The sequence below is a fragment of the Salvelinus namaycush genome, chromosome 25 (assembly GCF_016432855.1).
Source record: "Salvelinus namaycush isolate Seneca chromosome 25, SaNama_1.0, whole genome shotgun sequence".
Lineage (NCBI taxonomy): Eukaryota > Metazoa > Chordata > Actinopteri > Salmoniformes > Salmonidae > Salvelinus > Salvelinus namaycush.
Window position 1 is genome coordinate 23,662,640 of NC_052331.1, and position 544,324 is coordinate 24,206,963.

The window sequence follows — 544,324 nt, forward strand, 5'->3', positions numbered from 1 at the left end:
GTTAGCATTTGTATTGGCCATTAGAAGATAGAGATAGGTTAATTAAGGTTATGTAAGGACTTTAGAGATTGACACTATAAGACATGTTGTTATTTTTAAATCCATGATTTCAGAAAAAGTCAAAACAGTGAGACACTTAGTTAATATTGCAAAGGAACACATAGTTGTTATTGAATATTATTTAAAAAAAAGGCAGACAGAGGGGTCTACCCCGCACTGTTGAGACCTTGAAGGTTTGAGAGCAGGGTGATGAGGGTGGACCAGGAAATGAGCAAGGTAGGCTGTGAAATAAGATAGGAGAGAAAGGGTTTAACATATATAAGCAGCACAGATACATTTCAAAGTAGATAAGTCACTTGACAGAGAATTGGAAAAGAATAGATATGAATGTACGCCCAAGGGAGAATTGGATATGCGGCGAATAAAAGGGACGTTCCTATAATATGATGTACTAAGTCATTATTTAGAGTAGGTAAGGTTGATACCTGGCCAGAGCCAGGTATCAAACGGGGGAGGGTACATTGTGGTCTAGGATAGGATGGGGCCTATTGGATAATAAACTTATTTAAAATTAAAAATTTCTAGCTACAAAATAGGCATAGAAGTTAAATATATAATCAGAAAGAACAAATGAGAAACTGTTTGTTAACCAAACCTGTATGTCCAAGAGTTTATGCATTGCAGGTGAATTAAGGGAGAAGGTGAATCACTCGACCTGGGGGCATATCGCACTTGGAGGGTGAGACACACTGACACTGCCGAATGATCACAGAGTTAAGGAGAAGAACCGTTGCTAATAGAGCTCGGGGATCAACTCCTTAATGAAGAATCCCTGACCCCGACCTCTCAACACTGTGTACGTTCATAGAAGTGAAAGTGTTGTTTGATCTCTGGCTGATGATGTGTTCTCTGGGAGAGGGTGGGGCTTTACAGGACTGCTTGGGGTCCTGAGCTGTCTGTTTGGGATACGATGGGGATGATACTATCACAGTACCGCCAGAACCACCACCAGTTCCAACAGACCAGGGTTCAGCCGGCCTCCTCCACCACTTCAAGACCAAGTCCCACACCACCACCTAAGCTCTCCAATCCGGTACAGATAATAAATATAAAAGACAGCTCAGATAGTGAACATTTGGGGACTGAAACTGGTTATGAGGAAAGGGAGAATATGTGGTTGGCCTACAAAACACTTAATAGAAAGGACTGTGTCGTATTTGGGCATGCCAGACCTATTCTGGCTGCTCACCCATTTGTCCTAAGTAATGGGGAAGGTTGGATGTGCATATTGGAAAGTTCAAGCCAAATTCAACTCTGTGTAAAACTCTGAGTCTTGTGTTCCCAGAAGTCCCTCCCCAGAAGGTACCGTGGGGAGTTAAGGCATATGGGGGATATAACAGCTATATCACTGGTACAGGTAGGGGTATAGACTATGGGAGGCTCCCTACTATTACCTGCATCACTAATGCCACTATTAACTAGAGGTGTTGCTGATGTATGGTGGATGTGTGGACCTGCCAGGCGGTTGACCCCATTTTTGAAAGGAAATTGTCATTGCACATGTGTTTTGGCCAGTCTGATACCACCATTGCCTATTATTGAGGTTATAGCTAATTAACTTCTGGGAGCTGCACATGACACAGAGGCTTGGGACCAACCCAGGAGACGGCAGAAACGTGACGCTCCTTGGTCCGAGGGTACAGATAACATGCACACCAACCTGTTGGGGGTCCCAATAGGGGTCCCCCACGAATTCCAGACATTAAACAGGAATGATGGCCTGTGGCATCTGATGTCCATCATTGGCCCAGCTATTGTTGATGCTAAAACAAAAGGTCTGGATCATTTATATCTACTATAATTAATGATGATTTGTTAAACACACCCACACAGCACTTACAGGGATGGCTGAACAATTGGATGCTACCTCTAAAACCAGTAGACACAATAGACTAACACTGGACATAAGTTTGGCCAACCAGGGAGGTGTATGTAAAAAGATTGTAGAACAGTGTTGCACGTTTGTTCCTAACAATACTAGTCCGGATGGGAGCATTTCAAAAGCTCTGAGTGGGTTGGCAAGGTTATCAGTGGAGATGGAGGGTCTTGCAGGTGTGGAGGAGAGTGGACTGTTCCCCTGGCTGGGTGGTTGTTTTGGTAAGTACACTGCAATGATGATTACTGGATTTCTGACACTAGTTGTTGTTTTTCATTTCTGTGTTGCCTGTATCATACCTTGTTTGAAGAAGTTTGTTACAGATGTGTAAGGGGCCTCTGGTATGATGCCGTTGCTTGATGCTCCAGTTGGAGAGGCTGATACGAAAACAAGCTTCCGCAGGAGAGTGGGCTGACAGAGGAGGACCCTTGGTTTGCTGTAGATGATGATGTTGAATGAATAAAAAGTGATGTTTGTCCTCCCTATTGTGAAGGTTTGAAGTTCCCGGGTGGCGACGAGCCCACCTGGTACAGGTTGTATAGAGGGATGGACCTGAGGGTTTAACATATTCTCATTTTTTGGGTTACTGATGTGTGGTTGGCCACTCCAGATGTAGTTATTGGAGTGGTCTCCTTTTTGGTCCTTGCTCATTTACGACTCAACTTACATTGATGCTATTGGTGTCCCTAGGGGGTGCCAGATGAATATAAACTGGTGGACCAAGTGACAGCTGGGTTTGAATCTTCTGTCTGTTGGTGGTGTACAGTTAATAAAAATGGGGACAGAATTAACTATATTCATTTTAATGTCCAGAAACTGGGCAATTGGACTCAACAAGGCTTCGAGGCGGTCCATGGACAATTGGCAGCTACGTCCCTGATGGCATTTCAAAATAGAATCGCGGTTGATATGTTATTGGCTGAACGCGGGGGGGTCTGAGCAATGTTTGGTGAGCAGTGTTGTACTTTCATTCCCAATAACAGCTACGGATGGGAGTCTGACTGTAGCATTAGAGGGACTTTGTGCCCTTAATGGTAAGATGAAACAGCATTCTGGAGTGGACACTTCTATGTGGGACTCATGGATGGATGCCTTTGGTAAATATAAGACGCTGGTTTCCTCTATCCTAGTATCTATTTCCGTTTTTGCGGGCATTCTTGTACTTTGTGGATGCTGTTGCATTCCATGTGCGCGCACGCTTGCTAGTCGTGTTATAACTGCCGCCATAGACCCTAATCAGGAAAGGGCCCAAATGTTTCCATTGCTTGATGATGGGGAAGCTGGACCTGTCTATCTATTTGAGGACTAAGAAACTTTTATGTCACGTCTCTTGTGAGACGTGAAGAGGGGGAATCAAAATTTGTCTTCTGACAAATTTTATCCCATAGCTTTGTCTTTTTTACTTTTATGTCACGTCTCTTGTGAGACGTGAAGAGGGGGAATAAAAAATTTGTCTTCTGACAAATTTTAACTAGTTTATTCACGTCTATAAGACGTGAAGAGGGGGATTTGTAAGAAATTGTATTAGATATTGGTAACTTGTTTTAACAACTTCTCAACATTAGCTATATTTGACACAACATGCACACAACCCCTCTTTCTCTTGGACATATGCTGGTCTCATTAGACGACAACCATCGACACACACACAACTCCCCTCCCCCATGACAATCACAGACACACACAACTCAAGGTTGGAGCACAAGACAAAGGACTGTGGGAAGAGCCAATGGAATGTCGACATCAGGCCCGGACAGGACAACCCACGACCCAGATCGACCAATCGGAAGGCCAGACGACAAGATCAACCTACTTTGCTAGTTGCCTATATAATCTGAATGTACTGTTTAGAGCGCCCTCTTCTCCGACGATTCCATAAGAATCAGACAGAAAGGGGCCGTGCACGCTTTTGCCTGATATCTTTACACTTGAATAAAACGGCCTTATTATACAAATATCCACCTCGTCCTATGTCTCCACTTGTTCTCCTGTCTCCAGTGAACGTTTTATCAACAATACAGATCTTGTGAATAAAGCCACCATTTCAGATTTTTAAAATGTTTTACAGGGAAGACAAAATATGTAAATCTATTAGCAAACCACGTTAGCAAAAGACACTACTTTCCTAACTCCATCAGTTTCTTACTCCATCAGGTGCTATCACCAATTCGGCCAAATAAAGATATTGATAGCCACTAACCAAGAAAAAACCTCATCAGATGACAGTCTGATAACATATTTATTGTATAGGATAGGTTTTGTTAGAAAAATGTGCATATTTCAGGTATAAATCCTAGTTTACAATTGCACCCACCATCACAACTCGACTAGAATAAATACACAGAGCAACGTGTATTACCTAATTACTAATCATAAAACATTTCTTAAAAATACACAACTCACAGCAATGGAAAGACACAGATCTTGTGAATTCAGACAATATTTCAGATGTTCTAAGTGTTTTACAGCGAAAACACAATAAATCGTTATATTAGCATACCACATATGCAAACGTTACCCGACCATTGATTCAAGCCAAAGAGAGCGATATCGTTATCATCGCCAAAATATATTAATTTTTTCACTAACCTTCTCAGAATTCTTCCGATGACACTCCTGTAACATCATATTACAACATACATATAGAGTTTGTTCGAAAATGTGCATATTTAGCCACAAACAACCGTGGTTATACAATGACAATACTAGCAAAACTAGCCTGAAAATGTCGGACGCCATCTTTCACAGTGATCTTGTCTCATGGATAACTATTCATAAACTTGACTAAAAAAATATAAGTTGGACAGCTATCGAAAGACAAATTAGTTCTTAATGCAATCGCTGAATTACATTTCTAAAATTATCCTTACTGTGCAATACAGGGTTCGCCAAGCGAAGCTATACCAAACAAAATGGCGGAATATGCGTTTAAAATTTTTCGACAGGACAACGATTTATCATCTTAAATATTTCTTACTATGAGGTGATCTTCCATCAGAATCTTGGGCAATGTATCCTTTCTTGGGTCTAATCTTCTTTTGGTCGAAAGATGTCCTCTGTCCGTCGAAATGCCCACTAACGTTCGACCGGGACCCCGAAACGTGCCCGGCGCGTCAAAGAGCATCACATAGAAATGCCTCAAAATCGCACTAAACGGATATAAATTGCTATAAAACGGTTTAAATTAACTACCTTATGATGTTTTTAACACCTATAACGAGTAAAAACATGACCGGCGCTATATTACTGGCTAAACCAAGGCTTGGAAAAAGCCCAGTCCGACGTCCTTCTTGCGTTGAGCGCAGGGTCCAAAAGAACGCTACTTCCGGTATTTGGTGATTTATAGAGGCACTGATTGCGCAATCGACTCCATTCAAATTGTCACCACTTACTGACATCTAGAGGAAGGCGTGGGCAGTGTTTGTATCCTCATTGGATTTACAGGGGCTTTAAAACTGATCTGGAACCAGAGGCCAAGATTACTGAATTCTCACTCACTGGGAGGAAAAATGCTGTAGAATGAGTTCTGTTTCACTCAGAGACATAATTCAAACGGCTATAGAAACTAGAGAGTGTTTTCTATCCAATAATAACAATAATATGCATATTGTACGAGCAAGAATTGAGTACTAGGCAGTTTAATCTGTAGAGCAAATTATGCTAATGCGAAACAGCACCCCAAGATGTAAAACAAATCTTCTCAAAATGACTATAGAAACAATTACTTTAGAAACAAAAATGAATGCAATTAATACAATGCAATTCTAAAGAATAGAGTAATGACTTGCATTGCTAAATTATAATAACCAAATGTAGCCTATTAATAGTTGCATATAGACAGAAAGCATGCCAACCTATAGGCCCTGCATGACCCCAATGCATTTAAAAACTGCACCATGTCCAGGCCAGTAGAAATGTTTTTCCGGCCAGTAGATTTTTGGCCAACTGGCCCAGTTGAGACAGTGAGAGAAAAAGTTAATATTGGACCCTGTCATAGGATCCAGAATTTTACCTGACCAAGTCATGAGATCAGGAAAAACTCCTGGCTCTCGAAAAGAAACATACACATTTTTCCACACCACTTTTGAACCCGTGGTGCCACCTCTGGAGCACACCATGGGGTGGAGATACATTTGAGCAGTTTTATAATTCTCCAAATTGTTCCATGACTTATGCCATGTTAATATGATATCTGAGTGAGAATGACTAACAAAATCAATGGGGGCCCCCTGGAGCTTACGGCTCACGGGCACCTTGGTATTCGGCTATGATTACTATAAGTTTACAAAAAAAATGTACGTGGCTAATTGTCAGCTAATTTAGTGACTGAAATAACAAAAGAAACTGCTGATGCACAACCAAATATTGAAATTCCACCTACAGTTGAAGTCGGAAGTTTACATACACCTTAGCCAAATACATTTAAACTCAGTTTTTCACAATTCCTGACATTTAATCCTAGTAAAAATTGTCTGTCTTAGGTCAGTTAGGATCACCATTTTATTTTAAGACTGTGAAATGTCAGAATATTACTAGAGAGAATGATTTACTTCAGCTTTTATTTCTGTTGTCACATTCCCAGTGGGTCAGAAGTTTACATGCACTCAATTAGTATTTGGTAGCATTGCCTTTAAATTGTTTAACTTGGGTCAAACGTTTCAGGTAGCCTTTCACAAGCTTTCCACAATAAGTTGGGTGACTTTTGGCCCATTCCTCCTGACAGAGCTGGTGTAACTGAGTCAGGTTTGTATACCTCCTTGCTCGCACACGCTTTTTGAGTTCTGCCCACACATTTTCTATAGGATTGAGGTCAGGGCTTTGTGATGGCCACTCCAATACCTTGACTTTGTTGTACTTAAGCCATTTTTGTTGTCTTTGCCACAACTTTGGAAGTATACTTTGGGTCATTGTCTATATGGAAGACCCATTTGCGACCAAGCTTTAACTTCCTGACTGATGTCTTGAGATGTTGCTTCAATATATCCACATAATTTCCCTACCTCATGATGCCATCTATTTTGTCAAGTGCACCAGTCCCTCCTACAGCAAAGCATCCCTACAACATGATGCTGCCACTCCCATGCTTCACGGTTGGGATGGTGTTCTTCGGCTTGAAAGTCTCTCCCTTTTTCCTCCAAACATAACAATGGTTATTATGGCCTAACAAATCTTTTTTGTTTCTTCAGACCAGAGGACATTTCTCCAAAATGAAATATCTTTGTCCCCATGTGCAGTTGCAAACCGTAGTCTGGCTTTTTTATGGCGGTTTTGGAGCAGTGGCTTCTTCCTTGCTGAGCCTTTCAGGTTATGTCGATATAGTACTCGTTTTACTGTGGATATAGATACTTTTGTACCTGTTTCCTCCAGCATCTTCACAACGTCCTTTGCTGTTGTTCTGGGATTATCTGCACTTTTCGTACCAAAGTACGTTCATCTCTAGGAGACAGAACGCGTCTCCTTCCTGAGCGGTTTGACGGCTGTGTGGTCCCATGGTGTTTATACTTGCGTACCATTGTTTGTACAGATGAACGTGGTACCTTCAGGCATTTGGAAATTGCTCCCAAGGATGAACCAGACTTGTGGTGGTCTACAATTTGTTTTCTGAGGTCTTGGCTGATTTCTTTTGATTTTCCCTTGATGTCAAGCAAAGAGGCACTGAGTTTGAAGGTAGGCCTTGAAATACATCCACAGGTACACCTCCAATTGACTCAAGTGATGTCAATTAGCCTATCAGAAGCTTCTAAAGCCATGACATAATTTTCTGGAATTTTCCAAGCTGTTTGAAGGCACAGTCAACTTAGTGTATGTAAACTTCTGACCCACTGGAATTGTGATACAGTGAATTATAAGTGAAATAATCTGTCTGTAAACAATTGTTGGAAAAATGAATTGTGTCATGCACAAAGTAGATGTCCTAACCGACTTGCCAAAACTATAGTTTGTTAACAAGAAATGTGTGGAGTGGTTGAAAAACAACTTTTAATGACTCCAACCTAAGTGTATGTACAACTTCCGACTTCAACTGTAGGCTATTCTACTATTCTTTCTCTCAATAGTAAGTTGAGACCCCAACTGAGTTCCAAAACCGCTTATGTCACTTATGCCTGGAGTCGGCATTCAGTCAATCTCAGTGTGTGTGCAAAGGCTTTCCTACCCTTAAAACTGAGAAAAGTTTCCTTGAAATTGAATGTGAAAATGTTAGATGAGAATAAACTTTTTGAAGTATTTGAAGGGGAAATAATGCCCTCTAGTGTTCAGACAATCCACCATGAATGTCAAAGCATAAAAATTCAGTCCACTTAGTCAGAGTAAAATCAGCCTATGGTACGGCTGTATATTTGCTTGAGAATAGGAGCTTTTATCTACAAACACTCAGCATTACAGCAGGATTATTTCTTCAGCCAGACGGAGATTGAGGTTCAAACAGAGAAGGGCAGAGCATATATGAGCTGCAATCAAACAAAACACCCCAGCATAAATGGTAATGGATGTCTCAATCATTAATGGTCACTGATACGCTACCAATAAGAGTGATTTAAATTAAAATGATAAGATGTTGGTTGCTAATGCAATGGGCATTGGGATATGAGTTGAGTTTTCCCTTCATTTTATTACCTGTCTTATTCATCTCTTGTTTCTCTGGCAAGTTTTGTACACAACTATGGAGCTATGAGATACAGAGGGAGAGTGTGTAGGATGCAGTATTTTACTTCCCATTTCCAATGCTTAGGAAATCGAATCATGTTCCTTTTACATTAGCCAAATGCTTTCCATTCTCACACATTTCTCCCACTACCAGCTCTGGGACTGAGTTCAAACTGATCCTAAACCAGTCTCCACAGAAACTCTGTCCCAATGACTTCCTCAAATGGTTCTGAACCCAGGGATGGTTTACATAGAGATATTCTGTAACCAGGCTAAACAGAGCATTTGTATATTTACCCTCTTTTTCGCATCAGCTAGACTAGAGTAACAGAGCTTCTCCCTTTCAAGTTCGCTGTCCTATTAGTGGAAGAAGTATGATCTAGGTCATTAATTAGGGGAGGTTAAAATAATACCATTAATTAGGGGAGGTTAAAATAATACCACACTCTGTTTGCTTTGAAAGGCAATAGCAGATATTTTACACCCCCTTGTATAACGGTTTATGCCTTTAATAGCAAATACAATTAGGCACATATTGATTATGTCACGACTCCTACCGAAGGTGGCTCCCCTTACTTTTCGGGTGGTGCTCGGCGGTCGTCGTCACTGGCCTACTAGCTGCCACCGATCCCTTTTTCCCTTGTCTGTTGGTTAGGTCTTATTTGTTTCACCTGTTTCTTGTTTAGACTTTTAGTTTGGCTATTTAAGTCGGTAGGCCCGCCTGCTCTTCGTGCGGGCTTGTTTATTCCTACTTTGTATGTGTGGTAGTGCAATCTTGGTTTGTTTCCTGTTTTGGGCATTTGTTTTATGACGCTCAGTTTCGTTGTATAATCTATTTTACCTGACTCTGCACCCACTACGCCTAAGGTTGTTACAGAAGCCCGCACCACCGATGGAGTCAGCAGGAGCAGCGGCCACCCCCCTTCCATCGATGGAGGAACGCGTTCTCCATCACACCACTATCCTCCATCGGATTGGGTCAGCGATGGACCAGATGATGGAGAGAATGGACCGATGGGAGAGGAGGGGTCTCCCCACTTCACCTCCGGTTCCTCCAACGAGTCCACCTACTCCACCTCCAGTGTCCGGCTCCAGCGCACTTCGTATTGCGCCTCCGAGGGAGTACGATGGAACGGCGGCTGGGTGCCAGGGGTTTCTCCTCCAACTTGAGTTGTACTTGGCTACCGTGAGGCCGACTCCCTCGGGGGAGGAGAGTGTGAGCGTCCTCGTCTCCTGCCTGACGGGCCGAGCTTTGGAGTGGGCCAATGCTGTCTGGAATGGCCCAGACTCGGCGAGGGAACATTATCCAGAGTTCACCCGCCGTTTACGGGCTGTATTCGACCACCCTCCGGTGGGCCGAGCGGCGGGTGAGCGACTATTTCACCTTAGGCAGGAGACGAGGAGCGCGCAGAACTTTGCGTTGGAGTTCCGAACCTTGGCTGCTAGGGCCGGGTGGAACAACAGGGCCCTGATGGACCACTACCGTTGCAGCCTCCGGGAGGACGTCCGCAGGGAGCTAGCTTGTCGGGACACCACTCTCTCCCTAGACGAACTGATAGACATGTCTATTCGGCTGGACAATCTGCTAGCTGCCCGCGGGCGTTCAGAAAGGTTCCTGTCAGTTCCACCTCCTAGCCTTCCCGCTCCTATTCCTATGGAGTTAGGGGGGGCTGCTTCGAGGGGTACCGGAGGAGGAGGCTCCTCCTGCACCAGCTGTGGTCGGAGAGGACACACGGCCGACCGGTGCTGGAGGAGTCCTTCTGGGAGTCGAGAGGGCAGGCAGAACACTTCTCGGTCACCCCAGGTGAGTCAGCATCAAACTCATCAAGGATTTTTTCCTTGATTTTTTCCCCTCTTCCCAGCATAAGGCGCTAGTCGATTCAGGTGCAGCTGGGAACTTTATGGATCGCGGACTCGCCCTCAAGCTGGGAATTCCGTTGGTGCCGATAGATCCCCCCTTTCCCGTGCACTCCCTAGATAGCCGGCCATTAGGGTCAGGGCTGGTCAGGGAGGCCACGGTCACAATCCCAGGATTTCGTGGAGACAGGGGGTTCTTCGGGGGTGGTCAGAGGAGTGTTCAGGTAGGTGTATGGGAGTTTCCATTGGTGCCACGTCAGTGGAAAGTCCAGACCAGGTTTCCACTGTGCGCATTCCCCCTGAATATGCCGATTTGGCTATCGCTTTCTGTAAGAAGAAGGCGACTAAAGTACCACCTCATCGACAGGGGGATTGTGTGATAAACCTTCAGGTAAACGCTGCGCTTCCCAAGAGTCACGTGTACCCATTGTCACAGGAGGAGACGTTGGCTTTGGAGACATATGTCACATAATCTCTGAGACAGGGGTACATTCGGCCCTCCAGTTCACCCGTCTCCTCGAGTTTATTTTTTGTGAAAAAAAAGGAGGGAGGTTAGCGTCCGTGTATTGATTATAGAGGTCTCAATTCCATCACGGTGGGGTTTAGTTACTCGCTACTTCTCATCGCTACGGCGGTGGAATCATTTCACGGGGCGCGGTTTTTCACGAAACTGGACCTCAGGAGCGCATATAATCTGGTGCGTATTCGGGATGAAGACGAGTGGAAAACCGCGTTTAGTACCACATCGGGCCATTATGAGTACCTCGTCATGCCGTATGGGTTAAATAATTCTCCAGCCATCTTTCAATCCTTTGTAGACGAGATTCTCAGGGACCTGCACGGGCAGGGCGTGGTTGTATATATCGATGATATCCTGATCTATTCCGCCACACGCGCCGCGCATGTGTCTCTGGTGCGCAAAGTGCTTGAGAGACTGCTGGAGCATGACCTATACGTTAAGGCTGAGAAGTGTGTGTTCTCCAAAAGAGCCGTCTCCTTCCTGGGTTATCGCATTTCCACCTCGGGGGTGGTGATGGAGTGTGACCGCGTTAAGGCCGTGCGTAATTGGCCAACTCCAACCACGGTGAAGGAGGTGCAGCGGTTTTTAGGGTTTGCCAATTACTACTGGAGGTTTATCCGGGGTTTTGGCCAGGTAGCGGCCCCCATTACCTCACTGCTGAATGGGGGGCCGGTGCGTTTGCGGTGGTCGGCAGAGGCTGACAGAGCTTTCAATCGGTTGAAGGCACTGTTCACAGATGCGCCCGTGTTGGCGCACCGTGACCCTTCTTTAGCGTTTATAGTGGAGGTGGACACGTCCAAGGCTGGGGTGGGTGCCGTGCTGTGCTATCACAGTATTCGGGTACGCCACAGAAACTCCGCCCCTGCGCTTTCTTTTCGAAGAAGCTCGGTCCGGCGGAGCGTAACTATGATGTGGGGGACCGGGAGTTGTTAGCTGTGGTAAAGGCTCTGAAGGTGTGGAGACACTGGCTTGAGGGGGCTAAGCACCCTTTTCTCATCTGGACTGACCACCGGAATCTGGAGTATATCCGGGCAGCTAGGAGACTGAATCCGCGTCAGGCAAGGTGGGCCATGTTCTTCACCCGATTTAGGTTTACCATCTCGTATAGACCAGGCTCCCTGAATACTAAGGCCGACTCGCTGTCCCGTCTCTATGACACGGAGGATCGGCCCATCGATCCTACTCCCATCCTTCCAGCCTCTAGGCTGGTGGCACCGGTGGTATGGGAGGTGGACACGGACATTGAGCGGGCGTTATGGGTGGAACCTGCACCTCCACAATGTCCTACAGGTTGTAAGTACGTGCCGCTTGGTGTTCGTGATCAATTGATTCGGTGGGCTCACACACTACCTTCTTCGGGTCATCCTGGTGTGGCGAGGACGGTGCGGAGTCTTAGGGGGAAGTACTGGTGGCCCACCTTGGCTAGGGACGTTAGGTTCTATGTCTCTTCCTGTTCGGTGTGCTCCCAGAGTAAGGCTCCTAGGCACCTTCCTAGAGGGAAGTTACAGCCCCTCCCCTTTCCACAACGGCCGTGGTCTCACCTGTCGGTAAACTTCCTTACCGATCTTCCCCCGTCTCAGGGGAACACCACGGTTCTGGTTGTGGGGGATCGGTTTTCTAAGTCCTGCCGTCTCCTCCCGTTGCCCGGTCTCCCTACGGCCCTACAGACTGCGGAGGCTCTATTTACCCACGTCTTCCGGCACTACAGGGTGCCGGAGGACATCGTCTCTGATCGGGGTCCCCAATTCACATCCCGAGTGTGGAGGGCGTTTATGGAACATCTGGGGGTCACGGTCAGCTTGACCTCTGGTTATCACCACTAAGAGTAATGGGCAGGTGGAGAGAGTGAACCAGGAGGTGGGTAGGTTTCTGCGGTCGTATTGCCAGGACCGGCCAGGGGAGTGGTCAAGGTACGTACCATGGGCGGAGTTAGCCCAGAACTCACTCCGCCACTCCTCCACGGACATGTCACCATTCCAATGCGTGTTGGGCTACCAGCCGGTCCTGGCGCCGTGGCATCAGAGTCAGACCGAAGCTCCTGCGGTGGAGGAGCGGGTGCAGCGCTCCAAGGAGACCTGGAGGGCCGTCCAGGAATCCCTCAAGCAAGCAGGTGGACGGCAGAAGAGGAGCGTTGACCGCCACCGCAGTGAGGCCCCGTGTTCGTACCGGGGGACAGGGTCTGGCTCTCGACCCGAAACCTACCCATCCGCTTGCCCTGCCGGAAGCTGGGGCCGCAGTGTGTGGGGCCCTTCAAAGTCCTGAGGAGGATAAACGAGTTGTGTTATAGATTACAACTCCCTTCCTATTTTCGTATTAACCCCTCGTTTCATGTGTCTCTCCTCAGGCCGGTGGTAGCTGGTCCCCTGCAAGAAGGTGAGGTACCGGAGGTCCCTCTGCCCCCTCTGGACATCGAGGGGTCCCCGGCGTACACAGTACGTGCTATTCTGGACTCGAGACGCCGGGTGAGGGGCCTGCAGTACCTCGTGGAGTGGGAGGGGTACGGTCTGGAGGAGAGGTGCTGGGTACCGGTGGGGGACATCTTGGATCCGTCAATGTTGAGGGATTTTCATCGCCTCCATCCGGATCACCCTGCGCCTCGTCCTCCGGGTCGTCCTCGAGGCCGGTGTCGGCGGGCTGCGTGACAGGGGGGGGTACTGTCACGACTCCTACCGAAGGTGGCTCCCCTTCCTGTTCGGGTGGTGCTCGGCGGTCGTCGTCACCGGCCTACTAGCTGCCACCTATCCCTTTTTCCCTTGTCTGTTGGTTTGGTCTTATTTGTTTCACCTGTTTCTCGTTTAGACTTTTAGTTTGGCTATTTAAGTCGGTAGGCCCGCCTGCTCTTCGTGCGGGCTTGTTTATTCCCACTTTGTATGTGTGGTAGTGCAATCTTGGTTTGTTTCCTGTTTTGGGCATTTGTTTTATGACGCTCAGTTTCGTTGTATAATCTATTTTGCCCGGTGCTGATTAAAGCGCTATTCAGAACTTTCTGCCTCCTGCACCTGACTCCGCACCCACTACGCCTAAGGTTGTTACAGATTACAAACATTGATTGAATGAATGAAGTAGCTTCAGAATGTCAATGAAAATACTGTATGTTGCTTCACCTTACAGGAAGTAAAATAGAGGAATAGGCATAAAGCATTATCAAATTAACAGCATTATCAGCTCAAAGCATTACTCTATTTGTGGAAGTCTTATTATAACTGCAGTATACCCAATACGTGCATGCCTTACTTACTCAATAAATGTGTCTTGGTTTGCAGTATAGTATGATGGTTTGGTTAATACTCTCCACTCCAGTTCATAAACAAACCCGGTCCTGTGGACAAGAAAGGGTGCATGTTTGGGTTTTTGCCCTAGCAAGTATATTTGTAAGACATCAAAATATTGACCAATTGTTCGTTACATGACACGTAGGGAAAGCAACGTAAAGCAATGCAACATAGTATAGGTTCAATTCTTGCCCCAGTAAAGGGGCAATTTGACTGGGTTCAGCTCAGTTTGAGTGGACTAGCCCTCTGAAATTGGCCCTGATCCATTCTTCGTCACAGTACGGCTATAGCAGGAAGGTGACATTATCTGTGTTGGCTTGTAATCCCTCTGTCTCATTATGAGCACAGCAATGAATTCATTGGAATTATCATAATGCATGACCTTCACATTCACCTACTGTTCATTACTGGGACTGCCAGGGCCTACAGTATGTAGAAATTATTTCACAGTACATCAAACTGCATGCAGGAGTGTATCACAAAGTCAGCTAGGAGGTGAGGGAGCGCAAGAAAAAAAAGGATATAAAATGGAAATGTAATTTCATTTTTGTCCAGAAAGGAATTTATATTCTTGACGATGTTGAGAGATCAAGAACTCCCATTAGGGTTGTTGGATAACCACGTTGCTCAGAAGAAATATGCGTCTCCCATCCTGGCACCGAAGAAATAGGCCCTAAATGCTTGAGCGGCTGCTTTCTATTGAAACAAGACACTGTGGTGTACATTAGACTGAAGGTCAGGGATATGTATATTGGCTGTGGCATATTTGTGTTGACAGTACTTATTAGGCCTAGAGTACTTTAAACGCATTGTGTTAAATATTGTATTTTTTCTATAGAGGCAGGATGCCCTAGAGCCTCTGTATTAGTATGTCTGCTTCCCAAATTGTACTATATTCTCTATACAGTATAGTGCACTACTTTTGACCAGAGCCTTATATGCCCTGATCCAAAGTAGTGCATTAAATAGGGAATAGGGTGCCATTGGGGCCACCCTGTGTATATTTCATTGACTGGTTGAGGGAGTGCCTGTCTAGGGTATTGAGATGTAGGTCATATGATAGAACCCAACAGTAATTAGAATGAGCAGGTAACAGCACATCAAAACCAAGATGCTGAGTGGAGAGTTTTTAAAAGTACCCTACTGCCTGCAGGGAGATAATCAGTATGGCATAGCTACAAAATTAACATGGGATGTGCCAGGAGCTGTTCTAGCTGTAGCTCTGCAGCCCCCGGACCACACCTGCCCCTGGACACAGTGGTTCAATCTCACATTCTGAAACTAGCACTTCTGTGCTATATTCCTCTCTATCTGCCCATCTACAATTATTTCTGTATCTGTTAATAAGATTTGGGCATATGTACAATATCAGGAGCATAGGGCAATGCAGGGTATGTATGAGCAGAGCCATTATGGATACATTTGTACATACATATCTATAGTATATGGCTTTGGGTAATAGTGCACTGTATATGGGATATGAGGAGGGCTCTGATGGCTCAAGCAGAGGGATAAGGAGTAGATGTAAACTGGCAGGCTAAAGGAGATGATAACCTACCTGCTATTATTCATTCACATTAAGGTACCCTTTATAAAGGGTTTATAATTATATTATTAACGGTTATTTGATGATTTGTAAATGTGTTATTAAAGGTAGCCTACCTTAATGAAAAGTGTTACCCAGATGATTATTCAGAGTAGCATGATCAACATCAAGAACCGTAAATGTACTAATGGTGCCGGAGAGGATGGCTGACATTTTATTGGCTCTTAAACCAACCGTGCTATTTTGTTAGTTTTTTCGCATTATTTGTAATTTATTTTGTACATAATGTTGCTGCTATCATCTCTTATGACGGGAAAGAGCTTCTGGACATCAGAATAGCGATTACTCACCTTGAATTGGACAAATCATTTTTCTTTAATGAGTAGGAATGGAGGGATTTACTCCAGACACCCGAACAGGCCCTCATCCCCGTCATTCGCAGACAGAGGTTTCGCGGAAGGAGATCAGGGTGCTTTGTGAAGATCAGGCGACAATTGGCTACTCTGTCTTTGCCACCCGTACTATTGGCAAACGTACAATCGCTGGATAATAAATTGGACGAACTAAAAGCACATATATCCTACCAACGGGACATAAAAAACTGTAATATCTTATGTTTCACCGAAACGTGGCTGAACGATGACATTAATAACATACAGCTGGAGTGTTATACACTGTATCGGCAGGATAGAATAGCAGCCTCTGGTAAAACAAGGTGTGACGGTCTATGTATATTTGTAAACAACAGCTGGTGCAGGATATCTAAGGAAGTCTCAAGGTTTTGCTCGCCTGAGGTAGAGTATCTCATGATAAGCTGTAGACCACACTATCTGTATTTTTCGTAGCTGTCTACATACCACCACAGACCGATGCTGGCACTAAGGCCGCACTCAATGAGCTGTATACCGCCATAAGCAAACAGGAAAACGCTCATCCAGAGGCGATGCTCCTTGTGGCCGGGACTTTAATGCAGGGAAACTTAAATCCGCTTTACCTCATTTCTATTAGCATGTTAAATGTGCAACCAGAGGGAAAAAAATTCCAGACCACCTTTACTCCACACACAGAGATGCATACAAAGCTCTCCCTCGCCCTCCATTTGGCAAATTTGACCACAATTCTATCCTCCTGATTCCTGCGTACACGCAGAAATTAAAGCAGGAAGCACCAGTGACTTGGTCAATAAAAAAGTGGTCAGATGAAGCAGAGGACTCTGTTGCTAGCACAGACTGGAATATGTTCTGGGATTATTCCGATGGCATTGAGTGTGTCAAATCGGAGGGCCTGTTGTCCGGGCCTCTGGCAGTCTCTATGGGGGTGCCACAGGGTTCAATTCTTGGACATACTCTCTTCTCTGTATACATCAATGATGTCGCTCTTGCTGCTGGTGAGTCTCTGATCCACCTCTATGCAGACGACACCATTCTGTATACTTCTGGCCCTTCTTTGGACACTATGTTAACAACCCTCCAGACGAGCTTTAATGCCATACAACTCTCCTTCCGTGGCCTCCAATTGCTCTTAAATACAAGTAAAACTAAATGCATGCTCTTCAACCGATCGCTGTCTGCACCGTCCAATATCACTACTCTGGACGGTTCTGACTTAGAATATGTGGACAACTACAAATACCTTAGACTGTAAACTCTCCTTCCAGACTCACATCAAACATCTCCAATCCAAAGTTACATATATAATTGGCTTCCTATTTCGCAACAAAGCATCCTTCACTCATGCTGCCAAACATACCCTTGTAAAAGTGACCATCCTACCGATCCTCGACTTCGGTGATGTCATTTACAAAATAGCCTCCAATACCCTACTCAATAAATTGGATGCAGTCTATCACAGTGCCATCCGTTTTGTCACCAAAGCCCCATATACTACCCACAACTGCGACCTGTACGTTCTCGTTGGCTGGCCCTCGCTTCATACTCGTCGCCAAACCCACTGGCTTCAGGTCATCTACAAGACCCTGCTAGGTAAAGTCCCCCCTTATCTCAGCTCGCTGGTCACCATAGCAGCACCCACCTATAGCACGCACTCCAGCAGGTATATCTCTCTGGTCACCCCCAAAACCAATTCTTCCTTTGGCCGCCTCTCCTTCCAGTTCTCTGCTGCCAATGACTGGAACGAACTACAAAAATCTCTGAAACTGGAAACACTTATCTGCCTCACTAGCTTTAACCTTTAACGAGTCACCAACCCGGATCCGGGATCACCCCCCACTCCCCCCCCCACTGAGTAGCATAGCTAGCATAGCGTCACAAGTAAATTGTAGCATCTAAATATCATTAAATCACAAGTCCAAGACACCAGATGAAAGATACAGATCTTGTGAATAAAGCCACCATTTCAGATTTTTAAAATGTTTTACAGGGAAGACACAATATGTAAATCTATTAGCTAACCACGTTAGCATAAGACACAATTTTTTTACTCCAACAGTTTTTTCCTGCGTCAGTAGCTATCACTAATTCGACTAAATAAAAATATATATAGCCACTAACCAAGAAACAACTTCATAAGATGACAGTCTGATAACATATTTATGGTATAGCATAGTTTTTTTTGAAAAATGTGCATTTTTCAGGTATAAATCAGTTCTACATTGCAGCTGCAATCTGAAATAGTGCTGACGCAGCCAGAACAATTACAGAGACCAACGTCATATAACTAATTACTTATCTTAAAACATTTCAGAAAAATACACAGCGTACAGATATTGAAAGCCCAACATCTGGTGAATCCAAACAATATTTCAGATTTATTAAATGTTTTATAGCGAAAACAAAATGTAGCGCTAAATTAGCATAGCCACGCCAGCCAGAACCAGCTGGGCGCCCGCGACCAGTTCACATGCACGACAGATATATGAAATAACATCGTAAATTGGGTCTTACTATTGCTGATCTTTCATCAGAATGTTGATCAATGTGTCCTTAGTCCTGATGAGTCGTTCAATCCATTCATAATGGCAACTTTCCCTCTTCATTTAGCATATGTACTGGTCGACTGGCCAAAGTAAAAAAAAGTCACAGAACGGAACACGGCAAAACTCCCGAAAAAATTCAAATAATCTGATTAAACTATATTGAAAAAACATACATTAAGATGATATGGTCACATGTATCAAACAAACTTCGAGACGGAGATAGTTTTCATCCGTAACGGCAGCAAAACAGTAGACAATCGCACCTCCAAATAGCGCGAGTCAGAGAACCGGAAGTTGTCGGTCACGCCAAAGAAATAGGTCTTATTTCACGTCAGTACAAGGTAAACAAAAAATTTCTCCTCTGACGTCCTCTTGACACCCAGAGGAAGACGAATGAAGTGTGTTTCGGGTCATAGGTGGCGTGACCATATATAGGCAGAGCGTTGAAGCGAGCATACACATCTTGCATTCTTCTTCTTGGTCAGGGAAAGTGCTGTCAAATGACTTCTGTTTAACTCAGAGACAAAATTGAAACGGTTTTAGAAACTATAGATTGTTTTCTATCCAATGGTATTAATTATATGCATATGTAAGAGCAATAATTGAATAAGAGGCAGTTTAATCTGTAGAGGAAATTATGCTAATGCGAAAACAGCACCCCCTATAGTGGCAAGAAGTTTTAAGCACCAGCTGTCAGAGCAGCTCACAGATTACTGCACCTGTATATAGCCCGTCTATAATTTAGCCCAAACAACTACCTCTCCCCCTACTGTATTTATTTATTTTGCTCCTTTGCACCCCATTATTTCTATCTCTACTTTGCACATTCTTCCACTGCAAATCTACCATTACAGTGTTTTACTTGCTATATTGTATTTACTTCGCCACCATGGCCTTTTTTTTTCCTTTACCTCCCTTATCTCACCTCATTTGCTCACATTGTATATAGACTTATTTTTCTACTGTATTATTCACTGTATGTTTGTTTTACTCCATGTGTAACTCTGTGTTGTTGTATGTGTCGAACTGCTTTGCTTTATCTTGGCCAGGTCGCAATTGTAAATGAGAACTTGTTCTCAACTTGCCTACCTGGTTAAATAAAGGTGAAATAAATAAAATAAAAACACCACATCAGTCACTGGCTTCATCAATAAGTGCATCGATGACATCGTCTCCACAGTGACTGTACGTACATACCCCAACCAGAAGCCATGGATTACAGGCAACTGAGCTAAAAAGTAGAGCTGCCTCTTTCAAGGAGCATGACTCTAACCTGGAAGCTTATAAGAAATCCCGCTATGCCCTCCGATGAACCATCAAACAGGCAAAGCATCAATACAGGACTAAGATCGAATCGTACTACATCGGCTCCGAAACTCGTCGGATGGGCATGCCAACAGGGCATGCAAACTATTACAGACTACAAAGGGAAACACATCCGAGAGCTGCCCAGTGACATGAGCCTACCTGACGAGCTAAATTCCTTCTACGCTCGCTTCGAGGCAAGTAACACTGAAATATGCATGACAGCATCAGCTGGTCCGGACGACTGTGTGATCACGCTCTCCGCAGCCGATGTGAGTAAGACCTTTAAACAGGTCAACATTCACAAGGCCGCTGGGCCAGACGGATTACCAGGATGTGTACTCCGAGCAAGTGCTGACCAACTGGCAAGTGTCTTCACTGACATTAACTCTCCCTGTCTGAGTCTGTAATACCAGCATGTTTCAAGCAGACCCCCATAATCCCTGTGCCCAAGAAAACGAAGGTAACTTGCCTAAACGACTACCGACCTGTAGCACTCACATCTGTAGCCACGAAGTGCTTTGAAAGGCTGGTCATGGCTCACATCAACACCATTATCCCAGAAACCCTAGACCCACTCCAATTTGCATACCACCCCAACAAACCCACTGATGATGCAATCTCTATTGCACTCCACACTGCCCTTTCACACCTGGACTAAAGGAACACCTATGTGAGAATGCTATTCATTGACTACAGTTCAGCGTTCAACACCATAGTGCCCTCAAAGCTCATCACTAAGCTAAGGACCCTGGGACTAAACACCTCCCTCTGCAGCTGGATCCTGGACTTCGTGACGGGCCGCCCCCAGGTGGAAAGGGTTGGTAACAACACATCTGCCATGCTGATCCTCAACACAGGGGCCCCTCAGGGGTGCGTGCTCAGTCCCCTCCGGTACTCTCTGTTCACTCATGACTGAACGGCCAGGCACCGCTCCAACACCATCATTAAGTTTTCCGATGACACAACAGTGGTAGGCCTGATCACCGACAACAAAGAGACAGCCTGTAGGGAGGAGGTCAGAAACCGGACTGTGTGGTTCAAGGACAACAACCTCTCCCTCAACGTGATCAAGACGAAGGAGGTGATTGTGGACTACAGGAAAAGGAGGACAGAGCACGCCCCCATTCTCATCGACGGGGCTGTAGTGGAACAGGTTGAGAGCTTCAAGTTTCTTGGCGTCCACATCACCAACACAATAACATGGTCCAAGCACACCAAGACAGTCGTGAAGAGGGCACGACAAAACCTATTCCCCCTCAGGAAACTAAAAAGATTTGGCATGGGTCCTCAGATCCTCAAAAGGTTCTACAGCTGCACCATCAAGAGCATCCTGACGCGTTGCATCACTGCCTGGTATGGCAACTGCTCGGCCTCCGACCGCAACTCACTACAGAGTCTAGTGCGTACGGCCCAGTACATCACCGGGGCCAAGCTTCCTGCCATCCAGGACCTCTACACCAGGCGGTGTCAGAGGAAGGCCCTAAAAATTGTCAGACTCCAGCCACCCTAGTCATAGACTGTTCTCTCTGCTACCGCACGGCATGCTGTACCGGTGCGCCAAGTCTAGGTCCAAGAGGGTTCTAAACAGCTTCTACCCCCAACCCATAAGACTTCTGAACATCTAATCAAATGGCTACCCAGACTACCCAGAACCCCTTCTCTTTTACGCTGCTGCTACTCTCTGTTATTATCTATGCATGGTCACTTTAATAACTCTACCTATTACCTCAATTACCTCGACTAACCGGTGTCCCCGCACATTGTCTCTGTACCGGTACCCCCTGTATATATAGCCTTGCTATTGTTATTTTACTGCTGCTCTTTAATTATTTGTTAATTTTATTTCAAATTTTTGGGGATATTTTTCTTAAAACTGCATTGTTGGTTAAGGGCTTGTAAGTAAGCATTTCACTGTAAGGTCTACACCTGTTATATTCAGCGCTTGTGACAAATACAATTTTATTTTATTTGAATAGACTGACGTAACTACAGACGCCGAGGAGACTGGTTAATAGGGGCTCTGAATTTAAAACAAATACAACAAAGGTCATTATCACTCATTGTTGCAGTCGTCGCTGGGTACTTAGAGAGCAGAGTTATGAAATCATTGATCTGTGCTGCCAAAAGAACACAAGGGATCCTAGATTTTGTATTGTTCTCTTTTAATGTACATTTTACATGTAATACACTTGGGGGGAAAACGAGTGAACCTAAGAGTGGCTAAGTGTGTATTTTTGTGCACAAAGGTGATACTTCTAATTTACACTCCTACTGTTGACAGGTATGTGAGCCTGAGACAAGGCTAGAGGCAGTGTTACCAAACCCCATGTGGATCTGAGCAGATGACAGAATATTACGTTTTACAGAAAGTCACACAGATTTCTCATACCCCTACCCAGTTCCCCTTGTATTAAAATATTATAATCGTTTGGACAGTGGCGTACTTACCATTAGGCAGAAGAGGCAATTACCTCATGCCTCACATTATTAAGGGGCCTTGTGAGTGTCACGATCATCAAAGGGACTGAGAGAGGACCAAGGCGCAGCGCGTGGAAAGTACATCTTCTTTTTTATTTAAAGAAGGAAAAAACAAAACAAAAAACAGACGACCGTGAAGCTATAAATACAAAATGGTGCTGACACTGACCATTACACACTGACATAGACAATTCCCCACAAACAGCTAAAGCCTATGGTTGCCTTAAATATGGCTCCCAATCAGAGACAACAATAACCAGCTGTCTCTAATTGAGACCCAATTCAGGCAACCATAGACTTTCCTAGATACCTACACTCAACCATAGACACAGCTAGACTTCTATACTAAACATAAACCCAACTACTCTAATAAACCCCCTAAACCTTACAACCACCCTAGACACTACAAAAAACACATACATTCCCCATGTCACACCCTGACCTAACTAAAATAATTAAGAAAACAAAGAATACTAAGGCCAGGGCGTGACATAACCCCCCCCTTAAGGTGCGAACTCCGGGCGCACCAGCACATAGTCTAGGGGAGGGTCTGGGTGGGCGTCCTTCCACGGCGGCGGCTCCGGCACTGGTCGTGGTCCCCACCCCACCATAGTCACTACCCGCTTACGTAGCCTCCTCCAAATGGCCACCCTCCACATTAACCCCACTGGACTAAGGGGCAGCACCGGACTAAGGGGCAGCACCGGACTAAGGGGCAGCACCGGACTAAGGGGCAGCACCGGACTAAGGGGCAGCACCGGGATAAGGGGCAGCACCGGGATAAGGAGCAGCACCGGGATAAGGAGCAGCACCAGGATAAGGGGCAGCACCAGGATAAGGGGCAGCACCAGGATAAGGGGCAGCACCAGGATAAGGGGCAGCACCAGGATAAGGGGCAGCTCCGGACTGAGGGACGGCAGCTCCGGACTGAGGGACGGATCCTGGCTGGATGACTGCTCTGGCGGATCTTGGCTGGACGGCTCTGGCGGATCCTGGCTGGACGGCTCATGGCTGGCTGACGGATCTGGCTGCTCATGGCTGGCTGACGGATCTGGCTGCTCATGGCTGGCTGACGGATCTGGCTGCTCATGGCTGGCTGACGGATCTGGCTGCTCATGGCTGGCTGACGGATCTGGCTGCTCATGGCTGGCTGACGGATCTGGACGCTCATGGCTGGCTGACGGCTCTGGACGCTCATGGCTGGCTGACGGCTCTGGACGCTCATGGCTGGTTGGCGACTCTGGCAGATCCTGTCTGGTTGGCGACTCTGGCAGATCCTGTCTGGTTGGCGGCTCTGGCAGATCCTGTCTGGTTGGCGGCTCTGGCAGATCCTGTCTGGTTGGCGGCTCTGGCAGATCCTGTCTGGTTGGCGGCTCTGGCAGATCCTGTCTGGTTGGCGGCTCTGGCAGATCCTGTCTGGTTGGCGGCTCTGGCAGATCCTGTCTGGTTGGCGGCTCTGGCAGATCCTGACTGACGCATGGCTCTAGCGGCTCCTGACTGACTAACGGCTCTGACGGCTCGGGACAGACGGGCGGCTCTAATGGCTCGGGGCAGACGGATGGCTCAGACGGCGCTGGGGAGACGGATGGCTCAGATGGCGCTGGGGAGACGGATGGCTCAGATGGCGCTGGGGAGACGGATGGCTCAGATGGCGCTGGGGAGACGGATGGCTCTGGCCGGATGAGGCGCACTGTAGGCCTGGTGCGTGGTGCCGGAACTGGAGGCACCGGGCTAAGGACACGCACCTTCAGGCTAGTGCGGGGAGAAGGAACAGGGCATACTGGACCCTGGGGACGCACATTAGGCCTAGTGCGTGGTGCCGGAACTGGTGGTACCGGGCTGAGGACACGCATCTCAGGGCTAGTGCGGGGAGCAGCAACAGGATGCACAGGACTCTGGAGACGCACAGGAGGCTTAGTGCGTGGTGCCGGAATTGGTGGTACCGGGCTGGAGACACGCACCATAGGACGAGTGCGTGGAGGAGGAACAGGGCTCTGGAGACACACTGGAAGCCTGTTACGTGGTGTAGGCACTGGTGGAACTGGACTGGGGCGGGGAGGTGGTGCCGGAAATACCTGACCGTGCAGGCGTACTGGTTCCCTTGAACACCGAGCCTGCCCAACCTTACCTGGTTGAATGCTCCCCGTCGCCCGACCAGTGCGGGGAGGTGGAATAACCCGCACCGGGCTATGTAGGCGAACCGGGGACACCATGCGTAAGGCTGGTGCCATGTATGCCGGCCCGAGGAGACGCACTGGAGACCAGACGCGTTGAGCCGGCATCATGGCACCTGGCTCAATGCCCAATCTAGCCCTACCAGTGCGGGGAGGTGGAATAACCCGCACCGGGCTATGAACACGTACAGGAGACACCGTGCGCTCTACTGCGTAACACGGTGTTCGCCCGTACTCCCGCTCTCCACGGTTAGCCTGTGAAGTGGGTGCAGGTCTCCTACCTGCCCTCGGCCCACTACCTCTAAGCCCCCCCCCAAGAAATTGTTTGGGCTGACTCACAGGCTTCCTACCGCGTCGTCGTGCTGCCTCCATTCGCCGGTATCCCTCCTCACACTGCGCCAGAGAATCCCAGGCTGGCTCCGGCACTCGCCCTGGGTCGATCGCCCACCTGTCGATCTCCTCCCACGTAGTGTAGTCCATATTACGCTCCCATTTCCATTCCTCCTTGCGCTGCTCCTGTTGCCGCTTTTCACGCTGCTTGATCCCGCGTTGGTGGGGAATTCTGTCACGATTGTCAAAGGGACTGAGAGAGGACCAAGGCGCAGCGCGTGGAAAGTACATCTTCTTTTTTATTTAAAGAAGGAAAAAACAAAACAAAAAACAGACGACCGTGAAGCTATAAATACAAAATGGTGCTGACACTGACCATTACACACTGACATAGACAATTCCCCACAAACAGCTAAAGCCTATGGTTGCCTTAAATATGGCTCCCAATCAGAGACAACAATAACCAGCTGTCTCTAATTGAGACCCAATTCAGGCAACCATAGACTTTCCTAGATACCTACACTCAACCATAGACACAGCTAGACTTCTATACTAAACATAAACCCAACTACTCTAATAAACCCCCTAAACCTTACAACCACCCTAGACACTACAAAAAACACATACATTCCCCATGTCACACCCTGACCTAACTAAAATAATTAAGAAAACAAAGAATACTAAGGCCAGGGCGTGACAGTGAGCTGGGCATAATACAAATAAAAAATACATATTTGCATATATATAATTGCTCGAGGCCACCCCATGCTCCGCTCGATGCCCCCCAACTGTCGTGGACTGCTCAAGTCATCACTCATTCTGTCTCGCTTCAGCAGGTTGGTTCAGCAGCAGCAAAATCTGCGGGAAGCTTCAAAGTTGCAAAGGAAATGGGGCTGGGAGAGGGGTTTTGCCTGACCATATTGTTGACAAAAAAGGCCCCCAAAAAAGTTTATGAATCCTTACAGCCGAATAATAATTAATAATAGATCAATAATTTATTTACAGACATATACATATATTTCATATCAATATTAATATAATCCAAGTTTTTCTCACAATAGTAGAAACAAGTGTCATTAACCACCCATGGACTGGTTCATAATAATGGACTATTCCACCCTGACAGAGTTCCCGTCGATACGATTGCAAACGTGACTTTCATTGAATTAAGCTGCAGCAATGAGCCGCTTTCAGAGCGCGGCAGAGAAAATAAAAATGACCTAAGTTAACTCATTGCTTTAGTAAAAAGACAAGTACTACTGATAATACTGCCATCATCGTTGGGGCAGAGGCAGAGGACATTAATGTGTTGCCCAGTGGTGATTTTAGCATGTAAATCTTGGTGGGGCAAACAAAACAAAAACATGTGGGATGCATGCCAGCAAAGCCACTATACAACAAAACACAACACAAAACTATACATTAATTGCACAATAACAGTGACAGCAGTCCCAACACCTTACCACTGCTACATCTGGCTATCAGCGGAGCCTTGTCTGGCAGCCTCATTTACTGCCTTTTAAAAAACATAGCTGATATGGCTGACTTGCTTAAACAATTGTGGTTTCTACTGACAATTGAGATGTACAAACTATGGCATAAGGGCATGACAAGTGGATAAGAGGCAATCCGTAATTTCGATTAAGACATTAATGAGCGAGCTAGGACGGACATAGTCAATATAACTATTTGTTCAGCACTTTTGAAATGTACAGCAACAGAATTCAGAACATGGGCCATTCCTACAGTGTTCTCCCTGTACACCAAGTCAGAACTGTAGGATAAATAAAGGGGGAATATAAGCAGACAATGAAAGCTCGTACAATATTCAATGATTACATTTCTCTAAAACAGGTTATAGGCTACATGTGCACCACCAAGTCAGTACAGTAGGCGAAATTAAGAGGGGAAAATATACCAAATTATTAGGGTGAGGCACATGGGCTACTAACAGCTTACTACACCACATACACTTAATATTACTTTCTTAGCTACAGTATACTCACTGGCATATTACATAATTTATGTATGTCACGACTTCTGCCGAAGTTGTTGCCTCTCCTTGTTCGGGCGGTGTTCGGCGGTCGACGTCACCGGTCTTCTAGCCACCATCGATCCATTTTTCATTTTCCATTGGTTTTGTCTTGTCTTCCCACACACCTGTTTTCAATCCCATCCATTACTTGTTGTGTATTTAACCCTCTGTTTCCCCTCATGTCTTTGTCAGAGATTGTTTGTTGTCAGTGTAGTGTTTATTTTGTATAGGTGCGCGACGGGTCTTCGTACCCATATTTGTTTATTTCATTTTCTATTTAGTGTTATGGAGCATGTTTCTTGGACATTTATTAAAAGACTCCATTTTACACTCCGTTTGACTCTCCTGCGCCTGACTTCCCTGCCACCTATACACACGTCTCTGACAATGTAGCAGCATACAAGACAACTTTGGACGTGTTGTGCTGTACTCACTTGAACAGGAAGGTAGCACGGTGGTCCTTCGTGGGCAAATTTTGTCATCAAACTTTGGCATCAAAGTCTGGCATTCTCTGGATTTATGGTGCTTTCAAGACAACTGGGAACTCTGAAAAAAACTAAGTCGAATCATGATGACATCAGAGATCTTCAGGTTGTATCTCTAGAAAGAGGCACGAGTTCCGGATTCACAATTCTGAGTAGGATGATCGTTCTAAACCTATTTTCCCAGTCAGGGCCCATTTTTTCCAGAGTTCCCAGTTGTCTTGAACTCACTAATGTCAGATGTTGTAGTTCCGAGTTAACAGTTGTTTTGAGCGTGGCACAAATCATGCTTTGTCTAAAGCTTTGCCAATGTTCAATGTTTATAATTTTAAGCTTGGAAAAGAGACCCTTAATCTTAGACTTTGGACCACACAGCCACTCCACTGTATAACAGGCTAGTAATTGCTTTGCAATGCTTGCAGTTTGCCACTGATTCCTTCCAAACCACTCATTGTTGAATTTGCGATTTCCAGCTTGTTGTGTAATGTTTATATCCAATGGCCATTGAGCACCAACACGTTTTATCAATAATTTCTCTTCATTATTTCTCTTCATATGACAAGGATTAAAAATTATTTGCCAGTAGATTGTCGGCTTGATTCATGATGATGACTGCTAGCTAAGATTTAGAAATGATGATGTTGACATGATCAGTCCAATCAAAGCTACTGTAGATATAATGTGATTTGAAGTCATTTTATCATTTTACCAATGACCTTGAGCCTTCTTGGATGGGCACTTCTAATGTAACTCTATGACACCACCCAAGGGGCTTGAATTTTCAAGCTCTACCCTTAGACTTGGTGGTGACATAGTGTCCCGATGAGTGACAGAACACTGAGCCAATCACGGCACAACTAGAGAACATTACCAACACCTACACTCCGTATTTTCCGCTGGCTGCACCACCACCACAGAAAGCACTGAGCTAGGCTGAAACACAGGCATTTTGGAGCTGCCTTATCAAGAAAGCAAAAAAGAGACCATGTTTGTATGCAGCTTTATTAACTCAATGATTGTTTTGTTTTTTTACATTGTTTGCAAACTGATGTGTGACACGTATTAATGTTGAAATAACATGAAAAATAGGCAAGCCGAAAAAGTATTATTATTATTTATTTATTTTTGCAAAAAATGTGAGGCTCACCTGCCCTGAATGACCGGTCGCGACTGGTGTACCCCAAGTATCCCTTACTGATGACACAACAGTGGTAGGCCTGATCACCGACAACGATGAGACAGCCTATAGGGAGGAGGTCAGAGACCTGACCGTGTGGTGTAAGGACATCAACCTCTCCCTCAATGTGAACAAGACAAAGGAGATAATTGTGGACTACAGGAATAGGAGGGCCGAACAGGCCCCAATTAACATCACGTCCACATCACCAACAAAATAACATGGTCCAAACACACCAAGACAGTCATGAAGAGGGCACGACAACACCTTTTCCCCCTCAGGAGACTGAAAATATTTGGCATGGGTCCCCAGATCCTCAAAAAGTATTACCGCTGCACCATCGAGAGTATCCTGACCAGTTGCATTACCGCCTGGTCTACACCTGTTGTATTCAGCGCATGTGACAACTAAAATTTAATTTGATATGATTTGGAATTTGATTTGAGAGACCTGATAGCTGATAATAGCGAGCTACTTTTTGTCACTTTAAACTCAGACAAACAGCTTTAAGTTTTTATTGGTAAGAGATTGTTCTGTTCAGATTTTGTATTTGAAAAGCAGAGAAGTAGAGGAAGATTTCATACGCTCTAAGTTTTTGTCTGACTTGTTGGGGGAAGGGTCAAAATGTCAGTTTAGGGAATAGTTTGGGGAAAATGTGTTAATGCAGTTACTAAAATAGCTGTATCGTTGGAGCTGTAGAATATATTTTTATTCCACAAACAGATTTCAATAGCAGAGAAGTAGACAAAGACGTTATACCCTCTAACTTTTCTCAAACTTGTTGGGGAAGTGGTCAAAATTTCTGTTGTTTAAAAACGTTACAGAAAATATTGTTGATACAGTACCTAAAACAGCTGTAACTTTTTATTGGAATAAGATATTTTGTTCAAACGCCAGATTTGAATAGCAGAGAAATAGCTGATTTCATACGCTCTAACTTTCTTGTCTAAGTTGTAGCAAAGTGGTCAAAGTAAAAAGGAAGTGATGATGTCACAACAGTGATTTATAATAAGAAGAAGAAGTATGACCAAGATTTAGAATGGGATGTTTGCTTTACAAGTCCCATAAATTACGTCTTTACTATATAACCCATAAAAAAGTGTGTGCACACATGCAGTTTCTTCAGAAGGTATACCAAACATCCCAGTTGGACGCAAAATTGCGCAACTAAGATTTCCTCTGCAAAAACGTCAAAATTAACGACAGATTTCTTGAGTTATCTTAGATTAAATCAGACTTTTTGGAGGAATTGTACTGTTCACTGGCTATAGCGTCTGAAAATGGACAAACGATATATTGCCGCTTATTTCTTGTTTTTCAGGCGAAGGTCTTAAGAGAGTATGTGAGCACACTCCTTCGAACTGAAGCACGCTGAAGCCTTTATTTCACATGTTGTTGTGTTACAGCCTGAATTCAAAATGGATCACACACAATACCCCATAATGACAAAGTGAAAACATACTTTAGAAATGTTTGCAAATGTATTGAAAATGTAGTACATTCACACCCCTGAGTCAAAACATGTTAGCCCTTGTGTTGTCTTAAGGGTAAAAAATGACCCGCCACTATGTTTAACCTCTTGACGCTAGGGGTCAGATTTATTTATTTATTTATTTTTTAAATAACGTTCCCACGGTAAACGGACTATTTCTCAGGTCCAGATCGTAGAATATGCATATAATTTACAGATTAGGATAGAAAACACTCCAAAGTTTCCAAAACTGTCAAAATATTGTCTGTGACTATAACAAAACTGATTCTGCAGGCGAAAACCTGAGAAAATCTAACCCGGAAGTGATATTCTTTTTTTTATCTGTGTTTCCTGGCCCGTCTTTCTTCCATTTAAAGGGGTATCAACCAGATTCCTTTTCCAATGGCTTCCTCAGGCTGTGACCAGGCTTTAGACATAGTTTCAGGCTTTTATTTTGAAAAATGAGGGAGATTTTTCAAAACTAGTCAGTTGTCCTATGATTAGTTCCTGCGTGCGAGAGGGTAGCTCTCCATTTTCTTTTTCTCTCTTATTGAATAGATTACGGTCCGGTTTAAATATTATCGATTATGTTTGTTAAAAACAACCTGAGGATTGATTATAAAAAACATTTGACATGTTTCTACGACCATTACGGATACTTTTTGGAATTTTTGTCGAACGGAACGAGGCTTTGGTTTTCTGAACATAACGCGCAACCCAAATGGCGTTTTTTTTGTTATAAAAGTAATATTTATCGAACAAAAATAACATTTGTTGTGTAACTGGGAGTCTCGTGAGTGCAAACATCCGAAGATTATCAAAGGTAAGCGATTCATTCTATTGCTTTTCTGACTTTCGTGACCATGCTAATTTGGGGCTAGCTGTTCTAGCATTGATTGATACACTCACAAAAGCTTGGATTTCTTTCTCTGTAAAGCATATTTTCAAAATCTGACACGATAGGTGGATTAACAACAAACTACGCTGTGTTTTGGTATATTTCACTTGTGATTGCATGATTATGAATATTTTTAGTAATATTTTGCGCCCTGCAATTCAGCGGTTGTTTAGGAAAATGATCCCGTGAAAGGGATCCGTAGCGCAGAGAAGTTAACAGCAGAGAAAACCCCCTAAATTATATTTTTGCAATTTTAAATTTGATGACTTTTCCTAGAGTGACCCCAACATTAGAAAAAGTGAAACATCGCCTTTGTTCATATTTCCATGAAAGCTGTACACCACCAGGGTACAAAGATTGTCTTGTGGTCATTTGGCAGTTATTAAACAATTTACACACCACAAAAACCACAAAGACACACACACACACACACACACAGATACACACACACACACAATGAGAAATTGAGATTATGTGTGCTACTGATTGAACTCAGTCAAAACAAAAACTTTCTTGTGCATGTGCAGCATCTCCCCTCCATGACGCCACACATGACTCAAGTTCACAGACAAAATAAAAACAATTTCAGACAAAATAAACAACATTTCAGACAAAATAAACATTTATTGAAAGCATTGTTTACTAATGGGGAATGCAGTCAGAGGGTATAAAGGTGCTGCAGATGACAGTCCCCCCAGTTCTCTCTTTGCTGAAGCCATGACTGCACGTTTCAGTGCCCAACAGGTCGTAGATCTGATTTTTTCAGATGTCCAGGAGGAACAAGAGAACAATGATTTAGAAAAGGAGGAGGTATCTGAAAAAGAAGATCACCATGGTTGGCACAGTTAGAAAGAACAAGCCTGAGCTCCCCCCTGCACTCCTCGCAACAAGGGGGAGAGAGGCCTTCCATCAAAGTTTGCCTTCACCCCCACCACCACTCTAGTTTCTTACCTCCCAAAGAGGAACAAGAATGTGGTCCTCCTGAGCACACTGCACAAAACGGCTGAGATCAGTGATCGTGAGGACAGGAAGCCAGCCATCATCCTGGACTACAACCACAACAAAGGAGGCATGGACAACCTGGACAAGGTGATTGGAACTTACAGCTGCAGGAGGATGACTGCCCGCTGGTCCCTGCTCATCTTCCATAACATCATTGATGTGTCCTCATACAATGCCTTTGTGATATGGAACAAGATCAACCCTACCTGGAAGCCTGATAAGTGGGACAAGAGGAGGGTGTTCCTGGAGCAGCTGGGAAAGGCACTTGTAACCCCACATAATTCAAAGAAGGGAGCACCTCCCCCGCAAAGCAGACTCTGCAGCGCTTGTGAAAGCTGTTCAGGGGGCTGAATCTTGTCCTGATCCACCTGAGGCTGCAGCTGGGGCAGGAAAGAGGAGGAGATGCCAATTCTGCCCCCCCAAAGAACGACTGTAAAACAAATACTATCTGCTACACATGTGAGAAATACAGCTGAAGTCGGAAGTTTACATACACTTAGGTTGGAGTCACTAAAACTCGTTTTTCAACCACTCCACACATTTCTTGGTAACAAACTATAGTTTTGGCAAGTCGGTTAGGACATCTACTTTGTGCATGACACAAGTAATTTCTCCAACAATTGTTTACAGACAGATTATTTCACTTAGAATTCACTGCATCACAATTCCAGTGGGTCAGAAGTTTACATACACTTTAAACAGTTTGGAAAATTCCAGAAAATTATGTCATGGCTTTAGAAGCTTCTGATGGGCTAATTGACATAATTTGAGTGGATGTATTTCAACGCCTACCTTCAAACTCAGTGCCTCTTTGCTTGACATCATGGGAAAATCAGTGCCGTCATACTACTCAGGAAGGAGACACATTCTGTCTTCGAGAGATGAACGTACTTCGGTGCGAAAAGTGCAAATCAATCCCAGAACAACAGCAAAGGCCTTATGAAGATGCTGGAGGAAACAGGTACAAAAATATCTATATCCACAGTAAAACGAGTCCTATATCAACATAACATGAAAGGCCGCTCAGCAAGGAGAAGCCACTGCTCCAAAACCGCCATAAAAAAGCCAGACTACGGTTTGCAACTGTACATGGGGACAAAGATCGTACTTTTAGGAGAAATGTCCTCTTGTCTGAAAAAAATATAACTGGTTGGCCATAATGACCATCATTATGTTTGGAGGAAGAAGGGGGTGGCTTGCAAGCCGAAGACCACCATCCCGACCGTGAAGCACTGAATTGTGGCAGCATCATGTTGTGGAGGTGCTTTGCTGCAGGAGGGACTGGTGCACTTCACAAAATAGATGGCATCATGAGGTAGAAAAATTATGTGGATATCTTGAAGCAACATCTCAAGACATCAGTCAGGAAGTTAAAGCTTGGTCGCACATGGGTCTTCCAAATGGACAATGACCCCAAGCATGCTTCCAAAGTTGTGACAAAATGGCTTAAGGACAACAAAGTCAAGGTATTGGAGTGGCCATCACAAAGCCCTGACCTCAATCATGTAGAAAATTTGTGGGCAGAAATGAAAAAGTGTGTGCAAGCAAGGAGGCCTACAAACCTGACTCAGTTACACCAGCTCTGTCAGGAGGAATGGGCCAAAATTCACCCAACTTATTGTGGGAAGCTTGTGGAAGGCTACCCAAAATGTTTGACCCAAGTTAAACAATTTAAAGGCAATGCTACCAAATACTAATTGAGTGCATGTAAACTTCTGACCCACTGGGAATGTGATGAAAGAAATAAAAGCTGAAATAAATCATTCTCTCCACTATTATTCTGAAATGTCACATTCTTAAAATAAAGTGGTGATCCTAACTGACCTAAGACAGGGAATTCTTACTAGGATTAAATGTCAGGAATTGTGAAAAACTGAGTTTAATGTATTTGGCTAAGGTGTATGTAAACTTCTGACTTCAACTGTACATCTGCAAAGTCCATGCACACACACTTGCATACTGTCCTACATGTGCCCACTACATGGCCAGCAGCATACCACCCTGCATACCACTGCTGGCTTGCTGCTGAAGCTAAGCAGGGTTGGTCCTAGTCAGTTCCTGTATGGGAGACCAGATGCTGCTGGAAGTGGTGTTGGAGGGCCAGTAGGAGGCACTCTTTCCTCTGGTCTAAAAAATATCCCAATGCCCCAGGGCAGTGATTGGGGACACTGCCCTGTGTAGGGTGCTGTCTTTCAGATGGGAAGTTAAACAGGTGTCCTGACTCTCTGAGGTCATTAAAGATCCCATGGCACTTATTGTAAGAGTAGGGGTATTAAACCTGGTCTCCTGGCTAAATTCCTAATCTGGCCCTTAAACCATTCACAGTCACCTAATTAACCCCCAGTTTACAATTGGCTCATTCATCCTGTAACTATTCCCCAGGTTGTTGCTGTAAATGAGAATGTATTCTCAGTCAACTTACCTGGTAAAATAATGGAAAGAAATATATTAGAATTGATTTATGTTCTTCATGTTTCTATTTTGTATCTATCTTATTTTATTCTTTGTTGTTGTTTATACACCTTGTGGCTGGGGGCAATGGTTAAAAAATCAGAGAAGACTAGTATTTTGTAGTTGAATTCCTCATTGGAGGAATCCCACACTCGCCAAAAAAGTTCAAGACTTGTTTCCCTTCAATAAAATGCATTCAAAACTACTTTCTACACATTTCTGATACGTTCTTAGGCTATACAAGTGTTATCACTTGCTAAAAAAAAAAGTATGTTTACACCTATGCAGTATCTTTAGCAATAATAAACCTCTACTTTAGTAAAGAAAACAATGACAGGTGTGTTGTAATAAAAACGAGTTATGTCCTATTTAAATGCAGTCTTTCTGCATCGTGAAGAGGGAAAACCCAGATATTCACAAAGTTTGTGATGAATGACAGGTTGTTTCTTCATGCGAAATAGATTTGGAGTTTAAAATTCAATTAAGCTGCTTCATTTTAGGGGTTTACTGAAGGCGGGTAATTTTTTACCCTTAGGACAAGGGGAGTTTACAGAATGTTAAGACTACACAAGGTGTAACGATGTGCGCTGAGAGTCGGGAAGCAAGTTCAGAGAGTGAGTGTTTTAATAAATAAACACAACATAATACAAAACAATACAAAACATCGCACAGACATGAAACTGAAACAGAAACAATAACGCCTGGGGAAGGAACCAAGGGGAGTGACATATATAAGGAAGGTAATCAGGGAAGTGATGGAGTCCAGGCGAATCTGATAATGTGCTGGTGCGCGTAACGATGGTAACAGGTGTGCGCCATAATGAGCAGCCTGGTGACCTAGAGGCCAAAGAGGGAGCACACATGACACAAGGGTTAGAATCACCTTTGGCAGTGATTACAGCTGTGAGTCTTTCTGGGTAAGTTTCTAAGAGCTTTGCACATTATTCTTTTTTAAATTCTTCAAGCTCTGTCAAGTTGGTTGTTGATCATTGCTTAACAGATATTTTCAAGTCTTGACATAGATTTTCAAGCTGATTTAATAAAAAACATTTATCTAGACCACTCAGGAACATTCAGTGTCATCTTGGTAAGCAACTCCAGTGTATAGTTGGCTTTGTGTTTAAGATTATTGTCCTGCTGAAATGTAAATTTGTTTCCTAGTGTCTGTTGGAAAGCAGACACTGGGAGACAGGATTTTGCCTGTGCTTAGCTCTATTCTGTTTATTTTTCTCAACAACAAAAAACCTAGTCCCTGCCGATGACAAGCATACCCATAACATGATGCAGCCACCACTATGCTTGAAAATATGGAGAGTGGTACTCAGTAATGTGTTGTATGGGATTTGCCCCAAACATAACGCTTTGTATTCAGGACATAAAGTTAATTTCTTTCCAATTTTTTTTCCAGTTTTACTTTAGTGCCTTATTGCAAACAGTTTTGGAATAGTTTTATTCTGTACAGTCTTCATTCTTTTCATCCTGTCAATTAGGTTAGTATTGTGGAGTAACTACAATGTTGTTGATCCATCCTCAGTTTTCTCCTATCACGGTCATTTAAAAACTGTTTTAAAGTCACCATTGGCCTCATGGTGAAATTCCTGGGCAGTTTCCTTCCTCTCCGGCAACTGAGTTAGGAGTGACTGGGTGTATTTATTCACCATCCAATGTCTGCTTTATTTTTACGCATCTACCAATAGGTGCCTTTCATTGCAAAGATAAGGAAAACCTCCCTGGTCTTTGTGGTTGAATCTGTGTTTGAAATTCACTGCTCGACTAAGGGATCTTACAGATAGTTGTATGTGTTGGGTACATACCTACGCTACGGTCACAAGACGCAGGCCTCCTAATTGTCCCTAGAATTTCTAAGCAAACAGCTGGAGGCAGGGCTTTCTCCTATAGAGCTCCATTTTTATGGAATGGTCTGCCTACCCATGTGAGAGACGCAGACTCGGTCTCAACCTTTAAGTCTTTACTGAAGACTCATCTCTTCAGTGGGTCATATGATTGAGTAGTCTGGCCCAGGAGTGTGAAGGTGAACGGAAAGGCTCTGGAGCAACGAACCGCCCTTTCTGTCTCTGCCTGGCCGGTTCCCCTCTCTCCACTGGGATTCTCTGCCACTAACCCTATTACAGGGGCTGAGTCACTGGCTTACTGGTGCTCTTTCATGCCATCCCTAGGAGGGGTGAGTCACTTGAGTGGGTTGAGTCACTGACGTGATCTTCCTGTCTGGGTTGGCGCCCCCCCTTGGGTTGTGCCGTGACGGAGATCTTTGTGGGCTATACTCGGCCTTGTCTCAGGATGGTAAGTTGGTGGTTGAAGAAATCCCTCTAGTTGTGTGGGGGCTGTGCTTTGGCAAAGTGGGTGGGGTTATATCCTTCCTGTTTGGCCTTGTCCGGGGGTATCATCGGATGGGGCCGCAGTGTCTCCTGACCCCTCCTGTCTCAGCCTCCAGTATTTATGCTGTATTAGTTTATGTGTCGGGGGGCTAGGGTCAGTTTGTTATATCTGGAGTACTTCTCCTGTCTTATCTGGTGTCCTGTGTGAATTTAAGTATGCTCTCTCTAATTCTCTCTTTCTCTCTTTCTTTCTCTCTCTCGGAGGACCTGAGCCCTAGGACCATGCCTCAGGACTACCTGGCATGATAACTCCTTGCTGTCCGCAGTCCACCTGGCCGTGCTGCTGCTCCAGTTTCAACTGTTCTGCCTGCGGCTATGGAACCCTGACCTGTTCACCGGACGTGCTACCTGTCCCAGACCTGCTGTTTTCAACTCTCTAGAGACAGCAGGAGCGGTAGAAATACTCTTAATGATCGGCTATGAAAAGCCAACTGACACTTACACCTGAGGTACTGACTTGCTGCACCCTCGACAACTACTGTGATTATTATTATTTGACCATGCTGGTAATTTATGAACATTTGAACATCTTGGCCATGTTCTGTTATAATCTCCACCCGGCGCAGCCAGAAGAGGACTGGCCACCCCTCATAGCCTGGTTCCTCTCTAGGTTTCTTCCTAGGTTTTGGCCTTTCTAGGGAGTTTTTCCTTGCCACTGTGCTTCTACACCTGCATTGCTTGCTGTTTGGGGTTTTAGGCTGGGTTTCTGTACAGCACTTTGAGATATCAGCTGATGTAAGAAGGGCTATATAAATACATTTGATTTGATTTGGTACAGAGATGAGGTAAATCATGCTAAACGCTTTTATTGCACAAAGAGTGACTCCCTGCAACTTATTATGTCACTTGTTAAGCGCATTTGTTACTCCTGAACTTATTTATGCTTGCCATAACAAAGGGGTTGAATACTTTTACAAAAACCTAATTCCACTGTGACATTATGGGGTATCGTGTGTAGGCCAGTGACATAAAATCTCAATTTAATGAATGTTAAATTCAGGCTGTAACACAACAAAATGTGGAAAAGTCAAGGGGTGTGAATACTTTCTGAAGGCACCGTAGGAGGGGGCGCTCAGACTGGCCTCTGCCTGAGGTCTCCAAATCACGAAGCCGGTCCCTGAGTTTGAATTAAGCAAAGATTTATGAATATGTTTTCTATTGAGATGTCTACAGTATAAGGAAAACACAATTGCATTTTTAACTATCTGACTCACGGTTAACACAGCAGATTCTTTATTTAGTTGCCACCAATTGCCAACAATGCTCCTTATAGGACACGTCACTGCACTCTATACTCTTCTGTAAACTGGTCATCTCTGTATACCCGTCGCAAGACCCACTGGTTGATGCTTATTTATAAAACCCTCTTATGCCTCACTCACCCCTATCTGAGATAGGGGGGACTGAGGCATAATGCAGCCCTCATTCTCCACATACAACACCCATTCTGCCAGCCACATTCTGTTAAAGGTCCCCAAAGCACACACATCCCTGGGTCGCTCCTCTTTTCAGTTCACTGCAGCTAGCGACTGGAACGAGCTGCAACAAACACTCAAACTGGACAGTTTTATCTCAGTCTCTTAATTCAAAGACTCAATCATGGACACTCTTACTGACAGTTGTGGCTGCTTTGCGTGATGTATTGTTGCCTTCTTGCCCATTGTGCTGTTGTCTGTGCCCAATAATGTTTGTACCCTGTGCTGCTGCCATGTTGTGTTGCTACCATGCTGTGTTGTCATGTGTTGCTGCCGTGCTATGTAGTTGTCTTAGGTCTCTCTTTATGTAGTGTTGTGTTGTCTTTCTTGTCGTGATGTGTTTTGTCCTATATTAAATGTTTTGTTTTTTCCCAGGCCCCTGTCCCCGCAGGAGGCCTTTTGCCTTTTAGTAGGCCGTCATTGTAAATAAGAATTTATTCTTAACTGACTTGCCTAGTTAAATAAAGAAAACATTTTTTTTTACTAATGCACAGTGAAAAACTATACAATTCTTGGACTTCAGTGGAGGACAACAGATGATCCTTAGACAGATCTAAAGTTGTTAACCTTCCTCCTCCCTACACTCCTCTCACCTCAGAGCCACCTTCTAAACACCAGAGACCCATAAAGCTGTGATCCTGTCACTGTGGTTTCACAAGTCATTTGTAACTGATGTGTGGCAGACAAGAGGCCCCTTGCCTCCCGTGCATTTCAGTTCACATCAAATCGATGGTTTTACCATTCCGTCTGCAATGGTGGGGATACGAAAAGGTCCTTCAAAACTGTTTTAGCCTTTGTGAGACTGTCTGTCCTCATGCAGTCCATGTGAGACAGATGAATCAGTAATATGGTTATTTCTTGTAGCCTGCAAAACATTGTAACTCTCGGGTATACTTTGTGAGAAACAAGAGCATTGATGCAGTCACTAAACACAGTGGGAGATGTGAAAGTTCTATACCTCGTTGCCATCGTTCCTCAGTGCCAGGCACTAAGGTTGGTGTTTTAGACCTTACTTTGTCTGTCCACCCTCTTGACATGCACCTACAGATGTAGGATTTAAATTTGATCGCCCTGTTGCAGGAGAACGTTCCTGCAATGCAGGAAATTCAAAACTTGTAGTTTATTTGGTTTAAAAAGGCTTCTGAATTTTGGAATTTCCACTTTGAAATTTCAGACTTGATTTTCCATTTTTGAAAATGTATCAATCCCTACATAAATAATGTTGATTCATTAAATTCCACATAATAGGGCCTCCTGAGTGGCGCAACGGTCTAAGGCACTGCATCGCAGTGCTTGAGGCATCACTACAGACCTGGGTTTGATCCCAGGCTGTCACACCTGGGAGTCTCATAGGGTGGTGCACAATTGGCCCAGCGTTGTCGGGGAGAATTTGGCTGGGGGGGCTTTACTTGGCTCATTGGTTGGTCATGGGAAGGGGGCTTTACAGGTAGACCATCATTGAAAATAAGAATTTGTTCGTAACTGACTTGCCTAGTTAAATAAAGGTTCAATTAAAATAAATGTTTTGGAGATCACGACTCGACCTTCACCTCTCCCGAGTTGCTGCGATGAGACAAGATAGCAATTGGGGAGAAAAATATGGGTAAAATATTAAAATCAACATAAGAATTCATATTTTCAGTTTCTGCATGATTATTTTCCCTTCTGTAGCAAACTGGCTCAAACCAAGATCCTACACATGTAGGCTGCATCCCACATGGCACCCTACTCCCTATTTAGTGCAGTACTTTTGACCAGTGTGCATATAGGGCTCTGGTCAAAAGTAGTGCACTATGTAGGGAATAGAGTGCCATTTGGTATGCAGGCCTAGTCAACTCAGCTGAAGTGTTTTGACTTTTGGCTTGGCTGTGTCTATTTACGGTAGAACATGCTGTTGTGTCAGGAGAAAAGTCTTGATGTTTTTTTAAGACAATAGATCATCTGCCACACTACCATCTGCTACACTTAGCTACCACAATATTAGTTAATTACATGAATACATGGGAAAACAAATCTTAAATGTGATGTTTTTGTCATAATAGCTGTCAAAAAAGTGTTCTGTCTGTTTTAAAGCCAGGCGTCATGACTTCTCATTTCATTTGTAAGAACCCTTTTATAACAGACATGAATCCACAGACCAGAATGAGCAGGAAGCACATGCCTCCTTGTGGTTACATTTCTTTCCCCCTACATCCCTCGTCATATAACAGAAAGCCTTTGATCTTCATACAAGTAAAATATCAATGCATACTTGAAATGGAGTGAAATTAATGAGGCAACAGAGATCAGAAAATAACTTGTGCAGAATCACAAACTGCATTCCATAGATGGGTTTAAAAGGGAATTTTATATGAGTACGGCACCGAGTGGACTTTAATTAATAAAAATCAATTACTTCATCAGAAAATTAGAACCAATCAGTTATGGCTGCACAACATCTGAGAAATGCCCTCACACTGCTAGGAAGTGTAACGAACGTCGTCGGGAGAAGGAGAAGAGGACCAAGGTGCAACGTGGTAAGTGTTAATTTTAATGAAATTAAATAAACTGAACACTGAATGACAAAAACAACAAAGAGAGAACGAAACGAAACGAAACAGTCCTGTAAGGTATACACACAAAACAGGGAACAACCACCCACAAACACAGGTGGGAACAGGCTACCTAAGTATGATTCTCAATCAGAGACAACGATAGACAGCTGCCTCTGATTGAGAACCATACCAGGCCAAACACACAGAAATACAAAACAAGGACAACATAGAACACCAGGCATAGAATGCCCACCCAAACTCACGCCCTGACCAACCAAAATAGAGACATAAAAAGGATCTCTACGGTCAGGGCGTGACAGTACCCCCCCCCCCCCCCCCCAAAGGTGAACCTATAGGGGAGGGTCTGGGTGGGCATTTCACCGCGGTGGCGGCTCTGGTGCGGGACGTGGACCCCTTACCGCCGACCCCGGACCGGGGACCCTCGCAGCGGGCCCCGGACAGGAGGGCGACTCTGGCTGCTCCGGACAGGAGGGCGACTCTGGCTGCTCCGGACAGGAGGGAGACTCTGGCTGCTCCGGACAGGAGGGAGACTCTGGCTGCTCCGGACAGGAGGGAGACTCTGGCTGCTCCGGACAGGAGGGAGACTCTGGCTGCTCCGGACAGGAGGGAGTCTCTGGCTGCTCCGGACAGGAGGGAGACTCTGGCTGCTCCTGACTGAAGCCCGTCGCTGGAGGCTCTGGACTAGAGGGCGTCGCTGGAGGCTCCGGACTAGAGGGCGTCGCTGGAGGCTCCGGACTAGAGGGCGACGCTGGAGGCTCCGGACTAGAGGGCGACGCTGGAGGCTCCGGACTAGCTCCTTTGTTGGAGGCCTTGTGCCATAACTCCTCACTGGAGGTTTCGTGCCATAACTCCTCACTGGAGGTTTCGTGCCATGGATCCTCATTGGAGGCTTCGTGCCATGGATCCTCACTGGAGGCTTCGTGCCATGGATCCTCACTGGAGGCTTCGTGCCATGGATCATCACTGGAGGCTTCGTGCCATGGATCATCACTGGAGGCTTCGTGCCATGGATCATCACTGGAGGCTTCTTGCCATGGATCATCACTGGAGGCTTCGTGCCATGGATCACCACTGGAGGCTTCGTGCCATGGATCATCATGAGGCTTCTTACCATGGAGCATCACTGGAGGCTTCGTGCCATGGATCATCACTGGAGGCTTCGTGCCATGGATCACCACTGGAGGCTTCGTGCCATGGATCACCACTGGAGGCTTCGTGCCATGGATCATCACTGGAGGCTTCGTGCCATGGATTATCACTGGAGGCTTCTTGCCATGGATCATCACTGGAGGCTTCGTGCCATGGATCCACACTGGAGTGGAGAGACACACAGGATGCCTGGCTCTGGGAGAAGGCACAGGACTCACCAGGCTGGGGAGACATATAGGAGGCTTAGTGCTTAGCACAGGCACAGAACTCACCAGGCTGGGGAGACATGCAGGAGGCCTTGTCCTTGGCCGAGGCACCGGATGCAGTGGACGGTGGAGGCGCACTGGCGGTCTCGAGTGCAGAGCTAGCACAACTCGTCCTGGCTGGATCCCCCCTGTAGCCCGGCAAGTGCGGGGAGTTGGAACAGGCCGCACTGGGCTGTGCTGGCGAACTGGGGACACCGTGCGTAGGGCTGGCGAAGGATAACCCGGACCGAGGAGACGCACTGGACACCAGATGCGCTGAGCCAGCATCATCCCTCCTGGCTCGATGCCCACTCTAGCCCGGCCGATTCGAGGAGCTGCGATGTAGCGCACCGGGCTATGCGTGCGCACTTGGGACACCTTGCGCTTCCCCGCATAACACGGTGCCTGCCCAGTCACTCTCTCGCCACGGTAAGCACGGGGAGTTGGCTCAGGTCTCCTACCTGAGTCCGCCAATCTCCCCGTGTGCCTCCCCCCAAAAAATAATTCTGGGGCTGCCTCTCGTGCCCGTTACCTCGCGCCAATTCCTCATAGCGTCGCCGCTCCGCCTTAGCTGCCTCCAGCTCCTTTTTCGGACGGCGATACTCTCCCGGCTGTGCCCATGGTCCTTTGCTGTCCAAAATTTCCTCCCATGTCCAGGAGTCCATGTTCCCACGCTGCTTGGTCCTTTGTTGGTGGGTGGTTCTGTAACAAACGTCGTCGGGAGAAGGAGAAGAGGACCAAGGTGCAGCGTGGTAAGTGTTCATTTTAATGAAATTAAATAAACTGTACACTGAATGACAAAAACAACAAAGAGAGAACGAAACGAAACAGTCCTGTAAGGTATACACACAAAACAGGAAACAACCACCCACAAACACAGGTGGGAACAGGCTACCTAAGTATGATTCTTAATCAGAGACAACGATAGACAGCTGCCTCTGATTGAGAACCATACCAGGCCAAACACACAGAAATACAAAACAAGGACAACATAGAACACCAGGCATAGAATGCCCACCCAAACTCACGCCCTGACCAACCAAAATAGAGACATAAAAAGGATCTCTACGGTCAGGGCGTGACAGGAAGGCAAAGGTGGATTGGGGCAACATGCTGTGTACACTACATGACCAAAAGTTATGGACACCTGCTCGTCGAACGTCTCATTCAAAAATCATGGGCATTAATATGGAGTTGGTCTTGTTTGAGAAACAGACGCCTCACAAGTCCTCAACCAGCTTCATTAAATCGTACCTGTAAAACACCAGCCTCAACGTCAACAGTGAAGAGGCGACTCCGGGATGCTAGCCTTCTAGGCAGAGCTCCTCTGTCCAGTGGTGTTTGTGTTCTTTTGCTCATCTTAATCTTTCATTTTTATTAGCCAGTCTGAGATATGGCTTTTTCTTTGCAACTCTGCCTAGAAGGCCAGCATCCCGGATTCACCTCTTCGCTGTTGACGTTGGGACTGGTGTTTTGCGGGTACTATTTAATGAAGCTGCCAGTTGAGGACTTGTGAGGCGTCTGTTTCTCAAACTAGACACTCTAATGTACTTGTTCTCTTGCTCAGTTGTGCACCGGGGCCTCCCACTCCTCTTTCTATTCTGATTAGAGCCAGTTTGTGCTGTTCTGTGAAGGGAGTAGTACACAGCGTTGTATGAAATCTTCAGTTTCTTGGCAATTTCTCGCATGGATTAGCCTTCATTTCTCAGAACAACAATAGACTGACAAGTTTCAGAAGAAAGTGCTTTGTTTCTGGCCATGTTGAGCCTGTAATCGAACCCACAAATGCTGATGCTCCAGATACTCAACTAGTCTAAAGAATGCCAGGTTTATTGCTTCTTTAATCAGAACAACAGTTTTCAGCTGTGCTAACATAATTGCAAAAGGGTTTTCTAATGATCAATTAGCCTTTTAAAATGATAAACTTGGATTAGCTAACACAACGTGCCATTGGAACACAGGAGTAATGGTTGCTGATAATGGTTCTCTGTACGCTTATGTAGATATTCCATAAAAAATCAGCCGTTTCCAGCTACAATAGTCATTTACAACATTAACAATGTCTACATTGTATTTCTGATTAATTTGATGTTATTTTAATGGACAGAAAAATGTGCTTTTCTTTCAAAAATAAGGACATTTCTAAGTGACCCCAAATGTTTGAACGGTAGTGTATTTTGGGAGTAGCGCCTTTCCTCAGCCACAATGTGTTATATGTGCAAAAGTACAATCTCATAACTCGATGAAACCTTCACTCTTGCGCAGACATTTAGAAACAAAACATGCCAATTTGAAAAATTTAGCGAGAATTAAGATTACTTTCGAGTAGTAAGACATGTATAAAAGCAACAAATACGATTAATGAGAAGGGGCTAGAACCATCTTATATGGTGAGCTACCGAGTGGCTAGGACAGGCAAGCCCCATACTATTGTGAAGGACTTAATTCTTCCTGCTGCCGCGGATATGGCTGGGACAATGCTGGGGGAAAAGGCAAAAAAAACTATACAGACAATGCCTTCATCAAACAACACTGTTTCACGATGCATCAGTGACATGGTAGGAGATGTTTTGAAACAATTACTGCTTTGGATAAACGCCAGTGAATTCTATGCTGGATGAGTCCACAGACGTGGCGGGCCTGGCACAGCTCCTGGTATATGTCCGTTACGTTTATGGGGGGTCAATTAAGGAAGACATCCTCTTCTGGAAACGAGGACAACAGGAGAGGATGATTTTAAAACTTCTTATGGCTGCATCCCGCTACCGGGATCGATATGACAGCAGCCAGTGAAAGTGCAGGGCGCCAAATTCAAACAACAGAAATCTCATAATTAAAATTCCTCAAACATACATGTGTCTTATATCATTTTAAAGGTAATCTTGTTGTTAATCCCACCAAAGTGTCCGATTTCAAATATGCTTTTCAGCGAAAGCACTACAAACGATTATGTTAGGTCACCACCAAACCACAATAAGCACAGCCATTTTTCCAGCGAAAGATAGCTTTCACAAAAAGCAGAAATAGAGATAAAATGAATCACTAACCTTTGATTATCTTCATCAGATGACACTCATAGGGCTTCATGTTACACAATACATGCATGTTTTGTTTGATAAAGTTCATATTTATAACAAAGAATCTGAGTTTACATTGGCGCGTTACATTCACTAGTTCCAAAAACATCAAGTGATTTTGCATAGCCACATCGTTTCAACAGAAATACTCATCATAAATGTAGATGATAATACAAGTTATACACATGGAATTATAGATATACCTCTCCTTAATGCAACCGCTGTGTCAGATTTCAAAAAAACTTTACGGAAAAAGCAAATCGTGCAATAATCTGAGACGGAGCTCAGAACAATAGCCAAATTAGCCGCCATGTTGGGGTCAACAGAAACCAGAAAATACATGATAAATGTTTCCTTACCTTTAATGAACTTCATCAGAATGCAGTCCTAGGAATCCCAGGTCCACAATAAATGCTTGATTTGTTCGATAATGTCCGTTATTTATGTCCAATTAGCTACTTTGGTTAGCGCGTTAGCGGTAAACAATTCCAAAGTCACAAAGCGCATCCACTATAATGTGACGAAATGTCCAAAAGTTCCGTAACAGTGAGTAGAAACATGTCAAACGATGTACTGAATCAATCTTTAGAATGTTGTTAACATACATCTTGAATAACATTCCAACCGGAGAATTAGATTGACTTCAGAAGAGCGGTGGAACGGAGATCCTCCTCATGTGAAGGTGCGTGTTCAGTGCGTGGTCACCTCATGGCAGTGATTACTAATTCCTGTCTCCTTCGGCCCCCTTCACATTAGTCATCAGACAAAGTTCTATTGACTGTTGACATCTAGTGGAAGCTCATCGACTCATCAATATCTCGCTGTAATTTCAATGAGAGCTTGGTTGAAAATCTGCCACCTCAGAAACAATTCAAACAGGAAGTGGAACTTCTCAGGTTTTTGCCTGCCATATGAGTTCTGTTATACTCACAGACATAATTCAAACAGTTTTAGAAACTTCAGAGTGTTTTCTATCCAATACGAATAAAACTATGCATATATTAGCAACTGGGACTGAGGAGCAGGCAGTTTACTATATGCACCTCTGTGCACCTTTCATCCAAGCTACTCAATACTGCCCCTGCAGCCATAAGAAGTTAAAGTACTGGACAGGTATGTGACATCAAATGGACTTTGGTGGTCAAGATGTGTTGGTTTCTGTACTGATGGCGAAAAAGCCATGACAGGGAGACATAGTGGAGTGGCAACGCGCGTGCAAGCAGTTGCTTGCAACACCACTTGGGTACACTGCAGCATCCACCGAGAGGATCTTGCTGCCAAAGGAATGCCTGACAACGTGAAAGACGTTTTGGACACTACAGTGAAAATGGTTAACTTTGATAAAGCAAGGCCCCTGAACTCTCATGTATTTTCTGCGGTCATGACGTGGCCCTTTCTGGGTATAGATCGTGGCTTCCCCCTCTCTCCTAAACCCAGGTTCTGTTATCTCAGGTCATAAATTCCTGGCAGAGACTCTCTCCCCCTGGCCATGCAGAAAGAGAGACACAGAGTGAACAAAGGATTTCACATGGAGAACTCCTAAATCCACAAAATGGGAATTTGAAACAAAATATCCACTTGTGAGAAGGTGGGATTGGTCCGTGGACACTTAAGGGGCGGGTTTTACAAGTGTGTTTCATTTGGTGACCTCAGAGAGGACAGGAAACACACATAACAATATCTCTGAACATATACATTTCTCAATTATGGTGTTTGCATCTAATTCTTGTATAAAATGAATGAGTAAAGATGAAACTATTTGTGAAATTATGTAATGTGATGTTAAACCTTTAATGTAAGAGAATTGTATTCCCTTTCAAGTTTAACTAAGTCATTGGCCCGCCCCCGTGAGCACAGACAAGATCAGGCATCATAGAACAGATTTTTCTACTGTTACAAATAAAAAACCCTACTGAGGAAATCCTCTTTAGACCATGCATACCTCGGTGTTAGCTGAGGTGGCACAGGTTTGAGTACCAAGACTGAGCAAACCCACAGCTTGAGCTGTGATTGCGAATAGTTTAGACTAAGCAAACCCACAGCGTGAGCTGTGATTGTGAATAGTTATTGAATTCCTAAACATACCACACGGAGCATTGGCTACAAGGCTGGAAATGGTTCAACTCTGAGACTATCGATCCCTACAGAATAAGAGCAAATCTTAGATACTAATTATTAGTCTGCAGCCAGAAATGATGTAAACCTGGGATGCGAAGACCGACAACCGCCGAAACATCTACTCTATGAGAACATTCATGAATGGTACTCTGAAGTATCCATTCTAACCGCGAAATACTTTGATCTTCAAAGAGAAAGAGACGCAGATGAACTGACTCTCCAGCAGAAGGACTGGTGATGCCAGTTGTTTGTGGCTTCTTCCTTGCTGAGCGGCCATTCAGGTTATGTCGATATAGTACTCGTTTTACTGTGGATATAGATACTTGTGTACCTGTTTCCTCCAGCATCTTCACAAGGTCCATTGCTGTTGTTCTGGGATTGATTTGCACTTTTCGCACCAAAGTACCTTCATCTTTAGGAGACGCGTCTCCTTCCTGAGCGGTATGACGGCTGCGTGGTCCCATGGTGTTTATACTTGCGTACTATTGCTTGTACAGATGAACGTGGTACCTTCAGGCATTTGGAAATTGCTCCCAAGGATGAACCAGACTTGTGATGGTCTACAATTTTTTTCTGAGGTCTTGGCTGATTTCTTTTGATTTTCCCTTGATGTCAAGCAAAGAGGCACTGAGTTTGAAGGTAGGCCTTGAAATACATTCACAGGTACACCTCCAATTGACTCAAATGATGTCAGTTAGCCTATCAGAAGCTTCTAAAGCCATGACATAATTTTCTGGATTTTTCCAAGCTGTTTAAAAGCACAGTCAACTTAGTGTATGTTAACTTCTGACCCACTGGAATTGTGATACAGTGAATTATAAGTGAAATAATCTGTCTGTAAACAATTGTTGGAAAAATTACTTGTGTCATGCACAAAGGAGATGTCCTAACCGACTTGCCAAAACTATAGTTTGTTAACAAGAAATTTGTGGAGTGATTGAAAAATGAGTTTTAATGACTCCAACCTAAGTGTATGTAAACTTCCGACATCAACTGTATCTATGTGAGAGTGGATTCTTGACCCTCACTAGCATGAAAACTAAATATATATAAAATGATTTAAGACTGAGTCTCTCTCCAATACAACCCAACGTTGCGGAGTTATGAGCATCCTTTCAAGCATACCCTTTTCATTAACCTGTGCTGAGTTATTCACAATTTTCAAAAAAGGTTTTATATGTAAGATGGCTAAATAAAGAGCAAAATTATTGATTATTATTTGTGCCCTGGTCCTATAAGAGCTCTTTGTCACTTCTCACGAGCCGGGTTGTGACAAACTCACTCATTCTTATGTTCAGTAAATGTATCGTATAGTGTGTCTGTGGCAAGCTTACAATGATGGCAAAAAACAACATTTGAGAGTGCGCTGGTGCTAGAGGGGGTATGCAGCTGGAGGTTGAATGTTTGAAGGGGTACGGGACTATAAAAAGTTTGGGAACCACTGATCTAGGAGATATGAGAAAGCTCAGGAAATATTTTTTGTTTTTTTGGACAAATATTACCTACATGCTTCCATTTATTTGTATTGGTTACCTTCAGACAAGTCCCGTGACACCTGGAGAACACCATCAGAGAACACCATCGTGTTTGTGAGAGTGTCCCCTTTCCATAGTGGGGTCATATTAGTTTGAAGCCCAAATGGTTCGGATGCTACAGACAGAAGTTGGCACATCAGCATTACCAACTTCAGATGAGTCCCGTGGAGCTTGTGGGGGATCATAGAGCAAAACGGAGGACATCCTCGTGTTCGTGAGAGTCTTATCTTTCCATAAAGTGGTCAAACCATTCAGATGCTACAGATATTTCCGTGAGAAGACTGATTTTTGGGATGTCTCATGGTCTGACAAACACCGCTGTAGCTCGGCCACCTTCCTCCGCAGATTACGGAAGGCCAAAATGATGGGGATTTTTTTATTCAATTACTTACATTGACCCATGGGTGCGTCAATAGACTCTTAAGGATTAATGGGCACCTGACTTGTAAACCCAATTACCACATTAATATACCAACAAACTATGCAATGAATATTCATACATACCCTGTCTGGTGAATTATCGCAAAGAACCATAAACCGAAATGATTTGCTTTGAACAACAACAAAAAATATCTTAATCTTTTCCTCAATCTTTACTTCATCATCTCCATTCATTTCTTTGGAACAACGGGTGTTTTTCTCACCACCAAGCTACAGAGAAATGAATTAGTCTCAAAAAGAATAACAAACTAAAAACTGTGAAGACAAGTAGGGTCTTTTCCATTACTTATGAGTATGAACTTATAATTGATTTAGGCCATTAACATAATGCTTTTTCTGTATAAAGAATATCTCTAAATAATCAATTGAACTTATATTTTAATTCAACATACACAGTGTTGCATTTCCCTCCTGACAGTCTTATATGAAAATATTGGAAATCATGTAGCTATTTACACTGGTGCCATATTGAACCTGTAGAATCAGCAAATCTCTGGCCACATCAGCAAATCTCTGGCCACATTAAATCCCCTTACTGCCCATGTGTAAGCTAAGCATAGAGAAGCCACCGTGAAGCCACCTTATTAGTCCAGTTACAATAGTTATTTCTAACTTCCATTGCATGACAGAAAATATTCTCAAAAACATCTGTCCGGTTGGGTTTGTTTATGGCACGCTACTCTCTATGGCCCCTGAACTAAATTTGTGTAGTATAAAGACAATAGGGTGCCAATTGGAACGCAACCTGTGAACTTTAGTTCACTCTTCATGTTGGTCTGTCTGATTGCCTTTTCAAAACATACATTTGGGGAGGATCAATATCAGTGGATGGATAAACATTCCAAACAAACAAACAAAAGAGAATGCTTTGAATCATCAGCATTCTGTTCATTCCAGCTGTGCCTTCCACCCTTACCCCGTGTACAGTAGGCTAGCTAGGCCCACCCCTCGACTTCAAATATATGTTTTACTTATTAGGAGGGATGCACTGTGCAAAGCTGATTTCTTGCTTCTCTTCTTGCCAGGGATTCATAGCGACTTGCATATCAAACGCTTTTGAGCGATGAAGAAATTATAGAATTTGTACACATCCCAATATTACCTTTAGGAACTAATAATTCACGCCCCACTACTATCTTTAGTCAAAATGGATGAATACAAAACTTGTAAATCCCAAATTAGATTTTCTCTTAGCTCTTAATCCAAGCAGAGAGAGATCCAGAGCTAGACTTATTCATTAATGGCACCCACTCCTTACAGAGGCAGAGGTGACTGTCCAGCTAGCTAGCCTTTTGACTTGGGTACATGAAAGCCAGCCAGAGCTGCCGTGAATGATACACTGCTCTCTGTACAAGCCAGCATCCCAGCAAGGTAATCAGAAGGTCGTTCCAGCTATCTCCTACTACTGTATGCAGTGCAGTCATTGAGAGTGGCAATGGCAATGTGCTCTGTCTGCATCAACAGAAGATACCTATTTCAATTCTAAGTCTCATGTGGAGTGTAACCAGCACCAGTGTGCAATAAATGGTATACCCAGATCACTTATTACAACTACACCGTAATTTATTCTACAGAGGTTTCATCCCACAGACAGTATATAGCATAACACGGACAGATCTCCAAAGCTTACTTATGTGTTTCTAATGAAGGGCATTTTTACCTGCTTCCTGCATGTATTAAAATGGACTTACAATTTTCCGGTCGCAAAATGGCACTGGCAGATTGCGTTCAGAGCCCTTCAATAGCTGTAGCTAAACAAGGTTTAAATCAAGGTTGTTGGAATAAAATGGCACAAGGGGATATTTTTTTGCAGAGCTGAGATGCTCAAGCACCATGTTGGATTACACACTGTGTAAATCGCCTGCACAGAGGCATGCTGCGAGGGGAAAGTGTGTGCTTCTTGCTTGGTTTATTGTTGGGTAGTCGGAGAGAATTCAATACATTTTCTAAACTTCTGCAAAACAAATTGTCAAGATCTTTGGGATGATGAGCCTGTACTTTCAGTGTACAATGGACCATTGTACAATGGAGCAGGTAAGTCCCTTGCAGTGATAAAAGCCAAAAAGGTAAGTAAAAGTAACAAAGTGACTGCAGTGCTAAGGGGCTGTTTACTCCTTGTACAAAGACCTGTCAATCCACAGTGTTTATACCCCAGACACATACTCCCTTTCATCTTATGATTTAGACATTTTGTACCAAACAGCAGTTGGGAAGACAATTAACTAGGCCCATCACTGGAGGGAGCGGGTGCACAGGTCTCAGTTAGTACACTTTTTCCCCCCCACAGTTCCTCAGAAAACAGTACGTGACTAATTTTCCCAAACATTCCTCCTCTTTGCTCCATCAAACACTCTCTGTGAACCTCAGTAGAGCCAACAGTTGTGATGGAAGGCTGCTTCTTATCTTGAAAAAACAGTGCCCTCTAAAACAAGAATTGTTTCAATGTTGATAGTGTAAAATGATATGTTTGAATCAATGGCATTGTTTTAACATCATGCCATCAACCTAAATAAAGAGGTATATTGAAACAAAATGTGAAACCACAGGCAAAAGATTTCTACCTGAACAGTGTCTCCTACTGGTATAAGTGGAGAAATGCACCTCAGTGATAAGAAGTCTTCAATCCAGATGCCTACTGCTATGAACCATGCTTATCTTTAGAAATAAGTTGTGGTTGATTCAGCTGAGCTATCATTCAGCTGAGCTATCTACTCAGTTTGACACTGATCAGCTTCCATACTCATTTGCGTAGACTACCTAAGTAACAGAATAGTTGAAAGTAACTCCTCTAACTCTTCTTACACAAGCTGTATGTGAAAGTAAATTCGGAGTGAGGTTGGGTTTATGTAAACTACATTGACATCTGGTTTGCCCAAAGGACATCCATGATTGATCGGATCTTTAGAAGTTTAGAAGTAGTTACCATTAGCCCTTTAAATAGGATGCCAAATTCATGATATTAATAAAAAATAACTATAGTCTTTTATATGTATATGATAGTGCATTCGGGAAAGTATTCAGACCCCTTGACTTTTTCCAAATGTTGTTATGTTACAGCCTTATTCTAAAATGGATAAAATATTTTTTTTCCTTATCAATCTACACAAAATACCCCATTATGACAAAGTGAAAACAGCTTTTTAGAAAGGTTCGCAAATGATTGAAAAATGTTTTAAAAAACTAAAAACATTTGTCATAAGAAACTAGCTCCCTGGTATACAGAAAATACCCGAGCTCTGAAGCAAGCTTCCAGAAAATTGGAACGGAAATGGCGCCACACCAAACTGGAAGTCTTCCGACTAGCTTGGAAAGACAGTACCGTGCAGTATCGAAGAGCCCTCACTGCTGCTCGATCATCCTATTTTTCCAACTTAATTGAGGAAACTAAGAACAATCCTAAATTTATTTTTGATACTGTCGCAAAGCTAACTAAAAAGCAGCATTCCCCAAGTGAGGATGGCTTTCACTTCAGCAGTAATAAATTCATGAACTTCTTTGAGGAAAAGATCATGATCATTAGAAAGCAAATTACGGACTCCTCTTTAAATCTGCGTATTCCTGAAAAGCTCAGCTGTCCTGAGTCTGCACAACTCTGCCAGGACCTAGGATCAAGAGAGACACTTAAGTGTTTTAGTACTATATCTCTTGACACAATGATGAAAATAGTCATGGCCTCTAAACCTTCAAGCTGCATACTGGACCCTATTCCAACTAAACTACTGAAAGAGCTGCTTCATGTGCTTGGCCCTCCTATGTTGAACATAATAAACGGCTCTCTATCCACCGGATGTGTACCAAACTCACTAAAAGTGGCAGTAATAAAGCCTCTCTTGAAAAAGCCAAACCCAGAAAATATAAAAAACTATCGGCCTATATCGAATCTTCCATTCCTCTCAAAAAATTTAGAAAAAGCTGTTGCGCAGCAACTCACTGCCTTCCTGAAGACAAACGATATATACGAAATGCTTCAGTCTGGTTTTAGACCCCATCATAGCACTGAGACTGCACTTGTGAAGGTGGTAAATGTCCTTTTAATGGCGTCAGACCGAGGCTCTGCATCTGTCCTCGTGCTACTAGACCTTAGTGCTGCCTTTGATACCATCGATCACCACATTCTTTTGGAGAGATTGGAAACCCAAATTGGTCTACACGGACAAGTTCTGGCCTGGTTTAGATCTTATCTGTCGGAAAGATATCAGTTTGTCTCTGTGAATGGTTTGTCCTCTGACAAATCAACTGTACATTTCGGTGTTCCTCAAGGTTCCGTTTTAGGACCACTATTGTTTTCACTATATATTTTACCTCTTGGGGATGTCATTCGAAAACATAATGTTAACTTTCACTGCTATGCGGATGATACACAGCTGTACATTTCAATGAAACATGGTGAAGCCCCAAAATTGCCCTCGCTAGAAGCCTGTGTTTCAGACATAAGGAAGTGGATGGCTGAAAACGTTCTACTTTTAATCTCGGACAAAACAGAGATGCTTGTTCTAGGTCCCAAGAAACAAAGAGATCTTCTGTTAAATCTGACAATTGATCTTGATGGTTGTACAGTCGTCTCAAATAAAACTGTGAAGGACCTCGGCGTTACTCTGGACCCTGATCTCTCTTTTGACGAACATATCAAGACTGTTTCAAGGACAGCTTTTTTCCATCTACGTAACATTGCAAAAATCAGAAATGTTCTGTCCAAAAATGATGCAGAAAAGTTAATCCATGCTTTTGTTGCTTCTAGGTTAGACTACTGCAATGCTCTACTTTCCGGCTACCCGGATAAAGCACTTAATAAACTTCAGTCAATGCTAAATACGGCTGCTAGAGTCCTGACTAGAACCCCAAAAAATTATCATATTACTCCAGTGCTAGCCTCCCTACACTGGCTTCCTGTTAAGGCAAGGGCTGATTTTAAGGTTTTACTGTTAACCTACAAAGCGTTACATGGGCTTGCTCCTACCTATCTTTCCGAGTTGGTCCTGCCGTACATACCTACACGTACGCTACGGTCACAAGACGCAGGCCTCCTAATTGTCCCTAGAATTTCTAAGCAAACAGCTGGAAGCAGGGCTTTCTCCTATAGATCTCCATTTTTATGGAATGGTCTGCCTACCCATGTGAGAGACGCAGACTCGGTCTCAACCTTTAAGTCTTTATTGATGACTTATCTCTTCAGTAGGTCCTATGATTGAGTGTAGTCTGGCCCAGGAGTGTGAAGGTGAACGGAAAGGCTCTGGAGCAACGAACCGCCCTTGCTGTCTCTGCCTGGCCGGTTCCCCTCTCTCCACTGGGATTCTCTGCCTCTAACCCTATTACAGGGGCTGAGTCACTGGCTTACTGGTGCTCTTTCATGCCGTCCCTAGGAGGGGTGCGTCACTTGAGTGGGTTGAGTCACTGACGTGATCTTCCTGTCTGGGTTGGCGCCCCCCCTTGGGTTGTGCCATGGCGGAGATCTTTGTGGGCTATACTCGGCCTTGTCTCAGGATGGTAAGTTGTTGTTTGAAGATATCCCTCTAGTTGTGTGGGGGCTGTGCCTTGGCAAAGTGGGTGGGGTTATATCCTTCCTGTTTGGCCCTGTCCGGGGGTATCATCGGATGGGGCCACAGTGTCTCCTGACCCCTCCTGTCTCAGCCTCCAGTATTTATGCTGCATTAGTTTATGTGTCGGGGGGCTAGGGTCAGTTTGTTATATCTGGAGTACTTCTCCTGTCTTATCCGGTGTCCTGTGTGAATTTAAGTATGCTCTCTCTAATTCTCTCCTTCTCTCTTTCTTTCTCTCTCTCGGAGGACCTGAGCCCTAGGACCATGCCTCAGGACGACCTGACATGATGACTCCTTGCTGTCCCCAGTCCACCTGGCCGTGCTGCTGCTCCAGTTTCAACTGTTCTGCCTGCGGCTATGGAACCCTGACCTGTTCACCGGACGTGCTACCTGTCCCAGACCTGCTGTTTTCAACTCTCTAGAGACCGCAGGAGCGGTAGAGATACTCTTAATGACCGGCTATGAAAAGCCAACTGACATTTACTCCTGAGGTGCTGCACCCTCGACAACCACTGTGATTATTATTATTTGACCATGCTGGTCATTTATGAACATCTTGGCCAGGTTCTGTTATAATCTCCACCCGGCACAGCCAGAAGAGGACTGGCCACCCCTCATAGCCTGGTTCCTCTCTAGGTTTCTTCCTAGGTTTTGGCCTTTCTAGGGAGTTTTTCCTAGCCACCGTGCTTCTACACCTGCATTGCTTGCTGTTTGGGGTTTTAGGCTGGGTTTCTGTACAGCACTTTGAGATATCAGCTGATGTACGAAGGGCTATATAAATAAATTTGAAATACCTTATTTACATAAGTATTCAGACCTTTTGCTATTAGACTCAAAATTCAGCTCAGCTGCATCCTGTTTCCATTGATCATGCTTGAGATGTTTCTACAATGTGTTTGGAGTTCACCTGTGGTAAATTCAATTGATTGGACATGATTTGAAAAGGCACACACCTGTCTATATAAGGTCCCACAGTTGACAGCGCATGTCAGAGCAAAAACCAAGCCATGAGGTTGAAGGAATTGTCAATAGAGCTCCAAGACATGATTGCGTCAAGGCACAGATCTGGGGAAGGATACCAAAACATTTCTGTATCATTGAAGGTCCCCAAGAACACAGTGGCCTCCATCATTCTTAAATGGCAGAAATTTGGAACCACCAAGACTCTTCCTAGAGTTGGCCGCCCGGCCAAACTCAGCAATCGAAGGAGAAGGGCCTTGGTCAGGGAGGTGACCAAGAACCCGATGGTCACTCTGACAGAGCTCTAGAGTTCTTCTGTGGAGATGGGAGAACATTCCCAAAAGACAACCATCTCTGCAGCACTCCACCAGTCAGGCCTTTATGGTAGAGTGGCCAGATGAAAGCCACTCCTCAGTAAAAGGCACATGACAGCCCGCTTGGAGTTTACCAAAAGGACTCTCAGACCATGAGAAACAAGATTCTCCGGTCTGATTACTATATGGCCTGAATGCCAAGTGTCACTTCTGGAGGAAACCTTGCACCATCCCTTCGGTGAAGCATGGTGATGGCAGCATCATGCTTTGGGGTTGTTTTTCAGCTGCAAGGTCTGGGAGATGAGTCAGGATAGAGGGAAAGAACGGAGCGAAGTACAGAGAGATCCTTGATGAAAACCTGCTCCAGAGTGCTCAGACTGGGGTGAAGGTTGACCTTCTAATAGGACAACGACCCTAAGCACACAACCATGACAACAAAGGAGTGGCTTCATGACAAGTCTCTGAATGTCGTTGAGTGGCCCAGCCAGAGCCCAGACTTGAACCCAATCGAACATCTCTGGAGAGACCTGAAAATAGCTGTGCAGCGACGCTCCCCATTCAATCTGACAGAGCTTGAGAGGATACGCAGAGAAGAATGGGATAAACTTCCTAAATACAGGTGTGACAAGAAGCCTCGAGGCTGTAATCTCTGCCAAAGGTGCTTCAACAAAGCACTGAGTAAAGGGTCTGAATACTTATGTAAATGTGATATTTTTATTTTTCAAACATTTGCAAAAATGTCTTAACCTGTTTTTGCTTTGTCATTTTTGGGTATTATGTGTAGATTTGATCAATTTTAGAATAAGGCTGTAACGTAACAAAATGTGGAAGAAGTCAAGGGGTCTGAATACTTTCCGAATGCACTGCATACAGTATACTATCAAGCAGAAGATATATCTCCTTCAAATGTTGATATTTGTTTGCGTTCACAGTTTAATATACAGTTTGTCTTCAAATGAATGATTGAAACGTTGGATTCACGTCTCCATCTCAACCAAAAAGTTCAAGAATAGCACTAAATCAAATAAAGTTTGATTTGATTTAGTCCTATCTTCGACTGTGGTTTTCTAACTGGGAATCTTTCTTTTTATGTTTTCATTTTTATTTTCCATTCCACATGGCACTTACAAAGGGCTATGGCCTATGGTGATATATACAGTAGTGCTTATAAGGGTATGACTCTGCATCTGCATATCACCTATGCATGGGGAAATGGGAAGGGGAAAGGGAGGGTAGTTTTAAAGGATTGCTGGGTGGGGGGAATAAGCAGAAGGGGTGGTGGGGGCACACAAATTACATAAATATACTTACCTAAATATGTACAATTCTCTTGTTAGCATCAGAGGTCTGTTAAATCAGATCTACTCTTTTGATTTACTACTCTGCTGTGGGGGTTTTTAGCTACTCATGACTAATCTTTCTTTGATTTCTTGGAATCATCAAGGATCAAACATTGGAACTTTAGTGAGCACTATGTCTTGATTTTTCTCTGAGGAGGAATATTGATATTGCTTTAAAAACTTCTACTTCATCACAATCCCGGATCCGGGAGCACCCCCATCAGTAAAAAAGCTGACTAGCATAGCCTAGCATAGCGTCACAAGTAAATACTAGCATCTAAATATCATTAAATCACAAGTCCAAGACACCAGATGAAAGATACACATCTTGTGAATCCAGCCATCATTTCTGATTTTTAAAATGTTTTACAGGGAAGACTGTTAGTGGAATTAAATAATTCCTCTAATGAACTCATTAATTAAATTCAATCTGTCTATTTATAAGAATTTGTAAGATACTTATTAACATAAAATAGACAGGATACAGTCTTATCAAAATTAGATAATAGTAGTGTTTATTCTCGGAGCACGCTGCCATTTGATCATAAACACAGGTTTATATACAAGATATGACGTCATAGGTTACAGAATTAAGTCTCATTGTCCTGACAAATAGAAAACAGGTTCAAAAGTTCATTCCAACTTCACAGGGCACTCACATGACACATATATAATCATTTATCCTGAAGGCTCACTATAATTTATTACCACTTTAGCAGACAACTCAAGATAATGGAAGACCTAAAAAGTTTATCTAAACACCTCAGGGCTAAGTTGGGTCAGTTCAACCATAGTTTAACGACCCTTTCTGCTTATTTTATGACCCACAACACAAATCTCTTTTCACCAGGCATGCAGAGTTCAATTTGTTATAGTTTTATCTAAAGCTAGAATTTGTTTTAACTATTTATTAACAAAATTCCTAACAATCCACCCTAAATAACAAAACAATTCATAGCTACATATCAAATATCATATAGAAACTTAAATGTTATACAAGAATAAAACCACATCAATACATGTATTTACACTCCATCAACATCAATGATTGTTCTAACTTATATCAGAATTATAACACTTCTATTAGGATTTTCGTTACAATCTTCATTAAAGAAACAGTTTATACATTGAAACATGTAACCGTCTAAATTCTCTAAACGTCAAATACAGTCTCGTCCAATCTCGGTTCCTCATAATTAAAAGATCCGGAATCGTTCTCCACTAGATCCGGCCCCATACATTCATCCTTCCACTGGTCAGAGCTTAGAATTGGTCCGTACTTCATCATCTGTTGTGTCATCGATTTCTCCAGAATCCTGGAAATGAGAACTTTCACACACGGAATCAAACCACATCCGCACAAAACTAATACAGTCACACAGGTGAAGGTAGCCCATAACACAGTAATCATGAAATTTTTCCATTTCCCAAACATACTGTTAAACCAATTAGTCAGAGAAGTATCCACCCCTGAGTTCACTGCCAACTCGTGAGCTAGGGTGGTTAAACCTCCAAGGCCTTAGTCACAGATCCATCCGGAGCTGTGTTACTTGGGATAAACGTACAGCACATCGACCCGAATAACACACAAACCCCACCCTTTTCTGCCAATAACATATCTATCTCGATTCTATTCTATTCTGCCAAGCCATTCATTACATCTCTGGTATAATTGATCTAGTCCACATTCTTATTGAGAGTGGACCACTAGAAAATACTTGACTCTAATCCTGCTAAGATCTAATTCCTCGCTTTGAATTGGATCTGAGTAAGGGTAAAGAGCATGCCTAACTGCACTAGTGCATAACTACCGTTCCAATTGGTAGGCAGATTAGGTCACAGCTTCATACCTCCACACTCTAAACCTTTTCATCTGCCAGTCAGGTCCCTCATTGTCTTCTCGGTTGTAACATTCTCAGTCCTATTGCATGTACTGACTCCCCCTACTTCCCATCCGTGTGTTATGTAGCGATCCATAAAATCCTGTCACTGTGAAAGAGAAAATCTGGATGTAATCGGCACCTGGGGACACATATCACAGATCAATGCAACTGTCATAGTTCAGCTTCCTGCCCTCTTGAACCGCTTTATCATACAGGCCATTTCATGGGTGTAGCAATTCCATCAAATGGAAAGGAAATGGTTATGAACTGAGGTTTTGCTGAGGCATGCCTAACCATAGGTTAGAATCCCATAACAGTTTCCACCTCAATCACTTCCTTAAAATCTTTCATCTGAACCATCCACATCGGCCTTGGCTCTGGACAACTCTACGGTCAGTATCTGCTTTGTCTGGGGCTCTGCTTGTATTCTGGCTGACTATCATCTGCTCTAACTTCTCGTACTCGGAATGGTACTAGGTTGTCAACTGAAACCCTTACTTTCACTACTCTCCATCTTCCATACTGGGTATGTAGATTTATGTAGCCCTCATGATGTGAGCTATAACCTGTTTCCATGAACTACACAGGGACTTTCATAGATGTCTTCCACAATGGCTGCTCTTAGTCCTAACTGCCAAAGAGTCAGAGACCCCATTTGGTCTGCATAGAACTCCACAGAGACATCCTTCCCAATCCCACTCTCACTTCCTGTTTATCCAGATCAAGTGATCTCTTATGCTTGGTTAATACAAAATCCTCATTGTCTAACTATGTGTCAATATTACCCTCTGGCCTTCTTGGGGTTCATGGTGTATCAGGAATATGGCTCCCACAACCAGACAGCTCAGGATGGACCGCCCACCTATAAAGCCCCACCCTCTCCCAGAGAAAACATCATCAGCAAGAAGCCAGACACACCTTCACTTCTATGAACAAACACAGGAATGGAATGACGGGAAAAGGAAATCTTCATCCGAGAGATGGCCCCCGGAATTCTGTTAATTCCAGTTCTCCTCTCGGACACTGTGCTTGTTCGACAGTGTCAATGTGTCTTACCCTCCCGCAGTGTGATATGAATCCGGGTAGCTCTTTCAGCTAGCTGTTACCAGGAGTCCTTGGTATGGTCCCCCCAACAGGCCTCAGGGACTGGATTGAGTGACTTCACCTGTAATTCACCTGTAGTGCATAAAATCTTGGACATACAGGTTTGGTTAAACAAACAACCTTTTCATGTAATTAACAATACTTCTTTCTATTTCTATATCTGCTTGTTTAGCTAGATTTTTTTTTTTATTAGTTTATCATCCAATAGGCCACATCCTATCCTAGACCACAACTTACCCATCCCCCCTTTGTTACCTGGCTCTGCCAGGTAACAACCTTGCCTAACCTAACCAATGACTTAGGTAAAATTAGTGTAAATTATCCTTATGTCTGACATTATCATGTAGGAACGCCCCTTTCATTCGCCGCATGTCCAATTCTCCCTTGGGCGTCCATTCATATCTATCCTTTTCCAATTCTCTGTCAAGTGACTTATCTACTTTAAAAGGTATCTGTGCTGCTTATATATGTTCTTAAATATATATATATTTATTGATTTAAACCGTATCCCTCTTCTCACCTATCTTATTTCACAGCCTACCTTGCTCATGTCCTGGTCCCCCCTCTCCACTCTGCTCTCAAACCTTCAAGATCTCAACAGTGCGTGGCAGACCCCTCTGTCTGCCTTTTTCTCATAATAGTCAATAACAACTATGTGTTCCATCCAAATATTAACTAAGTGTCTCACTGTTTTGGCTTTGTCTAAAATCATGGATTTAAAAAACAACATGTCTTGTCTTATAGTGTCAATCTCTAAAGTCCTTACATAACCTTAATCAACCCATCTCCATCCTATCAATAATCCTAAATCATCACATATGCCATATACCCCTGTCAATTTTAATACTATTTAAATAAAAATCTTCTAATGGCCAAAGCAAATGGTAACCATATCAAATCCTTTCTTTACTAATAAGCTCTCTCCCCCAGGAGTCCACTGTTTTTTAATTAAATAATAACATTGGTTAACCTTAAACTCAGTCTCATAAATAATTAATATATGTTTTACAGTGTGGATACCTTATCCACAGTAAATTACCACTCCTAAGAACTAAAACTTATTTCTTCTCATAAATAATTTTAATGCCTATGTATTTTCCTGCCCTATTGGCTTAAAATATCTCCTGTCCAAACCTCAATGTATCATATCTTCCCTCATTTATTATTGATGACAAAGGGGATTTTTCCTGTTGTAATACCAAATCAATAATAGTCAATTAATTTACCTCAAAACTAGTATCCCAAATGACCACAAATGCATTATCTTCATGGCCCTCCCCCGAAGCTGATCAGACTTCAAGAGACAGCCATGATAAAGGTCAAAGGTTATACCACCCTTGTATAGTCATGTTCCTAGACATTTTAAAGAACCCTTTATCCTTAAAATCAAAAAAAAATCACTTGTGTAATTAAAACTCAGAAAATAAAAACTCATAAAACTCCATATGTGAGCATGCCCCTTTAAAATACCTTTGCACTAAAACAAAACAGTCCTAACAAATGTTTTATGTGTGTATATTTGCAAACCTTAATGAAAAAACAAAAACCTTTCAGGCCCTTTCCAATTTGGTCGTTTATGGCCTCAATCTCACTCCTCAATCTCAAAATAATAGTCCCAGGAAACATCCAAGGAGACAATAAAACTCCCACTCTCCCAGGAAAAACACAAAACGCCTAACTAGCATTCACTGTGCTACATCGATTCAGAAACTCAAAAGTGAACTATTAACCAAACCTAATGATAATTCCTCTTTACCTCAAATCATTAATCATAAGTTTTAAACAACGTCAATGTATATCCTACTTAAGTGAACATGTTAGCCTTAGATGCAATTAACCTGATATTTATTATCTAACCGTATTACTTTTTTCCTCTGTCGCAAATGTCTTACATTTCTCAGTGTAAGAAATCAGTAATTTAATCCCAGGTATTTAATAAAAATGTAAACGTATTTTCCCATGGCTCCTTCAATTTACATATTTTAGATAACTTCCATCCGTCCCGGAAGAAGGAATCCTACTTAAACACACCAGAATACAATGTTTATAATCAATAACCATCAGAATCCATTATCACTATGTTTTACGATTCAGACATTCAGATCTCCCTTCACACAGGTGAATATAGTCCAATAAACACCATAAATCAATGATGCCCACCTAGCGAATCTGTTGCTAGTTTTTAGCATCTTTCCTAACTACCCTGACGATTTACAGCTACTTTTAAAAATGTATCTGGAAATGTTTATCAACTTCTGAAAAGTGACTCAAAACAATAATGGACGCATTTTCCTTCTAAATGACACAAACACTTTTCTCTGCCACACCCCAGTCACAACATCATTGCCGTAGCGACAAAAGTGCCTTGTGAGTGATGTCATCAACAGGCGCTCAACCCAGACCCAAGCCGCAACGACTTTCAATGAATTGTAAATAATTGTTGGCTGTCTGCAGCAACAGTAGTACGGGTTCGATAAACCAAACCCAATTTATCACAAAGGTTGGATCTTGAATAGAATTTACAACGTCAATCAACATCTCTCAATCAAAACTATACTGCCAGAATTATAGAAAATAGTGTACCTGAACAATGGCCAAATCCATTCGAGTAACGTAATTGTGTATCCCACCGAATGACATTGTTTTTACGTCGTTACAAAACAAATCATCCTGTCTCCAGCAACGTACCCTGAAAATTAGTAGCCAATACAATACCAAAACGAACTGTCTAATTCATGCCTCTAGGCAAAACATCTACTTACTCCAGCTGGGTTTTGCATCAAAACTATCGTATAAGTAAAATCAACTTCTCAACTTTCTCTACTCCAAAGTGTAAAAGTACCATATACTTCGCCAAATTTATATCGCATGTCAATCATCCATAATAATTATAATATTCCGATGGGCACAACTTTATCGTATTTCGCCGTTATTCTTTAGAATTCATCAGATTTAGTAACTATCTCTTCCTTGATTCAGCATTTTAATTACGACTATATTCCCAATACATTATTCAAACATATAATTTGGGCAACAGACATCGTCTTGCATCGAAATTCGCTTCGTTATTTTATTTAAGTGGAACGAATTAGTCTATTAATTTAACCTATACAATCTATTAAAACGTTCAGTTTATATCTTACACAAACACTAGCAACTATAACTTTCTAGGCAAAACATACAAATAGTTTAATTAGAATCAAAAACTCTGATTCCAGTCAAAGCATTTACCGGGAACCGAACCCGAGACTCTCGCGTTCCAGGCGAGAATTCTACCACTGATCCACCAAAGCCATGTAAATAACAAAACATTATCCGTATTTAAACCCACTTTACATTTATCTGTATTCTTGGTGACAACACAGAGACTACAAAAATAGCCCTAATTTAAAAGCTACAAGCCTTATTCCGGCTATATTTCCCCCATGCCAAATTAATAGATTAGCAGTCAAACAATAAAATCAACATTTATAGACTAGGAAACAGATCTCGTGCCTTTTAATAAATGTAGATTATGTTTACTCATGTAACATATTTCTTCCAGCACCGCCATCAAGAACTCAACTCTTTTTCTCCCGATAGCCGCGCCTGACCTCCCTCTTAATTAAATTACAATCTTGATGTTTATGTCCTAACCTGTCACAATGTGTGCAGGGAATATTACACTCCCAGGCGATATGCCCTAAATTATTGCAATTAAAACATTTTCTCTTTTTCTTTTGACTCACATTTCCCACTTTTCTCGACTTATTTTCTTTCTCCACACCGACTATTCCCCCTTCGGCTTCAGCAGACTCCACAATTTTGGGTGGTGGTTGTACCGTTATCTCCTGCAGCCGTATTCTCACCACTACTATCTCATCAACAGTATTACCTCTGTATATCTGGTCTACTAGAGAAGGACATAGTATTTGACTCCCACCCCCGCCCATTCGGCTAACTTTTTCATCTGTGGGAGCGGAGTGCAGCGTATTTTGGCTCTCTTTAGATTTCTTTCTGTTATCACCCTCTACTCTTTTCCTAGCTTCCGAAAGCCAGACTCTAGCTGTGTATAACCCCTGTTTATTCTGCTTCTTCTCATCCTCACCACACTCCTTATGTATCTGTTTGATAAGCAATTCTAGTTTTTCAACATTCAGCCTACCATCAAATCCATAATGCTTACTCCAATTTGGACAGAATTCTAAATTCCTTTTATCTTTCAGTTCCATAAAACGCTGGTCTCCCGTTAATACCGGGACCTCCTTGGAGGATTTACTACCCATGTTTGAATTACAATCTTTGCCTTTACTAGTAGTTATGGTATTTATCACCTATCTATGTCTTTCTATTTATTTATTTATTTATTTCTCTATGTGTGTGTTACCACTTGTCACACCCTGGCCTTAGTATTCTTTGTTTTCTTTATGTTTTTTAGTTAGGTCAGGGTGTGACATGGGGAATGTATGTGTTTTTGTAGTGTCTAGTGTAGTTGTCTAGTTATGTCTATGGCTGCCTAGATTGGTTCTCAATTAGAGGCAGCTGTGGTTCATTGTCTCTGATTGAGAGCCATATTTAAGGCAGTCATAGGCATTGGGGTTTTGGTGGGTAATTGTCTGTGTCTATGTTGCATGTTTGCACTTAGTCTTTTGATAGCTTCACGTTCGTCTGTTTGTTGTTTTGTTTCGTTGTCCTTCTTCCAATTAAAGAGAAGATGTATTTTCCACACGCTGCGCCTTGGTCCTCTCTCTCACCCTTAGACAGCCGTGACAGAATTACCCACCTAAATCGGACCAAGCGGCGTGTCAAGCGGCAACAGGACCCACCTACACAGGATTTCTGGACATGGGAGGACGAATTGGATGGTAAGGGACCTTGGGCTCAACCAGGAGAATATCGCCGCCCCAAAGCTGAGCTGGAGGCAGCGAAAGCCGAGAGGAGGCGATATGAGGAGGCAGCACGGAGGCAAGGCTGGAAGCCCGTGAGTACTACCCAAAAATGTCTTGGGGGGGGGCTTAAAGGGAGTGTGGCGAAGTCAGGTAGGAGACCTGCGCATACTCCCTGTACTTACCGTGGAGAGCGAGAGTACGGGCAGACACCGTGTTACGCAGTAGAGCGCATGGTGTCTCCTGTACGCGTGCATAGCCCGGTTCGGTACATTCCAGCTCCACGTATCGGCCGGGCTAGATTGAGCGTTGAGCCGGATGTCATGAAGCCGGCCCAACGCATCTGGCCACCAGTGCGTCTCCTCGGGCCGGCTTACATGGCACCAGCCTTACGCATGGTGTCCCCGGTTCGCCTACATAGCCCGGTGCGGGTTATTCCACCTCCCCGCACTGGTCAGGCGACGGGGAGCATACAACCAGGTAAGGTTGGGCAGGCTCAGTGCTCAAGGGAGCCAGTACGCCTGCACGGTCCGGTATTTCCGGCGCCACCTCCCCGCTCCAGCCCAGTACCACCAGTGCCTACACCACGCACCAGGCTTCCAGTGTGTCTCCAGAGCCCTGTTCCTCCTCCACGCACTCGCCCTATGGTGCGTGTCTCCAGCCCGGTACCACCAGTTCCGGCACCACGCACCAAGCCTCCTGTGTGTCCCCAGAGTCCTGTGCGTCCTGTTGTTGTTCCCCGCACTAGCCTGAACGTGCGTGTCCTTAACCCGGTACCTCCAGTTCCGGCACCACGCACCAGGCCTACAGTGCGTCTCAGCCGGCCAGAGTCTGCCGTCTGCCCAGCGGTGCCTGAACTGCCCGTCTGCCCAGCGGCGCCTGAACTGCCCGTCTGCCCAGCGGCGCCTGAACTGCCCGTCTGCCCAACGGCGCCTGAACTGCCCGTCTGCCCAACGCCGTCTGAACTGTCCGTCTGCCAAGCGCCGCATGAACTGCCCGTCTGGACTGAGCCTTCAAAGCCGCCCGTCTGCCATGAGCCTTCAGAGCCGTCCGCCAGACAGGAGCCGCTAGAGCCTTCCGCCAGACAGGAGCCGCTAGAGCCTTCCGCCAGACAGGAGCAGCCAGAGCCTTCCACCAGACAGGAGCAGCCAGAGCCTTCCGCCAGACAGGAGCAGCCAGAGCCTTCCGCCAGACAGGATCAGCCCGAGCCTTCCGCCAGACAGGATCAGCCCGAGCCTTCCGCCAGACAGGATCAGCCCGAGCCTTCCGCCAGACAGGATCAGCCCGAGCCTTCCGCCAGCCATGACCAGCCAGAGCCGTCAGTCAGCCATGACCAGCCAGAGCCGTCAGTCAGCCATGACCAGCCAGAGCCGTCAGCCAGCCATGACCAGCCAGAGCCGTCAGCCAGCCATGACCAGCCAGAGCCGTCAGCCAGCCATGACCAGCCAGAGCCGTCAGCCAGCCATGACCAGCCAGAGCCGTCAGCCAGTCCGGAGCTGCCGCCCCTCAGTCCGGAGCTGCCGCCCCTCAGTCCGGAGCTGCCGCCCCTCAGTCCGGAGCTGCCCCTCATTCCGGTGTTGCCCCTCAGTCCGGTGCTGCCCCCTAATCCAGTGGGGTTAATTTGGAGGGTGGCCATTTGGAGGAGGCTACCAAAGCGGGTATTGACAATGGTGGAGTGGGGGCCACGTCCCGCACCTGAGCCGCCGCCATGATGGGGCCCACCCCGGACCCTCCCCTTTCTATGTCAGTTTGTGCGGTCGGAGTCCGCACCTTTGGGGGGGGGTACTGTCACGCCCTGGCCTTAGTATTCTTTGTTTTCTTTATGTTTTTTAGTTAGGTCAGGGTGTGACATGGGGAATGTATGTGTTTTTGTAGTGTCTAGTGTAGTTGTCTAGTTATGTCTATGGCTGCCTAGATTGGTTCTCAATTAGAGGCAGCTGTGGTTCATTGTCTCTGATTGAGAGCCATATTTAAGGCAGTCATAGGCATTGGGGTTTTGGTGGGTAATTGTCTGTGTCTATGTTGCATGTTTGCACTTAGTCTTTTGATAGCTTCACGTTCGTCTGTTTGTTGTTTTGTTTCGTTGTCCTTCTTCCAATTAAAGAGAAGATGTATTTTCCACACGCTGCGCCTTGGTCCTCTCTCTCTCCCATTGACGATCGTGACACCACTTCCTACCGCTCTCACAATTTAGGTGAATATATTTCTATGTTATGTGCGTTTTACCATTACCTAGTTATAATCTATGTGTATGAATTTATATGATTCTCTTCCCTGGAAACTTTATCTATAGCGTTGTTATTGATCGGACATTAGATCTCACTTTAAACTATCAGTTATTAGCCAGGGGACACACTTCCCTGGTCAAACTCTGGTTGTATTTATCCAATCTCACTTCGCTATATTAAGTTTCCCTCCCACCCTTTTGGATATTCCCTTTCAGTATTGAATAGGATCAGTTATTCCGTTCGCCTAGGATTACCCTGCCTTCTCACCAAACCGAATTTATCCTCATCTGTTTTAATATCCCTATCCGCTATATTTCATAGTCAGACTACGTCCCCCAGACAGATAGACTATTTAGGTTAAAACTTTATTTAGGTATGTCTTTTGAATTAATGGCTGTCCTATTTGTACAAAACGACCGTCCTATCTAACAACACTTACTATATCCTCCTTAAATAACCCACGGCTTGCAAGGCCCGGATCATTTAAGGCCAATATTTTTTTTCCGGTAATGCACCTACCATAGGTCTTTTCGGACCTATAACTCCCTTCCTTGTATTTCGGTCATACAAGTAACCCACAATATGTTTGGAATATCCGAAGCTACTATTATTGATAAATGCTAAACACGTTTAGAATTTAAAATCAAAGATAACTTACATCATACCCCCCACATTCGAGAATAAAGACTATTTACCTTCGTCTTGCAGACTGGGAAAAGCAATGCCGATTTGATTCCGTCACCGTCTCTGTCGACCTCAGATATATATATACCGGCCTGTTTTTTAACCTCAATTCAGAGGCCAGGACTTTAAATAGCGGGTCTTGACCCGCCCGTGCACGGTTTTCGGCTAATATCTTCGGATGACAGAGGCAAAGTTTGGAAATCCGGCTCGAAGAACCAATTGTTAGTGGAATTAAATAATTCCTCTAATGAACTCATTAATTAAATTCAATCTGTCTATTTATAAGAATTTGTAAGATACTTATTAACATAAAATAGACAGGATACAGTCTTATCAAAATTAGATAATAGTAGTGTTTATTCTCGGAGCACGCTGCCATTTGATCATAAACACAGGTTTATATACAAGATATGACGTCATAGGTTACAGAATTAAGTCTCATTGTCCTGACAAATAGAAAACAGGTTCAAAAGTTCATTCCAACTTCACAGGGCACTCACATGACACATATATAATCATTTATCCTGAAGGCTCACTATAATTTATTACCACTTTAGCAGACAACTCAAGATAATGGAAGACCTAAAAAGTTTATCTAAACACCTCAGGGCTAAGTTGGGTCAGTTCAACCATAGTTTAACGACCCTTTCTGCTTATTTTATGACCCACAACACAAATCTCTTTTCACCAGGCATGCAGAGTTCAATTTGTTATAGTTTTATCTAAAGCTAGAATTTGTTTTAACTATTTATTAACAAAATTCCTAACAAAGACACAATATGTATTTCTATTAGCTAACCACGATAGCAAAAGACACAACTTTTTTTTTCCACCATTTTTTTCCTGCATAGGTAGCTATCACAATTTCGACCAAATAAAGATATAAATAGTCACTAACCAAGAAACAACTTCATCAGATGACAGTCTGATAACATATTTATTGTATAGCATATGTTTTGTTAGAAAAATGTGCATATTTCAGGTATAAATCATAGTTTTACATTGCAGCCACCATCACAACTCTCACCAAAGCAACTAGAATAACTACAGAGACCAACGTGAATTACCCAAATACTCATCATAAAACATTTATGAAAAATACATGAAAGACAAAGATCTTGTGAATCCAGCCAATATTTCAGATTTTTTAAGTGTTTTACAGCGAAAACACAATATAGCATTATATTAGCTTACTACAATAGCCAACCACACAACAGCATTGATTAAAGCCAACAATAGCGATAACGAATAAACCAGCAAAAGATATTAATTTTTTCACTAACCTTCTCAAACTTCTTCAGATGACAGTCCTATAACATCATATTACACAATACATATAGAGTTTGTTCGAAAATGTGCATATTTAGCGGCACAAATCGTGGTTATACAATGAGAATAGTAGCCAAGCTGCCAACAATATGTCGGGATAAATCTTGGGAGAGGCACCTAATCTAATCAGTAACTAATCATAAACTTGACTAAAAAATACAGGTTGGACAGCAAATGAAAGATACATTAGTTCTTAATGCAACCGCTGTGTTAGATTTTTAAAATTAACGTTACTACGACATACAGCGTGCGTTAAAGCGAGACCGCACCGAAATTAATGGCGGAACAGTAGTTTTACATTTTTCAACAGAACAACGAATTAACATCATAAATACTTTTTACTTTTTGATGAGCTCCCATCAGAATCTTGGGCAAGTTGTCCTTTGTCCAGAGGAATCGTTGCTCGGTTGTAGATTGTCGCCTTCAACTTTGGAATTAGCAGTAAACATTAGCCATGTGGCGAAGACGTGTCCAACTCACCATAACGCAGCACAAATAAAATACCGAAAATCGCAATATACTGATATAAACTGATATAACTCGGTTTAAAATAACAACATTATGATGTCTTTAACACCTATATCGAATAAAATCAGAGCCGGATATATCTAAGGCCTATAACGGTAGCTTTCCAGAACGCCATCCTGAGGTCTGCCTTGCGTCATGGCGAATGTTGAAAAGACTGCACCCCACGTTCCAAAACCCTTTATATGGCCTCAGATCTGCCTAGCAACACCATTCCAATTCTCACTATTTGCTGACATCTAGGGGAAGGCGTATGCAGTGCATCTCGACCAATAGAAGACATGCAAATTAATAAACTGACCCCAGAACAGCCTGTCTGATTTCAGATTTCTCACTACCTCACAGGAAAATTGCTCCAACTTGAGTTCTGTTTTACTCACAGATATAATTCAAACGGTTTTAGAAACTAGAGAGTGTTTTCTATCCAATAGTAATAATAATATGCATATTGTACGAGCAAGAATTGAGTACGAGGCAGTTTAATTTGGGAACGAAATTTTTACAAAGTGAAAACAGCACCCCCTATTGAGAAAAGGTTATTAATACAAGAATGCCATCTGTTGAAAGAGAAGGTTCAGAAATGTTCCAATCCCCGTTTCCATGTAATAGCTTCTTCTTCTGCCCTAAAGAAGACGTGTTAGTATTGGTTCGTACAGATGTAGGATCTTGATTTGAGCCAGTTTGCTACAGTAGGAAAATAATCCTGCAGCAACAGGAAATGTGAATGTGGATTAATTTACATATTTTTGTAGGGGTTGATGCATTTTTTCATTAGGGCAAATCAAGTCTGACATTTTAAAGTGAAAATTACAAACTGTACAAGCCTTTTTAAACCTCAAATACACTACAAGATTGCATTTCCTGCTGTGCAGGAAAATTCTCAGCACCAAAACAGTGATCAAATTAAGATCTGTAGGTCTCTAGATATCAACATTATAGATTCCGGGAATGACAGTGAAGGCAGGATTGCATTTATAAAAACTACACTGAACATGAATATAAACGCAACATGTAAAGTGTTTTTCCCATGTTTCTCGAGCTGGAATAAAAGATCCCAGAAATGTTCCATATGCACAAAAAGTTGATTTCTCTCAAATTGTGTGCACAAATGTGTTTATCTCTGTTAGTGAGCATTTCTCCTTTGCCAAGATAATCCATCCACCTGTGTCACATTCCTGACCTTATTTCCTTTATTTTGTCTTTGTTTAGTATGGTCAGGACGTGAGCTGGGTGGGCATTCTATGTTATGTGTTTCTATGTTTAGGTTCATTGTTAATGAGCCTGATATGGTTCTCAATCAGGGGCAGGTGTTTTAAGTTTCCTCTGATTGAGAACCATATTAAGGTAGGCTGTTCACACCGTTTGTTTGTGGGTGATTGTTCCTGTGTCAGTGTTTGTGCCACACGGGACTGTTTCGCTCGTTCGTTCGTTCGTTCTTTCTTTTTTTCTTTTTTTCTTTCCGGTTCGTGCGTTCTTCGTTGTCTGTAAGTTCTCATGTTCAGGTCTGTTTACGTCGTTTGTTGTTTTGTAATTCATCAAGTGTGCTTCGTGTTCGTCTTTCTTTAAATAAATCATTATGTCTTCATACCTCGCTGCATATTGGTCCGAACCATCCTCCTCCTCAGACGAGGAGGAGAACGAACGTAACAGAATCACCCACCAACCAAGGACCAAGCAGCGTGGGAGAAAGCAGTGGCAGAAATCCCAGGACTCCTGGACATGGGAGGAGATTTTGAACGGAGAAGGACCCTGGGCACAGGCTGGGGAATATCGCCGCCCCAAAGCTGAGCTGGAGGAAGCGAAAGCTGAGCGGCGGCGATATGAGGAGGCAGCACGGCAGCGCGACAGGTACGAGAGGCAGCCCCAGAATTTTTTTTGGGGGGGGGGGCTAGAGAGGAGTGTGGCTAAGCCAGGTAGCAGACCTGAGCGCACTCCTCGTGCTTATCATAAGCAACGCGTTACTGGTCAGGCACCGTGTTATGCGGTTAAGCGCACGGTGTCGCCAGTGCGTGCCCATAGCCCGGTGCGCTATAGGGCAGCCCCCCGAAAGTGTCACAATACGCCAGCCGGGGCGTATTGTGCCTGCTCAGCGCATCTGGTCTCCGGTACGCAGTTTCGGTCCAGGGTATCCTGCGCCGGCTCTGCGTGCTGTGTCTCCGGGGCGCTGGGAGGGTGCAGTGCGTCCTATGCCTACGCTCCGCTCGTACCGAGCAAATGTGGGAGTGGAGCCTAAGGGAGAGGTGCGCGTAGTAGGCACTAGATCTCCAGTGCTCATCCACAGCCCGGTTCAACCTGTGCCTGCACTCTGGAGGGTCCGGGCTGGAGTAGTATTCCAGCCTGGGGGAGTGGTGCCAAGGCTGCGCACCAGAGCTCCAGTGCTCCCCCACAGCCCGGTCCTTCAGGTGCCTCCTCTTAACATCAAGCCTCCTGTAGGTCTCTCCAGCCTGGTGGGTCCTGTGGCAGCCCCACGCACCAGGCTGTCTCTCCGTCTCCTCCCTACAGGTGTGCCCGTCTGCCCAGAGCCGCCTGCACTGCCCGTCTGCCCAGAGTCGCCTGCACTGCCCGTCTGCCCAGAGCCGCCTGCACTGCCCGTCTGCCCTGAGCCTTCAAAGCCGCCCGTCTGTCCTGAGCCGCTAGAGCCGTCCGTCAGACAGGAGCCGCTAGAGCCGTCCGTCAGACAGGAGCAGCCAGAGCCGCCTGCCAGACAGGAGCAGCCAGAGCCGCCCGCCAGACAGGAGCAGCCAGAGCCGCCCGCCAGACAGGAGCAGCCAGAGCCGCCCGCCAGACAGGAGCAGCCAGAGCCGCCCGCCAGACAGGAGCAGCCAGAGCCGCCCGCCAGACAGGAGCAGCCAGAGCCGCCCGCCAGACAGGAGCAGCCAGAGCCGCCAGCCAGCCATGACCAGCCAGCCCCTCAGTCCGGAGCTGCCCCTCAGTCCGGAGCTGCCCCTCGGTCCGGTGCTGCCCCTCAGTCCGGTGTTGCCCCTTAGTCCGGTGCTGCCCCTTAATCCAGTGGGGTTAATATGGAGGGTGGTCGTTAGGAGGAGGCCACGGAGGCGGGGATTGACTATGGTGGGGTGGGGACAACGTCCAGAGCCAGAGCCGCCACCGTGGACAAATGCCCACCCAGACCCTCCCCTATAGGTTCAGGTTTTGCGGCCGGAGTCCGCACCTTGGGGGGGGGGGGGGGGGTACTGTCACGTTCCTGACCTTATTTCCTTTATTTTGTCTTTGTTTAGTATGGTCAGGACGTGAGCTGGATGGGCATTCTATGTTTAGGTTCATTGTTAATTAGCCTGATATGGTTCTCAATCAGGGGCAGGTGTTTTACGTTTCCTCTGATTGAGAACCATATTAAGGTAGGCTGTTCACACCGTTTGTTTGTGGGTGATTGTTCCTGTGTCAGTGTTTGTGCCACACGGGACTGTTTCGTTTGTTAGTTTGTTCCGGTTCGTGCGTTCTTCGTTGTTTGTAAGTTCTCATGTTCAGGTCAGTTTACGTCGTTTGTTGTTTTGTAATTCATCAAGTGTGCTTCGTGTTCGTCTTTCTTTAAATAAATCATTATGTCTTCATACCTCGCTGCATATTGGTCCGATCCATGCTCCTCCTCAGACGAGGAGAACGAACGTAACAACCTGACATGTGTGGCATATCAAGTAGCTGATTTAACAGCATGATCATTACACAGGTGCACCGTGTGCTGGGGACAATAAAAGCAAAATCTAAAATGTGCAGTTTTGTCACACAATACAATTCCACAGATGTCTCAAGTTTTGAGAGAGCGTGCAATTGGTATGCTGACTGCAGGAATGTCCACCAGAGTTGTTGCCAGAGAATATCATTTTCATTTCTCTACCATAAGCTGCCTCCAACGTTGTTTTAGAGAATTTGACAGTACGTCCAACCGGCCTCACACCCGAAGATCACGTGTAACCACGCCAGCACAGGACCTCTACATCCGGCTTCTTCACCTGCGGGATCGTCTGAGACCAAACACCTGGACAGCTGATGAAACTGTGGGTTTGCACAACTGAAGAATTTCTGCACAAATTGTCAGAAAGCATCTCAGGGAAACTCATCTGCGTGCTCGTCATCCTCACCAGGGTCTTGATCTGACTGCAGTTTGGCATCATAACCATTCTTCAGTGGGCAAATTGTCAACTTCGATGGCCACTGGCACGCTGGAGAAGTGTGCCCTTCATGGATGATTCCCAGTTTCAACTGTACCAAGTGTGTATGGCATCGTGTGGGCGAGCGGTTTGCTGATGTCAATGTTGTGAACAAAGTACCCCGTGGTGGCGGTGGGGTTATAGTATGGGCAGGCATAAGCTACAGACAACGAACACAATTGTATTTTATCGATGGCAATTTGAATGAACAGAGATACCGTGACGAGATCCTGAGGCCCATTATCGTGCCATTCATCCTCCGCCATCATCTCATGTTTCAGCATGATAATGCAGAGCGTCATGTCGCAAGGATCTGTACATAATTCCTGGAAGCTGAAAATGTCCCAGTTCTTTCATGGCCTGCATACTCACCAGACATGTCACGCATTGAGCATGTTTGGGATGCTCTGGATCAACGTTTATGACAGCGTGTTCCAGTTCCCACCAATATCCAGCAACTTTGCACAGCCATTGAAGAGGAGTGGGACAACATTCCACAGGCCACAATCAACAGCCTGATCAACTCTATGCCAAGGAGATGTCGAGCTGCATGAGGCAAATGGTGGTCACACCAGATACTGACTGGTATTCTGATCCATGCCGCTACCTTTGTTTTTAAGGTATCTGTGACCAACAGATGCATATCTGTATTTCCAGTTATGTGAAATCCATAGATTAGGGCCTAATGCATTTATTTCAATTGACTGATTTTCTTATATGAACTGTAACTCAGTAAAATCTTTGAAATTGTTACATGTTGCATTTATATTTTTGTTCAGTGTATATTATCTGGTATGAAAATTGCCTTTATCTCCGTATATGCTCCAACCACATTTGAAAAAAACCTTTCTCATTTCACTATTTAGTACAGTATATTGACTCAATTATCAGATTTTCGGTTGCTCATAGCAGCAGACATGAACGCAATTATCAACCCATGTATAGATAGAGCCAAACCAAGCATGAGCAGCTCATAAACAACAGCTTCCAAGGCCCTCCAACGTCTGATCTCAGACCTTAGCCTGGTCGATCTTTGAAGACTTAAAAATCGATTGGTTAAAGAGTTAACTTTCTTTTCCCATAGACATCAGTCTCACTCAAGGATTGATTATATTTAGTCCTCTCAGTCACTATGTCCTTTATTACAGAGCACTCAGATCCTCAATTCTAGCTTGTCAGATCACCACGCAAATGGTGCTGTATTGTTGACTTCTGCTCCCAAACCCAGAGCACCTCATTGAAAATTCAATATATCTCTGCTCCAGAACGAAGACTTCTGTGCTCAGTTCAGATCCAAAATGCAAGTTTATTTTCTTCAATATTGATTGTGGCACATAGCTTTGTTTGTGGCACATAGCCCTTAAGCGTCACGGTTGCTTTGAATTGTTTTTGTCGGTGTAATTTCTAATAAAAGGAATATGTACGCTGACCACACTGTGCTTTGGTCCACTTCCTTTGACGGCCGTGACAAGCGATCCTCCTTCTGTGATTCAAATGCTCTCCAGCTCTTCTTTTAAGAAGCAAGCTAAATTCCTTACTCAAATATCAAGTCACATTTTTAATTCAGAGGTCAAGGCAAAACCATTATTTTAATGGTAGCCGTCCATCACATCTTCTAGGCATTAAACTCTGTTTTAATGAGCAGCTGACCTCAATATCTTTACTTCAATCTTCTCAAGGTGACATTATTACCAATCCGTTAACAATTAACTCAATATTTTTTGATTATTATGATTATCTTTTCAAATCTGAGTTACAGCTCTATACAGAACATTTTAAGGATTTTCGTGACAATCTTGTCCTTCAGAAGCTGTCAGAGGCTGATGATCTGGGTGCCCCTATAACTATGAATGAACTACGTGTTTGAATTGAATACTAAAGTATATTCTTTTCTGTATTTTGCAGTTTCACAACATAAATGTTTTCAATATATTAATTCAAGAAAAGTCAGGCCTTGGGAGTTTTATTGAAGACTTAGTTGTTAGCTATCTGTCTAGTTTTGCATGGGAACGCAATTCAAGGGCAGAATAATGGGAATCTGTCAAATTAATTAATTTAAGAAAATCAGCAGGGTAAGATGGAATGCCTGTGGAAATGTACAGTGCCGTATTTGCACTTTCTAATTTTCTCTACTTTTGCATATTTTTTATACTGTATATTATCAGATCTTCAACCAAAACCAAATATTAAATAAAGGGAACTTGAATGAACAAATAACACAACAATTACCTACTCATTTAATTGATCTCACGAACAAAGTTATGCAACGCCCAATGCCCCTGTGTGAAAAAGTAATTGCCCCCTTACACTCAATAACTGGCTGTGCCACCTTTAGCTGCAATGACTCCAACCAAATGCTTCCTGTAGTTATTGATTAGTCTCTCACGTTGCTGTGGAGGAATTTTGGCCCAGTCTTCTATGCAGAACTGCTGTAACTCAATGACATTATTTGAGTTTTCAGGCATGAACTGCTCGTTTCAAGTCCTGCCACAACATTTAAATTGAGATTAGGTCTGGACTTTTGACTAGGCCATTCCCAAATTTCAAATGTGTTACTTTTTAGCCATTTTCATGTAGACTTGATTGTATGTTTTGGATCATTGTCTTGCTGCATGACCCAGCTGTGCTCCAGCTTCAGCTCACAGAATTCTCTCATACAGAGCATAATTAATGGTTTCTTCTATTAAGGCAAGTCATCCAGGTCCTGAGGCAGCAAAGCATCCACAAACTGTCACACTACCACCACCATGCTTGATCGTTGGTATGAAGTTCTTGCTGTGGAATGCAGTGTTTGGTTTTAGCCAGGCATAATGGGACCCATGTTGTCCAAAAAGTTATATTTTTTAATTATCTGTCCATAGAACATTCTTCCAAGAGTATTGATGATCATCCAGGTGCTTCCGGCTGCTTTTTGGCAAACTTAAGTCAACTTTTTGGACGACATGGGTCCAATTATGCCTGGCGGAAAAAAAGAGAAAATCAGAAAGGGGGAAAACTTCACCCGACCTGGAATACCTCACAATCAAATACTGACTGTATTACCTCCCAAGAGAATTCTCTTCGGTTATAGTCACAGCCGTGTACAGTATATTCCCCAAAAGCCGATACCACAACGGCCCTCAAAGAACTTCACTGGACTTTGTGCAAACTGGAAACCAAATATCCTGAGGCACAAGACGTATGTGGCAGGGTCTACAGACAATCTCGGACTGCAAAAGGAAAACCAGCCATGTTGTGGACACCGACATCTTGCTTCCGGACAAGCTAACACCTTCGCCCGCTTTGAGGATAACACAGTGCCACTAACCCTCTCAAGGCTGCTGGCCCAGATGGCATCTCTAGCGGCGTCCTCAGAGCATGTGCAGACCAGCTGGCTTTAGTGTTTACTGACATATTCAATCTCTCCCTATCCCAGTCTGCTGTCCCCACATGATTCAAGGTGGCCACCATTGTTCCTGTACCCAAGAAAGCAAAGGTAACTGAACTAAATGGCTATCGCCCCGTAGCACTCACTTCTGTCATCCTGAAGTGCTTTGAGAGACTAGTCAAGGATTATATCACCTCTACCTTACCCAACACCCTAGACCCACTTCAATTTGCTCACCGCCCCAATAGATCCACAGACGATGCAATAGCCATTGCACCCTATCCCATCTGGACAAGAGGAATACCTATGTAAGAATGCTGTTCATTGACTATAGCTCAGCATTCAACACCATTTTACCCTCCAAGCTCATCCTTAAGCTTGAGGTCCTGGGTCTGAACCCCGCCCTGTGCAACTGGGTCCTGGACTTCCTGATCATCAAGGACAGCTACCACTCGAGCCACTACCTGTTCACCCCGCTATCATCTAGACGGCGAGGTCAGTACAGGTGCATCAAGGCAGGGACCTCTGTAAACACAGCTCTCATTTCACTGATTTCTTTAATGACTACCTCATTTCTTTACCCCACACATTATCTGTAAGGTCCCTTAGTTGAGCAGTACATTTCAAACAGAGATTCAACCACAAAGATCAGGTTTTCCAATGCCTCGCAAAGAATGGTACCTATTGGTAGATGGGAACAAATAAAAAAGCAGACATTAAATATCCCTTTGAGCATGGTGAAGTTATTAATTACACTTTGGATGGCGCATCAATACAAAGATACAGGCGTCCTTCCTAACTCAGTTGCCGGAGTGGAAGGAAACCGCTCAGGGATTTCACAAGGCCAATGATGACTTTAAAACAGCTACGGAGTTTAATGGCTGTGATAGGAGATAACTGAGGAAGGATCAACAACATTGTAGTTACTCCACAATACTAACCTAAATGACAGCGTGAAAAGAAGGAAGCTTGTACAAAATAAAAACATTACAAAACATTCATTGTGTTTGCAATAAGGCACTCAAGTAAAACTGCAAAAAATGTGTCCTGAATACCAAGCGTTATGTTTGAGGCAAATCCAACACAACACATTACTGAGTACCACTCTTCCTATTCTCAAGCATGGTGGTGGCTTTATGTTATGGGTTTGCTTGTCATTGGCAAGGACTAGGCCGTTTTTTGGAGGATGAGAAGAAACGGAATAGAGCTAAGCACAGGAGGAAAACCTGGTTCAGTCTGCTTTCCAACAGACACTGGGAGACAAATGTACCTTTCAGCAGGACAATAACCTAAAACACAAGGCCAAATATACACTGGAGTTGCTTACCAAGATGATGTTGAATGTTCCTGAGTGGCCTAATTACAGTTTTAAATCATCTTGAAAATCTATGGCAAGACTTGAAAATGGCTGTCTAGCAATGATCAACAACCAATTTGACAGAGCTTGAAGAATGTTTTTAAAGAATCATGTGCAAATATTGTACAATCCAGGTGTACAAAGCTTTTAGAAACTTACCCAGAAAGACTGACAGCTGTAATCGCTGCCTAAGGTGATTCTAACATGTATTATTGACTCAGGGATGTGAATACTTGTGTAAATGATCACCTTGGTTTTAATAAGTTTGCTAAAATTTCTAAAAACATGTTTTCACATTGTCATTATGGGGTATTGTGTGTAGATGGGTGAGATTTTTTTAAATATATTTTTTATTCAGACTGTAACACAACAAAATGTGGAGTAAGTCAAGGGGTATGAAAAAATTCTGAAGGCACTGTATATACAAAAAAAAAATTGATAAAGAATCAAAGCAGGTAAAAGTCAGCTACTGGGGTAAAAATACATTTCGGATTGGGACTAGGATTACGTGAAAGAAAGTCTGTAAAAGTGAATTTTAAGGTCCATTTTAATGTCCATGATTGAGATGGTCAGGTAGAGTATTCCAAAGTCGAGGGGCAAAAACTGTTCTGGATTACTTGAAGCCTCTGCAGTGATTTGGCTGGAAGGCCCCCAAACAGCTTGTTGACTTAGTCGATCCTCGAGAAGATGAAGATGTGAATGAGTTTCTCTGCATCTGGCCAGAAGAGCGATGGTTAGATCCAGGTAATGTTTTTTAGATGGTAAAAGGATGTTTTACATATTTGTTTTATATGGTCATCAAAGGACAGAGAAGGATCAAATTTGACTCCCAGGTCAGAGATGACAGAGGACAGATGGCCTGGACGTTAATTTTAGGGAAAATGTTTCCACTGGTGGCCTGCTTGGGTGTCCCAATAAGCATAGCCTCAGACTTGCTGCTGTTCAACTGGAGGAAATTGTATTTTTAATCCATTTCCTGATGTCCTCTAGGCAGCTGCTGAGTTTTGCTAGGACAGAAATCATGGTTTCCGGTAAGGTGGTAATGTAAACCTGGGTATCGTCAGTGTAACAGGGGGAGTTGATGGTGTATCTCTGAGGATTTGTCAGAGAGGCCGATTATTAGAAGAGTTTAATAGCTTATTAATCACTTTCACCGTTTCAATTGCTTTTAACTATTTAGATAATTTTTACTTTTAACTTTCAGAATTTTGTTCAATTTTATATTTTCACAATAATATATGAGATTCTATTTTTCCCGAAAATGCTTTTCATAACCTACCAAGTACCAACAAAACAAAATGATAATTTCTGAAAATGAAATGACCCCTCAGTTTTCAATTAAAGGGAATGAATGACTACTTTAGTTTCAAACCACCTCCACTAAATTGCTATTTTAGCAAATTGCATTCAACAGTCACTCACTGAGTGACTTCCAATATGAAATGTGTAAAAAATAAAACAATGTGTCAGAAATGTAACATTCTGCTTGGCAATGTGTTGCTGCTTACTGCCATGTAAGCACTGATTGGTTTAAACCCTTGAACCAGCTACTCTGAAATGCGGAGGAGGAAGAGCAAGAGCCTTTTTTGTATTGTGAATAACAGGTAATATAGGCTTTCTTCACCAGGTACAGGCAGTCAATTCTTGGATTATTATCCGGTAAGGGCTTTACTGAAAGGTATTTACGTCTCCTCAGCCCCCTATGTCTCTGAGTGTTCTTCAAGTCTTGTTTAGGAGAAATTCTCTGTCATCACAAGCAACCTCTATCTCCATGTAACGTTCGTCATATTCCTCCTCCTCGGATGAGGAGGAGCATGGATCGGACCAACACGCAGCGAGGTATGCAGACATAAAGAATTTATTGAACAAGACGAACACTGACACGAAATACACTTGAAATGAATACAAAACAACAAAACGACGTAGACAGACCTGAACTTGAGAACTTACATAGACACGAAGAACGCACGAACAGGAAAGACTAGCCAAACGAACGAACAAACGAAACAGTCCCGTGTGGTAGACACAGACCCAGGAACAATCACCCACAAACAAACAGTGAGAACAGCCTACCTTAATATGGTTCTCAATCAGAGGAAACGTCAAACACCTGCCTCTAATTGAGAACCATATCAGGCAACACATTTAACCCAACATAGAAACACATAACATAGAATGCCCACCCCAACTCACGCCCTGACCAACTAAACACATACAAAAACAACAGAAAACAGGTCAGGAACGTGACACTCCATTCCAACGCTGCACTTCTGCACAGCATGTATGGACGTTTGTTTGAATAATAGTTAAATTGTAGATTCTAAATTAAACTTCCTGGATGCAATCGTCTGTTAGAGAAGAGCCATACACATACAGTACTCCCACTGTTCAAGTGGTTATCCATAAATAGGCTTTACTAGCTTACTGACATTGCACATTAAAATGACATAGTTCATTAAAGCTCCTCTAAATCCTAACTCTACAGGGACCATCCAGAGACAGCCAGGTCAATACTATAAATAAAATATATTTTGGATGGGTTTGGATTTGTCAAGCTCCACAGACAGGTAAATGGTCCATGTTCACAGTACACAGAGAGTAAGGGGGGACAAAAGGCTGTTTAAACTAAAGCTGCATGAGTTGATTTATCAGTGAAGGTCAGACTGGGTCCTGTGTGGCTCAGTTGGTAGAGCATGGCGCTTGCACAGCCATGGGGGACCAGTACAAGAAGGTACATAAATGTATGCACTCAGTCGCTCTGGATAAGATTGTCTGCTAAATGACTGAAAAGTAGAAGCATTATTGAGAGTGGAAGGTAGGTGGACGCTTGATCATTGATAGAGGTCAAGCCACACAAGGAAAATGGCAGCAGGATAAGATAGGGGGATTAAAACAGTCTTGTAATTACAGCCCACGGAAGAATTATGTATAAAATCACACTAATCCCTGGGCAGAGTGCATGATGGGACATGGCACTGAAATTGGTCCAGTACCTCCAACAGTGGCAGTCTCCTCAACCACGTGCAGCTGTTACATTTATCAAGGAGGGGTTTACTATTCCCTCACTGTCTTTTGAAACATGTTCAATATTGGTACATATGTAGGATCTTCATTTGAGCCAGTTTGCTACAGCAGGAAAATAATCCTGCAGCAACAGGAAATGTGAATTATTGTGTGGATGACATTTTGTAAGGGGTTGACACATTTTTTATAAGGGAAAATCAAGTCTCAAATTTCAAAGTGTAAATTACAAACTTCAGAAGCCTTTTTAAACCTCAAATACACTACAATATTTAAATGTCCTGCGATGCAGGAAAGTTATCCTGAAACAGGGTGATAAAATTAAAATCCTACATCTGTATGTTCAATTGATTCTCATAGTACACCTGTATTATAATCATAGACTAGTAGGCCTACACTTACAGAATATACATTTTATGTCAAATATTCCGTTTTTATATAAGAGCTTAAGAGCAACTTGACACAAAACGAGGGGGAGGAATTGTAAATTGTGAAGTACAGGCTCAAGGTTAACCCAGATAAGGTGTGACTGGCTGCTTTAACAGAGCTCTAATACCAGCTGCCAACCTGTTCCGACACTGCCTTTGTCCCAATTGGAACCCTATTCACTACGTAGTGCAATACTTTTGACCAGAGCCCTATCTGGTCAAAAGTAGTGCACTATATAGGGAATAGAATGCCATTTCGGATGCACACAGTCAGATTAATGTTGTGAATAGAATCTCACAACATTCCCAGGACATTAGTCACTGTTTAGATTTTTTTGTATAACATGTCAGAGGCATTGCATAAATCTCTATGAATAAAATTACCTGAAATCAGAAACAAATCAGAAAATATATAATGTGCAGTTATTAAAAAGAAATAGAAGAGAAAGCTTAGCAGATGGGATTTCATTGAACTCTGTTATAATGGATGTGTCCTGCACTTTTATATTTCAGGATGGTGGCGACATCCATCATAGCATGGCAGGTAGCCTAGTGGTTTGAGTGTTGGACTAGTAACCGAAGGTTGCAAGATTGAATCCCCGAGCTGACAAGTTAAAAATCTGTTGTTCTGCCCCTGAACAAGGCAGGCCACCCACTGTTCCTAGGACATCATTGAAAATAAGGATTTGTTCTTAACTGACTTGCCTGGAAAAATAAATAAAAAGCACCACAGTGACAGTGGCAGTGAGAACATGGTCTGTGCCCAAAATGGCAACCTATTCCCTTTGTAGTATATACTTTTGAGCAGCGCCATATAGGTCCTGGTCAAAAGTAGTGCACTACAAAGGGAATAGGGTGCAACAGATAATCACTGTCAGTAGATACCGGTACTAATAACTATTCGCTCATGGTCGTCAGCGTACCATGTCAGAAATGATTGTGTGTAGTACTAATGACACTGAGAAAGAAAATTAAACTGGTGGGAGACACATGCAGTTGGTTTGATAGTAGAGGAAGAGGGGAGGTGTTGATGATTCTCAACATGCATATCCCTGTCCTGTCCTCTCAACCAAGTCACTGCATGCACAGAGAGCAGAGAACAGTGGTGATAAAAATGCATTTTATATATTATTTATGTGACTTTTACAGCAGTGCGAGCTGCAGAGATTGAAAATGCACCTTGTCGGCCTTTGGTCCCCACATTGAAATCCATGGAAAGCACTGCTAACCTGCCACCAGCTACATGAGTGATTGAATTCAAAGAGGCTTTGAGGCTTAACACACTTCTGGAAGGAAACTGCAGTCCATTGGAACCCTGCCATGGAATAATATACCAATGCAGGGGGGACTTTCCACCCCTCATGTTCCACTGTCGCCCCCTTGCAGTTCGGTCCCGCTCCCACCACCAATGAATAGTCATCTGTATTCTCAAACAGCAGGTTTACACATCATTGCAGGGCAGGGCCCCATTTCCATATCTGTGTCTTGTCCTGGGGATGTTTCACTCAGGCTTCTTCACATCTGAGCAACCACGCAAGCACTAATTCAATTACATCAAACAACTGACATTACATCAGAAACTAATACTTTTCCATCTACTGACACTGCATTAACATGAGGGGTCACCCCCTCTCTGATTCTCAAGGTACATAGACACATTCACACGCACACACACTTTGTTTGATTCACAGTGGTCAGAGAGAGAGTGCCTGAGTGACGCACACAGTTGCAAGTATTGGTTGGACCACACACTAGCTGAGGGAGGTGATTCAGCTCACCAGCCATTTCTCAGAGTCTTTAAACTATTAAAGAGGGAGGGCAGAGGCCCAAGTTTCCTAAGCTTATTCTCTCAGATCCGGTTTGTCTCCAAGGTATTACATGAGGAACTTAGAGCATGGAATTTTCCCACTGCTTAAGATCAAAGAGGGGCTCAACATGTAATGACTCAGATTCCTTAGAAAAAAGTTGCTATCTAGAACCTAAAAGGGTTCCTCGGCTGTTCCCATAGGAGAACCCTTTGAAGAACCCTTGGGTTTCATGTAAAAAACCTTTCCACAGAGGGTTCTACATGGAACCCAAAATTGTTATACCTGGAACCATCAAGGGTTCTATCCTAAGGGGACAGTCGAAGACCTCTTTTGGAACCCTTTTTTCAAAGAGTGTATGGAATTTTCCTTGATACATTTGAATGTTGTCAAGATTCATGGGAAAATAGGAAGTGTAGGATGTAGGAAGTCTCTACATCAAAAGCTACATGGAAATAATATGCAAGAACCAAGGACATGCTGTTCTGATTGTGACTTCTGTACTGTTTATTTTTCATATCTTAATAATGTATTTTTGATAACCAGTGATTGACTTGGGCAGGACCTCCCCAGAGCCGAGTATCAGCACCTCAAATGTTCTTCTGCTTGAGCTCCTATTATTGAATATTAGCTCAAAAGTATTGTGGAGCTCCTGCATCTAAATATAAATAGCACCGACACCTATTTTAATCCAAGTCAAGCACGGCTAATAACCATTTGAAAATCTATATTATTAAAAGGATCCATCCTAGTAATGTAAATGCAATGGCTACTCAATAAAAATAACAACTCCTTTACTGACTTTATTGTCCCCATGGGGAAATTTTGTTGCAGTGTCAGGTACACATTTTTTATTTATTTTTTATTTTTTTATTTTACCCCCTTTTTCTCCCCAATTTCGTGGTATCCAATTGTTGTTAGTAATTACTATCTTGTCTCATCGCTACGACTCCCGTACGGGCTCGGGAGAGACGAAGGTCGAAAGCCATGCGTCCTCCGAAACACAACCCAACCAAGCCGCACTGCTTCTTAACACAGCGCGCATTCAACCCGGAAGCCAGCAGCACCAATGTGTCAGAGGAAACACCGTGCACCTGGCGACCTTGGTTAGCGCGCACTGCGCCCGGGCCGCCCAAGGGTCTCTGGTGGCACAGCTAGCGCTGCGATGCAGTGCCCTAGACCACTGCGCCACCCGGGAGGCCATGTACACATTTTAAAGTGGCGTTTAAATACAAAACAAATTGACAATACAACTTTCATAACAGTTACGTACCAATTAAAAGAGACTAGCCCGAGTTATTTAGGAAGGATATCACACCTGGCACAAATGATTGTCTAGTTCTGTTTTTCCTGCCAATGGGTGCCCTATACCTGCGCCCAGAGGGGAGTAGTTCAATGTCTGTGTACAGGGGGTGGCTTGAGCCTAAAATTATTTTGTGAGTCTTGCGGAGGGCCCTGACCTTAAAGATCTCATCCAGGCCTGTCTGTTTGACTCCAAGTACCTTGCTTGCTGTGGTGATAATCCTTCTCAGCATATTTCTCTGGCTGACAGTGGCATTGCCAAACCAGCAAACAATACAAAAAGTGAAAATACTCTCAATGAAAGATTTGTAAAACAGAGTCAGTATAGTACAGTCAACATTAAAAGATCCCAGCTTTTTGAGAATGTACAGTCTCTGTTGACTCTTTTTGTAGATCAGGTCTATACATGTACTCCACTGAAGGTTATTGTCCATTGCTTCCAACAATATAATATTTGCACTGTGAAATTAGCTACAGTAGTCTGCACTGCATGCCATTTGAAAGAATAGAGAAAAGAAAAGTGTTGTTTATTAGACTGGGGGAATTGTGAGTCTGGTTTATATATGGTTCTAAACGGCTCTGCAGAGGCAGGGAGTGTGAAGGGAGACATTTTCTTTGCTCAGACGGCACGGCACGGGTCTGGTCATGGTAGGTTTCACCTTATGGTGGAGCATCCTAGGAAAAAAATTCTCGGGGAAATACAAATATCTTACATTTTGCAACCAAGCTATGCTCTGTGACCTGAGGTAGAATCATACCAATAAGCACTTCTTACTTTTACATTTTGGTGAAATAAGATATATTAGAGTGAGGATTAGACACTGTCACTAGACACTGTACTCTCCCCTGCACCTTAGAGACTGCTGCCCTATGTACATAGAGTCTAGATCTGACAGGCGAGGAATGTGATTTCCCCCAAAAAATGTCCGCATACAATATGACTCAGTGTGTGAATTATTTGTTTAGTGCAGTCATTGTAGCTCATCTTTATCGAGGGTGTCAATAATATTTTACCCCACTGTATAAAGAGACATTAAACACTGGACCGTTTCTTTTATACTGGATTCTTCACATAGCTCATTCTAATATACTGTACAGTGTATATACATTGCATTTGTATTACACTGTTTATACACACCTTATATTTATATACTGGATTATTTTTTATACAGTCTTCCCTCGCATAGTCTTCATGTTTTGCTGCTTTAAAATTCAATCTAAAAAGGGATTAAATTAGATTTGTTTCCTTTTGATCTGCCCAACCTACTCCAAATGTTCTAAGTGAAAGAAAAATTATAGAAAATGTTCCAAATTACAAAAAAATACAAAATGAGGATGTATTGATTTCATATGTCTTCAGACCCCAGAGTTAATACTTGTATTGTGGAGACAGCATTATGTTATGGGTATGCTTGTCATCAGCAGGGACTGGGGAGTTTGTCAGTATCAAAATAAATATGAAAGGGGAAAAGCCCAGGTAAAAGTTATAGGAAAACCTTAAACAAACTCAATCTTTTGAAAACATAACCCTGGGATAGAGTTCATATTTTTTATCAAGACAATTACACAAATGTTTATGCCAAAGACACACCAGAATGTTCCTGAGTGGTCTAAATTTTTTCATATTTTTTATTTATTTAACCAGGTAGGCTAGTTGAGAACAAGTTCTCATTTGCAACTGCGACCTGGCCAAGATAAAGCAAAGCAGTGTGACACAGACAACAACACAGAGTTACACATGGAGTAAACAATAAACAAGCCAATAACACAATAAACAAGTCAATGACACAGTAGAAAAAAGAAAGTCTATATACAGTGTGTGCAAAAGGGATGAGGAGGTAGGCAATAAATAGGCCATAATCTCAGTCCTAACTTAAATTTGCTAGAAAATCAGAGACAATGTTTGAATATAGCTGTCCAAACAAATGTTATGAGCTTGAGCAAAAATAATGGGCATATGTTGCCCTAAGAGATGTGCAAAGTGTTTTACTTTGAACATGTGGAGTAGGTTCTATAGATCTGTAGGGGACAACAATTTAATTTGAAATGTAATAACTTTTTAGATGTATTTTAAGGCAGTGAAATGTGAAGACTGTGCAAGGGGTGTGTAGACTTTCACTAGGCACTATGCCAGATTCTTATTCAATGTTACCAAGATAATTTTTTTAACTAAATGTATTTTTATTTTAAGTGCAAAATGATCCTCTGTAGTGGTCATTAGGACGTAAATATGAAAACATTTACACTACAGTCAATGGGTACAGTAGGTGAAAAACATAGTTGCCGCATCTAGATGTCTACTACAGACGACATTTCTTGATAAGCTCTTCTTTAGCTCTTATTTAATGTGAAACAAATATGACAGTCCTGACACTTAACTATTTCTGAGATATTCACTTACTAGAAACAATTTGAATATCAAACTCACAAAAATTATAATTAATAATTACACACGTATTTTACAATTTCTATTAAATGTGCTAATTTTGACAGCAGCCATTAGTTTTTTAACCAGGAAGATAAAGTTGTCACGGTCACATTCCCACACGTGATATCAATGACAAGCCCAGAATGTCCTCTCAATGGGAAAACAGGAATGTATGGCTTCAGAGATATGGACCAAGAGCTGATGTCCACTAGAGAGGACAAAAATGAATTGCTTGGTCTAAGGAGGATATACTGCAGGGTTTCTCAAACTCGGTCCTGGGACACCCTGGGTGCATGTTTCTGTTTTTGCCCCAGCACTACACAACACATTTAAATAATCAAAGCTTGATGATTAGTTGATTATTTTAATCGGCTGTGTAGTGCTGGGGCAGAAACCAAAACGTGCACCCCTTTGGGTCCCGAAACGCTGAATAATACTGTATTCTTCACATAGCTCATTCTAATATATCTACCACTGTACATTGCATTTTATTTTGTTATACACACTCCCTGTATTTGTATTTATATACTGGATTCATGACATAGCTCATTCTAATATATCTACATTTCCTTCTTAGTATATATTTAGGTGTACTGTATATAAGCATAGATTGCATTTGGATTCCTGATAGTGTTATTTTTGTTGTTACCTAGATTCGTCCTGACATTTGTCATTTCTTGCTTCAAGTTTCGATTATTATTTGGTTACTATTATTTGATTATTATTTTGTTGGACATTTTGTACTGCACTGTTAGGAGCTAGTAACACAAGCATTTCGCTGCACCTGCTACAACATCTGCTAAACTGTGTACACGACCAATGAACTTTCATTTGAATTATAAACATTTGGCTATGCCAAAAGATGATTCAGTTCACAATATTAACAACTCCCCACTTGGCTATGCCTTTTCATGCGTTTCTCCAAATGTTGGCAGCCACTTCAAGTCAGTAAATTATAATTCCCATTGAATCATTGTCAACTATTGAAAATGCCTTGAAAACCTAAAGTTTCAATATGCAAGGCATTTCCAATAGTTGACAATGATTCATCGGTTACCCAACCATGGGAATTATCATTTACTGATTCGAAACCTCAGCCCTCTCAACTAGAATATTTATTCTCAAAGTACTGTGATGATTTGCATTTCACATATAAAGTGGCATAAATCGTGTCTACACTTCTGCATTGTATAACTGGGTGGAAAACTGAGACACATTGATTTGAAACTCTACAAACAGGGTGACCTCGGAAGTCGTCAGTGATGTGTTCCCGTCTGCCTGCTCCGCCCACCCTCAGTTTATTATTACAATGCGGTATAGATGCTTGCCTTGAGACCTGCTGGCATTACTCAGCTGCATAACAGCACTTGGCACAAGGGACTCAGGCTGTCATGCTTTATATTCACTCAATGTGATGCCTAAATAGCAGAGCAATCCCATGATGCTTTGCATTTGACAGATTTTAATACATCTAATATAGCCAGTGCACTAAGTGTTATTGCTTGTAATACGATGTAATACTGTCCCCGGGGTATATAAGAACAATAGCCATAATGATAATAGAGAAACCTTGCGCTAGAACAGCACGATTGGTATATTTGCGCTCCATTGCACTCAGTCAATGGTTGTATGTGACAACTTATACTACAGGATACCATACAATTACTATAAGCCCTCTTTCAGAAAAGGAAAGAGAAAATGTCAGTTCAGAAATAGAGTATAAATCCTCAGCTAAATGGCAGGGAAATATCTTGGACAAAGATTTTAAAGAGGAAAGAAATGGGTATTTGTGACCCTCATACCATCAGTATGATACCAATAGACATTTAGAGTATAGTGAATGTAGGGTTTTTTATTACTCGCTCTATCATTTGAAAAGGACATGTATTGATGTGTATTTGCCATAATTGTTGCATTCATTCCTCCTTAATCTTCAGAGGAGAGACAGAAAGCAAAAAAATGTATCCTTCTAAGAGTTAAATATTAACGATAGAATCAATCAGGGCACTAAAGGCCAATGGCTAATTGATTTAAACTTCAGTCTGAGACATCTCTCCCACAATATACAGAGGTTACTATTATCATTCAGCTAGGACAAAAAACGAATATTCCCCACAATAAAATAAAAAATGTTGAACACCATCTAGTTCAGGGGTTCCCTACCTAGGGGTGATCCCCTATAGGTAGGCGCAAAGGTTCGTGTGAGGGGGTGGGGAACTTTCTTTATTTGAGGGGTAACCTTTTTTTATCTGAGATGCTTTATGCTAGAAACAAGCAGTAATATGCCAGAGGAAGATGCGACTCTGATGTACATGGGAATATCTTTGGTTCTGTAAGGCCTGGGTGTCGGAGTGTGGAGTCAACACGCAGAAAACAGCAGGTGCCAATACAAAATGTTCTTTAATGAACACGGACCAACTAGTCCACCCTATTAACACACTGGGTGTACTATATAACCAACCCCAGACACGGGGGGAAAGGAACACAGTCCAGAAAACACGTAGCACACAACCAACACCACTACTTACAAACAAACAATCCCGCACAAAGAAACGTGCGGGCCGGCTGACTAATAAGCCCAACTAATTAACCCTAATACACCACAGGTGAACCCAATAACCACATAGGGAGGGGGAGAAAAGGATCAGTGGCAGCTAATAGGCCGGTGACGACGACCGCCGAACGCCACCCGCACGGGAAGGAGAGCCTGCCTCGGTCGAAGTCGCGACAGGTTCGTCTATGCCATTCAGAAGCTGAACTGCGACTTTCTAAAGTCGAGGAGTCAAAGAAATGTGACTTTGCTTGGGAAGTGATCTTATACAATGTGTGACTCTGTCGCTATAAATTGATCTATTTACTTTCTGTAAAAGAGAATATGTATAATTAAATACCTGAAAGATGCCATGAGTCTTGTTAAACTAGGCAGAATTGCAGGAAATTTGCTTCAAAACAAGAAAATGTTCCTAGGTCCCTCAAATTAAACAAAATCAAGCTGGTGTGTTTAATACAGGCTATAGCAACCTTTTTCAAATGTGAAAAGGGGAACCTGTGGGAAAAAGGTTGCGAACCCCTGCTCTAGATTAGAATGAAAGATTTATATATACACATTTTATATTCTACTCTCAAAATATTGGAGAGCAGTATACATTTGAACAGTTGCAAATCAGGCCATATTTCCTTTATTGATCACATTACTATTCTGACATCCTGGGGAACGTTTGTAACCGTTAAAAGAGCTCTTTGTCTCCCTGAGGACCACATACAGTATTACTAAATGGTTGACATGAACAAAACAGATTGAATGACTACTCCAGATTATTCCAGAAGCAGCCGAGTAAATGGTGCTAGAAATTCAGCAACCTCTAAGCGTATTCAGATCGGTAGTTTGATACAATCACAATTTGAGTTACTCTGAACTGTTCTTATACTGCTTTCAGGTTACATCATGGTGATTTTAAAGCTGCCATTTGTTTCTACTGTGTCTAACCATGTCTAGGGCATGCCTAATCAATGATCCAATCCCACACCACACAACAAATTACCCACTGCTCTGTAACTCAGTTCTCATTGGTAAATATAATGTCCACATAGAATATTCAATTTGTTTATATTTGTCCACAGAATACATTAGCATCGTGGTGCCATCTAATTCCTGTGGCTGTGCCTGATAACCCTTAGCATACTGTTACACAAGCTGCTAGAATATTGACAGAAACTGACATCCACTCACATGACAGACAATCTATCATTTAAGTCTCAAAACATTGTGACGGATGGCAGGAGAGAGAACAATCTCAATCTCTGAAGGAATGGATACTTAAAATGTTACAGATAAAATTGCTTAAACAATCTTAGATATTTTTCCACCAATCGGTGCCTTTTGAGAAGTGTAATCCCATCTCAACAGGTTAAATAGAAAAAGGATGATACAGTACCTTCAGAAAGTATTCACACCCCTTGACTTTTTCCATATTTTGTTGTTACAGCCTGAATTTAAAATTGATTACATTTTGTTTCACTGGCCTACACACAATACCCCACAATGTCAAAGTGGAATTATGTTTTTAGAATTTTTTACAAATTAATTAAAAATGAAAAGTTTAAAGTTCTTGAGTCAAAATTTGCTTAGCAAGTCACATAAGTTGCATGGACTCACTCTAATAGTGTTTAACATGATTTTTGAATGACTACCTCATCTCTGTACACCACACATACAATTACCTGTAAGGTCCCTTAGTCGAGCAGTGAATTTCAAACACAGATTCAATCACAAAGACCAGGCAGATTTTACAATGCTCGCAAAGAAGGGCACCTATTGGTAGATGCGTAAAAAATAAAAAACTGCAGAAATTGAATATCCCTTTGAGCATGGTGAAGTTATTAATTACACTTTGGATGGTGTATCAATACACCCTGTCACTACAAAGATACAGGCGTCCTTCCTAACTCAATTGCTGGAGAGGAAGGAAACCACTCAAGGATTTCACCATGAGGCCAATGGTAACTTTAAAACAGTTATAGAGTTTAATGGCTGTAATAGGAGAAAACTAAGATTGGATCAACAACATTGTAGTTACTTCAGGATACCAACCTAATGATAGAATGAAAAAAAGTAAGCCTGTACATAATACAAATATTCCAAAACATGCATCCTGTTTGTAGGCACTAAACTAAAACTGCAAAAAATGTGTCAGGAAATGAAGTTTATGTCCTTAATACTGTCATGACGTTGCCCTGTTGGGTGAGGTTTATGACCCCCCATAATTACCTTTCCCCCTTTTCTCTCCACTCTACAGAATGGACTCTTGGAAAGCCCTTTGTTAACATAGAGAGAGTATGGTAACATCAAAAAGTTGGGGAATGGAGCAACATTTCCCTTTCTCAACCAGTTTAAAGTGTCTGTTGGTACTTAAAAACCTCTCTTGGGTAGGTGAGACGTTAGTGTCCCACCTCTTCAACAGCCAGTGAAACTGCTGGGCGCCAAATTCAAATACAGAAATATTCATTATAAAAATTCAGAAAACAAAACATATTTTACATAGGTTTAAAGATTAACTTCTTGTGAATCCAACCACGGTGTCAGATTTTAAAAATGCTTTACAGCGAAAGCATACCTTACGATTATATGAGAACATAGCCCAGCAGACAAATCATTACAAACAGTAACCAGTCAAGTAGAAGAGTTACACAAGTCAGAAATAGAGACAAAATTAATCCTTTACCTTTGATGATCTTCATATGGTTGCACTCAGCAGACATTCATTTACTCAATGAATGTTCCTTTTGTTCGATAAAGTCTCTTTATATCCAAAAACCACCATTTTGTTCACTCGTTTTCTTCAGTAATCCACAGGCTCAAACGCAGTCAAAACAGGCAGACAAAAAAATCCAAATTGTATCCGTAAAGTTCATAGAAACATGTCAAACGATATTTATATTCAATCCTCAGGTTGTTTTTAGCCTAAATAATCGATAATATTTCAACCGGACAATAACGTTGTCAATATGAAAGGTAAACAAGAAAGGCACTCTCTCGGTCACGCGCATGAAAAAGCTCTGTGACACTCATTCAGACTGCTCTTAATTCCACATTTTTCAGAATACAAGCCTGAAACAATTTCTAAAGACTGTTGACATCTAGTGGAAGGCATAGGAACTGCAATTTGAGTCCTAAGTCAATGGATACTGTAATGGCATTGAATAGAAAACTACAAAACCAAAAGAAAAACTACTTCCCTAATGGATTTTTTCTCAGGTTTTTGCCTGCCAAATCAGTTCTGTTATACTCACAGACACCATTTTAACAGTTTTGGAAACGTTAGAGTGTTTTCTATCCAAATCTACCAGTTATATATAATGCATATCATATCTTCTGGGCCCGAGAAGCAGGCAGTTTAATTTGGGCATGCTTTTCATCCAAAATTCCGAATGCTGCCCCCTACCCTAGAGAAGTTAAAGAATATTATGTCAGATCAGTTGGTGGCTGGGACATTATATCTGATGATAGGACGACATAAATTGTATATTGGAAAGCCTACACATTCTAGTTATCAGATTCACATGGAATTGTTGTGCAATTTAAATGTTTAAATATGAAACTATTTGTGAAAAGATTAAATGTAATTTTAGCTTCTAAATGAGAGAATTGTTTTCATAAGTAAACAATGCTCATTCAGTGGCCACACCCAAGTGAACAGACACTGGTTGAGAACTATGAAACACACCCTTCTCTCCCACAGTACAAAAGCCCGTTGACGAAAGTCAACCTTAGTTCCCGACGACATGAGGACTGGTGTCCATACGTTTAAAAGGGCTAATTTCAACTATAACCTAACGAAATTAACATTTAATTCTAGAAATGTTAGGACTGCTGTTCTAACGTGTAAAAGGGTGAATTTCAATCTCAGAAGAACGACAGGGTACTTTAACGTATCCGCTCTACAACACTACAACCAAAAAGATTATTCAAAGGACAATGGCAATCTCTGCTGGGTAAACCAGCATTCCATCTTCGACCCATCTATCAAAGTGCAGCTCAGAGTAAATATATGTATCTTGCATTTTCCTCTTCCAAATGGGTGGTTATAAGAATGCAGAAAATTCTGTATTTACTGTAGCATAGCTTCTCAAGGTCCGATAGAGATTCAATCCCTTTGTCCCTCAGTCTTCCCGCTCTTTCATTCAAACCCAACCCCCTTCCTTTGTGTAACCAGCCATCATATCGGGTTAGCCCACAAGGGGCTTTTCATGACATGATTAGTATTTGATGTGTGATCTATCCTGTGTATATATATGTAATTCTGTGTGATTATTTAGGTATTTAGAAAATATATAATTAAGCCAATTTGTGTATTGTTGATTAAACTTATTAGCTAGGGTTCGTGCAGAAAACCAAGTACTTTACGACAATCAGAATGAGACCGATCGGGTTGACGATTAATAATTAACTGCTATTGATGTAAAAGATCTTCAGATCTTTAAGAGAGTGGATTCGGGAGATAACCGCTCTATATAAATTAATGCTTCCGTGGTGCCCCAGGTTATTAATGGTTTAATTGTTGCATGGTTTAATTTAATCACGTAATCAATTTGATAAAATAGCATGTCATATCATTTAATCATAGTTAGACACGACAACACAAAGCGTTATACAACACATCACTCATTAGATTAGATTAGATTCAATTTAATTGTCATTGAACAAGTACAAGTACAGTACAACGAAATGCAGTACTGACCTTCCTATTTTCAAGAATGGTGGTGGCTGCATTATGTTATGGGTATGCTTGTAATTTGCAAGGAATAGGGAGTTTTTTGGGATAAAAATAAATGGAATAGAGATAAGCACAGGCAAAATCCTAGAGGAAAACCTGGTTCAGTCTGCTTTCCAATAGACACTGGGAGACAAATTCACCTTTCAGCAGGAAAGTAATCTAAAACACAAGGCCAAATATACACTTGCTTACCAAGACAGCATTGAATGTTCCAGACTGGCATAGTTACAGTTTTGACTTAAATTGGATTGAAGATATATGGCAACACTTGAAAATGGCTGTCTAGCAATGATCAACAACCAACTTGACAGAGTTTGAAGAATTTAAAAAATAATAATGTGCAAATGTTGCACAATCCAGGTGTGCAAAGCTCTTAAAGACTTACCCAGAAAGACTCACAGCTGTAATCGCTGCCAAAGGTGATTCTAACATGTATTGACTCAGGGGTGTGAATACTTATGTAAATGAGATTTCATTTTAAATAAATTTGCTAACATTTCTAAAAACATGTTTTTACTTTGTCATTATGAGGTATTGTGTATTGATAGGTGAAGGCACTGTAGTATTTTTTATTTATTTTATTTAACAAGTCAGTTAAGAACAAATCTTATTTACAATGATGGCTTACCAAAAGGTAAAAGGCCTCCTGCATGGACGGGGGCCTGGGATTTAAAAAAAATATTAATACAATATAAATATAGGACAAAACACACATCACAACAAGAGAGGCAACACAACACTACATAAAGAGAGACCTAAGACAACAACATAGCAAGGTAGCAACACATGACTACACAGCATGGTAGAAACACAACATAACAACAACATGGTAGCAACACAACATGGTAGCAGCACAAAACATGGTACAAACATTATTGGGCACAGTCAACAGCACAAAGGTCAAGAAGGTAGAGACAACAATACATCACACAAAGCATCCACAACCGTCAGTAAGAGTGACCATGATTGAGTCTTTGAATGAAGAGATTGAGATAAAACTGTCCAGTTTGAGTGTTTGCTGCAGCTCGATCCAGTCGCAAGCTGCAGCGAACTGAAATGAGGAACGACCTAGGGATGTATGTGCTTTGGGGACCTTTAACAGAATGTGACTGGCAGAACGGGTGTTCTATGTGGAGGATGAGAGCTGCAGTAGATATCTCAGATAAATAAGCATCAACCAGTGGTTCTTGCAACGGGTATACAGAGATGACCAATTTACAGAGGAGTATAGAGAGCAGTGATGTGTCCTATAAGGAGCATTGGTGGCAAATCTGATAGCCGAATGGTAAAGAACATCTAACATCTAACACAATACCTGCCGATCTATAAATTATGTCTCCATAATCGAGCATGGGTAGGATGGTCATCTGAATCAGGGTTAGTTTGGCAGCTGGGGTGAAAGAGGAGCGATTACGATAGAGGAAACCAAGTCTATATTTAACTTTAGCCTGCAGCTTTGATATCTGCTGAGAGATGGACAGTGCACAGTCTAGCCATACTCCCAAGTACTTGTATGAGGTGACTACCACAAGCTCTAAACCCTCAGAGATAGTAATAACACCTGTGGGAAGAGGGGCATTCTTCTTACCAAACCACATGACCTTTGTTTTGGAGGTGTTCAGAACAGGGTTAAGGGTAGAGACAGCTTGTTGGACACTAAGAAAGCTTTGTTGTAGAGCATTTAACACAAAATCCAGGGAGGGGCCAGCTGAGTATAAGACTGTATCATCTGCATATAAATGGATGGGAGAGCTTCCTACTGCCTGAGCTATGTTGTTGATGTAAATTGAGAAGAGTGTGGGGCCTAGGATTGAGCCTTGGGGTACTCCCTTGGTGACAGGCAGTGGCTGAGACAGCATATTTTCTGACTTTATACACTGCACTCTTTGAGAGAGGTGGTTAGCTAACCAGGCCAAAGACCTCTGAGACACCAATACTCCTTAGCCGGCCCACAAGAATGGAATGGTCTACCGTATCAAAAGCTTAGTAAGTGGCTATTAAGTTCAAATAAAGTAACAGGGTTGACTAACATGGTTTCACGATTTCTTCATAAATCCCCCTTTGAAAGGGGGAATGGAAATTTGTTGTCTGCAACAGGGAGTGGCAATTGAATGAAAGCTTCATCTTTCCCAAAAATAATTAAAATATTTCTACCCTGTCTGGGTAACATGGTAACCACCACAAAACACCAGAAAATGGCCAAAAAGAGTAGAAGGAGCTCACCTGATTTTACACTATAATTTAACTATTAGATGTTCAATGTTTCTTTTGAAAAAAAAGATTTTAAAAGGAAAGTTTCAGCATATTGGAACGAGATTTCAGTTCCCGTAACAGGGTTGACCTTAAAATGAGGGACAGATCTAAATGAATCACTAATCATATGAAATAAATAATAATCTACATAAATTACTTTGTTAAAGAAACAAAATAACTAGGGCTTTACAATGATGGTAAAACTTGTAGGAATTTGGGGATTAAGTGGGTTAAAATCTTCCTAGAAGTGTTACGGCAGCCTTCCTCAAGAGAAGAGAAGGTGTAGCAGGGATCGGACCAACACGCAGCGTAGCCAGTGCTCAACATGTTTAATAGACGAAAACAGTGAACACTTACAACAATACAAAATAACAAAAATGTGGCAAACCGATACAGCCCTATCTGGTGCAGAGAAAACACAAAGACAGGAAACAACCACCCACAAACCCCAACACAAAACAAGCCACCTATATATGATTCCCAATCAGAGACAACACAAAACACCTGCCTCTGATTGAGAACCATATTAGGCCAAACATAGAAACATACAAACTAGACACACAACATAGAATGCCCACCCAGCTCACGTCCTGACCAACACTAAAACAAGCAAAACACACAAGAACTATGGTCAGAACGTGACAAGAAGTGACACAGGGTTGATGTAGGGACATGTCAAAATGCTGAATTTTGGCACTTTAACAAACATATATTTTTAGATTATATATTAAAAGGCACTTCATTTAATATAACGGTCTTTTAAAATGCAATATTGGTGCACAATTTCTACTTCAAATATCAAAGGGACGCAAAAGACCGTCTTTTCATGGAACGAACCAATTATTACTGATACTAATGTGTCCTTAGCATGGCTACAAGATAATACATTATAGGGAGAAACATATGCTATATACATACATTCATTATAGACTAATTACAACCTAATTAAAATGAATCCACAAACTGTCAAAAAAAATGTACAGTCGGATCTAGTAGAAAATCACACAATGCAATTCTCTTTCTGCAGGAATTTCCCTGCATGGCTAAGACATCTAACTGAGCATGCTAAATCCAGTTTATTTTCGGTCAAGTTCTTTCCATAACAAATGCCCATTAGGGACAAACCCTGGGCTTGTCTCCGAGATACCGGTAGAGACCCCCCTAGACCACATCAACCTGGATTACACTATTGAGACCGCTTGTCCCAAGAGATTACAAAATGTTTGGAATTATTCAGAGAGACTCATTAAATTGAGAATGATGGTAGCTGAGCTTCTGGAATTCATTATAATTATGCCTCAGTCATGGTTATGCAGTGTTACTTTAAACATGCAAGCTCACACCATTTTTCAGAGGGTAAACATAATTGTCCTCTCTTTGTCCTTTCATGTTTGACACATAATTGACTATGGACCACAGGTAATTTGGCCCGGCAGTGACTGTGAATAAATTCACAGCTTCAACGTTTTGTACAAATGTGCGGCAAGACAATGTGCCTACAGTCAGTAGTAGCCTTGCAATGCTGTTCCTTTTGCATCAAGTGCCTTCCCTCTGTACTGCACAGACATGAAAAGGTATAGCCTTTACATCACAATGTGGAACTAGTGTGGGTTGGCTCTGAGGGTTGCTGCTGCTCTCTTCCTTTTTACTGCCCTCTCAACATTGACTGTGGAGAGACAAGCCCTTCTCTCCTCAGCCATCTCTTTCAGCAAAAAAAAACACTAAAAAAGAAAGTCTAGTCTTTGAACTTCACTCTATAATTGCCAAGGCAGGGGAAAGCCTAGCTCTACTACCAGCACCATCTTCAACCCCGCAAACGACAGACAAAATGGCATCCAGGACAAGCTGTAGTGTTGGCTGTATTTTGTGCACTAATGAGAACATCTGTCTGGTACCCGGCAGAGTTAGAAACTGTCTCCTAGCGAAGGTGGCGGGCAGGGGGCGTGGGCAGGCAGCTGTTGTTGTAAAAGTGGCAGTTTACACTGGCACAGAGGTTACATCAGCATGGTACTAAAATAACTCTGCAGTCTGAAGGGGAATTAATAAATTCTTACTACTAATTTCAATTTCCAGAACTCAATTGGTCTCTGAAGTTCCTTGTCTGTAATTTTTTATTAGTGTGGATTTCAATAATCTTATAGAGAAAAAGAACATCTGAGGTGATTGACACTGCATTGATTTAGTAGCTAGGTGGTAAGCATTGTAAAAGGTGATCTGTAGATTGAAGGTTCAGCATATGTGAGCCTTAATGTACTAGAAGGTACTGTAGTACCCTTGAGAAATGTATTTAACCTTAATTGCTTCAGTTAAGGTCATGCTGTCCTAGATAAGGGAGTCTGAGGAAGAAAAAAGTGAACAAGATCAAATGGAACAATGCTACCCCCTATTGGACATTTCTATATTTTCACACAGTCTGAGTAACATTTAATAAAGCATGTATACAGGACTGTACTTTGTAGCATGAAAGAATATAAGAAAAACAGGAATTTGTCAAACCATGACAATTTATTGGTGACAGTGTCTCCTGTCTACATTGTACATATATTATGTCACTTTCAGGACAAAGTCTCACATCGATAAAGACCATATTTGGCTAGCAGAGGAGCTGCCTGTGAAGACAACTACAAGCTGGCAAAAAAGTGCAACTTGAGAAAAGGAGGCAACTGGAAAAGTCTTCAACCGGAAACTGGAGCTAAGTGGAAACATCAATATGTGAGTCAGAGTTTGACCTTCAGGACAAAGGTGTAAACTGGGTTTAAGTTGCAGAGACGCGGGAACGACAGTCCCAACTAAAAAACTCCCCACTCGGCCGACAGAATTTATACTGATGCAATTAATGGTCATCCACAGTGTGAGTAAACCTAAAGTTGCAGCATGTCGGTAGAAGAATCGCATTTAAGTCACGTTACTTAGTTGTCCTGCATCTCCCCAATGTAAATCCAGCTGTAATATGAGTCAGAGTCTCAGCTTCAGGACAAAGGTGTAGCAGCAGCAGCAATGTCTATTTCTCCTGGTTCCCTTTGTCTCCTGCTGGCCAGTTGACAGCGATGTGGTAGGATTTAAGCTCGTCTTCAGAGATGAAATCTGGAGCACGACTCATCAGGTCATGGCCCCTGAATGATTTGGGGAAGGCAATCACGTCCCTGATGCTGGGGGCTCCGACGATAATAGACAGAAAACGATCCAAACCTAGAGGAAAATTGAAAAAGGGATTTTAGTCGGGGAAAAAAATATTACTCACAAATTAGGTATTGCATTTTGCTGCAGGAGGACAAGGGGACTGGTCTACTTAGTTCTACTACGTCTACTACTAAGCATCTGTAGAACAAATGGTGAAATATCAAAGCATGAGAAACACAAGTCTGAGTGTGTCTGGTGTCAGTTAGGATGGTTATTATGGCTGACTTACCCAATGCAATCCCACCATGAGGGGGAGCCCCAGAGTCCAGTGCCTCTAACAGGTGAGAAAGGAGAGATGGATCCTCCTGAAAAAAAGAACAAAGTCAGGGGGTTTCCCAACTCTAGAGAGAGTTGTCTGCAATTTTCTATTCACCGCTAAGCTGGAAGGCTAATGACAGAATCTAGCCTACATCTACAGTAGTAAATACTGTCTTATTATCAGTGATAATAAATATTACCGACTGAACTTGCAGCAAGCTAGGAGAACATGCAGCTCAGAAACTTGCAGCTAGAGGCAGCAACAAAATGAGCGCTGTGTTTACCGATCCTAATCAGTTGTTTATTTCGGTACTAAATCTAATCAAATTTGAATGGTCACATGCGCCGAATACAACAGGTGTAGACTTTACCGCAAAATACTTAATTACGAGCCCATTCCCAACAATGCAGAGTTAAAAAGTAAGAAAGATATTTGCTAAATAAAAAGGGAAATAGTAACAATAAAATAAAGTGGCTTTATACAAGGAGTACGAGTACTGATCAAGGTGCAGTGGTAAAAGGTAGTTGATAATTGAGGTAATACAGTATGTACATGTAGGTACGGGTAAAAAGTGACTAGACAATGAGGATATATAATAAACTGAGTAGCAGCAGCGTACGTGAAGTGTGAAAGTGTGTCTGTATGAGTGTGTATGTCTGGCGTCAATATGCATGTATGTGTTTGAGCATATGTAGCGTGTGTGCGTATATTGGAGTGTCCGTGTAGTATGTGTGAGTAGTCTAGTGAGTGTGCATAGAGCCAGTGCAAGAAAATCAGTACAAAAAAATTAAGATAAAATGTGTACAATAAAGGGGTTGCCTTCAAAAAGTATTCACACCCCTTGACTTATTCCACATTTTGTTGTGTTACAAAGTCGTATTAAAATGGATTTAATTGTCATTTCTGGTCAACAATCTACACAAAATACTCTAATGCTGCACAATCCAGGTGTGGCAAGCTCTTAGATACTTATCCAGAAAGACTCGCAGCTGTAATTGCTGCCAAAAGTGATTTTAACATAAAAAATAATTATTTTTAAATAATGAAAAATAACACACTAATATATCTTGATTAGATAAGTATTCAACCCCCTGAGTCAATACATGTTAGAATCACTTTTGGCAGCAATTACAGCTGTGAGTCTTTCTGGATAAGTATCTAAGAGCTTGCCACACCTGGATTGTGCAACATTTGCACAATATTCTTTTCAAAATTCTTCAATCTCTGTCAAATTGATCATTGCTAGAAAACCATTTTCAGGTCTTGCCATAGATTTTTAAGCAGATTTAAGTCAAAACTGTAACTCGGCCACTCAGGAACATTCACCATCTTCTTGGTAAGCAAGATTTTGCATTGTGTTTTAGGTTATTGTCCTGCTGAAAGGTGAATTCATATCCCAGTGTCAGGTGGAAAACAGACTGAACCAGGTTTTCCTTTAGGATTTTGCCTGTGCTTAGCTCCATTCCATTACTTTTCTATACAAAAAAAACTCCCCAGTCCTTAACGATTAGAAGCATATCTACCACTATGCTTGAAAATATGGAGAGTGGTACTCAGTAATGTGTTGTATGGGATTTGCCCCAAACATAACACTTTCTATTCAGGACAAAAAGTACATTGCTTTGCCACATTTTTTTGTAGTATTACTTTAGTGCCTAGTTGCAAACAGGATGCATGTTTTGGAATATTTTTATTCTGTACAGGCTTCCTTATTTTCACTCTGTTAATTAGATTAGTAATGTTGAGTCATCCTCAGTTTTCTCCTATCACAGTCATTAAACTCTGTAACCATTTTAAAGTCAACATTGGCCTCATGGTGAAATCCTTGAGCGGTTTCCTTCCTCTCAGGCAACTGAGTTAGAAAGGACGCCTGTATCTTTGTAGTGACTGGGTGAATTAATACACCATCAAAAGTGTAAATAATAACTTCACCATGCTCAATTTTCACCCATCTACCAATAGGTGCTTTTCTTGCAAAGCATTAGAAAACCTCCCTACACTTTGTGGTTGAATCTGTGTTTGAAATTCACTGCTCGACTGAGGGACGTTACAGATAATTGTATGTGTGGGTTACAGAGATGAGGTAGTCATTCAAAAAAGATGCTAAACACTATTATTGCACACAGAGTGAATCCATGCAACTTATTATGTGACTTGTTAAGCACATTTTTACTCCTGAACTTATTTAGACTTGCCATAACAATGGGGTTGAATACTTCCACTTTGACATTATGGGGTATTTTGTGTAGGCCAGTGACAACATATCTCAATTTAATACATTTTAAATTCAGGCTGTAACAAGACAAAATGTGGAAAAAGTCAAGGGGTGTGAACACTTTCTGAAGGCACAAAATAGTCCAGGTAGCCATTTGATTAATTGTTCAGCAGTCTTACAGCTTGCGGTTAGAAGCTATTCAGGAGCTTTTTGGTCCCAGACTTGGCACTCTGGTACTGCTTGCCATGCGGTAGCAGAGAGCAGTCTATGACTTTGGTGGCTAGAGTCTGACAATTGTAGGGCCTTCCTCTGACCGCCTGGTATAAAGATCCTGGATGGCAGAGAGTTCAGCCCCAAGTGATGTACTGGGCCGTATGCACTAGCCTCTGTAGCGCCTTGTAGTCAGATGCCGAGCAGTTGCCATACCAAGCGGTGATACAGCCAGTCAAGATGCTCTCAATGGTGCAGCTATAGAACTTTTTGATGATCTGAGGGCCCATGTCAAATCTTTTCAGCCTCCTGAGGGGGAAGAGGTGTTGTCGTGCCCTCTTCACGACTGTGTTGGTGTGTTCGGACCACGATAGGTCCTTAGTGATGTGGATAAAAGGAACTTAAAGCTCTCAACCCTCTCCACTACAGCTCTGTCGATGTGAATGGGGGCGTTTTCGGCCCTCCGTTTCCTGTAGTCCATGATAAGCTCCTTTGTCTTGCCCATGTTGAGGGAGAGGTTGTTGTCCTGGCATCACCCTGCAAGGTCTCTGACCTCCTCCCTATAGGCTGTGTCCTTGTCATCGTGATCAGGCTTACCACCGTCGTGTCGTCTGCAAACTTAATGGTGTTGGAGTCGTGCGTGACCACGCAGTCATGGATGAACATGGTGTACAGGAGGCTATGTTGTTGCCTACCCTCACCACCTGGGGGCGGCCCGTCAGGATGTCCAAGATCCAGTTGCAGAGGGACGTGTTCAAGCCCAGGCTCCTTAGCTTAGTGATGAGCTTGGAGGGCACTGTGGTGTTGAATGCTGAGCTGTAGTAAATGAACAGCTTTCTCACGTAGGTGTTCCATTTATCCAGGTGGGAAAGGGCAGTGTGGAGTGCAGTAGAGATTGTATCATCTCTGGCTCTGTTGGGGCGGTATGCGAAACTGTATACAGACTGGGTCAGGTTGAAAATGTCAGTGACATGTTGGTAGAAATGAGGTAAAACAGATTTCAATTTTCCTACATTAAAATCACCGGCCACCAGGAGAGCCGCCTCTGGATGAGCATGTTCTTGTTTGCTTATAGCCCTATACAGCTCGTTGAGTGAGGTCTTAGTGCCAGCACCGGTTTTTGATGCTAAATAGACAGCTACGAAAAATACAGATGAAAACTCTTGGTGAATAGTATGGTCTACAGCTTATCATGAGGTATTCTAACTCAGGCAAGTAGAACCTTGAGACTTTCTTAATAATAGAGATTGTGTACCAGCTGTTGTTAACAAAGATACACACCACCCCCTGTGATCTTACCGGACTCTGACGTTCTGTCCTGCCGATGCAACTAGATGTACACTATATATACAAAAGTATATATATTAAAATTAGTGGATTCTGCTATTTTTAGCCACACCCATTGCTGACAGGTGTATAAAATCGAGCACACAGCCATGCAATCTCCATAGACAAACATTGGCAGTAGAAAGGCCTTACTGAAGAGCTCAGTGACTTTCAACGTGGCACTGTCAGAGGATGCCATCTTTCCAACAAGTCAGTTTGTCAAATTTCAGCTTTGCTGGAGCTTACCCGGTCAACTGTAAGTGATGTTATTTTGAAGTGGAAACGTCTAGGAGCAACAACGGTTTAGCCGTGAAGTGGTAGGCCACATAAGTTCACAGAACGGGACTGCCAAGTGCTGAAGCGTGTAAAAATCGTCTGTCATCGGTTGCAATACTCACTACTGAATTCCAAATTGCCTCTGGAAGCAACGTCAGCACAAGAACTGTTCGTCAGGGGAGCTTCATGAAATGGGATTACATGGCTGAGCAGCCACACACAAGCCTAAGATCACCATGCGCAATGCCAAGCATCAGCTGGTGTGGTGTGAAGCTCGCCGACCACTAGACTCTGGAGCAGTGGAAAGGCATTCTCTGGAGTGATGACTCACGCTTCACCATCTGGCAGTCCGACGGAAGGATCTGGGTTTGGCGGATGCCAGGAGAACGCTACCTGCCCGAATGCATAGTGCCAACTGTAAATTTTGGTGGAGGAGGATTAATGGTCTGGGACTGTTTTTCATGGATTGGGCTAGGCCCCGTAGGTTCAATTAAGGATAATCTTAACGCTACAGCATACAATGACATTCTAGATGATTCTCTGCTTCCAACTTTGTGGAAACAGTTTGGGGAAAGTCCTTTCCTGTTTCAGCAGGACAATGCTCCCGTGCACAAAGCGGGGTCCATACAGGTTTGTCGAAATCGGTGTGGAAGAACTTGACTGTCCTGCACAGAGCCCTGACCTCAACCCCATCAAACACCTTTGGGATGAATTGGAAGGACTGCGAACCAAGCCTATTCGTCCAACATCAGTGCCCGACCTCACGAATGCTTGTGGCTGAATGGAAGCAAGTCCCCGCAGCAATGTTCCAACATCTAGTGGAAAGCCTTCCCAGAGGCGCCGGCCTCTATAGTTCCGTCTCCTCCTCCTATGAGTGACAGGGATTTGGACCTGGTCCAGAAAAAACGATATGTCTTCGCCTCCGACTCATTGAAGTAGAAGTCCTCGTTATGTAACATTATGTACAAAAAAAAAAAATGGTTGGCCAGGAGCCCGCAAAATGTTCGCTTTCCAATGCAGCGCCTTTCGACATACGGTATACTAATGGTAACTGTGCTTGCATATCCTCCTCAACCTGATATAAATGGGACATGGGAAATCAGCATTCTGGTACTCTTACTTATCCAGTCCAAGTTCATTACCTTGAGGATCGTCTCCAGCACATGCTGCTGATCAGAGGCCTTGTGAATACGAATGGATCCTCCTCCAATCTCACATCCATTCAGGACCAGGTCATAATGCTGGCCACGTACCTGCCATATTGACACAGGAGACATAGATGAATGATATGGTCTCAGTGCATAGGAAGTGACAGTACAGGATACTCTGATGTCAAGTTTGTTTATATTGATAGACTGACTTATGGTGAGAAGTTTATACTAATAAATACATTTTTATTATTGGTTATACTTGAATACATAGTTTTGAATTTCCAAACTTCTTGTTTGGACCACATCCTGGTTGAAAATAGCACAGTGACAGCTATGTCAGACAACACTTTCTTTAACAGTTTTCTATTTGTACCAAACAGCAAGGAAGGGCACAGAAACAAGTTGATGAGAGGGTTCTTCTCTATAAATATGTGACCAAGGAGACAACCCTCCTCCTACTGTATATGACCCTAACCTTGTGAGGCAGTGAATACAGGAGATGAGCATCCTCAGGGAGAGGTGCAGTGAAAGGATGGTGGGCTGACTCAAGCTGATCAGGATCCTCTTCTTTTGGCAGGAACAGTGGGAAGTCTACCACCCACAGAAAGTGAAACGCTGAGGGGTCTCGAACAGCCACACCGGAGCCCTCTAGGAGTTCAGCACACTGAAGCCTCAACTTGCCCAACAAAGGGCGCTGTGGGAGGAAATAATGGAAATCAGGAGAGTGAAAACTGCATTCACCGTGAAAAACAAAAGTAAAAGGTTGTTCTGTGTTATTGAATGTCAAAAACATTGTTTATTTTCAGAACGCACGGGCTTTCAACTGCTTGGTCACAAAAGCCTCTGACGCCTGACAATTGACTATTGCATGGGTGGATTTGACACACTTCTTCATTTTCTTCTATTCTGACATTTGATTGCAATTCCTCCCACACCCTTTCGACAAAAGTACACTATTGCTCCACAGCTACAGTGCCTTCAGAAAGTATTCATACCCCTTGACTTATTCCACATGTTGTTGTGACAGCCTGAATTCAAAATGGATGAAATATGTTTTTTTTCCTCTACCATCTACACACAATATCCCATAAAATTTTGAAATATCTAATTTACATACATATTCACACACGACTCAATACATGTTAAAATTACCTTTGGCAGCAAATAAAGATGTGAGTCTTTCTGGGTAAATCTATAAGAGCTTTGCACACCTGGATTGTACAATATTTGCACATGATTATTTTTAAAGTTCTTAAAGCTCTGTTAAGTTGGTTGTTGATCATTGCTAAACAGACATTTTCAAGGCCTGCCAAAGATTTTCAAGACGATTTAAGTCAAAACTGTAACTAGGCCACTCAGGAACATTCAATGTCGTCTTGGTAAGCAACTCCAGTGTATATTTGCCCTTATGTTTTAGGTTATTGTCCTGCTGAAAGGTGAATTGGACTCCCAGTGTCTGTTAGAAGGCATACAGAACAAGGTTTCCTCTAGGATTTTGACTGTGCTCTATTCCATTTTTTTAATCCTAAAAAAAGCATACCCATAACATGATGCAGCCAACACCATGCTTGAAAATATGAAGAGTGGTACTCAGTGATGTGTTGTGTTGGATTCGCCACAAACATAGCACTTTGTATTCAGGACAAAGTTCATTTCTGAGAAAAATTGCAGTTTCACTTTAATGCCTTATTGCAAAACAGGATGCATGTTTTGGAATATTTTTATTCTTTAAAGGCTTCCTTCATTTATGTTAGAATTGTGGAGTAAATACAATGTGGTGATCCATCCTCAGTTTTCTCTTATCACAGCCATTTAACTCTGGAACTGTTTTAAAGTCACTATTGGCCTCATGGTGAAATCCCTGAGCGGTTTACTTCCTTTCCGGCAATTGAGTTAGGAACGGCGCCTGTATCTTTCTAGCTACTGGGTGTATTGATACACCATCCAAAGTTTAATTAATAACTTCACCATGCTCAAAAGGATATACAATGTCTGCTTTTTTTATTTTCATCCATCTACCAATAGGTGCCCTTCTTGCGTGGCATTGGAAAACACCCTTGGTCTTTGTAGTTGAATCTGTGTTTGAAATGAATTGCTTGACTGAGGAACCTTGCAGATAACTGTATGTGTGGGGTACAGAGATGAGGTAGTCATTCAAAAATTATGTTAAACACTATTATTGCACACAGAGTGAGTCCATGCAACTTATTTTTACTCACTAACTGTTTTAGGCTTGCCATAATAAAGGAGTACTTATTGAGTCAAATGTCAGCTTTCATTAATTAAGGAGTAAACATTCCTAAAAACATAATTCCGCTGACATTATGGGGTATTGTGTGTAGGCCAGTGACACATTTCAATTTAATACACAACACAACAAACTGTGAAGAAAGTCAACAGGTGTGAATACTTTCTGAAAGACTTTTTCATTTGAACAAAACAACCATCAATTTTGGTGTATCATCTGTATCAGGCCCAATGACGCATGAGAAAAATATAAACATTTAGCTTTTAATTAAAAAAAGAAAACAAATCAAACTTTCCAGTGTGTTATGTGTATGAACTATACTGTGCTACTGGTTCATATCAAAGCGATCAACCTCAAAGCACTGACCACCACATCACTTATTTCGACCAACAGGGCTAACTTTGAAACAGTTCCATGATGGTTATCTTTAATGTAGGTGAGGCATGCAAAGGATCTACATCCCAAATGGCACCCTATTCTCCACATAGTGCACTACTTTTCACCAGAGCCATATGGGCCCCGGTTAAAAGTAGTCCACTATATAGGCAGGGTGCCGTTTGGGACCAAATCAGATTGTAACTCACCACACATTCCTGCGTCCCAGCAGAGATGAGCAGCAGGTCCCCAGGTCTGGCCTGGGCCATCTGGAGCAGCTGCTGTTTAGCTGAGGCAGGCATGAGTCTGTTGAGGGGAGACTTCAATGCACCATCTGCCTTCACCAAAACTACACTCACTTCCTTGGGAAAAAAAATACAAAAATATCACAAAAAATACTAGGCTTAATTGGCATTCCTCTGATGCAGCTAGCCTTCGGGCATGGCGCCGACAGACTTGAATGCCTAGCAGTCATTGGGTTTTCATATCTCTTTAACTATGAATTGCTAAACCCAATACACCATTAGCCGTAATGGAGTCTCAAATGAGTTTTGTGTTTACCAATCATGTCACTTCGTTATAAAAGGGGGTTGTACAAGATTTTTAGGATTGCACAACTCTAGGATTGGTGAGGTCTATCGTTGCCTCAGGGCAATTATGCCATGTGCTTCGTTCAACATTTTCTTCACAGTCATCTTGGCTTATTGATCATATTCCAGATTAATATTTCATGAAGACAGTTTGTTCTCTTTTGCTGAATGTCCTGTAAAAGCAGCGGGGGGGTTTAAAACGCAAGGTTACATACCTGGCCGAACTTGGTCCTGGCAGTTTGCTTCAGGGATTCCTGATCTTTGCCCGTCAAATGTTTCTGGAGTGAAATATTGAACACAGATGTCCTATAAAAAGTCGACACCCCCTTAAACTTTTTTCACATTTTGTTGTCAGTGCATCAGAGTTTCATGGGAATAAAATCCTTATTTAAATACAATTATCTACCACCATACACAAATTATATATATTAAAAATACTAAACTGAAATATCATAATTGGATATGTCTCCACCCCCTCTGAGTCAATACTTGGTGGAAGCACCTTTGGCAGCAATTACAGCTGTGATTAGGTCTCTACCAACTTCTGCATGTCCTGCAGGCTCTAGGTTTGTCTTATTGTTCAGTCATGTGGTCAAATACTGCAAAGAAAGATCTAGTTAAGCTGCAGCTGGCCCAGAACAGAGCAGCAGGTGCTGCTCTTTATTGTAATCAGAGGGCTAATATCAATACTATGCATGCCAGTCTTTCCTGGATAAGAGTTGTTGAGAGCCTGACTGCATCGCTTCTTTTTATAAGAAAATTCCAAATTGTTTGCATAGTATACTTGCACACAGCTCTGACACACACACACACTTACCCCATTAGACATGCCACCAGAGGTCTTTTCACAGTCCCCAAATCCAGAACAAATTCAAGAAAGCATAGAGTATTATATAGAGACAATATTGCATGGAACCTCCTTCCATCTCATATTGTTCAAATGAATTGCAAACCTGGTTTAAAAAAACAGATAAAGCTACACCTCACGGCACAACGCCTCTCCCCTATTTGACGTAGATATTTTGTGCATATGTATTCATATGTAGGCTATTTGTGCCATTTTTAAACGTATGTAGTTCTGTCCTTGAGCTGTTCTTGTCTATTAATGTTCTGTATTATGTCATGTTTCATGTTTTGTGTGGACTCCAGGAAGAGTAGCTTCTGCTTCACAACAGCTAATGGGGATCCTAATAAAATACCTAAATATTTGACCATTCTTTACAAAACTGTTTAAGCGCTGTCAAGTTCCTTCGGAAGCATTGATGGACAGCAATCTTCAAATCATGCCACAAATTTTAGATTGAATGTAGGTGGGTGCTCTGACTCGGCCACTCAAGGAAATGTACCTTTTTATTCCTTAGTTTCTCCACTGTAGCTTTGGCTGTGTGCTTCTGGTCGTTGGAATGCTGAAAGGTTAAAATAAGTCCTAGTTTCAGCATTCTTGCAGAGGGCAGCAGGTTTTCCCCGAGGACTTCTCTGTACATTTCTCCATTCATTTTCCATACCATCACTTCTTTCCCAGTCCCTGACAATGAGAAACATCGCCGTAACATGATTCTGCCACCCTGGCTTCACAGTAGGGATGGTGTTCTTTGGGTGATGTGCCGTGTTGGGTTTGCGCCAAACGTAACGCTTTGCATTTAGGCCAAAGAATTCTAATTTTAGTTTGTTCAGTCTACAAAACTCCAAAATGTTTTTTTGCATACTTCAAATGGGATTCAAGGTGGGCTTTCATGAGTAATGGCTTCCTTCTTGCCACCCTACCATACATGCTAGATTTGTGAAGCGCTTGGGATATTGTTGTCACATGCATACTTTGACCAGTCTTGGCCATAAATGCCTGTCGTTCTTTCAAAGTTGCCATTGGACTCTTGATAGCCTCTGATCAGTCTCCTACTGCTCAGTCATCCAGTTTGGAGGGATGGCCTGATGTAGGCAGGGTCTTGTTGGTGTCATAAACCTTCCACGTCTTAATAATCGTCTTGACCGTGCTCCAAGGGATATTCAAGGCCTTTGAAATGTTTCATACCCATCCCCTTATCAGTGCCTTTCCACAACTTTGTCCCAGAGTTCTTTTGAAAGCTCCTTGGTGCTCATTGTTGAGCGTTTGCTTAACTTGGTGTGTGATTTTGAAGGTGATTGGATACACTTGAGCTAATTTAGGATTGCTATTACAAAGGGGTGGACACTTATCCAACCAAGCTATTTCAGTTTTTTATAGATTTCCCCCCCAAAAATGAATATTTTTTTCACTTAGAGGTTGTGGGGTAGGATGTGTAGATCAATGGGAAAACAACTATTTCAATGTACTGTAATTTGAGGCAGTAAGACAACAAAAGGTGAACATTTTGAAAGGGGTTATAGACTTTCTATTGGCACTATATCATCACAACAAGCATAGACAATCTTTATTTGATGCACAAATCTTAACAAAAGTAATAGGCTAACAGAATCTACTAGAACAGTCTACCTCGGGTTGCACATTTTAGGTAATATTCAGAGGTGGAAACGTTCCGTGGGAATTAACAGAAATATATGAAAATTAATATGATTAATATAATTTAAATGTAGATGTTTTTTGCATTGGATATATTTACCATATCATACGAAGAGAGAAACATAAACCTTTTACCTTATCATAAGCAGACATAATTGCAAATGATTAAATCCTTCCAATAGAAATAAAAAACAATTTAGTTACAGATTGAACTTTAATTAAATGAGTTGACTCTTCACATGGGATGATTTCACTGAACAACAAAAGAAAGGGAATATTGAATGATCCATCACATTTTCCACAAACGTTTTAAACATACATCTGTAAAATGATAGTCGAGAAACTAAAGCTTTGCTTGTCTTCATCTCAGGCTTCCATGTCTTCTCTTATATCTGCAAGCAGAGTCTGAACATCAGACAGGATGGCATTGTCTCACTCAATCCATGCAATGGTTACTGCTATAAGTTTCAGGAGTTTCAGGCTGCTTACCACTCTCTCCCAAAATACATAATCCAGGAGGATCCTCTTGACGGGGCTGTCCATATCGGCACTGTGATATGGCCATTTCTTGGAGAGACTCCTTCCTCTCCAGGAGACTGTCAAACATGATGACAACACCACCCCAACGGGTGTTGCTGGGCAGCTTCAATGTGGTGCTCTTATTCTTCTCACTTTGCTTGGTGAGGTAGATTGCTGCTATAACTTGATGACCCTTCACATACCTAACCATTTCAGGGTAGGGTACTACCCTAACCAGGGTAGTACTCCTCCACTTTAGACCAAGCAGCCTTCATGTTCATGTCTGTCACCACTGCAAATACCTTCTGTGGTCCAAGGTCATTGATGACTGCCTTCAGCTCATCTGCAATGTAGAGACCGGTGTGTCTGTTGTCCCTTGTGTCTGTGATCTTGTAGAATACTGGTTGAGAGGTGGAGATGTAGTTAATTATTCTTTGCCCACGAACATTTGACCACCCCTCAGAGATGATTGCAATACAGTCTGCTTTCTCTATGATTTGCTTGACCTTCACTTGAACTCTGTTGAACTCTGCATCCAGCAAATGAGTAGATAAAGCATGTCTGGTTGGAGGGGTGTATGCTGGGCGAAGAACATTCAGAAATCTCTTCCAATATACATTGCCTGTGAGCATCAGAGGTGAACCAGTTGCATACACAGCTTGAGCAAGACATTCGTCAGCATTTCTCTGACTACGTTCCTCCATTGAGTAAAAAAAACTTCTGATTCCAGGAGGACCATGAACTGTTGCCATCGATAAGGTGTCTGATTCATCATTTTCACCTCGAATAGAAGTACAGGGACTTTTGTCAGAGGTTGCTTGTGAGCGCTGAGGGAACTTTATGCACTTGGCCAGATGATTCTGCATCTTTGTTGCATTTAACACACTTTGCTGTAGGCTACTATTTACTAGTTAAAAATATTTAAAAAAATATATATATATATATTCACCCCACCCAGTATTATAATCAAAACTTACCAGAAAGCATGTAGTCCTTGGCTCAGATAGTGTAGTAGTGTGGGCTCAATAGCATCTCATTAGTGTGCAAGATCTTGAGAATCAGCTGTACATGTGATGGAAGAATGCACTGTGCATGCAGAGGGTTGCAATTCCATTGAATTGGGGATAGTTTAACCAAAATATGCCACAAGACCTAGAATTGCTTTATGTGTATCCCACAAAAAAAGGTTCACTGTTATAAGCTAACTTTTTTCATGAATTTAAGCAAAATTCCCCAAATTCCAGGGCTTAACTTCCCGGAATGAAATTTCCCGGAAAGTTTCCGACCCTTTGCAACCCTAAGTCTACCAGAATCCTTTATTATTCTTTTAAACTGTACTTACTGCTCCATCCGGGATACAGATTGCCTGGATACAGCCTCCTGGTTGGTTGAGGGCATCTTTAAGGAACTCTATTTCTGTGTTGTGGAATGTTTTACTGATGTCCATGAGCTATACAAGTAGGAAACACATTTCAACCTAAAACACTGGAGCAGGATATTCTTACTTCACTATCAGATTGTAGCATTTAAAAATACCTCCCAAAATGAAAAATCATATCTAAGTATTTTGAGCAAACCTTCATGGCGAATCGTGTGTCTGGCTTGTCCACTCCATAGTCCTTCATTGCTTTTTCATACGTTATGCAGGGGAAGGGTGTGGAGACAGGATCTTTCTCCACAGGCCAGGAGTACTGGACCAAGCCCTCAATCAGCCCTCGGATTCCAGCTTGATCCACAAAGGACATCTCAATGTCCACCTATGGAGGATAGATAAGAGGCAATATAGAGGAATGAGGGCAGAATTAGACTTGGATTATCTGTGTGTTTGTGTGTGTGTGTCTGTATCAAACTAGGAACTCAATTAAAGCTGTTCGACACTCATCTGCCAAAGTTATTCTGTCTGCCCTAAGAAATAGTTGATCATGTCTCTTCTCAGAGCTAATCATCGCATTACCTGGGTAAATTCTGGTTGTCTGTCTGGTTTGGAACCCTCATCTCTGTAGCACCGGGCCAGTTGAAAGTACCTGCAAGATAAATTTACATTAGAGAGCTACAATTAGAAGCTCAAAACCAAAGTTGTTGATCTATGAAACAATGGACACAGGGCATCAAGTGTAACAATGTAATTGGTGATTCAGTACAACGGATTTATTTTGTTTACCTGTCAATGCCAGCCACCATGAGAAGCTGTTTAAACTGCTGAGGACTCTGAGGCAGGGAGTAAAATCGACCAGGTTCTCTTGAGGGCACCACAAACTCCTTTGCACCCTGGAAAATATAAAAACATGAAGGGAGAACTGACTCCTTTGTAAATAATTTCATAGAGGAGCTCCTACTCTATAATACACATAATTGATCCAAAATAGTGTTTGGAGAAAGTCAAATGTGTTGAGTACAATGGAGAGCACCTACCCCTGGAGTCCTCTTAAATAAGGTGGGAGTTTCAACATCCACAAACCCTGGAATCAGGGAAACAAAACATATTTTGAAAACAAATACACTACAGTACAGTAGGATAGGAACTGGAGAGGCAACTCAAGGACTCGTACCATGCACATTGCACAGGTACTCTCTCATCTTCATCACTAGCTGGGACCTCAGCCTCAGGTTATACTGCATTTGTGACGAACGAAGGTCCAGATAGCGATACTGCATCCGAAGGGATTCAGATTTCTGTAAACAAAGAGTAAAGCTCATCAATACTGAAATAATAATGCTAACAATAAATGTGTTTGTTTTTTGTGTGTGGTGATATTATGCGTAAATAATGTGTTTAATCATGTACTCACTTTCACAAAATCTTTGATTTCAAAGGGAAGCTTACGGCAGACATTTAGAATCTCCACACTCTCTGCAAGAACCTCGATCTCTCCGGTGGGCATCTCCTACAATTTACAAAATGGCGACACAATCAGAATGGAGTCATTCACAATAACACTGATGGTAAATGTTACTGCCACTTGTCATCAGTCTCACCTTGTTCTCTTGTCCATCTGGTCGAAGCCTGACCGTGCCTTTCACCCTGATCACTGATTCAGGTGGTAAGTCACACAAGGCTGTTTTCAGATTAATTTTGTCCTTGACCGAGACACAAATTACAAATAAATATATAGTCAATATATAGTAACGTTAAAATATATGACATAAACATCGGAATTTGATTACCATAAATATAAACTGCAGTAGTGTTTTTAGAATAATTCATAAAACTGTTAAACAGTCTTACCTTGTCTTGAGGGATAAGAATTTGTGCCAAGCCACTGAAATCTCTCATGATAACAAATAAATCCTGTCTGATTGGAGCAAAACAATGTGTACACTGTTAGAGTCAGCAAAATGCAATTCTTTCCATGTGACGATATAGGCCACTTTAAATAGGAATAGAAGCAGTATGTGAGAAGAATAATGTGTTTGAAACAGTGAAACATGTCAAACCTCAGGTATTGAACCCAGCCACACAGACTGACTTCCTCTCCTACATCAACAGGCCGTAGCTCCCCACAAGTGTGACTCCGAAAAGACAAGCTGCTAGAACCTGGAGAGACAAAGTTAAGTGTTATGCTTGCTCTATATTAAGCATAGACATAATTATTTGTTGAGTAGTGTTCTTCCATCCTGGTCCGGGACACCCACGTTGTACTCTTTGGTTCCAGCCCACTAGTAACAAACCCGACTCCGCTAGTCATGAGCTTCATGAGTTATTGACCACTTGACATTAATGCTGGGCTGGGGGAAAACGCTGCAGACCTCTGTGGGTGTCCATGATCTGGATTCCAGAACATCAGTGCTCACCAACCCCAGTCCGGGACAATGATGTTAGATAGTTCTTGAGATTTTGAGTCAGGAGTTAGTGTCAGACTAAAATAATGCCTGCACACACCCTGGGTCTCCAAGATCAGAATTGATGGACCGACATGAAGTAAATTATATAGGCTACCTGTTGTGCACGTTGAGTGTTTGTTGACATTGAGAGAAAACCTCAAATGCATAATGCTGGGTTTGATCAGATGTCCTTGGCTTGCAATCGGAATTGTTGTTCTTCGCCATAGTGAATATGCTCTCGTCTCCTGTCTACAGATGAGAAGCATCCTCTGTGCCAATGCTCTGCTTTTATTGGCCATTTCAGATAGCTTGCTAGCTAACAGTACTGTAGCTAACTAAACAGCTATTATCTAATATTGTAAAGATATGTCTTGTAAGCTGGCTGCTTGTTGCATATGGCTGTTAGCTGGATAGCTACATAAACCTCATACGATTTACGCCCGATCAAAGCGACTGGCAACCTTGATGTAAAAAATGTTGCTGCATCATGTCGATTTTGTCCAAACAACGGCGCTAGGTAGCTAAAACTCCCTGGTTCCTTCAATGTGATTGTGGCACCAGCGTCCTCTAATTCCTTCCTTGTCTCGTCCACGTTCAGGCGGAAGTAGAAAGCACAAGTCTGAATATATATGGGTGTGCTTGGTATCGACAGTTAGTTGCTTGTAGTGTGTCCATCCGTTGTATTTACAGATTAGTGTGCTCAACTTGTATAACACATGGTGGGGAAGGAGCGATCTATTTCTGACCAAAGATGTCAAACTACGATAAGGATCTATAACAATATTTGGAGATAGATACGAGACATTGGACAGCATTTGAAGCTTCAACCGTATGAAACGATTCGACGCATATATTTGACGTCAATGTTGAATGATGCTGTAATCGACTACTGTTCCTTATCAAGATTCCAGTTGCATCATGGGAAAGCGCGATGTTCAAAATCCACTTCCGGTTGTGTGTTTTTTTCAGTCATGGAGGAACGGAGCAGGTACACAACTAGTGAGATCGCTTATCTATTGTTAATTAATATCGCTAGACGACGTTAGCGTTATAAAAAAAGATAGCTAACTAAGCTGTTGGTCAGCGAGCGATGAAATCAGACCGTATCAAAACAGCAGCTGCTTAGCCAAAACTAGCTCTCATAAACTCTTAAGTTAGTCGGCATTCTGCCTTCTGTACACTACAGTTTTCAGCGGTTAGCTTCACCGACGACTAGCCCATGTGAACTACAACCCCAATGCTGTGTTTTAATGTCAGTCATCACTTGCAATACGGCTTTCGAAACAAATGGTCCTTATCTTTCATCAGCGAGAAAGACTCCAAATAAAAAATATACTAACTTGGCACTTTTGCACAGATCCATATGGCTATGGGTGCCTCTAGACCAATATTTGACAAAAGGAGTTTATTCCTTCCTTCCCAAGTTCTCTCACGTCACCCCGCTCCTCCGCTCTCTCCACTGGCTTCCAGTTGAAGCTCGCATCCGCTACAAGACCATGGTGCTTGCCTACGGAGCTGTGAGGGGAACGGCACCTCCGTACCTTCAGGCTCTGATCAGGCCCTACACCCAAACAAGGGCACTGCGTTCATCCACCTCTGGCCTGCTCGCCTCCCTACCTCTGAGGAAGTACAGCTCCCGCTCAGCCCAGTCAAAACTGTTCGCTGCTCTGGCACCCCAATGGTGGAACAAACTCCCCCACGACGCCAGGTCAGCGGAGTCAATCACCACCTTCCGGAAACAACTGAAACACCACCTCTTTAAGGAATACCTAGGATAGGATAAAGTAATCCTTCTAACCCCCCCCTCCCCCTTAAAAGAGTTAGATGCACTATTGTAAAGTGGTTGTTCCACTGGATATCATAAGGTGAATGCACCAACTTGTAAGTCGCTCTGGATAAGAGCGTCTGCTAAATGACTTAAATGTAAATGTAAATTCCTTAGTCAAATGACCTTACATGTTCTGTTTAAAGGGCGAATTGGCTCTGGAAGCCAAAACAGACAAATATTCAATCTAAATGTGAATTGATTCTCAATTGCGGTACTGTTTTAGAAACATAAATCCCTCTACTTTCATATCACAATTTCACAAATGTAAAATAAACACTTACTGTACACTGTTTTAACACCAGTTGCAGCAAAGTATTTTTCAATGACTACACCTGGCGTCTGTCATCTGTTTACACACAGGTGTTCAGAGATGCAGATTGCTAATTAGCGCAAGTAGTCCACTATGTCTGTTTTCTTTAAACACGCGCTGTGACATGGAACAATGGCAGTGTGGGAACACTAACCTTATTAAGGTGTGTAGTAATTGAACCCGTTTTTAAAAAAATTGCTCGCTGATATGAAAGATGCCTTCCTGTTTCCAAAACCATACCGCAAGCGATGTTTTAATGTTTAGAGCAAGCGATGGGGCTCTTAACAAAACACCTCTGGTCAGAAGAGACTGTCGTCAATAAGCGAATTTTAGCCTCTATGAATGGAGTAAGCCAAAGCTTGCTAGCGTTAGCAGTATCAACCCTTTTGTGTACTATCAGAGAACAAGGCCATGCTAGCTAGTTTGTGACAATGTTTTCTACTTTTCATCACTTCAGCTTTCCTTTTTCTTATTTATTTTACACTGCTTGGTGTAAAATAAATGTTACACTACCTATCATAACATAATGTTCTTTACAGCATTGTAAAGACCTCACTTAACAATGTCTTGGCACAACGAAAGAGCAAGAGTTACCGGCGATCCATGCGAAGCTGCGTTGAAGCAACTAATCTGGGATACACATCAGGCCATCTGACAGCTCTAAGAATACCAAGAAGTAGAAGAACTCCAAAATCACGTGATATCACAGTAAGTAGCTAAAACCAATTGTGGTTGTATTCACAACTATTCAACATCATTGTGTAAAGTTGACTCGACTAATGGGTAGGCTTGATCCTGTAGCCCTGTTTGAACTTTTTAGACATTATCCTTTGAGTGTAGTATTTGCAGCCATCTGACTTCTCTCTTTGCTCTCTAGAAACAGGTTGACCCAGACCAAGTGGCACTCCTGGTGAAGAAGGAATGGGAGCTGTCGTACGTCACACCTTTGTACCAGTTCAGACACACTCAGTTGAAATCCTATTCAAAGCACCTATCAGCTTTCATTGTATCAGAGAAGCAACAGGGCCTAGCGATTGAAGTTGGCCAGGAATTGGGCTTCAAGGTCAATTTCTCGGTGGTCCTTGGGTTGGCAGAGACGGATGAAGATGCTGAGACGGTTTTCATACAGGTAAGGTTTTTTTCTCTAAATGTAGTTTACAGTACATACTATATTCTTCTGTGAAATCCGATTGTGGTGTTCGACGTCATCTGTTGTTCTCATCCTCAGATTCTCTCCAGACAAGTGTTTGCTGCCAAAGATGATGCTCAGAAGGTTGTGTGGAGTGGCTGGCTGACCTGCGTCAACGGTGACTTGGAGTATCTCCGATCACTACCATCAGAATTTGTCAGTTTGCCTTTGCTCTGTACCAGGGGACCAGAGTCTCTCACAGTTTTGGTCAAATCCTGGTTTGAAAAGACATTTGACTGTTGCTTTGGCCCTCTTGGTATCAACTCTACCAACCTCCAGTGGCTCGCAGCCCTGTGGATTGGGTGCCACCCCACCATCAACATCCAATACCTGAAACTGGTTTGGACCCTCCCAACACTACCCCCTATGGATGTTAAGTACACCATCCACCCACAAGATGCCTGGGAGCTTTGGGACAGTGTGCGGCAGGATGACACAACAGATGTCAGCATCGAGGAGGTCACCAGGTTCATCAAAGGGCTGCAGTCACACTTCTTCAGGCACTTCAGGATAGAATTGTCCGCTGGGTCACTGATGCAGGTCTCCACGGCTTTGGGTTCTTCTCACCATAGTGGAAAAATCAAGGTATATATCATGCACACATCTGGAGAAATATCTAGAACTTCAGATCCTAATGAAATGCTATGACTGAAAGTTCTATCTCTTTTCCTTCACAGATTGCAAGCCCTACCTACATCACCACCATCCTGCAGCTGCTGACAGAATGTGCCCTCCTGAAGATGCCCATCTAATCAACATTTGTGCATGTAAACCCCACAATTACTGTCCATATGAAATTATACTGTTTGACACTTATATTCCTGTAAATAGCATAAGTACCTGTATTGTATGAAAAGGCAAGTGCATACATTACAAAATAACCATTCCTGCTGCTTTTGTTCTCTATAGATATTATTCATTACACGCTAAAAGTGTAGACATAATTGTGCTACCGCTTAAAACGGCACAGCACGGTTCTGTCAGTGTGTGGGTGATAATTAAGCAATAAGCCCCGGAGGGTGATTTATGGCCAATATACCATGGCTAAGGGCTGTTCTTAAGCGCAATGCGGAGTGCCTGGATACAGCCCGTAGCCGTGGTATATTGGCAATATACCACAAACACCTGAGGTACCTTATTGCTATTATAAACTGATTACCAATGTAATTAGACCAGTAAAAATAAATGTCTTGTCATACTTGTGGTATACGGTCTGATATACCACGGCTGTCAGAATTCAAGGCACAAATCACCCAGTTTATAATTTATTATATAATCAGGTTTGAGACATGGTAAATCCATTGCCATCAAGTAACTTGGGCAGAAGTTCTCCTATATATACACAATCCTTTCAGTCCAGATTTACAGTACAGTGAATCAGGTGGCTAAGTGAAAACTAACAAAGCCTAGTTTCCCAGAGAACTAGCCTTGTAATCCCTGTGCAGTGATTTCCTAAATGGTTAACAGTGAAGTAACTGCTGAAAGAACAGAACCTATAAATACTTTTCAAATACAGATTGTTTTTTGAGCTTATTAAAGTTGGAAATAAAAAAGGTTTTTATTAACAGAATGGGTTATTTTGTCAGTACACAGACAAATCCACAACAGTTAATAAGGGTAAAATGCCACATGTTTTATCAAGGCTTATAGCTCATAAAGAGAAATCTCAGACCTTCAGCAGAAATTAAGCATCCCTCATCTTTCTTCCTAAACATTTGCCCCCAAAACGCTTCCATACTTATGCGTGAAAGAGGGACATTCATTTCAGAAGGTAGCAATTTCTCTACCACTGAATGACCGGTATAGGCTAATAATTACTTGAGCAAATGACACATTTGGGTGATATACGCATAGGGATAGAGTTTCAGCAGAACACATGATGAAATATGTTTATGCTCAATGGTAACATGGGATTTATATAGACATTAAAATGCTTCGAGTATCACGGTAAAGCTGGTGCATTTTAGTGCCTTAACCCCTTTTAAAACAGGCTTCTGGGTTTTTGCATTGGATTCGTCTATTTCTTCTGCGATTAACAGCGGCTGAGCTGGAGCTGTGTTTGTGAGACAAGGAAGACAGTTCTCACAAATGTCTGTAAAGTCTGAACGGTTTGACTACAAACTTATGACTCCACTATGAAACTCGAGATACCTACAAACATGCACACTGTTTTGCTCACAAGCCACAAGAGTCGTTAGAAGGTAAAGGCTCTTCTACATAGATTGGACACCCCAGGACATAGTGTCTATAATACTGTAATAAGCTCACAGTTGCTACCACAAATTCTACACAGCTGTCACTGAATAGTTGGATATTTATTTCCAACTGAGAAAACAATTTCTATACTTACAGCAATCTTATAAATTAATTTTCTATAAGGTTTTTGCTTGGTGAACCTTGTTTTCATTGACATTTGTGAATAAAACTCATAAATGCAACTGTTCATGTCAAATTATTTTGTGTTCTACTTGTAGCCATGGTTGTCCTGAAAAGAAAATGGCAAAACACTTCAATGTGAGGCTAAATTTGAGGGCGTCGCAGGCAGATAAATGAAAGTAGGATATTTCAGGTTTTTCACCCAGGGATTGCCTGGGTCGGGTCTGATAAGGTTAAGATGAAGTCATTTTTCAATTAAGCATATTACTGAATGTCCATCGATGTTTTGCATGCTCACCAAATAATAGGTTAAAATGCATAATACATCAACCGGTTTATTATTCCTTTGTAACTGCGTTTTAGATTAACGACAATGCAACTCATTCCTCAAGAATAATCTATAATAGATTAAAGTGCAAGACTGTCTCAGAAATGTGTCATATAATGTTAAACGCACAAGCGATGTGTCAAGGAGTTGCTCCTAAAATAATATCTGCTGTTATCCAGCCTTAAATGGGCAATAACAATCTTGTATGAAACAGTTATATACACTGAGTATATAAAACATTAAGAACACCTGCTCATTCCTTTACATACTGATCAGGTGAATCCAGGTGAAGGCTCTTATTGATGTCACTTGTTAAATCCACTTCAATCAGTGTAGATGGGGGGGGGGGGAAACAGGATTTTTAAGATGTGAGAAATGGTTAGTGTATGTGTGCCATTCAGAGGGTGGAAAAGATAAAACATTTAAGTGCCTTTAAACATGGTATGGGGGGTGCAACTCATTATTAGGAAGGTGTTCCTAATACTTGGTATACTCAGTGTAATATTGTGTAAGCAGCACAGTGCTAACATCTTAGTCGGCCAACAATTGACCCCCAGTTGTGAATATAGAACTCCAGGTTATGCTCAGTGTCTACCTCCAATAAAAACAGCCAAAAAATAACATATTCTAAAATAATTATAATCACAGCGCATTCAATTTAGAGGAGATTCAAACAACTGCCTAACAAGTTCAACTATTCACAATCAAGATCAGGAGAAGCAATGCGACCACATCCTACATTTTCAGTTAAACATCAGCTCTATTTGACGATTCTTCGGCATGCCCCATTTAATATTTAAATGTAAACTCAATGTTGGTATAGTATAACAGGTCACACAGCAAAAGTCTGAACTGTATCCTAAAGTGCAGCTGCATCATTCCATTTCAGTAACAGAAAAAGGGGAAATTAAGTGTTTGCCGCAGTGATGTCATAAATAATAGTTCCTCATGTGATTAATGCAGGCCAATTCAGTTGGTTCCTCTTGGCCTTGGCTGGCTTGGCGTGTCAAGTCATAATACAGGAATTACAGAATGGAGAGATGAACCATAGACTACTAGATGAGAAGCCTTCCAGACTTGACACATCTTGTAGTCACTCAAGACTTTTCCTTGGCTTGCCAATTACACGGCTGTGGATAAGTTAAAGTTAATATAGTCTTCCTTCCTTGCATGATAAACAATGTTTCTTTCAGAGGCACAAGCGACGGTGAGGCCTTTAAACTGGTGGCGTTACCATATGTGGGATTCACAGTGAGTCATTTTGATAACACCAACCCCTCCTCCAAGTCGCCTGTAGTTCATTCCACCGTAGAGTCTGGAGGACAAGAAGAAAATGAATAACAGGTTCTCTCAGGTTCAACACAAGCACTCTTAGGGTAATACATCTTAAGTAACCTCTTGCATGCAGTTACCTACCTCCATGTGTTAGCGTCAGGATCATAGACCTCTATTGTTTTAAGATATGTTGTCCCGTCAAAGCCACCCACGGCCATTAACTGACCATTTACCACCGCTAGTCCAACCTGCAAGACAACCAATGCTCCAAACATCAACAGGTGAAAGCCAACGTTTGATTAATTTCCTATTCTTCCACACTTCATCTAGTTCATCCCAACAAAGTTGGTTAAATTACCTGATTTGATAGAAAGGTCTAACACTTTGCCTGCTTATCCTAAAATAAAAGACCCAAACCAATCAAAAGTCAAATGTAAGAGATCCAGACTGACCCCACTACGCCTTGAAGTCATGGCTACAACAGGTGACCACTGGTTGGTCCTGGGGTTGTAGCGCTCGGCGCTGCTCAGCTCGGTGGTGTCGTCACGACCGCCTACAGAGTAGATCATATCCTGGTACACTGCACAGCCTAGGTGTTTCCTCCTGGTGCCCATGGGAGAGACGGTGTGCCAGCGGTTCTCTTGCGGATTGTACCTCTCCACTGTGCTCACAAATGAGCAGCGCAAACATACATGGGTTAGAGGGGGGGGGGGGGGGGGGTAGAGCAAGGTCATATTCATTAGGGTACACCATAGCAAAACGTAGCAAGAAAACAAAAACAAGTGTTTTTTACTGGACAAGTTCAGGTGGTCCCTCCCTGATTCAGTCAGTCTTCTTCCATTTGGTGCCTAACTAATACGATAAAGATCTCTGTAGGGAACTTTGTGGGCATTTATGTAATTCTAGGATCTCTTTTCTTAGGATCTCTAAAGCTTCTCATGTGACTTATAAGTAGAAATAAATAAAGTAGTATACACCCTTTTAGTGATGTGCTGACCAATGAAAGCTACAGTACTGTTTCCTAAGTAATTCATATGTACCTGTATTGAGAGGGGACGTGCCATCAGAGCCTCCCACCGCATAGAGGAAGCCCCCCAGTACAGCCACGGCTACACCCAGGCGCCTGGTGCTCATCGAGGCCACGCGTGTCCATTTGTTCTCCTTGGGGTCATATCTGCAACAGATCATGCATACAGTCAGATTACTCAGAGGAGTCAGCTTTCTGTGATATTTTAGGATGCATGTAAAAATGTTTATTATAATACTTTTAGTACTGCAAGATGATTTGTCTTTGCCTCAGCACGATAGAACACACTGTATAGTCACCTTTCAACAATGTTGAGACACGATACTCCATCTTGGCCCCCTACTGCGTACAGATACCCTCCCAGGACAGCCACACCCACACTGGTCCTGCACGTGCTGGTGGGAGCCACATCACTACTCCACTGATTGGTCTTGGGGTCATACCTGTTGTGGAGAGTGATTTCAGTACAGTAAGATAATGGAAGGAAGATAAGCCTCTTGATAAGATCTGGCAGGTGTTCCAATATTTCCTATTTAGTGCACTACTTTGACCAGAACACTATATACAGTAGGGGACATAGTGCCATTTGGGATGAGGCCCTATAAATAAACATTAACGAGGTGGTGACACGTGGACATTGTTTTAGAAACAGGGAAGGAAATGTTAACCTCTCCACACTGTTGAGATATGAGGACCCGTCATGGCCGCCGACAGCATAGAGAAGATCATCAAGGACACTGACCCCCACTCCACAGCGCCTCTTACTCATGGAAGCCACCATGCGCCACTCGTTGGTCTGTGGGTCATATCGCTCCACACTGGAAATGGCATCCCCACTGCACCACCCTCCAACTTCGAATATGAAAGAGGAAATAAAACACTTTGTAGGACTTTGTCTCTTCTAACCCTACCCTTTGGAATATTTTGTATATTCAATGGACAACATGTTGGCCAAACTAGGCATGACTGTTATTTTGAAAACCTTTTATAAGCAGATGTGATCAGACCCACGTACTGAAAGAATGCTGTAATGTTAAACAGTTTTAAGACACTAACCTGCAAACAGCACTTCTCCACACCGGATGGGCTTCCGGGGCCGTGTTCTTGGCCCTTGCATTAGAGGTCGCTCTTGGGGCAAGAGGAGGTAGTTCTTTGCCTCATCAACCAGGTCTCTGCACTCCTCATCACTTTTGATGAGAGGGTCTGATCCCACCGTTCCCACCAGAAATTTAGGGCTCAGAAGAGGAAGACGAACGTGCTGGAGCACCTACAACCAGAAAACATATCCTGAATCAATGACTTACCAGGTCGATAAACACACGTTCGGTTTCACACTGTCGCTAGTCTTATGTCTTACATTTCCTTTCTGAATTAAAACTAAAATGTGTATAAAGTTTGAGTAATGGAAAACAACATTCTATCTCATACTATGAACTGATCAAGTGTTTACACAGCAGCTATCACCTGAACTGATCAAGTGTTTACACAGCAGCTATCACCTGAACTGATCAAGTGTTTACACAGCAGCTATCACCTGAACTGATCAAGTGTTTACACAGCAGCTATCACCTGAACTGATCAAGTGTTTACACAGCAGCTATCACCTGAACTGATCAAGTGTTTACACAGCAGCTATCACCTGAACTGATCAAGTGTTTACACAGCAGCTATCACCTGAACTGATCAAGTGTTTACACAGCAGCTATCACCTGTGGCAGCTGTGGCCGGCGCTCCTGAATGCTGTATTTGACCCAGGCCATGACTGCGTTGAAAACCTGCTCTTCACTTCGCACATTCAGTTCATCGCTGGAGATAATGTCTATCAGCTGGTTGGCTGGAAGCAGCATGAACTCCTCACTCTCCATCACCTGAGGGAAAAGTAAGCAAAATTACTCCAGTCATCCTTTCATCAGTTGAAACTTGTTAAAAGCCCACAAAAAAGACAGGGGCTGTGCTCAAAAGAATGATGAATGGTAAGGCAGTAAAGTTAAACCGGCAGCAGCATCTAATTCACATTTGAAAATTCTGAAAGATCAACGGCAATTATTTCCTGAGGATACAAATAACATGAGGATTTAAATTCATAGAAATACTAAACTGGGTGTGAAAAAATAATTGACAATGTAGAAAAGAGATTAGCCTAACTTTATTGCCAGGCTGTGGGGCTAAAATTAGACTCTCTCTGGAGTTCAATAACGGGTAACCAATGTGGATTTTCAAATTAATAGCTAAACTAAGTGACTAACTAATCCTAAAACAAAAATGTCCTTCTTATAAGCAGAGGTAAGACAAGCAAAATTTTCTAAATAATAAAATAAACAGATTCAAGAGTGTGCCTCAGAGAGTGAGTGCACAGACTCACATGTATGCAAAAGAGAGACCACCTCACCTCTTGAAAGTTGTGCTGTGTAAACTTGTCAGCTATCCGCAACAGCTCGCGGCAGGAGTGGGTGTCAGCAAATGCACGGATACCCAGGCAATTGGAGGGGTCCAACTGACGCTTGAGAAACTCACAGCAAGCCTCCTGAATCTCGGCCAGTTGTAACAGACAAGCGGCGGGCAGCAGCGTCTGCACGTTGCCCTCCTCTACAGTAACCTGCGAGGTGTAGGCAAAGTCAATGAGAAGCTCCATGGCCCGCTCGTCAATGTCCCGGATCACAACCTCAGTCTGCCGACTCTCAGCCAGCTCGCCTGTGAACATGGCCCTGAAGTAAGGGCTGCAGGCCGACAGGATCACCCGGTGGGCATATATCTTTTTGGCGCCGACCACCAACACGACATCACACAGTTCCCTGTGCTTGCGTAGCAGATTGATGACCTCTAACGTCTGGCGAGGGTGCTTGTCCGACACATAGGGCATGCGTGCCGGCTGGGGCACACCCTCTGGGAGCTTGTTGGGGTCACCCAGTGTGCAGCGTGCGGTGATGTCCATTCCGGTATTGTCTGGGCGTGCACTTGTACCCCTGCAGAACAGACACATAAAGCCAGAGATCAGGGATAAACATCCACAATCCAACACTGATTTATCATAAAAAACAGCCACCACAAAACCTAATCAAAGGTAATAATTGGTCTTGTTGGTACTGTCAATGTTGGTATTGGTGGGAGCCAGAATCAAAGACATAATAGCCTAATTCCTTAAGCTAAAGAGACATCAGCTATGTCTGAACTATGAACAGTTGAGGTCTATATGTGAAAGAACCAAGTAACAAGACAGAAACATCCCCTTTCAACTAGGCTATGACTTACATTGTCTACAGTGCAATCCAAGGCCTCTTCAGTTGGCATCTGTTATCCCCCGAGCAACTGCCTGAGCAATTCTTGTTGCCAAACAGTAATCAACTCTTCCAATTATAGCTCAATTTGCAGTGGCAACAGGAGACTTTCTCTGACCTCCTACACAATGTAAATAGAGCATAGGCTACTACACAGAACAAATGAGGACTGTCTTTCAAATCTAGTTCTACAGGAGGTCCAAGGTACATCAATACTTACCGGGCTAAATAAGGTCTTTCTTTAAAAAAAAGTTGATTCTACGTGGATGAATTCGTCAAACCACAAAGACTCAAATTGGCCTTGAAACATGGGGCCACAGCTGTTTGGGTATTGATGCAAGTGATACTGGCTACAGGCCTAGCACTCCCAGTTTCACCAACCCCTAGCTGGGTTCTCATCTCTCTGGAGTTGGGTTGCAACGACTGTCGGCGGAGTGTAGCTCCGACTACATGGAGTTGCTGTCAGTTGATAGGAGGAAACAGCCAGTGGTTGCATTTGATATAAGTTTCATTAAAAAAGTATAGATTTCAGCAAACATTGAAAGGCAAGCAGCTACAGAAGACAAACATTGGGGCACCACAAGGGTTTAAGAATGATAGTTTTTATAAGTATCGACTGACAGCGACTTGATGTAGTCGGAGGTTCAGACCGGCCACATTTGTTTCCACTCAACTCCATTGATGTGATGTACATTGTTGAGTTGAGAAAAACTTGTCTTACCAACCCCAAGACACCTCACTGGTTTGGGGTCATTTCCAAATAATCATAGGTGAAGCATCCTACTCCACTTATATAATAGAAGCATACAGAACTCAACCCCCATTCATTTTGATCATATTACATTTTTATACATGTTGATTTGACGATTTCCAGCAAACCTAGCCTACATAATAATAAAAAACAGCCACCCTGAAATTTCTATAATTTGTCATATAGAATAATTAACTAAACGAGGACACAATTGTCATTGGATGTCAAAGGTTGAGCATGTATTTTTAACAGAATGAGATTTAAACATTTAAGCCACACACAAAAAAACTAAAGTCATCACATACCTGCGCATTGGCTTTCCGTCCATGCACAGAAAAACAACCTTTGGTCCCACAACTTTTTGCCAACCTTTGTGAATGGAAAAACAAAGGAGGGATAAGTTCCAATTTATTATAAGGAGGGATGTTAGCCCACACAAGCCACTACTACTGTAACATACAGGGGGAAAAACACACTGTGTTTCCCATATTGAGGTTACCATGATATGCAAGTAATGACTAGTCAGACAACTAGCTAGAAAAATGTGTACCCTATTCGAAATGTCTTGGTAGATAGCTGACCAGCTAACAGGCCGATAGGCTAATAGCTAGGTACTGTTGATCCAGATGAGATTGAAATTTAACTACTGTAGCTAACAAACTAGAAAAACAAGCTACTATTAGACAAAGACTCAAACTAAGCTAGGAAATAACTAACGCTTACTAGCTTGCTAATTGTTATATTTAGAGGGCTATGTAGCTAGCAGACTGCATTTCATTAAAAAAAAAGATATCTCGCTAACATCGAATGTTAGCATTTAGCAAGCTAGCTGGATACTCTAGTCAACTTTCAGGAAAGCAGCTAACGTTAGCTAGCCGCCTCCTGCTAGAGCTAACGGTCTGGCTAGGTTAGCTAACCACAAATATTTTCCATGGAGAAATGCTATCGTTACTGGATCAAGAAAAGATGCAGGTCGAAAACAAATACTTACCTTATATTTCCATTCGAACGTCTAGCAAAGTGACAGATCGCCAATATTTCAAAAGCTACATTGCAGAATCACAAGCTACGCTTTCTTTAGACATTCCATAAAATTACAATCGACAGGAAATGTGCATTGTTGTGTATTTCAGCGCAAGGTCCCCCCTCGGAACGATTATTGGCTGGTGTTCTACTAGCACATAGTTCCGATGTGCGCATTGCACAGGAAAACACAAGAATTAGTAAATGTTTGTGGGGATTATACACTTTCCACGTCTTTTTTGTGTGTATATAACGTTGCACTTTCCACACCAATCAAATTACAAAAAGACAATACAGGTAGTCATCCTTTCCTTTTAAGGATTGGTGTTAGCAGGGAAGGATAAAGGAGTGACCCTTGTATCCATGGAAACAATACGTGTAATTTATTTATCTAGCAAAACTACTTTGCCAATGAACCAGAGCATACTACGCTATACCAGAACAATGCAGTCAATTGAAGAAAATGCTGTATTTCACTATGCTTTGACTGGAGACATCGAAGGTCTACAAAAACATTTGGAAAACGAGTGCCTTTCTGGCAATGAAGAGCCACCAGAGGATTTGTTCTGGGAAAAGGATGAAATGGGTAGAAATGCACTTTTCATTGCATGTATGCTGGGAAGAAGCACCACTGTGCGGGAACTTTTGAAGCATGGAGCTCATGTTAACGAGTGTACTGCAAGAGGTAAGTGTTCCAAGTTCCAACAATAGAATTGGAACTATACTACTTGGTGTGCACACACACACACACACACACACACACACACACACACACACACACACACACACACACACACACACACGTTAAACATCAAAGGATCACATCTCTAGTAATAATACACAATACCATGGTCATTTTGATTTTCAAATACAGGTTATTCCCCACTGCATTGTGCAGCCCTCTGGGGCCAGCTTGAGACAGTGAAAACTTTGGTGGAACTTGGTGCTGACATGCAGGCGAAGAACTTCCGCAGGGAGAGAGCCATGGAAGTTGCCTCCCGTTATTCTAAAATGGATTGTGCAGGATATCTTACTTGGGCAGGTGAGATAGAATGAAAGTATGAGAGTCAGGCACTTGTATACGCTTCAGGATGAGGCCAGTGTGTGTGTGTGTGTGTGTGTGTGTGTGTGTGTGTGTGTGTGTGTGTGTGTGTGTGTGTGTGTGTGTGTGTGTGTGTGTGTGTGTGTGTGTGTGTGTGTGTGTGTGTGTGTGTGTGTGTGTGTGTGTGTGAGAGAGAGCGATAGATAGATAGATGAGATATATGAGATACACTTCCTTTCATAGCATGTGCTGCATGTAAACATAATTATTAACATAATTATTACACTCCAGAGGCTAAGCAGGACTTGCAGTCCTACATAACACATGTGAGAGACACCATTGCTGACCCAGAGAAGGTTCAAGGGAAACTCAACAAGGAGGATAAGGTAACACAATTACATTAACTCAATAAACTATTATACTCCCAGTAGACATCTCCCTCTCTTGTCCTTTTTTACAACAATTTTTTCTCGCTACCTAGATCATATGTACAAACACCTGCTCAGTAAAGTCGGATTGGATCCAGAATGCCAAGAACCCATCTATCCAAGACTTCATTGAGCAGAGGAGACATATTGAGGACATTATTATCCCCATTCTGTCCAAGCTCACGACTCAACGTGAGTATGACTATCAAATGATTTTGTGCAGGATCGTAATTCAAGTCTATCTACACAGCACATTATGCATCCTAGATGTGTTATATTGGAAACCTATTCTACCCACTTTGACATTGTGTGGATGTATACTGACTGAATATCTATGACTTGAGAGTGATGCATTTTTATTTCTATTTGCAGCTGAAGTCACAGCTAAAGCAAGCAAAAACTGAAGATAAACAATGTGTCACAATCAAATATGCTCAAAGAGTCCAGAGAAGGTCTAAAACGGTTAAACTGACCAAAGTGGAATTTATCAACCATTGCATGTACTATCAAAATATTTTAAATAATAAAATATCAGAACCACCATAATTTATCATGTGTGCATTGTCTTTGCAAGTTAACAGATCACTGGGTTGATGACTGGGATTATGATTTTGAGGTGGAATTCTCAACAGACTGAGAAAACTATACTTACCACAGTGGGGAGACATAGTACACAGTTTGGTGTTATGAGAAGTCTGAGTGAAAAGACATAAAACAATGGTTTATATACATAATTGATATAAGCATGTATAAGACATGCTGAAAGTAGTATGTAATCTATTGATGATATAAATTATAAAACTAGCAATAACATAATTGAGGTATGGTAGTTTAATTCACTCACTTGAAGACAACTTTGCATATTTTAAATGGTAATCAAATAATACAATTAGCTAGGTATCAAATATAAAATTAGTTGCTGCACCGTTATGGTTTTATTAGTGAAATAGTATATTCAATTGCGGCCTACATCAGACCTATATTTGCAATGTTAATACAATTCAAATGTGTCCCATTGCTGGAGTCTATAGTTCAAAGATTTCTAATAATTTACAAAAAATCTGTTCATAATATATGCACATCATAGACGCTTCTAAATAATTGTTCTTACTCTTGTTCATGTGGAATCTGACACAGCAGGGCACACCCCTTTGCCTTGAACCCATGCGTAAACGATTGGCTCTGTGATCCTCTGCTCTCTCCTGGATCCCAATAATCTTGCGCTGGCATGCGATAGAAGTGGAAATTTGGGTTTGGATAATAAATGTGACCCCCATGGAAGAGGGAAGAGAAACCTAACCTCGTGAGTACCTGTTCGAGTATTCAAGAATGGGCGAATCATTGACGTCACGGCTGCACAAACTTATTTGGCTACCTAAACATTTGCTTGGAATAACAAGGGGATAGTACAAGACGTTCGGGACTTTTTCTGCGCGTGGTCCTGTTGGAGCAGTACTCTACCTCTCATCGCTGGGGAAAGGAGGATATGCGAACAAGACCGTTGGCGACAATGTCAACAGTGTTGCTATCAATAGCTAAAAACTGTATTGTTACCACTAGACTGCAATACAATGTTGATTGCTAGCCCGCAGTAAGTAGTATGAAAGAAAACATGATGGTAGGGCTTTCGTCTAACTAGATGGAACGCTAGTTTATACCAAACAATGAAATAGCTAGCGCGAGCTAGTAAACGCGAGCAAACTTAGCCCGGTTAAACTGTAATGTTTTGACATAAAGCGAACTCACCAGCAGTTAAATTAAGTAGCTAACGTCATTGCTTCCTTTTGAGGATTAACGTTACGTTGTGGACTTTCCGATTTGGACACAGTTTCTACTTGGAAGTTATTGGAAAGGTGATTCTAGTATGCAGACCGACTTAGTCACAGGCGACGTGGATTCTCTTCATGGTGGACTTATTTCCTTGGATCCATTGGTGGACCGAATCCTGCGGGATTCTTTATGTCAGCAACAAGGATGGGTGCGCGTATATGGTAAGATGGACAGCCAATTTTCAAAGCTTCTTCATAACTGCATTGTGCACTGAGGTGAGAAATGTTCTGTGCATTTTGACATCTAAAAATCCTATTCCAACATTGCCATATAACATCAGTGTCGTGGTTGGAAAAAATGGCACATGGCTTAAGGGAACAAGCATCTACTTCCCAGTAACCATAGACATAATTTACCCCATATATAATATGACACCATTGGTTGACCCTATTCTGCGATTATGTACATTGGCTTTGCTCGATCATGCCACAGTAAGTATAATTTGAGTATTTGCCATTGCACTGGTACATATTTGCCACCCAACAGAAGGATATCCAACTTCCTACTTTATTTCATATTTGTTTAAGGTGAGTCATGATGGAGTGACCCCCATGGAATGTGACCCCCATGGAAGAGGGTCACATTTACATATTACACATTACACATCACATTACAAAAATTACATATTTTTGTCAAGTGGCTAGAACACACGAAAGGCTCTTTAAGAATTCCATGTGCATCATATGTCCAAAAAATGAAATATAGCAACAACCAAAGATAAATGAAGGTCATTTCTTCTTCTTGACATTCTTTCAATTCATATGAAATCATAGGTCTGAGCAGTAGCCTAATATCCAATACTTTGCATGGTTATTTCCAAAGCCCCATCATAGACTACACACAGAACATACAGAAAAAGCTGTTAATTTAACAGTAACACGTCTATATTATCGGTGGACAATTCACGCCACTACCACCAGTAATGGGGGATTTTCAGGCACCTTATTATGTATCTACATGAATAAGTTAGATCCTATTGTTGGGGCTCGATGATGAGCAGTAGGAATTGACAAGGTGATGTATGTGAGTTTTGACCCTCTGAAAATGACATTCCTCACTAGTGAACATGTAGCTAATAGGATTGCAGCATTACCACCACTATGCAATATGGTTGTGACTTGTGATCAGAGGAAGATGAGCGCATAATGTAATTGCTCTCAGCTGGTGTTAATTTACTGGCCTGATTAATTGCAATGCTATTTATTGATTACATGTCTTTACATCCAGGCAGGGTTTGATCTAAGAATTGCTAGCTACATTTGAACTGATGTGCCTTTGTAGCCTACATCCTGTGGTCATGTTTACATAAACATTTGTCATTTAGCAGACGCTCTTATCCAGAGCGACTTACAGTAGTGAGTGGATGCATTTTCATTTTTACTGGTTCCCCGTGGAAATCAAACCCACAACCCTGGCATTGCAAATGCCATTCCCTACCAACTGAGCCACACAGGACCAATTGCATGTACTATCAAACTATCAAAAAACTGTTGTCATGGTAGCTCACTCACTTCGATGAATAGAAAGGGATGCTCAATAATATTATGCTTAGACAAAACATCCTTTGCTTTCCGCTACTGTATTTTCTTCAATGTTTTTATAGTTTTTTAATAAGCTTGGATTCCATTCTGTATCGTTTTCTCTTGATGTTTGCATCCATAAATTATTTTTCACAATTAGTCTAGGCCTGCATTGGATTTGCATTTCCTTGGTCATGCTATAAGCTACCTAGAGCTACTTTGGGTAATTGAACTGTAATGACATGTATAGACTGGATTGATTTCTAGGGTTTTTCCTGCTCCTCTCTCAAAAAGTATTATTGAAGGGTCGTTCCACCTCAAAAAGCCCAAGAAAGGGGATTTCGACACCCACCATCTCAGATTGCCCTGATATTGTTTCTGTTAGGAACAGATAAGATTAGCATTCCTGCAACATTATTATTATTATTATTATTATTATTATTATATATATTTTTCACCTTTATTTAACCAGGTAGGCTAGTTGAGAACAAGTTCTCATTTACAACTGCGACCTGGCCAAGATAAGCAAAGCAGTGCGACACAAACAACAACACAGAGTTACACATGGAATAAACAAACATAGTCAATAACACAATAGAAAAAGTCTATATAAAGTGTGTGCAAATGAGGTAAGATTTTACTGAAATATAATTTGATTTCTGAGAAATTAAGATAATCGATTGCAAATGTACCATTTTAGTTGATAGAATTCATATAATATTCAGTAAATATAGTATCAAACATCTGATTTGGACCAAACTTTTTTTTCTAGCAATGAGTTAGACATGAGAAATCCAAAGAAATTGTCAAAAGCCCCCTCATGGATCCGACCCACACCCCACGCCAATCCCACCCAACAACGAGTATACAGTATCAGTTCTCTATGTCTGACAAGTAGTATGGAGCTGCGGTTCTGGAGTATTGTTTATTCATTCTACATAATGTATTCCCAGTGAATTTGGTGAATAAAAAATAAAAAAATCTTCCTGTTCAGAGAAAGGAGTCATTGAAGTTAGGTTTATGTCCCATCCTACATTCTGAAATTACCAGGTTCTGACCACTAGATGGTGCTGTTCCAGGTTACAAAGGACATTTTGGTTTCCTTACCCTGTATTCGGTCTATGGACAAGGTTGACAGAAATCCATGCTTTGGTTTTGTTGTCCACTGTTTCGAATGCTAACTGTCTAGCATTTGTGGCACAAATCTAAAATCTAAAATCTAAATCTAAATCTAAGTCAATGGTACCTATATTAGCATTTTCACACTTCATGTCCAAATCACCCTAAAGTATAAAACAATCGATTGTGTAACTCAATGATGATTTGGATATGAAGTGTGAAAATGCTAATAAAGGTACCAGTGACTTCCATTGGACTTGTGCCACAAATGCAAAAAATTGAAGTGGTCAGGTAAACAAACCAAAGCATGGGTTGCTGTCATACCTTGTCCATAAACTGCTTACAGGCTAAGGAAACCAATATGTAGAAAAATATACTACCTAATAGCAGGAACATTGCTATCTAGTGGTTTGAAATGGTTATTATCAGAATGTAGGATGGGACATAAACCTAACAACTTTAATTACTAATTTCCATGAACAGGGGAGAAAAACATCACCAAATTCACTGAGAATACATTACATAGAATGAAGAAACAATACGCTGAGCCGCAGATCCATACAATTTGTCAGACATAGAGAACTGTATGCTCATTGGTGTGGGGGGTTCGTGGGTGGCTTTTTGGCATTTTCTTTGCATTCCTCATGTCTTACTTATTGTTAGAAAAACATTGGTCCAAATCGGATGTTAGTGTAACAGTTTAGCTTCCGTCCCTCTCCTCTCCCCTACCTGGGCTCGAACCAGGGACCCTCTGCACACATCGACAACAGCCAGCCTCGAAGCATCGTTACCCATCGCTCCACAAAAGCCGCGGGCCTTGCAGAGCAAGGGGAACAACTACTTCAAGGTCTCAGAGCGAGTGACGTCACCGATTGAAACGCTATTAGCGCGCACCCCGCTAACTAGCTAGCCATTTCACATCGGTTACATTAGGTAGTATATTTATTGAATACTATAAATTAAAATGGCCAATTTGAGTGCAATCAATTAGCTTAATTTCTCAGAGATAAAATTATATTTAAACAAAATAATGTTGCAGGAATGATAATCTTATCTTTTCTAATTACAGAAATGATTTTTAGAACAATCTGAGATGGTGGGTGTCATGGCTTGCCGTAATGAAATGGAACGACCCTGAACCTTTAAAGGACAGGAGTGATACATTGGAGAACAGAAGCATAATGATGTTGTTGACAGTGTCATGTTAATATGCAAGATGGCTGCCTACTTGAAGATTGACTGGAAGAGAGCTTTTTCTTTATGAAAATTGAATATTTTGACCTCGGCACAGTTATGTTTTCAATGGATGTAGTTGTTCTTGAGGGAATCCTGGGAATGTTCTACCAGGCCTATTTTTAGTTTTATTTGTTAATATCCTGGGAAAGAAACTTGATGTTAAGGGGTCAGTTAACAACATGTTCAGTCATCCATGAATAGGCCAAGATAATGTGTCGTCTGATTATGAGAATGATATGATGTTCAGTGGCTAGGATGAGTCAGTGATAACATCAGATACCTCAATGACTCAAACAACATTGGGTTGTTGTCTGAGAAATGACAGGTATTTGTCTTAGGCTTTAATCATTTTAATCGTGGCTTTAAAAAATACCGGTTGATGTTTGTCACGAGTCTTGTTCTGGAGGCAGAACTGAGCGATTTTTCTCCTTAGGCCAGCAGCAAAGTCAAAATTGGCTATATAGTCTAATTTTTGTTTTCATAAATTTTGACAGTCTTAATTTAAGGTGTTAGGGTTAGCAGTGTGGTTAAGGTTAGGTTTAAAATCTGAATGTATGACTTTGTGGCTGTGCTAGCTAGTGACCCCTGCAGAGCTACCTCCAGAACAAGATTCATGACCAAAGAACGCTAACCTGCTTGAAAAGTGACATATTTCAAATTGAATGTCGGGCTGTGATGGTCTTGGAATTTGAGGTGACGGCCAGGCCATTGTACATTGGCCAACAAGACACTGTTTTTTTGTTGTCTGATTAGAGTCCAGACAGGCTAGGCCTATTTTAGGAAACTTTCTGAATGGACATAGAGAGTTTGTGAACTCATACGTGCACACCAACCTACCTAAAAGGACCAATCAAACAGATTTATTTATTTTGTTGCCTTTCACGTTTGCTTATAGCACAGGTTGTCGCCTAGATTCATTTTAGGAGGCCTATATTATGTAGCTTATTATATAGGCTATACGAATTATGCATTTAATATATTAATTATCTTCTAACTGACACATCTTTCTGCCTTCTTCAGTGTTCCCTTCTTGCGCAATTCATGCATCTCCACTGGCCAATCTATTCCCCCTCTCTCTAGCTCTTGAACGGGTAGCCTATATATACAGCCTATATATACAGTCAAAAGTTTGGACATACCTACTCATTCAAGGGTTTAGCCCTATTTGGTAAATGACCATGTCCATATTATGGCAAGAACAGCTCAAATAAGCAAAGTGGAATGACAGTCCATCATTACTTTAAGACATGAAGGTCAATCAATGCGGAAAATTTCAAGAACTTTGAAATCGCAAAAACCAGCCAGCGCTATGATGAAACTGGCTCTCATGAGGACCGCCACAGGAAAAGAAGACCCAGAGTTACCTCTGCTTCTGAGGATAAGTTCATTAGAGTTATCAAACTCAGAAATTACAGCCCAAATAAATGCTTCACGGAGTTCAAGTAACAGACCCATCTCAACATAAACTGTTCAGACGAGACTGCATGAATCATGCCTTCATGGTCGAATTGCTGCAACGAAACCACTACTAAAGAACACCGATTTAGAATTCATTGGGCCAAGAAACACGAGCGATGGACATTAGACCGATGGAAATCTGTCCTTTTGGTCTGATGAGTCCAAATTTGAGAATTTTGGTTCCAACCGCTGTGTCTTTGAGACGCAGAGTAGGTGACTGGATGATCTCTGCATGTGTGGTTCCATTGTGAAGCGATGGAGTGCTGCATCAGATGACCTGGCCTCCACAATCACCCGACCTCAACCCAATTGAGATGGTTTGGGATGAGTTGGACCGCAGAGTGAAGGAAAAGCAGCCAACAAGTGCTCAGCATATGTGGGAACTCCTTCAAGACTGTTGGAAAAGCATTCCAGGAGAGAATGCCAAGTGTGTTCGAAGCTGTCATCAAGGAAAAGGGTGGCTACTTTGAAGAATCTAAAATATATTGTGATTTGTTTAACACTTTTTTGGTTACTATGTGATTCTATGTGTTATTTCATAGTTTTGATGTCTTCACTATTATTCTACATATAATTTTTTTTAGAAAAACCCTAAGTAGGTGTCCAAATGTTTGACTTGTAGTATGTGTGTAATTGTATGTATGTATGTAGTCACTTAGAAATGTCCTTGTTTTTGAAAGAAAAACACTTTTTCCCCCTCCATTTTAAAAATAACATCAAATTGATCAGAAACACAGAGGAGACATTGTAAATGACTGTTGTAGCTGGAAACGGCAAATTTTTAATGGAATATCTACAGAGGCGCATTATCAGCAACCATCACTCCTGTGTTCCAATGGCATGTTGTGTTAGCTAATCCAAGTTTATCCTTTTAAAAGGTTAATTGATCATTAGAAAACCATTTTGCAATTATGTTAGCACAGCTGACTGTTCTGATTTTAAAGAAGCAATTCTTTAGACTAGTTGAGTATCTGGAGCATCAGCATTTGTGGGTTCGATTACAGGCTCAACATGGCCAGAAACAAAGGACTTTCTTCTGAAACTCGTCAGTCTATTCTTGTTCTGAGAAATTAAGGCTATTCCATGCGAGAAATTGCCAAGAAACTGAAGATCTCATACAACACTGTACTGGGGCGGCAGGTAGCCTAGTGGTTAGAGCATTGGACTAGTAACCGAAAGGTTGCAAGATCGAATCCCCGAGCTGATGAGGTAAAAATCTGTTAAAAATCTGTTGTTCTGCCCCTGAACAAGGCAGTTAACCCACTGTTCCTAGGCCTTCATTGAAAATAAGAATTTATTCTTAATTTACTTGCCTAGTTAAATAAAAGTAAAAAAAACTCCCTTCACAGAACAGCGCAAACTGTCTCTAACCAGAATAGAAAGAGGAGTGGGAGGCCCTGGTGCACAACTGAGCAAGAGGACAATGTAATATTCATATGTGTAAACATACTGAATTATAATTGGATGCATTTTACCGCCATATCATACTGTGCTATGATTGGTTAAGACCACCCAAATAGTTAGGTGATGGTCAGTTTGATCCTGGTTGGCGATACGTGAACATGCCAGTTATAGCTAGCTAATAAAGAGCTACGTTAAGAAATATCCTGTAGTACTGCATTTTATCATTTTGTACAAAGCGTGCAAAACAAGACATGGTGTCAGAGTAAAAGGTTTTAAAAGATGGATTTTTCTGGAGTTCCTTCACCTCGAATGGACTGGGAGTCTACAAACTTTCCCGATGCATGGCGTAAGTACAAAAGGCATGTGGAGCTCATGTTCACGGGTCCTCTGAAGGAAAGAGGAGAAGAGGAAAAGTGCAGCTGCCTACTCCTCTGGATCGGTGAAAAAGGGAGAGATATTTACAACACATGGACACTTCCGAGGCTGAATCAAAGCTACTGAAAACATACTACGATCGTTTTGAAGCATATGTTGTGCCGAAGACCAATGCGATATTCGCTAGGTACAAATTCCATGAGAAAGTACAGGGAGCTAGCGAGTCTTTTGAACAGTTTGTGACTGAGCTGCGTCTGCTTGTGAAAGACTGTGATTATGCAAACAAGGATGAGATGGTCAGGGACCATATTGTATTTGGAATACACTCACCGCGAGTGAGAGAGAAACTTTTGAATGTTGGGTCTGAGGTAACGCTGGACAAAGCTATCGACATAGCCAGATCTCACGAGCTAGCACAGGCTCAGATGAAAACCATTTCGCGCGGGAGCACGAGCGCATCACGTGAACAAGCAGTGCACGCAGTCAGGCAGACATCAAAGCACACCTCCGGTGCGCAGAGAGCGCGTTTTAGCACAGAGCGAGACATAACTCCAAAACAGAGCAACACATACTCAAAACGCCCCAAAACATGTGGATATTGTGGATACAAAGTGCATGGCGAACAAGGAAATTGCCCAGCTAAAGGCAAACAGTGTACTAAATGTGGAAAATGGAATCACTTTGCAAAAGTGTGCAGAGCTTACTGTGGAAAAACAGTACACACAGTGAGTGAAGATGAAATGTCAATCAAAGAGTCAAACGCTGATGAACTGTTTATTGATTCAGTGACACAGAAAAGTCATATCAGAGACAGAGCAAGCCTTTGCTGACATTGAGATAGGAACACAAGGCACAAAGCTAAAGTTCAAACTAGACACTGGTGCACAAGTAAACATTATTCCTCTGAATAAGTACCGCAGCTTGACATCTGAGTGCGAGCTACAGCCCACCACGCGCAGACTGACTGGTTATGGTGGTGAACAGCTCCCAGTAAAAGGCACATGCACCTTCAAATGCAAATACAAGGAAAGTGACATGATGTTGGACGTTTATGTTGTTGACACTAGAGCACCTGCAGTGCTAGGTCTTAAAGCATGTTTGGACATGGACCTCATCAAGCTAGTTTTATCAGTGACAGCACCAGTAGAGACAGACAATGTACTGGAGGAGTTTGCTGATGTTTTTACAGGAATAGGATTATTCCCAGGAGAATGTACCATTCACCTTGACCCAGACGCAATCCCTGTGGTCTACCCACCGAGAAAGATTCCCCTTGCTCTCCATGCCCGTCTGCTCCATGCTCTCCAACTCTTTCTTCAATCTGACATAGTCACCAAGGTTACAGAACCGACTGACTGGGTAAACGCCTTAGTGGTGGTGGAGAAACCACGCACAGGCAAGCTCAGAGTATCTCTCGACCCAAGAGACTTGAACAAGGCTATCAAACGCCCCCATTGTCCTTTACCGACGTTAGATGGCATCACACACAAGCTAGCGGGAGCACACTACTTCAGTGTAATGGACGCTAGATCAGGCTACTGGGCTATCAAGCTCACAGAAGAGTCATCTAAGCTCACAACATTCAACACACCGTTTGGACGCTACAGGTTCCGTCGCCTGCCTTTTGGGATTATCTCAGCCCAAGACGAGTTTCAGCAAAAGATCGACGAAGTGTACGAAGGCCTCGACGGAGTTGTGGCAATTGTGGACGACATCCTTGTCTATGGTCGAACCAAAGAGGAGCACGACTGAAACCGCCGTGCGATGCTGCAAAGGTCCCGCGAGAGAGGAGTCCGGCTCAACCCCGAGAAGAGCACAGTCGGCGCTACAGAGGTCAGCTACTTCGGACATCTTCTTACAGCGACTGGAATCAAGCCAGATCCACAGATCTTAGCCATAAAAGAAATGGAGCCACCAAAGAACCATGCAGAGCTGGAAACAGTGCTTGGCATGGTCAACTACTTAGCCAAGTTCGCACCCAGCCTCTCCAATGCTAATGCACCCCTGCGTCAACTGCTAAAGCAGTCCAGTGAGTTTCTCTGGGACAAGCAACATGACATTGCTTTCCAGAATGTGAAAGACTTGATCACGAGAGAACCAGGACCAATCCTTGCCTACTACGACCCCGACAAAGAGCTCAGACTCCAAGTGGACGCGTCGAAGTATGGACTAGGTGCAGTGCTACTGCAAGAAGGAAAGCCCATCGGCTACGCTTCCAAATCTCTCACAGACTGTGAACTACGCTCAAATTGAAAAGGAGCTCTACGCCATTCTGTTCGGATGTAAACGTTTCCATCAGTACATATATGGACGACAAGTCATTGTGGAATCCGACCACAAGCCCCTTGAGTCAATCATGAGGAAACCACTAGCCGCAGCACCGCCAAGGCTGCAGAGAATGATCCTTCAACTACAAAAATAAGACTTCACAATCACTCACCGTCCAGGCAAAGACATCCCGGTCGCAGACACGCACTCCAGGAAGTTTCTTACCTATAAGGACAGCAGCCTCAGTGAAGGCATGGACATGCCATTGCACACTGTGTACAGCAACTTACCAGTTAGTGACACAAAACTGAAGGAGATCCTAGCAGAAACAGAAAAGGACTCACAACTCGCACAGCTGAGGAAAGTCATACAGGATGGATGGCCTGAGGAGAGGAGAAAATGCCCTCAGAGCGTCGCAGAATTCTGGAACCATCGTGATGAACTATCACAGATCAACGGAATAATTTTCAAAGGAGAGAAAATCATTATTCCTACAAGTCTCAGAGAAGAGATTTTGACAAAGATCCATGCTGGACACATGGGCATGGAAAAGTGCAAACAGAGACCACGGGACATTTTGTTTTGACCCGGAATGTGTAAACAAATAGAGGACATTGTTGGTAAATGCGCCATATGTCTTGAACAACGCCCCTCAAACACCAAAGAGCCAATGTTACCTCACTGTATCCCAGACCGACCCTGGCAGGTCGTGGCAACCGATCTGTTTACCTGGAACAACGAGGACTACATCGTAACAGTGGACTACTACAGCAGATACTTCGAACTCGACAAGCTTCACAGCACCGCAGCTGTGATACACAAGCTGAAAGCAGCCTTTGCCAGGCATGGCATTGTAGAGACTTTAATATCTGACAATGGGCCCTGTTACAAATCAAATGAGTTTGAATCCTTCACAAAAGCATGGGAGTTTACACATGTCACCACAAGCCCACATTATCCTCAAAGTAATGGCCTTGCTGAAAAATCAGTGCAGATTGCTAAATCACTCATGGATAAAGCAAAAGCAGACAAGAGACCCCTACCTCAGTCTCCTCGAATACCGCAACACTCCAGTTGACAACTTCAAATCACCAGCCCAGCTGTTGATGAGCCGCAGACTTCGCTCAATCCTTCCCAGCACCAACCAGCAGCTGCAACCTGAGGTCGTCAGCTACAAGGAAATGCATGGAAAACGTGCACAGAGACAACAACAAAAGCGATACTACGACAGGTCAGCTAGACCACGACGGACAGAGAGTCAGTTAGAATCCAGGAGCATGGCCTCTGGAAGCCAGCAGTCGTCATCCAGCCAGCTGACACTGAACGTTCATATCACGTCCGCACCGCAGAAGGAGCAGTGTACCGCCGCAATCGTCGTCACCTACTGAACACAAAAGAACAACACACTGATGAGATGAACTGTTCCCCTGAAAGAGAACGTGATGGACTAAACACACACACAGCACAACATACACCATACTTACCTGCAACACCACAAGAACTGTTGACTGACACAGAAGCATGCTCAGCATCATATCGCACAAGGTCAGGAAGAGAGGTCAAGCCCAGAGCTGTCCTAGACCTGTGAAATGTCAAAGGGTGTAGGCGAATCGCTGCCCTAAAAGAGTTCCAGACTGTAAACTTGTTATTGAAAGTTCACTTGAAATGCTTTGGTATTGTATTTGTTTGAAATGTTAAGATGTTATTTCTACAGTGAAAGCTGAGTTGCTGAGAATCCCTTGTTTGAAAAGTAACAGTATGTTGGATTATTGTTTCAGAGTCTATGTTGATTCAGTTGGTATAGTATGCAATATAAATGGTTACTTACCTTGAGTTCAAACTGCAGAGCATGTTTTCAAAAGAAATGCTTAGAATATGTAAACATTTTTCTTTTGTTTTAAAAGGGGGATGTAATATTCATATGTGTAAACATACTGAATTATAATTGGATGCATTTTACCGCCATATCATACTGTGCTATGATTGGTTAAGACCACCCAAATGGTTAGGTGATGGTCAGTTTGATCCTGGTTGGCGATACGTGAACATGCCAGTTATAGCTAGCTAATAAAGAGCTACGTTAAGAAATATCCTGTAGTACTGCATTTTATTATTTTGTACAAAGCGTGCAAAACAAGACAAACAAGTACATTAGTGTCTAGTTTGAGAAACAGACGCCTCACAAGTCCTCAAGTGGCAGCTTCATTAATTAGTAAACACCAGTCTCAACATCAACAGTGAAGAGATGACTCTGGGATGCTGGCCTTCTAGGCAGAGTTGCAAAGAAAAAGCCATATCTCAGACTGGCCAATAAAAATTAAATATTAAGATGGGCAAAAGAACACACACTGGACAGAGGAAGATTGTAAAAAAGTGTTGTGGACAGACAAATTTAAGTTTGAGGTGTTTGGATCCCAAAGAACATTCGTGGAACGCAGAACAAATGAAAAGATGCTGGAGGAGTGCTTGACTGTCACGCCCTGACCTTTAGATCTGTTTTATGTCTCTATTTTGGTTTGGTCAGGGTGTGAGTTGGGGTGGGTATTCTATGTTCTATTATTTGTATTTCTATGTTTTGGCTGGGTAGGGTTCTCAATCAGGGACAGCTGTCTATTGTTGTCTCTGATTGAGAACCATACTTAGGTAGCCCTTTTTCCCACCTGTCTTTGTGGGAAGTTGTCTTTGTTTGTTGGCACTATAGCCTTTAGCTTCACGGTTGTTTTTTTGGTGTCATTTTTTAAAATAAAATAAAATGTACGCTTACCACGCTGCACCTTGGTCCACTTCCTTCAACAGCCGTGACATTGACGCCATCTGTCAAGCATGGTGGAGGCAATGTGATGGTCTAGGGGTGCTTTGGTGGTGGTAAAGTGGGAGAATTGTACAGGGTAAAAGGTATCTTGAAGAAGGAAGGCTATTACTCCATTTTGCAACGCCATACCCTGTGGATGGCGCTTAATTGGAGTCAATTTCCTCCTACAACAATGACAATGACCCAAAGCACAGCTCCAAACTATGCAAGAACTTTTTTGGGAAGAAGCAGTCAGCTGGTATTCTGTCTGTAATGGAGTAGCCAGCACAGTCACTGGATCTCAACCCTATTGAGCTGTTGTGGGAGCAGCTTGTCCGTATGGTACTTAAGAAGTGCCCATCAAGCCAATCCAACGTGTGGGAGGTGCTTCAGGAAGCATGGGGTGAAATCTCTTCAGATTACTTCAACAAATTGACAACTAGAATGCCAAAGGTCTGTAATTGCTGCAAATGGAATATTCTTTGACAAAAGCAAAGTTTGAAGGACACAATTATTATTTCAATTAAAAATCATTATTTATAACCTTGTCAACGTCTTGACTATATTTCCTATTCATTTTGCTACTCATTTTATGTATGTTTTCATGGAATACAAGGACATTTCTAAGTGACCCCAAACTTTTGAACTGTAGTGTAGTTTGAAACTTATTTTGAGCTGTTTTAAAAACGATATACTAGGCCTATTCAAGGAGAAAAGCGTTGTTCAAACCTCTTGCCTGCTGAATGACTATAAAATGGGCTACAAGTTTGAATGGCGAGAGCGACATGTAGCCTAGCTCTGGTGTGATGTGATTATTTTTTTTACATTTGCATTGCAAATGTAAAAAAACAGGAAGAGGAATGAATGAAGTGATTCACACAACGAACCCACAGACCTGTCAGTGGCAGTGCACAGCCTGTCAGTGGCAGTGTCCCAGGTAGATGGGTTTGATTTTTGCATCTTTTAACCAGTTTTGAGTAAATAATTGACTGTTTGTGACTGGATGATATTTCACAACTGGTGTGAACCTGCGTCATTAACAAGACATGTTCTCTTTTTTTCTTTTTTTTCTAGTTATTTGGACAAAAAATAATGGACTTGGTGAGAAAGGGCCTTTACTGAAAATGGGCCTTTTACAAGATTAAATCATGACAGGAGCGTTTGATTCTTATTAAAGAGAGAGAGTCCAGACAGGCTACTTTGGAAAACATTCTGAATGGACATATAGGCCTATAGAGATAATCAGGGAACTCACACACTCCCTTGTAAAAGGACCCGTCAATCAAAGCCACCAGAGTATGTCAGACACAAGCAAATATTTCTCCTTTCCTTAACACATAAAAAAACCTAGGCCTACCTTTGGCTTTCTGAAAGTAGGGTATAAGATAATAGACAAGAAAAGTATAAAGGGGAAACATCTATGTACATTTCATCTTCATACTATCGCAATCATTAAAATAGAAGCAAACACACACAACATATTCATATCCTATATATTGTTGATTAGGCTATAAATTTAATGAAAGATTCCATATCAAATTATACCATGCCAGGTTGGACAGGATAGGTGCGTTGTCCATTTGACACATTAGTGCATTATAGGCTTCAGAGCCAGAACAACCTTGTCGACTGCTGTTGCATAATTAATGAATAGTCAGACATATCCACCCTTTTTTAAAAGACAGATTTATTTAATAGCAAGCAATGAAAACATGCGTTGTATAAAGAAAGTCCACATATCAAACCATTTATTATTATTTTTTACTAAGGTGCCATAGCCAATAGGCCAGCGCTTCTACACCCCCATGCATCTAGCGGATTTGCTGCTCGAGCATTGAACGACAGTTAGAAAAAAGAGATGTAGACAGACTAAATAAGCAAAACAATTGCTTATAATCCTTAGTAAACACTCCCGCTATTAGTTCAAGTTTATCTACCTGAAAATTAAGTAAATACAATTTTAAAAAATATATATAAAATGATTGTAGGCCTATAAACGTTTTTGACGGTTATTTTATTTTCTTGGCTGTCTTCATCCATAACTGTCAGTTTTTCAATTACCATCACAGCCCTAATTGAATGTGTCAAGAGTTGAGTACGTAGGTGAGCTTTAGATTAGTTTTTTTTGGTCTGGAGAACTTGAGTTTTAGACTAGCCTAGCTATAGTGAATAGTCTGATTGTACTGTGGCCCATGGACAGCAGTAGCCCTGTCTCTGACTTCCAGCACTCTTAGGATGTTTGCCACTTCCCTTCTCTCCCCTGCCTGTTTCAAGTGACTTGCCGGAGCTGTGATGTAAGCAGACAACTCTGTGAATGACCTCAGTGGCCAGGATTCCAGAGCAACAGGCACCAGTGTTCCAACGTCACTGCGTTCCAATGCAGAAATAACTCTAAAAATGCAGACTGGCTGATCCCAGTGTAACCATAGGCAAAGTAACCTACATTTTGAGTAAAGTCATTATAAAATAAAAAATGTAATAGCCTAGGTGACATTCTCGATTAAGTTGGTTGACGGCTGAAGAACTGTGATTCTGGGGAATAATTAGACTTTTTTATGCTATTTAGCCATTTTTGTTAAATGAGTAGCTACCCCATGTTTAGCCCAGCGTTTCCCAAACTCTGTGCACGTTTTGGTTTTTGCCCGAACACTACACAGCTGAATCAAATTATCAAAACGTAATGATTTGGGCAAAAACCAAAACGTCCACCCCTTGGGGTCCCAAGGACTGAGTTTGCCACAGTGGAATGGGCAGAATGGCAAGGTATGGTAGAACGATTATGCCTTTTTAGTTCTTGCATGTGGGCTGAGCTGCCAAATGTAGTTCTATTTAGGCTGAAAGACTGGTTGTCATGGCTGCCTCTCATAGGGCACTCAGGGTCACCATAGCAGCTGTCTACAATTTCTTCAATTAGGCTTGTAAACACTCAGAACAATTACAATTTCCAGTTATGGGAACAAATGTTAAAGTAGCCTAGATTTCAGATTCTAGGCCTATGCATTTAGTTTGTCTTACTCCATCCAATTGTCCGTCCCTAAATCTCAAACCACACCATATGGATTATGATTAGTTAATAAGGATTTGTGGTGCCCTGCCTAAATCCTTTGAAAAAGTGCATTAACCAGAGAAAGGGTATTGCGCATAAGCCTATTAAAGGTTGACTGAAGACAGAGGAAAGGGTTTATCTGTTAGTAACGGATATTGACAGGAATATTCATCCATTCTCATATTCAATTCATCCAAGCCTCATTTGAGGAAGAACGTATAGGCTTTGAAGTGAATTACTACAATAACATCTAGCTGTAGTTTAGGCTTAATACAGATTTATTTTAGAATCCCTGTCTTCTAACAATGCATTGTTTTGTTTTTTACCTACCCAAACTTTATCGGTTTAAACAATGGTTTAAATCAAGGGAATGAAACTGAACTCATAAACCAATCCCATTTCTTCCAGCTTGTTGTCTGTAGTTTGTCCTCAGTAATTCACATGTTGTCCATAGAGGAGCTATTTGCCCATATGGCCTTCTGATTTTAGACAGAGTCGTATTCCTATTCATAGAAGACCAGTGGTCGACGAACTCCCTGTGTATGAATGCAGAAAAGGGCAGGTATCTACAGATCCTTCACCCTTTCCTTCGACACTGTCACGTTCTGACCATAGTTCTTGTGTGTTTTGCTTGTTTTAGTGTTGGTCAGGACGTGAGCTGGGTGGGCATTCTATGTTGTGTGTCTAGTTTGTCTGTTTCTATGTTTGGCCTAATATGGTTCTCAATCAGAGGCAGGTGTTTTGTGTTGTCTCTGATTGGGAATCATATATAGGTGGCTTGTTTTGTGTTGGGGTTTGTGGGTGGTTGTTTCCTGTCTCTGTGTTTTCTCTGCACCAGCTAGGACTGTATCGGTTTGCCACATTTATTATTTTGTTATTTGTAAGTGTTCACAGTTTCGTATTAAACATGTTGAGCACTGGCTACGCTGCATGTTGGTCCGATCCTTGCCATACCTTCTCTTCACGTGAAGAGGAGGAAGGCTGCCGTTACAGACACAGACTAGTTGGCTGCAAGACAACATTCTGGGATTACAGGCGTTACCTGAAAACACAGGAAGTCCCCATCCTGTTTTTGATCTAATTCCAGATCTTTGAAGGATAGGCTTAAATGTTTTTGTCTTAGTTCTGATATCAAATGAACATAGCTTACAGTAAGTTGGTCTAGACCTGAGCAACATTGCACATTTCCTAGATAAATCCACCATTTGCTTCTGAACCACCTTTTCTTTGTCCTCCATCGGTGTCAATGCAAGTGAAAACTCAAAAGGTTCCGGTTTGGGCCTCCCGGGTGGCGCAGTGGTCTAGGGCACTGCATCGCAGTGCTAACTGCGCCACCAGAGTCTCTGGGTTCGCGCCCAGGCTCTGTCGCAGCCGGCCGCGACCGGGAGGTCCGTGGGGCGACGCACAATTGGCATAGCGTCGTCCGGGTTAGGGAGGGTTTGGCCGGTAGGGATATCCTTGTCTCATCGCGCTCCAGCGACTCCTGTGGCGGGCCGGGCGCAGTGCGCGCTAACCAAGGGGGCCAGGTACACGGTGTTTCCTCCGACACATTGGTGCGGCTGGCTTCCGGGTTGGAGGCGCGCTGTGTTAAGAAGCAGTGCGGCTTGGTTGGGTTGTGCTTCGGAGGACGCATGGCTTTCGACCTTCGTCTCTCCCGAGCCCGTACGGGAGTTGTAGCGATGAGACAAGATAGTAATTACTAGCGATTGGATACCACGAAAAATTGGGGAGAAAATGGGATAAAAAAAAAAAAAGGTTCCGGTTTGTCACACACCACACAGAGTGCTGTCTGCATCAATGATGGATGTCACGTGGCTATGCGGGTGTAGGTCATTAGGGTTTGAGTGAGGTAAAAATATTATGAAAGATCCCTCTATGTAAAGCTGCAAGGTGAGCAGTGTTTAGGTTAGAGTGTACAAGAGAAGCATTAGTATCCCAGGATGTACCTAATCAAACTACTGCATGGAAGCCTCAATCCTTTGCCCTGATTCATCTCACAGTTCCAAAGGTGTTTGAAACAGACAGGAGAGATGGAATGGCTCTCGACCCTTTCATTCAATATAGCCGGTCATATAAAATAATCATCCAGTGAGTTATTACATTTTTTCTTTAACAATGACTGAATAACTGTCTACCTACTCACACTCTCCATTCTGTGCATTCAATGCATTTCAATGAAAAACAACTTCCTGGTATCCTAGAACCTAAGCTGTCATATTGCTGCAATATGGATATACAATTGACATATATGATATTGTTATCACCTGCTGGTCAAAAGTAGTGCATTCTAAAATGAATAGGGTGCCATACTGCCATTTGGGATGCAGACCTGAGGTCTGCTAAGGTTGAATCAGGGTAGCAAAGGGACATGCCTTCTCAGGACATTTGACATGTTAGTCAATTAGCAGATGCTCTTATCCAGAGCGACTTAGTTAGTGAACTCATCTGAAAATAGCTAGGTGGGACAACCACATATCTCAGTCATACTAAAGTACATTTTTCCTCAATCAAGTAGTTATCAGCAAAGTCACTGGTAGTAGGGCCACCACACAATATGTCACAAAATACATTTCTATCTAGGCCTACATTACCGGTCAAAAGTTTTAACACCTACTCATTCAAGGGTTTTTCTTTTGATTCTACAATCAATCAAATTTATTCATAAAGCCCTTCTTACATCAGCCGATGTCACAAAGTGCTGTACAGAAACCCAGCCTAAAACCATAAACAGCAAGCAATGCAGATGTAGAAGCACGGCGGCTAGGAAAAACTCCCTAGAAAGGCCGGAACCTTGGAAGAAACCTAGAGAGGAACCAGGCTCTGAGGGGTGGCCAGTCCTCTTCTGGCTGTGCCGGGTGGAGATTATAACAGAACATGGCCAAGATGTTCAAACGTTCATAGATGACCAGCAGGGTCAGATAATAATAATCACAGTGGTTGTAGAGGGTGTAACAGGTCAGCACCTCAGGAGTAAATGTCAGTTGGCTTTTCAAAGCCGATCATTAGTGAAGACCTCAAAACTATGAAATAACACACATGGAATCATGTAGTAACCAAAAAAAGTGTTAAACAAATCCAAATATATTTGGGATTCTTCAAATTCTTTCATCACGGCAAAGGGTGGCTATTTGAAGAATCTCAAATATAAATATAATTGGATTTAACACTTTTTTGGTTTCTACATGATTCCATGTGTTTTATTTCATAGTTTTGATGTCTTCACTATTATTCTACAATATAGTAAAAATAAAGAAAAATCCTTGAATGAGTAGGTGTTCTTAAAATGTTGACTGGTTGTGTGCATCACACATGGTTGTGCCTGGAAATCAGGCCAGTCTCAAGCTCATCTAGATGGCTTCGTCCAGCTGACCGAAACCTCCCATGAATGAGAAAGATGGTCAGTCGTCAACTATCCTACTTAGAGGTCGACCGATTTATGATTTTTCAACGCCGATACCGATTATTGGAGAATCAAAAAAAGACGATACCGATTAATTGGCCTATTTTTATTTTATTTCTTCTTATTATTATTTTTTATTATCTGTAATAATGACAATTACAACAATACTGAATGAATACTTTTATTTTAACTTAATATAATACATCAATAAAATCAATTTAGTCTCAAATAAATAATGAAACATGTTCAATTTGGTTTAAAAAAATGCAAAAACAAAGTGTTGGAGAAGAAAGTAAACGTGCAATATGTGCCATGTAAAAAAGCTAACGTTTAAGTTCCTTGCTCAGAACATGAGAACATATGAAAGCTGGTGGTTCCTTTTAACATAAGTCTTCAATATTCTCAGGTAAGAAGTTTTAGGTTGTAGTTATTATAGGAATTATAGAACTATTTCTCTCTATACCATTTGTATTTCATATACCTTTGACTATTGGATGTTCTTATAGGCACTTTAGTATTGCCAGTGTAACAGTATAGCTTCCGTCCCTCTCCTCGCCCCTACCTGGGCTCGAACCAAGAACACATCAAAAACAGCCACCCTCGAATTATCGTTATCCATTGCTCCACAAATGGCGTGGCCCTCTGCAAGGGGAACAACTACTTCAAGGTCTCAGAGCGAGTGCCGTCACCGATTGAAACGCTATTAGCGCGCACCCTGCTAACTAGCTAGCCATTTCATATAGTTTACACCAGCCTAATCTCGGGAGTTGATAGGCTTGAAGTCATAAACAGCTCAATGCTTGAAGCACAACGAAGAGCTGCTGGCAAACGCACGAAAGTGCTGTTTGAATGAATGCTTACGAACATGCTGCTGCCTACCACCGCTCAGTCAGACTGCTCTATCAAATATCTATCAAAATTATAACATAATAACACACAGAAATACGAGCCTTAGGTCATTAATATGGTCAAATCCGTGAACTATCATTTCAAAAACAATTTCAGTGAAATACGGAACCGTTCCGTATTTTATCTAACAGGTGGCATCCCTAAGTCTAAATATTGCTGTTACATTGTACAACCTTCAATGTTATGTCATAAGTATGTACAATTCTGGCAAATTAATTACGGTCTTTGTTAGGAATAAATGGTCTTCACACAGTTCGCAACGAGCCAGGCAGCCCAAACTGCTGCATATACCCTGACTGCTTGCACGGAACGCAAGAGAAGTGACACAATTTCCCTAGTTAAAAGAAAGTCATGTTAGCAGGCAATATTAACTAAATATGCAGGTTTAAAATATATACTTGTGTATTGATTTTAAAGAAAGGCATTGATGTTTATGGTTAGGTACACATTGGTGCAACGACAGTGCTTTTTTCGGGAATGCGCTTGTTAAATCATCACCCGTTTGGCGAAGTAGGCTGTGATTCGATGAGAAATTAACAGGCACCGCATCGATTATATGCAACGCAGGACACGCTAGATAAACTAGTAATTTCATCAACCATGTGTAGTTAACTAGTGATTGTTAAGGTTGATTGTTTTTATAAGATACGTTTAATGCTAGCTAGAAACTTACCTTGGCTTCTTGCTGCACTCGCGTAACAGGTAGTCAGCCTGACACGCAGGCTCCTCGTGGAGTGCAATGTAAGGCAGGTGGTAAGGCTGCAATGTAAGGCAGCAAGAAGCCAAGGTAAGTTGCTAGCTAGCATTAAACTTATCTTATAAAAACAATCAACCTTAACAATCACTAGTTAACTACACATGTGGAATGCCGAAGATGTGGATTTCGATTACGGAGCCCCCCACGCGATTCAGAGAGGTTGGGTTAAATGTGGAAGAACCATTTCAGTGGAACGCATTCAGGTGTACAACTGACTAGGTATCCCCCTTTCCCTTACACATAGGCTACAAGCACTTCTATTCACGTGGAACTCGCTTCCAAGGAGAGTCACTCAATTTGCATAGCCTGGCAAAGGATGTGAAAATGTAAGCACAAAGAAGCATCACATCATCTTTTCAAGTTAGTAGAGCTCACCCCAGACATAACCAATCGAGCAAGATATCTGTAATGGCAAGTGTTCAGATGGCCCTTTGTTTGGACAGCACACATTTGAACCTCATTACTACCAACACCTGGAATATGAGTGAGGGAAATCATTCACCTCCAATGCTCAACGCCACAGGGCAATGACAATGGCAGGCATAAAAATAACCCCTCTAAATGGGTATAAGAGCAGTGGCAGGAAGTTAATAGAATGGAAGCGAGAGAGAGAGAGTGAGAGAGAGACAGAGGGGTAGCGTGAGAATCTCTAGTGAGAGACAGCAACCTGTTCTGTTGACAGTTGTTGCCTGATAACGGTTACAGACTGACTTACTATTCCAGTCCCATAACTCGTCTTCCGGAGGCTCTGGCTGCTGCCACTGTGACGTATGGGAACATAGTGTCTCCGATCCGGAGCACAGGAAAAATTACATTGGGCCTCCGGAATGTTTTTTTCCAATGGCCACTTTGTCGTCTTTATTTGTCCCTGTCCTGGCGGAAATCAGGACTGGACTCAGGACATAAGAGAGCATGAACACCCCCCTGATCTAAAAATAGCACTTTGCCATTAAGAGGGCAATAAATCAGACCATGAAGGGAGAAAGAAGGGGGGGTTTATAGGCCCCTATAAAATATGTGGAATCACAGAATCCAGACATTAAAACATATTTCAAAGATGTACTGAACTTAGTAGGAAATCAACTAAATGTATTGAATTTATTAGAAAATTAATTTGCTTTAGATTATCAAAAGACATGACAAAATGCGTCAGTGAGTGATTTGTATTTTCTTTCAACTTTCTGAAGAGGCAACAGCACAGGAAAGCCCCCGTCTGTGCGCGCGTTTGTCCACCACTTTGTGTAGGCGTCAGCGATGATGCAAATGTATGACAACTGTTTTCTGGTAGTTGTTAAGGCATTCCCAAAAACCTTCCCAATTAAATGTTAACTACAAAGTAGCCTATACCTACCTGACAGAATGATAAATCGGAAACCTGGAAAAACAAAACCAGAAATATATTATAGGACCCTAGGTTTATGAGGACAAGGTCTTGAAAAGTTCCCCTCAAAATACTACAGCGTCTGTGTTCCAAATGGCACCCTATTCCCTAATTAATGCACTATATAAGGAAATAGGTTGCCATTTGGGAGACAGCCTCTGTCTGGAGCTGGCGGGCAGAACTATAACGACTTGGGAACTGTGTCTGGCAGTCATCAATGTTCCAGGGTTATGGTATTTGACACCCCAACCAGCCAAGAGTCGTTCAATTATTTCCCTTCATGAGAGGAAAAATGGCTTGATGCTGTTATAATAACCATAAATACTTGTGTATAATGATTATCCCACCACTGCAATTCAACAGCTAGCCTACACCAAAGGGACAACAAAACAAAAAAAGTGGTCTGAGAAAACCACCTCAATCGGTACACAAAACTAGCTGAAGTCATCCTCTTAACACATGAGCAGCCTTAGTTCCTAACCCATGTTTTTTTCCACTCACCAGGGGGACAAAAGCCTGAAATAGACAAACATTTATTGTTGAACAGCACAGGTTAGTTTCTTGTTTTGGTTCGGAGGGGATATCCTGCCTCTGTCCCCCATCCCAACCCCCTCATGACAGCATGGCTGCCACATGCAGCAAGCAGGGGTGGGACGGATGAAAACAGGGAACTTTCCATTTCCTCCTCCGCTCTGCCGAGCAACTGTAGGGTGGTTGGTCATACAATGCTAGACGTAGGCTTAGGACTCGATTCAATCCATATCTTGGAAGTTCAGTGCTATAGCGCGATTGAAATGTAAATTGATTGTCAGATTGAGCTGACATATGCAGCGTTTCCCGGGAACGCTGGATCATTGCCTTTAAATTTATAACCAAGCTGTAGCGCTGAACTTCTGCGATACGGATTGAATCGAGCCCCTAATCTCCCCATCACTCTTCTGCACGCAGAAAACAAACATTTCAAACCCATTATGGTGCTATTCAGCTGTGTTTGCCTCTTGTTTCTAGATAGCACAACTTATGCAGCACTGACCTTGGCAATGGAGAGAGGACTGATCTTCCAGTTCAGGGAGCATTTCTCTCCTTTGTTGAAGATGACCAATGAACCATGTCTCCTCTCTCCTAGAGAGAAGGGTTTCTATCCTCACAATGAAGCACAACCATGGTGTGAGGTTCATATCTAGCCTATTAGCGGTCTACCAATAAATGTTAGAACTATATTATCTTATCAAATGCAATTTTATATTCATCAATTTGTAATGAGCGGCAGGAGGAGGGGACAAAGAAATAAGAGGTTCAGACAAATTTGTATTTCAAATGGGATGGTGACTTGACAAGGACAGGGTACTGATTTATTTTTTTGATGATAGGGATCTTGTGGCCCTAAACAGATTAGGTCACAAGATGACAGATCCAATCCTCCATGTAGACACTAGGCCTATACATCCCTGTATGGTGTGTCATGTGTGAATAAGCTGAAAGAGACAAGGCAGACTCCCACAGGCCCAATTCAATATGAATCAGAAAACCTCTACGGCTGTCTGCAGCTTATCACCTGGCCCTGTTGAACAGGCTCCTACCATACGATCAGATGGTGCTCTAATACACTGCCAAATATCCTTAAGGGCTTCAGTTGCCAAGTTGCCTGCTGCTACTGAACAAACTGAATTGAGCCACCCTTCCGTGCACTCCTGACTCTTAAGCAGGATTTTCAACAGCCATTTATTTCTGCCTCACTCGGTCTTGGCAAGCCTGCTTCGCCTTGCAGAGCACCGAGGGGTGATGTGCAATTGAAAAAACATTATCAGTAATTTTATGCTTAGAGTGAAACAGTCAGCGTAAATAACTCATAAAGAGGAAATGTTTCCAGGCGGATTATATCATGTCATAATATTTAGCAGTGCCTGGGCTTGTAATTTTTTCAACAAAACATGCACAAAGTAGTGGAAAAGGAAGATGTGGATGTATGCTTAGCTATGAGCTTCTTTCATCAGTAGTAGGATTAGAGGTCGACCGAGTAATCAAAATGGCTGATTAATTAGGGCCGATTTCAAGTTTTCATAACAAATCGGTAATTGGCATTTTTGGACACCGATTGTGTTTTAGTTTTTTTACCTTTTATATATATATATATATATATTTTTATATATTTTTTTATATAAAGGTATCTGTGACTAATCTGCATTCCCAGTCATGTGAAAATCCATAGATTAGGGACTGATTTCTTCATATGAACTGTAATTCAGTAAAATCTTTTAAATTGTTGCATGTAGCATTTATATTTCTGTTCAGTATATATATTTAATTACTTAGGAACATCGCTGCTTTGGTAGGAAAGGCCATGAATAAAATATACCAAAAATACCAAACTGTTCTCCAGCTCATTCCACCTATATATATTTGCAGTCCTGTTGTTCAAAGCTGTTTCTACAGGATAGTCTCAGACCATCACTGTCAGGGAAGGAGGGGCTGTAACACCACAGGAGTACACAGGAAGCAGTGATGAGGAAATTGTCCATCTTTTACCACTGACTCTTTAAATTCTCACATTCACACTTTGAACACATCCCTGGTGGGAATCCCCTGCTCTGCTTCTTAGATGTTTGGTTTCTCAGCACAGCAGTCAGCACTGATCTAGATGTGATGAATAATGGTGACTGTTTCTCAGCTTTGCCAGCTGGTTACCACCTTATTGCACGACACAAGCATGTGGGTCACATGGTCTCCGTGCCCCGACCCTATTCCCTATATGGTGCAGTCCTTTTGACAAGGGCACATAAGGCTCTGGTCAAAAGTAGTGCACAAAGGAAATAGTGGGCCATTTGAGACAGCCATGCTTTTCTTTCTTCTAAAACTAAAGCATCCTTTATCAAGGGTTTCGATCCTCAGTCTTGCTGTGGTGGTTTTCAAGTTGCGCTCCCTGGATCCTGCCATCCCTGCCCCTGATAGTGATGCGCACTCTAATCCCTGATGACCAAGGCAAAAGGTTTGAGGTGCTATGGCCTGTAGCTAGCATAGCCCCCAGTGGGACAACTCTCCCATTTCCTCTGATCACAGAGGACTAGGCCCAGCTAGGGCACCGCATTTAGGAGGACCCATGCATATTTATGACACCGTGCCATTCCGTTAGAGCAGCCCCCATGTTTTCTGAAAAAAAAAAAAAAAAGATTTTATATTTTTATTGTTTGACATAAAAGACTGTAAAAACACCAGCAAATAAATTTTGGAAATCTCTTCCAAAGTATTCCCACACATAATAGAGATGTACAGTATGTGATCGTATACAAATGTAAGCAAGGTTTGAAATTATTGTTTTAGTCAAATATATGATATCTGTTTGGGCTTCTTGCGGTCAATTTGCAGTCTACATTTTTTTTGTAATTATGTTCCACCCCCATGATCATCCGCTCAACAAGAAATCTGCCAATTTTTCTTTCATTTAATTTTCAGGACCACTTCACTGTGGAATTGCCAGTGCTACACTTTTCACTCTCAACTTGATGAGCATGTGGGTGTATGTAGTTCTTCAGCAGCCATTGACAGACTGTCCTCATCATGCATACTGTTATGTCCCCGGCGTTAATGGCACCCCCTCTTTGTGTGATGTGACAATCCATTCATTTTGTCTAAATTACTTACTAAGTCTCCTCTCCATTTTTTTTTGTATTACTTAAATGTCAAAAGGCATGATTTTTTTTTTCTAACTCTCAAGTGTTGCGTTGGTTATTTGCGCCAGACAACTGAAAACCCCTCTGGAGGTTTTCTTTACACTTACATTTTAAATGTGTGATGGACTCCAGTGAATGGCAGAAGAAAAACATTTAAATTACACAATGTTTTTTTGTAGCACAGAGATTGCAGAAATATGTTTCTTATTTATGCTGTCTAGACTGTTGTGTTAATATTGTAAGTTACACAATGTACATTTTAATGGCACATCCAATGATTGAGAAATCTCGCCAAGCCCCTGAGTGTTAGACGTCTATGAACAGTTCATATGAGTATCATGGGGCCGTAATGACGATAAACAAACAGTCCTTTCTATTTTTTAATGAGCACAAAGACCGGTCTAAAAAAATAAATAATCGTAACTGTTTATACGGAAAACCACAACCTGAGGTCTACAGTATAGTAGCATCTGATTGGACAGGCCTTAAGGAAGCTTACTTATACATCTGACACCCCACTTCCTCCCAGGAAGGCCACTATCAGCCAGTGAACAAGATACTGAACTCGCAGACCTTCGACTTATTACTCAACTATAGTTGGAGTGGAACCTGTGGTCTACCTTTTATTAAAGAGATTTTCTACTCAAGGGTTTGGCGCATTACTACTACTCAAAGAAATGGTCGCTGTTGTAAGTTAAAAGATCTCAAAGCTGTCAACCAACCATCAGGTTGAGCAGCCATTCGCTGGCTTTAATCTGTGTTTTTGCTCACACAAGATTTGATCTACTGACTCATTGTTTGGATTTGATAATGAGTCTACCGAGAAAGTCTCCAGACCACAGCAGACATTTGAGTCAGAGACCTACTCAGTCTCAATTTGGCATGGATGGTTCTTACCACTGGCACCATTACAGAAAACCCTGGCTGATGCAGCGCTCCCAGTCCACTCCAGAGCAGCCACTGGACGGTTACGACTGGAGGACTTCTGCCAGGTTGGACAGTAGAGATCACAGTGTACTGGAACCTATCCACCTCAGGGTGTTGAGTCTCCCCAGAAGGATGACCACCCCCAGCAGTACTACTGGACCTGCGGAGCAGCACAGTGGACAGGAGAGGCTGCGGTCACTGCGCTCCCTGATTCCTTACCACAGGTCTGTATCAGAGCCAGGGGCTGGCAGCAGTACAGACAAGACTGCAGTCAGCAAGGTGCTCTCAGACGTGGAGGATCAAAATGGCCCCTTTGTCCACGGCCTGTTCTCCTCTGTATCGCGGAAGATCAGTAGGATTCTCAACATCAAGGATGAGCCTAACCCTGAGAACCAAGTGCCTGGTAGGAGAGCGCTCCATCTCTCTCTCTCTCTCTGTGCATGTGTATGATCCTCTTTTCAAATGGAAATTATTAAGAGACCTTCCTTCTGAAGGCGCATCTCATTTGAGTTTACTCTACAGTTTATTTTGAGTGGTGTGTTTATTTATTAAGTCCAATACATTACATGGGTAACATGTAACAAAATGATTAGATGACCTAAAGTGTTTAAAATGGTTTGCAATTATTTTGAAATTGAAATAGCCTAACTGCTGCCCCAAGTAGGGCTGCACAATTAATCAAATTCACATTGAAATCACAATGTTGACATTGTCAGTATCCATATTGCAAGCGATCCATATCGCACACAATATTTTTGAAACGCCACCCGCTGCGTGTAACGTCCGTTTTTATACCGTACTTATAGTTTTCTTCTCTTGCAGCTGCTTCCCACACACTCCAACTACCGCCCCCTGTCACTCAAGCGGCGCAGTTCCTCCTCCTCACTGTTATATCCTCTTTGCAGTGCATTCGGAAAGTATTCAGACTCCTCCTCACTGTTATATCCTCTTTACAGTGCATTCGGAAAGTATTCAGACTCCTCTTCACTGTTATATCCTCTTTACAGTGCATTCAGAAAGTATTCAGAATCCTTCCCTTATTCCACATTTTGTTACGTTACAGCCTTATTCTAAAATGTAGTAAATATACATTTAAAAAAATCATCAATCGACACAATACCCCATAATAACAAAGGGAAACAGGTTTTTAGAAATGTTGGCATATCTATAAAAAATAATCGAAATAACTTATTTACAGTTGAAGTCAGAAGTTTACATACACCTTAGCCAAATACATTTAAACTCAGTTTTTCACAATTCCTGACATTTAATCTTAGTAAAAATTCCCTGTCTTAGGTCAGTTAGGATCACCACTTTATTTTAAGAATGTGAAATGTCAGAATAATAGTATAGAGAATTTATTTCAGCTTTTATTTCATCACATTCCCAGTGGGTCAGAAGTTTACATGCACTCAATTAGTATTTTGTAGCATTGCATTTAAATTGTTTAACTTGGGTCAAACGTTTCGGGTAGCCTTCCACAAGCTTCCCACAATAAGTTGGGTGAATTTTGTCCCATTCCTCCTGACAGAGCTGGTGTAACTGAGTCAGGTTTGTAGGCCTCCTTGCTCGCACAGGCTTTTTCAGTTCTACCCACAAATGTTCTATAGGATTGAGGTCAGGGCTTTGTGATGGCCACTCCAATACCTTGACTTTTTGTCCTTAAGCCATTTTGCCACTACTTTGGAAGTATGCTTGGAGTCATTGTCCATATGGAAGACCCATTTGCAACCAAGCTTTAACTTCCTGACTGATGTTGCTTCAATATATCCACATAATTTTCCATCCTCATGATGCCATCTATTTTGTGAAGTGCACCAGTCCCTCCTGCAGCAAAAGACCCCCACAACATGCTGCCACCCCCGTGCTTCACGGTTGGGATGGTGTTCTTCGGCTTGCAAGCCTCCCCCTTCTTCCTCCAAACATAACAATGGTCATTATGGCCAAACCGTTCTCTTTTTGTTTCATCAGACCAGAGGACATTTCTCCAAAAAGTACGATCTTTGTCCCCATGTGCAGCTGCAAACCGTAGTCTGGCTTTTTTATGGCGGTTTTGGAGCAGTGGCTTCTTCCTTGCTGAGCGGCCTTTCAGGTGATGTCGATATAGGACTCGTTTTACTGTGGATATAGATATTTTTGTGCCTGTTTCCTCCAGCATCTTCACAAGGTCCTTTGCTGTTGTTCTGGGAGTGATTTGCACTTTTCGCACCAAAGTATGTTCATCTCTAGGAGACAGAACGCGTGTCCTTCCTGAGCGGTATGACGACTGCGTGGTCCCATGGTGTTTATACTTGCGTACTGTTGTTTGTACAGATGGACGTGGTACCTTCAGGTGTTTGGAAATTTCTCCCAAGGATGAACCAGACTTTTGGAGGTCTACAATTATTTTCTGAGGTCTTGGCTGATTTCTTTTGATTTTCCCATGATGTCAAGCAAAGAGTCACTGAGTTTGAAGGTAGGCCTTGAAATACATCCACAGGTACACCTCCAATTGACTCAAATGATGTCAATTAGCCTAACAGAAGCTTCTAAAGCCATGACATAATTTTCTGGATTTTTCCAAGCTGTTTAAAGGCACAGTCAACTTAGTGTACGTAAACTTCTGACCCACTGGAATTGTGATTAAGTGAAATAATCTGTCTAAACAATTGTTGGAAAAATGACTTGTGTCATGCACAAAGTAGATGTCCTAACCGACTTGCCAAATCTATAGTTTGTTAACAAGAAATTTGTGGAGTGGTTGAAAAACGAGTTTTAGTGACTCCAACCTAAGTGTATGTAAACTTCCGACTTCAACTGTATGTTGGCACGATTGCATCTCCATATTGCATCTCCATCCCAAATCCCTTGCTTGGAAGTGTACTTCGCCAGACTGCCAAGAACATTTCCCTCATCCAGGCCAAGGTGGTGAGACACGTTAGTGATGACACCATAGGCCTTGTTGATCTCTGCACCAGACAGGATGCTCTTGCCAGAGTAGTTGAGGTCCAACATGTACACTGTGGCGTGTATGGGCTTCAGGCAGAAGTCTGGACACTTTTTTATGTTTTTCAGAACTGCAGTTTCCTCTGCTTGGAGTAACAGTGAAGTGGGCAGGGCAGTATGGATTTCTTCTCTTACATCTGCAAGCAGAGTCTGAACATCAGACAGGATGGCAGCATCTCCCTCAATCTGTGCAATGGCTACTGCTATAGGTTTCAGGCTGCTTACCACTCTCTCCCAAAATACATCATCCAGGAGGATCCTCTTGACGGGGCTGTCCATATCGGCAGACTGTGATATGACCATTTCTTGGAGAGACTCCTTTCCCTCCAGGAGTCTGTCAAACATGATGACAACACCACCCCAACTGGTGTTGCTGGGCAGCTTCAATATGGTGCTCTTATTCTCACTTTGCTTGGTGAGGTAGATTGCTGCTATAACTTCATGACCCTTCACATACCTAACCATTTCATTGGCTCTCTTGTAGAGTGTATCCATTGTTTTCAGTGCCATGATGTCCTTGAGGAGCAGATTCAATGCATGAGCAGCACAGCCAATGGGTGTGATGTGTGGGTAGGACTCCTCCACTTTAGACCAAGCAGCCTTCATGTCACCAGTGCAAATACCTTCTGTTGTGCAAGAATGCCTTCAGCTCATCTGCAATGTAGAGACCGGTGTGTCTGTTGTCCCTTGTGTCTGTGCTCTTGTAGAATACTTGTTGCGGGATGGAGATGATGTAGTTAATTATTCCTTGCTCACGAACATTTGACCACCCATCAGAGATGATTGCAATACAGTCTGCTTTCTCTATCATTTGCTTGACCTTCTCTTGACCTCTGAACTCTGCATCCAGCAAATGAGTAGATAAAGCATGTCTGTTTGGAGGGGTGTATGCTGGGCGAAGAACATTCAGAACTCTCTTTAAATATACATTGCCTAGGAGCATCAGAGGTGAACCAGTTGTATACACAGCTCGAGCAAGACACCGCTTCTGGATGAGCATTTTCTTGTTTGCTTATATTCTTATACAGCTCGTTGAGTGCGGTCTTAGTGCCAGCGTCGGTTTGTGGTGGTAAATAGATGGCTCCGAAAAATATAGATAGTGTGGTCTACAGCTTATAATGAGGTACTCTACCTCACGTGAGCAATACCTCGACACTACCTTAATATTAGACGTTGCACACCAGCTGTTATTGACAAATAGACACACACTCCCACTCCTCATCTTACCGGACGTAGCTGTTCTGTCCTGCCGATGCACGGAAAACCCAGCCAACTGTATATTATTGGTGTCGTCGTTCAGCCACGAGTCGGTGAAACAAAAGACATTACAGTTTTTAATGTCCCATTGGTAGGATAGTCTCGAACTGAGCTCATCTAGTTTATTTTCCAGTGATTGCAAGTTGGTCAATAGAACGGATGGTAGAAGCGGGTTACTCACTATCCAATGAATTCTCACAAGGCACCCTGATCTCTGCCCTCTGTATTTCCTTCTTCATGCGAATGACGGGGATTTGGACCTTGTCTGGGAGCAAAATAGCATAATTGGTTAGGAGCCCGTAAAACGGCAGCCATCCCCTCTGGCGCCATATCTAAGCAGAATAAGGTGTTTACATGACTATTGCATAATCTGCCTACTGCCATAATATGAATTTTTACTGTGCATGTAAACCTACTCAATAATGATTGGGTCAGTGAGGTCACAGGATTTTGGTTGGGAGTAGGCCTATGATGCTAAGCGACTGCAAGTGGAGAGCAAAATAACCCACTTGTTAAACTACATTACATGCTGGCAAAATGTTCTAATAAATGAGCCAAATAGACAAAATGATCGTGACAGCACTCACCTCAACTTAGCTAACATTTCCCCAGCCTAATTGTAGCCTAAACAATAGAGAAAACAAATATCTGACATTGATTGATTTATCAAGATGAGTCCCCATGCTTGTCTCAAAGCAGCGTGATGGCGCTGTCCCAAACAAAACACTGCTGAAATGATCATCTAGTTGACCACACGAAGGTAGGCTATTGCTAGTAATGTATTACAACGATTGGATGACTTTGGGAGTTTCAGTAAGCAACAATTTGATTACATTCATTCAATTGCATTATTAGCCTACTTTATTTCAATATTTTCGTCATTCAGTGATATTTATTTCCACTGTAATTCTTTATGGCTCCATCCAGTTGTGGTTAAGAAAACACTGCATGCTTAGTGGTGGGCTTTGCGAATAGATGGGAGAAGTGACATGCCTCAAAGTTCAGAGGATGGTTAATGGCCGCTGCTTAGCAACCATTAAGAGTGTAGTGCGTGCCAATGCCGATTCAGCATTACAGCTACATTTCATACTAAACCGTAGGCAGAAGTTTACCGAAATGATTACTAGGTCGTTAGGCGGAAATAAAAGTTTTGGCTTTGATACCGACAATACCCTTCAGATATAAGGAAAAGAGTTAGTGGGGGAGGCCCCCTCCCCCACGTTAATCCATCCTCATTAAGCAGCAATGCTCTCAAACATTTTAACATACATGTTAGGAAGCCTCCATGGAGCCTACTGCCAGTTATACTAGCCTGTAACTGAAAGTGCTCTCCAGTTGATGCTTTACTTCTCCTTGGTAGAGTAAACAACATGTGGGCTTCCTCATTGTCGATTCACAGTACTTCCCCCAGGCCTGCCTGCATTACTCACAACAAGCGGTCGGAGGAGGCCTCTCATGAAAATGAATTAAAACTAATGCTAATTGGACGATAATGAAACCGTATGCATCCATGTGCATGAACTAAAAGGATTCAGTTTGTCTCGTGCCGCCCGCCTGTTCTGTGCTGTGTTGAACCTAAATTAGATTGCTGTGGGCTTCTTCCGCCCCAGAATATTACCCTTTTAAAGGTTGGTTGCTCTGTGAGTGCTGTGAAGTTGTGGTTGCTGACCTGGGGGCCACAGTGGGAGGAACAGCAGCAGCCTCATAAAGGCAGGGCCTGCTGCATGTGGAGGGGAAACTGCATACCCCTGCTTTTGTATGCAAATGCCCCTCTGCAAATAAATGCACCACCATAACAAAAATATTGTGGCAGCAGCACCTAAGAGCTCATTAACCTTTCAAAGCTCGGGCCAACGTTGGAGCCAGTCTTGGTAAAACCAACGGTGGCTTTCACATTTCATTTGGGTCATCTGCCCGAGTGAGGCCTTTGAGCAGGGGGGGCTGTATGTATCAAAAGAGAGACCTCTCGTCATGGACCACTGTCTGGCAACAATGTCCTGAATATAGGGAAGAATTTGTGTGTCAGATATGAACATCTTTTATAGCTATGTGAGATAAGCTTGAGTTTGTCTGCATACCTCTTCAATGAATGATAACCTACATGCTTATCTAGTGGGTTATAGGCTTGAAGTGTGATTACTACCTCTGAGGGTTTAGAGCTTGATGTAGTCACCTCATACAAGTACTTGGGAGTATGGCTAGACAGTACACTCCTTCTCTCAGCACATATCAAAGCTGCAGGCTAAGGTTAAATCTAGACTTGGTTTCCTCTATAGTATTCACTCCTCTTTCACCCCAGCTGCCAAACTAACCCTGATTCAGATGACCATCCTACCCATGCTAGATTACAGAGACGAAATGTATAGATCGGCAGGTAAGGGTGCTCTCGAGCGGCTAGATGTTCTTTACCATTCGGCCATCAGATTTGCCACCACTGCTCCTTATAGGACACATCACTGCACTCTATACTTCTGTAAACTGGTCATCGCCGTATACCTGTCGCAAGACCCCACTGGTTGATGCTTAAAATTCTCTTAGCCCTCACTCCCCCTTATATGAGATACCTATTGCAGTCCTCATCCTCCACATACAACAACTGTTCTGCCAGTCACATTCTGTTAAAGGTCCCCAAAGCACATACATCCCTAGGTCGCTCCTCTTTTCAGTTCGCTGCAGCTTGCGACTGGAACGAGTTGCAACAAACACTCAAACTGGACAGTTTTATCGCAATCTCTTCATTCAGACTCAGTCATGAACACTCTTACGAGAAGCAGCCACAACTGTCAGTGATGTATTGTTGTCTCTACCTTCTTGCCCTTTGTGCTGTTGTCTGTGCCCAATAATGTTTGTACCATGTTTTGTGCTGCTACCATGTTGTGCTGCTACCATGCTGTGTTGTCATGTGTTGCTGCCATGCTATGTTGTTGTCTTAGGTCTCTCTTTATGTAGTGTTGTGGTGTCTCTCATGTTGTGATGTTGGTTTTGTCCTGTATTTGTTTTTTATTTTTAATCCCCCATCCCCGCAGGAGGACTTTTTGCCTTTTGGTAGGCCGTCATTGCAAATAATAATTTGTTCTTAACGGACTTGCCTAGTTAATTAAAGTTTGAATAAATTAAAAATGTGATACGATATGAAATTCATTAATTCACGAATGGCACCATCTTCCCTATATAGTACACTACTTTTGACTTAAGCCCTATGGGCCCTGGTTGAAAGTAGTACACTATGTAGGGAATGGGCTGCCATTTGGGACGCACACATCATCACACACCTTTGACTTCAGAGGCTCCACCGCTTCCCATACTCCTAGTATGTAGGGTTGACCCTTTTGCATCAGGAAAATAGCTCATCCAAATGTGAGAAACATCACTGACAGCAGCCTATTTAAATATTTAACAATGTCATTGAGTTCTGGAGTGAGCTCACCACAGGAACAGAACTCTATTCTGTGAGAATAAGCCCTATCAGGAAAACATTTCAATTAACATAATATGTACTAGGGATGCCGCGGTATGACATTTTTGATATCTGATATTTTCCTTGCCAAATAAAACGATCCCGATAACCGATATAAATTTATTTTGCGGCCTTTTAATTATTCTTGTACAGTTAAATAGTTGAAACACACACACACACACACACACACACACACACACACACACACACACACACACACACACACACACACACACACACACTGACCAAAAAGTTATTTTGTTGGCATTTACGTATGTCCCCATTACCAGTAAAACATAATCCAAACCTTTTTTCTTTCACTTACTTGATGTGCCGTTTCATTGTTAATTTGTTCAGTCTAAACCAGGATTTCATCATACGTGTCAAGCAGTGAAGTTTCAGCTCTGTCTGTCCGTGGCCTCTCTTCCTCGGTGCGCACTGTCACTGTGTCCGTTTCCATCTTGTCCAGCTGTGTCTGTAACATTTCACATAAACCCTGTTTCTTGTCTGCATCGAAGTAGCGGTCCTTGTACCTAGCATCGAGCATGGTGGCGACACTGTAGAGGCTCAGAGATAATACCTCCGAATCGCTTGTTCACAGCCTCTAGTAGAGTACTTTTCCAAGTTAACCCTACAGTCTTTGTTGACATTTTTGTTGAGCAGGTGTTTCAATGCCATGACAGTGTATCACGTCTGATGCAGGCGCAGTTGAGCTTATTTCTCAAATCAGGGTTTCTAATGGAGCTAGGAGTGTTCATGTTTCAAACATGTTCTCAAATGCCATTGAAATGGCAGCAGCGTATGAGAACCAGCACATTCTTCAGCATGCAATACGGCTTTCGTCAGTACGAAATCCTTGTCTACCCACTGTGCTGTCAGACTCATAATGCTCATGGGGCTGACGTTGCTGGTCCAAAATGTCAATCGTGTAGCTAATAGCAGTGACGCCCATAGCAAATAGCTCATGGATGTGAGTTTCAACAATACTGTGTAACTCCAGTACGGAAACATCTGAAAAATAGAGCCTATTTGGTAGTGTACCGGAGCTCGACCAGACGGTGAAAGCCAACATCGTCCACTACAGAGAATGGTTGATTGTCAATGGCAATGAATTCAATTATCTTGGCGTTAATGGATTTAGTTGACTCACTGAAATGTTCTTACTCTTTCAAATGACTGCTTGACTTGTTGACTTCTCGATCCACACAGCAGACGTTGTGGGCTAGGTTAGGAATGCTGTGTTGCATGTTTAGCTCTATTTTTTCGTGGCGTCATTACGTCATCTACCTACGTTATATAGGTATGCACGTCAGCTTTGACATTGGTTTTGAACATCGGCGTTACACTCGACATCAGGCCGATGCCGATTTTTAGCTAATATCGTCCGATTCCGATATGCTTACCAATATATCGTGCATCCATAATATGTACGTACACTTTTCAATTAACATTAGCGACGGGAATGTCACAAGCCAAGAGAGCGTTCAGTTGACATTATTGCTCCGCAGCTCAAAAGTACCGTAAATGTCAGAAGCCGCTAGCCAGGAGGCTAAGCATTGCAAACTATATTTAGGCCTACACTCTTGTCTTGAATAGTGGAACAATTCACAAGCATGTGCAGACAATTAAAGGATTTATTTTCTCGTCCGTACACTCATTATATTTGATCTTCAAGGCAAAAGCAGAGTTACTGCTAATTGATCATTTCTTCATCATGTAACGTTAGCCTATCAAAAATGACCTATTATCCTTCTAATACAAATAGAAGTACAGTAGGCCTACCTTAAAACATAACAAACCATGCTTATCTTTCATCAATATCATGCACATCATTAGACTGTGGTAAATGCAAATTGTGTCTGAAAACGTGGGTATAATTCACATGGGAGTTGAGATGTTAAGCTGTTTTATATGGAATCCCATTCCCACCACCCAAAAATAAAATACATATAAACCCAGCAAAAAAAGAAACGTCCCTTTTTCAAGACCCTGTCTTTCAAAGATAATTAATAAATATCCAAATAACTTCACAGATCTTCATTGTAAAGGGTTTAAACACCGTTTCCCATGCTTGTTCAATGAACCATAAACAATTAATGAACATGCACTTGTGGAACAGTCGTTAAGACACTAACAGCTTACAGACGGTAGGCAATTAAGGTCACAGTTATGAAAACTTAGGACCCTAAAGAGGCTTTTCTGCGGACTCTGAAAAACACCAAAAGAAAGATGCCCACGGTCCTTGCTCATCTGCGTGAACGTGCCTTACACGGAACCCAAACTAGCTGGGCGCATGCGCCATAGTGCATAAATGTATTTTGTCCCCACACACCAAACGCGATCATGACACGCAGGTTAAAATATCAAAACAAACTCTGAACCAATTACATTAATTTGGGGACAGGTTGAAAAGCATTAAACATTTATGGCAATTTAGCTAGCTAGCTTGCACTTGTTAGCTAATTTGTCCTATTTAGCTAGCTTGCTGTTGCTAGCTAATTTGTCCTGGGATATAAACATTGAGTTGTTATTTTACCTGAAATAAAACACATAAAATGGTCAACCGAATCGTTTCTAGTCATCTCTCCTCCTTCTAGGCTTTTTCTTCTCTTGACTTTATATTGCGATTGGCAACTTTCATAAATTAAGTGCATTACCGCCACTGACCTCATTCGTCTTTCAGTCACCCACATGGGTATAACCAATGAGGAGATGGCACATGGGTACCTGCTTCTATAAACCAATGAGGAGATGGGAGAGGCAGGACTTGCAGCGCAATCTGCGTCACAAATAGAACTGAATTCTATTATAGCCCTTGGCAACGCAGACTCTCGTTGGCGCAATAATTGAATAATATAGATTTCTAAATTAATTTGCAACACTCCCACTTGCAGCGTGAGCGGTGTAGTCAGCCTGTCAGGCATGCTGCAAGGAGGCTTGAGGACTGCAGATGTGGCCAGGGCAATAAATTGCAATGTCTGTACTGTGAGACGCCTAAGACAGCGCTACAGGGAGACAGGACAGACAGCTGAACGTCCTCGCAGTGGCAGACCACGTGTAACAACACCTGTACAGGATCGGTACATCCGAACTTCACACCAGCGGGACAGGTACAGGATGGCAACAACAACTGCCCGAGTTACACCAGGAAAGCACAATCCCTCCATCAGTGCTGTCCGCAATAGGCTGAGAGAGGCTGGACTGATGGCTTGTAGGCCTGTTGTAAGGCAGGTCGTCACCAGACATCACCGGCAACAACGTCACCTATGGGCACAAACCCACCATCGCTGGACCAGACAGGACTGACAAAAAGTGCTCTTCGCTGACAAGTCGCGGTTTTGTGTCACCAGGGGTGATAGTTGATTTCGCGTTTATCGTCGAAGGAATGAGCGTTACACCGAGGCCTGTACTCTGGAGCGGGATCGATTTGGAGGTGGAGGGTCCATCATGTTCTGGGGCGGTGTGTCACAGCATCATCGGACTGAGCTTGTTGTCATTGCAGGCAATCTCAACGCTGTGCGTTACAGGGAAGACATCCTCCTCCCTCATGTGGTACCTTTCCTGCAGGCTCATCCTGACATGACCCTCCAGCATGACAATGCCACCAGCCATACTGCTCGTTCTGTGCGTGATTTCCTGCAAGACAGGAATGTCAGTGTTCTGCCATGGCCAGCGAAGAGCCCGGATCTCAATCCCATTGAGCATGTCTGGGACCTGTTGGATCAGAGGGTGAGGGCTGGGCCATTCCCCCTACAAATGTCCGGGAACTTGCAGGTGCCTTGGTGGAAGATTGGGGTAACATCTCACAGCAAGAACTGGCAAATCTGGTGCAGTTCTTGAGGAGGAGATGCACTGCAGTACTTAATGCAGCTGGTGGCCACACCAGATACTGACTGTCACTTTTGATTATGAAGATGAACAGACTGAACCAGGTTTTCCTCTAAGATTTTGCCTGTGCTTTGATCCATTCCGTTTATTTTTTATCCTGAAAAACTCCCCAGTCCTTAACGATTTACAAGCATACCCATATCATGATGCAGCCAACACTTTGCGTAAAAATTTGAAGAGTGGTACTCAGTAATGTATTGGATTTACCCCACACAACTTTTTATCCTGGATACAAAGTGTTAATTGCTTTGCCACATTTTCTGCAGTCACCATTGGCCTCATGGTGAAATCCCTCAGTGGTTTCTTTCCTCTCTGGCAACTGAGTTAGGAAGAATGCATCTGTATCTTTGTGTGTAATTAATAACTTCACTATTCTCAAAGGTATATTCAATGTCTACTTTTTTTATTTTTTACCCATCTACCAATAGGTGCCCTTCATTGCGAGACATTGAAAAAACCTCCCTGTTTTTTGTGGTTGCATCTGTGTTTGAAATTCACTGCTCGACAGAATCATGTTAAACACTATTATTGCAAAGAGTGAGTCCATGCAACTTACAGTATATCACAAAAGTGAGTACACCCCTCACATTTTTGTACATATTTGAGTATATCTTTTCATGTGACAACACTGAAGAAATGGCACTTTGCTACAATGTAAAGTAGTGAGTGTACAGCTTGTATAACAGTGTACATTTGCTGTCCCCTCAAAATAACTCAACACACAGCCATTAATGTCTAAACCGCTGGCAAACAAAAGTGAGTACACCCCTAAGTGAAAATGTCCAAATTGGGCCCAAAGTGTCAATATTTTGTGTGGCCACCATCATTTTCCAGCACTGCCTTAACCCTCTTGGGCATGGAGTTCACCAGAGCTTCACAGGTTGCCACTGGAGTCCTCTTCCACTCCTCCATGACGACATCACGGAGCTGGTGGATGTTAGAGACCTTGCACTCCTCCACCTTCCGTTTGAGGAAGCCCCACAGATGCTCAATAGGGTTTAGGTCTGGAGACATGCTTGGCCAGTCCATCACCTTTACCCTCAGCTTCTTTAGCAAGGCAGTGGTCGTCTTGGAGGTGTGTTTGGGGTCGTTATCATGTTGGAATACTGCCCTGCGGCCCAGTCTCCGAAGGGAGGGGATCATGCTCTGCTTCAGTATGTCACAGTACATGTTGGCATTCATGGTTACCTCAATGAACTGTAGCTCCCCAGTGCCGGCAGCACTCATGCAGCCCCAGACCATGACACTCCCACCACCATGCTTGACTGTAGGCAAGACACACTTGTCTTTGTACTCCTCACCTGGTTGCCGCCACACACGCTTGACACCATCTGAACCAAATAAGTTTATCTTGGTCTCATCAGACCACAGGACATGGTTCCAGTAATCCATGTCCTTAGTCTGCTTGTCTTCAGCAAACTGTTTGCGGGCTTTCTTGTGTATCATCTTTAGAAGAGGCTTCCTTCTGGGACGACAGCCATGCAGACCAATTTGATGCAGTGTACGGCGTATGGTCTGAGCACTGACATGCTGACCCCCCACCCCTTCAACCTCTGCAGCAATGCTGGCAGCATTCATACATCTATGTCCCAAAGACAACCTCTGGATATGACGCTGAGCACGTGCACTCAACTTCTTTGGTCGACCATGGCGAGGCCTGTTGAGTGGAACCTGTCCAGTTAAACCGCTGTATGGTCTTGGCCACCGTGCTGCAGCTCAGTTTCAGGGTTTTGGCAATCTTCTTATAGCCCAGGCCATCTTTATGTAGAGCAACAATTCTTTTTTTCAGATCCTCAGAGAGTTCTTTGCCATGAGGTGCCATGTTGAACTTCCAGTGACCAGTCAGTATGAGGGAGATGACACCAAATTTAACACACCTGCTCCCCATTCACACCTGAGACCTTGTAACACTAACGAGTCACATGACACCGGGGAGGGAAAATTACTAATTGGGCCCAATTTGGACATTTTCACTTAGGGGTGTACTCACTTTTGTTGCCAGCGGTTTAGACATTAATGGCTGTGTGTTGAGTTATTTTGAGGGGACAGCAAATTTACACTGTTATACAAGCTGTACACTCACTACTTTACATTGTAGCAAAGTGCCATTTCTTCAGTGTTGTCACATGAAAAGATATACTCAAATATTTACAAAAATGTGAGGGGTGTACTCACTTTTGTGATATACTGTATGTGACGTGTTAAGCACATTTTTACTTGTGAACTTATTTAGGCTTGCCATAACAAAGGGATTGAATACGTATTGACTCAAGACATTTCTGATTGTAATTCATTTGTAAACATTTCTAAAAACATAATTCCAGTTTGTCATTGTGGGGTATTCTGTGTAGGCCAAATCTCAATTAATACATTTTTAAATTCAGGCTGTAAAACATCAAAATGTGGAAAAAGTCAACGGGTGTGAATACTTTCTGAAGGCACTGTAGGTTATGTTTCTTCATTTGTAGCATTGTGAGGCGATTTCCATCTATCCACTTTGCAGAGATCAACATAGCAGGGCCGCTGGCAAATGTGTGGCGAGCTGGCATTTGCACCAGCACTTTTAATTATTGACACAAAAACATTGAAAAGAGGGACAAAGTACTGTTGTCCCATCTTAGCCCATATTACAGTTGATTTATTACTATTTCATACCCAGAGTTTTACCTGGTTAGGTTAGCCTACCAGATCAGGAGGAACTCTGGGCCCCAGAAAAACAATTCCCCCCCCCCCACCACTCTGGGACCTGTGCTGCCAACTCTGAAATCACACCACAATGTTACAAATGAAAAAACATTTCATATTTGTATAATCTACTATCTCACCATTTTGACTTGTGTAGTTTCACTTCCTTATCTCCAAATTTATACTTGCATATCTAAAACTGTAGATGGGCATATTACCTCTTATTTTGTATTATGGAGGCGGGAATGGGCTTCCAAAGTTTTACGTAGCTCAGTGCAGTTGGCAGCTACTGCGACAATTTCAAGATGTAACAGGCTGTTACTGCAATTTCAAGTAAAAACTCAAAACAAGTCTCAAATATAAGGAAATTGTCTGTACATTTCAGCTGTTTCAAGAACATTGCTCTGCTATGACCACTTATACTGGAGGAGTGTTGAGATCGAGACATTTCTGTCTACACTACCCTGCTCAGTCGGGCAACTGTGGGGTGAATGTTGTGCCTGACCTCGAGGTAATTTCGCAAGTTTACACAAGTTTTTTTCTGTCGAGAATCGATACCTCTCGAACCTCTCAAATGTCCCTTTGCTATCGTCAATGTGAAAATGATGGTCCGCATGGCCCTGTACTAGCATTTATAATACAAAATACTGAAAAACAGACTGGATACAAATTATTTATTTTGAGTGTGACAGATGTTTTTGGACATCTAGAAATGCTTTTTTTTTTACCCATTTCTTCAGATTTTAGAAACAGACTCCTCAAGTCCTCAACTGGCAGCTTTATTAAATAGAACCCGCAAAACACCAGTCTTAATATCAACAGTGAAGAGGCAACTCCGGGATGCTGGCCTTCTAGGCAGAGTTCCTCTGTCCAGTGTCTGTTCTTTTGCCCATCTTAATCTTTTCTTTTTATTGGCCAGTCTGAGATATGGCTTTTTCTTTGCAACTCTGCCTAGAAGGCCAGCATCCCGGAGTTTCCTCTCCACTGTTGATGTTGAAACTGGTGTTTTGCGGGTACTATTTAATGAAGCTGCCAGTTGAGAACTTGTGAGGCATCTGTTTCTCAAACTAGACACTAATGTACTTGTCCTCTTGCTTAGTTGTGCACAGAGGCCTCCCACTCCTCTTTCTATTCTGTTTAGAGCCAGTTTGCACTGTTCTGTGAAGGGAGAGGTACACAGCGTTGTACCAGATCTTCAGTTTCTTGGCAATTTCTCACATGGAATAGTTTTCATTTCTCAGAACGAGAATAGACTGACGAGTTTCAGAAGAAAGTTATTTGTTTCTGGCCATTTTGAGCCTGTAATCGAAACCCACAAATGCTGATGCTCCAGATACTCAACTAGTCTAAAGAATGCCAGTTTTATTGCTTCTTTAATCAGAACAACAGTTTTCAGCAGTGCTAACATAATTGAAAAAGGAATTTCGAATAATCAATTAACCTTTTAAAATGATGAACTTGGATTAGCTAACACAACGTGCCATTGGAACACAGGAGTGATGGTTGCTGATTATGGGCCTATGTAGATATTCCATTAAAAATCAGCTGTTTCCACTCACAATAGTCATTTACAACATTAACCATGTCTACACTGTATTTCTGATCAAATCAAACTTTGTTTGCCACATGCGCCGAATACAACAAGTGTAGACTTTACCGTAAAATGCTTACTTACAAGCCCTTAACCAACAGTGCAGTTCAAGAAGAGGAAAATATTTACCAAGTAGACTAAAATAAAAAGTAATTATAAAAAGTAACACTAACAATAACGAGGCTATATACAGGGGGCACCGGTACCGAGTCAGTGTGCAGGGATACAGGCTCGTTGATGTAATCTGTACATATAGGTGGGGGTGAAGTGACTATGCATAGGTAACAAACAAACAGCGAGTAGCATCAGTGTACAAGGAGGGGTGGTCAATATAAATTGTCCGGTGGCGATTTTTATGAATTGTTAAGTCTAATGGCTTGGGGGTAGATGCTGTTGAGGAGCCAATTGGTCCTAGACTTGGCGCTCGGGTACCGCTTGCTATGCAGAAGCAGAGAAAACAGTCTAGAACTTGGGTGACTGGAGTCTCTGACAATTTAATGGGCTTTCCTCTGACACCGCCTATTATATAAATCCTGGATAGCAGGAAGCTAGGCCCCAGTGATGTACTGGGCCGTTCGCACTACCCTCTGTAGTGCCTTAGGGTCAGATGCCGAGCAGTTGCCATACCAGGCGGTGATGCAACCGTTCAGTATGCTCTCGATGGTGCAGCTGTAGAACCTTTTGAGGATCTGGGGACCCATGCCAAATTTTTTCAGTCTCCTCAGGGGGAAAAGGTTTTGTTGTGCCCTCTTCACGACTGTCTTGGTATGTTTGGACCATGATAGTTCTTTGGTGATGTGGACACCAAGGTACTTGAAACTCTCGAACCACTCCACTACAGCCCCGTCGATGTTAATGGGGGTCTGTTCGGCCCGCCTTTTCCTGTAGTCCACGATCAGCGCCTTTGTCTTGCTCGCATTGCCGGAGAGGTTGTTGTCCTGGCACCACACTGCCAGTTCTCTGACCTCCTCCCTATAGGCCGTCTCATCGTTGTCGGTGATCAGGCCTACCACTGTTGTGTGTCGTCAGCAAACTTAATGATGGTGTTGGAGTCGTGTTTGGCTACGCAATCGTGGGTTAACAGGGAATACAGGGGGGGACTATGTACACACCCTTGTGGAGCCCCAGTGTTAAGGATCAGCGTGGCAGATGTGTTGTTAACTACCCTTACCACCTGGGGGCAGCCCGTCAGGAAGTCCAGGATCCAGTTGCAGAGGGAGGTGTTTAGTCACATAGTCCTTAGCTTAGTGATGAGCTTCGTGGGCACTATGGTGTTGAACGCTGAGCTGTAGTCAATGAACAGCATTCTCACATCGGTGTTCCTTTTGTTCAGGTGAGAACGGGTAGTTTGGAGTGCGATTGCATCATCTGTGGATCTGTTGGGGCGGTATGCGAATTGGAGTGGGTCTAGGGTGTCCAGGGGAATGCTGTTGATGTGAGCCATGACCAGCCTTTCAAAGCACTTCATGGCTACTGACGTGAGTGCCACAGGGCGGTAATCATTTAGGCAGGTTACCTTCACTTCCTTGGGCACAGGGACTATGGTGGTCTGCTTGAAACATGTCAGTATTACAGACTTGATCAGGGAGAGGTTGAAAATGTCAGTGAAGACACTTGAGAGTTGGTCCGCGCATGCTTTGAATACACATCCTGGTAATCCGTCTGGTCTTTGTGAATGTTAACCTGTTTAAAGGTTTTGTTCACATCGGCTACCGAGAGCGTTATCACACAGTCATCCACAACAGCTGGTGCTCTCGTGCATGCTTCAGTGTTGCTTGCCTCGAATCGAACACAAAAGGCATTTTGCTCGTCTGGTAGGCTCGTGTCACTAGGCAGGTCGCGTCTGGGTTTCCCTTTGTAGTCTGTAATAGTTTTCAAGCCCTGCCACATCCGACGAGCGTCAGAGCCGGTGTAGTACGATTCAATCTTAATCCTGTATTGACACTTTGCTTGTTTGATGGTTTGTCTCAGGGCATTGCGGAATTTCTTATAAGCTCCCGGATTAGTCTCCCCCTCCTTGAAAGCTGCAGCTCTAGCCTTTAGCTCGATGCGGATGTTGCCTGTAATCCATGGCTTCTGGTTGGGATATGTACGTACAGTCACTGTGGGGACAACGTCATCGATGCACTTATTGATGAAGCCGATGACTGAGGTGGTGTATTCCTCAATGCCATTGGATGAATCCCAGAACATATTCCAGTCTGTGCTAGCAAAACAGTCCTGTAGTGTAGCATCCGCATCATCTGACCACATCCATATTGAGTGAGTCACTGGTACTTCCTGCTTTAGTTTTTGCTTGTTAGCAGGAATCAGGAGGATAGAATTATGGTCAGATTTGCCAAATGGAGGGTGTGGGAGAGCTTTGTATGCATCTCTGTGTGTGGAGTAAAGGTAGTCTAGGATTTGTTTTATCTCTGGTTGCACGTGACATGCTGGTAAAAATTTGGTAAAACTGATTTAAGTTTGCCTGCATTAAAGTCCCCGGCCACTAGGAGCGACGCTTCTGGCTGAGCATTTTCTTCTTTGATTATGGCCTTATAGAGTTGGTTGAGAGCGGTCTTATTGTCAGCTTCGCTTTGTGGTGGTAAATAGACGGCTACAAATAATACAGATGAGAACTCTCTTGGTAGATAGTGTGGACAGCTTATCATAAGGTACTCTACCTCAGGCGAGCAATACCTTGAAACTCTTCTTTAATATTAGACATCACGCACCAGCTGTTATTGACTAATATTAAAGAAGAGTTTCAAGGTATTGCTCGCCTGAGGTAGAGTACCTTATGATAAGCTGTCCACACTATCTACCAAGAGAGTTCTCATCTGTATTATTTGTAGCCGTCTATTTACCACCACAAAGCGAAGCTGACAATAAGACCGCTCTCAACCAACTCTATAAGGCCATAATCAAAGAAGAAAATGATTGAAGACACAAACTCCCACCCCTCGTCTTACCAGAGGTAGTGTCTCTGTTCTGCCGGTGCATGGAAAATCCTGCCAGCTTTATATTGTCCGTTTCTTTGTTCAGCCACGTCTCGGTGAAACATAAGATGTTACAATTGCACATTAGCAAGGTAAATGGAAGACATTGGGAGTTTGCTCGCTCGCCTCCGGATTCTCAGAAGGTTCCCCGATCTGCGTCCCCATTTCAGGCGTCTTTTCTTCACGCAATAGGCGTGGATCTGGGCCTGTTCCATTGAAAGCAGGATATCCTTCTCGTCGGACTCGTTAACCTTTCTAGCGCAGGCGTTCCGCTAGCAACCCACCTCGACAACATCCGGTGAAATTGCAGAGGCCGAAATTCAAACCACAGAAATATAAATATTTAACATTCATGAAAATACATGTGTAATACATCAAAATAAAGCTTAACTTCTTGTTAATCCAGCCCCTGTCAGATTTAAAAAAGGCTTTACGGCGAAAGCACACCATGCGATTATCTGAGGACAGCGCCCCGCATACAAAACCATGAAAAACATTTTTCAACCAGGCAGGTGCGCCACGAAAGTCAGAAATAGCGATATAATAAATGCCTTACCTTTGAAGATCTTCTGTTGGCACTCCAAAAGGTCCCAGTTACATCACAAATGGTCCTTTTGTTCGATAAAGTCCTTCTTTATATCCATAAAAACTCAGTTTAGCTGGCGCGCTTCAGTCAATAATAATTATTGACTGAAGCGCGAGGTTTCCCTCCTTCAAAATGCAACAAGTCAAACAACGTTTATAATCAAAGAATAGTATGTTCATTACCGGAGAAAAATACCAAAGAGCGCGCTTTCCTCCATGCGCATGGAAACACTACAGCCAAAATGGGAGCCACTTAGAAAAACTACAATTTCTAGCTCATGTTTACAAAAACCAGCCTGAAACTCTTTCTAAAGACTGTTGACATCTAGTGGAAGCCCTAGGAACTGAAATCTGGGAGGTTTTTGCCTTATAATAAAAGTGACAGCCATTGAAAACAGTGGTAGGCTGAAAACATTTTTGGGGGGAGGGTTTGTCCTTGGGGTTTCGCCTGCCATATCAGTTCTGTTATACTCACAGACATTATTTTAACAGTTTTAGAAACTTTATAGTGTTTTCTATCCAAAACTACCAATTATATGCATATCTTAGCTTCTGGGCCTGAGTAACAGGGAGTTTACTTTGGGCACGCTTTTCATCCGGATGTCAAAATACTGCCCCCTAGCCCAAGAGAGGTTAAGGAAAAAGTTTCTTCCAGTCCGCGGTGAGTAATCGCTTTTCTGATGTCCAGATGTTATTTTCGGTCATAAGAGACGGCAGCATTATGTACACAATAAGTTAAAAAATAAGTTACGCCAAAACATTTACAAAATTGCACAATTGGTTGGGAGAATGTAAAACGTCATCCATATTCTTCAGCGTCATTTCTTTGATATATTAATGGACAAAAAAATTGCTTTTCTTTCAAAGACAAAGACATTTCTAAGTGACCCAAAACGGCACTATTGCAAAGTAATAGATGATTAGCACTGGGTTCTACTTATCTATGAGTGACTGTGGTGGATTTGTGGCAAGAACAAAGGCCACAAAGCTCAGTCTTGAATCACTTGTGTCCCCTAAAAGGAAATTATTTGCATGAAGCTAGTAGATATTCTCGCCTTGTGTTAACCAGGCTGCTGTCTGCTGTAACCTGAGCCGTAGAGATAAAGCATGATTGATATTTAGGGCCCTATCCTATTCTTTTTGGGGGAAAGCAGCAGGTTAAAGGGTGTGTCCCAAATGCCACCCTATTCCCTATATAGTCCACTACTTTTGACCAGAGGGAATAGGGTGCCATTTAAGAGCCCTCGTTTGTATAGTGTTTTCCTACCCCCTTCAGGGAGCAGCTGCTCTGAGGGAGATAGAACACCTTACTGTGATTCCGGATAGCCCTCCATACTAAGAAAGTGTAACAAAACCCCCTGAGTCACCTCCTCTCTGTGGTCCCACATGGTTTACAGCTGGAATGTCACACAATTCGATAAAGACAGAGCTCCAATCACGCTCCAAATCAGTTAATTGCAGTAATTTCCTTCTTTTGACAGTCAGGCTCAGCCCCTAAATCACCAGCTGCCAATTAAGGTTGCTAATTTGCGATGCTGTTGAATAGTTAGCTGTTGTCAGCTGGGACACACAGGCCTCTGTTTCAGCCTAGGTAGTTAAGGAGAAGGGGTGGCAGGTAGCCTAGTGGTTAGAGTGTTGGGCCAGTAACCAAAAGGTTGCATGATCGAATCCCTGAGCTGACAAGGTAAAATTCTGTCGTTCTGTCCCCGAACAAGGCAGTTAACCCACTGTTCCTAGGCCATCATTGTACATCAGAATTTGTTCTTAACAGACTTGCCTAGTTACATAAAGATTAAAAAATATATTTAAAAAATACACCTATTGTTATTAGTGTTGGGCGATATCCCGATTTTCATACCATCATACTGTTTCTGTCCCATACTGGGGTATACGGTATTACCGCATATGTGCTAACAAGGGGCGCACAAAAAAACATTGGCAACAGGGATCTTGATCCAGGAGGGGATTGAATGTATCTGCTGTAACCAAGAAGCTTGATCTTGACATCTAGCCACTTCGTTAACAAGTTACCAAGCCAAATGCATATCTGGAGCCCTGAGCTGGATATAATTCATGACACATCTTAGATTTCCTATAGCTATACTTAACTTCAATGGCATAGCACGCACCCCCGCACAATTATAATATATATATATATTTTTTAAATGGTATTGAAAGTCATATTGTCTGTATTTTGAAATAACCCTGTATACGATATAAACGGTATATCGCCAAAGCCGAATTGTTATATCCCAATTTTGATGTGGTGAGTTTTTTTTCAGTAGTGACAGAGAGTGTACAGTTCAGTATGTCAGTTTCAGTATCACACCCCTCTCTGTCTGTGTCTGGTTTGTCTTTTACCTCAGTTCTGTCCCCCTTTTCCTTTCCCCCCCCACCTGTTGGCCAGGGTTTCTGGATAAAGGATGTCAGGCTATTGTCATTGGAGGAGCTGCTTGTATTTACGGGTTACCATGGTGACCTGGCTAGTGCTTACGAACAGGTATAGGTTGTTCTATGTGTCTGTGTAGGGCTTGAGGTAAAGACTTGTTGCCGGACACAAAACATCCTCTGTTGTGCTATGCAGCAGGGGCTCTGGGTGTGTACGCAACTGGCAAACACAGGGGGAATTAAGTGAGGGAAATTGATTACCCAAAGTTGTAGTCTTAAATGTAGTTTTATGTGCCATGTTATAATTGTTATGTTATTCAGAGTGGTGATTCATCCTTGAGATAAAGGACGTTGTTTTATTGACATCTTTGAACAAGTGGTAAGTTTCCCCCCTCAGAAAGAAAAGAACACTGCGTGAGCATTGTGGTAATTAGGCAGCATATTCACATCACCACCGTATTTATGATTGCCAAACAGCTGCTACTTCGCTGTTTTTGAATCACAACAGTAAGCAAATTCAATAGGCTTATAGTCTACTTCTGCTAAGATCAAAACCGAAAGGACTTTATTTTCTTTGAGGAACCATATTTACCCTTGAGCTTTTCTCTAGTTTTGAGCCTGGAAGTAGAAGTTGAAGATCCTATATACATATATTTGTAATGACGACTGCATTACAATAGACGTGTGTGTTTTAGGAGGAGGACCTATTCTATATTGGCAGTGATTAGCAACCAAAGCATGCCCCTGAAACCCCATCCAGAACAGGTGGCAGAACCTCACCCTGGCTCCCAGACATTCCAGACAGGCTTCTGGAGGGTTGGATTTTTCCCTGGCCATGTGGAACGGGCCTGGTCAGGGCCTGCTGCTGGACATATCTGCCTGGCTGATGCCTGACCAGAGTATTCATAGATGCCAGAAGTGCCAGTTGCCTTAGTTCCAGTCACATATTTCATTCTCTTTCTGTCTTTCACACCTGTATAGTAGACACACGGGCACTTCGTTTCTCTCACTGTAGCTGCTATTTGTGTGCTTTGCTTTGACCCCTGCCGGGTCACAAACTGGCAAAGTTCTTTAGCTTCCAGCTGGCAAGACTTCACTGCTAATTGTTTTTAGACCCATATGCCACAAAACAAGCATACGACCGTGTGGGGGCTCAACTCCAGGACACCCACACAGTGACAGCCTCATTACTCAATAACCTAAAGGATTCCCTCCCTGTGAGCTGTGGAGCTGTTCTGATTCATTATCCCCATGTCTTTTTTCTCCTGACTCTCTCACAGCCCAAGCAGCAATCTCAGCTTTGTGTGGTAGCAGAGTGCTGCATCATGCCAAATGTGATTCACACAGACTGAGGCATGCTCACCATGGCTCATATTATTTGGCACCAAGCGCCTCAAGCTTTGGAGCCCCCTACTGTGGCTGGTGTGTCCACCCCCCCCCCCCCCCCACACACACACACACACACACACACACACACACACACACACACACACACACACACACACACACACACAATCAGGGGCTTTGACCTTTAATGCTTTTCAGTGCTCTAACAACTGTAGCTGTCAAAGTGCCCGAGACAGATATAGGACCTTAAGCCCTCTGTCTGTTTGTTCCAGGGGGAATGTTAAGTGAGGGGGACATAGTGTTTCCTGTCCTGTCATTGAATAAACTGCTTTGTTGCACCCGACAAAAGTGCAAGGTCCGAATCACCTCATAAAACCCCAAATGCTTTAAAGCCTTCTTGCCTTGTTCCTGCACACAGATTAGACTAGTCCTGGACTAAAAAGCATGCTGTGGAGATTCTTCATTGAATTTGCTTTTTAGTCCAGAACTAGGTTTAGTGCCTAATCTGTATTTGTCTGTGAAAGCGGTCCTTTTCATTTAATTGAAATCTTTTTTTGCTAGCCTACAGTTTGACTGGTGTTGTTCACATTGACATTGCTTAATTCATGCATATTTCTTGGGTATTCTACAGCTATATGAGTGCAAATGAAAGCTCATCAAATTAGACCTGTTTGAGTTGTCTCTGAAGGACCTGCCCTGCCTCTTTTCAAAGACCTCAGCCCTGAGAATGGGATGATGACGGTTAGATAGCAAATGTTCTTAAACCAACCAGACAAACAAGCTTCTGCAGCTGAGCATGGAGGAGTTATGTAAGGGGAATAGCCAGTGGCGTACCCTCCCTGAGACCAGATGTACTTGTATAAGCAGCCTTCTGACTAGCCTAAATGTCTCATCTTCCTTCGTTTTTTTTTGTTGCACAGATTTGAAGTAATCTGTTCAGTTGGAGGTATACACATCGTTCCTGTTCCTCTTCAATAAACACTGTTGGTAATTAGTTAGTGATAAGTGTATGGGTTTCTGTGGACGTGGTAGTTGGGATTTCTCAGAAACACAGACAAACTCCAATTCGATTTTTACACCTACTTCGGAGAGTCCATTTTGTGGCCTTGAATTCCCCTGAGAAATGTGGCAATTTCACATGGTAGCTAGCTACATTTGAACAGTAGCAGGTGTGAGAAGTTTCCGTTCTCTTGGGTGTTTAGGCAGTGAAGCTTTGTGGTTTATTTTTCACATGCATCCAGAAATATATCTGTTAACTCTGCACCTACATCTCTGTGTAGTCTACATTCCACAGTACAGTGCTATCATAGGATGGGAAAAAGTTATATTCTTCTCAGCATTGAAGATTAATGATAGACTTTCCAGTGATGACACTCAAGCTTAGTTGATTCTCTTTTTCAAAAGAACTTTAAGTCCCTGTATTTCAGTGTCGGAAATGATGAGTAATAAATTGCACCGGATTATTTTGTTCCCGTCGTCTGTAATCTTTGTATGGGAAATTGGAGGGATTCAGAAGGAGCTGAGCTGTTCACTCACTCCACCCCAGTCAATTAGCCAACTGGCACACAGTTTCTTACTGGAGCTCAGCTACCCATATGTTGTACATAAACAATGAATACATTGATTGTGAAACAGCATAGGGTGCCATTTGGGACCCCGATCATTGACTGACTTGCTTTCGGCATAGTAAATAAACCTCTGGGAATAGTGCCTCCTTTGGACTCAACCTTGTTAGTCCATGGAGATTGATTGAGCCTGAAGGGCACCTATAGCACTTTCTACTAATGCTCAGTGACATGTGGGCATGACCTATGCAATCTGCTTTCTTCCTAACTACTCTGTACCAATGCACCACCCAGATATCCATTTTTAATCACCTATCCGATCTGCTTTCTTCCTAACTACTCTGTACCAATGCACCCCCCCACCCCGCAAAGGCACCCTATTCCCTATATAGTTCACCATGGGCCCTAGTTAAAAGTAGTGCACTATATAGGGAATAGTGTGCCATTTGGGACGGAAGCATCTCACCAGTAGGAAAAGGTCACATCCTACACCAGACATCCTGGAGGAGCAGTGAGGCAGTTTAATGGACACAAGGCAGTGCACTTTGTAATGTCACATACTTTTATATAATTATTTTGCAAGATTAGGTAGGCTATCAAGCTTGGTTTCAAGTATGATGATTATTTATTGGGCAAGGGAATTCAATGCCACATACATCACTGGTGTTTGTTTGTTTTTTAAAAGCAATATTTGTTATGTGATTAGTTACAGTAGGCTATGTTTTATGACAAGGTAAGGGATTCACCTTCCCCAGTTTTGCATGTCAGTGGATAATGTAGTTGTTTTTAATCATATTTTCTCCCCCTTTTATTCTAATTCAATATGTACAAACTATATCTGATGTAATTGAAGATATTTTCAATAACATGCAGTGGAGTGAAAATCCATTGTTTGGTGCTTAGCAGAGGACAACTCTGCCCTCTACAGACGAGCTGTGTTGACGTCACCTTATTTTCTCTGGGCTCAACAGAGTTGATGTTAATTCATTTTCCTACCTAAAGCTGATTCCTCTCTGTGTCAGTGGGATCAACAATACAGCTGTGTCTCGTGAGGATCTATTTTTGGTTAGGCAGCTGACTTTTATCAGTCATAATGAGGCATAAGCAAAAAGCAGTTCACTTCCCTATGGCTTCCTATCATTGCATACGAAAGGTGGTGTATAAAGTTTCAAGAGTTAAGAGAAATGTTCAATATAAACTGTTCCTTGTTTAACACATTTTCCTAATTTACCGTGGGATCTTCTGTCCTGCTTCGTTCTTCTGAAGTGTCACTCTTGTCCCCTCTGTGCAGATGTGAAGGGACCACCCACACACCGCTTTTCCTGCGGCCAGTCACCCTACTCCGAGACCAGTATGTGGGAGAGGAAGTACTGCATCCTGACTGATAGCCAGCTCATCCTGCTCAACAAGGAGGAAGAGGTGAGTGAAGTTCCTCCTAATACTACCCCAACGCACGGAACGCACGCACACACTTTGAGGGACAATGGAAGGTGTGCATTGTAGGGTGCTCCACCTTGCATCTCTAAAAATCAATCCCGGCTTCTGTGTGTGCAGAAAAAAATATAAATTAAAGATCAGACCTAAATGTCCTATATTTCCCAGGCTGATAATGTTCCTAAGCTACTGTGAAAACTATTACGGTTTCAGTATAAACACTACAGAAAAACATTATTTGCTGATGATGCCCTATTAATAGGGTCAGTGCTATTCGGAATCATTGGAATGCCCCTACCCATAACCCTAACCCTTACCTTAGCTATTTTAAATTTCCACTTCAATGGAGTAGGGATGTCCCAAGGATCCCGGATAGCACGGACCCTACTAACTGTGCCTCCTGTCTCCCCCTCTGTGCGATTCTCAGATGACAGGTGAGGTGGTTGATGGTCCTACAGAGTCATCGAAGGGCAGGAGCCTGCGTAGGACAGTCAGTGTCCCTTCAGATGGACAGTTCCCTGAGTTCCAGGCAGAGGGCGCCTCCATGCTAGGTAAGACACACCACAGACTAGAAAGGAGAGGAGCCTCTGCAGTTACCAATCTGTTACACAATGCACTGACTAATGGGACAGGGAAACGTTGGATGTCTCCCACATGGCACCGTATTCTCTATTTACTGCACTACTGGGCACTGGTCAAAAGTAGTTCACTAAATAGTTAGTGCCATTCGGGCTCCCGAGTGGCGCAGCATCTCAGTGCAAGAGATAGTCCTTGGTTCGAATCCAAACTGTATCACATCTGGCTGTGATTGGGAGCCCCATAGGGAGGCGCACAATTGGCCCAGCGTCGTCCGGGTTTGGCCGGGTAGGCCGTCGTTGTAAATAAGAATTTGTTCTTAACTGACTTGACTGGTTAAATAGAAAAATATCTGCATCCCAATGTTTTATTTAAGGGATTCATTTTCTGTTAGCATTAATGAGAGGATATGCTGCACAGAGTAAGTTCATTATGAACTCAGCAAAAAAATAAACGTCCCTTTTTCAGGACCCTGTCTTTCAAAGATAATTCGTAAAAATCGAAATAACTTCACAGATCTTCATTGTAAAGGGTTTAAACACTGTTTCCCATGCTTGTTCAATGAACCATAAACAATTAATGAACATGCACCTGTGGAACCATCGTTAACACTAACAGCTTACAGACGGTAGGCAATTAAGGTCACAGTTATGAAAACTTAGGACCCTAAAGAGGCTTTTCTACTGACTCTGAAAAACACCAAATGAAAGATGCCCACGGTCCCTGCTCATCTGCGTGAATGTGCCTTAGGCATGCTGCAAGGAGGCATGAGGACTGCAGATGTGGCCAGGGCAATAAATTGCAATGTCCGTACTGTGAGACGCCTAAGACAGCGCTACAGGGAGACAGGATGGACAGCTGATCGTCCTCACAGTGGCAGACCACGTGTAACAACACCTGCACAGGATCGGTACATCCGAACATCACACCTGCGGGACAGGTACAGGATGGCAACAACAACTGTACGAGTTACACCAGGAACGCACAATCCCTCCATCAGTGCTCAGACTGTCCGCAATAGGCTGAGAGAGGCTGGACTGAGGGCTTGTAGTCCTGTTGTAAGGCAGGTCCTCACCAGACATCACCGGCAACAACGTCGGCTATGGGCACAAACCCACCATCGCTGGACCAGACAGGACTGGCAAAAGATGCTCTTCACTGACGAATCGCGGATTCGCGTTTATCGTTGAAGGAAAGAGCGTTACACCGAGGCCTGTACTATGGAGCGGGATCGATTTGGAGGTGGAGGGTCCTTCATGGTCTGTGGGCAGTGTGTCACAGCATCATCGGACTGAGCTTGTTGTCATTGCAGGCAATCTCAACGCTGTGCGTTACAGGGAAGACATCCTCCTCCCTCATGTGGTACCCTTCCTGCAGGCTCATCCTGACATGACCCTCCAGCATGACAATGCCACCAGCCATACTGCTCGTTCTGTGTGTGATATCCTGCAAGACAGGAATGTCAGTGTTCTGCCATGGCCAGCGAAGAGCCCGGATCTCAATCCCATTGAGCACGTCTGGGACCTGTTGGATTGGAGGGTGAGGGCTGGGTCTTTCCCCCTAGAAATGTCTGGGAACTTGCAGGTGCCTTGGTGGAAGAGTGAGGTAACATCTCACAGCAAGAACTGGCAAATCTGGTGCAGTCAATGAGGAGGAGATGCACTGCAGTACTTAATGCAGCTGTTGGCCACACCAGATACTGACTGTTATTTTTGATTTTGACCCCCCCTTTGTTCAGGGACACATTATTCAATTTCTGTTAGTAACATGTCTGTGTAACTTGTTCAGTTTATGTCTCAGTTGTTGAATCTTATGTTCATACAAATATTTACACATGTTCAGTTTGCTGAAAGTAAACGCAGTTGAGTGAGAGTACGTTTCTTTTTTTAGTTTAGATGGAAGCCTTCCGCCTTGATATAAATAAATGTTATTTTTTTATTTTACCTTTTATTTAACTAGGCAAGTCAATTAGAACAAATTCTTATTTTCAATGAAGGCCTAGGAACAGTGGGTTAACTGCCTTGTTCAGGGGCAGAACGACAGCTTTTTACCTTGTCAGCTCGGGGATTCGATCTTGCAACCTTTCGGTTTACTAGTCCAACGCTCTAACCACTAGGCTACCTGCCGCCCCACTGCATACATAGATGATATGTATGCAGTTAGCAGTATTCTCTTATGTTTGAGGACTTCTTATAGGTTTTTAAATGCATACAGACTCATCTGAACATTACTAACTGGTGCAACAATAATTCCACTTGGCTCAGGACCATAGAGAAACGTTTAAATTCCTGATATGGGTGATGGTGATTTGATCTCCATCTACGTATCCCTCTTTGAGTTCGTAATACACACTCTGCGACAAAGGAGTAGTCTGCAAGTATGAAGAACAATAGCACAGGCATCGGTGGGGTGGGGTGAATTAAAAAGAACTGCTAGCAGCGTCCGTTACATAACCACGGCAGAGCTTTTTAGAAAATATGACATAGCTGCAGTAGGGAGTGTTATTATCAACTGAAATAACTTAATTCTCTGATGATGAGTCTGTGGACTGCTGCTGCCCTCTTCCAGCCTGGTGTGTGAGAAACTGCTATAAGCTCCCAAAGGGAACAAAATGACAAGTTATTAGCATAGGGTAACCTTGCAGTAATAACAGAATGGACTGACAACTATGTTAAATGTCTTGTATCGGTTTTCCTGAGGGTTTCATTTCATTTATGCCGGTTTGTGGAGATGCTCTACTGCTGGCGTCCGTAGGACGGGAGATGTTCTGTGGTGTAGGTGTCTTAGAGAATGTATAGACGGAGACAAAGCACCCAGTGTCTAACCTCTATCCATCCATCTGACATGGTCTGAGTAGCATGACTGACCCCAGTGCCTTGACGTGGGCTTTTCCCAGCCAGGGCATTCACTGAGGGAATCTGCGGGGGTGCAGCTGCTGGCTGGAGGGGTGCGGGGCTGGGTTGGGCTGGGGGTCAGTGGGAATAGGGAAGGGGTCATTGGGCTGGTTGTATTGTGACAGCAGCTGATGGGTAGAGGTATGAGGACGGACATGGGTTGCCTCCCAAATGGCACACTATCCCCTATATAGTGCACTTTGACCAGAGCCCTGGTCAAAAGTATTCAGTATATAAAGGAATAGGGTGCCATTTGAGACACCGGCCCTGTAACTGTGGGAGTTAGTCATTCTCATGACCCTCTTAATGTTCTCTGTCCTGCCCTAAAATGTGGGAGAGAGGGTTATTTATATGTTAATCTATAGTCTGCTTTGACAAAAGTGCTCCCAATGCTAGGTTTCAGGCCAATGCTGAGATTCTATGGGCATTCAACAATCATTTTGATTGACATGTAAAGCAAACAAAAAAGAGAGGAGGAAACTTTGAGATTAATGGAAAGTCTTCCTCCTTAGATATTGTCCATTATTTCACTTTGTTTACAAAGTATGGTGTTGAGAGAGATAAACGTAATAGAGCTTTATATAATATAAAAGTATATGGAGACCCCTTCAAATGAGTGGATTCAGCTATAATTTTTTTCCATTGCTGACACGTGTATAAAATCGAGCACACAGCCATGCAATCGGCATAGAAAAACATTGGCTGTAGAATGGCCTGAAGAGCTCAGTGACTTTCAATGTGACACTGTCATAGGATACCACCTTTCCAACAAGTCAGTCTGTCAAATTTCAGCCCTGCTACAGATGTTTCAGTAAACTTTAAGTGCTGTTATTGTGAAGTGGAAACGTATAGGAGCAACAACGGCTCAGCCGCGAAGTGGTAGGCCACAAAACGGGAGCGCCGAGTGCTGAAGCACATAGCACGTAAAATTCACTGTCCTCAGTTGCAGCACTCACTACCGAGTTCCAAACTGCCTCTGGAAGCAACTTCAGCACAACAACTATTCGTCGGGAGCTTCATGAAATGGGTTTCCATGGCCGAGCAGCCGCACACAAGCCTAAGATCACCATGTGCAATGCCAAGCATCGGCTGGAGTGGTGTAAACCTCGCTGCCATTGGACTCTGAAGCAGTGGAAATGCATTCTCTGGAGTGATGAATCACGCTTCACCATCTGGCAGTTCGATGGTTGAATCTGGTTTTGGCGGATGCCAGGAGAACGCTACCTGCCCGAATGCATAGTGCCAACTGTAAAGTTTGGTGGAGGAGGAATAATGGTCTGGGCGGTTTTTCATGGTTCGGGCTAGGCCCCTTAGTTTCAGTGAAGGGAAATCTTAACTATACAACATACAATGACATTCCAGACGATTCTGTGCTTCCAACTTTGTGGCAGCAGTTTGGGTAAGGACCTTTCCTGTTTCAACATGACAATGCCCCCGTAAACAAAGCAAGGTCCGTACAGAAATGGTTTGTCAAGATCGATTTGGAAGAACTTGACTGGCCTGCACAGAGTCCTGACCTTAACCCCATTGAACACATTTAGGTTGAATTGGAATGCTGACTGCAAGCCAGGCCTAATTGCCCACCATCAGCGCCCGACCTCACTAATGCTCTTCTGGCTAAATGGAAGCAAGTCTCCACAGTAATGTTCCAACATCTAGTTGAAAGCCTTCCCAGAAGAGTGCAGGCTGTTATAGCAGCAAAGGGAGGATCAACTCCATATTAATGCCCATGATTTTGGAATGAGTTGTTCGACATGCAGGTGTCCAAATACCTTTGGTCGTGTAGTATACGGTGCATTCAGAAAATATTCAAACCCCCTTTTCACATTTTGTTACGTTACAGGCTCACAGGTCCTCAACTGGCAGCTTCATGAAATAGTACCCGCAAAACACCAGTCTCAATGTCAACAGTGAAGAGGTGACTCCGGGAGTTGCAAAGAAAAAGCCGTATCTCAGACTGGCCAATAAAAAGAAAATATTAAGATGTGCAAAAGAACACAGACACTGACAGAGGAACTCTGCCTAGAAGGCCAGCATCCCGGAGTCGCCTCTTCACTGTTGATGTTGAAACTGGTGTTTTGCGGGTACTATTTCATGAAGCTGCCAGTTGAGAACTTGAGGCGTCTGTTTCTCAAACTAGACACTAATGTACTTGTCCTCTTGCTCAGTTGTGCATACTCAACTAGTCTAAAGGCCAGTTTTTTTGTTGCTTTAATCACCACAACAGTTTTCAGCTGTGCTAACATAATTGCAAAAGGGTTTTCTAATGATCAATTAGCCTTTTAAAATGATGAACTTGGATTAGCTAACACAACGTGCCACTGGAACACAGGAGTGATGGTTGCTGATAATGGGCCTCTGTACATATTCCATAAAAACAGTACTCATTTACAACATTAACAGTGTCTACACTGCGTTTCTGATCAATTTGATGTTATTTTAATGGACAAAATAATTGCTTTTCTTTCAAAAACAAGGACATTTCTAAGTGACCCCAAACTTTTGAACGGTAGTGTATGTAGTGAACAAAAATATAAATGGAACAATTTCTACGATTTTACTGAGTTACAGTTCATATAAGGAAATCATTCAATTGGAATAAATTCATTAGGCCCTAATCTCTGGATTTCACATGACTGGGAATACAGATATGAATTTGTTAATCACAAAAAATGTAGGAGCATGGCTTTGAAAACCTGTTTTCACCACGACAAATCTCCTTCAGGCTGTTGATTGTGACCTGTGGAATGTTTTCCCACTCTTCAATGGCTGTTCGAAGTTGCTGGATATTTGCGGGTACTGGAACACGCTGTCGTACACCTCGATCCAGAGCATCCCAAACATCCTCAATGGCTGACATGTCTGGTGAATATGCAGGCCATGGACGAACTGGGACATTTTCATCTACCAAGAATTGTGTACAGATCCTTGCGACATGGGGCTGTGCATTATCATACTGAAACATGAGGTGATGGCGGCAGATCAATGGCATAACAATGGGCCTCTTGTCACTGTATCTCTGTGCATTCAAATTGCCATGATAAAATGCAATTTTTGTTGTCTGTAGCTTATGCCTGCCCATACCATTACCCCACCACCATCATGGGGCCCTCTGTTCACAACATTGACATCAGAAAACATCTCGCCCACACAAAACAATACATATGGTTTGCGGTTGTGTGGCCGGTTGATTCTACTGCCAAATTCTCTAAAACGACGTTGGAGACTGCTTGTGGTATGGAAATGTTCCCTACAACTTTAGACATCTGTGGCATTGTGTTGTGACAAAATTACACATTTTAGTGTGGCCTTTTTAATGTCCCCAGCACAAGGTGCACCTGTGTAAAGATCATGCTGTTTAATCAGCTTCTTGACATGCCACACCTTTCAGGTGGATGGATTATCTTGGCAAAGGAGAAATGCTAACTAAGAGGGATATTAACAAATTTGTGTACAAAATGGGAGAGAAGTAAGTTTTTTGTGTGTATGTAATATTTCTGGGGTCATTTTCTTCAGCTCATGGAACATGGGACCAACAATTTAATGTGTTTTATATGTAATATATACAGTTCCTTCGGAAAGTATTCAGACCCCTTGACTTTTTCCACATTTTATGTTACAGCCTTATTCTAAAATTGATTAAATCGTTTTTTTACCTCGTCAATCTACACACAAAACCCCATAATGACAGAGCAAAAACAGCTTTTTAGAAATGTTTCCTAATTTATAAAAAATAAAAAATGAAATATTACATTTATTTAAGTATTACAGCATTGATTATTCTTGGGTAAGACGCTTGGCACACCTGTATTTGGGGAGTTTCTCCCATTCTGCTCTGCAGATCTTCTTAAGCTCTGTCACTTTGAATGGGGAGTGTTGCTGCACAGCTATTTTCAGGTCTCTGCAGACATGTTCGATCAGGTTCAAGTCCAGGTTCTGGTTGGGCCACTCAAGGACATCCAGAGACTTGTCCCGAAGCCACTCCTGCGCTGTCTTTCATCAAGGATATCTCTGTACTTTATTTCGTTCATCTTTAACCTCGGTCCTAACTAGTCTCCCAGTCTCTGCCACTGAAAAACATCCCCACAGCATGATGCTGCCACCATCTTGCTTCACCGTAGGTATGGTGTCAGGTTTCCTCCAGACATGATGCTTGGCATTCAGGCCAAAGAGTTCAATCTTGGTTTCATCAGACCAAAGAATCATATTTCTCATGGTCTGAGAGTCTTTAGGTGCCTTTTCGCAAACGCCAAGCGGGCTGTCATGTGCCTTTTACTGAGGAGTGGCTTCCGTCTAGCGAATCTACCATAAAGGCCAGATTGGTGGAGTGCTGCAGAGATGGTTGTCCTTCTTGAAAGATCTCCTCAGAGGAACTTTAGAGCTCTGTCAGATTGACCATCAGTTTCTTGGTCACCTCCCTGACCAAGGCCCTTCTCCCCCGATTGGTCAGTTTAGCCATTTTAAGAATGATGGAGGCGACTGTGTTCTTGGGGACCTTCAATGCCCCAGAAATGTTTTGGTACCCTTCCCCAGATCTGTGCCTCGACACAACCCTGTCTCGGAGCTCTACGGACAATTCCTTCGATCTCATGGCTTGGTTTTTGCTCTGACATGCACTGTCAACTGTGGGACCTTATATAGACAGGTGTGTGCCTTTCCAAATCATGTCCAATCAATTGAATTTACCACAGGTGGACTCCAATCAAGTTGTAGAAACACCTCAAGGATGATCAATGGAAACAGGATGCACCAGAGCTCAATTTCGAGTCTCATAGCAAAAGGGCTGAATATTTTGTTATTATTATTTGTACTCCATAATGACAAAGCGAAAACAGGTTTTTAGAAACTTTTACAAATGTATTAATTTGTGTAGATTGCTGAGGATTTATATATATATATATATATATATATATATATATATATATATATATATATATATATATAATCCATTTTAGAATAAGGCTGTAATGTAACAAAATGTGGATAAAGTCAAGGGATCTGAATACCTTTCGAAGGCTGTGTGTGTCTGTCTTTCTCTGTGTCTGTCTAATTTATCAAACACTTTTTTCATCTCTTTTTTGATTTCTAGGGACATAGCCTATTTTGTTGTTTAGTTTTTACAAGGGACATAATAGTGTTCACATACATTCACACCCTTGAAATACTTTTCCACCATGTTATTCTATTCCGCCACCATTGGCAGTGTTTAATGACTAGGTTTTGTGACATATGATACTGAATTGCATTGTTAGAGAAAAGTCAGTAACATTGCTGGTACTTCCCTGTGTTAACACCAAATAATTTACAGGTTATTAAACACTGCATGGGAAGCATTCTCACCTTTTTGTTGTTTGTGTATATAAGAGTATTTGAATTAAAACGTTTCCACTTTTTTTTTTTTTTTTGGTACTCCACCTATGACCTTGTAGTTACGAGGTTAATAAAGTCAGCAGAAACCTTAGGTTGTTGCGTCACGAAGATTACTGATATGTAAAGCATTAAACACAGAGAATCTCACTGCCAATAGACTGCCGATAGGTTCTTAATCACAGTGGGAGGCTGTTCCTTCTCTTGCTAAAACAAAATCGGTAGCTACTGTGTGCCAAGCCGGTAGCGACGAACCTACCATTTCTACTTGTAGAATCGCAATGCTCAGCAGTGGCCAACAACTTGAATTTGAGCCAATCAGAGAGCATGAACCCCCAGGTGGGGGAGCCAACAGGAGTGACAACAGAAAGGGATAAAGAGGGCTATTCTCCGTACATCCACGGATGAGCCACAATAAATGAGCTAGTTTTCATGAAGCAGCTGCCTGTATTTTCTTCAGAGTTAGTGCAGTGTCCTTAGCTAGCTATCTGGCAACAGTATGTTGTGCTAGCTAACTATATGGTAACATTAGCTAGCTAAACATTTAGCTATGGGCTGGCACTGGCAGTATGGGATTATGTAAAGTGAATTAAAAATAAAACATCCTCGTCATCTTGCTCGGTAGTTATCTAGCTGTGGCCATCTGGCTAGTATCACCAAAGACTTTCTACAAAATAGCAACATTAGCACAGCTAGCTAGCTAATCTTGGAATAAACGACACACACGGACATGTATTGCCAAGCAACGCTACTGGCACCTTCTGGTTTGGAGTATTTTAATAAGGCTGAGTGGCTGACGACTTCAAGGTCTTTGCTGTGTGATCACAAAATAGATTGACTGCCGACACTGTTCAGGGATGCCTAAGTACTGTCGGTAGGCACGCATTTGAAAATCCTACCGGTATGTCAAAGCTTTTAAGGCTATGATGTGTGTGTGTGTGTGTGAGTTTACAGAATAGGACTTTTTCAGCTTTTCATGCTGGAATGGAAGCATTTTGACGTGACATTTCGGCAGAGTAATACATTTGTTGACAAGTTTATATCCATTCAATCTACAAAGATCTTGTGATGTGATCCCATCAACTCTCCTGACCTGAAAACTTTCAAAATTTGTGCAATCTACCGTAAATAATTCTGATTTCTGATCATATGCCGCACACCCCCTTTTTACTGGGGCGATGGAGGGGGCAGAGGGTTTGCTCTGGCAGGGAAGGTCCACACGTCTTGAGAACGGTATGTGGGCTCTCAGATGGAAGGTCTGCTATTGTTGTGCTAATTTCAAAAGACTTATTGAGAACAGAAAGGCTGTGTGGGGTTGACTGGCTTGGGCTCAGGCTTTTCTGCATTCCTGCATGTCTTGAAGGGAGGCGAACTAACAGCCAAGGACGAGATAGTAGCCTAAGCGAGCACCAGGATCTTGTGAAATTGCCTGATATATTTTCTGCAGAATGTGATTTCTGGATTGTAAAACTATGGAATTCATATGGGGTAGGTTCAAGTTGTTTTAATGTTTAACTTAGAATACAAAAAGAGCAATCGCGTAAGAACTCTCGCACCACTACTCAGGAGGACCCTGTCCAACTTTTCCATGCGCAACCAGTTACTTTTGGCCACTCAACAACACCTATATTCATTTGTGTTGGATGTTCAATCAATTTGTCTAGTGTTCGGTCAGAAACGCTTAGGCTACGCCCCTGTTGGTATCTATACTTTGTAAGATGCAATGTAACATCATGTGGCTACAATGTAGAAACATTGTTGTAACTTTGTAGCGTGTTGACAAACATGTGATATTCTTGTCATGTAATCTGCCAAATTATTTCATTGATCTATTATCCTACACCTAGGTTATTGTTGGTTATCTGGCAACCTTAAAGGCCCAAATGCAGCCATGTTTATATCAATATCAAATTATTTCTGCATAACAATTAATGGAAAACTCCACCCAAAAACGATCTTTTGGTGTTTGTTTCATTCGTCCATTGTTGATATAGTCCCAAAATGTTTTGCATGTCAGCAATCAAGTTTTCTAGATATGTCACTTTTCAAAATGCCTAAATCTGATCCGTATGATGCATTTTGCATCATATGATGCTGCATTTTGCAGCGTTTGTTGTTGACGATCTCATTATTTCACTTATTTTATTTTTTATTTCTAATCATTATGAATTATATTTGTCAAATAGCAGCCCGTAGAATCTGTCAACTCTTTTACAACTCTTTTACTTACATTCTCACCATGGGGGAAAACAATTGACATAATGACATTTCTGTAAATTACTCTGCTCACAACCAATGTTTACTGTATTTTGTTCCACAAGGACGTATTTTCACATTCATAAATAAAATAAAATGTAAATACAGGGAAGTGTCAGTAGGTGCCACAAAGCATTCGTGTGAAAATAGACAGGGCATGGAAACCATTATTATTCTTTTTTTTTATTGAACCTTTCATTTAACTAGGCAAGTCAGTTAAGAATTCTTATTTACAATGACAGATTTTTACCTTGTCAGCACGGGGATTCGATCCAGCAACCTTTCAGTTACTGGCCCAACACTCTAACCACTAGGCTACCTGACGACCCAAAATTGAACAGTGATTACGGATAAAGCCAAGAGCAATGCTGTGTTACTTGGACATCAGACTGGTTCCATTGGTTGATGGGGATTCCTTGAATAGTTGTTGTGATACAGACTGTTTACAGTTGGACAATGGATACATCCCATTGGATGCACCCATTCAAGTGGCAGTGTCATTGGTCCCTGAGGATGGCTTCATAGGATAGATACATGTCAGAACATGTTTTTAGGTCGAAATAATATTTTCAGAAACTTCCAAATTGTAATTTCTGTATCTGAACGGTGATTCTGTGACACAAAGACAGTGGCTCACAATAGTGGCTCATAAGTGGTTTATCTCTTATCTTTACCTTAATGGAAGATTTCAGTGTTTTTGTATAAAGCACTTCACGCTGTGTTTGTACATCTAGGTTTTGGCAAACATTGTGCAGGTGTGTTTGTTCTGGTTTATGATTGGACAGGGAATGAACATATGGAGTGTTTTAATGTTCCACACATTCTTCACACTATTGCCATGTGACATCTTACCATTGATAGACGCTCATTCCTACACCACCATGTCACTTGTGTAACAATGCGTGTTTTATGTAGCAAGTGATGGTATTGTTTTGCTTTTTCCCTATTGTGACACGTTTTGATGACCAGCGCATAGTCGTAGTTTGCACCGTATGGATTCTGTAAGAAATGAATTTCTATGGATGCTTCCCCCAGTAATCCTTTCTAAAGTAACCCTAAAGACACTATACTTGGGTACTATAGTACATAGCTCGATACTTTGTCATCAACTCCACCTGATTTTAAATCTCTGATATAGATATATTTTTATCACCCAAAACATTCTACAGTAGACAGTGCTGTTATTATTTCAGGTTTTTCAGCATCATCTTAACAATATCATGAATGAACACAGTCTATCCATAAGTTGTTGCAATGGCATTTTATCAAATGATGTGTCAATTCCTTCCTCGCTGACTGGCTGTCGGTCTTGCCACGACAGCCTTTATGTAGCACAGTATGTCAAGGTCACTACTCAGGGCTGTCTACAGGAGCTGACTGTGAGGCAGGCAGTCGTCAGACTGTCTGGTGGGGAACCGTGCTGCCTGTAGACATGGTCCCATTCCAAATGGCACCCTATTCCCTAATAGTGTACTATGTTTGACCAGAACCCATCCAAATTAATGCATTATATAGGTAATAGGGTGCCATTTGAAACACCTTGCCCCCTGCTGCATCCGTTCCTGAAAATCCAGTTAAACAATTGATTCGGTGCAGGCCTTCTTGAAATCAATATCTTGTTAAAAGATAAGTGCAGGGTTAAAATGCATAGCCTGCCACGTGGGGAAATTAGGCCCCCGCTGTAATTAGAAGTGATGCTTATTGGGAGATTTCTATCAGAACACCGTTTATACCAGGTAGCCACTAGCCTAATCATCTGGACCTGTTCATAAAGCTTCTCAGAGTAGGAGGGTGGAGTTGGGATCGCAACCCCCCCGTCCTTTCATTAGCCTATAACCTAAAAGGCAAAAGTGATCCTAGATTGTCCTTGTTAGCATGTAGAATAGCTGTTATGGTAGGCTAATTGTATGCTGTTTTTACTTCAGCGTGCTCCATTATCTCCAAACGTAATGGGGTAAGAAATCACAATGTAGCGTAGGCCTTCATGCTATCGAACATATGGTTTCAATAGATCAAAATATATTTGATGCAACTAAAGGATAAAGATTAAAATGTCTTGAAAACATCATCCTTGTTTGCTACTCCTTTGGTCACTCACCACTTCATTGTGCTTGTGATATCTGAAGTATGGATGGTGATCATCAATAATTCATCTTTCTCAAGCACTTTGGGCTATTATTGAACTTAGCCCAGCCCCAAGTTTTTACTTACCTCGCAACGCCCACACCATTAATGCTACTGCATGATAAGGACTATGGAAATTATATTCCCTGAGGAAAATTCTGCAGTTAAAGTAACTTTCAGTGTTGGGTAACTTGGGTCACATGCTGCACAATGCATATAGTCAACAATTTAGGATTTCACTAGCTGAATTATGCAGTTGAATATGTACTAAAGCTCTGAGGTAGAGGACGAGGCACTGCTGCACTGTTCAAACACTGTCACCGGGGATTGCTGATCCACAAATCTGTGTTGTGCTCGTTGTTGTTTTTCATAGTTGAGTCTCCCAACCACTGCAGATTTCTTACCACTGAGTTATTGGACTAATAAGAGATTGTTCAAGTAACAGCTTTTTAGCAAGGGTCTGGAGTTGTATCTGTGTGGAATGCTGCATAGTAACTTTATAGATGGACATGAACTCAGTCTTCTTTTTGCTGTGCATAAGGAGAAGTCTGGCGCATGCAGTTAAATAGTGGACATTTCAAATTTTCTGATTCTATTTTCAGACAGTGGTGATTCACTGTAGCTTGTGGCAAACATTAAACTAGAAAACACATGGAGTCACTTGCAAATGTTAACTGTAAATGGTCAACAAATTGAAAGGGTGGCCTCTTATAAGTATCTTTTGTATCTGGATAGATGAAAAGCTGAGTTTCAAACAGCACATACATTTTTTTTCCCTTAAAGCTGTAATTTTAAGTTGGGTTTTTATTTCAGGAATAAAACATGTTTCTCTATGTCAGTCAGGAAAGACCTTGTCCAAGGGACAGTTATTTATTTTGATTTGTGCTGTATTATGGTGATATTGTTTACATGCAAACCTCCTATAATGCTTCTTTGTCTTGGAACGAGCTGTAAAATATTTTAAAACTAGAGGAGAGCATATCGCTTTTTCAATTTAAAGCTCTCATAGAGGATCATCTTGTTGACCATTGTGATTGTTTTTAGTGTATTGTATTGTGCTATTGTGTTGTGTACACACTGACTACTTCCTCTGACCTCTTGCCAGGTCCCCCTCGAAAAATATGCTTCTAACCTCAAGGGCCATCTCCTGCTGAACACCTTATCTACAGTATAATTCTCCTAAATAGCATCTTGCAAGCTTCCGATACCCATCCCCCTATGGGTTTCCAATCGCTCGCTCTCGCGCTCTGTCCCTCTCTCTCTGTCCCTCTCTCGGTCTCTCTCGCTTCCTCTCTCTCGCTCTCTTTTCTCTTCCTCTCTTTCATACATGATGAGAAAGCCCCCAGAGTTGTGTCCTACATCAGTCGAGTAAGGCAGCAAGTTATTTTGTAATTAGCCTTAAAGCGTGGCTCTAAATTTGTCCTCTGCGTCCTGTGGTTCCAGCAGTGTGTGAGGTGGGCTGCATTTCAGCTGCAGTAGCTTCACCGGCAGATGCTACGGTACAGAAAGAGCAAAAAGGAGAGGGCGAGGAGAGAGAAAGACTGAAGAGGGAAGTACTTGCAGTTCTGTTTTATTCTGCTAAGAGGAACGATGGAGTGCAGTTACAGAAATTGATTGAATAAATGCGGTAAAATCTCTTCCGCTGCTGGCATGCCAAAAAGGAGGGAGAGAATAATGAAGTGAAGGTTAAGAATTGCTGCCGAGAGGAGAGAGTGAGAGGGAGAAAGATAGATAGATAGCGGAGTGGGACGAGAGACTGGGGGAGACCAGGGGAAGCATGGAGTGTTAGTTCAGGGAGAAATAGGTGGGATTCCAGACTGCAGGAACAAAACGAATTATTTCAAAATACAGAGTGATTATCAATGGGATGGCTTCGCAGCACTGCAGAAGATGGACAGTTAAAGGGAAATGACTTTGCCTCATTGGCTGATGGTGATGGTCGGTGTTTAGCCAATCGGGTGCTGACCCTGTCCATCTCCTCCTCAGATGATGGGGAACAGCTGTGACCGAGGTACTGATTCACTCTCCTGTCTTTTTTTTTCTCTAATTAGGGTCTATTGTATAAAATTGAGTTGATTATTCATGCTTAATTCTCATGTGCGCAGTGCAGAGCACCATCGTTAAAAAGCCATTATGTTAGATTGTGAAGTTTCTCTGTGTGGACTGCTGCTTGCACATCGTATTTTCATTAGGGTCTGTACTGTATACATGTAAGGCTCCGTATGATGCGTTTGGTAGCATGTGTTTCACAAACACTGAACGGAATATTTGCCTAACTTCTTTGATCATATTTACTTTGTGCTGTTCGTCAGTGTCCATAGTTGATATTATACAGGATGTGCATGACGTTTGATGGGTGTCTCTCTCCCTTCAAGCCACCCCCGGCCAGAGAGCTCAGTCCTTCTGAATTATGATGCATGCAGCGTTTAAGATGGACCGGGCTGCAGCCAGGGGTGCCAAGAGGACAGTGTCTGAGAGAGAACTTGATATAGCACTTTGAAAAGTAGCCTTTTTATTTATGCTGACTGCTGCATACTGTCTCACTTGTGCCAAAGTTTAATATGAAGGATGGATTACGGTTAGGCCTAGCTTTAGGGACAACCTGATCGAAACGTGGGATCTGACACGTGTTGCTCTAGTCTGGAGGTTATCTCCCATTATCTTGTCTGCTAAAACTTGTTCTTTTACTTCAAATGGTTGTGGCTTGTTCTTTCTCAGAGCATTCCTGTTGCACGGGGTCAATCTGCTCAAAAATGGGGCTAAACTTAGCTTCCAATCAATCGCTCTCTGGATATCGGCCAGGGATCTCAATGTGACGGATGGTTTGAGACTTCTGTATTTGGAAGATGTGGCTTGCTTTCTTGCTCTGTACAACATTGGTAAGGCACTGACAGGCCTTGTATGCAGCTGCAGTAAAAGCTGCACTGGCTGTGGAAGTCAAGGGTTGTGTCCCAAATGACACCCTATTCCCTCAAAAGTAGTGCACTACATATGATGCCATTTTGAACGTAGCCAGGGACTCGGGGATGAGAAATTAGAGGGTCTTTGTCAGTTGAGGGACTGCTCCAGCCTCCTGCCTCTAACCTCACCTGCCTGGGCACTGCTCCAGGAGGCTTGGCTGAGCTGACACTCCGGTGCCCAGGCTTACTGGGGCCTAGCAGCTGGAGTCCCATGATGATGGCCCTGCCTCTGTAAACTGAGACCACCGGAGGGAAAAATAAATGTGGGTTGAGTCCATCCTCATCCTTGACACAGATGGCCATAACCTTATCGTACAGAGAGACTGCATAGTTTGTCAGAACGGACCAGAAATAACTGTCTTCTATAGAGAAACAGATTAATATTGTCCTGTTGTTTATTCCATCCTGCCTGTTCAACGAGGATTACAGTGAAGCACAATCAGTGACCTTATAGCTGAAACCTCATTGTTAATGAATTACAAACCCCTCTGAATAGCATTCTGAGATGGATTTTTGTTGTTCTATTAATCATTTACATGAGTTTGTGGCATTCATTCAATGCCATAGCTTGTCTCTTGGGGGACCACAACACATACTCTTGGTGGCCTGAGGTAATTGCATGATACAGCCCACCCTGTCTCTGTCTGAGCGCTCTAGATGTCCTTGTGTACACCCATCACTCTGGCTCCCTCTCCCAAATGTTGCAGCATCTGTGTTCATAGAACTCAACCTCCACCAGTCCAGGTTTCAAGGCAGCTAGCTGTCTTTACTAATGTCTCTCGTGCTGGGGACTGGTCTAGGTTTATTGCTGCTGCCCCCGGACCACACATGCCCCTGGAGGTAGCTGTTCCATCACTCACCTTCCCTCCTGTATCTCATCAATCTCCCCATCTCATATTCCGACCTGTACTTGTTAATATAACTTTTTTTTTTTTATGAAATAATGTATGTCTCTCTAACTCCCTCTCCCCCGCTCTCTCTCTCTGTCCACAGAAGTGTCTGCTGAGAGGTCCCCCAGAAGGCGGAGTATCTCAGGCCTGGGGAGTTCAGAGAAGAACATATCCCTGGATGTACCCAACACATCCCCCTTCAAAGTACCAGTGAGTTCTGTTATGATTCAAAAATGTGTTTATTATCCAATGTACACCGATGTCCAACAGAAACTTGTCTTTTGCTTTATTCCAACCCCTCCAAAAAACACACACACTAGACATTTTAAGTGTCTTTGTACAGTAATTGTTATGTTCGAAGCAATTAGCACACCATTCATAATTTGCTGTTGAAGTGGTTTCAATCCATATTTTATATTCCTTTGATATCTCCTCTTGTTTGAAGCACATGGACAGACAGCAGAGCCAAGCCTGCAGTTGGTTAGGCGTTATCTCCGTTGTTAAAACTCCCCAGAGCTCCAGTGATGGCCATGGGCTTTCAGCTGCTCAATCAGTGTGTAAAACTCTCTGTCTTCCTATCCCATCCTAATAGAGACTCCCAGGATGCGTCCGAAATGGCATCCTATTCCGAATATACTGCACTGCTTCTATGGGCCCTGGTCAAAAGTAGTGCACTATGTAGGGTATAGGGTGCCATTTGGGACGCAGTCCCAGTCAGCATTGATTGGAGCCATCATACACCAGGGGGTTCAACCTTGTTATACCACCATGTCTCATACTATACATCTACATTCTGATTCATGTCATTCTGGTCTCCTCAAAGTGAAGCAGTACTTGTCATTATTGTGTTGGGCTAAGGAGGAGGGTTCATCCATAGAATTACCTATAGAACTATAGACAAGTCATTTCTATGATCTCAATGGGTGTATCTAGACTAGTCTTGCCACAGATTCCCTGAGAATACATCAACATTCTTATAATTTTCAGAGGTAGACTAGAAGTCTATAACCATCTCAATAATATTTTTGTTAAGTAAATATGTAAGAGTGTTACGATGCGTTACGATACGTTACGATACGGTATGTAGATCTTAGAAAACTTCTGCTTGCTAATCCGAGACGACGTGGGAGTGTGCCTCAAAGGACTGTGGAAACGCAGACGCACACTTCTGATGATATTTATAACCAGAAGAATTAGGCCATGGCATGCATCATTGAAACTCATACCTTTGGCATGTTTACAAGGTTTCTTGTTACGGGTTTAGAACATTTTGTTATAGATAGATGAAGAAAAACTTTGTCATGTTGTTAGTTTCAGATTCACCAAAGGGTCTAGTGGGTAGCATCATCAGATAGGGGACTCATGTTTGTCTCCTCTTTGTTTGTCAGTTTCTAGACTAGCTATTTTACCTGCACACTGATATGGGAATGTCAGAGAGGTTCAGGATGTGTCTCAGAGTGGAGAGTGCAGATGAAATCAGGACCATGTAATCTTATTCATTATGATCTAAAAGGCAACACAGATCCTTGATCAGCACTCCTACGCTGAGACCCTTTATGAATGCAGGCACTTCCAGCCCTCACTACGAAGTAGCCTAGCGTCTGTCTACTTGATGGAAACTAACATCCTCCAACCTCATGCTGTTTGTGGACCAAGTCAAAGTGAAGTCTGCTGTCCGGTTGTGCTGACACGACGGGCTTTATAAATGCAGGCACCCGGGGGAGCAGAGTGGAGAGGGTTGTGCTGTTGTTGTCTCTGACTGAAAATGAGCTGTTTAAGACACCTCCTCCACACTGCCAAGGTGAATGAGAATGTCGAAAAGCTGACAAAGACTTCCTGTGCTCGTCCTCTCTGTGGACGTACAACGATCCCTTGTAACCACTCTCCCCCTCTCTTTCTCCCCCTTTCTTTCTCCTTCTGTCTCTCTTTGTCTCTCTCTCTTTCTGTCTCTTTTTCTCTCTCTCGCGCTCTCTGCCTCTTTCTGTCTCTTTCTGTCTCGCTTTCTGTTTTTGTCTCGCTCTCTCTTGCTCTCTCTTGCTCTCTCTCGCTCTCTCTCTCTTCTCATCAAATCATGTACTGTATGTCATCGTCAGTCATTTTACACAGCGTTTCAACACCTAATATAGTGGAGTGCACTTCATAGTGTTTATTGCCGCTTTGCTAATAAGTAACATGGCTTCCCTGTGCAGACTTGGCAGTACTCTCTCACCGTCATAGAGGTCACAATATGCACTCAGTGTTGCATTACCATATCCTATATCAACATACAGGGTAAGCATTATACAGTAGTTGGAGTACAATAGATTTTCTTTTCCAAGATATACAATATCTGACTGACTAATTCCTTCTGCTGTCAAGGTCACACAATGGCAAAATTAGTGACAGGTTTCCACTGCCCCTGACATCCTGCTATACTCTTCATGTATTTTTTCAACCATTTAATTAAGTCATAAAATAACAACAATTGCGTACTGTATGTATCCTGATCATATTTTATTTGTGATCTCAACTGTTACTGTACAATTAGCAGAAAAAGCTAAAGGAAGTGATTGGGTGATAGATGACTAATACTGCGGTTAAATGTCTGTCTCAGCTCTGACTCAAGTCCCCTATTGGTTTCAATGTGTCTACTCTTTCTGACATTGTCATAGTATTCGGTCTGAGTGGGGTTGTTTCACAACCCGCCACACGCTGTTCAGTTTCCCGTGTTTCACCAGAGCATGACAATGCATTACAATGGAATTCATTCCCCAACTTGGTCATTGTGGTCAGCTGGTCACTCACACTAGCTACTAATTCACAAAATGAGCGTATAAAAGTCTAAGACAGGAATAGTGTTGTACACAACGTCATTCTGTTCATATGTAGGCTACACATTACACAACATTTGTTAAAAATTTGTTTGACATTTACCTGATATAGTATGACCTGTGTGACACGTTAGCCACTCATTGCCACAGCACCTCTCCCAATACAAACACAGACTAGTTGCAACAACTGGTGCCCACAGTAGACACACAGCCAGACATAGTAACATGTGTGTCTCCGAGTGTAGCAGTTCTCCTGAAAGTAATTTCTTCTGTTGTACCCTTAGGGATTTTTCAGCAAACGACTGAAGGGATCCGTAAAGCGGACGAAGAGTCAGACCAAACTGGACCGCAACACCAGCTTCAAACTGCCCTCCCTGAGACCTCCAGAAAATGACAGGTAAGCTACTCACTCTATCTCCTTCCATATTTCACATGTTTCAGTATCATGGAACTGCATCTACAATTCACATTGCTTGTCTTAATTCTGCCTCTGGGAGTGGATTTAAGCCTGAGGGACTACTCCTGCTACTGATCATCATTTGGTCATTCATTTTCACCACATAAAATATCCTCTTGGTCTTCCTTATGTGGTTCATTGCTGGTGGGTCATGGATGTCCTTTCATGATGATTTTAATAGATATATGATAATGGAGATGTAGAGAGGCGAGCGGGGGTGAGATGGCTAGTCAAAAGTAATGATAGAGGGAGTGTTTCTCCTGTGGTGTGTATTGTGGTGTGAATCACAAAGTGCAATTGCTACATTCATCTGTAATACCCTGTCTGTTGCGTGGGGTTGGTTACCAAGGTGCTGGTTTATACAGCGTTTGTACAGCCTTTTAAGAAACCCACATTTTACATTATGTTCCCATCCATTATCAGTCCTGAGTGCTATTCTGAGAAATCTGTCTTTAATTCCAAGATTATAAGCCTGGGAGATAATGGCATTACTGTAAGCCTGACTGCTTTCTTCCCCCCTCACATACAGTCAATATAATAGTAGAATTAGGCATTGTTGTATTCATGTATGGGAGACCCAGACCAAGACAGATGTAATCCTTTGTTTACAGTGTGCTACCCTCCCTTCCTTGTTGGTCTGAACAGTGGATAGCTAATGTTGATATGTTTGGGGTTCTCAACGCTCCAGTGAGTTTGCTGAACAGTATTGTTTTGAGGAGGGGGGGGGCTGCCTGCCCCCGCCTTCTTCCTTCCCACTGCGGGGCCCTGCCTGGCGGGCTTCCTCGCTGCTCTGAGGGGGGTCTCCCCCATGCTGGCCTCTCTGCTGCCTGGCGAGGGCCGAGTCACCCCGTGTTCATATGCAGCTCCATGCGCCAGGCAGAATATGCAGCGTCAGTACCATTACACAGATACTCACTCACTCACTCTCTGACTTTACTGTGCAGATTGTAGCCTACAGAGTTAGTGATGAACACAGGCTAGCGGCCATAGAGATGTACTGTATCTATCTTTATGCTAGTGGCTTAGAGGGTAGCTGGTAGGCTACATGCGTGGAGTACTGTCAGCTTTCGCTGGGATGACATGACATCTGTCACTGTGTGTGGCAGTACGCCCATGTGGGTGACGTCTGCCTGACCTGTGAGCCAGCGGAGTAGTGAAAGTGTACTTTAGAGGCTTTAGAGCCAGCAGGACTGGGGGATAATGGTCGGTGTGAGGATGAGCTGCAGCCTCTTTCTGCCATCGTTAACTAACGTCAGTGACTCCCAGTAAGGACCATAATACAGCATCAGCATGGCCGCCATGGCAACCAGCGCCACCTCGTCACTCCTCAGGAGGGCCAGGAATGCCCACCTGCCAAAGTCACTGCGCTTCAGGTAGGGCAGCATGATGGAAATAGAAGTCATTCTAGTTCTGTTGGCAGCATGTCTCCTCCTGGTTAGAGAATGCTGGGCCGAATGACCAGTGCATTGTTTGCTACATTTATAATGATCTGATTGGTAACAATCCTATCTTTCGTTTTTATTTGATGTAGATGGGACATGTCTCCTCCACTGTAAAATGTGATCTGTTATTTCATACAATTCTAGACTGTTTTAGTCCCATCTGAACGGCTTAATTTTAGAAATGAACTGCAGTTACGGCTTGCAATATTATGCCAGGTTGAATTGTATGTGATTCTGCTTGAAAGTACTACTAGTTCAATATCAGATAGCGTTTTGTTAATTCAAGGAGCTGCGGAGTGGTGGTGTGGTCAGAGCTAAGTACGTTCCTCTCCTTCCTCCCAGCGGACGTATCAGGTTTCCATCCTAATACAGTGGACACAGTGAGGGCTGGCGTTCAGAAAGGCAACCTGATTAGTTTTCAAAAGACTTTGAGGATGACGACAGCAGCTCATTTTAAAAAGATTAGACTCCCTGAGAGAACATACATTTTTTTAGACTTTTTCACCTCATGTGCTCTGTAATGAATTTCAGTATGTAGGCTATTCACTTCTGTGCTGATAAAAACACAGATTGTTCTCAACATAATGCATCTTTCTCAAAACAGTGTTATGAGAGGGCCCAAAGCGTAACAAATGACCTGTACGCCCACAATGTGTTTACGACTTAATGGAAAACTATGAGTCACAGGTACAGATGTAAATAAATACCCAGGTAATGAATCACGTCAGTTTCATTGTTGTATACATCTGTGGAATCCTTGCTGGATTGAGAGGGCGGATCTGTTTCCGCCCAAACCCTTAATCTGGGTTTACATAATTCAGTTGGCGAGGCAGAGGCATGTTGCATGTTGAAGGCGGATGCCAAAAGATTACGGGGGCACATATGCACTCTGCATAGACTGAAGACACAGGCACGCACAATTGATGGATGTGTGCTAGTGAATAGTGAGGCGGCTGGCTACAGACTGAAAGAAGAGGACAGAGGAGTCGGCTTGCTCTCTCCTCTGTTGGCACTCGTATTACTTGTTCCAGTGGTAGGCATCAGAAAATGTTATCCCTTTATATATAAAGCAATCATGCTTTGGAAAAATACTGATGTTGCACAGCTGAGACGTAGTGTTCCAAATAGGACCCTATTCCCTACATAGTGCACTACTTTTGACCAGAAACCTATGGGAAAGGGAATAATAGGGTGCCATTGGGAATGCAACCATAGTAGGTTTTTGGTCGTCTTCATGCAAGTACTGTCCTCTAAGGAGATGAGTTGATAAGTAATGATGAGTGGTATTGTGATGATGCTTGGCTGGTGAGGTAGGTAGGATGTTGTTGTATGTAGGCCATGATGCTTTAACCCAGACATGGGCCAGATAATTAATGAAGACTCTTTGCGAGGCTATTGTGGCCAATAGCAACATGGTATCAGGATAACAACTTAATTCTCCATATGCCTGAAAATACAAACTTAGAATCATTGCTACCTCATTGTGACAAATTACCATTCTATAGGTATAATAACACACACATCATGTTTAAAGGGCCTCTCAGAAGGACCTTGAATGTCACTTTTTTTAACTGTTAGATTTGTCTACCTAAGTGGCCCTAAAAGAATGAGTAAGATTGGCCGCTCTTCTCGGAAAGTTTACCAGACAAAATCTATTTTTTTTTATTACAATAATGCCTCCAGACTACTTCCTCCTGAAATGTCTCTTTGTCTTCGATAGCTCGTAAACACAATATTGATTGTCTGGAATCTCTTACTCTCACTCACACTCGAGGATGCCCTGTAATTCAGAATAAACCACTTCAACTGCTTTCAATTAATATCTAGTATTAACCACTGCTACTGCCTACTTTTGTTGTCTTCTAAAAAATGAATGATTACCAACAACTGAAAGTGACAACAGATCAGAATATAATTGCGATGATCTATCTATCCAAGTGATAATGCTTGTACATATATCCATCCCCTAGGGATGACAGTGAACAAAATGGTCCTTGTCACTAAAGTGAATATGATTTCTTGATCCCTGATTCTTAGAAGTCATCTGACATGTCAATTATGTAAGCCTACTGTTATTATATTGCTATGTGGCTGTTATATATTATACATTTTGTGTTGTGCATTTTCAATAAGCATGCATTATTTTGCTAGACATTCAGTCAGTGATTATCCTTTGACTAACATTTCCCTTTCCTACCATTTGGCTATTATGTAAGGGTCTATTTTTGTGTTCGTATTAGGGCTGTGATGATACCAGTGTCGCTCTATTTTTTTACATTGCAAAAATGAAAACACGAAGCAGACAACTCTTTGGTCCTTTAAAAACCTGCTGTTTGTAAAATATTGTTTGCTATAGCTTGGAAACTAAATAAATGTTACAACATAATGACATTTGTTTCCAACATTATGGCTGTTTTCTTAAAGAAGTGACGTCCGTTTTGTTTCCTTGCCACGACACTAATGAGTATTGCGATACTGGTATCTTCCCGGCCCTAGTTATTATGTATTTTTCAGTTATCATGCGGTGTTGCGTTTCGTAGTTGTTGCACTTTGAAGATGAATGATTTTCCAGTTGGAAAGCTAAACGACACCCATTGACTTCCATTCTCCTCCCCTACCTGTAGTATTGTGCTCTGATGGAAAGCCCAGGTAGTTTTTTCCGAGGTGTGTTTGAGCACAGCAGCACCTCCGTCCGTCATCCCATGCTGCTGCATTTGAGAGTCAAGTCTCCTTGTCGGGACATTCCAATGGAAACAGGCTCAAGGGGCCGACAGATGGGCCAGCCCAGGTCCTTGTTTACCACCTGTGAATCAAAGGAAAGGTAGTTGCAAAGGGAAGAGGGAAAGGCATTGTATCTGCTGGTCCTCTTTCACTTTTTACAGTTTCATGGAAATAGAATGATGAGGAGTTGAGACTATTGTAAAGACAGTAGAACCACAGATGGTGGGCTTCAACTGAAAAGAGAACCGTCCCGAAAGGAAAGGAATGGAAAGAGATCCAGGTAGAAATATGCTCTGGGGATATTCCTTCAACTGGCTGTTCAATAGTTTTTCGTAGGTATTACTGCTTCCTGGAATGTTCTAGTGACTGATTGTTGGAATAGTGTGGATAAAGCTTGAATTACAGTCTTACAGAAAGACAACAGCTGGTTGTGTTTTGGGATCACATGCGCGGTATACATTTTTAGGGTCCTCCAACTTGCGGCGTGTTGGTTTAAGAGCTTCCGAGTGGTCATTTCTTATCTGTGCCGTGGTAAGTACAACTTGTCAACGGAGGAGTCCAACGTCTTTTGACACATTTAGGGATTTAGCGCCTCAGAGCAGGATTGCCATGCTGTGAATGCTCTGAATGAAGAAGTCATGTTGTAAACTGTAACCAAATGCCATGTTTTTGTCTTCCAGATCCCGAGGGCTGCCTAAGTTAAAGGAGTCGTTTTCTGACGAGTCCCTGCTCAGTCCGGGAAGTGCAGTAGAAGCCCTGGACCTGGGAATGGAGGAAGATGTTTACGTCAAGCCTCTCCACAGTAGCATACTGGGACAGGAGTTCTGCTTCGAGGTAACATCTTGTTTATCTACTTTGATAAAACTATTGTTAATATAATATTACTTGTTAATGAGTGCTCACTGTGCTTCAATACAAAGAAGCTTCCTGCTGCCTACCTGCCTCAAAGGGCAGCATCCATGTGGATTGGGACAGAGCCATAGACACCTAGGTGATGTAATGCATTAAAAAGCCTTTAGTTATGCTCATCATGCTTATGTCTCTGTCCTCTCCAGGTGACCTACTCAGGAGGCAGTAAGTGTTTCAGCTGCTCCTCAGCCTCAGAGAGAGACAAATGGATGGAGAACCTGAGGAGGATGGTCCAGCCAAACAAGGTGAAACCACAGGCTGTGTCCCAAATGGCACCCTTTTCCATATATAGTGTACTACTATTGACCAGGGTCCATAAGTAGTACAAAAGTAGTGCACTGTATAGGGTACGATTTCAGATGCAGAAAAATTGATGCCCTCTCCATTTTCTTAATGCTAGAGTGACCTCCTCTTTTTCACTTTGTTTTTTAGTTTCATTTTCTTACCAATGTCAGTTTAGTTGTAACTGTGTTATTAAGGATCGATGTTCCCCCTCCCTAATTGGGATTCAATACTCATTCGATGTCTTCCCAGGACAACTGCCGACGAGCAGAGAATGTCCTCCGGCTATGGATCATCGAGGCCAAGGACCTGCCTCCAAAGAAGAAGTATTTCTGTGAACTGTGCCTGGATGACATTTTATATGCCCGCACCACCAGCAAGACCCGGGCTGACTGCCTGTTCTGGGGGGAACACTTTGAGTTCTACAGCCTGCCGTCTGTCCGTAGTATCACCGTGCACATCTACAAGGACGTGGACAAGAAGAAGAAGAAAGACAAGAACAACTATGTGGGCCTGGTCAACATCCCCATCGGGGGGGTGACGGGGAGGCAGTTTGTGGAGAAGTGGTACCCTGTCAGCACCCCCACCACCAGCAAGGGCAAAGGAGGAGGGCCGTCGATCCGGATCAAGTCCCGCTTCCAGACCATCTCCATCCTGCCCATGGAGCAGTATAAGGAGTTTGCAGAGTTCATCACTAACAACTACACCATGCTGTGTTCTGTTCTGGAGCCGGTGATCAGTGTGAAGAACAAGGAGGAGATGGCCTGTACCCTTGTTCATATCTTACAGAGCACCGGACGGGCCAAGGTAATTCCTATACTTTAGAAACTTCATCTCTGCTCTGAACAGACTACTTCTCCATCGTCTCCCACTGTGCCTCCCTCCCTATACTGGCTATAACATCGTCAGGGTATCCCATTGAGTTGTATCCATCTATTTGCATACATTAATATTAGCACCTCTAGGACATTAAGTACCGTACTGCAGTTTTTCCTTCTCTGCAGACATTGCAATCTCAGTCAAAGTTTGCTATCCTCCTCATCATCCTCCTCCTCCCCAGGACTTCCTGACAGACCTGGTGATGTCAGAGGTGGACCGGTGTGCAGACCACGATGTCCTGATATTCAGAGAGAACACGCTGGCCACCAAGGCCATAGAGGAGTTCCTCAAACTGGTGGGACAGAAGTACCTGCATGACGCACTAGGTGAGAGGGGAGGGTTAATTATAGAAGAGACCGTAAAGTGGAGACCTCCCAAATGTAAACATTACAACTTGCAGTTCTGAAGACAGCGTCACATTTGGTAGCAAAGAGTGCTGAAACTGCTGTAGACCGGTTTTCAAACTGTTCCATGTTCTTTGTCCATGGCGTATTTCTGTTCTTCAACCCAGTCTGTGTTTTCTCCTGGGTACTGTAGGAGAGTTTATCAAAGCACTGTACGAGTCAGATGAGATCTGTGAGGTGGACCCGGGGAAGTGTTCGGCCAGTGAGCTCCCTGAGCACCAGAGCAACCTGAAGATGTGCTGCGAGCTGGCCTTCTGCAAGATCATCAACTCCTACTGGTGAGATCAGCCTCTCAGCACTCTGGCCTTAAAGTCACATATAGCCAAAGGGCCTTGGTTTGCCTCCACTTAGGGAAAGTCAAAAGTTCCAACTCCTTGTAAATGTGACTAAAGAAGAATAACTGCAAACATTGATGGCTCCAATTTTTGGGTACTTGCTTAGTCTTGTTGTTCTTAAAGAGATTGTCATAGAGTTGGGTGGTACATCTGGCTTGGCTTCAATATAGTGAGGATGTAAAGTGCATGCTGCCACCTGGTGGTTATTTTTGGTGGGGTATGTGTCCGTTTGTGATGACTGAGGCTGCTTGTGATCTCAATTCGTCTTATTGGAATTCCTCTCATCCTATCTCCTTGCGTCCTTCTCAACCATATTCGAGGAGAGGGTCCCCTCAGACCTTCTTCTCCAATGCGTTTTGACAAGGTGAGGGGAGAGGATGAATTGAGAAGGAGCCTGACTCTCTCCTCTGCCTCCCCAGTGTGTTCCCGCGGGAGTTGAAGGAGGTGTTTGCAGCATGGAAGCAGCAGTGTCTGTCCCGAGGGAACCAGGACATCAGCAAGCGCCTTATCAGCGCTTCCTTGTTCCTCCGCTTCCTCTGTCCCGCCATCATGTCACCCTCGCTCTTTAACCTCATGCAGGAGTACCCCGATGACCGCACCTCCCGTACCCTCACCCTCATCGCCAAGGTCATTCAGAACCTGGCTAACTTCGCCAAGTAGGTTTACCCGTTTACTGGTAGCATGGCAGATTACATATCACGGCTGTCTTAAATGACAACCTAATTGTTGGTTGTGTGTGCACCCTGGACTAAATTCCTCTGAACTAATTTCATCACTTTTACAAGTTCACAAGATGCCAATCCTAGTTAAGTAGAAAGCACGTTAAACAAATGTTGGTTGTCTGTGTCCCAAGGTTTGGCAACAAAGAGGAGTACATGGCATTTATGAATGACTTCCTGGAGCATGAGTGGGCAGGTATGATGCGTTTCCTCACAGAGATCTCCAACCCAGAGACCATCTCCAACACACCGGGATTTGAAGGTTACATCGACCTTGGACGGGAGCTGTCGGTCCTCCACTCACTTCTGTGGGACGTGGTGTCCCAGTTGGACAAGGTAAGTAAGCCCTTGGAGTGGGCAGCAGTGATACAGTACCAGTCAAAGGTTTGGACACACCTACTCATTCAGGGTTTTTCTTTATTTTTAATATATTCTACATTGTAAAATAGTAGTGAAGACATCAAAACTATGAAATAACACATATGGAATCATGTAGTAACCAAAAAAAGTGTTAACTAATCAAAATATATTTGAGATTCTTCAAAGTAGCCACCCTTTGCCTTGATGACAGCTTTGCACACTCTTGGCATTCTCTCAGACAGCTTCATGAGGAATGCTTTTACAACACTCTTGAAGTAGTTCCCACATATGCTGAGCACTTGTTGGCTGCTTTTCCTTCAGTCTGCGGTCCAACTAATCACAAACCATCTCAATTGCGTTGAGGTCGGGTGATTGTGGAGGCCAGGTCATCTGATGCAGCACTCCATCACTCTCCTTCTCAGTCAAATAGCCCTTACACAGCCTGGAGGTGTATTGGGACATTGTCCTGTTGAAAAACAAATGATAGTCCCACTAAGCGCAAATCAGATGGGATGGCGTATCGCTGCAGAATGCTGTGGTAGCCATGCTGGTTAAGTGTGCCTTGAATTCTAAATAAATCACAGACAGTGTCACCAGCGAAGCACCATCACACCACCTCCTCAATGGGAGGAGTTGCAATCTACTGTAGAGATAGCCTGCAAAGTTCTGTCATACTTTCCAGGTCTTTGCCCAAACAGTTCGAGCTTCTAATTTAAAAAATGAATCTCTCCAGAAATAAGTCTCTCACTGTTGCCGCCTGTTATAGACCCCCCTCAACTCCCAGCTGTGCCCTGGACACCATATGTGAATTGATTGCCCCCCATCTATCTTCAGAGTTTGTTCTGTTAGGTGACCTAAACTGGGATATGCCTAACACCCCGGCAGTCCTGCAATCGAAGCTAGATGCCCTGAATCTCACACAAATGATCAAGGAACCCACCAGGTACAACCCTAAATCCGTAAACATGGGCACCCTCATAGATATTATCCTGACCAACTTGCACTCCAAATACACCTCTGCTGTTTTCAATCAGGATCTCAGCGATCACTGCCTCATTGCCTGCGTCCGTAATGGGTCCGCGGTCAAACGACCACCCTTCATCACAGTCAAACGCTCCCTAAAACACTTAAGCGAGCAGGCCTTTCTAATCGACCTGGCCTGGGTATCCTGGAAGAATATTGTCCTCATCCCGTGAGTAGAGGATGCCTGGTCGTTCTTTAAAAGTAATTTCCTCACCATCTTAAATATGCATGCCCCTTTCAAAAAATGTAGAACTAAGAACAGATATAGCCCTTGGTTCACTCCAGACCTGACTGCCCTCGACCAGCACAAAAACTTCCTGTGGCGGACTGCACTAGCAACAAATAGTCCCCGCGATGTGCAACTTTTCAGGGAAGTCAGGAACCAATACACGCAGTCAGTCAGGAAAGCAAAGGCTAGCTTTTTCCAACAGAAATTTGCATCCTGTACCTCTAACTCCAAAAAGTGTTGGGACACTGTAAAGTCCATGGAGAATAAGAGCTCCTCCTCCCAGCTGCCCACTGCACTGTGGCTAGGAAACACTGTCACCACCGATAAATCCAAGATATTCGAAGAATTTCAATAAGCACTTCTCTACGGCTGGCCATGATTTCCTCCTGGCTACCCCAACCCCGGCCAACAGCTCCGCAACCCCACAGCTACTTGCCCAAGCCTCCCCAGCTTCTCCCTCACCCAAATCCAGATAGCAGATGTTCTGAAAGAGCTGCACAACCTGGACCCGTACAAATCAGCTGGGCTAGACAATCTGGACCCTCTCTTTCTAAAATTATTCACCGCCATTGTTGCAGCCCCTATTACCAGTCTGTTCAACCTCTCGTATCGTCCGAGATCCCTAAAATTGGAAAGCTGCCACAGTCATCCCCCTCTTCAAAGGGGGTGACACTCTAGACACAAACTATTACAGACCTATATCCATCCTGCCCTGCCTTTCTAAAGTCTTAGAAAGCCAAGTTAATAAACAGATCACTGACCATTTCGAATCCCACCGTACCTTCTTCGCTGTGCAATCCGGTTTCCGAGTTGGTCACGGGTGCACCTCAGCCACGCTCAAGGTATTAAATTATATCACAACCACCATCGATAATAGACAGTACTGTGCAGCCGTCTTCATCGACCAGGCCAAGGCTTTCGACTCTGTTAATCACCGTATTCTTATCGGCAGACTCAACAGCCTTGGTTTCTCAAATGACTGCCTTGCCTGGTTCACCAACTACTTCTCAGATAGAGTTAAGTGTGTCAAATCGGAGGGCCTGTTGTCCGGACCTCTGGCAGTCTCTATGGGGGTACCACAGGGTTCAATTCTCGGGCCGACTCTTTTCTCTGTATATATCAACGAAGTCGCTCTTTCTGCGGGTGATTCCCTGATCCACCTCTATGCAGACGACACCATTCTGTATACATCTGGCCCTTCTTTGGACACTGTGCTAACAAACTTCAAACGAGCTTCAATGCCATATAACACTCCTTCTGTGGCCTCCAGCTGCTCTTAAATGCTAGTAAAACTAAATGCATGCTTTTCAACCGATCGCTGCCCGCAACCGCCCGCCCAACTAGCATCACTATTCTGGACGGTTCTGACTTAGAATATGTGGACAACTACAAATACCTAGGTGTCTGGCTAGACTGTAAACTCTCTTTCCAGACTCATATTAAACATCTCCAATCCAAAATTAAATCTAGAATTGGCTTCCTATTTCGCAACAATGCCTCCTTCACTCACGCCGCCAAACATACCCTCGTAAAACTGATAATCCTACCGATCCTCAACTTCGGCGATGTGATTTACAAAATAGCCTCCAACACTCTACTCAGCAAACTGGATGCAGTCTATCACAGTGCCATCCATTTTGTCACCAAAGCCCCATATACCACCCACCACTGCGACCTGTATGCTCTCGTCAGCTGGCCCTCGCTACATATTCGTCGCCAGACCCACTGGCTCCAGGTCATCATCTAAGTCTTTATTTTTTTTTCTTTTTTTTTTTCTTTTTTTTTCTTGGGGTGGATCAGCTTAATATTGCGGAAAGAATGTTGCTTCCAATGTAATTGTCTGCATCATTTCCAATCCCCCATATTTTTTTGGGTAAATATATATATCCATACACGCATGCATACATATATACATATATACATACACATACCTATATAGACATACATACTTTTTTAAAGAATATACCTTTATTATTATTCCCCGCAACCCTACCACCGCTCCCCCAATTGGAGTAAACTAATAAACACTTCTGCTTTTACCTTCAATTTATACATCTTATACCTATTTTACAGACACAGACTACTTTATAATAGTTCTCTCGTTTGTTCTTAGTCCTTCCTCTATTTCTGTTGTCCATCCAATTTTATTTCCACTTGTAACTGTGCTATTTCACAAAAGCTCCGCACCTATACACATTTCACAGATCCCGTATGCCCTACATTGTTTATCTTGTTATTAGTCCCACCCTTCAGTTCCACTCAACCCTTCCCATCTATCTTCCAACATCATCCATTTCGGATTTTTATTTGCCATATATTTTTCAACTGTGCTGTGATGCTTCACAAAAGATTTGAACCTTCCTATTCTCATAGCTTCTACAGATTGTAAATTAAAAATAAACATTTTTGCTAAAATAATTATTATATTATTGATTGATTGACTATGGCTTTTCAAATCCCCCAGTATTGCTATCTGTAGCGTTAGTTCTAGGCAAATGTTGCAATTCTTCAGCCATTCCTGGACCTGTGACCAAAAACGAGCTACATATGGACAATACCAAAATAAATGATCTAATGACTCTGCCTCCTCACAACAGAATCTGCAGAGCTGGGAAGATTGTATACCCCATATATATAACATTCTATTAGTTGCAAGAATTTTGTACAGTAATTTAAATTGAAAAATTCGAAGTTTTGAATCCGGCGTTGTTTTGCGTATCAATTCATAAACCATGTGCCATGGAATGGGTACATCGAAAATCTCTTCCCAACTATTTTGCAATTTATATGGCACAGCTGTCAGTTTTTTGGTCCTTAAATGAAATTGGTATATGTTTTTATTTATCACACTTTTCTTTAACCATTTATGTTCTTTAATACAGGGCCGACATACAAGTTCCTTACTTTTTTCCCCTTCTACTTGCCTCTTCCATTTTTGTGGTAATGCTGCAATTAATTGGTTGTAATTTTGGGTAGAGCAGACATTTCCATATGTCTGTGTTAGCTGCATGTGTGACATAACTCCACCAGTCCTATTTATGATATCATTCACAAAAATTATACCTTTTTTAAACATTTCTTCGATAAATACAGTTTTTTTATCAATTACTATATTTGAATTTAACCACAATATTTGTTGTACTATTTGTTCCGTCCTTTCAGGTGGATTAAACTGAAATTGCAACCAACTTTCTAAGGCTTGTTTAAAAAATAAGGATATTTTGGAGATTATTTCCTTTTCAAACAACCGAAAGTGAGCAGGTGTAATCTGAATAAAGGGAAAAAGGCCCTTCTTGAACATAGGATGAGACATTCGTACCAATTTACTAGAGAACCAGTTTGGATTTAAGTATAACTTTTGTATGACTGATGCCTTTAGTGAGAGGTCTAATGCTTTAATATTTAATAATTTCTGCCCTCCGAATTCATATTCGTTATATAAATAGGCCCTTTTAATTTTATCTGGCTTGCCGTTCCAAATAAAATGGAATATTTTTTGTTCATATAATTTAAAAAGCAGGTCACTAGGTGTAGGCAAAACCATAAGCAAATAGGTAAACTGTGATATGACTAAAGAGTTAATCAGGGTGATTTTTCCACATATAGACAAGTATTTTCCTTTCCATGGTAGCAAGATCTTATCTATTTTTGCTAACTTTCTATAAAAATTTATTGGAGTGAGATCATTTCTTTCTTTTGGGATTTTTATACCGAGTATGTCCACATCTCCGTCAGACCATTTAATTGGTAAACTACATGGCAATATAAAATGTGTATTTTTTAGTGATCCAATACGTAATATGGTACATTTATCATAATTTGGTTTTAATCCAGAGAGGATAGCAAATGTATCTAGATCCTCTAAGAGGCCGTGGAGAGACTCTAGTTGTGGTTTTAAAAGAAAACATGAATCATCAGCGTACAATGACACCTTAGTTTTTAAGCCACGGATTTCTAATCCATTAATATTAATGTTTGATCTAATTTTAACAGCTAACATTTCGATGGCAATAATAAATAGATATGCCGATAGTGGACAACCTTGTTTTACTCCTCTAGATAGTTTAAAACTTTCTGAGATGTAGCCATTATTTACTATTTTACACCTAGGGTTACTATACATAATTTTAACCCATTTTATAAGAGATTCCCCAAAATTGAAATATTCTAGGCATTTATATATAAACTCCAGTCGTACTTTATCAAAAGCCTTTTCAAAATCAGCTATGAAAACCAGACCTGGTGTCCCCGATATTTCATAGTGTTCTATTGTTTCCAGTACTTGCCTTATATTATCTCCAATGTATCGTCCATGTAAAAAACCTGTCTGATTAGGATGAATAATATCTGACAAAACTTTTTTTATTCTATGCGCCAAGCATTTTGCTAGGATTTTTGCATCACAACACTGAAGTGTAAGAGGTCTCCAATTTTTTAATTGGACTGGATCTTTATATATACCACTTGGGTCCTGTTTCAGTAATAACGATATCAGACCTTCTTGTTGCGTGTCTGATAATCTACCATTTATATAGGAGTGGTTAAAACAAGCTAATAATGGTCCTTTGAGTATATCAAAAAAAGTTTTGTATACTTCCACTGGTATGCCATCCAGCCCTGGAGTTTTCCCATCCTTAAAGGCCCCAATTGCATCAAGCAGTTCCTCCTCTGTAATTTGGCCTTCACATGAGTCTTTCTGTACAGATGTTAATTTTACATTATTAATAGGGAAAAAATCCATACAATTAGTTTCAGTTAGTGGAGATGGAGGAGCCTGAAACGAAAACATATTCTTAAAGTACTTTACTTCCTCTTTCAAAATATCATTTGGTGAATCATGCGTGACTCCATCATTTGTAACAAGTTTTAATACATTTTTTTTGGTAGCATTTCTATATTGAAGATTGAAAAAGAATTTGGTGCATTTTTCCCCATATTCCATCCAGTTCGCTTTATTTTTATAATATATTACACTGGATCTTTCTTGAATAAGTTCCTCCATTTCTTTTTGTTTTTCCTCTAACTTATTCTGTGCCTCTATGGTACTGTTTTTATTGCTATCTAACTGTACTGTTAGTCCTTCAATTTCCTTTGTTAATATGGACTCTTTTGATCTAAATTCCCTTTGTTTTATAGATGAGTACTGAATTGCATGGCCTCTAAAGGCACACTTAAAAGTGTCCCATACAATAAGGGGATCTGCTGTACCTATGTTATGTCTGAAAAAGTCAGTTATAAAATCTTCTGTCCTAGTTCTAAACAATTTATCATCTAGTAGACTTTGATTAAATTTCCAATATCCTCGCCCACGTGGAAATTCTGTAAGAGAAATATATATGCCAATTATGTGATGATCCGACCGCATTCTGTCCCCTATCAACACTTTTTTAACTTTTGGTGCCAGAGAGAATGGTATAAGAAAGTAGTCAAGACGACTAGCTTGATTCAGCCTCCGCCATGTATATCTCACTAAATCAGGGTATTTAAGTCTCCATATATCCACTAATTCCAATATATCCATGACATTCATGATTTCCTTAAGTGCCTGAGGGTGATAGTTTGTAGTGTGATTTCCTTTCCGGTCTATAGAGGTATTTAAGACCGTATTAAAATCTCCCACTATAATAATAGAGTCTAGTGTTGCTTGTAGAGTTGATAAATTCTTATATATATTTTCAAAGAAGCTTGGATCATCATTATTCGGACCGTATAGGTTAACAAGCCATATTTGTTTATTGTCCAATAACATATTTAAAATAATCCATCTACCTTGAGGATCTGTTTGGACAATTTGCACATTTGGATCAAAATTATTGTTAATTAAAACCATCACCCCTTTTGAATTTCTTTGCCCATGGGAGAAATATATTTTGCCCCCCCAGTTCTTTTTCCACAAAACTTCATCTAAAACTGTTGAATGGGTTTCCTGTAAACAATAGATATTATAATCCTTCTCTTTTAGCCAGGTAAATACTGATCGTCTTTTCTTATTATCTGCTAAGCCATTACAATTGTAACTGGCTATACTTATTTCACCACTTACCATAATGAGACACACCTTTCATTCTTTTAATCAGAATATATTTTTGTAAACGTACTATTAAAAAGTAACATAATGATTGAGTGTCTATATAGTTGTACCATGATATTTGCATTTCTACTAAGTAAACCTCCAATTGGTCCCTACTATTCCACCCGCTAAAAGGCCTCATCTCGAGATGGCTTGTCATCCCAATGCCCGGTAGACCACCCTCGACCCCCTGTATCCCATAGCCCTGAACCGACTGGGATCCATTCTTTGAAAAGAGCATACAGTGCCATTTACCGAATTGAAGAAGATCAATTACCATATGCATTTCCATTGCCCTCACCTCGATTTGTATTATATATATCTGTGGATCATCCTCTATTGTCCCTAACATCTTTTACTTCTTCCTTCGCAACAGTTGTGGGATACACACATACACCCACACACACTCAGCCCTTACCCCCACACAACCATAAGCTCACTTTCTCAACAATTGCACCATCCCAGAGCCCAACTCAAGATGGGTCATGATTTACAAATGCACTTGCAGTTGCAGCTGCATGAGAAGGCCTGCAAGACCGCACAAAAAATTAGCAAAAATTGAGAGATTTATTTACCATTGTCATATCCTAGATAATGGAGGTCAAATGTACACCTTATTCCTGAAACACCCACAATACGGCCACCCGTCATGACCATGTCCCCACGCATCTCCATGCAGTCCGACTTTGATTTTGTGCCGCCAGGGCCACAATAATATACCCTCTCTCTGAATGTCCGAGTGTGACCCCCTCCCCATGGGTTACTGCAGCTAGTGTTGCCAGCACTGCCACTGCCTGGGTGGGGGCACCCCACCGGAATCCCCACCGGCTAGGTACAAGGTCGTCAAGGTTCTCATTAGCAGCTTTGAGAATTTCCTTGTATATTATGCTCTCCCTTTATGGGGCTTTGGCTTTGCAGGACCAACCCTGCCAAGCAGGCTCAGAATCTTGAGGGGGCAGTGCTGCTCTTGGTCTCTGACCTCATTTTAGCTGCATACAGACCGCTTACAGCGGGCACATAAAACAGTTAGGGACTTCTCCTTAGTATCTGGGTCATTCAGGTGGGTGTCTAGGGTATAGTGCCATGGACCGTACCATTAAAAATAGGATATTAAATAATTAGATATAATATATTTTAAAAATGTAGTTCCCCATGATAGGACAATAAATAAATAAGACGTATAATTCATTATAAAAGTATATCCATCATCTGAACAACATTGAAAGCCCTCTCATACCCGGCTCACAGCAATACATTGGCTCTGGGATATGCAACCATTTCATTACTCACTCACTCAACTTTCCAAACATAACAAATAAAATAAAAAATAAACACAAACCATACCATCCACACATACTGTGCCTTCTGTTTACTTAGTTTTTATCTTCACTATGTTGAATTAGTGCTTGTGTGTTCAATTAGTTATATGTGAAGATTTATAGAAAAGCTATATTTTTTATTGTATTGTTACAATCAGTAACCGGGCTTGAATTGTGTTTATTTCCCTCGTCTATGAGAACTTTGTAATTTTTAAAATAACCATGGAGTAGTCTTTGTGTCTCTGAACAACTGGTTATCAATATATAGTTTATCAACGACGAGAGCTACTCGTTTCGCTTTTAATCTATTTTCTTTGAAAATTGGATACAGAACTTTGCGCCGTTCTGCAATTTCCTTCGGAAACTGATCATTCATGCCAATTTTGGTCCCAGCAAGTCTTTTACCCAGGCTTTTAACCATTATTTTATCTTTAAATGAAGCAAATTTGGCAACGATTGGGCGTTCGTACCTCTGCCCTCTCTGTCCGAAGCGGTGAACGCGTTCAAGTTGGATTTTGTCGATAACTTCGCGTGGAATCTGAAGCGCTGTAAGGAGGAACTCTCTAACTATAGATTCAGGAACTTCTCCTTCTTTTTCTTGGATACCTGTAAGTACCAAATTCTCTCTCATGGATCTAGTTTGTATGTCTAGTAAGGTTTCCTTCAGAACGGTGTTCTCCTTTTTAATTCCATTCATTTCGGTTTCAATCTTATTGACTGTCCCTTTTAGCGCGTGTGTTTGCTTCTCCAATGTCGCAGCTTTTTCATCACTCATCTCTAGGCTTGCCTTCAACTCTTTTATATCCTTACTAACTAATTCAAGTATACCCAGTTTGTCATTTATTGATTTTAACAGATCGGTTTCGACCTTTACCATTCCCGGTGGTGAGAATATTAAATCATCAGTGTCTGTAGAAGAGTCACGTTTTCGTTTTGTAATCGGTTCCCCTGTCTTACTCTCCGTCATGTTTGGTTGTTGCCTGTTTTCGTAATATTTGTCGATAAATGTCTCTAGTTTTAGGATTTGTTTTGTGTTATTGTCCAGATTGAAGGTTATCACTCACCAGATTAAGTAGTGCTAATATTTTAGTCTAATTTAGCAGATATTTCGAATATTATGTTTTATCTTGAGGTGCTCTACATAAATCCCTTCAGTCCGCCATTACCCTTACGTTACCTTTACGTCATACGTCAGCATCATCTAAGTCTTTGCTAGGTAAAGCTCCGCCTTATCTCAGCTCACTGGTCACGATAACAACACCCACCCGTAGCACGCGCTCCAGCAGGTATATCTCACTGGTCATCACCAAAGCCAACACCTCCTTTGGCCGCCTTTCCTTCCAGTTCTCTGCTGCCAATGACTGGAACGAATTGCAAAAATCGCTGAAGTTGAAGACTTATATATCCCTCACTAACTTTAAACATCAGCTTTCTGAGCAGCTAACCGATCGCTGCAGCTGTACACAGCCCATCTGTAAATAGCCCACCCAATCTACCTACCTAATCCCCATATTTTTTTATTTACTTTTCTGCTCTTTTGCACACCAGTATTTCTACTTGCACATCATCATCTGCACATCTATCACTCCAGTGTTAATTTGCTAAATGGTAATTACTTCGTCACTATGGCCTATTTATTGCCTTACCTCCTCACGCCATTTGCACACACTATACTGTATATATATATATATATACTTTCTTTCTATTGTGTTATTGAGTGTATGTTTGTTTATTCCATGTGTAACTCTGTGTTGTTTGTGTCGCACTGCTTTGCTTTATCTTGGCTAGGTCGCAGTTGTAAATGAGAACTTGTTCTCAACTGGCCTACCTGGTTAAATAAAGGTGAAATAAAAAGATAAATGCTTCACAGTAGAGGTTGACCGATTTATGATTTTTCAACGCCGATACCGATTTATTGGAGGAACAAAAAAAGCCGATACCGATTGATCGGCCAATTTCTGTATATGTATATTTGTAATAATGACAATTACAACAATACTGAACACTTTTATTTTAACTTAATATATTACATAAATAAAAACAATTTAGTCTCAAATAAATAATGAAACATTTTCAATTTGGTTTAAATAATGCAAAAACAAAGTGTTGGAGAAGAAAGTAAAAATGCGGTATGTGCCATGTAAAAAAGCTAACGTTTAAGTTCCTTGCTCAGAACATGAGAACATATGAAAGCTGTTGGTTCCTTTTAACATGAGTCTTTGAGTTTTAGATTGTAGTTATTATAGGATTATTTCTCTATACATTTGTATTTCATATACCTTTGACTGTTGGATGTTCTTATTGGCACTATAGTATTGCCAGCCTAATCTCGGGAGTTGATAGGCTTGAAGTCATAAACAGCGCTGTGCTTCAAGCATTGCGAAGAGCTGCTGGCAAGTCTTTGTTAGGAAGAAATTGTCTTCACACAGTTCGCAACGAGCCAGGCGGCCCAAACTGCTGCATATACCCTGACTCTGCTTGCACAGAACGCAAGAGAAGTGACACAATTTCCCTAGTTAATATTACCTGCTAACATTAATTTATTTTAACTAAATATGCAGGTTTTAGAAAATATACTTGTGTATTGATTTTAAGAAAGGCATTGATGTTTATGGTTAGGTACATTGGAGCAATGACAGTGCTTTTTTGCGAATGCACTTGTTAAATCATTACCTGTTTGGCGATGTAGGCTGTGGTTCGATGATAAATTAACAGGCACCGCAATGATTATTTGCAACGCAGGACAAGCTAGTTAAACTAGTAATATCATCAACCATGTGTAGTTAACTAGTGATTATGTTAATATTGATTGTTTTTTATAAGATGCATTTAATGCTAGCTAGCAACTTACCTTGGCTCATTGCTACACTCGCGTAACAGGTGGACAGCCTGCCACGCAGTCTCCTCGTGGAGTGCAATGTAATCGGCATCCAAAAATGCCGATTACCGATTGTTATGAAAACTTGATATCTGCCCTAATTATTCGGCCTTGCCAATTAATCAGTCAACCTTTGCTTCACGGTGTGAACCACACATGCGGAGATCATCCGTTCACCTACTCTGCGTCTCACAAAGACACGGCGGTTGGAACAAAAAATCTCAAATTCGGTCTCATCAGACCAAAGGACAGACTTTCACCGGTCTAATGTCCATTGCTTGTGTTTCTTGGCCCAAGTAAGTCTCTTCTTCTTATTGGTGTCCTTTAGTAGTGGTTTCTTTGCAGTAATTCGACGATTTAGGCCTGATTCACATTGTCTCTGAACCATTGATGTTGAGGTGTGTCTGTTACTTGAACTCTGTGAAGCATTTATTTGGGCTGCAATCTGATGTCCCGTTAACTCTAATGAACGTATCCTCGGCAGCAAAGTTAACTCTGTCTTCCTTTCCTGTGGCCGTCCTCACGAGAGCCAGTTTCATCATGGCGCTTGATGGTTTTTGCGACTGCACTGTAAGAAACTTTCAAAGTTCTTGAAATTTTCTGGTTTAACTGAACTTCATGTCAAAGTTATGATGGACTGTCGTTTCTCTTGTTTTATATGAGCTGTTCTTGCCATAATATGGACTTGTTTTTTTACCAATTAGGGCTTTCTTCTGTATACTACCACCCCAAAATGGACTTTTAACAAGGCACACCTGTTAATTGAAATGCATTCCAGGTGACGACCTCATGAAACTGGTTGAAAGAATGCCAAGGGTGTGCAAAGCTGTCATCAAGGCAAAGGGTGGCTACTTTGAAGAATCTCAAATATAAAATATTTTTTGATTTGTTTAATAATGTTCTGGTTACTACATGATTCCTTATGTGTTATTTCATAGTTTTGATGTCTTCACTATTATTCTACAATGTAAAAAATAGTAAAAATAAAGAAAAACCCTTGAATGAGTTCGTGTGTCCAAACTTTTGACTGGTGCTGTACGTCTGTTAACAGATGGATCGCAAATGGTGCCCTATTCCCTTTATAGTGCACTACTTTTGACCAGAGTCCATGGGCTTAAGTGAATAGGGTACCATTTGGGACAGAGCCATGTCGTTAGTAAGCCTGAAGCAGAATGCTTGCTGTACTTTAATTACATGTTCAGGCTCCTAATTGTGCCCCTTAGTAGGTATATATCCAAGGCAAATGATGCCTTGCAGTGGTGTGTAGGGGGTTTGGCTCTGCACATCTGAATGTGTGCTATCATTACGACAATTATCTTAATTTTCCTACTCTGTTCCACTACAGTATTTGCGGGCTTGTAGGGTAGTTTTATAGTGGCTATTAATCTAAAATAACACATTTATGATTCTGAAAAGTGCTGAATGTAATGGTTTTGTGGATTAAATGTGGGTAAATGGGTCTTAGTCATATAACTGAGCTATAATCTAATGATATCAAGTGGTGTTAGGACAAAAGTCTGCCTAATCAGCTTACACCACATTGATTTGACTTGCATATTAAGCCTCTCGTGGCTAAAGGGTTAGTGACTTTATGAGAAGAGGAAAATGAATTATACAGTCCAGGATGGTTTTACCCCTAATGCTTTTTTTCACTATGACATTCCCTAAAAATGTAAATTTCGATTCTAGAAGTTTTAAAGCAGGGTAACGTCACCCACTCATTCTCTGCACCTGGCAACCACTCACCCTAACCCAAATCCTGCAAGGCTCCTACACTGTACCCTGAGTTTGTTAATTTATAAATGCATGTTTGATTATTTTACATGTTTACAGTGCCTTCAGAAAGTATTCACACCCCTTGACTTTTTCCACATTTTATTACAGCCTGAATTTAAAATGGATTAAGTTGAGATTTTGTGTCACTGATCTACACACAATACCCCATAATGTCAAAGTGAAATTGTGTTTTTAGAAAAGTTTACAAATTTATTTTCGACAACATCCTCTGTAATGGCAGAGCGCGAAATTCAAAAATATTTTTGGGAAATATTTAACTTTCATACATTCACAAGTGCAGTACACCAAATTAAAGCTTAACTTCTTGTTAATCTAGCCATTGTGTCCAATTTCAAAAAGGCTTTACAGCGAAAGCACACCATACGATTATGTTAGGTCAGCGCCTAGTCACAAAAAACATACAGCCATTTTCCAGCCAAAGAGAGGAGTCACAAAAAGCAGAAATAGAGAAAATGAATCACTAACCTTTGATCTTCATCAGATGGCACTCATAGGACTTCATGTTACACAATACATGTATGTTTTGTTCGATAAAGTTCATATTTATATCCAAAAATCTCAGTTTACATTGGCGCGTTATGTTCAGTAATGTTGTTCCTCAAACATCCGGCGAATTTGCAGAGAGCCACATCAATTTACAGAAATACTCATCATAAACTTTGATAAAAGATACAAGTGTTATATAGAATTAGAATAGCATAGAATTAAATATATACTTCTCCTTAATGCAACCACTGTGTCAGATTTCAAAAAAGCTTTACGGAAAAAGCACACCATGCAATAATCTGAGTACAGCGCTCAGCCACAAAAACAAGCCATACAGATACCCGCCATGTTGTGGACTCAGTAAAAGTCAGAAATAGCGTTATAAATATTCACTTACCTTTGATGATCTTCATCAGAATGCACTCCCAGGAATTCCAGTTCCACAATAAATGTTTGTTTTGTTCGATAAAGTTCATCTTTATGTCCAAATACCTCCTTTTTGTTAGCGCGTTTAGTTCACCAATCGAAATTCACAAGGCGCGGGCAAGTCCAGACAAAGTCAAAAAAGTTCTATTACAGTTCGTAGAAACATGTCAAACAATGTATAGAATCAATCTTTATGATGTTTTCATCATAAATCTTCAATAAGGTTTCAACCGGACAATTCCTTTGTCTTTAGAAATGAAAGGGAACACAGCTCGCTCTCACGGCTGCGCGAGTGACTTAGCTCATTGCATTCTGCCAGACCCCTTAGTCAAACAGCTCTTATTCGCTCCCCCTTCATAGTAGAAGCCTGAAACAAGGTTCTAAAGACTGTTGACATCTAGTGGAAGCCTTAGGAAGTGTATATGACCCCATTTACACTGTATATTGGATAGGCAAAGACTTGAAAACCTACAAACCTCAGATTTCCCACTTCCTGGTTGGATTTTTCTCAGGTTTTTGCCTGCCATATGAGTTCTGTTATACTCACAGACATCATTCAAACAGTTTTAGAAACTTCTGGATATTTTCTATCCAAATCTACTAATAATATGCATATCTTAGCTTCTGGGCCTGAGTAGCAGGCAGTTTATTCTGGGCACGCTTTTCATCCGAACGTGAAAATACTGCCCCCTATCCCAAACAGGTTAAAAGCTGAAATGTCTTGAGTCAATAAGTATTCAACCACTTTGTTATGGCAAGCCTAGCGAAGTTCAGGATAAAGAAATGTTTCACAAGTTGCATGGACTCACTCTGTGTGCAATAATAGTGTTTAACATTATTTTTTAATGACTATCCCATCTCTGTACCCCACACATACAAATGATCTGTAAGGTCCCTCAGTCGAGCAGGTCATTTCGAGCACAAATTCAACCACAACGCCCAGGGAGGTTTTCCAATGGTTCGCAAAGAAGGGAACCTATTGGCAGATGTTTTTTTTTTTTAAAGCAGACATTGAATATTTCTTTGTGCATGGTGAAATTATTAATTACACTTTGGATGGTGTATCAATACACCCAGTCACAAAGAAAAATACTGGCACCCTTCTTAGTTGATGGAGAGGAATTAAATAATTCAGGGATTTAAAACCGTTAGAGTTTAATAGCTGTTATAGGAGATAACTAAGGATGGATCAACAACATTGTAGTTACTCCACAATACTAACAAAAATTACAGAGAAAATACATAAACATTTTCTAAAACATGCATCTTGTTTGCAATAAGGCACTGAAGTGTTACTGCAAAAAATGTGGCAAAGAAATTAACTTAATGTCCTGAATACAAAGTGTTATGTTTGGGGCAAATCCAACACATCACTGAGGACCTCTCTTCAAGCATGGTGTTGGCTGCATCATGTTATGGGTATGCTTGTCATCGGCAAGAAAAAGGGAGTTTTTTTAAGATAAAAAGAAACAGACTTAGTTTAGTCTGCTTTCCAACAGACACTGGGAGACAAATTCACCTTTCAGCAGAACAATTACCTAAAACACAAGGCCAAATATATAAACTGGAGTTGCGTACCAAGACAACATTGAATGTTCCTGAGTGGCCTAGTTACAGTTTTGACTTAGACAAAGTAAAGTGGTGTGAATACTTTCTGAAGGGAACTGTATGTTTATTCTTCTGTGAACCCTAGTTTTTTACAGTATTCATTTCAATACTCCCTACATCTTATTCTTACCTCACAACCTCCTGCATTAGTTTGCCCTTGATGCATGTTTTTTGTGTTTGGAATGGCTGTTATTTAGTGGCATGTGTTGTTTTTATTTTTTTACCCCAAATGTATTCATTTCCTTATGTTTTCTCCTCAATTTTTTTCTGCCCCTACTGTCCCCACCCCTCCCTCCTTTTCCACTCCACCCTTCTACTCTGCCTGACACACACTGTGTCTCCATGGTTACACTGTCCCGACAACACCAATGCATTATGGTGCTTCTCATTGCCAACCAACCAACAAACCAACCTGCCAATCCTCTGTCCTCCAAACCTTCTGCCATCCTCATTCCACAATACTGGGTGACGTGGCTTGGTGCTGCTGCCTTCGTCATGGTAACGTGCAACCCAGGGTGAAAATTCCTTCCTGCAGGCGACTGTAGCCAAGCTGGGCCCCCTGCCTCGCATCCTGGGGGACATAGCCCACTCTCTGTCCAGCCCCACACCAATCCAGCAGCAGCTCCGACGCTTCCAGGACAACAGCTCCTCACAAAATATCAGCGGCAGCGTCTCTTCAGGCCTGCAGAGGATATTCGAAGATCCGGCCGACAGGTAGGACTCCAAAATGGTCACAACCGCCGCAACTATATTGCCAATCACCACCCAGCCATGCATGGTCTAATTCTGTGGTGTAGTTCTGGCTGTAGTTCTTTTCAAAGGCTGTTTCGTCTGGTGATTTTGTGCCAGTTAATCTGGAGATTCAGCTTTCATACATAAAGTTGAGAGATGTTGGTATATGCTCATGCAGTTTATATGGATAGGTTGTTTTATGGTGCATTGATTTGGGAGATGACTCACTGCTAGGATCTTTCTAAATAAAGCTGCAGCTAGAGACTTTCCATTTTTAGCGGCTGAAGAAGTAATGAGGGAATCTGAGATGGAAGTTTTTCCAGCTTTAAAGTGGATCAGAGTAAATATTGATGCTAAAGGAACATTGAGTTAAACTTGAAAGGAAAAGAAGGTTAGCTGCATTTCACCTGTGTCCCTAATGGCACTCTATTCCCTATGCCAGGGCTAGACAACCCTGTTCCTGGAGAACCGCAGGTAGTGCAGGGTTTTGTCCCAACTAGGCACCAAACTGGGCTACTTAGTTTATTGATCAGTTCATTGATTGCCTAAATTCAACACACCTAGTCTTTCAGGTAGTTTAATCAAAAACATGAAGTGCCTACGGCACTCCAAAACCAGGGTTTGCCTACCCCTGCCCTAGGCATATATAGTGCACTAATTTTGACCAGACCCCTATGGGCCCTGTTCAAAGTAGTTAACTACATAGGGAATAGGATGCCATTTTGGACTGGTACTAGTTTTGGTTTCAGAACTCTCTGTTAATGTGTTGTGTGTTTTGCAGCATCAAGTCCCCAGTCCAGGAGCATGTTATGGACGGCCTTCACCGGGGGAAGAACCCTCTCCTGGGCCAGCAGTCGTCCGCCCACAGCATGAGCTTCTCGGACAAGGAGGAGAGAGAGAACCTTCTGCCCAATGGACGCAGCATCTCCCTGGTGGACCTCCAGGACTCTCACATGGTCCAGAGTGGCCAGGGACCCCTCCCTCTCCACGAAGCTCCACCCAGGCTGAGCAGGGTGGGCTCCCAGGTCTCTATCGGACACCCCCACCAGGCTACCACCCCACAGTCACACCAAGCCCTACACCAGAAGCCATCGTTACGGGACAACCTCCCCCAGAGTGCGCCGCAGGTGCGTCGGCCCCTACACCCATCCCTCAGCCAGCAGAGGAGCCTCCAGCCTCTCTCTTTCCAGAACCCTGTCTATCACCTTAGCAACCTGACACAACAACAACAACAAAACACAGCAGTACACTCCACAACACACTCGGGCCATTCCCACTCAGTGCACTCACTTCAGCCGGGCTCCAGCTCAGAGAACCTGAGCACCGATAGCTCCCGCAGCCACAGCAACTCGGAGGTTGAGTTCGGAGGCGGGAACCAGAGGGGGAAGGGGGGCAGGGTCCCATCCAATAGCAGCCTGGAGGAGTTCAGCCAGCGGAGCACGCAGAGTGAGGACTGCTCCACGCCGCGCCGCCCCACCCTGCCGGACCACCAGGGAGGGGCCCACGCAGTGGCAGTGCCTAGGCAGAACAGCACGGGCACAGCCCACATCGTGAGGGTGGAGCAGCAGAGCCGCAGCGGGGGGAGTGGTGGGGCCCGGACGCCCCACTCCCTGCCCCACAGCGCATCTCTGCGCAGCAGCAGCTCCATCAACACGGAGCCCATGCCTATCCCCATCCAGGCCCAGCCAGGTGCAGGCACTGGAGGCCACTCACACCAGCAGTCCACCTGCTCCATGGAGAGCCCTGTGCCCCCCGTCAGGAGCGTGGCCAAGCAGCAGACACCACACCAGGTACTCGTCTGGCATACAGAACTACACTTAGATACACAAGCTCAGCTACGACACCCCTATATATTATGTTGTTATTATCAAGGCTAAATGTCTCCGAAATAAGGTGTGGCCAGTCGTGTTGGCCACTCAGGGTAGATTTGATTGACATCTCAGTATCTGTGGTGATGGTGGTGGTGCAGGTGGCGTCGCCAGTAGAGCCAGTCACCATGTCACCAGTAGAGAGGACAGCAGCGTGGGTGCTGAATAACGGCCAGTACGAGGACGAGGAGGAGCAGGCGGCCCCAGCAGATCAGAGCAGCCAGGACAGCAGGAACGCAGAGAAGGTAAAGAGTCAGCCAGAGTCACAGCCAATGAAGGTTTGATGGCCAAAACATGTCCACGTTTTGAAGTTATATTTGTTAGTGCTGGCTGTCTTCTTGGGGACCTTCAATGCTGCAGAAATGTTATGGTAACCTTCCCAAGATTTGTGCCTTGACACAATCCTGTCTCAGAGCTCTACGGACAATTCCTTCGACCTCATGGCTTGGTTTCACGTTTTTAAGTTATATTTGCTAGTGCTGGCTGTCTTCTTCATTACCAAGTCCAACACATGAGCCTGCTAATTAAATCAAATCAAACTTTGTCACATGCGCCGAATACAACAAGTGTAGACTTTACCATGAAATGCTTACTTACAAGCCCTTAACCAACAGTGCAGTTCAAGAAGAAGAAAATATTTACTTAGTAGACAAAAATAAAAAGTTATTATAAAAAGTAACACAATAAGAATAACAATAACGAGGCTATGTACAGGGGGCACCGGTACCAAGACCGTGTGCGGGGGTACAGGCTAGTTGATGTAATCTCTACATGTAGGTGGGGGCGAAGTGACTATGCATAGGTAACAAACAAACAAACAGCTTGTAGCAGCAGTGTACAAAAGGGAGGGGTGTCAATGTAAATTGTCCGGTGGCGATTTTATGAATTGTTCAGCAGTCTTATGGCTTTGGGGTAGAGTGTAGGCAGACAGAGGTTGGCTTTGTCTTAGGCATGACTAACACGATCATCCCCTCCCACTCTCTCTCTTTCTATCTTCCCATCTATCTCTCTTTCTCTGTCTCTCGCCTCTCTCCCTCCAGTATGAACAGGAGATCTGCAAGCTGAAGGAGCGCCTGCGGGTGTCTAGTCTGTGTCTGGAGGAGTACGAGAGACGTCTGCTGGCCCAGGAGCAGCAGATGCAGAAACTGCTGAGGGAGTACAAGGCCCGCCTGGAGGACAGCGAGGAGAGGCTGCGGCGGCAGCAGGAGGAGAAGGATAATCAGATGAAGAGCATCATCTGCAGGTAGGCATTACTAGGCACCCTCTGGATGATTTTGCTGACAAGAAGGAGCATGTGCTTCAGTCGTAATTCCTGTGAATGAATGATTGAACAAACTAACTAATGAATTAAAGAATGAATGAAAGCAAAATCATAGATTGACTGCTTAATGGCATGCTTCTAGTTGCTTGTATATCTGTGTCCAAATGGCACTCTATTCCCTATATAGTGCAGTACTTTTGACCAGGGTCCACAGGGCTCTGGTCAAAGATGGGGTTCAATTTGAAATGCAACCAATGTCCCCCCCCCCCCCCCCCCCCCTTTTGATGTGTATTTGTCTGAGGTGGCTATGCTCTGTCACTCACAGGTTAATGGCTGTAGAGGAGGAGCTGAAGAGAGACCATACAGAGATGCAGGCTGTCATAGACGCCAAGCAGAAGATCATTGATGCACAGGTATAGTAACTGCACACATTTTGTCTGTACTCTACCTGGGCTGGGCGTTTGAATAATACAAATACTTAAAACCGTTCAGATCCATTCAGTTCCATCCCCTTAAGAATAATATTCTACTCTCCATGGAAACAGATTAATTCAGTCTTATGGGCTGTCCACACCAAGAATGCCAACTATATTGATAAAAAAAATCTAAATCGCTCTAATTCAAGTAGATAGGAGTGTTCACACTACAACGATAACTACAAAAGAGCCATTGTTTGGATTACTTTCTGAGTGATTATTTTTCACCCCTCCGACAATAAAACATTGACAACTAATCCAAAATGTGTTCTTTTGAAGCGTTCTTGGTTCTAAGTGGGTGAAGTTGCTTGGACAGAAGAGAAGGCAGAGCGCATGGTAAACTTCCCTGATATAGGACGATTTGGGAGAATGATGATGATCCACGACTGACAGCGCATATTAGTATGAGAAGGCCATATTTTCCGATGGTATCTGTTAACACTGATACATCCTGACAAAATACTCGCTATGACAGGCCTGCTAATGTGCCTTTCTGGACCTTGTGAACTGTAGAGAAAATACCTATTACTGATCCAAAATGTTGCCTAGTCTAGATGATTATTATTATTCCGGAATGAAACGTGCATTCAAAACGCAGGGATTTTCATCTGGTAGCAGTTGAAATATTGTATTGCAAGCTGGCAAGTAAGTATTTTGTGCAAATGTGGGATATGATGAAAAGCGTATTCATAAAAAAACATATTAACAAGAATGCAATCATTTGCCATTAGTGAGATTAGCGAAAATCTGTGTTTTTCTTTTTTAGAATCAAACATTATTAGACATACAACAAATCACCATGCACATCTCTCATTTAATTTGGCCTAGTAAATAGATATTTATTTCAAGTTTAGCAATATCATAGGCAGCGCTATTTTATAGTAGCAGTAAGCAGTTGAATTTAACAGCTGATCTTTTACTTTGATGTAGGCCTAAATTACACGTTTTTATTGACATGTGCACAAGTACAGTGAAATGGCTTTCTTGCGTGCTCTTTCCCAATAATGCAGTAATGAATATTAGTAGTATTATAAAACATTTATAAAAAAGTAAAGTAGAACCAAAACACACAAGAAATGTAGAACTGTAACTACTACTGTAAGTACTGTAATTGCATTTGTTTTTGTAGCCTGCCCTACAATGTTTAAGAATTCACGGGCAGTCCATCATATTTAGGTTAGGGGGGAAAAGTCTATATAAAACATTGTTGAATTCAAACATTCTGCTGACAGGTCTACAACAATTTGCCATTGTTTTCTCGTACAGAAACTGGCACAGTCCTTTTCTATGTACAGCATAAATGACTGCTAAAGATTAAAACATTCTGCCAACACAGTAAATAGACTGGTAGCTTATGTCAAATATTTGACCGTACAAGGTGTCGAAAGCGTTCCACATGGATGCTGGCCTATGTTGACTCCAATGCTTACCACAGTTGTCAAGTTGGCTGGATGTCCTTTGGTTGGAGGACCATTCTTGACACACACAGAAACTGTTGAGCATGAAAAACCCAGCAGTGCTGCAGTTCTTTACACAAACAGGTTCGCCTGGCACCTACTATCATACCCTGTTCAAAGGCACTTAGAAATTGTGTCTTGCCCATTCACCCGCTGAATGGCACACATACACAATCCATGTCTCATTTGTCTCAAGGGTTAAAAATCCTTTAACCTCTCTCCTCCCCTTCATCTACACTGATTTGAAGTGGATTTAACAAGTGATATCAATAAAGGATCATAGCTTTCCCCTGGATTCACCTGGTCAGTCTGTCATGGCAGGATGTTTTGTACACTGTGTACAGTATATACCATGGCAGGACATAGAAACCCAATAATCTATTGATAAACTAAATATAGCCTAGCCCATAGCCCTATATGTTTTGATAATTTGGCCATTTTCCCCATTTAAAAATGCACCTTTATAAAAAAAAAAAAGCATTACATGCATAATCGCATTTGTGGTCACTTTTGAGAATGTTCCATTAGCAGGAAAACACCATTCACGCTTATAGCCTACAGCAGTATGCGCATTGCTGCGCTTATAATGTGAAGAAATATCCTAATAGTTTATCAACATTTTAACCTAAACATTCTCATCTTTTGCATTAGATGCATTGCTTGAAACAGGTTTTTATTCATTTGGGATATTTCGCATCCCACAACTGTCCCAGACTATGTTTGGAATATTTATTTCTCGCACAGAATAGAATAGGTAAACTTTTGTACTATGGGGTATAGTAGATTGACATAGGCTAGTGCTTTTGTTGTTTGTTAGGCCTACTCATCTTGTTGGCTGACAAGAAATACATGTGGACAGTTCTTCCAACATCTTCAATATGCGCCTCGGAATTGAATAAAGGCCTGATTGGTGGAGTGCTGCAGAGATTGCTGTCCTTCTGGAAGGTTCTCCCATCTTCACAGAGGAACTCTGGAGCTCTGTGCGAGTGACCCTCGGGTTCTTGGTCACCTCCCTGCCCAAGGCCTTTCTCTCCCGATTGCTCAGTTTTGCCGGGCGGCCATCTCTAGAAAGAGTCTTTGTGGTTCCAAACTTCTTCCATTTAAGAATGACGGAGGCCACTGTGTTCCTGGGGAAACCAGGCACCGCTCAATGCTGCAAACATTTTTTGGTACCCTTCCCCAGATCTGTGCCTCGACACTATCCTGTCTCGGAGCTCTACGGACAATTCCTTCGACCTCATGGCTTGATTTTTGCTCTGACGTGCACTGTCAACTGTGGGACCTTATATAGACAGGTGTGTGCCTTTCCAAATCATGTCCAATCAATTGAATTTACCACATGTGACACGAATCAAGTTGTAGAAACATCTCAAGGATGATGAATGGAAACATGATGCACCTGAGCTCAATTTCGAGTCTCATAGCAAAGGGTCTGAATTCTTATGTAAATAATATAAACCTGTTTTTTTCTTTTTACTGTTTTTGTTAAATGTCTGCCCAGTCCACATGCCCATACACTCTATACATATAATGTATACAATAACTATTTATTTATACTATGATCCTCCCGTTATATGGAATGCCCACCGCCCTCATGTCATTTCTGTTTAAATGTTTTACTTGGTTCTTCAATGACAGACGGAACAGTTAAGGTTAGGTTTGACTATACAAGTAAAGACCTACAAAATCCAACATATCCCATGGAATGGTGGAGGAAAAAAGCATATGGTTCTTGAACACCTAAGAGATTGTCCGCTGATGTATTTATTTTTTAACAAGAGTTACATTAACAAAAAGGAGAAATGGAACATTTTAAAGAGCAGCTGGGTTGGAGAGACCTATGCTGCCACCTACTGTAGTAACAGCAAAGGTGTAGGCATTCTGATAAATAAGAATACACAATTTCCCCTTATCCCAGCATATGGACCAAGAAGGCCGTTTTATAATGTTGAATTGTATCTTGAAGTGAAATTACTGTTCCCAACTACAAAATACTATTTTTTTTCTCTCTAAGTAATTGAAGTTATAAAAACTGGCTAGATTTTTATTTCCAAAAGTGCTCTCAATTATTTACTGGATGAAAAAAGTATTGATTTTGTGATATCGGATCATTCTCCGGTATCATGCTTAATTACACCAACAGAAAATACATTTAGCGAAAGAATTGGAGAATGAACATAGCGGATCTACTGGACCTGAATTTTATTCAACATGTGATTTATTTTTTGTTTACAATCTTAGAAAAAGCCTATAAAAAAATCTTTACAAGGTAGAGTAAAATACCATTTCTGAATTTAAGCAGAAATACTGTGTTTTACTTCTTAAGAGAGCCAACAACTACAGGTTAAACTCTCATAAAGCATACTACTTAATTTTTATTTTATTTTATTTCACCTTTATTTAACCAGGTAGGCTAGTTGAGAACAAGTTCTCATTTGCAACTGCGACCTGGCCAAGAGAAAGCATAGCAATTCGACACATACAACACCACAGAGTTACACATGGAATAAACAAAACATACAGTCAATAATACAGTAGAAAAATAAGTCTATATACAATGTGAGAAAATGAGGTGAGATAAGGGAGGTAAAGGAAAAAAAAGGCCATGGTGGCGAGGAAAATACAATATAGCAAGTAAAACACTGGAATGGTAGATTTGCAGTGGAAGAATGTGCAAATTAGAAATTATGGGGTGCAAAGGAGCAAAATAAATAAATAAATACAGTAGGGGAAGAGGTAGTTGTTTGGGCTAAATTATAGATGGGCTATGTAAAGGTGCAGTAATCTGTGAGCTGCTCTGACAGCTGGTGCTTAAAGCTAGTGAGGGAGATAAGTGTTTCCAGCTTCAGAGATTTTTGCAGATCGTTCCAGTCATTGGCAGCAGAGAACTGGATGGCAAATAAACCTGGTCAAAATCTCGCCGCTCTCACAAAAAGAATACATGCTAAACCTGTTATAATTTTAAAAGATAAAGCTACAAAGGCAGTAATGAGAAACAACAATGTGATTTAATGACCATTTCTTTCAGTTTCTATGAAAATGTATACAAATCAGAATTAAACAGTGGGACGGATCCTATAGACTCAACAAATCGGAAGCAACTATCAGCGGACAAAAAATTATAATTTAAAACAGAGATCGCCCAAGAAGAAATATTAGATACTGTTATAACATTCGCACAGAGAAAAGCACCAGAAATGGATAGCTTTCCCATAGAAATCTATTACAGATATGTCACTTAATTCAGTGCTTCCTAGTTACATGTATCAAACAGTTATTTAAATTATATTAAAACCAGGAAAATCTGGAGGGTCCCCTGCTGATTATAGACCCATAAATGTAATAAATTGTGACAAAAAAATATATAACAAAGCTTATAAGCAATAAAATGGCAAAGTATTACCAGACTTGATACACATCAATCAAACAGGGTTTTATTTAAAAAATATATACACTTACAAATACAAGAACATGTTTCAGTTTAATACAATATGCAATATGAAGTCGGAAGTTTACATACACTTAGGTTGGAGTCATTAAAACTCATTTTTCAACCACTCCACAAATTTCTTTTTAACAAAATATAGTTTTGGCAAGTCAGTTAGGACATCTACTTTGTGCATGACACAATTCATTTTTCCAACAATTGTTTACAGACAGATTATTTCACTTATAATTCACTGTATCACAATTCCAGTGGGTCAGAAGTTTACATACACAAAGTTGACTGTGCCTTTAAACAGCTTGGAAAATTCCAGAAAATGATGTCATGGCTTTAGAAGCTCCTGATAGGCTAATTGACATAATTTGAGTCAATTGGAGGATGTACCTGTGGATATATTTCAAGGCCTATATTTCAGGTACTATTCACATGGAATTTGGAGGGGGATGAAGTTCTTTTGCTCTGCATTGGAGCAGAGAACCTGTTGACTTTATCACTATGTTCCACTGAGTTCCAGGTCAATAAAGCAACGGAGGTAATCCAAGCAGGCAAGTAATACAGTCAGTCCTCTGGTTTTGGGAAATGCTGTCAAGCCTTGAATGAGCGCAACCACACTTGACACTCATTCCTGCCTCCCTGCCAAAAAAAGTCCTTATTCCTGTGCAGACTAGAGGTCGTTGTTGTTTCGTATTGCTTTTGAAATTTGATTTTCAGATTTCCCCATCAGTCAGAATACAAATGTAGAACATAATCTAATACATGTTCATTACTTTTGTAGGTATACTACGCCCCTACAATTCATGTTTCTCCATATCTGATGTCAATCTAATTTCAGACACAGTGGCTCTCATAGTTAAAAATAAACAATGTTATAGTATAAGAAAGTATGTTTTGAATCAGGGCTGGAAATATGAAGCAGTTACATTCAGATGTGTTCACTATTTCTGTCTCTACAGGACTGTGTGTTGTAAGTTGCGCTCTTAGCAGATGATGTATCTGTTATCCCCAGCCAGCTTTGGATGCTTTTCACCCTGCCCTCCTAATTTAGCTACCGTCACTCCCAAAACCCTTCTCCCCTTCCCTCCTCTCCCCCAGTTCTGCAGTAACAGTGCCTTGACCTGGCTAGATGAGGTTGCTCATGGCTAGAGACAAAACATTATTATGTTGCTGATTACAAGGATGGCATACTGAGTCTGTTTTCCTACTTCTAGGAGGGGGAACAATCAGGTATATCATACAGGACAGTTCAGTCCCAAGGGTTATGCATATAATTGGGATTTCAGTTATTTATTTATTAATTTATTTTTTAAAGATGGTTGAATACAAATAATCCTCATGTGTTTACACAATATAAATTGACAGTAGTTTTCAGTTAAAAGTGATGCCACTTGACATGTAGGCTCAGTGAATGGTATACGAATAGATATCTAAAATTGTTTCTTTTTTTACAAACAAACATGACGCAATGCTTGGATATGGGTTTTTAGTTGTATCTATAATTTTGTCTGCTAAACAAAAAATAGGTATATTTCAGACTTTGCTTGTGATATTTGAATTTCACCATCTACAGAGTAGTAGTCATCCTTCAGCTTACCCTGCTCATCTATTCTCCACTGTTAAGTGAATGCTTTCCTCACTCAGTCCCTCCCTCTTCCCCTCCTCTCTTTCTCTCTTCAGGAGAAGAGGATAAGCTCTCTGGATGCAGCCAACTCTCGGCTGATGAGTGCCCTGACACAGGTGAAGGAGCGCTATAGCATGCAGAATCTGCGCAACGGCCTCTCGCCAACCAACCCCACAAAACTGTCGATCACTGAGAACGGAGAGTTTAAAAACAGCAGCTGCTGATTGTTAGTCAGACACCATGATGGTGGTCACACTCTCTCCATGCACACAGGCCAAGGACCTGTCTCTCTCTTGACTGTACGTACTATACATCTACAAGGAATGTCTAGATATTAATGTATATAACTTATATCTTGTACTGGTTGTGTACAGAGATGATACTGGAAAGACGGGTCATTTGAAGACTGAAACAGGGGGATCAACTGTTGTCATAAAATAGTTAATTGGTGTTTTATAAATTACATTATTATTCCCATATGCAGACAAATGCAGTTTCTCTAAGATATATATTGAGATGTACATATCATAAAGTGGGTTTGTTTTAAATAAATAGCTAAAAGCACATAGTGAGCAATTATAGCTCTAAAAACATATTGTCATAATAGGAGTGGAAGGGCAAAATAAACCAAAAACAGTTTTATGCACACTGTTATTCAAACCCTACTTTTTTATATTTTTTAACTTCTGTTTATGTTGTCTTAAACTAGGGGTTGAATTGGTTTTGATTAGCTGATTTTGAGTATATTGACTGCTGCTTGCCCATTATTAGCTGAAACCATAGGTCTTTGAGTTCAGGTTCTTAAGGCCAACTGGATCTTCAAAAATGAGTTGTCTCGCTCCACCACCTTGCCACAGAATAGCAAATTGTATTTATTTCTGTACCGCCTACTGTCAAGCCTTCAAGATCCCAAAAGAAGACTCATGACTTTGTACAATTTCATGTCAATAACTACTGTTTAAAAGAGTGTTGTCCCCCCTTCCCCTCATATGAACTGGTTTATGTAAATGTTTGCATATCTGTCCTTGTTGAATGTTGTGTAGAATAAAAGCTGCCTATAATTTTGTGGATATTTTGCAATTATATTAATTGTATATGGGTTGTAATTCAACTACAGTGCTAAAGCACATTTTTGTGGAGTTGTTACATAATTATCCCCTTTTATAAAGATTATTTGGTTGTTGTTACTTTGGAAGATGTGACTTAATTAGTGAACCACAGTTAGAACGGGGCATGCGGAACATACTTGTAAGCTTGATGATAGGGTCTCAATGACAGATGGAAAGTGGCAGATCTATGCCTAGTCTCCCTAGGCAGATGGGTTGCCTCCCACATGAACAATGTTACAGCATAAACTGTGTGCTGTTGCTCTGGGTCTGGGATTTCCATAGACTAGAGCAGTGGCTCCCAACCTTTTTCAAAATAGTACGCAGCAGCATCTAGATATGTATGCAACAAATGTTCAACATTCACCTTCTGCTACCATTTCTGTCAAGCCGGCTACGCATACAGTTTGACGCATACATTCGATAAATCCAAGGTATGCACCACACCGAATGCTCTGCAACGCAATGCTGCATGGCAAATGCAGTTTTTCATTGGAAATTATTGTAATTCTGGTTTACCAAAATGCAATGACGCTGTCGGTGTGATGGAACTGTCAGTCTATGGTCAGATTAAACTTCTCAAGTACACGCTGTGGATAGGCTAAGTACACCCAGGGATCCTAGTAACCCTGGTTGGGAACCACTGGCCTAGAGTCAGGTGTCTGGGGAGATCTAGATAGCGGCCTACCGCTAGGGGGCGCTTGCTGTTTGGCTCCAGTGCGTCCTAGCCACGCATGCGCCCAAGGTCCAGGCCTGACCGTCTCGTGCCCCAGTGCTATCATGTCTGCCGTCTGAATGGTTTGTATTTGCAAGACGGCTCGTTTGAAAAATTATCTGGTGGAGGTCGAGTGGGTAAGATAAGCAAAGTGAAAGTTGTGTAAAGTGTATTTAGCTAGCTGGCCATAATTTCATTGCAACATTGGCTAGTACAGAACTGAAGATTGAGCTTCTAAACGAGCTAACGTTTGCCTTCTAACGTTAGCTAACGTAGCTACCTGAATTAGCTAGTAACGTTAGCTTGTATATCTTTCAGCTAACGTAAGCCAAGCCGAATATCTAGATTATTTGTTTTGTCTGACCTAGCTAACTGTGCATTACTTTTTAGATAACATTACGGCCAGTTAGGACTTGTAAAAGCCTCTAAAATATTGCATTTAGCCAGCGTCCACGCTCGTGTAGCTTTAGCTTGCCAATACAATAGCAGATCACTGCGTTAACGTTCGTCAACTAACTAAGAAGGGAAAAAATGACCTAGCTATCTACGCTAGCATCCCGAGCTTGGTTTTTCTGGTGTTTTCAGAGTTATTGAATCATTGATACAAGTCAGTTGCTCTGAATAAAGTCGATTAATCTCTGATCCCAACAGAGATATACAAATCCGCCATGGCGGACATCAAGAACTTCCTGTATGCTTGGTGTGGGAAAAAGAAACTAACACCCAGCTATGACATTCGAGCCGCTGGAAACAAAAACCGACAGAAGTTTCTGTGTGAGGTCAGTTGAATTCTTTCAAATATGTCTATCTGCAAGCATCCGGTAAATAACAGAAGTAGCTTTATATATATAAAATATTTGTTATTCCTCTTCCAAGGTTCGTATTGAGGGATTCAACTACACTGGAATGGGAAACTCAACCAATAAGAAGGATGCCCAGGCAAATGCTGCTAGAGACTTTGTCAATTATCTTGTCCGAGTTGGAGAAATGAATGCAGCAGAAGTCCCAGCCCTTGGGGTCAGTTATAAAAAATCTCGCCCAATAGGTTATCAATTTAACGTCACCGTGCAGAGCGATTAATTTGGCTGCTGGGGAACAAGGAGACCCACACCTCCGCTGAATTCATTGACAACTACTTGCCGTTTTCTATGGATTGTTAATTAAATAAATGTGAACTATTTGGTTATATTATCATCGCCTCTTGAAGAGCATAGTAAGAACTACACATTTCTGATTATTCCATGCAAAACAGTTGCGCATAGTGCTAAATATCATCAGTTATACTGCAAGTAACTACATACTTTTCATTATCAGTAAACATCAATTGATCATGTATAATTCAGAAACGTGAGCATAGCCTCACGATGTCTCTCAATATTGGCAACCATTAATTGGATATTTCAGTCATATAAAATTACAGTGAACTATACCTGACAAGTAAGTGTGAGTGGTTTAGGTTAATTTCCCGTCCTTTGTGGGCGCAGCCTGTCAAGCATCAGAAGGGCACATTTGCTGTTGTACTGTTGGCTAATAATGTGTCCGTTGCAAGCTACCGGTAGAAACTTTGTACGGTTGGCTAAACATAGTGGTAAGTATAACTAATGTACTTTTTCCTCCAACCAACGTAAGCCTATTTAGCGAAGTTAGCTAACATTACCCCCTTTTCACCATTTGTTTACTCACGATTGCTAGTGACAGACATGATAGGCTACATTTAAGTGATAATGCCTGGGAAGCTAGTGTTTGGAGGATGTATTGGCACGGGTGTTGTTAGAAAACCATGCCAATATATCCTCCAAGCACCGGCTTCACTCTTATACAACGGATTACCTACATATTCAAATAATGATTGCCATATTTTCATTTAAAACATTGTTTTGATCAATTTATTCATACTCTTTCATCCTTCCACAATATTTAGTCCCGACACAAATCTAGGGTTGTTACCGAACCCGGCTGGTCGTTCTATCGGTTCGGTTGCCAGAGATGCAACCCAGTTGTTCAGTCTTTTTGAGCTGTATCTATGGACGCGACCTAGTCATTCGTTCTAAATGTTCCATTACCATACTGGCTGGCAACGTTCTTATCCCTTGCTTGCTAGCTAGCCAACTGCGGCTAACTTAGGGTCATGTCAAACAGTGCAGCCAGAATAACAACAGTAGCTTTTTTAACATCATAGATTTAGCCGGTGGTAACTTCTGCAATAGACGCCGGCTGGAATGCGGTTTTAACCAATCAGCATTCAGGATTAGACCCACCTGTTTTATAATGATTGATGGACCCCGTCAAATTGACTAGCTAATAACATCACGTCAATATGGCTAGTTAACCAGCTAACTTTCAGAGGACTCAATGGCTAACGTTATATCCAAATATTGTTTGATTTGCTTGCCATCTATAGTGGTGATGACAGAGGTCTGACTGACAACTTTGCCAGGAAGATGACTTGCCAATGTCAAGCTCTTTCCAAAAAAGCCTAGTCTTTGACTCGTTGTTTGCTTAGCTGGCGACATGCCAAATGGATAGGCGCGTTCTGCTTCTAGCTCCTACGCAACTTTGCAGCATTTTGTTTTTTGTTATTTACATATTAGCCCAGAAAGTTTTTGGGTGTGTTATTACATACAGACGGAAATAACTTTTGGATATCAGAGCGGCGGTAACTCACCAGCATTACGACCAGGAATACAACCTTCCCAAATTGGATCCTTTGATCGTACCCCCCAAGGCAATTTAACTTATCCCAGAGGCTGCTCCAAGAGATATTCTGAGTTTATTTCTAGTCCAACTCCGAAGGCAGCATCCACCGCTTCCGAGTATATTACTCACTAATGTTCAGTCTCTGGACAATAGAGTAGACAATTTCAGGGCGAGGATCTCATTCCAGAGAGACATCAGGGACTGTAATATACTCTGTTTCATGGAATCATGGCTCTCCTGATATACTGTCCCCGTCCATACAGCCAGCTGGGTTCTCAATACATCGCGCAGACAGAAATTTATTTATTTAACCTTTATTTAATTAGGCAAGTCAGTTAAGAACAAATTGTTATTTACAATGACGGCCTACCCCTGCCAAACCTGGACAACGCTGGGCCAATTGTGCGCCGCCCTATGGGACTCCCAATCACGGCCGGTGGTACAGAAACCCTGGAATCATACAGAAACTCAAGTCCTTTTGTTCACCCGGCCTGGAATAACTCAATCAAATCCCGACCGTATTATCTCCCAAGAGAATTCTCTTCGGTTATAGTCACAGCCGTGTATATTCCCCCCAAAGCCGATCCCACGACGTCCCTCAAGGAACTACACTGGACTTTGTGCAAATTGGAAACCACATATCCACATATCACGCATTTATTGTAGCTGGTGATTTTAACAAAGCTAACGCTACGGAACAAAACGCTACGGAAGTTCGGGTACTTCCAGTTTTGAGTTTCTGCCTATATATAGGAAGGGATGAGCAAAAAGGAGTCATGATCGGATTTGCCGAAGGGAGGGATTCCGGAAGTTGGAGTGGTCGAGAGTTTTAGCAGCGCGAGTAATACAGTCAATGTGTTGACTGTATTACTCGCGCTGCTAAAACTCTCGACCACTCCAACTTACGGAATCCCTCCCTTCGGCAAATCCGATCATGACTCCTTTTTGCTCATCCCTTCCTATATATAGGCAGAAACTCAAAACTGGAAGTACCCGTGCTACAGACTATTCAACGCTGGTCTGACCAATCGGGATCCATGCTTCAAGATTATGATCATGTGGACTGGCATATGTTCCTGGTAGCTTCTGAGAATAACATTGACGTATACACGGACACGGTGACTGAGTTCATCAGGAAGTGTATAGCGGATGTTGTTCCCGTTGTGACTATTAAAACCTACCCAAATCAGAAACGGTGGATAGGTGGCAGCATTCGCGCAAAACTGAAAGCACGAACCACCGCATTTAACCATGGCAAGGTGACTGGAAATATGGCAGAATAGAAACAGTGTAGTTATTACATCCGTAAGGCAATCAAACAGGCAAAATGTCAGTACAGATTCAACAGCTCAGACCCAATACGTATGTGAGAGGGTCTACAGACAATCACTGATTACAAAGGGAAAACCAGCCACTTCGCAGACACCGGCGTCTTGCTCCCGGACAAGCTAAACACCTTCGCCCGCTTTTAGGATTACACAGGGCCGCTAACGCAGCTCCCGAGGTCTATGGGCTCTCGTTCTCCGTGACCTACGTTAGTAAGACATTTAAATGTGTTAACCCTCGTAAGGCTGCCGGCCTAGACGGCATCCCTAGCCGCGTCCTCAGAGCATGCGCAGCAATCTCTCCCTATCCCAGTCTGCTGTCCCCACTTGCTTCAAGATGTCCACCATTGTTCCTGTATCCAAGAAAGCAAAGGTAACTGAACTAAATGACAATCACCCTGTATCACTCACTTCTGTCATCATGAAGTGCTTTGACAGGCTACTTAAGGATCATATCATATCACCTCCACCTTACCTGACACCCTAGACCCACTTCAGTTTGCATACCGCCCCAATAGATCCACAGACGATGCAATCGCACTGCCCTATCCCATCTGGACAAGAGGAATACCTGTGTAAGAATGCTGTTCATTGACTATGGCTCAGCCTTCAATGCCATAGTACCCTCCAAGCTCATGATTAAGCTCAGGGCCCTGAGTCTGAACCCTGCCCTGTGCAACTGGGTCCTGGACTTCCTGATGGGCTGCCCCCAGGTGGGAAGGTAGGAAACAACACCTCCACTTTGCTGATCCTCAACACAAGGGTGTGTGCTCAGCCCCTCCTGTACTCCCTGTTCACCCATGACTACGTGGCCACGTATGCCTCCAACTCAACCACGTTTGCTGACGACACAACAGTTGTAGTCCTGATTACCAACAATGACGAGACAGCCTACAGGGAGGGGGTGAGCGCCCTGGCGGAGTGGTGCCAGGAAAATAACCTCTTCCTCAACGTCAACAAAATGAAGGAGCTGATCGTAGACTTCAGGAAACAGCAGAGCGAGCACGCCCCTATCCACGTTGACGGTGCCGCAGTGGAGAAGGTGAAAAGCTTCAAGTTCCTCGGTGTACACAACACCGACGATCTGAAATGGTCCACCCACACAGACAGTGTGGTGAAGAAGGCGCAACAGCATGTCTTCAACCTCAGGAGGCTGAAGAAATTCAGCTTGGCCCCTAAAACCCTCACAAACATCCATAAGGCAAGGTCAGTTTAAGTGCATCAAAGCTGGGACTGAAAGACTGAAAAACAGCTATCTCAAGGCCAGCAGACTGTTAAATAGCTATCACTAGCCGGCTACTAAACGGTTACTCAACCCTGCACCTTAGAGGCAGCTGCCCTATATACATAGACATGGAATCACTGGTCACTTTAACTTCTTATGGCTGAAGGGGCAGTATTGAGTAGCTTGGATGAAAGGTGCACAGAGGTGCCCATATTAAACGGCCTGCTCCTCATTCCCAGTTGCTAATATATGCATATTATTATTCATATTGGATAGAAAACACTCTGAAGTTTCTAAAACCGTTTGAATTATGTCTGTGAGTATAACAGAACTCACATGGCAGGCAAAAACCTGAGAAGTTCCACTTCCTGTTTGAATTGTTTCTGAGGTGGCAGATTTTCAACCAAGCTCTCATTGAAATCACAGAGAGATATTGATGAGTTTTCAATTCCTACACCTTCCACTAGATGTCAACAGTCAATAGAACTTTGTCTGATGAATCTAATGTGAAGGGGGGCCGAAGGAGACAGGAATTAGTGAGCTCTGGCAGGAGGTGATCACGCATTGAACACGCGCGTTCACGTGAGAGTCAGCTCCGTTCCATCGGTCAACTGAAGTCGATGAAATTCTCCGGTTGGAACGTTATTCAAGATGTATGTTAACAACATTCTAAAGATTGATTCAGTACATCGTTTGACATGTTTCTACTGACTGTAACGGAACTTTTGGACATTTCGTCACGTTATATTGGACGGTAGTGGACGCGCTTTGGGTTTGGCGTTTGGTAAACATGTCCAAAGTAGCTAATTTGACATAAATAACGGACATTAACGAACAAATCAAGCATTTATTGTGGACCTGGGATTCCTAGGACTGCATTCTGATGAATTCATCAAAGGTAAGGAAACATTTATCATGTATTTTCTGGTTTCTGTTGAGTCCAACATGGCGGCTAATTTGGCTATTGTTCTGAGCTCCGTCTCAGATTATTGCATGGTTTATTTTTCCGTAAAGTTTTTTTGAAATCTGACACAGCGGTTGCATTAAGGAGAGGTATATCTATAATTCCATGTGTATAACTTGTATTATCATCTATATTTATGATGAGTATTTCTGTTGAAACGATGTGGCTATGCAAAGTCACTTGATGTTTTTGCAACTAGTGAATCTAACGCGTCAATGTAAACTCCGATTTTTTTATATAAATATGAACTTAATCAAACAAAACATGCATGTATTGTGTAATGTGTAACATGAAGTCCTATGAGTGTCATCTGATGAAAATAATCAAAGGTTAGTGATTCATTTGATCTCTATTTCTGGTTTTTGTGAAAGCTATCTTTCGCTGGAAAAAATGGCTGTGCTTATTGTGGTTTTATGGTGACCTAACATAATCGTTTGTAGTGCTTTCGCTGAAAAGCCTATTTGAAATCGGACACTGGTGGGATTAACAAGATTACCTTTAAAATGATATAAGACACATGAATGTCTGAGGAATTTTAATTATGAGATTTCTGTTTTTTGAATTTGGCGCCCTGCACTTTTTTTTGTTTTTGTCATATCGATCCCGTTACCGGGATTGCAGCCATAAGAAGTTTAATAATGGAACACAAGTCACTTTAATAATGTTTACATATTGCTTTACTAATTTCCAGTATGTATATACTGTATTCTATTCTACTCTATTTTAGTCAATGCCACTCCGACATTGCTCGTTCTAATATTTATATTTTTAACTCCATTATTTTTCTTTAGATTTGTGTGTTTTGTTAATTGTTAGATATTACTGCACCGTTTGAGCTTGGAACACAAGCATTTCGCTACACCCACAATAACATCTGCTAAATATGTGACCAATAAAATTTGATTTAAGTGACTCTCACTTATCTGAAATAACATGATCAATTGATGTTTACTGATTATGAAAAGCATGGAGTTATTTGCTGTATAACTCTAATCGAGCTAAAAGGATTAGTCTGAAATGTGTAGCTAGCTAATTCTGACTGCTCCTCAAGAGGTGCTGATATTAACAAATGGTTCTAACATTTATTTAACAATTCCTTGAACAGCACATAGTTGTCAATGTTTTTACCAGAGCAAGGGATCTCCTTGCCAACCAGCAACCAAATTGAACACTGCACCATTTTTTACATTTTATTGATAACAAACCATACTTTTTATCATCCAAGATTAAACATTTGGTGATGGTCATGTTATTACGGTATTAAACATTATTTTCCTGTTAATAGGCAAGTGGACCTGACTTCAGTGTGCCTGACTGTGGAGGAGGGGGTGATGGAGGGAACGTTGGCTTTGGAAGTCTTCCTCCAAGTGGACCTATCCCTCCTCACCTGGTTGTGAAAGCTGAGCAAGGTACTTGGCTGACTTCATCAAATGCTTGTAGGTCTGTACACTGTCTATGTTCTGTTAACTACATTCCCATGGTGTCATAACTCATCTCGTTTAACTTTTGCATCAGTGAATGCACCTTCTGCGCCAGTCCCAGGTGTCACTGGTTTGGGATATTCGGGCGGTAGCGGCAATTATTCCGGAGGTGGCGCAAACAGCAATGCTCCGTGGGATCGTGGGGCCAATCTAAAGGACTACTACTCAAAGAGAGATGAGCAGGAGGCACAGGCGGTAGGACCTGTCAATTCACTATTTTTACAAGGCATTGTTTCATATCTATTAGCTATCTTTATGCTGAATTATATTTAATCTAAGAAATGCATTTGTAGTAATTCAGTCTTCACGCATGCCTGATTTGAACCTTTGAAGTGTTTATTTTCCCCATCAAGACTCTGGAGTCTGAGGAGGTAGATCTGAACGCAGGACTCCATGGCAACTGGACTTTAGAGAACGCCAAGGCCCGTCTGAACCAGTTTTTCCAGAAGGAGAAGAATCAAACAGATTACAAATACAGTCAAGTTGGGCCTGACCACAACAGGTCAGGAGGATGGGGAAATATTTTGGCCTGGAAGTTGATCAGTTAGCCTGGTGGAACCAGCCTGAACTCTGGTAATGCAGCGACCAGGCTGGTTCCAATAGGAGATTTTCCATAGATTCATTTATATACTCGTTTATCAGGAATATTGCTCCAAAGCATCCATGACAAACCAAAGAGCCTTCCTTGCCTTGCCTGTAGACATACAGGTAACTGCCAAAATAAAGTGAACACGAGTAAATGAGGGATACAAAGTATATTGAAAGCAGGTAATTCCACACAGGTGTGGTTCCTGAATTACTTAAGCAATTAACATCCCATCATGCTTAGTGTCATGTTTTAAAAATGCCCAGTTGCCCATTATTTTGGCTACCATGGCAAGAAGAAGCAATCTCAGTGACTTTGGAAGAAGGGTCTCAAAGGAGCATAGGAGGTTTAAAGGGTGTTTGTGTATGTCTTGGTCACCGGATCTCAACCCAATTGAACACTTATTTGAGATTCTGGGGCGCTGCCTGAGATGGCATTTTCCACCATCGCATCCCTCCGATAGAGTTCCATACGCTTGTAGAATCTATGCCAAGGCACATTGAAGCTGTTCTGTCGACTCGTGGTCCCATGCCCTATTAAGACACTTTATGTTGGTGTTTCCTTTATTTTGGCAGTTACCTGTACATTAGTTATGGGGACTGTATGTTTTTCTGCTGGACTTATATGGAGACAGAGCCCTCCTGGGTGTGCGGTTAACACCTGAGAGATCTCGGTTAACTTTTCTTAAGTCATTTTGGAGCTATTTATACCTCAACCATAGAGATCCTATAATCCCATAATTAATTATATGATCTCTGACCTCAACCAATACCTTACTAGTACAATATTGATCCTATTTTAATTTAACTGGACTCGGTCAGTAATTCTGAATGTGAATAGTAGTGGAGATGTGATGCCAGAATTCACAACCTACCTTGTCAAGACATGTGACATCCTTTAGGCTGCACTAAAGTTGTTATATGGTTGCATCCACAATGGGGGATGGAATGGGCAGATTATTGTGTGGTTTTGATTTCTGGTGTCACTTGTTCCACTAGGGATGGGGCAGTGGCTGGGGTGATAAAGTTGATTGTTGATTGAAGTCTGGCAGAAAAACATACTGGCTCCCCCAAGGGCAAGGGTTATCATCAGACTGGACAATAGGCTTCTCAAGCTCAGAGGTCAGTTGGTCCAATGATTGATACATGTTTTATCTACTGTAAAAACACGAGTTACACATTATTCAGATTTTTCATAAAGTGAATTAGGCTTAGTAACATTATGGATGATAGTGTTTTTTTGCTTCTACTTCAGGAGCTTTATTGCTGAGATGCAGTTATTTGTAAGACAGCTTGGTAGAAGTAAGTACAAACTTTTCATTGAATGCAAACTGAATTGTCTATCAGATGTAAAATGCTTTGTTTACGTTTTTGAACCTGAGTCAGAAATATTAGATTTTTCCAAATTCAGGAGATAATGTGAACACTGACAACCTAGTTTAGTAGCTTTCTGGATACAACAAATATGTGACTTCAGAATAAGAAATACATTTTCATTTGTTTTGTAGAGATAATTGCCCGTGAGCATGGCTCTAACAAGAAGCTTGCGGCCCAGTCCTCTGCGCTGTCTATTGTCCGTCAACTTTACCATCTGGGTGTCATTGAGCCTTATTCTGGTGTCACTAAGAAGAAAGAGGGGGAAATTGTAAGTAACGTGTTTTACTGCTGATAAAATATTTGGAGTTATTACATTGGTTTATTAATGACATGGTCTTAATGTTGTATGTTTTGTTTGTTCACCTTATTTTATATGTCTCAAGGTTAGAACTAAGTATGCAGCAAGCCTTTTTAACTTACAGTTGAACCTTGGTGTCTTCACAGTTGGAAGCTTTTGAGGTGAATGTGGTGGATGATCTGCAACATCAGCTGCAGAGTATGGCCCAAGAACTGGGTGTTGCAATTCCACCTCCAGTAAGTCTCATTTATATGATGACATTTATTAACCTTTATACAGTTTCAATTAGTATCTGTCCTGTTACACAGAAAAGCAAAGAAAAGTACTTTATGTGATTTAATATGAGGATTATGAGTAAAACCTTTTTCCTGTCCCCAGCCACCTGATCCAAGTACTCCAGTGTCTTTGGTCCAAGGGAAGATGGCTGTGTTTGAGCCCTCCCAGAAACAGAGCATGGCCGGGGTGGTGCCCTGGTCCCCTCCGCAAGTCAACTGGAACCCCTGGACCAGCAGCAATATTGACGATGGACCACTAGCATTTGTGAGTCAAAGACTTGTTTCTAGCTGTACATTTACTAAAAGAAATGCAACAACATATCTGTGTTTTCTACTGTTATTCTCTTCATAATCTGACCTTTCTCAAAACTAAAGCAGTCTATTTTGTCATGGTAGCCCGTCCATCCTATCTAAACGTATGATTTACGTATCCCCGTAGTGCACCCCAGAGCAAATCAGCACTGACCTCCACCATGAGCTGACTTATCAATTGGAACAAGATCAAAGCCTACAGAAGGTATGTTGTTGCCCTCACTTAACTGCGATTGAGTTATTCCTAATGAAAACGGGACATTGACACACCCTGTTTTGGAGGATTTTCACATTTTATCCTTAGAATGGCTCTTTGGAAGTAGAGTTGTTGACACGTATTTGATATTTGTATCTTAAAGCATAATTGAGAAATAATGAATTGAATTTGGAATATTTGTACATTTTGTCTGTACCCAGGCCTCCTTTAAGACTCCATAATGTTTCATATATGTAGGTGCTACAAAGCAAAAATTGGTGTCATATGAAGCTTTACCGCTTGCCCTGTAATATTAGTATTTAGATTTACAAAAAACAATTTGCATTTAAATGTGCAATATGTCAAAATCGCTCTGCCATGTCCTGGTTGCTAAAATGCTAATAGTTTGCGTAATTTCAGTTTGTGACAAAACAAGCAATATATTGTAGAGAATCGTTGTACCATCTAAACCGGAGAAATGTCTTTTCAATAACCAAAAATATTGTATTTTTGGCTTGTTTGAAGCTGGTGTACAAAATCGAAAGAAAAAGATGCAAAAACTAAACTTATGAATGGGAGAGAGCGAACATAGAACAGATCACCCGCTTCTTAGATTGGCTTTCAACCAGAATTACAGATCCACAACTCACATATCTATATGAATTTGGTCGGATCGCCCAAAAAGGTAAGTATTCAGACCCCTTTACTTTTCCCACATTTTGTTACGTTACAGCCTTATTCTAAAATGAATTAAATCAATAAAAATCCTTAGCAATCTACACACAATACCCCGTAATGACAAAGCGAAAACAGGTTTTTAGAAATGTTTACAAATTTGTAAAAAAAAAAAAAAATGAAAAACTATACCTTATTTACATAAGTATTCGGACCCTTTGCTATGAGACTCAAAATTGAGCTCAGGTGCATCCTGTTGTCATTGATCATCCTCAATGTTTCTACAACTTGATTGGTGTCACCTGTGGTAAATTCAATTGATTGGACATGATTTGGAAAGGCGCACACCTATCAATAGAAGGTCCCACAGTTGACAGTGCATGTCAGAGCAAAAACCAAGCCATGAGGTCGAAGGAATTGTCCGTAGAACTCCGAGACACGATTGTGTCAAGGCACAGATCTGGGGAAGGGTACAAAAACATTGGCTAGCATTGAATGTCCCCAGGAACACAGTAGCCTCCATTCTTAAATGGAAGAAGTTTGTAACCACCAAGACTCTTCCTAGAGCTGGTCACCCGGCCAAACTGAGTAGTCAGGGGAGAAGGGCCTTGGTAAGGGAGGTGACCAAGAACCTGATGGTCACTCTGACAGAGTTCCTCTGTGGAGATGGGAGAACCTTCCAGAAGGACAACCATTCCTGCAGCACTACACCAATCAGACCTTTATTGTAGAGTGGCCAGACGGAAGCCACTCCTCAGTAAAAGGCAAATGAAAACCCACTTGGAGTTTGCCTAAAGGCACCTGAAGATTCTCAGACCATGAGAAACAAGATTCTCTGGTCTGATTGAACTCTTTGGCTTGAATGCCAAGCGTCACGTCTGGAGGGAACATGGCACCTTCCCTATGGTGAAGCATGGTGGTGGCAACATCATGTTGTGGGGATTTATTTCAGCGGCCTGGGACTGGGAGACTAGTCAGGAACGAGGGAAAGATGAACGGAGCAAAGTACAGAGAGATCCTTGATGAAAACCTGCACCAGAGCGCTCAGGACCTCCGACTGGGACGAAGGCTCACCTTCCAAAAGGGCAACGACCCTAAGCACACAGCCAAGACAATGCAGGAGTGGCTTCGGGACAAGAGTCTGAATGTCCTTGAGAGGCCCAGCCAGAGCCCGGACTTGAACCCAATCTAACATCTCTGGAGAGACCTGAAAATAGCTGTGCAGCAACACTCCCCATCCAACCTGACAGAGCTTGAGAGGATCTGCAGAGAAGGGGAGAAACTCCCCAAATACAGATGTGCCAAGCTTGTAACGTCATACCCAAGAAGATTTGAGGCTGTTATCGTTGCCAAAGGTGCTTCAACAAAGTGCTGAGTAAATGGTCTAAATACTTATGTAAATGTGATTTCTTTTATAATTTTTTAAAAATATATAAATTAGCAAAAATGTCTAAACCTAATTTTGCTTTGTCATTATGGGGTATGATGACAGGAAAAAGCAATGTAATCATTTTTAGAATAAGGCTGTAACCTAGCAAAATGTGGAACAAGTAAGGGGTCTGAATACTTTCCGAATGCACTGTACCTATTGCAGCTTTAATTTATGAATATTGAAAAGTAAAACATGAATATTGAAAATATACCATTTCTGATTGGGCTAATTGTTCAATATATTCTTGAGCATACTATATTCTACTGGCATATCAAAGTTCCAGAGTGGGATCTCTGATACTTTTAGAGTTATGATCCAATTAGTAAACATTGCCAACAAAGTGAATGTGAAAATGGATTCAAAATGTTCACCCTTTGCTGGTGATATGCAGGATGTAGACTGATACAAGTAATATGAGGGGTGTGATTGGTTGCATTGCCTACTATGCCAGTTTCTCTGTATACAATTGGCCATAACATTAAAACTATCAGAGATCCTGCTCTGGTACTTTGATATGCCAATAGTCTTAACGGAGGCGGACTGTGCAAGGCCAAAATGTCACAAATATTCCAACTTCAATTAATAATGTATTAATATGCTTTTAGATAAATTCTAAAATATATGTAAACAATCCTTCCTTCAAATGACCATTCTATGGATCAAATCAGAAACATTTTGGAATTTTTTGGTCTGGTTTTGTGAGGAATCACTCAATTATCTTGAGTTAGTGTTAAATTATGTCCTGTTATCAGTCCCTCCAGGATTCCTGGTTTCTGTGATCACATGTTTTTGTGCCAAATCAACTGTTCCCTGCATATTATGCGAGAGCTTGCAAATTTGACCATTCACCACACTTTTTCCACAAAACAGTCATATCATCGCAATATTATCACATAAAACTGACCCACCACCGCAGTACAAAAAGAGGGCTCACAATTTCAACATTTTCCCCATATGGTTCAATCAAGCCACATATCAACAAACCTTTACCCACATCGGCACATTTTTGTGACAAATTGGACAATCATTGTATATTGCTATGCAAAATATCAGAATTTTGCATGGGACTGTGTTATGTCTGACTGACATGCAAAAAACGTCTCCTAGGTCATTGGGGAGCGAGACGGGCTTCCAGTGAAGAAATTTGAGGAGGAGATAATGACTGCCGTTCAGGGCAGCTCAGTGGTGATCATTCGAGGGGCGACCGGCTGTGGCAAAACCACCCAGGTTCCTCAGTACATCCTGGATCAGTTCATCAAGAGTGGGAGGGCGTCCGAGTGTAACATTATTGTAACCCAGGCAAGACTCGAAATTAAACATTCATGTATTTGAATACGTTCCTTGCTTGTGATGGGATAATGCCTTTGTTGTCCAATTGGGAAATGTTGTTTGTGGCATTGTGTAAACATTAAGACATTACAGACAAACACAGGTCTAGGACATGGACTGTTACATACAAGATAAATAGAATATTAAAGTGCAGATATCTGAATGACTGCTATTTCACAGTAACCCCTTCCCTTCTTTGTCAGCCCCGGCGTATCAGTGCAGTGTCTGTGGCAGAGCGTGTTTCCTACGAGAGAGGAGAGGATGTCGGTAAGAGCTGTGGGTACAGCGTCCGCTTTGAATCCATCCTCCCACGACCCCATGCCAGCATCATGTTCTGCACTGTTGGTAAGGGTCTCTTATTTTCATTTGTTATTCATACTTTAGGTGTTTTATGTAGCTAATACAACTGGTGTTGAGAATAGCTCGGGTTAAGAATAGTAGAAGACACATGCAATTATATGAATACTATATAGCATAATTTGGTGTGTTTCTCTATTTCCAGGTGTGTTACTGCGGAAGCTGGAAGCAGGTATTCGCGGGATCAGCCATGTGATTGTGGATGAAATCCACGAGAGAGACATCAATGTACGTATATCTGACGACCCCCCCCAACAAATTGTAATCCTTAGGGGTACAGATTGAGTCTAGTTCTGGGCTAAAAAGTACTCTCAATGGAGAGTCTCAATTGAGAATGGTTTGTAGTCCAGGACTAGGCTTAATCTGTGTCTGGGAAATCAGCCCTCGGTGTACTAAAGTAAGTAATGTTTACTTTTTGCTCTTCCCAGACTGACTTCCTCATGGTGGTGCTGAGGGACGTGGTCCAGACCTACCCAGAGGTCCGCATCATCCTCATGTCTGCCACCATCGACACCACCATGTTCAGAGAGTACTTCTTCAACTGCCCTGTCATCGAGGTGTTTGGCCGCACATTCCCAGTACAAGGTAAGAGCTCAGTCAAATGGAGCTCGCAAACTTTCTTAAATCATCTAACCTTCATATCGTTCAGTTTATGGGTTTGTAATGGATAGCTATGGGTTGTATCTTTTCCAGAGTACTTTTTGGAAGATTGCATTCAGATGACACATTTCATTCCACCTCCGAGTGATAGAAAGAGGAAGGACAAGGATGAGGAAGGAGGAGATGAAGAGGTATGGGATAGTACTTTGTCGGTCATAAGCACAGAGAACCATTTAATTTAACCACTGTTTGTTCTACGGAAGTGTGTTCTATGTGTATGTTTCTTCCTCTTGTTTGTCACAGGCCAACTGTAATGTGATATGTGGGCCAGAGTACACCCCAGAGACTAAGCGCTCCATGGCCCAGATGAATGAGAAGGAGACTCCCTTTGAGCTGGTGGAGGCCCTGCTGAAGTACATCGAGACCCTCCAGGTTGCCGGGGCCGTGCTTATCTTCCTGCCCGGCTGGAACCTCATCTACTCCATGCAGAAACACCTGGAGATGAACCCACACTTTGGTGTGTGGTCTCAATACTAATCACTGGTTCTCCCATAGAAAAACTGTTGGTCAAAGTATTTGGATTGATGTCAACAAATGCATTGTTTTCATTTTAGTCCCAAATCACCCAAGTTTCTGCCATAGAAATGCTGTTGATTGTAATGACACCAGTAAATTGACTTGTTGTTAATTTTGTTTCACCCAGGGCGTCAACGGTACCTGATTCTGCCTCTCCACTCTCAGATCCCCAGAGAGGAGCAGAGGAGGGTATTTGAGCCTGTGCCTGAAAACATCACCAAGGTCAGTCAGGCAGGGTCTTAAGGTTTTTCCTGTAAAGTTTTAATGATTTATCTGTTATCGTTATTTTTGTTATTTATATTTTATCCTTTTCAGGTGATCTTGTCAACAAACATTGCAGAGACCAGTATTACCATCAATGATGTAGTATATGTCATCGACTCTTGCAAGTAAGTTTCTCACTTGATATACTGTACTTTAAATTATCTGTTTTAGTTACACTCCCATGCAATGATAATTAATGTAACTACTAATGTCCACCAATTATTTTGTGTTTTCTCTAAGGCAGAAAGTGAAACTGTTCACGTCTCACAACAACATGACCAACTACGCCACGGTCTGGGGCTCCAAGACCAACCTGGAGCAGAGGAAGGGTCGCGCCGGCCGCGTCCGGGCTGGCTTCTGCTTTCATCTGTGTAGCAGAGCACGCTTCGACAAGTAAGTCTTTGGGCCCCGTTGCATAAAAATCTTAAAGGTGCAATATGCAGAAATCGCTCTGCCATTTCCTGGTTGTTAAAATTCTAATATTTAGCCTAATTGTCTTAAACCGCTGTGAAATATATTTTCTATAACCAAAAATATTGTATTTTCAGCTGTTTGAAGCTGGTATACAAAGCCAAAAGTAAAAGACGCAAGAACAAGCCTTAAGAACGGGAAACATAGAAATATTTCACATAGAACATATCTACCGCTTCTTAAACTTGCTTTCAATGAGAATGACAAATCTATAACTCACTTTTCTATGTGTGTTTGCTTGAGTCTTCTTGGTTATAAAGCTACAAGCTTGGCACACCTGTATTTGATTTTTGTATTTGAGTAGTTTCTCTCATTCTTCTCAGCAGATCCTCTCAAGCTCTGTCAGGTTGGATAGGGAGTGACGCTGCACAGCTATTTTCAGGTCTCTCCAGAGATGTTTGGTTGGGTTCAAGTCTGGTCAAGGACATTCAGACACTTGTCCCGAAGCCACTCCTGCATTGTCTTGGCTTTGTGCTTAGGGTCATTGTCCTGTTGAAAGGTGAACCTTCGTCCCAGTCGGAGGTCCTGAGCGCTCTGGTGCAGGTTTTCATCAAGGATCTCTCTGTACTTTGCTCTGTTCATCTTTCCCTCGTTCCTGACTAGTCTCCCAGGCCTTGCCGCTGAAAAACATCACAGCATGATGCTGCCACCACCATGCTTCACCGTAGGGATGGTGCCAGGTTTCCACCAGACATGACGCTTGGCATTCTGGCCAAAGAGTTCAATCTTGGTTTCTTCAGACCAGAGAATCTTGTTTCTCATGGTCTGAGAGTCTTTAGGTGCCTTTTGGCAAGCTCCAAGCGGGCTGTCATGTGCCTTTTACTGAGGAGTGGCTTCCGTCTGGGCGCTCTACCATAAAGGCCTGATTGGTGAAGAGCTGCAGAGATGGTTGTCCTTCTGGAGGGTTCTCCCATCTCCACAGAGGAACTTTAGAGCTCTGTCATAGTGACCATTCTTGGTCACCTCCCTGACAAAGGCCCTTCTCCCCCGATTGCTCAGTTTGGCCCGGCGGCCAGCTGTAGGAGGTGTCTTGGTGGTTCTAAACTTTTTTCATTTAAGAATGATGGAGGCCACTGTGTTCTTGGACCTTCAAAACTGCAGACATTTTTTTGTACCCTTCAGATCTATGCCTCAACACAATCATGTCTCTGAGATCTATGGTCAATTCCTTCGACCCCTTGGCTTGGTTTTTATCTGACATGCATTGTCAACTGTGGGACCTTAGACAGGTGTGTGCCTTTCCAAATCATGTCCAATCAATTGAATTTACCACAGGTGGACACCAATCAAATTGTAGAAACACCTCAAGGATGATCAATGAAACAGGATGCACCAGAGCTCAATTTTGAGTCTCATAGCAAAGGGTCTGAATACTTAGGTACTTTAGGTATTTCCTAAAAAAATAAATTATAATAAATATTAGCAACAATATCTAAGAACCTGTTTTCGCTTTGTCATTATGCTGTATTGTGAGTAGATTGATGAGGAAATGTTTTTATTTAATCAATTTTAGAATAAGGCTGAAACGTAACAAAATGTGTAAAAAGTCATGGGGTCTGAATACTTTCCGAAGGCACTGTGTCTTTACATAAGCACAACAGGACTGCAAGAAACAGCTCGGAATGTCTGACTGAAGTACGGGCACATATGTACCTTTTGTTTTTAAATTACTCGTGTTTTGAATTTTTTTGAAAATGCAGAACATAATTGTTTCGTTGCGGTACAATCAGCCAAATGTGGGACTCTACCGCACAATTCGGGACATGTGGTCACCCAAACTGTATAGCCTCAAAACATGGTTAAAACTATAATGTCCATCAATTTGAGTGTGCTTACATTTCTCCAGGCCCATCCCTCAGCTTTTTACCAAAACACAGGTGGTGTGGTGGTTTGTTTCAATTAGTATTCTAGATTGAACTTTGTCACTTAATTTAAGGGGGAAATTAACTAAAGATGTTTAATGCAACTGGGCCCTGAACTCAACCCTCATTAGCGTTGAAGAGATGCCAAACTTCTGAACCCATATTCAAAAAGCTGAGTGCTGATCTCGGATCAGGTCCCTGTGTCCGTGTAATTTTATGAATTATGATACAAAAGGCAAAACTGGTCTTAGATCAACACTACTATTCTGAGATGCTATATGAATATAAACTCTGTTTTTTCACTCTTACCCTTTTATGTCAAAACTGAGTTTGATTTAAATTCCACAAGTGATGAATGTGTGCTTCTGTTTCTACCCTTTTCTTCATCCCAGACTGGAGACCCATATGACCCCTGAGATATTCCGTACTCCTCTCCACGAGGTAGCCCTGAGCATCAAGCTGCTGAGACTAGGAGCCATTGGCCATTTCCTTTCCAAGGCCATCGAGCCCCCTCCACTGGACGCGGTTATAGAGGCAGAACACACACTGAGAGGTTAGACGTTTTTAGCTTTGACCTTAACAGATTTGTTTTGTCCTCTAGTGTTCTAGTAAACATTACCAACCACCTTAAATAGGGTTGGCATTTACAATTCCTTGATATATTTCACTAGAACTGGATGCATTGGACACAAACGACGAGTTGACTCCGCTTGGTCGGATCCTTGCAAAGCTTCCAATCGAGCCGCGTCTGGGGAAGATGATGATTATGGGCTGCATATTCAAGTGAGTGCTGCATCAGAAATCATGCATGCATTTTGTAAAATCCTTCCCTAAATTACTATCCTTAAGATACTGTTCCATATTGACTCATCTCTATACACAGTTTCATATTTCCAACTAGAAATGGTGCTTTCTTTGCTCTGCTTTCTAGTGTTGGAGATGCGGTGTGCACGATCTCAGCAGCCTCCTGCTTCCCAGAGCCCTTCATCAATGATGGCAAGCGCTTGGGCTATGTGCACCGCAACTTTGCTGGCACCCGCTTCTCAGACCACGTGGCCCTTCTGTCAGTCTTCCAGGCTTGGGACGATGTGAGGTGAGTCCAGGCTTCATAGAAACATGCAACATGTACATCTAGGGGCGGCAGGTAGCCAAGTGGTTAGAGCGTTGGGCCAGTAACCGAAAGGTTGCAAGATCGAATCCCTGAGCTGACAAGGTAAAAATCTGTCATTCTGCCCCTGAACAAGGCAGTGAACCCACTGTTCCTAGGCCATCATTGAAAATTTAAAAAAAATCTTAACTGACTTGCCTAGTTAAATGAAGGTTACAAAAATATATATAATAATTAAAAACAAACAATCCTCTCTCATGGATTACAATTAAACAGATGCAACTGATAATTGTGTTTGATACGATTGCAGACAGAACACTGTAATGCCATTCATTGCAGTAGGAAGACGTGTCAGCTGAATGACCCATTTTTGGGGGGGAATACAATCCTGTTCCTTCTCACTACCTGGCAAATGAAGGTTGTGACGGTCTTTTTTTATTGTAGAATGGGAGGTGAGGATGCAGAGTCCAGATTCTGTGAACACAAGAGGCTCAACATGTCCACACTGAGGATGACCTGGGAGGCCAAAGTGCAGCTGAAGGAGATCCTCATCAACTCTGGCTTCCCTGAGGGTATTTTTTTTTGCTGCATCTCAAATGACACCATTTCCCCTATATCCCTATATCAAAAGTAGTGCACATTATTGGGAATAGGGCAGTGGTGTAAAGTACTTAAGTAAAAATATTTTAAAGTGCTACTTAAGTAGTTTTTTGGGGTATCTGTACTTTACCATTTATATTTTTGAAAAGTTTTACTCCACTACTTCCTTAAGAAAATATAGTACTTTTTACTCCAATCTGTTACCCTGACACCCAAAAATACTTGTTATAGTTTGAATGCTTAGTAAGACAGGAAACTGGCCCAATTCACGCACTTAAGAGAACATCTCTACTGCCTCTGATCGGGGGGACTCAATAAAAACACATGCTTTGTTTGTAAATTATGTCTGAGTGTTGGAGTGTGCCCCTGGCTATCCAAGTTGTGCCGACTTGTTTGCTTAATATACGGAATTTTAAATTATTTATACAATGCTTTTGATACTTACGTGTATATTTTAGCAATTGCATTTTACTTTTGATACTTAAGTATATTTAAAACCAAATACTTTTACTCAAGTAGTATTTTACTGTGTGACTTTTACTTGAGTTGTTTTCTATGACAATTGGGTACTTTTTCCACCACTGGAATAGGGTGCCATTTGAGACGCACTCCATGTGAACAACCCAATAGTATTGCAGTGTTGGCATAATATACAATCACGCCTGAAATTGTTTAAAAATGTTTTTGGTGTTTTCATTAGAGTGCTTGATGACACAGATGTTCAATAACGTTGGACCCGACAACAACCTTGACGTGGTCATCTCTCTCCTGACATACGGCTCCTATCCCAACGTGTGCTACCACAAGGAGAAGAGGAAGATTCTCACCACTGAGGGGCGCAATGCCCTCATCCACAAATGCTCTGTCAACTGCCCCTTCAGCAGCCAGGACATGACCTACCCATCACCGTTCTTCGTCTTTAGCGAAAAGGTAGGATCTCAAATTTAGAGGTCAATAACTACATAATATGAATATACTGGTGTATCGTAGGTTGTATACCCTTTTTTTCTTGTGTGAGCTAAAAGGGTCAATGTTCAGATATAAAAATCATTATCAAATTGGTGTACAAGCTGCAAGCAACCAAATGTATTATTTTTTTATTTCCACCAGATCCGGACTCGAGCCATCTCAGCCAAAGGAATGACACTAGTCAGCCCACTCCAGCTGATCTTGTTTGCCTCCAAGAAAATCACATCAAACGGGGAAATCGTTGAACTGGATGATTGGTGAGTGTAGCTACTATCTTTTAAAGTGGTGCAATAGTAGAAATGTATGTTTTTTTCCCCTGCCTATATACCTACGCTACTAAAAAGGGGGTTAGATTGAGCATGAAAATCATGAGATCAAGCCACTGTTTGTATTCACAGGATCAAACTGAAGATACCGCATAACGTGGCTGGCTGCATAGCTGCTTTGAGGGCTGGAATGGAGGCACTTGTTGTGGAAGTCACCAAAGACCCTGAGTACATCAAACAGCTGGATCCCACAAACGAGCGCATGCTCAACATCATCCGTCAAATCTCCAAGCCCTCTGCAGCTGGGCTTAACCTCATGGTCAACAATAAACGGTAAGATAAACATGTGATTAGACATCTCCGCTCTGGGGGGGTAGGAACATTTAGTATACATCCCAAATGGCACCCTATTCCCTACATAGTGCGCTGCTTTTGACCAGGGCCCTGGAAGCCATAGTTTGCTGAACATCAACAAACATGACATACCTTACATACTTGTAGTGGTAATAATGGATTAGTTTATTCTGTGTAGATTATCAACATTTGTGCACAGTAATCCACTCCACTGGGTAATAGGACAGCATTGTGTTTTGAATACCAAATACAGCTGGTTTACATGTCTTGTCCTTATCAGTTTTGGAGATGGTCCACGTCCTCCCAAGATGGGCAGGTTTGACGGAGGAGGCGGTGGAGGATACAGGGGAGGAGGTTACAGAGGCGGTGGAGGATACCAGGGCGGCGGCGGATACAGGGGCGGAGGTTACAGAGGTGGTGGTGGTTATGGAGGGGGGAACAGGGGTGGGGGTGGTTATGGAGGCGGGAACAGGGGTGGTGGTGGTTATGGAGGCGGGAACAGGGGTGGTGAATACAGAGGGGGCCAGGGATATTAGGGCATTTGAAGTTTAGCTTTTTAGATGTTGTTCATTACAATTCATAATATGACGTTTGAGTGTTATGTTAGAAGTGGGTCTATGTAAGGATATTTTAGTTTTGCCTTTTGTGACCCTCCCTGAAATCAAGGTTATCTCCTGGTATTAAGCATCAAAAAACAAATAGTAATTTGTTGGAGTTTGGTTAATGGAAATTTCCAAAAGTATTTCATGTCATGAGCCTAATTTTGTCAGTGATATACAACTCAAGTATGTTTCCTGTCATTACTAAGTAAAAAATTCAATAAAATACATTTTTTCCAACACTGCCAGATTTCCTTAGCAGTTCCTCTGTAAAGGTACAATAAGGAGCACAACTCATTTTCAATAACACATTTTATTGAAATATTCATAAAGTGCACGTTTGTTTATAGGGCCAGTGCATACAAAAGCTGGGATCTTTCTCTGAAATGGATACCAACACAAATATAATCTAACACTTGAAACAAATCAATCTACCTAAAGTAGTAACGAATGTTACATGGCAAGATACTGAGCAACAGCTACATCCAGTAAAATTGTGAGTCTGGTTACTTCAAATTGTTTAAACTATTGTGTAGAACACATTTATGCTGCAATCCTAGACTCAGGAATTCACCCACATTTTGCGCAGCAAGCCTATATCACCCTTGGTGTTTGACTCCAGTTTGTTTGTGGTGATCTCCAAACTGAGTTTCTGCAGGGCCTTGGAAAGATAATCTGTCTCGTTCTTGTCCCCACTGGCTGTCTGCTCCAGGTCCTCACTCGCTTTGTACAGATTGTCAGGAACAAGAATGGTCACGCCATACCCGTGGTTATCATGAATATGATTGTCTGTCAGCTTCAGCTGGGGCTGAGGGAGAACCTGTGAATAGAAAACAATTTTGTCACTGATCTATCCTTGGTTTTCTACTTGAGTTGACACCAACATAAGTCACCTACTTAATTAGGTCTCAGGCTCTGCTTCACTGTGCCACATTTATTACACGTACTAAAATACCACTGATATCATGCTGCTGCTGACAATCTAGGGTTCCTCCTTGATTTAAAGGTTTAAGTTGATTCCTTCCCCACTTCCACACTGTCACCTCACTGGAATTTAGTGGCATTTCCACCTGTACATTTGTGTAATATATATATTTTCCCCTCACATGGAACAGCCATAATGCTAGTACTGTATACTATACCTTGAGATTGATTCCACCCTGTGAACCTTTCGAGTCTTTCGCCAGCTGGTTGCTGCAGTGATGGATTTCATTCCGATGCAGCTCTGCAACGCTGCCAGGGTACAACTCCACTCCTGCACCCTGAGAAAGTCAATGTCAAGTAAATCTGTGCTCATTTTCTAGTATGTCTCGAGAGAACTTTCTGTTCTATTTTGCATGTGGCCCCTTAATTTACATCCACACATAAACAATCAGATAAGCCATGTAACTCAAAAGCAATCTTTCAAAATGACAACTCTACCTTTGCACCAGAGATCTCACAGTTCTTCATGACCAGAGAGGCTCCAGTCAGGACACACACTCCTGTGCCTTGACACTTCAACACGCAGTTGTCCAGGGTCAACTGTCCCGACTCCACCACAACAATGCCATCACAGGTTCCATGCTGCACCAATGTCAGGTTCATGAGCATCACCTTGGAGGCTTTGGACGCCACAAAGTTGTCATGGGATGGGTCAGAGTAGAACAGCACCTCTTTCCTTTCTCCTTCTCCTGCAGAGTATAGAACCATTGAGGCATGAAGGTCAACTAACGCTTAAGTATCACTTGTCAGCTGTACTTTAACGGATATACAGATTTTATTATGGCCATGAATATAAAAAAGTAATATCGTATTTACCCTTTATTGTGATGTCGTCTGTGAGGGATGCCAGTGCAACTGCGTGGTACTCTCCTGGGAAGACCACCACCGTGTCCCCAGAGAAGCATGAGTCCAGAGCGGCTGACAGACTGTCATGCTGCTGGATCAGAGTGTCCGCCGAGAAGTTCTTGATCTGGGGTCACAATGAAATAAAGATAACGTTTTGAAATAACTGAGATAAGCTGCAATAAATCAAGTTAAAAACAATCATTTTCGCAACAAAAAAATTACATGACTGCAGTGAATAACACCAGATCCAGCACACCAACCATGTCTGTTGTCATTATCTGGGCAACAATGTGTGTCACAATCCTTCCAGATGTTCTCTGTCCCTTTCTGCGTTTGTAGATCCTTGGATAGAAGGGTCCATGGCTCCTAAAGACATTTAAAGCAATATCTTGGTATTAAATCAACACTACGGCTCATTACAAGAACTGCTGACTAAAGAACAAGATTAGTTGAGCAGCAATACTAGCTGTTTTACACTATGTCAGCATTGGTAGTTGGATGTTGAGAAAAGCTAGGACCAATGATCATATCTTACCTGAGTCGTAGGTCTTCCCAGAACTTCAGGAGCCCACAGAGCATTGACATTTCATAGTACTTTTTCCAGCACTCCACAGCCTCCCCTGGTAAGGCCTCCCCACGGATTTTGGTCTGGAACTTTGTCAAGTCCAGTCGTTTGCTTCGGTACTCCTCCAGGGTCTTGCGGTATCGCTCACTGATTGGACCAGGGATGGTTCCATCCTGAATGTCATAATACCTGCAGACAAATACACCGCATAGTCCAGGTGAACATCATTCAACACAGCAGTGACACCATATCTAATCTTTGTGGCTTGTTTTTGGTTGGCTCTGCTGAAATGCGGAGGGTATGCTTACAGCTGTATGCGTTTCTCAATGACTCCTGCGTACTCGTCACATTCCTCATCATCATCCCAGTCCCTCCAGAGAAAATCGTAGAAAAACCTGCAGGGAAGCATGAAGACAAAATCTGGAATTTGGATTTACACTGTATTAGAGGAGTTCCCTAATGTTATTCACCTTGCATGTTCCAGATACTCTGCAATGTTGTCTACATCAGCTCCCATCCCTTGTATGGGGTAGACATCCAAGATTGGCACAGAGTAGTCATGTTCCCTCAACACATCTTCAACCAACTCTCTTGGTAAGTTGGCAATGTTTGAGGAATATGGTTCTGCCACGGAAACAGACACTCGAAGAGGGAGGCTTTTTCCTTCGCATGGTGTACAGTTGACCTAGACAGCCAAAGTTCAGGTTTAGGAAAATGGTCAGACACTTTGCATCCCAATTATGGCAGAATTGTGGATATGGTACTGTGATCTAGACCTGGGTGCTTAGTGGTAACTTCTTGAGCCATTGTTAACAGATGTAGCTAGCTACCGGTATTTGTTTGAAACGCTAATGTTAGAGGGAGCCCCTGTCAACTAAATAATGTTAACTGTGCCTGTGGCAGTGTGGCGTTAACAAGCTAATGATTGCTGAGCAAGCTCATTAGTGTTAGCGAATGTGAGCCACATAGAAATGGAACGAATAGAACAGGCGTCCCCATTCAAGTCAATGATAGCATAATGGGTGGACTGGCAGCAGTTGAGAGTGTACCGACAGGAGAAAAGCAAGAAGTAAAACCAGGAAGTGTAGCCATCAATATGTGCTGTGATTTGATTCAACTCAACTGACATTACAGAAAATACATTCCTTTGCATGAGCCACATCAGTTATCATTTGAATTAACATTCTACATTACCATGGAAATGATTTCATCACAATACCAGGCAGCCATTTGCTGTTATATTCATTATATTTCTATGCTGAGCCACCTGTATCTAAATATTTGAAATTGTATCTGGATGTAACAAAACTACTAGCTAGTAATGAAAGGTTAGTGATATCTGGGACAGCCTAAACCCTAACCCTTATGTGAAGCATCCGGTTGTCGTTTCCACTCACTACCAAATATGGTGACGAGAGGTAGCCCAGTGGGAGAAGAGGGAGCGTAATGGATTTTAGCCGATATTATGCAACATTTCTCATCGATAAAACATTTGATCTCAATACGGGTTTCTGTACCCAAAACTTGAATTTGTTATGAACCGAGTGGACTACGTTTAGCAGATTCTACCCTTTGCCAAAGTAAAAAAAAAAAAAAAAAAAAAAGTTAGTTTAGGAGGGTAGGGGCGAATTGAGTCACTCCGCACGCGCACTTCAGAGTAGGCGTTCCCTAACGGAAATATGCAAATACATGCTACAACGCGCCAATAGGATCTCGCTAGCTCGTGCTTGGTTCTGACCATTAAGACTCATTTGTTCCCTTTGGAAACGACCAGCTGTGTTCTATCTTGGGTTAGTTATAAAAAATCTTTGACTTAACCCTTAAATTACCGTAACCATTTTAATGTTCAAGTTAAATGGGGTAGGGAGTGGAACGTCCCAGTGATCCCGTATAGTAAGGACCGTAATTAAAGTATCTAACTTACGTCGACAAGCACACCCACGAATGGCAGGTCGCCAATATCGCAGTTTACCAACAGGACTTCTGGGGAAGTTTTCCACACTGCAGTCCAAGAGCGTTTGCTGGCAAGTTTTTCTATTATGTAGAAACGTATAGCTTCATCTGCGTCTTCTGCCTGTTAAACATGCAAATAAAACATGTGTTAGCATACTTGACTGTGAACATTGTTGGGTTGTCGGCCAGTTGATAAATGAATTAGCTAACTGGGTAGCTAAAGTAAGTGAACGTTATTACTAGTTAGCTAGATCTAGCCACTTACAGAACACTGGCCAATAATATGATCGCAAAACAGAACAACACGTTCATCGTAGGTGTATGTCTTGTTGGAGATGAAGATTTGTGGCAAGACTTGGGCCTCTTTAGCATCAAATGGCTCTTCGCTGTCAGGATTTGGCGCCAGACGTTTCCTTCTCATAGGGACTTTATTCCTTACGATTTGAGGAGAGTCAGCATTAGAGAATGATGTTAAACCATCATCATAGCTTGGCACCTCACTGTTCGGAATAGTACTGGTATGAGACTGGGCCTTTTCATGGGCCATCTCACTTGAGACAGGTATTTTAAAATGTTCCTTGCTTGCTTTCTGTGCTGTTTCATCATGAAAATCTTCCAGAGGAAACAAAGGATCAGGGGCACAAGTTGCCATTGTATAAGATTTGCAAATAAAAGTGATTATTTTCGAAAATTAACCTAGTTCGCTTGCTTACCGTTAGCTAAAGCCAACGACTTTTGCCCCAGCACCGCGAGCCTGGGTTGGTTCAGATTGAATATTTGAAAATTGAGCGCGAAACGGTCACGAGGTACTAGCGGCAGCCGGAAGTAGCATGCGCCATCACAAAACGCTCAGAAGAGAACAGAATAAGTTGTGTTCACAAGCTAACTATTTGATAAAGTCAAGTATCCGAGTGACTCAATTGCAATTTTTCTTCTGGACCGTCTGTTTTCATGATTGAGAGATATTTTAAATCGAATCTGTAATGGTTTGCTAAGATAGTTTAGCTAGCTAGATTGGGATGGCAAGGTCTTTCAACCAAGGACTCCATAGAGAACAATAGTAATGGCCTCTAAAGCCTATGGGGAAATGAATGTGAGTTTGAGGGGTTTTGGATAAATGTTGAAAATGAGGTCTGTGGTAAACACAGGTTAAGGAGATCTTGTACATTTTGTTCTATGAGATAGTCTTCATCAGCTGATGTTATTGTAAAATGTGAAGCATTTATGTAATCAAAACATAATTCATAATGTTAACTAACTGATTAAATCATAGGGGAAAAAACGTATAAGATAGCCTAAGCCTTTTTTAACATCAGACCTTATTTTACTTCATTTCCCCCATAGGAATGGCTGAACGAACCAGAGGTAGAAAATGCTGACTCATTTCCGGTTTTTAGGACTACAAGCTGGCAAACTATACCACAGAGTTTATAAAACCAGAGACGCAAAGTTTTGAGAATTTCGGGAATGCTTGTGAAGCAGACTCGGCAGATCAGATTGGGGTTGGCAAGTCAATGTAAAAAATGTGTCCTTGTTAATTTTCTTGAAATCCAAATGCAAAACCTAGATTTGAGCCAATGTCTTAAATAACTGAAACTGTCATTACTACAACCTTGTGAAAGTGACAAACTGACATGTTTTGTGTCACTCCGGGATGCTAGCCTTCTAGGCTGAGTTCCTCTGTCCAGTGTCTGTTCTTTTGCCCATCTTAATCTTTTCTTTTTATTGGCCAGTCTGAGATATGGCTTTTTCTTTGCAACTCTGCTTAGAAGGCCAGCACCCGAGTCGCATCTTCACTGTTGACGTTGAGACTGGTGTTTTGCGGGTACTATTTAATGAAGCTGCCAGTTGAGGACTTGAGAGGTGTCTATTTCTCAAACTAGGCATTCTAATGTACTTGTCCTGCTTGCTCAGTTGTCCAATGTGAATACTGTATTTCTGATCAATTTGATGTTATTTTAATGGGCAAAAAATTTGCTTTTCTTTCAAAAACAAGTTAATTTCTAAGTGACCCCAAACTTTTGAACGGTAGTGTATATATCTTATTTTTTTCACATTTTCAAACAGTCCATTTATATTTTCAAACGGGGCTATACAGTTGGGTTAGGTTTTTTTCTCGCCTGAGTAGCCTCGTTTCACCGCCAAAAATAAAATTTACCCATCTAGTGTTCAACAAAATAACAACACAATGTCAAATACAGGTAGCCTAGTCAAATAATTAACATCCAATCACATTCACCGTTTCTCTCTCGCGGGAATTCCACTAACGATCCATATGTAGCCAAACGTAGCTGCTGCTCATGTTGGTATCTGTATTGTTGGTACACTGCAGCATCCACCGAGAGGCTCTTGCTGCCAAAGGAATGCCTGATGGCTTGAAAGCTGTTTTGGACACTACAGTGAAAATGGTTAACTTTTAAAGAAAATACAATTTTATTAGTCACATGTGCCGAATACAACCTTACAGTGACATGCTTACTTACGAGCCCCTAGCCAACAATGCAGTTTCAAAAAATACGAATAAGAAATAAAAGTGACAAGTAATTAAAGAGCAGCAGTAAAATAACAATAGCGAGACTATATACAGGGGGGTACCGGTTGGTTGAGGTAATATGTACATGTAGGTAGAGTTATTAAAGTGACTATGCATATATGATAACAACAAAGTAGCAGCGGTGTAAAAGAGGTAGGTGTTCAGGAGTCTTACGGCTTGGGGGTAGAAGCTGTTTAGGAGCCTCTTGGACCTAGACTTGGTGCTCCGGTACCGCTTGCCGTGCGGTAGCAGAGAACAGTCTATGATTTGGGTGGCTGGAGTCTTTGACAATGTTTAGTGCCTTCCTCTGACACCGTCTGGTATAGAGGTCCTGGATGGCAGGAAGCTTTGCCCAGTGATGTACTGGACCATTCGCACTACCCTCTGTAGTGCCTTGCTGTCGGAGTCCGAGCAGTTGCCATACCAGGCAGTGATGCAACCGGACAGGATGCTCTCGATGGTGCAGCCGTAGAACCTTTTGAGGATCTGAGGACCCATGCCAAATCTTTTGAGTCTCCTGAGGGGGAATTGGTTTTGTAGCGCCTTCTTCACAACTGTCTTGGTGTGCTTGAGACCATGTTCGTTTGTTGGTGATGTGAACACCAAGGAACTTGAAGCTCACAACCTGCACCACTGCAGCCCCGTTGATGAGAATGGGGGTGTGCTCGGTCCTCTTTTCCTGTAGTCTACAATCATCTCCTTTCTCTTGATCACGTTGAGGGAGAGGTTGTTGTCCTGGCACCACACGGCCAGGTCTCTGACCTCCTCCCTATAGGCTGTCTCGTCGTTGTCTGTGATCAGGCCTACCACTGTTTTGTCATCGGCAAACTTAATGATGATGTTGGAGTCGTGCCTGGCCGTGCAGTCATGAGTGAACAGGGAGTACAGGAGGGGACTGAGCACGCACCCCTGAGAGGCCCCTGTGTTGAGGATCAGCGTGGAAAATGTGTTGTTACCTACCTTTACCACCTAGGGGCGGCCTGTCAGGAAGTCCAGGATCCAGTTGCAGAGGAAGGTGTTTAGTCCAGGGTCCTTAGCTTATTGATGAGCTTTGAGGGCACTATGGTGTTGAACGCTGAGCTGTAGTCAATGAATAGCATTCTCACATAGGTGTTCCTTTTATCCAGGTGGGAAAGGGCAGTGTGGAGTGCAATAGAGATTGCATCATCTGTGGATCTGTTGGGGCGGTATGCAAATTGAAGTGGGTCTTGGGTTTCTAGGATAATGGTTTGTGAGCCATGACCAGCCTTTCAAAGCACTTCATGACTACAGACGTGAGTGCTACAGGTCGGTAGTCATTTAGACAGGTTATCTTAGTGTTCTTGGGCACAAGCACTATGGTGGTCTGCTTGAAACATGTTGATATTACAGACTCGGACAGGGTGAGGTTGAAAATGTCAGTGAAGACACTTGCTAGTTAGTCAGCGCATGCTCGCAGTACACGTCCTGGTAATCCGTCTGACCCTGCGACCTTGTAAATGTTGACCTGTTTCAAGGTCTTACTCACAATGGCTGCAGAGAGAGTGATCACACAGTCTTCCAGGACAGCTGGTGCTCTCATGCATGTTTCAGTTTTTTTTGCCTCGAAGCGAGCATAGAAGTAGTTTAGCTCGTCTGGTAGGCTCGTGTCACTGGGCAACTCTCGGGCTGTGCTTCCCTTTGTAGTCTGTAATGGTTTGCAAGCCCTGCCACATCCGGCGAGCATCAGCGCCGGTGTAGTACCACTCGATCTTAGTCCTGTATTGACGCTTTACTTGTTTGATGGTTCGTCAGAGGGCATAGCGGGATTTCTTATAAGCTTCCGGGTTAGAGTCCCGCTCCTTGAAAGCGGAAGCTCTAGCCTTTAGCTCAGTGTGGATGTTGCCTGTAATCCATGGCTTCTGGTTGGGGTATGTACATACGGTCGCTGTGGGGACGACGTCATCGATGCACTTATTGATGAAGCCAATGACTGATGTGGTATACTCCTCAATGCCATCGGAGAAATCCCGGAAATATTCCAGTCTGTGCTAGCAAAACAGTCCTGTAGCTTAGCATCTGCTTCATCTGACCACTTTTTTATTTATCTAGTCACTGGCGCTTCCTGCTTTAATTTTTGCTTGTAAGCTGGAATCGGGAGGATAGAATTATGGTCAGATTTGCCAAATGGAGGGCAAGGGAGAGCTTTTTATGCGTCTGTTTGGAGTAAAGGTGGTCTAGAATTTTTTTACCTCTGGTTGCGCACATTTAACGTGCTGATAGAAATTTCCAACATACAGACGCTGGTTATCAAGGGGCAAAGTATTGACATGTTTTTTTTTATTGAGAGATGACCTTAAAGTTTTCTTTGCTGATCATAATTTTCACTTCTCTGACCACTTGCATGATGACGAGTTTCTCACGACTGGCTTATCTGGGTGATGTTTTTTCTCGCCTGAATCATCTCAATCTATGATTTACAGGGACTCTGCAACTATATTCAGTGTGCGGGACAAAATTGAGGCTATGATTAAGAAGTTGTCTGCATTAACAAGGACAACACACTGGTTGTTCCATCATTGTATAATTTATTTGGTGTGCAAATGAACTTAAGTTTACGGACAATGTCAAATGTGATATTGCGAAGCACCTGAGTCAGTTGGGTGCGCAATTACGCAGGTACTTTCCCGAAACAGATGACACAAACTGGATTCGCTATCCCTTTCATGCCATGCCTCCAGTCCACTTACAGATATCTGAACAAGAGAGCCTCATCAAAATTTCAACAAGCTGGGGCCTCCCGGGTGGCGCAGTGGTCTAGGGCACTGTATCGCAGCGCTAGCTGTGCCACCAGAGATTCTGGGTTCGCGCCCAGATTCTGTCGCAGCCGGCCGCGACCGGGAGGTCCGTGGGGCGACGCACAATTGGCCTAGCGTCGTCCGGGTTAGGGAGGGTTTGGCCGGTAGGGATATCCTTGTCCCATCGCGCACCAGCGACTCCTGTGGCGGGCCGGGCACAGTGCGCGCTAACCAAGGTTGCCAGGTGCACGGTGTTTCCTCTGACATGTTTTATTTAATCAGAAGCCACTGCCAGATTTCGTGGTTAAATAAATAAAATTTTCACAGAACAGCTTGTTGAATTTTTTATTTTACCCCCTTTTTCTCCCCAATTTCGTGGTATCCAATTGTTAGTAATTACTATCTTGTCTCATCGCTACAACTCCCGTACGGGCTCGGGAGAGACGAAGGTTGAGAGCCATGCGTCCTCCGAAACACAACCCAACCAAGCCGCACTGCTTCTTAACACAGCGCGCATCCAACCCAGAAGCCAGCCGCACCAATGTGTCGGAGGAAGCACCGTGCACCTGGCAACCTTGGTTAGCGTGCACTTTTTACCCTCAAGGGTATCCTGCCTTGGCAAATTGAGCTTTTAAGACACTGATACCCTTTGCAACCACATACCTATGTGAGAGTGGATTCTCGGCCCTCACGAGCATGAAAACTAAATCCAGGCACAGACTGTGTGGGAAATGAAAAGACTGAGACTCTCTCCAATACAAACAACTTTGCAGAGTTATGTGCATCCTTTCAAGCACACCCTTCTCATTAACCTGTGGTGAGTTTTTCACAATTTTCGATTAAGAAATAAAGTTTTATATGTAAGATGGCTAAATAAAGAGCAAAATTATTGAATATTAGAATATTATTATTTGTGCCCTGGTCCTATAAGAGCTCTTCGTCATTTCCCACAAGCAGGGTTGTGGGATCCAGGAGGGCATTGAATGTCTCTGCTGTAACCAAGAAGTTTAATCCTGACATCTAGCAAGTTAGCAAATCAAATGTATAGCAGGAGCCCAGATATGGATATAATTTATTTGACACATCATAGATTTCTTATAGTTAGTTATAAGCAATGGCGTTGCACGTGCCCCCATGGAAAATCATACTGTTGGTATTTTGAAATACCCTGGTATACAGTATAAACGGTATATCGCCCAAGCCTACTTAGGCAGGACAATAACCCTCCTGCTTATCTCTAGCTTACTTTTTAATAGACTTAACTTGGTTTCAATAGAAAATCTAGGTTCTTAAGGGCAGTTCTGTATTTTGTTTTGGGATGCCTCTGCTGCACACTGCCTAAGAAAAAGTTTGGGTTTATTGCTATTGAGATGCCATTTGGTGACCCATTTTTGACAACCAATGAGAAAAGTTTATGCCTACAAATTATGTTTTTTTGATTAGGGTAAGTATACCTATTAACCACACCAAAATCTAAGTTTAGACATTTCTAACATATTGCCCTAATATTAGGCTTCCGAGTGGCGCAGCATCTCAGTGCTCGAGGCATCACTACAAACCCTGGTTCGATGAGAGGCTGTATCACAACCGGCCGTGATTGGGAGTCCAATAGGGCGCCGCACAATTGGCCCAGTGTCGTTAGGGTTTGGCCGGGGTAGGCCGTCATTGTAAATAAGAATTTGTTCTTAACTGACACACCTAGTTAAAAAATAATAATAATAATCCGAAAAGTGAGTATAAATTAAAAGATGAATCTCTCATGTGAAGTTTTAGGACTGTACTTACAATTTTTTTTAATAAGACATACAAATATTTGATGAGTTTGGACTGGGCTTAAAGGGTAACGAATGTACCCATTTTATTAAGCTCATGGGTGTTCCAAATAAGCCCACCTCTTAATTCATACATTTGAATAAATTTCCAAATGTTAACTTACAAACTGACATTTCTTATATAAAATTGTATTATATTAATATCCCCTAAAATATAAACTGATCATTACTATTCAGCATGAAAGTGGCACTCAACAGAGGGGTGTCCAATCATATCCACAGAGATCAATGCGGACTTAGGCTTTTGTTCTTGTCAACCTAATTCAACTAATCATAGACTTCAGTCAAGACATGATTAGTTGAAAAAAAAGACACTAACACACAACTTCAAATTAATTATCTGAAAGCTGATTCACATCTGCTGTATTGCTATTCTTGTTAATTAGGTTTTAGGAAGACAAATTGAACTATCTGAAGACAGTTTCAAATCTCCCCCTCTACTGTTGTATTACAAAAGTACAGGGGGTGGAGCTAAAAACAGAATCACCAGGATGAATGAAGGACAACAATATGACATTGCCCCCACCCAAAAGTGCACGAGTAGTCATCTTCTTGTCCCTCATTTGTTTGCATTTTTGTCCAAAACTATCCCTCAACCCTGATCTTATTATTTTCTGTCCGCATCAACGACCAACTGTCCATTCCAAACGTCTTGGAGAGAGTACAGAGGTTTTTAATTGTTCCTAATCGTTTCTAATCTTGGTAAAGGCACCATGGATAGATGCAACTTATGCGTAACTATTTTGTTTGTTTTAATCAACTTAAATCTGAACAAAAAATATTTATGCTCACGTTCACTGAATATTAGGGATATCAACACTATCCATATGTTTCAATATAAATCGGGCTTAATAGGAACATACTGGGCTTAGTTGGAACAGTGATTTAAGATGAAAAAGACAGAATAGCAAAGTCTATTTCGAAAATATTTGGAAACCAATGGTTTGTGGTATAAATAGACACATTAGACTACAATATTATGCAACGTTAGTATTGATCATGTTGAAATATATATATTTATTACCATTTACATTCTGTATAGAGGGAGTGCTTTTTGTGCTACTATACCTTTAAGCCCACCTGAGATAAATGTCAAATTGACAAAAATGGTGTCTGTGCATAACAATGCAAGGTTAATTTAACAGTTAAATAAGAAAAAATGCATTTAAAAATGTAAGCTCTAAATGCCTGAAATGTATGATCTTGTTATATAGTTCACCAAGTTATGTTGTTACTGTGTGACTGACATGCAGGCACAACTGCTAGCATGAAAAAAACATATTTTCAAATGGCAAGAAATAGTAATAATATATCAGAACATTCATCTCTTAATTTTACATAAAGTATGGTCACTTATCAAATATCTGAATAATGAGTTTATCTGAGGGTCGCCTCAAGTTTTATTGCAGCTTTCAAATGGGCCATTACTGGGAGGTTACACAACTGTCAATAACTCCAATAATCGGATTGGTTTAGAATAAAAACTGTTAAAGAACAACCAGATTAATGGTTGAAACATTACTCAGCAGGAAATGTTTATTTTTTCTTTGAATCCGAAGATGGAAGTGGGCTTAATATGTATGCTTACTCTAGGCCTTTTTACACTATTTTAAGTATCTGTATAGATACTATTTTTCAACTCCTATATGTTTATTCATTAACGTGTCTTAATATTACCTGCAGATAGGCGTTTTTTTTGACAACCCCCCCCCCCCCCCCCCCCCCGCTTTTTTTCACTAGTTTATAAATAAATAATGCATGGTTGATACTGTCGAAGTTTTGTTTGTCGTGTTGTATTGAAATGTGCGGTTTTGCGTTTCTGGCAGGCAATACGCACTGTCAAAAGAGTGGAAAACTAAAACAGTGGTGATAGTTTGAAGAACGTTATGTTAAACTCGTAAAAGATTCTGCGCGTCATCAAAGCATCCTTCACGCGGAAGTCGACGTCGAGATTTTTTTTCAAGTTTTGACTTGCGCAGTAGATCCTAGGGTGTAGTCGGATATAGTTATTTTCCTTCTGAAGTTTCTCCATGGCGGTGGACACAAAGCACTGAGACCGTGGAAGTCTGCGTTAGAGCAAGGACAATAATTCTGGAAGGAACAAACGCATTTTTAAAGAGAAGCGATTGAAAGTTTTCCGCATGGTTTTACTTGTTTTATCAAGATTGCGGTAACTGGGTAGTTACCAATAAGTTGAAAGTTCAAAGGTGTAATAGAGGGATTCGTGTAGTTGTAGCTTAAATTTGAAACGGCTTTTAGAATAGCTGAGAATGCGTTGGGTTATTCAAGTTTTGTTTTCATTTACTTGTTTGGCTGTCTTCAGCCACAGTGCTATGGATGAATGCACTGACGATTCGAGTCGTCCTCAGCGATGCATGCCAGAGTTTGTCAACGCTGCTTTCAATGTCACTGTGGTAGCTACCAATACTTGTGGCTCTCCACCAGAAGAATACTGCGTACAAACCGGGGTTACGGGGGTCACCAAGTCGTGCCACATCTGCGATGCCAGGGATCGCAGACAACACCACAGTGCTGTGTACCTCACCGATTACAACAATCAACAGGACACAACCTGGTGGCAAAGTCAGACTATGTTAGCGGGCATCCAGTATCCACACTCAATCAATCTAACTCTTCATCTTGGTAAGTGTTGGTTTTATTATGTTTCAAGCGCATAAAACAGTCCAATATGTTTAGCTACCGTTACCGTAAGAGCACTATTCATCTCATCTGCAGACGGATTAGGGGGTGACTTTTTAACTCGGAGCAAACATTGACCTCGAAACAACTGTTAAAATGAACCACGAATAGAATAGGTTTGATTACAAAGTTTCAATTTGAAAACAAATCCTAGTTGACAAGCCGAGATGTGCAACAATGTTTGTATGGCAATCACACACTGACTGCTCAATTCTTTGCGGCGGACAAGACAGCTCCTGACGCCATCAGTAGATACGCTTTATTATTAATTTGTATTTTACCTTTATTTAACTAGGCAAGTCAGTTAAGAACAAATTCTTATTTTCAATGACTGTCTAGGAACAGTGGGATAACTGCATTGTTCAGGCGCAGAGCGACAGTTTTTTTTAACCTTGTCAGCTCATTGAATTCAATCTGTGTGTAAAATATGCCTAAAATATATATTTGCGTTTTCTTTGTGTATTCAGAGTCATGAAAACGGTTATCATGCTCTTCATGCATTACATTTAACCAGAGGAATGGATTTCTCAGTTAGTTATACTTTTACATACTGGAATTTGCGCAAACTGCCGCACAGCTGAAAGTTCTAGACTCGAGCTATGAATATCAAATGCTCCATCTGGGTCTTGTTAGCTTTGACTAATGAGTACTTTATAGAGTAGGCCAGATGAAATGGACGATGATGCGAGACATTTTAAGTTCAACTGTGGGGGGGTCACATGTTGTGGAGACCCATGTACTGAAATATAACTGTCCTTCCAATAATGATTGGAAGAGTGCTTTTTCTAGAGTTAATTTCAAATGAAAAACGTTCCATGACGTATTTGAGACGAGTTTCAGTATTCACCCAGCACTACTGTTTTAGTACTCGACATTCCTGAGTGGTTTAGTCAGGTCTCCTTGTAGCTTCTTTGTAGCCTAAGGTAACACACTTTGATAAGCTGGTGGAGGGCTGTAGTCACCTATTCTATAATGAAAAATTATATAAACGCAACAATTTCAAAGATTTTACTGAGTTCATATATGAACTATCAGTCAATTGAAATAAATACGTTGGGCCCTAATCTGCAGATATCACATGACTGGGAATACAGATATACATCTGTTGGTCACATACCTTTTTTTTTTTTTTAAGTAGGAGTTCGGATTAGAAAGCTAGTCGGTATCTGGTGTGTGTCCACCATTTGCCTCATGCAGTATGACATCTCCTTCGCATAGAGTTGATCAGGCTGTTGATTGTGGCCTGTGGAATGTTGTCCCTCTTCAATGGCTCTGTGAAGTTGCTGGATATTTGCAGGAACTGGAACTCTCTGTCGTACACGTTGATCCAAAGTATCCATAACATGCTCAATGGGGGACATGTCGGGTGAGTATGCAGGCCATGGAAGAAATGGTACATTTTCAGCTTCCGGGAATTGTGTACAGATCTTTGCGACATGGGGCCGTGTATTATCATGCTGAAACATGAGGTGATGGCGGAGGATGAATGGCACGACAATGGGCCTCAGGATCTCATCAAGGTGTGTCTTTGCATTCAAATTGCCCTCGATAAAATACAATTGTGTTTTTTGTCTGTAGCTTATACCTGCCTATTCAATAACCCCACTGCCCCCATGGGGAAATCTGTTCACAACATTGACATTAGCAAACCACTCGTCCACACAACGCCATACGCGTGGTCTGTGGTTGTGAGGCCGGTTAGACGTACTGCCAAATTTTCTAAAACGATGTTGTAGGCAGCTTATAGTAGAGAAATTAACGTCCAATTCTCTGGCAACAGCTCTGGTAGACATTCCTGCAGTCAGCATGCCAATTGCTGCCTCCCTCATAACTTGAGACATTTAGTGGCCTTTTATTGCACCTAGGGCTGTGGCGGTCACGCAATTTTGTCAGCGGTGATTGTCAAGCAAATAACTGTCAGTCTCACGGTAATTGACCGTCAATTAACATAAACATATTTGGCTTCCACACACAGCCTACAATAGCAAATGGAGGACGCTTTTCCCCCGTGGCTTGTTTTCATGCCTCCCAGGTAGCCTATACTCCTGTTGTAAATGTAACCAATGTGCTTACTATAGTAGGCCTGGCCTATAGAAAGCTCATGGGATCCTCTTTTTATTAATGGAAATCACAGTTTTTTTCCCGAAGTTGCATAGCCAATAGAAATGTTGTGCAACATGGGCTCTCAAGTGTTTGATTGGATTTTTGATTACATTTGCCTTGATGTCAGAGTGGTTAGAGGGACAATAGAGTACTAAGTACCAGGCAGTTTGAAAGTTTGGTAGGCTACTAATGACCAGAGCAGCATCAGAGCTGGGAAAAGCCTAATTACCATGAATAAACGGTCATGAGGAATTTGACTGCCTTCATGACTCGTGACCGACAGTGTGCCGGTAATACGGTCACCGCAACAGCCCTAAGTGCAGCAGTGTAATGATCATGCTATTTAATCAGCGTCTTGATATGCCACACCTGTAAAGTGGATTGATTGTCTCTTGGCAAAGGAGAAATGCTCACTAACAGGGATGTAAACAAATTTGTGCACAACATTTGAGAGAGATTAAGCATTTTTTTTGTGTGTGTAAGGAACATTTCTGGGTTCTTTTATTTCCGCTCATGAAACATGGGACAAACACTACATGTTCAGTCTACACATTCTGCCATAACACCCTCAAAGCACAATACACTTCAAGATAAGCACACCATAGCCAGGGGTAGGAAAATATAATTTCCTTTTATGAAGTAGCACTCAAGTTTGCAATTCCAATTGACTCTTCTCATTACCTAAGCTCCTGGTGCAATGAGCCCTAACATTCAGGATTGCTGATGCTGTCTTATTGATATTAGAGTGATTACTATAAATGGCATGAACACTACTGTGTTATCTGACATACAGGTCCCAAAATAATGGAAACACTTGAGTAAATGAGGGATACAACGTTGTTTAAAAGCAGGTGCTTCCACACAGGTGTTGTTCCTGAGTCAATTAAGCTATTAACATCCCATCATGCTTAGGGTCATGTATAAAAATGCTAGATGGGGCCATTATTTTGGCTACCATGGCTATGCCCCCATAGGATAACAATCCCCCCCATCCACAGGGCACGAGTGGTCACTGAATGGTTTGATGAGCATGAAAATGACATAAACCATATGCTATGGCCTCCTCAGTCACTAGATCTCAACCCAATTGAACACTTATGGGAGATTCTGGAGCTGTGCCTGAGACGGTGTTTTCCACCACCATCAACAAAACACCAAATGATGGAAGAGTTCCAGACTAGGCTTGGGCAAAATACCGATGGTATGATTTTGAATACCGTTTCTAAAAAATGTGTGTGTGTGCTACGCCACTGCTTTTAACTAAGTTAAGTATAACTATAGGAAAATGATATCAAACTCAGGGCTCCAGTTAACTTGCTAGCTAAGTGGCTTGATTTCAAGATCACGCTTCTTGGTTACAGCAGAGATATTCAATCCAATTTTCTGGTTGCATAAATTTTGTGCGTTTTTATGTTTAAGTAGAGCCACTTTGTGTGCACTTCCGGTAATACCGTATACCCTGGTATGGTACAGAAACGGTATGACAGTATGAAAATCTGCATACAGCCCAACCCTATATATCCAGACACTTGTAGAATCTATGCCACGGTGCATTAAAGCTGTTCTGGCTCGGGGTGGCCCAACGCCCTATTTAAGAAACTGTTTCTTTTATTTTTCCAGTCACCGGTACTTTCCAAGCTTATTATGTTGTTAATATTATTAAATGTTGACAGTATGTTCAAGGGGGGAAAAGTGAACAATTTCTGTACAGTCATATTCTCAACTTATTTCCTACATCCTGTCATTCGCAACATTAAACTTTTAATATCATTTTATTATTGACTTAGGCCTACTAATAGATTAAAGTCTCACAAGTGCACACAAGGCTGGCACGCTTGGCATGAATTGGCCTCTGTTAGTTTCCCATTATCACTAAATGCATAAGTTCACTGATTGTTCACATTATGTGAATCACTGTGGGGAGGTGACTAAGGGAGTGGGAAAGGAAGCTAAAAGCCACAATGGTGGTGTTCTTCTTTTTAAGGCAGGCAGTCCTCTTTACATTCTGTTTGCCAACCTTTGTTTGAAGGACACATCGACCTCCCTCGAAGTATGTTTGTTGCTAGTTGGCTTGTTGAGGTCAAATAAAATATTTTAATTCAAAATCTTGCTGTTTGTGCGGCTATGCATTTGATCTTATTCTTTAGAGAATGATTGGCCTAGATGCAGGGCTCGACATTAGCTCTTGTCCGTGACAATAAAATAAAAGTCAGACAAGAAGAATATAGATTTAAGTTGTCACAATGGAGAAGTAAAAAAAAACTCATCACAATATCAAACAATTACTCCAATCAGAATTGGATAAGAGAGGCCAACATTGGAGTAATATTCAAATCCATTATTTACTTAAATATAAAAGCCTACATGTCAAAGTGTAGGTGATATGCATATTGGCTACAGCCTCGTGTCCAAACAGATGCTGACATGAGGGAGGCGCCAGAAAATGTAACCAAACTTTTAATTACGTAAATATATGCTAAACGACAGTCATGTTTGACAGCGATAATAAAGGATAATTAACGTTTATAGGCTTGATTCTGCAAACATACTCGCGGCACGGTGTGTTCAGATCAAATGGTCACAAGACCGGAGAGTGAAGGACAGTGCCTGTTGCGCACCACACATCACCCACCTTGAATCTGAGTGGAGGTGGTCAGCATTTTGAAACTGTTTAACAATTTAACTTAGCTTTAGCTTTCTTCTGGAAAATGTGAAGTCCAAGATGGAAAAATGGGGCATTGTTGGGGCTGTGTTTCTGGACCTAAGGAAGGCTTTGGATACTGTTAACCATAAGATTCTCATCACAAAATTGTCCAAGTTCAACTTTCCTCCGAAGCCTTGAGATGGATGAAATCATACCTTGAAGGCAGAACTCAGTGTGTCAGAGTGAGCAATGAGCTGTCGCCCACTCTTAGCTATGATGTGGGCGTGCCCCAAGGGTCAATACTGGGGCCCCTCCTGTTCAGCCTGTACATTAATGATCTGCCTTCTGTCTGTACTGGGTCTGAAGTTCAAATGTATGCAGATGATACAGTGATATATGTGCATGCAAAGAGCTAACAACAAGCTGCACAAGAACTCACTACTGTAATGGTCCAGGTTACAAAGTGGCTCAGTGTCTCGTGTTTGCATCTCAATGTGAAAAAAACTCCATGTTTTTCACAACATGGGCAACAGATGCTACTGAGCCAGATGTCTATGTGTCAGGGGAGAAGCTCCAGGTGGTATCTGATTTTAAGTACCTTGGCATCATACTTGATTCCAACCTCTCTTTTTAAAAAGCATGTGAAATGTAATTCAAATAACCAAATTCAACCTAATTTCCGATGTAGTCAAACAATTTCATATAAAGAGGTAGAAAAACTGTTATTCAAATCTATGATACTCCCCCGCTTGCTGTACAACCTTAACCTATTCAGTCCATCTACCTATTCAGTCCACAGTGATGATGGCCCAATAGCCATCATCACTGTTACATGCTCAGAAAGCATGAGCTCCTGAGTTGGGATAATCTTGTGCAATACACCGACGCATGTCTTGTATTCAAGATCCTAAATGGCCTGGCTCCCCCTCCACTCAGTATTTTTGTTAAACAGAAAACCCAAACGTATGGCAGCAGATCCACAAGGTCTGCCATGAGAGGTGACTGTATAGTTCCCTTAAGGAAAAGCACTTTTAGTAAATCCGCTTTCTCAGAGAGCTTTCCATGTCTGGAATACACTGTCATCAGACACACATAACTGCACCACCTATCACACTTTCACAAAAAAATGGCTAAAGGTCAATCAGATTTGTGAACATAATCCCTAGCTGTGTATTGCCGCTTTCCATGTTGTCTGTAGCTTGTGAGGTGTGGAAACACTTTGTTGCTTTTATGGATTTTGTCTTGTTGCTTTTTGTTCTGTTGCTCTGCGTGTGCTCACTGCTCTATGATTGTCTATATTGTTTTTAATAACCTGCCCAGGGACTGCGGTTGAAAATTAGCCGACTGGCTAAAACCGGCACTTTTACTGAAACATTGATTAATGTGCACTGTCCCTGTAAAAAATATAAACTCAATTGTTAAAACTTCTTTTCAATAGGGGGTGCTGTTTGCACTTTGTAATAATTTCGTTCCCAAATTAAACTGCCTCGTACTCAATTCTTGCTCGTACAATATGCATATTATTATTACTATTGGATAGAAAACACTCTCTAGTTTCTAAAACCGTTTGAATTATATCTGTGAGTAAAACAGAACTGGAGCTAGAGCAATTTTCCTATGAGGATGTGAGTGCTGAATTCTGCTGGGTGTTCTGAGATCCGTTTATAAATCTGCCTGTCTTCTATTGGTTGAGATGCACTGCATACGCCTTCCCCTGGATGTCAGCGAATAGTGAGAATTGAAATGGTGTTTCTAGGCAGATCTGAGAGCTTATAAATGGCCTTGCAACGTGGTGTCCGTCCTTTGTCCTCTTCGCTCTGACGCAGAAAGGATCTCTGGCTGTCGTTCTAGAATGCTCCCGTTATAGCCCTTAGATATATCCGGCTCTGTTTTTATTCGATATAGGTGTTAAAGACATCATAATGTTGTTATATTAAACCGAGTTATATCAGTTTATATCATTATATTGCGATTTTCGGATATTTATTTATGCTGCGTTTTATGGAGTTGGGCACGTCTTTGCCACATGGCTAATGTTTACTGCTAATTCCAACGTTGAAGGCGACAATCTACAACCGAGCAACGATTCTTTTGGACTAAGGACACCTTGCCCAAGATTCTGATGGGAGTTCATCAAAAAGTAAGAACTATATATGATGTTAATTCGTTGTTCTGTTGAAAAATGTAGAACTCATATTCTGCCATTAATCTAGGTGCGGTCTCGCTTTAACGCACGCTGTATGTTGTAGTAACGTTAATTTTAAAAATCTAACACAGCGGTTGCATTAAGAACTAATGTATCTTTCATTTGCTGTCCAACCTGTATTTTTTAGTCAAGTTTATGATTAGTTACTGATTAGATTAGGTGCCTCTCCCAAGATTTCTCCCGACATATTGTTGGCAGCCTGGCTACTTTTCTCATTGTATAACCACGATTTGTGCCGCTAAATTTGCACATTTTCGAACAAACTCTATATGTATTGTGTAATATGATGTTATAGGACTGTCATCTGAAGAAGTTTGAGAAGGTTAGTGAAAAAATTAATATCTTTTGCTGGTTTATTCGTTATCGCTATTGTTGGCCTGAATCAATGCTGCTGTGTGGTTGGCTATTGTAGTAAGCTAATATAATGCTATATTGTGTTTTCGCTGTAAAACACTTAAAAAATCTGAAATATTGGCTGGATTCACAAGATCTTTGTCTTTCATTTGCTGTACGCTGTGTATTTTTCATAAATGTTTTATGATGAGTATTTGGGTAATTCACGTTGGTCTCTGTAGTTATTCTAGTTGCTTTGGTGAGAGTTGTGATGGTGGCTGCAATGGTAAACTATGATTTATACCTGAAATATGCACATTTTTCTAACAAAACATATGCTATACAATAAATATGTTATCAGACTGTCATCTGATGAAGTTGTTTCTTGGTTAGTGGCTATTTATATCTTTGTTTGGTCGAAATTGTGATAGCTACCTATGCAGGAAAAAAATGGTGGAGTAAAAAAAGTGGTGTCTTTTGCTATCGTGGTTAGCTAATAGATTTACATATTGTGTCTTCCCTGTAAAACATTTTAAAAATCAGAAATGATGGCTGGATTCACAAGATGTGTATCTTTCATCTGGTGTCTTGGACTTGTGATTTAATGATATTTAGATGCTAGTATTTACTTGTGACGCTATGCTAGGCTATGCTAGTCAGCTTTTTTACTGATGGGGGTGCTCCCGGATCCGGGATTGTGAGGAAGTAGAGGTTATTAACCTGCCTGTTTTATGTCATTTTATTAAGCATGTCTTACCTTGTTTCAAAGTAGTCTTGCCAAAATACGAACGACCATAGAAATGTTGAGAGAATTATTTAAACGCTTAATATGCCATTGAAACCAGCATATTTCTCATGTTTTATTGGTTTTCAAATCAACTTTATTTTATTGTCCAGCAGCAAAATGTATACTCCTATTTGTATTAGTAACCCATGCTAGTTGATACATCTTTAGATCTTGATCCCTCTTGAATTCTAACAGATTTTCATATCACATGAAACCGCTTGCGCTTTTGAGAACGGTGTTTTCCTGCTAATTGCATTTTGGAATATTGGGGCCTACAGCCATGTGCGCATTGTTGAGCTTATAATATGAAGAAAATAAACTTTGTCAACATTTTAAACTAAACAGACTGATCTGTTGCATCAGCCTCATTGTTTTTTACATTTTCTAATGTGCAGTGGTTGTATGAATTTTGGATCTGTCGTCCCAGAGTCTGTTTTGAACCGTAGACCTATTTTTAATCGGCCCAGGTATGACAGGACACCCTTTAGTTTGAGCCCTGGTTGTAATTGTAATGTTGCAATATTTTATAGGCTACCAATCATCCATCAAGAGAGCCTTAAATTGTATTTGTATTTTGAGGCAGGCTTGAATAGGCAAAGAAGCCAATAGGCAGAGTAGCCTACATGTTTGTTTTGATTCTCTATGGATAAAAAAAAAAGAAGATAGTAATGCATTTTATTTTGTAAAGCGATTCCATGCATCGTACAATGATGTAAAAATAGTGAGACCTTTTTTGGGGAGGGACAAGTGACTTGTGTGTTAATGGTAAGTCACTTAAAATAAAAGTATTGGTTAAATTACCATATTTATTTTGTTATGATTTAAGCTTTTGTTTGTATATATTCAAGGCTTGGATGACTTTAATCTCAGTATGCCCTTGAAGGGCTGGTTTGGGCAGGAAGAAGGCATGTCCCGACTTGACAACACAGCAGACATTTAACTAGAGGTTGAAGATGTTTCCTGTCTTTCTAATACAGTATCCTCCACTCTTGAATCCCTAGGCCTCAAATACATGATGATGCCTTACAAATAATGTTTGTATTGTAAGTTCAGGAAAGTTCATCCCCAGGCAAATTCTGTTCTCCAGTTTAGCCCACACTCAGTGCAGAAGAGAAATGAATATTCATGGTGTGCCCATCTCTGAGGGGAATTCTCTTCACCTATTCCCTGAAATGTCAGTCTCTATGAAGAATGTGAACAATGAGGGAGACATCCCCTAGAGGTTTCTGTTTCAAATGTACTTTTAAAGGCATTTGTTGAGATCCTTAAAGGAGAAGGGAAGCTTTTTACTAAATGGCATGGATTCTCCCTACTTAGGCTATTTAACAGTGCACAAATGGTTGCCAAGGTTGGTTACAATTTGTATTCCAAGAGGCAGCACCATGATTTAGTGAAGTAAAACTAACAAAGCAAACTGTTAAAACATTGTTCAATCTTTTACTCCTATGAACGTGCAGTGAACACCTGCAGGATATGAACAGTTCCGCCTATTATCCAGATAACAATCGTAAAATAGCTTATTAACCCAAGTTAGTGACTTTGATATGACTGAGGCATGTCCACTCAAAATAGCATTTAATTCCTACATATACTTCAAAGAGTTAAATTAATGCTACACACTTATAATATTGCTTTCAATGTACTACTGGCCAAATCTTCTGCTACTGAAGTTGTGCTTGAACTCTTTTGTATGTTCTATCCTCTGTAGGCCTACATCGGAAACCATTCACTATCAGGATGTGAAAAACTTCACCATAACTTATCCCTTTGTGATCTGGGAGGTGGTTAACGGCCAGAATAGCTTTGGCCAGCACACAGAAGTGGTTTCTCTATCCCAGAGATGAGATGGTGCGCAGCAGTGTGGGAAAGTCTTTCTCTGTCCCTTGAGGTTCCCAAGTCATAATTTTCCTTGTAGGCTTTCCCAAACACAATAAAAGACAGTCATTTTTTTTTTAAGACTGGCCAGCTGTTGCAAATTATACCAATCTGAAAGTGGTGGGGTATGGGGCGATGAGCCGTCATCCTATTGTTTTGCTGATGAATGAATTAGCTCAGCGTGGAAACCTTGTATTTCTAACGTCCTAGGTTTTTCTGATGGTCACATATGTGAATAAAAAAAAAATTGTTGGAAAGGCTAAGATACATTTAACAAAGGACGCAAATGATGAAATAACAAAGTGCAAATAAACTCCGAAACCAAATTATCTGAAGAGTCTCACAATGACAGCTCAAAGAGGCACTCGTTCGTTTATAAGCTATGCTGTAGTGGTTTCCTGTAGGGTGTATTAACTACATTCGGGTACCGTGTGTAGTCCGGCAGTGTCAATTATGCGTGTGCTTTGAATTTATGGTGACTTTGTGTGACGTAAATAAGATAGGCTAAAGGCTTCCATGTGGCAACTTGTTTGCATAATGTGCTATATTCTTTTTTTGCTAATATGATGCTGTGTATGTAGTGGAATTGCATTCGTGCCGACATTGGGAATTCGTTTTTTAATTTCCCGGGTCTTGTCATTGCATTTTCTGGGGAAATTTGAAGTGTTCCCAGATACCCATGTTAATCCCTACTGTTGTTATTTTCTCTTTATAATTTTTTTTAAGTAGAACAACAAATATGGCTTTTCTAGGGCACCTTTTTCAGGGTCAAGGAGGGCGATGGCGGATTTTTATTTTAGGCCGATATTCAATAGCCAGCAGCATACCACCCTGCATCCTACTGCTGGCTTGCTTCTGAAGCTAAGCAGGGTTGGTCCTGGTTGGTCCCTAGATGGGAGACCAGATGCTGCTGGAAGTGAGTTTGGAGGGCCAGTAGGAGGTACTTTCCTCAGGTCAAAAAAAATATCCCAATGCCCCAGGGCAGTGATTAGGGACATTGCCCTGTGTAGGGTGCAGTCTTTTGGATGGTACGTGAAACGGGTGTCCTGACTCTCTGTGGTCACTAAAGATCCCATGGCACTTATCGTAAAAGTAGGGGGTGTCAACCCCGGTGTCCTGGCTAAATTCCCAAGCTGTCCCTCATACCATCACGGTCACCTAATCATCCCCAGCTTACAATTGGCTTTTTCATCCCCCCGCCTCTCCCCTATAACTATTCCCCAGGTCATTGCTGTAAATGAGAATGTGTTCTCAGTCAACTTACCTGGTAAAATAAAATATGTCATTAAATGCTAACATTTCTGTGACATTTTCCAGACAGCCATGTATGCATTAATGGATCAATTTTAAAATCAAACAATACATTTTAATATTTACCAATCTTACTACATAACATTTTATTTGAATGGTAAATCTCTTGATTAACTGGGTAAATGAAGACTGCATAGGCCTACTCACGATACACGTGAATGCATATTCAATAGGAGTGTGCCTGCATTGAGTTATTGATCTTGTTTAGGCTGATCAGTGGAGTCTAGTGCTACAGATGACAATCTGTTTGCGTTCCATTTGGGACCTACACTGAGTGTACAAAACATTAAGAACACTTTCCTCATATTGCTTTGCACTCCCCGTTTTGCCCTCTGAACAGCCTCAGTTCGTTGGGCATGGATTCTACAAGGTGTCGAAAGCGTTTCACAGGGATGCTAGCCCATGTTGACTCCAATGCTTCCCACAGTTGTGTCAAGTTGGCTGGATCTCCTTTGGGGGGTGGACCATTCTTAATACACACAAGAAACTGTTGAGCGTGAAAAACACAGTAGCGTTGCCGTTCTTGAAACAAACTGGTGCCCTGGCACCTGCTACCATACCCCGTTCAAAGGCACTTATCTTTTGTCTTGCCCATTCACCCTCTGAGTGGCACACATTCACAATCCATGTCTCAAGGCTTAAAAATCATTCTTTAACCTGTCTCCTCCCCTTCATCTGCACTGATTTGAAGTGGATTTAACAAGTGACATCAATAAGGGATCATAGCTTTCACCTGGATTCACCTGGTCAGTCTGTCATGTAAAGAGCAGGTGTTCCTAATGTTTTGTACACTCAGTGTACGTAAAGGGTGGTCAACATCCTCCAGGAGAGCTAATGGGTGTGCAGCTTTTATTCCTCTAACAAACCACATTTTAGAAATTAGCTGGTAATCCAGACCTATATTGTGTTTTGAGGAGAGCTTGATCAAAAGCCTGCACACCCAGTAGTTCTCCAGACTGAGGGTTGACCACATGTGTTTTATACAGTTGCCCAAGCAAGAAGGCGTCGACAGAGATGATCGCCTCGCTTCACGTCCTTAGGAAACTATGCAGTATTTTTTTTTTAAATGTATTATTTCTTACATTGTTAGCCCAGAAAATCTTAAGTGTTATTACGTACAGCTGGGAAGAACTATATGGATATAAGAGCGACGTCAACTTACCAACATTATGACCAGGAATACGACTTTCCCGAGGCAGACCTCCACCCTGGACATTGGTTCTAATCCCAGAGGCCGACCCAAAACAGCGTCATCGCAGCAGCAGAGGCAGATGGAGCGGCCTCCTGGTCAGACTTAGAAGGCGAGCACACCATTCACTGCTTCCGAGCATATTACTCACCAATGTCCAGTCTCTAGACAACAAGGTGGATGAAATTAGGGAATGAGTTGCTTCACAGAGAGACATCAGAGATTGTAACATTCTCTGTTTCACGGAAACATGGCTCACTCGGGATATGTTGTCAGTCGGGTACAGCCACCGGGTTTCTATATCCGTCGTGCCGACAGAAACAAACATCTCTCTGGTAAGAAGAAGGGCGGGGGTGTATGCCTTATGATTACCGAGTCGTGGTGTGATCATAACAAAATCCAGGAATTCAAGTCCTTTTGTTCACCTGACCTAGAATTCCTTACAATCAAATTCCGATATCATCTTTCAAGAGAATTCTCTTAGATTATAGTCACAGCCGTGTATATTCCCCCTTCCCCCCCCAAGCAGATACCTCGACAGCCCTGAAAGAACTTCACTGCACTCTATTTAAACTGGAAACCATATATCCTGAGGCTGCATTTATTGTAGCTGGGCATTTTAACAAAGCTATTTGTTAATTCAATGGCTCAAACACGAGACGTATGTGGCAGGGTCTACAGATAAACACAGATTACAAAAAGAAAACCAGCCCCGTCACGGACATCAACATCTCGCTCCCAGACAAATTAAACAACTTACTTGTGTGATTTGAGGACAATACAGTGCCACCGATATGGCCCACTACCAAAGACTGTGTGCTCTCCTTCAACGTGGCCGACATAAGTAAAACATTTAAACATGTTAACCCTCGCAAGGCTGCAAGCCCATGCGGCATCCCTAGAGAAGTTAAGTTCCTCGGCGTACACATGACGGACAAACTGAAATGGTCCACCCACACAGACAGCGTGGTGAAGACGCAACAGCTCAGGAAATTTGGTTTGTCACCTAAAACCCTCACAAACTTCTACAGATGCGCAATCGAGAGCATCCTGTCGGGCTGTATCACCGCAAGGCTCTCCAGAGGGTAGTGCGGTCTGCGCAACTCATCACTGGGGGCAGACTACCTACCCTCCAGAACACCTACAGCACCTGATGTCACAGGAAGGCCAAAAAGATCATCAAGGACAATAACCACCCGAGCCACTGCCTGTTCACCCCGCTATCATCCAGATGGCGAGGTCAGTACAGGTGCGTCAAAGCTGAGACCGAGAGACTGAAAGACAGGTTTTTATTTCAAGGCCATCAGACTGCCATCACTAACATAGAGGCTGCTGCCAACATACAGACTCAGACTCAAATCACTGGCCACTTAAATAAATGTATTTTATAATGTTATCACGAGTCACTTTAATGTCACTTTAAATAATGTTTACATATCCTACATTACTCATGTATATGCTGTATTGTATACTATCTGTTGCATCTTGCCTATGGCCATCGCGCATCCATATATTTATATGTACGTATTCTTATTCCATTCTCTTACATTGTGTGTGTATGAAGTAGTCATTTTGAATTTGTTAGTGCAGTAATATCTAACAAGTAATCTGTCGGAACGAGAAGCACAAGCATTTCGCTACTCGCATTAATATCTGCTAACCATGTGTATGTGACCAATATAATTTGATTTGATAACGGTGTGTTTTATACAGTTGCACACTACTTTGTGTTGTATTATGTGCCTTGCACAACGACAGGAGTACATGGGATCAAAGAGCCACCTCCCAGTGTCTAACGCATTACATATACTTTTTTTTATGCAGTTGAAGTCGGAAGTTTACATACACTTAGGTTGGAGTCATTAAAACTCGTTTTTTAACCACTCCACAAATTTCTTGTTAACTAACTATAGTTTTGGCAAGTCGGTTAGGACATCTACTTTGCATGACACTAGTAATGTTTCCAACAATTGTTTACAGACAGATTATTTCACTTATAATTCACTGTATCACAATTCCACTGGGTCAGAAGTTTACATACGCTAAGTTGACTGTGCCTTTAAACAGCTTTGAAAATTCCAGAAAATTATGTCATGGCTTTAGAAGCGTCTGTTAGGCAAATTGACATCATTTGAGTCAATTGGAGGTGTACCTGTGGATGTATTTCAAGGCCTACCTTCAAACTCAGTGCCTCTGCTTGACATTATGGGAAAATCAAAAGAAATCAGCTAAGATCCCAGGGGAAACAATTGTAGACCTCCACAAGTCTGCTTCAACCTTGGGAGCAATTTCCAAGTGCCTGAAGGTACCACGTTCATCTGTACAAACAATAGTACGCAAGTATAAACACCATGGGACCACGCAGCCGTCATACCGCTCAGGAAGGAGACGCGTTCTGTCTCCTAGAGATGAACGTACGTTGGTGCAAGAAATGCAAATCAATCCCAGAACAACAGCAAAGGACCCTGTGAAGATGTTGGATGAAACGGGTTCAAAGTATCTATATCCACAGTAAAACGAGTCCTATATCGACATTACCTGAACGGCCGAACAGCAAGGAAGAAGCCACTGCTCCAAAACAGCCATAAAAAAGCCAGACTACGGTTTGCAACTGCACAAGGGGGACAAAGATCATACTTTTTGGAGAAATGTCCTCTGGTCTGATGAAACAAAAATAGAACTGTTTAGCCATAATGACCATCGTTATGTTTGGAGGAAAAAGGGGGAGGCTTGCAAGTCGAAGAACACCATCCCAACCGTGAAGCACGGGGGTGGCAGCATCATGTTGTGGGGGTGCTTTGCTGCAGGAGGGACTGGTGCACTTCACAAAATAGATGGAATCGTGGGGAAGGAAAATTGTGGATATATTGAAGCAACATCTCAAGACATCAGTCAGGAAGTTAAAGCTTGGTCGCAAATGGGTCTTCCAAATGGACAATGACCCCAAGCATACTTCCAACGTTGTGGGAAAATGGCTCAAGGACAACAAAGTCGAGGTATTGGAGTGGCCATCACAAAGCCCTGACCTCAATTATAAGGAAATATGTGGGCAGAACTGAAAAAGCATGTGCGAGCAAGGAGACCTACAAACCTGACTCAGTTACACCAGCTCTGTCAGGAGGAATGGGCCAAAATTCACCGAACTTATTGTGGGAAGCTTGTGGAAGGCTACCCAAAACGTTTGACCCAAGTTAAACAATTTAAAGGCAATGCTACCAAATACTAATTGAGTGCATGTAAACTTCTGACCCACTGGGAATGAGATGAAAGGATAAAAGCTGAATTAAATCATTCACTCTTCTATTATTCTGACATTTCACATTCTTAAAATAAATAGGTGATCCTAACTGCCCCAAGACAGGGAATTTTTACTAGGATTAAATGTCAGGTATTGTGAAACTGAGTTTAAATGTATTTGGCTAAGGTTCCGACTTCAACTGTACGTGCAGAGACGCCGCCAATTGTTGGTCATGGAAATTTGGTGAAAATTCTGTCTATTTAATCATAGGTGTTAGGTATTTAAAACAGGTGTAGAGTTTATATTTTGTGCATGTTAGACAGGACTGGGCTTAGGCTTTGTGGGCCTCTCGCAAAGCTGCCTAGATGTAGAGCAGCCTATTTGAAAATTGTATTTTTATTTTGAACAATTTTATTATGATATGGTTGTGCTGGATTTATCCAGCTCAGCAAAGAACACTTGGGTTTTCACAGACAAAAGTTAAGCCAGAGGTATAATCAGATTCACAGCTCTGACTTCCCTTGTCTGCCTGGCCAAATATAATCTCTTCCTGTGGAACAAGGCCATTACTTCACTTTGTTGTGACATTCCCTCCTTTTTGTTTATTTTTATTTAACCTTTATTTAACTAGGCAAGTCAGTTAAGAACAAATTCTTATTTACAATGACAGCCTACGCCGCCCGGCGCTGGGCCAATTGTGCGCCGCCCTATGGAACTCCCAATCACGGCTGGATGTGATACAGCCTGGATTCGAACCAGGGACTGTAGTGATGCCTCATGCAGTGCCTTAGCCCCACTCGGGAACCAAAGAGGACCACTGGACTTCAGTGGCTGATCACTGATATGGTCTTAGTTCCTACTAGTTAATTTCACATGGATTTCAGTCTTCGTAAATCGAAATTTCTAGTATTTTCTGTCCATTAGGCAAAATATTGTGCTTCTTGCAACAACAAAAAATCCAGTGAGCTGGCTAGCCTTTGCTTTAACTGTACTGTTATGTTGTTAGTGCAAGTAGTTGAAGTACTCCTGATTTATTATTCATTTATAGCTTAGATATTAGGCCTATTTCATTCAAGTTTTTGGATGCGCTTGCATTTGTATTTGACTTGACCACCCTTGGTGAGCAAATCACTGGTCAGTGTCACTTAGTTCTTTTTAAATATTGTCAACCAGGAATAACTTTACCAAGGACACATTATTAAAGCAAAAATGCAGCCGTTTTAGGATTTCCACCTGTGGCAGTTTAAACTTGTAACTGAATAAACCCTCTCTCTATCAAAGGTGCCTCTAGAGTCTCTGACGACGAAAGAGTCCTATCTTTAGATTCGAGGCATGGGTGACCGCTCCCCACCTTCCCCTCCTAAAGTCATACAACCTCACAAAACCCCTTTGTCTCTTTTCTTTACCTGGAGAGGGGTTATTCAGTTGCTGGATTAGCCTTTTTGTTTGGTCATTCCTATCCGTCTGACCACATCGTCCCCTCTATCCCGCCAATCCTCCTCTTTTGAGTTTATTTGAGTTTATTTTATTTTTACAGGGACAGTGCACATTAATCAACGTTTCAGTAAAAGTGCCGGTTTTAGCCAGCCGGCTAATTTTCAACCGCAGTCCCTGGGCAGGTTATTAAAAACAATTACAATATAGACAATAGCAGCATGGAACAAGACGTAGCATACAGACAGAGCAACATAGAACAAAAAGCAGCAAGACAAAATTCATAAAAGCAACAAAGTGTTTCCACACCTCACAAGTTACAGACAACAGACATGGAAAGCGGCAACACACAGCTAGGGACCATGTTCACAAATCTGATTGACCTTTAGCCATGTCTTCAAGCATTTTGTGAAAGTGTGATATGTGGTGCAGTTATGTGTGTCTGATGGCAGTGTATTCCAGACATGGGAAGCTCTCACAGAGAAAGCGGATTTACTAAAGGTGCTTTTCCTTAGGGGAACTATACAGTCACCTCTCATGGCAGACCTTGTAGATCTGCTGCCATATGTTTGGGTTTTCTGTTTAACAAAAATACTGAGTGGAGGGGGAGCCAAGCCATTTAGGATCTTGAATACAAGACATGCGTCGGTGTATTGCACAAGATTTTCCCAACTCAGGAGCTCATGCTTTCTGAGGATGTGACAGTGATGATGGCTATTGGGCTTCCTATCAAGCACTTTGAGAGCCTGTTTGTAGACAGACTGAATAGGTCTTACTGTTGTACAGCAAGCTTGGGCCCAACTAGTCAAGCAGTATGTTAAGTGAGGGAGTATCATAGATTTGAAGTACAGTTTTGCTACCTCTGTAGTCAAACAATTTCGTATAAATCGGAAATTAGCTAGGTTGAATTTGGTTATTTGAATTACCTTTTTCACATGCTTTTTAAAAGAGAGGTTGGAATCAAGTATGATGCCAAGGTACTTAAAATCAGATACCACCTGGAGCTTCTCCCCTGACACATAGACATCTGGCTCAGTAGCATCTGTTGCCCTCTTTGTGAAGAACATGCAAACAGTTTTTTTCACATTGAGATGCAAACACGAGTCACTGAGCCACTTTGTAACCTGGACCATTACAGTAGTGAGTTCTTGTGCAGCTTGTTGTTTGCTCTTTGCATGCACATATATCACTGTATCATCTGCATACATTTGAACTTCAGACCCAGTACAGACAGAAGGCAGATCATTAATGTACAGGCTGAACAGGAGGGGCCCCAGTATTGACCCTTGGGGCACACCCACATCATAGCTAAGAGTGGGCGACAGCTCATTGCTCACTCTGACACACTGAGTTCTGCCTTCAAGGTATGATTTCTCTCCTGGCTCTCTCTGTTCCTTTATTTACCTGCATGTCTTTAAATCTTATAGGGAAAGTCTCTTACGCACAGCCCTCAAGACAGAACCTTATCTTTTTGGAGACTTTACACTCAATATTCATTCTGTGATTGGGGATCCCTAAAAAGCTTAACTACAGCCTGTTTGCTGTCCAGTCATCCGTGTTTACTTTGAAGTTGAAACATTCTTGCTGCTCTGAGCTAATTATAAGGGCAGTGGTAAGTTTAGGGGCAGTCCTTTGCACTACCAAAGCGCAGCAAGAGGTGCTTTGATATCACTGGGGTGTTGTCAACAAACCCCATCCACCCGTTGGAAACAATGAGTTGTTCCTGCTAAGGTAGGCTGACAGCCGTTAGGTCAAACTTTTCTAGTTTGAGAGAAAAAGAGCTAGGAAGGATACCTGTATCTTTGTAGTGACTGAGTGTATTAATACACCATCTAAAGTGTAATTAATAACTTCACCATGCTCAAAGGGATATTTTATGTCTGTTATTTTTTTTAAATGACCCATCTAACAAAAGATGCCTTTATTTGCGAGGCATTTGAAAACCTTCCTGGTCTTTGGGGTTTAAAATTCACTGCTCGACTGAGTGACCCTACAGATAATTGTATGTGTAGGGTACAGAGATAAGGTAGTCATTCAAATCATGTTGAACACTACTATTACACACTGTGTGTCCATGTAACTTATGTGACTTATTAATTATGTGCGCATTTTTACTCCTGAATTTATTTACTCTTGCCGTAACAAGGGGGTTGTTTGACATTATGGGGTGTTATGTGTGTAGGCCAGTTACGCACAATCTCAATTTAATCAAATTAAAATGTGGGCTGTAACACGGTGGAATAAGTCAAGGGGCATGAATACTTTCTGAAGGCACTGTATGTCAAAAATATTAATTCAAATAGCCATAATCAAGTGGCAAGGATCAGATAATAAAATGCTTTGAAGTCTGTGGCCGCAGCTATAATTACGTTGGTTGGGTCTGATTTGCGGGAAATTTGGCCTGCGCACTTTCACATAAGAGGTGTGGCCACTTGTCTCTCCTCCTAATAGTGGTTTTTCACAGGTGACGACAAGATGCGAGAATGGGAAAGGGTGTGTGAACAGGGCAGGATCAAAGTTGGGGAAAGCTGAACTTCGTGCAAATACTCTGCGACATCGCGGTGCTATTGACCAGTCGAAGCTTCCAGCCCCTACTGGATTGGTTGTTTATACCTAGCCTGCTTGCTAGCACCAACATGAGCGTGGAAATCCCCTGTAATGACCCCACAACAAACATGGACAACATTAAGGAGCGAACTAAAATAAGTTTCATGAAAGACTATGCTGTTAACCGCAAACAGACTACAAAAAAGTTTGACCAGCCAAAAGGAAGTTGGATGAAGATTGTGGACCAGGAGAGTTTAGGTACTTCGGGAACTGATGGACGGACCTTAACAATAGTGCACTCAAAGCTGGTAGGCTAGCTAGAACTCAAAACTAACGTTAGTTTAGCAGCATTTACTAGCTATTCCTCTGTTATAAATTATACTAGTCATCTAACATTAATCATACTATGTTCCAGCAAAGCATTACATATTTTAATGGCTTAATGTAGAAAGCTAGCTTGCCGAGCTAGCTAGCAAAGCCTAAAATTGACATTTTGGTCAACCAGCCACTGTGGCAGCCATGCAGATTTTTTTACCAGCCAAATTATAATTTTTTTGTTACAATTAAACCAACAAAACAGGAAAAAAACTGACTGATTATGCTTTAATGTGTCTAAAAGTAAGAAGTGATGTATTGTTTAAAATTTTAACCAAAATATCACAAATGAGACAAACATTATTCATCTGCCCCTTTAAGGGTGGGAGGTTACCATGGCAACGTGACCCGTCATGTTTGTGCCCGTGAGATTGAGTCTGACTAGTAGAAGCATTGTCTTCTCTTCCCTAGCAGTTGAAACTCAAACATTTGAAAAAGCTTGTGAACAAAATAATATCGGCCCCACAGGATCAAGTTTGGGAAACCCTGACTCAGAAGATAGGATTTTTATTTTATTTCACTTTTATTTATCCAGGTAGGCCAGTTGAAATCAAGTTCTCATAACTGCGACCTGGCCAAGATAAAGCAAAGCAGTGCGACAAAAACAACACAGAGTTACACATAAACAAACGTACAGTCAATAACACAATAGAAAAATCTATGTACAGTGTGTGCAAATGTAGGGGGGTAATAAAATAGGCCATAGAGGTGAAATAATAAAAAATTTGGCATTAACACTGGAGTGATAGATGTGCAGTTGATGATGTGCAAGTAGAGATACTGGGGTTTAAAATAGCAAGAGGATAAATAACAATATGGGTATGAGGTAGTTGGGTGTGCTACTTACAGATTGGCTGTGTACAGGTACAGTGATCGGTAAGCTGCTCTGATAGCTGATGCTTAAAATTAGAGAGGGAGATAAGTCTCCATTTTCAGTGATTTTTACAATTCGTTCCAGTCATTGGCAGCAGAGAACTGGAAGGAAAGGCGGCCAAAGGAAGTGTTGGCTTTGGGGATGACCAGTGAGAGATACCTGCTGGAGCTCGTGCTACGGGTGTGTGTTGCTATGGTGACCAGTGAGCTGAGATAAGGCAGGGCTTTACTGAGCAAAGACTTATAGATGACCTGGAGCCAGTGGGTTTGGCGACAGATATGTAGTGAGAGCCAGCCAACGAGAGGATACAGGTCGCAGTGGTGGGTAATATATAGGGCCTTGGTGACAAAACGGATGGCACTGTGATAGACTACATCCACTTTGCTGAGTAGTATTGGAGGCTATTTTGTAAATGACAACGCCAAAGTCAAGGATCGGTAGAATAGTCAGTTTTACGAGGGTATGTTTGGCAGCATGAGTGAAGGAGGCTTTGTTGCGAAATAGGAAGACGATTCTAGATTTAATTTTGGATTGGAGATGCTTAATGTGAGTCGAAGTGGAGTTTAGTCTAAACAGACACCTAGGTATTTGTAGTTGTCCACATATTTTAAGTCAGAACTGTCCAGAGTAGGGATGCTAGTTGGGCGTGCGGGTGCGGGCAGGAATCGGTTGAAGAGCATGCATTTAGTTTTACTAGCATTTAAAAGCAGTAGGAGGCCACGAAAGTTGTGTTATATTGCGTTGAAGCTCGTTTGGAGGTTTGTTAAGTGTCCAAAGAAGGGCCAGATGTATACAGAATGGTGCCGTCTGCATGGAGGTGGATCAGAGAATCACCAGCAGCAAGAGCGACGTCATTGATATATACAGAGAAAAGAGTCGGCCCGAGAATTGATCCCTGTGGCACCCCCATAGACTGCCAGAGGCCTGGACAACAGGCCCTCCGATTTGACCCACTGAAGTCTGTCTGGGAAGTAGTTGGTGAACCAGGCAAGGCAGTCATTTGAGAAACCAAGGCTATTGAGTCTGCCGATAAGAATGTGGTGATTGACGTGCGTGAGATGCTAAGTCATACATTTCCATTATCTAACTTCTGCTCGACTAGAGGCTAAACATTTTTCAATAGTAAGTCCATGCATTCTAAGCAGGCAGTCCTTCATATGGCCCTGTCTGTCTAGCACGCGCTCGAAAAAAGCATGGTGGGACGAGATGAGCACGTTTGCGTTCAGCATCCAATTACTCTCGCTGCCTCCAGCGCCGACGCTGTGCCTAAAGTCCATCCAGACTTGTCTATTGTACCTTTAAATCTAAATCATCTGTTGATTCTGGGCTAAAAGGGTAAAAAGGTTTAGGCCTAACCCAGTATTTAGCACTAGCATGATCTCCTGAGAAATCTGTGAGAATAACACCCTAAGGCTGGAGTTACACGAAGCAACTTTCATGCAATTTTAGTTGCAGTTGCATGTGACATCTCCAGCAACTTTGCTGTTACATGAAGCAACTCAAGCGCGATTAATCCTTAAGAGTTTAACGTACCCGTGCGTCAATCTAAGTAATAAATTAAAAAAATTAAACAACAAAAAAAACATCACATCAGTTTAAGCAAAATAAATCATTTTTTTGCATGGGCTGCGTTTCAATCCACAGCATCTGCATATGCGCCTTCTGCATCTGAGGTGAAAGGTGGCAGAGCAAGAGCGGTGTTTGTCAGACCATGAGACATCCCAAAAACAGGTATTCTCATGTAAACATCCGAACGGTTTGGCCTTCAAACTATTATTGTTTTGCTCTACGTTTGAAGGTAGCCCATTCAAACGAATGGAGGTAGTTTTGTGGCAACAAAAATAAGGGGTTAAATATGTTTTAAAAATATATAAAAAACGCCTTTCCTGTGTTTTCTTATAGCTCTAAGATATAGGATAGACACTTCAAAACCTTGTTCCTTATTATTTTTATTTTTAAAGTGTTTGTTTTGATTGGCTCTTGCTTGCAACTAGTAGCATGAAGTTGAAACGTTTCAACTGGATGCAACCAAGTTGCTGATTAGTTGCAGGAGTGGTGTTTCATGAAGCAACTCAATTGCAAGCCACTAGAATTTCGTGCAGGTTGAGTGGTGTAACGGCTGCCTAAGAATGACAGGATCTGAAAGCGCTACACCCTCAAGCCTGTCATTATTGTTTGGCAAACAGCTGAATACCTAATGAGGGAGCTCTTCTCTGACCTCTGTTTTAGCCACCCGCTACCAATTAGCATGGGTTGATTGTCAACTGTTAAGTCCCATGTAAAAAAAATACAAATGGATGACTAACTAAATAAAAATGTTGCGTACTCTAATTTGGTATCAGATGATCTAAATGCTTATTTGATAACAGTGCGTCACACCCAAACACATTTATATGGTTAGCCTTGTTTTAGTGTCAGCAGCTGTCCAAAGGCCAATGCCCACTTATTTATTCATAGACCATATGTAGCTTGGAAAGGCCAGTGAATGTTTGAAAATGCTGTACCATCTAATTCAACGAGTCTATCATGGTGACAGCTCAGGTTTTTTCCTGTGCGCTTGCTTCCTTTATTCATTCCTCACTGTAACACAACATCGATAACAGAAAGCCTTTTAAACGGTGCATGTTAAGTCATTAGCTATGAAAGTTGTGAAAGCTTCTATAAGCAATATGGTTTTATGACCAGTTATCATACACCTGATAACCCAGTAGACCTGCATATGTTTCTAGATGTTAACTCAAGATTTTTTGTATTTGCTTCCCGTGACCTCCAACTGAAAATGTGAATCCTCTTTTGCTTTCCTCATGCTGGTTTAGACTAAACAAGCTCTGTTCAAAAGATGCGGTGATGGAGTATGAAAGCTCAGAAGTCAAATGAATCTGCTGTGAAGGGGAGTGGGGTGCACTAAACATTTTTGATTTTGTCTAGTAAGGAGAATGTCTCCTTATCTCTTGGAGAGGAGCCTTTTGAATAGTACTATTCTCTTGTATCTGAAATAAAGTTTCCTCTTTTAGTCTAACTTTTATCATGGTTTGATCTGTTCTCTAGGTTTTCTGTTACTTCAGTGGCTGGATTAACTTTTTGTATATCACAGGGTTTTTAAACAAGCATACTGTACCTCTTTCTTTCGGTGGAGATCTGTTGATAAGAATGCCTTACTGAATGAATATTGCCATTTTTGTGCCAACATAATATATTTTAAACCTTTGCTTGGCTGTTATCCCTAAGGTGTGTTATCTCCAGGGGTGGATTTTTGGCAATTGGTGTCAACTGGTAGATCCCAATTTCTACAAGCAGAGTTGAAATTCTTTACCCCAGGATCCAAAACATGTACTGTGGCTTAAATAGATTTGTGGAAAAAGTGCATATTGAAACAAAATCAATATTTATCTATATACCTTAGACCAGTTGTTAACTAGAAAGACCTACTGAGTGTGCCAGTGTTTCCAAGCATTGACATGTAATCTTCGCTCCAATGTGTAATCAGACCAGCAGTTTTCAATATGACTTACCATATTGACACAGCTCGGTCGCCAGCTACTAATGCTATGTGACTGTGTGCTTGTCACCCTTTCCACAGACAGACTGAACTGACATGGTTATCCACTTCCGCCCTGCCAGAACCTAAGGCTGTGGGAAATAGACTTGACAGACTTGGCTTAGGCAACACACTGACCTCCCAAAAAACAAATAGGAAGTGCACTCGAACTGTGTGGTGGGGCCAGGTTGTTGTTGTTGTCTACATTGAGACATGGAGATTTTGCTGTGCCAGGACATGATTCAATCCCTTCGGGAAAGGATTTTCTATTATTTTAGACAGTGTGCGTATGTGAAAGAGATGCATTACACAGGCATGCAGATGCTTGCAGGGTACTTTTAGCCTGTGCTGAGTGGAAGGATCCCCTTGTGTTTGGGGGGGGGGGGGGGGGTAATTAAGTGACTTCTTCATTCAAGGCACTCTGCAAAGAGTAGGAAACAGATCATTATGGCTAAGGTGTCAGGCGTGAAGAGATTTATACATAACCCAGGTAGAAATGTGATATTTGGACCCTTTGTACGTAGTTCCTTTGCTGAATACATCTTTTCCAGATGCATTTGATAATTGTATTAATTGGAGATGGGTGATAATACAGAAGATCTCCAAACATCATTCATTTCCCACAAATGTTTTGTTAGTTTCGGAGAATCCCAAATTTATTACGAAAAACGCTTGCGTATCGATGCTTCAGTGAGATTTTGGTGGTGGTGGCTTGGTGTGTGACAGTTGTTTCCTGTCTGAACAGGCCATCCAGCAAATGATGTGGACTTTCATGCTGCCCTGTTTTATTAGATTAACAAGGTTCTTCCCTTTTGAGTAGTGTTCAAAACCCATACAGCTAATGATTGAATCTGTATTTTTGTACTGACAACATTAGGCCAGGTGTTTGTAGTTAGTCTGTGACACCTTTATTGGTGTAAATGTGTTATTGATAAATGCAAGCCAAATCGGAAGTAGTGGGGGATTTCATGCATAAAGCAGGAATTATTTCTTTCTACGACTCTTACCCAGAGGCAGTGATTGGAGTCTCACTGTCACCCTCCCCTAGTATGCTATTTGAGGAGGAGGGCCGGACATGAGGTTTGGCACGACTTCAGTAACTGTTTATGCAGCTGTTACATGTCTGACATCCATGTTAAAACATGCGTCTGGGAAAACTCTTTTTTTTTATAGAGTAAAGACTAAAGACCCATGTTTGTTTCATTATCTTTTGACCTTGATGTATTAAAGTCTGTCCTCAATTCTCCCGAAGTTCAACACTGGTAACCTGTGCGTCTAAACAATTCTTATATAGATTGTCGATCTGGGTGATGGCTCAGTTATCTGAAATATCTAGGTCAATGAATGCTAATACTTTGTAGAGTCAACCCTAGCACCAGTTTGGAATATATTTTTGTTTTGAAGTGCTTTTAAACTTTAACTATGAGGCTGGCTATGCATGTACAGACATAAAGTCTAGGAATGGAGTGAGGCAAAACCCCTTACGACTCTGGTCTTCCTCTAAATCAGATCCTCATTTTACATTTAACATTTTAGTCATTTCACATTCATCTTAAGATAGCTAGGTGAGACAACAACATCACAATTATAGCAAGTTTATTTTCCCTCAATAAAGTAGTTATCAGCACAGTCAGTGGTAGGAGGAAAAGACAAGTGCCTTTTCTATTTTTGGGGGTGGAGAGCACCGTTGGATTTATTTAAGATACTCTTTAAAGGGGCAGTGTAGTCCAATGTAATTTGCCAGTTTTTTTATGATATTGCCACACTATGAGGTCGAAATAACACTCTGAAATTGTGAAAATTATGATAATGCCCTTTTTGTGTAAGAGCTGTTTGAAAAAATGCCTGGAATTTCAGCCTGTTCAGGTGGGATGGATTTTTTTGGCCCAGATCATGACATCACAATCTGATCTGAATATTCTGACCAATGACCACTCACCTTTTTTATTTGCTTATGTATCCTCTTACTTTGAAGGGGTAAGCGGAGGACCGCCTAGACTCTAGTCTAGAGCCTACTATCTGCCAATCAGGGCTGTATATGTAAAGATATTTTTTATTTGTATCAACACACCAACATGATCTGACTGAGCATTTCAATGGCTAATAGAGGCTCAGGTCTGAGCTGGAGCTATACTTCCATAGGGGAAGGAGGGCCAAGAGACCAGAGGTGGCAGAACAGAGGTATTTTACGGGCCTATTAATCTACTACTACATTATTTGCTGTAAATTCTCTGCATGTACAGTTGAAGCGGAAAGCATATCATACCCATCACTGGCTTGCCCTCAGTCCGCCCTTGCTTGAGCAACTTAAAGAAAACTTCAGATGTATGCAGCAATACTGCCAGATGTGCCTTATCAGGCCAGTTGGTTAGCTTGTAAAAAAAATAAAAATAAAAAAAAGACTTGAATTTTTCCATTGAATCTTTGTGGCATACTTCTTAATTATTTAACATCCCTTATGCTCATCTTCACAAGTACCCAATTTTAAAAGTCCAATGCAGCTGTTTCTATCCCAATATCAAATCATTTCTGGGTAGCAATGAAGTACCTTACTGTGATTTGTTTTAAATTCAAATGGTCAAAAAGACACAAAAATAGCTTAATAGCAAAGAGCAATTCTTAAAGCAAGAATTTTGCTAGAAGTGGTCTTAGTGGGGAGGGGGAAACTGAAAACTAGCTGTTATTGGCAGAGTTTTGGAACTCTTTCTTATTGGTCTGTTAATTTAACACGTTTTACGTTTTATGGTTTTACGTTTTATGGTGATGTCACCATGGAAAGGCAAAAGCTCCATCCCACTAAAACAGGCAAAAATATCATGCAGTCTTTTCAAACAGCTCCTACATTGAAAAGGGTATTGTCATGATTCACAGTATAATTCCAGGTGGGAATGTATATAAAACACAAGAAAATCTTTTTTTTTTTTTTTTTTACTTTACTGTGTCTTTAAGATCAAGTGTGATCAGATTGTGATTTTAATTTGAACAAGGAAACAAAGCACACTAGCATAACCTTTTACTTACACAATAAATAAGTTATTTAATTTAGGAATATTTAACAGTTTTTGACAATCCAAATGTTTCAGATGAAAGAGAAAAAAAAAACAGTAATTGACAAATCCCCTGGCAGTCTCACTGCATACCACCAGCATGTGTATTGTTATACGGAGCAGAAAAGCCTATTGTTATGACTTGTTTAGCATTCTTTTTTAGAAATAGATGTCTGGTGAGATGATGTGGTTAAGAGATTGTTAGACAGTGAGTGAGCATTCATCAGACTACTGTACGTGTCCTATTCAGTGCAGCGCTATAAGATTCGAGGCATTAGGCTTCTCAAACTCTGTCAATAAAAAATTTAACGTAACATGTAAAGTACTGGTTTCATGAGCTGAAATGAAAGATCCCAGAAATGTTCCACACGCACGAAGAGTTATTTCTCTCAAATGTTGTGCACACTTCTTTTTTATGTTACTGAGAATTTCTCCTTTGCCAAGATATGCCACATGTCAGGTGGATGGATTATCAGGAAGCTGATTAAACAGCATGATCATTACACAGGTGCATCTTGTGATGGGGATAATAAAAGGCCACTCGAATATGTGAAGTTTTGTGCTGAGGAGTATTTCTGTCTATAATAAAGTCCTTTTGTGGGGGAATACTCATTCTGATTGGCTGGACCTGTCTCCCCAGTGAGTGTGCCTGGCTGCTAAGTGGGAGGGCTTGCTCATTCATGTGAAATCCGTAGATTAGGGCCTAATGAATTTATTTCAATTTGATTTCCAAACTAACTCGTTAAATTGTTGCATTTTATATTTTTGTTCAGTATATATTTTTTTATATTCAAGTTTTTCCAAATAAGTTAGTTAGGCCTAACCGTGCAATCTACACTGAACAAAAATATAAACGCTAACATGAGTTGAGTTGATCAGGCTGTTGATTGTGGCCTGTGGAATGTTGTCCCACTCCTCTTCAATGGCTGTGTTAAGTTGCTGGATATTGGCGAACTGGAATACGCTGTTGTACACGTCGATCCAGAGCATCCCAAAAATGCTCAATGGATGACATGTATGGTGGGTATGCAGGCCGTGGACGAACTGGGACATTTTCAGCTTCCGGGAATTGTGTACAGATCCTTGCGACATGGGGCTGTGCATTATCATACTGAAACATGAGGTGATGGCGGCGCATGAATGGCACGACAATGGGCCTCAGGATCTCATCACGGTATGTTTGTGCATACAAATTGCCATAGATAAAATGCCTTTGTTTATTGTCCGTAGCTTATGCCTGCCCATACCATAACCCCACCGCCACTATGGGGCACTCTCTTCACAACATTGACATCAGCAAACCGCTGACCCACATGACGTCATAAACGTTGTCTGCTATCTGCCCAATACAGTTAAATCCCGGGATTCATCCTCGAAGGGAATACTTATCCAGCGTGCCAGTGGCCAATCGAAGGTGAGCATTTGCCCACTGAAGTCAGTTACGACGCCGAACTGCAGTCAGGGCAAGACCCTGGTGAGGACCACAAGTACCCAGATGAGCTTCCCTGAGACGGTTTCTGACAGTTTGTGCAAAAATACTTTAGTTGTGCAAACCCACAGTTTGATCAGCTGTCAGGGTGGATGGTCTCAGACGATCTCGTAGGTGAAGAAGCCAGATGTCGAAGTTCTGGGCTGGTTACATGTGGTCTGCGGTTGTGAGGCCAGTTGGACAAACTACCAAATTCTCTAAAATGATGGAGATGGCTTATGGTAGAGAAATTAACAATACATTTTCTGAGAACAGCTCTGATGGACATTCCTGCAGTCAGCATGCAAATTGCATGCTCCCTCAACTTGAGACATCTGTGTTGTGACAAAACTGCACATTTTAGTGGCCTTTTATTGTCTTCAGAACAAGGTGCACCTGCGAAATGATCATGCTGTTTTAATCAGCTTCTTGATATACCACATCTGTCAGGTGGATGGGTTATCTTGTCAAAGGAGAAATGCTCACAGGGATGTAAACACATTTGTGCACAACATTTTAGAGAAATAAGCTTTCTGTGTGTATGGAACATTTCTGCGATCTTTTATTTCTGATCATGAAACATGGAACCAACACTTTACGTGTTGCGTTTATATTTTTGTTCAGTATAGATACATTTGTTGTTCTGTAAGTTACCTATTCCATGGTAGGTTTACATAAAGCCACAGACATTGATTACACTTGTCCTAACTACAGTATTCAGAGGGCTGTGGAGTGACACTGAGCAAATTGTTCCTTCTGTGTCCTACTGAGATCTTTTGTCTTGATTTATTTAGGCGGGGTGGGCAAAGCAGGCCATGTTTTGTTTGTTCCTGTCATCCTCGTGTTGTAATGCCTATTGGCTGGGTGGCTTCATCTTAGGTGGCCTGAGCAAATAAAGCTTAGCCAAACAGCGTCTCTGTTTTGTGACCCCATGGATCTAAGCCTACACCAATGACAAAGCAGAATACGGTTTTAGTTTGCTAAGTAATTCATATTTTGAAACAAAATAAATCTTTGTTTTGTTTCCGGTAATGCATAACAGAAGGGCCTGCTGCACTGCCTGTGACACTTTCTCACTGGTTTTATTAACGTAGTTTGCTCAAGGCAGACAGACATATTTTAATAACCCCCCCCCCTCCATGGATCTTCCCATGATGTATCCTACCAAAATAATTCAGTAGTCAAGGAACAGTAGCTAGTGGGACAATCACAGGCTTACCAACACAACTAGTCGTTTTCTTTTCACACTGGGAACTGAGATGAGATCCCGCCCAAAGTTTGAATTAATGATGGGGCAGTGTCTTTAACCATTAAAAGCAATCATTACCTCCCTCCCACCCTTGGTTCCTTCCTGCTCATCCTCCTCTGCCTTAATTGGAGACCCCATGGTGGACACTGGCTTTGTCCCAAATGGCACCCTATTCCCAATATAGTGCACTACTTTAGACCAGGGCCCCTAGAGCTCTGGTCAAACGTAGTGCACTATATAGGGAATAAGGTGCCATTTTGAACGCGTCCTCGGATAACCTCCTCCGCCCACCCCCCCAGGATACTACATTGTTGTTTAGTATATTCACCTCAACAATGGTCCACTACGACTAGTCTACCTCCGTCTTGCGAGGGTGTGCATTGATTTTAATCCCCTCACCACCAATCTCTGCCTGCAGGCTGCTTCTGTGTTTACTGCTAAAGCAGGGGAGGAGATTGAGTTGATAGGAACAGCATTCCACTATCATGTGAAGAATTTCTTATAAGTACAAATAAGCCTGCGTTTGTTCTAAAAGTTTCCAAATGTGAGAGACTAACAAATTGAAACTTGGTTATATATTTACAAGAACATTAATGTGTAACTGTCAACAGTATTACAGGTTTTCACATGTCCCTAATATACCAGCCTCTGCAACGTACAGCAGTGTTTGAAAGATAATAGCATGGCAACCTTTTCATGTTTGTCAGTCATTTTCCAAATGGCTAAGCCTGTTGTTGTGCCATGGATTTCAACTGTCCGGAACATTTTGATTGACCACCTATAGTACAACAGTATCACCAGTGGCACTGTTTGGTGGAAATATAGAGCTGTCAGCTTTTTGGCATCATTGCGGTGTTTCTCATATCCCTTTCAAACCAAGAAGAAAACCTGCCAACTTTAGCATGCTGCCAACTTTTCTTTAAATATGAATGGTATTGCCGGTAACAAAGCCTAGTTTATTTCCACCAACAGACCTAGTCATGATTGCAGTAATGTGTTTAAAAGTCCCGCCAACCCCTCAGTATAAATGTCCCCTTTTCATCTTACCGGCTTTGGCTCGCATCCTGAACCTTCTATTGTGGTCCGACGTCATCAAACTTGTCCTTAAAATTATGAAAAAGCATAAACAAAATAGCAGTCTGCATGCAGCAACCTGTTTCAAACAGCAACTCTACCTGTAAAAATTAGAGGTCGACCGATTAATCGGAATGGCCGATTTTAATTAGGGCGGATTTCAAGTTTTCATAACAATCAGAAATCGGTATTTTTGGTCGCAGATTTTTACACCTTTATTTAACTAAGCAGTTAAAGAAGAACACATTCTTAATTTCAATGACGGCCTAGGAACGGTGGGTTAACTGCCTTGTTCAGGAACGACAGATTTTTACCTTGTCAGCTCGGGGATTCAATCTTGCAACCTTACACTTAACTAGTCCAATGCACTAACCACCTGCCTCTTATTGCACTCCACGAGGAGCCTGCCTTTTACGCAAATGCAGTAAGAAGCCAAGGTAAGTTGCTAGCTAGCATTAAACTTATCTTATAAAAAACAATCAATCATAATCACTAGTTAACTACACATGGTTGATGATATTACTAGTTTATCTAGCATGTCCTGCGTTGCATATAATCGATGCGGTGCGCATTCGCGAAAAAGGTACCTAACCATAAACATCAATGCCTTTCTTAAAATCAATACACATGTATATATTTTTAAACCTGCATATTTAGTTAATATTGCCTGCAAACATGAATTTCTTTGTCACTTCTCTTGCAACAGAGTCAGGGTATATGCAGCAGTTTGTGCCGCCTGGCTCGTTGCGAACTGTGTGAAGACCTATTTCTTCCTAACAAAGACAGCCAACTTCGCCAAACGGGGGATGATTTAACTAAAGCGTATTTGTGAAAAAAGCACAATCGTTGCATGACTGTACCTAACCATAAACATCAATGGCTTTCTTAAAATCAATACACAGAAGTATATATTTTTAAACCTGCATATTTAGCTAAAAAAAATCCAGGTTAGCAGGCAATATTAACCAGGTGAAATTGTGTCACTTCTCTTGCGTTCATTGCACGCAGAGTCAGGGTATATGCAACAGTTTGGGCCGCCTGGCTCGTTGCGAACTAATTTGCCAGAATTTTACGTAATTATAACATAACATTGAAGATTGTGCAATGTAACAGGAATATTTAGACTTATGGATGCCACCCGTTAGATAAAATACAGAACGGTTACGTATTTCACTGAAATAATAAATGTTTTGTTTTCGAGATGATAGTTTCCGGATTCGACCATATAAATGACCTAAGGCTCGTATTTCTGTGTTATGTTATAATTAAGTCTATGATTTGATAGAGCAGTCTGACTGAGCGATGGTGGGCACCAGCAGGCTCGTAAGCATTCATTCAAACAGCACTTTCGTGCGTTTTGCCAGCAGCTCTGCTGTTTATGACTTCAAGCCTATCAACTCCCGAGATTAGGCTGGTGTAACCGATGTGAAATGGCTAGCTAGTTAGCGGGGTGCGCGCTAATAGCGTTTCAAATGTCACTCGCTCTGAGACGTTGAGTAGTTGTTCCCCTTGCTCTGCATGGGTAACGCTGCTTCGAGGGTGGCTGTCGTCGGTGTTCCTCGTTCGAGCCCAGGTAGGGGCGAGGAGAGGGACGGAAGCTATACTGTTACACTGGCAATTCTAAAGTGCCGATAAGAACATCCAATAGTCAAAGGTATATGAAATACAAATGATATAGAGAGAAATAGTCCTATAATTCCTATAATAACTACAACCTAAAACTTCTTAACTGGGAATATTGAAGACTCATGTTAAAAGGAACCACCAGCTTTCATATGTTCTCATGTTCTGAGCAAGGAACTTAAACGTTCGCTTTTTTACATGGCACATTAAACTTTTACTTTTTTCTCCAACACTTTGTTTTTGCATTATTTAAACCAAATTGAACATGTTTCATTATTTATTTGAGACTAAATTGATTTTATTGATGTATTATATGAAGTTAAAATTAGTGTTCATTCAGTATTGTTGTAATTGTCATTATTACAAATACATTTTAAAAATTGTCAGATTGATCGGTATCAGTATCTGCGTTGAAAAATCATAATCGGTCAACCTCTAGTAAAAAATAACATCCGTTTTTAAAAATGTATTTATGATTTGTCAAGCTAGCAAGTCGGGGAAACTAAAATCAACTTTCTGGACAACATTTTGGTTTGTTGTTAGCTAGCTATCTAGCTGGCTAGGCAGCTCATATACTTACCAGAACAACTTTTTTTCCCCCATAAAAGGAAAATCATGTATGGCAAGCTGCTAATTTACTGTTGTGAATGGGAAGAAACGAAAGCAGTGCATTCTGTCCTAACGGAGGAATTTAGAACTTGATTAATAGATTCGTTAACTTCTCTGCGCTACGGATCCCTTTTACGGGATCACTTTCCGAAACAACAACCGCTAGAATTGCAGGGCGCCAAATGGAAAAATATTACTAAAAATATTTATAGTCATGCAATCACAAGTGAAATATACCAAAACACAGCTTAGCTTGTTGTTAATCCACCTATCGTGTCAGATTTTGAAAATATGTTTTACAGAGAAAGAAATCCAAGCTTTTGTGAGTGTAGCTTTCAATGCTACAACAGCTAGCCCCAAATTAGCTTGGTCACGAAAGTCAGAAAAGCAATAAAATTAATCGCTTACCTTTGATAATCTTCGGATGTTTCCACTCACGAGACTCCTAGTTACACAACAAATGTTCTTTTTGTTTGATAAATATTACTTATCACAAAAAAACGCTATTTGGGTTGCGCATTATGTTGAGAACCAAAGCCGTGTTCCGTTCGACAAATTCCAAAAAGTATCCGTAATGGTCGTAGAAACATGTCAAATGTTTTTTATAATCAATCCTCAGGTTTTTAACAAACATAATCGATAATATTTCAACCGGACCATAACCTATTCTTTAAGAGACAAACGGAAGATGGAGAGCTCCTCTCGCGCGCGCAGGAACTAATCAGAGGACACCTGACTACTTATGAAACATCTCGCTCATTTTACAAAATAAAAGCCTGAAACTATGTCTAAAGCCTGGTCACAGCCTGAGGAAGCCATTGGAAAAGGAATCTGGTTGATACCCCTTTAAATGAAAGAAAGACGGTCCAGGAAACACTGTTTAAAAATATATATATATCACTTCTGGGTTATAATTTCTCAGGTTTTCGTCTGCAGAATACGTTTTGTTATACTCACAGACAATATTTTGACAGTTTTGGAAACTTTGGAGTGTTTTCTATCCTAATCTGTAAATTATATGCATATTCTACGATCTGGGCCAGAGAAAATGTCCGTTTACCTTGGGAACGATATTTTAAGAAAAGAAACAAATCTGACCCCTAGCGTCAAGAGGTTTTAAAGGAACGCAGACGTTCCATTGACCAGATTGATGCACATTGAACATCTGATCTAACAAAATGGATATTCATCAAATCCGTCATGATTTGATCTTTTGTAACAGGCCCACAGTGTGGTTACTTGGATGTATTTGGCTGTTTTCACTGCATAACATGGTGAAGTTGTACCTTTTCGTTTTTAGAAGTAGTGACTGCTAAATGCTAACTCACTTATAAGTTTGGTTAGCATACAGAAATCGGATGTGGTAGTCAGTTGTTTTTAACTAATCAGTTGATTGGTAATGATGACATGAACATGTTGGGGTTGACATCCAAACAAGCATTTTACTCTGATTTTTAACTCAACATAGTGTGAAATACACTTAAACAATAGCCTGAATGTAGGCTAATTTTGCTGGGAGGCAATGAGGAGCTCAGGATCTTCCCTCACTCCCCTTTTCCTGACGCATTTCAATGGCAATTCCATTGTTTTGGTCGAGTTCGATTAACCTCTTGAATATTTCTTGCTCATTTGCCGCTACGCAATCGCTAAATAAAAGGAGAATTTCGACGAGAGGTAAAAATGGGTCTGTTTGAAAGGGGATCATATGTTTTTACAAGCAACATGCTGTGAATCCTGTGAAAGAAGTATCATAATGCTGGGAAAGCACCTCTTTCTGACAGAGAGGGGGCTCCCTTTGAATCGCTGGACCTGCCGGAAACAGTTTATTTTAGAGATCAGCTGGGTGAGGGGGATCTTTATACCAGTCTGACAGTTCTCATAGAGGCAGTTAGTAACGGGCTATCTGCCCTTCAGATGAAGAACTCGGGCACATTCCTCAGATTCCTCAATTGTAATGTTGCCCTCCCCCACCCTTTCTGAATATAACATTCAATTTGTTCAGGTTTTTATCTCGGGAGGTTTTACTTGTCAGACTCTGACCCGTCATGACACCTGTTAGAGAAAAGCAAAATAGCCCTAATGAGTTGACCTTTTCTTTTCTCCTGTTTAATGCAGAAGCACACGGCCATCTTCTCCCCTGCAGCTCACGCTTTTTTCTTTGCTTACATTAATGGGGTTTGGGTATACACTTGACAGTGAGGACTAGCCTACATGGTGTGTAAGCACACAAGCAATTAAAAATCTACTTCAGAAGTGCTTTAGTTGCCTTTTTAGAATTTGATATTAATTTTATATGAATAAATTTGCCCTATAGGTTACTAGATCCTACTGTGATCATATTAGCAAGGTGTTAACTGAATTGGATTGTGCCCTGAAGTAAATTGATTGCAGTGAGTTCATGCCATGGTTGTTGCTGTATCCGATCCCCATGTCTGTCCGTGTATTGGTTCAGCCCGTGGGAGTGTTGAGTTAATCAGATGTTCTACATATCTCCCGAGCAGATGGAGAAAATCGTGTACAAGGGGAAAAAAAGTTGTCATGCCCACACGTTAAAACTCAAAGCGGTCATTGTTCATCTCCCACGTAAAGAATGTGATGAGGTCATGGGAGGAAATATAATTGGACCATGGTGTGGCTTGGGGCCTTCCCCTGGACATTACCCTACAACAACCCGTAATCCCCCCCATCCACCAGATATTCCCTGCTACTCACCCCAGGCTGTGCCTCTACTGGGTGTAAGGGGATGGAGGCCCAAATCCCACAGGCAGATCATCCCAGCAAACCCTGTAAAAGGTGAAAATAAGGACACACCTTAAAAGTAGCATGTAGAGGGAGAAGTTTCTAAATGACACCTCGATAATATCAACCCAGAGATTACTTGATAATATGTATTTTAAATGGCTGATTTAGCTGTTTTCCCCTTGAATGTAAATGGAGCGAAACAACATATACGGACACGATTTTAGGGCTCTGATATTTCTACTCATTTGGCTGAACTAATTATGTTTTTCTAATGATTTTGGGAAATAATTAGGCCTTTTCATAAGCTGAGGGCTTGAAAAAAATCTGAATTTTCAGCCATTAGGAAGGGTTACAATCATCACCCAGGTTTTCAAATTAAATTTTATTAGTCACATGATTCATAAACAACTGGTGTAGACTAACAATGAAATGCTTACTTACAGGCCGTTCCCAACAATGCAGAGAGAAAAAAAGAAATAATAGAAAACTAATAAGAGGAATAAGTACACATTGAGTAACGATATCTTCGCTATATACACAGGGTACCAGTACCAAGTCGATGTGCAGGGGTATGAAGTAATTGAGGTAGATATGTACATATACAGTGCCTTCGGAAAGTATTCAGACCCCTTGACTTTTTCCACATTTTGTTACATTACAGCCTCAAATTCAAAAATGTGTTCAATTGTTTTTTTCCCTCATCAATCTACACACAATACCCCATGATGACACAACTTTTTTTTGTACATTTTTGATAATTTACAGTGGGGAGAACAAGTATTTGATACACTGCCGATTTTGCAGGTTTTCCTACTTACAAAGCATGTAGAGGTCTGTAATTTTTATCGTAGGTACACTTCAACTGTGAGAGATGGAATCTAAAACAAAAATCCAGAAAAATCACATTGTATGATTTTTAAGTAATTCATTTGCATTTTATTGCATGACATAAGTATTTGATCACCTACCAACCAGTAAGAATTCCGTCTCTCACAGATCTGTTGTGCTGCAACAATGTTTGTCCCTCTGGAAGGTTCTCCCATCTCCACAGAGGAGCTCTAAAGTTCTGAGTGAGTGCCCATCAGGTTCTTGGTCACCTCCCTCACCAAGGCCCTTCTCCCCCGATTGCTCAGTTTAGCCTGGCGGCCAGGTCTAGGAAAAGTCTTGGTGGTTCTAAACAGCTTCCATTTAAGAATGATGGAGGTCACTGTGTTCTTGGATCTTCAATGCTACAGACATTTTTTGGTACCCTTCCCCAGATCTGTGCCTCAACACAATCCTGTCTCGGAGCTCTACGGACAATTCCTTCGACCTCATGGCTTGGTTTTTGTGGGACCTGTTTTAACAACCTGTTATTTTTTTTATCCATTTAGAATAAGGCTGTAATGTAACAAAATTTGGAAAAAGTCAATTGGTCTGAATACTTTCCGAAGGCACTGTAGGTAGGGATAAAGTGATTAGGCAACAGAATAGATAATACACAGTAGCAGCGGCGTATGTGATGAATCTGAAGAGTTAGTGCAAAAAGGGTCAATGCAGTCCAGGTAGCTATTGCTTAACTATTTAACAAATTATTTAGCAGTCTTATGGCTTGGGTGTAGAAGCTGTTCAGGGTCCTGTTGGTTCCAGACTTTGTGCATCGGTACTGCTTGCTGTGCGGTAGCAGAGAGAACAGTCTGACTTGGGTGGCTGGAGCCTTTGACCATTTTTAGGGCCTTCCTCTGACACCGCCTGGTATAGTGGTCCTGGATGGCAGGGAGCTCGGCACCAGTGATACATTGGGCCATACGCACTACTCTCTGTAGCGCCTTGCGGTCGGATGCCAAGCAGTTGCCATACCAAGCGGGTATGCAGCCAGTCAAGATGCTCTCAATGGTGCAGCTGTAGAACCTTTGGAGGATCTGAGTGGATCTGAGTTCTGAGGGGATCTGAGATCTGAGTCTTTTCAGCCTCAGAGATTGAATAATAGATTCTGAAGAGATTATCTTATTCAATAAGAGATTGTCTGCAGAGATTGAATAAGAGATTTGGTGTGACTGACTTTTCTCCCAGGGAGGCGCTCCAACTTTCAGCACCATTTTCACTTACAGCCTCGCTCTCGTTGCTAACACTCAGCCTGAAGCAATCGGCTTTGTTTTTTGATGCCTTTGTGGGATGTCAATGAAACCTTATCCCAAACCCAATCACTAATAATCAGTTTTATCACCTCTCATCTCTGACAACTGAGAGGTGTGTTGAAAGACCCTTCATCAAATAGCCAACAGCGAAGCATACCACCTTGGTTTAACCCAAGAATGTCAACAATAATACATTCAAAGGAATTTGACATCAAAAGAACTAGCCTCGTCTCAATGGGTGGGAAGCCACCATATGTCCACTTTTAAATAACTAGCCCATAACCACATACACTTTTGCATCCCCCCCTTTACGCTGGTGCTACTCTGTTTATTATTTATGCATAGTCACTAACTCTACCTACATGTACATATTACCTTGATTAACCGGTGCCTACCCACATTGACTATGTACCGGTACCCCCTGTATATAGCCTCGCTATTGTTATTTTACCCGCTGCTCTTTATTTGTTACTTTGATTTGTTACTTTTCTGTTTTTTATTTAACCAACAATGCAGTATAAGGAATAATAAGTGTTAAGGGCTTGTAAGTAAGCATTTCACTGTAAGGTCTACATCTGTTGTATTCGATGCATGTGACAAAACATTTTGATTTGGTTACTCATTTTCTATAATACATTTGTCATTAATGCATACATTAGTTTCGCAAGCCAATGCTAACTATTGTTAGTGCAATGACTGGAAGTCTTTGGTAAAAACTAACATGTTCATCTGACTCTGGGGAAGTAGATAAAGGGTTTCATTGCCAAAATAAACTGTTGTCAAACATTTTAGGTAGTGTCGTGAGGAGAACTGGCAGAAACCACCTGGCACTGAACATGTTGGAGTCTTCCAACAGCCACAGAACGTCAAGTACAAAATGTTCTGCATGGTGACTTAATGGCAGTGTGTGGGCTTCTTCCTCTTGACTCTAATGTTCTTAAGGAAAGATCTCTTCTGTGTTAAAATAGAATGAATGAGATTGTCTTCGGGAAAAGGTACCATCTGTTTTTCATACGATGTTCACGGCTTAAGAGTATAGAAATTGGCTATGCGATTAACAGATTCTAAACTCAGATTATGAAGACGCCCCCTCCCCCTTGGTAGTCATCTACAGAAAGGTCCCAGATCTGTTTGTTGAAAAACTCTGGTCTTGTGAGGTTTGTCTGCTTACAAGTCCAAGCTTGCAGTGATAACACACAACTTGTGTTCTAATGACATGTTAGAGACCATAGGAAACATCAGTGTGGCTTGTCAGAATGTTTGGCAATGTGAATGCGGATTTCACATTTCCTCAAACCAGCCGAATGCATCTTTGAGTGTCGGAATATATGAGCGGAATGTGCATATAATTACATGATTCGTGGAATATTACATTTGACTTTTTCTTTACAGTATGTGATAAAAAGTCCTTGTTTAGTTCTGGCCATTCATGGTTCAACAATTGTAAGCCAGGCACACATTCTCAGATTCAATCAATGCTTGATTTGTTGAACATGCATGTCTTCTTCTCCAGAACTTTTGAATTGCTGATCAAAGACGATCCTCTTTTTAGAACAGTCATGAGCTTTCATTCACATTTTAACAAGAAATGTCTCCATACACAGCCCCTTTTCCCCCTAACTTGTCTCTGTTCTCCCTCTCGAGTCGTTCTCTTATCAGCCCTCCCCTTTACTGCCCTAGCGGAAGCACATTCCAGCAGAGAGGAAGAGACGAAGCAAGGTTTTACTCGGCCCATAATCTGTCCACGAAATTGAGCCCGCGAAGTGAGGAATTTTTGCATGGAGGTCAATGATTGTCGAATTTTGTCAACACATTTTTTTTCTATTGCTACATGAGGCTCATTTGATCGAATAGAAGTTCCATAATGGTTAGGTTTTGTTTTTATGGATGCACTGATCTAAGCGGACGCACGTGGCATTTCGACAACTTTGAAAAAGAGTACTATCGGAGTTGTGCCTGTTGTCAGAGATAGATGGAGGACTCATCATGGGTATAACCTGTTTTAGCATGGATATTGCCATTGAGGGCTTCCACCATTTTAAAGTAGTCAACTGGATGGAGATTTCCTATGAGTTGGGAGCGGTCAGCCAATTAAAAATAAGATAATTGACTCATTTTAAATGGAGATGGCCTCAATGACACTCAGATGCTATAATGGCAAAGATAAAAAGATGAGTCTTCTATCTCTGGCCTGTTGTTCACACACACGTATCTGCCCTCTCACTGGCTAGAATGGTCCAATCTGAACTCGCCTCCTCCCGCCTGCCTTTCATCTTTGAGGACATGTATTTACATTGTTAGAGCTGCCACTTGACTATCTTGTCAAATATAAAAGATAATTGATTCCAGACAGTTCCCTCTCCACCTCCCCTCCCCCAACCACCATGTCACAGCCTCACTCTACTACAACATGCTTGAGGAGTGGGCAGGTGAACACATGGTTGAAGTTCCCTCCCTTAGTTATCGGCTGTCACTCACAGGAGTTTCTTTTCATTTAAAACATTACTGCGTTTGGCGCTCTAAAATATATTTCAATGGTAGTGTTAAGTCGGTTTTAACCAATACCGATTTATTGCGTATTAGGCTGTAGCATAACTATAGCCTGACAGATATCGGTTGATAGATATTATCGGACAGTATTAGCCTTATACAGAAATATTTGTATCGGTCTTTATTCCACCGATAAAGCGCCCATATTCTATACATAGAATAAACAAATCCTTGTGCTCCTTTGCGGTATTAGGGTGCTCTACGAGCTGCTCATTGAACATCATTCAGCCTGTAAGTCATGATGTGAGAGTCAGTGTTCGTAGTGGTTTGACGGTGAGTAGCTTGCCACAGCTGTTTTAGAATAAGTAAATAATCTAAATTACACTTCACCAAGCAAGCAGTCCTATCCTCATCATATGCTCACTTGGTTAATGTTAGCTGGCTAGCTAACCAGCAATGTAGTTAGGCTCTCTCTAGCCAGCAAGGTAGTTAGACTGCTGCGCCCCCTTGGGAGGCCCTTAGGCTAAGGCAGTGCTAGAGGCGTCACTACCGACCCGGGTTTGATCCCAGACTGTGTTGCAGCCGGCCGCGGCCAAGAGACCCATGAGGCTGCGCACAATTGGCCCAGCGTCGTCCGGGTTAGGGGAGGGTTTGGCCGGCTGGGATGTCCTTGTCCCATCGCGCTCTAGCGACTCCTTTGGCGCGCCGGTCACATGCACGCTGACATCGGTCGACAGTTGTACGGTGTTTCCTCCGACACATTGGTGCAGCTGGCTTCCGGGTTAAGTGAGCAGTGTGTCAAGAAGCAGTGTGGCTTGGCTGGGTTGTGTTTCAGAGAGCGCATGGCTTGCGACATTCGCCTCTCCTGAATCCGTACTGGAGTTGCAGCGATGGGACGAGACTTTAACTACCAATCGTGTATCACAAAATTGGGGAAATAAAGTACTAAATAAATAGAGTAATTAGCTTAGGTAAGTGGCTGGCTAGCAAGCAATCTCAAATCATCAAATCAAAGTTTATTTGTCACGTGCGCTGAATACGCTGAACAGGTGTAGACCTTACAGTGAAATGCTTACTAACAGGCTTTAACCAATAGTGCAAAAAAGGTATTAGGTGAACAATAGGTAGGTAAAGAAATAAAACGACAGTAAAAAGACAGGCTATATACAGTAGCGAAGCTATAAAAGTAGCGGGGCTACATACAGACACCGGTTAGTCAGGCTGATTTGAGGAAGTTTGTAGATATGGTTAAAGTGACTCTGCATACATGATGAACAGAGAGTAGCAGTAGCGTGAAAGAGGGGTTGGAGGGGGTGGTGGGTGGGACACAATGCGGTTAGCCAATTTGCGGGAGCACTGGTTGGTCGGCCCAATTGCGGTAGTATGTACATGAATGTATAGTTAAAGTGACTATGCATATATGATAAACAGAGAGTAGCAGCAGCGTCAAGAGGGGTTGGGGGGGTGGGGCACACAATGCAAATAGTCCGGGTAGCCATTTGATTACCTGTTCAGGAGTCTTATGGCTTAGGGGTAAAAACTGTTGAGAAGCCTTTTTGTCCTAGACTTGGCACTCCCGTACCGCTTGCCATGCGGTAGTAGAGAGAACAGTCTATGACTAGGGTGGCTGGAGTCTTTGCCTTCCTCTGACACTGCCTGGTGTAGAGGTCCTGGATGGCAGGCAGCTTAGCCCCAGTGATGTACTGGGCCGTACGCACTACCCTCTGTAGTGCCTTGCGGTCAAAGGCCGAGCAATTGCCATACCAGGCAGTGATGCAACCAGTCAGGATGCTCTCGATGTTGCAGCTGTAGAACTTTTTGAGGATCTGAGGACCCATGCCAAATCTTTTTACTTTCCTGAGGGGGAATAGGCTTTGTCGTGCCCCCTTCACGACTGTCTTGGTGTGTTTGGACCATTCTAGTTTGTTGGTGATGTGGACACCAAGGAACTTGAAACTCTCAACCTGCTCCACTACAGCCCCGTCGACGAGAATGGGGGCGTGCTCGGTCCTCCTTTTCCTGTAGTCCACAATAATCTCCTTAGTCTTGGTTACATTGAGGGATAGGTTGTTATTCTGGCACCACCCGGCCAGGTCTCTGACTTCCTCCCTATAGGCTGTCTTGTCGGTGATCAGGCCTACCACTCTTGTGTCGTCTGCAAACTTAATGATTGTGTTGGAGTCATGCCTGGCCATGCAGTTGTGGGTGAACAGGGAGTACAGGAGGGGACTGAGCACGCACCCCTGGGGAGCTCCAGTGTTGAGGATCAGCGTGGCAGATTTGTTGCTACCTACCCTCACCACCTGGGGGCGGCCCGTCAGGAAGTCCAGGATCCAGTTGCAGAGGGAGGTGTTTAGTCCCAGGATCCTTAGCTTAGTGATGAGCTTTGAGGGTACTATGGTGTTGAACGCTGAGCTGTAGTCAATGAATAGCATTCTCACATAGGTGTTCCTTTTGTCCAGGTGGGAAAGGGCAATGTGGAGTGCAATAGAGATTGCATCATCTGTGTTACTTATGTGTGAATACTGGACTGGTGCCAAAGTCAAGACTCCTTAATACAAAAATAGCATTGTTACTATCTGGGACTATTATGTTAATGGATTAATTTATTTAGTTGACGCAGATCTATCATTCAGGCCATGTGCTTCATTCATGAGATAAGATTGTTAGCTAGTTACCTAGCTAAATTAGAACGTGTGACTAAATCCAGTGTGGCAAGTATTTTCCTGTATTAATGTTTTCAGTGCATGCCATTTGCAGTTGAAATGTATAGCCAATACATTTTGTATTGAATAACAGTGTAATTTACATTATGGTATCAGTAAAAACTTTGTCTTCATGAACAGCTTGCGTGTGCTTGTCATAACAGACAATACATTATGTGATAACAAGGAATCCCATTGGGCAATGAATGGAGGAATGTATAACGCCTCAAACAGCAGACTGTTCAAGGTAAAGGTAAAGGTAACGTAAGGGTAATGGCGGACTGAAGGGATTTATGTAGAGCACCTCAAGATAAAACATAATATTCGAAATATCTGCTAAATTAGACTAAAATATTAGCACTACTTAATCTGGTGAGTGATAACCTTCAATCTGGACAATAACACAAAACAAATCCTAAAACTAGAGACATTTATCGACAAATATTACGAAAACAGGCAACAACCAAACATGACGGAGAGTAAGACAGGGGAACCGATTACAAAACGAAAACGTGACTCTTCTACAGACACTGATGATTTAATATTCTCACCACCGGGAATGGTAAAGGTCGAAACCGATCTGTTAAAATCAATAAATGACAAACTGGGTATACTTGAATTAGTTAGTAAGGATATAAAAGAGTTGAAGGCAAGCCTAGAGATGAGTGATGAAAAAGCTGCGACATTGGAGAAGCAAACACACGCGCTAAAAGGGACAGTCAATAAGATTGAAACCGAAATGAATGGAATTAAAAAGGAGAACACCGTTCTGAAGGAAGCCTTACTGGACATACAAACTAGAATCATGAGAGAGAATTTGGTACTTACAAATATTCAAGAGAAAGAAGGAGAAGTTCCTGAATCTATAGTTAGAGAGTTCCTCCTTACAGCGCTTCAGATTCCACGCGAAGTTATCGACAAAATCCAACTTGAACGCGTTCACCGCTTCGGACAGAGAGGGCAGAGGTACGAACGCCCAATCGTTGCCAAATTTGCTTCATTTAAAGATAAAATAATGGTTAAAAGCCTGGGTAAAAGACTTGCTGGGACCAAAATTGGCATGAATGATCAGTTTCCGAAGGAAATTGCAGAACGGCGCAAAGTTCTGTATCCAATTTTCAAAGAAAATAGATTAAAAGCGAAACGAGTAGCTCTCGTCGTTGATAAACTATATATTGATAACCAGTTGTTCAGAGACACAAAGACTACTCCATGGTTATTTTAAAAATTACAAAGTTCTCATAGACGAGGGAAATAAACACAATTCAAGCCCGGTTACTGATTGTAACAATACAATAAAAAATATAGCTTTTCTATAAATCTTCACATATAACTAATTAAACACACAAGCACTAATTCAACATAGTGAAGATAAAAACTAAGTAAACAGAAGGCACAGTATGTGTGGATGGTATGGTTTGTGTTTATTTTTTATTTTATTTGTTATGTTTGGAAAGTTGAGTGAGTGAGTAATGAAATGGTTGCATATCCCAGAGCCAATGTATTGCTGTGAGCCGGGTATGAGAGGGCTTTCAATGTTGTTCAGATGATGGATATACTTTTATAATGAATTATACGTCTTATTTATTTATTGTCCTATCATGGAGAACTACATTTTTTTTTATTTTTTTTTTATAAATTATATCTAATTATTTATTATCCTATTTTAATGGTACGGTCCATGGCACTATACCCTAGACACCCACCTGAATGACCCAGATACTAAGGAGAAGTCCCTAACTGTTTTATGTGCCCGCTGTAAGCGGTCTGTATGCAGCTAAAATGAGGTCAGAGACCAAGAGCAGCACTGCCCCCTCAAGATTCTGAGCCTGCTTGGCAGGGTTGGTCCTGCAAAGCCAAAGCCCCATAAAGGGAGAGCATAATATACAAGGAAATTCTCAAAGCTGCTAATGAGAACCTTGACGACCTTGTACCTAGCCGGTGGGGATTCCGGTGGGGTGCCCCCACCCAGGCAGTGGCAGTGCTGGCAACACTAGCTGCAGTAACCCATGGGGAGGGGGTCACACTCGGACATTCAGAGAGGGGGTATATTATTGTGGCCCTGGCGGCACAAAATCAAAGTCGGACTGCATGGAGATGCGTGGGGACATGGTCATGACGGGTGGCCGTATTGTGGGTGTTTCAGGAATAAGGTGTACATTTGACCTCCATTATCTAGGATATGACAATGGTAAATAAATCTCTCAATTTTTGCTAATTTTTTGTGCGGTCTTGCAGGCCTTCTCATGCAGCTGCAACTGCAAGTGCATTTGTAAATCATGACCCATCTTGAGTTGGGCTCTGGGATGGTGCAATTGTTGAGAAAGTGAGCTTATGGTTGTGTGGGGGTAAGGGCTGAGTGTGTGTGGGTGTATGTGTGTATCCCACAACTGTTGCGAAGGAAGAAGTAAAAGATGTTAGGGACAATAGAGGATGATCCACAGATATATATAATACAAATCGAGGTGAGGGCAATGGAAATGCATATGGCAATTGATCTTCTTCAATTCGGTAAATGGCACTGTATGCTCTTTTCAAAGAATGGATCCCAGTCGGTTCAGGGCTATGGGATACAGGGGGTCGAGGGTGGTCTGCCGGGCATTGGGATGACAAGCCATCTCGAGATGAGGCCTTTTAGCGGGTGGAATAGTAGGGACCAATTGGAGGTTTACTTAGTAGAAATGCAAATATCATGGTACAACTATATAGACACTCAATCATTATGTTACTTTTTAATAGTACGTTTACAAAAATATATTCTGATTAAAAGAATGAAAGGTGTGTCTCATTATGGTAAGTGGTGAAATAAGTATAGCCAGTTACAATTGTAATGGCTTAGCAGATAATAAGAAAAGACGATCAGTATTTACCTGGCTAAAAGAGAAGGATTATAATATCTATTGTTTACAGGAAACCCATTCAACAGTTTTAGATGAAGTTTTGTGGAAAAAGAACTGGGGGGGCAAAATATATTTCTCCCATGGGCAAAGAAATTCAAAAGGGGTGATCGTTTTAATTAACAATAATTTTGATCCAAATGTGCAAATTGTCCGAACAGATCCTCAAGGTAGATGGATTATTTTAAATATGTTATTGGACAATAAACAAATATGGCTTGTTAACCTATACGGTCCGAATAATGATGATCCAAGCTTCTTTGAAAATATATATAAGAATTTATCAACTCTACAAGCAACACTAGACTCTATTATTATAGTGGGAGATTTTAATACGGTCTTAAATACCTCTATAGACCGGAAAGGAATTCACACTACAAACTATCACCCTCAGGCACTTAAGGAAATCATGAATGTCATGGATATATTGGAATTAGTGGATATATGGAGACTTAAATACCCTGATTTAGTGAGATATACATGGCGGAGGCTGAATCAAGCTAGTCGTCTTGACTACTTTCTTATACCATTCTCTCTGGCACCAAAAGTTAAAAAAGTGTTGATAGGGGACAGAATGCGGTCGGATCATCACATAATTGGCATATATATTTCTCTTACAGAATTTCCACGTGGGCGAGGATATTGGAAATTTAATCAAAGTCTACTAGATGATAAATTGTTTAGAACTAGGACAGAAGATTTTATAACTGACTTTTTCAGACATAACATAGGTACAGCAGATCCCCTTATTGTATGGGACACTTTTAAGTGTGCCTTTAGAGGCCATGCAATTCAGTACTCATCTATAAAACAAAGGGAATTTAGATCAAAAGAGTCCATATTAACAAAGGAAATTGAAGGACTAACAGTACAGTTAGATAGCAATAAAAACGGTACCATAGAGGCACAGAATAAGTTAGAGGAAAAACAAAAAGAAATGGAGGAACTTATTCAAGAAAGATCCAGTGTAATATATTATAAAAATAAAGGGAACTGGATGGAATATGGGGAAAAATGCACCAAATTCTTTTTCAATCTTCAATATAGAAATGCTACCAAAAAAAATGTATTAAAACTTGTTACAAATGATGGAGTCACGCATGATTCACCAAATGATATTTTGAAAGAGGAAGTAAAGTACTTTAAGAATATGTTTTCGTTTCAGGCTCCTCCATCTCCACTAACTGAAACTAATTGTATGGATTTTTTTCCTATTAATAATGTAAAATTAACATCTGTACAGAAAGACTCATGTGAAGGCCAAATTACAGAGGAGGAACTGCTTGATGCAATTGGGGCCTTTAAGGATGGGAAAACTCCAGGGCTGGATGGCATACCAGTGGAAGTATACAAAACTTTTTTTGATATACTCAAAGGACCATTATTAGCTTGTTTTAACCACTCCTATATAAATGGTAGATTATCAGACACGCAACAAGAAGGTCTGATATCGTTATTACTGAAACAGGACCCAAGTGGTATATATAAAGATCCAGTCCAATTAAAAAATTGGAGACCTCTTACACTTCAGTGTTGTGATGCAAAAATCCTAGCAAAATGCTTGGCGCATAGAATAAAAAAAGTTTTGTCAGATATTATTCATCCTAATCAGACAGGTTTTTTACATGGACGATACATTGGAGATAATATAAGGCAAGTACTGGAAACAATAGAACACTATGAAATATCGGGGACACCAGGTCTGGTTTTCATAGCTGATTTTGAAAAGGCTTTTGATAAAGTACGACTGGAGTTTATATATAAATGCCTAGAATATTTCAATTTTGGGGAATCTCTTATAAAATGGGTTAAAATTATGTATAGTAACCCTAGGTGTAAAATAGTAAATAATGGCTACATCTCAGAAAGTTTTAAACTATCTAGAGGAGTAAAACAAGGTTGTCCACTATCGGCATATCTATTTATTATTGCCATCGAAATGTTAGCTGTTAAAATTAGATCAAACATTAATATTAATGGATTAGAAATCCGTGGCTTAAAAACTAAGGTGTCATTGTACGCTGATGATTCATGTTTTCTTTTAAAACCACAACTAGAGTCTCTCCACGGCCTCATAGAGGATCTAGATACCTTTGCTATCCTCTCTGGATTAAAACCAAATTATGATAAATGTACCATATTACGTATTGGATCACTAAAAAATACACATTTTATATTGCCATGTAGTTTACCAATTAAATGGTCTGACGGAGATGTGGACATACTCGGTATAAAAATCCCAAAAGAAAGAAATGATCTCACTCCAATAAATTTTTATAGAAAGTTAGCAAAAATAGATAAGATCTTGCTACCATGGAAAGGAAAATACTTGTCTATTTGTGGAAAAATCACCCTGATTAACTCTTTAGTCATATCACAGTTTACCTATTTGCTTATGGTTTTGCCTACACCTAGTGACCTGCTTTTTAAATTATATGAACAAAAAATATTCCATTTTATTTGGAACGGCAAGCCAGATAAAATTAAAAGGGCCTATTTATATAACGAATATGAATTCGGAGGGCAGAAATTATTAAATATTAAAGCATTAGACCTCTCACTAAAGGCATCAGTCATACAAAAGTTATACTTAAATCCAAACTGGTTCTCTAGTAAATTGGTACGAATGTCTCATCCTATGTTCAAGAAGGGCCTTTTTCCCTTTATTCAGATTACACCTGCTCACTTTCGGTTGTTTGAAAAGGAAATAATCTCCAAAATATCCTTATTTTTTAAACAAGCCTTAGAAAGTTGGTTGCAATTTCAGTTTAATCCACCTGAAAGGACGGAACAAATAGTACAACAAATATTGTGGTTAAATTCAAATATAGTAATTGATAAAAAAACTGTATTTATCGAAGAAATGTTTAAAAAAGGTATAATTTTTGTGAATGATATCATAAATAGGACTGGTGGAGTAATGTCACACATGCAGCTAACACAGACATATGGAAATGTCTGCTCTACCCAAAATTACAACCAATTAATTGCAGCATTACCACAAAAATGGAAGAGGCAAGTAGAAGGGGAAAAAAGTAAGGAACTTGTATGTCGGCCCTGTATTAAAGAACATAAATGGTTAAAGAAAAGTGTGATAAATAAAAACATATACCAATTTCATTTAAGGACCAAAAAACTGACAGCTGTGCCATATAAATTGCAAAATAGTTGGGAAGAGATTTTCGATGTACCCCTTCCATGGCACATGGTTTATGAATTGATACGCAAAACAACGCCGGATTCAAAACTTCGAATTTTTCAATTTAAATTACTGTACAAAATTCTTGCAACTAATAGAATGTTATATATATGGGGTATACAATCTTCCCAGCTCTGCAGATTCTGTTGTGAGGAGGCAGAGTCATTAGATCATTTATTTTGGTATTGTCCATATGTAGCTCGTTTTTGGTCACAGGTCCAGGAATGGCTGAAGAATTGCAACATTTGCCTAGAACTAACGCTACAGATAGCAATACTGGGGGATTTGAAAAGCCATAGTCAATCAATCAATAATATAATAATTATTTTAGCAAAAATGTTTATTTTTAATTTACAATCTGTAGAAGCTATGAGAATAGGAAGGTTCAAATCTTTTGTGAAGCATCACAGCACAGTTGAAAAATATATGGCAAATAAAAATCCGAAATGGATGATGTTGGAAGATAGATGGGAAGGGTTGAGTGGAACTGAAGGGTGGGACTAATAACAAGATAAACAATGTAGGGCATACGGGATCTGTGAAATGTGTATAGGTGCGGAGCTTTTGTGAAATAGCACAGTTACAAGTGGAAATAAAATTGGATGGACAATAGAAATAGAGGAAGGACTAAGAACAAACAAGAGAGAACTATTATAAAGTAGTCTGTGTCTGTAAAATAGGTATAAGATGTATAAATTGAAGGTAAAAGCAGAAGTGTTTATTAGTTTACTCCAATTGGGGGAGCGGTGGTAGGGTTGCGGGGAATAATAATAAAGGTATATTCTTTAAAAAAGTATGTATGTCTATATAGGTATGTGTATGTATATATGTATATATGTATGCATGCGTGTATGGATATATATATTTACCCAAAAAAATATGGGGGATTGGAAATGATGCAGACAATTACATTGGAAGCAACATTATTTCCGCAATATTAAGCTGATCCACCCCTAGGGAAAAAAAAAAAAAAAAAAAAACAGCAGACTGTCGACCAATTGTCTTCATGTTGTCATGCTGCGTCACGCGGTTGCTAAGCTAATTGTCACGCAATCCCTTCTCGAAGTCAGGGTATCAGTCAAGAAACATGCCCTTTTTCCCTCAAAAGTACTTGAGGTCAAGGTTCCGAAGCTATCTGATATTACAGAAAATAAGTTGTTTGTAATGTTGTACATCTTGTTGACCAAATTCATGCTAATGTTTGTTTTTTTAGCTAGCGCCCAATTGACTCCCATACACTCATTGAAGGATAGCTTTCATTGTCCCAGAATTTCTCAGAATGCAGCGCTTGGTCCATTGACGATGCATGGGAAACATACACAATGGGCATACATACACTAATACGATTCAAATGGAGTTTCCCCATCTCCTCCAAAGAATCTCTGAACAAGCTCTCATTGTAGGTTGCCATAAAGTGTTTATTTACACTACAATGCTTTACAAGGTAATGTATCTACTCAATACAAAGTGGTGACATTATGAACAGAATATTACAGGATTTCACTGCAGTTTGATCTTGTGAAATGTGCCGTTTCAGATTTACTTTGAGACAGGTTAATTCATTCAGCCCTTGTTTATTAGTGTGCTTGTGGTGCTTCAGCACAAACACTTTGCATTCTTATCCACTGCCATAGATGGGCAAATCTTTAAGATGTACCTAAGAAGGTAAACTGTGTGCTTTTGTATTTATAGAGGATATAGTTGCTTTTTGGTGGTTATGTAAACAAAAATAAAATTCTTTAAATAATGTATATTTTTATATTTAGTTATGAAATCATAATTTAGAGTACCTCCTTGGAGCACAATTTGTGGGGGAAAAATTAACTACCTCTAAAAGCATATATCTGCAGATGAGATGAGAACTTGTTCTCAACTAGCCTACCTGGTTAAATAAAGGTGAAATAAATAAAATATATCATAATCGTTGACTTTTGCCTCCCTAGAGAATCGGTATTTGACCCAAACATCCCATATTGGTCGGGCTCTTAGTGTAACAGTTCTAGGGATTGCTTTAGGCTAATTATTGTGTGCAGTTAATTCTTCTGATGCTGATCGTGTCATGGTTTCTATGGAAGAAGTTTTGTTTAATTTAAATCTGACAACTTCCCTAGCCTACCCCCCACTGTTACTAATGTGTAAAACGACAAGATACCTTCCACTGTAAACCAACTTAGTCTTTATCTTATGTCTTTTTAATACTTTTTTATACTTATAGAAGAAAACAAGGGGTTCTCTCAGCCAGCCTTTGTTTGCGCTCTCAACTGTAAATAATGTTGCTTATCAATAAACCAATTGTTTTGTAAGGAAAGCCCGAATTCCTCATGGCTTCATGCTGTAGACCAGTGGTTCCCCAACGTTTTATAGTCCCATACCCCTTCAAACATTCAACCTCCAGCTGCGTACCCCCTCTAGCACCAGGGTCAGCACACTCTCAAATGTTGTTTTTTGCCATCAGTATAAGCCTGCCACACATGCACTATACGATACATTTATTAAACATGAGTGTGAGTTTTTGTCACATCCCGGGTCATGGGAAGTAACAAAGAGCTCTTATAGGACCAGGGCACAAATAATAATAATCAATCATTTTGCTCTTTATTTAGCCATCTTACATATAAAACCTTATTTGTTCATCAAAAATAGTGAATAACTCGCCACAGGTTAATGAGAAGGGTGTGCTTGAAAGAATGCACATACCTCTGCAACGTTGGGTTGTATTGGAGAGCGTCTGTCTTAAATCATTTTCCACACAGTCTGTGCCTGTATTTAGTTTTCATGCTAGTGAGGGCCGAGAATCCACTCTCACATAGATACATGGTTGCAAAGGGTATCGGTGACTTTTTGTTGCAAAGGGTATCGCGATTTGCCAAGGCAAGAAACTCTGAGCACAGCCCAATCCAGAAATCTGGCAGTGGCTTCTTTTTTAATTCAATTTTCACAGAACCGCTTGTTGCAATTTCGATGAGGCTCTCTTGTTCAGATATCTGTAAGTGTACTGGAGGCATGGCATGAAAGGGATAACGAATCCAGTTGTTTGTCGTCCATTTCGGGAAAGTACCTGCGTAATTGCGCTCCCAACTCATTCAGGTGCTTCGCTATATCACATTTGACATTGTCTGTAAGCTTGAGTTTATTTGCACACAAAAAATCATACAATGATGGAAAAACCAGTGTGTTGTCCTTGTTAATGCAGACAACTTCTTAATCATAGCCTCAATTTTGTCCCGCACACTGAATATAGGAGCGGTTCCACTCCACTGTGTCCCTGTCAAGGCTTTTGCTCTATCAGTACAGATACCAACACATCTTGACCACCAACGTCCATTTGATGTCACAAAGCTGTCCAGTTCTTTAAAAGCATCCTCTCCTGTTGTCCTCGTTTCCACTGGTTTGCAGAAGAGAATGTCTTCCTTAATTGACCCCCCCATAAACGTAACGGACATATACCAGGAGGTCTGCCAGGCCCGACACGTCTGACTCATCCAACTGTAACGCATATAATTCACTGGCTTATGCGAAGCAGTAATTGTTTCAGAACATCTCCTGCCATGTCACTGATGCGTTGTGAAACAGTGCTGAAGTGATGTTGAAGTGATGAAGGCATTGTCTGTATAGTTTTTTGGGGCCTTTTCCCCCAGCATTGTCCCTGCCACATCCGCGGCATCAGGAAGAATTCAGTCATCCGCAATAGTATGGGGCTTGCCTGTCCTAGCCACTCGGTAGCTCACCATATGAGACGCTTCTAATTAATGGTATCTGTTGCTTTTATACATGTCTTACTACTCGAAAGTTGTCTTTATGCCCGCTCAAAAAACTCCAGTGGCTTCTAAATGTCTGTGCAAAGAGTGAAGGTTTCCTCCAAGAGAGTAACGGTTAATGTGATTGGATGTTAATTATTTGACTAGGCTACCTGTATTTGACCTTGTGTTATTTCGCTGAACACTAGATGGTTTTTATTTTTGGCAGTGAAACGAGGCTACTCAGGCAAGAAAAAAAACTCTCCCAAATGTATAGCCCCATTGGAAAATATAAATGTGCTGTTTGAAAATGTGAAGGGGAAAAAATGTCAAAGAATCGTACCCCAGTTCGGGAATACCTGCTCTACGCTATAGTTGTTTTTTTGTCACAAACTAAAATTAGGCAAACTATTAGAATTTTAGCAATAGTTATAGCGGAGCGATTTCTGCGTAGTGCATCTTTAAGTGCATCAGCTCAATCATAAAAGCGATCATTGCATTAGACTACAATTTTAGTAAAGACTGAGATGTTAGCTATTCCTGCTCACTATTTATGTTTGTTACTGCAGGCCTACATCATCACTGAAATGATGCATTTATAGGGCATAGCTGGCCTTGTGGGTATTACTTTGTACAGTTTTAGCTAATCAGTGAAAGAATGCACCTAGGGCTTGAAAGCTAAAAGTAGGCCTACAATCACAGCCACAGTGTACTGTAAAACTCTTTTTGGTTGAAGGTACTAAGAACAAACCTTGGCCACCCAAGACTCTTAATCGGTCCCACACACCAGTAAGATTTGTAAAATGTTTGCTTGCAGAGAGTACTTAGCGCCTGTGAACAATGTCACCAGACTTTGTTAAAATACTCCATTCCAGAAGGTGGCAGTAGCATTGCATTCTTACGCTTAGTTTGGCGATGCGAGTCCCTGTGTATTTTGCTTTGTAGGTATCCAATGTGTGCTAACTAGCTACCTGTGCTAATGTTGCTTTTGTTGTAAAAATCCGTTGTTTATACTAGACAGATGACCACAGCTAGATAACTAGCTAGCAAGATAACGAAGAAACTATTTAATTCACTCTCCATAATCCCATACTGCCAGTGGCTGCCCATAGCCAATTATTTAGCTGGCTAGATAACCTTAGCTAAACCTTTAGAATGTAATTCGCTAATTTTTTCCTTTTTGTTGTCACTCCTGTCGGTTTCCCCACTTGGAGGTTTGTGCTCTCTGACTCAAAGTCAAGTTGTCGGCCACTGAGGAGCATTGCAATTCTACAAGTAGCAATGGCAGATTCGTCGGTACCAGTTCAGTATGCAGCTGGTACATCTTTTGTTCTAGCAAGAGAAGAAATGGCCTCCTACTGTGATAGGTACCTATTGGCAGTCAGATTCTCTTAATGATTTAAACCTTAGCTGCCAAAGAGTAACCATGTCCTTGTTCAAGGCTAAACCATAATTTCCATTGCCCTTTCCTCGTTATCTTCAGGATTTGCCTTGCCTGTGAACTAGACTACTAGTCTAGTGACTGCCTGACCACCTGTATTCACTGTTGAGGCTTCCTTTGTCTCCACTGAGTGGCTCTTCCATGTTGGGTTGACGAGAGGCCCTTTTGTTTGCCTCTGCTTGCCACTTCATTGCTGTGCCAACAGATGCTGTTTGTCTTGTTTACGAGGATGTGGGGGTGGTTTTAGAAATTAGATGTCAATGACGGTCTGTTCCCAGTGCGATTCCCCGATGCTCGAGCACTCTTAAGTTTGCTTGTTCACAGAATGTCACATTCAGATGCTTTGGTGTCATGCCTGTGCATCATAATGGAAGTGGCTAGTGGAAAGAGTGGGCAAATTGGTTGTAAAAGGTCAGACAAATGGTTAAGCTTAAAGTTCTTTATGTCTATGACATGTTATGGAAATGTCAACCAGTCAAGTATGCCTGTGTCTCGTTGCTCTTGTGTGTGATTTTAGGTTTTCCCATGTTTTAATTAGCAACTTTCTCAGTGTTAAGCTAAACTCTTTTTCTACTTAAATAGATTTGAGGAGAAATTTAACACAATCGAATGGGTATAAGCGCAAGTAAACAACTTTCTATTACTTCCTGCTTTTTTCATTTGAAAAGATTTCTCTAGATGTTAAAGCAGACCTGTTGAAATCCACGCCTAGTTTAGTGACTCACAGGCCAGTTGAGGTAGAATTTGTACAAGTCTTATGTTTGAATAGGAGACTCACTGGGCCAAAGCAGGCACTCCAGAACATTTATAGCATACTCGACTATTCACTTTAATCTCAATGTAAACGCATGAATTCATGACAACCAGCTCACACCCTACAGACAGACAGACAGACAGACAGACAGACAGACAGACAGACAGACAGACAGACAGACAGACAGACAGACAGACAGACAGACAGACAGACAGACAGACACTAACCTTCACCTACAAAGCTTGCTGAGTTAAAAGATAAAGGAAACTATCTTTTGTTATTTGTTTCATTAGTCTATTGTCGATGTAGTCCCAAAATGTTTAGCATGTCAGCCGTTTTTCAAGATATAACTTTAAGATATAATATCACTTTTAAAATACAGAAACGCAGCCAACAAAATGCATCAAACGGCTGTATTTTGAAAGTTGCACATCTTAAACTTGATTGCTGACATGTCAAACATTTCCGGACTATATCAACAATGGGCTAATGAAACAAATATCAAAAGATAATTTTTGGGGTGGAATTTTCCTTTAACAGAGGTCCCTCAAAAGTCAAAGTTCATTGTCATGGTCACTGCAACAACATACACAAAAACTCACTCGGGAGGAAATTAACTGATTCATTTAAATCCTCTATCTTTCCAAGCCCTTCTGTAGTTGAGACATCTATATGTTTCAGTAAGTTACATGGCTTCACCTATATTTGCACACGCCACAATGGTTCCTGTATAGATTTTTTATTTTCTTTGCAGATCTGTTTAAAGAGCAAATTCTTTGTTAAACAAACAATTGTACCCCCTTTAGCCGTGTTGAAAGATCATTTCATTTCTTTACACAAAATAAATGACGTCTCCCCATACCATTTCTCCTAGCGCATATAGTCTGGTGTTCATCCCCCTTCAAGTCTTAGCCTGCTCAGACATGCCAAATAGGTTTTGAAAAGACCCTCTAGTATTACTGGAGAGCTTTGGAAATCCTTTTTTGTCTTGGTTTAAACAGACAATGCATCTGGAAAAGGCTTGTTGTAAACAGTCTTTAGTGACTGATTAGCTTTTTTGGGTCATTGAGCAACAGCTTAATATTTATCCATGCGTTGTGGAAGAGATTTTTTTTCGCCTTTATTAACTGCGTAGTTGGAACAGTTATGGTAGCTTGTATTGTTCACTGTGAACTATGCGCTCATCTTTTGGCTAAAGTATCAAAAATCTCATGTTTCTTTTCTGTTCTTCAGGCAAGGCTTTCGACATCACTTACGTGCGACTCAAGTTCCACACCAGCCGCCCAGAGAGCTTCGCCATCTACAAGCGCACAAGTGAGGATGGACCATGGACGCCTTACCAGTACTACAGTGGCTCCTGTGAGAAGACCTACCAGAAGACCAACAGGGGCTTCATCCGCACCGGACAGGACGAACAACAGGCCCTGTGCACAGACGAGTTCAGTGACATCTCACCCCTGACTGGAGGAAACGTCGCCTTCTCCACCCTTGAAGGCCGGCCCAGTGCTTACAACTTTGACAACAGCCCAGTTCTTCAGGTAAAGAAAACATCTGCTGTTTTATAGCGTTCTAGAGACCTTGACATAGGAACATTGTGTGATGCTTTTGTTCCAGCTCCATATGTATGATCCCAGACTTGTGTCCCTGGGTGGCTGTTTTATTTTGCTTTATTTTTCCAAGGTTGTCTGAGGCACAGAGTATGTAGTGCATCATATATAGGTAGTGTTGAGGCAATCAATGATGTGGACGAGTAGGTGGACAGAGTAATGATAAGTTAGCCCCTATACTTGAGATATTTTGGCCTGGACATTTGCTGTTGGCAGGCGTGCCCAATGGAAGGGAGTAGCACACTAGTCCAGTTGGGAAAGTGTGAGAGCCTGACCAGTGCCAAGTGCTGAAACATGTTGCTAGGTGACGCCCCCAGATTTCCCACTACAGTACTGATTGAATTTGGCTCTACAGAGGCACAGCTGGAGATGTTTGTTGCGCATTGCTTTTAGCAAGTGAGAATTTGTGTGTGTGCTTCCAGACAAAGCACAACGATACTACTAGCCTGTAGGGCCGGAGAATTCACATCAAATTTTATTTGTCACATACACATGGTTAGCAGATGTTAATGCGAGTGTAGCGAAAATTGCCAGGGACCTCACGATACAATATGTATTGCATTTCAATATTGCAGTTTCATGTTTCAAACATATTGCTCATAGTGCTGAAAACATGTTGGCTCACTTAAAAAAAAAAAAAAAAAGATGTAGAACAATCTATTGGATAAAAAATACCTGAGTTTTTGCACAGGTACAGCCGACTAGCGCTAGCTAATGCTACCTAGCAATAACAACAAAAAGCTAAATGTTTTTTTCTTTTTTTGATCAGTGTTGATATAATATTGTCAAAAATAAAATTACTATATGTAACTGTATCGATTTGTTTTCCTCCCATCACTACTAACCTAGATCAGATTTTTAACCCAAATGACTAACATTTTATAGACTAACCGTTTATAGCCTTAACCTACTACTTACTATGTTCATGTAAGAAAGTTGTCTTTATATATAAAGGGTTTATCTTGAGTGCTTTGTTAATTAAAAGTAGTCCGCTGATGCCTGGTAATTTCAGATATATTTTAACGTTATGATTCTTGTTTTTACAAAAACTAGTCAGCTCATGACTCATAGTACGTATTTATCTGCTATTGGTTGTTCATGCTATTTTCTGCCTTTGTAGAATACCCTGGCTTTCAAATGTAATGCTCTATCTCTAGCAAATGAACAAATTTAGCTCTGGCGCCATATACTTCCATATTTGACTTTCTCATGTGACATATAGCTATATATACCAAAGCCCAAGACTCTTTTTGGAATGGATACCTTTGAGGCGTCATAGGGCTACATTGCAGGGATAGTTGTATTTGTTAAGTGGACTCTATGTAATATTTGAATGATTGTTTAAGATTCCTAAGGATATGGAATATTTTTCGTACAACAACAATCTACCAAAACATTTTAATATTGGTCTAACTCTGTATACAGAAAATATAGCCTACAGGTAAGATAATGAACAGAAAAAAACTTCATCCAGCTATACAGTGCATTTGGAAAGTATTTAGACAGCTTGACTTTTTCCACATTTTGTTACTTTAACAGCCTTATTATAAAATGTATTAAGTAGTTTTTTTCCGCTCATCAGTCTACACACAATACCCCATAATGACAAAGCAAGCACAGGTTTTTATACATTTAAGCAAATGTATAAAAAACAGTGATTACAGCCTTGAGTCTTCTTGGGTATGACGCTACAAGATTGGCCTGTATTTTGGGGAGTTTCTCCCATTCTTCTCTGCAGATCCTCTCATGCTCTGTCAGGTTGGATGGGGAGTGTCGCTGCACAGCTATTTTCAAGTCCGGGCTTTGGCTGGGCCACTCAAGGGCATGTGTTATCTTGGCTGTGTGCATAGGGTCGTGTCCTGTTGAAAGGTGAACCTTCTCTCCAGCCTGAGGTCCTGAGCACTCTGGAGCAGGTTTTCAAGAAGGATCTCTCTGTACTTTGCTCCGTTCATTTGATGTTATTTTAATGGACCAAAAAAATTGCCTTTATTTCAAAAACAAGGGACATTTTGAATTGACCCAAAACATTTGAACGATGGTGTATAAGCGGATGGAGTGATAGTGCCAGAGAAGTCAAAGGGGTAAACGATCAGAGCCTTTGGCCCCGTGCCTGAGACAGACGGAGCCTGCTCTGACTCATGGCTGCCCTATGGATGTGTCAGACTGTTCTAGTAGAGTTAGGCTATAAGTGGCAAAACATTGGAGCTGCTGTCAGCAAAAACTCAAGCCTGATATATGTTTTGAGTTAGTCTACTGGTAGTAGTTAGGCTACAACTAATTCTGCAGAATGTTTGTTGGCAAATAATTTTGCCTGAGCAAGCGATATGAAGCACATGGGACTTGGCTGCATTTACAACTCCTGTTCAAAAATAATTAAAACAGTGTATTAAAATGTTGAACGTAAAACAGGCTATTTAAACCTGCATGTGTGGAAAAGAACAGAATCTTAGATGTTACTCTTCCGTTGTTTACGCCGGATTTGTCCTCTGCTGTAATTCTAAACAAGCAAACAAAAGGCTTCTATCTTCTCATTCCAGAACCAGTCTGATTCCATGAGAATGTCGGAGGTTTACATTAGTTTGGCTGTATTTATTTTTCTTCTAAATGGCTGCAATAGGACCTGGGATAGGGCTTAGTCTCTCATTTAAAATGTAAACTTTAAACCCGAAAATAATTAATTTTACGTCAAACAAACCTATTTGTTCACATTAACATCTCCAATCCTCTCTCCCTTTTCTCCTCCGTCAAGAGAAGTTGTAAGTTAATAACTCTCCATACATATTTAGCAGGCAAGGCCTGGCAGATGTGTTTGTAGAGTCTGACCTGGCTGCATTTTAACACTGTCCTTTTTGTCTTTTTTTCAGGAATGGGTGACAGCTACAGATATCAAAGTGACCCTGAACAGGCTCAACACATTCGGAGATGAAGTTTTCAATGATCCCAAGGTCCTGAAATCCTACTACTACGCTATCTCAGACTTTGCAGTGGGAGGAAGGTGAGAGTGGTTCCCTTGGCATTATGCTATCTCTATCATGCAACAACTTTTGGCAGAAAAGCCACTGCCTGGATTTTCCCTTGTGTACAGATTTTTTCCATTTTATTTTACCAATACCATTGAATATAGCATTTTCACACACACAAATATATTTTCTATGAATAATTAATCGTACAAGTTTTTATTTTATTTGGAATTAGAAATTAGAGCATAAAAAGGAAAAATGGCAACATAATTTATTCCTATAAAATTCCTTTAAAGGATGAGGCCCTGTCTGTTAGCCACACAGCGTGTTTTGTCTGGGTGGTGTTAGGTAAATCAATCATCTAAAGTAGCGTAGTCTGACTTTTGATCAAGTTCATATCCCATATCTGGCCCCATTTTACTTTGTGTGGGTTCATTCTCAGCGGCTTAACCAAGAATCCAAAAAAACTATCCCTCCCAAGTTTTGAACTGAAAAGCCAGAAGAGAAGAGGGGATTCTGACACGTATTAAACTTACCCCTTGCCGCTGCAGTGTCTTTTCACCTTAATCTGTTTTGAAATATAGAGCAGATTTCCATTACACAGCCACGCTGTTGGCATTCCTGCCTGGTTGTGCTGGATTATAGTGCACGGACGCCGGAATGGGGCGAGCCCCGATATGAGGACAGAGTTGAGTCCAAAGACCAAGCCAGTCCAAGCTCTGGTGTAGTAGGCCTACTCTACCTGTCAGGGCACCAAGTTCACAGTCCACTGGTCAGCCATGTCAGCACATCTACCACCTAGCCTATACTGAGTGGGAAATGGCTCTAACTCATAGTACAGGTACTACAAAATGGAAAAGACAGTGAGGGAGGTTTGCTTTTTTTTGTTTTTTAGATAAACAAACGGCCTATTCTGTTTAATAGGCCTCTAATGCTATAGTGTCTTCCTTCCTGTTGTCAATTTTTCCACACTTCGCTGCCAAGGAACACTTGAAACAATACCTAAAGGTTGCTGCCATGCAAGTCTTCTCTTGTTCAGAAGGGCTCTTTCGAGGTGTCTCAGGTGGAGAATGTTCAGCCCTTCTGCATTGGGCAAACGCAATGGAGTTATCAGTCCAAATAGAACTCTCCCAGTGCTGACATTGATTTGGTTAAAGGTGTAATAGGAATATATTTGTTGATGGATCATTAAGTCAAATTATCTTGAAGTGTTTTTGTGATTCCCAACAACGCATACTTCGAGTAATGACTTTCAAACGGACAAGATGTAGGCTAAAAATAGTGGTGTGTTAGATGGAGTCCACGTTGACGTCCAAGATGCTGCTATCTGTCAAATGTAGATAGATTAACACCTATTTGTAGATGACTGTAAATATAACCATGCTACTATCATGTGATAACAGGTCACCCACTTAAAAAGCTTGCATACAAAGGACAAAGGTGACTGACTTATATGATTGCACTGAAAATCAATGCAGTTGATATACCATATGGTTGGTGTTAGACTGTTTAACCAAGTAATTAAGTCTGTTAGGTTAATCAATAACTGAGTCCCATTTGATTTTTACAGTCAGGTCCTCTAAGACCAGTGCAAAAGACCACTGGTCAGAGACCATATTCATAAAGCGTCTCAGAGTAGAAGTGCTGATCTAGGATCAGTTTTTCCGTTTACGTCATAATGAATAAGATGTCATAGACAGCGGGGACTTGATCCTCCTCAGAGAGGCTTTGTGAATACGGCCCAGATGTTTGAATTGTGCATTGTAACTCTCACGATGACAAACAGACTCCACTGGTCTCTGCTGTTCCAGGTGCAAGTGCAACGGCCATGCGAGTGAGTGTGCGAAAAACAACGGTTTCGGCAAGCCGGTTTGCAACTGCAAGCACAACACGGAGGGCGATGACTGCAATGTGTGCAAGCCGTTCTACAACGACCGTCCCTGGAGGAGAGCTACAGCCAATAACCCTAACGAGTGTCTGCGTAAGTCAGTCCCTTGCCATCCCAAATGGTACCCTATTCCCTATATAGTGCACCACTTTTGACCAGAGCTCTATGGACCCTAGTCAGGGGCCCTGGTCAAAAGTAGTGCACGACATAGGGAATAGGATACTATTTGGGACATAGCCCAGGAGATGAGTGTCTGCGTAAATCCCATAGCAAGAAATCCTTCCTGTTTCTGTGCAGGCCAGGCAGACATTCATATCATACTGCAAATGCATAACTAATCCGGTTCAGAACAGTCCACACCACACTTCTCACACCCACTTCCACACCCACCTCAATCTGCTTCAGGCCACATAATCTGCCATTTAGGGGAAAGTACGCCTGATATGTGAAATGTGCCAAATGAAATGCCCCACCCTTTAATGCAGGGAAGATTCAGTATGATGTTGATGTTCCATATGTATGTGTTTCTACCACCCTCTCACATATATATTGAACCCATCATACGTTGTCCCTAAAACGTTATGGGGTAAACTGATAGCTTGTTTACCAAAGCCTGGTATGTAAAATGTGCTTTTCCCACTCTGAAATCCGGCAGTTTAAATTATACTGCTTCCTCCCTAATATACACATACATTGATCTCACGCACACAAAAACGAATGGCTACTTTTTCTGGTGGTCCCAGCGTGCAACTGTAATGGCAAGAGTGCAGAGTGCTACTTTGACCCTGAGCTCTACCGTGCCACTGGCCACGGAGGACACTGCCGCAACTGTGCCGACTACACAGACGGGCCCAACTGTGAGCGCTGCCTGGACAACTACTACAGACACACATCTGGCACCCGCTGCCTGCCCTGCAGCTGCAACCCAGTAGGTAAGTGTCTGGAGTCTATACCAATAAATCCTTATGTGCATCCGAAATGGCACTCTATTCCCTACATAGTGCACTACTTTTGACCAGAGTGGTGTAGGCCCTGGTCAAAAGTTGTGCACTACATAGGGAATAGGGTGCCATTTGGGATGCAGATGTACTGTTTCTATTGGGGTTAAAGGATAAGTCCAGTATGAAGCCAGGCTTTGTTGTGAAGGGACTGCCCTTGGTGCTGTTTTATGGGATTCAGCGACGAACCACAAGTCATAATTAGGGCTCGGAATTGCAAGGGACCTCACAATACGATACTATCACGATACTTGGGTGCCGATACAATATGTGCTGCGATTTGATACTGACATTTTATTGTAATTTGATGTTCCAAACATATTGCTCCATTTACTGTATGTCTGCTGCAGAGAGACAAAAGAGAGGGTGGGAATTTCTTTTGATCAGTAATGGAAATAAAAGACCTGGAGAACATGTTGACTCACTATTTAAAAATAATCTATAGGATTAAAAATAACAGCATTTTCATACATCCTCTGCTCTGTTACCTCATGCTACCATTATTGTGCAATGTGTAACCTAATGAAAACCACTGCAAAACGCATGTGACATCGATACTGCTTTAGCTGCCAATACGGGTTATTAGAACAAGACTGTCCGCATGTGATGTGAATTATCTGTGCTCTTAAAACATGATTGTCTGCATGTGTGTTAGAGGTCATCCAATTAGTCGGCATGGCCGATTATGTTATAAAAGAAACGATCAATCTTCACATAATCACGAGTTAACGACACATGGTTGATGATATTACTAGGTTAACTAGCTTGTCCTGCGTTGCTTATAATCAATGCGGTACCTGTTAATTTATCATTGAATCACAGCCTACTTCAACTTTGCCAAACTGGTGATGATTTAACAAAAGCGCATTTGCAAAAAAAAAGCACAATCGTTGCACAAATGTACCTAACCATAAACATCAATGCCTTTCTTAAAATCAGTACACAGAAGTATTTAAACCTGCATATTTAGTTAAAATAAATGCATGTTAGCAGGTAATATTAACTAGGGAAATTGTGTCACTTCTCTTGCGTTCAGTGCAAGGAGAGTCAGGGGGTATATGCAACAGTTTGGGCCGCCTGGCTCGTTGCAAACTGTTTTCTTCCTAAGAAAACCGTAATTAATTTGACAGAATTTTACATAATTATCACATAACATTGAAGGTTGTGCAATATTTAGACTTAGAGTTGCCACCTGTTCGATAAAATACGGATAATAAAATACGGAAAATAATATTTCGTTGAAAGAATAAACATTTTGTTTTCGAAATGATAGTTTCCAGATATGACCATAATGACCTAAGGCTCGTATTACTGTGCTTTGGACTAGTAACCGAAAGGTTGCAAGTTCAAATCCCCGAGCTGACAAGGTACAAATCTGTCGTTCTGCCCCTGAACAAGGAAGTTAACCCACTGTTCCTAGGCCGTCATTGAAAATAAGAATTTGTTCTTAACTGACTTGCCTAGTTAAATAAAGGTAAAATAAAAAATAAAAAAACTTTATTATAATTAAGTCTATTATTTGATAGAGCAGTCTGACTGAGCGGTGAGCATTCAAACAGCACTTTACTGCGTTTGCGAGCAGCTCTTAGCAATGCTTGATTCACCGCGCTGTTTATGACTTCAAGCCTATCAACTCCCGAGATTAGGCTGTTAATACTAAAGTGCCTATAAGAACATCCAATAGTCAAAGGTATATGAAATACAAATGGTATAGGTTGGAATAGTCGATGCGTCATAATTCCTATAACTACAACCTAAAACTTCTTTAGCTGGGAATTATTCCAGGAGTGGGAATATTGAAGCACCAGCTTTCATATGCTCTCATGTTCTGAGCAAGGAACTTAAACTTTTTTAAATGGCACATATTGCACTTTTACTTTCTTCTCCAACACTGTGTTTTTGCATTATTTAAACCAAATTGAACATGTTTCATTATTTATTTGAGACTAAATAGATTTTATTTATGTATTATGTTAAGTTAAAATAAAAGGGTTCATTGTTCATTCAGTATTGTTGTAATTGTCATTATTACAAATATATGTAAAAAATCGGCTGATTTTAATCGGTATCGGCGTTGAAAAATCCTAATCGGTCAACCTCTGTGTGTAGCAGTGTGCTGAAATGATGAACTGAGGTTGATCTGTGCTTCTATTTCCTCTCTACTGCCAGGCTCTCTGGCCACTCAGTGTGATAACACAGGACGCTGCAGCTGTAAACCAGGTGTGATGGGGGACAAGTGTGACCGCTGCCAACCTGGCTTTCACACATTGACCGAAGCAGGCTGCAGGTAAAAACCAGCACTAACAAGCCAATCACTGTTACCAGCCACTCAACATGTCATTTATCTTTTTACTGCTCCAGATCAAACAATCTTAACGTTTTATTATGGTTCCTTCTAATGTATTTATCGTTTGCGCTTCATGTGTTTATTTGGGAGTGAGATGGAGCCCTTGAATTTTAGCGTGTATCCCAAATAAAAAAAATGTAATGTAACCTTTATTTAACTTCGCAAGTCATTTAAGAACAAATTCTTATTTACAATGACGGCCTACCCCAGCCAAACCTGGACGACGCTGGGCCAATTGTGTGCCGCCCTATCACAGCCGGATGTGATCAACCTGGATTCGAACCAGGGACTGTAGCGACGCCTCTTGCACTGAGATGCAGTGCCTTAGACCGCTGCGCCACTTAGGACCCTACTCCAGGGCTCTGTTCATAAGTAGTGCACTATAGAGGGAATAGGATATCATTTTGAATGCAGTTTAGAGTTCTGCGCCAGGCAAGCAATTGTCCTTTTACTTTATTTAAGGAAATCAACATGCTCGCAGCAGGTCTGCTTTAGATTGTGGCTGTCTGACCCATGCTGTTAATGTGAATGGCTGTGCTTCCCCTCTCCCCTCCATCGTCCCTCTGCTATCCAGACCTTGCTCCTGTAACCCTTCCGGAAGCACACAGGAGTGTGATGTCCAGACAGGCCGTTGCCAGTGCAAGGACAACGTGGAGGGCTTCAGCTGTGACAGGTCAGCATCAGACCTACTCGCTCTCTCCGTCACAGGGATTCATTACACAGACACACACACAACACAGAGATAGCACACACACAAACATGATTTCCTTATAACAAAAATATACTCTAACAAGGTGTGTTGTCAGTTAGGAATGTATTTTGTCTGGGAATATTTATGGGTTTAGAGTGACACAGGGTTACGAAAGACTGTCACTTAGGCAGTGGGATATGAGTTGGCTCCATTAGGCTCGTGCAACACAGTTAACGGTATTGTTCATTGGGGTGGTAAACTGTTTTAAAGGTACTTTGCTTTGCAGCATTTCAGCTCCTCTTCTGTTATCACATCCTTATGTTGAACTACAGATGTTTAAAAGCCGCCCCTGACACACAGAAACACAGGAGAGTACCCCTCTCTCAGTGAAAGAATGCTCTGTATGTGTGCAAAATGGAATTAGACCGGCCACATGGTTCCCCTAGCAGCGAAGGAGAAAATAGCCCATAGATAGCTCAACCCTCCCCACTGAGACAGACTGGCAGCCAGGCCTTCTATGGCTTCTCCCAAGCCCAGTCACCCAGCCAGTCACCGCTGGCTTGTTTGCTGCCTGGAACACTTTTCTCTCTGCCTTTGTGCAATGGCCACCACCTAGCCCCCTCTCACCCCCAAAAACAGCACCTTTCCCCTCCACAGCTCCAGCTCCACAGACGCTGGTGGGTGAAACATTCCTCCCAGCCACCCAGCTGGGCCACAGATGGAATGAATGACCCCCCTCCCAGTGTAGATATGTCCCAAATAGCACCCTATTCCCTATAATGTGGTCAAAAGTAGTGTACCATATAAGGAATAGGATGCCATTTGGCACACTACAGTTTGTCAGATGCTGCATGGTCACTCACAACAAGAGACTGAAATTACAGACCGGTGTTTGTCTGCCTTTTAGGCGACAGCAGTTTCACAGTCTAATAAATTGTCATTCTCCCTGGCTGTCATTCGATTTAAACTGTCAATGTATTTTAGTCTCTGTTGAAATGTATATCCATATCATATGAGGACTCGAAAGGCAATGTAGGACTCATTATAGAATATAAGCTACGTCTCAAACTGAATGTCAATAGTTTCACATACAGTGCCTTCAGAAAGTATTCATACCCCTTGGCTACATAAGTATTCATACCCCTGAGTCAATACATGTTATAATCACCTTTGATAGCGATTACACCTGTGAGTCTTTCTGGGTAAGTCTCAGTGAGCATTTCACACCTGGATTGTACAATATTTGCAAATGTATTTTTTTAAACTCTTCAAGCTCTGTCAAGTTGGGTGTTGATCGTTGCTAGACAGCCATTTTCAAGTCTTGCCATAGATTTTCAAGTACATTTAAGTCAAAACTGTAACTCAGCCACTCGGGAACGTTCAATGTTTTGGTGAGCAACTCCAGTGTGTATTTGACCTTGTGTTTTTAGGTTATTGTCCTGCTGAAAGGTGAATTCATCTCCCAGTGTCTGGTGGAAAGCAGACTGAACCAGGTTTTCCTCTAGGATTCTGCCTTTTCTTAGCTCCATTCAGTTTATTTTTATCCTGAAAACTCCCCAGTCCTTAACAATTACAAGCATATCCATAACTTGATGCAGCCACCACTATGCTTGAAAATATGGAGATTAGTACTCAGTAATGTATTGGATTTTCCCCAAACATAACTTTGTATTCAGGACAAAAAGTTAATTGCTTTGCCACATTTCTTTGAAGTATTACTTTGGTGCCTTGTTGCAAACAGGATTAATGTTTTGGAATATTTTATTCTGTACAGGCTTCCCTCTTTTCACTCTGTCATTTAGGTTAGTATTGTCGTGTAACTACAATATTGTTGTTGCGCCATCATTTTTTTCCTATCACAGCCATTAAACTCTTAACTGTGTTAAAGTTACCGTTGGCCTCATGGTGAAATCCCTGAGTTGTTTCCTTTCTCTCCGGCGACTGAGTTAGGAAGGATGTCTGTATCTTTGTAGTGACTGGGTGTATTAATACACCATCCAAAGTGTAATTAATAACTGCACCATGCTCAAAGAGATATTCAATGTCTGCTTTTTACATTTTTAGCCATCTACCAATAGGTGCTCTTCTTTGTGAGGTATTGCAAAACCTCCCTGGTCTTTGTGGTTGAATCTGTGTTTGAAATGCACTGCTCGACTGAGGGACCTTACAATTATCTGTATGTGTGGGGTACAGAGATGAGGTAGTCATTCAGAAATAATGTTAAAAACAATTGCACACAGAGTGAGTCCATGCAACTTATTATGTGACTTGTTAAGCACATTTTTACTCCTGAACTTAAATGGGTTGAATACTTATTGACTCAAGACATTTCAGCTTTTCATTTGTAGTTCATTTGTTAAAAAATAATAATAATAATAATAATAATAATAATAAAAAATAAAAAGTAAAGAAAAGAAAAAAAAGAAATCCACTTTGACATTATGGTGTATTGTGTGTAGGCCAGTGACACAGAATCTCAATTTAATACATTTTAAATTCAGGCTGTAACAAGACAAAATGTAGAAAAAGGTCAAGGGGTGTGAATAATTTCTGAAGGCACTGTATCCAATCCTAAAGCCTCATTTTACCTCTGTTTTATTCTGGTAACTTTTTATGAAATCGATTGACTATGTTGACTATCTATTTGCAGATTTAGACTTACCCATTGCGCATATAATTTTTTATGGACTTTGCAATTAAAAGGCTGTGGTTTATTTTAGGTGTAAGCTGGGCTACTTCAACATGGACCCCCAGAACCCTCAGGGTTGCACTCCGTGCTTCTGCTTCCAGCATTCATCTGTCTGTGACAGCGCTGAAGGCTACAGCATTGACACAGTCTCCTCCACCTTCGACCGAGGTAAGCCCATACACACCTTTTCATTATGGGCTGTTCTGGCTCGGACAAGGCTTATATTTTATTAAGCTGGAGGAAGTTTCTAGAAATATTCCGAAAGTATGCAAATATCACTTAAGTTTTGGAACAGGTATTTGTGATGTAAAGTTATTTGATAGAATTGAATGTAACAAATTTGAAACCTGTTCCTAGATGATGAGCAGTGGACAGGCCAGCAGCGTGACAGCTCCAGTGTTTCAGTCCAGTGGTCTGCTGGTGGAGAGATCTCCCTCATCTCTGATGACTACTTCCCAATCTACTTTGTGGCTCCAGGTACTGTGTGACTGACACTAACTCAAAATCTTTTATTGTGAAAGATGCATTTAAATTGTATTTTTTTACTATTTGAGGACTTAATTTAAGTGAGCCTATGGGGAAACCGTGTGATTGCCCCAAAGACCTATGGGAGATGGTGTCTTATCTAAATTGTGGCAACATTGTTGAAGTGATCCTAACATGTATTTTTTGTTATGTCATTACTGTAGAGAGGTTCCTGGGCAATCAGCTGCTGAGCTATGGCCAGAATCTCACCCTGAACTTCCGGGTGGACAGGAGAGACACGCGCCTCTCAGCCGAGGATGTGGTTCTGGAGGGGGCTGGTCTCAGAGTGGCTGTGCCTCTCATTGCTCAGGGAAATGCCTATCCTGGAGAGAACATGCAGACGTTTGTGTTCAGGTGTGTGGAAATCATACAGACGTACCCCAGAGATGTGTATAGAATACCAGCACAACAAAAGTTCATAATTTGAAGTTGGCTTTTTCCAGCATATTCTGTTGTAATAACATAATTTAGAAATTGTCACATAGAAAGCAAACGCATGAAGTTGTCGTATGTTATCTGATGTTGTGAATGCCCCATGAACTGTTTTTTTTCTTTCTGTCAGGCTCCACGACAGCACAGACTACCCCTGGAGGCCCACCCTCACTCACTCAGAGTTCCAGAAGCTTCTGCACAATCTGACGTCCATCAAGATCCGTGGCACCTACAGCGAGAGAAGTATGCACTCACTCTTCCATCTCACCTCATTTCACTATGTAAACCATGCATACATCCTGGTTCAGGGCCTGTATTCATAAAGGATCTTAGAGTAGGACTACTGATCTATGATCATGTTTCCCCTGTTCATATAATCTTATGTATTATGATCTAAAACACAAAAGAACGGATCCTAGGTCAGCACTGCTACTTAAAGACGCTTTATGAATATGGGCGTAGGACTACAGTAGTGTCTGTCGGATTGGACCATGACAAGCGGCAAGTTAGTTAGGTCTAGCGAACTGATAAACTTGAATTTCATATCCTTTTATCAGTTCTGAGGACATCACGGAGAGGATGTTGAAACTCCAGTCTAGTCATTATATTAGTGCGCAGGTTATGGCTGAATTTCTCATTTCCCCTAATGACACAATGTGGTGGTGATTTACCCTGTTATTGAAGTCATCAGATCCTCTCAGAACAAATATCCATATAACTCTAAGAACAAAGCCATATAGTAACATTCAGGTACCCCACTACTTTAGACATGACCAGTGAGGCCTAATTAATGCAATACAAATTAAAAGCTGGGAGACAAGAATGTTGGTGGTCTGTATCTTTGATTCCATGTTCACGACGGTAGGCAAGGCACTTTGGTCACCGTTTCAGCCTAGTGGTCTTTCTTAAGACAAGAAACGGATATGATCTAATCAGTGCTCATCGTTCCCCAGGTGCTGGTTACCTTGACGATGTGAAGCTGATCACGGCGAGGAGAGGTCCCGGGAGCCCGGCTCGCTGGGTAGAGAAGTGTACCTGCCCTCAAGGCTACGTGGGACAGCACTGTGAGAGGTGCGCCCTGGGATACAGGAGGAGCAGACCAGACCTGGGGCCCTTCAGTTCCTGTGACTCCTGCAACTGTAACGGACACAGTGACACGTGCAACCCCGACACAGGTCAGTGAGATGGTAATGACCGGCATGAGTCCCAAATGGCTCCCTATGTAGTGCACTACTTTAGAGCCGGGCCCATAAGGAAACGATAAAGCCCAGAGGACTAGAGGTTAGAGACAAGTCCTCAATCACCACATGACTGGTTGGGTAAATGTCCCAGACAGGAGTCATGCAGTAGACTTGGGCCCCTGTGACTGTATTTGTATCTGCTTGGTGAATTGTGTCTGCGTTTGGAACCGTGGGGGGTTGCACATTAAATGTCCCCTTTATAGACCATGGAACAGAACAGAGAGTAACAGATCACACTGTCATCCAGTAATAACACACTGCTATAAAGAGATTTATCTGTGTGCCCAATGGTTTAAAACATGACTGATAGGCAGGCTACTCTCTCCTCATCTACTCTAAAGAGGTGTCAGGATGGAATAATAGTGGGGCCCTTTAAACTCTCATCTTAGACTCCCCTCTGGTGGTGGCTAGAGGCATGATGTGTGTGTTTTTGACATGTCTGTTTGAAGGGATGTGTGACTGCCAACACAACACAGCTGGGCTCAGTTGTGAGAGGTGTAAAGACGGCTACTATGGAGACTCCACTGTGGGCAGTTCCAGCGACTGCAAGCCCTGCCCCTGCCCCGGAGGATCCACTTGTGCTGTTGTGCCCAAGACCAAGGAGGTTGTCTGCACCAACTGTCCTACTGGAACCACAGGTAATAATAAACCATTTGCTGTACACTTTTTTATTAAATATATAAATAATCTGGGATTGAGACAGACTTTAGACAACCGACTTTGTCGATACATAGAACCACAAGTAATTAGAACTGGTTGGAGTACTCTGTAGATTGTTTTGAAAGTCTTTAAAAATACTTTAATTATTTACTGTTAATTCACAAAATATTAAAATACACAGTTAAAAACATAAATAATTTTTCCAAATTGTGTATTGTATGTACTTATTTCTTAATTTAGTTTAGTAGTTGTTGCTATGGAAGCTTTTATTCGATATTCACATATGTTCATATTCACGTAATCCAAACTATGAATTGCATCTTTCCGCAGGCAAGCGCTGCGAGCTGTGTGATGACGGTTTCTTCGGAGACCCCCTGGGGGAGAACGGGCAGGTGAGGGTCTGTCGGGCCTGTAAGTGTAGCGACAACATCGACCCCAACGCTGTGGGCAACTGTGACAGAGAGACCGGGGAGTGCCTCAAGTGTATCTACAACACAGACGGCTTCTTCTGTGACCGCTGCAAAGAGGGCTTCTATGGAAACCCTCTGGCCACCAACGCCAATGACAAGTGCAAAGGTAAGACGAGAAAATGACTAGCATGACTTTTGGGTCGTGTGTGTGTATACTCGAGTTCCACATACTGTACAGATATGGCTGATGTGTTTATTGGTAGTAATGGGGGTCTCTTCCCCCTCCTGTGTTAATGGGGGTCTCTTCCCCCTCCTGTGTTAATGGGGGTCTCTTCCCCCTCCTGTGTTAATGGGGGTCTCTTCCCCCTCCTGTGTTAATGGGGGTCTCTTCCCCCTCCTGTGTTAATGGGGGTCTCGACCTCCTCCTGTTCCCAAATAGACAGTGTTCTGTTCCATTGTACCGTGTGTACAGTTCAGATGTACTATACAGAGGTGACTGATGCTTACTGTGTTAGCCATGGGTTTCTCTCGTCTCCCCTGTCCCCAGCCTGCTCCTGCTCTCCATATGGCACAGTGGACAGACAGACCAGCTGTCTACAGGTCACAGGCCAGTGCCAGTGTTTCCCCCACGTCACCAACAGGGACTGCAGCGCCTGTCAGCCTGGCTTCTTCAACCTGCGGAGCGGAACAGGCTGTGAACAGTCAGTAACAGTACCCACTTTGCCAACACCTCAATATGGATATTTAGTGAAAGTGTTTCTTAGTAGGAATAGAGGTCTATGAAGCTTTTCCCTGTCTGATTTTGATCACTGTACCTCAACTGTTGCTGTTTTCTTATTGGAAATAGAGGCTGTAATACGCTATCTGTCGGATTTGGATCTCTGGTATGTTTCTAAGTTGTAATGTGTCTTGACCTTCTTTGATATCATGACAGATGCAACTGCAATTCTATTGGGTCCACCAACGGTCAGTGTGACATCGGGTCCGGTCAGTGTGAATGCCAGCCCGGCGTCACCGGTCAGCACTGTGAACGATGTGAGGTCAACTTCTTCGGATTCGGATTGTCAGGCTGCAAACGTACGCTTTCTCTTTCTTAAATCTCACTTTAATCTCTCTTTAACATGATGAAACTCTGAGAATGCGTCTTAATGAGCCATGCAGTTGTGTGTGACTATATTACTTGAGTAGGTTGTGACATGGTCTAATGGGAAGAGAATATCATCATAACCTGAAGTCTAACTGTATTTATTGTCATTATGTATTTTCAACCTCCGCTCTAAAATCACACTCATGTTTCAAGAGCCTCTTTAATTTTGGCCAGTTTCTCATCTCTCTTTATTTTTCTTCTGCTCTAGCGTGCGACTGTGACCCAGAGGGCTCCTCGACGGCCCAGTGTAAAGAAGATGGCCGCTGTGCGTGCCTTCCAGGCTTTGTGGGAGCCAGGTGTGACATGTGTGAGGAGAACTACTTCTACAACCGCTCTACTCCCGGCTGCCAGCAGTGTCCGTCCTGTTACTCCCTCGTCAGAGACAAGGTAAAGAATCTTGGTGTTGTTTTCGTCAGTGGATTATTTTGTCAAAGTTGAGTTCTATCACACCATCTCTTCTCTGTCCTTTCCTGTCTCTCCACTGTCTCTGTCCAATAAACTTCAAATATCCTTATAAAATATATATTTAATAAAGTTGAGTGTGCTTAACATGTCTGTACAGCTGCATAGGAACCCACTCTAAGCCTTGTGGTTTTACTCTTACGTAGGTGAACCAGCAGAGACAGAAGCTGCATGACCTGCAGACTTTGATTGACAACCTGGGCTCCACATCAGAGACTGTGAGTGACAAGGCGTTTGAGGACCGACTGAAGGAGGCAGAGAAATCCATCATGGACCTACTGGACGAGGCTCAGACCAGCAAAGGTGCAAGCCTCGACCCTTTCGGGGATTTTATAATATTGACATGTAATGTCTCGCTTGCTTGAAGAGATGCTGTTCTATTCAATAGCCATTAGATGAAATTGATCATATTAATTTTTTAGGACATAATGGGTTAATCAAACAAACGTTATTGTCTCGAGAGGGGAATTTGATGGTGTCACTAGGTTGAAACAATGCTGTTCTTGTCAACTAGAATTAGATCAAATGAATCATGAATTTGAGTTTATTTTATTTTTATATATATTGAAAGATTTAGGCAGGGATTAAACCCCGGTCTCCGGGGCCATACATGTACATATATAAACTCCGTAAAAAAAACGAAACATTCCTTTTTTATGACCCTGTCTTTCAAAGATAATTTGTAAAAATCCAAAATAACTTCACAGATCTTCATTGTAAAGGGTTTAAACACTGTTTTCCATGCTTGTTCAATGAACCATAAAAAAATAATGACCGTTCCACAGGTGCATGTTCATTAAGACACTAACAGCTTACAGACGGTAGGCAATGATGGTCACAGTTATGAAAACTTAGGACACTAAAGATGCCTTTCTACTGACTGAAAAACACCAAAAGAAAGATGCCCAGGGTCCCTGCTCATCTGCGTGAACGTGCCTTAGGCATGCTGCAAGGAGGCACGAGGACTGCAGATGTGGCCAGGGCAATAAATTGCAATGTCTGTACTGTGAGACGCCTAAGACAGCGCTACAGAGCAGACCACGTGTAACAACACCTGCACAGAAGCGGTACATCCAAACATCACACCTGCGGGACAGGTACAGATGGCAACAACAACTGCCTGAGTTACACCAGGAACGCACAATCCTTGCATCAGTGCTTAGACTGTCCACAATAGGCTGAGAGAAGCTGGACTGAGGGCTTGTAGGCCTGTTGTAAGGCAGGTCCTCACCAGACATCACCGGCAACAACGATGGACACAAACCCACCATCGCAGGACCATACACGACTGGCAAAAAGTGCTCTTCACTGACGAGTTGCGGTTTTGTCTCCCAGGGGTGATGTTCGGATATGTGTTTATCGTCGAAGGAATGAGCGTTACAGCGAGGCCTGTACTCTGGAGCGGGATCGATTTGGAGGGGGCTGTGTGTCACAGAATCATCAGACTGAGCTTGTTATTGCAGGCAATCTCAACGCTGTGCGTTACAGGGAAGACATCCTCCTCCTTCATGCGGTACCCTTCCTGCAGGCTCATCCTGACATAACCCTCCAGCATGACAATGCCACCAGCCATACTGCTCGTTCTGTGCGTGATTTCCTGCAAGACAGGATGTCAGTGTTCTGCCATGGCCAGCGAAGAGCAAGGATCTCAATCCCATTGAGCACGTCTGGGACCTGTTGGATCGGAGGGTGAGGGCTAGGGCCATTCCCCCCAGAAATGTCTGGGAACTTGCAGGTGCCTTGGTGAAAGTTTGGGGTAACATCTCACACAAGAACTGGCAAATCTGTTGCAGTCCATGAGTAGGAGATGCACTGCAGTACTTAATGCAGCTGGTGGCCACACCAGATACTGACTGTTACTTTTGATTTTGACCCCCCCCCCCCCCCCCACCCCCCCCCCCTTTGTTCAGTGACACATTATTCCATTTCTGTTAGTCACGTGTTTGTGGAACTTGTTCAGTTCATGTCTCAGTTGTTGAATCTTGTTATGTTCATACAAATGTTTACACATGTTAAGTTTGCTGAAAGTAAGCGCAGTTGACAGTGAGAGGACGTTTATTGTTTGGCTGAGTTTACATGGGAGTATTCCACTCAGAATGGGACTTGTGAATGCTGCTTTTGTTTTTTCAGATGTGGACAAAGGCCTGCTGGAACGCCTGGGGAAACTGAACAGCACACTGACCACTCAGTGGAATCGTCTGCAGAACATCAGGAACACCGTGGACAACACCGGAACCCAGGCCGACAAGGCCCGCAACCGGGTACGAGATGCTGAGAGCCTGATCGGCCGCGCCCGCGAGGAACTGGACAAGGCCAAGGACGCCATCAGCAAACTGGTGGGTCATCCCGTAATTAGTTATTTTAAATGTGACGTCAGTAACTAAGCATGCGTCCCGAATGTTACCCTATTCCCTATATAGTACACCACTTTTGCTTATAGGGCCCTGGTCAAGAGGAGTGAATTATATCGGGGAAAGGATGCCATTTGGGACGCAACCTAAGACACTTGGAGGACTGATCTCATGATCTCACAGCATTATCTAATTTGGATGTAGTTTATTTTTACTGTTCTTGTTGCATTAACCCTTAGTTCATGTTTGTTCCCAACCATAGCACACTGATTAATGCCTTCGTCCTGCATGAGAGAAACAACAGGATGTTCATTGATTCCCTACTTTATTATTTTTCTCCTCCAGGACATCAAAGCACCCTCAATCAGTGGAGATCCTAACAACATGACCCTTCTGGCAGAGGAGGCTCGCAATCTGGCCGACAAGTAAGGACTGTAGCTACAATTATGAAATAATTATGTTCTCTGAAATGTATTGCTCCATACAATCCACCCTGGTTTGCTGGATATGCAATTCTTCTGAGTGGGAGGGGGGAAAGTGCACATGCCAAATAATAAACACCTTATCACCACTTTTGATTTTATTATTTGATTATATTCTTGCGCTGCAAGAAACCAAGAGACAGCTTCGTCTATGAAAAACAAATCTAATCCCTCTGTTTCCTCTGCAGACATAAAATGGACGCGGATCAAATTGAGAAGATCGCCAAGGATGCCAACGACACGTCCACCAAGGCTCTCAACCTGCTGACAAAGACTCTAGATGGCGAGGGCAAGACCAACCAAGACATTGATGAGCTCAACAGGAAGTATGTCACTGTCTGCAACAATGATTCCTCTCTCTCTCTCCTAAAAACTACAATTACATCATACTAACGTTGATCCTGTCAGGAAAATGTCTTATAAGCTAGTACATGTTCAAATCCCCTCAAGAGTTTTATAATTGAGCTATCATGTTCATCCACTCAGGTACAATGAGGCAAAGGACCTGGCCAAGAACCTGGAGAAACAAGCCAACAAGGTGCATGCTGAGGCAGAGGAGGCAGGCGACAAAGCCCTGAAGATCTACGCTAACCTGACAAGCCTGCCACCTTTCAACACCAAATCACTGGAGGTCAGTTACATGAAGTGACCGTAACCCTCTTTTAGGTGGAGACTGTCTCCATCCCAAACGGCACCCTATTCTCTAGTGCACTACTGGTCAAAAGTAGTGCACTAGAAAGGGAATAAGGAGCCATTTGGGACACAGACACTCATCAGGAATCATTTAATTTATTTTATGTATTAAACAAACCTTTGAAATATGTTCCCAGTCTGAGTGAGTGACAGGTTACTCTTCAGAGTCATTGAAAGTGTTTGTGTATCACAAGACATACATGTAAATGTAAAGGGCCGTGAGGACATTACTGAAGTAGTTTAAAAGTCTGGAAGGATAACTTATCTTGACATCTGATTATAGGACGAAGCGAGCAAGATCAAGAAGGAAGCGTCTGACCTGGACAAGCTGATTGACAAGACCGAGAAAGAGTACAACGACTTGAGGGACGACCTGAGAGGGAAGGAGACTGAGGTCCGCAAGCTGCTGGAGAAGGGCAAGACGGAGCAGCAGGTAGGACGAGACCTTTTACTTGGGGTTGCAAAAATTCCCAAAAATTTCCCAAAATGTCCAGGTTTTCCAAAAATCCCAGTTAGAGAACTCCCAGATTTCCTGCTAATTCCCTCCTGATTCCAGGAAACTTCCAACCAGGAGTTTTGGAAAACCTGGGAATTTTGGGAAAGTCGCCAGAATTTCGCAACTCTACTTTTATTTTGTCTTTCTGGTGTCTATAAGCCTTGCTCTAAATAGATATATGTCTCATGTAGAGCTTGTGATGGTTTCACCTCCTTTGAAATTGCTAGTGTGTCTCCATTTTAAGATTTAGCTTTAACATGCCTCATTAAACAAGGCATGCAATTGAAAATGACCACATTTGCATATGTGACGAATTACCACGGCATTGATTGGCCTCCTCACTCCTTCAGCCACTAAGTATAGCGATAATGAGCAAGCCGTGAAGTCAGAATTATTCAAATTAATTGAGCTGTTTTGTCTGTTTTTGTTGTCCATGGGTTGTGTCCCAAATGGCATCATATTTCCTATAAACTGCACTACTTTTTCCAGAGCCATATAGGGTGCCATTTGTTACACAATGGAACTAATGACTGTCTCCATCTGTCCCTGTAGACTGCCGATCAGTTGCTGGCTCGTGTCGATGCTGCCAAGGCGCTGGCTGAGGAGGCCGCCAAGAAGGGGAGGACCACCTACCAGGAGGCCCAAGACATTCTGGGAAATCTGAGAGGTACTTAGTAGCAGGACTGGTGGAGATGCCAGGGAAATGCCCCTTTCTGCCTGATGGTAGAGGATTTATTCAGAATGGTTGGAGTGAAAACCATATCGAGACAACTATGCTTTAAACACTACATTTTTCCTCTCAGATGGATGTTAAAGAGAAAATACCATTGTTGTATAAAATATGGTTATAGTATATTTAATTTAGGTGTTTACTCAACCTTTCTTCTCATTGTCTTTGGTGCGTCCAACACAGATTTTGACAAGCGGGTGAATGACAACAAGACGGCAGCTGAGGACGCCATGAAGAGAATCCCAGAGATCAACGCTACCATCATCGCGGCCAATGAGAAGACCAAGCAGGCTGAGGGGGCACTAGGCAACGCAGCTGCAGACGCCAAGGAGGCCAAGAGCAAGGCAGAGGAGGCAGAAAAGATAGCCAGCGCTGTGCAGAAGGTACATAATATTACTGGTATATTGTTATATTATAGCCAGGTAATTTATGACCATTTATGCTACTGTCCTGAAATGACGTGGCCAAAATCAGTGGTGGCCTCTTGATATTAACAGTGTTTCTCAGTAGATTAAATGTATTGAAAATCTATTATTTTTGTGGTCATCAAATGTGATGTTTCACATAGAATAATCAACCCACTTTCAAACTGACAACATGCACTAAGCCCCCTCTGTCCCCTTCTCATCTGATGTATCAAATAATAAACTATTCAACCTATAAGAAATTATATACCTGCTTTCAAATTGTCAACATGCACTAATCCCCCTCTGTCTGTTCACCCCACAGGGTTCTGCTAAGACCAAGGCGGATGCAGAGAAGGCCTTTGAGGACACTATGATGCTGGATGGGGAGGTGAACGGCATGATGGACCAGCTGAGTGCAGCCGAGGCAGAGCTGGCCAAGAAGAAAGCTGAGGCCGACCAGGACATGATGATGGCTAGCATGGTGCGTGTCTGGTCGGCATCCCAAATGGCCCCCTATTCCCTGTGTAGTGCACTACATTTGACCAGGGCCCATAGGGCTCTCGTCAAAAGTAGTGCATCAAATAGGGGAATTGGGTGCCATTTGGGATGCAATCCTCTGTCTGGGGCGCTGTTTAAATCCAATGATGTCATTAGATTCTCATAACCTTAGGAACCCAATACTTAGGAATTCCTAGAAGATCTCTTTGGGTTGGAAATCAGAGAGCTCTGAGAATGTTTGTGCATAGAAGCCGTCTACACAGAGCTTGAGTTGCTCAATGTTTGTAGTTCTTGTCAATGTTGTTTAGAGAAAAAATAAACAATGAGGCTTAACATTAAGAAAAGGAAGTGGATGAACACTGCTGAGGGTTAAGGAAGTCTCACAAGTGTTTTACAACTGTTTATGATCGTTGTGGTCTGTAATTCTGACTCTGACATGTCAACTATGTTGTTTTGGTATTTCAGGCATCAGACAATGCGAAGGAAGCAGAGGACAACGCCCGCAAAGCCAAGAGTGCTGTCAGGACCGTTCTCAACACCATCAACGACCTGCTCAAGTCACTGGGTGAGTGAATGGTATTTGATTTAGCAAACTGGTTATTTTTGTGGAGGTAAGAATACAAGCAGGGCTATAATTAAGTATTGTCATTTTATGTAATCATTGTTTCTGGCTTGTGTGTAACCAAACAATATTCCATCAGTCAGGGTTTTACTTGCACAAGTCAAAATCACTCTACTGACTGTCTTATATCATTGAGCTAAAGCTTACACCTCCTCTGTCCCGGTTCAGGCAACATTGACAAGGTGGACCTGAGCAAGTTGGGCTTGATTGAAGGGTCACTGAAGCAGGCCAAGGACAAAATGGCGAACAGCGACCTGGACCGCAAGCTGGCGGAGCTGAATGATGTGGCCAAGAGCCAAGAGGAGATGATCACCGACTACGACAGGCAGATCAGGGAGATCCGGTCTGACATCGCCAACCTCAACGACATCAAGAACACTTTACCCGACGGCTGCTTCAACACCCCATCCCTAGAGCGACCTTAACCCCCTCTCTCTCCACCACCTGTACCCTCCTTCCTCATATCCCGTCTGTACCGCTCCTTCCTCATATCCCGTCTGTACCGCTCCTTCCTCATATCCCGTCTGTACCGCTCCTTCCTCATATCCCGTCTGTACCGCTCCTTCCTCATATCCCGTCTGTACCGCTCCTTCCTCATATCCCGTCTGTACCGCTCCTTCCTCATATCCCGTCTGTACCGCGCCTTCCTCATATCCCGTCTGTACCGCGCCTTCCTCATATCCCGTCTGTACCGCGCCTTCCTCATATCCCGTCTGTACCGCGCCTTCCTCATATCCCGTCTGTACCGCGCCTTCCTCATATCCCGTCTGTACCGCTCTTTCCTCATATCCCGTCTGTACCGCTCTTTCCTCATATCCCGTCTGTACCGCTCTTTCCTCATATCCCGTCTGTACCGCTCTTTCCTCATATCCCGTCTGTACCGCTCTTTCCTCATATCCCGTCTGTACCGCTCTTTCCTCATATCCCGTCTGTACCGCTCTTTCCTCATATCCCGTCTGTACCGCTCTTTCCTCATATCCCGTCTGTACCGCTCCTTCCTCATATCCCGTCTCTACCTCTCCTTTCTCATATCCCGTCTGTACCGCTCCTTCCTCATATCCCGTCTGTACCGCTCCCGCCTCATATCCCGTCTGTCCCGCTCCCGCCTCATATCCCGTCTGTCCCGCTCCCGCCTCATATCCCGTCTGTCCCGCTCCCGCCTCATATCCCGTCTGTCCCGCTCCCGCCTCATATCCCGTCTGTACCGCTCCCGCCTCATATCCCGTCTGTACCGCTCCCGCCTCATATCCCGTCTGTACCGCTCCCGCCTCATATCCCGTCTGTACCGCTCCCGCCTCATATCCCGTCTGTACCGCTCCCGCCTCATATCCCGTCTGTACCGCTCCCGCCTCATATCCCGTCTGTACCGCTCCCGCCTCATATCCCGTCTGTACCGCTCCCGCCTCATATCCCGTCTGTACCGCTCCCGCCTCATATCCCGTCTGTACCGCTCCCGCCTCATATCCCGTCTGTACCGCTCCCGCCTCATATCCCGTCTGTACCGCTCCCGCCTCATATCCCGTCTGTACCGCTCCCGCCTCATATCCCGTCTGTACCGCTCCCGCCTCATATCCCGTCTGTACCGCTCCCGCCTCATATCCCGTCTGTACCGCTCCCGCCTCATATCCCGTCTGTACCGCTCCCGCCTCATATCCCGTCTGTACCGCTCCTTCCCACGTCTAACACTCGGGCAGAATGCCACCTTTTTACCAAAACTTTTATTTTTTTTTATTTTTTATACACAAGAGAAGCTAAGTTTCATGGTTTTAAAGAAAGAGAAGAAGCAGCTTTGACATGCAGAAACGTGAAATGAACTAAGGGCAGAAAACAAAAAACGTGCATCCATTCTCCTTTGGTGCAGCAGGATAGGAGAGGTGTGGCATACCTCGCTCCATAGTAATGAAAACCCACATGACTGCACCACCTCCAGACTGTTCCTACACTTCTACGTGGAGGACCGTTACACCGTCTTGTTTCATCACAACCTAAACCACCCCGACAGAGAAAACAAGGAAAAATCTCCTCAGCCTTTTCGGATGGGTCTGTCATATGATATAGTATTTGTTTTATTTGATATGGTATCTAACAAGTTATCCTTACCCATCATTCTAGACCCAAGGGCATGCTGGGAATGGTTTGTCTGAGAGATTTTTTAGCTATAGGTATTGTGCAACTTCCAATACATATGTGCCATCCTTGGTGTTATCAACCATTTGTTTAAAAAACAAGCAGTGAAGGAATTCTCACAAGTTTATATATTTTGTTTGCCTTCATTCGCTTCCAAAGCTACACGTCTTGCATGGAGAAAGTATTCCTGTTATTATTACACATTTTTACAGTATTCAACTCTACTGGACATTCTGCTCCATACCCACATTAAATAATACTACAGTGTACTATAGAATACTACAGTACTTAGTATAGAATTCTGTAGTAAACTGTACTATACTATACTACACATTGCACTACAGCATTTCCCAAACTCTGTCCTCTGGATCCCAAGGTGTGCACATTTTGTTTTTTGCCCTGGCACTACACCGCTGATTCAAATAAGCAACTCATCAAGCTTGGATTATTTGAATCGGCTGTGTAGTGCTAGGGCAAAAATACAAAAATGCACCCTTTGGAGTCTCCAGGACAGAGTTTGTGAAATGCTGCTGTAGTATATATCGATCATTGGTAGTACTTACTATAGAATGTTGTAGGATACTATAGTAAATACTACAGTATACTATAGACCACAAAAATACTACAGTAATGTCTGCAAAACACTGCAGTAATTACTGTAGTGTATATATATTACAGGATTTAATTTGTGTGTACCCTGCCAATTTCCATATCCTTATTTGTGGCACCAATAAGTGACAAGCCTACGTTTGGTATAGTATAGATTATATATTGTGTTCCCTGCCGGTTATAAAAAGGACAGAAGCTCTGAACTGTCCGTTCAGACCTCAGTCCTACCTGCCTACAGGTATAGTACATTTTATTTTGTGTATTTTTTTCCAGTAGGTTTCCTCAAGGATAACATGTCAAAGATAATAAAACATTATAGTAAATACTACAGTTATTTCCGCAAAAACCCTACAGTAAATACTACAGTATACTACAGTCCGTAAAAACACTACAGTAATTACTATAGTATATACTACAGTTTTTTCTTACTACAGTGTTTACTATGAACAGTAAATACTACAGTATACTACAGTCATGTCTGCAAAACTACAGTAAATACTACAGTATTCACTGTATTTTTACACTACATTCACTTTTTTCACTACATTATTTTTTCACTCCACTGAATACTACAGTAAAGTCTCCAAAAACACTACAGGGAATACTACAGTATTTAACAATAGTATACCTTAGTATTTTTTCATGTGGGCATGCACAACTGAAAAGCTGTTAAATGAAACCAGCAAGTGCGTCTTTAAAATGGCTCTGATATTTTTGACATTTGAGACAGTCCTGTACCGCCCAGTGAAACAATATGGTTAAATATAATTGTATGTAAAAAAATATATATATATATAATTAACACTACAAATCTTGTTTTTTGTCTGTTTTTTCCTCCCTAAGCTGCTGCTTAAAACAGGTGTATTGCAAATCACACATTAATATTTTTTAAGACAAAATTCTACACTATGCAACTTTGTACATTTTGCGTAGCAAGACTTTATCTGATACACTGGTGCTAATAATTATTTCAAATTTTATATTTTTGTGTGAATGTTTTTTATTATGATATAGAGTGAGGAAATATTATTTGTGTAAATATATGCTTAAATGATTCAGGGCTGGCTGATTGTTAAACCCAAGACCCAGCGGCCACTTCGTATAGGTTCTATCGCAAAAAAATCAAACCTCCACATAATATATAAATATATATAAGTTCTGTGGTATAATATGCTTGCTTGTGTACATGGCTCGGTGTTGTTGCCTCATAGCTCTGCCATTATTAATTTGTGTTTAATTATCAGTGGGTGGTCACCAATTAATTATGAATGCTTTTAAAACAAGATCAAAACAATGCTTTTAAAACACCTTTATCCTTGACTGATAAATTCAGGACTGTGTAAGGGATGGCCCTAAAGAAGCCATCGGTCTACATTAAGCCTATCGTTTCATTTTACTGAATTTAAATCCTTGACTCCAAGAAAATAAGCTTGGTCACAAGTTGGTAGTTAACCATTTAGTATTTTGTGCCTTAATATGTGGTCAATATTCACATCACTTAGTTCCTAACAAGGGCGTCACGTTTATCGCACACATTACGTTTCAGACAAACTCTTTTCACACATAACATTGTCTCCTCACACGTTTGCTACTCAGTGTCCTCACATTTCAGTAGAACAGCAGGGATTTTGTTGATGGGTCCAGAACATCAGCCAGCCAGCCAGCCGCGATACAGTAAAGGAATAGGTTATAACCTGGAAACCACTCATCCTTCCCATTCAACATCTCTCATCCTCAATACACCAATACTCACTCCTTTCCTTAGCCTGCCTTCTATCTTGTTATCTGTTGGATAGTTGTTAGCTAACCTTTTACCCACAATTGTATAGATGTGGCTGCGGCTAAAACGATGTACTCTGCAGTGAACCATCTTTTGCCGTCTCTTACCCCTCCAGGCTACCACACTGCTGTGGAAGAATGTGCAGCACATACTGTTTGATGTATAAAACAGTATTTCTAATTTATAATGTCTCAAGTATTTGTATTATTTTGTTGCAGTAGATGATGATATGTATGTGTTGCACAATCTTGTTGTGGTCATTTGGCTATGGAGGGCATGTTCTGTTGTACAATATAATACAAAGGCACCAATTCACTGCAACATTTCATTTGTGAGGACCTGAGAAAAACCTGTTTGTGACCCAATTGCCTGTAAATCCAATCGTAACATTTTTAAATAATAAAAAAAAATATTACAGGAATTGCTTCCGTTGACGTGTGATTATATTAAATGTTATGCTGCCTCAGGGTTCTGTACGTTGCATTTGCTGAAATATATACAATTTCTTATTAATATCTTATTTTCTCTTGGTTTAATCTTGAGGTTATTTAGTCTTTAGGACGTTCAGGAAAATATTTTTCAGTATTAGATACAGTGGGGCAAAAAAGTATTTAGTCAGCCACCAATTGTGCAAGTTCCCCCACTTAAAAAGATGAGAGAGGCCTGTAATTTTCATCATAGGTACACTTCAACTATGACACAAAAGGAGAAAAGAAAAAATCCAGAAAATCACATTGTAGGATTTTTAATGAATTGATTTGCAAATTATGGTGGAAAATAAGTATTTGGTCACCTACAAACAAGCAATATTTCTGGCTCTCACAGACCTTCTTTAAGAGGCTCCTCTGTCCTCCACTCGTTACCTGTATTAATGGCACCTGTTTGAACTTGTTATCAGTATAAAAGACACCTGTCCACAACCTCAAACAGTCACACTCCAAACTCCACTATGGCCAAGACCAAAGAGCTGTCAAAGGACACCAGAAACAAAATTGTAGACCTGCACCAGGCTGGGAAGACTGAATCTGCAATAGGTAAGCAGCTTGGTTTGAAGAAATCAACTGTGGGAGCAATTATTAGGAAATGGAAGACATACAAGACCACTGATAATCTCCCTCGATCTGGGGCTCCACGCAAGATCTCACCCCGTGGGGTCAAAATGATCACAAGAATGGTGAGCAAAAATCCCAGAACCACACGGGGGGACCTAGTGAATGACCTGCAGAGAGCTGGGACCAAAGTAACAAAGCCTACCATCAGTAACACACTACGCCGCCAGGGACTCAAATCCTGCAGTGCCAGACGTGTCCCCCTGCTTAAGCCAGTACATGTCCAGGCCCGTCTGAAGTTTGCTAGAGAGCATTTGGATGATCCAGAAGAAGATTGGGAGAATGTCATATGGTCAGATGAAACCAAAATAGAACTTTTTGGTAAAAACTCAACTCGTCGTGTTTGGAGGACAAAGAATGCTGAGTTGCATCCAAAGAACACCATACCTACTGTGAAGCATGGGGGTGGAAACATCATGCTTTGGGGCTGTTTTTCTGCAAAGGGACCAGGACGACTGATCCGTGTAAAGGAAAGAATGAATGGGGCCATGTATCGTGAGATTTTGAGTGAAAACCTCCTTCCATCAGCAAGGGCATTGAAGATGAAACGTGGCTGGGTCTTTCAGCATGACAATGATCCCAAACACACCGCCCGGGCAACGAAGGAGTGGCTTCGTAAGAAGCATTTCAAGGTCCTGGAGTGGCCTAGCCAGTCTCCAGATCTCAACCCCATAGAAAATCTTTGGAGGGAGTTGAAAGTCCGTGTTGCCCAGCAACAGTCCCAAAACATCACTGCTCTAGAGGAGATCTGCATGGAGGAATGGGCCAAAATACCAGCAACAGTGTGTGTGAACCTTGTGAAGACTTACAGAAAACGTTTGACCTCTCATTGCCAACAAAGGGTATATAACAAAGTATTGAGAAACTTTTGTTATTGACCAAATACTTATTTTCCACCATAATTTGCAAATAAATTCATTAAAAATCCTACAATGTGATTGTCTGGGGAAAAAAATCTAATTTTGTCTGTCATAGTTGAAGTGTACCTATGATGAAAATTACAGGCCTCATCTTTTTAAGTGGGAGAACTTGCACAATTGGTGGCTGACTAAATACTTTTTTGCCCCACTGTATATGGTTGGTTTTTCTGCCTCGTGTAGTGATTGTGAAACACTGTTTTATAAATCATTATTTGATGATAAACTTGAAATTACTTTAAAATAAATGGAAGAGATTTCAGAAACTGGTATGCATTAAAATATGTACTTTGAATGAATGCCTATTGATGCCACAATGTTCCTTGTCTGTGCAGTGAAATATGCCAGTGTATTCGCATAAATAAGATGCAACCCTTTTTTCCCGCTGCTGCATTCATGATCCCCAAAAAATCCCCTTGTTCACTCTCCAAACGAGTTTAGCAACCAAGTCTTGACTGCACATTGAATTGACACAATCAGAAATGTCTATTGAACTGCTAAAAAATGTCTATTGAAATGGGGGGGGTTTGTGTCATGTTTTCCTTTAGAATTATTTCTGTACATGCAGGAGGGGCCCTAACAAATCACCACTCCTGTGTGTGTGTATGTGCCGAGGGTGTGGTGTTGAAAGGGTCCTGTGCTAGCGGGAAGGGTGCGGCTTTTAGGGCGCGTGTGTGTGACTGGTGCACACCTCGGTCGGTCTGATCACCGTGTCAGAGCATGACACTATAAGGGTGTGGCAGCCATTTTCAAACAGTACAAAACTCATAGCCCTTAGGCACCTTTTTTCCCTTATCAGGAATGTACTCATCGCTGAAGGATGTGTCTTTCTGTTTGTCTGGCTACACGTCTGATTCCAAGGGTGTGGCTATAGAATGTTAAAAGGTACATTCCATGAATTTGTACAGTATTTAAATCATGGAAACTTGTTCAAATGAGGCATATGAAAAATATCTGATTTATTGAACAGGTGACTCGAAAAGTTGCCTTGTGAACTGAACAAATATGATCATGTGTATGAGGTGTGAAATACAGATTTTCAAGCTTTTGTTCTTTCACCTGTAACTGACTTGTGTCCCTTTTTATGGTGTTATTATGCTTCACATGGTGTTCCCCACCCAAAGTCGAACAATACCGTCCATATGTTCAAACACGAAGTGGGTGAATCATTCTTGTTCTGGATTGGTAAATAACTGCCAACCCTTGAGGAGATGGAAAAAAAGTATTATTACTACGGTGAATGTTCTATACAAAGTGCTGTTGCTCAGGAACACATTTACGTTTCCAAATAAACAGACTTAAGTGATGTTGGCAGATGATAGATATTGGATTGAACAATTTCCAGGCTGCGTGTAAAATAGGTCTTCTGACCTCAATGGGACTTCCTGGAATAAATTAAAGGTTTATATAAATAAGGGGGGGTGGTGTTGCACATGGTTTAGCTTGATTTAAGCAATCAAGTTGATCCTGATATTGAAACCCATTGCACACATTGAAGAAACTTACAGCTTCAACTGTTTGCTTGTGATAAGTGCCTCATCTTCGATTTTTACGGTGTTCTAGGCTTCTCCGTTGTAATCATCAGCAAAACAATAACAAACCCTTTAAAGGAAATGGCAACAACTACATATGTCAGGTCTTTTGGTTTGAGGTTTTGGTTTTCATATTTTTTCTATTGTGGGGTGTTCTCTTAATTTTGCACTGTAGACATGTTGCATATTATTTGTAATTATGCTTTTGATGAGGTGAAAATACACAAGCATAATCCAGTTGTATTCACTATTCTAGTAACACACCATTAGGATACATATTTCTGTTTAACTTTGTTTTCTATTTAAAGTCTTCACTTATTCATGTAACATATGGGAATTAGATCTTCTAGATTCACATTTTGAAATGTTCCAATGAGCATGTCTAGTGAATTGTGAAGCGGATGTAAACATTTCTGTAAAAATCCTGAGTAAGTGACTGGCTTTCATGCTGGATCAAACAACACTTCTCTTTATTCATGTCTTGACAATGTCCATAGTAGTGATACAGAGCCAGACATTTCCTGTGAGAGTGGGCACAGCCAGTGTATGGCCTCTGAATCACACGTGAGTAACCTTCCAGCTGTGAGACTGTCCTCGACATGCCACAGCCTGCCACGGGGAGGTGTTAAAAGAAGCTCACCTGGGGATGTTGAGCAGAAACATCAGGTGTAGCCGGCCTGATCAGCCTGTTAGTTTGATTGTACTTATATGAGAATTTTGATCTACTTAATTCCCATTCGATTTTCTGTGACCATGAAGAGCAGTTGGATATTTCTGTGTGGACTTTCTCTTTGTACCTGGTCGTCTATCCAAGGAACCTACAGATATGGAGGATGTGAGTGTACTAACTTTTTACCTGATGAATAATATCAACATCCTAAATTATTGTAGTTATATCTGCATATATAATCAGCCTTCAGCATTTTAAAATTGGTTGTTGCTTCTGAGTTGGGTACATGAATTTATAATTATTTGACCTCTTTCACACTCGGAGGATAGGAGGTAGCCGACAGAACACAATTTTAGCTAATTGGGCTACCTACAGCAGTTGTATTCCTGTAAATCTGTATTTGTGTATTCTGTCTTTGTAGATATAAAAATGACACTTTTGATCTAAGGATATTTACCACAGGTATGCTTTTAGGGGAAAAGGGGGTTTATGATTTTAAGAAACATGATTGTACTACAGAGTTACATAGACTATATTACTATACTATAGTCTATGAAGGTCTCAGTAGATCTTGATATTAAACTGGATATGTTTACTTGTGGTACTCTTAGCAAAGATAATAAATCCTCAACACTTTCCTTACTGTGTGGTGCGGTGGTAAATATATCCAAAGTGACTTAGCCATGCGCGCATACAATTTACATATGGGTGGTCCCGGAAATCGAACCCACTATCCTGGTGTTGCAAGCCCTACGCTCTACCAACGGAGCTACAGAGGACCACCTTTGATAAGTTGCTGATTTTAGATGTTTTTTAAAACTTTTGAACAGCCATACTGACCTGGAAAGCTTGAATCACTGCATTATTGATGGGTCTTCCCCAAATGGCAGCCTATTCCTTAGATAGTGCACTACTCTGAGTCCCACACAGTAGTGCACTATATAGAAACAGGGTGCCATTTGGGACACAGACAATAACTCATGTCTCCTCTTAGGGCATGACGACTTGATGTTCTGAGCTCTGTACATTTCTATATTACCCCATCGACAAAAACAGCTACAAGCTGCAGCCTGTCATTATCACAGGAACTCCTCAGAGTTATCATTTAGTGTGTGAAAGGAGAATTTGATATCCTAAGGCTAATTTATGCTTGGGAAAATGGTCATCAAATAATTGATGACGGACAGTATGTGTTGGCTATGATTGTACATTTGCTTGACTGCAAACATTGTGTTGCCCACAGTGGGTGTGCTTGATATCAGAGAGTATCTTTCGTCTCTCATCGCTTGGGAATGAGGTATTATGAGATCTGGGTCTGCTGACAGTGGTTTAAACTTCACACCACTGTGAGAAAGGACAGGCTGTGCAACTCCCAACCCCTCCTTACATTGTATAAAGATGGTAGCCAACATAATTATATATTTTTTCTGTGTTGACTGTCAAAGGACTATACTTAACTCTTCATGGTCAAGAAGATTTGTGAGGGGGAAGACTGTTTATCCCATAGCCTGAACAAATACACCCAAATTAATGTTTTTATGATTTTAGAAAAGGTTAGATCTCATCTAAAACACAGTTTTCACTTCACAAATGTCCCAACAATGTATATTTCACCCCTGTAGCAGACATCTGTGAATGCAATGGAAAGTCACGTTATTGCTTGCCTGACTCTGGGGGCCTCCATTGTGTGGACTGCCAAGACAACACTGAGGGAAGGCATTGTGAGAGGTGCAAGGAGGGATTCCACCACCAGAGGGCAGGAGACAGTTGTCTGCCGTGTAACTGCAGCCCTATAGGTGAGTGAACAGAACAGGACGGAGCAAGAAATGATAACCATACCTGGGCCGGTATTCAGAAGCGTCTCCAAATATGAGTTCTGATCTAGGGACAGTTTAGCCTTTTAGATCATAATGAGTAAAATGACACGGGTAGAGGGACCTGATACTAGATCAGTAGTCCTTCTCTGAGACTCAATGAATACAGCTCCTGGTGTATTTGATAATGGATTCCCAGATGTCCAGGTGGTGAGGTGATGTATGGTGTTTCTTCCAGGTTCTGTAGACGCACACTGTGACAGTAGAGGACGCTGCAGCTGTAGAGCGGGAGCACAGGGGGAAAAATGTGACCAGTGTCAGAATGGAACACCTATCAGCTCAAATGGCTGTGCTGCTAATGGGTAAAACTTTTTATCCACACTTTGTATTCCCTTCGCTAAACCTTAATGTTGAGCTGTGGATTAGATGGATGACTATTAAATGTGATCATGTATTTCTTGTGCAGTGGCCAGCTCACTGACAACTCAGTGACAGCTCAATCTCTACCTTGCTTTTGCTATGGGCACTCGACTGAGTGCTCCACAGCCAAGGGATACTCAGTTCACACAATCACCTCAACCTTCGACGATGGTAAGTTTACACCCATTCAGCTGATCAGAACATAAACAGCAGTAATATATACACTAGTTCATTTGGTATAGTATCAGTAGGTTAAATGTCTGCCAATCTTCTGTTTTTCAGGGCCAGAGGGGTGGCGAGCTGCCACAGTTCACGGTGTGACCCCGTCTCAAGTCCACTTCCGCTGGTCCCCCACTCATCATGACATTGAGGTCATCTCCAAAGACATCCTGCCTGTTTACCTCTATGCCCCTGGTGAGAGCTGCTCTCTCTGCTCCCTGCTCTTAATATTGATCCCTCACTGCCTTACTTAGGAGAAACCCTAAAGAGTGCACTACTATAGGGCTCTGGTCAAAAGTAGTGCACTATATTGAAAATAGGGTGCCATTTGGACGCATCCTATGCTTTTTCCCGACAAAAAAAACAAAGGGTGCAGGTATGAAAGTATGCAATATTATAGTGAGTACTGGATGTGTTACACCACACGCCTCGCCATACAGTCACCATTCATCTATTCATGATCTGGTTTTCTGTCTTTTTTTGTGATGGCTAGACTCTTACCTGGGCAACCAGGAGCTGAGCTACGGTCAGAACCTGTCCTTCTCCCTGAGGCTGGACCGAGGGGTTCGCCATCCGTCCATGGCTGATGTGGTGCTGGAGGGATCTGGGCTGAGCGTGGCAGCTTCCCTGGGAGACCTGAGGACCATCGTTCCCAGTGGACAGAAGATTACCTACACATTCAGGTTGGAATCAGCCGGAGCACTGTGCTAGACAGATAAGCTTGATTTTAGCTTTAGGCAAAATGTAAAGTTATAAACTTTTTTTAAACTTCTGTTCCCTAAAGAAAGGAAACAAGATACAACACACAGCTATGGGGTCTCGCGAGAGCGATAGCGTATCCCCGTAGCTGTGTATCCCCGTAGCTGTGTATCCCCGTAGTTGTGTAACCCCGTAGCTATGGGTTGTACCAAATGTACTGACAGTCTCAGGGCAGGTACAAACATAATTTCATCTGCGGGAAATAAGTATGCAGGTGTGGTGGATAGTGAGATGGATGCCAAAGACATAATTGAGAAACATGAGACGATTTCACATCATGGATGTGAAGGGGTCACTGTTTCTCACACAACTGAATGTAAAAGCTTACTAACAGTTAGTAAGCCAGAGGTTCATCTGCTTCTCTGATTCAAATTAATTACAATTAAGTGGAAAATGGCTAGTTGCCAAGCAGCTTATCTTTAAATGGTCAAATCCAATCCTGTCTAATACAACAAACTGTACCATACCATGACTCGGGTCAATTCGAGTTGAAGGCAGTCATTTCCGGAAGTGATTTCAATTAAACAAAAAATTGAAAAATGTTTTAAATAAATAGTTTATACTCCTCAGTTTATTGAGAAGTCATTGGCCATACACCTAATGCACACTGTTTTTTTGTTTTGTTTCCATATTTATTCTCATATTCATTATCTACATAATAATTGCAGGAATAATTACACAGTAACAAGGACAAGATGGTGTAAAATGTGACTGTGAAATACATAATTATAATACTCATGTTTCCTCAGGCTTTATAAATCTGTGCACATCTTAGGTAAACATGCTGTGTCTTTCATTCTCAGACTGAATGAGCAACAGGGCAGTGAATGGAGGCCCCACCTTTCATCTTTCCAGTTTCAAACACTCCTCCACAATCTGACTGACATTAAAATCCGTGGGACATTTGGAGAAAATGGTAAGTACTTATTTTTGTATCACTCAGACTATAAGATTGGTTACCGTGTACATCAACAGATCCTTGATGTTACACCTTCTCCTGAATGTTGTAAATAAGTACTTTGGAACAGTTTTAAATCTAGTTTATTAAAGTATTTTCTTTTATATAATCTTTCTAAATAAGTTATCAAAAATGACAGTAGTACACAGCCTCATCACATTGCCTTGTCTTCATATTTTGTCAGTCACTCAATAAAAAGCAATGCCTTACTGTCCTCTAGGGCGTGGTTACCTTGACGACGTGCACATGCAGTCTGCCCGTCGAGGTGCCGGTTCCCCGGCTGCATGGATACAGAAATGTAGCTGCCCAGTGGGATATGAGGGCCAGTTCTGTGAGAAGTGTGCTGCAGGGTATAAAAGAAGTTCCCCAAGCAAAGGTCCATATAGCTCCTGTGAGCCCTGCAGCTGTAGAGGAGGAAGCTGTGACTCTGAAACAGGTCGGTGACATTTGAACTTTGTCCAAGTGTTACTGTATGTTTGTCTTAACAGATTTTGTTATTTTGTTGTTAATGATGAGATTTGGGACAAACCTCCTTTTGCAATATGCACATCCCTGGATAAATTATAGTTATAGACATGTTCAAATCAATTATTGAAATATAATGTTCATTTGTTGTGAAAATGAATTTGAACATGCCCAAAAGTGAAATGTGATTTTGTGTTGTTGTTCCACAGGAGACTGTTACTCTGCAGATGAGACCCCTGGACGCCAGACCTGCCCACCAGGGTATTATAATGATCCTGCCCAGCCACAGTCTTGTCTGAAGTGTCCCTGTCCCAATGGAGGTGCCTGCTCCATGAGCCCAGGTTCCCTGGAGATCAAGTGTGACCTCTGTCTACCTGGCACCACTGGTGAGTCACAGTCACAAATGGCATCATATTCCTGTTTGAGATAATTCAAGAGTGTGCAAAGCTGTCATCAAGGCAAAGGGTGGCTACTTAGAAGAATCTCAAATATAAAATATATTTTCATTTGTTTAACACTTTTTTGGATACTACATGATTCCATATGTGTTATTTCATAGTTTTGATGTCGTCACTATTATTCTAGAAAATAATGTAGAAAATAGTCAAAATAAAGAAAATATATAAATCTTCTTCTTTTTTTCTCATATTGTACCTACCTCTTCCTCCCTCCTCACTCTCAACAGGCTCACGTTGCCACACCTGCCAGGATGGTTTCTATGGCGATCCCTTGGGTGAAGATGGCATCCAGAGGCCTTGTCGGCGCTGCCAGTGCAACGGGCACATGGATCCGAACACCGTCCGTAGCTGTGACCCACAGACAGGGGAGTGCCTGAAATGCCTAAAGCATACCACTGGCTTCTTCTGTGAGAGCTGTCTGGAGGGCTATCACCACAGCATACCATCAGAGGCATGCAAACGTAAGGACAACACCTTGTTCGCTCCCCAAATCCAGCTCTTTCACACTTAGACACGTGACACATATCTCCTCCTTTAGCTTCCAACAGTTAAATATTGTCTACAATTTTATATACATTTTAACAATTGTTTTCATTTTGCGTTCTAGTTTGTGGCTGCAATTCTCAGGGCTCTCTGTACAACAAATGCAGTGACCAGGGCCAGTGTTCTTGCAGAGAAGGCTTTGAGGGTCTGAAGTGCCAGCGTTCCGAGTGTCCCTCCTGCTTCAACCTTGTCAAGACTGAGGTAAAACCCACTGGGATTATTTGATCAATGCCTCATCTTTCCATTGAGGTCAAACATGTCACAGTGCTCTCTCCATTGATTAAATGGCAGCACAGAGTTCATCCCTAATGGCACCCTATTCCCTATATACAGGCCTTGGGAATAGGATGCCATTTGAGACGCAGACACAATAACTGGAGCAGAAATTAGGCTACAGGCTGTAATATTTGTCCTGGCTCACCCTGTCGCTGATTCAACATCCTTATACAGTAGCTTAGTGGCTTAACGAAGGAATAGTTGGAATTTTGTTACGAAAGGTGGAGGTTTACAGAGTTGTGGTCTTGCATCAGTATTTCTTACAAAATTCCTCTCAGTAAATGTAGCCTCTACCACCTGGGAGGGGAAAGTACTTGCCAGATAAATGAAAGAGTTGTGTTGGTGTGCAAATGCCACGTAATCTGGAGCTGCTGGCTCTGCGTCCCAAATGGCACCCTATTCCATATATAGTACACTACTTTCGACCAGAACCCTACTAAATAGGGAATAGGGTGACATTTGGGATGCCCCCTATCTTCAGGATGTAGTGTGGGAGGAGGAATTACAAGGAGCACTATGTGAAGCATTGAAACACAACAGTTAACCTATGAAGTTATTTCATTATCGAAACGAATACCTTGCAGGGTTTGAATTTACTGCTCCATCTCACACTTGCTTCTAATTACACATTCTGAATGTACTATATTGTCCTACAGTATTAGTAATGCAGAGGTGTGTCTGTGTGTGTGTGTGTGTGTGTGTGTGTGTGTATATATATATATATATATATATATATATATATATATATATATATATATATATATATAATTATTATTATTATTTTATTTTTTTGTCAACCTTTAATGTCGCTAACCCAGACCCAAATCTTTTGTGAATGCTGCCAGCTAACTTTTTGAGGACTCCCTAAAAACACGCCACTTCAATACAGCTATGACCGGAAGTGACTTTTCGTAGCAGCTTAGGAAAGCATTTTTGCTAACCCTAACCCTTTACCTAACCTTAACCTAATTATCCTAACCTGCTAAGTTAATTATCCTAACCTGCTGCGTAAGTTATCCTAACGAAAAAGTCACTTCCGGCCGTAGCTGTATCAAAGTGGCATGTTATTAGGGAATATCATATTTTTGTCTATCACCAGAGATTAACCTTTCATAAGCTCTTTTTAAAGCTTTCCTATCCCGTTGGTTCATGTGTTGCAGATGGAGGGGTATAGTCGTAAACTACGGGAGATAGAAACTCTGTTTACAGGCATGGAGAGTGGCAGTCTGCCAGTTAATGACGCCCAGATGGAGAAAGCCATCAGAACAGCAGAGGACATAGTCACAGACCTGCAGAGAAATGCACACACTCTCTCTGGTAAGTCATTCATAACTGGTTATACAATGTAGATACTAGATAGTGTCAGAGGATCACTCATTTGCTAATGAATCAACATATATTAAAACAATTCAGGATGGTTATCAGGCATCTGAAACATGGTGAAGCAATGTCCATGCACTGTATCTCTGTCATACCCCAATGTATCACACTCAGTTTGTGAAGCAATTGGTTTAGAAAGTGCCAGGCAGATCTCATGTTGGTGGTTTGTTTTGCTCTATTGAATAGAATCAGAGAAAGACTTACAGGCTCGGCTCTCGGACATCAGTGCAACCCAGCTGAGTGAAGGCAGAGACATCCAGGCGATCTCCAACACCGTTGACAACATCAAGCTGCAGGACCAGAAGTACCAACGACAGGTATCTGATGTCCAGACACTCATCAGCGATGTGCGGCGCAAACTTGAAGAGGCAAGATTCAACATCAAACAAGCTGTGAGTAATACAGTAGTACAGTAGTATTCCACTCCGTAGTATTCTACTTTTGTCACTGATGTCATTGTCATCAAATAAGGAGAGAGTAAAGGACAGATGAATATATCCAAATGTATGCTTGTTAATAATCCATTTCATTAGTGTTTACCTTCCACCCCCATTTTAGGAATTCCCCTTAGGTGATGCAGAGGCGGGCACGGACACCCTCTCTTCTCTGGTTCAGAGAGCAACAGACCTGGCTGAAAAGTTAGTACTGCACCCCTCCATGTCACATTCATACAGACTGGAAAATCCCATGTTAGAAAATGACTTGTGGTGCTATGAATGACTCTATGTTGTGACTGTTTATTAGACATCAGAGCAAATCAGGGACAGTGGAGAAGACAGCAAACGGTGCCCTTGCAAAGTCAGAGAAGTCCCTGGCACTCATGAGATCGGTCATGACAGGGGAAAACAAGATCAAGGAGCTTGTCAGTGATCTCAAAACCAAGTAAGAAACTCATGTCTTCATACAATACAATACCCATGATCTCCTGTGAAAATACAGTAGACGATATATCCTCTACTAACAGCCATGTAATGATCTGCATAATAACATAGTTGATGAACCGTTGTTGTTAGATTGATGAGATTAACCCTTTAATTTTTCTCTGGTCAGGTATGATGAGAACTCAGCCCAGGTGAAGGCCATGGAGAGCCTGGCTACTCGCCTGAGCAGCTCTGCCCGAGATGAGAGCAGGATGGCAACTGACACTCTGGAGCAGATAGCCTCCCTGGAGCCGGGAATCCCTCGTCCTCTCAAGGTACTGAGCAGAACAGGCCTCTCATCAGGCTCATTTCTCTCTGGTCTCTATTTGGGGACTACTTTCAGGTCAAGTCTTCTGAGATACCTTAATCATAATAAACATACATTGATAGTTACAGTGTCTGTGTCCTGGAAATGAAGGAGATAAAGACATTCAACACCTTTCACTATGAACAACTATTGGCAGCTGAACCTGTCTCAAGGCATGTCTGTAAAGCTAGATCTCTACATCGTTTCCTTGCTAAGCTACATTTAAACACAACAAAGCAATTAATGATCAAGAACATGAGTCAGCAAAAAATGCATGGGGGGACGTCCTAATTAAAACCTGGCTGGTGAGGAAACTAGGGCAGTTCTCCACAGATTTGTGAGCATATGTAATTACACTTGCACAACACACTGAGTCTGACTGAGCTTCTTTTTCTGGCAGAAGGACATTGACCGTGTGTTGGCTAAATTGGATGGCCTGAGAGAACGGGTGGAGAAGAACCTAACAGTGTACCAAGCACTGCAAGAGGACACACAGGAGGACAAGGCCGCAGTAGAGGATCTTCTGGCCCAGGGGAAGGCAGCTCAACGGGTACACTAGAGGCCTTTCACTATTCACTTGTAATCATTTAGACATCTTTCTGTGTAGGATTGGTAGTATATAAAATAGTATTACTTATATTCCAACTTCAAAGGTTTCTGAGAACTGTTTTCATGCAACCTCTGAAATTCACTGTTAGATTATCCAACTGAACTATTTCAAAAGTGTCGCTAATGACTTCACTAAACCTTATGAATGGTAATAACTGACACAATGTTGATTGTTGGTGTTTCTCTCCTACAGAAATATGACCAGCTTCTTGACAGAGCAAATGATGCGAAGGCTGACACAGAACTGGCCCTGAAGGATATCACAGATAATATTGATGGGGTGGATAATGTACTGGAGATGCTAAGAGGTATGAAAAGCCTTTCATATTTCTATAGGGCTCATTCCCACTACAGCACAGTATAAATATGAATAAACTATCAGCATTATATCTGACAAGGCTGGCCCACATATTAGAAAAGCACAGTCACACAGCAACTGTAAATATATCTCAGAGCTTTTACTCTTGAGTGTACAAAACATTAAGGACACCTGCTCTTTCCATGATATAGACTGACCAGGTGAATCCATTTGAAAGCTATGATCCATTATGGATGTCACTTGTTAAATCCACTTCAACCAGTGTAGATGAAGGGGAGTAGACAGGTTAAAACATTATTTTTATGCCTTGAGACGATTGAGACATGGATTGTGCATGTGTGCCATTCAAAGAGTGAATGGGCAAGACAAAAGATTTAAGTGCCTTTGAACTGGTTACTGTAGTAGGTGCCAGGTCAAGTGCACTAGTTTGTGTCAAAAACTACAACATTGCTGGGTTTTTTCACGCTCAACACTTTCCCAAGTGTATTAAGAATGGTCCACCACCCAAACGACATCCAGCCAATTTGACACAACTGTGGGAAGCATTGGAGTCAACATGGGGAAGCATCCCTGTGGAGCGCTTTTGACACCTTGTAGAGTCCATGCCCTGACATATTGAGGCTGTTCTGAGGGCAAAAGGGGGTGCACCTCAATATTAGGAAGGTGTCCTTTATTTTTTGTGCACTCACTGTATTTCTCAGTTTAATTAATAATGATTTACTACAGCACTACCGGCAGTTACAGTAGGTGAAAATGAATCATTCAAATGTTGTTTTACTTTTCACCAAATACAATGATTCTCTCGTCTAGAAAGCGTTTAACATATTTATGACATAATATCTGCGACATAGCAGGGTAAATATATTTAAAACTGTATTACTCAAAAAAAATAATTGTAAATAATAATACACTATTCATAGGTTGCACCTCCGTCACATCATTTCATTGCTATGAATGTTCTCCAAGCTGCGCTCTACCGGCGATGCAATAGTGGCGCCCTAAAGTCGTGACAAGCCCAGTCATTCTGGACGTAAGCTAACGACTGTTTAGTCAAAATTACTATTACAATTGCCTGGAAATACGATGACATTGCTAAAGTAGTCAAATGTTTATTAGGAAACAACATTGCCAGCAATATCATGTTGTCAAATTTACTTTAGACAGATGGCAATGTTGTTATTAACTAGCAAAGTTTGTAAAAAAAAAAAAAAGTTAGTAATGCTAACGTTAGTTAGCTAAAATCCTCCCCTCAATCTTAGCTAACTAGCTGCATCTATACTGTGTCTAAAGTCAATCTGGTGACATCAAAAGGTTGTCGTTCTAATTATTTGCCTCCTTTTGAATGGCATTGTATTTCCAAGGCACTGTAATACACTTTTGCTGAAGTCTCCATCAGCACTCATTGACAATGCATTGAGTAGAATTGTCAGTTAGGCATCAGTCCAAAACGAACTTCAAAACAATATTGTGACGAAACATGCAACCCTTGAATAGACACACATGCCAGAAATCACTGATGCTTATGTCTGAGTCTCTTGTATTCTGCAGGGTTTGATGGCCAGATCAACAAGAACAAGGCATTGGCCGACGAGGCCATAAAGAAACTCCCTGGCATCAACGCCACCATTCATCAAGCTGTTGGCAACAACTCAGAGACTCTATTCATCATAGGCAATGTGTCTGGAGACTACAATGATGCACTGGGCACTGTCAGCAGCCTGGAAGCTGTGGTCTCTCGACTGGAGGTACCTTAACAGACCCCTTCCTTTCAATAGAAATATCCAACTGGGGTTCATATGCTAATCCACAGCTTGTGCCTTTAGCTAGAAGCTCTAGAAGGAGAATGTAAGTTGGGCAAAACAATGAGTTTAACGTCTCGAGTCACTTATGCTTATGAGTCGATTTGATTCCAGACATGGCCTATTCACAACCAAAATACTAACATTTTAGGCTACCAGGCGTGATTCCAAATGTATTTTACCAAGCATGCATGGAAACTTTGAGATGAGCTCATTTGACTGTTTGTTGATCTCAACAGAGAATGTCCGGCTCTTTACCAGTTCCTCCTGCTGGTCTGTTGAAGGACGCCACCAAGCTGAAAGAGGACGTGCAGGGTCTGCAGAAGCAGGCAGTGGCCACTGTGGCCGAAGTGGCAGCAGAGAGGGCTAACGCTGAGATACAGAAAGACAGAGCTGCAGAGGTCCGTTTCAGTGCGATGCTCTCAGACATGACATGTTAAACCTAAACAAACCTGGGTCAATGTAAAGGATTGACGTGAAACACTCCAGTACACCACTTCAGCACACACAAATGGTTCTTAAAATAAATATATTTTTCCCAATTAAAGGTCTGTAATGCTTTGTAATGTACTTTCGTCTTAAGGCTTCAATGGGAGCAACTGTCGCTTACAACAATGCCAAGCACACCAGAGACGCTGTGGGAGAAACACTCCTGGTCATCAATAACCTTCTGAGCATGATCGGTATGTTCCACTAACAACTACAAACAGCTAACTCACACCAAACAAAATCACTTGTGTTTTTGTCTTATTGCCGCACCATCCCATCTTCATATGACCACTGTTTTATGACATTATTATGATGTTTGTTGGTGCTGACAATTGGTACTCTCCTAAAAGGTAAACCTGGCAGTGTGGACGAGGAGAGGCTAGGGGAGTTGGAGCAGTCCATCACCAGCGCTCGTGGCCAGGTCAACCTACAGCTCCAGCCTCGACTGCAGGACCTGGAAGAGAAGGAGGCCAGCCAGAGGACCAGGTTGACTGGCCTAAACCTAGATATCGATATGATCCTGGACGACATCAGGAACTTAGAGGACATACACGCGAACATCCCTAAGGGCTGCTTCAACTCCCCACCTATTGAGAGACCTTAATCCCCACCTATTGAGAGATCTAAAGTTTACGTCCCAAATGGCACCCTATTCCCTATATAATGCACAACTTTTGACCAGGGCCCATAAGACTAGGTAAAAAAAATAGTGCACTATAAAGGGAATAGGGTTCCATTTGGGACTCAAATATATAGGGAATAAGGTGCCATTTGGGACACAAATTTAGTGTCTGAATGTAACATGTAAGAGAAAAGGAACTAAATGTATGTATAACTGCCTGCAACAACAAAGAAATCTGTGAAATGTTCAAACACGAGGAGCAATATTTTGTCAATGGTAATGCAATATTTTCAGTGATCTAGTGTTAAAAACAATGTTTTTTCTGTTGTATTCTGTCAAATAAACTTCAATATTTATTCCTTAACAACACAAACCCAGATCTGAAAGTGGAATTGTAGCTCATTTTACATAGGATTCCAAAAAATTGATGTTTTCAGGACTCCTTACCAAATAAATCAATGAACAGAATAAAATATAAATCAAACATCTCTTCATATTATATCTATAAATCCTCTACTCATACAATTTCCTCAGGTTCTATGAGACCTTCGCTCCCACTGGGCAAACACTGGTTTAATCAACGTTGTTTCCACATCAGTTCAACAACACAAAATCAATGTGATGACGTTGAATCAACGTGAAAACTGATTGGATTTGCAGAAAGTCATCAACGTACTGGAATTTTGTATTTTTTTTCACCCAACTTTTCACCTAAATTTAATGACATGGAGATTTTATTTTTTTATTTTTTGTTGAATTCACATTAGTTGACAACTCAACCAAATTTAAATCCAAACTAGATGTTGAAATGTCTGTGCCCAGTGGGCTGAGACTATTATACTAAACATTGCCCTATTACTAGGACCACGACGATGCTTATTTTTCATATCAGATTTTCCACATCTTGTTTATCTAAACCAGTCTTTGAAGAATACCAAATAACTGATGTTGTGTATGTAAGGAGTACCCTGCTGAGATGTTTGATAGAAAGACTCAAGGGATGCATGTATAAAGACCATCTGCTTGAAGGGATATTGGACCCAGTTCAGTTTGTTCATTACACTCGGATGACACATAAAGAAGCAATATTGTTTGTCTAGAACATCTTACACACAGTGTACTATTGATAGTCTTGCATCATGCCAGGCTTATACAACGCTACAATATTAACAACTAGTAGCACTTGTGTGTCCATTTCTTATAAATTATGAACCGTGAGATTGCAGGAAGCAGTGGAATGTATTTTGCTTTTGCTTCATCTGATATTAAGATTGAATAACCTAATATTCTTATCCAAATGGATAGATATGAATGCAAGATGCTTTGGTAACAATTAGAGACACTAATTAAACCAAATAATCGTCATTATTTTGCGTTGACCAATTGGGCACAATGTGCACCACAGGAGGCTGCTGAGGGGACGACAGCTCATTATAATTGCAGGAACGGAGCGAAAGGAATAGCATGGAAACCATGTGTTTGATGTATTTAATACCATTCCACTTATTCCGCTCCAGCCATTACCAAGAGCCTGTACTCTCCAACTAAGGTGCCACCAATGTCCTGTGATGTGCACATACTGTATACACCCTATTACCCTGTGAAATCATTACTGCACAAATCAATGGTTACACTCAATGCCCATTAAACTGAACTGTCTAAAGTGTCCTGGCACTGAACATGAGAAGCTTCAGTAAGAAACTATTGATCAAAGGCTATGTCCCCACTTCCTTTGCAGAACAACATTAGAGCACATTTTATATCAGGTAGATGATATTATGACAGAGTGTTGAGTGCAAGGGAGCGGGAGACTGTTATATCTGTGAATTCATCCCCAGGCACATGGAATGCACTTCTGTAGTTTGTGCTGTTGTTTTTTCCACTAGACACATTTTTTTAAGAATCTCGAGTAAATAGCTACATAGCACATAGTAAGAAACAGGTTCATTGCATTTGCTTTGGGAGTCGTGGTAATTTGCTTAGTGGCAAGCAGGAGAAATGTGCAAAATCCTTTGCACACAAAAATAAATCAATGTACAAATCATTGTCTTATGTGCAAACAAATCTACATTTTGCACGAATGCCCACTGAAGACAAAACATTTAGGCATTGATATGCAATCGCAAATACATCAATACAGATACTTCTGTACATACAGTAGAATTATAGTGAATAGAAAATGAAGTGAGAGGTGGGAACCCACTATATGTTTGTCTTTTTGCAAACACTTTCACAACATATATCTACGAAGTGAGTAAGTACTCATGCCAAAACAAAAACAACGTTCTAAGCATGCAGTCTAAGAACCGACAGTCTAAGAACCGACAGATTTAAATCAAACAGCAAAGGTCAACATTCATTCGGTAACAATCTCTGCACCCTCTCTTCATGACACCAAGGTTGCATCCCAAATGGCACCGTATTGAATAAAAAGTGCACCATTTTTTACCAGAGCCCTATAGGCCCTGGTCAAAAGTAGTGCACTATATAGGGAATAGGGTGCCATTTGGGACAGACAAAAACACTATCCCATGCGGCCGGCGCAGCCTACACAAAGTCAGTTGTGAAGGTGGTCCACCGTACACACAGCTCTTAAGCACCTCGCTGTACAGTACATCCACAGGTCCGATGAGTCACTATGATACAGTAAGAAGGGAAATGCATATCTAATGCTCCTTCGAATGGAAAAGCAGTAGCTCAAGAAAAGTATACATTTTACATGAGAGACAGACGGGGACAATATGACAGTAGGCCAGAGCAGTAGTTCCTATCCAGAGGCATTGATGTAGAGCTGACTCTGCAGGATGTAGTCGATGACTGTCTGGTTCAGGTAGTCCACCACATGGCCGTCCCCGTGCTGCAGGGCCAGTCTGATAGAAGGGACATAGAATTAGAATGTGATATGGGAACAGCTTAGTTCAACTAGAGGCGGTTTCCCAGGAGTAGACTAAGCCTAGTCCTGGACAAAACAGTAAGCTTAATGGAGAATATCCATTGAAAAAGCTTTTTAGTCTAGTACTATATGCTTAATCTGTTTCCGGGAAACAGCCTCCTAATGTTTAGCAAATGTTTTGGTTATACCTAAGCGCCACTAAACAGCTACTGAAGTGGTACATTAAAGGGAAAATCCACTCAAAAACTATCTTTTGGTATTTTGCATCATCATGATGATGTGGCAAGTGACACTTGGCTTCTTGAAAGTCCAATATCTTGAAATCTTGAGCTTTGACATGCAAAACATTTTGGAATTGTATCAACATTGGACTATTGAAAAAAATAGCTAAAGATGGTTTTTGAGTGGATTTTCCCTTTGAGAGATACATATTTGTGAAAAAGAACCAAACTTTACCAGAGTGCACAGTGAATAAAAGACAGTAGATTCTATAATTAGGTATTATTATTTATTAAATAGGCCTAACGGAGGCCAAAAATAGGATGGTTGCTAACTTATAATTCACATTTACCTGCTCTTGGTTGAGCTGACAATGGACATAGGGTGGTTGGCATCGTCTTTTACTACTGTGATGTTATCCTGGAAAAAACACACAGAGAGAAAGTTTTACATGTTATAAAATAAATAAAATGGATATTTATAATTTTCTATGGTACAGAGTTGGTACCATGTTAAGACATGAACATAATAAGCTTTAACAGATTACATTATCAAGCTTATTGGGTTTCCACTTTTGACCAAGCTCATGACTCATATAGGCTCATAATGTAGATACTACCTTGTTCTTGCGCAGCACAGAGGAATGGTTCATTATCCTCTCTGTATCAACTCCATCCCGAGGCACAACAACAATCCCAAAGTCTCCCACAATCACCTCCATCTGCAAACCATTTGTATGACACATTGCAGTATTGCCTTATAATGCTGATTAAATGGGTCACTGTAATAGTTATGGTAAAGTGTCTCGGATGCAACATTATGCATATTAGGGTATTAAATAATTATCATTCATGTCCCTATGTGGAGACTGGATAGATTAAAATGTCAACATTATTCAAAAACATTAGTCTTCCAGTGTCCCCTTCGGCCTCTTTAGAGGCCTTACTATGTCTGCTTAGAACTTCAGGGCAAGCCATTAGGACAAGTATGTACTGTATACTATGTAAAGTATGAAAATAACTAGGGAAAAAAACTAAAAGTGTTATTATTTTCTGTGAGAATGACAGTCTTACAACAGACTTAAGAAGACAGGGAAGTGAAAGAGCGAGAGGGCATACTTACATCACTGTCTTTCCATAAGCCAGGGATGCAGAATGACTCCAGAAGATCACTGCCACACAGAAGCAAGATGCGCAACTCTGGACAATAGACATGAAGACAGAAATTAGACACCCAATAAACAAAAAGTACATGGATAAGATAACTTCCTGTTCAATTATTCAATAATGAAAGTTATTTTGGTTTGTGAAGGGAAAATATAATGACCCAAGTTAAAAGCTTTTGTATTCTGACAATATACAGTCGGTATGCAATATTGGTAATACATCAATCTTATGGAGACATACAAAAGAGTGTTAACTCACCAATTTCCTCATATCGCATTGCAGTACCAAGGTTGGCATTTTCATCTTTTGATATAAAATAAATAAAGATAAAATAAAGGGTTATTAATCAATCATTGTGAACTTACTGTACCATACAATTACAAATGTATGATTGTCAGGAAGTTGCTTGTGTAGCATACTACTTACCCACAAAGGTAAAACGATCAATGTGGGGGCGAACACAGCAAATTTTGCCCAAGCTCTCGCTCATCTTCCCCCAAAGCTTAACTGTTTATGTATGAGGAAGCAAACATCAGACATTTTCTAGTAGCAAATTACATCCATTGAAGAAGTTATAGAAAGCAAACAATCCATTTTTAGTACATTACAACAACCTTTCCTCCTTCTCATCAATCATAATTTATATTTCACTTTCTGAGCTCTTTATTGTTAACCTAATGAAAATGGCACGAATGAGATCTGAAAGACATTTGTGTAGTATATATGTACATGATCCCTCACTGGCAGAGGGCTTGTTGTTCATTGTGTTGTGGTTCTGATAGATGGCAGTCTGAGTCTCATTCTGTGGTTGGCCGATCACTGGAGTTGTGGACGGTGTGTTCACATTGGACAGAATGCACCCTGTGACTCTCTGTGGAAAGAAAAAAAAAATTACATTTAAAAAATATATATAACCTTTATTTAACTAGGCAAAATACCATGATTGACACCTTCCGTCCCGTTAAATGGCATTTGATCCAGCTTAGGTCAGCACCACAAATAGATTGCCCACATTCTGATGGAAGGATTTGTCACATATTACAGCAGTGGTTTGATATACTGTAGTGTTCTAAATACGGTAATGTTTTGTTGCCATGGAAACAATTGCAGCATACAGTAATGTTATAGGCTATTTCTAAAAACAGTTCAAATTGCCCTCAGTCTTTATTCATATTTCCACCACACACTTCAACTAGCTAGTGGGCCGTGCATGAATGTATCATCTATGAATAAGTTCCATACACAGTAGCTAATTCTGTTGCATCCAATGTAGGCTACCTTGAACTCTCCTCTCTGAACTACCACAATTTTATCTTGATATTATCCTTCACTGCTAAATGTACAGCTCATGCAATACACAAAGCCGCAGGAGAAGAGGTGCTGAGGGTGCCCCTGATAAATCAAAAAAATATACAGTACCAGTCAAAAGTTTGGACCCACCTACTCATTCAAGGGCTTTTCTTTATTTTTACTTTTTAATAATAGTGGATAATAGTGAACACATCAAACTACGAAATAACACACATGGAATCATGTAGTAACCAAAAAAGTGTTAAACAAATCTAATTATATTTGAGATTTGAGATTCTTCAAAGTAGCCACCCTTTGCCAGCTTTGCACACTCTTGGTATTATCTCAACCAGCTTCACCTGGAATGCTTTGCCAACAGTCTTGAAGGATTTCCCACATATGCGTAGCTCTTGTTGGCTGCTTTTCCTTCACTCTGCGGTCCAATTCATCTCAAACCATCTCAATTGTGTTGAAGTCGGGTGATTGTGGAGGCCAGGTCAGCTGATGCAGCACTCCATCACTCTCCTTTTTGGTCAAATAGCCCTTACACAGCCTGGAGGTGTGTTGGGTCATTGTCTTGTTGAAAAACAAATGATTGTCCCACTAAGCGCAAACCAGATGGGATGGCATATCGCTGCAAAATGCTGTGGTATCCATGCTGGTTAAGTGTGCCTTGAATTCTAAATAAATCACTGACAGCGTCACCAGCAAAGCACCCCCACACCATCACACCTCCATGCTTCACGGTGGGAAACACACATGCGGAGATAATCTGTTCACCTACTCTGCGTCTCACAAAGACAAATTTGGACTCATCAGACCAAAGGACAGACTTCCACCAGTCTAATGTCCATTGCTTGTGTTTCTTGGACCAAGCAAGTCTCTTCTTCTTATTGGTGTCCTTTAGTAGTGGTTTCTTTGCAGCAATTCGACAATGACAGCCTGATTCAGGCAGTCTCCTCTGAACATTTGATGTTGAGATGTGTCTGTTACTTGAACTCTATGAAGCATTTGGGCTGCAATTTCTGAGGCTGGCAGCTCTAATGAACTTATTCTCTGCAGCAGAGGTAACTCTGGGTGTTCCTTTCCTGTGGCGGTCCTCATGAGAGCCAGTTTCATCATAGTGCTTGATGGTTTTTGCGGCTGTACTCAAAGAAACTTTCAAAGTTCTTGAAATTTTCCGGTTTGACTGACCTTCATGTCTAAAAGTAATGATGGACTGTTGTTTGTCTTTGCTTATCTGAGCTGTTCTTGCAATAATATGGATTTGGTATTTTACCAAATAGGGCTATCTTCTGTATACCACCCATACCTTGTCACTGTAACGATGTGCGCTGAGAGTCGGGAAGCAAGTTCAGGGAGTGAGTGTTTTAATAAATAAATGCAACATAATACAAAACAAGGAACACAAACAACGCACAGACATGAAACAGAAACAATGACGCCTGGGGAAGGAACCAAAGGGAGTGACATATATAGGGCAGGTAATCGAGGAAGTGATGGAGTCCAGGTGAGTGATGACACGCAGGTGCGTGTAACAATGGTGACAGGTGTGCGCCATCACGAGCAGCCTGGTGACCTTGAGGCCGGAGAGGGAGCACATGTGACAGTCACAACACAACTGATTGGCTCAAACACATTAAGGAAAGAAATTCCACAAATGTACTTTTAACAAGGCACACCTGTTAATTGAAATGCACTCCAGGTGACAACCTCATGAAACTGGTTGAGAGAATGCCAAGAGTGTGCAAAGCTGTCATCAAAACAAAGGGTGGCTACTTTCTCAAATATACAATTTTGTTTTACACTTTTTTGGTTAATACATGATTCCATATGTGTTATTTCATAGTTTTGATGTCTTCACTATTATTCTACAATGTAGAAAATAGTACAAATAAAGAAAAACCCTTGAATGAATAGGTGTGTCCAAACTTTTGACTGGTACTGTATATAACATTTAAAAAATGATATACATACTTTTTCCCGGTCACAAAATGAGTGAACTAGGCCTTCATTAGTCCTGTATTAGTAGAGAAAAATACTCCCCAGCCTGAACCCCCCCCCCCCCCCCCCCCCACGCCCCCCAACCCCGGCTTACCTTCATGAGGTCACGATGATGCTCCAGCACGCTGCATGTAGTCTGCCATGTGTCCTGGTAGCACTCCCAGGGATCCACTCTGCAGGAAAATAACACATGATAGATGAACAGCTGTGCATTTCTGGGCCCCTATTCACAAAGCATCTCTGAGTAGGAGTACTGATCTAGGATCAGGTCCCTCCTGTAGATTCATCATAACCTAAACGGCAAAACTGATCCTAGAACAGCACTCCTACTCACGCTTTATGAATACGTGCCCTGATCTCTATCCTTTTCATTAGTAGGGTAATAGAACTGATGAAAATGCACATCTGCTAAATACCTCACACATCATGTCTTGATAATAACATTGCCAGAAAAACATCCTGTCTCAAAGGACAAATAGAGAAAGTGATATCATCCTGTCTACTGACAATGATACCTATATTAACCTGGTCTATGTCCCAAATGGCACCCTATTCCCTATATAGTGCACAATGGAAGTGGTCAGATGACACGGATACTACACTACAGGACTGTTTTGCTAGCACAGACTGGAATGTGTTCCAGGATTCATCCAATGGCATTGAGGAGTACACCACCTCAGTCATCGGCTTCATCAATAAGTGCATTGACGACGTCGTCCCCACAGTGACTACACGTACATATCCCAACCAGAAGCCATGGATTACAGGCAACATCCACATCGAGCTAAAGGCTAGAGCTGCCGCTTTCAAGGAGTGGGAGACTAATCCGGGCGCGTATAAGAAATCCCGCTATGTCCTGCTACAAACCATCAAACAGGCAAAGTGTCAATACAGGATTAATATTGAATCCTACTACACCAACTCTGACGCTCGTCGGATGTGGCAGGGCTTGAAAACTATTACGGACTACAAAGGGAAACCCAGACGCGAGCTGCCCAGTGACATGAGCTTACCAGATGAGCTAAATGCCTTTTATGCACGCTTTGAGGCAAGCAACACTGAAGCATGCATGAGAGCACCAGCTGTTGTGGATGACTGTGTGATAACGCTCTCGGTAGCCGATGTGAACAAAACCTTTGAACAGGTCAACATTCACAAAACCGCTGGGCAGACGGTTTACCAGGACGTGTACTCAAAGCATGCGCGGACCAACTGTCAAGTGTCTTCACTGACATTTTCAACCTATTCCTGACAAAGTCTGTAATACCTACATGTTTCAAGCAGACCACCATAGTCCCTGTGCCCAAGGAAGCGAATGTAACCTGTCTAAATGATTACCGCCCCGTGGCACTCACATCGGTAGCCAGGAAGTGCTTTCAAAGGCTGGTCATGGCTCACATCAACAGCATCCTCCCGGACATCCTAGACCCACTCCAATTCGCATACCGCCCCAACAGATCCACAGATGATGCAATCTCAATCGCACTCCACACTGCCCTTTCCCACCTGGACAAAAGAAACACCTATGTGAGAATGCTGTTCTTTGACTTCAGCTCGGTTTTCAACACCATAGTGCCCACAAAGCTCATCACTAAGCTAAGGACTCTGGGACTAAACACCTCCCTCTGCAACTGGATTCTAGACTTTCTGACTGTCCGCCCCCACGTGGTAAGAGTAGGCAACAACGTCTGCCACGCTGATCCTTAACACTGGGGCCCCTCAGGGGTGTGTACTTAGTCCCCTCCTGTATTCACTGTTCACCCACGACTGCGTGGCCAAACACGACTCCAACACCATCATTAAGTTTGCTGACGACACAACAGTGGTAGGCCTGATCACCAACAACGATGAGACGATCTATAGGGAAGAGGTCAGAGAACTGGCAGTGTGGTGCCAGGACAAAAACCTCCCCCTCAATGTGAGCAAGACTAAGGAGCTGATTGTGGACTACAGGAAAAGGCGGGCCGAACAGGCCCCTATTAACATTGATGGGGCTGTAGTGGAGCAGGTCAAGAGTTTCAAGTTCCTTGGTGTCCGCAAGCGGTACCGGAGCGCCAAGTCTAGGACCAAGAGGCTCCTCAACAGCTTATACCCCCAAGCCATAAGACTGCTGAACAATTAATAAAATTGCCACCAGACAATTTACATTGACCCCCCCCCCGTTCCCTTGTGTACACTGCTGCTACTCGCTGTTTATTATCTATGCATAGACACTTCACCTACATGTTCAAAGTACCTCAACTAACCTGTACCCCTGCACACTGACTCAGTACCAGTGCCCCCTGTATATAACCTCATTATTGTTATTCTTATTGTGTTACTTTTTTATTATTACTTTTTATTTTAGTCTACTTGGTAAATATTTTCTTAACTCTTCTTGAACTGCACTGTTGCTTAAGGGCTTGTAAGTAAGCATTTCACGGTAAAGTCTACACTTGTTGTATTCGGCGCATGTGACAAATAAAGTTTGATTTGATTTGTACAAAAGCAGTGCAGAATGTAGGGAATAGGGTGCCATTTGGGACTCAGCCTTGTTGTTCTGGGCAGATAGCCACTGACTCACCTGATCCAGTCGGAAGACTGTACTGCCAGTTGACACATGGTGAGACGATGTCTGCTGGGGACGAGGCCCTGTGAACACATGGTGGGATTGATAAAGCTTTCAACCAGTCATTGTGTTCATTGTGTGTGTCACATTGTGTGCACCCTATTCCCTATATAGCACACTATATCTGGTAAAAAGTAGTGCCCTATGTTGGGAATAGGGTGCCATTTACAACTCATACATTGTGTTTATTCAATTTATTGTATGTCTCTGCATGGTAATCCACTGGTTTGACATGTTTTATTTGTGAGGAATATAAAATGCACATAAAATTCATGATCTGACTGAAACGGCATTTCTCCTACATTTATTATTCATGTTTTCTGTTTCTTATAGAGAGAGAAACTGGGAAAAGCTTTTCATTCATTCCAGAAACGGCTCGGGAGAATAGATGACGATAGTATTAGAGGTGGTTTATGTAATCTGAATGCAACATGAACACTTACACAGGAGGACCACACAAAAAGGTCACACAAAAAGGTCACATTCATAAAAATAACCACAAGCTATCACTACTGTGCGTCATTACTGTAATTATACTCATGTCAGTCATATAAGATTAGGGGATTCTTTGTTAGTTACTCGAACTTCATAGATACCAAACAAAGCCGTCTGGGAATATACTGTTAAAGAAGTTCTTACCGGTTTGCCATAGGAGTCATGTACAGGTGAAATGATACCCCCAATCACAATGAACTTCCCTGTTTTGTGCAGGTATTCTCTGGCTTTTTCTGTAAAAGCAGATACAGTATGTAACTGTCAACATACTTATCATAGTTCATAGTGTGCACAATATTACAGTTTTAATCAGGTAACCTGTTTGCCATCAGCAAACCCAAAAATAAATTAAGCCTGGTTTGCCAGTATACATGCAATTTAATTTGTACATAATATCTCCAGGGAGACCAATAAAATTATTCCAGAAACCATGCTTTAGTCTAGGCTACAAATTAAGTCTATAATAACAGTTGTTTTCAATTGGAAGTTGATTGATGAGAACTTTTTGTTTCGACCACAGGGCAAGAATTAATCTATTCATCTATTCACTCTGTTGTTGTGGAGTAACGTTACTGCCTGCATGCCACTAATAGAGAAACTCATTATATGAGTCCTCTTCAAGCAAGCCTGTCTGTGGAAACTTACTGAAGACTATATGTTGCAAGTATACCAGCTCAAAGTGTATGATGTACAATGCCTGTGCAAATTGAGCAGAGCCACTACAGATAGAGTCATATACATTAATATGATTAGAGAATGTATTATTCATGCAAGAAGACGGGGTATGAGAGAGGAAAGTAAGAAAGCTATGTTTTGAGTCGAATGTTAATGAGAAAGTCAGAAATCTGGGGTTGCCCTCCAAATCAGATGGATTGAGGCAACAAAAAAAAGAAACCAAGGCTGCGTCCTAAATAGCACCCTATTCTCTATGTAGTGTGCTACTTTTGACCAGGGACCATAGGCCTCTGGTCAAAAGTAGTGCACTATATAGGAAATAGAGTGCCATTTGCAACACAGACAAGGGTTTTAGTGAAGACATGCAACTATTGAATGAGGTGATAATGAGCTACAAGCGTCTCACCCTCACATTCTCAAGAGAATCACAATTCTTCTCAACAATGACTTGAAAAATAGATTAAACTGAATAACTATTGAAATGCATGATCTGACACCATCCACAACTTTTCATATTCAGTAGTCCTAGTCCTTGATATATGCATGTATTTGCTTCATCACTTTCTGTTCTTTCGTGTAATCCTGCTGTGAGTCAGAAGGCCTCACTGGGGAGTTTCCATTGCTCCCTATGAGCAACTACAGTACTTTCATTTTTCCAGAACTGCCACTCCAAGGCATACAGAGAGGTGGTGTGAAAAATAGGTCATGGAAACATGGATGCTTTCCCCCTCTGCCCCATAATATTCTAGGTTCACTTACTACTGCTGCAGCATAATGATTTCACTCAATCTATTCTAATGACTATCTCTTAGGATTTTGTTATTTTTCAGGGTACTAGCCTATGGTGTACCCTAACTTTGGATGACGGTCATTTAACTATCTTTTATGATAATGGTTTGTATTATAAAATAGAGTACTTTACTAGTTATTCTGTGATTGTTTACGTCAATATACTGATGCAACTGGCTGGCTGTTGAAATGTGAAATATCCCTAATTGTGGCACTGTGCCATTACTGACTTGTGTGTACTGGATCAGTAGCCTAATATTTAAAGCAACAAGAAAACCATGATGAAATAGTCCACAGATATTTAATTGACGAAATGTCCGTTGAAAACTGATAACATTTAAGGCAAAGACAATAACGCAATTGCCTCAATGGATCAATCAAATTGCAAGTCTGCAGTCACAGAACATGAAAAAGAAAGGATATACAGGACCACACATATGTCAAAAATGAGAAAATATTTAGTCAAGAGATTTAGATTTGCCATTTGTGTTGCCTTGATATTTTGCTGCATTTCCATGAATTGGTGAATACCTGTTGTGTTTAGCCGATTGTTTTACATTATTGCTCGGCTGCACAGTAAGATTGATTGTATGCTATTACGATTTGAGATACAATTTCTCATTCGTTATGAGTGACGCAGTATGTGCTATCAGGCAACCAATGCCCAAACATGCTCAAGATGCCCCTGTGTCCAGTGGCTCAACATCCGTATACTGCAATACATTCTCAAAATAGCCTAGCCTACTTTTTCCAAATCCATTTGCTATTGTTTTTAGGGCTGGTCGGGCTATGCAGCATACACCAACGTAGACTACACTGAAATGATACTGTGCGTTCAATATAGTAATAATAACCTGTAGATGGAACGGTTCTGGTGTTAATTCATGTAATTATTTTAAACATACGTGGTGTTCAAAAACACACAGCAAAATAAAGACCCCCACGTGAAATTCAATGATAAGACTTTAACTTAATTGACATAATCATATTTCCGTCACTGAGGCCGTCGCCCATTTCAGCACCCCCCTCGTGGACAGCAAATACCATAAAGGTCTATGGCAAAACGCCTACCCAACATCACCCAATTCTGATATTATAATACTGATATATAGGTTAATTGCCATAGTAATGTAGACCCCTGAACGCCTTCTCATTCTTAAACTAATATCCTACCCACAACATCTGGGGCACCAAACATCCCTTCAAAATATACAGAAGAACGCATTGGTAATGCTTACCAAACATATGAATGTGTCCTTTAGTGATGGGGTTAAAACTTCCACATGACAGCAAAATAACGTGCGTTTTAGTGTTGTCCGTCATGATATGATTGGATATGAGTCTCTTTTTCTGCAACTACCGATTTGTTCTTCTTTGTTTTGCTGTTAGCGACCGCAGAGAGAGGCGAGGTTCATTTGGATGCGGCAGTATCCAAGTCTCCTCGCAGGATACAGAGCGTCACTGCACTCTATATTAAAGGCACAGGACCAAAGGCACTCACAGCACTGGGCATTTGAAAATGTTTGATTTTACAATACAATTTAAAACAATAGGTAGGCTACATTGGCTTTTATTATAGACTTAGTGTATGTAGCCTCTGGCAAATTTGCCACATAATGGGGCAAGCCACTGATCGAAATGTTTCTTCCGTTTTTAATTAGACCTACTACTCCAGTATTAATTTGCTTCTGACTCGAGTAGCCTAGACGGTTTAGACATGAGATTAAGTGAGAACACTGAACTAACTGTTGTTAAAAGGGCTGATGGCCTTAGTCTTATAGGCTTACCTTAAGTGAAAACTCCACTCAAAAACTATATATTTGTATTTTTTTTATTAGTCCACTGTTAATACAGTCCCAAAATGTTTTGAATGTCAGCAGTCAAGTTTTCAAGATATTGGACATTCAAGAAGCAAAGTGTCACTTTGTCACAAAATGCATAATTTGATGTGGCAAGTGGGTTTTCCTTTAATGTAAAGAACATTCCATCCTTTCTGCGCTGGCACTATACCCTCAAGTTGCAGTTATGGTTTGTGTGGCCCATGGACAATTTACCATCATAATAATAATAATTAGGCCTATACATTTGCTGTGATAGCTGTACATAATAGACAGTATATGACCCTATCATGCATTTAAAAATTCAACAAATAATTGAGTTAATGTTAATTGGTTATATAGTGAAATTAAACGTATTTTCCTCATAGACTCCATGAATGTGAGTGTAGACTACCATGTTCTCTTTAAAATTGGTCTGGTCTTGGGCTCCCTGGTGCTGTGCTCGCCCCATAACAGCAGGGTCGCTGGTTCAAGCCCCATTCTGGCTGTTCCGAATTTGATTTGTCTTTTAATCACTACACTGGTGGCAGAGGTGGGATAATTCTGCTGTCTTTTTAAGGTTGTGATCCCCTGTTGTGTTCCCCTGTTCGCATTGGGGTTGGCTGTGTGCAGTATTGCAACCTCCCTGTTGTGAACGAGCATAGACCTAATATATCTGCCAAGAGGTCAGGACCATTATGTCAAAGTTGACTCGACTTGTGATGTGAAAAAGGCAATCGAACTGTAAATGTCTGGGTGATTCCATTCTAGTATAGCCTATAATTAACCTCTTAGTTAACCTAGTTAGCCTAGGTTAGGCTAGGTACATTTTGATAATTTTCCTAATTCCGCCCAAGGCAATTGAGATCAGAATGGATATATTATTGTAGGTCAGTGTGACCGCGAAGCAGACTCACTGGCTTGAAACAAAACTTGACCATACCTTGTGCCGCTCACAATTTGCATGGTGTACATTTACCACGTTCAAAACAACTCAGGAACTCGGACATTCCGACTTGGAAACTCGTAGAAGGATTAGGTCAGAGTTTCCCACTCGGAAAGTCTCAGAATCAACCAATAGGAAGCTCTACACAAATACCGTACGCAAATTTTTAACTCAGAGGTTTTTGAGTTTCAGAGTTGTCAAGAACGCAGCAACTGGGCCGGTGGCTCTGTTAGTGACAGAGTGACGAACAATATGGCGCCGGGAGTAGCTCTTGCTTTTGGACCAGTCGTTGTCTAAAGACCGGCGATCGGACAGGATGAACCTCTGCGCCCAATATTTACGGTAAATTAGAAATTCTACATTTTATACGTTTTTTTTTTCTTCTCACCTACTGCTTAATCTTATTTGTGTTATCGCCATAAATGTCCGTTCTGTCTAGCTAATTAGCCAGCAGCGTTAGCTAGCAACGCACAACAGGAAAACGCGTTATTTGAGCTAGCAGCTAACGTTACCTATTTGAACGAAATTTCACTAAAGATGCCATCCTTGTTGTTTATTCGTGTAAAAAACGTATGTGACTGTGATTAGGGTCAGTTATTAGCATGTTAGTGAGCTAAAGTACACAGTAGTTTTTCGAGCTCGCGGGTAACGTTAGGATGACTAGTTAACGTTAGCTTGCTCGGCCGATACGATAACACGTTAGCCAAGTTTTTACTAACCATTATGGTTATTTCCATAGCGAAGGAATGTAAGTAGTATGTGTCGTAAGGAAAATGGATAGCTAGCTAACGTTACTAAGTTAATTCTCGAGCGCGTTACTTAGCGAACGGATAACTAGTTTAATCATAGGCTGCCGTTAGCTAGCTAACCTAGTAGCGCCCCTGCCCTTGTTTGGTAGTTAGCTAACGTTAGCCTGCAGGGCATGTCGTTTTTAGCTTGGTAGCTAGTTAGCTAATGGATGTCAACCTGAGTCCGGATGTCTACCATTTAACTAGCTAAACTGGATTAGTTAGCTAACGTTAGTCACTGCAGTGAACCTTTCTGTCCACATTGATTACTAACAATAATTTTTTTAAATGGCTGGCTACATGGGCCTTGGCTTTAGCCAAACGTTACCTAGCAGCTCAGACTAGTGTCAGTGACATTGGATTATCCAGGCAAGGATGTTGTAAATCAAACGCCAAGTAAAATCAGCAAGCCAAATGTAACCATAGATTCATCCACTATAATCAATCTAAAATCGTAGCCAGCCAGCGACTGGTGACAGTTTTTGGCTAACGCTAGATTAAATTTGGTATACATGCATTCCAGTTTGGCCTGTTTGAGTGCGAGTTTGCAGGATTGACACTTCACTGTGCATGTCTCACGAAATTAAACCAATAATTTGCTGTTTTTATGAAAATATACAGGTCCTTTGTTATATCAGAGAGGAATTGGCTAATATTTGGTTAACAGATATTGGGATGTTAGAGCAAATCGTGGTTTAAGAAATACAGGAGCAGAAACACTTCACCCCCTACACTGGTAGCGTGAGCCCTGTATATTAGTATTCTTCATCCCTAGCCCGACCATTGAGCTACACGATGAAGGATAATAACAACAGTATATGGCCAATCTTGCTTAGTTTACGAGATACCAGTAGTATTGTATCATTTGAATGCATAGTAATCCAATAAAGCAGTCTATTGGCGATGGAAAGATGCGATCATGAGAAGTAGTATATTACATAAGACGAAAACATATGTATCCTCCTGTTTTCTGGCAAATAGTGCTCAGTTTCCATTGAAACTAGTAGTATCTGTAGTTTTTAGCCTATCCCTTTCCAGCATGTCAAACCACAAATACAATCTCCTGTTACATGTTTGATTGAATTTAGGAATTAGTGGCAGAGGACTAGCACACCCTGTCTTTAATCCCCATAGTTTTCATGTTAATCTTTTTAAATATCCAATACACTGATTTTAATTCATTATGGTTTATACTAGGTAGCGTTGTAAGATGTGGTTCTCAGTGGGTCTGTATTGATTGACTTAGCTTGCCGCCTCTTTTGTTTGTTTACAACCAAGCAGGCAGGCAGAGGCCCTGAAGGCTGACATGACAGGTATGTTCACACCTCAAATTTGGGCTTGCTTTGTTTTAATCCACAACCCCTGCATATAGAGTATGAATTGCAGACAGTATTGCTTTTGATAATATATTCTCTTAATGTCGAAAGTTTTGTTCTTGAAAGCTTTTATACTTGTCTGTTTTTGGATGTTGATAAGCCCCACAGGGACAGGGACAGGGATTGCATATTAATTTGTCATATTCTGCATATGTATCCCATGGTATCTATGAATAGTCTCACTGTTGTAGGCCTATTTGATGAAGGATGTTTAGCCTATAGAAATATAATCTCATTCTAGTGGTTTAGTCTGTACCGTAATCCATCTGAAGTGTATAAAAGATCAGTGAGTGTCATCTTTTCCCCTAGATTTTAAGCTTGGTGCATCAGAGGTCTGGACTTCAAGGCAAGCGCTTCAGGACTTGTACCAGAAGATGCTGGTGACTGATCTGGAGTATGCTTTGGACAAGAAAGTGGAGCAAGATCTGTAAGCCCCAGTTGACATTACATTGATTATGTTATGAAACCGATTAGCCTGCCTACTACTATCGCTTCTCTTGCTAGGTCTAGGGGTCTTAGTCTTGCTTCCTAACAATTAGATGGTCCTCAATTATACAATTATATTTGTAAGACTGCAAGACAACTATAAAGACGGTAGATAAGTTTAGTGAGTCAGCTTGCGTTCAAGCACAATACAACTGTTGTATTGTTGGAATTAGATTGATTATCATCAGCTGTTTGATTAAACTAAAAGGTATTTGATTTCCTCTATTTTTCAGCTGGAACCATGCTTTTAAAAATCAAATAACAACACTACAGAGTCAAGCCAAGAACCGAGCCAACCCCAATAGAAGTGAGGTGCAGGCCAATCTGTCCCTATTTCTCGAGGCAGCTAGTGGATTCTACACACAAGTAAGTTGCAACTACAACGTAGCCTAACTAGGGCTGGTACAATTGCCATATAACTGCGTAACCGATGTTTATGGTTGAAGACAGTTATGAAAATAAAATGTCATAACCATAAAAACAAGTGTGTGTGTGTACACATACACACAGTATATTCAGACCCCTTTACTTTTTCCACATTTTGTTACAATACAGCCTAATTCTAAAATTTATTAAATTGTTTTTCCCCCTTCATCAATCAACACACAACACCCCATAATGACAAAGCAAAAAACAAACAAACAAAAAACTTAATGTATGTGTGTGTTTATATAAAAAAGTGCTGCAGAGATGGTTGTCCTTCTGGAAGGTTCTCCCATCTCCACAGAGGAACTCTGGAGCTGTCAGAGTGACCATCGTGTTCTTTGTCACATCCCTGACCAAGGCCCTTCTCCACCGATTGCTCAGTTTGGCCTAGCGGCCAGCTCTAGAAAGAGTCTTGGTGGTTCCAAACGTATTTAATTTAAGAATGATGGAGGCCACTGTGTTCTTGGGGACCTTCAATGCTGCAAAAATTTAACTTTGTCATTGTGGCGTGTTGTGTGTAGATTGAGAATTTAAAAAAAAATCAATTTTAGAATACGACTAACGTAACAAAATTTGGAAAAAGTCAAAGGGTCTGAATATTTTCCGAATGCACTGGATAGTGTATGTTCATCAGAAATTCAAATGATGTTTGAAACTTATTTATTTATTACGTTTATTTGAACAGGGAACAATATACAACATAAGTCACAAGCTTGATGTATTCATTGCGTGCTATGAATATGGGACCAAATACTGACACTTTTTACTACTTTAATACACAATACACAAATACACCTTAAAATGAAGGGACTATATATACCTGATATGGATGAAAATACCCCCAAATTAAAGCTGGCAGCTTTAACTCCAGTCATTGTATAATTTAAAATCCAAAGTTCTGGAGTACAGAGCCAAAACAACAAGAAATGTCACTGTCCTGATACCTTTGTAGCTTCCTGTCTAAACATGAAAACATTATATACAAAAGAACAGCATTCATACATCAGACATTTAATAACGGAAGTCAGGACAGACATGTTTCAAAACTGGGGTCAACACATTACACATGAAATTATATTTGAAGATCTACAATGTGAAAATGACGCAGAACTCGGCTGCTCTTAATAATACTTGATCCTGGCCTCTAACAGTTACTACAGGAGCTGTGTACCGTGTTCAACGTGGACTTGCCTTGCCGTGTGAAGTCATCTCAGCTTGGAATTATCAGCAATAAACAGACCAACACCAGCGCCATTGTAAAACCCCAACCCAGCTCTTGCTCTTATATCTGCCAGCATTGTCTCGTCCACCTCGGAGACATCGGTGAGTGTTGTCACATATTCGCTACAAAATAATTTAACTGTGCAGATCATTTTGTGGTCAAAGCAATGCTTTGAGGAGTTTTGCTTATATGCTACCCCCCCCCCTTCCAGCACGGTATCGCAACCAAACCAGCCAAGCGGAGTCCTATTACAGACACGCAGCTCAACTTGTCCCTTCAAATGGTAAGTACTTTATACAGAAGTTTTCCTGTACAGTATTTGTTTACTGACACACAGCATTAATGTGCTTTTTTCTTTCACCTGACGGGGAAATAATTTCAGTATATGAAGTCTTCTGTCAACCTGTTGATCTGTCAATGTCTCTCTTCCAACAGGTCAGCCTTACAATCAGCTGGCCATCCTGGCCTCCTCTAAAGGGGACCACCTCACAACGATATTCTACTACTGCAGGAGCATTGCCGTCAAGTTCCCTTTCCCTGCAGCCTCCACCAACCTGCAGAAAGCTCTCGCTAAAGCTGTTGAAAGGTATCATTGAGCATTTTTATTGTAGCCTCATTTCAACTGCTCTTTTGAAGATGTTTTGCTTAACTTTATTTATTTTCCCACCTTTATCAACCATCATTTGGGATGGGACTAATGAGCATTTTGATTTCCATCTTAACTGGTGTTGATATCACCCAGCTGGTTTACGGTGTATGGACTTTAGGAGTTAAAGTTGTTCCATGTATACTTAATCCCTGTCTCGTCTTCAGCCGTGATGAGGTCAAAACAAAGTGGAGTGTGTCAGATTTCATCAAGGCCTTCATCAAGTTCCATGGTCACGTTTACCTGAGCAAGAGCCTGGAGAAGCTTAACAACCTGAGAGAAAAGCTGGAAGAACAATTTCAGGTAATGTTTAAAAGTAAAGTTTAAATCCTTGCATACTTTGTGAAGGGGAACTAAGGATATACACCTTTCAAACCAAGACGTGTTGCCACCAACTTAAGCATCCTGTCAACTTTTTGCAGACTTTTCTTTATAGATGAAAGCTATTACTGGCGACAAAGCCTCTATTTTATTTCTGCCTAATGACCTAGTCATGATTGCGGTAATGTTCTGCTTACGGCTTAGTATGAAATGTATCTGTAATGCTGAGGCAGCATTGGCACGCACACTTGGCTCTTAAGGTCTTGGATGGTTGCTAGGCAGCGCCCGTTACTACTATCCTCCTGGCAGTTCTAAACTTTGCAAGGCATGTCCCTTCACCCATGTTTTCGCATAGCCCACTCATGTACTGTTTTCTTAACCTCAACTGGATGGATCCATATATAATTCCCGTTTGAATAAATATCACTGAATTACGTAAATATTGGAGTAAAGTAGGCTAATGCAATTGAAGCCATCAAATTGTTGCTTACTGAAATTTCCAAAGTTATCCGATTGTTATGATGCATTTGAAGCAATAGCCTATACCTGCGTGTGGTCAACTATTTCAGCGCTGATTTGAGACATGCGTGGGGACTCGATCGTATTGATATATCAAAAAATGTCAGATAAAAAAAAAATGTATTTCGTTTTTACTGAATCGCTGTTTGGATATTGGTTAGGCTACAATTAGCCTGGGGAAATATTATCTAAATTGAGGTGAGTGCTGCTCGTGATCAACTTGTCAAGTTGGGGGGGTGGGGTGCTGCTGCTGAGGAGTATTTATGTCTGTAATAAAGCCCTTATTGTTGGGGGAAAAACTTATTCTGATTAGCTGTGCCTGGCTCCCCTGTGGGTGGGCCTATGCCCTCCCAGGCCCACCCATGGCTAAGCTCCTGCCCAGTTGTGAAATCAATAGATTAGGGCCTAATGAATTTATTTCAATTGACTGATTTCCTTATATAAACCCTGTTCAGCTAAATCTTTTAAATTGTTGTCTTTTTTTATTTTAGTTCCATATAATTTAACAAGTGGATTATTTTGCTCTTCAGTTGCTTAGTAGACTAGGCCTACTCCTGACCAAATGCCTGTGACTTAATCAATCAATGTGATTTTGTTTCACTGAATCTGTCTGTATATTTGGTTAATTCTCTGGCAGGGCAAATACGTGGAGGTGGTAAAGCTCATCTATTTGTTTGCTCATCTATCACTGACCAGAAACATTTAGCATGCAATAATGTAGCCTAAATCAAGAGTAGGCCTATTATTTTGCTCTATCACGTATAGGCAACTGTCTAAAAGCCCACGTAGGCTGTGAAATATGAACATGAGACTCACATGCTTTTGGAAAATATAGATTGCTATTATTTTCTATCGGTATCATGATGAGGATACTCGGTGTAAGACCCTGCTCCCTAACAAAGTGGAGTGATGGTAGGAAAGAGATGAAACGGGGATCTGAAAAGCTTGGGCTCTGTTTTTAAAATATGACCTTTTTTTATGACAGCGGTTCCACACGTTGCCGTGACTCAAGTTGTGTATTGTGTTATATTTCATTTATATTCATAGCCTACTATAAAATCTGTGACTGTGATCAGGGTAGCCTAAGTGTGTCTTGTCTGTTTAATTAACTATTGATTTCATCAGGCCGCACAGACTAATAACATAGTTAAAAGCTAAATATGGCATTCTATTATTTTGAATACATTTTATTGGTCTTATGTTTCTTAAGACCTGCCTAAAACAAATTAATAATTGATTTCTTTGATGGTGTTTATTCAATGGATTTATTCAAATAGACATTGGCTCATATGTACTCCAACTTGCCGTGCACTGGCGATTAGAAAAGCTTATCCCGGCAAGAATGTGGCAAAAAAAGACTGAATTGGATTTGAAACAAATATTAGCAGATCTTAAAAATCTACTTAAAAAAAAAAAAAATGAATAGGCATACTGTGAGGTCTGTCTGTAAGCGTAGATAATAGAGTGGTCTTGGATATGTACCATTTTATGAAAGTCTTTGGGCCGGTTTCCCGGACACTGATTAAGCCTAGTCCTTGACTTAACTATTCTCAATGGAGAATATTCTTTTAAAGTACTTTTTAGTTCAGGACTAGGCTTAATCTGTGTCCAGGAAACTGCCCGAAGACGTCTGAAGCTACCCCAATTCCATATGAAAGTAGCTTAAACACCCTTGTTTTTTTGTAGCGGCTGATTCTGCAGAAAGCCTTCAGCTCCCAGCAGCTGGTCCACATCACAATTATCAACATGTTTGAGCTGCACCATCTGAGGGACTTCGGAAATGAAACAGACGACCAGAGCTTCAGCTCCGAGGAGCAAATCGGCTGGTTCCAACTTCTCGGTCTCTTCAGTATGTCCCCAACTCCAATTGTCTCTCAATATGCACGATACAACTTACCTTGTGAATGACATGGCTGTTCGTGGTTATGCAACTGCTGTTTTTAGATTTGGAGTTTTACTTGCTTTTTAAAAAATAATCTGGAAGTACAGATCGATGTTACCAAATCAGTTATCTTAGATTGAACTGTGTCAACTGCAGGGTGCTTTCTCACGGCCCCACTAGCAGATTATCTGTAACTCTTTCCTCGACCTCACTCTCTGTGGAATTGGAACGATTCAAGGAGCCAGGTTGTTGTTGGTGTTTTAAGGCCCTCTTCCTTTCCCACAGTGTCATTTCTTGGTGTCATGTGTAGCCGAGCACTGCTGAATATGAACCGAGGAGAGGAGATCATGGGAGAATGTCCATTGCCAGCCATCAAGGTGTCCCTGGACTGGCTCAAACTACGACCTACCGTTTTTCAGGATGGTGCCGTGGACAGACGACAGTAGTATGTGTATCTTTTCTCTTTCAATGTCACTGTTTGCCCTCTAGGTGTTTAGATACATTCTGCCTGTCTGGTGTTGTAGCGTGTTATTTGTTTTGGACTTTTTTCTTTTATATCTTAGCAATAGCAGTAATACTTTTGAATGTGGTTTTGTATTGTCTGCATTTAGTTAAACAAGATTTTGCTCTTATTTCACCTTAGTGTTTGGCCTTGGCTGGTGTCCATTCTGAACAGTTTCCAACCAAAGGAAGATGATGTTTCCTGTACATCAAGTAATGGCCATTCGATATCTCTGCTTTTGATATACAAATTTGTTTCACTTTTTGTTGATTGTCTCTAAATAATGTCCCTTACCTCTCTCTTCCAGTAACTCCACTTCCAGAGGAGTTTGAACTGCAGGGGTTTTTGGCTCTCAGGCCAGCGCTACGGTACATACAGTACATCCCCTTTTGTCTCAGCCTCTCTTCCATATAGAATGTGTCGTTGTGTGCATACCATGTTCCATGTTTTATTGTATTAACCCTGGTCTGTTTTGGTGTACTCCTTTTCCAGGACCCTTGACTTCACTAAAGGCCACCAGGGTGTTGCTGTGGACAAGGAGGGTCTGCCAGTCCGTGCCCGTCATCAGAGGCTCATCAGCCTGGGGAAATGGGTGGCAGACAACCAGCCAGGGTGAGTCTTCCTCTCTCTACCCACTACTGTTTTGAACTACCACATCCATAACAACAATATAAAAGCAGTTTCCATCTTTGAATAATTGCTTACTTTTAAAAGATACAACAGTATTTCACAAGGCCTGTGTGTTTTGGAGGGGTTGGAATAAAGCAGAAGACAAGTTTGCTTTGGACTCCCATGTACATTGGATAATAAAGTAATCTTGTGTGTACTATGTTTCAGGCTGATTCAGTACAAAGTCAGCGATGGCCTGCTGCTGTTCATCACCGACATCGAGGAATTGGCCATCGAGGAACCCCAGGAGAAGGATGCCCCTGTGCTCCAGGAGTCCTCCAACAGTGAGCAGACCCCCAACGAGGGCAACATGGGCCTGAAGTCAGTCTTGTCCATGGGCAAGACCCAGAACAGCGTGTTGGAGATCGGCGAGAGGCCCGTGGTGACCTTCAAGGAGAACATCAAGCCCCGGGAGCAGAGCAGGGAGCCTAGCCGCAATCACCACCAGAAGGAGGCAGGGAAGGAACGGAGGGACTTCGGCAAAGGCAACGGAGTGCCGGGAAAAGGAGAGCAGAAGAGGGATGGCAAGAGGAAGAGTGAGGTGAAGAAGAACAGCCATGAGAAAGCTGCAGACGCAGGGAAACAGGTCAAACAAATAAATGTTTTTTCTTTAAGTTGGGATATATCCTGTGATTGTTTGTATGCATCCCACATAGCACCCTACCCCCTATAGAATGCATTACTTTTGACCAAGGCCCACTGAGTGCCCTTTGGGATTCAGACATGTTTACTGTGGTTGAAGGCTAAAGTACTTTACTGACTGAGTTTGTGTGTCTTCATGCAGGTGAAAGCCCAGTCGGATATGAGGAAGATGCCAGTGTCTGAGGCCAGGAAGACTCCAGTCACTCAGACCCAGACTACCTGCTCCTCCCAGTTCATCCCCATCCACCACCCGGGAGCCTTCCCTCCACTGCCCAGCCGACAAGGTACTAGCACCACCTCTCACAGTGCCTAGATTTAACTATTTTACACTTAAAAGATTTTTAGATCTAAGAGTAGTGAATAACCTTCTCTGTTTTATGTTGAAACTGTTTGCAGTTCAATTGTATTCTGCCATGTGAATAAATTAAATTAACTTGATCTTTCCAGGTTTCCCCCCTCCGGCCTATGTGATCCCTCCTCCCGTGGCGTTCTCCATGAATCCCGGCTTTACCTTCTCTACGGGCATGTCTGTCCCCGGGCCGTTCCTGCAGTCGGCCTCCCACCCTCAGCAGCCCGGTGCCCAGCAGGTAAAGGGAGACGTGCTCAAGTCTAAGGGCCAGAATAGCGGACACAGATTAAGCCTAATCTTGGATTTAAAAGGACTTTTAGTCCAGGACTATGTTTAATTTGGAAAACCACCCCCTGATCCTCTTGTGCAAACATATACAAATGTGCTTGGAACCAAAAAACGATACCATAAAAAGTATTTTTCATGGCATCCAGCAGGTGCAGGTTCAGGCTGGGAAGCCGTCGCACATTCCATACAGCCAGCAGAGGCCGTCAGTGCCGGGGGCGATGAACCAAGGGGCTCCCCAGGGCCAGCCCCAGCAACAGCCTTCCCAGACCATGCAGCAGGTGCAGCTCCAGGTCCAGGCTCTTGTCCAACAGCAGCAGTCACCCACCAAGCCTGTGCAGCCAGTACAGCTGGGCAAGAGCCCACCTCACCATCCAGGGATGCAGCAGGTAAATTTATAGATCACAATGGTTCTGGACTGGTAAGATACTAATAGATAACATCAGTCCAGTCTGTTGAGAGCCAGAATGGTTATTTACAGGACTGATGACAGCAGGTAGCCTAGTGGTTAGAGCGTTGGACTTGTAACCGAAAGGTTGCAAGATCGAATCCCTGAGCTGACAAGGGAAGTCTGTTGTTCTGCTCCTAAACAAGATGGTAAACCCACTGTTCCTAGGCCGTCATTGAAAATAAGAATGTGTTCTAAACTGACTTGCCTAGTTAAATGAAGGTAAAAAAAAAAAAAAAAAAAAAAAATGTATTCTGCTGGAATTAATGAGCTTGTCTGTTAGAGGCAGCTTTACTGTTTTGCATTGCAACTTGAAACTTGTATGACGGGCGTCATGTTTTTCCTGCATAGATGGACTGTTTTAGTGTGTTGAACTGCAGGGATGTTTTTTTGACAAGTGTCCTGTTTTCCTCCTGACCAACAGTACATGCAGGTAGATCAGGCTGGACAGATGTGGGGCCAGCACCAGGCCCAGCAGCACCAGACCCAGCCCACCATGCAGAAGATGCAGGCCATGCAGATGCCTGTCAAGCAGCCCTACTACATGGGAAGCCCCCAGGAACCCCTCAAGCTCTTTGAGCAACAGCAGTACGCCATGCAGACGGTTCCCCAGCAGAACAGCATGGACAAGAAGATGAAGTACCCGGATGTGAAAATGCAGGATTTTTACTGGGACCCTTCCTACCGCATGGGGGATAACAGACCGATGGTGGGCGAGAGGATGGGCAAGCGGCTGCCCCCTGGGGCCTTCCACCCAGACCAGGACAACACACCCAGAGGGCCTCCTTTTGAGGTGAGTCTTGGTGTACTCCTCAACCACCTAGACCTAAGTTGCATCCCAAATGGCACTCTATTCCTTATTTAGTGCCCTACTTTTGACCAGGTTCCATTTGGGACCAAACGCTGCAAATTAGGGAATGGAGAGTTTAAGGAGAAGGAAAGGTTGTGGAATAGGTTTGGTCTTATGCTCTTTTCTATAACCAGTTCCATCCAACCTTTTTTTATGTGAGTAAAGTATATGCCGGATAAAAGTCATGACAGTCGTGATTGAAACAGAACATTTGCCTGTAAACTTTCCAAATGTCGACAAAACAAAATACGTTAGGCCTCCCGGGTGGCGCAGTGGTCTAAAGCTGAGAGACCACCAGAGACTCTGGGTTCGAGCCCAGGCTCTGTCGCAGCCGGCCGCGACCGGGAGGTCCATGGGGCGACGCACAATTGGCCTAGCGTCATCCGGGTTAGGGAGGGTTTGGCCGGTAGGGATATCCTTGTCTCATCACGCACTAGCGACTCCTGTGGCAGGCAGGGAGCAGTGCACGCTGACCAGGTCGCTAGGTGTACGGTGTTTCCTCCGACACATTGGTGCTGCTGGCTTCCGGGTTGGATGCGCGCTGTGTTAAGAAGCAGTGCGGCTTGGTTGGGTTGTGTTTCGGAGGACGCATGGCTTTCGACCTTCGTCTCTCCCGAGCCCGTACGGGAGTTGTAGCGATGAGACAAGACAGTAACTACTAACAATTGGATACCACGAAATTGGGGAGGAAAAGGGGGTACATTTTTAAATATGCTAGACAGGGTGGGATTTTTTTGTTAAAATTAATTATGTGATGTCTGTGGAAATGCTTTGTGCGATATAATAATTATTATTGAATCAATATTTGAAGTAAACTTGGAGTCATGCGAGCACGTGGTCCTCCCACTACGTCGGGAAAGTATGCAGTTTATTAGGCTACAGATGAAATAAGTTGTGAAAGTACAAGGTGATGAGCTTGATGCTCCTTTCCAATAAATATCGAGGGTCTTATTCTGGTGACATGATCATCACTGCTTGCTTGGCTGTCATTTGACAAATAAAAATGATCTTGCTCTTTTGTCCATAATAATCTCATAATGTTGGCTAACATGCTAACCAGACAGGACATGTCGCGTGCGTCGCAAAATAAATGTAGAAATCCATGTTATTCAATTATTGCACCCACACTGCTCGCGCACGCCAACGAGCGTCTGCGTTACCAAGGGCTAAAATAGAAGTCATTCCTATTTCTTATTTCCTATTGCTAGCAAGTGCAAGCTAACTAGCTAAATTGCCATACATGTTTAATGCTTTTCGACCTGTCCCCAAATTAATCTCATTGGTTCAGAGTTTGTTTTGATATTTTAACCTGCGTGTCGTGATCGCTTTTGGTGTAGGGGGACAAAATAAATGTATGCACGATGGCGCACGAGCGCAACCGGTTTGGTTTCCGTGTAAAGGCCTATCCCCACTGTATCTGCGAGCTATTGGCTAGAGCGCACCTGCCAATACCAGAGTGGACACACTTGCTATCTAACGCAACATTTTTTGTGCGAAAACCATCAGAGTTGAAAATGCAACGGAAACCCGTTTAACTTGGTTTTTTTTTATTCGATACATGGGAATTTAACCGTAGAAGGTATTTTTATGTGCTCTATGTCATCACGCACAACCTTTTATCCTCAACAAGTCTATTTGATGGAAACGCATCTCTGGTGGTAAAATGCGCATGTTGTTTTTAATGCGGATTTTAGAATATTCACATGAAAATCATCTGTCGCCAATTGGATGGAAACCTAGTTTATGTTTTTTTTTTTTTTTTTTACAATTTAGTGTGTTTTACGATTTGGTGTAACTGTTGTAAGAAAGTGCTGAGAGGATGCGTATTGGGTTATATGATGCCTATGCTGAAGGGTACATTAGCCTACTCGACACTAAATGTTGGATTTGAGTCCATTGGGTCTCGCTGGACTCATTTATTGGCCTGGTGTATGCTTCGGAAATCCTGTCCTGGACCCACAGGAAATATGTCCAGCATGTAGGTTTTAAAGATCTGCTATTGGACTGACCATACTTGTTGGTTGTTTGAGCAAACGATTGGGAGCTACAGTTGAGGTCGGAAGTTTACATACACCTTAGCCAAATACATTTAAACTCAGTTTTTCACAATTCCTGACATTTAATCCTAGTAAAAATTCCCTGTCTTAGGTCAGTTAGGATCACCACTTTATTTTAAGAATGTGAAATGTCAGAATAATACAACGATTTATTTCAGCTTTCATTTCTTTCATCACATTCCCAGTGGGTCAGAAGTTTACATACACTCAATTAGTATTTGGTAGCATTGCCTTTAAATTGTTTAAATTGGGTCAAACGTTTCAGGTAGCCTTCCACAAGCTTCCCACAATAAGTTTGGTGAATTTTGCCCATTCCTCCTGACAGAGCTGGTGTAACTGAGTCAGGTTTGTAGGCCTCCTTGCTCGCACACACTTTCTCAGTTCTGCCCACAAATTTTCTATAGGTTTGAGATCAGGGCTTTGTGATGGCCATTCCAATACTTTGACTTTGTTGTCCTTAAGCCATTTTGCCACAACTTTGGAAGTATGCTTGGGGTCATTGTTCATTTGGAAGACCCATTTGCGACCAAGCTTTAACTTCCTGACTGATGTCTTGAGATGTTTCTTCAATATATATCCACATCATTTTCCTTCCTCATGATGACATCTATTTTGTGAAGTGCACCAGACCCTCCTGCAGCAAAGCACCCCCACAACATGATGCTGCCACCCCCGTGCTTCACGGTTGGGATGGTGTTCTTCGACTTGCAAGCCTCCCTCTTTTTCCTCCAAACATAACGATGGTCATTATGGCCAAACAGTTCTATTTTTGTTTCATCAGACCAGAGGACATTTCCCCAAAACGTACGATCTTTGTCCCCATGTGCAGTTGCAAACCGTAGTCTGGCTTTTTTTATGGCTGTTTTGGAGCAGTGGCTTCTTCCTTGCTGTTCGGCATTTCAGGTAATGTCGATATAGGACTCGTTTTACTGTGGATATAGATACCTTTGTACCTGTTTCCTCCAGCATCTTCACAAGATCCTTTACTGTTGTTCTGGGATTGATTTGCACTTTTTGCACCAACGTACGTTCATCTCTAGGAGACAGAACGCGTCTCCTTCCTGAGCGGTATGATGGCTGCGTGGTCCCATTGTGTTTATACTTGCGTACTATTGTTTGTACAGATGAACGTGGTATTTGGAAATTGCTCCCAAGGATGAACCAGACTTGTGGAGTTCTACATTTTTTTTCTTTTTCTGAGGTCTTGGCAGATTTCTTTTGATTTTCCCATGATGTCAAGCAAAGAGGCACTGAGTTTGAAGGTAGGCCTTGAAATACATCCACAGGTACATCTCCAATTGACTCAAATGATGTCAATTTGCCTATCAGAAGCTTTTAAAGCCATGACATCATTTTCTGGAATTTTCCAAGCTGTTTAAAGGCACAGTCAACTTCGTGTATGTAAACTTCTGACCCACCCACTGGAATTGTGATACAGTGAATTATAAGTGAAATAATCTGTCTGTAAACAATTGTTGGAAAAATTACTTGTGTCATTCACAAAGTAGATGTCCTAACCGACTTGCCAAAACTATAGTTTGTTAACAAGAAATTTGTGGAGTGGTTGAAAAATGAGTTTTAATGACTCCAACCTAAGTGTATGTAAACTTCCGACTTCAACTGTATGTTCTTATGTAGTGTGACATAATGCTTGCAGGTTCCTCCCACTTCTGTTTTAGCCTCATTTTCATTTTTTCTAAGGTGGTCGACTTGACTAGGAAGGAATTTGAAAGTTGTAATACTATCTGGTTGTATGATTAATCTCCAGCATCTTATATTGGTGTCAAATTGTTATGCTTGAACAACTCCAACTGCAATGTATGGGCTTATATAATACCTTTGGTAAATTAGACTCATAAACCCAGTGTGACGACAGGGCTTGGTGTAAAGTATTTCTGTATCTTTGGAAAACTAGGCCTGTCTTTTTACTACCTTTTACTGGCTTCTCCACATCTTTGGCTAACTTATCCCTTTGCCAACCTATTTCTTACTGGCTTACCTTTTCTGTTTCTTTCTTTTTTCCTTCCATCCTTTTTTGCTTCATTCTCTCACTAGGACAAGAGCTCCCCTCTTCTGCCTCCAGACCTGTTAAAAAGTATATCAGATTTTGAGGAGGAGGAAGAGCTGGCCTTTACTAAGCCTCATGGTTTCTACCAGGCCTTGGCTGGCCCTCTTAGTACTGCTCCAGGACGAAATATATTTGTACGTAGTTAATTTCTCTTAATGTAATCCCCCTGGCTTAACCAGCATGTTAAACATCAGGACACGTATTCATAAAGCCTGCTGATCTAGGATCAGTTTTAGAACATAATGAGTAAGATTACATGGACGGGGGGGGACCTGATTCAGGGTCAGTACTCATGAGGCGCTTTATGAATACAGGCCCAGATTCACCTTCACAACTAGTTTTAAGCAGAATTGTCTGGGATGTGAGTAGAATAGTTGAGTGGGAGGGTTATGGCTCATTTAAATAATGTAAGGCTTATACGTTAAATAAGAGTTCAGAATGTGTACGTATATTTTTCCAGGCTAGTGTTGATATGATTGTGTGGTTTTGTTCCTTATTCTATGTTAACAGAAATAGACCCAGTACCTCTGAGCAGTCACTGTGCATTTTTGGAGGATTAGGCTAAATGTTGTGTATGTTGCAATGCATGATTCCTGTGAAATGTTGTAGGCATTCCTACATTATCCACAATGAGAGAAACAGGCTTTTTGTACATGATCAGGTTGAACAAACTGTAACGGGGATTACATGTTGTGTAAATTGCAACCCTATCAGTATTAATAGCAAACATACAAACACCTGCAGCGTCGACTTGGGAGAATGTGCTGATGGAATAAATGACATTCATCAGAAGCTATTAGTTAACACATCTGATACTGTAACTGTTTTCCCCAACTCTCTCCTATAGTTGCCAAATCAGTCAAGAATGGAAAGTGGCTCTGAGGTGATTGGCCAGTCGTCTTCTCTCATGCCCTTATCTGGGTTCCCAATTCAGGTCCGTATGCATGGGAAAAGCTCCACCCTGCCTCGACTTGTTTTGACTGCTGTTTGTTGAAAATGAAAATGTCTGCAGCATCTCACATGCAGTGGTTTAAGGTCACTCTGAGACAGATTTGTTAATGTAGTCTCACTGAGCTTCTTTTTAAGGATATTTGCTCTGAAATACCAGTTGGGTTTTAAATGCCATGTTTAATGTTAACTAAAGGGGTATGTGTGACTGGCATTTGATCGTATGACAAAGGTCTAATTGTGTATTTTTGTTCTTGGTTTAGGAGAGTTCCTATCAAAACAACAGCATTTTTAGCCAGGCCTATGGGAAGAACATGGCTCCCAACCCCAAGTCCGACGCTCCCATGCTTCACCAGGAACCTTCTCTCTACTCCCTGTTTGAAGGAACTCCATGGTCCCCATCCCTTCCCGCCAGCTCAGGTACCTGCCTCCGCTCTCTTCTTTCCCCCACTTTTCACACCAAGCTGTCCATAAACATCACAACAGCACCCATGTTAGTGTTAATTAACACGCTTAGGCCAGACAAAATTGATTCACTGTTTTAATGGATTTTCCACTGAGAAAAGTGAGGCGAGCGAGCAAAAAAAAACAAGACAAACATTAAGTGGATAAGGGATAACAGTACTTTACCACATTGTCCTGGGCATTTTGTACAGGCTCTGGGCCGAATGCGAGCTTCAAGAGTTATATTATTCCATGTGAAAACTTACAGCCGGGCGCATTTCCTCCGTCGGTGGTGCGCCGCAACCGGCTCCGGGTCGGCTTGGAAGGGCTTAAAAGAATACAGATGTTATAACCATGAGAAATGAAACGCAATGACAACTATAATTCTTCTTTATTCCTGATAGAAAATAAAAATAACTCTAAAAATCTAGAACATCTTCACAAGACACCATAACTAATGTTGGCCGTATGCAGTAGATCACCTACTGGGTGTCAACAAACCATGGCGATTCAACATGTAGACTCGTCTGGAAATAAAAAATTACGGACAATGTTCTGTGATCAGAGGCAATAGCGCAATCACCTGCTGCTTTTTACTGTTCAACAGCACGGTCTGTTTTGTGCTTTATTTCTTGTTTATTCTGGTCTCTAGGGTGTTCATTTCTTTTTAAGATTTATTGGAGCTCTCGTAATGAACTGCTTTCCTTCTTGCTTACACACTGGGCTCATTGGCCTGACGGTTGGAATTGTTGTTTGAGCTTCACCACCTCTTTCCCCTCAAGAACATCTGGACATCCACAATGGACACACATCTGGGAACAACTCTGATTGTTGAATAATACTGCGTCTCCACTTACATTCCACAGTTTAGCCCCTTGAAAGCAACTATCTGCTCGTGATATGGATTGTCTTCTTTGTAAATCTCTGAACCACTTGTAAAAAATGTCTCATCCCGAATGCGTTGGACTGCTTTCTGTTCTTTAGACAGCCATACAAGCACCTTGGGTTCTCACATTCAACACAGTTGATGGTCGCTCTCTTCTTTGCACTGACCATGGCAGCACTCCTCTTTACATTTTCTATATTTGGTGTCAGAGAAGGACTATCCTTGTCTGTGGTGTCCAGGCTGTACAGATCGTCACATGTCTGGTGCTCACGGTTGTCCACTGTCAATGTTGGATCAGGCACAAACCTTCAGTTCTTAAATTGATCTTCTGACAAATGTGGAGGACATCTTGAAATGACTGTTCTGGAATTGCTTGTACTGTTTTTTTGTCAAGGACTTTTCTGCTGAGGTCATGCATCATGTCAACTTCTGTATCAATGATGTTGAATTGTTGTGCAATTTTGGCAATGTCTTCCTGTGTTGTGGGCTGATGTACTTCTACGTGTGTTCCTTTCCACTTCAGGTGCACAAACCAGCCACTTACGAGCTGCAACAGGATGCATACTCTTTTCAAAAGCCTCTTTCAGGTCTGGTTGTTTGGTGGCTCTTTCACTTAGGCTTGTCATTGTGCTACTCTTCTTCACGTGCTTCTCATTTGATTCTTCCATCTTCTCCCTAGGGTTAGGGTAGCCAGGGCTGTTCCCTGAAGCCCCAAGTTTAGAAGGGAATTAAATATCTCGGCATGCTTGGCCCAGCTGTTTACCTGCTGCTGTTTTACAAGCGATAAGCATGTCAAGATCCAGTTGAACAAACAGGAGTGTGGCATGCTTGAACAGAGGCATCTGTGGTTGCCCCCACCATCAGATTGAGTGATCAAGATTGACTTGTTGGGAGAGACATCTGCACTGTAGTTCTCTCCTCTGAGGATGCTGAGATTTTCAACTGTGTGTCGAAAGGGGGCTGGTTGGCATTGACATGAACTAGATAGAGATGCTGGGATGTCTGGGATCAACATGACACATAGTACAAGTCCACTCATGGTAATCATGGTTGGCAGCTGCTAGAACTGTCCCACTCACAGGAGCAGTGCTTGGATGTCTGCCTGTTACAGGTCCCTATAGGCTGGCCAGGTTCTCCGACAGGGATGCTTGCCTTATCATCCACACAACAACATTTCACAGTCCTTCTGCCACATGCAGGCAGGGATGGGATTTTAGTTTCTGGTGGAAGCCACTTTTCCGCTGTCACACAAGTCCTCAACTGAGATAGCAAAAGGTAAGTACAAGTACACAACATGTCTGCGATCGCTGACCTGAGCTGTGTATTTGGTAAAATACTTTGGTACTTCATCCCAAAAGGATTGTGGTTTGCCATTCAGCTTCTTTAAATCCATTATCAGGTCTGGGTCATCACCATCAAGGAGGAACAAGGATACTCTCATCAAGTAGGCCCTGTTTACCATTGTTTGCTGATCTTTTGTCTGTCAAACTGGTGCATTTCTCTCAGGAAGTAGCAGTTCACTTTGGCAGCATGTGCGTATTTGTTCAGGAATGCTTTTTGCATTGCTCTGGTGTGGTATGTTCGTATTTCTTTCCTCAGGGTGGAGATGACTGAATCTTGCCTGGTCTCATGAACACAGTTGTTGTGTGAGGATACCTTCCATATGAATGTCAGATTGCCTAGGTAGTTACCACAGGCATACTTCAAAAGTAAAGTCAATGGAAGTTTCAAGTTGTCAATCCATTTCCTTCTCTGGAATCTATCTTCAGGAGCAAAGTCCAGTGGGGTGGTATTGGGGCACTTTCTCCAAAGCTTGTAACCGAGTGCTGTACTGGGGGCTGACCCGTCTGCATGATGCTCTCGGTGTAGCATAAAACATCAGACTCTGGTGTACGTAGGGGAGTGGGCTGTTGGTGACGTCTGGTAATTGCTTGATTCACCTTCTCCAAGTAGGATGCATAAGCTGCTATGAACTCTTTTTTTTCTTTTCTTTTTTTTATGCTATGGACTCTTTTTTAAACTTTTTAAATAATTTTTTATTTTATATCACCTTTATTTAACCAGGAAAGCTAGTTGAGAACAAGTTCTCATTTACAACTGCGACCTGGCCAAGATAAAGCAAAGCAGTGCGACAGAAAACAACACAGTTACACATGGAATAAACAAGCGTACAGTCAATAACACAATAGAAAAAAAGAAAGTCTATATACAGTGTGTGCAAATGGCATGAGGAGGTAAAGCAATAAATAGGCCATAGTAGCAAAGTAATTACAATTTAGCAGATTAACACTGGAGTGATAGATGAGCAGATGATGGTGTGTAAGTAGTGATACTGGTGTGCAAAAGAGCAGCAAAGTAAATAAAAACAATATGGGGATGAGGTAGGTAGATTGGGTGGGCTATTTACAGATGGACTATGTACAGCTGCAGCGATTGGTTAGCTGCTCAGATGATGTTTAAAGTTAGTGAGAGAAATGTAAGTCTCCAACTTCAGCGAGTTTGGCAATTCTTTCCAGTCACTGGCAGCAGAGAACTGGAAGGAAAGGCAGCCAAAGGAGGTGTTGGCTTTGGGGATGACCAGTGAGATATACCTGCTGGAGAGCGTGCTACGGGTGGGTGTTGTTATCGTGACCAGTGAGCTGAGATAAGGCGGAGCTTTACCTAGCATAGATTTATAGATGACCTGGAACCAGTGGGTCTGGCGACGAATATGTAGCAAGGGCCAGCTGACAAGAGCATACAGGTCGCAGTGGTGGGTGGTATAAGGGGCTTTGGTGACAAAACGGATGGGACTGTGATAGACTGCATCCAGTTTGCTGAGTAGAGTATTGGAAGCTATTTTGTAGATGACATCGCCGAAGTCGAGGATCGGTAGGATAGTCAGTTTTACTAGGGTAAGTTTTGCGGCGTGAGTGAAGGAGGCTTTGTTGTGGAATAGAAAGACAATTTGATTTTGGATTGGAGATGTTTAATGTGAGTCTGGAAGGAGAGTTTACAGTCTAGCCAGACACCTAGGTATTTGTAGTTGTCCACGTATTCTAGGTCAGAACCGTCCAGAGTAGTGACGCTAGTCGGGCGGGCGGGTGCCGGCAGCGAACGGTTGAAAAGCATGCATTTAGTTTTGCTAGCGTTTTAAGAGCAGTTGGAGTCCATGGAAGGAGTGTTGTATGGCATTGAAGCTCGTCTGGAGGTTTGTTAAGGTTTGGAGGTTTTGTTAGCACAGTGTCCAAAGAAGGGCCAGATGTATACAGAATGGTGTCGTTTGCGTAGAGGTGGATCAGGGAATCACCCGCAGCAAGAGCAACATCATTGATATATACAGAGAAAAGAGTCGGCCCGAGAATTGACCCCTGTGGTACCCCCATAGAGACAGGCAGAGGTCCGGACAACAGGCCCTCCGATTTGCCACACTGAACTCTATCTGAGAAGTAGTTGGTGAACCAGGCGAGGCAATCATTTGAGAAACCAAGGCTATTGAGTCTGCCGATAAGAATACGGTGATTAACAGATTCGAAAGCCTTGGCCAGGTCGATGAAGACGGCTGCACAGTACTGTCTTTTATCGATGGCGGTTATGATATCGTTTAGTACCTTGAGCGTGGCTGAAGTGCACCCGTGACCGGCTCGGAAACCGAATTGCACAGCGGAGAAGGTACGGTGGGATCCGAAATGGTCAGTGATCTTTAACTTGGCTTTCGGAGACTTTCGGAGAAAGGCAGGGCAGGATATATATAGGTCTATAGCAGTTTGGGTCTAGAGTGTCACCCCCTTTGAAGAGGGGGATGACCGCGGCAGCTTTCCAATCTTTAGGGATCTCGGACGATACGAAAATGGTTGAACAGGCTGGTAATAGGGGTTGCAACAATGGCGGCGGATAGTTTTAGAAAGAGAGGGTCCAGATTGTCTAGCCCAGCTGATTTGTAACGGTCCAGGTTTTGCAGCTCTTTCAGAACATCTGCTATCTGGATTTGGGTGAAGGAGAAGCTTGGGAGGCTCGGGCGAGTAGCTGCGGGGGGGTGGGGGGGGGGGGGGGGGGGGGGCGTAGCTGTTGGCCGGAGGAAGGCCAACAGGAAGGCATGTCCAGCCGTAGAGAAATGCTTATTGAAATTTTTGAATTTCATTGATTTATCGGTGGTGACCGTGTTACTTAGCCTCAGTGCAGTGGGCAGCTGGGAGGAAGTGTTCTTGTTCTCCATGGACTTTAGTGTCCCAAAACTTTTTGGAGTTAGAGCTACCGGATGCAAATTTCTGCTTGAAAAAGCTAGCCTTTGCTTTCCTGACTGACTGTGTGTATTGGTTCCTGACTTCCCTGAACAGTTGCATATCGTGGGGACTTTTCGATGCTATTGCAGTCCGCCACAGGATGTTTTTGTGCTGGTCAAGGCCAGTTAGGTCTGGAGTTAACCAAAGGCTATATCTGTTCTTAGTTCTGCATTTTTTTGAAAGGGGCATGATTGTATAAGATGGTGAGGAAATTACTTTTAAAGAACGACCAGGCATCCTCGACTGATGGGATGAGGTCAATATCCTTCCAGTATACCCAGGCCAGGTCGATTAGAAAGGCCTTCTCGCAGAAGTGTTTTAGGGAGTGTTTGACAGTCATGAGGGGTGGTCGTTTGACCGCGGATCCATTACGGACGCAGGCAATGAGGCAGTGATCGCTGAGATCCTGATTGAAAACAGCAGAGGTGTGTTTGGTCAGGATAATGTCTATGAGGGTGCCCATGTTTACGGATTTAGGGTTGTACCTGGTGGGTTCCTTGATGATTTGTGTGAGATTGAGGGCATCTAGCTTAGATTGTAGGACTGCCGGGGTGTTAAGCATATCCCAGTTTAGTTCTCCTAACAGAACGAACTCTGAAGCTAGATGGAGGGTGATCAATTCACATATGGTGTCCAGGGCACAGCTGGGAGCGGAGGGGGTTCGATAACAGGCGGAAACAGTGAGAGACTTATTTCTGGAGAGATTAATTTTTTTAATTAGAAGTTCGAACTGTTTGGGCATAGACCTGGAAAGTATGACAACTTTGCAGGCTATCTCTGCAGTAGATTGCAACCCCCCCCCCCCCCCCCCCCGCCCTTGTCAGTTCTATCTTGGCGGAGAATGTAGTAGTTGGGTATGGAAATCTCAGAATTTTTGGTGGCCTTCCTAAGCCAGGATTCAGACATGGCAAGGACATCAGGGTTGGCGGAGTGTGCTAAAGCAGTGAGTAAAACAAACTTAGGGAGGAGGCTTCGGATGTTAACATGCATGAAACCAAGGCTTTTTCGATCACAGAAGTCAACAAATGAGGGTGCCTGGGGACACGCACTTGAGGAGGAGTAGGATGAGGGTACGGCTAAAGGCTATCAAAACAGGTAGTCTAGAGCGTTGGGCACAAAGAATCAAAGGAGCAGATTTCTGGGCGTGGTAGAATAGATTCAGGGCATAATGTGCAGACCGGTATGGTGGGGTGCGGGTACAGCGGAGGTAGGCCCAGGCACTGAGTGATGATAAGAGAGGTTGCATCTCTGGACATGCTGGTTATACTGGGTGAGGTCACCGCATGTGTGGGAGGTGGGACAAAGGAGTTATGATGAGTGGAACTAAGGGTTCCATTGTAACTAAAACAATGATAACTACGCTAAACAACAGTATACAAGGCATATTGACATTTAAGAGAGACATAAAGCAATCACAGGTGTTGATTGGGAGAGCTAGCTAAGACAACGGGTAAGACAACAACAGCTAATCGGCTAAGACAACAACAACAGGTAAAATGGCAATGAATGGGCAGAGGGTCGGTTATCTACACATAGGGCCTGAGTTCTGGGCTGGGGCCGACAGTTGAACAAAAATAAACAGAATGGAGTAGCGTGATTTAATGTACATTCCAGCAGGCATCAGCTATGTAGCCAAGTGATCATAGGGTCCAGGGGACAGCAATAGATGGAACAGGGAAGTCGCAGAGTAGTCGCTACTATGTTAGCACGTGGGCGACACGGCATTTAAAATTAGCAGCCCGGGGCTAGTAGAAGCGTCTGCTCCGACGTCCGACAGAGGCCAGTTGAAAGCACAGCGGATGGAGTATCCGTCGGCAGACCAGTCGTGGTGGTGGGGTGGGGAGCCGTGTCAACAAAGGATCAAAGCCAGATGGCAAAAGAGGTGTTGTAGTAATTTAGTTTGCTAGCCGGGAGATGTGGCTAACTGGTGCTAGCTTCGGGGCAGGGGCGTTAGCCACTCGGGAGCAGCGGTGATCCGGTGCCAAGGTCCAGAGCTTTCGGCAAGGATCCGGTGGAGTAGTGGATTCTAGCCGTGTTTGGGTGGAGTCCGGGTGAACAACTGAGTAGGCCGGGAGGTGGGCCTGGCCTGGCTCAGGGCTAGCTTCGGTACTGGGTCACTCGGTGGCAGCTAGCTAGCTGTGAAGATCAGGAGTAATGGTCCAGGGTTTACGGCAGGAATCCGGCGTTGTAGTGGAGAAACAGTCCCATACCGGTAGGCTGGCAAGTATTATCCAGGCTAAAAAGGGCTGGTATCTGTGCAGAAGGTAAAGGCCGCTAGCAGTGGCTAACAATGACTAAATAGCTAGTAGCTAATTAGCTGGTTAGCTTTGATGGCTAGGTGGTTCTGGCTATAAGGTCAAAAAAAAAAATAGCGGTTCTGTAACACATTGGGTGAGGCAGGTTAATGGAAGGTATAATTGATTTAAAATGGAAAAGAGAATGAAAATAGAATTGAAATGTATGCGAAAAATACCAAAAAAACACGTCTGCACTGCTACCGCCGTCTTGGAACATCTTCTCAGATGCACTGCATCTTCTCTGTGATCTGAGATGTGTTATCTAATGTGAACAAGGAATACAGGCAGTTTTAGTTCAGGTTTAAAATTGAAAGCTTACACTTTGAAAATAAATGTTTACATTTCCTGAATAAATGGGGACATTTTACAATATCAGACACAGTATGTTTTACATACAGAATCAAACTTAATTGATATAGAAAATTACACAAGACATTCATTAAAATACCTGTGAAGTGATTCTGGTGTGCCCAGGGCTGGGATATTGAGCTAGAGCTGACTGCAATGATCCCGAAGCTGATCTTGACTTTGTTTTGGTTCCTTCTGTCGTGTTTTCTGTTATCTGTTGTAGGATCCAAGTCCTTGTGGTAATTGCAGGAATCTGTCTGGTATGGCTAAACCTCTCTCTTTGAACTTCTCTAGATGGGGATCCATATATCAGAGTGCTTTTGATAATTGGGTAATGAATGTCCAGGCTATATGGACATGAACAATAGAAAATATACATTTCAGCTTAATTTATCAGATTATAATTAATACACAAATTAACATTTAATGAACATTATTCACATAGGATGTATAATAGAATGCAATATTGAAAATGTAGATATTAATAAATGCATTTCTATCGCTTCCAATGGTGGGGTAGTTCCAAGATGGAGGCATGGTGGCTTCAAAACAGCACCCCCTGGGACTCATCTAGTGTACATATAACTCATTAGTATAAATAAAATGCAGTAGTGCAATCATATTAAAAAATGATTGGAGAATTAATCTACTTAATTGTATAGCCTTCAAATGAAGACAATAAAAATATAAATCAAATCAAATGTATTTGTCACATACACATGGTTAGCAGATGTTAATGCGAGTGTAGCGAAATGCTTGTGCTTCTAGTTCCGACAATGCAGTAATAACCAACGAGTAATCTAACCTAGCAATTCCACAACTACTACCTTATACACACAAGTGTAAAGGGATAAAGAATATGTACATAAAGATATATGAATGAGTGATGGTACAGAACGGCGTAGGCAAGATGCAGTAGATGGTATAGAGTACAGTATATACATATGAGATGAGTAATGTAGGGTATATAAACATAAAGTGGCATAGTTTAAAGTGGCTAGTGATACATGTATTACATAAAGATGGCAAGATGCAGTAGATGATAGAGTACAGTATATACATATGAGATGAGTAATGTAGGGTATGTAAACATTATATTAAGTGGCATTGTTTAAAGTGGCTAGTGATACATTTTTACATAATTTCCATCAATTCCCATTATTAAAGTGGCTGGAGTTGAGTCAGTATGTTGGCAGCGGCCACTAAATGTTAGTGGTGGCTGTTTAACAGTCTGATGGCCTTGAGATAGAAGCTGTTTTTCAGTCTCTCGGTCCCTGCTTTGATGCACCTGTACTGACCTCGCCTTCTGGATGATAGCGGGGTGAACAGGCAGTGGCTCGGGTGGTTGTTGTCCTTGATGATCTTTATGGCCTTCCTGTGACATCGGGTGGTGTAGGTGTCCTGGAGGGGGGTGCTCCCTCTGCTGTTTCCTGAAGTCCACAATCATTTCCTTTGTTTTGTTGACGTTGAGTGTGAGGTTATTTTCCTGACACCACACTCCGAGGGCCCTCACCTCCTCCCTGTAGGCCGTCTCGTCGTCGTTGGTAATCAAGCCTACCACTGTAGTGTCGTCCGCAAACTTGATGATTGAGTTGGAGGCGTGCATGGCCACGCAGTCGTGGGTGAACAGGGAGTACAGGAGAGGGCTCAGAACGCACCCTTGTGGGGCCCCAGTGTTGAGGATCAGCGGAGTGGAGATGTTGTTACCTACCCTCACCACCTGGGGGCGGCCCGTCAGGAAGTCCAGTACCCAGTTGCACAGGGCGGGGTCGAGACCCAGGGTCTCGAGCTTGATGACGAGTTTGGATGGTACTATGGTGTTAAATGCTGAGCTGCTGTCGATGAACAGCATTCTCACATAGGTATTCCTCTTGTCCAGATGGGTTAGGGCAGTGTGGTTGCGATTGCGTCGTCTGTGGACCTATTCGGTCGGTAAGCAAATTGGAGTGGGTCTAGGGTGTCAGGTAGGGTGGAGGTGATATGGTCCTTGACTAGTCTCTCAAAGCACTTCATAATGACGGAAGTGAGTGCTACGGGGCGGTAGTCGTTTAGCTCAGTTACCTTAGCTTTCTTGGGAACAGGAACAATGGTGGCCCTCTTGAAGCATGTGGGAACAGCAGACTGGGATAAGGATTGATTGAATATGTCCGTAAACACACCAGTCAGCTGGTCTGTGCATGCTCTGAGGGTGCGGCTGTGAATGCCGTCTGGGCCTGCAGCCTTGCGAGGGTTAACACGGTTAAATGTTTTACTCACCTCGGCTGCAATGAAGGAGAGCGCGCAGGTTTTGGTAGCGGGCCGTGTCAGTTGCACTATTGTCCTCAAAGCGAGCAAAAAAGTTATTTAGTCTGTCTGGGAGCAAGACATCCTGGTCCGCGACGGGGCTGGTTTCTTTTTGTAATCCGTGATTGACTGTAGACCCTGCCACATACCTCTTGTGTCTGAGCTGTTGATTTGCGACTCTACTTTGTCTCTATACTGGCATTTAGCTTGTTTGATTGCCTTGCGGAGGGAATAGCTACACTTTGTATTCGGTCATGTTTCCGGTCACCTTGCCCTGGTTAAAAGCAGTGGTTCGCGCTTTCAGTTTCACGCGAATGCTGCCATCAATCCACGGTTTCTGGTTTGGGAATGTTTTAATTGTTGCTGTGGGTATTACGTCGCCGATGCACTTTCTAATGAACTCACTCACCGAATCAGCGTATTCGTCAATGTTGTTGTTGGACGCAATGCGAAACCTATCCCAATCCACGTGATCGAAGCAGTCTTGAAGCGTGGAATCAGATTGGTCGGACCAGCGTTGAACAGACCTGAGCGCTGGAGCTTCTTGTTTTAGTTTCTGTTTGTAGGCTGGAAGCAACAAAATGGAGTCGTGGTCAGCTTTTCCGAAAGGAGGGCGGGGGAGGGCCTTATATGCGTCGCGGAAGTTAGAATAACAATGATCCAGGGTTTTACCAGCCCTGGTAGCACAATCGATATGCTGATAGAATTTAGGGAGTTTTGTTTTCAGATTAGCCTTGTTAAAATCCCCAGCTACGATGAATGCAGCCTCAGGGTGTGTGGTTTCCAGTTTACATAGAGTCAGATAAAGTTCGTTCAGGGCCATCTGTGTCTGCTTGGGGTGGAATATATACGGCTGTGATTATAATCGAAGAGAATTCCCTTGGTAGATAATGCGGTCGACATTTGATTGTGAGGAATTATAAGTCAGGTGAACAGAATTACTTGAGTTCCTGTATGTTGTTATGATCACACCACGTCTCGTTGATCATAAGGCATACCCCCCCGCCCCTCTTCTTACCAGATAGATGTTTGTTTCTGTCGGCGCGATGCGTGAAGAAACCAGCTGGCTGCACCGACTCCGTTATCGTCTCTCGAGTGAGCCATGTTTCCGTGAAGCAAAGAACGTTACAGTCTCTGATGTCTCTCTGGAATGCTACCCTTGCTCGGATTTCATCAACCTTGTTGTCAAGAGACCGGACATTGGCGAGTAGTATGCTAGGGAGTGGAGCGCGATGTGCCCGTCTCCGAAGCCTAACCAGAAGACCGCTTCGTTTGCCCCTTTTACGGCGTCGTTGTTTAGGGTCGCCGGCTGGGATCAGATCCTTTGTACTGGGTGGAAGGCAAAACACAGGATTTGGGAGAGTCATATTCCTGGTCGTAATGATAGTGAGTTGACGTTGCTCTTATATTCAGTAGTTCCTCCCGACTGTATGTAATGAAACCTAAGATTACCTGGGGTACCAATGTAAGAAATAACACGTATAAAAACAAAATACTGCATAGTTTCCTAGGAACGCGAAGCGAGGCGGCCATCTCTGTCGGCGCCGGAAGTAGAAAAAAGGCCTATCATAGGCTACCTTTTCTAGGAAAAATATGCCATTGTTAATAAAGGGCAATCATTCGAATTAGGTCAAATGAATCTAACACTGGAAAAAGTGCAATCCAATCTCGTCATTTAACCTGTCTAGGACTGGCTAGTGGAACCCCTCGCCAACAGCCAATGAAATTGCAGGGCGCCAAATTCAATCAACAGAAATCTCATAATTCAATTTTCTCAAACATACAAGTATTAGACACCATTTTAACGATAAAATTCTCGTTAATCCAACCACAGTGTCTGAATTCAAAAAAGCTTTTCGGCGAAAGCAGAACATATCATTATGTTAGGTCAGCAACTAGTCACAGAAAGCATACAGCGATTTTCCAACCAAAGAGAGGAGTCGCAAAAAGCAGAAATAGAGTTAAAATGAATACTAACCTTTGATCTTCATCAGATGATACTCATAGGACTTCATGTTACACAATACATGTATGTTTTGTTCGATCAAGTTCATATTTATATCCAAAAACCTCAGTTTACATTTGGCTTTGCCTCCAAAACATCCCGTGAATTTGCACAGATCCACATCAAATCACAGAAATACTCATAATAAACATTAATAAAAGATACAAGTGTTATTCACAGATTTAAAGATATACTTCTCCTTAACTTCTCTGGGATATGTGGGACGGTAGCATCCCACCTAACCAACAGCCAGTGAAATTGCAGGGCGCCAAATTCAAAACAACAAATCTCATTCAAATTCCTCAAACATACAGGTATTATACACCATTTTAAAGATAAACTTCTCATTAATCCAGCCAAGGTGTCTGATTTCAAAAATGATTTACGGCGAAAGCACACCTTGCGATTTATGTTAGCTCAGTACATAGCCACAGAAAAACACAGCCATTTTTCTAGCCAAAGAGAGGAGTAACAAAAAGCAGAAATAGAGTTAAAATGAATCACTAACCTTTGATGATCTTCATCAGATGATACTCATAGGACTTCATGTTACACAATACATGTATGTTTTGTTCGTTAAAGTTTATATTTATATCCAAAAATCTGAGTTTAGGCGGGACGCTACTGTCTCACTTGGCCAAAAGCCAGAGAAAATGCAGCGCGCCAAATTCAAATAAAATACTATAAAAATCTAACTTTCATTAAATCACACTTGAAAGATACCAAATTAAAGCAACACTGGTTGTGAATCCAGCCAACATGTCAGAATTCAAATAGGCTTTTCGGCGAAAGCAAACGATGCTATTATCTGAGTTAGTGGGGCAAAAAAGTATTTAGTCAGCCACCAATTGTGCAAGTTCTCCCACTTAAAAAGATGAGAGAGGCCTGTAATTTTCATCATAGGTACACTTCAACTATGACAGACAAAATGAGAAAAAAAAAATCCAGAAAATCACATTGTAGGATTTTTAATGAATTTATTTGCAAATTATGGTGGAAAATAAGTATTTGGTCACCTACAAACAAGCAAGATTTCTGGCTCTCACAGACCTGTAACTTCTTCTTTAAGAGGCTCCTCTGTCCTCCACTCGTTACCTGTATTAATGGCACCTGTTTGAACTTGTTATCAGTATAAAAGACACCTGTCCACAACCTCAAACAGTCACACTCCAAACTCCACTATGGCCAAGACCAAAGAGCTGTCAAAGGACACCAGAATCAAAATTGTAGACCTGCACCAGGCTGGGAAGACTGAATCTGCAATAGGTAAGCAGCTTGGTTTGAAGAAATCAACTGTGGGAGCAATTATTAGGAAATGGAAGACATACAAGACCACTGATAATCTCCCTCGATCTGGGGCTCCACGCAAGATCTCACCCCGTGGGGTCAAAATGATCACAAGAATGGTGAGCAAAAATCCCAGAACCACACGGGGGGACCTAGTGAATGACCTGCAGAGAGCTGGGACCAAAGTAACAAAGCCTACCATCAGTAACACACTACGCCGCCAGGGACTCAAATCCTGCAGTGCCAGACGTGTCCCCCTGCTTAAGCCAGTACATGTCCAGGCCCGTCTGAAGTTTGCTAGAGAGCATTTGGATGATCCAGAAGAAGATTGGGAGAATGTCATATGGTCAGATGAAACCAAAATAGAACTTTTTGGTAAAAACTCAACTCGTCGTGTTTGGAGGACAAAGAATGCTGAGTTGCATCCAAAGAACACCATACCTACTGTGAAGCATGGGGGTGGAAACATCATGCTTTGGGGCTGTTTTTCTGCAAAGGGACCAGGACGACTGATCCGTGTAAAGGAAAGAATGAATGGGGCCATGTATCGTGAGATTTTGAGTGAAAACCTCCTCCCATCAGCAAGGGCATTGAAGATGAAACGTGGCTGGGTCTTTCAGCATGACAATGATCCCAAACACACCGCCCGGGCAACGAAGGAGTGGCTTCGTAAGAAGCATTTCAAGGTCCTGGAGTGGCCTAGCCAGTCTCCAGATCTCAACCCCATAGAAAATCTTTGGAGGGAGTTGAAAGTCCGTGTTGCCCAGCAACAGCCCCAAAACATCACTGCTCTAGAGGAGATCTGCATGGAGGAATGGGCCAAAATACCAGCAACAGTGTGTGAAAACCTTGTGAAGACTTACAGAAAACGTTTGACCTCTGTCATTGCCAACAAAGGGTATATAACAAAGTATTGAGAAACTTTTGTTATTGACCAAATACTTATTTTCCACCATAATTTGCAAATAAATTCATTAAAAATCCTACAATGGGATTTTCTGGATTTTTTTTTCTCATTTTGTCTGTCATAGTTGAAGTGTACCTATGATGAAAATTACAGGCCTCTCTCATCTTTTTAAGTGGGAGAACTTGCACAATTGGTGGCTGACTAAATACTTTTTTGCCCCACTGTAGCACCATTGTAAACAAAGAGAGATAAGCATATTTCAACCCTGCAGGTGCGACACAAAACGCAGAAATAAAAATATAATTCATGCCTTACCTTTGACGAGCTTCTGTTGTTGGCACTCCAATATGTCCCATAAACATCACAAACGGTCCTTTTGTTCGATTTAATTCCATCGATTATATATCCAAATTGTCCATTTATTTGGCGCGTTTGATCCAGAAAAACACCGGTTCCAACTCGTGAAACATGACTACAAAATATCTCAAAAGTTACCTGTAAACTTTGCCAAAACATTTCAAACTACTTTTGTAATACAACTTTAGGTGTTTTTTTAACGTAAATAATCTATAAAATTGAAGACTGGATGATCTGTGTTCAATACAGGATTAAAACAATCTGTAGCATGCTTTCTGGTCACGCGCCTCTATCTAACAGGACACTTCAAGTGACCCTGATTCAAAATGGCCGTACTTCTTCATTACACAAAGGAAAAACCCTCAACTAATTTCTAAAGACTGTTGACATCCATTGGAAGCGGTAGGAACTGCAAGAAGGTCAATTAGAAATCTCTATTCCCAATGAAAATCCATTGAAAAGAGAGTGACCTCAAAAAAAAATAATAATCTGAATGGTTTGTCCTAGGGGTTTCGCCTGGTAAATAAATTGTTATTCAAACAGTTTTAGAAACTTCAGAGTGTTTTCTATCCAAATCTACTAACAATATGCATATCTTATCTTCTGGGGATGAGTAGCTGGCAGTTGAATTTGGGTATGCTTTTCATCCAAACGTGAAAATGCTGCCCCCTATCCTAGAGAAGTTAATGCAACCGCTGTGACAGATTTGAAAAAAACTTTATGGATAAAGCAAACCATGCAATAATCTGAGTACAGCGCTCAGAGACCAACACAACCCAAGAAGATATCTGCCATGTTGGAGTCAACATAAGTCAGAAATAGCATTATAAATATTCACTTTGATGATCTTCGTCAGAATGCACTCCCAGGAATCCCAGTTCCACAATAAATGTTTGTCCATCATTTATGTCCAAATTCCTCCTTGTTGTTCGCACGTTCAGTACACAATCTAGACTCACGACGCGTAGGCAGGTCCAGGCAAAAGTTCAGACGAAAAGTAATATTACAGTCCGTAGAAACATGTCAAACTAAGTATAGAATGAATCTTTAGGATGTTTTTAACATAAATCTTCAATAATGTTCCAACCAGAGAATTCCTTTGTCTTCAGAAAAGCAAATGGAACAGAGCGCGCTCTCACGTGAACGAGCGTCACGAGCTCAAAGCATTCTGCCAGACTTCTGACTCATTCCCCTCTCATTCGGCCCCACTTCACAGTAGAAGCATCAGACAAGGTTCTAAAGACTGTTGACATCTAGTGGAAGCCTTAGGAAGTGCAACATTACCTATATCCCACTGTATCTTCAATAGGGAATGAGTTGAAAAACGACCAACCTCAGATTTCCCACTTCCTGGTTGGATTTTTTCTCAGGTTTTTGCCTGCCATATGAATTCTGTTATACTCACAGACATCATTCAACCAGTTTTAGAAACTTCAGTGTGTTTTCTATCCAAATCTACTAATTATATGCATATTCTAGCTTTTGGGCCTGCGTAGCAGGAAGTTTACTCTGGGCACGCTTTTCATCCAAATGTGAAAATGCTGCCCCCTATCCATTGTGATGTATAGAGTAGACAACAAAAAAAATCTAATTCTTGAATTTATTGACAAATAATTGTAATCATATTAAAATGTTGTTGTATAATAATGAGTTCATTACCTGAATGCATCTCCTATAGGCGTTAACAAAATGTTCATACAATAATAATATAAATAATACAAATATTTGTTTATAACATGCCCAATTAGAAGCGTCAATCTATATAGAGCAAGTTTTACTAAATTCGAGCCCAGTAACTTTGCTCACCGCATCCTTCTTCAATTGTCTCGTCTGGCTGCCACGAAAGCCCCCACCTTGGAGACAGTCAATCACATCATTGTGGAGCTGCTGATCTGCACGAAGTGTGAGAGTGCCACTGGCGATGTACTTTGCTGGACATGCTAGCTGTTCTCGGTGGCGTATCATCACTTTGTTTCACTGTCCAATCGGAGTCTGTTTGGTCTCTTGCGCATCAACTTGGTAAAGCGTCAAGGGCAAGAGGACAGTGCATTATAAACAAAGCGCCGCATATATTGCCCAAAAAATAACATCTGATTTTAAAAAAATATTTTAAAAAGTAAATAATTGCGGGTGGTGGAGAAAATTAAGGCGGGCCATCCATTTAAGAGTAATTAAACTTTGTCCGGCCTTAGCATCTGAGTCAATATTTCAATATAATCTTATTGAAAAACATTTTATAAAGGCAGAAATTCTGTTAGAAATTAAGACATATTTGCATGTAAGTATAATTATATTTTTCCATTTCCATAACAGACCACTCTACACCAGCAAGCCAGTCCCCCCATTCTTCCAACCCAAGCAGTTTACCCTCTTCTCCACCCACGCACAACCATGGCTCCATCCCCTTCTCTAACTTCGGCCCCATAGGAACACCCGACAACCGAGACAGGAGGATGGTCGACCGCTGGAAGGTGGAAAAGACGCGTAAGTCAACCTCATGAATCTAAATATATAAATTATATCCGTCTACCTCTTATACCCACTGATATATGTAATGAATGTCATGTTTGGTATAACAACTTAGCCTTTTCCAGACATTTTGTGTTATTCTTAAATCATGGCGTTTTATATAATGAATCTCTGTTTTTGTCAAGTAGCTGTGAGTGGGTTTGGTCTGGACTACCTGCCCGCTGCGTCGTCATCTTCAGACCACCGAACCCCTGAGAACAGCTGGCACCAGGGGAACGCCCCCAGCAGCTCCTGGGCCGCCCAGGAGTTGCCAATGGAAGACTCCTCCACTGTGCTCCTGGACAGTCTGAAGGTACCACACGACACACACCTTTCTTACCTTTAGGGTTGCAAAAGTAAGTCTGGTAACTTTCCACAAATTCCCAAGTTTTCAAGAAATCCCAGTTTGAGAATTCCTGGATTACAAGATTATTCCCTAGTGATTCAAGGAATATAACAACCAAGACTTCTGGATAACATCTGAATTTAGGGAAAGTTACTGGACTAAAGTCCCCTTTAGTCATTTAGAATTAAGTGACGTCACCTGTTATTGCCACTTATTTCACCCCAACTGTATTTTAGGTCCTGTCTAGGGCTGTTGCGGTGACCGTATTACAGCCACACCGGCAGTTATGAGTCATGACCGCAGTAAAATTCCATGTGACTGTTGAGTCATGTTAATCTCCCTTTAGGCAGTTTGGATATGCTCTGGTAGTACCCAACTTGCTAATGATCATCAGGTCCAAATGGCCTGGTACTCAGGGCTCTATTGTTCCTCCATCAGGTTCTAATGGTCTGGTACTCAGGGCTCTATTGTCCCTCTAACCAATCTGATGTCAATGCAAATGCATTCGTCAAACTTTTGGATGCCAACTCATTCCGGAGTTTTTATTTTTACTCTCTTCTACATTGTTGAATAATAGTGAAGACATCAAAACTATGAAATGACACATATGGAATCATGTAGTAACCAAAAAAGTGTTAAACATATCAAAATATATTTGAGATTCTTTAAAGTATGTCCTTTGAAACTATAAACTAGTGACTAGTGTCATTATACCCTGATGAAGACAGCTTGTCTGTCAAAATGTTGGTTATTAGGCTATTCAATTATTGCATCTGAGCTCCTAGAGTGTGCGGCTCTCCTTTTCTTTTTCAAGATTCTTCAAAGTAGCCACCCTTTGCCTTGATGACACCTTTGCACACTCTTGGCATTCTCACTACCAGCTTCACCTGGAATGTTTTTCCAACAGTCTTGACAGTCTTCCCACATATGCTGAGCACTTGTTGGCTGCTTTTCCTTCACTCCACGGCCCAACTCATCCCAAACCATCTCAATTGGGTTGAGGTCGGGTGATTGTGAAGGCCAGGTCATCTGATGCAGCACTCCATCACTCGCCTTCTTGGTCAAATAGCCCTTATATAGCCTGGAGGTGTGTTTTGGGTCATTGTCCTGTTGAAAAACAAATGATGATCTCACTAAGCGGAAACCAGATGGGATGGCGTATCGCTGCAGAATGCTGTGGTATCCATGCTGGTTACGTGTGCCTTGAATTCTAAATAAATCACTGACCGTGTCACCAGCAAAGTACCATCACACCACCTCCTCCATGCTTCACGGTGGGAACCACACATGCAGAGATCATCCTACTACTCTGCGTCTTGCAAAAAGACAGCGGTTGGGACCAAAAATATCAAATTTGGACTCATCAGATCAAAGGACAGATTTTCACCGGTCTAATATCCATTGCTCGTGTTTCTTGGCTCAAGCATGTCCTTTAACTTCTTATGGCTGCAAGCCCGACGTCGGTACACTTATGACAACAGCCAGCTCAAGTGCAGGGCGCGAAATTCAAAAGATATTTTTTTTAAATATTTAACTTTCACACATTAACAAGTCCAATACAGCAAATGAAAGGTACACATCTTGTGAATCCAGCCAACATGTCCGATTTTTAAAATGTTTTACAGCAAAAACAGCACGTATATTTATGTTAGCTCACCACCAAATACAAAAAAGGACAGACATTTTTCACAGCACAGGTAGCATGCACAAAGCCAACCTAACTAACCAAGAACCAACCAAACTAACCAACAAACAACTTCATCAGATGACAGTCTTATAACATGTTATTCAATAAATCTGTTTTGTTCGAAAAAATGTGCATATTTCAGGTATAAATCATAGTTTACATTGCAGCTACAATCAGAAATTGCACCGAAAGCAGACAGAATAATTACAGACACCAACGCCAAATAACTAAATACTCATCATAAAACATTTCTGAAAAATACATAGTGTACAGCAATTGAAAGACAGGCATCTTGTGATTCCAGCCAATATTTCCGATTTATCAAGTGTTTTACAGCGAAAGCACAATATAGCGTTATATTAGCTTACCACAATAGCCAAAAACACAAGCAATTTCCCAGTAGCAAAAGTAAGCGATCGTAACAAACAAGCAAAAGATATATAATTTTTGACTAACCTTGATTTTCTTCCTCAGATGACAGTCCTATAACATCAGGTTATACATACACTTATGTTTTGTTCGAAAATGTGCATATTTAGAGCTGAAATCAATGGTTACACATTGTACTAACTTAGCTACTTTTTCCCACTACGTCCGGATTTTTCCTGACACTTTTTCTGACACACATATTCTGACCAAATAGCTATTCATAAACATAACTAAAAAAATACATGTTGTATAGGAAATGATAGATCCATTAGTTCTTAATGAAATCGCAGTGTTAGAATTCTAAAAATAACTTCATTACGATATGCAGCTTCGGTATAGCTAGAGTACCAAAACGTTGGGCGCCCACGACTAGTTCACATGTACGACAGATATATGAAATAGCATCATAAAATGTTTCTTACTTTTGCTGATCTTCCATCAGAATGTTGGACAAGGTGTCCTTTGTCCAGAACAATCGTTGTTTGGATTTAGAACGGCAACTTTCCCTCTTCAATTAGCAAGCACACTAGCCAGGTGGCACGACGCTCTCCATGTCAACAAACGGAAGAGAACGGAACACGGCAAAACTCCCGAAAAATTTTCAATAATCTGATGAAACTATATTGAAAAAACATACTTTACGATGATATGGTCACATGTATCAAATAAAATCAAAGCCGGAGATATTAGTCGACTATAACGGCAGCTAAACAGAAGGCAAATCCATGTCCCCCTGCGCGCTCTCTAGAAAACCGGAAATGAGGGACACGTCATACAAAGAGGATTTATTCCACTTCAGACCAAGATAAACACGAAATTTCTTCTCTCACCGCCTCTTGACATCCAGGGGAAGGTGTATGAAGTGCACGTATACTCTTACGTATCATGCCCATGTATAGGCAGGAAGTAGAACAGAGCATCGATTTCAGACTTTCCACTTCCTGGTCAGGAGGTTTGTGCCAAATGAGTTCTGTTTGACTCACAGATATAATTCAAACGGTTTTAGAAACTAGAGTGTTTTCTATCCAATAGTAATAATAATATGCATATTGTACGAGCAAGAATTGAGTACGAGGCCGTTTGAAATGGGCACCTTTAATCAGAGCTACTCAATACTGCCCCTGCAGCCATAAAAAGTTAATAGTGGTTTCTTTGGAGAAATTTGACCATGAAAGCCTGATTCTAGGGCTGTTAAACAAATCCAAATATATTTTCAATCCAAAGTAGCCACCCTTTGCCTTGACAGCTTTGCACGCTCTTGGCATTTTCTCAACCAGCTTCATGAGGTAGTCACCTGGAATGCATGTCAATTAACAGGTGTGCCTTGTTAAATGTTAATTTGTTGAATTTATTTCCCTCTTAATGCGTTTGAGCCAAACAGTTGTGTTGTGACAAGGTGGGGGGGGGTATACAGAAGATAGCCCTATTTGGTAAAAGAACAGCTCAAATAAGCAGAGAGAAAAGACAGCCCATCATTACTTTAAGACATGAAGGTCAGTCAATATGGAACATTTCAAGAACTTTTAAAGTTTCTTCAAGTGCAGTCACAAACCACCAAGCGCTATAATGAAACTGGCTCTTATGAGGACTCCCAGAGGAATGGAAGACCCAGAGTTACCTCTGCTGCAGAGGATAAGTTCATTAGTTACCAGCCTCAGAAATTGCAGCCCAAATAAATGATTCAGAGTTCAAGTAACACACATCATCTTTTCAGAGTAGACTGTGTGAATCAGGCCTTCATAGAAGAATTGCTGCAGAGAAACCACTACTAAAGGACCTCAATGACACGAAGAAACTTGCCTGGGCCAAGAAACACAAGCAGTGGACATTAGACCAGTGGAAATCGGTCTGATGAGTCCAAATTTTAGATTTTTGGTTCCAACCGCTCTGTCTTTGTGAGACGTATGTGTATTTCCCACCGTAAGACATGGAGGAGGAGGTGTGATGGTTTGTGGGTGCTTTGCTGGTGACACTGTGTGTGATTTATTTAGAATTCAAGGCAAACTTAACCAACATGGCTACGACAGCATTCTGTACCGATATGCCATCCCAGCTGGTTTGCGCTTAGTGGGACTATCATTTGTTTTTCAATAGGACAATGACCCATCATACCGCCAGGCTGTGTAAGGGCTATTTGACCAAGAAGGAGAGTGATGGAGTGCTGCATCAGATGACCTGGCCTCCACAATCCCCCAACCTCAACCCAATTGAGATGGTTTGGGATGAGTCAGACCGCAGAGTGAAGGAAAAGCATCCAACAAGTGCTCAGCATATTTAGGAACTCCTTCAAGACTGTTGGAAAAGGATTCCAGGTGAAGCTGGTTGAGAGAGAACCATGAGTGTGCAAAGCTGTCAAGGCAAAGGGAGGCTATTTGAAGAATCTCAAATATAAAATATATTTGGTTGTGTTTAACACTTTCTTGGTTACTGCATGATTCCATATGTGTTATTTCATAGTTTTGATGTCTTCACTATTATTCTAGAAAATGGTAAAAAGAAAAACCCTTGAATGAGTAGGTGTTCTAAAACTTTTGACCGGTAGTGTACACACACAAAAGTATATCTTTGGTACATAATTGGTCTAGTCTAAATTCAACAAATTCAGAGTTAGCCAACAGTTATAGTGAGTTTGTATTTGATTGTGAATAGCCTAGTAATAGGGCATTTCTAATATTTTCATAATGAATAGGCTGACATTGTCTTTTAGCTACAGAATATCTCACCACCATGCATTTCCTTCTCCTCCCCTCTTTCCTTCGTTCCTTTCTTCAGATTGCAGAGGAGCTGTTTAATTAAATGTTTTTTTTTTTTGTGAAAACATGTTACTGTTGATTTTCCCAAACAGATTTAACTTGGTTTCTTATATTTAAGCACTGGGTAGTTGCAGGAACAGGGTTGGAGAACATATTGCATACAGAGTTTGGGTAGAACATCACCTCTTGCACAGCTTAATAAACGGAGTAGCCTACCCGACATGACTGAAAAATGTACCAGCGGGAAAGTGGCCTCCATTCGCTATTCGAGTGCATACACATGACATGTCTTGCCCCTGTTCCTGCCCATTTGATAATGGGCCATTCTAAATCGAAACAATTTTGTGATATTTGTAAAGATTACTGAATTGAGGATAGTCTGATGGGTGAAAATATGATCACATGATAAGCGAACAGCGTGTGCCGCCTGAGGCAAGGAACAGATCGTAAGCTTTTAGTCTCATCATGCAGCCCATATATCTTTTGATTTCTAAGGTTTGTATCATTCACAACTAAAGTTGCCAAATAACTCTAAATCTAGTGTATAGGACCCTTTTTCAAATGATGACGTTTACTCTCAACATAGCCACTTCATATGTGCACTCTCGCTCTGGAATGGGAAAAATATCCTTTATTTTATTCAGCTAAGTTCAATTATAATCTTCTTACTATAAAATCATGTAATATAAAATAATGCCACAGGACTTATTAGCATATCTTGTCAGCAAAATGAACAAGCCTACAGCTTATGGCATGGAGCATAGCCAGATAACATATAGTAGGCAAACTCATACTCTGTTCTTCTGAAATACAATTTCTTCATATCATAAACTTTGTTTAGACCTGCCTAAAATAAATGGATTTATTGTGATGGTGTATATTCAATTAGATTTTTATAAGACTTTTTAAAATGTAGATGTTCCAAAGCCGTGCATCAGCGACTTGTGTGAGTGGAGTCCTGGAGATGCTAAACGTGTTTGTTATTTAACTGTAAATTACCGTGAGACTGGCTGTCTTTTGCATGACCGTAACCGGCTTACAAAATGTAATGACCGCCACAGCCCATATTGTTAAATTCCTTTTCAATCTATCTCTGTGCTCCCCAGTCCATCTGGTCTAGCTCCATGATGCAGCCGGGGCCTTCGGCCCTGGAGCAGCTCCTCATGCAGCAGAAGCAGCAGAGGGGCCGGGGCACCATGAACCCTCCACACTGAAGGGCCTGCAGTCAGAAGCACTTGTGTGAAGAAGTAAGAAGTAAAAAAAAAAAAACGAGCTCCAAATCGGAATTACCGGCATATGGAGGCTGGGGAAGGTGAAACGATGACCCAACAGGCTCAAAACACCCTTCTGCTGACGAGGAGGACTGGTGCAAGTCTACTCTCCACTCTCTCTCTGTGCCTCCCATGGCAACGAGGGCGTGCAAGCACCTCCCACACCACCTCACTGAGCACGATTCTTACATTGAGGAAACTGAAAACCTCTGACAGCCAGTCACCATGCATACCTCCTGAATTCCTCTGGAGAGTGTGGGAATAAACAACCATCCTTCAGTCCATCTCACTTGGATTCCATGTATCTGGTCTCTGAAAACTATTATTGAGCTGCTCTTGGTGTGGATTTACTATCAGTCTTTGATTTGCCTACTGGAGAAGAGAGGAGCCTAAAGGTGGTGCGGGGTGTTTTTGGGAAGGCAAGGTAGGCCTAAAACGGTAGATGTGGTGGTGAAAAAAAGAAAGACTGATCTTTCTGAATTCTTGACAAAATTGTCTTTATCTCGGACAGAGAGCGATGTAGCCGGGTTATGAATGAACGAATGAAGGCGTTGACAGCTATATTGCCACAGTCGTTGGTAAAAAGTGGGGGGAAAGCGTGCCTATCATACTGTGCACAGAACCGTTTGAAAATGAGACGCAGATTATGCTATAGATGCGATTTTCCAGTTTGCAGATTGTTCCTTTCTGTAAAGGTTTTACAAGGAGGGAGGTGCATCTTCAGGTCAGTTGAGGATGATGGGAACGCTTCACAAACTCACCACAACGTTCGCTCAAAAACAAAAGAATCAAACTGAGACGGTGATGAGAAAATAGATGTAGGGATAATATTATTAGCTCTAATAGAGATTTGCAATTATTAGAAATACTGTATTTTGTGATTTGTTCGTAGCAGTTTTAGCTTTATGAAATACTGAGTAACTATGTCCAATAGTTTACTGCTTATGGGGAAAGTAGATGTTAATATGTTCTCTTTACCCATCTTTCTTTGAGTAAAAATGTAACTCTAGCTTATCTGCATAATTGTTTATTTCGTTCATGGTCTGCCTTTTAATAGTTTTAAGCAGCTTTATTGGCTCTCTTTGTGCCTGGTCAGTGTTTTTTATTTTATTATTACTATCATGGTTGGCACTGTCATGTAATGGAAACAAGCAAACGGGTCCAGCAAAGCTGCTGGTTCAGCAATATGGGGCACAAGCCAAGCGAGACACAGACCATCAGACAGACAGTTGGGCTGGGCTGTGGCTGGGGGACAGAGGGCAGGTGTAGTCCCTGACTCCCCTACTTGGCTTAGAACAGGAGAGAGAGACTGATTTATGCTAACCTTTTCACAACCACTACTATAATCACAACAGTTATCGAATTAATGCATATTAGGCCCTGGAGAGTTGCATGCTTGGTTTGCTTGTCTAAAGTCATAGCTCAGCTTTTTACATACCTCTGTTGTGTGTAACTAACTGAACTAATTGTTTGGTATTAAGTTTCTGTCACTTGGGTTACACCCAAGCCAGATAATCAGAAATGCCCAAGGCAGATAATGACTTTTTCCCCAAATAATGAAATCCATGAAGCACTGAGTGACAATCAGCAGACCAAGAGAGGCTCTCCCGGAACAGGGTTAGAGGCCAGTTGAGTCTAGGGGTCACTGTTGGATAGGGTTAGAAATATGATGACTATATACATTGGTACCCTCTATGGTTTAGGCAGCAAAAGGCATTTTGTATTTAAAGAGTATACAAAGACTTAATATCTTGTATGAGGGGAAAAACATGTTTTTATTTTCATGTAGAGAACATTTTATTAAACCCAACTTTAAATGATGTCTAATTTGTGTGATTGTGCTTTTCCTGTTACATTAAAATTATATTTCAAAAGAAAAGATAAATAGATTGGACTGAATGTTGGGACATATTCAGCCAGAAGCTATTTAAAAAAAAAATAATAATAATAATAATAATGAATTCAGCACATAAATGCTAGAGTGGAACTGGGCTGTAAAGTTGGCTGTGTATCTGCTCATTGTAAAGGGGTTCTGATTTCAAATGTGTGGTTAGATGTGTTTGGATCATGAATGGTATTTGTCAGTGGTGTTGAGCTTACCAGTTCTTGCTGTCGAGATGGGCGGAAGAGGGAGTGAGGGGTAACGCACTAGAATGTTAGAAGCGCTCTGCTCTGAGCATCCTGCCATTTACTGCATTCATGTGGACTCTCCTCTGCTGCATCCTTAATAAACTGACACATCTAACAGTGGCTTTGGTTTTACCACATTAAGGTTTGTGGAAAAGAACCCTGCACTTTGAGCAGTTGTAACATTCCATACTTCTAATAGTCCTGTGGGACATTACAGGCAAAGAAAACTGACAGACGGCTATTAACAGTTCCCTGCACAGCTGACCAACCAACATCAAGCACTGTGTCCCAGTTTAAGTTCAATATCAAGGAGAGAATCACTGAAAGTTTGAAATTGCATGAGGATTTGGAATTCTAAATGCTTTCACGGGTTATGGGGAGCGAGGTTGGAGTCCTTTTACCTGTGGGAGGGGGAGGGCGGGGGGGGTCATCCAGAAATGGGCTTGTGTTCTAAGCTTTTTGTGTTTCGTCTTTCTCTAGACATTCAGAAATGGTGGAATCGGCTATGCCTTTAAATAAAGTAAACCATGTTCTCCCTATCTTTTCACTGGACTGTCATTTTTCTGTGACTATCATGTACTGTATGTATGGTTTCTAAGAAGGTATCATCTTGTGCACCAAGTCTACTTTCCCCACAGCTCACAATTCAGGACAAAAGTGTGTACAATACATTTGTGTATACAATTTCCATTCATACTGTATTCTGATATTAGTATGGTTTAGAGAAAATGGCTAAATGGTAATAGACAATGAATCATTTTGACTCCAACGTTATGTAGCCTTATTGTCAAGGTGATTAATAGGAACTGAGCAAGAACTTAATACTAGAAAATGCTTTTCACACAGGCTGTCACCCTCCCTCCCCACCACACACTCAGGAAATCCTAGGGAGCCATACTTGTGAATGTTAAGTTTGAACTTAAACTTTTTCTCTTTCAAAATCCATTGACCTAGTTGCACGTGGTCACATCCTGCCACACTTAGCCCTATGCTAACCTCACCAGCTGGCAGTGATTCTTTCTCGTAACATTCTGCATCAGCCAATTACAAATGTTGGTGTTGGAAGTGATCAAACATTGGCCTTTTCTCAATTTGATTTGCTCAACTCCTGCATTCTCCCCTCTGTCATTTCTCACCACCTTTTGAAAAAGGTCCAACGTAATCGAGAGGCGGCGAGGAGTGTGAACGTGGACGAAAATGCGCTATTATGAAATGAGAAGCTCCTCCACTTGCACGTCATCAGGCAAATTACACTAACGGGTGGATCCCAAAATAAATGTACAAAATGATAACCAAGTTAGTTGTGGAATACATTTTATAGATAAAAGGATAGGTAGCATATCGTTTTTAAATGTGCAGTCTTGTCTCAAATACATCTGATTCAAAGGGGGTCAATGACAGATGACAACTCAATGACAGATGTCAACTCTTCCGCGGTAGGATAGATGCACGCAAATACAGTACAGGATGTTTAGAACAGGGATCATCAACTACATTCGGCTGCAGGCCAAATTCGGCGCGCAGGCCGATACACTTGTGCTTCCAAAAGGAGGCTATTGAGGTGGGGAGGACCGTTTTCGGTTTGCCTGCTAACGAATTGACACACCCCTAGACCACACAACCACTTATCGGTTTCTGGAGGATGGACGACTGACTTGCCCAATCGAGAAAAGGTCACGGTGTCACATTGCAGACAAACCTGCTAATGTCACACCCACTACAGAGGTTGCATTTTGTCTACACTAGTGCTGCTGCTGTACTAATCACCCTTGAAAGCAGAGATTACATTAACATGTAACCACAATCACTCTGGTATCCTAAAAACATTGAGTGTATCTGATATAAAATTGTAGTATGGAAACAGTTTCTGACAAGGTAGAAGGATAAAATAATGATCTAGGTTTTTTGTACAGCATCTCAGAAAAATGTAAGCACTGCATGCTTTCCCAAAAGCACAGTATTCGAGAGCTATGTCTGCCAGGGTTAGATGTTTTATGACCAGTTCATACGCTATACGTTGTGGATTTATAGAGGAATGTTCACTACTGGTACTTTGTGGCACCTTAACCATTAGAAACTGAGGTGCCTTGTTAGGATACTGCCGGTACCAATAATTATATGAGAGGAAGGTTAGTGTTAGGACATAAACACATTATCCATGATACACTTACATACACCTGGTTGATAAGCACATCAGGTGCAGCCGATTAGGGTGATCAGCAGTCATAGTACCAGCTTGCAAGCTGTGAGGCTGCTGGGGGCCATCAGTACTTTCAATTGGTTTTTAATCTTTTTTTTAGGCATGCCTTTTTGTAGTTTCCCCCATCGCGACGTCCCTCTAAGGCACTTCTGCTAACTGCTAGCTTGCTAGCCCCGGCCTGCTAACTGTCTGAATCGCTGTGTCCCCAGCCAACCCAACCACTCACTGGATCTATACGATTCACTTGGCTGCGCATGCCTCTCCCTAATATCAATATGCCTTGTCCATTACTGTCCTGCTTAGTGATTACTGTCTTATTTCACTGTAGAGCCTTTAGCCCTGCTCAATATGCCTTAACAAACCATGTTGTTCCACCTCCCACATATGCGATGACATCATCTGGTTTAAACGTCTCTAGAGACTAAATCTCTCTCATAATTACTCAATGCCTAGGTTTACCTCCAATGTTCTCTCTTCCTACCATACCTTTGTCTGTACATTATGCCTTGAATCTATGCTACCGTGCTCAGAAACCTGCTCCTTTTACTCTCTGTTCAGAATGTGTTAAACGGCCAGTTCTTATAGCCTTTAGCCGTACCCTTATCCTACTTCTCCTCTGTTCCTCTGGTGATGTAGAGGTTAATCCAGGACCTGCAGTGCCTAGCTCCACTCCTACTCCCCAGGTGCTCTCATTTGTTGACTTCTGTAACCGTAAAAGCCTTGGTTTCATGCATGTTAACATTAGAAGCCTACTCCCTAAGTTTGCTTTATTCACTGCTTTAGCACATTCTGCCAACCCGGATGTCTTAGCCGTGTCTGAATCCTGGCTTAGGAAAACCACCAAAAACCCAGAAATTTCCATCCCTAACTATAACATTTTCCGCCAAGATAGAACTGGCAAAGGGGGCGGCGTTGCAATCTACTGCAGAGATAGCCTGCAGAGTTCTGTCTTACGATCCAAGACTGTACCCAAACAATTCGAGCTTCTACTTCTAAAAATGCACCTTTCCAGAAACAAGTCTCTCACCGTTGCTGCTTGCTATAGACCACCCTCTGCGCCCAGCTGTGCCCTGGACACCATATGTGAATTGATTGCCCCCCATCTATCTTCTGAGCTCGTGCTGCTAGGTGACCTAAACTGGGACATGCTTAACACCCCGGTCATCCTACAATCTAAGTTTGATGCCCTCAATCTCACACAAATTATCAATGAACCTACCAGGTACAACCCCAAATCCGTAAACACGGGCACCCTCATAGATATCATCCTAACTAACTCGCCCTCCAAATACACCTCTGCTGTTTTCAACCAAGATCTCAGCGATCACTGCCTCATTGCCTGCATCCGTAATGGGTCTGCGGTCAAACGATCACCCCTCATCACTGTCAAACGCTCTCTAAAACACTTCAGCGAACAGGCCTTTCTAATCGACCTGGCAGGGGTATCCTGGAATGACATTGACCTCATCCCTTCAGTAGAGGATTATTCTTAAAAAGTGGTTATTCTTTAAAAGTGCCTTCCTCACCATCTTAAATAAGCATGGTCCATTCAAAAACTTTGAACCAGGAGTAGATATAGCCCTTGGTTCACTCCAGACCTGTCTGCCCTTGACCAGCACAGAAACATCCTGTGGCGTTTTGCATTAGCATTGAATAGCCCCCGTGATATGCAACTTTTCAGGGAAGTTAGGAACCAATATACCCAGGCAGTTTGAAAAAGCTAGCCTTAGCTTTCCTAACATAAATTTGCATCCTGTAGTACAAACTCCAAAAAGTTCTGGGACACTGTAAAGTCCATGGAGAATAAGAGCACCTCCTCCCAGCTACCCACTGCACTGAGGCTAGGAAACACTGTCACTACCGATAAATTTAAAAATAATTGAGAATTTCAATAAGCATTTTTCTACGGCTGGCCATGCTTTCTACCTGGCTACCCCTACCCCGGTCAACAGCCCTGCGCTCCCCACAGCAACTCGCCCAAACCTCCCCCACTTCTCCTTCACCCAAATCCAGATAGCTGATGTTCTGAAAGAGCTGCAAAATCTGGACCCCTACAAATCAGCCGGGCTCGACAATCTGGACCCTCTCTTTCTAAAATGATCTGCCGAAATTGTTGCAACCCCTATTACTAGCCTGTTCAACCTCTCTTTCGTATCGTCTGAGATTCCCATAGATTGGAAAGCTGCCGTGGTCATCCCCCTCCTCAAAGGGGGAGACACTCTAGACCCAAACTGCTACAGACCTATATCTATTCTACCCTGCCTTTCTAAGGTCTTTGAAAGCCAAGTTAACAAACAGATTACCGACCATTTCGAATCTCACTGTACCTTCTCCGCTATGCAATCTGGTTTCAGAGCTGGTCATGGGTGCACATCAGCCCCGCTCAAGGTCCTAAACGATATCATAACCGCCATCGATAAGAGACATTACTGTGCAGCCGTATTCATCGACCTGGCTAAGGCTTTCGACTCTGTCAATCACAACATTCTTATTGGCAGACTCAATAGCCTTGGTTTCTCAAATGATTGCCTCGCTTGGTTCACCCACTACTTTTCCGACAGAGTTCAGTATGTCAAATCGGAGGGCCTGTTGTCCGAACCTCTGGCAGTCTCTATGGGGGTGCCACAGGGTTAAATTCTCGGGCCGACTCTCTTCTCTGTATACATCAATGATGTTGCTCTCGCTGCTGGTGATTCTTTGATCCACCTCTACGCAGACGACACCATTCTGTAAACCTCTGGCCCTTCTTTGGACACTGTGTTAACTAACCTCCAGATGAGCTTCAATGCCATACAACACTCCTTCCGTGGCCTCCAACTGCTCTTAAATGCAAGTAAAACTAAATGCATGCTCTTCAACCGTTCGCTGCCCGCACCTGCCCGGCCGTCCAGCATCACTACTCTGGACGGTTCTGACTTAGAAAATGTGGGTGGACAACTACAAATACCTAGGTGTCTGGTTAGACTGTAAACTCTCCTTTCAGACTCACATTAAACATCTCTAATCCAAAATTAAATCTAGAATCGGCTTCCTATTTTGCAACAAAGCCTCCTTCACTCATGCTGCCAAACATACCCTCCTAAAACTGACCATCCTACCGATCCTTGACTTCGGCGATGTCATTTACAAAATAGCCTCCAACACTCTACTCAACAAATTGGATGCAGTCTATCACAGTGCCATCTGTTTTGTCACCAAAGCCCCATATACTACCCACCACTGCGACCTGTATGCTCTCGTTGGCTGGCCCTCGCTTCATACTCATCGTCAAACCCACTGGCTCCAGGTCATCTACAATTCTCTGCTAGGTAAAGCCCCGCCTTATCTCAGCTCGCTGGTCACCATAGCAGCACCCACCCGTAGCACGCGCTCCAGCAGGTATATCTCACTGGTCACCGCCAAAGCCAATTATTCATTTGGCCGCCTCTCCAGTTCTCTGCTGTCAATGACTGGAACGAACTGCATAAATCTCTGAAGCTGGAGACTCTTACCTCCCTCACTAGCTTTAAGCACCAGCTGTCAGATCAGCTCACAGATCACTGTACCTGTACATAGCTCGTCTGTAAATACCCCATCCAATCTACCTCATCCCCATACTGTATTTATTTATTTATCTTGCTCCTTTGCACCCCAGTATCTCTACTTGCACATTCATCTTCTGCACACCCTACCATTCCAGTGTTTAATTGCTATATTGTAATTACTTCGCCACCATGGCCTATTTATTGCCTTACCTCACTTATCCTACCTCATTTGCACATGCTGTTTATAGATTTTTCTACTGTATTATTGATTGTGTGTTTGTTTATTCCATGTGTAACTCTGTGTTGTTGTATGTGTCAAACTGCTTTGCTTTATCTTGGCCAGGTCGCAGTTGCAAATGAGAACTTGTTCTCAACTAGCCTACCTGGTTAAATAAAGGTGAAATAAAAATATATATTTATTTTGGTCACCTTTGAACAACTAACAATCTGCTTGGACTGGACGACCAAGAGGTCAAGACAGAGCTCGCCCTGAACTTGGTAAGTTGCTGTCTCCTGGGCACCTGTGCCTCCAAACCGGTCCTCAAAACGCTTGTTGAAATGCACACATTCATTCAGGTTACAGACCATGTAACTGGGGTAGCAGGTAGCCTAGTGGTTAGTGTTGGGCCAGTAACCAAAAGGTTGCTGGATTGAATCCCTGAGCTGAGAAGATAAAAATCTGTTGTTCTGCCCCTGAACAGGGCAGTTAACCCACTGTTCTCCGGTAGGCTGTCAATGCAAATAAGAACTTGTTTTGTAACTGACTTGCCTAGTTAAATAAAAGTAGCTATTGTAGGCCTAGGACCCCATTGGCTAGTTATTGGGTTAACAGTATCATATGAGTAACTGTGTCACAGATTCTCCCTCTGTCCAGATTGACTCCGTGCTTTACAGGAGTTATGTGATCCCCAGTAATCAGTTCTGTAAAGATAATGCAGTAAACAAAGTATTACTACTGAACACAGATATAGAACAATAAAATCCAAATGGTAATGTCGTAACATACTGTCTCACTTTTACATATCATGTAATGGTAACAGCATTATGCTTCTATTCTAGTAAAGCTAATGTTAAAAGTGAGGTGCTAAATATATCACATACATTTACCTGAGGCCACAATGAGAATTAGAAATGTCTGCATTGCAATCAAACTTCCGCTACCGTTCATTGTATTCTGATGCTAGAAAGAGCAAAAACAAATGATAGATGGAATGAGATTGATTCCTGTCTTTGTGGCAGCACAGGCCTAGACCATGCAGCAGCACAGAGGGGATGCTCAAATAGACAAGTCATTTCAGAATAGAAAGTAACAGTAACTTGGTAATGGTGCCCCCTTGTGGTTGACGCTGGATTTTCCATTACTCTACACAATACTGTGTATTGCTATTTTCTAATACATTCATAGTGGAACAGAAATACCTCTAATCCATGAGATATTTGAATGTGATTAAATGCCTCAAATGTATATTTCTAGCTAGCTACATTAGAAGAGGTTGCTTTATTGAGATAAATAACATAAGCCAATAATACAGTCCTACTTCCTATACTAATAATTATTATTATTATCAGTGAGATGGTTGTGTCGATTTTCAAAGTGGATCACTGTTCAGTGGCGACCCGTCTTTGAGGGCAGGTGGGGCAGAGCCTGTTTTGCATGTTATTTTGGCATTAAAACGTGTCAAATATCAGTTTGCAAACAATGTAAAAAATGTATATATTGAGTTAATAAAGCCGCATACAAACATGGTCTCTTTTTTTCTTTCTTGAGTAAGGCAGCTTCAAAATGCTGGTGTTTCAGCCTAGCTCAGTGCCTTCAGTGGTGGTTGGGCAGCCAGTGGAAAATACAGAGCATAGGGGTTGCTAATGTTCTCTAGTTGTGCCATGATTGGCTCAGTGTTCTGTCATTCATGGGGACAATACGTCTCCGCCAGATCTAAGGGTAGAGCTCGAAAATTCAAGCCATAGAGTTACATTAGATGTGCCTATCCAAGAAGGCTCAAGGTCATTGGCCACAGATAAAATGACATCAAATCACATATCTACAGTAGTTTTGATTGGACTGATCATGTCAACCTCATACTTCCAAAATCTTAGCTAGCAGTCATCATCATGAATCAAGTCTACAATCTACTAGGAAGTCCTTTTTAATCATTGTGATATGAAGAGAAATAATGAGAAATTATAGATAAAACGTATTTCTTGTTCATTGGACAAACATTACACAAGTTGGAAATCGCATATTCAACAATGAGTGGTTTGGAAGGAACTGTGGCTAACTGCAAGCGATCACTAGCCTGCTATTCAGTGGAGTGGGTGTGGGGTCCCAAGTCTGGGTTTAAGGGTCTCTTTTCCAAGCTTAAAAAGGATAAACATTCAACATTGGCCATGCGGTCAATCCAGCACGACTTCTGCAGCGCTCAAAACAACTGGAAACTCGTAACTGGGAAATCTGATTTTAGTGAGTTCAAGACAACTGGGAACTCGGGGAAAAAATGAGCTCCGACTGGGAAAATACGTTTTGAACGATCTTCCTAGAAGATCACTGACGTAATCATTAATAAATTCAGAAAGGATGTTTGTGGGAAAAAATCTTTGACATTTCTATTTTCCCAATGACATTCAAATCAGCATTAAAAAAAGGCGCAAATTTTAATTTGTTCTACCTGAGCGAGTCTGACCACAAATGAGACCACTATGATGACACACCAAATGTGTTTGATGTAACACCAAATGTGTTTGATGTAACTTCTGTCGGCATCCAAAGATTATCCAACCAGAATAAACGCTTGGACGTAAGGATGACAGCAGTGGTGTAGTCTGTGGCGATACGGATATCACTTATTATTGATATCTACATAGCGCATCGAAACACTGCTGCTCTCTCATTTAGCTATTAGCGCCTGGTTGTTGTGGATGGCTGTTCACAAATCTAAATGTGTATTTGAACCCAATAATGGTTGAATTCAAGAAGTTTAAGCTGCTTATCAATCATTGTTTTTGAAACCTGTGGATAGCCACTGAAAAATGCGCTCTTACAATTCCTGCATAGTGCGAATCCCAGCCTATGGAATAAAAGTGTGGCTTTTATGCTGATAAAAAAATATGCTGATCATGCTGATCAAAAAATATCTATACGACTAATGGACACATGCTCAAACTCGCACACTTTTGATAAACTTAAAAGTGGCAATCTGTAGTTGCTACATCCATTATATATACAGTACCAGTCAAAAGTTTGGACACACCTACACAGCTTCTCATTCAAGGGTTTTTCTTTATTTTTACTCTGTTCTACATTGTAGAATAATAGTGATGTCATGAAAACTATGAAATCACACATATGGAATCATGTATTAACCAAAAAAGTGTAAAATCAAAATATATTTCATATTTGAGATTCTTCAAAGTAGCCACCCTTTGCCTTGATGACAGCTTTGCACACTCTTGGCATTCTCTCAACCAGCTTCATGAGGTAGTCACCTGGAATGCATTTCAATTAACAGGTGTGCCTTGTTAAAAGTTAATTTGTGGAATTTCTTTCCCTCTCAATGCGGTTGAGCCAATCAGTTGTGTTGTGACATGGCAGGGGTGGGATAAAGAAGATAGATCTATTTGGTAAAAGACCAAGTCCATATTATGGCAAGAACAGCTCAAATAAGCGAAGGGAAATGACAGTCCATCATTACTTTAAGACATTAAGTTTCTTCAAGTGCAGTCGCAAAAACCATCAAGCGCTATGATAAAATTGGCTCTCATGAGGACTGCCAAAGGAAAGGAAGACCCAGAATTACCTCTGCTGCGAAGGATAAGTTCATTAGTTACCAGCCTCAAAAATTGCAGCCCAAATAAATGTTTCACAGAGTTCAAGTAGCAGACACATCTTAACATCAACTGCCCAGCAGAAACTGCGTGAATCAGGCCTTCATTGTCAAATTGCTGCAAAGAAACCACTACTAAAAGGATACCAATAATAAGAAGAGACTTGCTTGAGCCAAGAAACATGATGGACATTAGACTGTAATGGACATTAGACTGGTGGAAATCTGTCCTTTGGTCTGATGAGTCCAAATTTGAGATTTTTGGTTCCAACCGCCGTGTCTTTGTGAGACGCAGATCTCGTCGTGTGTGGTTCCCACCGTGAAGCATGGAGGAGGTGGTGTGATGGTGTGGAGGTGCTTTGCTGGTGACACTGTCAGTGATTTATTTAGAATTCAAGGCACACTTAACCAGTATGGCTACCACAGCATTTTGCAGCGATACGCCATCCCATCTGGTTTGCGCTTAGTGGGACTATCATTTGTTTTTCAACAGGACAATGACCCAAAACACACCTCCAGGCTGTGTAATGCCCCATGTACCCAAGGCTGGAGACTTTCTTCAGCAAAGATGGCTGACAAAGATACTAGGATGGAAGCAAAGTGATTTTAACATCATAACGAATCATGCAAGAAATGTATCATTGAAAGGAATGTTAGTTAATGTAGAGATAAACGATTATGCATTTTTATCATAAAGTTAATTTACGAAAATTGCGATTTAGCAAGCTAGCTGACTAGCTAACATTAGCCAGCTAGCTGGCTGGCTTTATGGGTGTTGTGACATGAGTATGAAATTGTAATTCTGGTTTAATGTTTTAGGGACTCCTGAAACAACCAGCAAACCAGGCTGTTGTCTTGTAAAACAGTGGATGTAAAGAATCTAGCTAGCTAAAGCATTTCTTGCAAATTGAATGTACAATGTTGTAAGCTTGCCTTGCTGATATTTGCCATGCAATGCAGATAGATGAAATAACGTAGCTAGCTAACTATTTTCTTGCTCATTGTGCAGTGGAGGATAAAAATGCTTGTATGTCTATGGATGTGTAGCTAGCTATGTAACTGATCTCTGTATGGAACCTAAAACGTTTGGTATACATATTAGTTCAGAACCTAGCTATGAACCTCAGCTATCATAGCCAGTTGTATCAACTTCAAATATATATATATCAAGTATATATATATATATACACACGGAAATATAATTTAAAAAAACAGTACACTACATTTCCTATGCATCATGTAAATACTCTAAAACCGGTTCATCTCAATATCTAATTTTCTTCATCTGCATTGATCTGAGAACACAGGATAGGTGTAGTATTTCATCAAATGAGAGACTTAATTTCAACCAGTACAGAATGTGACCGCTTTATTGAAAGAAGTTCATTATCCAAGTGTTATATTTATAATATAATAATATTTATAAGTTCAATCTTTACTTCAATGCAGATCTGTTGTGCATTATAAAAACAAAGGAAGAAAGTGGTGGTGAGAGAGGTGTAAAAGACAGAAAGGGAAAGAGGTAAGAACATAGGAGCAGGGAAGACAGCATATGATTAATGAATCAGTGCTACCCTAATATTCTCTCAGTTCATCACAATTACAATTAGTGTCTCTAGTTGACCCGAAGGTTATCTTAAGAGTGGGTGAGGTGGCGATGATGGGACTGGGGGTTGGTATCCTCTCACATCAAAACAGACGGGAGACAGATGGAGAGAGAGAGAGCATGTTTAAGCCTTGTGTTAAAAAAAATAATCTAACACTGTCAGTCATCATAATCAGGAGGTGAAATGCAAAACTGACCTTGGATCATTAACTCTGGGACTACTGCATCTCTATCTGTATTTCAATGTAAAGCATCTCTTTAAAAATACTTCCTGTTGGCCTGACCAAGTGACCTCTCACCTCTGATCATGCTGTGCCCTCTATGTAGCCAGTTCAGATGCGGGAGGGGTTCACCGACACAGCTGATATAACCTAGAGGATTTAGGGAGAAGGGGAGAGAGGGAGGAAGTGAAAGAGAGCGACTGTTATTGAGAAAATAAGGTAGTTAAAGAGACATCTGTGTGGTGTACACACTAAGTGGCTGCAGAGTACTTTATGCTGAAAAACATGAACAGACACACGAGAACAAACAATATCGCGTAGTTATAGAAATAATGAAGTGTCTTACTATTCTCCATAGCTGGCACTCTTGCCTATTCTTTGAAGGTGGAAGTAGCCACAGTTATACACTTGAGTCTGCTTACTGCACAACACAATCCATCAATCAGATTGACACATGAGTGTGTAGGTGTGGGTCATAGGGTGTCTAATTGTTGTACATTTATTTCAATATGGGTGATTTAAAATAGCCTGTTTTGTTTTTGTACAGACATCACACCCTTACCTAAACAGCACCCTCACCTGAGAAGTGGAAATCAAAGGGAAAGAAATTGGCAATTGAATAACTGCAGTTGACACAGCTAAGTAAATGGAAGAATACTCTTATTGCAATGTGAATGGCTCTTAAAAGAGCCTTTGGTGGTGTTGCCAGGGAACAGCACCCTCTTTGAAGAAGTAGGAGGTGAAGATCTCCCGCACACAGATTGCCTCTCTTGCTGCGTTGTTGGACCCCATCGTTGAAACATCCTGCAGAGCAGCAGACTTCTCCTCTGGCACACGGCGCGAGCTGCAGATCCCCTCCTGGTCCTCGTGTCCATCCTCATGAAGTTATGCAGGACAGGGCCACCAGGAGGCAGTCCCAGATGGCCCTGGTCACCCAACCTTGCAGTGCCCTACACGATAACTGTAGGCAATCGTTTTGAAAGAATCTCCAGTTGCAAGGTATCTGTAGGAATATAGAAGATAATGTCATCATTAGACTTTTACATCACCAGGTAATTGTGGATTACTAAAGTATAATATCCCTTATAACAAACCATGATAACATTGGATTGATAGATGCATGTGCACACACATGTGCACGTGTAGCATGTGACAATAACATGATCATATCAATGATAGCATCACAAATGAATACATAAATACCACTGGAAGCTTGATGAGGAGTTGATCATTTGAATCAGCTGTGCAGTGCTAATGCATAAACAAAAATATGCACCCCTTGGTGTCCCCAGGACCAGAACCACTGCTCTTCATTGGGACCTCTTCATCTGTAAACAGGCTTTCATAGCTCTCTTTATCTGAGGACAGAAAACCGCACAAGAAACAGACTTCATTATACTCAAATTACACCACACTGAATATTATGTTACTATTATCTCCATCCTCACTTCTAGGGACTGGATCTACACAAAAGTACCTGCACTATCCAGAATAGCCTACTCTCTCACTTTGACAGTTGGGGCTGCTATTCTTTCACCCTCCTCCATGGTTGTTAGCAAGCTACCTACAAATGCATTTGGAGTTTGTTTTTTTACAGTGATAAATACATCAAGATAGCTAATATGAAGTTAGGTAGCTGGTGATATTTCATTCACTTAGCTAGCTATCTATACAGTATGTAAAGTTGGCTGGCTAGCTAGCTAGCTTATTTAGCAGCTAATTTGAGTTAGCCTGCACTGTAGCTAGTTATCAAATCAAATTTTATTGGTCACATACACATGGTTAGTAGATGTTAATGCGAGTGTGGCGAAATGCTTGTGCTTCTAGTTCCGACAATGCAGTAATATCTAACAAGTAATCTAACAAATTCACAATAACTACCTTATACACACAAATGTAAGGGATGAATAAGAATATGTACAGTTGAAGTCGGAAGTTTACATACACTTAGGTTGGAGTCATTAAAACTCGTTTTTCAACCACTCCACAAATTTCTTGTTAACAAACTATAGTTTTGGCAAGTCGGTTAGGACATCTACTTTGTGAATGACACAAGTAATTTTCCCAACAATTGTTTACAGACAGATTATTTCACTTGTAATTCACTGTATCACAATTACAGTGTGTCAAAAGTTTACATACACTAAGTTGACTGTGGCTTTAAACAGCTTGGAAAATTCCAGAAAATTATGTCATGGCTTTCGAAGCTTCTAATAGGATAATTGACATCATTTGAGTCAATTGGAGGTGTACCTGTGGATGTATTTCAAGGCCTACCTTCAAACTCAGTGCCTCTTTGCTTGACATCATGGGAAAATCAAAAGAAATCAGCCAAGACCTCAGAAACAAAATTGTAGACCTCCACAAGTCTGGTTCATCCTTGGGAGCAATTCCCAAACGCCTGAAGGTACCACGCTCATCTGTACAAACAATAGTACGCAAGTATAAACACCATGGGACCACGCAGCCATCATACCGCTCAGGAAGGAGGCGCGTTCTGTCTCCTAGAGATGAACGTACTTTGGTGCAAAAAGTGCAAATCAATCCCAGAACAACAGCAAAGGACCCTGTGAAGATGCTGGAGGAAACAGTTACAAAAATATCTATATCCACAGTAAAACGAGTCCTATATCGATATAACCTGAAAGGCCGCTCAGCAAGGAAGAAGCCACTGCTCCAAAACTGCCATAAAAAAGCCAGACTACGGTTTGCAACTGCACATGGGGACAAAGATCGTACTTCTTGGAGAAATGTCCTCTGGTCTGATGAATCAAAAATAGAACTGTTTGGCCATAATGACCATCGTTATGTTTGGAGGAAAAAGGGGGATGCTTGCAAGCCGATAAACACCATCCCAACCGTGAAGCATGGGGGTGGCAGCATCATGTTGTGGGGGTGCTTTGCTGCAGGAGGGACTGGTGCACTTCACAAAATAGACGGCATCATGAGGAGGGAAAATGATGTGGATATATTGAAGCAACATCTCAAGACATCAGTCAGAAAGTTAAAGTTTGATCGCAAATGGGTCTTCCAAATGGACAATGAGCCCAAGCATACTTCCAAAGTTGTGGCAATATGGCTTAAGGACAACACAGTCGAGGTATTGGAGTGGTCATCACAAAGCCCTGACCTCAATCCCATAGAAAATATGTGGGCAGAACTGAGAAAGCGTGTGAGTGCAAGGAGGCCTACAAACCTGACTCCGTTACACCATCTCTGTCAGGAGGAATGGGCCTAAATTCACCCAACTTATTGTGGGAAGCTTGTGGAAGGCTACCCAAAATGTTTAACCCAAGTAAACAATTTATAGGCAATGCCACCAAATACTAATTGAGTGTATGTAAACTTCTGACCCACTGGGAATGTGACAAAATAAATAAAAGCTGAAAAAAATCATTCTCTCTACTATTATTCTGACATTTCACATTCTTAAAATAAAGTGGTGATCCTAACTGACCTAAGACAATGAATTCTTACTAGGATTAAATGTCAGGAATTGTGAAAAACTGAGTTTATATGTATTTGGCTAAGGTGTATGTAAACTTCCGAATTCAACTGTACATATGGATGAGCGATGGCCGTGCCGGTGTAGGCAAGATGCAGTAGATGGTATAGAACAGTATATACATATGAGATGAGTAATGTAGGATATGTAAACATTATTGAAGTGGTGTTATTTAAGGTGACTAGTGATACCTTTATTAAGTTCATAGTATCTTTATTAAGTTCAAATGGCCAGAGATTTGAGTCTGTATGTTGACAGCAGCCTCTCCATGTTAGTGATGGCTGTTTAAAAACTTCTTAAGGCTAGGCATCCCGCTAGTGGGACAACTTCCGTTGAAACTGGAGGGCGCGCAACTCAAATTAATAATCATAAAAATTATGGATATTAAACATTTATGTACATACAAGTGTCTTATATCGGTTAAAAGCTTAAATGATTGTTAATCTAACTGCACTGTCCAATTTACAGTAGGCTTTACAGCGAAAGCATGCCATGCGATTGTCAAAATATTTTTCCACCAGCACAGTTTTCATAAATTCACAAATAGCGATTAAATATTCACTTACTTTTTGAAAATCTTCCTCTGATTTGTCATCCAAAGGGTCCCAGCTACAACATGTAGTGTCGTTCTGTTAGATAAAATCCTTCTTTATATCCCAAAAAGTCTGTTTAGTTGGCGCCGTCAATTTGAGTAATCCACTTGTTCAACATGCAGAGAAAGGAATCCAAAAAGCTACCGGTAAACTCTGTTAAAACAAGTCAAAATATGTTTCTATTCAATCGTCAGATACCCTAAAATGTATTTAACTATAATATTTCATACGGAAAGAAGTATGTTCAATAGGAAAACGATATTAGCTGGTGCGTGTCCTCTTCGTCGCGCGCGCATACACGAATATCCAAGTCTGTGTCCCTGTACTAAAACTCATTATTCTTCCTCGTTTTGGAAGAAACAAGCCTGAAACCTTGAACAAAGACTATTTACACCGAGTGGAAGCCATTGGAATTGCATACTGGGAGCTAGATTACATTTTTTACCTATACGTTCCATTGGAAGAGCATGGGCTCTCTCAAAAAAAAAATCTGGTTGGTTTTCTTTGGATTTTCTCCTACCATATCTATTGTTTTATAGTCTCCTACATTATTTTAATATTTCTACAAATTTCAGAGTGTTTTCTTTCAAATGGTATAAATTATATGCATATCAGGGCCTGAGCAACAGGCAGTTTACTTTGGGCATGTCAGTCAGGCGGATATTGAGAAAAATAGACCCTAGCCTGAAGAAGTTCTGATGGCCATGAGATAGAAGCTGTTTTTCAGTCTCTCGGTATCAGCTTTGATGCACCTGTACTGACCTCGCCTTCTGGATGATAGCGGGGTGAACAGGCAGTGGCTCGGGTGGTTATTGTCATGAATGATCTTTTCGGCCTTCCTATGACATCGGGTGCTGTAGGTGTCCTGGAGGGCAGGTAGTTTGCCCCAGGTGATGCATTGTGCAGACCGCACTACCCTCTGGAGAGCCTTGCGGTTGAGGGCGGTGCAGTTGCCGTACCAGGCGGTAATACAGCCCGACAGGATCCCCTCGATTGTGCATCTGTAAAAGTTTGAGTGTTTTAGGTGACAAGCCAAATTTCTTCAACTATTATTAGTTAGCTAATAATACATCATTTTTTTTACATTATCAAAATGTATTTACTTACTTGAAAAGGTTCTCCCAGCCATGTGAACAATTGGAAACAGGGCAGCAAAGTTTGTCACCAGAGCGTTTAGAGCATATTACTATTTACCTATTTAATAACCAGACCTTCATACAAACTTGCTATGCTGAATACTTGACTCACAATCGAACGTGCTGCTATATGCTGCCATATGCTGCCAGCACGCCCACAAGCAAGTCACAATAGGCGGCCTAAGCGGGACGCAGCAATTTACCGTTTGCTAGTGAACATGCCCTGTACGGACATTTGACCAAGGAGAGTGATGGAGTGCTGCATCAGATGACCTGGCCTCCACAATCACCCGACCTCAACCCAATTGAGATGGTTTGGGATGAGTTGGACCGCAAAGTGAAGGAAAAGCAGCCAACAAGTGCTTAGCATATGTGGGAACTCCTTCAAGACTGTTGGACAAGCATTCCTCATGAAGCTGGTTGAGAGAATGCCAATTGAGCAAAGCTGTCATCAAGGCAAAGGGTGGCTACTTTGAAGAATCTTAATTTGTTAAAAAAAAAATTGTTACTACATGATTCCATGTGTGTTATTTCATAGTTTTGATGTCTTCACTATTATTCCACAATGTAGAAAACAGTAAACATAAAGAAAAACCCAACACAATCATTAAGTTTGCTGACGACACAACAGTGGTAGGCCTGATTACCGACAACGATGAGAAAGCCTATAGGGAGGAGGTCAGAGACCTGGCAGTGTGGTGCCAAGACAACAACCTCTCCCTCAATGTGAGCAAGACAAAGGAGCTGATCGTGGACTACAGGAAAAGGCGGGCCGAACAGGCCCCCATTAACATCGACGGGGCTGTAGAGGAGCGGGTTGAGAGTTTCAAGTTCCTTGGTGTCCACACCAACAAACTATCATGGTCCAAACACACCAAGACAGTTGTGAAGAGGGCAAGACAACACCTTTTCCCCCTCTGGAGACTGAAAATATTTGGCATGGGTCCCCAGATCCTCAAAAAGTTCTACAGCTGCCCCATTGAGAGCATCCTGACCAGTTGCATCACCGCCTGGTATGGCAACTGCTCGGAATCTGACCTTAAGACACAACAGAGGGTAGTGTGTACGGCCCAGTACATCACTGGGGCCAAGCTTCCTGACTTGCCTTGTTAAATAAAAAAATACAAATGTAACCCTGCACATTGACTCGGTACCCCCTTTATAAAGCCTCGTTATTGTTATTTTGTTACTTTTTATATATTTTTTTACTTTAGTTTATTTGGTAAATATTTTCTTAACCAACAATGCAGTTCAAGAAAGAGTTAAGGGCTTGTAAATAAACATTTCATGTAAGGTCTACGTTATATTCAGCGCATGTGACAAAGTTTGATTTGATTTTAATGAGTAAGTCTGTACAATCTTTTGACTGGTACTGTATATCCGTTGATTCTCAAAGAATATAACTTAGAATTGACTCATGAGCTTAGTTTAAGTGTCACACTCCATGAGACCCCAAAATATTTTGTAAACATTGTAAATGTAAGCAAACACTGTATAGCTTCATAACATGGTTGAAATAATAATTTTGCTATCATGGATGGTCAGTCCTCGCATCCATAGCTCTCTATTAATCTGAGTGGTTACATTTCTCCAGGCCCATCCCTCAGCTTTTTACCAAAACAGAGGCAGGGCGAACGTTTTGTTATTGTTTCATCTGTGGATTTGCCCTTTAAACAGCTGCATATTATCAAGATATCAACGTGTCACCAACAAAAAGGTAAACAATAGGACTATAACAAACGTAGCATATGGCATTCATTTTTCACATGTAATTAGCACTTTTCAGTAGTGCTCAAAGCATGCCATTCCATGAGCGCAGCATTTATTTTTCAACTCAAATCAATGAGCCCAATCAGTCCTCCATGACAACAAAATCATAATCAAGAGAGTAGGGCTGGCTAATAAGTCCTTAATTTTGGGGTTATGCTCAGATAAAACAATTTGGCTAATCTATACTTCCATATTTCTAAATCCTATTCTTCAAGATCAAGGGGTATAACATTTATTGGAATGACTGGAATTCTGATAGACTTTGGTTTTTAATGTAAAGATAATTTAATTGTATTATTATATGTAGTAGAAAGCGATGGGTTAGAAGAAGCCTACATAACCAACCCATAAAGCAACATTTAACATCCATATATGGCCAGCTATGTTAACTTTAACATTGATTTATCCTGCAATAGATGTCATTCAATTGGTAACATACATTTTGTCTTCTTCTATTGCCTCAAGGGGAAAGTAATCTAAAAGTACCTGAATAATCAGATTAATTTGGGTAATCCAAAAGCTAACGTTACTGATTACAATTTCACAGGTAACTAACGGATTACATTTAGAAAGTAACTTACCTAAACATGGCTGTAGCTAAGAACGTAATACTAAGTGTATGTTGTGTAGTAAGCTGTTAGTAGCCCATGTGCCTCACCCTAATCATTTGATCCCTTTTCCAACTCTTAATTTCGCCTACACTTCTGACTTGGTGGTGCACATGTAGCCTATAACCTGTTTTAGAGAAATGTAATCATCAAATATTGTAAAAGCTTTCATTGTCTGCTTATATTCCCCCTTTATTTATCCTACGGTTCTGACTTGGTGTACAGGGAGAATACTGAAAGAACAGCCCATGTTCTGAATTCTGTCGCTGTACATTTTAAAAGTGCTGAACAAATAGTTATATTGACTACGTCCATCCTTGCTCGCTCATTAATATCAATCTAAATTACTGATTACTTCTTATACGCTCATCTCCCCCTTATTCCATAGTTTGTACATCTCAATTGTCAGTAGAAACCACATATGTTTCAGAAAGTCAGCCATAAAAGCTATGTTTTTTTAAAGGCAGTAAATGAGGCGGAATGAACTGTTTCGCTGCCAGACAAGGCTCCGCTGATAGCCAGGTGTAGCGGTGGTAAGGTGTTGGGACTGCTGTTAGGACTCTGCTGTTTGGACAGCTTTATGTAGGCCCTAACAGTTTGTGGGCACTGTTTGTCACCGTTATAGTGCAATTAATGTATTGTTTAGTGTTGTGTAGTGGCTTTGCTGGCATGCATCAAAACATTTTTGGGGGGTTTGCCCCACCAATATTTACATGATAAACTCGCCACTGACTGTGTTATACAGGAGTAGATTCATTGTCATTCATTGTGTAGGCCTACAGTATGTTTTTGTAAGGGGACTGTATATCCTGTTGTCTCAGTGCGCCTCAGAGCACAGTAGTACACAGCGGAGTCAGACACCTGCAGCTTCTGGATCGTCAAGGGGGCTAATTGTGTCTTGGCATCTAGATTGGCATAAAATCTCTCCTTGACGTCAGTGGCATTGTCCCCAGTTCCAAATTTGAACTGCATAAGCACAAACTTGGGGTAGTCATTTGCTCCTTGTTTTTACCAGAACAGAAATGGACTTGCATCGTCGGTTTCGTAATGACAGTCAGGTGTTATTTGTCCTCCTTCAGTAGCAGTCTTATCTTCTTTTGGCTCTGGCACATTGTCTACTCTGCATTCTACAGAGATGTTTCAAGAAATTAAGTGTTTGATGTTTTATATCCATTATCATTGGGAGCATATCGTGTGCAACTTTCTCTCTTTTTCATAACGATAGAAAGGGATCAAATGGCAGTAAGCAAATTAATAAAATAGTTATCATACAACAACAAAATGCAGCAAGAATCAAAAGATTCTTCAGCCAAGATTCCAAGTTTACTGTAAGATGGGTAGGTAAGTAGAGAGCAAACAATTCTGTCATGGGCTTGTGAAACCACTTCTTTGTGTGCTTCAACTCTGCCTTAAGAAGCATTGAGGAGCTTACACTAGGCTCTCTAAGTCTTATATCACACTATCAAATAGTTTTTGTAAGGGGATTGTATATCCTGTTGTCACAGTTGGCCTCAGAGCACAGTAGTACACAGCAGAGTCAGACAGCTGCAGCCTCTAGATAGTCAAGGGGACTTTGATTCCCATTCATCGAGATGGGCATCAAATCTCTCCTCAAACTCAGTGGCACTTATACTTCAAAAAGGAAACACAGCCCAACATACACTTTGGGGAGTCATTTACTTCATGCTTGTACCAGACCAGGCTGAGATTTGTAATATCGTAAGTCTCAAATTGACAGCCCAGTGTGACCTGTCCTCCCTGAGAATTAGGAATGTCCGCATGGCAATCTTACACTGAGGATCAAACCTGGTGGCTTGAGCCTTCTCCTGTGCATTCTGAAAAATAATGTAATACACAATTGTATTCGGGGAGAGAATAATAAAGCAAGATGGAGGGTATAAAAAACCTATGAAATTAAAACTGGTACTATTATACTGAAATGTTTGTAGAAAAAGGATGGGAGCAAAGGCAGTAAACGAATAAGGAAAATAGTATTATCATACCATAACAAAATACAGCAAGAATCAGTCAATTCCTCAGCCTGGGTTCCATGCCTGCTACTATGAGTTGGGTGGGAGAAGAGTGAAACCATTGATGTACAGAAGGCTACGTGCCATGATGCAACTAAGAAATCCTTGTCTCTTTTTGGGCCTTGTCAAACATTGAGAAGCTTGTGACTGTCTGAACAACACTACCCTTTTGTATTTTGTACATTGACTGAATCTCCTGTTGTCACAGTGAGCCTTGGTGCATAGTAGATAGCAGTCAGACAGCTGCAGCCTCTGGATCGTCAAGGGGATGGAGCTGAATGTGCCTGGAATCAAACCTCTTGAACTCATTGCTATTGCTCTTCTGAATAACAATCCCTTCTAACGCTCCGAGACAGCTTCTTTCCCCTGGCCATAAGACTGTTGAATAGCTCACTGTGCTCCTAAAGACCCTCCACACTGCCTACCTGCACTGAATCATCCACAGCTTTCTACCCACTCAGACACACACACCAACAGACACTTATCACGCGCATACACACTTACAGTACTTACAAGCCCTCGCACACACACTACTGATGCCACATACATACACACACCTACTCACAACATAAGCTGCTGCTATACTGATGATTACCATTACCATTAAGCTGCTGCTCAATTGATTATCCTGTTCAACCCTGACACCCTATGGTGGCATTTTCTAAACTACGCATAATATTGTATGCTACCCTCAAAGTACATTTTGGTTTCAAAACTAAGACCTACAAACACATGCTTAGTACTGTTAAAAATGTAAAACTGCGGGATTCTGATAAAGGTGTCAGAAACAATGTGACTATTACAGAGCCCAAGATACAGCAGGCCCCCAAAAACTGAAGTGTACACATTTTATTTTTTATTTCACCTTTATTTAACCAGGTAGGCCAGTTGAGAACAAGTTCTCATTTACAACTGCGACCTGGCCAAGATAAAGCAAAGCAGTGCGACAAAAACAACAACAGAGTTACACAAACAAATGTACAGTCAATAACACAATAGAAAAGAAAAATAGAAAAATCTACATACAGTGTGTGCAAATGTAGAAGAGTAGGGAGGTAGGCAATGAATAGGCCATTGAGGAGAAAATAATTACAATTTAGCATTAATACTGGAGTGATAGATGTGCAGTTGATGATGTGCAAGTAGAGATACTGGGGTGCAATAGAGCAAGAGGGTAAGTAATAATATGGGTATGAGGTAGTTGGGTGTGCTATTTACACATTGGCTGTGTACAGGTACAGTGATCGGTAAGCTGCTCTGACAGCTGATGCTTAAAATTAGAGAGGGAGATATAAGTCTCCGTCTTCAGAGATTTTTGCAATTTGTTCCAGTCATTGGCAGCAGAGAACTGGAAGGAAAGGCGGCCAAAGTAAGTATTGGCTTTGGGGATGACCAGTGAAATATACCTGCTGGAGCACGTGCTACGGGTGGGTGTTGCTATGGTGACCAGTGAGCTGAGATAAGGCGGGGCTTTACCTAGCAAAGACTTATAGATGACCTGGAGCCAGTGGGTTTGGCGACGGATATGTAGCCAGCCAACGAGAGCATACAGGTCGCAGTGGTAGGTAGTATATGGGGCTTTGGTGACAAAACGGATGGCACAGTGATAGACTACATCCAGTTTGCTGAGTAGAGTGTTGGGGGCTGTTTTGTAAATGACATCGCCGAAGACAAGGATCGGTAGGATAGTCAGTTTTAGGAGGGTATGTTTGGCAGCATGAGTGAAGGAGGCTTTGTTGCAAAATAGGAAGCCAATTCTAGATTTAATTTTGGATTAGAGATGTTTAATGTGAGTCTGGAAGGAGAGTTTACAGTCTAACCAGACACCTAGGTATTTGTAGTTGTCCACATATTCTAGGTCAGAACCATCCAGAGTAGTGATGCTAGTCGGGCGGGAGGGTGCGGGCAGCAATCGGTTGAAGAGCATGCACATAGTTTTACTAGCATTTAAGAGCAGTTGGAGGCCACGGAAGGAGTGTTGCATGGCGTTGAAGCTCGTTTGGAGGTTTGTTAGCACAGTGTCCAAAGAAGGGCCAGATGTATACAGAATGGTGTCGTCTGCGTAGAGGTGGATCAGAGAGTCACCAGCAGCAAGAGCGATATCATTGATATATACAGAGAAAAGAGTCGGCCCGAGAATTGAACCCTGTGGCACCCCCATAGACTGCCAGAGGTCCAGAGGTCTGAGGTCTGGACAACAGGCCCTCCGATTTGACACACTGAACTCTGTCTGAGAAGTAGTTGGTGAACCATGCAAGGCAGTCATTTGAGAAGCCAAGGCTATTGAGTCTGCCGATAAGCATGCGGTGATTGACAGAGTTGAAAGCCTTGGCAAGGTCGATGAAGATGGCTGCACAGTACTGTATTTTATCGATGCCGGTTATGATATAATTTAGGACCTTGAGCATGGCTGATTAATTTATTAATTGTCAAATGTTTTGAGATTTGAAAGTTTTTAAATGAAAAAAATAAATAGTCTGATCTTACCTAATATTGTTGCTCTAAACATGCTCAAATTCCCATAGGAACACATCCATTTTAAAAGCGCAGGGCTTGTGAAACGTCATTTTTTGTGTTACAGGAATAATTTTGTTTTACAGGACTGATATACATATCAGGAGAAAGCTGAAGTCTCTACCTATCAACCGATATACAGTGCATTCAGAATGTATTCAGACCCCTTGACTTTTTCCACTTTGTTAGGTTACAGCCTTATTCTAAAATGGATTAAATCGGTTTCCCCCCCAATCTACACACAATACTCCATAATGACAGAGAAAAAACAGGTTTAGAAATGTTTTGCTAATTTATAAAAAACAGAAATACTCAGTACTTTGTTGAAGCACCTTTGGCAGTGATTACAGCCTCAAGTTTTCTTGAATATGACGCTTCAAGTTTGGCACACCTGTATTTGGGGAGTTTCTCCCATTCTTCTCTGCAGATCCTCTTAAACTCTGTCAGGTTGGATGGGAAGTGTTGCTATACAGCAATTTTCAGGTCTCTCCAGAGATGTTCGACCGGGTTCAAGTCCGGCCCACTCAAGGACATTCAGAGACTTGTCCCGAAGCAACTCCTGCGGTGTCTTGGCTGTGTGCTTAGGGCCATTGTCCTGTTGGAAGGTGAACATTCGCCCCAGTCTGAGGTCCTGAGCGCTCTGGAGCAGGTTTTCATCAAGGATCCCTCTGTACTTTGCTCCGTTCATCTTTCCCTCAAACCTGACTAGTCTCCCAGTCCCTGCTGCTGAAAAACATCCCCACAGCATGATGCTGCCACCACCATGCTTCACCGTAGGGATGGTGCCAGGTTTCCTCCAGACGTGGCACTTGGCACTCAGGCCAAAGAGTTTGATCTTGGTTTCATCAGACCAGAGAATCTTGTTTCTCATGGTCTGAGAGTCCTTTAGGTGTCTTTTGGCAAACTTCAAGCGGGCTGTCATGTGCCTTTTACTAAGGAGTGGCTTCCGTCTGGCCACTCTACCATAAAGGCCTGATTGGTGGAGTGCTGCTGAGATGGTTGTCCTTCTGGAAGGTCCTCCCATCTCCACAGAGGAACTCTGGAGCTCTATCAGAGTGACCATAGGGTTCTTGTTCACCTCCCTGACCAAGGCCTTTTCCTCCCCAATTGCTCAGTTTGGACAGGCGGCCAGCTGTAGGAGTCTTGGTGGTTCCAAACTTCTTCCGTTTAAGAATGATGGAGGCCACTGTGTTGTTGGGGTCCTTCAATGCTGCAGACATTTTTTCGTACCTTTTCCAGATCTGTGCCTCGACACAATCCTGTCTCGGAGCTCAACCGACAATTCCTTCAACATCACGGCTTGGTTTTTGCTCTGACATGCACTGTCAACTGTGGGACCTTATATAGACAGGTATGTGCCTTTCCAAATCATGTCCAATCAAGTTATAGAAACATCTGAAGGATGATCAATGGAAACAGGATGCACCTGAGCTCAATAATGGGTCTGAATACTTAAGGGTCTGAATACTTATGTAAATAAGGTATGTTTTTTATTTTTAATACATTTGCAAAAATGTTAAACCGGTTTTCTCTTTGTCATTACTTGGGTGCCAGGCCCACCCACTGGGGCGCCAAGCTCAGCCATTAGTTTTTTCCCACAAAATGGCTTTATTACAGACAGATATACAATTTTAGAGAAATAAGGCTTTTGTGCATATAGAAAAGTTATGGGATTTTTTTATTTCAGCTCATGAAACATGGGACCAACACTTTACTTGGTGTGTTTATATTTTTGCTCAGGTGTACATTGCTATACAATGACCACCAGGGTGTACCCTTTCCATGCATACGAAATGTTTGCACTTGTTGGTGACTTGACCTACATTGCATACTCTATGGATATGACCATAGCGCATGATTTATGGCCTGTATTGGGGGGGGGGGGGGGGGGGGGGTTCTTATGACATTGCCAGCAGTAAGATTTGAGTTCAATTTCCAAAAAGAAGAGGGCTGTAGCGTTCAAATGATGTCACTTTCCCCACAAACTCGCCGGACCCAGTACAATGTACAAAACAACCACCCAGAGTTTAACAGTTATTACTATTTATCCTGCTACTAGACCCTTTATACCCCTGTTTACATGTATACACACACACACACACACACACACACACACACACACACACACACACACACACACACACACACACACACACACACACACACACACACACACACACACACACACACACACACACACACACATCCATTCAAAAGTTTGGGGTCACTTAGAAATGTCTATGTTTTTGAAATGAAAGAACATTTTTGTCCATTTAAATTAAAATTGATAAATACAGTGTAGACATTGTTAATGTTGAAAATGACTATTGTAACTGGAAACGGCTGATTTTTACATAGGCGTACAGAGGCCCATTATCAGCAACCATCACTCCTGTGTTCCAATAGCACGTTGTGTAAGCTAATCCAAGTGTACCATTTAAAAGGCTAATTGATCATTATAAAACCCTTTTGCAATTATGTTAGCACAGCTGAAAACTGTTGTTTTGATTAAAGAAGCAATAAACCTGGCCTTCTTTAGACTAGTTGAGTATCTGGAACATCAGCATTTGTGGGTTCGATTACAGGCTCAAAATGACTAGAAACAAAGAACTTTCTTCTGAAACTCGTCAGTCTATTCTTGTTCTGAGAAATGAAGGCTATTCCATGTGAGAAATTGCCAAGAAAGGGAAGATCTTGTACAACGCTGTGTACTACTCCCTTCACAGAACAGCGCAAACTGGCTCTAACCAGAATAGAAAGAGGAGTCGGAGGCCCCGGTGCACAACTGAGCAAGAGGACAAGTACATTAGAGCCGAAGAACACCATCCCAACCGTGGAGCATGGGGGTGGCAGCATCATGTTGTGGGGGTGCTTTGCTGCAGGAGGGACTGGTGCACTTCACAAAATAGATGGCATCATGAGGTAGGAAACTTATGTGGATATATTGAAGCAACATCTCAAGACATCTGTCACGGTCGTTGTCGGAAGGAGACCAAGGTGCAGTGTGGTGAGCGTACATTTTATTTTATTTGAGTAAATGTCGCCAACAAAACAAGAAAACAATGAAACGACCGTGAAGCTAAACAGGGCTATAGTGCCACTAACAAAGTTAACTACCCACAATCCCAAAAGGAAAAAAGGCTGCCTAAGTATGATTCCCAATCAGAGACAACGATAGACAGCTGTCCCTGATTGAGAACCATACCCGGCCAAACATAGAAATATAAATCATAGAAATAAAGAACATAGAATGCCCACCCAAATCACACCCTGACCAAACCAAAAAGAGACATAAAAAAGGCTCTCTAAGGTCAGGGCGTGACAACATCAGTCAGGAAGTTAAAGCTTGGTCGCAAATGGGTCTTCCAAATGGACAATGACCCCAAGCATACTTCCAAAGTTGTGGCAAAATGGCTTAAGGACAACAAAGTCAAGGTATTGGAGTGGCCATCACAAAGCCCTGACCTCAATCTTATAGAAAATTTGTGGGCATAACTGAAAAAGCGTGTGCGAGCAAGGAGGCCTACAAACCTGACTCAGTTACACCAGCTCTGTCAGGAGGAATGGGCCAAAAATTCACCCAACTTATTGTGGGAAACTTGTGGAAGGCTACCCAAAACGTTTGACCCATGATAAACAATTTATAGGCAATGCCACCAAATACTAATTGAGTGTATGTAAACTTCTGACCCACTGGGAATGTGATGAAAGAAATGCAAGCTGAAATAAATCATTTTCTCAACTATTATTCTGACATTTCACATTAAAATAAAGTGGTGATCCTAACTGACCTAAGACAGGGATTTCTTTCTCGGATTAAATGTCAAGAATTGTGAAAAACTGAGTTTAAATGTATTTGGCTAGGGTGTATGTAAACTTCCGACCTCAACTGTATATACATAAACAAAAGTTGACACACCTACTCATACAAGGTTTGTTATTTATTTTGCTATTTTCTACATTGTAGAATAGTTAAGACATTACAACTATGAAATAACACATATGCAATCATGTAGTAACCAAAAAAGTGTTAACTAAATCAAAATACATTTTAGATTTTAGATCTCCGCATTTGTGGTTCCCACCATGAAGCATGGAGGAGGAGCTGTGATGGCGTGGGGGTTCTTTGCTCGTGACACTGTCAGTGATTTATTTAGAATTCAAGGCACACTTAACCAGCATGGCTACCACAGCATTCTGCAGCGATACGCCATCCCATCTGGTTTGCGCTTAGTGGGACTATCATTTGCTTTCAACAGGACAATGACCCAACATACCTCCAGGCAGTGTAAGGGCTATTTTATCAAGAAGGAGAGTGATAACCCAATTGAGATGGTTTGGGATAAATTGGACTGCAGAGTGAAGGAAAAGCATTCCAGGTGAAGCTGGTTGAGAGAATGCCAAGAGTGTGCAAAGCTGTCAACAAGGCAAAGGGTGGCTACTTTGAAGAATCTCAAATATAAATATTTTGATTTGTTTAACACTTTTTTGGTTACTACATGATTCCATATGAGTTATTTAACAGTTATGTCTTCACTATTATTATACAATGTAAAAATAAAGAAAAACCCTTGAATTAGCCAGCAGCACATCACCCTGCATCCCACTGCTGGCTTTCTTCTAAAAACTAGGCAGGGTTGGTCCTGGTTGGTCCCTGGATGGGAGACCAGATGCTGCTGGAAGTGGTGTGGGAGGGCCAGTAGGAGGCCCCCTTTCCTCTGGTCTAAAAAAATATCCCAATTTCCCAGGGCAGTGATTGGGGATGTTGCCCTGTGTACGGTGCCGTCTTTCGGATGGGACGTTAAACGGGTTTCCTGATTCTGTGGTCACTGAAGATCCCATGGCACTTATTGTAAGAGTAGGGGTGTTAAACCCGGTGTCCTGGCTAAATTCCCAATCTGTCCTTCATACCATCACGGTCACCTAATCATCCCCAGTTTACAATTGGCTCATTCATCCCCCTCCTCTCCCCTGTAACTATTCCCCAGGTCTTTGCTGTAAATGAGAATGTGTTCTCAGTCAACTTACCTGGTAAAATAAGGGTAAAATAAAATAAATGAATGAATAGGTGTCCAAACTTTTGACTGGGACTGTATATACACACAAAAGTGTGTGGACACCCCTTGAAATTAGTGGATTCGGCTATTTCAGCCACACCAGTTGCTGGCAGGTCTATAAAATCTAACACACAGCCATGCAATCTCCATAGACATAATATTGGCAGTAGAATGGCATTACTGAGGAGCTCAGTGACTTTCAACATGGCACTGTCATAAGATCCCACCTTTCCAACAAGTCAGTTTGTCAAATTTCTGCCCTGCTCCGGTGAACTCTTAAGTGCTGTTATTGTGAAATGGAAACATCTAGGAGCAACAATGGCTGAGCCACGAAGTGTTAGGCCACACAAGCTCACAGAACGGGACTGCCGAGTGATGAAGCATGTAGCGCATAAAAATTGTCTGTCCTCGGTTGCAACACTCACTACCGAGTTCCAAACTGCCTCTGTAAGCAACATCAGCACAATACCTGTTCATCGGGAGCTTCATGAAATGGGGTTTCCATGTCTGAGCAGCCACACACAAGCTTAAGGTCATCATAAACAATGCCAAGCGTCGGCTGGAGAGGTGTAAAACTCGTCGCCATTGAACTTTGGAAGCAGTGGAAACGCATTCTCTGGAGTGATTAATCATGCTTCACCATCTGGCAGTCCAATGGACGAATCATTGGTTTGGTGGATGCCAATAGAACGCTACCTTCCCGAATGCATAGCACCAACAGTAAAGTTTCGTGGTGGAGGAATAATGGTCTAGGGCTGTTTTTCATGGGTCGGGCTAGGCCTCTTAGTTTCAGGGAAATCTTAACGCTACAGCATACAATGACATTCTAGATGTTTCTGTGCTTCCAACTTTGTGACAGAAGTTTTGGGAAGGTCGTTTCCAGGTTCAGAATGACAAAGCCCCCGTGCACAAAGCGAGGTCCATACAGAAATGGTTTGTCGAGATCGGTGTGGAAGAACTTAACTGACCTGCACAGAGCCCTGACCTCAACCCCATTGAACACCTTTGGGATGAATTTGAATGCTGACTGTGAGCTAGGCCTTATCGCCCTACACCAGTGCCCGACCTCACTAATGCTCGTGGCTGAATGGAAGCGTCCCTGCAGCAATGTTCCAACATCTAGTGGAAAGCCTTCCCAGAAGAGTGGAGGCTGTTATAGCATCAAAAGGGGGACCAACTCCATATTAATGCCCATGATTTTGGAATGATGTTTGACAAGCAGGTGTCTACATACTGTTGGTCATGTCGTGTACCTACCTTGATCACTTCAGTAGCCCTGCACATTGTAATATAATGGTACTGGAACTGACCTGTACATAACTTGCACTCTTGTGGGGTTTTTTCTTCTCATTTCTTGTTTTTCTGTAATCTGTATTACATTTATTCTGCATTGTTGGGAAAGAGCTTGCAAGTAAGCATTTCACTGTACTGTTTTACACCTGCTGTATCCTGTGAATGTGACAAAACGTGGACATACTGAGGAGAGTCCCTTGTGAATTGGATGTACCAGAAGAGATCAGGAGATGCTGGTAGTGTAGTTACAGTTGAGAGTTACGTTATCCTTCAAGGGCAGTAACATGTCCACTGCTGGTCAGCAGTCTCTTCACCTCTCCAATCTGAAAAAGTAATAATAGTTTTTATTATTAATGAAATTGTATAACTAATAGGTAACATCCAGACAAAAAGAATAATGAAACACTAGCATGCAGCAAGGAGCATCAAGTCAATGTGCCATTATGGTTAATGTATAGAAGAATAGACTTATAGACTTTATGTTCCATCCACTGTAGCTAAGAAGTCTCATAACTGGGGCTCTACACTAAGGGAGGAGCTTATGGTATAATCAATTGTTTAGTTGAACTGGTAGAGGGACTCCTTGGGAAATATGGCCCTTGTCTGGTTGATTTTGTTTGATATTTGGAACTATAAAATAATTGATATTTTACTAAATGTTGTCTTTTCCAAATAATTTCAAAATTATACTTTGGCAGAAATATATTGCATGTTCAAGCCAAATAAACTCAGATGTGTGGATATTATTTTACCTGAAAGAAAGGCACAGACCAGTAGCCTATGGACGAGTCCAACATACACCTGGGCTATGCTGCCCAAAGCCACAGAGTTATCTTTACTATGCATTTAAAACAGTAGTCAAGTCAACTGATTTGTTTTATGATTTAAACCAATGATTGACACGGGATGCAACCATGATCATCAACCCTGTCATGGCAGCGCACATTAACGTAAACGATGGGCAATGGCATCACAATGTAGCTAGCTTATTACGCATGGGTTGTAGTCTCTCGATTTGGTCCATAAAATAAATGTCTCACTACTGCCTGGAGTTAATCAAGTAGAAAACTGCCTGGCTCATGCTTTTCCTAATGTGGTGTTTCACTATCTCGTGAAGGTGAACCTCTAAGGGCGCACGGTACTGTGTCATATTAAACAGTCACAGGACAAGTGTAACATCAAGATTTACTAAAGCGGCAGGCAGAAACCAGGGCAAGAACGACTGACTCAACAGGACTGCGCACACAGAACGCTGTAGTGGCGAGACCTTCACAAAGATCCAGCGCTTGGACGCAAAAGGATGGATTCTTTCAGATCGGGCTCTAGCATAGGACTGTCTCCCTCTCCAAGAGACCGACAATCACCAATCCGTTTTGATCAAGAGCACTCACAACCGGGAACAATGGCCGGATGTCGGGCGGGAACACTTGGCTTCCCATCCGAATCGTTGTGCGTAAAGTACGGGGAATTTTTAAAGAACACCGCTGCAGCAGCGGAGAGCAGTGGTGGGGAGCAGAGTCAGGATGATGACAGTGATGGCATTGGTCGGAGTGACATGGTGCTTTTTCCAGAGGAAAGGCTCATGGCATCAATGGCCAAATGTGACGCAGCAGGTAAGAAACACAAAGAGCAGAAGGTGCTGAGGCTCAACATTAACGCCCGAGAGAGGAGGAGGATGCACGACCTGAACGACGCGCTCGATGAACTGCGGTCGGTGATCCCCTACGCGCACAGTCCATCCGTACGGAAGTTATCAAAAATAGCCACTTTGCTCCTCGCCAAAAACTACATACTCATGCAGGCACAAGCACTTGAAGAGATGAGAAGACTTGTCAGTTATCTTAACCATGGACCTGGCGTTACTGCTGCGAATACTGCTGGTGCACCCGGATTAGGGCTCTATGACCAGCAGACAGGATACCCGTTCTCTGCTGGGATTCGGGACCCTTTCAATAGCAATGCAAATCTCTTCAATAAATAAAAATGTCAACCATAAACCTTGAACAGTTGTGTCCGACACTAACAGGCGACTTCAAGTTTCGTGAGCACAACTGAATTGACGGGATCAGCGTGACTGACAGAAGTAGTCACATATTACGAGACATGGAGTCCTATACTATATAACTCTGTTCTGCATGGTGATTGCGTTTCGAACTAATCTAACTAAATGACAGCTAACATGGTCAAAAATGGTTAGCCTTTTAACAAATTATGTTTAGTCTTATTTAACCATTATGTCATACGGTACATTTTCTTCAGTTTGATTAGATGATGTTCGATGGATAAATTGTATTGGTGACATAAGGTATGTTATGGTATGTTTTCCAGTAGCCTATACCTCAATGCATGGGCTATGTACAACCAAACCCAAATTAGTTACAAAGAGAGCAATTGTGAATATTGGGTGAATTAATAGGTAGCCTATAGGCCTAAGTTTGATAATGATATCAATCAATGATATTGTTTTTACCGTCAAGGACCACATTGGAAGTGTTTTAATTAATATTTGTAAGTGCTATTGTACATTTTGTTTTAGGCCTATATATCTTTTACCCAAATAAATGCAATACAAATATTTTCATACATGTAATTTGGTCATTAATTGTGTCATTTACATTTCCCTAAATACTATTTAATAATGCAGGCATTTGACAAACATAAATGGAGTCGTTTTATTACCAGGGACAGCATTAATGACAAACAACGATCAGAACGCTGTACTCGCACAAGAGAGTTGGTCAAACAAAACAATTCCTCTGAGCATATAGTTAATAACCTTGCAGATTCACTGGATCCATTAAGAGAATAGGTCACTATTGGTAAAAATGTAAGGAATAAAATTACTGCCACATGCAGAAGTGATTTGTCCAGTTTTAATTTATTTCATGAATTGTAAATAGCAAACAACACCCTGTAGGACTCTTGAAATAGGAAAGACATTTGAATGTATAACTTTAAATGTTTGGTTATTTGGTTAATGTTATAGAAAAATGAAACTAATAAATCAGTCATGTTTTAGGGACACCACCATTTACTACATAAAGCTTTCATCACATTGTCCTTTTACCCTGTAATATAGTTCAACTATTTGATTCAACTACTGTTGTACAGTATAGATCAGGGATGGGCAACTTTGACAGTGATTTAAAAAATAATAATTTGAGTTAATATCCTGCAATTCTACACATTTTGTCATGGGGTGGGAAGACATGTTTGCAGTTTTTAATATGATATCTGAGTGAGAGTGAATAACAAAATCAATGGGGGCCCCGGTTGGTAATTCAACCACGATTACTACAGGTCAAGATAGCTGACTAAACTAACTTATCAATCAAAAAAAATGATTGCTGACATGAGCTAATTGAGTGACTGACATAAGAGATGAACTGCTGATGCACAACCACATTTTGAAATTGCACCTTGTGTATTCTAATATTCTAACAACAGTAAGTTGAGACCCCGACAGTTCCTATTTCAAAAAATATATATAAATGAAATATTATTTCATTTTGGGACATTAATCCAGGGCCCCTCTATACCCTGTTATATATGGTTTTATAATGCAAGGCATAATAAACAAACATATTTTTAGTATTCAAATAAAATACTATCTGTTATAAACAGCAAAAACTGTTAACAATTAATGGATCATTCTGTCCTACGGAATAAAACACCAAAAGGTCCCTAGCTAGCAGATTCACCAATCCTGCCCACTGTTAGAGCCTGTCCTAATATAATACGTTGACAAATTAGCAATGCATTTCTGTTCAGTCAATAGCTACTTGTGTGAATACTCATCCATGGGTGTGTCCCAAATGGCACCCTATTGCCAATATAGTGCAGTACTTTTGACAAAAGCCCTATGGTCCCTGGTCTAAAGTTGTGCACTATGTAGGGAATAAATAGGGTATCATTTGGGGTGCATCCTATGAGAAAGTCAAATCCATTAGTCACACAGGGCTCAGCCCTCTAGTGTTTGTTCATATACAGATGTCCTCCTCCTCTCAGGATCGACGTAGCCTGTAGCGGATCTGGACGTCACTGGCAGGGAGCAGGATGCCCAGGCCAGCACGGCTGGGGTCCAGGGTACACGGCTCCTGCCCCTCCAACACCTCCACGTCAAAGTAGAGCAGCAGCAGAGAAAGGAACTGCTTTATCTCATTCACCGCAAAGTGCCTTCCTGGGCACTTAGTGGAGCCTGAGCCGAAAGACATCCGGTAGTACTTCAGCTTCTGGCCGTCCTTATAGAAGTCTGTCTTTTCCTTTCCGTTTTCGATGTATCGGTCAAACTTGTAGATCTGTCAGAGGGGTAATATAAATAAGTGTGTAAGCCTTTATTTTTCATCGTCTTATATAATAAAGGTTAATATTCCATCTTATTGCATATTCCAGGAATGTTTCCATTTTGCTTAGTCACAGATCATGGCAAGGTTATCACCAGTCACACCCGGATTACATTAGCATGAATGGTGTGACCTTCTGAAGGCCAGTGGGTGGATTCAATCCTTCACAGTCCATGCATTCTGCTCATTAATCTAACCTGTGGACACGCACACCAGGTGGTGTGGGAAGGCAATTCAGCAGAACAACAAAACCCCCAGACCAGACACAGTGAAGGCGAGAGAGCCTACAGCCATTCTAGGACGCCCACAGAATCTGAACGACTGGTCTTCTTTACCTCTGGATTCTTGTAGATCCCGGGGTCCATGTGCATGCTCTGGGGAGACAGGGAGATGATATCTCCTTTCCTCACTCCAATGGAGCGCTCTCCCTCCAGCCGCAAGCTGAAGTCCTCCTGGGCCACGCGGATGTTCATGGAGGCTGAAGACAGCCGCAGACTTTCATTTATGGAGCTCTCTGAGAACACAACAGAACAGTTCAGTTAGTCACCAGGCATTTTGTTTTATATTTACCAACATTGCCATGGGTTTTGTTTTGGCCTATCTGAGGTACTATTTTTTTTACCTTGAGTGGCCCAATACTGACTCATTACTGTACATACACATCAAATCAAATTTTATTTGTCACATACACATGGTTAGCAGATGTTAATGCGAGTGTAGCGAAATGCTTGTGCTTCTAGTTCCGACAATGCAGTAATAACCAACAAGTAATCTAACCTCACAATTCCATTCCTAACATACTCACACAGGAGGGAAAGCATTGAGACTTGAAGGACTATTAGTTAGAAATATGAACTGCTCAAGCAAAATGGCTAAAACACAAGCTGAATAATCATAAGTCATACATAGCTTTATTTTCACATGCATACATAAAGGTATCTTGACTAGCAGCGTTTTTCATTAAAACCATGACAATCTTAAGAGATAACACCATAGAAGAGAGAATTATACAAACGTAGCTCAGTACCCCCTATAACTTATAAGAACAAGCAGATGTGGAACAGATATTCCACTGTCTTCCCCTGAGGGAGATGACATCGGTAGTAGTGTGAGAGAGAGAGAGGGAGCCACAGAGAATCTACACCAGTGGCATTTGTCCCCGAGCATGCAGTTGTCAGAAGAGATGAGGCTACAGTCCGCATGGTGGGTGCAGCAGTGGGATTTAATGTGACAGGTACAGAGTCTGGAGGGATTCTTTTGGGGGGTGGGGACAGGAGGATTTGCCCTAAATTGTACACACAGAGCACCTGCCACTACAGAGTAGGAGTGTAATAAGAAGCCCTCTATGCTGTTTGTATAGTCAGACATACAAAGGATTGGAAGGCCCTCTCGAAGCCACACTACCATTGACTCAACTGAACCCTGTGTGCTTGGGGCTGAGACCACGTAACACAATCAGGAGAGAAAATTATATGAAAAATGCAAAGGGAAATTTGGACACTGCAGACAAACCTAATCTCTTATGACAGTAGAGTATCTGATTTGGTTGTGGGTGCTGAGATTAAGACCAACCTAACAATATTACATCATAACAATAACCTACCCAAATACAGTAGGCTGTCCAGCTGTTCTCTGGTGAAGGCGATGTCTCTGTTGTGGTCTGTTTCTATTCCTGAGACCTGCAGGACACCATGGATCTCCTCACGCACAACTGCAAGGGCCTCTGGGTGCGTCACCAGGTAATACATGGCCCAGAAGGTGGCTGGGACTGTGTTTCCCACCGACGCCCATAGAATAGCAAAATGATGAGCTGGGGCAGGTAAAGGTAAGGAAGAGATATTTCAATTAAATTAAAGTTTACAGATGTTAACAAAGGTGCAGTGAAACGCTTGAGTTTCTAGCTCTCACAGTGCAGTAATACATACATAATCCCAAAAAATGCTTGAAGAAAGAAATTAAGAAATATTAGCACAAGCAATGTCAGAGTCTGAAACAATAAAAAAATATATACACTACCGTTCAAAAGTTTGGGGTCACTTAGAAATGTCCTTGTTTTTGAAAGAAAAGCACCTTTTTTTTTGTCCATTAAAATAACATCAAATTGATCAGAAATACAGTGAAGACATTGTTAATGTTGTAAATGACTACTGTAGCTGGAAACGGCTGATTTTTAATGGAATATCTACATAGGCGTACAGAGGCCCATTATCAGCAAACATCACTCCTGTGTTCCAATGGCACATTGTGTTAGCTAATCCAAGTTTATCATTTTAAAAGGCTAATTGATCATTAGAAAACCCTTTTGCAATTATGTTAGCACAACTGAAAACTGTTGTTCAACTGGCAGCTTCATTAAATAGTACTCGCAAAACACCAGTCTTAATGTCAACAGTGAAGAGGTGACTCTGGGATGCTGGCCTTCTAGGCAGCGTTGCAAAGAAAAAGCCACATCTCAGACTGGCCAATAAAAAGAAAAGTTTAAGATGGGCAAAATAACACAGACACTGGACAGAGGAACTCTGCCTAGAAGGCCAGCATCCCGGAGTTGCCTCTTCACTGTTGATATTAAGACTGGTGTTTTGCGAGTACTATTTAATGAAGCTGCCAGTTGAGGACTTGTGAGGCGTCTGTTTCTCAAACTAGACACTAATGTACTTGTCCTCTTGTTCAGTTGTGCACCAGGGCCTCCCACTCCACTTTCTATTCTAGTTAGAGACAGTTTGAGCTGTTCTGTGAAGGGATTAGTAATAAAACTGTGAAGGACCTCGGCGTTACTCTTGACCCTGATCTCTCTTTTGACGAACATATCAAGACTGTTTCAAGGACAGCTTTTTTCCATCTACGTAACATTGCAAAAATCAGAAATTTTCTGTCCAAAAATGATGCAGAAAAATTAATCCATGCATTTGTTACTTCTAGGTTAGACTACTGCAATGCTCTACTTTCCGGCTACCCGGATAAAGCACTAAATAAACTTCAGTTAGTGCTAAATACGGCTGCTAGAATCCTGACTAGAACCAAGAAATTTGATCATATTACTCCAGTGCTAGCTTCCCTACACTGGCTTCCTGTTAAGGCAAGGGCTGATTTCAAGGTTTTACTGTTAACCTATAAAGCGTTACATGGGCTTGCTCCTACCTATCTTTCCGAGTTGGTCCTGCCGTACATACCTATACGTACGCTACGGTCACAAGACGCAGGCCTCCTAATTGTCCCTAGAATTTCTAAGCAAACAGCGGGAGGCAGGGCTTTCTCCTATAGATCTCCATTTTTATGGAACAGTCTGCCTACCCATGTGAGAGACGCAGACTCGGTCTCAACCTTTAAGTCTTTACTGAAGACTTATCTCTTCAGTAGGTCATATGATTGAGTGTAGTCTGGCCCAGGAGTGTGAAGGTGAACGGAAAGGCTCTGGAGCAACGAACCGCCCTTGCTGTCTCTGCCTGGCCGGTTCCCCTCTCTCCACTGGGATTCTCTGCCTCTAACCCTATTACAGGGGCTGAGTCACTGGCTTACTGGTGCTCTTTCATGCCGTCCCTAGGAGGGGTGCGTCACTTGAGTGGGTTGAATTACTGACGTGATCTTCCTGTCTGGGTTGGCGCCCCCCCTTGGTTTGTGCTGTGGTGGAGATCTTTGTGGGCTATACTCGGCCTTGTCTCAGGATTGTAAGTTGGTGGTTGAAGATATCCCTCTAGTGGTGCGGGGGGTGTGCTTTGGCAAAGTGGGTGGGGTTATATCCTTCCTGTTTGGCCCTGTCCGGGGGTATCTTCGGATGGGGCCACAGTGTCTCCTGACCGCTCCTGTCTCAGCCTCCAGTATTTATGCTGCAGTAGTTTATGTGTCGGGGGGCTAGGGTCAGTTGGTTATACCTGGAGTACTTCTCCTGTCTTATCCAGTGTCCTGTGTGAATTTAAGTATGCTCTCTCTAATTCTCTCGTTCTCTCTTTCTTTCTCTCTCTCTGAGAACCTGAGCCCTAGGACCATACGTCAGGACTACCGGGCATGATGACTCCTTGCTGTCCCCAGTCCGCCTGGCCTTGCTGCTATTCCAGTTTCAACTGTTCTGCCTGCGGTTACGGAACCCCTACCTGTCCCAGACCTGCTGTTTTCAACTCTTAATGATCGGCTATGAAAAGCCAACTGACATTTATTCCTGATTATTATTTGACCATGCTTGTCATTTATGAACATTTTGAAAATCTTGGCTCTCTCTAATTTTCTCCTTCTCTCTTTCTTTCTCTCGGAGGACCTGAGCCCTAGGACCATACGTCAGGACTACCGGGCATGATGACTCCTTGCTGTCCCCAGTCCGCCTGGCCTTGCTGCTATTCCAGTTTCAACTGTTCTGCCTGCGGTTATGGAACCGCCACCTGTCCCAGACCTGTTGTTTTTCAACTCTTAATGATCGGCTATGAAAAGCCAACTGAAAATTATTCATGATTATTATTTGACCATGCTTGTCACTTATGAACATTTTTGAACATCTTGGCATAGTTCTGTTATAATCTCCACCCGGCACAGCCAGAAGAGGACTGGCCACCCCTCATAGCCTGGTTCCTCTCTAGGTTTCTTCCTAGGTTTTGGCCTTTCTAGGGAGTTTTTCCTAGCCACCGTGCTTCTACACCTGCATTGCTTGCTGTTTGGGGTTTTAGGCTGGGTTTCTGTACAGCACTTCGAGATATTAGCTGATGTACGAAGGGCTATATAAAATAAACTTGATTGATTGAGTAGTACACAGCGTTGCACGAGATCTTCCGTTTCTTGGCAATTTCTCACATGGAATAGCCTTAATTTCTCAGAATAAGAATAGACTGACAAGTTCTAGAAGAAAGGACTTTGTTTCTGTCCATTTTGAGCCTGTAATCGAACCCACAAATGCTGATGCTCCAGATACTCAACTAGTCTAAAGGCGGCCAGTTTTATTGCTTCTTTAAATCAGGAAAACAGTTTTCAGCTGTGCTAACATAATTGCAAAAGGGTTTTCTAATGATCAATTAGCCTTTTAAAATGATAAACTTGGATTAGCTAACACAATGTGCCATTGGAACACAGGAGTGATGTTTGCTGATAATGGGCCTCTGTACGCCTATGTAGATATTCCATTAAAAATCAGCCGTTTCCAGCTACAGTAGTCATTTACAACATTAACAATGTCTTCACTGTATTTCTGATCAATTTGATGTTATTTTAATGGACAAAAAAAAAGTGCTTTTCTTTCAAAAACAAGGACATTTCTAAGTGACCCCAAACTTTTGAACGGTGGTGTATATTTTTTTTTATTGTTTCAGACTCTGACATTGCTTGTGCTAATATTTCTTAATTTCTTTCTTCAAGCATTTTTTGGGATTATGTATGTATTACTGCACTGTGAGAGCTTACACAACGTGCCATTGGAACACAGGAGTGATGTTTGCTGATAATGGGCCTCTGTACGCATATGTAGATAATCCATTAAAAAAAAATCTGCCGTTTCCAGCTACAATAGTCATTTACAACAGTAACAATGTCTACACTGTATATCTGATCAATTTGATGTTATTTTAATGGACAAACAAATGTGCTTTTCTTTCAAAAACAAGGACATTTCCAAGTGACCCCAAACTTTTGAATGATAGTATATAAACTCAGCAAAAAAAGAAACATCCCTTTTTCTGGACCCTGTCTTTCAAAGATAATTATTAAAAATCCAAATAACTTCACAGATCTTCATTGTAAAGGGTTTAAACACGGTTTCCAATTAATGAACATGCACCTGTGGAACGGTTGTTAAGACACTAACAGCTTACAGACGATAGGCAATGAAGGTCACAGTTATGAAAACTTAGGACACTAAAGAGGCCTTTCTACTGACTCTGAAAAACACCAAAAGAAAGATGCCAACGGTCCCTGCTCATCTGCGTGAACGTGCCTTAGGCATGCTGCAAGGAGGCATGAGGATTGCAGATGTGGCCAGGGCAATAAATTGCAATGTCCGTACTGTGAGACGCCTAAGACAGCGCTACAGGGAGACAGGGCGGACAGCTGATCGTCCTCGCAGTGGCAGACCACATGTAACAACACCTGCACAGAATCGGTACATCTGAACATCACACCTGCAGGACAGGTACAGGACGGCAACAACAACTGCCCGAGTTACACCAGGAACGCACAATCCCTCCATCAGTGCTCAGACTGTCCGCAATAGGCTGAGAGAGGCTGGACTGAGGGCTTGTAGACCTGTTGTAAGGCAGGTCTCACCAGACATCACCGGCAACAACATCGCCTATGGGCACAAACCCACCGTCGCTGGACCAGACAGGACTGGCAAAAAGTGCTCTTCACTGACGAGTCAGTTTTGTCTCACCAGGGGTGATGGTCGGATTCGCGTTTATCGTCGAAGGAATGAGCGTTACACCGAGGCCTGTACTATGGAGCAGGATCGATTTGGAGGTGGAGGGTCCGTCATGGTCTGGGGCGGTGTGTCACAGCATCATCGGACTGAGCTTGTTGTCATTGCAGGCAATCTCAACGCTGTGCGTTACAGGGAAGACAACCTCCTCCCTAATGTGGTACCCTTTCTGCAGGCTCATCCTGACATAACCCTCCAGCATGACAATGCCACCAGCCATACTGCTCATTCTGTGTGTGATATCCTGCAAGACAGGAATGTCAGTGTTCTGCCATGGCCAGCGAAGAGCACGAATCTCAATCCCATTGAGCACGTCTGGGACCTGTTGGATCGGAGGGTGAGGGCTAGGTCAATTCTCCCCAGAAATGTCCGGGGACTTGCAGGTGCCTTGGTGGAAGAGTGGGGTAACATCTCACAGCAAGAACTGGCAAATCTGGTACAGTCCATGAGGAGGAGATGCACTGCAGTACTTAATGCAGCTGGTGGCCACACCAGATACTGACTGATACTTTTGATTTTGACCTCCCCTTTGTTCAGGGACACGTTAGTCACATGTCTGTGGAACTTGTACAGTTTATGTCTCAGTTGTTGAATCTTGTTATGTCCATAAAAATATTTACACGTTAAGTTCTCTGAAAATAAACGCAGCTGACAGTGAGAGGACGTTTCTTTTTTTGCTGAGTAATATATATATATATATATATATATATACACATGCATATACACACACACACACACACACACACACACACACACACACACACACACACACACACACACACACACACACAGTACCAGTCCAAAGTTGACACGTACTCATTCCAGGGGTTTTCTTTCATTTGACTATTTTCTACATTGTAGAATAATAGTGAAGACATCAAAACTGTGAAATAACACAAATGGAATCATGTTGATGGGTTTGGATTTCTGATCTTTAACTAATAATATAACGATAATCATTAGTTATAATAAAGACATGAGGGGTGCCATAATGAAGCTTGGGAGGGGCTGAGTGCAGGGGAAACAGTCACATGTGGCAGTACTGATAAGGGGAGGAACCGTTTATGGCCCAAATCACTTACAGTTGAAGTCGGAAGTTTACATAAACTTAGGTTGGAGTCATTAAAACTCGTTTTTCAACCACTCCACAAATTTCTTGTTAACTATAGTTTTGGCAAGTCGGTTAGGACATCTACTTTGTGCGTGACAAGTAATTTCTCCAACAATTGTTTACAGACAGATTATTTCACTGTATCACAATTCCAGTGGGTCAGAAGTTTACATACACTATGTTGACTGTGCCTTTAAACAGCTTGGAAAATTCCAGAAAATGATGTTATGGCTTTAGAAGCTTCTGATAGGCTAACTGACATCATTTGAGTCAATCGGAGGTGTACCTGTGGATGTATTTCAAGGCCTACCTTCAAACTCTGCCTCTTTGCTTGAGATCATGGGAAAACCAAAAGAAATCGGCCTCCGAAAACAAAATTGTAGACCTCCACAAGTCTGGTTTATCCTTGGGAGCAATTTCCAAACGCCTGAAGGTACCACGTTCATCTGTACAAACAATAGTACGCACTGCTCCAAAACCGCCCCAAAAAAAGCCCAGACCACAGTTTGCAACTACACATGGGGACAAAGATCGTACTTTTTGGAGAAATGTCCTCTGGTCTGGTGAAACAAAATTAGAACTGTTTGGCCATAATGACCATCATCATGTTTGGAGGAAAAAGAGGGAGGCTTGCAAGCCGAAGAACACCATCCCAACCGTGAAGCACTGGAGAGGCACCATCATGTTGTGGGGGTGCTTTGCTGCAGGAGGGACTGGTGCACTTCACAAAATAGATGGCATCATGAGGTTGGAAAATTATGTGGATATATTGAAGCTACATCTCAAGACATCAATCAGGAAGTTAAAGCTTGGTTGCAAATGGGTCTTCCAAATGGACAATGACCCCAAGCATACTTCCAAAGTTGTGGCAAAATGGCTTAAGGACAACAAAGTCAAGGTATTGGAGTGGCCATCACAAAGCCCTGACCTCAATTATAAGGAAATATGTGGGCAGAACTGAAAAAGCATGTGCGAGCAAGGAGACCTACAAACCTGACTCAGTTACACCAGCTCTGTCAGGAGGAATGGGCCAAAATTCACCCAACTTATTGTGGGAAGCTTGTGGAAGGCTACCCGAAACGTTTGACCCACGTTAAACAATTTAAAGGCAATGATACCAAATACTAATTGAGTGTATGTAAACTTCTGACCCACTGGGAATGTGATGAAAGAAATAAAAGCTGAAATAAATAAATCACTCTACTATTATTCTGACATTTCACATTCTTAAAATAAAGTGGTGATCCTAACTGACTTAAGACAGAGATTCTTTTACTAGGATTAATTGTCAGGAATTGTGAAAAACTGAGTTTAAATGTATTTGGCTAAGGTGTATGTAAACATCCGACTTCAACTGTAGATAGGGCAGCAGTCTCCAAGGTGCAGGGTAGAGTACCGAGTGGTAGCTGGCTAGCAACAGTGACTCAGGGCAGGGTACTGGGCAAGACATACCCAGAGTTACTCGGTAAGAGTTACAACTGAGGTTTGGAATGTCCTTGTGAAGTCCAAGTAGAACATTTTATGTTGTAGGTGTATACAGAGAGAAAAGCATCTACATAGTAATAAAATGTGTTTACGTCAGTTATTACTGTGAATGTATAAGGGCATATAGTAAAGGTAAGGTTAAGTGTTACTGAGATACAGTAGGTTTACATACCGGTCGTCAAATTTAGCAAGTAAGATAAAGTATTGCATAGAAATGTATAAAAAAGGACAGCCAGGTGCTACAGTATATCAACTGTGTTTACCTGCTTTATCGACATCTCCCATGGAGTCATACTGTTCAAACAGTGCTGCTCTTTCCTTTATGAACCCTGAGGTGTTGGACCATCGAGACATTCTCTGAGGGTGGAAGTAGTTGATCAGTTTATCCCGGATGGCCTTGGTTCCTCCCAGCAGAGAGATGGGGATCCTGGCAATGAGGAGGGGAAACATGGTGTCGAACTTGACAAAGTCCTCTCGAAGCGTCACCATTCCGCTGTGTCTGCTGGTATGGGCAGGCTTGCCAAACAGGGTCAGGAAAGTAGCCTCAAACATGATCGAATTGCAGAGTTGGTACACACTTTCAGTCCTCCACTCGCTCTCCCCAGTAAGGTAGTCTTGTCGGAACACAAGCATGAGATTTCCCATCATGGTCTCTGTCAGGTTATTGAGGTTCTCGCCCTGTAGAAGACGGAAGGACCTCTGGACGTGCTCGCCCATACCGGGGAACTTGCCGCTTCTGACAGGGGGGAAGCCGAACGTCAAGGGGGCCACTTGGTCAAAAAACTCATGGAAGTCCAGCTGTTTTTGATGTTTGATGACATACGGATACAGCAACGGATTCATTATGAAGGTCATGTATTTGCCTGAGGGGGAAACGTGAGGACAGGATTGTATTTCAATAAACATGAAACATGTGTAATGTACTGTCCAATCATATTGTTAGTAACTTTACTGTTTTTAAAGACCATTTAAAGAGGATTATTTCGTAAGAAGCACAATACATATACATTTTATCAAACATTTCAGCAAAATTCCTTTGCTCCTTTTTTAACCATACTATGATAAAATGTATACATTAAACACTACTATTACCCACCAGCAATCAGCACAGTAAATACATCTCCATGTTTCTCCTTATGTGCTGCCAGAAATCCATGTGCATTCTTCCCAAACTCCAAAGCCTTCCCAAGGAATGGAATCCAACCATTTATAAGTGGAGGCTCCCCATCTCTCCTATAATAGAGAAAAACATAAGAAATTTGTATTTTACATTAGGTAAAAATCAGATATACAGTATGTCATAACAAATATATCCATCTAAAATCTTTCAGATGAAATAAGAGAAAACATAGATCTGACTGATTCAAATACAATATAAATGCAAGCCTAAGTGATTAGAACTTAACTTCTTTGGGACTGGGATAATAAGGTGCCCAGAGTAAACTGCCTGCTACTCAGGCCCAAAAGGATATGCATATGCATATAACGAATAGATTATGCATATATGCATATAACGAATAGATTTGGATAGAAAACACTCTGAAGTTTCTAAAACTGATTGAATGATGTCTGTGAGTATAACAGAACTCATATGGCAGGCAAAAACCTGAGAAAAAATCCAACCAGGAAGTGGGAAATCTGAGGTTTGCAGTTTTTCAAGTCATTGCCTATCGAATATACAGTGTCTATGGGGTCATATTGCACTTCCTAAGGCTTCCACTAGATGTCAACAGTCTTTAGAACCTTGTTTCAGGCTTCTACCGTGAAGGGGGAGAGAATAAGAGCTGTTTGAGTCAGGTGTCTGGCAGAATGCCATGAACTCAGTCACACGCGCACCCGTGAGAGTTAACTGCGTTCCTTTTCCTTTCTAAAGACAAAGGAATTGTCCGGTTGAAACATTATTGAAGATTTATGATAAAAACATCCTATCCTAACATCCTATATCCGATTGATTCTATAACATTGTTTGACATGTTTCTACGAACTGTAATATAACTTTTATGACTTTTTGTCTGAACTAAGCGATCGCCCATTGAGCATTTGGATTACTGTGCTAAACGCACGAACAAAAAGGAGGTATTTGGACATAAATGATGGACTTTATCGAACAAAACAAATATTTATTGTGGAACTGGGATTCCTGGGAGTGCATTCCGATGAAGATCAAAGGTAAGTGAATATTTATAACGCTATTTCTGACTTTTGTGACCTCTCCTTCTTTGGAAAATGGCTGTATGTTTTTCTGTGGCTAGGTGCTGACCTAACATAGTCGCAAGGTGTGCTTTCGCCGTAAAGCCTTTTTGAAATCTGACACAGCGGTTGCATTAAGGAGAAGTTTATCTATAATTCTATGCATAACACTTGTATCTTTTATCAATGTTTATTATGAGTATTTCTGTAATTTGATGTGGCTCTCTGCACTTTCACCGGATGTTTGTTTGAGACAATGCATTTCTTTTTTTTTTTATACTTTGTTTTTATTGTAGGAACACAAAGAAAGTACAAATAAAGTAAAATAAAAGAACAAAAATGATCTGGCAGTTACAGTGCACTTCATACCTTCATCATCATATTAGTTACATTAGCATCTTTGAATTAGACCTTTTCCAAGTATGAAACCCATTTCTCCCAGTATTCCTGACCTCTCTCCTGTTGAGTTCTTAAAGCAAAGGTCATACGCTCCATGTGGTGTATTTCTTCTACAATGTCTATCCATTGTGTCACTGTGGGAGGGTCTTTTTGTAGCCATTTCCTAGTGATAGCCTTTTTACTGGCTGCCAGTATGACCTTCAAGAGGTACTTTTCTCTATTCTGTAAGTTATCTGGTATTTCACCCAAGTACAAAGAAATGAATGTTTGTTCTATGTCAAATCCCATTATTTTTCCAATGTTAGATCTTATTTCTCCCCAGTAAGTTTCGATTGCGGGGCAGGACCAAAAGATATGAGAGTGGTCCGCCCTCAATAGACCGCATTCTCTCCAACAAGGGTGTGGTGAGCCAGTCTGTTTTGATTTCAGTTTAGGTGTTATGAAGAAACGTATAACATTCTTCCAACAGAATTCTCTCCATGACCTTGAGTTGGTGGAGCTTTGTTGAGTCTCTAATATGTTCAACCATGTTTCATCAGTTATTTCAATGTTAAGTTCCTCCTCCCATTTCTTTTTAATATAGTTTGTAGAATGTTTCTTTGAGGATTGAATACCCAAGTAGAGATTTGAAATCGTTTTTTTGTTACTCCCCAAGTTGTATGCGTTAGTGAATACTTGGATTAATTTTGGAGGTGCTCGAGGGTCAGTCACTTTTATCTCCCTTAAGAAATAGTGTCGGACTTGTAGGTATCTGTAAAAATCTTGTTTATCCAAGCCATGTTTTTTACTTAAGTCCTGGAAGTTATCTAGGTTCCCATTCCTTATAATTGTACTGAATGATGTGATGCCTTTCTGCGTCCATTGTTTAAATCTGCTGTCCTGAGTTGCAGGGATGAAGCTGGGGTCGTATGCGGGCCAACTCAGCAGTTTGATCTCTCTGTCTAAATTATTTTGCTTAACTACCCTAAACCATGTCTTCAGAGAGAAATTAATCCACTGATTTTGTCTATTGTATATTTCTTTTACCATGTCCTTATTTCCCAAAACTGACTGTATGGGTATCCCTGTCAAAGTAGTCTCGATGTCTTTCCATTTGGATTCGTATTCTGAATTGCACCAACAAACCAGGGGTCTCAATTGGGCTGACACATAATAATCTTTTAGGTTTGGTAAGGCCATACCCCCACAGTTTTTTGGTAATTGTAATGTTGTATATCTAGTTCTTGGTCTCTTACTGTTCCAGATAAACCTTGATATCCGTTTATCCCATTCCCTAAACTGTTTAGGTGGGATTTCTATGGGCAGTGATTGGAACAAATACAATAACCTCGGCAGGATGTTCATTTTGATTGTTTCAATTCTACTACTAAGATCTAAGGGAAGTGAGTTCCACCTGTCTAGGTCATCATATATTTTCTTGTTGATGTGATCGTAATTCATGCAATAAAGTTTGGGTGTATCTTTTGGTAGGTATACTCCAAGATATTTAATGGATGAAGAGGTCCAGGTGAAGTTATACCTATTCTTCAGCTCTTCCTGTGGGGTATAATTATATACTAGGGCTTGGGTCTTGTGTACGTTAAGCACATACCCTGAATATGTTCCAAATGTTTGTAGAACATCCATCAATCTAGGTACGCTTGAGCCTGGGTCTTTAAGGAATAACAGAACGTCATCCGCATACATGCATATCTTATGTTCACTGTCTCTTATTGTTATTCCCTCTAAGGTTGGGTCCTGTCTTATTGCCTGTGCTAATGGTTCGAGGTACAAGGAGAAGAGCGTGGGTGAAAGATTACAGCCTTGTCTTGCCCCTCGCTCTAATTTTATCGCTCGTGTCAAATGTCCATTTATCTTTATTCTAGCGGTCGGACATGAATACAGTGTTTTGATGCACTGTATCACTTCTTTGTTGAAACCAAATCTTTCCATAACTTGGAATAGGTAATCCCATCCCACTGAATCAAATGCTTTTTCTGCATCTAGACTGATTAATATTGCACTTGTCTTATTCTGAGTAATGTGGTCCATGACATGTAGTGTTCTCCTTATATTGTCCTGTGTCTGCCTATTTTGTATGAAACCAGTTTGATCTCCGTCAATCAATTCTGGGATTATGTTCTCCATTCTTTTGGCTATTATTGATGCATATAGTTTATAATCTGTGTTAAGAATTGCGATAGGTCTATATGAACTGCATTCTTTCTTATCTTTACCCTCTTTTGGGATTACAGATATGATGGCCTCTCTCCATGACGGTGGGAGACCACCCTCCCTCAGAGTCCAGTTAAAACAGGCCTTAAGTAGAGGTGTTAGTTGTTCTCTGAAGGTCTTGAACCATTCTGAAGGGAAGCCATCAGTGCCTGGAGACTTGTTGACTTTTTGTTGAGATATTGCTTTATTAATTTCTTCGGTGGATATTTCTAAAGTTAGTCTATCATTTTGCTCTGTCCCAATTGAGGGGAGATCAAGTGAGTTCAAAAAGTGCTCTATTGTCTGTGCATCTGCCTTCTCTGGTTGCTTGTACAGATTTGTGTAATATGATTCAAATGCATTCTGTATTTCATCTAATTTGCATGTGATCTTTTTTGTTTTGGGGTCTTTTATTTTAAAAATGGTATTCTGTGCTTGTTGTTTCCTGAGTCTCCATGCTAGTAATTTGGTTGCCTTTGAGCCTGCTTCATAATATCGTTGTTTCAGGAACCTAAGCTTTTTCTCTACTTCTTCTCTATAAATCTGGTCAATTTCCTGTTTTACCTTTTGAATCTCTCGTAATATAAGAGGGTCTTTGTATTGACTATGAGATCGTTCTAAGTTTCTTAGGGTTTCCTGTAATTTCAGCAGTTTCTGTGCTTTAATCTTTTTCTTGAGAGACGATGTGCCTATGATTTTTCCTCTAATAACCGCCTTAGCTGCATCCCACAGTATAGCAGGAGATACTTCCCCATTATCATTATTCTCCAGATAGATGTTCAATTCTGTCTTTATTGATTCCTTGAATGCTGGATCATTCAGCATGCTTGTATTAAGCCTCCATGTAGTATTTCTTGGTTTGCTATCAAGGTGTAGAGTGAGGTAAACTCCATTATGATCTGATAAGTCGCTCTGCCCGATCCTACAATCCTTAAGCCTGTGTCTATCTGCACTGTACATAAAAAAGTAGTCTAACCTGGAGTATTCAGTGTGGCGGGCTGAGTAAAAAGTATATTCCTTATCGGTCTTGTGGGTGTCACGCCATACATCGAGCAGTCCTAGATCCTGCAGTATCCTATTGATCTTTTTGGCAACTAGGCTCATTTTCCTATTTTGATTTGTGCTGTCCAATTTTGAGTTTAGAATTGTGTTAAAATCCCCTCCACAGATAAGAGTGCCAGTGGTTTCTGTGGCAATTAAATCAAACACCTTCCTATAGAAGACCATGTCACTCCCTGGGGGTGCGTATACATTAAATAATGTAACTTCCTTGTTATCCAGTTTACATTTAACAAGTATAAATCTACCCTCCTTGTCTTTTATTTCTGACAAACTCAAAATTAACTGAATTTGGGATCAAGATTGCAACTCCCCTTCTACCCATTTTGTAAGAAAAAAAAAAAGTGTTCCTATATCCCATTTTCTTGAGTTTCTCGTGTTCAGGTGTGGATAAGTGAGTTTCCTGCCAGAATAGTATGTCAACTCTCTCCCGTTTCATCTTTGCTATTACCTTACTTCTCTTGATGGCACTCCCCAGTCCGTTTACATTGAGACTTATGACCTTAAATTCCCGATGATGCATCGATATAAAAAAAAAAAAAAACTGTGCACCATATCTGCCTGCTTATCATGAACCTAAAAATGAACGAAAATTCAAGAACGATAATAAAGTAAACCAAAGTGGGAAAGTACTTTGGTATTTGGACTCCCATGTCAGAGGACTGTCTCTTGCCTCTGGGGTTTGAGGGGATGAGCCTGTCCGCAGGATGGGCCCCTCGCTCAGATATGAAAATGCGTGACGTAGTCACAAACAAGACCCTTGTTCAGCATTGGGGGAAAATAGGGGAAGACAATGCATTTCTGAACATAACACCAATTTCAAATGAGGTTTTTGGACATAAAGTTTAACTTTATCGAACAAAACACACATTTATTGTGTAACATGAAGTCCTGTGAGTGCCATCTGATGAAGATCAAAGGTTAGTGATTAATTTAATCGCTATTTCTGACTTTTGTGAGCCCTCTCCTTGGCTGGAAAATGGCTGTATGGTTTTCTGTGACTAGGTACTGACCTAACATAATCGTTTGGTGTGCTTTCGCCGTAAAGCCTATTTGAAATCGGACACTGTGGCTGGATTTACAATAAGTTTATCTTTAAAATGGTGTATAATACTTGTATGAGGAATTTTAATTATGGGATTTCTGTTGTTTTGAATTTGGCGTCCTGCAATTTCACTGGCTGTTGTTGAGGTGGGACGCTAGCGTCCCACATATCCCAGAGGTTTTAAGGACAAAGAAACTACGAACATCTTTGCAATATTCATGAGACAAGGAGTACCATGTGATCAGGTGTCTCCCAAACCTTCAAGGTGGATTGGTATCAGCTACAACCAATCCCCATTCTCCTTTATCACATAGAGTGTAACAAACAAATACAGCAGCTACTGGTCAGCAAGGTATACTGAATAAATAATTTAGAGCCTGAAAACTGAACACACAGACATGCCACAGAGCATCATCTCAGGCCGAATTAGCTGACAGAGCAGGAATCACTCCAGGTTCTTACAAACGGTATCCAGCTCAAACAGCTGTATCTTAAGTGAATGCAGATGGGAAACAATTACAAAGGCATGATAGGAGTGAGTCCTGCATAGCAATGTCATAGCTCAGAGCGATTACAAAGCCCAAGGAAATGTAACACTGTAAATCTTTCACTGCTGTTCTCTCTATCCTATGGTTCTAATTAAATATGCTCTTCTCTTCCTATCCATATGTTGCTCCCTTTGAGGCTCTTATCACATCTAATGTTACTATGGTTTCTTTTATTTTCAAATCACCAAGCTTTGACAAACATTTGCTGTTTAAGGCTATCAGAATCAGAGGCAACAAAAATATGTTTCTGTCCCTAGGCCAAGGAATGCCATGATGGGCTATTAATAACCGTGGTGTTGGCGGGTGCAGTAACAACCATGCATGCATTAGATTTGGCCTAAAGAAATGCTGGGGGCAATTTTTTGATCCTGTCAACAGACACACACACACACTGGACAGGCCTAATATTTACTCCACTTAAAAGCTAGGCCTAAGCACAGAACATTATTTCTCCTTTATTGTGGATGATAGTGGCCAGAAAATGAATACAATACTAGCCGCTTCAAAAAGCTATTATCAAATATTTTGCTAACACTTTACGTAGAGGGGTGGTATGTAGCATTCATAACACTTTTATATGCATGACATAGAATCATAATGCCCTTCATATTATGATTTTTGAAGCTTAGGGATATGTTTACCAATCAGGATTCATTTGACCAGTTAGGAGGTAGAGCTGGCGAGACATTTGCTTATATAGTCTATAGCCACAGGGTGTGTACACTAGACTATTAGCATACAGTGGCTGACCTAGGGGCACAATGTTACCCTTCATCTTATCCCATCTTTGCCCTATAGACACACAATGTCAGTGGGTCATCATACTGATGAAATTGAGGCAACATTGTAAGGTGCATTATCCTACAAAGCATTGTGCCATTGAAAACAAATAGATAGGCTAACTGTTACATCATCCTTCCTGTGCTGTGTACTTGTTTTTGAAACAAGTCTTATGCAAGGAAGACACTCTGTATCTGGAGCTGACTTGGTGCAGCACAGATCAGTCTTCTTTGCCACAAAATAATGCATGAGATCAACAAAACAATACTAATCTGTGCAACGCCAGTGCTAAACTAACATGCGTGTGCTTATCCATCCCAGGGCTAGTGTGGAGAGAGCGGGTCATGAGACGATCTGCTATCTGTGAGGCCTCAAGCTGACAAGTCTCAGCCCAGGCTTACTTGTTGTTGCTGTGCTTGTGCCCCCCACCTAGTCCACACTACTGCCTGCCTGCCAGCCACTTGTCAGAAGCAATCAGGGAGTCTGATAGTGTCTGCCAGCAGTGAGCACATTTGGATAGGCCAGCATCAGAATAAGGACCCCATGCATCAGTAACAATATTAGAACAGATGTCCACATTGCAGTGTATTAATTAGACCGCTTCTTCCTGATTCGGCTCATAATGCTGCTCGAACCCAGGACCTCTGCCTTGCTAGTACACCTGACTAGGGCTTTTACAGTGACCGTATTACCGCCACACCGGCAGTCAAATTCCATCCTGAACATTTGGTCACGGTAATTAGGCTTCTCCAAGCTATGATGCTGCTGATCATTAGTAGCCTACCAAACTCGCTAACTGCCTAGTACTCAGCACTCTATTGTTCCTCTAATCACTCTGACGTCAAGCAAAATCTAATCGAAAATCTAATCAAACACTTCATGAGAGCCCATGTTGCACAACATTTCTATAGGCTATGCAAAAAAAAAATCTCAAATCAATAAAGAGCATCCCATCCGCTTTCTATAGGCTAGGTCTACTATATATTTTTCTCAACTTTCCTAATATTAAGCACATTGCTTCTCTTTACAACTGGAGTATAGCCTACCTGGCTGGCATGAAAATAAACCATGTGGAAAAGCATCCTCCATTCGCTATTTAAGTACATAGATGACGTATTGTTTTCCCCCTACCCCCTGCTTTGAGACAGGTGCATGATAATGGCCCATTATAAATCCCCCAAAATTCACACATGATTTAGTATATGTAAAGACAAGATTAAATTAATAATAGTCTGATTGGTGACAATATTAGCCTAGTACTTGTGAATGATGCCCAGCTTGTGTGCAGTAAGGCAAGAAACGGCACGCCTTTTTATTTTTATTTTATCATAGTCGCACACCTCATGTAGCCAAGCCCATAGGCCTATATGTTTTGGTAAGGTTTGTATCACAATTAAAGTGGCCAAATAACTTAAAATTAAGCACAATGGGTGTAGAGCCTAAGCAGCGTGTGAGTTTCAAGTTTGGGGAAGATCATTTTCACTATGGGGGATAGTAGATTGACATAGGCTAGTGCTTTTGCTGTTTGTTAGGCCTACTCATCTTCTTGGCTGACGAAAAGTAAACGTGGAAAGTTGTATAATTATTATATTCAGCCCAAAGGCACAATGGCCACAAAAGGCAAGGATTTTTTTTAGGGGCATTACATCCACACAATTGGGATGCCACCAGGAAATTTGAGGTATTATCAAGTACTTGTCAAATTGTGAATGAGAGACTGATGAAGTGTGTACAGCCAGCACAAAAAACAAAAGCAGAGCTCATGCCTTTCATGCAACTTTTTTCAAATCATCATTAGAGTCGCATCATGCAGAATCTATTAAAAATCAAAACATATAGCCCAACGTATGTATCACAACTAAAGTTGGATAAATAACTCTAAATTAAGCATATAGGAGGACCTGTTTCTTTCTCTTTCTCTTTTCGCCTAAATGACATACCCAAATCTAACTGCCTGTAGTTCAGGCCCTGAAGCAAGGATATGCATATTCTTGGTACCATTTGAAACCAAACACTTTGAAGTTTGTGGAAATGTGAATTGAATGTAGGAGAATATAACACAATAGATCTGGTAGAAGAAAATACAAAAAAATACAGTATTTTTCTACCACCATCTTTGAAATGCAAGAGAAAAGTCATAGTTATTGCCATCACTCTGTAATTCCAATAGTGTCCACAAGATGGCAGCAGTGTATAAGAAAAGTTTCAGACGGATAACTTTAAGAATGACTGTCCTACAAGACCTTTAGTGTGAAGTCCCCAGGTACATTTGGGAAAATCGTGAAGGAGAAATTTACATTCATATTCCATTTTTCTGCAAGAATATCGTCAAATCTGTATACTTGGACTTTGATTTAGCTTTCCAAGTATTAGTAGCCACATAAGTTCAACATTTGCAAAACAACCAGTTTTCATAACTTCATAACTCTGAATTATCCGAATAATTTTGGTCCAAAATGAAAAGGCATGCTGTCGTACAAGGTTAGTACCTACATTTTACGACATATAGTGTAGCCCATGGTTTCTGGATACTCCCGTAAAGCCCAGCTCATTGGCTATCTAGCTAGCTTTGTTTTGACCCCGATTGGTGCTTATTTGACAAAGATAAAGTCGTTCAAGTGATGGCCGCCCACGTCATCGGCATGCCATGAAGGCGTCGCTCTCTGACACAATATGGTGTCCTATAGGATATACTACACCCTTAATGAAATAGTGAAGTCTTGTTACCTTCTAGGATCTCATGAATAGATACGTACGTGATGACTCGTTCAAACAACGTTTAGGGTGAGATTTCCACAGATACCTTTCATTGCAAATTGAACGAGTGGAAATACAAAATCAATCGTGCATGCTTTATGGACCTTTTTAGGATATGAAAAATGATTTTATCTAACAAAAACGACACTTCATGTTGACACTTCTGGGACCCTTTGGATGATAAATCAGAGCGAGATTTCAGAAGTACACATTTCACCTTCATTGGTGAATTTATCAAACCTAACGCATTGAAAAAAGTGTTTTGTTGTTAGGAGCTCTCCTCAAACAATAGCATGGCATTTTCTCGCAGTAATAGCTACTGTAAATTGGACAGTACAGTTATATTAACAAGATTTTAAGCTTTCAGCCTATATAAGATACTTATATGTACCGCCATTTGTTGTTTCTCTAAAATCTGCGATCTTGACATAATGATTTACAACTGTCCCGCTGACGGAACAGCGATCCTTAAAAAGTTTTAACCATTAAAAACAGAATAGCCGCACTCCCTGAAATCGGTTGGAGAAAATGTCCTTTCTATTTAATGAGGCTATGTTCAATTGTATTCATACTATAAAATAATGCCACAGAATTCTAACCAAATTTTGTCTGCTAAATGCACTAGTGTAGCCCACAGCCATATGGCATAGCCAAATCAGGACCAAACATAAGGACAACTCAGAGTTTGCCATTCTGTTCTTCTGAAATAGACTATATTTTCTTCGTATCATGTTTCTGTAGACCCATCTAAAATTAATAATGGATTTATTGTGATGGTGTAGGCTATATTACATGGATTTACTAGACTTTTTAAAATGTAGATTTTCCAAAGGTCTGCATCAGTGGCTTGTAGGCGTGGAAGCCAGGAAATTCTAAATGTGTTTATGTTAATGGTCAATTACCATGAGACCGGCAGTTATTTGCTTGACAATCACCGGATGACAAAATTTCATGACTACCACAACCCTACACGTGACCTCCATCGCGTTTTACCATATTTCTATCAGCATGTTAAATGTGCAACCAGAGGGAGGGGGGGGGGGACGACTCTGGACGACCTCTACTCCACACACAGAGACACATACAAAGCTCTCCCTCGCCCTAATTTTGGCAAATGTGAAAATAATTATATCCTCATGAGTCCTGCTTACAAGCAAAAATTAAAGCAGAAAACACCAGTGACTAGATCAATTAAAAAAGTGGTCAGATGAAGCAGATGCTAAGCTACAGCACTGTTTTGCTAGCACAGACTGGAATATGTTCCGAGATTGCTCCAATGGTATTGTGGAGTACACCACATCAGTCATTGGCCTCATCAATAAGTGCATCGATGACGTCGTCCCCACAGTGACTGTACGTACAGTTGAAGTCGGAAGTTTACATACACTTAGTCATTAAAACTCGTTATCAACCACTCCACAAATTTCTTGTTAACAAACTATAGTTTTGGCAAGTCGGTTAGGACATCTACTTTGTGCATGACACAAGTAATTTGTCCAACAATTGTTTACAGACAGATTATTTCACTTATAATTCACTGTATCACAATTCCAGTGGGTCAGAAGTTTAAATACACGAAGTTGACTGTGCCTTTAAACAGCTTGGAAAATTCCAGAAAATGATGTCATGGCTTTAGAAGCTATGATTGACTCAAATGATGTCAATTAGCCTATCGGAGGTGTACCTGTGGATGTATTTCAAGGACTACCTTCAAACTCAGTACCTCTTTGCTTGACATCTTGGGAAAATCAAAAGAAATCAGCCAAGACCTCAGAAAAAAGATTGTAGACCTCCAAAAGTCTGGTTCATCCTTGGGAGCAATTCCCAAACGCTTGAAGGTACCACGTTCATCTGTACAAACAATAGTACGCAAGTATAAACACCATGGGACCACGCAGCCATCATACCACTCAGGAAGGAGACATGTTCTGTCTTCTAGAGATGAACGTACTTTGGTGCGAAAAGTGCAAATCAATCCCAGAACAACAGCCAAAGCCCTTGTAAAGATGCTGAAAGCAACAGGTGCAAAAGTATCTATATCCACAGTAAAACGAGTCCTATAGACATAACCTGAAACGCTGCTCAGCAAAGAAGAAGCAACTGCTCCAAAACCGCCATAAAAAGGCCAGACTACGGTTTGCAACTGGACATGGAGACAAAGATCATACTTTTTGGAGAAATGTCCTCTGGTCTGATGAAACAAAAATAGAACTGTTTGGCCATAATGACCATCGTCATGTTTGGAGGAAAAAGGGGGAGGCTTGCAAACCGAAGAACACCATCCCAACCGTGAAGCACGGGAGTGGCACCATCATGTTGTGGGGGTGCTTTGCTGCAGGAGGGGCTGGTGCACTTCACAAAACAGATGGCATCATGAGGTTGGAAAATTATGTGGATATATTGAAGCTACATCTCAAGACATCAGTCAGGAAGTTGAAGCTTGGTCGCAAATGGCTCTTCCAAATGGACAATGAACCCAAGCATACTTCCAAAGTTGTGGCAAAATGGCTTAAGGACAACAAAGTCAAGGTATTGGAGTGGCCATTACAAAGCCCTGACCTCAAGCCTATAGAAAATGTGTGGGCAGTACTGAAAAAGCGTGTGCGAGCAAGGAGACCTACAAACCTGACTCAGTTACACCAGCTCTGTCAGGAGGAATGGGCCAAAATTCACCCAACTTATTGTGGGAAGCTTGTGGAAGGCTACCCGAAACGTTTGACCCACGTTAAACAATTTAAAGGCAATGCTACCAAATACTAATTGAGTGTATGTAAACTTCTGACCCACTGGGAATGTGATGAAAGAAATACAAGCTGAAATAAATCACTCTCAACTATTATTCTGACATTTCACATTCTTAAAATAAATAGGTGATCCTAACTGACCTAAGACAGGGATTTTTTTCTAGGATTAAATGTCAGGAATTGTGAAAAACTGAGTTTAAATGTATTTGGCTAAGGTGTATGTAAACTTCCGACTTCAACTGTACATACCCCAACCAGAAGCCATGGATTACAGGCAACATCCACACTGAGCTAAAGGCTAGCGCTGCCGCTTTCAAGGAACGGGACTCTAACCCGGAACCTTATAAGAAATCCCGCTATAACCTCCAACGAACCATCAAACAGGCAAACATTTGCATACCGCCCCAACCGATCCACAGATCACATAATCTCTATTGCACTCCACACTGCCCTTTCCCACCTGGACAAAAGGAACACCTATGTGAGAATGCTATTCATTGACTACAGCTCAGTGTTCAACACCATAGTGCCCTCAAATCAATAAGCTAAGGACCCTAGGACTAAACACCTCCCTCTGCAACTGGATCCTGGACTTCCTGACGGGCCGCCCCCCAGGTGGTAAGGGTAGTTAACAACACATCTGCCATGCTGATCCTCAACACAGGGGCTCCTCAGGGGTGCGGGCTCAGTCCCCTCCTGTACTCCCTGTTCACTCATGACTGCACGGCCAGGCACGACTCCAACACCATCATTAAGTTTGCCGATGACACATCAGTGGTAGGCCTGAACACCGACAACGACGAGAGCCTATAGGGAGGAGGTCAGAGACCTGGTCATGTGGTGCCAGGACAACAACCTCTCCCTCAACATGATCAAGACAAAGGAGATGATTGTGGACTACAGGAAAAAGAGGACCGAGCACGCCCCCATTCTCATCGACAGGGCTGGAGTGGAGCAGGTTGAGAGCTACAAATTCCTTGGTGTCCACATCACCAACAAACTAACATGGTACAAGCACACCAAGACAGTCGTGAAGAGGACACAACAAAACCTATTCCCCCTCAGGAGACTGAAAAGACTTGGCATGGGTCCTCAGATCCTGAAAAGGTTCTACAGCTGCACCATCGAGAGCATCCGGACTGGTTGCATCACTGCCTGGTATGGCAACAGTTCGGCCTCCGACCGCAAGGCACTACAGAGGGTAGTGCGAACGGCCCTGTGCATCACTGGGGTCAAGTTTCCTGCCATCCAGGACCTCTATACAAGGCAGTGTCAGAGGAAGGCCCTAAAAATTGTCAAAGAGACCAGCCACCCTAGTCATAGACTGCTCTCTCTGCTACCGCAAGGCAAGCGGTACCGGAGCGTCAAGTCTAGGTCCAAGAGGCTTCTAAACAGCTTCTACTCCCAAGCCATAAGACTCCTGAACACCTAATCGAATGGCTACCCAGACTATTTGCATTGCCCCCCCCCATCCCCCCATTTTACACTGCTGCTACTCTCGCTTGTCATCATCTATGCATAGTCACTTTAATAACTCTACCTACATGTACATATTACCTCAACTAACCGGTGCCCCCGCACATTGACTCTGTACCGGTACCCCCTGTATTTGGTCTCGCTATTGTTATTTTACTGCTGCTCTTTAATTACTTGTTACTTTCATTTCTTATTCTTATCCGTATGTTTTTAAACTGCATTGTTGGTTAGGGGCTCGTCAGTAAGCATTTCACTGTAAGGTCTACACCGGTTGTACTCGGTGCATGTGACTAATACAATTTGATGTGTCTGCCCAGTCGGCGCCACCAGTGGGGCCACTTCAGGCTGAGGAGTGAGTTTCACACATCCCTGTGTGCTACACTAGCAAACTGCAACCTATCATTAAGTCATGCTGCAATCAGCTTGCAATAGCAAGCTTATGCAATCCATAACATGCACTTCTCTTTTGTGTAGATAAGATGAGCAGGGTGGGGAAAACTCAGAATGATGACTATCCTCAGCCGACCTGGGTTCAAATACTACTTTAAATAATTTCAAATAATTTGTGCTTGATTGAGCTTGCTTGGCTAAACAGACAAATGTGTCAAATCGGAAGGCCTGTTGTCCGAACCTCTGGCAGTCTCTATGGGGGTTTAATTCTCTGGCCGACACTTTTCTCTGTCCGCACCCGCCCGCCCGTCTAGCATCACTACTCTGGACGGTTCTGACGTAGAATATGTGGACAACTACAAATAGCTGGGTGTCTGGTTAGACTGTGAACTCTCCTTCCAGACTCACATTAAGCATCTCCAATCCAAAATTAAATCTAGAATCGGCTTCCTATTTCGCAACAAAGCATCCTCACTCATGCTGCCAAACATACCCTCATAAAACTGACTATCCTACCGATCCTTGACTTCGGCGATGTCATTTACAAAATAACTCTACTCAGCAAATTGGATGTAGTCTATCACAGTGCCATCTGTTTTGTCACCAAAGCCATATATACTACCCAACACTGCGACCTGTATGCTCTCGTTGGCTGGCCCTCGCTTCATATCCGTCGCCAAACCCACTATAAGTCATTGCTAGGTAAAGCCGCGCCTTATCTCAGCTCATCTGTCACCATAGCAGCACCCACCCGTAGCACATGCTCCAGCAGGTATATTTCACGTCACCCCCAAAGCCAACTCTTCCTTTGGCCGCCTTTCCTTCCAGTTCTCTGCTGCCAATGACTGGAACGAAGTGCAAAAATCAATGAAGCTGGAGACTTATATCTCCCTCACTAACTTTAAACATCAGCTGTCAGAGCAGCTTACTGTTCATGGCACCTGTACATAGTCCATCTGTAAATAGCCCACCCAACTACCTCATCCCCATATTTCTTCTTTTTTTTTTGCGTCTTTGCACCCCAGGATTTCTACTTGCACATTCATCTTCTGCACATCTATCACTCCAGTGTTTAATTTCTAAATTGAAATGATTTTGCCGCTATGGCCTATTTATTGCCTTACCTCCATAATCTTATTACATTTTAGAGGTCGACCGATTAATCGGAATGGCCGATTAATTAGGGCCGATTTCAAGTTTTCATAACAATCGGTAATTGGCATTTTTGGACACCGATCATGGCCGATTAGCTTGTCTAGCTTGTCCTGCGTTGCATATAATCGATGCGGTGCCTGTTAATTTATCATTGAATCACAGCCTACTTTGCCAAACGGGTGATTTAACAAGCGCATTCGCGAAAAAAGCACTGTCGTTGCACCAATGTGTACCTAACCATAAACATCAACGCCTTTCTTAAAATCAATACACAAGTATATATTTTTAAACCTGCATATTTAGTTAATATTGCCTGCTAACATAAATTTCTTTTAACTAGGGAAATTGTGTCACTTCTCTTGCGTTCTGTGCAACAGAGTCGGGGTATATGCAGCAGTTTGGGCCGCCTGGCTCGTTGCTAACTGTGTGAAGACCATTTCTTCCTAACAAAGACAGCCAACTTCGCCAAACGGGGGATGATGTAACAAAAGCGCATTTGCGAAAAAAGCACAATCGTTGCACGAATGTACCTAACCATAAACATCAATGCCTTTCTTAAAATTAATACACAAGTATATATTTTTAAACCTGCATATTTAGTTAAAATAAATTCATGTTAGCAGGCAATATTAATCTAGGAAAATTGTGTCACTTCTCTTGCGTTCATTGCACGCAGAGTCAGGGTATATGCAACAGCTTGGGCCGCCTGGCTCGTTGCGAACTAATTTGCCAGAATTTTACGTAATTATGACATAACATTGAAGGTTGTGCAATGTAACAGGAATATTTAGACTTATGGATGCCACCCGTTAGATAAAATACGGAACAGTTCCGTATTTCACTGAAAGAATAAACGTTTTGTTTTCGAAATGATAGTTTCCGGATTTGACCATATTAATGACCTAAGGCTCGTATTTATGTGTGTTATTACATTATAACACAGTATCTCCCGGGTGGCGCAGTGGTCTAGGGCACTGCATCGCAGTGCTAGCTGCGCCACCAGAGTCTCTGGGTTCGCGCCCAGGCTGGGCTGGGTTCGCGCCCAGGCTCTGTCGCAGCCGGCCGCAACCGGGAGGTCCGTGGGGCGACGCACAATTGGCATAGCGTCGTCCGGGTTAGGGAGGGTTTGGCTGGTAGGGATATCCTTGTCTCAGTATGTAAAATGTAATAAAAAAAAAATGTATGCACTCTACTGTAAGTCGCTCTGGATAAGAGCGTCTGCTAAATGACTAAAATGTAAATGTAAATAATTAAGTCTATGATTTGTAGAGCAGTCTGACTGAGCGGTGGTAGGCAGCAGTACGCTCGTAAGCATTAATTCAAACAGCACTTTACTGCGATTTCCAGTAGCTCAATGCTTCAAGCATTGCGCTGTTTATGACGTCAAGCCTATCAACTCCCGAGATTAGGCTGGCAATACTAAAGTACCTATTAGAACATCCAATAGTCAAAGGTATATGGAATACAAATGGTATAGAGAGAAATAGTCCTATAATAACTACAACCTAAAACTTCTTACCTGGGAATATTGAAGACTCATGATAAAAGGAACCACCAGCTTTCATCTGTTCTCATGTTCTGAGCAAGGAACTTAAACGTTAGCTTTTTTACATGGCACATATTGCACTTTTACTTTCTTCTCCAACACTTTGTTTTTGCATTATTTAAACCAAATTGAACATGTTTCATTATTTATTTGAGACTAAATTGATTTTATTGATGTATTATATTAAGTTCAAATAAAAGGGTTCATTGTTCATTCAGTATTGTTGTAATTGTCATTATTACAAATATAACATTTTTATTTTATATAATCGGCTGATCAATCAATATCGGCTTTTTTTGGTCCTCCAATAACCGGTATCGGCGTTGAAAAATCATTGGTCGACCTCTACTACATTTGCACACACTGAATATAGACTTTTCTATTGTGTTATTGACTGTACGTTTGTTTATCCCATGTGTAACTCTGTGTTGTTTGTGTCGCACTGCTTTGCTCTATCTTGGCCAGTTCGCAGTTGTAAATGAGAACTTGTTCTCAACTGGCCTACCTGGTTAAATAAAGGTGAAATAAAATATATATATATATTTTTTAATGGTCCCAAAACTGTAAATCTCGCCTATCCGGCACTCCATGCAGTCTACTCTAGACTATAGAGCAAACGCTCAAAGTATTAGAAATAGTTAAAATGGTATTTTAACCCACCAGGTCTGATCCTCAAATCAAATCCTCAGTGAGTGCTCATATGGGAGCTGAACAGCCCAGTACAGACAATGCTGAAAGAAATGCCTTTAGAGACTGTTTGTGGCTGACCTACTTCTTACAGAGAACACAGTGAATTTGTAGTCCCAAATGGTACCATTTTCCCTATGTAGTGCACTACTTTTGACCAAAGAGCGAGCCTGGTCAAAAGTACGGTACTATGAAGGTAATAGGATGCCATTTGGTACACACAGGTGTGTTTACAGTCCCATGAACGGTCGATGTGTCCTTGCGCAAATAGCTCTGGATAAGTCTCTGCTAAATGACTCAAATTTACAAAATGTAAGACATTCATTAACTACAACCCACTGTATTATCAAGTGGAAATAATACAGGTATTTAAGATTTTGCAAACTATGGTCAAAGAGCAAACTCGGTGGCATACATAGTGGCTGATGTCATAGAATATTTACATTGTTACAATACTATCTATATCCCTCAAACTCAGGTCTATACCTCAAAGCCCATTGTTCCCCTCTAATCAGGGACTGTGAACTTGTCTAAAATGTGTGTGCTGAATTTTTAAAAAGCTGCTCATGTTCTTCCACAAGTCTGATGCTTTGTCACAATAATCGACTGCTTGATATTAGTCACATAAAGAACTTGTGTTAAAAAAAAAAACTTGGCCAGGATTCTCCAACAATTATGTTGATCAACTTCCAAAGGTTTAGACAAGTTTAATTTCTAGCATACAGCAACCAACGCGAACACCAACAAAATTGAAATAAACTATGAATTCATCCACCACTTGCCTTGTTCTCCCGAATCGCACGCTGAGTAAGTAGAGCGCCAAAAAGCCAAGAAACAATGGTAAAACAAACTCTAACATTTCGTTTGGAAATCATCAGACATTCCACAATAAATAAAACCTCGGGAAGTTGTAATCGATAGCTGAAGTCAACCGTTCTCAGTCATACTGCCAACCAGTGTCGCCAAAATATTTTCAGGGGAAGTTAGTGCCAACCAGTTCGGTTTTGGTCACGTGGGTTCGCACGTAGTGATACAAATCATGAAATATATTTATGCACATTACAGACAGTAGACTACAGCAAAATAAAACTCAATTGATCGAACATGAAATGTATTTCAATATGACTGAAAATAGGCCTATAGCCAAGTACTGTTTATATTTGAATGCAGTCATCTCTGTTTTCTTTTTATACGTCACTTGTTTGTATCAATTGCAAAGACATTGGCAATTTTGATGAAGTGACGCGGGAGGGCAAAAATCATTATGACGCTTGTATCTGTTTTACGAGTGGAGGCAGGCGTTAGATTACGAGCGTTTTCAAATGCAACGTTAAAAACAATGGTTTTGGGAAACCGCTCGGAAGATTTAACGACGCTCCTACTAAGGTTCTAACGATGAATTTGAAGCCTTAAAATGAGCCCTGACCACTAGGCTATCTAACAAAGACCTGTGTTAGGCGGGACAATGTATCATTTATTAGGCTGCAGGAAGTCAGTAGAAGGCCTAAATTCACAGTTGATGAACGAAGCCTTGTCTATGTGTAGCAATGCTATAGTGTTGAGCTCAATACATGTTTTTCTGTTGGATTTTGTCTGCGGTCTAGTCTATTGCCGCGTTCAAGACACCTAGGAACTCGGGGGGGGGAACGAGCTCTGACTGGGAAGACCCCAACTCGTAATTCCAAAATGGAAACATCGGTATCTTTCTAGAGTTCTGACTTTCCGACCTGAAGATCACTGTCGTCATTATTTGACCTCGTTTTTTGCCCCGATTTCCCAGTTTTTTTGAAAGCACCATATATCCTCTCTAGAACATGGTCTATTTTTTTATTGAACATTTATTTAACTAGGCAAGTCAGTTAAGAAAAACATCTTATTTAAAATGATGGCCTACCAAAAGGCAAATGGCCTCCTACGGGGATGGGGGCTGGGATTAAAAATTTAAAATATAGGACAAAACACACATGACAAGAGAGACACTACATAAAGAGAGACCTAAAACAACAACATAGCATGGCAGCAACACATGAAAACATGAAAATTTGAACAACACATGAAAAAATCCTACAATGCATGAACTCCTGTCTTGTTGCTGCATGTGCACAAACAGCTAAATAACTGAGGCATAGGGCGTAGCCTACCTGCCTACCTGCCTAGCCTTCCTGCCTTGCCTACTACTGTAAACAAAGAACAATGGCATATAATTACTTTAATTTATAAACTGGGTGGTTCGAGCCCTGAATGCTGATTGGCTGACAGCCATGGTATATCAGATCGTGTACCACTGGTATGACAAAATGTTTATTTTTACTGCTCAAATTACATTGGTAACCGGGAATATAGTAGCAATAAGGCACCTCGGGGGTTTGTGATATATGGCCAGTATACCACGGCTAAGAACTGTGTCCAGGCACTCCGCTTTGCGTAGTGCATAAGAACAGCCCTTAGCCGTGGTATATTGGCCATATAACGACACCCCCCCGGGCCTTATTACTTAAGTATACAACGGGTGGGTCTAATCCTGAATGCTGATAGGTGCTGATATTCCATCCGGTGTCTATTCCACAAGTTACAAATGGCTAAATCTATGACGTTAAAATGCCTATTTACTCTGTTCCATCTGACTGCGCAATCCACTGTCTCATCAGCCCAGGCACGGAAGTTATAAACTTGATCTCCACTATAAAAAGCATCTAGACATGATCTCACATTTCTTTTAGACTAACATTTAGTTTTCAACAGTGGAGATATGTATAAACCTTGCTCTTTGTCTCTGACATTTTCAACATTGTTTACATTTTCAAATTCGATGTCCAACTGTCCCATAGCAATGAACGTGTAGGAGTCGGGACGAGAGAGGCAGGCAGCTTTTCTCAGCCAGTCGAAATCATGAATCAGCTGGCATCATTTTAATATATACAAAGAAATGTCAATTGAAAAAAGGTCAAATGAAACGAAGTGCACCTCGTTTGCAGTCTTTCCAGCTTCAGTTTGAAGTTATTTTGTGTTATCTGTGTTGTTGGCTAGCTCCTCTGAACAACAGTGTCCTAACGAGAGAGCACATTTTCTATGCCAGGTGAAATCGTGCCTCATTAGCTCATTGTTATGGACGCATCCAAGTAAATGTCACTAGGAAACAGGTTAAACAAATGCAGCTACTGTTGTTATTCTGTCTGCACTGTTTGATGTGACTATGAGTTAGCCGTAGTTGGCTAGCTAGCAAGCAAGGGATAAGAACGTTGCCAGACAGTATGGCAATGGAACATTTGGAACGAACGACTGGGTCGCGTCCATAGATACAGAACAAAAAGACATGAACTACTGGGTCGGGTCTCTGGCAACCTAGCCAATGGAACGAACAACCAGCTGGCTTGGGTAGAAACCCTACATTTGTTTCGGGACTATATCTTGTGGAAAGATGAAATAGTATGAATAATTTCAGCAAAAGAAAGTTTTCAATTAAAATATGTGTCACGATCGTCTTGACTTTGTAGAGAGGACCAAAACGCAGCGTGTGAGAAATACATTCTTCTTTTATTTTAGAAGAGCAACGAATGAAACAAAACAACAAACTGACGACCGTGAAGCTATATAAACAAAATGGTGCTGACACTGACCACTACACACTGACATAGACAATTACCCACAACCAGCTAAAGCCTATGGCTGCCTTAAATATGGCTCCCAATCAGAGACAACAATAACCAGCTGTCTCTAATTGAGAACCAATTCAGGCAACCATAGACTTTCCTAGACACCTACACTGAACACTAAACCATCTACTCTACTTAACCCCCTAAACCAAACAACACCCTAGACAATACAAAAACACATACTTCACCATGTCACACCCTGACCTAACTAAAATAATAATGAAAACAAAGATAACTAAGGCCAGGGTGTGACAATATGTCAATTATGTGGGAGCAAAACTCATGACTATGATTACATTTCCAATATTAGCAGCATCTAGGCTTTCCACTTTGAAGAGCTGAGACAGAATGGCTATATAAGGAATGGAACATATAGGACCAGGGCCCCGCTACCAATATAACCTATACAGCTGTCAGATGTGGGCGTTAACAAGCAAGCTCTGAGATGAAAATAAAATAATGGAGAAAGGTCAAGGGAAGCTATTTTCATATAGAGGGAGGGGACTCTATACGTTATGCAAAGACAGAATCCTATAAAGGCAGGACTCTGTAATATGAGAATTTAGTCTCTTTCCATGGAGGGGCTCGGCTCTGTTACGTTTGTGATAGGGTCCTTCCATGGAAGGGCTCAGCTTTGCTACTTTGTATTAAAGTCTATATTGAATTCACAAGTTCTTGTAAGAGTGTTATATTTCTGAGACAATTTTCCACGACAATCATTATTTGAATATGTTGGTAACCTTCGACTCCGTCTTGGGCCTAACAACACCTATGCCAATATGTCCTCCAAAAACCGTCTTCTCTGGCATTATCACTTAAATAAAGGACATGTCATCATCAATGCATGCAGTTGCTGGAGGGTTTCTTTCTGATAAAATAAAATCCCTTCCATTTGGATGTTGCTGTATCTCAACTTTATACAGGCTAATCCCGGTTAGGCCAGAACTAAAATATTGCATCATTTGGTCAGATCTGTCCACGAGAGATTATACAGGGTTAGAACCTTCAACAGTATTATTTATTCACATATTGTGCAGTATCACATCATCAAATCAAATCAAAATGTATTTGTCACATGTACCGAATACAACAGTGAAATGCTTACTTACGAGCCCTTATTAACCAACAATGCAGAGTTGAAAAAAGTAAGAAAAATGTGCTAAATAAACGAAAGGAAAAATAGTAACACAATGACATAAAAATAACAACACAAGGGGTACTGGTACCGAATCAATGTGTAGGTGTATGCAAGGGTTAGTCGAGGTGATTTAGGTAATATGTACATGTAGATAGGGGTAAAGTAACTATGCATAGATAATAAACAGAGTAGCAGCAGCATATGTGAAGAGTGTGAAGGAATGTAATGCGTGTGTGGGGGGCGTCAATATGCATGTTTTGGAGTTTCGGTGTAGTATGTGTGAGTGTGTGGTTAGGGTCCAGTAAGTGTACTGTGCAAGAGAGTCAGTGCAAAAAATAAGAATAATAAGAATAAATACAAATAAAATAAGAGTGTCAATGCAAATAGTCAGGATAGCCATTTCATTAAATGTTCAGCAGTCTCATGGCTTGGGGGTAGAAGCTGTTAAGTAGGCCTTTTGGTCCCAGACCTGGCACGATCTGGCACGTACCGGATACCGCTTGCTTTTTGAGGATCTGAGGACCCATGCCAAATGTTTTCAAGAATAGGTGTTGTCGTGCCCTCTTCACAACTGTCTTGGTGTGTTTGGACAATGATAGGTCCTTAGTGATGTGGACACCAAGGAACTTGAAGCTCTCGACCGGCTCCAATATAGCCCTGTTGATGTGAATGGGGGCATGCCCGGCCCTCCTTTTCCTGGAGTCCATGATCAGCTCCTTTGTCTTGCTCATGTTGAGGAGAAGATTGTTGTACTGGCACCACACTGCCAGGTCTCTGATCTCCTCCCTATAGGCTGTCTCATCATTGTCAGTGATCAGGCCTACCACATTCGCATCGTCGGCAAACTTAATGATGATGTTGGAGTCATGCGTGGCCACACAGTCATGGGTGAACAGGGAGTACAGGAGGGGACTAAGCACGCACTCCTGAAGGGCCCCCGTGTTGACGGTAAGCGTGGTGGATGTGTTGTTGCCTACTCTCACCACCTGGGGGAGGCCCGTCAGGAAGTTCAGGATCCAGTTGCAGAGGGAGGTGAAACCAATACGCTCCTTCTGCTCCAGTCATTACCACGAGCCCATTCTCTCCAATTAAGGTGCCACCAACCTCCTGTGACGTACGGTCACTGTGGGGATGACGTTGAAAAATGCACTTATTAACGAGCTGTGTGGGAGAGTTTTTCAGTCATCTGGTGATTCTCAGTAACTATACTGATATAAGTTTAAATATTAGACATGTGTTAACAGAATGAAGGCTGAACCCATGTGAGTGTACAAAGCTGGATCAACATCGAGTCAACTATTTGACATGTAAAAAACAGAACGTAAGTAGAATCTGTGTGGATGAGGCAAGGTAGACCAACAAGACGTGACTGGTCTGGGCCATATCGGATCTTGTGAAGGCTACTGGACACGCACATGGGTTAATCATACATAGACAACATCGGCCTGAACTTGTGAAGACCTTTGGACAGGAACATTAGCTAATCAGTGATAGGCACCAGTAGGAGTATGCATGTCACGCCACCAATATAATCTATGCCCCAATGTCTGAGCCAATAAGAGAATGGAAACTAAGTAAGACAACAAGATTCGTAAAGTGGAGTGACAACGTTATATAAGGGTAAGACTGTATAAAAGCCAAGTATTAAGAATGAAGATTCAGTTCTTCCATGGAATTGCTCGGCTTTGTTACTGTTTGTAATAAAGTGTAATTGAATTTACAAGCTCCGGTATCTGAGAAGTATTTGATTGAATATTTTCCACAACAGCTGGTGACTGATGTGGAATACTCCTCAATGCCATCGGATTAATCCCGGAACATATTTCAGTCTGTGCTTGTGAAACAGTCCTCAAGCTTAGCATCCGCTTCCTCGGACCACTTCCATATTGAGCACGTCACTGGTTCTTCATGTTTGAGTTTTTGCTTGTAAGCAGGTTTCAGGAGGATAGAGTTATGGTCAGATTTTCCAAGTAGAGGGCGAGGGAGAGCTTTGTATACATCTCTGTGTGTGGAATAAAAGTGATCTAGAGTTTTTTTTCCATCTAATTGCACATGTGACATATTGCTAAAAATTTGGTAAAACAGATTTCAGTTTTCCTACATTAATGTCCCTGGCCACTAGGATATATCATGGATATCTAAACAGGTTGTGTTGTGCTGAATGTAAAATTGAATATCCATTTTTAGATGAGGAAAGAATTACAGAGAATACAGAAGTAATGTCAACATCATTACATCAATGTCCGGTTAATACATTTTGTGTTTAATACAAATATAGAAGTGTTTGTTGGAAAGGATGAGTGTATTGATGAATAACGGAAGTCATAGGGAAGAGTCAGGGGCCATCAGATTTCCCAAGACAACTAGCAGAATTAACCTCCTAGTGACAAAAGCAACGGTAAACTGGCAATATTGACTCCAAAAATGGCCAGCGTATACTTAGCTCAAGACTAAGGTCAAGTCACAAACCGTAAGAGCATATATGGTTTATTTTATACATTCCTGAAATGTCACTCTGTAAAACCATGTCTAGACAAACATCCCTCACTCATCTTGAAACTTGAAAACATAAGAAAGAATGCTTTGAGTGCCAGAGGTTAACACATATCAAAAGAGCGTTTTCTCTATAGTCTCAAATAAACTCTCCTAGATACATATTAGGCCTACTGACTTATTAGGGCAGGAAGTACTGCATGTCACCATTAGTTTGACTCAGACACCAAGTGTGTATACACCACTTAATTAGAATTAGAATTGTTCATGTAGTCCTATTACACTTAACATTGTCCGCAAATGGCACCCTATTCCTTATAGCAGGCAAGGAACTGTGGCAGACATCTTGTGACCACTGTGGAACTGATAACAGGGAAGGAAGTCTCCCCACCCAGGGAGGGGAGAAACCTTGGGCTTGTAGTAGATTGTATAACAGGTGGCAGGCAATGTAGGAGAAGGACTTGTGAACTATATTGTCATTGTATTAGAGGAGGAGGGACATTTATGACGAAATGAGAGGTATATAAACCAATGTACATGTAATGATTGGCAGAGCGCTCTCGTAAATACGTTTTCTGACTATTGTGGCTGGGCCTCCGTCTGATTCATTTCAACCAGTTTCTTACAAATTCTGGGTTTCAGGCTGAGTAATTAATTCAATTGGGTATTATGAACACTGAGAACAAAATTCTCGTAACAATTGGTCCTTCGAAGCTGGAACCCAATATCTGTCCCTGCCGTCCGAAGGTACCACGCCGTAATACCGTGCACGGGCGGGTCATTGACCCGTAAATTAAAGACCTGTCCCCTGACATTGGGGTTCCATAACAGGCCGGTATATACCTAAGGTCGGCAGAGACGGTGACGGGATCCAACCTACATTGCTTTTCCCAGTCTACAAGACAGGTCAGTAAATCTTTATTTACGAATTTGGGGGGAATGATTTAAGATATCTTTGATTTGATGTTCTAAAAGGCTTAGAATTAATCAGTAATGGGTGCTTAATTATTCTAAACAGATTCACTAGGTTTCTACTTTGTAGTTTAACCAAAATCGATAGGAAGGAAGGCAGGTCCGAAAAGACCTGAGGTAACGTGCACTACCACAAATAAAAATAACGGAAGGAAGGGATATTAAATAAGTGTTGTTAGATAGGACGGTCGTTTTGTACAAATAGGATAAGTTATGGTTAACTGGCATAAATTAGCCATAGACCCAATTCAAAAGACATACCTAAATAAAGTCCTAATATCTAAATAGTCTCTCTGTATATGGGAAGTAGTCTGAGACTATGAAAAGTAGCGATAGATATATTTAAACAGGTGTGGATATTAACTAGGCTTGGTGAGAAAGGAAGGTAATTCTATGCGAACAAGATAACTTAACCTATTCAATACTGAAAAAAAGTCCAAAAATGGAGAAAGGAAGGGAAACCTAATAGAGCGGAGTGAGATACGAGATATTGACGTAAAAAGAACAAGCAACAACCGAAAAATAGGCTGCTGGCTAAGGATTTATGACCCCTGGAAAATAGCTTATAGGTTGTAAACGGTGAGACCTAATGAGAGAGAATAAAGTAGACGGCACACGTCAAACGTTTGATTTATGCCCATATTTGTGCATCCGGTCAGGACATCCTGGCGGGAAGTGATCATGTGGTTATGCCCATATATGGGCATCCTGTTCCTGTTCTCACGCCTTAGAGTGAGTGCGACAATATGTATATCCTTTGAAGTTGTCATGATGATTGATGTCTAGGGACCTCTTTGAACTGGGAGGGATGAACATTTCAAAGAGTATGGCCCCCCACCCCCTGTTTTATTGACCTTATGGTTGTTGTCTATGAAACACGAATGTCCAGGGGGATTGGGGTTGGCAGACGCCTTATAAATGAAGCCCAGAACAAGACATGCGGCCCCAGAACACTAAACAAGATTTTAAAAAATAAACCCTGAACATTAAACAGAAAATTATGTCTCCTAGGCCAATTCTCGGGATGCTATGCGTCTCTTGTGAAGCCCCAGAATGTTTTAAAGGAGTTTTGGGTACGAGTGAGGGACATATGTCTTACATATTCCAACCGGAGGATTCTACGGTTAAGATATTCACAGACAGTGGCCCCAAACCCCTTTATCAGGCAAAACATGGGAGTTTTTATCCTGCTCTGCAGATGAGAGAATGGCTTAAGATTAGGCTAGCGCTCTGTAAAATTGAACAGGCCCTGAGTGGTACAACTGTGCCCGGATATGCACTGGAAGAACAGGTCTGCGGACGCAGTGATCTGAAGGCCCTAAGAATCGCTTCAATGGCCTATAGCTCTGACTCCAAAGTGACAATTTTAGCATGTGAACAATTTGATAGTGCAAATGCGACAAAGTCTGTCAGTTCTCATGTATCTTCCAAAGCATGCATGGATGTCAACTTTTTTTATGCCAGTGTTTAGTTTAAAATGGTTGATTATCCCATATTCATAACCCTTATGAATAAGCTGGACAGTCTTTTCCAAAATCGTGAACAATTACTGCGATGGCCGCGTCTATCCTTGAGACATACCCAGGATCTACATGCCCGACGGATTATCTACCCATGGAGTGAAAACTTACGGAGCTTTGATGGAGCGTGCAAGAGAGCCAGGAATGGTGATGGTGAATTGGATACGGATAATGGTCAGGGCTAACCAGGCCCTTTATCTGTAAGAAAGGAATAGTAAAAAGGTGTAATTAATTATGACATGCTTTAAACTGTATGTACTTAATATTTGAATTAAATAAAATGGTTTTAAAATTGTATCTCACCCCTTAATGAACGGGAAGCTCTCGTTTTCTCTCTCACCCCGGTCTGTCGAGAAGAAAAAAGACTTACGGAAAAGCCATGTGCGTGCGTGTGTGTGCGTGCGTGTGCTGGTGTGTATGTGTGTGTGTTTCAAAAACAAAAAGGGTAGGGGGTGTGTGTTCAACAATGCCCAGACATCTGCACTCAAGGCTCTCTCTCTCTCTCTGCAGGGGTCATTTGAAACCAAGGTTTGCACTATCATGCAAACGGTATGTACAGATATCTGCCTACCCCCCATCAAAAAGTGTGTCGGCGTCTCTTAAAATGGGGACTTTCGATTCATTAACATATATGCCCTTTCAAATCCTAATTTATCTCACACAGAGGATGTGGGGGCTAAAAAGTCAAACAGCCCCCAGAAAGAATACACTATGTCTAGACCGACCCCCGGGGTTAAACATTGATATTTCTAATCAGCGCATATACTAATGGTGCCCCCACCCCGGTCTATAAATTTACATCGGACACCCCCCAAGGTGCTAACCCTGAGGATGTAGGAAATCAAAAGGGCCATGTCTTACTGTCTCGACACCCCTCCTGTTGTTTGAAATCACTACCTTTGTAATCTAAACCAAATATACAGGGTGTTGCATACAGGATATCGCCCAAAAAAACGTCACCCCCGATGCCCTGTAAACTCATTCCGTACTTTCTCTCCTTTTGAGCCAAGACCTAGGAGCGAGTGTCCGATCCACTCTGTTAGCACCGCTTTAGCGCAGCTACAAACCCACAGGCCAGCAACCCCGAATAGTTATCGGACTGAACATTTAAAAGATAATCTGTGAATCCCTCCTAATGGAGCTTTCTGAAGGTGAGTTCGTGAAAAAAAAAATATTAGATTTGGAGGCGGGGAATTGTTTGAATATTATGGATATTATTGTAATATTAAACATGAGTTATATGTGTTTTAAACGTGGGCCAATGCACGTATTCTTATCTTATAAAATGTTAATATTATCTAACGTTAATATTATCTAACGTTTGTAGGGTCTCCAACCTTTACGCAGCTGCTCAGAGGGATAAATGATCTGGAACAGACAGTGTTAGACGGCGATTCACAGGAGCAAATCGCATGCAGCCAAACCCCGTCACATTATTGTAGACGTAAGTCCAATAATCACATACACAAGAATATTTATACATTAAAAACAAAAAGTGTGCACCCTATATTAAAAGCTATTTTTGTGTTTACTGCTGACATACAGTGTCACGTTCCTGACCGGTTTTCTGTTATTTTGTATGTGTTTGACGGTCAGGGCGTGAGTTTGGGTGGGTAGTCTATGTTATGTGTTTCTATGTTTGTTAAAGGGTGACCTGATATGGTTCTCAATTAGAGGCAGGTGGTTTTCATTTCCTCTGATTGAGAGCCATATTAAGGTAGGTGTTTTCACATTGATGGTTGTGGGTGGTTGTCTCCTGTGTCTGTGTATGTTGCGCCACACGGGACTGTTTCGGTTTGTTTGTTCGTTCGTTCGTTTTGTGTAGTCTGTTCGTTACATGTAAGTTCTTACGTTCAGGTCAGTCTACATTCGTTTTGTTATTTTGTTTAGTATCAAGTATAGTTCGTTTTTTGTCTTGTTTAATAAAGTCATTATGTCAAACTACCACGCTGCATATTGGTCATCTGATCCGTCTCGCCTCTCCTCGTCCGAGGAGGAGGAAGAGCTAGAGAATCGTTACAGAACCACCCACCAACCAAAGACCAAGCGGCGTGGGAGAGCGCAACAAAATAACCAGGACTCGTGGACATGGGAGGATGTATTGGACGGCAAGGGTTGCTACACATGGGAGGAGATCCGAGCTGGAAAAGATCGCCTCCCATGGGAACAGCTGGAGGCGATTAGGAGAGCAGAGGCAACCGGAGAGAGGAACCGGAGTTATGAGGGTACACGACTAGCAAGGAAGCCTGTGAGTAAACCCCAAAAATGTCTTGGGGGGGGGGGGGGGGGGGGGGGGCTTAAAGGGAGAGTGGCGAAGTCAGGTAGGAGACCTGCGCCTACTCCCTGTACTTACCGTGGAGAGCGAGAGTAGGGGCAGACACCGTGTTACGCAGTAGAGCGCACGGTGTCTCCTGTACGTGTGCATAGCCCGGTGCGGGTTATTCCACCTCCCCGCACTGGCAGGGCTAGATTGAGTATTGAGCCGGATGTCATGAAGCCGGCCCTACATATCTGGCCACCAGTGCGTCTCCTCGGGCCGGCTTACATGGCACCAGCCTTACGCATGGTGTCCCCGGTTCGCCTACATAGCCCGGTGCGGGTTATTCCACCTCCCCGCACTGGTCGGGCGACGGGGAGTATACAACCAGGTAAGGTTGGGCAGGCTCAGTGCTCAAGGGAGCCAGTACGCCTGCATGGTCCGGTATTTCCGGCGCCACCTCCCCGCCCTAACCCAGTACCACCAGTGCCTACACCACGCACCAGGCTTCCAGTGCGTATCCAGAGCCCTGTTCCTCCTCCACGCACTAGCCCTATGGTGTGTGTCTCCAGCCCAGTGCCTCCAGTCCCGGCGCCACGCACCAAGCCTCCTGTGCGTCTCCAGAGCCCTGTGCGCACTGTTCCTTCTCCCCGCACTCGCCCTGAGGTGCGTGCCCTCAGCCCGGTACCTCCAGTTCCGGTACCACGCACCAGGCCTATAGTGCGCATCGAGAGTCCAGTGTGTCCTGTTGTTCCCCGCACTAGCCTGAAGGTGCGTGTCCTTAGCCCGGTACCTCCAGTTCCGGCACCACGCACCAGGTTTTCAGGGCGTCTCCAGAGCCCTGTACGCACTGTTCCTTCTCACCGTACTCGCCCTGAGGTGCGTGCCCTCAGCCCGGTACCACCAGTCCCGGTACCACGCACCAGTCCTATAGTGCGCTTTGAGAACTCAGTGTGTCCTGTTCCCGCTCCCCGTACTCGCCCTGAGGTGCGTGCCCTCAGTCCGGTACCACCAGTTCCGGTACCACGCACCAGGCCTACAGTGCGTCTCAGCCGGTCAGAGTCTGCCGTCTGCCCAACGGCGCCTGAACTGCCCGTCTGCCAAGCGGCGCCTGAACTGCCCGTCTGCCAAGCGGCGCCTGAACTGCCCGTCTGCCAAACGGCGCCTGAACTGCCCGTCTGCCCAACGCCGTCTGAACTGTCCGTCTGCCAAGCGCCGCATGAACTGCCCGTCTGTATTGAGCCTTCAAAGCCGCCCGTCTGCCATGAGCATGCAAAGCCGCCCGTCTGCCATGAGCCTACAGAGCCGTCCGCCAGACAGGAGCCGCTAGAGCCGTCCGCCAGACAGGAGCCGCTAGAGCCTTCCGCCAGACAGGAGCCGCTAGAGCCTTCCGCCAGACAGGAGCCGCTAGAGCCTTCCACCAGACAGGAGCCGCTAGAGCCTTCCGCCAGACCGGAGCAGCCAGAGCCTTCCGCCAGACCGGAGCAGCCAGAGCCTTCCGCCAGACCGGATCAGCCAGAGCCTTCCGCCAGACCGGATCAGCCAGAGCCTTCCGCCAGACCGGATCAGCCAGAGCCTTCCGCCAGACCGGATCAGCCAGAGCCTTCCGCCAGACCGGATCAGCCAGAGCCTTCCGCCAGACCGGATCAGCCAGAGCCGTCAGCGAGCCATGACCAGCCAGAGCCGTCAGCGAGCCATGACCAGCCAGAGCCGTCAGCGAGCCATGACCAGCCAGAGCCGTCAGCGAGCCATGACCAGCCAGAGCCGTCATCCAGCCATGAGCGTCCAGATCCGTCAGCCAGCCATGAGCGTCCAGATCCGTCAGCGAGCCATGAGCGTCCAGAGCCGTCAGCGAGCCATGAGCGTCCAGAGCCGTCAGCCAGCCATGAGCGTCCAGAGCCGTCAGCTAGCCATGAGCGTCCAGAGCCGTCAGCGAGCCATGAGCGTCCAGAGCCGTCAGCGAGCCATGAGCGTCCAGAGCCGTCAGCGAGCCATGAGCGTCCAGAGCCGTCAGCGAGCCATGAGCGTCCAGAGCCGTCAGCGAGCCATGAGCGTCCAGAGCCGTCAGCGAGCCATGAGCGTCCAGAGCCGTCAGCGAGCCATGAGCGTCCAGAGCCGTCAGCGAGCCATGAGCGTCCAGAGCCGTCAGCCAGCCATGAGCGTCCAGAGCCGTCAGCCAGCCATGAGCGTCCAGAGCCGTCAGCTAGCCATGAGCGTCCAGAGCCGTCAGCCAGTCATGAGCTGCCCCTCAGCCCAGAGCTGCCATTTATCCAGAACTGCCCCTCAGTCCAGAGCTGTCTCTCTGTCCGGAGCTGCCCTTCAGTCCGGAGTTGCCCCTCTATCCTGACCTACCTCTCTATCCTGACCTACCTCTCTGTCCTGAGCTATCTCTCTGTCCTGAGCTACCTTATCCCGGTGCTGCCCCTTGTCCCGGTGCTGCCCCTTAAGGTTACCATTTAAATTAAGTGGGTGTAATATGAGGGTGGTCATTCTAAGGGGGAGACGTAAGCTGGGATTGACTATGGTGGGGTGGGGACCTCGCCCAGAGCCTGAGCCACCATCGTGGTCAGACGCCCACCCAGACCCTCCCCTAGACTTTTGGTGGTGCGTTCGGAGTACGCACCTTGAGGGGGGGGTTATGTCACGTTCCTGACCGGTTTTCTGTTATTTTGTATGTGTTTGACGGTCAGGGCGTGAGTTTGGGTGGGTAGTCTATGTTATGTGTTTCTATGTTTGTTAAAGGGTGACCTGATATGGTTCTCAATTAGAGGCAGGTGGTTTTCATTTCCTCTGATTGAGAGCCATATTAAGGTAGGTGTTTTCACATTGATGGTTGTGGGTGGTTGTCTCCTGTGTCTGTGTATGTTGCGCCACACGGGACTGTTTCGGTTTGTTTGTTCGTTCGTTCGTTTTGTGTAGTCTGTTTTTCCTGTTCGTGCGTTCTTCGTTACATGTAAGTTCTTACGTTCAGGTCAGTCTACATTCGTTTTGTTATTTTGTTTAGTATCAAGTATAGTTCGTTTTTTGTCTTGTTTAATAAAGTCATTATGTCAAACTACCACGCTGCATATTGGTCATCTGATCCGTCTCGCCTCTCCTCGTCCGAGGAGGAGGAAGAGCTAGAGAATCGTTACATACAGCCAAGAAGGATAACGGGCTCCATATGGACCCTGAACGGCTTCGGAAGAGCAGATGACACATCAGATGACACATCAGATGACACAGATGCAATTCTCCCGCTCTGTACGAACGTTTTTTCAAACACACCGAGATTTAAACTTCCGGTCAACTCCCCCGGGAACCTCCACCCGCTCGCTCCATATTCCTAACCCAAGCAAGCAACGTACAACTAGGGCGCAAATACATTGCTCAGAATCAACCCCTCCGGAAAAGTACTACAGGACAGGGAACTTACGGCTTCACGACACGGCGCTCCATGGACACGGTATGAAACCATTATATATATATATATATATATATATTATTAGTTATACATATTTTATTATTTATACATTTTTAGGCTTGAATATGTTAAAACAAGGACAAATAACGTTTTTTCAGGCTCCAACGAGACAGGCCCGGCAGAATCGGGAATTCTTGGTGACAAAAGTCAAGCCCCCCTGGTTTCCGCGATTCGTCAGAACAGCCCTCATCAAAAAAGCCGAAGTATTTTAATTATGTATTGTTAATATATAGTATTATACCTGAAATGTATTTGACATTTTTTATCTAACATATTTTTATGTTTAATAACCTATTTTGTATGTATTATTTTCTTTCAGACCCCTCCCCGGCGTATAACGTCACCGAAGACCTCACACATCTAGAGCACGCGGAGGATTCCGGCTCACCGAACATTCCCAATGAAACAACCAAACCAGAGGATTTCAACGTTATAAATGACATTTCTGAGGCAGACGACCGGTTATTATGGGATGCGGCCAACCTTCTTGATTCTGCCAATTCTGTGGTGGCAACAGACGGATCTGAAATAGAACAAGCTAGGTTTTTCACAGCCTTTTCCAGGGCTCTAAAATCCCGAAAGGTTTTGCTACACAGACGTATGGGTGTTTTACTAGAGCGCCAATACCGTCAGGATATATCCTTCTGGCATAGAGCAATTCCACGTATGTTAAACAGCAATCCGATTAAAAAACGCAAATACAGGCATCCCATAATAACCGGTCGTCTGCCTCAGAAATGTCATTTATAACGTTGAAATCCTCTGGTTTGGTTGTTTCATTGGGAATGTTCGGTGAGCCGGAATCCTCCGCGTGCTCTAGATGTGTGAGGTCTTCGGTGACGTTATACGCCGGGGAGGAGTCTGAAAGAAAATAATACATACAAAATAGGTTATTAAACATAAAAATATGTTAGATAAAACATGTCAAATACATTTCAGGTATAATACTATATATTAACAATACATAATTAAAATACCTCAGCTTTTTTGACGAGGGCTGTTCTGACGAATCGCGGAAACCAGGGGGGCTTGACTTTTGTCACCAAGAATTCCCGATTCTGCCGGGCCTGTCTCGTTGGAGCCTGAAAAAACGTTATTTGTCCTTGTTTTAACATATTCAAGCCTAAAAATGTATAAATAATAAAATATGTATAACTAATCACATATATATATATCTATATCTATATATATATATATATATATATATATATATATATATATATATAATGGTTTCATACCGTGTCCATGGAGCGCCGTGTCGTGAAGCCGTAAGTTCCCTGTCCTGTAGTACTTTTCCGGAGGGGTTGATTCTGAGCAATGTATTTGCGCACTAGTTGTACGTTGCTTGCTTGGGTTAGGAATATGGAGCGAGCGGGTGGAGGTTCCCGGGGGAGTTGACCGGAAGTTTAAATCCTCTGTTCTAGGTGTGTTTGAAAAAACGTTCGTACAGAGCGGGAGAATTGCATCTGTGTCATCTGATGTGTCATCTGCTCTTCCGAAGCCGTTCAGGGTCCATATGGAGCCCGTTATCCTTCTTGGCTGTATGTCAGCAGTAAACACAAAAATAGCTTTTAATATAGGGTGCACACTTTTTGTTTTTAATGTATAAATATTCTTGTGTATGTGATTATTGGACTTACGTCTACAATAATGTGACGGGGTTTGGCTGCATGCGATTTGCTCCTGAGAATCGCCGTCTAACGCTGTCTGTTCCAGATCATTTATCCCTCTGAGCAGCTGCGTAAAGGTTGGAGACCCTACAAACGTTAGATAATATTAACGTTAGATAATATTAACATTTTATAAGATAAGAATACGTGCATTGGCCCACGTTTAAAACACATATAACTCATGTTTAATATTACAATAATATCCATAATATTCAAACAATTCCCCGCCTCCAAATCTAATATTTTTTTTTTCACGAACTCACCTTCAGAAAGCTCCATTAGGAGGGATTCACAGATTATCTTTTAAATGTTCAGTCCGATAACTATTCGGGGTTGCTGGCCTGTGGGTTTGTAGCTGCGCTAAAGCGGTGCTAACAGAGTGGATCGGACACTCGCTCCTCGGTCTTGGCTCAAAAGAAGAGAAAGTACGGAATGAGTTTACAGGGCATGGGGGGTGATGTTTTTTTGGGCGATATCCTGTATGCAACACCCGGTATATTTGGTTTAGATTACAAAGGTAGTGATTTCAAACAACAGGAGGGGTGTCGAGACAGTAAGACATGGCCCTTTTGATTTCCTACATCCTCAGGGTTAGCACCTTGGGGGGTGTCCGATGTAAATTTATAGACCGGGGTGGGGGCACCGTTAGTATATGCGCTGATTAGAAATATCAATGTTTAACCCCGGGAGGTCGGTCTAGACATAGTGTATTCTTTCTGGGGGCTGTTTGACTTTTTAGCCCCTACATTTTTAGCCCCCACATCCCCCTGTGTGAGATAAATTAGGATTTGAAAGGGCATATATGTTAATGAATCGAAAGTCCCCATTTTAAGAGACGCCGACACACTTTTTGATGGGGGGTAGGCAGATATCTGTACATACCGTTTGCATGATAGTGCAAACCTTGGTTTCAAATGACCCCTGCAGAGAGAGAGAGAGAGCCTTGAGTGCAGATGTCTGGGCATTGTTGAACACACACCCCCTACCCTTTTTGTTTTTGAAACACACACACATACACACCAGCACACGCACGCACACACACGCACGCACATGGCTTTTCCGTAAGTCTTTTTTCTTCGTGAAAGACCGGGGTGAGAGAGAAAACGAGAGCTTCCCGTTCATTAAGGGGTGAGATACAATTTTAAAACCATTTTATTTAATTCAAATATTAAGTACATACAGTTTAAAGCATGTCATAATTAATTACACCTTTTTACTATTCCTTTCTTACAGATAAAGGGCCTGGTTAGCCCTGACCATTATCCGTATCCAATTCACCATCGCCATGCCTGGCTCTCTTGCACGCTCCATCAAAGCTCCGTAAGTTTTCACTCCATGGGTAGATAATCCGTTGGGCATGTAGATCCTGGGTATGTCTCAAGGATAGACGCGGCCATCGCAGTAATTGTTCACGATTTTGGAAAAGACTGTCCAGCTTATTCATAAGGGTTATGAATATGGGATAATCAATCCATTTAAAGCTAAACACTGGCATAAAAAAGTTGACATCCATGCATGCTTTGGAAGATACATGAGAACTGACAGACTTTGTCGCATTTGCACTATCAAATTGTTCACATGCTAAAATTGTCACTTTGGAGTCAGAGCTATAGGCCATTGAAGCGATTCTTAGGGCCTTCAGATCACTGCGTCCGCAGACCTGTTCTTCCAGTGCATATCCGGGCACAGTTGTACCACTCAGGGCCTGTTCAATTTTACAGAGCGCTAGCCTAATCGTAAGCCATTCTCTCATCTGCAGAGCAGGATAAAAACTCCCAGGTTTTGCCTGATAAATGGATTTGGGGCCACTGTCTGTGAATATCTTAACCGTAGAATCCTCCGGTTGGAATATGTAAGACATATGTCCCTCACTCGTACCCAAAACTCCTTTAAAACTTTCTGGGGCTTCACACAGAACTTCCTCGAAGCTTTTGTCACTGGGTTCCTGACAAGAGACGCATATCATCCCGAGAATTGGCCTAGGAGAAATAATGTTCTGTTTAATGTTCAGGGTGTATTTAAAAAAATCTTGTTTAGTGTTCTGGGGCCGCATGTCTTGTTCTGGGCTTTATTTATAAGGCGTCTGCCAACCCCAATACCCCAGGACATTCGTGTTTCATAGACAACAACCATAAGGTCAATAAAACAGGGGGTGGGGGCCATACTCTTTGAAATGTTCATCCCTCCCAGTTCAAAGAGGTCCCTAGACATCAATCATCATGACAACTTCAAAGGCATTATATACATATTGTCGCACTCACTCTAAGGCTTGAGAACAGGAACAGGATGCCCATATATGGGCATCACCACGTGATCACTTCCCGTCAGGATGTCCTGACCGGATGCCCAAATATGGGCATACACACGTCATCCGGACTTGGGTCATAAATCAAACGTTTGACGTGTGCCGTCTACTTTATTCTCTCTCTAATGTCCGATCGACAGTCAACTCTATAGATAAAGATTCCAGAAAGTAGAAACACACATCAAACATCACATACACATAGAGTGTGTAAATATACCCTAGAACAGAACTATAGATTCACATAGGTTAAAGAGATACACATAGATTGTGAGCATAAAGAGACACACACATAATCAGGAGAGCAACTATAGGAATAGGATAACGGAAAAAAGAGCACATACATAGATCATAGAAATACATACACATAGATTGTGATAGATACCATAGTGACGGCAAGGATTTATCAAACATGGGTAGTAAATCCTCAAAGGCGGTTCCGGAGTTTACGACTACAGAGAATTATAATAATAGGGTTATTTGCGCCTCCATTTTTTAAATAGTGCTGTTGGTCCAGGGGTAAAATTATTGCCTACAACACGGGAGACTCAGGTTCGTAGCTCAGCCTATGCACCGATAGACAAAAATTTATTATGATTGTTGTTCAATTATTTATAGGTTTTGCCCGGAAAGATACGGTTGTTAGTGTTTGTATAAGATATAAACTGAACGTTTTAATAGCTTGTTTAGGTTAAATTGAAAGACTAAGTCATTCAAAAATAATAGCGAGGCGATTTTGATGTAATACGTTATGTTGCCTAAATGATCTGATGGAATAATGTATTGAGACTGGAGTCGTATTTAAATTACTGAATCATAGAAGAGACAGTTACCTAAACCTGATGAATTCTGAATAATAACGGAGAGATACGATAAAGTTGTGTCCATCGAATGTTTTCATTCTTATGGATTGACTGACATACGTTATAAATTTAGCGAAGTACGTGGTACTTTTACATTTTGGAGTAGAGAAAGTTGGAAGGGGGTATGTTTACGTAGAATACACAATAACGTTACTCAAATTGATTTGACAGTTGTTCGGATACAGACTCCCACTCTTTTCTGTACTTCTGGCAGTACAATTTTGATTGAGAGATGTTGATTGATGTTGTAAGTTCTGTTCAAGATCAAACATTCGTGACCAACTATATTCCTTGGGTTTGTTGGCTGACTGCTGCTGCAGTCAGCCAACAATGATTTGCAATTGGCTGAAATTGCTGCTGCCTGGGCACGGGCTGAGCGCCTGCTGCTGACGTCGCTCACAATGCACTTTTGCAGCCAGGCAATGATGTTGTGACTGAGAGTGGGACAGAGAAAATTGTTTGTGTCATTCAGAGGGAAAAATGCGTGCATTATAGCTTTGAGTCACTTTTCAAAAGTTGCTAAAAGTTCCAAATACATTTTCAAAAAGTAGCTACATTTGTCAGGGTAGTCTGAAAAGATGCTAAAATTGCTAGGTGGGCATCACTGGTTGGTGAGGCTCACTGGGCTATATTTGGCTGTAAGAGCGGGAGGTCTGAATAGTTGAATCGTAAAAGTTTTGTGATAGTTCCCGGTTATTGATTTTTGGTTTGATTAACACCAGTGAATTTGAACAGGAAGTTAAGGTATTCTTAACATTATAATCTGTTTCCATTACGTGGAACCATGTCCGGTCGGTAAAGGGGATTGCAGGTTAGTTAATTTTATTTTAAAGGGACAGTGCACGTTAATCACAGTTGTGGGTATCTAATGGCAGGATATTCCTATTAAGAATTTTGGGAGACTGTCTGCAAACGGACTGAATGGGTTTCACATATGACCATTGAGGAAATTTAAAACTAATGATTGGAAGGAGTACAATGGAATGATTATTCGGTTTTGTTTGTAGTCAACGGTTGGAGTCCGGGTAGTCTCACAAAGTGTTTTTTCTGGGAAAAGGAATGCTTCATTGTCTTTCTTTGGAAATATTTTTCGGGGCTGTTATCTTGAAGGGAGCGAGTGAGACAGAGGCATGTTTCTACCAAAATTGCAAAGGCCGGGATATGTTTGTTTCTAGCCTTTGGGTTTGAGGAGATTTCCATTTTCCTAGAGACACGATATCTTAAAGGGGTACACACATGTGGAATATGAGAAGTTTTATTTTCTGAGTTTTAATTAAACATGTGAATTCTTTTGATAAGGGAATGTACTGGGAACCTGGGATACAACATGTAAGAAATTGTTTGATGGTTTTTCTTCAACTTGTCTAATATAGTATGGAAAAGGGTGGTATGACTCTTGACCTCTATCATGGCTTTCCCTTGTGGTCTGATCAGCCTCATGGGAGGGCCATTTGGATAATGAATTTGAGGTCATTTGTGATACTGATTTTAAGGTAAATTGAGTAATTGATCATTATGAATGATTGATCATTGTAATTTGAACCAATGAGAAGAAAGAAATGGCATAGCCTTGGATTAATGGTAGATTTATGTTAAGTATTTATATTCTAATCCATACCAACAGGACAGGGATATATGACATCTGTGGTGATTCAGAATGATAGAGAACATCGAATAACCTTAATCAACCTATGTAATTACTTTGGAGATGGCCACCATAGATAGGTCCTTTTTCCAAAATCTATGAGTTCAGACAGTGAGACACTTAGTCAAGATTTGGCAACAACCCATATTTGATACAGCCTGTTATGAGAAAGTGTGACAGACAGATAGGAGAAAGGGCAGACGGAGGAGCCCTCCCCGTACTGCTGAGGCCTTGAAGGTTTGGGAGCAGAGAGGAGAAGGTGGGGAATGGGGGCCAGGAAATCAGCAAGATAGGAGTGACACAGACTGGGTCACGGTTACTGAGGGGAGACAAAAGGGGGAATGAAAACTTAGTTGGTTTCAGGAACTAAGGTGTTGTCGTGTCTTTGGCTATGCCGGATTAAGTGTTATGACATGCTATTCTATAAAATACTTTCTCCGTAATTAATATTACCTAATTGAGCTAATCATGTAAATGTAATTAACTAGAGAGGCGGGGCACCACAAAATAATATTTATAGAGCTGTTATCTTCTGAATAAACTCTTAAAGACCTAATAATATTTTACATCAATAGCAGTCAATATTAATCGTCACCTTATTTCAGTCTCATCTGAAAGTTGTAAATTCTTGGTTATCTTCACGAACCCTGGCTAACAAGTTGAATCAGCAATACAAAATTGGGTTTAATTATTTATTTACTAAATACCTAACTAAATCACACATACACAGAATAAATCATACCTTGATTACAAATTACGTCATAAAGGAAAACGTCCCTAGCGGGCGGAACAGATATGACAGCTTGTTACACAAAAGAAAAGGGGCTGGGTTTGAGTGAAAGAGCGGGAAGACTGAGGAACAAAGGGCGAAGCTGTGCTATCGTAAATACAATATCTTATGCATTCTAAATTACCGCCCATTTGGAAAAGGAAAATGCAATAAATATTTACTCTGAGCTGCGCTTCGGTAGGTTGGTGGTAGATGGAAGGCCGTGTTGCCCAACCGAGTCCTTTGTCCTTTGAAGAATGTCTCTGCTGGTAAATTGGATACGTTGTAGTAACGTCGTTGTGTAGTAGACGGGATACTCTGTCGGTCCTTCCTAACCTGCGTTTGCAGCAGCTGTTGCTAACTCAACGGCTAGGAGGTATCACTTCTGTAGTGAATAAGAGTTCAAAGTTCATACCAGTCGCAACCAAAGCTCATGCTGAGGTTGGCTTAGTTCTGTAGTTGACATGTTATCTGAACCATTCTGACATAGGACCGTCGTCCTCACATCCTCGGAACAGGAAGTTAAATTTTTGTCAATGGCTTATATAGTGGAGGGAGAAGGGTGTGTCTGAAAAGTTTATAACCCATGTCTCTTCACAGGGGCGGGCCACTGGTTGAGCAGAGCCCTAAACTTATGAAAACCCAAATCTCTCATTTGGAAGCTAAAATTACATTTAATCTCTTCACAAATAATTTCATATTCAAACATTTGAATTAAACAACAATTCCATGTGAATCCGATACCTCTGATGTGCAGACTTTCCACAGTAGAGTTTATGTCATTCTATCATTGATGAGAATGTGCCAGATGACAACCGAACTGACATAATATACCTTAAGTACCACCGCATATGTTCACTTGGTCGGATTACCAGAATATAGTTCATTTCCCCCCAACTTCTGATGTTCCCAGAATCTCTATGTTAACCAAAGGGGCTTTCTAATGTCACATCAGTAGAGTAGGGAGAGGAAAGGGGGGGAAAGAGGTATTTATGACTGTCATAAACCTACCCCCAGGCCAACGTCATGACAGTGTTAAACATGGAAACATTGCCCAGAAATTATTCGACACAGCAGGCCGAAATAGTAGCATTGACCAGTGCCTGTGAAATAAGAAAGGAGAGTAAGGTTACTGTTTACATAGACAAGCACACATATATCTAAGACCATACAAAGCAGCACAGATAACTCTTAAAGTAGATAAGACACTTGACAGAGAATTGATACAGGATAGACATGAACAAACGCCCCAGGGAGAATTGGACACAAAGAGAATGAAAGGGGCGCTCCTACATGATAATGTCAGACATAAGGATAATTTACTAATCTTACCTAAGTCATTGTTTAGATAATGCGGCAATGTTGTTACCTGGGCGGAGCCAGGTATCAAAGGGGGGATGGGTAGTTGTGACCTAGGATAGGACGGGGCCTAGGGGGGCTTAGGATAGGACACTTTGTGGCCTATTGGATAATAAACTAATAAAAAAAATAAAAAAATAAAAAAATCTAGCTAACAAGTAGGCATAGAAGTTGAAGATATACTAGCAGAACAAATGAGAAGACTGTTTGTTAACCAAACCTGTATGTCCAAGATTTTATGCTCTACAGGTGAATTGCAGGAGAAGGTGATTCACTCAATCCCTGAGGAGAATAGACAGGAAGCAGCCCCATTGGGAGGGGCCATACCAAGTACTCCTGGTGACAGCCTTCGCGGTGAGAATAGCTGAAAAAGCTACCTGGGTTCATATCACACATTGCGAGAGGGTAAGACACACTGACACTGCTGAACAATCACAGTGTTAGGAGAAGAACCCGAAACCAATAAGGTTCGGGGGTCCCCTCTCTAACGAAGATTCCCTGACGCAGCCCTGTCCTCCCTGTGTGCGTTCATAGTGAAAGTATGGGCGGGCCTCTAGATGATGATATGTTGTTCTCCAGGATAGGGTGGGGCTTTACAGGAGTGCTGATTGGTCTGAGCTGTCTTATTATGAGGGCAATATTCCTAAATACACCATGACCCATCCGAGAATGCAGAAGGTGGTAACTTGACCCATAGTTTAGACGATGAGGATTTTGTATTAACCAAGCATAAGAGATCACTTGTTCTGGATAAACAGGACATTAGAGTGGAGATTGGGAAGGGTGTCTCAATGGAGTTTTATGTAGACCAAATGGGGTCTCTGACTCCTTGGCAGTCTAGGACTATGAGCCATTATGGAATATATCTGTGCAGGTCCCCGGGTAGTTCATGGACACAGGTCATAGCTCACACACAGAGAGAGAGGGCTATATAAGTCCACATACTCAGTATGGACGGAGGTGGAGTATAGTGAAGGTGAGGGTTTTTGACTGCAATCCGGAGCAAGAGAAGTGTTGCATAAAGGTACAGTGTGCAGACGAAAGATCTTAAGGAAGTGATTGAGGTGGAAACGGGTTATGGGGATTCTAACCTATGGTTAGAATGGTTTCAGTATACAGCCAGATCAGTAGCGAAATAAGAATGTTATGCCTGCGCCACAGCAAAACATAATTTGACAACCATTCCCTTTCCATTTGATGGAATTGATGCACCCAGGGGAGTGGCCTGTATGGTAAAGCTGTTCATGAGGGCAGGGAAGCCGGACAATGACAGTTGCATTGATCTGCATTATCTGTATCCCCATGTGCCCATTACATCCAGATTTCCCCCTGTCACAGTTACAGGAGGACATTATTATTGCATGGCTCGATACATCACACACAGATGGGACGTAGGGGAAGTAAGAACATAGAACATGCCATAGGACAGAGAATGTTACAACCGACAAGACAATGAGGGACCTGACTGGCAGATGAAAAGGCCTAGAGTGTGGAGGTATGAAGCTGTGGCCTAACCTGCCCACCAATTGGACCGGTAATTGTGCACTAGTGCAGTTAGTCATGCCCTTCACCCTTACCTAGAGCCAGGTAGAAGAGAGAGAAGGAGTGCTACGTCAGGATCTTTGGAAAATAGAGTTTACATTGATAGCATTGGAGTTCCAAGGGGGTTACCTGATGAGTTCTGGATTGGAATCAAGCATCTTCTGGTGATAACAGCTACAACTAGGTTGATGGGATGTCAGAATAGAATAGCCTTGGATATGTTACTGGCTGAAAAGGGTGGGGGGTGTATGAGGTTTTCATCCCCGATAACACAGCTCCAGACGGATCAGTGACCAAGGCCCTGGCAGAGAACTCTGGGGTAGATAATGCTCTAACAAATTGGTTTGATAGTGTGTTTGGGAAATGGAAAAATGTAATGATCACTGTGTTGTGGGCAACCTTCACCTGTGTGACTGTGTTAGTTTTGTGCGGATGTTGCGTGAGAGGTCTCATTTCCAGGACTCTGGAGAAATCGATGACGCAACAGATGGTGAGATACGGACCGATTCCGAGCTCTGACCAGTGGAATGATGAATACATGACTCCAGACCTAGTAGATGGACCAGGCTCCTTCACTTATGAGGAGCCTATGTTACATGAGACCATTTTTAATGTTTAGGTTTCTTCTTGTGCTGATGTTTAGACTGTTTTTTGATGAAGATTATAACGAAAATCCTGATAAGAAGAGTTATGATTCTGATGTAGGCCTGGAACAGTCATTGTAAATACATATATTGGTTATTGTGTGGTTGATGTTGTGGTTGATTTTGATTTTGGATATCAATAGGTATTTCTAATAAAAATAGATGTGGGATTTTTAATATTTAGTCAAAGTGTGGATTGTTGTCTAATAAAAATAGATGTGGGCTCGTGTGTATAATATTTAGTCAAAGTGTGGATTGTTATGGGATTTTTATGAATAATGACTAAATGATATATACATTTAACGTAGAATTATAACTAACAGAATTATATCCTGTCTGATGAAGAATGTTCGTCCATAAGAAAGAGGGACTGTTAGCAGGCAAGGAACTGTGGCAGACATCTTGTGACCACTGTGGAACTGATAACAGGGAAGGAAGTCTCCCTGACAAATTCAACTCCATCTTTCATCCAATCAGATGGCTTATTCATCACAAAACCATATGATGTTGCCAATTATTTTAATGATTACTTACTTAATTGGCAAAGTGGGAAAACTTAAGCAGGAAATGCCAACAACAAACAGTGAGCCATCGTATTCATGCATTAAAAAACAAACAATGAAAGAAAATACTTTTTTTAAGTTAGTGTGGGAGAGGTGGAAAAATTATTGTTATCGATCAATAATGACAAACCTCCTGGCATTGACAACTTAGATGGAAAGCTACTGAGGATGGTAGATGACTCTATAGCCACTTCTATCTGTCATATCTTTAATCTGAGCCTAGTGGACAGTCGTTGTCCTCAGACCTGTAGGGAAGCCAAAGTCATTCCGCTACCCAAGAGTGGTAAAGCGGCCTTTACTGGTTCTAACAGCAGACCTATCAGCTTGTTGCCAGCTCATAGCAAACAGTTGGAAAAAATTGTGTTTGACCAAATAGAATGCTATTTCTCTGTAAACAAATTGACAACAGACTTTCAGCATGCTTATAGAGAATTAAAAAAAAAAATATATATATATATATATATATCACCTTTATTTAACCAGGTAGGCCAGTTGAGAACAAGTTCTAATTTACAACTGCGAACTGGCCAAGATAAAGCAAAGCAGTGCGGCAAAAACAACAACACAGAGTTACACATAAACAAACGTACAGTCAATAACACAATAGAAAAATCTATGTACAGTGTGTGCAACTGTAGAAGAATAGGGAGGTAAGGCAATAAAAATGCCATAGAGGCGAAATAATTACAATTTAGCATTAACACTGGAGTGATAGATGTGCAGATGATGATGTGCAAGGAGAGATACTGGAGTGCAAAAGAGCAAGAAAATAAATAACAATATGGGGATGAGGTAGTTGGGTGTGCTATTTACACATAGGCTGTGTACAGGTACAGTGATCGGTAAGCTGCTCTGACAGCTGATGCTTAAAGTTAGAGAGGGAGATATAAGTCTCCAGCTTCAGTGATATTTGCAATTCGTTCCAGTCATTGGCAGCAAAGAACTGTAAGGAAAGGCAGTGGGTTTGGCGACGAATATGTAGCGAGGGCCAGCCAACGAGAGCATACAGGTCGCAGTGGTGGGTAGTATATGGGGCTTTGGTGACAAAATGGATGGCACTGTGATAGACTACATCCAGTTTGCTGAGTAGAGTGTTGGAGGCTGTTTTGTAAATGACATCGCCAAAGTCAAGGATTGGTAGGATAGTCAGTTTTACGAGGGTATGTTTGGCAGCATGAGTGAGGAGGCTTTGTTGTGAAATAGGAAGCCAATTCTAGATTTAATTTTGGATTGGAGATGCTTAATGTGAGTCTGGAAGGAGAGTTTACAGTCTAACCAGACACCTAGGTATTTGTAGTTGTCCACATATTCTAAGTCAGAGCCGTCCACAGTAGTGTTGCTAGTAGGGCGGGCGGGTGCGGGCAGCAATCGGTTGAAGAGCATGCATTTAGTTTTACTAGCATTTAAAAGCAGTAGGAGGCCACGGAAGGAGTGTTGTATGGCATTGAAGCTCGTCTGGAGGTTTGTTAACACAGTGTCCAAAGAAGGGCCAGATGTATACAGAATGGTGTCATCTGCGTAGAGGTGGATCAGAGAATCACCAGCAGCAAGAGCGACATCATTGATATATACAGAGAAAAGATTCGGCCCGAGAATTGAACCCTGTGGCACACCCATAGAAACTGCCTGACGTCCGGAAAACAGTCCCTCCGATTTGACACACTGAAGTCTTTCTGAGAAGCAGTTGGTGAACCAGGCCAAGGCAGTCATTTGAGAAACCAAGGCTATTGAGTCTGCCGATAAGAATGCGGTGATTGACAGAGTTGAAAGCCTTGGCCAGGTTGATGAAGACGGCTGCACAGTATTGTCTTTTATCGATGGCGGTTATGATATCGTTTAGGACCTTGAGCATGGCTGAGGTGCACTCATGACCAGCTCGGAAACCAGATTGCATAGTGGAGAAGGTACGGTGGGATTCAAAATGGTCGGGGAACTGTTTGTTAACTTGGCTTTCGAAGATTTTAGAAAGGCAGGGCAGGATGGATATAGATCTATAACAGTTTGGGTCTAGAGTGTCTCCCCCTTTGAAGAGGGGGATGACCGCAGCAGCTTTCCAATCTTTGGGGATCTCAGACGATATGAAAGAGAGGTTGAACAGGCTAGTAATAGGGGTTACAACAATTTCGGGGGATAATTTTAGAAGAGAGGGTTCAGATTGTCTAGCCCAGCTGATTTGTAGGGATCCAGATTTTGCAGCTCTTTCAGAACATCAGCTGTCTGGATTTGGGTGAAGGAGAAGTGGGGGGGGGGGGGGGGCTTGGGCAAGTTGCTGCAGGGGGTACAGAGCTGTTGGCCAGGGTAGGGGTAGCCAGGTGGAAAGCATGGCCAGCCGTAGATAAATGCTTATTGAAATGATTGATTATCGTAGATTTATATGTGGTGACAGTGTTTCCTAGCCTCAGTGCAGTGGGCAGCTGGGAGGAGGTGCTCTTATTCTCCATGGACTTTACAGTGTCACAAAACCTTTTGGAATTAGTGCTACGGGATGCACATTTCTGTTTGAAAAAGCAAGCCTTAGCTTTCCTAACTGACTGTGTATATTGGTTCCTGACTTCACTGAAAGTTGCATATCGCGGGGGCTATTCAATGCTAGTGCAGCACGCTACAGGATGTTTTTGTGCTGGTCAAGGGCAGTCAAGTTTGTGGTGAACCAAGGGCTCTGTCTGTTCTTAGTTCTACATTTTTTGAATGGGGCATGCTTATTTAAGATGGTGAGGAAAGCACTTTTAAAGATCAATCAGGGATCCTCTACTGATGGGATGAGGTCAATATCCTTCCAGGGCCAGGTCGATTAGAAAGGCCTGCTCGCTGAAGTGTTTTAGGGAGCGTTTGACAGTGATGAGGGGTGGTCGTTTGAACGCGGACCCATTAAGGACGCAGGCAATAAGGCAGTGATTGCTGAGATCCTGGTTGAAGACAGCAGAGGTGTATTTAGAGGGTAAGTTGGTCAGGATGATATCTAAGAGGTTGCCCATGGTTACCTATTTAGGGTTGTACCTGGTAGTTTCCTTGATAATTTGTGTGAGATTGAGGGCATCTAGTTTAGATTGTAGGACGGCCAGAGTGTTAAGCATATCCCAGTTTAGATCACCTAACAGTACGAACTCTGAAGATAGATGGGGGGCAATCAATTCACATATGGTGTCCAGGGCACACCTGGGGGCTGATGGGGGTCTATAACAAGCGGCAACGGTGAGAGACTTGTTTCTCGAAAGGTGGATTTTTAAAAGTAGAAGCTCGAATTGTTTGGGCACAGACCTAGATAGTATGACAGAACTCTGCAGGCCCTCTCTGCAGTAGATTGCAATTCCGCCCCCCTTGGCAGTTCTATCTTGTCGGAAAATGTTGTAGTTGGGGAAATTTCTGGATTTTTGGTGGCCTTCCGAAGCCAGGATTCAGACACGGCTAGGACATCAGGGTTGGTGGAGTGTGCTAAAGCAGTGAATAAAACAAACTTAGGGAGGAGGCTTCTAATGTTAACATGCATGAAACCAAGGCTTTTACGGTTACAGAAGTCAACAAATTAGAGCGCCTTGGGAATGGGAGTGGTGCTGGGGGCTGTAAGGCCTGGGTTAACCTCTACATCACCAGAGGAACAGAGGAGGAGAAGGATAAGGATAAGGCTAAAGGCTATAAGAACTGGTTGTCTATTTCGTTCGGAACAGAGAGTAAAAGGAGCAGATTTCTGGCCGAGGTAGAATAGATTCAGGGCATAATGTACAGTTGAAGTCGGAAGTTAACATACATTTAGGTTGGAGTCATTAAAACTCGTTTTTCAACCACTCCACATTTCTTGTTAACAATCTATAGTTTGGGCAAGTCGGTTAGGACATCTACTTTGTGCATGACACAAGGATTTTTTTTATTGTTTACAGATTATTTCACTTATAATTCACTGTATCACAATTCCAGTGGGTCAGAAGTTTTACATACACTATGTTGACTGTGCCTTTAAACAGCTTGGAAAATTCCAGAAAATGATGTCATGGCTTTAGAAGCTTCTGATAGGCTAATTGACATAATTTGAGTCAATTGGTGATGTACCTGTGGATGTATTTCAAGGCCTACCTTCAAACTCAGTGCCTTTTTGCTTGACATCATGGGAAAATCAAAAGAAATCAGCCAAGACCTCAGAAAAAAAATTGTAGACCTCCACAAGTCTGGTTCATCCTTGGGAGCAATTTCCAAACGCCTGAAGGTACCACGTTCATCTGTACAAACAATAGTATGCAAGTATAAACACCATGGGACCACGCAGCCATCATACCGCTCAGGAAGGAGACGCGTTCTGTCTCCTTGAGATGAACGTATTGTGGTGCGAAAAGTGCAAATCAATCCCAGAAAAACAGCAAAGGACCTTGTGAAGATGCTGGAGGAAACAGGTACAAAAGTATCTATATCCACAGTAAAACGAGTCCTATATCGACATAACCTGAAAGGCCGCTCAGCAAGGAAGAAGCCACTGCTCCAAAACTGCCATAAAAAAGCCAGACTACGGTTTGCAACTGCACATGAGGACAAAGATGGTACTTTTTGGAGAAATGTACTCTGGTCTGATGAAACAAAAATATAACTGTTTGGCCATAATGACCATCGTTATGTTTGGAGGAAAAAGGGGGAGGCTTGCAAGCCGAAGAACACCATCCCAACCGTGAAGCACGGGGGTGGCAGCATCATGTTGTGCGGGTGCTTTGCTGCAGGAGGAATTGGTGCACCTCACAAAATAGATGGCATCATGAGGTTGGAAAATTATGTGGATATATTGAAGCAACATCTCAAGACATAGTTAAAGCTTGGTATCAAATGGGTTTTGCAAATGGACAATGACCCCAAGCATACTTACAAAGTTGTGGCAAAATGGCTTAAAGGACAACAAAGTCAAGGTATTGGAGTGGCCATCACAAAGCCCTGACCTCAATCCTTTAGAACATTTGTGGGCGGAACTGAAAAAGCGTGTGCGAGCAAGGAGGCCTACAAACCTGACTCAGTTACACCAGCTCTGTCAGGAGGAATGGGCCTAAATTCCCCCAACTTATTGTGGGAAGCTTGTGGAAGGCTACCTGAAATGTTTGACCATAGTTAATAATAATTTAAAGGCAATGCTACCAAATACTAATTGAGTGTTTGTAAACTTTTGACACACTGGGAATGTGGCGAAATAAATAAAAGCTGAAATACATAATTCTCTCTACTATTATTCTGACATTTCACATTCTTAAAATAAAGTGGTGATCCTAACTGACCTAAGACAGGGAATGTTTACTAGGATTAAATGTCAGGAATTGTGAAAAACGGAGTTTAAATGTATTTGGCTAAGGTGTATGTAACTTCCGACTTCAACTGTATATTCAAACGTATGGTAGGATGTGAGTACAGTGGAGGTAAACCTAGGCATTGAGTGATGATGAGAGAGGCTTTGTCTCTAGAGGCACCAATTAAGCCAGGTGAGGTCACCGCATGTGTGGGGGGTGGAACAAAAGGGCTATCTAAGGCATATTGGGCAGGGATGGGGGATCTACAGTGAAATAAGACAATATTCACTAACCAAAACAGCAATAGACAAGGCATATTGACATTAGCGAGAGGCATGTGTAGCTGAGTGATCATAGGGTCCAATGAGTAGCAATAGATGAGTCAGGGAGACATGGCGACACGGCAATTCAGACAGCTAGCAGGCCGGGGCTAGCAGATGGGCCTCCGGCGACGTCGCAACGGAAGAGCCTGTTGAAACCACTTCGGATGATTACGTTGGCAGACCAGTCGTATTGGATCGGTGGGGCTCCGTGTCGGCAGCAAAGGGTTCAGGCCAGTTGGCAAAAGAGGTATTGTAGCCCAAGACTTGGCTGGTGGACCTCTTCGGCTAGCCGGGAGATGGGCCTAGGTCGAGACTAGCTCAAGGCTAACTGGTGCTTGCTTCGGGACAGAGACGTTAGCCAGGAGTAGCAACTCGGATTGCAGCTAGCTAGCTGCGATGATCCGGTGTAAAGGTTCAGAGCTTGCGGTAGGAATCCGGAGATGTGGTAGAGAAAAAGCAGTCCGATATGCTCTGGGTTGATATCGCGAAGAACACTCAACATGTACTGCACTGAAATAATGACTGGTGATTGGTTGAAAGAAATTGAGAAAGGCCTCCCGAGTGGAGCAGCGGTCTAAGGCACTGCATCTTTTCCAACAGTCTTGAAGGAGTTCCCACATATGCGGAGCACTTGTTGGCTGCTTTTCCTTCACTCTGTGGTCCAACTCATCCCAAAACATCTCAATTGGGTTGAGGTCGGGTGATTGTGGAGGCCAGGTCATCTGATGCACCACTCCATCACTCTCCTTCTTGGTCAAATAGTCCTTACAGAGCCTGGAGGTGTGTTGGGTCATTGTCCTGTTGAAAAACAAATGATAGTCCCACTAAGCGCAAACCAGATGGGATGGCTTATCGCTGCAGAATGCTGCCGTAGCCTTGCTGGTTAATTGTGCCTTGAATTCTAAATAAATCACAGACAGTGTCACCAGCAAAGCACCCCCCACCCCCCACAACATCACAACTCTTCCTCCATGCTTCATGGTGGGAACTACACATACAGAGATCATCCGTTCACCTACTCTGCATCTTACAAAGACCCTGTGGTTGGAACCAAAAATCTGAAATTTGCACTCATCAGACAAAAGGACAGATTTCCACCAGTCTAATGTCCATTGTTCGTGTTTCTTGGCCCATGCAAGTCTCTTCTTATTGGTGTCCTTTAGTAGTGCTTTCTTTGCATCAGTTTGACTATGGAGGCCTGATTCACAGTCTCTTCTGAAGAGTTGATGTTGACATGTGTCTCTTACTTGAATTCTGTGAAGCATTTATTTGCCGTCCCCACTAGGCTACCTGCCGCTACCTGTCGTTTCGTTTTGCTTATTTGAGCTTTTCTTGCCATAATATGGACCCCTACCTTGTCACAACACAGCTGATTGGCTCAAACGCATTAAGGAAATCAATTCCACAAATGTACTTTTAACAAGGCACACCTGTTAATTAAAATGCATTCCAGGTGATTACCTCATGAAACTGGTTGAGAGAATGCCAAGAGTCTGCAAAGCTGTCATCAAGGCAAAGGGTAGCTACTTTGAAGAATCTGAAATAAAAATATATTTTGATTTGTTTAACACTTTTTTGGTTACTACATAATTCCATGTGTTATTTCATAGTTTTGATGTCTTCACTATTATTCTACAATGTAGAAAATAGTAAAATTAAAGAAAAACCCTTGAATGGGTAGCTGTGTCCAAACTTTTGACTGGTACTTTATATATACATATCAAACACTGTTCATGCTGTTAGTGAGATGGTGGTAAAATGAAAGTAAAAATGGTAGTTTCCAAAGATGACCATAGATTTCAGAACATGCACATCTTTTGTTTGATACTCTTTATCTTTTTATCCCCCTATGTGTTGTTCACTGGCAGTGGCTTGAAAGACCTGTTCACCAGCCAAATTCACACTATCACAGTAAAAGTGTCTAGAATCACATGAGGCTCCTGGCATCTAATTTTCTACTTCAAAAGTATACCAACATTCAGAGGGGATACCATTGCTTATTTAGTATTACTTTTGGTACCTACCAATGTTTGGATATACAGTGCTTTTGGAAAGTATTCAGACTCCTTGACTTTTTCCACATTTTGTTACGTTACAGCCTTATTCTAAAACTGATTTTCTTTTTAATCCTCAGCAATCAACATGGAATACCCCATAATGACAAAGCGAAAAGGCCCTTCCCATGAACACAGAAGCTCCATCATTCTTAAATGGAAGAAGTTTGGAACCACCAAGACTCTTCCTAGAGCTGCCCGTCCGGCCAAACTGAGCAATCAGGGGAGAAGGGCCTTGATCAGGGAGGTGACCATGAACCCGATGGTCACTCTGACAGAGCTCCAGAGTTCCTCTGTGGAGATGGGAGAACCTTCCAGAAGGACAGCCATTCCTGCAGCACTCCACCAATCAGGCCTTTATGGTAGAGTGACCAGATGGAAGCCACTCCTCAGTAAAAGGCACATGACTGCCAACTTGGAGTTTGCCAAAAGGCACCTAAAGACTCTCAGACTATGAGAAACAATATTCTCTGGTCTGATGAAACCAAGATCGAACTCTTTGGCCTGAATGCCAAGTCTCACTTCTGGAGGAAACCTGGCACCATCCCTACGGTGAAGCATCCTGGTGGCAGCATCGTGCTGTTGGGATGTTTTTCAGCGGCAGGGACTGGGAGACTAGTCAGGATCGAGGCAAAGATGGATGGAGCAATGTACAGAGATCCTTGATGAAAACCTACTCCAGAGCGCTCAGGACCTCAGACTGGGGCGAAGGTTCACCTTCCATCAGGACAACGACCCTAAGCACACAGCCAAGACACCGCAGGAGTGGCTTCAGGACAAGTCTCTGAATGTGTGTTCCCCCTGAGGCACGCTCCCTGTGTCACACTGTGTGGCTCTCACCCTTTTTGTCACATGCCACTTGTTTCTCCTGGCAGGGATTGGGTGCGTTTAGCAGAAAAAGACTAACGTGAAACAAAAGTTAATTCTGACATACAGTTTGTTTTCAAGCCACTCTCTTCCTGCAGCACACTGACCAGTTTGACTATTATGTTCTTCACACGCAGTCCATACTTACACACTCTCTCACACAGACGTCTGAAACCCTTTAGGGATCTAGGGAATGTATACAGTTCCCATTTAAGGTGCTGAAGGTGTTTGTCGAGGAATTCTCTACTACACTATGTCCCATAACCACCGACCTACACAGAATATTTAGAGTGCAAATTCATGTAGTGTAAATACATTGGTTATTATTTTTTATCCCCCCACTCAGGAGGCCATTATGGTGGTTATTCTATCCATCTCTCCATTTACTTTATTTTTTATTTTTTATTTAATATAATGGGAATCTTTCTTCTCCAGTAAACCTACTCATTATTTTATTAATTTATTCCCTGTCTCAACTTCGCATATAGTTAGGAAGGCGGAAATTCAGTGCTCAGAAGCCATGATTTTTGAAACAATTTAAAACAAGATACAGTGTCAAAGCATCTTAAACATGATACGTGATGCTGTAGATCAGGGATCATCCACTAGATTCAGCCGCGGGCCGAGGGTATGGTCAGGGGGGCCGGAATATAATTACAAATCATTTGTAGACCGCAAGTAGCCCAAACAGATATAATATTTGACTGAAACATAATCATTTCAAACCTTGCTTACATTTGTATACAATCACGAAATCTCTCTCTATTATACGTCGGAATACTTTGGAACAGATTCCCAAAATGAAAATCACTTGGAGCTGATTTGATGACATTTTTACAGTCTTTTATGCCCCCGGCCAGATTTGTCCCACGGCACGCCAGTTAGATTAATGTCTTGTTCACTGGTCTTTGCCTGCCATTCTGCAGCCTATAAGATACGATGTCATATGAATAATTCATTGAATTCAGAATATGAATGTGCATGAATGTAATCACTGTACACCTTTCTTTCTACTACACAACTGACCAATTAAAATACTAACATCTAAGGATGAGTTAATTCAAGTTAATCAAACATTGAATTTCTTTTTAATTAGGTGAGTGGAGGACCCAGCCAGAACCCGGACTCGAACCCGGTCGAACATTGCTGGAGAGACCAGAAAATAGCTGTGCAGCGATACTCCACATCCAATCTGACAGTGCTTGAGAGGATCTGTAGAGAAGAATGGGAGAAACTCCCCAAATACAGGTGTGCCAAGCTTGTAGCGTCATTCCCAAGAAGACTCGAGGCTGTAATCGCTGCCAAAGGTGCTTCAACAAAGTACTGAGTAAAGGGTCTGAATACTTATGTATATGTGATATTTCAGTTTTTATTTTTAATAAAATAGCAAAACTTTCTAAAACCATGTTTTGCTTTGTCATTATGGGATATTGTGTGTAGATTGATCAGGGGGAAAAATTAGTCCCTTTTAGAATAAGGCTGTAACCTAACAAAATGTGGAAAAAGTCAAGGGGTCTGAATATACCTTCTGAAGGCACTGTACATAAACCAACCAATAAATGAATATGACCTCATTAACAGAATATCTGAAATCAAACATAATTTGCTCCTCAATCTTCGAGCATAATTGAAAGCTACATGAAGATTACAGTTTTATACCAGAAGTCAGATTATTCTGTTTAACCTACAGTCGATTTACCGGTGCGTCAATCTAAATTACATAACAAAAAAATCCCCATCAAAATACATCAGTTTGAAACTAGAGATATCATGTTTTTTCCATTTGATGGGTCTCAATCCACCGCATCCGCCAGTGTCGCACTTCCCCAACAAATGTGTTAAATATGTGTAAAAAATATGTATATATAAACAATATATATATATATATTTATATCCTAGATTTAGAACAGATACTTCAAAACCTTGTTTCTTTTTTAACGTGTCATCAATGCGTTTCTATGGGATTTAGTAGTAAAGGCCAAAATCAATATTTTATTAAAAAATACCTAAAGGTGTCCTAAAATTCAAAATCAAATAGCTAAATGATCCATAGTATGACCATCTTAAAACAATTCCATATGTCAGCTTAGCACCCTTATTCTCCCAATGTCTTAGACTCTAAAGAATTAAATAATTTCACTCAGTGCTATGTTGATCACACATTGCACCAACAATTCCTTCTACAAGAAAGAAAACCGAGTTGCCTTTTGATGGGGCCTGGTGCCCGTGATTCCAATCAGAGTTTAATGAAGGTGAATTTGGTCTTCTTGGTGGGGCCACGAGCAGCAGCCTAGCCATCTGTCAACGTGATTGCATGGCGGCCGGCATCTCTGGAGAGTCATGATGGTACAGATTGGGCTCTGGCCTCCAGTCGGACCACATGCACAGAGCCAGATGGTGGTAGGCACACCCACCCACCCGCACACACACACGCACACACACACACACACCAGCACACCCACGCACACCCACGCACACCCACCCGCACACACATACGCACACACACACACACACCAGCACACCCACGCACACCCACGCGCACCCATGCGCGCACACACACACACACACACACACACACACACACACACACACACACACACACACACACACACACACACACACACACACACACACACACACACACACACACACACACACACACACACACACCAGCACACGCACCCGCACACCCACGCACACACACACACACTTATTACGAGTCTTTATCTCAGTGCAGGAGTGTAACCATTAGGAGTGTACAAACATTCCCCTCAGGAGCCTCACTCCTCCGTACACCCAAGCTGTTCCTCCTCTTCCTACATACACAGACAGATAGGCCCCGTAGCTGGCATGGGTTATGCCAAGAAAGATGATTCACACATCGCTATAAACAACGTTGTTGTTTGGTTTGCATTTCTCTCAAGGCCTAGATGTTCTGAAAATTACTGTGCTGTATATTTAATGTGGTATTCAAACAATTGTAACTGATTGTGACATTTTGTATTATTTTCTGTCCTATCCTGGAATCATGTGTCTAGGAGGGAAAAATACCTAGATTTTCATATTTCAACATCCACCTTCTGCACACAGTTATTTAATGTTTCAAGTTTTATTGTCACATGCACAGGATACAGCATGTGTAAAACAGTACAGTGAAATAAAAACGTACAGTGAAATGCTTAACTTGCGAGCGGTTTTCCAACAATGCACAATAAAGGTAGTAATATAGATAAGAAATAAAACACGTGAAATGCAAGAAAATAAAAAAAGAATCAAGGTTAGTCAGTGCAGTGACATCACCATTATTACAATGTGCAGGGGTACTGCAGGGATTAAGGAAGGAACACACATGTAAATGGGTTAAAGTGGCTGGTAGCAGGATAAATACAAATAAACTCAGCAAAAAAGGAAACATCCTCTCACTGTCAACTGCGTTTATTTTCAGCAAACTTAACATGTGTAAATATTTGTACACATAACAAGATTCAACAACTGAGACATAAACTGAACAAGTTCCACAGACATGTGACTAACAGAAATTGAATAATGTGTCCCTGAACAAAGGGAGGGTTAAAATTAAAAGTAACAGTCAGTATCTGGTGTGGACACCAGCTGCATTAAGTACTGCAGTGCATGTCCTCCTCATGGACTGCACCAGATTTGCCAGTTCTTGCTGTGAGATGTTACCCCACTCTTCCACCAAGCCACCTGCAAATTCCTGGGGGGAATGGCCCTAGCCCTCACCCTCCAAACCAACAGGTCCCAGACGTGCTCAATGGGATTGAGATCCGGGCTCTTCGCTGGCCATGGCAGAAAACTGACATTCCTGTCTTACAGGATATCACGCACAGAACGAGCAGTATGGCTGGTGGCATTGTCATGCTGGAGGGTCATGTCAGGATGAGCCTGCAGGAAGGGTACCACATGAGGGAGGAGGATGTCTTCCCTGTAACGCACAGCGTTGAGAGTGCCTGCAATGACAACAAGTTCAGTCCGATGATGCTGTGACACACCGCCCCAGACCATGACGGACCCTCCACCTCCAAATCGATCCCGCTCCAGAGTACAGGCCTTGCTCATTCCTTCGACGATAAACTTGAATCCGACCATCACCCCTGGTGAGACAAAACCACGACTCGTCAGTGAAGACCAGTCCTGTCTGGTCCAGCGACGGTGGGTTTGTGCCCATAGGCGACGTTGTTGCCGGTGATGTCTGGTGAGGACCTGCCTTACAACAGGCCTACAAGCCCTCAGTCCAGTCTCTCTCAGCCTATTGTGGACAGTCTGAGCACTGATGGAGGGATTGTGCGTTCCTGGTGTAACTCGGGCAATTGTTGTTGCCATCCTGTACCTGTCCCGCAGGTCTGATGTTCGGATGTACCGATCCTGTGCAGGTGTTGTTACACGTGGTCTGCCACTGCGGGGGCCATCAGCTGTCCGTCCTGTCTTCCTGTAGCTCTGTCTTAGGCATCTCACAGTACGGACATTGCAATTTATTGCCCTGGCCACACCTGCAGTCCTCATGCCTCTTTGCAGCAAGCCTAAGGCATGTTCACCCAGATGAGCAGGGACCCTGGGCATCTTTCTTTTTGTGTTTTTAAGAGTCAGTTGAAAGGCCTCTTTAGTGTCCTAAGTTTTCATAACTGTGACCTTCATTGCCTACCGTTCTTAAGCTGTTAGTGTCTTAATGACCGTCCCACAGGTGCATGTTCATTAATTGTTTATGGTTCATTGAACAAGCATGGGAAACAGTGTTTAAACCCTTTATAATGAAGATCTGTGAAGTTATTTTGATTTTTATGAATCATCTTTGATAGACAGGGTCCTGAAAAAGGGACGTTTCTTTTTTTGCTGAGTTGAGTAATAATAATCGTAATAAACATTAGAGCAACATCGAATGGTCATATGAATTACTATAATCAATCAATTATGGCGGCAGTGTATGTGGTACTTGCATGGTAATGTGTGAGTGTGTGTGATGTGTCAGTTGTGAGTGTGCGAGCATAGGTGCATTAGTGTGTCCGTATGTGGGTGTGTATACGTGAATGTGAAGAGTGTCAATGTAGGTGTGTGTGGCTATGGTATTAGAAACCTGAGGATGAGCAGGTAGTCAGTTGTGATAGTCTGTGAGAGAGAGGGAGGGCAGGGGTAGTTATCTATTCAACAATCTTACGGCCTGAGGAAAGAAGAGCTTTCAGAGCCTGTTGGTCCGCGACCCGATGCTCCGATACCGTCTGCTGGATGGGAGCAGAGAGAACAGTCCATGGCTCGGGTAGCTGTAGTCCTTGGCAGTGTTTCAGGCCTTACTCAGACAACACCTGGCATGAATGTCTTGGATGGCTGGGAGCTCGCCCCCAGTGATGCGCTGGGCCGTCCGCATCACCTACTGTAGGGCCTTGCGATTGTTGCCGGTGGAGAAATTGCCATACTAGGCGGTTATACAACCAGTCACGATGCTTTCGATGGTAAATTTGATTTTGTCAGCCAAACATATTAGTTATTGTTCTGCTATGTGAGTCATGTTGACATTGACCAAGGAAAGATACAGAAATCCTGGAAAAGTGTCAGAAAACCCTTTATTTACTCCTCTATTAGTCTGTCACGGCTGTCAGCAAACAGCTGGCCATCACTGACAATAACTGCTTTCCAGTGGCTCACACCCAAAAATACATCTTGGCTTGGCTCAGGTCCCATGACAATTATGGCCAAATTGATGAGGTTGAGAGGTATAAAAATTCTGGCCTTCAACGAAATGGTCACAAGGGGTGGCTAGCTCTTGGAACAGCATTTAATTTAATTCAAGCAATACAATGTAATGCAACACTTTACAGACCATCTGCAGATACAGTATTTTGCATTCCATTCCACTCTGGGGATATTCAATCATCGGCTTGACTAAGGCTATTCTAAAAACACCAGTCTGTCGACCGCAAACCGCCTGGCTGATATACAGTATAAACCTTTTCAGCGGCTTTTTGAGGTCTGTAGACAGCTCATACTATTTCCACGGTCTATTGATGACCTGGGTCCTTTAGTTCATACACAGTAATGACTACTGTAAATAATCAAACACACTCCGCAGGGCCAGTATGGTAATCAATCAGGTGCATGTCTGTGTGTGTGTGCCTGTTCCATGCATGTTGCAGTGTTTTGACACCACACATAGAGAGCCAGGCTGGGTGTGGGAGGAGCACCATATGGGCTGGGACTTCATGGTCTGATCTGTTATCTCTGCTTCTTCTCCATAGGCTCCCTCCCTTGAATAGGAAACCGAGCATGAATGACCTTCAATGTGCCATGATCCTTTGTTTACAACACTAGCCTCCAACTGACAGAAACAACAAGAAATACCTGTATGTAAATGTAGATTAATCTGACCAACATGATAGAGGCCGGTGTTCAGTAAACAATCCCAACCAGTTCAACCCATTATGTTTTGATATATTTACTTGCTTTGATTCACCTCCAACACTACGTCACTCTTGAAGTTTAGGTGAGATGGTACAGGATCAAATGTTGATCGTATCATTCAGATCTTAATGATTATTGTAAAGAATCAATTTCAGATGGAAACAGTGTTGGAAAAAGTACCCAACTGCCATACTTGAGTAAAAGTAAAGATACCATCATAGAAAATAACTCAAGTAAAAGTGAAAGTCATCCAGTAAAATACTACTTGAGTAAAAGTCTAAAAGTATTTGATTTTAAATGTACTTAAGTATCAAAAGTAATGGTAATTTCAAAAATATACTTAAGTATCACAAGTAAAAGTATAAATCATTTCAAATTACTTACATTAGGCAAACCAGGCGGCACAATTTTCTTTTTTTTTTCTTTTACGGACATTCAAGGGCACACTCCAACACTCAGAAATAATTTACAAATGAAGCATTTGTGTTTAGTGAATCCGCCAGATCAGAGGCAGTAGGGATGACCAGGAAGGTTCTCTTGATAAGTGTGTGAATTGGACCATTTTCCTGTCCTGTTATAAATTCATAATGTAACAAGTACTTTTGGGTGTCAGGGAAAATGTATGGAGTAAAAAGTACGTCATTTTTCTTTAGGAATGTAGTGGAGTAAAAGTAAAAGTTGTCAAAAATAGAAATAGTAAAGTAAAGTACAGATACCCCCCCAAAAAAACTTAAGTAGTAATTTAAAGTATTTTTACACCACTTGATGGAAAGATGTAATAATCTGAAAAACTGTTTATCACAACTCCTAAAAATAGAGAATCTAGAGAGCAGGAGATTCAATATTCAACACAGCTAATGAGCCATTCATTTTGCAAATAGGGATAATTACTTAATTACCTCAACTAATGATAATGACTTTAAGGATTCAGCATTTTGGTTAATTGATCTTGATTGATTGCACAACACCAAACAGGGAAAAAGGATAAACAAGGTAATTTGGATAAATGTTTGTCAGGCCTATTTAGCGTCTTTGATCTTATCTGTATAATAAATAGTGCTATATAAATTAAATTGATTATTATTCATGGGAATGCTAAAACATATATATTTCACATGTGAAGCTACTCCACCGCCCCTCTCATATTTTCATTGCGCTATATTATTTGGACATTCTGAGCTATGCGGTCCCCATACTCTAGTCTAGCCCCTCTTGAAGGACACAATTGCTGTGAAAGCAACTAATCATCTAAAACCTCTAATGAAACATCATTAAGGCCATTATCATTTCGTAATCATGAGCTTGTTCCACCCACATCAAAAGCAGTCAGGCTCTGATAAGAGTTAATAAATAATGTATTACCAAGTGGTTCTCATTCAAAACAATGTTGCATGCCCTTACCTTAAGCCCTATTCTATTTAACAAAGCTACAATATATCGACCTCCTGTAGCCTCTATCATGTCACCTCCCTGTAAAAAAAAACCTGGCTGCGGTAGTTTGTGTGCTGCTAAGTAAATATGTCTCAGTAGGTCCTGGCACAGGTCTCTCTCATGCCCCTCTGATGACACTTCTTCCCCTCTCTGAATACAGAGTACTAAGAACATTCATGCACACAACATGTATTGTATTGTATGGGAATAGCTATTGGCAGGGGGTAAATTATCTAATTTTACATAGCTCTGCCCATTTCTTTCTGCTCTTTATATTGTAATATTAGATAAGATCAATTAAAGTATTATGCATGTCTTTTCTTTAGTGCTTTTTCTATGAAAAGTATTAACATTACAAGATCGGAAAGTGTATGTGTAGCGGACATGAGTCAGGCTCGTGGTCGCATAATGAGGTACAGTAGCCCTGCCTGCGACTTCAAAATCAGTGTCCCCCTCGGCCCATAGGGAATTTCCTCTTGGTCTAAAGGTCAACACTTTGGTATCTTTAGTGAGAGGTCAGGGTTCAGACCCGCTGTGATATATGCCCACTCTACACTGAGTGTACAACACATTAAGAACACTTTCCATGAAATAGACTGACCAGGTGAAAGCTATGATCCCTTTTTAATGTCACTTGTTAAATCCACTCCAATCAATGTAGATGAAGGGGAGGAGACAGGTTAAAGAATGATGTTTAAGCCTTGAGAGAATTGAGACATAGATTGGGTATGTGTGCATTCAGAGGGTGAATGAGCAAGACAAAATATTGAAGTGCCTTTGAATGGGGTATGGTGGTAGGTACCAGGCGCATTGGTTTGAGTGTGTCAAGAACTGCAACGCTGCTGGGTTTTTCACACAACAGTTTTCCGTGTATGTCCCTGTGGAACTCTTTCGACACCTTGTGGGGGGGGGGAATTGGAACACCTTCCAACTAAATATTAGGAAGGTGTTCCTAATGTTTGGTATACTCAGTGTATATGATCAAGCATTTCTCAGTTCATATAAATCAAGCAACTTGGTGGATTGACAACTACACAATGATGATGCAATACTGACACCCTATGTCTACTGTATTGTACTGCAACATACCTCAATATTTTACTCTCATTTTATTCATTAAAGAAAACTGCTGACTAAGTCACTCCGGAATGCAAGCAATATTTGGTAGCGTAGAGTTTGACATTCAGACAGAGGTAAGCTCCTGAATATAAGGGGGAAAAGTAGAGGCTTCCTTTTTTATTGTTCTTACAGTACGCATGGAGTGTGCTGCTGAATGCAGTTTGCCCATTGTTGCATTGTGAATAAAAGGCAGCGATGTTGATGATAGCGGGCAGATTCCCAAAGGGAATTCCATTGATACTTCTCTGCTGAGGTCACATGGGGCTTTGCTTCCTCTGCATTTTCATTGGGATTGTCAGTCAGTCACAGTCTGCCATATGACAACGGCAGCACTGCTCTTTTCTGTCTGTCTTGTGGCTGTCCTGTTTTCACCTCTACTTCAATAATATGCCAAACCTGTGGTAATACTAAACCTAGACTTGATGATGTATGGACATAGCTGTCTGGGAGTGCACGTTAACACATTTATCTTCCAGGCAGTTGAGCAGGTCACAAGAGCTGG

The 544,324-nt window shown here is 42.1% G+C and overlaps 12 protein-coding genes across 17 annotated transcripts; 7 read left to right on the forward strand and 5 right to left on the reverse strand.

Moving 5' to 3' along the window:
* Positions 1-99,748: 99,748 nt before the first annotated feature.
* dars2 (aspartyl-tRNA synthetase 2, mitochondrial) lies at positions 99,749-117,189 on the reverse strand. Of its 2 annotated transcripts, none has more exons than XM_038963966.1 (17): positions 116,462-117,189; positions 115,960-116,059; positions 115,751-115,817; positions 115,501-115,602; positions 115,314-115,409; positions 115,074-115,197; positions 114,937-114,983; positions 114,686-114,792; positions 114,479-114,548; positions 114,102-114,281; positions 113,867-113,974; positions 109,724-109,786; positions 109,128-109,280; positions 106,771-106,989; positions 106,287-106,397; positions 101,088-101,163; positions 99,749-100,867 (listed from the first exon to the last, which is right to left on the reverse strand). In XM_038963966.1, exons 1-17 carry the CDS (start codon positions 116,643-116,645, stop codon positions 100,680-100,682), a joined length of 1,995 nt encoding a protein of 664 aa, XP_038819894.1. In that variant the 5' UTR covers positions 116,646-117,189; the 3' UTR covers positions 99,749-100,679. The 2 variants fall into 2 exon arrangements, with proteins under 2 accessions (XP_038819894.1, XP_038819895.1); XM_038963967.1 differs by lacking the exon at positions 116,462-117,189 and adding an exon at positions 116,158-116,416.
* Positions 116,979-120,726, forward strand: LOC120020370 (centromere protein L-like). The gene is made up of 5 exons (XM_038963968.1): positions 116,979-117,334; positions 119,024-119,192; positions 119,362-119,613; positions 119,713-120,258; positions 120,351-120,726. The coding sequence occupies exons 1-5, from the start codon at positions 117,210-117,212 to the stop codon at positions 120,423-120,425; spliced, it is 1,167 nt and encodes a 388-aa protein (XP_038819896.1). The 5' UTR covers positions 116,979-117,209; the 3' UTR covers positions 120,426-120,726.
* Positions 120,727-120,925: 199 nt separating this feature from the next.
* LOC120020371 (kelch-like protein 20) lies at positions 120,926-129,845 on the reverse strand. Of its 2 annotated transcripts, XM_038963970.1 has the most exons (12): positions 129,697-129,845; positions 129,011-129,074; positions 127,929-128,075; positions 127,069-127,642; positions 126,389-126,547; positions 125,736-125,946; positions 125,348-125,531; positions 124,979-125,122; positions 124,693-124,826; positions 124,105-124,313; positions 123,794-123,900; positions 120,926-123,692 (listed from the first exon to the last, which is right to left on the reverse strand). In XM_038963970.1, coding segments are annotated over exons 3-12 (1,809 nt in total). In that variant the 5' UTR covers positions 127,931-128,075; positions 129,011-129,074; positions 129,697-129,845; the 3' UTR covers positions 120,926-123,607. The 2 variants fall into 2 exon arrangements, with proteins under 2 accessions (XP_038819898.1, XP_038819897.1); XM_038963969.1 differs by lacking the exon at positions 127,929-128,075.
* Positions 129,846-130,143: 298 nt separating this feature from the next.
* ankrd45 (ankyrin repeat domain 45) lies at positions 130,144-131,692 on the forward strand. Its single transcript, XM_038963207.1, has 5 exons — positions 130,144-130,413; positions 130,603-130,770; positions 131,062-131,156; positions 131,252-131,390; positions 131,571-131,692. Exons 1-5 carry the CDS (start codon positions 130,173-130,175, stop codon positions 131,600-131,602), a joined length of 675 nt encoding a protein of 224 aa, XP_038819135.1. The 5' UTR covers positions 130,144-130,172; the 3' UTR covers positions 131,603-131,692.
* A 722-nt stretch (positions 131,693-132,414) lies between these two features.
* rasal2 (RAS protein activator like 2) lies at positions 132,415-241,595 on the forward strand. Its single transcript, XM_038963971.1, has 18 exons — positions 132,415-133,189; positions 185,305-185,432; positions 185,875-185,998; positions 202,618-202,724; positions 205,609-205,721; positions 210,625-210,778; positions 211,000-211,098; positions 211,388-211,942; positions 212,196-212,340; positions 212,552-212,696; positions 213,173-213,409; positions 213,607-213,808; positions 230,183-230,382; positions 231,182-232,190; positions 232,370-232,513; positions 233,309-233,511; positions 233,855-233,942; positions 240,582-241,595. Exons 1-18 carry the CDS (start codon positions 133,063-133,065, stop codon positions 240,747-240,749), a joined length of 3,948 nt encoding a protein of 1,315 aa, XP_038819899.1. The 5' UTR covers positions 132,415-133,062; the 3' UTR covers positions 240,750-241,595.
* A 792-nt stretch (positions 241,596-242,387) lies between these two features.
* Positions 242,388-264,788, forward strand: dhx9 (DEAH (Asp-Glu-Ala-His) box helicase 9). The gene is made up of 28 exons (XM_038963973.1): positions 242,388-242,483; positions 242,998-243,125; positions 243,223-243,363; positions 249,843-249,966; positions 250,073-250,233; positions 250,392-250,540; positions 251,879-251,925; positions 252,132-252,268; positions 252,445-252,534; positions 252,677-252,838; positions 253,013-253,090; positions 256,296-256,487; positions 256,721-256,862; positions 257,020-257,102; positions 257,303-257,459; positions 257,568-257,665; positions 257,778-257,991; positions 258,178-258,272; positions 258,366-258,439; positions 258,555-258,707; positions 261,040-261,200; positions 261,319-261,430; positions 261,579-261,740; positions 262,200-262,327; positions 263,056-263,285; positions 263,466-263,581; positions 263,723-263,923; positions 264,225-264,788. Exons 2-28 carry the CDS (start codon positions 243,015-243,017, stop codon positions 264,478-264,480), a joined length of 3,774 nt encoding a protein of 1,257 aa, XP_038819901.1. The 5' UTR covers positions 242,388-242,483; positions 242,998-243,014; the 3' UTR covers positions 264,481-264,788.
* A 109-nt stretch (positions 264,789-264,897) lies between these two features.
* On the reverse strand, positions 264,898-269,312 carry LOC120019849 (testicular spindle-associated protein SHCBP1L-like). The gene is made up of 10 exons (XM_038963262.1): positions 269,157-269,312; positions 268,863-269,012; positions 267,409-267,623; positions 267,247-267,333; positions 266,909-267,127; positions 266,634-266,739; positions 266,344-266,497; positions 265,966-266,216; positions 265,686-265,805; positions 264,898-265,363 (listed from the first exon to the last, which is right to left on the reverse strand). The coding sequence occupies exons 1-10, from the start codon at positions 269,310-269,312 to the stop codon at positions 265,106-265,108; spliced, it is 1,716 nt and encodes a 571-aa protein (XP_038819190.1). The 3' UTR covers positions 264,898-265,105.
* An 8,730-nt stretch (positions 269,313-278,042) lies between these two features.
* Positions 278,043-363,587, forward strand: lamc1 (laminin, gamma 1). The gene is made up of 28 exons (XM_038963974.1): positions 278,043-278,655; positions 335,552-335,856; positions 338,790-338,920; positions 340,697-340,866; positions 341,517-341,705; positions 343,941-344,058; positions 344,693-344,791; positions 347,530-347,666; positions 347,856-347,975; positions 348,188-348,377; positions 348,586-348,698; positions 349,409-349,630; positions 350,146-350,334; positions 350,687-350,932; positions 351,314-351,467; positions 351,701-351,843; positions 352,122-352,300; positions 352,522-352,678; positions 354,506-354,711; positions 355,072-355,151; positions 355,397-355,534; positions 355,695-355,839; positions 356,185-356,334; positions 356,950-357,064; positions 357,311-357,510; positions 357,857-358,015; positions 358,498-358,597; positions 358,823-363,587. Exons 1-28 carry the CDS (start codon positions 278,283-278,285, stop codon positions 359,077-359,079), a joined length of 4,785 nt encoding a protein of 1,594 aa, XP_038819902.1. The 5' UTR covers positions 278,043-278,282; the 3' UTR covers positions 359,080-363,587.
* Positions 363,588-369,399: 5,812 nt separating this feature from the next.
* On the forward strand, positions 369,400-379,825 carry lamc2 (laminin, gamma 2). Its single transcript, XM_038963264.1, has 20 exons — positions 369,400-369,422; positions 369,679-369,803; positions 369,915-370,046; positions 370,345-370,534; positions 371,414-371,526; positions 371,789-372,004; positions 372,243-372,419; positions 372,719-372,952; positions 373,099-373,235; positions 374,471-374,627; positions 374,877-375,082; positions 375,249-375,328; positions 375,435-375,572; positions 375,741-375,885; positions 376,318-376,467; positions 376,720-376,834; positions 378,394-378,590; positions 378,884-379,045; positions 379,228-379,327; positions 379,484-379,825. Exons 1-20 carry the CDS (start codon positions 369,400-369,402, stop codon positions 379,735-379,737), a joined length of 3,051 nt encoding a protein of 1,016 aa, XP_038819192.1. The 3' UTR covers positions 379,738-379,825.
* Positions 379,826-382,481: 2,656 nt separating this feature from the next.
* On the reverse strand, positions 382,482-393,217 carry LOC120019813 (nicotinamide/nicotinic acid mononucleotide adenylyltransferase 2-like). Its single transcript, XM_038963225.1, has 11 exons — positions 393,133-393,217; positions 390,575-390,663; positions 389,891-389,958; positions 387,422-387,500; positions 384,775-384,904; positions 384,460-384,540; positions 384,292-384,336; positions 383,990-384,066; positions 383,487-383,588; positions 383,220-383,287; positions 382,482-382,625 (listed from the first exon to the last, which is right to left on the reverse strand). Exons 1-11 carry the CDS (start codon positions 393,215-393,217, stop codon positions 382,523-382,525), a joined length of 927 nt encoding a protein of 308 aa, XP_038819153.1. The 3' UTR covers positions 382,482-382,522.
* Positions 393,218-394,874: 1,657 nt separating this feature from the next.
* smg7 (SMG7 nonsense mediated mRNA decay factor) lies at positions 394,875-437,880 on the forward strand. Of its 3 annotated transcripts, none has more exons than XM_038963977.1 (23): positions 394,875-394,999; positions 396,724-396,758; positions 397,131-397,248; positions 397,541-397,673; positions 398,885-399,056; positions 399,167-399,238; positions 399,391-399,541; positions 399,769-399,904; positions 402,128-402,290; positions 402,609-402,768; positions 402,967-403,037; positions 403,133-403,193; positions 403,318-403,437; positions 403,663-404,080; positions 404,279-404,420; positions 404,584-404,723; positions 404,923-405,159; positions 405,643-406,011; positions 411,041-411,127; positions 411,405-411,561; positions 428,531-428,701; positions 428,875-429,038; positions 435,047-437,880. In XM_038963977.1, exons 1-23 carry the CDS (start codon positions 394,974-394,976, stop codon positions 435,152-435,154), a joined length of 3,411 nt encoding a protein of 1,136 aa, XP_038819905.1. In that variant the 5' UTR covers positions 394,875-394,973; the 3' UTR covers positions 435,155-437,880. The 3 variants fall into 3 exon arrangements, with proteins under 3 accessions (XP_038819905.1, XP_038819903.1, XP_038819904.1); XM_038963975.1 differs by having other exon boundaries at positions 394,876-394,999; positions 404,920-405,159; XM_038963976.1 differs by having other exon boundaries at positions 394,876-394,999; positions 396,727-396,758; positions 404,920-405,159.
* A 32,195-nt stretch (positions 437,881-470,075) lies between these two features.
* On the reverse strand, positions 470,076-500,576 carry LOC120020376 (cytochrome P450 7B1-like). Of its 2 annotated transcripts, none has more exons than XM_038963978.1 (6): positions 500,295-500,576; positions 481,640-481,776; positions 480,807-481,406; positions 473,163-473,369; positions 471,895-472,073; positions 470,076-471,514 (listed from the first exon to the last, which is right to left on the reverse strand). In XM_038963978.1, exons 1-6 carry the CDS (start codon positions 500,369-500,371, stop codon positions 471,221-471,223), a joined length of 1,494 nt encoding a protein of 497 aa, XP_038819906.1. In that variant the 5' UTR covers positions 500,372-500,576; the 3' UTR covers positions 470,076-471,220. The 2 variants fall into 2 exon arrangements, with proteins under 2 accessions (XP_038819906.1, XP_038819907.1); XM_038963979.1 differs by lacking the exon at positions 500,295-500,576 and adding an exon at positions 499,486-499,568.
* Positions 500,577-544,324: the final 43,748 nt, after the last annotated feature.

What these genes read in the sequence shown, in the direction of transcription:
- dars2 (XM_038963966.1), bottom strand. Translation starts at nt 116,645, where the DNA reads ATGGCCAATAAAAGCAGAGCATTGGCACAGAGGATGCTTCTCATCTGT. An exon ending in CAGATGGACAAGAGAACAAG is followed by an intron (nt 115,410 to 115,500) that starts GTGAGACTGATG and finishes TGTAAATTGTAG; the next exon opens with GAGATGCCCACCGGAGAGAT. An exon ending in CCAGGACCAAGTTCGGCCAG is followed by an intron (nt 109,281 to 109,723) that starts GTATGTAACCTT and finishes TTTTTTCCCAAG; the next exon opens with GAAGTGAGTGTAGTTTTGGT.
- LOC120020370 (XM_038963968.1), top strand. Translation starts at nt 117,210, where the DNA reads ATGTTGAATGATGCTGTAATCGACTACTGTTCCTTATCAAGATTCCAG. An exon ending in CAAAATCACGTGATATCACA is followed by an intron (nt 119,193 to 119,361) that starts GTAAGTAGCTAA and finishes TTTGCTCTCTAG; the next exon opens with AAACAGGTTGACCCAGACCA. An exon ending in ACCATAGTGGAAAAATCAAG is followed by an intron (nt 120,259 to 120,350) that starts GTATATATCATG and finishes TTTCCTTCACAG; the next exon opens with ATTGCAAGCCCTACCTACAT.
- LOC120020371 (XM_038963969.1), bottom strand. Translation starts at nt 129,033, where the DNA reads ATGGACGGAAAGCCAATGCGCAG. An exon ending in GCCGGCCACAGCTGCCACAG is followed by an intron (nt 125,947 to 126,388) that starts GTGATAGCTGCT and finishes TTCTGGTTGTAG; the next exon opens with GTGCTCCAGCACGTTCGTCT. An exon ending in TATCTCAACAGTGTGGAGAG is followed by an intron (nt 125,123 to 125,347) that starts GTTAACATTTCC and finishes TCTCCACAACAG; the next exon opens with GTATGACCCCAAGACCAATC.
- ankrd45 (XM_038963207.1), top strand. Translation starts at nt 130,173, where the DNA reads ATGCAGTCAATTGAAGAAAATGCTGTATTTCACTATGCTTTGACTGGA. An exon ending in TAACGAGTGTACTGCAAGAG is followed by an intron (nt 130,414 to 130,602) that starts GTAAGTGTTCCA and finishes TTTCAAATACAG; the next exon opens with GTTATTCCCCACTGCATTGT. An exon ending in AACTCAACAAGGAGGATAAG is followed by an intron (nt 131,157 to 131,251) that starts GTAACACAATTA and finishes CTCGCTACCTAG; the next exon opens with ATCATATGTACAAACACCTG.
- rasal2 (XM_038963971.1), top strand. Translation starts at nt 133,063, where the DNA reads ATGCAGACCGACTTAGTCACAGGCGACGTGGATTCTCTTCATGGTGGA. An exon ending in AGGATGGGTGCGCGTATATG is followed by an intron (nt 133,190 to 185,304) that starts GTAAGATGGACA and finishes CCCTCTGTGCAG; the next exon opens with ATGTGAAGGGACCACCCACA. An exon ending in AGAAGATCATTGATGCACAG is followed by an intron (nt 233,943 to 240,581) that starts GTATAGTAACTG and finishes TTCTCTCTTCAG; the next exon opens with GAGAAGAGGATAAGCTCTCT.
- dhx9 (XM_038963973.1), top strand. Translation starts at nt 243,015, where the DNA reads ATGGCGGACATCAAGAACTTCCTGTATGCTTGGTGTGGGAAAAAGAAA. An exon ending in GTTGGGCCTGACCACAACAG is followed by an intron (nt 250,541 to 251,878) that starts GTCAGGAGGATG and finishes CTTCTACTTCAG; the next exon opens with GAGCTTTATTGCTGAGATGC. An exon ending in CATCATGTTCTGCACTGTTG is followed by an intron (nt 256,863 to 257,019) that starts GTAAGGGTCTCT and finishes CTCTATTTCCAG; the next exon opens with GTGTGTTACTGCGGAAGCTG.
- LOC120019849 (XM_038963262.1), bottom strand. Translation starts at nt 269,312, where the DNA reads ATGAGAAGGAAACGTCTGGCGCCAAATCCTGACAGCGAAGAGCCATTT. An exon ending in AGATAATGACAACAGACATG is followed by an intron (nt 266,498 to 266,633) that starts GTTGGTGTGCTG and finishes TTGTGACCCCAG; the next exon opens with ATCAAGAACTTCTCGGCGGA. An exon ending in GTGAGATCTCTGGTGCAAAG is followed by an intron (nt 265,806 to 265,965) that starts GTAGAGTTGTCA and finishes TGACTTTCTCAG; the next exon opens with GGTGCAGGAGTGGAGTTGTA.
- lamc1 (XM_038963974.1), top strand. Translation starts at nt 278,283, where the DNA reads ATGCGTTGGGTTATTCAAGTTTTGTTTTCATTTACTTGTTTGGCTGTC. An exon ending in AGGACGCCATCAGCAAACTG is followed by an intron (nt 354,712 to 355,071) that starts GTGGGTCATCCC and finishes TTTCTCCTCCAG; the next exon opens with GACATCAAAGCACCCTCAAT. An exon ending in TCAACACCAAATCACTGGAG is followed by an intron (nt 355,840 to 356,184) that starts GTCAGTTACATG and finishes ATCTGATTATAG; the next exon opens with GACGAAGCGAGCAAGATCAA.
- lamc2 (XM_038963264.1), top strand. Translation starts at nt 369,400, where the DNA reads ATGGATTCCCAGATGTCCAGGTG. An exon ending in GATTCCCAGATGTCCAGGTG is followed by an intron (nt 369,423 to 369,678) that starts GTGAGGTGATGT and finishes TTTCTTGTGCAG; the next exon opens with TGGCCAGCTCACTGACAACT. An exon ending in GAATCCCTCGTCCTCTCAAG is followed by an intron (nt 375,886 to 376,317) that starts GTACTGAGCAGA and finishes TTTTTCTGGCAG; the next exon opens with AAGGACATTGACCGTGTGTT.
- LOC120019813 (XM_038963225.1), bottom strand. Translation starts at nt 393,217, where the DNA reads ATGACGGACAACACTAAAACGCACGTTATTTTGCTGTCATGTGGAAGT. An exon ending in GAACAACAAGCCCTCTGCCA is followed by an intron (nt 384,541 to 384,774) that starts GTGAGGGATCAT and finishes ATACATAAACAG; the next exon opens with TTAAGCTTTGGGGGAAGATG. An exon ending in GCTTATGGAAAGACAGTGAT is followed by an intron (nt 383,589 to 383,989) that starts GTAAGTATGCCC and finishes AATGGTTTGCAG; the next exon opens with ATGGAGGTGATTGTGGGAGA.
- smg7 (XM_038963975.1), top strand. Translation starts at nt 394,974, where the DNA reads ATGAACCTCTGCGCCCAATATTTACG. An exon ending in CCTGAAGGCTGACATGACAG is followed by an intron (nt 396,759 to 397,130) that starts GTATGTTCACAC and finishes CTTTTCCCCTAG; the next exon opens with ATTTTAAGCTTGGTGCATCA. An exon ending in AGCAGCCCGGTGCCCAGCAG is followed by an intron (nt 404,724 to 404,919) that starts GTAAAGGGAGAC and finishes CATGGCATCCAG; the next exon opens with CAGGTGCAGGTTCAGGCTGG.
- LOC120020376 (XM_038963978.1), bottom strand. Translation starts at nt 500,371, where the DNA reads ATGTTAGAGTTTGTTTTACCATTGTTTCTTGGCTTTTTGGCGCTCTAC. An exon ending in GGACAGCCTACTGTATTTGG is followed by an intron (nt 472,074 to 473,162) that starts GTAGGTTATTGT and finishes TTGTGTTCTCAG; the next exon opens with AGAGCTCCATAAATGAAAGT. An exon ending in GGATCTACAAGAATCCAGAG is followed by an intron (nt 471,515 to 471,894) that starts GTAAAGAAGACC and finishes CCCCTCTGACAG; the next exon opens with ATCTACAAGTTTGACCGATA.